Here is a 576,716-nt window from a genome sequence, read left to right as displayed (position 1 = left end):
CACGTACGGCACATTTCTGAGCAAAAGGACTTCCTTTCTTAAAGATGAATTAGCTCAGAACATTAATCGATATGACACTATTGAATTACTCAAAATATCTCAAACTATACACACATCAAAAAAAGTTTTGCATCACCTCGGTTCGGAGAATTCTGGAACCTGTACAGAAAATTGGATTAGAGACCAACATAAACAACATTTTCGCCCTCTTTATTGCTCATGAAAACCACACTTTGCATTTTGTACCACAAGAGGTGGTGCCCAGATTGCTGTACCCACCGGTACCTCTGATACGCAGTAGCACGTCCTCTTGCATTGTTGATATACTATCCACAAGTTCATCGAGGCACTGTTGGTCCAGATTGTCCCACTCCTCTACGGCGATTCGGCGTGGATCCCTCAGAGTGGTTGGTGGGTCACGTCGTCCATAAACAGCCCTTTTCAATCTTTCGCAGGCATGTTCCTTAGGTTTGCTGTATGGAGAACATGTTGGCCACTCCAGTCGAGTGAGGTCGTTATCCTGAAGGAAGTCATTCACAAGAAGTGCACCATGGGGGCTCGAATTGTCGTTCAAGAAGACGAATGCCTCGCCAATATGCTGCCGATATGGCTACGCTATCGGTCGAAGGATGGCACTCGCGGATCGTGCAGCCATTACGGCGTCTCCAATGAACACCAGCGGCGTAGATTACGTCGGCCCCACATAACGCTACCCCAAAACAGCAGGGAGCCTCCACCTTGCTGCACTAACTGGACAGTGTGTCTAAGGCGTTCATCCTGACCAGGTTGCCTCCAAACACGTCTCCGTGGATTGTCTGGTTCGAGGCATATGCGACACTCATCGGTGAAGAGAACGTGATGCCAATCCTGAGCGGTCCATTCGGCATCTTGTGGGGACCATGTGTACCGCGCTCTATGTTGTGATTACAAAGATGGACCTCGCTACGGACGTCGGGAGTGAAGTTGCGCATCACTCAGCCTACTGCGCACGGTTTGACTCCTAACATGACGTTCTGTGGCTGCACGTAAAGCATTATTCAACATGGTTGCGTTGCTGTCAGGATTCATCCTAACCATAATCCGTAGGTAGCGGTCATCCACTGCAGTAGTACCCCATGGGCGGCCTGAGGGAGGCATGTCATCGACGGTTCCTGTCTCTCTGTATCTCCTCCATATCCGAACAACATCGCTTAATTCACTCCGAGACGCCTGGACACTTCCCTTGTTGAATGCCCTTCCTTGCATAAAGTAACGATCCGGACGCGATAGAACCGCAGTAATGACCGTCTTGGCATGGTTGAGCCGTGTACGTCCTGCCTGGTCGAATGACTAGAACGGATGGGCTGTCGGACCTCCAGCGTGTAATTTGCGCTGCTCGTGCATGGTTGTTTACATCTTTGGGCGGGCTTAGTGACATCTCTGGGCCGGCCGGAGTGGCCGAGTGGTTCTAGGTGCTTCAGTCTAGAACCGCTCGACCGCTATGGTCGCAGCAGGTTCGAATCCTGCCTCGGGCATGGATGTGTGTGATGTCCTTAGGTTAGTTAGGTTAAAGTAGTTCTAAGTTCTAGGGATCTGATAACCTCAGCTGTTAAGTCCCATAGTGCTCAGAGCCATTTTTTTTTTGTCATCTCTGAAGAGTCAAAGGGACTGTGTCTGTGATACAATATCCACAGTCAACGTCTGTCTACAGCACTTTTGGGAACCGGGGTAATGGAATATATATATACAGTGTGGTCCATTGATAGTGACCGGTCCAAATGTCTCACAAAATAAGCATGAAACCAAAAACTACAGAGGACGAAACTTGTCTAGCTTGAAGGGGGAAACCAGATGGCGCTATGGTTGGCCCGCCACATGGCACTGCCATTGGTCGAACGGATATCAACTGCGTTTTTGAATAAGAACCCCCATTTTTATTATACATTTGTGTAGTACGTAAAGAAATATGAATGTTTTAGTTGGACCACCTTTCTTGCTTTGTGATAGATGGTGCTGTAATAGTCACAAACGTATAAGTACCTGGTATCACGAAATATACCGCCACTGCGGACGGTATTTGCTTCGTGATACATTACCCGTGTTAAAATGGACCGTTTACCAATTGTGGAAAAGGTCGATATCGTGTTGATGTATGACTGTTGTGATCAAAATGCCCAACAGACGTGTGATATGTATCCCGGACGACACCATCCAAGTGTCCGGACCGTTCGCCGGATATTTACGTTATTTAAGAAAACAGGAAGTGTTCAGCCACATGTGAAACGTCAACCACGACCTGCAACAAATAATGATGCCCAAGTAGGTGTCATAGCTGCTGTCGCGACTAATCCGCACATCAGTAGCAGACAAATTGCGCGAGAATCGGGAATCTCAAAAACGTCGGTGTTGAGAATGCTATACCAACATCGATTGCACACGTACCATATTTCGATGCACCAGGAATTGCTTGGCAACGCCTTTGAACGTCGTGTACAGTTTTGCCACTGGGCGCAAGAGAAATTACGAGACGAAGACAGATTTTTTGCACACGTTCTATTTAGCGACGTGGCGTCATTCACCAACAACGGTAACGTAAACCGGCATAATATGCACTATTGGGCAACGGGAAATCCACGATGGCTGCGACAAGTGGAACACCAGGGACCTTGGCGTGTTGATGTGTGGTGCGGCATTATGGGAGGAAGGATAATTGGCCCCCATTTCATGGATGGCAATCTAAATGGTGTAATGTATACTGATTTCCTACGTAATGTTCTACCGATGTTACTACAAGAGGATTCACTGCATGAATGAATGGCGATGTACTTCCAACATGATGGATGTCCGGCACATAGCTCTCGTGCGGTGGAAACGGTATTAAATAGAATAATCCATGACAGGTGGTTTGGCCCGCATGTTCTCCGTATCTGACGTCCCCGGATTTCTTTCTGTAGGGACAGTTGAAGGATATTTGCAATCGTGATCCACCGACAACGCCTGACAACATGCGCCAGCACATTGTCAATGGATTTGCGAACATTACGGAAGGCGAACTACTCGCTGTTGAGAGAGATGTCGTTACACGGTATTGCCAAATGGATTGAGCATTTATTGAATTAAGGCGGTATTCACAGGTAATCACGCTTTAACAGCCTGCGTTCTCAGAAATGATAAGTTCACAAAGGTACATGTATCACATTGGAACAACCGAAATAAAATGTTGAAACATACCTACGTTCTGTATTTTAATTTTAAAAACCTACCTGTTATCAGCTGTTTGTCTAAAATTGTGAGCCATATGTTTGTGACTATTACAGCGCCATCTATCACAAAGCGAAAAAAGTGGTCCAACTATACATTCATATTTCTTTACGTACTACACCGATATGTAATTAAAATTGGGGTTCCTTTTAAAAGAACGCAGTTGATATTCGTTTGACCTGTGGCAGCGCCACCTAGTGGGCCAACCATAGCGCCAACTGGTTTCCGCCGTCAAGCTAGACAAGTTTCGTTCTTTGTAGTTTTTTCGTTTGACGCTTATTTCGTGAGATGTTCGGCCCGGTCACGATCAATAAACCACCCTATATATATACACTACTGGCCATTAAAATTGCTACACCACGAAGATGACTTGCAACAGACGCGAAATTTAGCCGACTGGAAGAAGATGCTGTGATATGCAAATGATTAGCTTTTCAGAGCATTCACACATGTTTGGCGTCGGTGGCGACACCTACAACCTGCTGATATGAGGAAAGTTTCCAACCGATTTCTCATACACAAACAGCAGTTGACCGGCGTTGCCTGGTGGAACGTTGTTGTGATGCCTCGTGTAAGAGGAGGAATGTGTACCATCACGTTTCCGACTCTGATGAAGGTCGGATTGTAGCCTATCGCGATTGCAGTTTATCGTATCCCGACATTGCTGCTCGCGTAGGTCGAGATCCAATGACTGTTAACAGAATATGGAATCAGTGGGTTCGGAAGGGTAATACGGAACGCCGAGCAGGATCCCAACGGCCTCGTATCACTAGCAGTCGAGATGACAGGCATCTTATCCGCATGGCTGTAACGGATCGTGCAGCCACGTCTCGATCCCTGAGTCAACAGATGGGGACGTTTGCAAGACAACATCAATCTGCACGAACAGTTCGACGACGTTCGCAGCAGCATGGACTATCGGCTCGGAGACCATGGCTGCGGTTACCCTTGACGCTGCATCACAGACAGGAGCGCCTGCGATGGTGTACTCAACGACGAACTTGGGTGCACGAATGGCAAAACATAATTTTTTCAGATGAATCCAGGGTCTGTTTACAGCAACATGATGGTCGCATCCGTGTTTGGCGACGTCGCGGTGAACGCACATTGGAAGCGTGTATTCGTCATCACCATACGGGCGTATCACCTAGCATGATAATATGGGGTGCCACTGGTTACACGTCTCGGTCACCTCTTGATCGCTTTGACGGCACTTTGAATAGTGGAAGTTATATTTCAGATGTGTTACGACCCGTGGCTTTACCCTTCATTCGATCCCTGCGAAACCCTGCATTTCAGCAGGATAATGCACGACCGCATGTTGCAGGTCCTGCATGGGCTTTTCTGGATACAGGAAATGTTCGACTGCTGCCCTGTCCAGCATAGTCTCTAGATCTCTCACGAACTGGAAACGTCTGGTCAATGGTGACCGAGCAACTGGCTTGTTACAATACGCCAGTCACAACTGGTGATGAAGTGTGGTATCGTGTTGAAGCTGCATGGGCAGCTGTACCTGTACACGTCATCCAAGCTCTGTTTGACTCAATCCCCAGGCGTATCAAGGCCTTATTACGGCCAGATGTGGTTGTTCTGGGTACTGATTTCTCAGGATCTATGCACCCAAATTGCCTGAAAATGTAATCGCATGTCATTTGTAGTAAAATATATTTGTCCAATGAATACTCGTTTATCATCTGCATTTCTTCTTGGTGTACCAATTTTAATGGCCAGTAGTGCATATAGTAATTACGAAGCATTTCTGGTTTCGTTAGTATCAGTATAAAAGTCGATTTAGCTGTAAATTAAGCTTTCATTCTGGCGAAACGGACCAGTGTGTGTTGAAAGCATTCTATAGCTCCTGTGAATGTAATAATTTGATTTTTAAGCATTAATAACCATGAACAATATATCATTGTTCAGATAAAGAAAAGAATATAGCAAATCTGTTGAGACTTCCAGAGATATTAAACTTATGTCCAAGGCAGGATCTCGATCCCAGATCACTGTTTCCTTTCTGATGGAGTGTGCCAAATGGCATATCCTGGAACACTGCAGATTCTGATGACGTTGGTCTTGATGGCGGAGAATGCGGTGGTGACAGTGACATGTGCTCATCAGAAATTGAATTAAGATTGTAGCGCCGTCGTTAGAAAGAGAGAGATCATATGTCCGGGGTGAACGGGGTAGTTTGGCGTATTGTGACCACGCAATGCCTCGTTTTTCGAGGTCGTCTGACTGGTGTGCGATATGGGTAAGACGACCCTTTTTTTGATTTCTTTGTACTGACATTTGACTTGGTGCCTACGTATTTTAGTTCGTTGTGTTACGTCTAGTGTAGTATCCATTTAGACAGGCTTAATTTTATTTATAGAAATATCATTAGAAAATCATATCCCAATAATTAACGCTGCGAGTCGCGACGACAAGGACATTATTTCGCTGCTGCCAATCCATTCCCGGCGCTTGTTTTAAATTCATTTGTCACTCGTCTGGATGATGAAGAATGAGCGGTACGAATTCTTGCTCCTACTCTTGAAATTTTCGTTTTGTTACATTGAAGAATATCAGATATCAAGTGTTCATAATAAGTGACTTAAATCCAGTTTTATAAATTTTAGAGTACATTAATGTTTCTAATACAATATTTTCCTGATCTTATAGTTATATAATATTCACACATAATTTGCAAAATTACGCACCTTAACTGATATTCTGCACATGTGTAAGAAGATTATTACGTATTTATTGTAACTTTTGTTGCTGCTTGTTACGAAATAATGGGCTTTATCACATGAACTAGCAATCAAATAAAAAAACAGTGGAAGGTGGCCTAATTTGACAGCCTCAAGCAGCAGGAAGGCTGTCGTAAGATTCCTGCGCTTCTGGTAACCAGACGAGAACAGCGAGTTTGACCTGCAGTGCGACAGTTGAGCACTTTAACAACCGCTTCAGTAGCATGTTCAAGCTTAACTTTACATTTGACATTTTTCCTTACAATTTTCTGTTAGAAAATGCAACCCATTTCTTAAATTCATGAGCAATACTGCTTTTGTATAAAACGGAGTTATTTGCAATTAACTTTTTCCAACAATATAACGATATCTGATCTGATAGTCTTCTATTCTTTACGTAGCTCTATAATAATTTAAGAGCATGGGACTTGTTAAGTTCTCCCACTGGGGCTTACTTAGAAGTCATGTTTCTGATAAGGCCCGCTTGATGACTGCCTCTCAGTTACTTACATCAGTAAAAAATACGAAATTCTCAGTTTCCCTTTTTTCCATGATGGAGAAATAAACTGACTTTCTAATACTGTGGGCAACATTTCCCTGAATGCCTGAATTAAAAACACGGAAGCTGTCGAACCTTCTTTATTAATACACCAACTTCAGTAATGAATACAGCGAATTTAAGGAATGTCAGTCTTATTCATACTGAGTTCAGCGATCTCCTTATTACGTTCTCGCTGAATGTGAGTAATGACATGTACAAAAATGTTGCACAAGTACCGAAAGAATCAAGGAGGGTTAGGAGTTGAGAGGTCGAAAGGAGAATGAAAAACCGTAGAACAAGATGATATGATTAGGTGGAAGGAAGAAAATACAAACAGGTACAGACGATAAGACATTGAATAATATTATCATTGTCACTGAGATACTACGAGGGCAGTTCAATAAGTAATGCAACACATTTTTTTTCTCGACCAATTTTGGTTGAAAAAACCGGAAATTTCTTGTGGAATATTTTCAAACATTCCCGCTTCGTCTCGTGTAGTTTCATTGACTTCCGACAGGTGGCAGCCCTGTACGGAGCTGTTAAAATGGCGTCTGTAACGGATGTGCGTTGCAAACAACGGGCAGTGATCGAGTTTCTTTTGGCGGAAAACCAGGGCATCTCAGATATTCATAGGCGCTTGCAGAATGTCTACGGTAATCTGGCAGTGGACAAAAGCACGGTGAGTCGTTGGGCAAAGCGTGTGTCATCATCGCCGCAAGGTCAAGCAAGACTGTCTGATCTCCCGCGTGCGGGCCGGCCGTGCACAGCTGTGACTCCTGCAATGGCGGAGCGTGCGAACACACTCGTTCGAGATGATCGACGGATCACCATCAAACAACTAAGTGCTCAACTTGACATCTCTGTTGGTAGTGCTGTCACAATTGTTCACCAGTTGGAATATTCAAAGGTTTGTTCCCGCTGGGTCCCTCGTTGTCTAACCGAACACCATAAAGAGCAAAACAGAACCATCTGTGCGGAATTGCTTGCTCGTCATGTGGCTGAGGGTGACAATTTCTTGTCAAAGATTGTTACAGGCGATGAAACATGGGTTCATCACTTCGAACCTGAAACAAAACGGCAATCAATGGAATGGCGCCACACCCACTCCCCTACCAAGAAAAAGTTTAAAGCCATACCCTCAACCGGTAAAGTCATGGTTACAGTCTTCTGGGACGCTGAAGGTGTTATTCTGTTCGATGTCCTTCCCCATGGTGAAACGATCAACTCTGAAGTGTATTGTGCTACTCTTCAGAAATTGAAGAAACGACTTCAGCGTGTTCGTAGGCACACAAATCAGAACGAACTTCTCCTTCTTCATGACAACGCAAGACCTCACACAAGTCTTCGCACCCGAGAGGAGCTCACAAAACTTCAGTGGACTGTTCTTCCTCATGCACCCTACAGGCCCCATCTCGCACCGTCGGATTTCCATATGTTTGGCCCAATGAAGGACGCAATCCGTGGGACGCACTACGCGGATGATGAAGAAGTTATTGATGCAGTACGACGTTGGCTCCGACATCGACCAGTGGAATGGTACCGTGTAGGCATACAGGCCCTCATTTCAAGGTGGCGTAAGGCCGTAGCATTGAATGGAGATTACGTTGAAAAATAGTGTTGTGTAGCTAAAAGATTGGGGAATAACCTGGTGTATTTCAATGCTGAATAAAACAACCCCTGTTTCAGAAAAAAATGTGTTGCATTACTTATTGAACTGCTCTCGTAGTTCATGTTTGGGTGGTATGATATACAGTTTGGACACAGTCAGGTAGAAGCTACGCCAAATGTAGTAAATAAGACTCCTCTTGAATGCAGAGTGGTCTGGGGGATGATACTCATCACTGGGTGCTTTGTTCCATAGTTGTAAGACTGAAGTAGAAAGAGGAGGGGAGAGATTAAGCGTTATGCATAAGTACAGCTAAGCTAATAGGTGTAGCTGCCGATGGAATATCAGTTCTGGCATTCTATGCAGCTCTTGTAAAGGATGGTTTCATTATGGGGGGAGGGGGATGTAGTTTCATGTGAATTGGCTAAGTTAGTGAGAGTCAGCCATGGTATTGCAAAGTGCATTCAGGGGACAGGAAACAATGAACAGGAAGGAAAGCCCCAGGTGAACAGCTTTTTAGGGAGGATCAATATGGAGTTGGATTGACTACTTTCGGTGGCTACTGTGTCAGTCATGTGATTGGTTCCTGTTTGTACTATTGGTATAAGGGATTTCAATAGGCATAGCCGACGTCTCAGTAGGAAAGGGAAGGGTAAAATGGCTGGGTTGGTAGCAAAATCCTTAAGGGAGGGGGTATTGAAACTCTTGGGAGTACCTCTTTTTAAGGCTAAGATCGATGTCCAGTGATACAGTACTGAAAGGAACCAAGCAAAATGAGGAGCTCAGACATGCACGTTGCTTGGAAGATTTAGAAACAGAGAATGTATAAAATGTAGTATATATGTCTGAAGATCATATTGACACAAATGTGGATAGGGTAACTATAACGGGTATAGGCTCTCAGCACATGTAAGTAGCGACAATTTGGAAAAAGGTCGTGCTGCCATACATGTTAAAAGGTATGGTGCAGTGAAAAATATAGGAACTAAAAACTTTTGTGTAGATTAGCGCACAGGAACATGTGCCTAACAGTTTCAACTAAATAAAGGTAGTTTTATAACTGTAAATGTATGTAGGTCACCATTGGAAAATTTTCAGCTATTTATGGAAAACCAATTGTGCTATTTGTCAGACAGAGGGAAGGAAATTACTGTTTATGGGGATTTGAGTGTAGATTTTCTGAGAGACTCCGATAGGAAGAATGATTATATACTATTACTAAGCCCTTTCAATTTGACATGAGTTATCGATTTTTATATTCCTGTATACAGGAAAGCAGCACACTCATAGATAATATTTTCGTAGACCAAGACAAATTTAATCAAACAAATACTTATCCTGTTGAGAAAGGTCTTCTTGATCATGATGCACAGCAGGTTACACTGTAGAGGATAGCTCCATACAGTAAAACAAAACAGTCCCCCAAATTTGTGTGTTCAAATAACGATTTAACGATCTGCAAATTTTAGATAACGCATGTAGCATTAAGAGTAGGATGATGTGTGCTAGAAACATGATGCTTACTTAAAATATAACTTGTATCATGATATGTTTGTGAGCTTTTTGAAAACAGTGCCCCTAAAAAAGGCTGAAATATGATTGTAAGAAATCACAGAACAACTGAGGCTTACTAAAGGAATAAAAATATCTTGTACCCAGAAAAGAGAAATGTACCTAGTAGTAAGAAAGTGTAATGACCCAGAAACAGTCAAATATTATAAAAATTACTATATTATACTAAGGAAATTCATTAAAAAGTTCAGAGGTATGTATATTATGTCAGAGATTTGCAACTCTGATGAAAATGAAGGAAAGGTTTAGTAACAATAAATCAGAGGTAGGAAATATCTATTATAATTTTTAAGTGTTGTGGAAAAAACAGGATCTAGATGTTCATTAGAAAATCCAAAGCTATTTATGGAATTCTTATATGCATACAATTTGAGAAAATAGAAATTCTACCCAACTCTCCTTCTGAAGTTAGGAAACAGGGCATTTTTCCTGATAAATTCATATACACTTTTGCTTAACCACTGCATAAAAAAGGGGTGGATCTGATGTCAACGTTTGAGTTCAGCCCATTATACAATGGGTTATTGCAAACTATAAATCGACTTACTATGTCTGTTTTCATTCAGTGATTTCGTATGGCATCATATTTTGAGGTAATTCATCAGTAAGGAAAAAAGTATTCATTGCACAAAACCGTGTAATCAGAATAATAGCTGGAGACTAGCCAAGATCATCTTCTAAACACTTATTTAAGGACTAGGGATATTCATAGTAGCGTCGCAATACATATATATATATATATATATATATATATATATATATATATATATGAATGGGCTATTAATAACAATATATGTATAATTATCAAATTTGATATTAATAATCCATCCCAATACAAAAGCAACAGCAGCCTACATAGCTAAAATCCTAGGAGAAAGGCTGATACTCACTTCTTTGGGTTAAATCTGAATGTCACACAGAAAGGGGTGAATTATACAGCCACAAAAATCTTTTGTCACGTACCAAATTGTGTCAAAAGTCTGACACATAGTCAGACAGTATTTAAAAACAAATTAAAAGAATTGTGGTATTCCAATTCCTTCTAACCAATAGATGAATCTTTAGACAGAATGTAGTAATCTTGTAACCAAAACAAAACAAAAATTTTGAATTATGGCTTGTAAAAAAAATCTTTTCTTAAACTGACACGTTCCACATCATAAGGACGTGTCATATTCATGATCTGTGGAACAAGAATTAATGTAATCTAATCTGTCGTGTCTTGCACTGCAGTTACAGAATGATTGTAGGTATGTGGTACGTGATTTGCTGACACCTGTCACCAGTTAATCTATGAAGTAAACAGAGTTCGTGAAAATCATGTTAAAATACCCATCTCATCTACTCTGACTGTGCAGAGGAATGACTGATGTGACCAAACATCTGAACGTTACACACGTCGTTTAACCATAAATTCATGTTAGAATATTACAGTATAACTAGGCACGGATTACAGTGTAAGTTAAATGTAAGTCAAAAGTTAAAGTCTGCAGCACTGAACCATGAACAGTCCTCTGGTCTAAATGCCGATACCTTGCTGCCTGTCATCATGACACTAGTAGGGGGAGGGTGGCGAACCTACCGCCCTGACCACATCTTACTGCCGGGAAATATACCCAGTACCCATCTGACAGCAAGGTGAGTGGACTTGGGGCAGTCTCAAAGGGTATGAAATGAGGTTTGAATAGAGACGTCCGTAACAGGAGTCTAGCGGTTTACTTGCTTCACCACCACGGCTACACCAACCCCTATGCAAATTTAATTAAATATTTACTACCTGAGATACATAGGTACGGCACTGTAATATTTCTGTAACACTTGCTATGTGTGTAATGTTATTTTATGAAATTAATATGTTACTAGAACCACTCGAGGGGAGTAAAACAGTATCCACTCATATCTTCATTAAGCATCGTTTCAGCCTGTACCCAACAACAGAAAGCGTGCCTCTAACATTTGGAGCCGGTGCGTGCTGTTGTACAATCACAGAGACCGGTGAGGCGATCAGATGGAGACGTGTAGTCTGGCAATGAAAGTAAAACAACAGTCCGGCAATGAAAATAAAACAACAAAGGAGTTATAGAAGGAATTGATGCTATCTCTTACATCGGGCTGTCGACGGAAACTACTGAATGGGCACCAAAAGGAATAAAAATAAAAATCAAAAGGGGCTTTTTGTAAACTAAAACGCGTATGACCAATTGTGGCCTATCACAGGGAGTGAATTAAGTGAGAAAACTATTCACATGGTCCGACGAAGATGTACACTGAAGCGCGAAAGAAACTGGTATAGGCATGCGTATTTTAATACAGATAGTAAATAGGCAGAACACGGCTCTGCGGTCGGGAAGGCCTATATAAGACAAATGTCCGGCGCAGTTGTTAGGACTGTGACTGCCGCTACAGTAGCAGGTTATCAGGAATTAAGTTAGTTTGGTGTTATGGTCGGCGAACGAGCGATTGGATGGTTCAAATGGCTCTGAGCACTATGGGACTCAACTGCTGAGGTCATTAGTCCCCTAGAACTTAGAACTACTTAAACCTAACTAACGTAAGGACATCACAAACATCCATGCCCGAGGCAGGATTCGAACCTGCGACCGTAGCGGTCTTGCGGTTCCAGACTGCAGCGCCTTTAACCGCACGGCCACTTCGGCCGGCGAGCGATTGGACACAGCATCTCCAAGACAGCGACGCAGTGGGGGTTTTCACATACGGCCATTTCACGAGTGTACCGTGAATATCAGGAATCCTGTAAAGCATCAAATTTCCGACATCGCTGCGGCCGGAAATAAATCCTGCAAGAACGGGACCAACAACGACTGAAGAGAATCGTTCAACGTGGCTGAAGTTTAACCCTTCCGCAAATTGCTGCAGGTTTCAGTGCTGGACCATCAAGTGTCAGTGTGCGAACCATTCAACGAAACATCATCTATATGGGCTTTCGGTGCCGAAGGCCCACTTGTGTACTCTTGACGACTACACAAACAAAGCTTTATGCCTCGGCTGGGCCCGTCAACAGCGAGATAAGACTGTTGATGACTGTAAACATGTTGCCTGGTTGGACGAGTTCGTTTCAAGTTCTAACGAGCGTAACAACGTGTACGGGTAAGGAGACGACCTCACGAATCCATGGACCCCGCATGTCGACAGGTGAGTGTTCAAGCTGGTGGAGGCTCTGTAATGGCGTGGGATGTGTCCAGTTGGAGTGATATGGGACCCCTGATACGTCTAGATGCGACTGTGACAGGTCACACGTATGTAAGAATACTGTCTCATCAGCTGTATCCATTCATATCTATTAAGCAGTCCGACGATCGTTTTCTCCAAGGTATTTCATGTTGTCCTAACACAACATATGTTCGAAATCACGCTAAAAATCGATATTAATTATATGGACCTTTGATGCAGCGGATTACGTCGTTTTCTTTTTCTGATTATTGGCGTAACCTATGCAACATTCCAGGCTTTCCCGTCTTTTCTTATGTATGTTTCGACGAGCAAATGTTTGTATGTGACTGCTAAGTATGGAACTACTTCATTAGCAATTCCGAAAGGAATATCTTTGGTACACAGTCAGTACTGAAAAGATACCTGTCATTCAGTGTCTTAACTTACTTCCTTACACCGTGGTTATGTATTTGTAAATTACTGATGCCAACAGCTGTTCTAGATTTTAATCCAGGCACATCCAGTACGTAATCTTTAGTGAAGGGATTTGGGTAAACAATGTACAGTTACTCCGCGTTAGTGGCGCTGTAATCGATAACATTACCTTTCCATAATGAGATTTTCACTCTGCAGCGGAGTGTGCGCTGATATGAAACTTCCTGGCAGATTAAAACTGTGTGGTTCAAGTGGCTCTGAGCACTATGGGACTTAACATCTCAGGTCATCAGTCCCCTAGAACTTAGAACTACTTAAACCTAAGTAACCTAAGGACATCACACACATCCATGCCCGAGGCAGGATTCGAACCTGAGACCGTAGCGGTCGCGCGGTTCCAAACTGAAGCGCCTAAGTGCCGGACCAGACTCGAACTCGAGACCTTTGCTTTTCGCGGGCAAGTGCTCTACCAACTGAACTACCCACGCACGACTCATTTCCCGTCCTCACAGCTTTACTTCTGCCAGTATCTCGTCTCCTACCTTCCAAACTTCACAGAAGCTCTCCTGAGAACCTTGAAAAGTCTTCGCAATATCCTTTCTTCCAGGAGTGCTAGTTCTGCATGGTTAGCAGGAGAGCTTCTGTAAAGTTTTGAAGGGAGGAGACGAGATACTGTCAGAAAAAGAGCTTTGAGGACGGCGAGTGAGTCGTGCTTGGGTAGATCAGTTGGTAGAACACTTGCCCGCGAATGGTAAAGGTCCCGAGTCCGAATCTCGGTCCGGCATACAGTTTTAATCTCCCAGGAAGTTTTCAACATTACTTTTACTGTCACACAGTGAAAGTATTGATTGTGTCTTGCTTCTGCCGTACATTTCATGTAATATAATCTCTCTGGAATTTCTAAGAGATTTCGAGACAGGGTTCCGTTCTGGAAGTTACTACATCTAGGACTGAAGTTCACGCTAAGTGTCAATCTTCTGTAAAGGATCATCAATCTTGGAGACTTCGCGTTCTTTTAAATTTGGAATGATTTTTGCTTTCTTTCAGCAATAGTGTCCTCACCTGTTTTCTGTACTACGTGTGATCAAAAATGGTTCAAATGGCTCTGAGCACTATGAGACTTAACTTCTGAGGTCATCAGTCGCCTAGAACTTAGAACTAATTAAACCTAACTAACCTAAGGACTTCACACACATCCATGCCCGAGGCAGGATTCGAACCTGCGACCGTAGCGGTCGCGCGGTTCCAAACTGAAGCGCCTAAAACTGTGTGCCGGACCAGACTCGAACTCGAGACATTTGCTTTTCGCGGGCAAGTGCTCTACCAACTGAATTACCCACGCACGACTCATTTCCCGTCCTCACAGCTTTACTTCTGCCAGTATCTCGTCTCCTACCTTCCAAACTTCACAGAAGCTCTCCTGAGAACCTTGAAAAGTCTTCGCAATATCCTTTCTTCCAGGAGTGCTAGTTCTGCATGGTTAGCAGGAGAGCTTCTGTAAAGTTTTGAAGGGAGGAGACGAGATACTGTCAGAAGTAGAGCTGTGAGGACGGCGAGTGAGTCGTGCTTGGGTAGATCAGTTTGTAGAACACTTGCCCGCGAAAGGTAAAGGTCCCGAGTTCGAATCTCGGTCCGGCATACAGTTTTAATCTCCCAGGAAGTTTTCAACATTACTTTTACTGTAACACAGTGAAAGTATTGATTGTGTCTTGCTTCTGCCGTACATTTCATGTGATATAATCTCTCTGGAATTTCTAAGAGATTTCGAGACAGGGTTCCGTTCTGGAAGTTACTACATCTAGGACTGAAGTTCACGCTAAGTGTCAATCTTCTGTAAAGGATCATCAATCTTGGAGACTTCGCGTTCTTTTAAATTTGGAATGATTTTTGCTTTCTTTCAGCAATAGTGTCCTCACCTGTTTTCTGTACTACGTGTGATCAAAAATGGTTCAAATGGCTCTGAGCACTATGCGACTTAACTTCTGAGGTCATCAGTCGCCTAGAACTTAGAACTAATTAAACCTAACTAACCTAAGGACAGCAAACACATCCATGCCCGAGGCAGGATTCGAACCTGCGACCGGAGCGGCCACTCGGCTCCAGACTGTAGCGCCTAGAACCGCATGGCCACTCTGGCCGGCTACGTGTGATCAGATCCATCTCTTAATTTAGTTGGTGACGACACTCTTATTGCTGTCAACACTACTTCTGTGAATCCAAATCACACCTACTTCATGTTCCATTGTTAGTCAGCAAGGCATGTAGCCTGTAGCAGTGTGGAGAGTGGTTGGCTCCTTCACCATCTGATACAATGGGATTTCTGGAATGTCTAGATGTGGACCGACGTACTCCGCTGAAGGAAGACGAGGTGCGCTGCCGAAGGACGTCCAGTCTAAGTACCAACAACTTCTCTGGAGCAGAATGAGATTTTCACTCTGCAGCGCAGTGTGCGCTGATATGAAACTTCCTGGCAGATTAAAACTGTGTGCCGGGCCGAGACTGGAACTCGGGACCTTTGCCTTTCGCGGGCCAGTGCTCTACCAACTGAGCTACCCAAGCACGACGTACGCCCCCTCCTCACAGCTTTACATCTGCCAACGTGGGTCCCAAGTTCGAGTCTCGGTCCGGCACACAGTTTTAATCTGCCAGGAAGTTTCTTCTCTGGAGCAGTTTGTTTACAAAATTGACTTGGAACTGGCCGGCCGGAGTGGCCGTGCGGTTCTGGGCGCTACAGTCTGGAGCCGAGCGACTACTACGGTCGCAGGTTCGAATCCTGCCTCGGGCATGGATGTGCGTGATGTCCTTAGGTTAGTTAGGTTTAATTAGTTCTAAGTTCTAGGCGACTGATGACCTCGGAAGTCAAGTCGCATAGTGCTCAGAGCCATTTGAACCATATTTTTGACTTGGAACTGCAAGTAACAATGGCGTGGAGGTGAACAGCACAGCGTTTCCCAGCGTGTGGACCACCTGCTCCTGACCCCACGCCTTGCTGCTGCTGCTGCAGTTTTGTTGCCGGATCCTCGGATTCCCCGGTACTGAGAGTTGTGACCGACTGTGGTTGCTTTGGGAACGACTGGATGCTGCACGCCACAGTGCCCGGAGTGCAGAGTTCTTCTACTGATCGTCCAGTGGGGTTAGGAATGGCTGGACCCTAACATCGTACTGCTGGGACGGTGGAAAAAGTGATGAATGCTCGGGTGTTTGATCTGTCCATAGCTGAGATGGCCAGTAAAGAAAATGAGACATTTAGAAAATGGTAACACATTAACAAATTGATATAAAATATGGGATCTTAATATCTGAGATGATCATAATTTTGAAAAGCTGTAGGTATTTTTGTGGTGAGGTGAGAACAACGTTCTTGGTATTAACAAATAGTACTGAATGCTGATATGATCCTCAAGATTTATACTACGTATAATTGTCATATTTCCAACAAAAGGATTAATTTCTTCATGTTCCAGACGTGTTGCAGCCCGGTCCGTGTACGACACCGGAGGTCAGGCCATTATTCGGAAAAGACAGGGGTCCTTGTATACGGCTGTTCCTGTACTTCTTCCAATTGCGTTTTTTTCGTGTTATTATGACTAGTTTGAATCCCTTGGTTGAAGATTTACAGGAATAAAAAATACCATCGACACCTCTGATGTGCTTCCTAGTACTCGACTGCCGGGTATGAGTTTACCGCACCCATCTAGAGAAAAACGCAGGTGTCATCTATAGGAAAAATTAAGAAACCTTTGCAGAATAGATAAGTAGTCGTATCAATACCAAGGGCTCATATATGAAGCCAGTACTAAGCAACGAAGGAAAAGCTGAAAGTTGGGAGGGATATGTAGAAGACCTATACAAGGGGAACAAACTCGAGCATAATATTGTAGGAGAAGATATGTATATGATAATATACAGATAGGTATATGATACTATGACAGGAATTTCACAAAACAGTGACAACGAAATCGAGAAAAGGATCCTAGAGTAGAAGACATTCGCTCAGAATTATAAGAGATTATTAGAAGCGCTATCAATGACAGTTATTCAACCTGGTGTGCAAAATATATACGACAAGCGGAACGTCCTCGAAATTCAGAAAGAAGATTACAATTTCAACAGCAAAGAAGACAGTTGCAACCAGGTTTGCATACTAACGAGCCATCTGTTCAATAAGTCATGGTTACAAAATACGAATTGTCTACAGAAGTGTAGAAAAACTGGTAGGCGAAGATTTCGGAGAAGATTGTCTTGGATTTCAGAGAAATGTGGGAACACACACAACGACCTAACGATTTATCCTAGAGGATGCAGTTAGAGAAGGTGAACCCACGTTATTACAAAAGTAGATTGAGAGAAGTTTTTGACAACTTTGGCTATATTACAATCTTTGTAATTTTGAAGGTATGAAATACAGGGATTGAAGGTTTAATTAATATTTTTGTATGTGCATCCTTTTGACTGCAGCTCTTAGAGACCACGGCTGTTCACTATTGTAAGAAAAATGAAACGCCTACAGCCGTCGTTATGGTCTTATTTATTGTGTGACTACTAGTTTCGGCGCTTCGATGTGCCAGCTTCAGGCCTTACTTGATCCTGAAGCGGTAATCACGATCCTTATACATGCTCCATCTGTGTTCAACATAACTGGTTCACGCAGACTATCTGTAACTGTAAACTCAGAATTCCCACCATCAGCTGCTGGTAGGTGATGTTGAGCTGCATCGTGATAACCCCTTCAGCATCAACTAAGGCCTGAAGACGACGCACTGAAACGCCGAAACTTGTAGCTACACACTAAATAATATCATAAGGACGGCCGTAGGTGTTTCATTTTCTTACAGTTAATTAAAATTGTACAAGGAGTCGCAGTTCATGAAAGGGAAGCCATAGTTGAGAAATGAGTGAGACACGATTGCAGCCTATCACAGGTGTTATTCAGTCAGTAACTGAACTAATTGTGAGTTAAAAGAAGCAGTAATTTGGAACAGGAACAAAAGTTGAGGAAGAATAAATAGAAACATTTAGATTTGTCGATCACTGTGTATCACCGTCAGAGACGGAAGAGTAGCTGTACTGAATGAATAGCAATTTAAAAAGATTTCGTAAGAAGAATATTAACAAAAGCAAAACAAGGTTATCGGAACGTAGTCCAATTAAATCACGCGATGCTAAGGGAGTTAGATTAAGAAATGATACGCTACAGAATGGGGGGATGACGTTTGCTATTCGGTCAGCAAAATAAGTCACGACGGAGTGGACAGAGTATAAGATATAGATAGGCTATTTCTGAAAAAGTGGAATTTGTTCATATCTAATACCAGTTTAAATGTTAGAACGTTTTCTCGTTAGGTAAAAAATGAGATGATCTTATGGCATTGTTGGCCGGGAGGCTCCATGCGGGGGGAGTTCGGCTGCCGTGTTGCAAGTCCCTTTTAGTTGACGCCACTTCGGCGACTTCTCCTTAGGTATTTGCCTGGAATATAGCCTTGTTTGGAAGTGAAAAGGGCTCGATAAGCTGTTCGGATAAGAAGAGAACAGAATCTTTCGAAATATGGTGCTTTAGAAGAATGCTGAGGATTCAACCTGGTGTGCAAAACTGAAACTAAATGGTGGAAAGAGGTTGAAAAGGGTGTAGTTTGCAAGAGGTTCGCAGAGACGAAGAGGCTTGCAATAGAATAGCATGGAGAGCAGCTTCAAACCAGTCTTCAGATTGAAGACCACAACAATGAGAAACGAAGATAAACAAGGTTATCGGAATTTAGTCGAAGTAAATCATGCTATGCTAAGGGAGTTAGATGAGGAAATGATACGCTAAAAAAAGGGGATGACGTTTGCTATTCGGACAGCAAAATAAGTCACGACGGAGTGGATAGAAAATAAGATATAGACTGGCAACTTCTAAAAAAGAGGAATTTGTTCATATTTAATACCAATTTAAATGTTAGAACGCTTTCTCTTTAGGTATTTGTCTGGAATGTAGCCTTGTTTGGAAGTGAAACGTGGTCGATAAGCTGTCCGGATAAGAAGAGAACACAAACTTTTGAAATTTGGTGCTTTAGAAGAATGCTGAGGATTAAATTGGTATATTGAATAACAAGTGAGGAGGTGTGATATAAAGTTTTCCCGGCATCCAGAAATCTTGAAAATTTTTCAGGTATTCAGACAGCAAAAACGCCTGAAGAAGGCAAGAAGTCGGCTTGCCGAAATATCGAACCTTTTGGACGATGGTACCAGGCTGAATACCCGAGAAACTTTCAGGTGAGGAGGTACTGAAACGAATTGCTGGAAAGACAAATGTATCGTACAACTTGACTGAAAGGAGAAATCTGTTGATGGGACACGACCTGAGGCATGAAAGAATTTTCTTTCCTGTAATGGAAGATGTGAAGGATAAAAGCCGGCTGGAGTGGCCGAGCGGTTCTAGGCGCTTCAGTCCGGAGCCGAGCGACCGCTACGGTCGCAGGTTCGAATCCTGCCGCGGGCATGGATGTGTGTGATGTCCTTAGGTTAGTTAGGTTTAAGTAGTTCTAAGTTCTAGGGGACTGATGATCTCCGCTGTTGAGTCCCATAGTGCTCAGTGCCATTTGAACCATTTTTTTGAAGGATAAAAGTTGTAGAAGGAAACCAAGGCTGGCATACAATATATAGTAATTAGGTTGGAAAGGGTGTAGTTTGCAAGAGGTAAGCAGAGATTAAGAGGCTTGCGCAGAACAGACTAGCATGGAGAGCTGCACCAAACCAGTCTTCAGATTGAAGACCACAACAACAAGAAACGAAGATAAAATTCCGTGGACAGATCCAGTGTGATAGTAACTGTGTTTCTCACATCATTAAAGTCACTCATGTTTGATTCCATGAAGAAGCAGTTTAGCCCGGCGACTGCATTTATTTCAAGCAATAGAAGATATGAAGTGACATGTGGTCTTTCGAAAAACTCTGTTTAGATCGTGTCACCAATTATAAAAGCAATTGTAAAGTGTTCTACAGTAACCGATGTTACTGATTAATTCACACAGCTATCACCATGTATAACTGCAAAACATTACCCACTGTTTTTAGTCACAATCATCTTACTTGTTTTGTGCACACGATTTTTTAAAAAGCAGAAAGTAATAAATAAATGACAAACCTTACGAACTGTACACTGAAGTTCATACACGTTGTCAACGCAACACAAATGAAAAGAAGTCTCTCTAGATCGGTGTGACGTACACTGAAGCCAGCTGTGCTATAAATGTAAACAGCGGCATCAGTATGAACTCAGCCTTCGGCATGAATAGTATATCCACATATACAATTAAATAGTTTTAATGTTCTAACTTATAGTTACTAGTAGATATTTTATGATTGACTCACATTTAAAGCTTATACAACTGTACATTAATTAAGTCACGCATGTTCCCTTATTGTAGCTAGTTATTTATATCCCCTTTAGCACTGAAGATGCCCACACAGTGACCGAAATCTGGATACTCAATAAACAATATTTCCGGCTGATTGCTGTACCATTTACTACTTGGATTAAGGTCAGTGACCAACGCATTCACCTAGATGCAATATTTCGTGACCACTGAAAAACATCTGAAACATCATAACATTAACGCTTCTCAAAGTAAGCACGACCAAATTGGGAATCTAACGAAATTTGCCACTGGAATGCGGATTACTTGTAAGGGAGGGTGCACGTCATTATCTTGGATAGAGAATATCGACAGTTACATTGGCAGCTTCAGTTGGCCCCCTGGATGTATATTGTACCTTTGCTGTTGATGTTGTATGGTCATGGCCTGTAAGATGATATTAAAAATGCTGATTATGCTGTTGTTGTGTAATGAGGCTATTTCTAAGAAACTGCACAAATAATCAACAATGTCTAGTTAAAATTTCGAAGCGGTGTCATGAGTGAAGCTTTCGTTGATTGTTCAGAAATTAAATTGCTGCACTTTACTTTTCTCGAAATCGTAGTATGTGCTGACTGCCGTATCAACCGATCGAAAGGAAATCAGCAACTCATACTGGATACCTGTGTGTAATAGCTCGCAGGGATGTGAAGTGACATGTGGTCTTTCGAAAAACTCTGTTTAGATCGTGTCACCCTCTTACAAAAGCCGAAGTATTATGGAATTGATAGCTTTATACATAGCTGGTTTGAAGTGGGAGAAGCATATTACTGAGCTTCTCCATCAATTAAGTTCAGGTACTTCTGCTCTTGGTATAATTGCTAATCTGGAAACAAACGTATCTACCACCTAACACATTTTTCACATTTCCTCTCAGTGATGTCTTATGGATTAGTTTTCTGGGGCGACTCATCACTTAGAAAAAGTATTGATTGCACAAAACTGGGAAATTAGAATAGTATGTTCACCCATGGACGTCATGTAAGTGGCTCTCAAGGAGGTAGGCATTTTAAATACTCAATCACCACAGATTTATTCGCTAACGAAATTAATCATAAATAATCCATCGCAATTTGAAAAGAATAGTGGTGTCCACAACTACAACACTAGAAGAAGAAAGACATTTCTTAGGTATTGTTAACCCTGTCAGTGGCTGAGAAAGAAGTTCAGTGTGCAACAACTAAGATATTTGATCATTTGCCCTATAACATAAAAAAGCCTGCCACGTAGTAAAGCAAGATTTAAAGATAATTTAAAGTAATATTTTCCGGACAATTTATTCTGTTTCATTGACGAACTTCTACTTAAAAACTGGTAGCCAGTAGAAAAGAGATTTCAAGTATAGATGCATGGGAGGATTAAAAGTAATAATGTGTGCATTAATTTTAAGGTTAATCATGTACACATGTCCTGTGAACTAGACTCGTTCAACATCATTTCGGTAAAAGAATCGATCAAATGATCTATGGAACGTGTAACTAACCAACTAACTCATTGTCTGTCACCGCTAATGCAGGTGGTAGATTTAGTTTTATTGGTAAGATAGTGCGAATATTTCATGTGTCTCAAAGAAGAAAGCATACAAAACACTCGTGCGACCAGACTATAGACCGAGTGAGCGAGACTCATACAAAATAGGACTGTGAATGGTTATCAATTATATACGAAGGAGAGCAGTAGGAATGGTCAGAGACTTCTTTGACGTAAGAGGGAGCTTCACTGACATTCTGAAAAATGTAACAGGTGACTGAAAGTCTAGATAGAAAGTTTCAAGGAGGACAGTTAAACGAGATACCTAGGAATATACTATTATTTCACACGTATCGCTGCCGCAGGGACCTTGAACAGGATATTTGACTGTTTACAACACCCAATAAGATACTTCAACATTCTTCCAGTGCTTCACAAGTGAATGGGACGGTTGGCAATGGTAAGTACCCGGTGTGATGCACTTTTCAGTATTTTGTGGAGTACAGATGTAGATGTAGAATTTTTATAGCGACAAAATTCTTTAACTGTATTCCGGTATTAGTATGAGCTTTTGGAGCAATGTTATGGCGAGAGTTTCGATAGATGCAGTATTAAATTCAGAGTTAACTATGTATATTCTTAATCATAATCTTCACCATCCCTAGCCATTGCGTATCCACTCCTGTATAAAGACCACCTTCAGCCTTTTCCTCACATTGTGCCCTTCAGTGTTGCTCCGGCATCTCCTCTCGTCTCCGTCTTTCCTTACCTATGGGGCTAAACCCAAAATCGATACATCTTCCATTCTTCCGGCCACACGTCACGCCTACCAACATTTTAGTTTCATTACAGTCATAAAAAACTCTTTCTCGGCAGCAAGTTCCCTGACCCGCGTGTTTGTTTTCCTGTCACTATAATCAATTCATTTTCTACATCCTCCACTGTATTGCTCGATGAGAAACACACATGTTTCGGATGGTTTTCGAATTAAGAATCAGCCTCTCGGTGATCTAAGTCAGTAATGTTAACACACGCTGACAGTGTCCTGTCGGTTTCAAGCTCACTGGAAGCTTTAATTTTAAAGCTATATTTACAGCAGCAAGAACACTTCCCGCTATTTTTATACTAGTGTTTATTTTATTTGGCGATCTAGTGTTATTGTTCAACGGTGCTGTATCAAAAAGATTGATAAATTGGTTCTCTGGTCTCAGTTTTAATTTGTAGGGGATAGTGTTGTACCTAGAGGGTAGTGTACCTAGGAACAAACAATGTTATTGGTTGCAACAGTCGAGAACGCAGTAGCATTTGCATATTATTACCGGTTTCGGCTTGGGTTAAAGCCATCCTCAGATTTTGTATGCCCCTATGGCTGGTGATGCCGTCTCCCCGGTTTTCACGACTGTACCCTGTGAAGAAGTGAGGAGTCGCCAGCACCAGCCATAGGGGCCTAAAATGTCTGAGGATGGCTTTAACATAAGCCGAAACCGATAATAATATACAAATATTTTGCTATCTCGACTGTTGATTTAATCAAAGTTAGTGCCAGATCGCAGCACTCCACTGATAATGTTCTCCAAATTTAGGGTTCAAAATGGTTCTGAGCACTATCGGACTTAACTTCTAAGGTCATCAGTTCCCTAGAACCTAACTAACCTAAGGACATCACACACATCCATGCCTGAGGCAGGATTCGAACCTGCGACCGTAGCGGTCGCTCGGCTCCAGACTGCAGCGCCTAGAACCGCTAAGCCACCATGGCCGGCCCAAATTTAGAGGCAATGATTTTTGGTCTCTACATGATTCTAGTGACAGAGTTTAGAATCACATGAAGTAATGCGCATTAGAGGCCGCCTAAAGCAGTTCTGCAGTTTCCTGTAGCTTTAGTTGCTATTAGATATGAGTCTGTTACTTAGCAGTTGTAAATATTTCGCATTATTATGTTCTGTATGATATATTAAAGCTATCTCGAACATTTTGTTAATTCTTCAGGCGCAGAATTACATGGTGAGTAAAATGAAATATATACACTCCTGGAAATGGAAAAAAGAACACATTGACACCGGTGTGTCAGACCCACCATACTTGCTCCGGACACTGCGAGAGGGCTGTACAAGCAATGATCACACACACGGCACAGCGGACACACCAGGAACCGCGGTGTTGGCCGTCGAATGGCGCTAGCTGCGCAGCATTTGTGCACCGCCGCCGTCAGTGTCAGCCAGTTTGCCGTGGCATACGGAGCTCCATCGCAGTCTTTAACACTGGTAGCATGCCGCGACAGCGTGGACGTGAACCGTATGTGCAGCTGACGGACTTTGAGCGAGGGCGTATAGTGGGCATGCGGGAGGCCGGGTGGACGTACCGCCGAATTGCTCAACACGTGGGGCGTGAGGTCTCCACAGTACATCGATGTTGTCGCCAGTGGTCGGCGGAAGGTGCACGTGCCCGTCGACCTGGGACCGGACCGCAGCGACGCACGGATGCACGCCAAGACCGTAGGATCCTACGCAGTGCCGTAGGGGACCGCACCGCCACTTCCCAGCAAATTAGGGACACTGTTGCTCCTGGGGTATCGGCGAGGACCATTCGCAACCGTCTCCATGAGGCTGGGCTGCGGTCCCGCACACCGTTAGGCCGTCTTCCGCTCACGCCCCAACATCGTGCAGCCCGCCTCCAGTGGTGTCGCGACAGGCGTGAATGGAGGGACGAATGGAGACGTGTCGTCTTCAGCGATGAGAGTCGCTTCTGCCTTGGTGCCAATGATGGTCGTATGCATGTTTGGCGCCGTGCAGGTGAGCGCCACAATCAGGACTGCATACGACCGAGGCACACAGGGCCAACAAGCGGCATCATGGTGTGGGGAGCGATCTCCTACACTGGCCGTACACCACTGGTGATCGTCGAGGGGACACTGAATAGTGCACGGTACATCCAAACCGTCATCGAACCCATCGTTCTACCATTCCTAGACCGGCAAGGGGACTTGCTGTTCCAACAGGACAATGCACGTCCGCATGTATCCCGTGCCACCCAACGTGCTCTAGAAGGTGTAAGTCAACTACCCTGGCCAGCAAGATCTCCGGATCTGTCCCCCATTGAGCATGTTTGAGACTGGATGAAGCGTCGTCTCACGCGGTCTGCACGTCCAGCACGAACGCTGGTCCAACTGAGGCGCCAGGTGGAAATGGCATGGCAAGCCGTTCCACAGGACTACATCCAGCATCTCTGAGATCGTCTCCATGGGAGAATAGCAGCCTGCATTGCTGCGAAAGGTGGATATACACTGCACTAGTGCCGACATTGTGCATGCTCTGTTGCCTGTGTCTATGTGCCTGTGGTTCTGTCAGTGTGATCATGTGATGTATCTGACCCCAGGAATGTGTCAATAAAGTTTCCCCTTCCTGGGACAATGAATTCACGGTGTTCTTATTTCAATTTCCAGGAGTGTATTTTATAACAATTTATATAACATGTCGACTGTCAAGCCTTAGTTCGTTGCTCGTGCACCAACTTGTACCTTCAAACAGAGAGTCGTTTACCATGGAAAATGTGATACAAATAAACTGAGCTTCTTTAATGTTTTAACAATTTAATTTGTCTTGAGAATGTAAATTTGTTGCAGCTGCGAGCACCTTCTAGTTAAAAGAGTGTTTTACATGTAATTGTATTTTGGTAATACTCCTGCTTAATTTGATTTAACTTAGCCATATTAGTGAGTAGTCGAGTAAGAGTGAAACAGATTATTAAGTACAGTACCGACAAGATCAGTCAGCTGACTTTTAAATTTCGATTGAATATTTGTTCCTGGGTATATGTCCAGGTTGCACCTTGGAACACATTCTCAGATATGGAAAAACTTTTTTTGTAATTCCACGAACACGCTGCAGCACACAAATAGTGAATGCCACCATTTAACTATGGAGTTAGATAATATCAAATTTCTATTCCAGAGCTGTCTACGATCGTAGGTCTGAAAAGTGTACAGAGACACAAAGTTCTCCCCTGTTATTTTCTTTTAGCTATGTTATTGTAATTGATTTTCAGGTTTACTTTCAAAATTTCTCTCTTAATTTCCCACACTGTGTTGAAATTTACGATGTAGAACCAAATCAAACGGTAGAACATCGTCAGAAAAGAAAAGGTGATTCAGATACGATGAATTATCATTTATTACTTCAAACGTTTCCTCGATTTACACATCTAAAATCTTCCCATAGGACGGCTGAGAACAGTAATGCATTAGAATCCGGATGTAATATGTATCGTTACAAGCATCAGTTGTATTTCAATCTTTTTTTTTTTTGTTTTTGTTTTTTTTTTTTTTTTCCTTCGTATCACCCAAAGACCGCAGTGCCACAGCGAAGTGGGCAAAGCGAATCGATACCACAGACATTGGCGAGGGTTCTCTGCAATGGCAACGGCGTATGGGAGACGCTTCAGGAAAACTACGCATCCTTCTCAGCGCCAGCAGCGCCCTCGCACTGAGGTGAACATAGTGTTGAGCCTGCAACAACTCAGCCCCCGTTCGATACCTCAACATCCTCGTCTGCGACCAATGAGTAGTTAAAGTTTCACTAGAACATGTAGTGTTGTTGATATTGAACTTTGTACCACAAGAGATCATTTCGTTAATCATACATAACGTGATACTTTAAAAGTCCATCACAATTGTAAATTATCCACCAATGCTGTGGCAAAGCCGAGTTTCAAAGTTAAGTATATCTTTTATTCATTTATGTTATATGGTCAACTATTATGTCATGCGGGCCGCGGTGGCCGAGCGGTTCTAGACGCTTCAGTCCGCAACCGCGCGATTCGAATCCTGCCTCGGGCATGGATGTGTGTGATGTCCTTAGGTTAGTTAGGTTTAGGTAGTTCTAAGTTCTAGGGGACTGATGACCTCAGATGTTAAGTCCCATAGTGCTCAGAGCCATTTTTTATTATTGCATGTGTTCTGGTTTGATAAGCCTTTCCTCAGAGCAATCAGACGACTCCACAGATGTGGCCAGATGAACGTAGTTTCGCCTAATGACCGCACCTGCAACCAGGTCTCACTCACGATGTAATTCAAACGCGAAAGCTGTCAGCAGTCGGAAACAGAATTTTTGGAGCGTGCAATTATCTGAATAGCTGTTCAAAGCAGAACAAGCTATCGCTTTACAATGTGCCCTCACATGACCTACAATTTCAAAATGGCATAAACTGTGCACTTAGATGCAGACACTCTTGCACTAGCTAAAGCTAATACACAATTTATGTACACATTAAAAACGTTTTGCATCACCTCAGTTCCAAGAGTTCCAGAAACTGTACAGAAAATTGGAATAGAGATCAAATTAAACATCATTTCCGCCCTTTTTATTTCAAATGAAAACCACAAATTGCATATGGTACCACCATACAGCGAGACATTCAGAGGTGGTGGTCCAGATCAATACCCTTAATACCCAGCAGCACTTCCTCTTGCATTGATGCTTGCCTGTATTCGTCGTGGTATACTATCCGCAAGTTCATCAAGACACTGTTGTTCCAGATTGTCCCACTCCTCAAAGGCGATTCGGCGTAGATCCCGCAGAGTGGTTGGTGGGTGACGTCGTCCATAAACAGCCTTTTTCAATCTATCCCAGGCATGTTCGATAGGGTCATGTCTGGAGATCAAGCTGGCCACTCTAGTCCAGCGATGTCGTTATCCTGAAGGAAGTCATTCACAAGATGTGCACAATGGGGGCGCGAATTGTAGTCCATGAAGACGAATGCCTCACCAGTATGCTGCCGATATGGTTGCACTATCGGTCGGAGGATGGCATTCACTTATCGTACAGCCGCTATGGCGCCTTCCATGGTCACCAGCGGCGTACGTCGGCCTCACATAATGCCATCCGAAAACACCAGGAAACCTCTACCTTGCTGCACTCGTTGGACAGCATTTGTAAGGCATTCAGCCTGACCACCTTGCCCCCAAACACGTCTTCGACTATTGTCCGGTTGAAGGCATATGAGGCACTCATCGGTGAGCGGTCCATTCGGCATGTAGTTGGGCCCATCTGTACCGTATGCATGATGTTGTGGTTGGAAGATGGACCTCGCCATGGACGTCGGGAGTGAAGTTGCGCATCATGCAGCGTACTGCGCTGCACGAAAAGAATTATTCAATGTAGTCATTTTGCGGTCGGAGTTCCTCCGAGTCGTAATCCTTAGGTAACGGTCATCCACTGCAGTAGTAGCCCTTGGAGGGCCTAAGCGAGGCATGTGTTGGACAGTTCGTGTCTCTCTGTATCTCCTCCATGTCAGAACAACATCGTTTTGGTTTACTCAGAGACGCCGGGACACATCCCTTGTCGAGAGCCCTTCCTGACACGAAGTAACAGTGCGGAAGCCATCGAACCTGTGGTATTGGCCGTCTAGGCATGGTTGAACTACAGACGATATGAGCCGTGTACTTCCTTCCTGGTGGAATGACAGAAACTGAACGGCTGTGGGACCCCCTCCGTCTAATAGGCGCTGCTCATGCATGGTTGTTTACATCTTTTGGCGGGTTTAGTGACATATCTGAACACTCAATGGGCCTGTATTTGTGATACAATATATACAGTCAACGCCTATCTTCAGGAGTTCTCGGAACTTGGATGATGCAAAACTTTTTTGACGTGTGTATTTGCCTCGTCTTCAGAACGCGAGCGGTGCCAAACCTTGCGCCGATTAAATGAAACATCTGCCTCCAGCTAATTAGCGCAAACTTTCAGCCCTAAGGGCCCACTCCGGCGGAACAGAGCCGCCTAGCAGTCTGGCGGGGATCCAGCGACGGCGAGTGAAGAGCCAGGGCCGGCACAGCCGAAGCAATCTGGCCACAGCTGCGGCCGAGTCCCGCTAGTGCTGCCACCTGGGCCCCTTGTCCATTGTGGGGCTCTCTGAGGGCACTCCCATTACTGCTACAGGCTGCTCGATGCTGGCAGACGCTCACCGTATTGCTACTGATGCTCACTGTTGGGCGCTGCCTAACAGTGAAAACAATGAACTGCAAAAGACCACCGCACAGTGGGAACTGGACCTCCGAGTGACAGCGGCAGAAAAAGTCGTCAGTGCAATCTAAAGGACACAATAAACAGCGAACTATGGTCACTACAATTAATGGTGTCACGATGTGCGCAGGGAATGCAGGTAGCTTTGAAAGCAGTGTGGAGAGTCAGGCGCCGTTCAAATTGTGGTAAGTACTTAATACCAGGCTTTAATGTGGAGGTTGATCAGTATTACTATTATAACAGTGAGTGAAGACTGAGGGACAATGAGACGTAGCTTGCACAACAGAAAGCTAATTAAACGACCATGAGCAATACATCATAACCGTTCGATACCTACATCTACATCTCCATCCATACTCCGCAAGCCACCTGATGGTGTGTGGCGGAGTGTACCCTGATTACCTCTATCGGTCCTACCTTCTATTCCAGTCTCGTATTGTTCGTGAAAAGAAAGATTGTCGGTATGCCTCTGTTCGTGAAAAGAAAGTTTGTCGGTATGCCTCTGTGTGGGCTCCAATTTCTCTGATTTTATCCTTATCGTCATTTCGCTAGATCTACATAGGCGGGAGAAATATACTACATGACTCCTCGGTGAAGGTATTTTCTCGAAACTTCAATAAAAGCCCGTACCGAGCTACTGAGCGTCTCTCTTGCAGAGTCTTCCACTGGAGTTTATCTATCATCTCCGTAACGCTTTTGCGATTACTAAATGATCCTGTAACGAAGCGCGCTGCTCTCCGTTGGATCTTCTCCATCTCTTCTATCAACCCTATCTGGTACGGATCCCACACCGGTGAGCAGAATTCAAACAGTGGGCGAACAAGTGTACTGTAACCTTCTTCCTTCGTTTTCGGATTGCATTTCCTTAGGATTCTTCCAATGAATCTCAGTCTGGCATCTAATTTACCGACGATGAACTTTATATGGTCATTCTATTTTAAATCACTCCTAATGCCTACTCCCAGATAATTTATGGAATTAATTGCTTCCAGTTGATGACCTGCTATATTGTAGCTAAATGATAAAGGCTCATTCTTTCTATGTATTCGCAGCACAATTACACTTGCCTACATTGATATTCAATTGCCATTCCCTGCACCATGCGTCAATTCGTTGCAGATCCTCCTGCATTTCAGTACAATTTTCCATTGTTACACCCTCTCGATATACTACAGCAACATCCGCATAAAGCCTCAGTGAACTTCCGATGTTATCCACAAGGTCATTTATGAAGTACGTTATCGGAACATTGCTACTTCTTTACTAAAAAAGCAATGTTCAAACTACCGAATTCTAGAAATTTAGTTTGATTTATTAGCTGTAAAAAATATTCTTTGAAACTTACATAGCAAAAATGCTATGCAGGAGGGATGTTCAACAAGTAATGCATCACTTTTTTTTCTGGAAGTAGGTTGATTTTACTTAGCTTTCCAGTACAGTTTATGATTTCCCACTCTTTTGCCTACGGAACGCTAGTTTTCAACATAATCTCCGCTCAGTGCGACAGCCTTACGCTACCTTACTAGGGGGGCCCTGTACGATCTCGTGGTATCACTGCAATGGTAGACGCCAGAGCCAACTTCTTGCTGCATCAGTGAACTCTCCATTACCCATGTGTTGCGTCCAGCGGATTGCACCATTCATTGGGCGAAACAGATGCAAGTCGGACGTTGTGAGCTCCGGGCTGTAGGGGGTATGAGGAACAACAGCCAAATGAAGCTTAGTAAGCTCCTCTCGGGTGCGCAGACTTTTCTGAGCCCTTGAGTTGTCATGGAGAAGGATAAGTTAGTTCGCACTTTTGTGGCGACGAACGCGCTGAAGTCGTTTTTCTATTTCCTGAGGGTTGCGCAACATTGCAGGAGACACAGCTATGCTCAGCCGGTCGCCACACGTGAAATCGGACGGGTTTGCATGTCCTTATTGCAATGATGACTGACGACTCGCCCAACGACTCGCCGTGCTTTTGGTCTTTGCCAGGTCTCCTTAGACATTCTGCAAGGGCCTATAAATACCTGCGATGCTCTGGTTTACCGCTAAAGGGAAAAGCTCCCTGCTTGAAACGGAACTCTGTTATAGACGCCGTTTTGAAGTCTACGCATAGGACCTTCATGAAACCATCGAGGCTGAAGTCCGAATATTCCACTATGTCTCATAACAAATGCTGGGTGTTTTGAAACCGAACTGATGAAGAAAAATACCGTCGCATTACATGCTAACGGCCGTCGTTTAACCCCAGTTGTCAGATGCAACGTGGAGTAATACAAATTGGTATGTTTCATTACCATTTATTTTCAGCGTTAGGTCTTAAGTTCAGTACCAAGCTTTTGTAGCAGCTGTATGTGCCACTACATGAGTAGTGCACTGACAGACGAAAGTCCAAGGGCAGTACAGAGACCACACTGAAACACAGCTTGGCCAAGTGTTCCTTGAGTAGCTTGAGGCGTTACCACTTACGAACATTCATTTAATCGTATTTAACTGACACTGACAAACTGCGGCAGAAATATAATCTAATATGTGATATCATTCAGTGCAAAAGAGGTAGAATACATCCATTTAGTATTTCTTGCCGGCCGGGATGACCGAGCGGTTCTAGGCGCTACAGTCTGAAACCGCTTGACCGCTACGGTCGCAGGTTTGAATCCTGCCTCGGGCATGGATGTGTATGATGTCCTTAGGTTAGTTAGGTTTAACTAGTTCTAAGTACTATGGGACTTATGACCTCAGAAGTTAAGTCCCATAGCGCTCAGAGCCATATGTATATATTTATTATTTCTTACCTCAAAGGCTTCCTCTTCCTCTGTTTTCATATCAGACGAGTAAATAAACTGGTAAACGTGCTTGTTAGATAGCTGCTTACCGACCAACGTAACGCAATTCTCACGAAAAGTATCACGTAAGTTATTGAATACTGATCGGATAGAAGTACACCTGGGATGCTTTAGTCTTATTTAAAGAAATAAGTTACGAAAGAGCGCGATTAGCGTTCGGTCGTTCGCCGTACACCAATTCGTCACCAGTGTCTCTTATCTGAAATCTGAAATAAGATTCTAAAAACTCAAAGAATATTATTCGAATGAAAGAAATGGGATGGGTGATGGAAATTAAATGGAAGACGCGGCAATATATCAGATATTACGATAGTTACTCAAGTAATTTTACATTCATGGCGAAAGTTACGTGTTTCCTACAAAACGTCAGACAAAAATGTGAGTGAAATTAGAATTACATATTACTACGTTTAGGTGCTGACGGGCGTTGATATATATCAACGGCGACAGGTGGAAATGTGTGCCCTGACCGGGACTCGAACCCGGGATCTCCGGCCTACAAGGCAGACCCTCTATCCATCGGAGCCACCGAGAGACCAGAGGATAGCGCGACTGCAGGGACTACATCGGGCACGCCTCCCCCGAGACCCACATTCTCACCTTATATGTCCACGCACTACATTCGTAGTGTCATTCGTAGTGTCCCTACCCAACACACTCATTAGTCGAGGAAGACACTCTTACCAAATCCAGTAAGAGTTCGGGTAAGATGTGTGCATCCGCACAGAAGAAGAAGGTCACGGCCGGTATTGCCAGAACTATATACTTATATGGATATGGTGTCTGTTCTTTCGGACATATCCATATAAGAATATAGGTCTGGCAATTCCGGCCGTGACCTTCTTCTTCTGTGTGGATGCACACATATTACCCGAACTCTTTCCGGACTTGGTAAGAATGTCTTCCGCAAGCAGTGAGTGTGTTGGGTAGGGACACTACGACTGTAGTGCGTGGACATACACTCCTGGAAATGGAAAATAGAACACATTGACACCGGTGTGTCAGACCCACCATACTTGCTCCGGACACTGCGAGAGGGCTGTACAAGCAATGATCACACGCACGGCACAGCGGACACAGCAGGAACCGCGGTGTTGGCCGTCGAATGGCGCTAGCTGCGCAGCATTTGTGCACCACCGCCGTCAGTGTCAGCCAGTTTGCCGTGGCATACGGAGCTCCATTCGCAACCGTCTCCATGAAGCTGGGCTACGGTCCCGCACACCGTTAGGCCGTCTTCCGCTCACGCCCCAACATCGTGCAGCCCGCCTCCAGTGGTGTCGCGACAGGCGTGAATGGAGGGACGAATGGAGACGTGTCGTCTTCAGCGATGAGAGTCGCTTCTGCCTTGGTGCCAATGATGGTCGTATGCGTGTTTGGCGCCGTGCAGGTGAGCGCCACAATCAGGACTGCATACGACCGAGGCACACAGGGCCAACACCCGGTATCATGGTGTGGGGAGCGATCTCCTACACTGGCCGTACACCACTGGTGATCGTCGAGGGGACACTGAATAGTGCACGGTACATCCAAACCGTCATCGAACCCATCGTTCTACCATTCCTAGACCGGCAAGGGAACTTGCTGTTCCAACAGGACAGTGCACGTCCGCATGTATCCCGTGCCACCCAACGTGCTCTAGAAGGTGTAAGTCAACTACCCTGGCCAGCCAGATCTCCGGATCTGTCCCCCATTGAGCATGTTTGGGACTGGATGAAGCGTCGTCTCACGCGGTCTGCACGTCCAGCACGAACGCTGGTCCAACTGAGGCGCCAGGTGGAAATGGCATGGCAAGCCGTTCCACAGGACTACATCCAGCATCTCTACGATCGTCTCCATGGGAGAATAGCAGCCTGCATTGCTGCGAAAGGTGGATATACACTGTACTAGTGCCGACATTGTGCATGCTCTGTTGCCTGTGTCTATGTGCCTGTGGTTCTGTCAGTGTGATCATGTGATGTATCTCACCCCAGGAATGTGTCAATAAAGTTTCCCCTTCCTGGGATAATGAATTCACGGTGTTCTTATTTCAATTTCCAGTAGTGTATAGGGTGAGAATGTGGGTCTCGCGGGAGGCGTGCCCGATGTAGTCCCTGCAGTCACAATATCCTCTGTGCTTTGTGTGGCTGAGATGGATAGAGATTCTGCCCTGTAAGAAGGAGATCCCTGGTTCGAGTCCCGGTCGGAGCACACATTTTCACCTGTCCCCATTGATATATATCAACGCCCGTCAGCAGCTGAAGGTATCAATATATAATTCTAATTTCGTTCCAGACGGCTGCAGGTCACCATATCCATATAAGTATGTAGAAAGTGAGTGATCCCTCAGGCTTCAGACATTGAAAGTGCGGCTCATCTTCCTTTTCCCCCGTGATATTATACATTCTTCTTTACAAACATCACGGAAATTAAACACTAACGTAACGCCATAAAGATGTTTAAACATATATGATTGCTTCATTAAGGTGGAAATTTCTTTGTTGTGTACCATTAAAATTAAAACTTCTCCTAAAACAATAGCAATCACAGTTACTTTAAAGGTAATACTTCAGGCTAATCAGTTGTCATAGAGGGGCCATGTAACTGCCTCCCGCAGCGGCCTGCAGAGAGATGTTTCTGTATTACGTTCTGTGGTATTCAGCCTGGCTCTCTCGTGTTTTACCTCTACTCGATGGCTGATGATTCAGGTAGTCAGTCCCTGTGTCTCTTACACACCAGCTTTTCATCTGCCACTGTTTCTCATGTAACTTCCGTCTGCTTTTGTTTTAATTGTTTAGCTTTTGCCCCTGAATCATGACCTTTTCGAATATCATCTAACTTCTGGCCAGCACCCCTATTGAGCAAGGACTGTCTTAAAGTATCTGTAGAATCATAAAACCTAACGCATATATTTACTTTGACTTTTTGACTTTCAGTCGTCCCTGACGACCGCCTTTTCGATCCTGTCCAAATCCCACACTCACTCCTGAACAAACTGTTGTCTGTAAGTGGGATGTCATGCCCCTATTTTCATTTTCTTCGGTCTTCAATGTGGCTGCCATGTATACTTTCGTGTACATAGCGTGTATATGCACCGATGTTGTGACTCGTTCATTTCCTTGCCATTTTCGAGGGACCGATGAATTACTCGAAGCTACTATCCATGGAGCATACGCACCTAGTTAGTCCACACCGCACAGCCCTTGACACAAGATTGCGCTGCAGTCAGCTGCAAGCCGACGTCCCATGCTGGCGCTATCACATCGCAGTGCTATGCATTCCACTGCCCCTGTGGACCTCAGCCAGGCCATGCAGCAGCAGCCTCGAGGCACTACGCTGTTTGCCGCACCCATGTCGACTACGGGAGAATTCATGTCGCAGACCCTCTATAATGCAGTTTCGCCGCTGTCCGCCTCTAAGCATGTTGTACGCCTCAGATTAAGAAACTGCGTTTCAGTTCTTGTACCTAGCTAGCTGGGAGCTGCACATGAGAAATCGCCGCACGGAAGGAAGATGTAGCTGCCACTTTCTGCTGACGGAAAAGAGCAGCTTCTCAAGAAAAGCCTTCATGTCATACTTTATTCGTGACTTGCTCTTTACTCGTGGCTTCGCCCACATACTCTTGTGTCACGTACAGTGTACAAATGTATTCCTCAGGGCCTGAAATACATCGACATAGTTACTCGCGTTAAATTTATCTGTGGTGATCAGCCCTGTAGCATGCTTTTTAGTCCCGAAAGAAGTTGACAAATTTACTGCCTCGCTGTAGTGCTCACTCTTGACACCTGGTTGACACAATGATCTGCACAAATAAGAGATAAATTGCACTTCATACTTTTAAACAAGTCAACTAAATCCAGGAAAGAAATATAAACAGTTTGTCTTAGAACAATTTTACATAACACTCCCGTCTTATGCACATCCGGATCCTTAGGAATAGTAGGTACTACCAAACTACACAGATACAAGATGTGTATCATGTATATACCAAATTTTTTTGAAATGAATTCATCAAAATAATTACGAAAAAAGTGGTCTCTCCTTTAATCTATCTTTACCCTTCCATTCCTCTCTCCCCTCTTCCACCTGCTTCATTATACCCAGTCTCTTTCCCAACTGTCTCCTCAAACTCTGTCCACCTGACTCCTCACATCGTTCCCATCTTTCTTCACTCTCCCCTTCTCACTTCCGCTGTCAACTCACACCCTTCCCTCTTCCTGCCAAGACACTTCCTTTTTCATCACCCCCTCCCCTCCTTCACTAACCACGTTCTACTAACCACCTCTACCTCCCCCCAGTATCACTGTCCTATTCCTCTCTGTCCATCTGGCCCCTCTCTCTGTCCATCTCCTACTCCTCCTCCTCCTTGTTTTTCCTCATGTCACTATTTTGGGCCGGCTGGTGTGGCTGACCGGTTCTAGGCGCTTCATCCATGCCTCGGGCATGGATGAGTGTGCGGTCCTCAGTTAGATTTAAGTTGTTCTAAGTTCTAGGGGACTGATGAACTCAGATGTTAAGTTCCATAGTCCTCAGAGCCATTTCAACCATTTTAACTCTATTTTGGATTGTATCCTCACTCCCAAGGGAGGTAGTAGGTTGTTACCCCTACAGTGCTTCTGTTTACATAATGATTGGTATGTGTGCGAAGTGCAATTGGACTGACCCATGGTTTTATAGCATGTAAGGATTACTAAGCGTAGTCATTCGCAGAGCCTTCGATGAAAGTGTTGTGAACTACATTATTTTGTAGATGTACTTTAATGTATGTTTTTTCCTATGTTATGAAGTGCTACTGCTACTTTGCTGATTCTTTGATAGGGGTTTAATATTATCCTCAGAGTTAGTATGCGATTGGTAACCACGAGATTCTCAGTTAGCTGTAGCATGTCACCATTTCAGTGTTGCAGTTCTATCCTTTGACTGTCCTACACTCGTACAAAACTATGTTAATTACTAAAACACATGGAATAGTGCATCTCTAAGATCTTAAATGGACTTGGTTGTACTGAATTTTTTTTCTGCGTAGTCTGATTTTTCGTAAGATTTGGGAAGATAAATATTTTTGTAGCCTCAGATGACACATGTATTTTACTTTTTGGTATTTACGCATTTAACGTCGATACAGAGCTTCTGTGCTGTCAGGAGTTTCATAGAAAATTGCATTAAATGAAGGCGAAACTGAGCTATAATAAATGGTAGACAGAAATTTTGAATTCTAATTTCGGTGAATTTTTCGTAGTTTGTTCTCGTGCGAGCAATTATTTTGATACCAGGATTTTCTTATTTGGTGACCTCAAAATGGGAGTGTATGAATATTAGAGTATACTGTCTAATGCAATATGCCTAATGTAGTACTGCACAGAGATCATGTTGCCACACCAAAGTTAACGTCGCAAATCGACACCACAGACATTATGGAGGGCTCGCTGCAGTCCACAAAGACGTATGGTAAGCGGCCCTCAAGACCACACACCTCCCCTCTCAGCAGAGCTGCGCCCTCACACTGTGGTCAATATACTGTCGAGCTAGCAAGCCTTCTGCCCCAGTGGGAGTCCACAGATAGAGCACTCAACATCATCGTCTAAGACCGACGATTTGTGAGGTTTCAAATGAACGTGTAGTGCTGTTCATATTGAACATTATATGACAGCTGTTGCTTTGTTGGTGCATGACGTGTTTCAACATTTTCCTGCAAACTGATGGTCAGGTCCTGCAGAAAGTGTCTTCACTTCTGTCTCTGTGCTGTTTATTTTTGGAACAGAACCTACGACTAGCTTAGAGAGAGAAGTGATGACACTTTCTGCAGGACCTGACCATCATTTTGCAGGACAATGCTCAAGCACGTTACTGATTTGTTTGACTGATGTGGCTACTAAGTGCTATACCACCTACTGCACTCCTCTGACTTCAACTCGATTTCTGAACTGAAGGAAACACTTCACGGCATTCGTTTCAGAACTGCTAAAAATTCGTTGGGGAATAGACCGTGCCGCTGGTATTGCCAACACAACCGGCACTGCTAGAAGTATCCTACGACTTCCACATCGCTGGCAACGGCTTATACACAACGCTGGTGACAACTTTGATGGTCAGTAAAACATTGAAACACGTGTCCATTTTGTACGAGCTGTAAATAAATAGTTGCCACTATTAAAGTTCCAACCTTTGTACATCTACGAGATTACTCTGCTATTCGTAATGAAGTGCCTGGCCCATGTTTCAATTAACCACCTTCAAGCTGTCTCTCTACCGTTCCACTCTCGGAAGGCGCTCGGGAAAAACGAGCACTTAAACTTTTATGTGCGAGCCCTGATTTCTCTTCTTTTATCGTGGTGATCATTTATCCCTATGTAAGTGGGTGCCAACAAAATGGTGATTGAAATTTCATGAGATGATCCCGTCGGAATGAAAAACACCTTTGTTTTAATGATTGCCACTCCAATTCATGTATCATGGCTGTGACACTATCTCCCCTATTTCGCGATAATACAAAACGAGCCGCCATTCTTTGAACTTTTTCGATGTCATCCGTCAGTCCCACCTGATGCGGATCCCACATCGCACAGCAGTACTCCAGAATAGGGCGGACAAGTGTGGTGTAAGCAGTCTCTTTAGTAGATTTGTTGCACCTTCTAAGTGTTCTGCCAATTAATCGCAGTCTTTGTTTTGCTCCACCCACAACATTATCTATGTGATCGTTCCAATTTAGGTTATTTGTAATTGTAATCCCTAACTATTTAGTTGAATTTACAGCCTTCAGATTTGTGTGACTTATCGCGTAATCGAAATTTAGCGGATTTCTTTATTACTCATGTGAATAACTTCACACTTTTCTTTATTCAGAGTAAATTGCCAGTTCTCGCACCATACAGATATCTTATCTAAATCATTTTGAAATTCGTTTTGGTCGTCTGATGACTTTACAAGGCGGTAAATGACAGCATCATCTGCAAATAATCTAAGACTGCTACTGAGATTGTCTCCTACGTCGTTAACATAGATCAGGAACAAAACATGCCTATAACACTTCCTCGGGGAACACCGGATATCACTAGTTTTACGAGATGACTTTCGGTCTATTACTACGAACTGTGACCTTTCTGACAGGAAATCACGAATCCAGTCGCACAATTGAGGTGATATTATGTACGCAGTTTGTGTTAGAAGACGCTTGTGAGGAACGGCGTCGAAAGCCTTCTGGATATCTAAAATGATGGAATCAATTTGACATTCCCTGTCGATAGCACTCATTACTTCATGAGCATAAAGATCTAGTTGTGTTTCGCAGGAACGATATTTTCTGAATCCCTGCTGACTATGTGTCAACAAATAGTTTTCTTCGAGGTACTTCACAACGTTCCAATACAGTATATGTTCCAAAACCATACTGCAAATCGACGTTAGTGATATGGTCATGTAATTCAGCGGATTACTCCTACTTCGCGTTTTGGGTATTGGTGTGACTTGAGCAATTTTCCAGTCTTTAGGTACGGGTCTTTCTGTGAGAATAACTCAGGCATTACGAAAGCTCACTCATTTGTAAGACAAAGGTGTCACATTGGCTTGACAATGTCCAAACACCAATTACGTACCCATTAGTGGAGAGGAGTTCGTCCGTGGAGCCGTTATAGCTACGGCACATCAGAGAAGTCTTTGCCGTTGGGCCATAGCTATAACGTCTCCAAGGACGAACTAGTCTCCGCTAGTGGATGTGCGGTTGGTGTTACGGATCTTTTATTTACGCTGCTTTATGTATTGCCAATGTAGCGATTCATGCGAAGTAATATTATTTCCAGGAAATCCGAAAATGACAGCTAGACTAAACTGTCGAAACCGGTCATTGAGAAAATAAAACTATTTTAACACGCGATCATGGCTTCAAAAATCCTTGTTTGTCAAGGCTACAGGTGGTGCTATTATCTACTTCCACTAATTTTCCTTCCGTGTTATACACGCGAAGTGAGTGAAAGGAATGATTTTCGGGAAACTTGCATATGACGTGTAAATTCTATAATTTCCCGTTACTATCATTTGACCCGAAAGATATGTGTAAGGGAATAATGTTGCCCTATTCTTACAGGAATGCATGCTCTCGGACATCGAACGGTAAAACTCGTTTGCTGGAGCCAGCCGCATCTCAAGCCATGTGACGTTCCGCTACCTTCGCACCACTGGGACACCAGTAACTTGCTTCTGCACTTTTATTAATTTCCACGCAGTATTAATGGGTTATGTTACTTCATCTAGTTGGTCCTCAAGCCGGCCGCGGTGGTCTAGCGGTTCTAGGCGCTCAGTCCGGAACCGCGCGACTGCTATGGTCGTAGGTTCGAATCCTGCCTCGGGCATGGATGTGTGTGATGTCCTTAGGTTAGTTAGGTTTAATTAGTTCAAAGTCCTAGGCGACTGATGACCTCAGAAGTTGAGTCGTATAGTGCTCAGAGCCATTTGAGCCATTTGGTCCTCAAGTTCTGAACAGCAGTGTAGAATGAAAGTAACTGGGTTGATGTGCTTCAGATTGAAAAAGTCAGTAAAGAGCGTGCTCCTCTGTTTCTAATTGTGTACAAGCATGCCCCATGTATGCCAATTATCAAAGCTTGGTATCGTTGTTGTGTTCGAGTTGCTAGTGCGTGTTATCTCTGTACCGTAAAGCGTGGCTATTCTCGGTTGCTTCAGCAACCATCAGGAGCCATTTAGAGCACTGGCCGCAAAGCTTCATTTCAGTCAGCTTGTTCTGAAACAAGAAGTCTCAGAATTCTGCTTGGGATACGTGGATTAGATCGATGCCTTCAGTAGGTTTTATCAGTGAGTCTAATTCACTTTTCATACGAGTTTCAGAATAACTTGTGTGTTGGTTTGATTTGCAGTGGGTATTCAATATTCTTTCAGACTCATTCTAATTTACGAGCACTTGTGAGTTATAGTATCCATTTCTTTCTGTTAATCCGTTTCTGAACGTCAATGGATCACTGGCATGGAACATATCTGTCTCTCTCTCTCTCTCTCTCTCTGTCTCCCCGTTGCTGGCTGCCTACATTACAGGAAATATGACATAAAAACGAATGTATAGATGTTAACCTATCATTTTTCATATATATTTAGTGGAATTAATAAGTAGGGGGAAATATTTTATAGCATTCATTTTGAGTGTTGACAAATGGTAATGTGCTTTGCGAACATGAATAACACATACACTGAAAAATTGTGGCCGACCGCAGTGACCGAGCGGCTCCAGGCGCTTCAGTCTGGAACCGCGCGACCGCTACGGTCGAAGGTTCGAATCCTGCCTCTGACATGGATGTGTGTGACGTCCTTAGGTTAGTTTGAGTAGTTCTAGGGGACTGATGACCTCAGATGTTAAGTCCCATAGGGCTCAGAGCCATTTGAACCGTTTGAAAAATTGTGTTTGGCCATGTGAAACTATCTATTCTGTACGTCTGATTTATTATTGTAATCTTGCGTACGCACATTCATTGCAGTAAAGGGTTTTCTTTGTACGCGAACATTTTACGTTAGGCTTTACCACGTCTGCTATTGATATCGAATAAAACAACTATCTTTGTTGACAAAGTACGAGAGTTTACATGTGGTTTGTTACGGCAGAGAAAGGAGCCTCTGACCACGGGAGATAGTACAGACGTTATCCCAAAATCGTAACAAAAAAAGCACATATATCATACTAACACATGTAAATCCATCTGATGTTATGTTAAATTTTGGAATCGCGTTGTGGATGTAAATAAAAAGGGAATTTCATTTGAACACACTTATAACCACGTCGCCCTGTCCATTCACAATGATGCTGTGTGGTCTCATCGGATCTGGTCGCATTTTCTCGTAGTCTTCGTTTTGTAAGTGACATCCCTACTAAATTTTGCAACGAATGAGCCAACTATCTTTCTTAGTACTTTCCAGCCATCAGTTAAGGAGAATTGTTTATTACACTCCTGGAAATGGAAAAAAGAACACATTGACACCGGTGTGTCAGACCCACCATACTTGCTCCGGACACTGCGATAGGGCTGTACAAGCAATGATCACACGCACGGCACAGCGGACACACTAGGAACCGCGGTGTTGGCCGTCGAATGGCGCTAGCTGCGCAGCATTTGTGCACCGCCGCCGTCAGTGTCAGCCAGTTTGCCGTGGCATACGGAGCTCCATCGCAGCCTTTAACACTGGTAGCATGCCGCGACAGCGTGGACGTGAACCGTATGTGCAGTTGACGGACTTTGAGCGAGGGCGTATAGTGGGCATGCGGGAGGCCGGGTGGACGTACCGCCGAATTGCTCAACACGTGGGGCGTGAGGTCTCCACAGTACATCGATGTTGTCGCCAGTGGTCGGCGGAAGGTGCACGTGCCCGTCGACCTGGGACCGGACCGCAGCGACGCACGGATGCACGCCAAGACCGTAGGATCCTACGCAGTGCCGTAGGGGACCGCACCGCCACTTCCCAGCAAATTAGGGACACTGTTGCTCCTGGGGTATCGGCGAGGACCATTCGCAACCGTCTCCATGAAGCTGGGCTACGGTCCCACACACCGTTAGGCCGTTTTCCGCTCACGCCCCAACATCGTGCAGCCCGCCTCCAGTGGTGTCGCGACAGGCGTGAATGGAGGGACGAATGGAGACGTGTCGTCTTCAGCGATGAGAGTCGCTTCTGCCTTGGTGCCAATGATGGTCGTATGCGTGTTTGGCGCCGTGCAGGTGAGCGCCACAATCAGGACTGCATACGACCGAGGCACACAGGGCCAACACCCGGTATCATGGTGTGGGGAGCGATCTCCTACACTGGCCGTACACCACTGGTGATCGTCGAGGGGACACTGAATAGTTTACGGTACATCCAAACCGTCATCGAACCCATCGTTCTACCATTCCTAGACCGGCAAGGGAACTTGCTGTTCCAACAGGACAATGCACGTCCGCATGTATCCCGTGCCACCCAACGTGCTCTAGAAGGTGTAAGTCAACTACCCTGGCCAGCAAGATCTCCGGATCTGTCCCCCATTGAGCATGTTTGGGACTGGATGAAGCGTCGTCTCACGCGGTCTGCACGTCCAGCACGAACGCTGGTCCAACTGAGGCGCCAGGTGGAAATGGCATGGCAAGCCGTTCCACAGGACTACATCCAGCATCTCTACGATCGTCTCCATGGGAGAATAGCAGCCTGCATTGCTGCGAAAGGTGGATATACACTGTACAAGTGCCGACATTGTGCAAGCTCTGTTGCCTGTGTCTATGTGCCTGTGGTTCTGTCAGTGTGATCATGTGATGTATCTGACCCCAGGAATGTGTCAATAAAGTTTCCCCTTCCTGGGACAATGAATTCACGGTGTACTTATTTCAATTTCCAGGAGTGTATTTTCAAGTAGTAAGTAGAACAGATGATAGGCATATTTGCCCCGCACGAGCTTAGCCTGTAAGGTGAAGATCAATATACACTTCATTATTGACTGGGAAGTATATGTGCCTAACAAGCCAATCTGTGTCTTTCAAAAATGTTTCACAGTGGTCCTTGTTGCACTTCCGAAGATTTTATGGTTGTCGGTCAAGATTTTCCGAACTCTAGCGATACGAGGGAACAATATTTCAAAATTTTAACTGTAAAGTAGGGTGATATTTCGTCCTATTTTCTTCTGGAAATTCAGTTTAAAATTTCAACGACGTGGGAGGCTTCCAACATGAATGTGCTGGAATGCTTTCTCTGCTCGGTACGTTCACTGTGTAGCTGTCAATGCACTTATTGAGCCACGATATATGAGAATTTTGCAGCTCGAGCAAATCTCACCTACTCTATGAGCCTCAAGATCACTTCCACCGCTGCGTTGTCCACAATGTGGACGTCTGACGAGGTATGGTTAAACTACACGGGAAACAACATTTTCATCTCTGGTTTACGTCCATCACTTCAGACTGACAAATATGTGCACTGCAGTTTTAAACATTGTATTATGTATTTTTTCCTCTCTCTCTTATAGTCCGCTAATTGTAAAATAATTTTCGGCCTCATCAGCGACCAGAGTGGCTGATGATTCAAAACTTTTGGAAAAATTCATTTTGAACGGATTCCACGAACCCTCCTTTCGCATGTATTGCAAATGGCTTTGCCACTGGGATACAGGGTGGTCCATTGATCGTGAGCGGGCCAAGTATCCCACGAAATAAGCGTCAAACGAAAAAACTACAAAGAACGAAACTCGTCTAGCTTGAAGGGGGAAACCAGATGGCGCTACGGTTGACCCGCTAGATAGCGCTGCCATAGGTCAAACGGATATCAACTGCGTTTTTTTAAAATGGGAACCCCCAATTTTTTATTACATATTCGTGTAGTAAATAAAGAAATATGAATCTTTTAGTTGGACCACTTATTTCGCTTTGTGATAGATGGCGCTGTAATAGCCACAAACGTATATGTAAGTGGTATCACGTAACATTCCGCCAGTGCGGACGGTATTTGCTTCGTGATGCATTACCCGTGTTAAAATGGACCGTTTACCAATTGCGGAAAAGGTAGATATCGTGTTGATGTATGGCTATTGTGATCAAAATGCCCAACGGGCGTGTGCTATGTATGTTTCTCGGAGTCCTGGACGACATCATCCAAGCGTCCGGACCGTTCGCCGGATAGTTACGTTGTTTAAGGAAACAGGAAGTGTTCAGCCACATGTGAAATGTCAGCCACGACCTGCAACAAATGATGATACCGAACAAGGTGTTTTAGCCGCTGTAACGGCTAATCCGCACATCAGTAGCAGACAAATTGCGAGAGAATCGGGAATCTCAAAAACGTTAGTGTTGAGTAAGCTACAGCAACATCGACTGCACCAGTACCATATTTCTGTGCACCAGGAAATTCATGGCGACGACTTTGAACGTCGTGTACAGTTCTGCCACTGGGCACAAGAGAAATTACGGGACGATGACAGATTTTTTGCACGCGTTCTATTTAGTGACGAAGCGTCATTCACCAATAGCGGTAACGTAAACCGGCATAATATGGACTAGTGGGCAACGGAAAATCCACGATGGCTGTGACAAGTTGAACAATCAGGGACCTAGGCGGGTTAATGTATGCTGCGGCATTATGGGAGGAAGGATAATTGACCCCCATTTTATCGATGGCAATCTAAATGGTATACTTGAAAAAAGAGACAGCATTGGTCGTATATTTTTTACTATTGCAAAATCGATTTTCTGTCACTGAGTGACCATCTTCAGTGCTATATTGTATAACTTAAATTGGGATGCACTGTTGTCACTATGCTTACGGCGATCACATAGATCGCCGTAAGCATAGTGACAACAGTGCATCCCAATTTAAGTTATACAATATAGCACTGAAGATGGTCACTCAGTGACAGAAAATCGATTTTGCAATAGTAAAAAATATACGACCAATGCTGTCTCTTTTTTCAAGTATACCTGTTATCTGGTCGTTGTGCACAAGACAACATGGAGTCGCCAATCAATAATCTAAATTGTGCAATGCATGCTGATTTCCTACGTAATATTCTACCGATGTTACTACAAGATGTTTCACTGCATGACAGAATGGTGATGTACTTCCAACATGATGGATGTACGGCACATAGCTCGCGTGCGGTTGAAGCGGTATTGAATTGCATATTTCATGACAGATGGATTGGTCGTCGAAGCACCATACCATGCCCCGCACGTTCACCGGATCTGACGTCCCCGGATTTCTTTCTGTAGGGAAAGTTGAAGGATATTTGCTATCGTGACCCACCGACAACGCCTGACAACATGCGTCAGTGCATTATCAATGCATGTCCGAACATTACGGAAGGCGAACTACTCGCTGTTGAGAGGAATATCGTTACACGTATTGCTACACGTATTGCCAAATGCATTGAGGTTGGCGGACATCATTTTGAGCATTTATGGCATAATGCGGTATTTACAGGTAATCACTCTGTAACAGCCTGCGTTCTCAGATATGATAAGTTCTCAAAGGTACATGTATCACATTGGAACAACCGAAATAAAATGTTCAAACGTACCTACGTTCTGTATTTTAATTTAAAAAAACCTACCTGTTACCAACTGTTCGTCTAAAATTGTGAGCCATATGTTTGTGACTATTACAGAGCCATCTATCACAAAGCGGAACAAGTGGTCCAACTAAAACGTTCATATTTCTTTACGTACTTCACGAATATGCAATAAAAATGGGTTACTTTTGAATACATTATGGGCACAGCAGTGATCAATGTCTTATAAATAATTACTATTAAAAACAGTCTTGATCACGATTTATTTAACAAGGTAAATAAATCGTGATCAAGACTGTTTTTAATAGTAATAAAAATGGGGGTTGCTATTTAAAAAAACGCAGTTGATATCCGTTTGATATATGGCAGCGCCATCTAGCGGGCGGACCGTAGCGTCATCTAGTTTCCCCCTTCAAGCTAGACAAGTTTCGTTCTTTGTAGATTTTTCGTTTGACCCTTATTTCGTGAGATATTTCGCTCGGTCACGATCAATGGACCACGGTGTATAGCTTGCGAAAGCCTGTTTCATGGGCGGTCGCGTAACTGTACAGAATACTCCAGGCCACCGGGGCGTGTAGGAACTTCAGTTAACGAATTGGTGGATGTAGCAGCCAAAGTGCCCTGCACAAATCGACAGCATCTTTTTGTGTGGTGACCACACCTTTCAGGGAACAGTTACTGAATTGTTGGGAGAAAGAGTGTCTGGAAGTGTCAGAGAATATACTGCGATTGATGAATCCCATAACAGGGCGGTTGCGCAGTTCCTTCCATCAAAGAAGCCTCGTGACCACACCTCCATATCAGACACACTATCCCGACCCATGTGTTTTTTCTCCAGGGGGAGAGCGACCGATGAACAATCTCTGTGACGTACCATCGACAGCACCACATAGGTAATGTTTTATTTACGAGTAAGAAGACAGCTCGTCAACTGCCCAGACACTCGAGCTCTATTTTAGGTGGCTATTAGACGAACCCAAGGTCTAGAGGAAAAAAGGATCGCGGTTTTGATTCATACTCAAATCATCTTTGGTCCCAGGTTCGAAACCCGCCGCTGCTTAATGTTTGATTAATAATCAGCACTGGAGGCCTAAGACTTCCGGCATAAGAAGTCACACCCATTCTGCCAACGGCCTTGTCAAAGAGGGCGGAGGAGCGGACAGAAGTTCAGGGCACTCTCTTGTCATAGGGGTGGGAAACTGCTCCTAAAGGCGGAAAGATCAACAATGATCAACGGCATGAGGATGCAGAAGGCAATGTAAACGACTGCATTAAACACAAATATCTTGTATTCACAGGACATGTGGCCTGTAACTGAGGAAGTGTCATGATGATCTCTCCATTGACAAAAGATTCCGGAATAGTCCCCCATTCGGATCTAAGGAAGAGGACTGCCAAGGGGAAGGTTACCATGGGAAAAATATTGAATAATGAACGAAAGGGTAACGTTCTACGAGTCGGGGCGTGGAATGTCAGAAGCTACTAGAAAATCTGCAAATGGAAATTCAAAGGCTCAATCTATATATAGTAGGGGTCAGTGAAGTGAAGTGGACAGAAGACCAGGATTTCCGGTCGGATGAGTACAGGGTAATATAAAAAGCAGCAGAAAATGGTACAACGGGAGTAGGATTCGCTATGAAAAGTAAGGTACGGCAGGGAGGGTATTACTGTGAACAGTTCAGTGACAGGGTTGTTCTTATCAGAATCGAAAGCAAAACAAAACCGACAACGATAGTTCAGGTACACATGCCGAGGTAGCAAGCTGACGAATAACAGATAGAGAAAGTGTATGAGGATATTGAAAGGGTAATAGAGTATGTAAAGGGGGACGGAAATCTAATAGTCATGGGGGATTGGAACGCAGTTGTAGGGGAAGGAGCAGAAGAAAAGGTTACGAATATGGGCTTGGTACAAGGAATGAGAAAGGAGAAAGACAAGGTGCGTACTATAACAAGTTTCAGATCGTAATAGCCAATACACTGTTCAATAATGACAAGAGGAGGAGGTATAATTGGAAAAGGCCAGGTGATACGGTAAGATTTCAGTTGGATTACATCATGCTCAGACAGAGATTTCGAAATCAGATACAGTATTGCGAGGTGTACCCAGGAGCAGATATAGACTCAGATCACAATATACGAGTAGTAGTGATGAAGATAAGGCTGAAGTTTAAGACACTAGTCAGGAAGAATCAATACGCAAAGAAGTTGGATACGGAAGTACTAAGGAATGATGAGATACGGTTGATTTCTCTGAGGCTATAGATACAGCAATAAGGAAGAGTTTAGTAGGCAGTACAATTGAAGAGGAATGGACATCACTAAAAATGGCCATCATAGAAGTTGGAAAGGAAAACATAGGTACAAAGAAGGTAATTGAGAAGAAACCATGGCTAACAGAAGAATTACTTCAATTGATCGATGAAAGGGGGAAGTACTAAAATGATCCGTGAAACTCAGGAATACAGAAGTACAAGTCGCTGAGGAATGAAATAAATGGGAAGCTAAGACAAAATGGCTGCAGCAAAAATGTGAAGTCATCGAAAAAGAAATGATTATCGGAAAGTCAAAACAACCTTCCATGACATTAAAAGCAAGGGTGATATCATTATGAGCGCAACGGGAATTCCATCGTTAAATGCAGAGCGGATAGGTGGAAAGAATACACTGAAAGCCTCTATGAGGGAGAAGATATATCTGATGTTAATAGAAGGAAAAACATCGATTTAGAAGAGATAGGGAATGTATTAGAATCAGAATTAAACAGAGCTTTGGAGGACTTGCAATCAAATAAGGGAGAAGGGATAGATAACATTCCATCATAATTTCTAAAATGATTGGGTGAATTGGCGACAAAACGACTATTCACGTTGGTGTAGAATGTATGAGTCTGCCGACATACCATCTGACTGTCGGACAAGCATCATCCACACAATTCAGAAGACGGCAAGAGCTGACAAGTGCGAGAATTATCGCACAATCAGCTTAACAGCTCATGCATCCATGTTGCTTACAAGAATAATGTACAGATGAATGAAAAAAAAATAAGGATGCGCTAGATGACGATCAGTTTGGCTTTAGGAAAGGTAAAGTCACGAGAGCAGCAATTCTGACGTTGCAGTTAATAATGGAAGCAAGACTACAGAAAATTCAAGACACATTCATTGAATTTGTCGACCTGGAAAAAGCGTTCGACATTGTAAAACGGTGCAAGATGTCCGAAATTCTGAAAAAAGTAGGGGTAAGGTATGGGGAGAGACGGGTCATATACAATATGTACAACAGCCAAGAGGGACTAATAAGGGTGGACGACCAAGAACGAAGCGCTCGTATTAAAAAGCGAGAAAACATGGCAGTCACACAAGGCATTTGTACTCAAAACTCATCATCGCATCAATCCAAGAAGGTGAAATCTATTGACAATGTAATCACAACCTGAAACATAAAGGAAACAGTTGATCATAAGAAAAGATGTAACGGTGATTAACTTTTTAACGGCCCGACAAAATGAAGTCAAGATAAATGAAAAATAGAAAGTTTGCTTACTCCACAGAAGTCAGGACACACAGAGGAAGTCCTTGCTACATCTACATCTACATCTACTATGCAACTTCCGCGTTGATGGTCTAATGTTCTTGTCTGGAGTGGCAAAATCATAGGGAAACGTACACCATTATATATCCTAGTATACTGGGACGAATGTAATTAAACCTAAATCGTAGGAATCCAGAGCCCTTCCAATAAAAGGTGTTATGTACCTTCGGACACTGTCGCGATACCCTTGGGCGTAAAATGGAACTATTTAATTGACGTTCTCTCTTCTTTCTCCACAAAGAAGCATACTGTGTAGCATGTGACATACAAGTTCCCTTCAAAGGAATCAGCGCTCGATACTCGTGAAGTACCAGGACGGAACATACGATTTATTTCTTATGTGTCAAATTTAAGAAACATGGGATGCCAAAAGTCAAGGGATACCGATATGCACACATGCAGATGGCGGAAGTGTCGCGTGCACAAGGTTAAAAAAGGTAGTATATTGGTGAAGCTGTCACCGGTGCTCAGGTGAGTCATTTGGAAAGATTTACTACGTGATTATGACCGCAAATGGGAATTAAGGGGAGCCAGAGGTGGTCAAATCCAAAAAATTACGATTTTTTTTTTTTTTTTTTTTTTTTTTTTGCTACCGAAAATTAATTGGAACATTCCTCTTTAACGTGAACTTATTACCATTTTCCCCAACGCCTGCAGAGGAAATGGGCGGCCGCTGAATACATCTAACACCCTCTCCTGACTTCCTGGCGGACTGCTTGGGATTTTCTCGGCCTGTTACGCATACAGCGAGTGTGCAAGGGTTGGCTACATTGTTTTCTGTGACAAATATTACACGTATTTCCTTACAGTTTACTCCTCTTTTCCTCAGACTTTTGAACATCTTGCTCCATTTAATATTGCCGTACACTTTTGTTCTGGTTACGATGCCACGTTTTAGTAACCGTGTATATAAGAAGAGGAAGAACGTAGGGAACAGAAAATTAACACTAATACCAAGTTGCGATACTACAATGAATAAGAGCGCGGAACATCGTCTCTTTGCTGTTTACTGTTTCGAATTAGTTCAGTGTTGCGCCTGTTGTTAGTAGTATTATACTTCTTGAGTAAAGCGGGTAATATGCAGTATGTACAAGAATCAGGAGGGAACAATAAAACTAATTTTTCATGACTTAGCGCAGCCAGAATTGTTACGCAAATGTCTACACGGAAAGACGCAGAATCCTAATCAGAGCGTAAACAATTTGATTTGGAAAGTGATTCCTAAACGGGTGTTTGTAAGCATAAAAACACTGCACTTTGGCATTTATGATGCAATAGCAACCTACAACCAAGGGAACAGTGTGAAGTGTGAAGTTCTGAAAGCATTAGGATTTACAGCTAGGGTGAACACTGTACGAGCACTAAGAAATATTGACAGAGAAAAGATAAGAGGAGCAGAAAGTAGAGAAAGGCATATGAAGTATGATGGAACAACAGGCCAGAAAAGAAGACAGGAGAGAAAGCTTTTGGAGCATGAAGAAGAAGACCCTGATAATCCATCCTATAGTGCAGGAATGTATTGAGAAACTTTGATAGCCATATCCCGTAAATTAGAATTTTTCGAATATAAGGAACATTTTCTCAAAATCCACTCAAGCTAGAGAGATGAAATTTTTATACAGCACTCCTAGTGGTCAAACGTACATTGTAATACAGCCATTTGGCAATATGTTCTTTAGTTTCATTTCAGTTTAAACATAAAGCAATTATTTGTAAAAAAATTTGGGTCATTAATAAAAAAAAATAATTGGAAGGAAACTAGAAAAGATACTCCAAAATCCCTCTGTCATAACTGCAATACTGGTGGTGGTGGTTAGTGTTTAACGTCCCGTCGACAACGAGGTCATTATAGACGGAGCGCAAGCTCGGGTTAGGGAAGGATTGGGAAGGAAATCGGCCGTGCCCTTTCAAAGGAACCATCCCGGCATTTGCCTGAAACGATTTAGGGAAATCACGGAAAACCTAAATCAGGATGGCCGGAGACGGGATTGAACCGTCGTCCTCCCGAATGCGAGTCCAGTGTGCTAACCACTGCGCCACCTCGCTCGGTCTAACTGCAATACTAAACCACTCTATATGTAAAAGAAAAATCAAATTTTTCTATTTGGTAGTTTATTCTTAAATGTTCCTCAAACTTAGTGATTTTAACATGGGCAGCGTAGGCACCTCTGGCTCCCCTTAACAGACTTTGAACGGGGAATGATAGTTGGAGCCAGGCGCATAAGATATTACATTTCGTACATCACTAGGGAATTCAGTACTCTGAGACCCATAGTGCCAAGAGTGTGCCGAAAATACCAAATTGCAGGCATTACCTCGCACCACGGACAACGCAGGGGCCGCGGCTTTCAGTTAACGACCGAGAGAAGCGGCGTTCGCGTAAATTTGTCAGTTCGCACACAAAAGCAACACTGCTTTTAGTAATGCCAGAAACCAGTGTATTAAGTACAGCTAACGTATGCGTCAGCACATTGTTGCAAAATTTGGTGTTAATGGGCTATGTCAGCAGACAACCGACGCAAAAGCCTTTGCTTACAGCAAGACATAGCCGGCAATACCTCTAATGGGCTCTTGACCACATCCTTCGAACCCTAGACTAGAGGAACTTGAGTTGCTCAGACGAGTCCCCATGTCAGTTGTTAGGAGCTGATGATAGGTTTCGGGTTCGAGTGTGACGCATACCTGACGAAGCCATAGATCCAAATTGTCAACAACGCACTGTGCAACCTCGTAGTGTTTCCATAATGGTCTGGGCTGCGTTTACATGGAATGGACTGTGTCCCTTGGTTCAGCTGAGCCGATTAGTGACTAGAAATGGTTGTCTTCGGCTACTTGGAGACCATCTGCAGCCATTCACGAACTTAAAGGTCCCAAACAATGATTTAATTTTTAAGGATGACTGCGCAATGTCACTACATTCTGTACAGTTCGAGAGAATTATTTGGCCACCCAATCCGCCCGAGGCGACTCCCATCGATCATTTATGGGGCGTAATCGAATGGGCAGTTCATGTACAGAATCCTCCACCGGCAACACTTTTGCAATAATGAACGGCTATAGAGGCAGCAGGGCTTAAAAGTTAAACAAGGTACTTCCAAGGACTTGTTCAGTCCATGCCACGTTGAACTCCTGTACTACCCCGGGCGAAAGGAGGTCCGACATAATATTCGGAAGTACCCCTCGACTATTGTCACCTCCATGTATACCAGAATCACGGTGGAGCAACGATGGGTATTTCCCTCTTATGACACGAAAACACGAATGTTGCATAAGACACGATCGATTCTGTGATTATCTATTTCCTATTTTCCGAGTATTGTAATTTGTCATAAACTACTTATTGGAGTTTGGAATATGAAAGGCAGATGGATTTGCCTATTAGACATCTGTGGTAATAGCAACACAAGTTATTAGGTATTTATTTGAAAAAAATAAATTTGATTCCAATGTACCTGAAACCAATGTACTGGGGCGTTACAATTAAAACTTCCGCTGCTTTAGAGAGCCCCTTTAGAAAACGAGTGATCGTAAGGCAATGAAACTTTGTGAAAAGATTTGTAAGAACATTCGGAAGAGAAATAACGATTAAACCATTGACAGAACCAAATTTGAATGGTCACGTAGGAGACAAACATTTGTTAATTGCGCATCAGGTTTACTTTGCAGGTTAAAAAAGTTGTGACGATCATCTGTACCGACACCAGCCTGTATCCCCACCATATGCTATGCCTCAGTTAGTGCGATTCCTGAGGCTTTACACGTTCCAGATCAATGAAACAAAGTTTTATTACAACTCAACAGGATTTTAGCTAAACAAACTCTTCGTCTTACGAGCTTAATACAAAACTCTCAAAGAAATCGGTAGGCCTTCGGCTATGAAACAACAAGTAACTAAGACGATGGAACGTAAAAACTACTCCAGTGAAGTTAACCACTGGAAGGAAGAACTATGAGCTCGGCAGGAGCTGGTGGAAGATACTTCCCGGAGGCGACGTTGGACAGGTTCGAAGTCCCACTGCAGTGGCTCCAACCGGGCTGTGATTGAAGAGTTAATATTAGCCGACACATAAGTTGGTCCAGAGCGTCGGCGAAGAACTGCCATTGAATTGAGCTGCGCCTATATAAGTAGGAGATGCGTGAAGGTATACTTCTTACACGCGCACGTGACTCGGTGGAGCGAAGTAGTTCGCCAGCGAGGAGGACCCCTTGTCCAGCCGTCTATCGCTTGGGATGTGACACACTGGCGGGCGGAAACCTGAGGGGGCGACGCCTAGGCGGTCCGGATCTGAGCAATGCTTCTCCGTCTGCAAGGTTGCCTGTCCGTCAGGCGTACTACTGCTACACTCCTGGAAATTGAAATAAGAACACCGTGAATTCATTGTCCCAGGAAGGGGAAACTTTATTGACACATTCCTGGGGTCAGATACATCACATGATCACACTGACAGAACCACAGGCACATAGACACAGGCAACAGAGCATGCACAATGTCGGCACTAGTACAGTGTATATCCACCTTTCGCAGCGGTGCAGGCTGCTATTCTCCCATGGAGACGATCGTAGAGATGCTGGATGTAGTCCTGTGGAACGGCTTGCCAAGCCATTTCCACCTGGCGCCTCAGTTGGACTAGCGTCCGTGCTGGACGGGCAGACCGCGTGAGACGACGCTTCATCCAGTCCCAAACAAGCTCAATGGGGGACAGATCCGGAGATCTTGCTGGCCAGGGTAGTTGACTTACACCTTCTAGAGCACGTTGGGTGGCACGGAATACATGTGGACGTGCATTGTCCTGTTGGAACAGCAAGTTCCCTTGCCGGTCTAGGAATGGTAGAACGATGGGTTCGATGACAGTTTGGATGTACCGTGCACTATTGAGAGTCCCCTCGACGATCACCAGTGGTGTACGGCCAGTGTAGGAGATCGCTCCCCTCACAATGATGCCGGGTGTTGGCCCTGTGTGCCTCGGTCGTATGCAGTCCTGATTGTGGCGCTCACCTTCACGGCGCTAAACACGCATACGACCATCATTGGCACCAAGGCAGAAGCGACTCTCATCGCTGAAGACGACACGTCTCCATTCGTCCCTCCATTCACGCCTGTCGCGACACCACTGGAGGCGGGCTGCACGATGTTGGGGCGTGAGCGGACGACGGCCTAACGGTGTGCGGGACCGTAGCCCAGATTCATGGAGACGTTTGCGAATGGTCCTCGCCGATACCCCAGGAGCAACAGTGTCCCTAATTTGCTGGGAAGTGGCGGTGCGGTCCCCTACGGCACTGCGTAGGATCCTACGGTCTTGGCGTGCATCCGTGCGTCGCTGCGGTCCGGTCCCAGGTCGACGGGCGCGTGCACCTTCCGCCGACCACTGGCGACAACATCGATGTACTGTGGAGACCTCACGCCCCACGTGTTGAGCAATTCGGCGGTACGTCCACCCGGCCTCCCGCATGCCCACTATACGCCCTCGCTCAAAGTCCGTCAACTGCACATACGGTTCACGTCCACGCTGTCGCGGCATGCTACCAGTGTTAAAGACTGCGATGGAGCTCCGTATGCCACGGCAAACTGGCAGACACTGACGGCGGCGGTGCACAAATGCTGCGCAGCTAGCGCCATTCGACGGCCAACACCACGGTTCCTGGTGTGTCCGCTGTGCCGTGCGTGTGATCATTGCTTGTACAGCCCTCTCGCAGTGTCCGGAGAAAGTATGGTGGGTCTGACACATCGGTGTCAATGTGTTCTTTTTTCCATTTCCAGGAGTGTATATTACACTACAGGCCGCATTTGACAATTATTTGCAGTATTTTCCAAACGGTGAACCATGGAAAGTTCAGCTGCTGTGAAACAGTTAGTGTACTGCTTAAATATCGCACATTGCGTCTGTCATTTTCAGCCATGGCAGCAGTAACTTCTTCAGCAGTTTCTGGCACAATTGGCTGTCAGCTTCTACTTGAAGTGGTACCAATATCGCCAATTAATTCGAACCTCCGAATGAAGTAACTCAACCCCGTTATGGAAAGAAGACACCTCCGTGTTTTTTTAAGTCGTCGATGCTCGCGGTGAGGGGCAGCAATACTTCTGTTGTTTTGATAAAACAGTTACGCGAGTAAAAGGCTGGTGACATTGTCTAGACCAATGTTGACAGTCTGCAACTGTAATGAGCACTGGCGCTTGCGTTTCAACCCTACATCGCTGTATCGGTATCGGCGCCTAACGGCAAGTAGGACACTAACGCTACTAACAAGGCAAACCCTGTAGCGCACAATCTGAAAATCATTTCTGTATAGTTGGGTACCCATATGCTAAATAGTTTTCCATCTATACTGGCTGAAGTACTGAAGGTTTAACTATAGCCACCCTGTAGGAGTGACTGACTACGCATCGTGCAGTGAGAACTTTATCACGGTTCATATGTATGTAAACCGACGAACTGCATCATACTTGCAAAAATACATGTACGAGGGCTATTCCGAAAGTAAGGTCCGATAGGTCGCGAAATGGAAACCACGGTAAAAATCAAAAATGTTTTATTTGCAACAGTTAGATACACCTTGCAGCTACTTATCTCCATAGTCGCCGACCCGACTTAGACGTGTATCGTAGCGTTGTACCAACTTTCCAATACCCTCGCTATAGAAGGCAGCCGCCAGTGCTCTCCGCCAATTCTCTACGCTGGCCTACGGCTCGTTGTCTTGTGCCGAAATGTTGTCTTCAAAGACAGCGGTTCATGCGACCAGAGCTGAAACTCAGAGGGAGACAATTACGGGCTGTATTGTGGGTAATCTCACATTTCCATTTGAAAACGATGCAGGAGCATCTGCATTGCCCCTGCAGAATGCGGCTGAGAATTGTCTTGAAGACGAAACAGCACGACAGTTATGTAATGTTAGCTGCATAGCTTCAGGGGAAATTTCTCACCAGGCCCTCGTACTTGGCGGCAGACACTATTTTTTAGACATCTTTACGCACTCACTGCGAGCTCAGAAATGAGAAGAGCGACGTGATGCTAACTGGGGTTATACTAGAGACACTACCCAACACATCTGTGCAAAGCTTTATCGGATTTTCGTAGTCGTTTCCATTTCGTGACCGATCGGACCTTACTTTCGGAATAGCCCTCGTACATAGATTGTCTAAGTTCTACTTTGTTAAGTTTCTGTCTCATGTATTAAACTCATCTTATAATTACTTTCTAGGATGTTAAGATCGATATATGATGGTATTTGTGTCACCTGAAGTTAAAAAATTGCACCAAAAGTATATTGCTTTCACAAATGTTTTACATAATTAGCTTAGCTACACGTGTATCACCCTGCATACTTACTTTCTCTGTAATTAAACTAAATGTTAGTCTTAAAGTGTGTGGTATTTCTGAAAATGTACGTATATTGGCATATTGAAATATAATTTTATATAATAACCTGTGACGTACTTGCCTGAATCAGTGACATAAAGCATCGTAAAAATGAACCATGTACCATATAACCAACTAAGATACATCCGAATATATATAACCACCAGCAGTTAAAAGTTCTCAGAACACAAACACGAATGTAAGTACCAGTCCATGTACAACAACGATGAAAATGTTGAGTGTTATATACAACTGGCTAAGTTTTTTGTGTTGACAGTACCAACTATTTCATGTCTGAAAACAGTCTTAAGGGGCTCCGGAAAGGCTCAAAATCATGAAAAGTTCAATTTTTACTTTTTTGCGTTTTCTGAATCTGCAGACTATTACCTTTTAATAGATATATAATTTATCCAATTCCGAAGACTACAACTATTTTTAAATTTTTTTTGAAATGTGTTCTACATGGGCGTGACCCACTGTGGCGCTGTTAAACTGCTGTCAAATGGTCTTATTATTAACGTCCGTGTTCATCAGGTACATTTTGGTGATGTGAGATAAAGTATGTGTTGTGGCTTATCTGTGATGGTTCAATATATATCGCTGGTGTGATTGTCGATTGTTTCATGTTTATTTACTCTGTCGTTATCTCGAAAATATTCGTAATTAATTCTGTTTCTTGAGTCTCTGTTTTGTTGAAGTATAATAATGAGTAAAAGTAAAGTTATTAGACATCCTCTGAAGGCTTTTAAGAAAAGGAGAAATGTTGGAAAGCCAAAGGTATGTGTTATTACTGTAAACAATAAAGACGATAACAAAGTGAGTGAACCCAACCTCTCAAGTGCACCTGCCCATAGCAGTCAAAGTGGGAAAGAAAATACTTCACAGAAGAAGCTTGGTTCAATGAGTGAAAACTATGAATGTTTTATGGGCGAATCGGATGTCAATGAAATATTTGATATGTCGGTTATCAAAGGCTTTTTTTTAAACTGTGTAAGATGTATTCATTGTAGTGAAGTTGGTCTGGAACTCTCCATAATAAAGCACGTAGGACTTGCTAGTGAAATACAACTGAAATGTGATAAATGTTCATACATGACCACCTTTTGGAACAGTGTTGCAGTAACTGCAACTGAAGAAAATGGTAGCAAAATCTACGAACACAACAACGAGCGATGCTTGCTTTAGACAAGGAACGCCTTCGGGCTGCAGACAGGGCTGTAAAGAGTCTAGAAATACAAGCAAGGGTAAACAGGAGGAGGAACAAGAGGAAGCTGGAGGAGGAGTTTGCAGAGGATGAAGATAATCCATCCTATGGACCTGGAATGCACTAAAAAGTTAATCCAATCTTTGTCGCTCGATTCCCAAAACTTTTATTTTCTCATACTAATTACATGTTTTCTAAGGATCTTCCAAACATATTTGTTTCAAACTTTCAGTAAATGTTACACAGTATCTTCTGCATAATGTAACACTGCCTTTTTCCAAAAAACTGTATATTTTTGAATATATAAATTAAAAATTGCAAAAAAATGTTGTGAATTATCATTAAAATTGAAAAAAAAAATCATCTTTAATAATTGAACCAAAATTTTGTAAAATCCCTGTGTTAAGTTGTAGCCCATATTCCAATAAATAATCTGTAAAAAGTTCAACTTCCTACCTCAAATACTTTGTGAGGAAAGATGTAATTTATAAGCGTTATTTTAATATTGCAAGTATAGGGCGTTCCGGAGCCCCTTCAAGTTTTTAACGTAACAATTTCGAAACAATGAAGCTGTACTAGATTACTAATGAATGCTGACAGGTTACTAGACATTTTATGCGTTAGTGTTATGAAACTTGTTGCAAACATTTCTTAATTGTTTAATATTTTTGTGCAGGTGTGAAATAATAAATAATTAATGATTCAATTTTCCTTACAGGCGATAACTTGTAATATTATGGAATGTATGTTTTCAAGTTTCTTTAGCTTGTTTAAATCCAATGTAGGGTGTGGTATAAGATAACAAATGCCCTTTGTGAAACAAAACCCTCAAAATAACCTCAGGTATGAAGGTCGTTTGAAATACGCTGACCGAGCGAGGTGGCGCAGTGGTTAGCACACTGGACTCGGATTCGGCAGGACGACGGTTCAAACCCGCGTCCGGCGATCCTGATTTAGGTTTTCAATGATTTCCCTAAATCGCTCCAGGCAAATTCTGGGTTGGTTCCTTTGAAAGGGCACGGCAGACTTCCTTCCCCGTCCTTCCCTAATCCGATGAGACCGATGACCTTGCTGTTTGGTCTCTTCCTCGAAACAACCGACTCGAAATACGCTGTTATCAATAAAAAACTTAATTTTATCTCAGCAGTGTGTTAATTCCCACGTATTGTGGTCAGTAGGCGTATCAAGCCCTTACCACATTCCCAAAAACGATCACGAGTGCATCAGAACCTCGAGGTATTTATAGAGGGTGTCTGGGAAGTAGGGACGAATATTAAAGTGTTATAGAACGTACAAAATTTGTTGAAATGTAATGTTCTTTAAGAAACACATTACATAACTTCTCCCATTAATGTATGAAAAATTGTATCCTTCCTATGACCGCGCGGGAAGGAGCAATGCGTTCATTAAAGTTCTCGATGATGCGTTCTCAAACATCTGGTTGGATGCCGTTGATAACTCTTTTAATTTCATCCTTCAATTGGTGTATTATTTGTGGTTTGTTCACGTACACTTCTGATTTCACAAATCCACACAAAAAAGTCACCATGATTAAGATCATATTATCTGCTTGGCCACTCCTGGTTGGCACGTAAATAGATAATTTTTTGAGCAAAATTTTCATTCGGCAGAGCAATCGTTTCACGGGATTTGTAATATGACGCACCTTCTTGTTGAAACCCAAAAAGTCATTTTCATCAATAGCAGGGAAAAACCAGTCAGAAAGCATGTTTCGGTAACGGTTGCCGTTCAAAGTTACGGCAGCTCCCTCATCATTTTCTAAAACTTACGAGCCCATCGCTCCTCGTGCCTAGAAACCAAACCACGCATCTTTCATAGTCACTCGCGGATTTTCGTTACACCAAATTCTGCAGTTTTGCTCATTGAGTACCCACTGAGATGGAAGTGCGCCTCATCTCCGAAAATTATTCTTTGTGTGCAGTTCTCGTTCTCCGCTTGTCAATGCAGGACAAATTTAGCAAATCGATGTCCCTTTCCACCATCTGTAGGCTTCAACTTTTGTGTAACTTGAATCTTGTGTGCATGCATTTTCAGATCTTTTGAATGGATTTCATTCAGTGAACTTGGTGATATATTCACTTGTGGTTTTCTGGGGCTTATGGTCACATTTTTAAACACGACAGCAATGTTTTCTTCTGTTCGTACATAACGCGGTAGTCCAGTTTTATTAGTGTTTGAAAGAGCATCCGTAGTCTCCAACTTCCGGGTCAACTTCCGAACTGATGACTCGGTTGGAGCAGTATTACTTCCAAGTGTCATACGCAATTCAGGAATGGTTGCCGTGAGACTTTCACTGTTTTTGTAATAACTTTTTATCACGTTGATACTTTGCTTAGTTGTCAATCGCTCCATGACGAAGATCAACATCAAACGACAATGCACGCCACACAAAACCTATCAGGCTACTAATGGAAGGGTCGCAAATAAAAAACATGAAAAAACCACAGCTACCAACAATCATATGACAAAATGAGGCAAAATTCCAATTAGTCCTTACTTCCCAGACACCCTGTTGTAAGAAACAAATACTCAGCACTGTACAGGCACGAAAATAAAGTGAACTGGAATGTTTGATCATCTCTCGCCTGCACTCTACAAAAAGAGATATAAGATACTGAACCTGCACATTTTTAAGAAAATAATTTTTCACCCACTTCATTTAGATTATTTCAAGGGGATGTTTCAGTGGGAGCAAGAACAATTGTTTCCAACATCTCACACAGGGAAGAACGATAGCATTGGTAAGACTGAAAATAGGAGAAGTCATTAAGTAACTTTTTTTAAAAAAAAGGTTCAACGATATGCTCACGCGAAGTTTCATGTGATGCACGAATGACTCGCTAGTTAATACAAACAGCGACAGCAGGTAATAGACGGCAATGTGAATTATTCTGAACCCCTTCACATAATGTGTCAAAGCAATTGTCAGTTTATTGCAGTCAGGTAAGGTATCAAATGACTTCAAATTCACTTTAAATAGGCAATATATACATTTATCATTTTTTTCAGTCTAGTGCATTTGGTGATCTTACCGTTAAAACGATAGTACAATTGTGACCGTCATTTAGGTCAAAGCAAAAATTTAAGCCGGCGCTGAATCTCTTTCTCAATAAGAGAAACAACTTTCTTCGCCTACTCTTTTATATGTGGTTGCTTTCACACTTGAATAAAACATACTGGTACATAACTATTAGAGCTATTATTCTCATGTTTTGGTGCTTATTCCTATTATATCACTTCATCTCCACTAGTAATTAACAATCATTGCCTCTTTCCTTTTGCAGCCTCACTATCAACCACTGGACGGAATCCAAAACTAGAGAAAAATTATAGAACGTTAACCGTTTATACTGCTCACCAAATTTTGTTGATGTTGTGGTCTTCAGTCCTGAGACTGGTTTGATGCAGCTCTCCATGCTACTCTATCCTGTGCAAGCTTCTTCTTCTCCCAGTACCTACTGCAGCCTACATCCTTCTGAATCTGCTATCTGTCCTGATAACGACGTCCTCCTGAGTAGTCCCCGCCCGGAGATCCGAATGGGGGACTATTTTACCTCCGGAATATTTTACCCAAGAGTACGCCATCATCATTTAATTATACAGTAAAGCTGCATGCCCTCGGGAAAAATTACGGCTGTAGTTTTCCCTTGCTTTCAGCCGTTCGCAGTATCACGAATGTACATTTTTCAAAGCTATATCCTTTCGGTAACGTGTATCCACAGGACATGTGGCCTGTAATTGAAGAAGTGTCATGATGATCTCTCCATTGGCAAAAGATTCCGGAATAGTCCCCCATTCGGATCTCCGGGAGGGGATTGACAAGGGGGAGGTCACCATGAGAAAAAGATTGAATAATCTACGAAAGGATAACTTTCTACGAGTCGGGGCGTGGAATGTCAGAAGCTTGAACGTGGTAGGGAAACTAGAAAATCTGAAAAGGGAAATGCAAAAGCTCAATCTGGATATAGTAGGGGTCAGTGAAGTGAAGTGGAAGGAAGACAAGGATTTCTGGTCAGATGAGTATCGGGTAATATCAACAGCAGCAGAAAATGGTATAACAGGTGTAGGATTCGTTATGAATAGGAAGGTGGGGCAGAGGATGTGTTACTGTGAACAGTTCAGTGACCGAATTGTTCTAATCAGAATCGACAGCAGACCAACACCGACAACGATAGTTCAGGTATACATGCCGACGTCGCAAGCTGAAGATGAACAGATAGAGGAAGTGTATGAGGATATTGAAAGGGTAACGCAGTACGTAAGGGGGGACTAAAATCTAATAGTCATGGGCGACTGGAATGCAGTTGTAGGGGAAGGAGTAGAAGAAAAGGTTACATGAGAATATGGGCTTGGGACAAGGAATGAAAGAGGGGAAAGACTAATTGAGTTCTGTAACAAGTTTCAGCTAGTAATAGCGAATACTCTGTTCAAGAATCACAAGAGGAGGAGGTATACTTGGAAAAGGCCGGGAGATACGAGAAGATTTCAGTTAGATTACATCATGGTCAGACAGAGATTCCGTAATCAGATACTGGATTGTAAGGCGTACCCAGGAGCAGATATAGACTCAGATCACAATACAGTGGTGATGAAGAGTAGGTTGAAGTTCAAGACATTAGTCAGGAAGAATCAATACGCAAAGAAGTGGGATACGGAAGTACTAAGGAATGACGAGATACGTTTGAAGTTCTCTAACGCTATAGATACAGCAATAAGGAATAGCGCAGTAGGCAGTACAGTTGAAGAGGAATGGACATCTCTAAAAAGGGCCATCACTGAAGTTGGGAAGGAAAACATAGGTACAAAAAAGGTAGCTGCGAAGAAACCATGGGTAACAGAAGAAATATTTCAGTTTATTGATGAAAGGAGGAAGTACAAACATGTTCCGGGAAAATCAGGAATACAGAAGTACAAGTCGCTGAGGAATGAAATAAATAGGAAGTGCAGGGAAGCTAAGAAGAAATGGCTGTAGGAAAAATGTGAAGACATCGAAAAAGATATGACTGTCGGAAGGACAGACTCAGCATACAGGAAAGTTAAAACAACCTTTGGTGACATTAAAAGCAGCGGTGGTAACATTAATAGTGCAACGGGAAATCCACTGTTAAATGCAGCGGAGAGAGCAGATAGGTGGAAAGAATACATTGAAAGCCTCTATGAGGGTGAAAAAATGGTTCAAATGGCTCTGAGCACTATGGGACTCAACATCTTAGGTCATAAGTCCCCTAGAACTTAGAACTAATTAAACCTAACTAACCTAAGGACATCACACACACCCATGCCCGAGGCAGGATTCGAACCTGCGACCGTAGCAGTCCCGCGGTTTATGAGGGTGAAGATTTGTCTGATGTGATAGAAGAAGAAACAGGAGTCGATTTAGAAGAGATAGGGGATCCAGTATTAGAATCGGAATTTAAAAGAGCTTTGGATTACTTACGGTCAAATAAGGCAGAAGGGATAGATAACATTCCATCAGAATTTCTAAAATCATTGGGGGAAGTGGCAACAAAACGACTATTCACGTTGGTGTGTAGAATATATGAGTCAGGCGACATACCATCTGACTTTCGGAAAAGCATCATACACACAATTCCGAAGACGGCAAGAGCTGACAAGTGCGAGAATTATCGCACAATCGGCTTAACAACTCACGCATCGAAGCTGCTTACAAGAATAATATACAGAAGAATGGAAAAGAAAATTGAGAATGCGCTAGATGCCGATCAGTTTGGCTTTAGGAAAAGTAAAGGGACGAGAGAGGCAATTCTGACGTTACGGCTAGTAATGGAAGCAAGGCTAAAGAAAAATCAAGACACTTTCATAGGATTTGTCGACCTGGAAAAAGCGTTCGACGATATAAAATGGTGCAAGCTGTTCGAGATTCTGAAAAAAGTAGGGGTAAGCTATAGGGAGAGACGGGTCATATACAATATGTACAACAACCAAGAGGGAATAATAAGAGTGGATGATCAAGAACGAAGTGCTCGTATTAAGAAGGGTGTAAGACAAGGCTGTAGCCTCTCGCCCCTACTCTTCAATCTGTACATCGAGGAAGCAATGATGGAAATAAAAGAAAGGTTCAGTAGTGGAATTAAAATACAAGGTGAAAGGATATAAATGATACGATTCGCTGATGACATTGCTATCCTGAGTGAAAGTGAAGAAGAATTAAATGATCTGCTGAACGGAATGAACAGTCTAATGAGTACACAGTATGGTTTGAGAGTAAATCGGAGAAAGACGAATGTAATGAGAAGTAGTAGAAATGAGAACAGCGAGAAACTTAACATCAGGATTGATGGTCACGAAGTCAATGAAGTTAAGGAATTCTGCTACCTAAGCAGTAAAATAACCAATGACGGACGGAGCAAGGAGGACATCAAAAGCAGACTCGCTATGGCAAAAAAGGCATTTCTGGCCAAGAGAAGTCTACTAATATCAAATACCGGCCTTAATTTGAGGAAGTAATTTCTGTGGATGTACGTCTGGAGTACAGCATTGTATGGTAGTGAAACATGGACTGTGGGAAAACCGGAAGAGAAGAGAATCGAAGCATTTGAGATGTGGTGCTATAGACGAATGTTGAATATTAGGTGGACTGATAAGGTAAGGAATGAGGAGGTTCTACGCAGAATCGGAGAGGAAAGGAATGTGTGGAAAACACTGATAACGAGAAGGACAGGATGATAGGACACCTGCTAAGACATGAGGGAATGACTTCCATGGTACTAGAGGGAGCTGTAGAGGGCAAAAACTGTAGAGGAAGACAGAGATTGGAATACGTCTAGCAAATAATTGAGGACGTAGGTTGCAAGTGCTACTCTGAGATGAAGAGGTTAGCACAGAAAAGGAATTCGTGGCGGGCCGCATCAAACCAGTCAGTAGACTGATGACCAAAAAAAAAATCCTTCCGGTAAAAGGAAATATAGGGACGCTGTGTCTCAAAGGAGACAGAATCGTCACGCAGCGTGAGGCGCAATACCTACTCGCAATCAGAAAGTGTCTCACACAACTACCTTCTACGTTTTCCCTGAAGTCGAACAAGAAAGAGAGCTTAAGCGCTCTGCGGAATTAAAGAGCTTTAGTACTACAAGATCCAATTTCAGTTGCTGATCCCCTGTGTCTTTCCTAATGCTCCATTTCTTATCTAAGTTTTTCCTTCCTTACTTCAGGGAATCGCTGCGACTACTCACAAGAAATCTTATCATTCTTAGGACGTAAATACCAACACCTGTAACGAAACCAAAAGCAGTTTCGGAATTTTAATTTTTATCTGACAAGTAACGAAACATCGAGCCTTCTAAAATTTCAGCGTTGTATGGCGTCTGCACACATTTACAGTGTATTTCGCTATGGTAACGACCATTCTGGTACAAACTTAATCAGCTTTATAGACGTGGATATGGAACTAATTACACCCTTAAACAACGTTGTAATGAATGAAGACTATTTACGTTTATATTTACATGAATACTCTGCAATTCACAATTAAGTGCGTGGGAGAGAGAGTTCATCGAACATCCTTGAGACAATTTCTGTACCGTTTCAGTATTGAACGGATCGCTGGAAAAATGAACACTTAACTCTTTCTGTGCGAGCCTTCATTTCCCTTATTTTATTACGATGATCATTTCTTCCTATTAGGTTGCCGACAAAGAAATATTTGTGCATTCAGGGGGGAAAGTTGGTAATTGAAATTTCATGACAATTTCCTGCAGCAGCAAAAAACGCCTTTGTTTAAATGACTGCCACTCTTCTTCGTGGATAACACACTAGCACTATTTTCCCTATTTTACGATGATTCAAAACGAAATGCCCTTGTTGAACGTTTTCAGTGTCCTCCGCTAGTCCACTCCGATGTGGATCCCACACCTCTCAGCAGTACTACAAAAGAAAGCCCACTAGCGTGATGTAAGTAATCCCTTCACTAGATCTGCCGCTTTTTCTATGTATTCTGCCAATAAATCAGAATATTTGGTTTGCTTCCACCAATTTAAGTTATTCGTTGTTCTAATCGCTAAGTACTTAGTTAAATTTACAGCCTTCGAATTTGTGTGAGTTATCCTGTAACCGAAATGTAGCGGACGTCTTTTAGAATTCATGTGTATGAATTCACACATTTCATTATAAGTTCACTGACATTTTTCGCACCATACATCTATCATATCTAAATCGTTCTGAAATTGGTGATAATCACCTAGTGACTTTACAAGACAGTAAACGACAGTATCATCTACAAACAGTCTTAGAGAGCTTGTCAGAATGAGTCCTAAATCGTTTACGTAGATGAGGAGCAGCAGGGGGTCTATGACACTTCCTTGAAGAACGTCGCATATTATTACTGTTTTACTCGATGGCTTTCCTTCAGTTACTACAAGCTGCTATCATTCTGACAGGAACTCATGAATCCAGTCACACCACCAGGCAATACTCCATTTGCACGCAATTTTATTAGAAGTCACATGTATGGAATGGTGTCAAAAGCCGTCTGTAAATCTAAAAATCTGCTATCAATTAGACATCCCTTGTCGATAGCAATCATTACTACGTGTGATGAAAGAGCCAGCAGTGTTTTACAAGAACGATATTTTCTGATTTCGTGCAATTTGTCGACAAATCGGTTTCTTCGAGGTATTTCATAATATTCCAATACAGTATATATCCCAAGATCCTACCGCTAATGGACGTTAGTGGTATGGGTCTGTAATTCAGCGGATTACTCGTATTTTGTTTCTTGGGTATTGGAGTGACCTGTGCAACTTTCCACTCTTTGGGTACAGATCTTTCGACGAGCGAGCGGTTTTGTATGGTTGCCAAATATAGAGGTATTATGACAGCAGACTGTGAAAGGAACCTAACTGATGTAGAATCTGGATCGGAGGTCTTGCCTTTGTATAGTGATTTAAGCTGCTTCACTACACCGAGAATACCTGCGACTAAGTTGTTCTAGATTCGATTTCTGGATATTTACTTCGTTTTCTTTGGAAAAGGAGTTCGGAAAACTGTGTTTATTAGCTCCGGTTCAGTGACACTGTCATCGGTGACATGACCACTGTTATCGTGCTATGAAGGTATTGATGGCATCTTGCTGCTGGCGTACTTTACACATGACCAGAATCCCTTTGTGTTTTCTGCCAGATTTCGAGTCAGAGTTTTGTTTTGGAAACTATTAGAAGAAGAAAGAAGAAAAATCCGATATTACTCGCAAGAATGTGGTACGATCTTCCGCAGTGTTAGTAGTGTCTAACTCTTATTCAATAGCGATTTATGTCCTACCATTGCAAAAAAATGAAAATGAAGTCCCATGCTTCTTTACAGAGCGTAGGGGAACGATGCCTTACTAGGCATGGTCCTAATGGAGGTGGTTAGCCGTTGCCTTCCTCCGACCGTAATGGGGATGAATGATGATGATGAAAACAACACAACACCCAGTCATCTCGAGGCAGGAAAAATTCGTGACCCCGCAGGGAATCGAACCCGGGACCCCGTGCTCGGGAAGCGAGAACGCTACCGCGAGACCACGAGGGGCGGACATCATTGCAAAAAGCGAAAAATATGTTTCACACCGTCGCCAAGGTAGCCCCTGCGGGCCGGCAAAACATCTAACATCACACTGGAACGAGGTTTTCTATGTCCAAGGTGTAAGTAATGGTAAACAGCGACTGTTTTTGAAACAGACATTCTGCGTACTACTTCCTGCAGAGGGAGTTCGAGATGGCCTGCAGGAAATATGACTACACTAAAATCTCATTGGCTGGCCAATACTATTTAAAGGCTAGAGCCAGCACCAGACGTTTCTATCTCACCATCTACGGCCGTCCTATCAACCACACCCCCACGCTCAAGTTCCTTCGCGTCACCTTTGACCGTCGCCTCTACTGGACACCCATCTACTGGCGATCCAAGCCAAGGCACGCGCCCGACTCCGTCTCCTCATGCTCCTTCCTGGTCGCTCATGGGGTCTGGACCCCTCCACCGTCCTCCGCACCCATAAATCCCTCATCCGCCCTATCCTCTGTTATGAACATCCCTCCTGGATCTCCACCCCTCCTACCTTTTACAAGTCCCTTCAAATCCTGGAAAGCCATATGCTCCGCCTCGCCTGTTGCATCTGCCTACCCTCCCACACGCGGATCCTGTGTGACCTGATTCCGTTCCCACACTTCCTCCTTTTCCTCGAACGGATACGGATCCTCTACACCTCCTGCAAACTTGATCCCCCTCACCTGCTTGTCTCTCCCATCCTTTCCCACCCCCATCTGCTACCGCGCCTGTACTCCCACATCCTACCTGCTGTCCATCTCTCCACTCTCCATACCCTCGCCCAAGGTGGCTTCCGCCAAGTCCCCCTCCCTCATCATGCACTCATCCCCTCCATCTACCCCTTTTACCAATTTTGATCCTCCCTTTCCTCCACCTGTGTTTTTCCTCCAGGGTACCCTCTTTCCCTCCTCTCCTCCTCCCTCCCTCCTCCGCCCAGGCTTCCACTACCCCCCTACCTTCTCCCCTCCCCCTCCCTTCTCCTCTGCCACTGGCATCAACACCCTCCCCCTCTCCCTCCTATCCTACAACTCTTCCCTTTGGCAGGTCCCTGGCTTTGTGCGTGAACAGTGAACCTTCGTGCGCCGGAGATCGTTGCCAGTGTTTGTGTGTGTCTTCGTGTTAGTGCTTAAGTGTCTCAGAATTTGTGCTCCATCGTTCACATGTATAATTTCTGTCTTCTCCATTTGCGAGCAAGTGATGAACGTTTTTCATTCGGGCAACGCGCCTGTGAACGGCTACATGTATTTTAATATTCTGTCTACCGTTATTATCCACCGTGTTTGTTCTGTTTTCATGTCTCTCTGTATACTGTCTGTGTTAGCTGTGGCCGAAGAACGGCACAGATAGGCCGCTGCCGGCCTACCTTTCCTGAAAGGTGTCAGAATAACAATAAAGAAGAAAAAAACACTAGACTTCAGTTCACGCCGAATACCGACCTCAAGGACGTCTCCACGGAAGAATACGTCTTGGCCCACGTACTCTTGTGGGAAACTTAGAAGTTTCTTTTGTTGCCTCTAGTAGGAAATTCTTACTGGCTTTATGATTTTGAATTTTCGTTCTTAATCAGTCATTTTCCTGAATGAGATTTTCACTCTGCAGCGGAGTGTGCGCTGATATGAAACTTCCTGGCAGATTAAAACTGTGTGCCGGACCGAGACTCGAACTCGGGACCTTTGCCTTTCGCGGGCAAGTGCTCTACCAACATGTAGAGCACTTGCCCGCGAAAGGCAAAGGTCCCGAGTTCGAGTCTCGGTCCGGCACACAGTTTTAATCTGCCAGGAAGTTTCAGTCATTTTCCTGTACACTCACGTAAATAAAAGTTGTGTTGTAAAAACTTTCAAATTGTCAGTTACAACACAAGTGGCGACTGTGCCTGCGTGTGTCTTCATAATGGCGGAAATAGTGCTTCAGCAGCCGATCCAAAGTGTGCACGACTTACTACAAGGTTTTCAACAGTTTTGCCTGAGATCTCAGGATAGACAGGAACGTTTCTTTACGGAACTCTTGAAAAACAAACCGGTTCCGCCGCCCCCGCCGTTTTAAGCTTTCAACGAAGATACTGAAGACTGGGAAATATACGAGAAGCGGCTCCTGGAGCATTTTACATCCACCAGATTGTCCAAGAGGCTGCTCGTCGTTCCTACTTTTTGTCCTGGAACCAGTCCAAAGTGTATGTTCTCTTGACGAAACTGCAACCTAGACCTCCGGATTCATTGACTTTCGCCCAGATTTGTGAGGTTCTCGTGGATTACTACCGACGACGGTTCCACATGTTGGCTGCCCAGGTCGAATTCCGCCAGTGTCGCAAGAAGGCAGGCCAATCCTATCGCCAGTGGGCAATGGAACTGCATGGTCTCAGCAGGAAGTGTCACTTCACCACACGGGTCTCCAAACAATCCTACGCAGACGAGATGGTCCACGACCACCTCATCCAGACCGCCCCTGACGCGACTTTCCCACAGGATGCCCTCAGACTCGACGATCCTACTCTGGACCAGATCATTTATCTTGCATTCAAGTACGAAGTCTCTATGGCAGCCCAGGATGCTTTCAAGACCATGCATGGGAAGACTGCCCTGACAGGTGTGCGCACCTATAACGGACATGTCAATTCAGTCTGCTGCTCTCGGCAGCCTCCTCCTACTAATCCGGCCAATGACCGTCAGGGGCCGCTACCCATGGACGTCAACCAGGTGCAGTCTTCGGGAACCTCCAAGCTGGTGATCAACGTTCAGGTCAACAGTCGCCTGCTACAGATGCAGGTGGATACTGGAGCAGCAGTCTCACTGATCAACTATTCCTCTTATGTTAAGACTGGGGCGCCCCCACTGGCACCCACACCTCGGCGCCTTCTTACTTATAATAAGCAATCGATCGCTCTCTTGGGTAAGATCATAGCTTCCGTCCTGTATAGATCGGTTGGCCAGTAAGTTACGTTGCTTGTGGTCAACAATGCATGCCTTGGCTTCACCATCGACAACAATGTTCATCTGGTGATTTCCCAGGTTCCGTTTCCGGCAGTAGATACCTTGTGCACGGATTACCATGACCTCTTCTTGACGGGTGTCGGCTGTGCACAAGATTTTCAGGCGTCGCTCCAGCTGAAATCTTCCAGGCTCGGCAGGTCCCCCTCGCCCTCCAGCATACTCTAGAACAGGAACTGGACCGCCTCACCATGGAGGGAGTCATCACTCTGGTCCGTTACAGTTCGTGGGCGACACCCTTGGTCGTCATCAAGAGACCAGATGGGGGTCTTTGGGTTTGTGGCGACTGTTCTCCAAGCTCGCTGGGGGACAAGTTTTTTCGAAGATCGATCTTGCCGAGGCCTACCTCCAAATACCTTTTGATGAGCCTTCTACTAACTTGCCCATCGTCAACACACCGTTTGGGCTGTTCCAGTTGAACCGCCTCATGCATGGCATCGTTAGTGCACCAGCCATCTTTCAGCATTACTTGGAACAGCTCTTGCAGGATGTGCCCAGAAGCATCAACTACCTCGACGACATCGCCGTCACTGGCCGTACCGCGGATGAACATCTCAGTCATCTGCGACAGTTGTTCCTGCACCTGCAGACTGCAGGCCCAAAATGCAACCTTGCGAAATGCACCTTTTTTCAACCTGCTATCTCCTACCTAGGTCACATCAGTTCCTGAAATGGCATATCTCCTATCTTCTCCCACGTCTTCGCTTTAGAGGCCCTTCGTCATCCGAGCGACATCTACCAATTGCGGTCCTTCCAGGGTAAAATTGCGTACCATCGAAAGTTCATTCCCTCCGACGCTCACATTGCGGCGCCACTCCATCATATATGCCGAAAGATCGTGCCATTTCATTGGTCCCCAGCTTCTGAATCGGCAGAGGTTGCGCTCAGCGGAGTGTCTCATGCCATACATCCCCTCTTTTCCTCTTGTCTGGGCTATGGACACCTCACACTATGGTATTGGGGCTGTAATTTCGCACTGTCTACTGGATGTATCGGAATGCCTGGTGGCGTACATATCTGACTCCTTTACAGAGGCCCAATGCAAATATTCCCAAATTGAGAAGGAGGCCCTCGCCATCGTGTTTGCATGTACCAAATTCCTTCTGTACCTTTGTGGTACGTCTTTTCATTTAATCACTGACCATAAGCCCCTCGTGGGTTTATTTTCACCGGTAGTCCATGAAAACTTCCCACCGCCTGCAGTGATGGGCCCAATTCCTTTCATGTTTTAGGTACACCTTCCATTTCCGGCCCACCGCCCTGCATGCCAACGCTGATGCCTTGTCTCGGCTCCCCTCCGGCCAGGATTCGGCATTCGATTCGTCAGACATCCTACTTTCTCAGGTCGATGAAGACATACAGGCAGCGTTGGCGGTATTACCCATCGCAGCTGCGCGGGTGGCCGCCGCGACAGCCACAGATCCGCTCCTGCAACTGGTGCACCGCTATTTTCTCTGCGGCTGGCCGATGCTTCCTCTGCCTCACGCCCAGGCTGACCTCCAATTCTTTCTCTCCATCCGCCATCAACTGGTGGCCGTCGACACGGAGCTCCTCTGTGCAGAACATGATGCCAATCCATGAGTCAACATACCAACATCCCTGCAGTCCCGGATTCTCAATGTCTTACATCAAGGTCACTGGGGTATTGCCTGGATGAAAGCCCACGCACGTCGCCATGTCTTCTGGGTCAGCATGACGGCGGACTTGAAATGCATGGTCTGGGGTTGTCAGCAGGCCCTTCCCACTCTGCACTGGGCCTTCCAATCCAGGCCGACCACTTCCCTCCCATGGGACCGCATCCATGTGGATTTTACAGGACCCTTCCTCGGCGCTTACTGGTTGCTCATCATGGATGCCTACTCCCACTTCCCTTTCATTGTCTGATCCTCCTCTATCACCACAGAGACCACTATCATGGCCCTGTCCAGAATATTTTCAATTGAAAACCTTCCCGTCACCTTGGTCACTGATAACAGTCCGCAATTTCGCAGTCAAGAGTTCGCCAAATTCCGCCATGGTAATGGTATCCACCATGTCTTTACCCTGCCTTTTCATCCACAGTCCAATGGTGGGGCGGATCGCCTTGTTAGCACATTTAAAACTCAGATGCAGAAGTACATGGAGGACTGTTCTCTAGAAGATGGTCGTACGTTATTTTTCAGTTCCTACAGGACCACGCAGGCGGGTGACTAGAGTCCAGCCGAACTGCTCCATGGTCGCCAGCCTCGAACCCTACTCCATCTCCTCCTGCCACAGGTGGCACCTTGCGCCTGGCCCAGAGCTTCCAGATATTCATCCGGCTCCACGGTGTGGGTGCGCAGTTTCGGGTCCCGGCGCCACTGGCTCCTTGGGGTCGTTCTCTGGCCCCGTGGTCGACAACTGTTCAACGTCCGCCTGGACGACAGGGTGATTTGGCGTCACCGCAACAGACTCAAAAATGTTCAAATGTGTGTGAAATCTTATTGGACTTAACTGCTAAGGTCATCAGTCCCTAAGCTTACACACTACTTAACCTAAATTATCCTACGGACAAACACCCACACCCATGCCCGAGGAAGGACTCGAACCTCCGCCGGGACCGGCCGCACACTGCAACAGACTCTTTCCTCTTGTCCTCGACCAGCCACATTTAGTTGTTATTTACTCATTTCCCTGTAGACTCACGTAAATAAAAGTTGTGTTGTAAAAACTTTCAAATTGTCAGTTACAACAATATGGCACTGTCTCGACAAAGCGTGGTAATGTACCATTGCAGTAAAAGATACATAATATCTTTAGAGGTGGAGATAAGACTGGAAATATCTCATATAATCAGGTTTTGAGTTCAATAAATATTGAAAAAGAGTTGGATATATACTACTTTCCATTTTTATACTGATTTACAATAGTAAAAACACTACTTTTACTGCAATGGCTTATGTACCGAATTGGTTGTGTTAGTGTCATGTATTTTTGGATAATGCTTTATATGTTACTTGCGTTTCCACTCCCGCAGCGATCCCTATGACTCTGTTCCCATTTCATTGTCATCAGGTAGTGAAGTAACTCCCAGCTCTAAGAATTTTCGTTATCGGTACTCTCGCAGATAAAATGACAACAGTATTCAACAATCATCCTACCAGTACTGAAATCTGTGTTATAGGCTAATATTAGCGGTTTTTGTATTCTTGCTTGTCATGTAATTACCCAACCTGATTCTTCCTGCCCCAGCTATCCAACAGGTGCTATGGCTGTAACGCCGCTATATTTTTTTATACATATGAATTTGTACGCCACGTTGAGAGAACATTTGGTCTAGGGATAGTGTCTATACTTGGTCATTAAAACTCCATGTGTCTAGGTTTTGAACCTAGCTACTGCTTAAATTTTGTGGAGCGGGTAGGGGTTTAGCGAGACCACATATTGAGCCTTAGTGACATAGGGGAGCAAAGGAATTACTTTGAGAGGCGATTGCGGGAGTGAAAGCGACATTTTGTGGGCGGTCGAATAGGCATTTTCTTCGGCTCAGTGGGTGAGGTGTGAACGAAACATTGGAGGTTCCACTATCAGCCATTTGCTGAGACGGAAAACCCTTTAAGGATACAGAGTACTTTTGTGGCTCAATATTATGTAAAAACCACCGCCTTTTTCTTTCAGGCACTGTTTATAATTTATATGTTTTACAGATTTTTTGTTGATATCAGTTAATTCAGAACACTTTCTAAACAAAATAGAAGTATTATGAATATTTTCGAACATCCTTAGGGTTACAAAAAGAAATTACAGTGAAATTGATGTAATTTTTTTCCAAAATACTTCCTCAAATTGAGGTACCGTTTAATCCAACGTTATACATTCGAAGGAGACCACGTTTTTACCAGATATGCATGACATGATGGCTGAGGTACTACACCTACTTAATTCCACCTATTGTGTATATTACAAACATAAAAAAATCAGAATGAGATTATCACTCTGCAGCGGAGTGTGCGCTGATATGAAACTTCCTGGTAGATTAAAACTGTGTGCCCGACCGAGACTCTAACTCGGGACCGTTGTCTTTCGCGGGCAAGTGGTCTACCATCTGAGCTACCGAAGCACGACTCACGCCCAAATCTTTGAGGACCGGGCGTGAGTCGTGCTTCGGTAGCTCAGTTGGTAGAGCACTTGCCCGCGAAAGGCAAAGGTCCCGAGTTCGAGTCTCGGTCGGGCACACAGTTTTAATCTGCCAGGAAGTTTCATATCAGCGCACACTCCGCTGCAGAGTGAAAATCTCATTCTGGAAACATCCCCCAGGCTGTGGCTAAGCCATGTCTCCGCAGTATCCTTTCTTTCACGAGTGCTAGTTCTGCAAGGTTCGCAGGAGAGCTTCTGTAAAGTTTGGAAGATAGGAGACGAGATACTGGCAGAAGTAAATCTGTGAGGACCGGGTGTGAGTCGTACTTCGGTAGCTCAGTTGGTAGAGCACTTGCCCGCGAAAGGCAAAGGTCCCGAGTTCGAGTCTCGGTCGGGCACACAGTTTTAATCTGCCAGGAAGTTTCATTTCAGCGCACACTCCGCTGCAGAGTGAAAATCTCATTCTGGGAACATCCCCCAGGCTGTGGCTAAGCCATGTCTCCGCAGTATCCTTTCTTTCACGAGTGCTAGTTCTGCAAGGTTCGCAGGAGAGCTTCTGTAATGTTTGGAAGGTAGGAGACGAGATACTGGCAGAAGTAAATCTGTGAGGACCGGGCGTGAGTCGTGCTTCGGTAGCTCAGTTGGTAGAGCACTTGCCCGCGAAAGGCAAAGGTCCCGAGTTCGAGTCTCGGTCGGGCACACAGTTTTAATCTTCCAGGAAGTTTCATAAAAAAATCACATCTTATATTTTAACTTTTATAATTTTTTCCTAATAAAAATTTTATTTTTTCTTTGATTTTGTTGATTCTGCAATAAAGCTTAAGTCTACTACATAAGTATGGACTATTGGAATTTACAGAGAAAATTAGGGTAATTCTTTGTAGACTATAGGAAATATTTGTACCTGAATTCTGAAAAATACAACTTGTGGGAAATTGCGAATGAAGATATGAGTCCAATTAAACTGTGCCTCAGAACATTCCTGAAGCATAACCTTCATCCTGCAGCATTTCTTCATCTTCAGGCTTCCTCTTGGCGTTCCTTTTAGCACTTCTTGCTTCTTTGGTAACTTGAAAAACGAATCTTTCAGCTTCATGCACCCGTTGTCTGTCATACGCAAGCAATTGATCTTCCATATTAGAGCCATATTATTCCTAAATTTCTCAGGACTTCAGGACTTCAAACCATCCTATCACTCAATCATTGAACCATATCACTGCATCTAGTACACCTACTTTTAATGTATTCAGTCCTACAAAAACATTCTCGGGTAATCTTTCCCATATGCAATGGTTGAAACTTTCATTTGTATTCTCAGTGCTCCGCTGAAGACTTTTACTAAACAAAACAGGATCACTCAGCTCTCTAAAAATTGGTTTTATTTCATTCATAACAGGCTCAGAATGATAATGCTTATGATGGCATATCTGACCCTTTTCTTTTGCTTTTTGGGAACCACACCTAGAATCTGCTCCTTTAGGGCAAAGTCCGTGAACATGGTTGTCATCAGTGGACAACTTGTGAAATTAGGTGACCCATACAGCTTTTCTTGAGGTGTGGCATATTCTGTATTTATTACACACTGAAGTATATGTACTTCCACAAATATATGTAGCACTTGGGCAACAAACATGCAGTAACACTTGAAGAAACTGCTTCAGCGAAACAAAAGTAAATACTATGAATAATTAACGAATTACTGTGCTGATAAACCTCTTACATTATTTGATTTTCAAACAGCTGAGCAGAACTGAACGTACTCAGACTTTTCGCTCTTTACCTACTCTGATCAACACTAAACGGACACACAATATTTTTAGCGCAACGCAATCTGACTTTCAAAAATCCCTAAGAAACAATGGCCCTGACTAACAAAAATCTATACCTTTCATCAATCACTTACCTCACAAAAATCTTCGTTACTCGAACAACTGTAATACAGCGAGCGTCACTACTGCCAGCTAAATAAAAGATTCTAAGTACTGAAGTCACTAACTACTGATTGAGATAGTTAGCAAATGAAAGATTTTGATAAAGAACAAACAATGTATTTACCTTAATAGTGTTCAAAAGTCATAATATATATAGCAGTTCGTGACATCTAGTCTTACAAATTTACTGTCTCTGATGGACACACGTCCAGATCATCCGCTCTCAAAACTCCGCCATCTCTCTCCCCACATCCAGCACTGCTGGCGGCTCACCTCCAACTGCGCAACGCTACGCGCTGTTAACAGCCAACTGCCCAACACTACAATAGCGACTAATCCACCAATGCCACCCAGCCACAGACTGCACACAGCACGGCCAGTGATTTTCATACAGAGCGCTACGTGGCGGTGGCGTTACCAATATAAGAACCTGAACAGCCTACTTACAATACTAGCAAAGATAACCATTTACAGACACTAGGAAACTGCACTGTTACCAACATATACAATGTTGTTGTTGTTGTGGTCTTCAGTCCTGAGACTGGTTTGATGCAGCTCTCCATGCTACTCTATCCTGTGCAAGCTTCTTCATCTCCCATATACAATGTATCATACGTATAATAGATGGAAAGAGGAAGTTAACAGTTCCTTTAGAAATAATACTGGTTTCTGTAACGAAATCGAGGGGGTGTGGTATATGTAGGTCATTTCTCATTTGAAATCCTATAATTAGTTGTCTGCGCGGAACCGCATCCGCAGCAATTAATCCGCATCCGCAAGTTCCTTATCCGCATCCGCATATATTTAAGTTTTGAATGAGTAATTAATAGTAATAGACAGTAGTACTTAGAATTATGGTATGTAATGACATAGTTATTGTTCGGGTGCCATTTCTGCGACAACTTAACTACTTTTGACTTCTTAAATCACAGGAAATGCTGATAACCTACTCTAAAGCAGACCATTCCAAACAGGAAAGCATTGGCGCTCCGGAGCACACACAGTAGCGGTTCGGATCTGGTGAGATTGGAAACGCTATTTTAAAAAAATAAAATTCAATGTAATAGTATTAAATGATGAAAATACGTGTATAGAAACAATTATATTTCGCTGCTCTTGTGCCAAGGCAGCTGAAAATGACGATGGTTTTAAACTGTTACTAGCACATTGTATCATATACCGATAGCTTTTTTGTACTCATTGCTTGGATGTGTCAATTTTTGAAGCCATTCATGTCAGCTGATGATTATATTACAGCTTACGCGTTCAGTCCTCGTCATTTCCAGTTGAAAATATTTACAGTATTAGGCCTACACTGCAAAACGCTGGCGCACCTGTGAAAAAGAAGAAATAACTCGTCTTCCGAAGAGTGACAACAAAATCAGTGGTTATAGAAATTAGGAGTGGTTGGATGAGGTAGCAGTTCCTTAACACTCACTGCACCGTACTTGGCCCCCACATCAATAAGAAACTGTGCCGTCTCGAGAAACCCAGATCCACACGCAACCTAATTTGTTTTCCTTCACTAATGTAAAATCACATAATGTAAAATCACCTTTTTTCACCTTACACGAAATTGTATCCATCGATATGGTGTTCATTTGAAGAAAGAACTCTCACTGATATTTGCTACGACGCACGTTGTCACTCGGTCACTACAATGCGCTAACTGAAGGCAGCGGAAAATTGCAACGGGCACCTGTCTGGTAGACAGTGGGCAGGTTTGCCACTCAGAGAGCACTTCACACGAAAGACACGGTCGCGGAAACGGATTAGGCGCAGGTCTCTTGGGTACAGCTACGTCGGTCGTAGCCAGGGGCTGAGGACAACACACATCCGCTCTACCCGGGCCCGGCAAGATTCCAAGAATGTCAACAGACTTGAAGTTTTGAACAAACATTGCAACATACGTACTGGACAGATGCCTTGCTCATTATCCGCAATGACCCGCGGATATCCGCGCCGGTCGCGATTTTATCCGCCAAGTAACAAATACTGCGGATATCCGCGGATATATCCGCGGATATCCGCATCCGCGCAGACCTCTACCTATAATGTATACATAAATGTAATCAGTAAGGACTATAGAATTTAATAAAGACATAAAAAATGTTGATTTTTCCAACATTTATAAGTACTCTGTATCCTTAAACACACAGAGTAATACAGTGTGTTTTAACTCGCTCAATTGGTCGCGACAGCAAACCGGCGGAGGCGTAGCGTGCAGCTTCCAGTGACTGCTGATGCGGCGACGGCTCGTGTTGCAGCGGAGCGCCCGGCGGCGAGTCTTCTTCTTGTGAATTAGCTCGTTGCGTTATTGACAAGCGGCTGCAGTGTCTCGCGGAGTGCTAAGTCCCAGTATCCGACCAGCGACCCTCAGTTTCGGCGTTCTCTGGAGGAGTTCATCAGCCTCTAGGTCCACAGGTGACGCCTTTGGTGAGGCCTCTATCCCTTCGTCCTCACCAGCCACCTGGGTAAGTAACACAAGCATTTCTTTCTGGTAGCATCTGGGAAGGCACCTTCTGCGTTGACCTATTGGCGGGGCACCGACGAATTCCTCTGTCAAGCAGCGTAGTGGTCAAGTCGTTGTTTCGAAGTGTGACGTCCGCTGACAAACCAACAGTCCGTCCGCCCACGTGACGTTTCTTCACATTTTCTTTCTCTCCTCGAATGGTCCTCTCAAGCCCGTTGGTCGGAGGTATTCATTCGGTGCTTTCGCCAATGCCGCGAAGTTTCTAGGCCGGTGAAAGACTCTTCGGTCGTTGATCAATGCTTCTCACATTGGGCAGAAACGTGATCAATGCCGACACACGTGCCGGATTTCCATGATCGACTGCTGCCGCTTCCGAATATTGTGCCTTAAAGTGTCAAGGTCTCTAAAATGTTCTCTTAACCTATAATAGGTTGCTACATATTTTTCTGCCGGGTCTCTGCTTTGAACAACCATAAATAACACATAATTACTATGCCGATACATAAATAACAAATAATCGTTAAACATTATTATTATACACCTTGCGTTCCTCCACAATCCGGAAAAATTTGCCCTCGAATTTTTTCCTGTGTCCATCTACAAATGACTAACAAACAAGAAACAAAACCTAGTGGCAACCTTAGTGTGTCAGGAAAATTATATAATACTGTGGCAGAAGATGTTGAGTTGCACCCTGGTCTAGTGGTTGTAGTATTGAACTGTTGCCTGCAAGATCGTGAGTTCAAAACTCGACTAGATTGTACAATTTCAGTTTCTATATTCGGTTCGAGTACACTCTAGAAGTATCCACAAATGTCAAGAATCATTGTACTGGAATGTTCTGTAGTCGTATATATACTGTACGTGTTCTTCCCGCAGGAAGTTCGCTCCTCGCTCTTTTATGTGCAAGTGCTGAATAAACCTTCGTTAAGTGAAGTTAGGGTTCGTCATTCATCTAATTACGCCTTCTTCTACGTGACATTATTCAGGTGGAGACGCTGCGTATTGAAACTTGTGATAGCGCACATTATTGACCACACAGTGGCTCCCATCAGGCCACGACAGAGCCGCCGTTTATGTGGCGAGAAACCCGAGTTCGAGCCATATTCAACAGATCGCAATCTACCGGAGACAGAGGAAGAAGGGGACGTTACGATGACAGCAACTGTGTGCCACTACATCAGACATACTTCCGGGTTCTCTGGTGACGATGGTCAAGATCCAAACAAGTGGCTGAAGGTATATGAGCGTACAACCAAATTTAAGAAATGGTATGACACCGTGTGTTTGGCTAACGTATTTTTCTATTTGGAGGGCACTGCCAAGCAATGGTATGAGAACAACGAGGAGAAGTTTGTAACGCCGGAAATGCATATCCTCCTATTTCCATCTATTGTACTATAATTTGTTTCCCTTATTTTTGTTACCTGAATATATGACATTTCTGTGTCTTTACATATTGTAATTGTTTTACTATTTGTATATATATATTTATGCATTATTGTCGATGTATAATTGGTTTGTTTCGTAAATATTATTTGTATTTCTACGCTGGGTCTTGCCTAGGGAAAACTGCTATCGAACGATTACATCGATAGGTCGTGTGAAGAATCAAAGTTTTTAGGATCTTTGGGAGTGTTAACTCTGCCGCGTGGAGCGCGGGCAGAGCAGAGGGGAGTCCGGCCGGAGTAGCGAGTGGAGCAGGTGTGTGGTGCGAAGCTCCCGCGAGTTGCCGCGCCTTCGGGGTTTGGCAGCATGTAATTGCGCTCGACTTGCGATGATAGTTTCTGACATGATGTCGCGGACGGGAAGCATTAGCTGGCGCACATCAAGAGCCCGTTTCGTCTGGTGACCGTGTCGAGAAGAAGGCGCGCCAACATCCAGCTTCTGCAACAGCGACGGCCGACAATGAGTGACTGTCGCCACATCCTCGATCGACGGCTTCAAACCTTCAATCAACCAACAAGGAAGACTGGAAGCACGTAAAGTTTTAGAACTGTATGGCAGACCTCAGCTTTTCAAACTTTTAAAATTGTTGCACCACAAAATTACAGCTTCTTAGCATGAACCTTTGTTGGTCATTGTCCCAATTGCATTACCAAGCAGGGTCCCTTCCTTTTCCGAAATGAACCCGAGTGTCGTTGAAATTCAAACGCCAGCATAATTCCATTTCACTGCTTTAATTTCAAAGTTCAGTTAAAGTATTCATAGCTGGCTACAATACTTAGATTACACAAGCACAAATTAATTGTGCTGGTTTTGTTACCATATTTTAGCTTACCTGTGACTGCAGCTCAGCTTGGTACGTACTAAATTTTACTATTGTTAATTGTTCAGAATCATTTAATTCAAGTTCAAAGTTAAATCTCTTATTTCTAAATTGCGTAGATTCAAGTAGCTTTTGAAATGATTGTTGAGGTAGTCCAAGACTAACCGTATTTTACTGAATTTCTATGTGCTTCAGAAAGAAAGCTCACTATTAACTTCAGTCACTAAATTAACTTTTGATTTTCCGGTTTTATTAATTCTTTTGCTAAATTAAGTGTAGCGAAATTTATTACTTCTGACAAACTTTCAGTTTTCACACTACACTTGTCAACCTTCAGTTGCCACGCTTCTAGTGCTAATTATATGTGTAATAATCTTTCTTTTTCAGTTACTATAGTAATTGTCCTTAGGACTGGCGACCGTAATTTCCCCCAAATCTCAAATATCTAACTACCGCTAGTTGATTGTTAACGTAACGGCCGCACATTTACTTTCTTTATTAACTTTACCCCTATTTCAAAATTAATTTCCACCAGTGTAATTTGCATTTTTCCTTTCATTTAGATGTAACCCTTTCCTCCCTCTTTACCGACAAATTAACCTCGGTGACGATTACTTTTCCCAAATTTCCATTAGGTACACGCGGTTTAATTTTCCACTGTCATTAAGGTCGATAAGTGAGGGGGAGGTTACAAGTTCACGAGCTGGGAAGTAATACAAGTGGAACTGCGCAAGTATTTCGCCGACACACGACGACAGAAGTGCAAGACTGAAGATAAATTAAAGTGAAGGGCACAGCGTCAAGGAGAAGCTACAACATCCTACATTCAAGACGTCTTGGAGCTGTGTAAAATAGTGGATCCTAGAATGAAGTAGGAAGTTAAGGTAGCACATCTTATGAAGGGTGAGGCTGAGGACTTGTGTCAAGCCCCACTCCTGAAGGAGTGCCAGTATATCGAGACAATGCATCAAAAAATAATTACATGCAAGAAGTTTGAACGGCTTCCAAACGTCGTATCGATGTCAATGATGGAGGAAGCAACTGATTTCACAAGTGTTCTTCGTCAGATAGTGATGGAGGAAGTTCAGGAGGCACCTGGATTGCACGGTGAGCAAAAACCGAGACGCTTCATTGGTCATCAGGGAGGAGGAATTGGAACAGACATTGAACCCAATCTCTCGTCCTTCATTTCCCTTTAAAACGGTGAAAAAGTCGAGACCCAGGCGCAGTTACGTTCCTACAGTGCCGCTTGTGGAACCTGTATGGGCACCGGGGAAGACTGACGTCTGGAGGACCCAGGATAACCAACCAGTACGTTTCCACTGCGGACGGCCGGGACATGTCGTGCGCTATTGTCGAGAAAGGCGGCGGATATTTGATGACGCCCGCGCCAGAAGACAGCAGAGCGATCTTAGCCGACGCCAACTCCGGGACGACAAAGCTGAACAGGAAGATGTGGCTGCAGGACGACGTAGGTCACCATCGCCACAAGTTAGCCGCTGGAGAGGACGCTCCCCAACACGCCAATCAAGGTCTCCATCGCCGTTTAGAAGCTCCAGCCCATCACCTAGCCACCGCAATCTGGAAAATAAAGGGTGCGACCTTACTTGGAGATGGCAGACCAGCCGAAGCTCTTGTGGATTCTGGAGCATCATATTCAGTCATTTCGGAGAAGTACCGTCACCAGTTGCAGAAAACCGTATTCGTCGACAGCAAAACGTCTCTGCTGAAGGTGGCTAATGGGAAATATGCAAAACCTACAGGAAGATGTGTCATTCGTGTGGGTATAAGTGGCCATACACAGCCCTTAGAATTCATTGTCTTACAAGAGTGTAGTCATGACGTCATTCTCGGATGGGACTTTTTGAAAGCTTCTTAGGCAATTACAGATTGTGGTCGCTCAAAGATTAGGCTAGACGAGATGAGATACTGTGGACAGTAAGATGCGCATCCGAGTGTGTGGAGACTGTGTGTGCTGGATGAAGTGATCATTCCTGCAGTCAGCGCTAGAAAGGTGTCTGTCACGTGTCATGCCATGCATCAACCCTTGGATCTTGACGTGGAATGTAAAAGAAGCATACCACTGAGGAGTAACTTGGTCATCCCAGCCTCTGTCGTCTCGTTTAAGAACGGATTCGGTGAATTGTGGACAGTTAACAGTCACCGAAACCGCAGATCCTTCCAAGGCGCATGCGCGTAGCAAAGGCTGAGCCGTTAATTGAAGAACAGCTGAGCGTAATAGAAACCTCCAATGACGAGCCTGTGTGCGAAATTAGCGCTACTACTACAAGATCTTCTAGATAGACTATCACCAGATCTCACTAAGGAACAACAGAAGAAGGTACTTTCCATTCTTCAAGAGTTCTCTGAATGCTTCAATCCACAGGTGAAGAGCAAATTAGACAAATCGACGGTGAAGCACCGGATTAGCACTGGAGACCATCAACCAATAAGACAAAGAACATACCGTGTGTCAGCGACGGAACGTCGAATAATTAGACTCGAGGTAGAGATATTTATGAACAATGACATTATTCAGTATTCACAGAGCCCATGGTCGTCACCCGTGGTTCTCGTCAGGAAGAAGGATGGCAGTTGGAGCTCTTGTGTTGATTACAGGAAGCTTAATAACATAACTAAAAAGGACCCTCTTCCACGAATTGACGATACACTAGATTGTCTGAAGGGGGCTAAGTTTTTCTCAACCAAGGACGTCTACTCGGGACAGTGGCAAATCGAAGTAGATGAGGCTGATCGTGAGAAAGCTGCATTCATCACTCCTGAGGGCCTGTATGAGTATGAGGTAATGCCGTTTGTTTTGTGTAATGAACAAGCAACTTTTAAACGCATGATGGATAATCTTCTAAGGCAACTGAAGTGGACGATGTGTCTTTGTTATTTAGATGACATTCAAGAAAGCGTCTCTTTGGAGCAAAAGAGATCAAAATACATGGACACCTTGTGTCAAACGAAGGTGTGCGGCCAGACCCAGAAAAGGTGAGATCTATAAGGGAATTTTCTATTCCTAAAGGTATTAGAGATGTGAGAAGCTTCCTCGGATTATGTTCTTATTGCCGTCGATTTATCAACGACTTTTGTATCAAAGCCAGGCCACTCTAAGAGTTGTTAAAAGCTGATGCTAAATTTATCTTGGATGGTGCTCAACAAGATTCTTTCGATGTGCTGTGAAGAGCTCTGGCGACTAACAGTGTACTTGGTCTGTATGATGAGAGAGCACCTACAGAACTACACACACATGCCAGTGGGAATGGGATCGGGGCTGTTCTAGTGTCAATTTCGGATGGAAAAGAGAAGGTTATAGCCTATGCTTCTAGGACACTTACAAAAGCCGAGAGAGACTACTCAACTACAGAAAAAGAATGTCTTGCTGTGATCTGGGCCGTGTTCAAATTTCGACAGTATCTCTATGGAAGGCCATACACAGTTGTTACAGACCATCATTCACTTTGTTAGCTGACAGGTCCTAAGGACCCAACAGGACTACTCACCAGGTGGGCACTACGTCTTCAAATGGTTCAAATGGCTCTGAGCACTATGGGACATAACATCTGAGGTCATCGGTCCCCTAGAACTTTAAACTACTTAATCCTAACTAAGCTAAGGACATGACACACATCCATGCCCAAGGCAGGATTCGAACATGCGACCGTAGCGGTCGCGCGATTCCAGACTGAAGCGCCTAGAACCGCTCGTCCACTGCGACAGGCTACTACGTCTTCAAGAGTATGACATTACCATAGTGTACAGAAGTGGAGAAAAACACCAAGATGCCGACTGTCCCTCAAGAAACCCTGTGCACAACCATCAAGACTTTGATGAAGACATTGACTGTCTCGCTGCACTCCAGGATCTCTCTGCTGAGCAGAAGAAGGACGCCAAGATATCTCAAATTATGCTTGCCTGAAATCTGTCAGAGGATGTGAAAGGACAATTTTAGATAGTTAATGGATTACTTTGCAAGAAAAACTTTGATCCTTTTGGGATTAGGTGATTTCTAAACACAGGCGCTTAGATGTTCTACAGAAATTCCATGACGCAACTGAGGCGGGACATTTAGGATTTATTAAGACCTACGACAGAATTAGCAAGAGATTTTTCAGGCCAGATTTATTTAGGAGTGTTAGTCACTATGTGTTGCACTGTAGAGAGTGCCATAGGAGAGAGGCAGTTCCTCAGAAATCACCTGGCCGACTTATACCATTTCCACCAGCCGAAACGAATTTCCAGCGTGTTGGGATTGACTTCATCGGACGATTTCAAATGTCTTATAGGGGCAACGGATTATTGTTTGCACTGATTATTTGACACGCTATGCCATTACAAAAGCCGTGAAAATAGCCGAAGCATCCGAGGTAACCAAATTCATTCTGAAAGACATTGTATTAGAACACACCCAAAGTCACTAATTACGAATCGAGGGAAAGTTTTTCAGGCGAATCTTGTGACAAAGATAAACCGTCGGTGCAATATTACTCATCACATGACGACTGCCTACCATCCGAAAACTAACGGGCTTACTTAACGCCTTAATAAGGCCTTGGCCGACATGCTATCAATGTTCGTCACTGTTGAGTAGAGCAACTGGGATGAGGTGCTACCTTTCGTGACTTATTCCTACAACACCGCCAGACAAGACACCACAGCATTTACGCCGTTTTTCGGCTGCATGGGCGTGTGGCAACTACGACGGTGGATATCTACATCTACATCTACATTTATACTCCGCAAGCCACCCAACGATGTGTGGCGGAGGGCACTTAACGTGCCACTGTCATTACCTCCATTTTCTGTTCCAGTAGCGTATGGTTCGCGGGAAGAACGACTGTCTGAAAGCCTCCGTGCGCGCTCGAATCTCTCTAATTTTACATTCGTGTTCTCCTCGGGAGGTATAAGTAGGGGAAAGCAATATATTCGATACCTCATCCAGAAACGCACCCTCTCGAAACCTGGCGAGCAAGCTACACCGCGATGCAGAGCGCCTCTCTTGCAGAGTCTGCCACTTGAGTTTGCTAAACATCTCCGTAACGCTATCACGCTTACCAAATAACCCTGTGATGAAACGCGCCGCTCTTCTTTGGATCTTCTCTATCTCCTCCGTCAACCCGATCTGGTACGGATCCCACACTGTTGAGCAATACTCAAGTATAGGTCGAACGAGTGTTTTGTAAGCCACCTCCTTTGTTGATGGACTACATTTTCTAAGGACTCTCCCAATGAATCTCAACCTGGTACCCGCCTTAACAACAATTAATTTTATATGATCATCCCACTTCAAATCGTTCCGCACGCATACTCCCAGATATTTTACAGAAGTAAGTGCTACCAGTGTTTGTTCCGCTATCATATAATCATACAATAAAGGATCCTTCTTTCTATGTATTCGCAATACATTACATTTGTCTATGTTGCCACTCCCTGCACCAAGTGCCTATCCCATGCAGATCTTCCTACATTTCGCTACAATTTTCTAATGCTGCAACATCTCTGTATACTACAGCATCATCAGCGAAAAGCCGCATGGAATTTCCGACATTATCTACTAGGTGATTTATATATATTGCGAAAAGCAATGGTCCCATAACACTCCCCTGTGGCACGCCAGAGGTTACTTTAACGTCTGTAGACGTCTCTCCATTGAGAACCACATGCTGTGTTCTGTTTGCTAAAAGCTCTTCAATCCAGCCACACAGCTGGTCTGATATTCCGTAGGCTCTTACTTTATCAGGCGACAGTGCGGAACTGTATCGAACGCCTTCCGGAAGTCAAGAAAAATAGCATCTACCTGGGAGCCTGTATCTAATATTTTCTGGGTCTCATGAACAAATAAAGCGAGTTGGGCCTCACACGATCGCTCTTTCCGGAATCCATGTTGATTCCTACAGAGTAGATTCTGGGTTTCCAAAAACGACATGATACTCGAGCAAAAAACATGTTCTAAATTTCTACAACAGATCGACGTCAGAGATATAGGTCTATAGTTTTGCGCATCTGCTCGACGACCCTTCTTGAAGACTGGGACTACCTGTGCTCTTTTTCAATCTTTTGGAACCTTCCATTCCTCTAGAGACTTGCGGTACACGGCTCTCAGAATGGGGGCAAGTTCTTTCGCGTACTCTGTGTAGAAACGAATTGGTATCCCTTCAGGTCCAGTGGACTTTCCTCTGTTGAGTGTTTCTGTTACATCCTGATGACGTGGACTACGACTGCATCGGCTGGGTGTTAACCACAGCTGAGGAAGCTCGGCAGTTGGCTCGACTCCGTACGCTGCAGGCTCAAGAACACGGTCGCCGAAGGTATGACGCGAGCCACCGGCCTGTTGTCTACCAGCCTGTTGACCTCGTCTAGATCTTCACTCCTATTCGGAAGGTTGGTCTCTCTGAGAAGCTCCTCTTGCGCTACTTTGGACCTTATAAGGTTGCTTAACAGTTGTCTGATGTTACTCATGAAGTTGAAGATTTCGACCCCGACGCAATACGACGAAAGATGAGATATACGGTTCACGTTATTCGAACTAAGCCCTACAAGGATGCTGCCACCCAGGGTAAATTCGAAGCTCCGGCGACAGGCCACAAGCGGAAAGGTGACGAAGAGCGTAGCGGCAAAAGAAGTTGTAAGAAGATCACCTCCAGGGCGAGCATCAGTTATTGGGAGTCAGAGCATGCAGGATCCATGACTCGTTCCCGGACTAGGACGATGTAACACCGAGACCCTGTTCTCTTAAGGAGGGAGCAATGTCGCAGCAGCCGAATAGCACCGTTGTGTAGTAGTTACGATACTAAACTCTGGTATGGAGGGTCGTGAGTTCAAAACTCACATAGACTGTACAATTTAAGTTTCTATATTCGGTTCGAGTACATTCTGGAAGTGTCGACAAATGTCAAGAATCATTTTACTGGAATGTCCTGTAGCTGTATATATACTGTATGTGTTCTGGCCATAGGCAGTTCGCTCTCCGCTCTTGTATGTGCAAGTTCTGAATAAACCTCCGTTAAGTGACATTAGTGTTCGTCAGTCATCTAATTGCACCTTCTTCTACGTGACAATAACAGTACATTCTTCCATAATAACTTGAAATACTGAACATTAAGAAAACTCCTGAAAGTAATCTTAGAAATATGGTAGAATGACGATCAGTAACAACACAATGAAGTAGCAAGGAACAATTATCTCATCATACATTTTAGCAGTACGTGTGTATCCTCAGGAGTTTTGCAGCCATTCAACTGGAATTTGATGTAGTGGTATTGTTTGTCGTGGGTTTTCGTGTGATACACAGGAAAGCGGTACGAAATATGATTATGAACCAGAAGCTTGCAGAAATACCTATGGCCAATATCATAATTCGCGTTTTTTGTTCCTCTTTCTTCTGTTCAATATGCTGCATCAGAGCATTGGGATCAGTCTTGCTTTGTTGTGCAGTGATAAGAATGTCTAACGACTGCAGGATGAAGAATTAAGGGAGTCGTTTGGTAAGCCAAATTTTGAGGAGCCAATAGTCGCATAGGTGTTTCTGGCTAGTAAATTAGTGGATACGATGAGGTGACCGTGATTGAACAGGTTATGGTTGCGGGTAAGTGAAATTTCACTCCTGAAGGAGAACATAATGTGCCATTGATTGTCAGTCCACTATAGCTGTAATATGGAAAGTAGTATTGCTAAGTACATTTTACATAATTATGATTTTGTGGCAAAAGAAAAATTATTCTACACTTTCTATGCCCGAGAAACGTTTATCAATAAAGTCTAATCAAGGACCTATACTTGTTTAAACACACAGTATCTAATCGTATGTCGGTAGTTCCTATTATTTAAAACCCAGAATTCCCCTTAGTGTATTTTGATAATTCCCTTTTCTGTACCTGACTCCCTGTTAGTACATTATCACTAGAATATGTAGTATACAAATCATAATTACGTGTGCATTAGAATGGCAGATTTTCTGTTGTGGATGCGTAATTGACTGCACACGCCCCAATGTTATATGGGACCGAGTGGGTGTTCTGTATTCGTGGATCAGCGGTGGTCTGTTTCTGTGGTGCAGCATGCACTGGAACAGTATTTGTTATTGTTGGTGGCATTACATCTGTTACTCCATTACAAGGTTTCAACCGGCTTGCATGAACAATAGTTCTTTTTGTGAGTATCTGCAACGTGACATTAACTGGTATTGTGATTTTTTTCGTTTTTTCTTTAGAAAGATAAGGAACGTACGAGAAAAATCCATTGTTCAGGTCTGAAATCCTGATACATAGCGTGTATGTTGCCAAATATCTCTTGCTGTTCTAATGCTCTGGTATTTGCTTTCTGTACTTTTCCCACACATCCTTGATGTTTCGAGCAAATTCCCTAACTGCTTCTCCATTATTTCCTTATTTAGCTTAATAAAATCGAATGGCAACGATATATTTCTTACACAAATAACTTCATAAGGCGACAAACTAGTTCCTTCGTTTATTTTGGCATTGTATGCTCTTAAACGGTACGGAATGACGATATACCAGTTTTTGTATTGCTCATTGATAAAATAACTAAGCATTTTCCCAATACTGTGGTGGGTCCTTTCTGTTCATCCGCTTGCTTGTGGGTGTAGTGGCATGATGCGTAATATGTTATGAATGTTTCTGGTGTCTGCCCCCGGTAGCTGAGTGGTCAGCGCGACAGAATGTCAATCCAAAGGGGCCCGGGTTCGATTCCCGGTTGGGTCGGAGGTTTCCTCCGCTCAGGGTCTGGGTGCTGTGTTGTCCTAATCATCATCATTTCATTCCCATCGACGCGCAAGTCGCCGAAGTGGCGTCAAATCGAAAAACTTCCACCAGGCGAACGGTCTACCCGATGGGACGCCTTCGTCACTCGACATTATTATAATAATGTTTCTGGTACGCCAAATTTTAAAATCCAATTAGTACCACAGCGTGTGCATTGGTGTTTACTTGCTGATCAGGGAAACCTTCCATGGTTAGATACCTTGAGAAATGATCTATAATCGTTGGGATGTACCTATTCGCAGCTTGCATTTTATTGAAGTGACCATATACGTCCATTACTATTAGTTGGAATGGTTGTGATGCTTCTGGGAGTCTTTGTAACAGTATATGTTGACGGCATTAATCTGTGTGCTGGGCGCACGGTATGCAATTGTGCACGTGTTGTGCTACATCGTACTTTCTTGTTTCCTACCCGAAACGCTCAGCAACGCGTCTTTCAGTAATTCTTTGAGCACTGTGACCTGCAAGAAGGTGATCATGGGCATCTTGCATTACTTCCTGTCAGAGATGTTTGGGAACCATAATATGTGGCCTGATTGTAGTTGTTTGACACAGGATCCCATCCTGTAGGCAAAACTGCTGTTGTGTCGCGTATTTTTTGCAATCTGCATCTGAAGCCAGTGGTTTTTGCCATTCTTCTGCATCGTGACCTACCACTTCCAAATACTGCTAGCTTTTAACTAAGACAATCTGTGTTGGAATGTTTCTTCCCCGGTTTATTATAACTCCAAAGTCCATTTTGGGAAGATATAGGGACCAACACATCAACTTACTTTAGCCCAAGTTACTACTTAAAAGTAACCTGGTCCATGATTATCCTGAATTTATCCCCATACACATAGCACCTTAAATACATGGTGATTCAAAAACAATACCACAACTTTAAAAATGTGTATTTAATGAAAGAAAAATAATATAACCTTCTGTTATACATCATTACAAAGAGTATTTAAAAAGGTTTTTTTTTTCACTCAAAAACAAGTTCAGAGATGTTCAATATGGCCCCCTCCAGACACTCGAGCAATATCAACCCGATACTCCAACTCGTTCCACACTCTCTGTAGCATATCAGGCGTAACAGTTTGGATAGCTGCTGTTATTTCTCGTTTCAAATCATCAATGGTGGCTGGTAGAGGTGGCCGAAACACCAGTGATGAAGTGCTCTGTCACGGGCTGCCTGGCGGCCGATCCATCGCCTCGGGTAGTTGACGTTCAGGTAGTTACGGACAGATAAGTGCCAATGTGGTGGCGCTCCATCCTGCTGAAATATGAATTGTTGTGCTTCTTGTTCGAGCTGAGGGAACATCCGATTCTCTAACATCTCCAGATACTGTAGTCCAGTTACTGCTTCCTGGATGCGTGCTACATTTTCATCACTCGTTCTCGGCCGTCCAGAACTTTTCCCTTTGCACAAACACCCATTCTCTGTAAACTGTTTATACCAACGTTTAATACACCACCTATCAGGAGGTTTAACACCATACTTCGTTCGAAATGCACGCTGAACAACTGTCGTCGATTCACTTCTGCCGTACTCAATAACACAAAAAGCTTTCTGTTGAGCGGTCGCCATCTTAGCATCAACTGACGCTGACGGCTAGTCAACAGCGCCTCAAGCGAACAAATGTACAACTAAATGAAACTTTATAGCTCCCTTAATTCGCCGACAGATAGTGCTTAGCTCTGCCTTTTGTCGTTGCAGAGTTTTAAATTCCTAAAGTTGTGGTATTCTTTTTGAATCACCCTGTACTTTAGACCATTGATGACACCCAGTAGCTCCTTTTTATGAGTAACTCTTTTCTGCTCTATTTAATTGTCTGGATGTGTAGGCTACTGGATGTTCTGCACCATTAATGTCTTGAACCAAACCTGCTCCGATAGGACAGCCTGATGCATCGCAGCACAGGATGAATTCTTTTCTGGAATTTGTATTTGTATCTCAATGTTTCAGAAGCTGTGTCGCATTCTGTCGTCCAGTGAAATTTAGTACCTTTTTTCAATAATTATGTGATAGGTCACGCTATTTCTACATAGTCTTTGTCAAATTTTCGATAATAATCTGAGAGACCTAGAGATTGCTGTACTTCCTTGATAGATTGCGGTGTGGAAAATCGTTAACTATAGTTATTAGCTGTCGATCGGTTTTGATTCTGTGTTCGCTGATAATGTGGTCTAAATATGTTAACTCCTTTAATACAAAGTGATACTTCTCCAAATTTAATGTTAATTTAGCGCTCCCGAGACTCTGAAATACTTCTGGTACGCGAATCACATGCTCTTTGATGTCTTTTGAAACACAATTACGTCATTGAGGTATGTGATGCATTGTCGAGGTTTTAATCCACGTAACATACCATATAGCAATTTTTGGGATGTTGTGGGGGTATTCGTTAATCCGAAAGGCATCTTTAAGAATTTCCAGTTACCTGAAGGGGTGGAGAAAGCAGTTTTATGTCTGTCCTCTGGTGCAACTTGTATTTGATGGTACCCGTTCTTTAAGTCAATTGTGGAGAAATGTTTACAGTTGCCGAGATGGTCAATGGTATCTACGATATTCGGTGATAGATACACGTTTGAAACTGTTTTGCTATGTAAACTCCTGTGATCACAGCATAATGTGTAATGTTTGGCCCTTTCAGCAGATTTCTTTGGCACAATTACGACATTTGCGCTGTGTGGCGAATCGTAATACTCTATTATACCATCCTTTAATTGCTGGTCTATGAATGCATAAAGTAATGGTTGTATTGGTGAGGAACTATGTGTGGTTTCGCATAAGCTGGGGTGTTATCCCTTGTTGGAATCCTTGGTTGCGTGATGTTCGCGTCTGTTAGCGGTCCTTGTGAAGCAAACAGATCCTGAAACTTGTCCAACACTGCTTCCATCATATCCCATTCGTTTCCTTTTAAGTGAGATATCTACTGGCGCAACGCAGTTCAGTAGGCGACTGGTTTGTCGCTATTATCTACGTCGGACCAATCAAAATCATCTTCCTCTAAGGCACTTATGTTAGCTATTAAGCCCGCATCTCGTGGTCGTGCGGTATCGTTCTCGCTTCCCACGCCCGGGTTCCCGGCTTCGATTCCCGGCGGGGTCAGGGATTTCCTCTGCCTCGTGATGGCTGGGTGTTGTGTGCTGTCCTTAGGTTGGTTAGGTTTAAGTAGTTCTAAGTTCTAGTGAACTGATGACCATAGATGTTAAGTCCCATAGTGCTCAGAGCCATTAGCTATTAATATTCCCTTTTGTAATTCGCTGTCTTCTGTCCCAAAAATCTATATACACCGGTACTTCGGTACTCCAACAATTTTTGCGTCTTGAACAATGTGCTGCGTATAATTCATCATTTTCCTCTAACGGTTCCACTATGCACAGTGTGCTTGCGGATAGAGCAGCATTAATGTCCACCCAAAGTAGTTTTCCTGTGGCTCACAGTTTAGGTGGTTCCTCTTTCCGGGGACAGAGATTATGCGGCAGAGCGTCCTTGGCAGCTGTCTCACCTAATGAAGGCAATGTGCCACTAAGCTCCACTCTTTGCTGCCCGAAGTGGATCATGGCGTGATGTTTATTCAGGAAACCTGTTCATAGGGTAACCCTTGATACGACTTCCACAGCCTCCTGGATTCCTACACCCTCAATGTGAAAGGTCTGTGACGCACAGCCTACTGAACAGATGTCACCTCCGGCTACACCACTTAACTTATATCTTGGAGGGTCATATCTCCTAACCTCAGTAAAAGGTTATTGTAGTTATGTTGTTTTAAATTTTTTTGCCTTCAGCCGCTTTTAAAAAAACTTTATCTGACTAGTCAAGCCTTACATCGCTTGGCCTTAAATACTATTTAAGGTTAAAGCCTAGAACCTTCTGTCTGAAAAAAAATATTTATAGCAGTTGTATTTAATTCATAGAGGCAACGGTCTTGCCGCAGTGGAAACACCGGTTCCCGTGGGACCAGCGAAGTTAAGCGCTGTTGGGCGTGGCCGGGACTTGGGTGGGTGACCACCCAAGCTGTTGCCGCTTTTCGGGGTGCACTCAGCCTCGTGATGCCAATTGAGGATCTACTCGACCGAATAGTAGCGGCTTCGGTCAAGAATACCATCATAACGACCGGTAGAGCGGTGTGCTGACCCCACGACCCTCCTATCCGGATTCTCGTCTGAGGATGACACGGCGGTCGGATGGTCCCGACACGCCACTCGTAGCCTGAAGACGGAGTGATTTTTATTGATTTAATTCATGGGCCTTCAGCCGTCTTAGAATTAAAGACGTTTTCTGTTGATAGTCAAGCTCAGAAGTTGCGCTGTAATGTTTGGACAACTAAGTAAAGTGCTATGTTTGGAGTTTAACAGACAGCCGCTCATTCTGGCCCCCTTCCACAATTCCTACTAGTTGTCCTGTCCTGCGGGTTTAGTGGGGCGTCTCACTCTGTACAATCTGTACTTATGACACGTGTGAACCCAGTGTCGACGAATACTAAGTGTTTTACCCTTAATAGTGCCTGGTAATAATCACCGCTCCACCTTTGCACACGTCCTAATAGCATGGCATATTAATGGGAGTGCGTGGCGGTGGTTCTGGGGTCCCCGTTTCTGTTTAACGGATGTGTGGAAATTTTCCTGTACTACTATGCTCACGATATGCATGACCCACCTTCTGACAGTTTGTTCACTGTGACCGGAGACAGTTTTTCGCTGTGTGTCCATGCCGATCGCATCTGAAACAACGAACCCCTGTGGAAAACAGATTTTTTTCTTTCCTTGTACCGTGTTGCGGCATGTATTTTCTCTACTGCTGTAGATATGTTGACTGCAACAGTTAAATTCTTCAGAAATTCGGCCCTAACGCACCGCTTTGTTTCTGGTGGCAACCCTTGCAAAGTGTACCTAAGGCCCTATTCTCTGCTTCTTGTAGAATATACTTATTGTCTCCATCACTGGCTGACAATTAGTAAGCGTTACTATTAACTTTTCATATTCTATCAATAAAACTTTCTATTGTTTTATTGTGTGTTTGGGAAATGGTGTTCGACTGCTCTCTGTATAAATGGCAATTGTGTGGCTTTCTAAAGTTTTTGAGCAAACCTTGTCAGAATGCTTCAAAAGTTAATGTATTTCGTAACTACTCGTGATGTAGTACATGCGCTTCGGATCCCCTGATTAGCCGTAATTTTGTCATTTGCATCTTCTGGTCATCTGACCAGGAACCATCTTTAGCGGCTGCTAACAAATCAGCAAAAAATGCGCCTATAAGCAGAGAAGAGGGTAACTAGGGTGGCCGCTCATGAATCTACGAGGGCTATTCCGAAAGTAAGGTCCGATCGGTCACGAAATGGAAACGACTATGAAAATCCGATAAAGCTTTGCACAGATGTGTTGGGTAGTGTCTCTAGTATAACCCCAGTTAGCATCACGTCGCTCTTCTCATTTCTGAGCTCGCAGTGAGTGCGTAAAGATGTCTAGAAAATAGTGTCTGCCGCCAAGTACGGGGGCCTGGTGAGAAATTTCCCCTGAAGCTATGCAGCTAACATTACATAACTGTCGTGCTGTTTCGTCTTCAAGACAATTCTCAGCCGCATTCTGCAGGGGCAATGAAGATGCTCCTGCATCGTTTTCAAATGGAAATGTGAGATTACCCACGATACAGCCCGTAATTGTCTCCCTCTGAGTTTCAGCTCAGGTCACATGAACCGCTGGTTATGATGACAACATTTCGGCACAAGACAACGAGCCGTAGGCCAGCGTAGAGATTGGGCGGTGAGCACTGGCGGCTGCCTTCTATAGCGAGGGTATGGGAAAGTTGGTACAACGCTACGATACACGTCTAAGTCGGGTCGGCGACTATGGAGATAAGTAGCTGCAAGGTGTATCTAACTGTTGCAAATAAAACATTTTTGATTTTTACCGTGGTTTCCATTTCGCGACCTATCGGACCTTACTTTCGGAATAGCCCTCGTAGTATGGGAGGGGTTGATCTAGACGTCGACCTATACTCGGATAATAGATGCTAAATTCATGATTGTCAGACCTCAATGGGGCCACCTGATTGTGTAGGCTCTGAATAACATCGTGGGTGGAAACTCCTTGTGCCTTATTGTGTTATTATCATGCCATTAGATCCTATGGGATTTCTTTCCTTATTCATGGGGAGAATTTCCATGGATGAGAACCTTTCCATAGACTAATTGATTCTATGCCACCAAGGATCCAAGCTGTTCTTGATGCCAGTGGCATGTGGACAAAATACTGAAGCCACACGTAGCCTAGTCTTCAATTTCTTTTATTTCATTTTTCTGTAAAAGGCCTACATAGTTATTAGACAAACAATATTAGTTTCAAAACACAAATCTACTTGCTGGTATATTATTTGTGTATTTGTGAGAGGTCAAATGAATACCACCCTCCGAGGAAAATTAATTACATTTTTCTGGAAGGTCAAATGAATATCTCCCTCCAAGGATGATTATTTTTATTGTTGTGGGTGTTCAGATAAATAATACCTCTCAAGGAAGATTATTTTTTGACATCAAAGTCAGAAACCATAATTAGATATTTACTGAAGAGAATATTGGAAAAACTAAAAACAGAAAATATAATTTAGTAGCAAAAAGTAAATAAAGAACGAAACATTTGCGACACGATACGATGTGACACGAACTACAGCTATGAGTATAGAAAGCTGACACGCTACGAAGAAGCTAAGGATATCTTGTTTTCAGTGTAACGGTCTAATAGGCCTACCGTAGTTGATGAATGAATATTAAACTGGAAACAACAGATACTGAAAGCGTAAGAACTCAGAAAAATATATCCCTCAGCTGATATGTTTCTCTTAGCTGAAAACTGTGGAGACACCAGGTGTTGTTCGAAGTAGTTACAAATAAATACATCCTTTTTCACTACTTTTAATATGGAAATTTGTCTGTTTAAAGATTAAACTATTATAAAATTGAAGCTTTTGAAAGAATGTGAATGGTAGAGAAGCCTGCAACTGCACAATTTGTAGCGATTTAAGGTTTAAAATATCACCAGCACAGGTCAAAGTAAAAGAAAGTGGCAATTGACTCCAATTAGATTCGTACGCTCGTTCGTTGCGTTCGTAAACAGTCAGTTTATAGAGAATTATGGTTTAAAATACCGCCTGCACAAGTCAAACAAAATGGCAGTTGACTCCCACTAGATACGTATGCTCGTTCTTTCCGTACGTAAACCGTTAGCCTATCTAGTCAGATATTGAATCACATATGAAACACTCATGCCTCACAATTGTCTTAGCGTGTTACTTATTTTCTAATTCCCCTAGTACAAAGAAACAATTTCTATTCCTGTAGTCATACTGCTCCGATAAAATTCATTTATGATTGCACTTAAACGTGCATTCCTCACGTCACGCTTGCATCCAGAACGGCTCGCATCCAGTCGGAAAGCAAACACTGTGCCCACACACTTTAGACAGCAGAAACACTATCATAGATCGCCGCAAGGCATCGACTGTACAGTACGATTGCAACTGGTCATACAAGAGGAATCGTAACGTTTGTAGTTGACACCAAGTTAACGTATCTTGTAGTATGAGCCACTTCCACGAATGTACTGTGTGGCAGTAGTCTCCAGTGACATGATCAGTTTAATTCAGCTCTGAAGATTAACTTACCCTGTGCCAGCCATAACCACGGTAACCTTCATCCAACTGAACCTGCCCACTGTACTCCAGCCATCCATTAATAAATTAACCATATCTTGATGTTTTGATGTTTCAAATATTCCCGTGTCAACCGATCCATCATGTTAGTCGAAAGCTGCTATAAAATCACTTTTCTCTTATACTAGCTCTTTATCCCATTTCTCTGTTTAAATATTATCTTTCTTCTGTAAGACTACATTCCTAAACATTTATTCTTTTCTGACCTTTACAGTGTATTAAGGATTCCTCACTTTCACATACGGCTTCATTCCAAGCAGATATTACGACCTTTCGGTCGTTTTGTTAAAGTGTTTCACAAAGTGGATATCTCATAGGAAGCGACATGGAACTGTATATAAATTCTTTCTTTCACTTGTGTTTAGCTACCTCCTGATTTATAACTACTAAAATGTCTCAATTGATGTACACTACTAGCCATTAAAATTGCTACACCACGACGATGCTACAGACGCGAAATTTAACCGACGGGAAGAAGATGCTTTGATATGCAAATGATTAGCTTTTCAGAGCATTCACAAAAGGCTGGCGCCGATGGCAACACCTACAACGTGCTGACATGAGGAAAGTTTCCAACCGATTTCTCATACACAAACAACAGTTGACCAGCGTTGCGTGGTGAAACGTTATTGTGATGCCTCGTGTAAGGCGGAGAAATACGTACCATCACGTTTCCGACTTTGATAAAAGTCAGATTGTAGCCTACCGCGATTGCAGTTTATCGTATGGTGACATTGCTGCTCGCGTTGGTCGAGATCCAATGACTGTTAGCAGAATATGGAATCGGTTTGTTCAGAAAGGTAATACGGAACGCCGTGCTGGGTCCCAACGGCCTCGTATCACTAGCAGTCGAGATGACAGGCATCGTATCCGCACGGCTGTAACGGATCGTGCAGCCACGTCTCGATTCCTGAATCAACAGATGGGGACGTTTGCAAGACAACAACCATCTGCACGAACAGTTCGACGACTTTACAGCAGCATGGACTATCAGCTCGGAGACCATGGCTGCGGTTACCCCTGACGCTGCATCACAGACAGGGGCGCCTGCGATGGTGTATTCAACGACGAAACTGGGTGCACGAATGGCAAAATATCAGTTTTTTCGGATGAATTCAGGTTCAGTTTACAGCAATATGATGGTCGTCGCATCCGTGTTTGGCGACATCGCGTTGAACGCACATTGGAATCGTGTATTCGTCATCGCCATACTGGCGTATCACCCGGCGTGAAGGTATGGGGTGCCATTGGTTACACGTCTCGGTCACCTCTTGTTCGCACTGACAGCTCTTTGAACAGTGGACGTTACATTTCAGATGTGTTACGACCCGTGGCTCTACCCTTCATTCGATCCCTGCGAAACCCTACATTTCAGCAGGATAATGCACGAGCGCGTGTTGCAGGTCCTGTACGGGCCTTTCTGGATACAGAAAATGTTCGACTGCTGCCCTGGCCAGCACATTCTCCAGATCTCTCACCAATTGAAAACGTCCTGTCAATGGTTGCCGAGGAACTGGCTCGTCACAATTCGCCAGTCACTACTCTTGATGAACTGTGGTATCGTGTTGAACCTGCATGGGCAGCTCTACCTGTAAATTCCACCCAAGCTCTGTTTTACTCAATGCCCAGGCGTATCAAGGCCGTTATTAGGGCCAGGGGTGGTTGTTCTGCGTACTGATTTCTCGGATCTATGCTCCCAAATTGAGTGAAAATGTAATCACATGTCAGTTCTAGTATAATATGTTTGTCCATTGTATACCTGTTTATCATGTGCATTTATTCTTGGTGTAGAAATTTTAAGGGCCAGTAGTGTATGTATATTCTCTATGTATGTTTCCTAGGTCCAGTGCAAAGAATGGTATATGTTTAAGGAATTCATGAACGTAAAGGAAATATCTGCTGAGCGAATTGGTTCAGGGAGGAACTATGTTGTGTAAGACGAAAAGTTGCGAGAGTGTTGCCGTTTTGTGAAAAGAAGAATTAATGAAGAAGTGTGAAAAAAAGGGACAGATAAGACGCGAAGTTCCTAGTATGTTGCAAATTTTGTTAAAAGATGAATTAATTCAGCGGTGTGGAAATGAGGAAGAGTTTGGAGACTACTACGCTGAGGTGGAAAAATTCATGCGATAGCAATGTTCACAAATGCAGATGGTGGTATTACTGCGTACACGAGGTATAAAAGGGCTGTGTATTGGCGGAGCTCAACTTGTACTCAGATAACTGAGGTGCATAGATGACCGACCTGATTGTGGCCCCACGACTAGAAGTAACAGTCTTTAAATGCGGAATGGTAGTTGGAGCTAGACGCATGGGACATCCTGTTTTGAAAATGTTTAGGGAATTAAGTATTCCGAGATCCACAGCGTCAAAAGTGTGTCGATGATACTGACATGGCCCCGCAGGCGTTAGCTGGGATAGATACCGGGAAAACATCACACAACGCCCGAAGACCAATGCTTTGATTACGTGGAAGTTGTGGGAGTACGGGCATGCACCATTTCTTTAGTAAAAGCCTATTTTTACTTTAAAATTTTACAACATTGTTAACTTGATTTTAAAATAGTAAGTGAACATTTGTCATCATGAACAAGAAGATCCTCAATATACTTTTTTAATGAAAGTTCCTGAAATATTATTTTAACAGATCAAAGAACAGCTCTCAGACTCAATTTATAACGCTTAAAACTCAAAATCCCTTTTCAAGCAAAGGGAAAAAGAAGACAAATCGCATAATACATGGTTAAATAAGAGATTCTAATGCCATATGGCAGTACCAAAATTTTCGTACATATCACCTGTGATCACTAAAGGCAATAAAATATTCATCACAAAATTTTTTACTAAAACAACTTAAATGCAATAAAATCTGATTACTATTAACGTACAATCAAACCCCGTAGCCACTACGATGTGCACCGCATGACTAAATATTTTCCTTCCTCTTAAACAGTTTACACCATAAACCTCCCTACATGTGATGCACACCTCACCCAAAGAATTATGACAATTCAGCATAGATCGTTTCCTTTCAAAATAAATAAAAAACACACAAATAAACTCTTAATCTCAGTGGTCACATCAGTTAAAAATATACAATACACATCTTTTGATTTCGTCGTGGTCATGTGCTGTTGTGCACCGTGCTCTCCTTCAGGATCACATGCGGCACGGGAAATATTTTCTGTGATGTAAAAAACGTCAACAGGGCGAAACCTACTTACACAAATTGCATACTGGGATTATACGTCGATGTGGATGCGGCTCGCTAATCTTAAAACGGGCGAGGGAGTAGATGCGGTACTACTGAACACTTCGACTATACCGCACCGCACCTATCAGCAGTACGGTGGTATACACAAGAGACAAATCAACAACTGCTGCAAGGCAACCTCAGCAAGGCAGTAAAAAATATTTGGGACTTTAAACTCTTGGGAAGGCCACACCAAACCACAGAATGACGTCCCAAGCTCAATTATGAAAATAGTATAGGTGATTTCGCCACGACAAGTAGAACCGTAAAATACCATTAGAATTGAACTGCAATTAACACGATTGAAAAGCTGCAAAGTCAATGTTACTCTTACTACAAACACTTAACAGTACCACCAACGTTCACATGTGGATACTACCAGAGAGTCAGTCACTTGTTATAACTGTAGATAACAGAGTTTAACAGCCCGGGGCCGACTAAGGTCTCTTAATAAGACAAGCAATGATTCGGCCCTTCACTTGGATCCACTTTCAATCCAAAACAGTAATTTACTTTAAAGCAGCTAAATAGATGACAATTCCGATATCAACGCTCTCCTCCCAAGCAGCATTCTAACTGGAGACTGCAGTACCGAAGCAAAACTTACACCACTCACGAGTCTGATATACGCGCCACCAACGTGCATCTTCCACAAGATTTCGGGATTGCAGCCGGATCTCATCGACTTCTTTCCACCGTATTTCGGCTGACAACCTTACAGCCATCTTCAGGCGAGTGTTTGACACTGGAGATTGCTGGTGCAAGTCGCTCTATTTATACTTAAAAGTGCCGCAGGCGCGCATGCGCAAGTTACCGTAGCATGCGCGCCACCTGTCGATTCCAAGGCCCTCTACAATATTACTGCATCTATGGAGCGCAAACGAATGCGTGAAAAAAGTAAAACGTGCACGCAGATGTGTCCAAAACAATAAAATGCAAAATTTTTAATATTAAAATTAAAATTACTTGTCGCTCGACATGTCAGAAGCCATAAAAAGTTTTCTTTCGGTTGAAGTTGTCCTCTACTTACTTTCTATTTAATAATGAATATTTTGAGCAACTTGACGGTGTGGCCATGGGTAATCCTCTGTCCCCTCTGGTACTAAACTTTTATATGGAAGACTTTGAGGAGAGGGCTCTCGATTCGGCGATGTTGAAACCAACAGTCTTCTGGCGGTACGTGGACGATACCTTTGTAGTGTGGCCTCACGGTGAAGAAGAGCTTTCACGGTTTTTACAACATCTGAATTCCATCCACACAAACATTCAGTTTACTATGGAAGTTGAATAGGATGGTTGCCTACCATTTCTGGACGTCATGGTTAAACGCAGGGTGGATGGGTCATTGGGGCATTCTGTCTATCGAAAACCCACGCATACGGATCTGTACCTACAGGCGTCAAGCTGTCATCACCCGTCACAAACTATGGGTGTCCTTCGAACGTTGGTGCATAGGGCACATGTCGTGTCTGATAAAGACAGCCTTGCAGACGAATTAGAGCACTTGAAATCTGTATTTCAACATAATGGATATTCTGCACATCAGGTCAGTACTGCTTTAAGGAGGAAAAAGCGTGACCACCCCCAAGATCAAGAGGAAAAGGAGGTGTTTAAGTCCAGAGCATTTCTCCCATATGTCGGGAACATTTCATCGAAAGTAGGCAGAATTTTAAAGAAACATCATGTGAAAGCAATCTTCCGTCCACCTACAAAGACTCGTGCTCTTCTGGGCTCAGCCGAGGATGATCTGGGATTACGGAAGGCTGGAATTTATAAAATACCTTGCGAGTGTGGGAAAGCCTACATTGGTCAAACCACACGCACAGTACACGACCGCTGCGTTGAACATGAGCGCCACACTCGCCTTTTACAGCCCAGTAAGTCGGCCATAGCCGAACATTGTATTTCCACAGGACATACTATGGATTATTCGGCCACGAAAATCTTGGCCCCACCGATATCTTTCTGGGATTCAGTTGTGAAGGAATCCGTGGAAATACGTTTAGCGGAAAATCTCATTAACAGTGATGGCGGCTTTTTATTGAATAAGGCCTGGGACCCGTTGATTTCTTTACTTTCAACCAAAAGAAAACTTTTAATGGCTTCTGACATGTCGAGCGACAAGTAATTTTAATTTTAATATTAAAAATTTTGCATTTTATTGTTTTGGACACATCTGCGTGCACGTTTTACTTTTTTCACGCATTCGTTTGCGCTCCGTAGATGCAGTAATATTGTAGAGGGCCTTGGAATCGACAGGTGGCGCGCATGCTACGGTAACTTGCGCATGCGCGCCGGCGGCACTTTTACGTATAAATAGAGCGACTTACAATAGCAATCTCCAGTGTCAAACACTCGCCTGAAGATGGCTGTAAGGTTGTCAGCCGAAATATCGTGGAAAGAAGTCGATGAGATCCGGCTGCAATCCCGAAATCTTGTGGAATATTCGATACGCCGGGAAAATTTCAACGTGCATCTTCTTGGAGTTCTTATGTTCAACTAATACACTAAACTTGCCGTAATTCTTCGTCGGCATCCAAAGAAATCAGTTTCCATACCTTGAATGACGACGCGATGATCGCTATCGGGACTACACGGGCCCTCCACACTAGGACCGAAGAGCCCACGGCGTTCCGTCCCCAACCGACTGCTCTGCGGGGCCCACCGACTAAGCGGCCTTGCCCTCCGACAACGACGTCGCTCCTCACGCACAGTGCAGAGCTACAGGGTGTTTCAAAAATGACCGGTATATTTGAAACGGCAATAAAAACTAAACGAGCAGCGATAGAAATACACCGTTTGTTGCAATATGCTTGGGACAACAGTACATTTTCAGGCGGACAAACTTTCGAAATTAAAGTAGTTACAATTTTCAACAACAGATGGCGCTGCGGTCTGGGAAACCCTATAGTACGATATTTTCCACATATCCACCATCCGTAGCAATAATATGGCGTAGTCTCTGAATGAAATTACCCGAAACCTTTGACAACGTGTCTGGCGGAATGGCTTCACATGCAGATGAGATGTACTGCTTCAGCTGTTCAATTGTTTCTGGATTCTGGCGGTACACCTGGTCGTTCAAGTGTCTCCACAGAAAGAAGTCACAGCGGTTCATGTCTGGCGAATAGGGAGGCCAATCCACGCCGCCTCCTGTATGTTTCGGATAGCCCAAAGCAATCACACGATCATCGAAATATTCATTCAGGAAATTAAAGACGTCGGCCGTGCGATGTGGCCGGGCACCATCTTGCATAAACCACGAGGTGTTCGCAGTGTCGTCTAAGGCAGTTTGTACCGCCACAAATTCACGAAGAATGTCCAGATAGCGTGATGCAGTAATCGTTTCGGATCTGAAAAATGGGCCAATGATTCCTTTGGAAGAAATGGCTGCCCAGACCAGTACTTTTTGAGGATGCAGGGACGATGGGACTGCAACATGGGGCTTTTCGGTTCCCCCTATGCGCCAGTTCTGTTTACTGACGAAGCCGTCCAGGTAAAAATAAGCTTCGTCAGTAAACCAAATGCTGTTCACATGCATATCGCCGTCATCAATCCTGTGCACTATATCGTTAGCGAATGTCTTTCGTGCAGCAATGGTAGCGGCGCTGAGGGGTTGCCGCGTTTGAATTTTGTATGGATAGAGGTGTAAACTCTGGCGCATGAGACGATACGTGGACGTTGGCGTCATTTGGACCGCAGCTGCAACACGGCGAACGGAAACCCGAGGCCGCTGTTGGATCACCTGCTGCACTAGCTGCGCGTTGCCCTCTGTGGTTGCCGTACGCGGTCGCCCTACCTTTCCAGCACGTTCATCCGTCACGTTCCCAGTCCGTTGAAATTTTTCAAACAGATCCTTTATTGTATCGCTTTTCGGTCCTTTGGTTACATCAAACCTCCGTTGAAAACTTCGTCTTGTTGCAACAACACTGTGTTTTAGGCGGTGGAATTCCAACACCAGAAAAATCCTCTGTTCTAAAGAATAAACCATGTTGTCTACAGCACACTTGCACGTTGTGAACAGCACACGCTTACAGCAGAAAGACGACGTACAGAATGGCGCACCTACAGACTTCGTTGTCTTCTATATCTTTCACATCACTTGCAGCGCCATCTGTTGTTGAAAATTGTAACTACTGTAATTTCGAAAGTTTGTCTGCCTGAAAATGTACTGTTGTCCCAAGCATATTGCAACAAACGGTGTATTTCTATCGCTGCTCGTTTAGTTTTTATTGCCGTTTCAAATTTACCGGTCATTTTTGAAACACCCTGTAACTACCTGCAGCCCCCTTCTTCCTTGTCCTGCCCTCCTTGCGGCGCGCGGGAAGCCCTCTCGCCAAAGATATGCGGCGACCAGAGACTCCAGGCCGTTCTCGACACTGAGATCGCAGCGAGTACTGAGAAAGTGGCTGGTTTCAAAAATAAATAAATAAATAAATAATTCAATAGCGAGCCGTACCGGTTCAGATACCACGGTTCAGGCACGACCTTTCACCACGGACAACGCAGTGCCCGACAGCCTTCACTTAACGACAGAGAGCAGCGGCGTTTGCGTAGAGTTGCAAGCAACACTGCATGAAATAACCGCAAACATCAATGTGAGACGTGTCCGTCTGGACAGTGGAGCGTTAATGGGCTATGGCAGCAGACGGCCGACGCGAGTGGGTTTGCTAACAGCACGACATCGCCTGCAGAACTTCTCCAGGGCTCGTTACCGTATCGGTTGGACCCTAGACGAATGGAAAACCATGGCCTTGTCAGATGAGTATCGAATTCAGTTGCTAGGAGCTGATAGTAGGGTTCGAGTGGGCGCACACCCCCTGAAGCCATTGAGCCAAGTTGTCAACAATGCACTATACGAGCTGGTAGTGTCTACGGAATGCTTATGTTCGGCTATTTGGAGACCACTTGTTGCCATTCATGGACATAAGCCGGCCGCTGTGGCCTAGCGGTTCTAGGCGCTTCAGTCTGGAGCCGCGCGACCGCTACGGTCGCAGGTTCGAATCCTGCCTCGGGCATGGATGTGTGTGATGTCCTTAGCTTAGTTAGGTTTAAGTAGTTCTAACTTCTAGGGGACTGATGACCTCAGATGTTGAGTCCCATAGTGCTCAGAGCCACGGACGTAGAGTTCACTAAGAACTATGTTATTTTTATGAATGATAGTGCGCCATGTCATCGGTCCAGAACTGTTTGCGATTAGTTTGAGCTTTCTGGACAACTGGAGCGAATTACTTGGCCATACAGATCGCCCAACATGAATCCCATCGAGCAATTATGGGACGTAATGGAGAGGTCCGTTTGCACACAAAATCCAGCACTGGCAGGCTATAGAGTCAGAATGACTCAATATTGCTGCAGGGAACTTCCAACAACTTGTTCGAGTCCACCCCACGTCGACCTGTGGCACTACGCCTGGAGAACGAAGACCCGACACGGTATTGGGAGGTCTCCCATGACTTCTCTCACATCAGTACATTTTATCAGGATTGACACTTAGCAACCAATTGCGTTTCGTTTTCGTGATATATATGGCGAGCTAGACTATGATCTCTGTTGCTTCCCGTTACTAACGACTGTAAATTTCACGTCGCTTGTTCCGACACCGAACTGTCATTTCTTCCTATCGAAACTGTGTTTAGAAGCGTGAGGGCCAAGCCTCCACCCTTTGGTTTTGAGTGGAATAACAATCCGACGGAAAGACAACTTGGTAAGTAATTAGCCTGCCGTTTTTCCATAACTGCAATATCTGGGTTTTCTAACCCGATAAGATCCAGTTCCAAATCCTGTCTGAAAAACTGTAAAGTTGGTTTCTATTATGAGTTCTGACGCTAACCGCCGCAACAAGGCAGCAGCAATTTTTTTTCAAGTTTTTTCGTTATTTTAATAATTATCAAGATTGTCACCACCATCTTGCAGAAGGTCAACGGTCTTCAAGAACAGCAGAGCGTCTTATCCAGAGTACATGGTTCACTACAGCGGCGACATAAGCGAGACAAGCGAATACCTCACCTTTTCTACGAGGTGCATTCATGTTCTAAGGCCTCCGATTTTTTTCTCCTGACTGGAAAGAGATAGAAACATGCGCATTGTTTTAAAATGAGGCCGCGTTCATTGTCAATACCTCCCAGAGATGGCAGCACCGTACGGCACATGGAATTTCACCGCCAGCGGCGAGAATGAGAACTGTTTTAAATACCTAAAATGGCGACGTTTTCCTTACTTGAACAGTGTGCTATCATTCGTTTTCTGAATTTGCGTGGTGTGAAACCAATTGAAATTCATCGACAGTTGAAGGAGACATGTGGTGATGGAGTTATGGATGTGTCGAAAGTGCGTTCGTGGCTGCGACAGTTTAATGAAGGCAGAACATCGTGTGACAACAAAGCGAAACAACCTCGGGCTCGCACAAGCCGGTCTGACAACATGATCGAAAAAGTGGAGAGAATAGTTTTGGGGGATCGCCGAATTACTGTTGAACAGATCGCCTCCAGAGTTGGCATTTCTGTGGGTTTTATATGCACACAATCCTGCATGACGACCTGAAAATGCGAAAAGTGTCATCCAGGTGGGTGCCACGAATGCTGACGGACGACCACATGGCTGCCCATGTGGCATGTTGTCAGCCAATGTTGACGCGCAACGACAGCATGAATAGGACTTTCTTTTCGTCGGTTGTGACAATGGATGAGACGTGGATGCCATTTTTCAATCCAGAAACAAAGCGCCAGTCAGCTCAATGGAAGCACACAGATTCACCGCCACCAAAATAATTTCGGGGAACCACCAGTGCTGGAAAAATGATGGTGTCCATTTACTGGGACAGCGAGGGCGTAATCCTTACCCATTGCGTTCCAAAGGGCACTACGGTAACAGGTGCATCCGACGAAAATGTTTTGAAGAACGAATTCCTTCCTGCACTGCAACAAAAACGTCCGGGAAGGGCTGCGCGTGTGCTGTTTCACCAAGACAACGCACCCGCACATCGAGCTAACGTTACGCAACAGTTTCTTCGTGATAACAACTTTGAAATGATTCCTCATGCTCCCTACTCGCCTGACCTGGCTCCTAGTGACTTTTGGCTTTTTCCAACAACGAAAGACACTCTCCGTGGCCGCACATTCACCAGCCGTGCTGCTATTGCCTCAGCGATTTTCCAGTGGTCAAATAGACTCCTAAAGAAGCCTTCGCCGTTGCCATGGAATCATGGCGTCAGCGTTGTGAAAAATGTGTACGTCTGCAGGGCGATTACGTCGAGAAGTAACGCAAGTTTCATCGATTTCGGGTGAGTAGTTATTTAGAAAAAAAATCGGAGGCCTTAGAACTTGAATGCACCTCGTATATTAAGTTAAAACAAAATGGTTATCTTAATAACAGATAAACTGAGACTAACTGCATGGACAATGATAGTAATTCGTTTACCATATGAGTAACTGTCTTAATACAAATGTCATTTACATTTTCGCATATAATTTTCCTCGCAGCGGGAACTTCACCAACAGAGAACACAATCGAAGTTGTGTTCACTTCGGAATTTATACAGTGTGTAATTTCTTGTTGCTTCGTTTTATGTGACACATTGACAGTACGAGAATTATTTATTTAAATACATTTTCAGGGAACTAAATACAAGATTAAAGAACATCGTAATTTACTCAGATGAGTATAATTAATGCTAGATATTGTTGGAAAACGTAACGGAAAATTGCGATTGGTTCACAGCTACTTTGAGACTACATATAGAGGTGCCACTGACCTTCGCTGTATTCAGGTACTAATCAACTTTTCGAATAATCTAACTCCACATAGAATCCAGATCGACGGATGCCACTAGAACACAAAATTACTGACGTTTCGTTAATACGAATGATCTGAACTTTTGTTACATAACCTGCCAACACACGGCTGCAGACTTACTCAACACGTTTGTTCCCGGTATAAGCATTTCAGGAAACAAGTTCCAGAAGCTCCTACACACATCAAGTTTCCAATTTTATCGTTAATTGATAGCATTTATAGACATTGCAACTTGAATATGTATACCCAGTAAGGTGTTGTGGAATATATATTTTGATTAAATTAGATTAATTATTGGACTAATCTCACTATAAATTTTCTGACTGAACTAAGCTAATGCATAACCCAATCCGCATTTTATGAGTCGTTCCAAAAACCATATTATCATAAAGCAAGTTGTATCACAATTTCATTAGATTTAATCAGGCCCTAAGTTCCACCTACCTGAGCACAACATTCTTCATAAAAAGGCAGTCATACATTCTCATATTCATAGGCAAATACCGGTAAGACATTAGTTAAGGATTATAGAGAAGTTCTAATCATTCTTTTAACTTGAAACTCTTAATCTCACTTATTGTTCAACGAACATTTTCTTTACTCTGTTTCGTTAAAAATATTCTTACTCATTCTAGGATCGTCTCAATAATCATAAACGCATTCAAGCAAGTTGACAATGCGAAAGGTAGAGGAAATTATGTGGTACTTAGGGAAAAACTGAATTGTGAATACATTGGGCGCCAAATGGGATATGACAGCTGCCACGAAATTTATCAATATGGACAACCTTTTATAAAATGCGGAATGTTAATATCTGGTAAAATGCATGGTACGTAACTATCATGGTCTTGGCTCATTAAAAAAGCCAGTATTAGATACATTTTTCATAGCACATGTGGTATCACATGCCTCGAGATCCACAATACGACTCCGCGACGTACCACAACAACTGAATTGCAAGGTATGTCCAAACTAAGGCAGTAGTTCACAGAGAGATGGAGCAATGTTACCTAATAGAGTAGCAGTCACTAGAAACGAGGTCTCGTCAGCTCGACAGCAGCAGCTTGTGTGCCTCACCTCGCGACTCTTCGAAAAACCAACAGTTTCTGCCACACTTCCTAACAGTATCTTGTACTGACCACGAGGGCGAAATACCAACACAAGAAAATTTCGGTCAGGAGGGTGGCAACTAAAGAAATGGTTACGACGCTGTCCTCTGTTCAGCAGAGATGGAAATTCATTAAAACGCTTATGTCCGTTAATCAGCGCAAACTGGCGTAGGTAAGCATAATACTGAACTGACAGTTGCAAAAAAATCGCAAAAAATTGGACATTCCGTCGCGGCAGACTGTAACAGCAAATGGTTTAATAGTATTGGAGAACAAAAAAAATCTCGGTTGCGAAATATTTTAATGCCAATAATGCGTTTCACCCTCTTGGGCATCATCAGATTGTCTACAAAACCAAGAAACCAATCTATCACATGCAAACAAAAGGATAGGGACATGGTCCTATCATCCACGGCTGCACAGACAAAGTGAACTAAAAGTAATAAAAACATATGTAAGAGGCAATATTTTTCGGTTTACTTATTCTAAGATTGAAGACAACTGTGTAAGCTGAAATGACATGTTTAATGTCGCAATATTAGCACAAAATACACGCTTTTTGCACAGATTTCAATGTGACAACAACATACAGTTATCAGGATAACGCATCTCGTCAACATCAAAAAGTGAAATAGTCCTAAACACAACAATATTAAATATTAACTCGCAGAAGGTTAAATTATACTAAACACGAAAATATTACTAAATGTTTCTTTACAAAATTATTCCTACAATTACGTTATAATGTTGGTCAGTACTACGAAAATCGTCCAATTCTAGTTCAAAGTACGGTACTATTTTTAGGATGACAATCAAGTCTAAGGTAGAGGTTAATTATGTGACCAATTGAGCGCAATATTACCCACGGTCGCTCGAGTTTACAGTGGACGCAAGCTGGTGAACCAACAAGTTTACACCTCTGCACACGGTATTTGCCGTAAGCTGCGATGAGCTATCGTCTGCTAGGCCGCTCTCTTCCACTGAAATTCCTATAAAAATAATCACACCTTTGCTGAATTTTCCAGCAGAAACTTTCCCTATGTTTCTCGTTAGGCGGGAGAACATGTACTCATCCCTATTCTTAGAATGTGTTTATATACACGCGCATGGTTGGAGCAGCGTGCACATTATAATGCCCTCTCAGTTCTCGCAAGAACAATTAACTAATTGGCTGGTTCGTTTCCCCACAGCTGGAGCTAATCGATGCGACAGATAATTTCTAGCTGGATATCAGCCACTGTGAACGTAGTGTTCACACAAATGACTCCTCTGCGCCGTACAGAGCGTTATGCCCTCCGTTATTCACTTGACGCCGGTTCAGAGAAGAGTCCCCAAAAATTTTAGTCTTGTCTTACTCATAGCCGAACTGTCTTCCCACCTGGGTTCTTTCGTTCCTCACGTCACGGCTTTTTTCGCCCAATAGGAGCGATCCTCTTATTTTGTGGAAACTCTCTCTACGAATTGCAAGGTTCCTACTATTAAATTCCGTCGAAACTTTGGCTCTTCTCTCCTCCCTAGCGCGTTACCGCCAATCAGATATTTTGGCCCGTTCCAGACGCCTAAATGTGTACATTGACTCTCTCACGTGTGTACCACTTGATGGACACATGATTGAAGATGCGTCACTGGTCTTGTTTTGTATCCATTTGGAATTCTGAAATGCATTTTTATAAAAGTTTCCTTTCCTGTCCTCCCTCAGATGGGTCATTATACTCGGTCTCTGCATCTGGGTCAACTGGTCGGTCGTTGACTTTCCGCCTGGGACACCCCTTTAAGTGGTTTCTGTGGTACCCCCTGTAGCGTGGCATTGCCTCTGCATCGCCCTTTCCAAACTAAATCGCCTCTCACTGCTTATTTCACCTTCCACTCAAACATGCATTATAGGAACAGTGTGTTAATTGCCATCGATTGAATGTCATCCCTTTCTGCATTACATACTGCTAGGCAAATTTGCTCATTACTGCCAAATTAATTTAGGTACCACATTCACCTTCCCATTGTGATGTGTAAATCTCTCATGTAAGGTGCGAATCCGACCTTCATTCATTCTACCACCTTACATATCCTCCTCCTTCTGCATTCAATTTTGTGCTGGTTCAATCAATGGTTGAGAAATTGATTGAAGTCAGTGCAAATTTGGTTGCAACCTCTGGCTATAGCGATTGACAAATTTACTGGTAAACAGTGGTTCGATTCAGTCTCATTATTTTTCTAGTTCACAATGTACTCGATTTCTTGTTTACAGATTAGAGCTCTTACGTGATTTTCGTTTTCCCTTTTAAACTTCAACGTTTTTGCTTTTTATACAATTCTATTTCTATTTAACTAATATAATTTATATTTTTTTTCAAAATTGTTGTTCACATTTTAATTATAATTTGAAATTCAATCAATCTGAACTGATATATAAAATTGTATCATACCTATAGTTTTTGTACTTTGAGACTGATCTGTTTTTTGTTTGTTTGAGTTATGTTAAATTATGATGGATATGTATTGAAGTTGAGGAAACCTACATTTAACATCATCCTCCCTTTCATAATTTTTTCATATCAATTATAATTTAAGCAGTTTAATTTCTTACAATAAAGCTTTATGATCTATAGCTCAACCATTCCCATGACTAAACAGGAATAATACTATACATGAAAATATTTATGTTCCCCAAAATCTTAACTCTATGCATTATAACTTTACAAAAATTTTTTAAATTTGACTTTCACAAACATATTAAATTTCTGATCCTACTAATTAGTTTACAAAATTTTATATTGATTTCATGGAATAGCTAAACCCCTTCATATTCATCTATCCTATAATTTTAATGAACACATTACATTAGAATCTTAATCCTCCAAAAATTTTAATATTGGCTTTTCTTAACTTAAACGTGTTGAAAAAATATGCAGTTTAAGGAAATATTATTGATGTGTCAAGATAAAATAAAAAAAACATCATTAATAAATATCTACTGCTAAGACCTAAAAAACTTCACATTCACATATTTTTAAACACAATTAATAATTTCCTTTATTTCGTATAGTAGTCTGTCACAGGCAGTTCTTTCGCCTGCATCATTAACATGGTCTATTAAAAATTGACATTTTTTTCGAGTGTTTCGACGTGTCTCCGTCGAACTTGGAATGAAGTTCGGTCGTGTGGCTCGCTGTGTCTCTGTTGAGCATGGAACGACGCTCGGTATGGGTCTCGCCGCCTTTCCGATCAGTATGGAAAGACGGTCGGCACAGAGAGAGGTTGCTGAAGGTCTGAGCGTGTCGTGAGTGCGTGGTTGCCTTCGTTTCGCGTTGCATATGCCTGTGGCGACGTTGTATTAGAGATCCCATTTTGGCAGCATAAACTTTTCATCTTTCGTGGAGTCTTTATTCCAGTTCATCATTGGTCACTTCATCTCTAGGTTTCCATACGATTTGTTATCTGCTATTTTTCGGTATGAACTCTAAAGGCGTTGCAATTTTCCATAAAGAATATTGGATGTATATATCTCTAGAACAACAAAATTGAATTCTCGTTGGTAGTTAAATGCAATAATGGTCTTGAATGGGAAGGTATTTGAAAAGATTTCCTGCTCTCTTCTGGTCCAGGCTCTTCCTTCTTCCAAATCTTCTGCGTTTCATCTTCTGTTCTTGGTGCATATTGCTGTCTTCTAACTTGTATCTTCCTCTTCTCAGGACCTGGAATTAGGATTGAAGACCTGTTTCACCTCGTTCCCGTTAAATCCGTTCTTATGGCGTCTTCTTTGAAATTGTTGTGCATTCTTCATTCTAATCTTTTGTTCATCTAGATAAGTTGAACAGCCTTCCGTCGTTTTCTTGTTCCGTCCTATGAGTGTTCAGGGATTGCTTCGTAGTTGTCGAATTTCGTAAGGTCTGATAACAGTTTCCGCTATTCTGCACATTTCGTTACAGAAGTGCGTTTCTTCTTCTTCTTCCTGTGGTGGATCTAAGTCTCCACTCGTCCTCGCCATAATATGTCCGCTTCCGTTCCGGTTCAGTGGACATCCACTATCTCTTCATATGCTGCTTTGAATAGTTCGCGATAAAAGTGCCACATATCGAACACTTTCGCAAAACCATTGTTATAACGCTTGTGTGTGGCTTTCATGTGAATAAATCTCATGTAAAGGTACATGTTGATTGTACCCAGGATGCGTTGTAGCTTTCCAAACTTTTCCACAGAGGAGTTATCCTCTAGGAACGTTGCTTCCACCAAGGCCTCTTCTTACGTCATCTCGTAGCTGACGTACCGGGCACTCACACTCAGTGTCCCTTCCTCTCACGTCTAACTGCACTCCTCAGTCTTGTCGCCGATCTGACCGGAATGATGCTGAACCTTGTCTGATGACTTCAAATCTAATACAATGTTTATCTCTTAAATTGCGCTAAAACTTTACAAACATTGCACTTCCTTTTATGACTTTACAAAAAGTATTATTACTCTATCCAAAACAGTTTATTTCTGATAATTGTTTTAAATTTTTTCCCCATTTACTTATCTTAATATAAAGGTCGTGGTTTCCTCATCTTCATCACGATGTTTAGTAAGAGTGAAATTGATGGTGATGAGAGTTAGTAAGTTAGTGACTTTCAAATTTTACTGCTTCTTTAGTTTTCTAACTACAAGTATGTTATGATATTTTGAAATTTTCGCACCTACACTCCGACTCCAGCGTCCTTTTCTCTGCAATCTCTTCTTTTTCTCCTTAGCTGTAACAGAATGTCAAAATAAACTTTATCTCTGCTATTGTTCTTCTGCCTCTCAGAAATCTTTTCTATTGATTTATTGCATTGTTTTTTTAAGCTTAAAATTTCTTTTTCCCAGTTCTACTTATTCCTTTCTCCTTTCTTCTCGATAGCACACTTTATATTCCTTTCTTCCCTCATGATACTCTTCCTTTTTTAAATCTTTTCTGAGTTAGTTTTTCTTCCCACTGTTTACCTCCTTCCACGAAATAACATGTTTCTTGCTTAACTGCATACTTCAGTTCTCTTTCCTAATTATTACCTCCTAAAGACTTCTAATATTTACGAGTATTACCCTCACATCTCTGTGGTACTTTCCACAAATGATATTAGCTTCTCATATTCCCCCAAAATATCTCCTCAATTATTTGTTCACCGTCCTTGACGGAACAAATTAAAAATGCCTCTCTCCTTCTCACCTAATTATCTATTTCCTTCCTACTTCTTCACTTCCTTTCATCTACAAAAATCAACTTCCTCCTCCTTCACACTGCGTCTTTAAGAGAGAATCTACTACGATTTCGTCAAACTATCCACATGCTGATCTCTATTTTTCTCCTTACTTTTCACTCCTTCCCCAGAACATATTTCGTTTGTAGAAGGGTTACTTTAGTCCTTATTTTCCTATCTTTTCATCATTATTATTCTTTTACGTCCCCAAGAAATTTGTTTCATTTAGTTAACTTAAATAAGTTAGAGTTAAAAGTTGTACCTGGGTGCGTTTTGCTATCTTTCATACTCTTTCATTTCTGGACATTTAATACAGCTACATTCTTGTGAGGAGTTACGCTTTTTTCATTTGTTTAATATTTACATACTCTTAAATGACTCACATGGTGCAAACCTAATGATTTTCATGTTTTTTGTTTCATGAGTTCGAGTCCATTATTATGGACTACTTTACTTACTTCCATGGGGAATTTGTAAATTGAAAAGAATTTGTTTTCAACGCTGTAACCTTCCTATTGCTTGATGCTGATTTTACAAAATGTCGATGTTTTAGTTACTGGAGGGACTTCACTTCTACCTTGGGTACTACTATTGGTCTTGGTACCGTTCATATCGCCAATTCTGTCTTTTACCTGGGTTTGGTGGCCTCAACTCGACCTCCTGTACCGTTTCATTTCACGTGTTTTGTCCCGCTGAAGCTGGATTTTACCAACCTTCTGCGTTCTGGCCATTCCATTACCACCTGGATAGCTTGCATTTTTTTGTTGAAAACCTCTTCCTGCGTCGTTTGCACGGTGATTATATCTCGGATCATAGTTACCACCGTAGTTTCTAGAACCAAATCCACTATCGTAATTCCGCAGCCCACCAAAACCACAATTGTTATTTGCCGTCTTTGCGTTTCCAAAACCATCGTTATTGTTGTTATGCCACAGGCAATTACTACTCCTCCCAAAACCATCACCTTTTCCTACATTATTATTGCCATTGTAGTTACTATTAACGCCTGTTCGGTTGCTGTTATTCCCGCTATTATTATTTTCTCTCACTATACGTTGTTTCTTCGCGTCATCTTCACTGAAAATGAATTCGAGTTCCCTTAGCACTCCTTTAAATGCTTGTATGTGGTCTCCTGTCCTACCAACCAATGACTGCCGATAAAGTAACGGTAGCCTCATTGTGCACATCCTTATCAGTTCCCAATCACTGTATGAATTATCTAAATAATGATAATTTCTTTATCATTTCCTCGAAAAATCTAACCGGTTTCTTTTCTCCTGAATTTTCCAACAACTCTTTCTGGAATAACTCATACTTTATTCTATTTTGTGTTTCTGTGGACCAGTATCGTTCCAAGAATGCGGATTTAAATTGCTCATACGACTGACAGTTTAAAGTTACTCTTTGCATGGTTTCCGCCATTGCGCCGTCCAGGTGCCCACAAATGAAGTCAAGTTTATGGCTAAATGGCGAATGCTCTAGTAAACCGACCTGAAATTGATTTATAAACGTGCGTGGATGTAAGCCGCTCCATCTTTCTTTGTAACGTTGGAATTTGTTGACTGTCAAAAGTGATCATTGTCAAATTTTTCTCTTCCACCATGCAGCGTTTGTGTTTTCACAGCATTACCCGTTCCCTTTACCTGTGTTATGTTTTCTTGTACTCGTCCTACCACATTTGGGTCTTGATATGATGTATTTATGTCCAATGTAGCCTCCTTTCTACGCAGTGGTGTGCAGTTATCTACACCGTACCGTCCCTCGTGTATCGGACTGAAAGATTCGCTTACATTTCCCGTTAATGGGTCAGTATTTTGCGTTTCTGTTATATTCATATTGTCTTGGGGTCTATAACCTGTTGCACTGTAAACTGGAAATTGCGCAATTGGTACATGTGTCGCCGTAACCTGCTCTGTTTACTCGTCACTCCCGTACGTTCGGAGGGTCGGCTGCCGCTCTGTTGGTATGCACGCGTTTACCGCTTCTCGCTCCCTTGTCTGCTGTGACCGCACATCAGCTGCTTCGCTTAGCTGTGTTAACTGTTCTTTTCCTATTTGTTTTTGTTTCGCTTCCGTAATTGTGGACCCAACCTATTGTGGATATATGACTGGAATTTAATGAGAATTTGTGTTTCCGCTACTGCTGCGGAAGATTGCACAACTGACTTGCTTATTTCTGGATTTCTGGCCATCACTATGACGGATGATACTACCGATTTCGCCACCTCGCCACTCCTTTCTGTTCGATTCTCGACGCACTGTTTCAATTCTGTACGGAGGTCTTCATACTGTTTCTGATTTTTCGAGACTATGTTTTCAAAGCGTGTGTCGAATCGTCTTAATGCGCCTCGCAGGACACGTTTTCTGACATTGAACTGTTCCACGATTTGTTGCGTCCTACCAGACGTCTTACGTGCTAACTTACCCACTCTTTGATAAACGTTAGACACTGCATTCGGCACGTGGTGAACGTCAGAACGCATCTTTTTCTCGTCAGCCATAAACTACTGTATAAGCTCGCGTGAGTCTCTCGCCCCTCTCCGGATTTCGGTAAACATTTCACTGACTTCTGTTCGTCGTTTTTGCTGATCTTCGCGGACTTTTTCGAACCCAGCGTAAGTTTCAAATTGGAGACTACTTAAAACAGCATATGTCTCTGTTTTTAAACTTGCTCCATTTGTTTCTGCTTTTACGTCTGCTAATCCCGCATATGTTGCTATCTTTAAATTAGCTGTTTCTGTTTGTAATTCCGATAATCCTGTATTTTTCTGTTTTACGACCATAGTGAGTTGCTTCAGTATTGCAAATAGACTCTCTGACTCTTCGCCATCGTCACCTGTCACTATTTGATGTAATCTTTCCCGTTCGTGTCTTTGACGTGGTGTTTCACCGACTTCCGTGCACAGTGCGGACGCACTTACACACGTGCTTTCTGTTGGAAACTGTCCCGTTTTGTTCTAAATTACTATATTTGGTTCAATATACCGTAGTTGCTCGTCCTCTGACTATTTCTGACCCAGTAGATCCTTAATTTGTGTGTGTTTGTGCATTCTCAGACTGTGATAACAATTCTGAAACTGCTACTATTCCCTCTGCAGTGTCCCTACGTGCGGTTCCATGACTCGCACTCGCTTCTTTCTGTTCTACGTCTATCTGTATCTTCTCGAGATCTTTAGTTTGACCTACCTTAGACACTCTCCGTTCTTCCGCCATCTCTGATCGTCTCGCTAACCTCTGTCTTTCTCGAATTGCGTGAGCTTGCGCTCTCATTAGCATCAAGTTATACGAGGTGTGGCTAGAAAAAAACCGGACTAGTACTGGTGAAACAATAAAACGAATGCAATAAGGCTGAAAGTCGCGTGGCCTGTCACGTGACTCTCGCTCCGCCTACTGCTCGAGTTTCATCTGCCTCCTGCACTCAGTCTGCCCGTGGCGTCTGTTTTAAGTAGTTGACGTTTTGTCTGTGCGTCGGAAAATGTTGAGTGTATAGAAAGAACAGCGTGTTAACATCAAATTTTGTTTCAAACTAGGAAAATCTGCAAGTGAAACGTTTGTAATGTTACAACAAGTGTACGGAGATGATTGTTTATCGCGAACACAAGTGTTTGAGTGGTATAAACGATTTAAAGATGGCCGCGAAGACACCAGTGATGACACTCGCACTGGCAGACCATTGTCAGCAAAAACTGATGCAAACATTGAAAAAATCGGTAAACTTGTTCGACAAGATCGCCGTTTAACAATCAGAGCAGTGTCTGAGTTAACAGGAGTTGACAAGGAAAGTGTCGAACAAGTTTACCGATTTTTTCAATGTTTGCATCAGTTTTTGCGGACAATGGTCTGCCAGTGCGAGTGTCATCACTGGTGTCTTCGCGGCCATCTTTAAATCGTTTATACCACTCAAACACTTGTGTTCGCGATAAACAATCATCGCCGTACACTTGTTGTAACATTACAAACGTTTCACTTGCAGATTTTCCTAGTTTGAAACAAAATTTGATGTTAACACGCTGTTCTTTCTGTACACTCAACATTTTCCGACGCACAGACAAAACGTCAACTACTTAAAACAGACGCCACGAGCAGACTGAGTGCAGGAGGCAGATGAGCAGTAGGCGTAGCGAGAGTCACGTGACAGGCCACGCGACTTTCAGCCTCATTGCATTCGTTTTATTGTTTCACCAGTACTAGCCCGGTTTTCTTCTAGCCACACCTCGTATAATCATACACGTTTTCAAAATTTCATAGAAAGTATCTTAGATTATTTACACATCTTTACCTACACTGTTCACACTTTATGGACTTTCAAACCCAACCCATCAACGCTGTGAATAACTTCGCGTGGGCCAGCAAGGTCATGCACAAGCTACTTATACACAATAACGAATGTTCTTCTACTTGCTAATACAACTTTTCTACACTTCGGATCACACATGTACTGTATTCTGTCCACTATACATTAACATACATTGGGTAGCCTCGTCAAAAAAAAACACGAAAAAAATTTAAAAATTCCAATTTTTTCTACTAATTTGAATAATTGCCATCCAGGCAGACCAACTGCCATCCTGGTAGGGTCGACATTTGTAAGATGCAATATTTTTTGGATTACTTATTCTAGCATTGAAGAAAATTATGTAAGTTGTAATGACATGTTTAATGTCGCAATATTAGCATAAAATACACGCTTTTGCACAGATTTCAATGTGACAACAAAAGACAGTTGTCCGGATAACGCATCTAAACAACATCAAAAAGTGAAATAGTCCTACACACAACAATATTAAATATTAACTCTCAGAAGGTTAAATTATCCTAAACACGACAATATTAAAGTTTAACTAATAGTTTCTTTACAAAATTGTTCCTACACTTACGTTATAATATTGGTCAGTACTAGAAAACCGTCCGATTCTAGTTCAAAGTTCGGTACTATTTTTAGGATAAGAATTGACTCTACGGTGGACGTTAGTTATGTGACAAATTGAGCGCAATATTACGCAAGGTCGCTCGAGTTTACAGTGGACGCAAGCTGGTGAACCAACAAGTTTACACCACTGCACACGGTATTTGCCGCAAGCTGCGATGAGCTGTCGTCTGCTAGGGCGCTCTCTTCCACTGAAATTATTATAAAACTAATCACACCTTTGCTGAATTTTCCAGCAGAAACTTTCCCTAAGTTTCTCGTTATATGAGAGAACATGTACTCATCACTAGTCTTAGAACATGGCGATACACAGGGTGTTTCAAAAATGGCCGGTATATTTGAAACGGCAATAAAAACTAAACGAGCAGCGATAGAAATGCAGCGTTTCTTGCAATATGCTTGGGACAACAGTACATTTTCAGGCGGACAAACGTTCGAAATTACAGTAGTTACAATTTTCAACAACAGATGGCGCTGCAAGTGATGTGAAAGATATAGACGACAACGCAGTCTGTGGGTGCGCCATTCTGTACGTCGTCTTTCTGCTGTAAGCGTGTGCTGTTCACAACGTGCAAGTGTGCTGTAGACAACATGGTTTATTCCTTAGAACAGAGGATTTTTCTGGTGTTGGAATTCCACCGCCTAGAACACAGTGTTGTTGCAACAAGACGAAGTTTTCAACGGAGGTTTAATGTAACCAAAGGACCGAAAAGCGATACAATAAAGGATCTGTTCGAAAAATGTCAACGGACTGGGAACGTGACGGATGAACGTGCTGGAAAGGTAGGGCGACCGCGTACGGCAACCACAGAGGGCAACGCGCAGCTAGTGCAGCAGGTGATCCAACAGCGGCCTCGGGTTTCCGTTCGCCGTGTTGCAGCTGCGGTCCAAATGACGCCAACGTCCACGTATCGTCTCATGCGCCAGAGTTTACACCTCTATCCCTACAAAATTCAAATGCGGCAACCCCTCAGCGCCGCTACCATTGCTGCACGAGAGACATTCGCTAACGATATAGTGCACAGGATTGATGACGGCGATATGCATGTGGGCAGCATTTGGTTTACTGACGAAGCTTATTTTTACCTGGACGGCTTCGTCAATAAACAGAACTGGCGCATATGGGGAACCGAAAAGCCCCATGTTGCAGTCCCATCGTCCCTGCATCCTCAAAAAGTACTGGTCTGGGCCGTCATTTCTTCCAAAGGAATCATTGGCCCATTTTTCAGATCCGAAACGATTACTGCATCACGCTATCTGGACATTCTTCGTGAATTTGTGGCGGTACAAACTGCCTTAGACGACACTGCGAACACCTCGTGGTTTATGCAAGATGGTGCCCGGCCACATCGCACGGCCGACGTCTTTCAAAAGTGGTTCAAATGGCTCTGAGTACTATGGGACTTAACATCTATGGTCATCAGTCCCCTAGAACTTAGAACTACTTAAACCTAACTAACCTAAGGACATCACAAAACACCCAGCCATCACGAGGCAGAGAAAATCCCTGACCCCGCCGGGAATCGAACCCGGGAACCCGGGCGTGGGAAGCGAGAGCGCTACCGCACGACCACGAGATGCGCCGACGTCTTTAATTTCCTGAATGAATATTTCGATGATCGTGTGATTGCTTTGGGCTATCCGAAACATACAGGAGGCGGCGTGGATTGGCCTCCCTATTCGCCAGACATGAACCCCTGTGACTTCTTTCTGTGGGGACACTTGAAAGACCAGGTGTACCGCCAGAATCCAGAAACAATTGAACAGCTGAAGCAGTACATCTCATCTGCATGTGAAGCCATTCCGCCAGACACGTTGTCAAAGGTTTCGGGTAATTTCATTCAGAGACTACGCCATATTATTGCTACGCATGGTGGATATGTGGAAAATATCGTACTATAGAGTTTCCCAGACCGCAGCGCCATCTGTTGTTGACAATTGTAACTACTTTAATTTCGAAAGTTTGTCTGCCTGAAAATGTACTGTTGACCCAAGCATATTGCAACAAACGGTGTATTTCTATCGCTGCTCGTTTAGTTTGTATTGCCGTTTCAAATATACCGGTCATTTTTGAAACACCCTGTACATACACATCGTTCGAGCAGCGTGCATATTATAATTCCCTCTAAGTTCTCGCAAGAACAATTAACTAATTGGCTGGTTCGTTTCTCCACAGATGAAGCTAATTTTTTGCTGGATATCAGCCACTGTGAACGCAGTTTTCACACAAATGACTCCTCTGCGCCGTACAGAGCGTTATCCATTCTGCACTTGACGCCAGTTCAGAGAGGAGTCCCCAAAAATTTTAGTCTTGTCTTACTCATAGCGGAACTGTCTTCCCACCTGGGTTATTTAGTTCTTCACGTTATGGCTTTATTCGACCAATAAGAGCGTTCCTCTTATATTGTGGAAAATCTCTCTCCCAATCGCAAGGTCCCTACCACTATACTGCGTCGAAACTTTGGCACTTGTCTCCTTCCTAGCACGTTTCCGCCAGTCGGAAGTTTTGTGCACATTCAAGACGCCTAAACGCGTCATTGACTCTCTAACGTGTGGACCACTCGATGGACACGTAATCGAAGATGCATCACTGGTCTTGTTCTGTATCCAATTGGAATTCTGAAACGCAGTTTTCTAAAAGCTTTCTTTCCAGTCCTCCCTCAGATGGGTCGTTATACTCACTCTCCCCATCTGAGTCACTTGATCAGTCGTTCACTGGAACACCCCTGTAAGTTTTTTCCGTTGTACCCCCTGTACTGCGGCCTTGCCTGTGTATAGCTCTTCTGAATTCCAAACTAAAACGCCTCTCGCTGCTTGTTTCACCTTCCACTCAAACATGCATTATACGAACGGTATGTTAATTACCATCGGTTGAATGTCGTCCCCTTTTGCATTACATACTGCCAGGCAAATTTGCTCATTACTTCCGAATTAAATTAGGTGACATATTCACCTTCCCGTTGCGATGTACACTCCTGGAAATGGAAAAAAGAACACATTGACACCGGTGTGTCAGTCCCACCATACTTGCTCCTGACACTGCGAGAGGGCTGTACAAGCAATGATCACACGCACGGCACAGCGGACACACCAGGAACCGCGGTGTTGGCCGTCGAATGGCGCTAGCTGCGCAGCATTTGTGCACCGCCGCCGTCAGTGTCAGCCAGTTTGCCGTGGCATACGGAGCTCCATCGCAGTCTTTAACACTGGTAGCATGCCGCGACAGCGTGGACGTGAACCGTATGTGCAGTTGACGCACTTTGAGCGAGGGCGTATAGTGGGCATGCGGGAGGCCGGGTGGACGTACCGCCGAATTGCTCAACACGTGGGGCGTGAGGTCTCCACAGTACATCGATGTTGTCGCCAGTGGTCGGCGGAAGGTGTACGTGCCCGTCGACCTGGGACCCGACCGCAGCGACGCACGGATGCACGCCAAGACCGTAGGATCCTACGCAGTGCCGTAGGGGACCGCAGCGCCACTTCCCAGCAAATTAGGGACACTGTTGCTCCTGGGGTATCGGCGAGGACCATTCGCAACCGTCTCTATGAAGCTGGGCTACGGTCCCGCACACCGTTAGGCCGTCTTCCGCTCACGCCCCAACATCGTGCAGCCCGCCTCCAGTGGTGTCGCGACAGGCGTGAATGGAGGGACGAATGGAGGCGTATCGTCTTCAGCGATGAGAGTCGCTTCTGCCTTGGTGCCAATGATGGTCGTATGCGTGTTTGGCGCCGTGCAGGTGAGCGCCACAATCAGGACTGCATACGACCGAGGCACACAGGGCCAACACCCGGCATCATGGTGTGGGGAGCGATCTCCTACACTGGCCGTACACCACTGGTGATCGTCGAGGGGACACTGAATAGTGCACGGTACATCCAAACCGTCATCGAACCCATCGTTCTACCATTCCTAGACCGGCAAGGGAACTTGCTGTTCCAACAGGACAATGCACGTCCGCATGTATCCCGTGCCACCCAACGTGCTCTAGAAGGTGTAAGTCAACTACCCTGGCCAGCAAGATCTCCGGATCTGTCCCTCATTGAGCATGTTTGGGACTGGATGAAGCGTCGTCTCACGCGGTCTGCACGTCCAGCACGAACGCTGGTCCAACTGAGGCGCCAGGTGGAAATGGCATGGCAAGCCGTTCCACAGGACTACATCCAGCATCTCTACGATCGTCTCCATGGGAGAATAGCAGCCTGCATTGCTGCGAAAGGTGGATATACACTGTACTAGTGCCGACTTTGTGCATGCTCTGTTGCCTGTGTCTATGTGCCTGTGGTTCTGTCAGTGTGATCATGTGATTTATCTGACCCCAGGAATGTGTCAATAAAGTTTCCCCTTCCTGGGACAATGAATTCACGGTGTTCTTATTTCAATTTCCAGGAGTGTATAAAGCTCTCATGTAAGGAGCGAATCAGACCTTCATTTACTTTGCCACCTTACTCTTACTTAGCAGTAGCTGGATACTTGACCCATCAGTCATAAAACCACATACTGTATAATGTAAAGTAGACAACAAGGCAACCGTATATACAATCCATCTGTGATGATACATCTAAACCCTGAAGTGGACTTAGTGAACGGAGAGAAACAGCCAGAATAACACTGATAAAGCACAAATATGTGGTTGAAAATTATCACGATGAATGGATTATACGAGGGCCGTTCAGAAAGTAACCTCCGGTTGATTTAAAAAAATACACCAAGTTAAATAAAAATATTTTAATATATACAATTTACAACTACATCTTTGCACTATTTTTCTACATAGTCTCCATAGCGATTGAGGCACTTATCGTATCTCTTCACAAGCTTTGAAATTCCTTCTGCATAAAAATCACCCGCTTGTGCCTGGAGCCAGCCTGTGACCGCATCTTTGAGTTCTTCGTCGTCATCAAACCGCTGTGACCCGAGCCATTTCTTCAAATGCATGAAAGGTGATAATCACTTGGCGCCAGGTCTGGGCTGTAAGGTGGATGGTTGATAACGTCCCACTTGAAGGACTCAAGAAGGGCCGTTGTTCTGCGAGCAGAGTGAGGACGGGCGTTATCGTGCAAAAAAACGATACCGGAAGTCAGCATACCACGGCGTTTGTTCTGTATAGCCCGTCGTATCTTTTTTATTGTTTCACAGTACACGTCTTGATTAATGGTCGTACCACGTTCCATGAATTCAACCAACAACACCCCTTTGGCATCCCAAAACACCGTTGCCATCAGTTTTCTGGCAGAAAAATCTTGCGAGGCTTTTCTTGGTTTGGTAGGCGAATTTGAATGTGCCCACATCTTTGATTGTTCTTTTGTCTCAGGGTTCACGTACTTAATCCAGGTTTCGTCACCGGTCACGATTCTGTTTAACAATGGTTCTCCTTCGTCCTCATAACGTGACAGAAAGTCTAATGCAGAGGCCATACTTTGAGTTTTGTGGTGGTCGGTAAGAATTTTGGGCACCCATCGTGCACAGAACTTACGGTAACCCAATCTTGCTGTCACTATCTCGTACAAGAGAGTCTTAGAAATCTGTGGAAAACCAGTAGACAACTCCGACATTGAGAAACGTCGATTTTCACGAACTTTTGCATCAACTGTCTGAACGAGTTCGTCAGTCACCAATGATGGTCTACCACTCCTCTCTTCATCATGAACGTTTTCTCGTCCACTTTTAAATAAACGTACCCATTCACGGACAACTCCTTCACTCATAACTCTTGGTCCGTACACGGCACAAAGCTCACGATGAATAGCTGCTGCAGAATATCCTTTGGCTGTAAAAAACCTTATGACAGCACGCACTTCACATTTGGCGGGGTTTTCTATTGCAGCACACATTTCAAACTGCCACAAAAACTAAACTAGCGCAGGTACGACGTTCACTCGACCACGGATTGATGCCGACTGACCTGTTGAGTGCGTGAACGCACAGATGGCGTCGCTATTCCCCCCACAACCCGCACTGTGACCAATCGGAGGTTACTTTCTGAACCGCCCTCGTATATCTGTGTTGTGTACATAGTTCCGCGTAGTCAGCGCGTACACAACTTTCACACTAGAGCGCGCCCCGCTAAGCACAACAGCGCAGGCGCAGCGCTCGTCCGTCTCCGCACTACGAGATGGCGCTGCCTTAGAGATGGACCAAATTCTGCTTCCGACGATCCGCGTATTAATATGTAACGCAGCCAGTGAGATTGCTGCTAACGTAGAACCTTGTCTCCTCACGGGTGACACTCGCGAAGTGATACCTGAACGCGCAAGGTATTATAAGAAGTGTACAGACGTCCGATTAGTCAGTCTGTATTTGTCTGCATTAGTCTGTAGTCAAGTTTCAGTCTGCATCTAACAAGATTACCATATTCCTGTACATAGCAATGAAGAAAATGAAAATGAATAGACGCTTTGTCAAGTATCACAGATATGTGAGAATATGATTAACGTACCAAGACCAAAGTGTAGGGAAGCGGCATACTCACGCCTTATAGAATTCACAACAGTCTTTCCATTGTGTGCCAGCCTAGTCCGCTGTAACTCGGTCTGATATCATAGATATTGCGCAATACTTTAAAATGAAGTAAATAACCTGGAACGTTTCTAGCATGTCAGGGGTAATACAAAATAAATATGTGTTGGATATCAGTTCAATAACTTTAACCATTTTCGAAATTTGGATGTTTTTCTGTAAAAATCATTGGCGCAACAGAAAAGAGCTAGAAAGTTAAAAATTTATATTTAGATTCCTTTTGCATAATAATTTAGTAGAAACAGTATTCTGGATCTCACAAATTAAAATTTTTGTAGAAATTCATGATTTTCTTGTTTTTGTCTTAGAAATTAAGGAAGCAAGATAGATGAAGTAGGTGAATAAATAAAGCTAGGATGTTTAAATTTAAGTAGAAGGGAGATCCGTTATAGTCATAAAAGTGTGAGAAGTTTCAACAGAATAACTATAAAACTATAGCCATAGCGTATCTCCAAAGAGTGAGTTCAGAGATCGTCTACTGCGTGTAGTGTAATTAAATTAATTCTCTCGCCCAAAATATTTGACTTAGCCACGTCAGACTTTTATTATGATTACTTACTTGTGTGCTGATTGCACAATTAAATTGAAAGCTTCATCAGCCATCAGCAAAGGAAGTAATGATTTATTCGATAACTTAAAGTCGTGCATTACTAGCCCAGCTGCTAGTCGGGAGAGCAGATTTGATCAGGCGTTCCCTTAGCAGTCCGCACCGCGGCTTTATATGTAAGAACGCTGCGCGAGAAGAGGAAGGCCCCAGTTCTCTCCAGACGCTGATTAGCGCACCACCTGAGCCGGGAGTCGCGTCGCGTCGGTATCGTTGATATAAACAGCCTCGGATGCAGTAATAAGTTACTCGGGATACGCGTAACCATGAAATAGTTTTCGAGTGAAGTGTTAATTTTGGGATGACGTTAATGATCTATCTTTAGTTTGCGTATGTCGTATTTTCACGTACCGCCGCAGGACAAACATTCTACCATTATTAGCATGGTGTTTGACGAACATTATCATCAAATTATGGCGAGCATTCACTTAAACATTTAATTTGAACAGTTATAGTGGCATCAGCGCATTAGACTCTGAACTGCTCTGGTAGTTGGATTGTGTGGATTCTTTTTGGTCTGTGACTTTCAGAATATAGTGAACATTTTAGAGAGAATGGTTTTTTATTATGAATCCCAGACAATCTCCTAATTCCTCAGAGCTATAAGCTGTAGCTATAAATGTATTTCTCAGATGAAGTGGACACTAGGAATTCTAATTACAGGCTTCATGTTTTGCTAATCACTTTCTGGTCGCCAATATTGTAGTTAGAGAGCCAGTGTTGAGAATGGCAAACAACAGCATTAAATAAATAGTAGGAACATTAACAATTATTCAACCCGCCACCCCACATATGGTGCCATTCCGCTGGGACAGAAACTGAGTAAAAGTGAAAGTGATTTTTAAATATTCGGATTCAGGAGAGAAATGCGACACGCAACTGAGTAATAGAACAGTGATAGTGTTACGCGTGCATGTGGACGACGCAATTGGATTAACAACGCGTCTGGATTGATGGAGTTGGCACTGAGTCTAGCGGCACTGCTGGCATTGCAAGAAGCCAGTTTCGCCTCACTGCAGTCATCCGCCGGAGCAACCGGAGCCGTGCCTGCAGTTGCGGGTCACGCAAACACACAGCAGCCATCGAAGTGCTGTCTGCAGTTCAATGTGCCACTTCGCAACAGTAATACTGGTACGCCGCGCCGGCAATGCCATACGTCATGCAGAAGGTACTAAGTTAAGTGAAAAGCTGTTAAAATATGTACTAACCTGCACTAAAAGACTGTCGGCGATGGAACCGCCAGAAGAAACTGGGGTTAAACTTAAATCAGAACCAATGTCTGTTGAGGGAACTGTAAATCCAGACAACAGTTCAAGTGTAATTATGCATGAAAATAGTCATGTTGAAGTTAAATATGAAGTATTGTCTCCTGACAGTAGTGTGAAAAGGGGCAATGATTCAATAATAGAGACCCCTGTAGTAACGCAGAAATCAGAAATTGTTAATTTATTGGATGATAGTTTATCTGATGAGTTAAAAACGAATCAGTCATCAGAGGTGGTAGAGTTTAAAAAGGATAAGTTAGATATGACTGATCAATCAGATGTTTCATTTCGTTTTGATGATTCTGCTATTGGAGCTAGTTTTTCGTCACCTGAGTGTGATAAAAAACTAGATAGTGAGCAACCCAAAGATACTGGGGCTATTGATTTAAATGTTATATTGCAAGCAATAGCTACCAGTAATGCTAAAATGACAGCTGAATTAAAGTCAGAAATAACTGAGGTCAAAAGCAGTAATGCTGAATTAAAGTATGAGATTGTGGCCAGCCAAACTAATTTTAATAAACGAATGGAGGTAATGGACAATACCTTCAAGACTGGTCGCAATATGTTGAAAGAGGATCTGGACAGTTTGAATTATAAAATTGATTACAATCATGAGTATATTAAGAAAAAGGTTGCTCAACAATTTTCTGAAATGTATAAAACAGGAAAAACCGAGGTTGCTGAGGTTCGCAAAGACTTCCAAATGGACGATGCGAAGCTGGAGCACAAGTTAACAGAAAAGATCGAGGCGGAATCTGAACTGTGCTGAGATAGGTTTAAAGATGTTAATATAAAAGTAAACATATGTCAAGCAGAAAAAGATGCAATCAAAACTGATACTACTCTTATTGTGCAAAGAGTAGATAATGTTGAAATGAGAGTAGAAAATCTTTTTATTATTTTGAGCTTTTCCTCATTACAGAGGCTTATCTCCAACATAATAATTTACTTGGAAATTACAATACAAACAATAAACGTTCTTAAACTATATTCTCAAAATATTTCTCCAGGTGTTTCGATCTTGAGTGTCTTCTTACTCTGCGCCCATTCTCCTCATTGTGTGCTGTACATTTAGGAGCCAGGTGGTCATAGGTCGTCCTCTTCTTCTTCACCCCTCCGGTTCCCACTCCAGCATCAATTTTGGTATTCTGGTTTTCTCCATTCGCCGTACATGCCCATATCACTGTAATTTCTTCCTATCCATTACGTCTTATATTTTTTATTTTATTTCCATTCTTCTTATTATTTCAGTGTTCCTTATCTTTTCTTTCCTGGAGATTCTTGCTGATCTTCTCCAAAAGTACATCTCTAGAGCTTGTAATTTTACAATGGGCTTCATGTTAATTGTCCAGGTCTCCGTTCCATACAGAACCACACTCTCTAATATGGATTTGTATATTAAGTTTTTAGTTCTGCTCATTACATTCTTGCTCCATAACACTGAGTTAAGCATCCCAATGACCCTCCGTCTCCTAATTCTTTTATTGATTTCTGACTCCGATTTTCCCAAGATTTCTAAAATGTATCCCAAATAACAGAAAGTGTTTATCTTTCTGATTTTCTTTCCTTCAATGTATAGCTCATCTGAATCATTAGTCAAGTATTCTGTTTTTTGGTAATTAATCTTCAAACCCCAAGTTTTGTATGCTACTGCTAGTTGATTGCACATATAGTTAGCATCCTCCCCATCTTATGCTACGACTACTTGATCATCAGCAAATAATATATGATGTAGGTACACTCCATCTCTTATTTCTAATCCCATACTATTACATTTATGAGACCATGTTCTAAGGCTAATATCTATATAGATTTTAAATAATGATGGTGACATGGGACAGCCCTGTTAAAGGCCTTTGCTTGTTCTAAATTTCTGTGAAAGTTTATTACCAACTTTCACTTGGCAAATGTTATCTTTATACATCTGTTGTATTATTTTAATCAAGGAAGGGTTTATGTTTGCCATATGTAGTGCTCTCCAAAGTAATTTTATTGGAACATTATCATACGCTTGTTCTAGATCTATGAAAATTAATCCTATATTTTTTGATTTTTCCCTATGTTTCTCCAAAATCTGTCGTAATGAGAAAATATGGTCTATACATGATCTCCCAGCTGTGATTCCACGTTGTTCTTCTTGGGTTCTAAAATTTTTTTTCCAGTTTTTAATTACTTTCGCAAAGATTCTCATTAATGTGTTTGTAACACAAATTCCTCAATAGTTTGAACAAATTTTGCGATCCCCTTTCTTAAATATTGTATTAATGTAACCTAGCTTCATCTTGTTGGGCATTGAATCTCCATGTGTCATTTTGTTGAAGAGCTGTGTTATCAGTTTCACAATTTTGTCACCACCATTTTTCAGACACTCCAGATTGATATTGCCTCGTCCCGGTGATTTACCATTCTTTCCTGTTCTCAACGCCTGAAGTACTTCAGTTTCTAAAATCTGGATCTCATCGTCTTCATGTCCTTTATCTTACCCTGTTCCTTCTTCTACATATTCTTCTCCATCCTCATTTAATAATATTTGGAAATACTCTTCCCATTCCTTTTGTGTTATCAGTTAGAGATTAGTTTTGCTTTCTGTATCCTGTTGAAGCCCTTTCAATACTGACCATGCTTCTTTTGCTCTCCCAAATCCTAATTTGCTATTAACCTTGGCACATGTTCTTTCCCATGCTTCATTTTTCGCCATCCTTATTTTTTTCATCACTTCATTTTTCCTCTCCTTGTATATTGATCTTGTTTCTTCTGATTTATCATTCAGCCACTGAAGGAACGCATCCCGTTTTTCTCTAACGAGGACCTCTAGTTCCTCTGACCACCACTCTGCTGCACAGTTGTGGTTGCTATCTTTCTTACTCAACACCTCTGTTGCTATGATTTTCACATAAGCTTTAATATAGTCATATATTTCCTCTGTACTTCCTTCAAATGATTCAACCAGTTTCCTTTCCATCCTGGCCGCAAAGAGTGTTCTGATACTTTCGTCTTGTAGGCTGTCAATATTAAAAGGTAAATTTTCATCTTTCTCAGTCTGGTTCGTTTTATTTATGTTACTTGTATCACTCCTTGCATTCTTCCATGGCCAGAAAGGCTTCATTTTAACTAGATAGTGGTCTGATCCACACTGGGCTTCTCTATAAGATCTGACATCTACTGCTTTGAAACTACTTGTTTGCCTAGTGATAATATAATCTATTATAGAACGAAGTTCTTTGGTGTTCTGGTGCCAAGTATATTTATGAATGTCCTTATGTTTGAAAAATGTGTTGGTAATTTTTAGATCAAATTGTTCACAAATTGCAATCAATCGTTCCCCATTGTCATTATATTCGTCCTCTCCATGTTCTCCTACTATTCTACAAGATTCTCTAATTCCTACCCTTCCATTCAGATCTCCCAATATAATCAGTTCCTTTCTTCTTGGGATTTTTTCAATAGTCTCCCTGAGGGTGTCCCAAAATGTATCTATCTGCTTATCTTTTGTGTCGTTCGTGGGTGTATATACGCCAATAATCACAACTTCCCTAGCAAGTAATGTCATTTCAACAGTTATAATACGTTGATTGATGAAAGTACAATTTGTGATTCTTTCTTTCCATGATTTCTTTATCATAATGGAGACTCCTGCTTTGGCTCTTACTGCTTTTGATACCCCACTCCAGATATGTACATAATTATCCAGGTCCTCTTCTCCTTTGCCTTTCTTCTTTGTTTCAAATAGTAAGACAACATCCATGTTGAACATGTCAAGTTCTGCAGGTAGTAAATTTATTTTAGTGGAAATACCTTGCACATTCCAGCATCCAAACAATTTTTAGTTTCTCATCGCCAGTTCGTCGTCCAAAGTTCCAATTTTTCCAAGGCATATTATTAGGTTCTTTAGTATTTTTATGTTTTTATGTGAGTGAGGAGCTGGCCCACTGCACAACCCCTAACCCGGAGGACCAGGTAATTTTTACTCAAGGTTTTCTTCCTTTAGCCATTGATAAGCCAATATCATACTACAAGGCAGCAGATGCTAGTTTTGGTCCACCCCGGGTATTTTATTTCCCCGGTACCCATCACATCTGATGAGCAATCCCCTATCCGCCACCTGGGGAGGCGCCCGATGGGAGACAAGCAAACTCCACACGGGAGAGTAGAAAATATTAGTACTAACATTGCTAACAGTGAGAGTCAAGTAGCTTCAGTAACATCTGGTAATGGTAGTATACAACAAGTTGTAGGTGCAAACGTGGCATTTATCGGATGTCGGCAGTTCTTGCGGTTCGATACAGATAAAAATATCCACCCGCTAGATTTCTGGAACGATTTTGAAGATGTGGTTCCACCAACTTGGTCTGAACGAGAGAAAATCTCACCCAGCTGGGTGAAATCTTCTTTCCCATTTCAGGTCTCAGTCCATCTTCATCTTTCCTATCCACCAAAGTTTCGACTCCTTCTTTGCAATACAAAAATTTTCCGTCATGGCTATCAAGGCATGAGTTCATGAGTTCTGTAACCATTCTATCCACCGATTAGTGAAGAAAATACGAATGTGACAAACCTAACAGTGACATAAACAACAGAGAAGTATGATGTAATTAAGATACAAAGGTATTTGAGTAACAAGTATGTATAGAACCCTGGTAATATTATAAGTACAAAGTTGTTGTTTAATTGGAAATGGTCCACCAACAGTAATTTTAAAAGATACACAAATTCGTGTACAAGCAGGATCTGAAGTGGCAGTGAAACCTATTGTATGCTGTAGAGCTGACTAATTAATAGTAGAAGAGATAGCTTAGTGTTATGAAAAATATGCAGATAAGTTGTAAAAATGAACTCACCTTGTGTAGAAAGGAATGGCAGTGTAATAGAATTGAACAGTGTTTGTGGTTGAGACGTGAAGGACACGTCCCTGAAGTATTTATAAGGTTGGAGCTGGCCGTTATTTGGTGAAGTGTGTGACAGGACACACCTACACGTATTGAGGTTATGAGTTGGAGGCGTGAATGCGACCATAGGTACCCTTATGTTAGATGAGACTGAGCAGCTCATGGTGTCCTATAGGTTTAAGGAACTTAGCATTACGCTCGTCCATAATTACTTAATGCACTTTAGTGGTAGGTCGAGAGAGACTACCTGTGGTTTCGGCATCCAATCAAGTGGAAATGGATTGCAACGTGAGCAAACTGATCAGCTGCAATACACTATAGATATGAAATAAATGTGCTATCCTATGCATTAAATGTTAATAGAGTGAGTGTTAAATAAGTACATACACTAGTAACATAATTGAGTAACATAATGGCAGACGTGAAACATTATTTATAGCTCAGCATAAATACTCTTCGATGAAGTAAATACATAATTGCAGATGCGGAACTGACACAGCAGCAGAGGACCAATAAAGTGGATTTAGTAGTCAACTAAACGTAGTGTGTTTTGAACACTCAGAACTGTACTATTACCACAAGTTACTCACATGTACAAAGAGGCCGAGAAGACAACTTCTAATCAAATATGCTCATACTATGTCTAAGAATAAGGTAATCAGAGATGAGTCAGTTAAGTAAATAAAATACAGATTTGTCAGGAATGTACCGAGCATTGGTTCAGTGTTCCGGCCCAGAAATAATAAACTGAAATTAAATAGGATTCATGATTGTATGCCTTGAGCATAAATTTTCTCTAGTACGTGACTAACGGCGTTTTGAGCCATTTGTTTACCGATTTTATGACAGTTAAGTAACCGCGAGAGTAAAATTGAAAAAGTTCTGTTAACTTTGTTCCAGTAACATATTGAAAGATAAAACGTATATATCCCCATTTCATTGCGACCCACCCCTAGTTATTAAGTGAACAGAGTCTGAGGCACTCTTTTTGTTTGTTCTACAAGACAAACCAGATAATGGCAGCCTGGTAGCTGCGTGAAAGCGTTGAGTGACTTGGACACAACTCACAGTGACCCCTCCCCTTTCCCCATGTAATTTAGAGTGAACGTGAAGGACGCACACCATAGCAACTTCCCCTCCTCTACCCTTGTGAATGGAAGTGTAGAACGCCAGCCAAAGCGGATACGACCACGTGTGTATAAATGAAATTGTCATGATTTTAGAAAAGACTGCTAAGATATAATTATCTGTATATGTATCATAAATAATTGTGTTATTTTCTTTGAATATTTACAGACAATTTATTGGATTTAAGATTTTCATAATTTTACATATTTTTATGTGTTTATCTGTCTAAGGCAATATGTATGTCAAAGTGTTTCATTGATTTTGCTTAAATTTTGTGTGATAATGTTGCTCAAGAGGCAGTGAACATGCCAGCAATTTAAATAATTGAAGTAATATTTCTATATGTTTGCATTTCAATTTTAATTTTCATAGGGAATTAAGCTGTACTCTTGCTTCCCTTTTTGTAATTAATTTTTTTTCATTTACATTAAAAAAAAATTAAGTAGAGGGTGACTTAGGGAAGCAGCATACTCACGCCTTATAAAATTCACATCAGTCTTTCCATTGTGTGCCAGCCTAGTCCGCTGTAACTAACTCTGATGTCATAAATATTGCGCAATACTTTGAAATGAAGTAAATAACCTGAAACGTTTCTAGCATGTCAGGAGTAATACAAAATCAATATGTGTTGGATATCAGTTCAATAACTTTAACCCCCCCATGAACTATGGGGTCGTTAAAGTTCATTAATTTAACCCCCCCATGAACCATGGACCTTGCCGTTGGTGGGGAGGCTTGCGTGCCTCAGCGATATAGATGGCCGTACCGTAGGTGCAACCACAACGGAGGGGTATCTGTTGAGAGGCCAGACAAACATGTGGTTCCTGAAGAGGGGCAGCAGCCTTTTCAGTAGTTGCAGGGGCAACAGTCTGGGTGATTGACTGATCTGGCCTTGTAACATTAACCAAAACAGCCTTGCTGTGCTGGTAGTGCGAACGGCTGAATGCAAGGGGAAACTACAGCAGTAATTTTTCCTGAGGACATGCAGCTCAACTGTATGATTAAATGATGATAGCATCCTCTTGGGTAAAATATTCCGGAGGTAAAATAGTCCCCCATTCGGATCTCCGGGCGGGGACTACTCAGGAGGACGTCGTTATCAGGAGAGAGAAAACTGGCGTTCAACGGATCGGAGCGTGGAATGTCAGATCCCTTAATCGGGCAGGTAGGTTAGAAAATTTAAAAAGGGAAATGGATAGGTTAAAGTTAGATATAGTGGGAATTAGTGAAGTTCGGTGGCAGGAGGAACAAGACTTTTGGTCAGGTGATTACAGGGTTATAAATACAAAATCAAATAGGGGTAATGCAGGAGTAGGTTTAATAATGAATAAACAAATAGGAGTGCGGGTTAGCTACTACAAACAGCATAGTGAACGCATTATTGTGGCCAGGATAGACACAAAGCCCATGACTACTACAGTAGTACAAGTTTATATGCCAACTAGCTCTGCAGATGATGAAGAAATTGATGAAATGTATGACGAGATAAAAGAAATTATTCAGGTAGTGAAGGGAGACGAAAATTTAATAGTATGGGTGACTGGAATTCGTCAGTAGGAAAAGGGAGATAAGGAAACATAGTAGGTGAATATGGATTGGGGGGATGGAATGAAAGAGGAAGCCGCCTTGTAGAATTTTGCACAGACCATAACTTAATCATAGCTAACACTTGGTTCAAGAATCATAAAAGAAGGTTGTATACCTGGAAGAATCCTGGAGATACTAAAAGGTATCAGATACATTATATAATGGTAAGACAGAGATTTAGGAACCAGGTTTTAAATTGTAAGACATTTCCTGGGCAGATGTGGATTCTGACCACAATCTATTGGTTATGAACTGCAGATTGAAACTGAAGAAACTGCAAGAAAAGTGGGAATTTAGGGAGATGGGACCTGGATAAACTGAAAGAACCAGAGGTTGTAGAGAGTTTCAGGGAGAGCATAAGGGAACAACTGACAGGAATGGGGGAAAGAAATACAGTAGAAGAAGAATGGGTAGCTCTGAGGGATGAAGTAGTGAAGGCAGCAGACGATCAAGTAGGTAAAAAGACGAGGGCTAATAGTAATCCTTGGGTAACAGAAGAAATATTGAATTTAATTGATGAAAGGAGAAAGTATAAAAATGCAGTAAATGAAGCAGGCAAAAAGGAATACAAGCGTCTCAAAAATGAGATCGACAGGAAGTGCAAAATGGCTAAGCAGGGATGGCTAGAGGACAAATGTAAGGATGTAGAGGCTTGTCTCACTGGGGGTAAGATAGATACTGCCTACAGGAAAATTAAAGAGACCTTTGGAGGGAAGAGAACCAATTGTATGAATATCAATAGCTCAGATGGCAACCTAGTTCTAAGCAAAGAAGGGAAGGCAGAAAGGTGGAAGAAGTATATAGAGGTTTTATACAAGGGCGATGTACTTGAGGACAATATTATGGAAATGAAAGAGGATGTAGATGAAGACGAAATGGGAGATAAGATACTGCGTGAAGAGTTTGACAGAGCACTGAAAGACCTGAGTCGAAACAAGGCCCCGGGAGTAGAGAACATTCCATTAGAACTACTGATGGCCTTGGGAGAGCCAGTCCTGACCAAACTCTACCATCTGGTGAGCAAGATGTATGAGACAGGCGAAATACCCCCAGACTTCAAGAAGAATATAATAATTTCAATCCCAAAGAAAGCAGGTGTTGACAGATGTGAAAATTACCGGACTATCAGTTTAATAAGTCACAGCTGCAAAATACTAACGCGAGTTCTTTACAGACGAATGGAAAAACTGGTAGAAGCGGACCTCGGGGAAGATCAGTTTGGATTCCGTAGAAATGTTGGAACACGTGAGGCAATACTGACCTTACGACTTATGTTAGAAAAAAGATTAAGAAAAGGCAAACCTACGTTTCTAGCATTTGTTGACTTAGACAAAGCTTTTTACAATGTTAACTGGAATACTCTCTTTCAAATTCTGTAGGTGGCAGGGGTAAAATACAGGGAGCGAAAGGCTATTTACAATTTGTACAGAAACCAGATGGCAGTTATAAGAGTCGAGGGGCATAAAAGGAAAGAAGTGGTTGGGAAAGGTGTGAGACAGGGTTGTAGCCTCTCCCCGATGTTATTCAATCTGTATATTGAGCAAGCAGTAAAGGAAACAACAGAAAAATTCGGAGTAGGTATTAAAATTCATGGAGAAGAAGTAAAAACTTTGAGGTTCACCGATGACATTGTAATTCTGTCAGAGACAGCAAAGGAGTTGGAAGAGCAGTTGAACGGAATGGACAGTGTCTTGAAAGGAGGATATAAGATGAACATCAACAAAAGCAAAACGAGGATAATGGAATGTAGTCAAATTAAGTCGGGTGATGCTGAGGGAATTAGGTTAGGAAATGAGACACTTAAAGTAGTAAAGGAGTTTTGCTATTTAGGGAGTAAAATAACCGATGATGGTCGAAGTAGAGAGGATATAAAATGTAGACTGGCAATGGCAAGGAAAGCGTTTCTCAAGAAGAGAAATTTGTTAACATCGAGTATAGATTTAAGTGTCAGGAAGTCGTTTCTGAAAGTATTTGTATGGAGTGTAGCCATGTATGGAAATGAAACATGGACGATAACTGGTTTGGACAAGACGAGAATAGAAGCTTTAGAAATGTGGTGCTACAGAAGAATGCTGAAGATAAGGTGGGTAGATCACGTAACTAATGAGGAGGTACTGAATAGGATTGGGGAGAAGAGAAGTTTGTGGCACAACTTGACTAGAAGAAGGGATCGGTTGGTAGGACATGTTTTGAGGCATCAAGGGATCACAAATTTAGCATTGGAGGGCAGCGTGGAGGGTAAAAATCGTAGAGGGAGACCAAGAGATGAATACACTAAACAGATTCAGAAGGATGTAGGTTGCAGTAGGTACTGGGAGATGAAGAAGCTTGCACAGGATAGAGTAGCATGGAGAGTTGCATCAAACCAGTCTCAGGACTGAAGACCGCAACAACAACAACAACTTAAACCATTTTCCAAATTTGGATGTTTTCTGTAAAAATCATTGGCGCAACAGAATAGAGCTAGAAACTTAAAAATTAATGTTTAGATTCCTTTTGCATAATAATTTAGTAGAAACAGTATTCTGGGTCTCACAAATTAAGATTTTAGTTGAAATTCATGATTTTCTGGTTTTTGTCTTAGAAATTAAGGAAGCAAGATAGATTAAGTAGGCGAATAAATAAATCTAGGATGTTTAAATTAAAGTAGAAGGTAGGTCCACTATAATCATAAAAATGTGAGAAGTTTCAACAGAATTACTATAAAAGTATAGCTATAGCGTATCTCCAAAGAGCAAGTTCAGAGCATGTGTACTGCGTGTAGTGTAATTAAATTATTTCTCTCGCCCAAAACATTTGACTTAGCCAATTCAGACTATTATTATGATTACTTACTTGTGTGCTGATTGCACAATTAAATTGAAAGCTTCATCGGCCATCAGCAAAGGAAGCAATGATTTATTCGATAACTTAAAGTGGTGCATTACTAGCCCAGCGACTATTCGGGAGAGCAGATTTGATCAGGCGTTCCCTTAGCCGTCCGCACCGCGGCTTTATATTTAAGAATGCTGCGCGAGAAGAGGAAGGCCCCATTTCTCTCCAGACGCTGATTAGCGCACCACCTGATCCGGGAGTCGCGTCGCGTCGGTATCGTTGATATAAATAGCCTCGGATGCAGTAATAAGTTACTCAGGATACGCGTAACCATGAAAGCGTTTTCGAGTGAAGTGTTAATTTTGGGATGACGTTAATGATGTATCTTTAGTTTGCATATGTCGTATTTTCACGTACCACCGCAGGACATTCTACCATTATTAGCGTGGCGTTTGATGAACATTATCATCAAATTATGGCGAGCATTCACTTAAACATTTAATCTGAACAGTTATATTTGCATCAGCGCATTAGTCTCAGAACTGCTCTGGTAGTTGGATTGTGTGGATATTTTTTGGTCTGTGACTTTCAGAATATAGTGAACATTTGAGAGAGAATGGTTTTTGATTATGAATCCCAGACAATCTCCTAATTCCTCAGAGCTATAAGCTGTAGCTATAAATGTATTTCTCAGATGAAGTGGGCACTAGGAATTCTAGTTACAGGCTTCACGTTTTGCTAATCACTTTCTGGTCGCCAATATTGTAGTTAGAGAGCCAGTGTTGAGAACAGCAAACAACAGCATTGAATAAATAATAGGAACATTAACAATTATTCCACCCGCCGCCCCACAAAAGGAACTTCAGAATGTCAATTGTAAATTGCATCCAGAACCAAGTTAAGTTATTTTTATGCTTGTTGTTATTTTAATAAATGTGTTTGAAAATTAATCAAGTTCTGTTTAAAGTTGGTCACCGTCAATCTGCTACTCTAAGTGTGCAAGTGGCATTTCTATCGTCTGACCTAACGGCAGAAGATAAACACGCCACGATAAGACCACGAGACATGTTGCTGACTGTCGCCTACTTCATTAGAGCGACAAGTCAAATAATCTGATGGTGTGTGTACCGAAGGTCTTATAGTACGTACACCACAATCTGCTTACCGTGGTGTCTATCTTACATTATATGTGTTTTTATGAGTGGTGGATCTCGTATCTACTTATTTTTATGTACGTTTTTATTACTTCTAGTTAACGTTGTCTGAGTAGCCAGACAAGGTGAGACCATGGCCGTTTTCCTTTGTTTGTATCAAATTGCTTCGTTTCTTGCTTTTGTAGACAATCCTATGATGCCCCAAAATGGTGAAATCTGTCATTGACATTAAATAATTTCACAAACGAGACTGTTTCTGTTCTGAAAAAAAAACTCACTAACTTCCGGTAAAATATGACAGATTCTCTATGGACGATTGATTAAAATGACACTGTCATTAATAACTAACATTAACTTCAAAATGGTCGGTCGAGAGGCTCTTATCAGGATCTTACTGATGGAAAATTACTTTTTTGAAAGCAGACGAATAAACTAAGACTTTATTCATCCTTGGTCTTTGTAGTCTGTTGCTCCAAGTATGTTATCACTGATAATTTCGTAATTTCTAGTGTAATCTACCCAACATCGTGGAAAGGCATTTGATAAATCATCATTAGTGAAACACATGTGACATGTGGAGTTAGAAATTTAATGTTTACGCGATACGGAGAAACGCATCCTCTACCCGTGCCTAGCCCACTTGAGAGGCCTGTGTTGCCCGTTGAGCGGCCATTGCTCTGACGTCATTAGCTGCAGCGGTGCTGCTGCGGGTGAGCAGGACGTGCTGCTGGGACTGTGTCCAGTGTTCCACCCTAAGGGCAGAGCGTCGCCCACACACGGCTAGCGGAAGCCTGCTGGGCCGGCGGGTATAGCGTCGCACTGCGCTGTCTCCAGTCCCAAGCCTGTACACGGGTTCGCCGTCTGCATAGCGACCACATAGCACTGCACACTGTACGCACACGCACTTACCTCCGTTACGAAGCTTTAACTACACCACTCGAAGGCAGGCTTTCATTTCCGTGGAAAAACTTGAGTACACACCTCCAAGGTATGCTTTCAGTTGTTCTTACGGAAGAACTTAAACTTAGCGTTCTCAAGACTGCGACCAGGATATCAGACAATCCTTCAGAATCATGCATTCCACTTTTCGTGTCCAATTACCGTCTCCCATGTCTATCCTGTACCAGCAGGTATGATTCCCTGAAGCCCGCAACACATCGCCACTGTTGCACGTCCAACAAACCTGAATTCTAGCGCTCTACTGTGTCTCTCATGTTTGAGAACCCTCCTCTGCTGGACATGCTGCTACCACTCACAACTTCCTTATATGTCCACACGCTCCGTATGATTTCTTAGCATAGCTTCACTCAATTAAAAATTAGAGAGACTTGCACTAAGTGTTCAGTTGCATGAACAGTCTATTGAGTATGGAAAGTCGAAGAAAGACAAATGAGGGGCAGCTTCACCGCAGGCGCCCGGCATTCGATCGAGGTCTGTGTGTCTTCATGTACATTTAAAGTGCTCATCAAAGGTGTGCTGGTATGATATAGTTAAGAGGGCAGGGTGATGACTTTCCCATCACGTGATACGTCCTCGCGCAGAATTACAGTGGTATTTCCTGATAATATGAGCTCATTATCCCGCCTTACACTCGACATGCACTTCTGAGTTCTGGCCTTTTCTTTTGCATGTGTCAACAGCCTGTTTTTTAAAGTGTCACTCAACCCAAGGTTGACTTCGCAGGCGCCCCCCTTTTGCTCTCATACAGAGGAATATATTGCAGGCAGCAGCAAAATTCCAACATGAACAAATCGACTGGACATTAATAAGAGGCGTGTGTACCTCTTTCGCTTGGAACCAAGTTGGGAACGATTATCCATCACTTTTAAGTCCGAGCTAACGGTTTGTGTATAATAATGACCTCTGTTTGAAATTACTTAAAAGTATATAGCTGCATAAAGGAAAGAAAAGCAAACTCACCTCAGTATCTCGATTGATACAAGGATTAAGTAGTTTGAACATGCAACAGAATAGTGTGCTAAATGTCATTGAACCGTGTGTAGTTCCGTCTTTCCACGGCTCATTTCCTGAGCATCGTGTGGAGCCAATATTTTTGGTAATCGACAGTGTTTGGGCGCGATCGGGCTCTAGCATCTCGTTGCTGTCTTTTATTGCTTCGCTTCTATTTCGTTTTACTGCGGTTGTTCAGGGTTGGTCTTTTATGAAGCTCTTTCGTTTTAACTCCCATCCGTAGTGTACCCGCTATCGATTGCGAGTTCTGTCTTTGGTGTAGTTAGAAACCGTAGGTTGGTAACTCGACCGATTCACGTGTTTACTGCAGCAGACACTTTGGCCTGTACTATTTATAGGCGAGCGCGGTCACACTGGAGGACCGCCGCCGTCAGCCCCCGTCCACCTTCTCCAGTTTGCTGATGACACCGCCTTCCTTGCCCTTGCCCCCACCCTACAGCGCTCCCAACACCTTCTCCAATCCCATCTTGACCGGTTCACCGCTTGGTGCAACCAGTGGTTGCTCAAGGTCAATCCCTCCAAAACCCAGGCGATCATTGTAGGCAAAACCACCCCTTCCTTCCGCCTCCTTGATTTCTATCTCACCATCTATGGCCGTCCTATCGCCCTCACTCCCAAAGTACCTTGGCGTCACCCTCGACCGTCGCCTCTCCTGGACTCCCCACCTCCGGACAATCCAAGCCAAGGCACGTTCCCGACATCGTCTCCTCAAGCTCCTCTCTGGCCGTACGTGGGGTCTGGACCCCTCCACCATCCTCCACACCTATAAGTCCCTCATCCAGCCTATCCTTTGTTATGCCCATCCAGCTTGGATCTCCGCCCCCCCCCTACCTTTTATAAATCCCTCCAAATCCTTGAACGTCATGCTCTCCGCCTCGCGTATCGCATCCGTCTCCCCTCCCCCACGCGGATCCTGTACAATCTCATCCCCTTCCCCCACCTCCTCCTTTTCCTTGAAAGGATACGGATCCTGTACACCTCCCGCAAACTCGATCCACCTCACCCACTCGTCTCCCCGATCCTCTCCCACCCCCGCCCGCTGCCGCACCTGTATTCGCATGTTCCACCTGGTCTCCATCTCTCCACCCTCCTTACCCTCTCCCAAGGTGGCTTCCGCCAGCTCCCCCTCCCTGATGATGCCCTCCTCCCCTCCATCTACCCCTCCTACCAACTTTGATCCTCCCGCCTTCCTCCTGTGCTTGCTCCTCTGGGCACCCTCCCTCCCTTCTCTCCCTTTTTCCCTCCCTCCTCCTTTTCTCCCCCCTCCTCCCCCGGGCCTCCCCTCCCCTGTCCCTCTCCTCCTGCCCCCGTCTCCTCCGCCATTGGCATCCTTTTTCTCCCCTCTCCCCCACCTCACCCCTGTTCCCCTCTTGGCAGATCCCCGGACTCGCACACGCTAAGTGGACATTCGCGCGCCGGAGATCACTGCCATCAGTGTTTCGTGTGTGCCGTCATGTTTAGTGTTCAGTGTTCACCGTCACACTCCATCGTTCACCAGTGCCATCGTCTTCTTCAGTGTTTGTGCGTCGTATCAACAGTTTGCAGTGTGGATTATCGTCGAGTGTGAACGGCTCCGTGTTTGTCTTTATGTGTCTACTGTTTTATTGCCCACCGTTCTGTCACTTATGTGTCTTCTCAGTGTTCTTCTCTTTGTGTATCCTCTGGCTGAAGAGCGGCGTAGAATGCTGCTGACAGCCTGCCTGTAGTGCAGGTTTAAAATAATAATAAAGAAAAAAAAACACACACTGGAGGAGGTTGTCGCGCAGTGGCCTTCGTGTCTGCTCTGGCCACGTCGACATCCTGACTTCTGAGTACTGGTGGTGTTATCGAACCCGCACTTCTAGCCGTGGAGGAACGCCGGCCTGGTTGAGCCCCTCCGTCCGCACTTCACTGGTTGTCCCCGGGAGGCGGATGGCAGTCTAATCATCGCCTGCGTCGACGAAGGCAAACAAACAGTAACCATCATGGGGCGGTGGAGCCGCCGTTCGGCGAGGGTTTGAGTCCGGGAGCAGTTCAGCTGGGTCGGTGTCTGCCGGGACGACTGGGGACGGCTCAGAATTGTGCACAGCAGTGCCGGACAAACGACGAAGTGCGCCGAGGGAAAGGAGAAAAGAAGTTAAGTGTGGATGTTTCTAGTTGATCGTCCTTAGGGATTTAGTTCATCAAGTCGTCTTTCCCGCCTTGTGGCCACCGCTGTGGCAATCCTCTGTTCTGTTCACTGGTGCAATTCTGGCAGTGCAGATTCCTCCACGCATCGTTGCTAACCGGTGTAGTGGTGTATTTTGGTAGTTATTTGTGTACGTTTGCACTTCTACGTTTTGTTAGTTCATCCTCCCGCCCTGTGGTTGCAGAATTTCGGGTGGGGAGTTAGTTCCTTGTCTCCCAAGATCTAGTGCTGTATTATTAAGGTTAATTCTAGTTCAGACTAGTGTTCTGTTAATCCCTGGCTATATGTGTCGGCCATACTATTTGCGCTGTATTTATTCTAAGTGAGTTGCACTGACAGTAGTTGGGGGTTCGAGTCCTGTCACGGAGCTGATAAGAGGTCACATTCGTTTCGGCTTGTCAGTTGGAGGGTGTTACCTTAGAGGTTTGTTAACATGGGCATGTCAGCGTTGTCTAGGGCTACCGGGACCTAAAGAAGAACATTGTGCTGATTAGGGAATGTTGTTACACGTTCTTGTTTTCATTTCGATACCTATATTTGTGAAGGCAACCACATGAAGTAAGATCTGTTCTGAAGCTATGCTGGATCTTGCGCTCTTGGGATTTTTGGTTTTGTTTTGATCCCGACTATTTGGGTGTCAGGAATAGGGAACTGTGTTGTTAATGTTTGACTTGATCAGCGGATACACGGCTAGTTTAGTACGTGTGTAGTGGCATGGCGTCCTCGTGAAGGCGTGCCTGCTAGATTGCTATTGCGTCTCCTCAAAGTGTAATTTCCACCTTACTAAACCCTCTTGTTAAAAGGGAGGAAAAAAACTTTAGAAATACCTTTTATTTGCATTAACTATCCTACCTGTCGCTTAAGTAACTTTCTGTTCAGTGATTAAGCTAATGGGAGCACCTATCCTAAAAGCAACTAGCGCACTTCTGTTACGGTGGCCCTCGTGCCTATTCTGGTCCGAAAGATTGTATAACAGGCTTACATGCTCTGTATACAACTTTTGATGTTGTTTTTTGAGTGATTGTGGATTATTAAAATTGATTATAGTGCAAACGTTTGTATTTTACCAACCGTGCTTATAAGTTATTAATGTGATTGGCTGGAATGTAATACGAAAGTTTTAGGAACATAGGTTGTCCAGGTAGAAATTTTGAAGCCGTGCTGTGTTGTGAATTCATGTATTTATGTTTTATATCGCAATGAGAATTTAAATCGGTGGTCTCGCGGTTCTAGGCGCGCAGTCCGGAACCGTGCGACTGCTACGGTCGCAGGTTCGAATCCTGCCTCGGGCATGGATGTGTGTGATGTCCTTAGGTTTGTTCGGTTTAAGTAGTTCTAAGTTCTAGGGGACTGATGACCACAGCAGTTGAGTCCCATAGTGCTCGAAGCCAACCATTTGAGAATTGAAATGTGTTAAACCCAGGCTTAGTGATTAATAATTAAAGATATAAGAGTGCGTTCACTCAGCGCTTTCTTATTTGTTGTGTTATTATTAATTTTTAAAAATTATAATAGGCGTTTTAGTTTCTTAAATTAAAGCCTTTCCAATTCGAAAGTGGTGGCCCTCCCATTTTGGGCAATTGTAAGCATCGAAGCACGATTATGTATTGTGTGTTGTGAATAAATTGTTTATGTGTTAAATCACACCTGATATGTCAATTCCTTGGCCCCGTCCACACCTTGGTCGTAGTCTTTTAAAATTAAATGATCAGACCACCGTTCCAGTCATTTTCCGTGTTTCAATGTCTTGAATTTAACGAGACGAAACGGGTGCCCTTCAAATACAACATAACTTAGAGAGAAGAAATACATCAAGCATCAATACATACTCGCTGTAAACATGTACTAAATGTTGAAAGGAATGACACTCCTATAAAACTTCTGCACTCGTAACAACTTCCTCTTTGGCAAAAGGTTGTCGAAAACTTCCTTGATAAACACTGTCTCCCTCCTAGTGAGCAGCTCTAAGGGCTTCTGGTATTTGGTGAGCCTTATCATAATCTCTAGCACAGGTTTCGTTCTGGAACGCTTCTTAACTTTCAGCTAATTTCAGCCTGGTATATACGCTCAAGTGAGTGGAAGCAAACACAAGCGAACAACCATTTGCAGATAATTCACCAGTGTTCAGTACCATCTGCTTGTAGCTCTGTACAAGCGTTCGTATTAGAGGGAATAGAACACAAGTTAACAAACATGTCTTATAAACACTGCACTATTGCTTTTGGCGTAAATAACTGGCACACACGATACAACGTTATATATACTGAAGCCGGCCGGGGTGGCCGTGCGGTTCTAGGCGCTTCGGTCTGGAACCGCATGACCGCTACGGTCGCAGGTTCGAATCCTGCCTCGGGCATGGATGTGTGTCATGTCACTAGGTTAGTTAGGTTTAAATAGTTCTAAGTTCTAGGGGACTGATGACCACAGATGTTAAGTCCCATAGTGCTCAGAGCCCTTTGAACCATTTTTATATACTGAACGAAAGTATTACCAGCTAATTTCTCTGAAACCCTGTCAATTTCCCTTATTGCGACACGGAATTGAGAAATTTGCTTCAACGATGACTACGAACCTCCTGTGTAATGGGGCAGAAGCTTTGCACCATGTGACGTCCCTGTGGGTTCGGCGGCGCTTCAGAAAGCATGGTGTCGACATACGTTAAAAACAGGCCAGAACTTTAGAAGTTCATGTGAGGTGTGAAGTGGAGTAACAGCAATTTTTGTGATGCCATACAGGGTGGATCCAAAAGGTGCTAACAGAGCAAGTTCGTTGAGCACTTTAAAAACGTACGTGCACTGAGACAACTTTTTATTGTTCAATAAGTGCCTGCAGGTAGGCAACCCATTCGACACTACTCAGGATACCACACGTGCACAAGCAGATGCTAGAGAAGCAGTATAGTGCCAATTAGCTGTAGGATGTCGGAGGGGTTGCCTATCCGCAGGCATCTGGGAATCGGTCAAGGTTTGTCTCTGTTCAAGTACATTATCAAAGTTCTCATCGCAGGTGCCTGGGTGTGACATAATTATGACGACACTCCCATCATGTGATACATACGCAATGACTTTCAGTAGAATTGTGATGAAATTTGGTGCCAAAGTCACCTCATTAACCCACTTTACACTTCAAAAGAACTTCTGAGCACGGACTTTTCTTTTGCATGTGTCAACACCTTGCTGTTTAGAGTATCATTCAATCTAGGATTGACTGCGTACGAACCTCGCTTTTGTGCGTTACAGAGGCACCTTTGAGCCAAATTTGGCGTTTGAGATGCGACGCTGTCTGTGGGCGACAATCTACAGCCCAGGGGGAGGCCTTTGGCGTATTGTCTGCTGGATAGCGACAGCTCCGGGTGCCAAAAGGTGGCGGCCGCGGAGCCGCTTGGCTGTCTGGGGTGATTGATCTCTAACCAGTGGGGATATATGGTGCTTGAAATGAGCGGACATGTTGTCAGATGCTTTTCTGGCACACACAGTAGTTTCACGTTTGCGCTTGTACAGGATAAAACGCAATCGGTACAATGAAGGGCCATACGTCGTATTAAAGAGGGAAACACCACGATTCTGTCGGTGTGAAGACATTAATTGTTATCAGAATACGTAAAGAAAAAATCAAATGAAATGCTCGTGTGACACTGGTGGTCGGGAGGCCCCATTCGGGGAAGTTCGGCGGCCACAATGGATGACCTACATGTCGGTGATGAGGAAATGATAATGAGGATACAACAAAACCCAGTGCACGATCGGAAAAAACTTTCAACCCGGCCGGGAATCGAACCTGGGGCAGCTGCGTGGAAGGCAAACACCTTAGCACTCAGCTAAGCAGGGGAACAATGTTTAAAGAAAGAACCGCACCTGCAAGAATTTTGTAACTAGCACTCAGCAAATATGTCATAAATTTTTTTATTATTTACTTTACAATGGAGATTGAGCACTCAAACTGTTGATCTCAGCGACACGTTTCGATTACTACAATCACATGATATGCAGAATGAATCCGTGAGGTGCAATGTAATTGGATTTGAGTCGTCATTTAAAAAAAAATTATGACACAAGAAAAATGCATATCCAGCAAGGCAGCATGCATTGCCGGATGGCGTTACATACAATATTCAGCCTTCAGGTCTTTTTATTGTGTGTTCTCATTATTTGTTTCTAGATTTGCGTAGCTTCACCAGTTAATTGTGAACTATCAGAGATATGTTAATTAGGAATAGTGCATTGGAAAGATGAGTAAAAATCAGTTCAGAAAGTGATGCCGCATTTATAATTGTTCTAATATTTATCGGCCCGAAGTGTACGATCTGTTTTCAAGCACTGCAACGATGTTTTCGAACTGCTTAAACTTAAATATTTGGCTAATTGTTGCACTCTGAGCTAAATTGAATATGTGCCAGAAGATGTAAGCTAGGCTAGTGAAACTGCGAAACTCATTAAATGAGGGACATGAGGTATTTCCGGTGTAAGGACAGACCAAATCTACTTAAGAACGGCGGCCATCTTATTTTTGGACGGTGTTCAGTGCGACCTGTTTGAGGCTGGACCTGTGCTGGACTGGAGAGTGTTCGAAACAAGTTGGTGTGAGTCTGAGTGGTGTTCCAGCCGGGTGTATTTAGGAAAATAGAAGTATTTCGGGTATTCTTCAGGAGGCATGGTATAATTCGGCACCGGTCTGGTCAATGAAAATGTTTTTCCTAGCAGATCGGTAGAACTTGTGATTTTCGTGTGAAGTCGGTTTGGGACTCTGATTCTGTACACTGAGATAGCGCTCTGATATAGTTTGCCTGAGTTGGATTCAGGATATTTCGCCTAGATTCAGTATAGGTATGAGCTGGTACGCGATTCATTTATCGCTTAACTGAGGACACAAACTGTTTTTTCCAGCTGTTTTAATTTGTTTAATTTTTATATATCGAGTTAGCAAACCACTATATTAGGGGTCAAGTCGCTTTATAAACCACTTAACAGAGTAAGTGGTTTCACCAGTCCTCGCACTGCACAATATTTTGAAGACGATAAACTATATTTTGTCAAAATGTAAATAATTTGTTGTTGGTCGTTATTTTTCTTATTTTGCCCCTAGATACAACGTAGTTGCGTTTGTCTTGCTAGTTAATAGCATAAGGGGCACATTTATTTTGGCATTTTAAAACTGACGTCGTGTTAGACTGCAGTTTGACAACGTGTCGACCCCTAAAATAAACCACGAGAGCCGATGTAAGTTTGTCCGTATTTACAGTCAATACTCTTTTTATCTCACAACACACAACTCATATCAGCAATTGAAGAAGAAAAGATAACAAACAAAAGTCTTCTGTATTGTTGGCGCGGCACTTAATATCACTGAAATCACTCTGTAATTAAACTTTCTCACTTTCCCGTATAATCCTAACACAAAGGGGTTAAACCACGGCGCTGGCCACTCCCTTTGCCGGTAATTTGCATTAATTCAACTGCTGGCTTCTGCACAGCTCTGCCCGCCTCGCGGGAACCTACCACACCCTTACTTCAGCACATCTCAACTCTAACTTGCTCTCCGCCCAGTTCTTCCCGCCTCGCGGGAATCTACCCAAGCAGCACTCGGCACTCCGGTGAACCCCCTCTAGCTCTCGCGACCTGCACACACTACTCGATAGTTGCCCTGTCGACCTGTGTGAGCGCAAATTTAGTAGTAAGGGCCTGCGGACCCCTTACACAGTTCAGATCGATGTTCGGTCTTTTCGACTTTATAGGCGTTTTGTTAGTGATCAGGCTTTTAATGCGCCCTGTCTTCACCTCCTGCTGAAAAAGAATACCCCTTGGGTTTGGACAGCAGAATGTCAACAGGCGTTCGAGGTGCTTAAACAATATTTAATTAATAGTCCTATTTTACATCATCCTCATTTTGAAAAACCATTCTGCATGTCTGTTGATGCTAGTGCCTATGGTATAGGTGTGGAGGTATTCCAAGTAGAAATAGAGAACGAACAAGAAGTGCACAAGACTATAGCTTTCGCAAGTCGATTTTTACAGGCAGCAGAGAGAAATTATAGCATCTCAGAACTGGAGGCATTGGCAATTGTATTTGAAGTACAGAAGTTTGAGCAGTATCTATCAGGTCACAAGATAATTGTTTACAGTGACCATAAGGCGTTGACCTTTTTAAAGACCTGTAAGTTGAGGAATGCTCGTTTGGTAAGATGGTCATTGTATCTCCAGCAGTTTGACCTTGAGGTTAGATATATTCAAGGGAAAGATAATTTGGTAGCTGATGGGTTATCTAGAAGTGCGGAGCTCTGTGATGACGCGGGAATTACAGCAACAGACCTAAGTGAAGTACGAATGTTTGCGTTGTACGAAGTAAAGGAAGAAAGTGCATTAAAGAGAGTGATTAAGAACTTGAGACGTGAGCAGAATGCAGATGTCCAGCTGAAATTAGTGAAGAACTATTTATGAAATGCGAACTATCCTAAGATTTCGCAATACTATTGTCTGCATAAAAGTATTCTGTGTAGGAGGAAAAAGGTAGGTGTTTCTGAGTGAAAGCTGTGCTTTCCCTCACAACATGTAGACTTACTAATCGACTATGTACACCTGAGGTATGAGCACTATGGTGCAAAGAAGTGCATTGCAAAATTAAAAGAGAAGGTTGTGTTTGACAACATGTACCGCCGTGTTGCCAAGCGTCTAGCCAGAAAGTGTGCCAGAAAGTCCGTGCTGCTAACACAAGAATACAAGGAGATATGCATTCAGTAGAGCCACCTGAAACCCTATAATTACTGGCTTGTGATTTGTTTGGCCCTCTTCCTGCTTCGAGAGGTGGGTGCACCCATGATTTTGTTGTTGTGGATGGATTCAGTAAATATGTTAAGCTATACCCAATTAAAAGAGCAAATGCAAAAACGTTGGTAGAAAAGTTGGAAAAAGATTTCTTCGTGAACGTTGGCGTTCCGAAGAATTTGCTGTCAGACAATGGGCCTCAATTTACTTCTGATAGATTTAAGGAATGTCTAGATAAGGCTGGAGTGAAACATCTAAAAATATCTGCGTATATGAGTGAACGTATTATGAGAGAATTGAATAGGCTTTGCAGGACTTATTGTGCTCGGAAACACTCAAGTTGGGCAGAGCACATGAAGTATTTTGAGAATGTAATTAACAACTTAAGGCATGATGCAACTGGTTTTGCGCCTTGCGAATTGATGTTTGGCCAAGAACCGCACAATGTGATTGCAGATACGGTAGAATTCCCTATTTAACGCAAATATCCACAGACGAGAAGTTAAAGGCTAGGTCAAATATAAGAAAAAGAGCATTGGAAAGGAAGAAGCGTCATGACGCAAAAGCTGTACCCACCAGTTTTGAAATAGGTCACTTAGTCCTTGTCAAAACCAAGGAAAAATCAAAGAAGATAAATGCAGAAACAAAGAAATTCTAGTTCGTATACCAAGGACCTTTCAGGATCACAGGAAAACCACATGCCAATGCATGTAGGCTAGAGTACCCTAAGAGTAAAAAGATATCAGGTCTCAGAACAGTGTGGCAGCTGTGCAGTCCCAGCTGTGTGACATCTTCTTTCCATTTCAGGTCTTACTCACTATTCATCTTTCCTATCCACAAAAATGTCGACCTCTTCTCTCCAATATGAAAATTTTAATAAACTAATGAATGCTGTAGGGAGGAGGTTGTTCTGTAACCTCTACACAGTGTGGCAGCTGTACAGTCCCAGCTGTGTGACATCTTCTTTCCATCTCAGGTCTCACTCACTCTTCATCTTTCCTATCCACAAAAATGTCGACCCCTTCTTTCCAATATGAAAATTTTAATAAACTAATGAATGCTGTAGGGAGGAGGTTGTTCTGTAACCTCTACACAGTGTGGCAGCTGTGCAGTCCCAGCTGTGTGAGATTTTCTTTCCTTTTCATGTCTCACTCATTCTTCATCTTTCCTATCTACAAAAATTTCGACCCCTTCTTTCCAATACGAAAATTTTCTGAAACCAATGAATTCTGCAGGGAGGAGGCTGTTCTGTAACCTCTACACAGTGTGGCAGCAGTGCAGTCCCAGCCGTGTGAGATCTTCTTTCCCATTTCAGATTTCACTCATTCTTCATCTTTCCTATCCACCAAAGTTTCGACTCCTTCTTTGCAATACAAAAATTTTCCATCATGGCTATCAAGCCATGAGTTCTGCAATCATTCTATCCACCGATTAGTGAAGAAAATACCTAATGCGACAAACCTAACAGTGACATAAACAGAAGAGAAGTATGATGTAATTAAGATACAAAGGTATTTGAGTAACAAGTATGTGTAGAACCCTGGTAATATTGTAAGTACAAAGTGTTGTTCTATTGGAAATGGTCCACCAACAGTAATTTAAAAAGATATACCAATTCGTGTACAAGCAGGATCTGAAGTGGCAGTGAAACCTATTGTATGCTGTAGAGCTAACTAATTAATAGTAAAAGAGATTGCTTAGTGTTATGAAAAATATGCAGATAAGTTGTAAAAATGAACTCTCCTTGTGTAGCAAGGAATGGCAGTGTAATAGAATTGAGTAGTGTTTGTGGTTGAGACGTGAAGGACACGTCCCTGAAGTATTTATAAGGTTGGAGCTGGCCGTTATTTGGTGAAGTGTGTGACAGGACACACCTACACGTATTGAGGTTATGAGTTGGAGGCGTGAATGCGACCATAGGTACCCTTATGTTAGATGAGACAGAGCAGCTCATGGTGTCCTATAGGTTTAAGGAATTTAGCATTACGCTCGTCCATAATTACTTAATGCACTTTAGTGGTAGGTCGAGAGAGACTACCTGTGGTTTTAGCTTCCAATCGAGTGGAAATGGATTGCCACGTGAGCAAACTGGTCAGCTGCAATTCACTATAGATATGAAATGAAGTGCTATCCTATGCTTTAAATGTTAATACAGTGAGTGTTAAATAACTACATACACTAGCAACATAATTGAGTAACATAATGGCAGACGTGAAACATTATTTATAGCTCAGCATAAATACACTTCGATGAAGTAAGTACATAATTGCAGATGTGGAACTGACACAGTAGCAGAGGACCAGTAAGTGAATTTAGTAGTCAACTAAACGTAGTGTGTTTTGAACACTCAGAACAGTACTAATACCACAAGTTAATCACATGTACAAAGAAGCTGAGAAGACAACTACTAATCAAATATACTCATACTATCTCTAAGAATAAGGTAATCGAAGATGAGTCAGCTAAGTGAATAAAATACAAATGTATCAAGAATGTACCGAGCATTGGTTCAGTGTTCTGGCCCAGAAATAATAAATTGAGATTAAATAGGATTCATGATTGTATGGCTTGAGCATAAATTTTCTCTAGTACGTGACTAACGGCGTTTTAAGCCATTTGGTTATCGATTTTATGACAGTTAAGTAACCGCGAGAGTAAAATTGAAAAACTTCTGTTAACCTTGTTCCAGTAACATATTGAAAGATAAAATGTATATATTCCCATTTCATTGTGACCCACCCTTAGATATTAAGTGAACAGAGTCTGAGGCACTCTTTTTGTTTGTGCTACAGGACAAACCAGATAATGGCAGCCTGGTAGCTGCGTGAAAGCGTGGAGTGACTTGGACACACCTCACAGTGACCCCTCCCCTTTCCCCATGTAAATTAGAGTGAACGTGAAGTACGCACTCCATAGCAACTTCCCCTCCTCTACCCTTGTGAATGGAAGTGTAGAACGCCAGCCAAAGTGGCTACTACCACGTGCGTAAAAATGAAATTGTCATGAGTTGTGAAATTCTCTTTCAGGTTTAGAAAAGACTGCTAAGATATAACCATCTGTTTATGTATCATGAATAACTGTGTTATTTTCTTTGAATTTGTGTATGTAAAAATGTATTTAATGGATTTAAGATTTTCATAATTTTACATATTTTTGTGTTGTTTGTCTAAGGCAATATGTATGCCAAAGTGTTTCATTGATTTTGCTTAAATTTTGAGTGATAATGTTCCTTATGAGGCAGTGAACATGCCAGCAATTTAAATAATTGAAGTAGGTAATCAGTGTTCTTTTAATATTTCTATATGTTTACATTTCAATTTTAATTTTCATAGAGAGTTAAGCTGTACTCTTGCTTCCCTTTTTGTAATTAATTTTTTTTCATTTACATTCAAAAAAAATTAAGTAGAGGGTGATGTAGGGAAGCAGCCTACTCACGCCGTATAAAATTCACATCAGTCTTTCCATTGTGTGCCAGCCTAGTCCGCTGCAACTAGCTCTGACGTCATAAATGTTTCGCAATACTTTAAAAGTCAAGTAAATAACCTGAAACGGTTCTAGCATGTCAGGAGTAATACTAAATCAATGTGTTGAATGTCAGTTCAATAACATCGGCCGGGAAATGCAATGTTTCTACATTACATAAAAATGGTTCATGTGGTTCTGAGCACTATTGGACTCAACTGCTGAGGTCATAAGTCCCCTAGAACTTAGAACTACTTAAACCTAACTAACCTAAGGACAACACAAACATCCATGCCCGAGGCAGGATTCGAACCTGCGACCGTAGCGGTCGCGCGGTTCCAGACTGTAACGCCAGGACCGCTCGGCCACCAGCGGCCGGCTTCTACATTACATTTTACATTTATTATTAACAAGTAATAATTCCACCAGCCGCCCAACACCGCTGAGAGGAAGAAATCCGAGTTGTAAAGACACATGGCCATTGATCTCATAACAGTATAAATGCAGTTCACGCTACCAGAAACCACTTATTATGTTTCGGACGTGTTGCAGGCCCCGAAATACAAATCACTAACAAGGGCTACAGTGGTGCACGAGAGATGGATCTAGTGAAAGTACGATTGCACACCTTATTATTCAGTCAAAACGAAATTTTTACTACCAGTTTTCAGACTTTTATGATTCTAGGCACACTAAGTGCATTTACTGTTGTGTATAGCTGTGAGTAAATCAAGTAATCACGGCGAGTTCTCCATTCTGTGAATGTGTCAAATAGTACCAACATTAGCAGGAGGCCAGAAATAGTTCCTTATAACATAATACACTATGCCTGGTGCTGCTACATTAAACTGACTATCACTCCCGATATCTGTTGATGTGCATAGGTAGCATTGAATTATTTTGAATGAACGACATCCGCAAAAAAGAGTGCTATTGCTTACAAAGCAATGTGTTAAACTATCTCAGTACAGACAATAGAATGCAAGTTGAAGGCTTCACTTTAAAACAGAATTACTTAATTTAATCATATTACAACCTCAACTAATTCACGACCTTGCATCACGGAAAAAAATTTGGCACTAGAAGCAACATCGGTATGCAGATCGAAGTGATTCTCACTGCTTCGGCGAAAGATTTTAAAAATTTTAAATTTTGGAAAAGAATTATTTCCATTCTTTAATGTAACCCTTCCCACATTTTTGTTGGAATACCCTTCAGTTAGTAAAAAACGATGACTGCATACAAAAAGCATTGGAAATCTTTAAAATTTCATCTCTTTATTTATGTTTGAGTCTGGTTCTCAGCCAGTAATACGTTTCTTAAAATGTCTTTTGCCTCGTAGATAATGACAAAGATAATACTGTTTCCAAATGGTATCGCCTCAGACAGAAAAATGAAATTGGTCCTGAGTGTGAATTCTCTTACAAATCAGACATTTTATGATACTGCCTTCTTTCAGAGGAGTTTTCTTGGTAATTTTCGTGTGACATTATACTAGCTGTACGTTAACTTGTAATGTCTGTTTACTTCCGAAATGAAAACGTAACAAATAACCATTTTTATATTCATTTCTTATAATCTAAGGAACCAGTAATTTTCAGGTAGTGTGCAGAGATTCAGTTCTGGCCATCGCAGTCGACCATGAAGATAAGTACATTCTGCTAAAGTGCAGATGGTCACCGCTGTACTTGTGACGTTTACCAGACATTTTGACGTGCCAAAAGTGCGTTGTATCTTGTTAGACCGCCATGGTGTAGGAGTAAGGTAAAATTCTTCTCAATTCGACGTGAGTGCTGGTTTCAATGACAAAGTGATTTGCTGGTCATCGCCCTCTGGGCAGATGTAAGGACATGCGGGCCCTGCAGCAAGGTGCAGGTCCCTGTTCAGGAAAATGTTCTTTTGAACACGCTGTTCTCCTTCCATAAACATGTTACGGAAACGCTAGTAATATTTTGCTTCAATTAACGTAAGGACAAGAACATCCCATGTACTTTTAGTTCGCAACCATTTTCTGACAAGAATAGCACGAATTACTCAACACGCTAAAATTATCGTTCAGCTTTATTTTCAGTAGCTCAGTTCACAAAGCAAGGAAAAACTTCATTTTTAGAATAATAAGAGTTTCCAGTGTCAAAACGAAGCTTATTTTTCACCTACAATCAAGTGGCGAGAATGTTCTCTCATTCTTACTTTTGAGGAGTAAGGTAGCAAGTGTTCCAGGCTTTTACTATTGTTGATATTGCTGATAAGGAGAACCCACAGACGATCTCCATTGATACGCTGCCTCGAAACTGATTATAAATTTTTATAGATTACGTTATGAAGCAAACGGTATTGTATTATGAACTTATAATTTCTGACTTCTGTATAGAACAAAGATTCATGACTTACGCCAGAGGGAAACTGCTCTTAGTAAAACATCGCGTTAACGGAAGACTGGACTACAATAAGCTTGGCGGTGGAAGCTAATAATGTATTACTGCGACATTCGTAGTGAGACAGTGGGTACACCCGCGTTTCTGAAGGGGGGAAACATGAGAGTGAAATGAGGTTAAAAATGGAATAAAAGCATGTTGTAAAGACACATGGCCATTGATCTCATAACAGTATAAATGCAGTTCACGCTACCAGAAACCACTTATGATGTTTCGGACGTGTTGCAGGCCCCGAGATACAAATCACTAACAAACGACAATGCGAACCGGGGTAATGTGCCACGAGCGAGCCGGCCGCGGTTCTAGGCGATTCAGTCTGGAAACGCGCTGCTGCTACGGTCCCAGGTTCGAATCCTGCCTCGGGCATGGATGTGTGTGATGTCCTTAGGTTAGTTACGTTTAAGTAGTTCTAAGTTCTAGGGGACTGATGACCTCAGATGTTAAGTCCCATAGTGCACAGTGCCATTTGAACCATTTTGCACCACGAGCGATAAACAACGTCGCAACACCAACAACACAATCTGTTTGTAGTCGAGGCAGCGAGTAAGAATAACAACACAGCTTGTAGCATTCGAAGAATATATCAGGGGCAGTCGTCGAAATATCGTGCAGAGAGAATGAAATCAACTGGGATTAACACACGACGGCAGAATTGATTAGATTAGATTAGATTTTCGTTCCATAGATCCGTGCTGAGGAGATTCTCGTGGATTTGGAACATGTCATTTTTTTTAAGCTGAAATAACAATACTAATAGTTTGAGTATATACAATATATCACTTGTTTCTATTAAAAAATTCGTCAGTGGAAGGAGTTGGCCACTAGTAAGTCTTTCAGGCTCCTTCTAAACTGATCTTTATTAGTAACTAAATTTTTTATGTTTGCTGGCAAATTATTGAAGATGAATGTTACCGAGTAGTGGAACCCTTTTTGAACTAAAGTAAGTGCTTTTAAGTCCTTGTGCAGATCATTTTTGTTCCTGGTATTGTATGTATGAACTGAGCTATTTGTTGGAAAAAGAGATATATTATTTAGGACAAATTTCATTAAGAAGTAAATATACTGAGAGGCAGTAATTAGTATAACTAGTTCTTTGAAGAGGTTTCTACAGGACGTCTGTGAATTTACTCAACAAATAATACGTATTACGCGCTTTTGGACTCTGACAACTTTTGTTTGACTTGAAGAGTTACCCCAAATATTATACCATATGACATTATGGAATGAAAGTAGGCAAAGTATGCAAGCTTTTTCATTTTTATGTCGCCTATGTCTGCTAACACGCGAATTGCAATTACAGATTTGTTAAGACGTTTCTGCAGTTCTGAGGTGTGCTCCTCCCAACTGAATTTATTATCAAGTTGTAATCCCAGAAATTTAAGACTGTCAGCCTCTTCTATCTGCTCTTCATCATAATTTATGTATATGTTGGGTGGAAACCTCTTACAGGTTCTAAATTGCATATAGTGAGTCTTTTCGAAGTTTAATGTCAGTGAGTTGGCTTTAAACCATTTATTAATATTCATGAAAATATCATTAGCAGATCTTTCTAGAACTACGCTCGACATACTGTTTATTGCGATACTTGTGTCATCTGCGAACAAAACGATCTCTGCTTCTGGCAGTGTAAGTTATGAGAGATCATTAATGTACACAAGAAAAAACAATGGCCCTAAGATGGATCCTTGTGGGACACTCTGATGAGCCATAACGTTATGACCACCTGCTTAATAGTTTGTTTGTCCATCTTTGGAACGAAATACGTCACAGATTTTTTGTATAAGGGATACGACAGTTCGCTGGTAGGTTTGTGGAGGGCATATGCATTAGATGTCTATGCACAGGTCATGTAATTCGCGTAAATAACGGGCTGCAGATTTGCGTACCTGTTGATGACGGCACCCGATAGCGGGCCAGATGGGTTTCATAGGATTTACATCAGACGAATTTGGTCACCGATACATCAATCGGAGTTCACTATCATACTCCTAGAAACATTGTAGCACAGTTATGGTTCCGAGACACGGACAGTTATACTGATGAAAGATGACATCAGCATCGGAGAACGCATCAAGCATGAAGGGATGCAGGTGGTTCTCAGCTGTCAACGTGTCGTCGATTACAACCACAGGACCCAAGCAAGCACACGAGAGTGTCCCTCATAGCATAATACTGCTCGCATCAGCCTGCGGTCGTGGCGCTCTCCATGTTACCAGCCACAGTTCAGTTCAATGACGGCATTTTGTAGACGACCTAGTGTACCAAAAAATGTGATTGACCCGAAGAACCGACACGTTTCCATTGATTTGCGTTCGAATTTCGACGGTCTCGTGGCCACTGCAATCGTAATTGACGACGTCGGTGGGTCAACATGCGAACACCTAAGGGTGGTCTGCTGCGGAGCTCCATGTTCAACAATGTACGATGAACGGCGTGCTTCGAAACATATATGCGTGCTCGTGCAGTGTGCTCTTTCGGCAAAAATGCCGCGGATCACCGTTTATCCTACTTTACAGGGCAGGCCAGCCTCCGAAGCCTTCTGTGAAAAGTCGTAGACGTCCAACCATTTAGCGCCTGGTGACAGTTCCACTGTCCTCCTACATCTTTCTGTAGATGCTCGCATGAGCAGCACGTGATCATTCGTCCAGCTTCGCCGTTTACGAGATACACGTTGACAGGCTCTGACTAATAATAGTGTGTCCTTTGTCAAAGTTGCTCATCTCAACGGATTTTCACATTTGCAGCCCATATCTTCGCTAGGGTGATCCCTCGTCAGTGTCTGCTCCGCTTACATACGATTGTGACCACGTCACGTGTCACCAGGCAGCATCCAACGTCTAGTAGGGCAATGGTCACAATGCTTTGGCTTATCAGTGTATCTACAGGGTGTTTCAAAAATGACCGGTATATTTGAAACGGCAATAAAAACTAAACGAGCAGCGATGGAAATACACCGTTCGTTGCAATGTGCTTGGGACAACAGTACATTTTCAGGCGGACAAACTTTCGAAATTACAGTAGTTACAATTTTCAACAACACATGGCGCTGCAAGTGATGTGAAAGATATAGAAGACAACGCAGTCTGTGGGTGCGCCATTCTGTACGTCGTCTTGCTGCTGTAAGCGTGTGCTGTTCACAACGTGCAAGTGTGCTGTAGACAACATGGTTTATTCCTTAGAACAGAGGATTTTTCTGGTGTTGGAATTCCACCGCCTAGAACACAGTGTTGTTGCAACAAGACGAAGTTTTCAACGGAGGTTTTATTGTAACCAAAGGACCGAAAAGCGATACAATAAAGGATCTGCTTGAAAAATTTCAACGGACTGGGAACGTGACTCATGAACGTGCTGGAAAGGTAGGGCGACCACGTACGGCAACCACAGAGGGTAACGCGCAGCTAGTGCAGCAGGTGATCCAACAGCGGCCTCGGGTTTCCGTTCGCCGTGTTGCAGCTGCGGTCCAAATGAAGCCAACGTCCACGTATCGTCTCATGCGCCAGAGTTTACACCTCTATCCATACAAAATTCAAACGCGGCAAACCCTCAGCGCCGCTACCATTGCTGCACGAGAGACATTCGCTAACGATATAGTGCACAGGATTGATGACGGCGATATGCATGTGGGCAGCATTTGGTTTACTGACGAAGCTTATTTTTACCTGGACGGCTTCGTCAATAAACAGAACTGGCGCATATGGGGAACCGAAAAGCCCCATGTTGCAGTCCCATCGTCCCTGCATCTTCAAAAAGTACTGGTCTGGGCCGCCATTTCTTCCAAAGGAATCATTGGCCCATTTTTCAGATCCGAAACTATTACTGCATCACGCTATCTGGACATTCTTCGTGAATTTGTGGCGGTACAAACTGCCTTAGACGACACTGCGAACACCTCGTGGTTTATGCAAGATGGTGCCCGGCCACATCGCACGGCCGACGTCTTTAATTTCCTGAATGAATATTTCGATGATCATGTGATTGCTTTGGGCTATCCGAAACATACAGGAGGCAGCGTGGATTGGCCTCCCTATTCGCCAGACATGAACCCCTGTGACTTCTTTCTGTGGGGACACTTGAAAGACCAGGTGTACCGCCAGAATCCAGAAACAATTGAACAGCTGAAGCAGTACATCTCATCTGCGTGTGAAGCCATTCCGCCAGACACGTTGTCAAAGGTTTCGGGTAATTTCATTCAGAGACTACGCCATATTATTGCTACGCATGGTGGATATGTGGGAAATATCGTACTATAGAGGTTCCCAGACCGCAGCGCCATCTGTTGTTGAAAATTGTAACTACTATAATTTCGAAAGTTTGTCTTCCTGAAAATGTACTGTTGTCCCAAGCATATTGCAACAAACGGTGTATTTCTATCGCTGCTCGTTTAGTTTTTATTGCCGTTTCAAATATACCGGTCATTTTTGAAACACCCTGTATAAGTTGCGCACATGTTCGCGTCGCCAGTTCGATGACGTTTTCTGTTTGCTGGGCTGGTGGCGAGCATGCCGTTGCGTTGGCATCCGTTGTCCGGCAGCGAGCATTATCTCAGTTTCAAGTAAAAACGGGAATATTTTTCTTGGCTTCCTCAAAGCTTTCGATGTAGTTTCATACAGTCGCACAGTATACAAAGTGTGTGGTTACGTAACATTCGAACTGATATGCGGTTAAATTGAAAACCTTGTAGCAAAAACAAATTATTATGTCGTTATTAGTGATGAGACCTCGTTAGATGCGAAGGCAGAGTCCTTTATACGTAAGGTAGGCTGCCTGCTCGTAGGTGACTTGAGGATAACGCCTGTAGTTGATAGCAGTCTAAATTTGGTACGGGGAGGCGATATCGGCAGAGACTTTACAGTTGATTAGTCCTGGAGCAAAACATTGCCAGGTGACTCCGCTCATAAATGAAGGTATTGCTAGACGCGTAATTAAACGTAAAGGTGGCCTACAGCAGTCAGCGATTGTGCACTGCAGCCAGTCTGAAAGATTTAGTATGAGACCCTCACAAAAATTTATACTTCGAGAAGGCAGATGGGATAGAGTTAATTATTGGAACAAGTCTCCGAAAGCATAATTTATGTACGAAAGAGATACGATGACCTATGGAGTATCCTTCATCAGTCTTTGTAGTCTGGCCAAATTCTGTTAATAGATGATAATTAATTGAAACCCTCTACTGCCGACAGGAGTTGTTGATATACCTCGATGGGGACAGCCGAAAATGTGCGCCCCGACCGGAACTCGAACCCGGGTTCTCCTGCTTACATGGCAGACGCTCTATCCATCTGAGCCACCAAGGACGCAGATGAACAGCACGACTGCAGGGACTTATCCCTTGCACTCTTCCTGTGAGACCCACATTCCCAACTGTCCACAATCTACATACGTAATGTACCTAATAGGTATTTGCCCATCCACTCATTACTCGAGGAGACTAACGTGACGATTCCCGTAAGAGTTAGGGCAACCTGTGCGTATTCGCACACACGAAGGTCAATGGCTGGGTAGCCTTTATATATATATATATATATATATATATATATATATATATATATATATATATATATATATATATATATATATATAGTAACTGTTCTCGAAAGAACATATGCCGTTGTTGACCCTGCACCTTCTCTAGAATAAATGGTAATTAATTGAAACCGTCAGCTGAGGGCAGGTGTTGATTATGTACCTCGATACATTACGTTTGTGGATTGTGGACAGTTGGGAATGTGGGTCCCACGGGAAGCGTACAAGGGATAAGTCCCTGCAGTCGCGTTATTTATTTGTGTCTTCGGTGGCTCTGATGGATTAATTTCATTCTCTGCCAGCACGGTAGCTCAGCGTGTTCGGTCAGAGGGTTAGCTGCCATCTGTAATAAAAAACCTGAGTTAACCGATGAACGACGAACTTAAACAGGTGTCTTACGAAGTCCGCCCCGAGCAGATGCAACGAACGAAAGCGAACAAAAATGTGATTATAAAAAAAAAGATGGATAGAGCGTCTGCCCTGCAAGCAGGAGGTCCCAGGTTCGAGTCCCCGTCGGGGCACACATTTTCAGCTGTCACCATCGAGGTATATCAACAACACCTGTCGGCAGCTGAGGGTTTCAATTAATTATCATTTGTTCTAGAGAAGCTTCATGGTCATCAATGGTATCTGTTCTTTCGAGAACAGTTGCTATCCTCATATCAATTCTATTAATGACAGAAATATGGATGATTCAAGGAATAACTGCACAAGTAATTGCAGATTTCTTCAGTCAGCGTGAAAGAGACGCAGCTGTGGTCAACACCTACAGGAGAAGCTACAAGACAGGAAGTGTGCATTGCTGAGAATATTACTGGTAAGGTCCAAGAAGTCACGCTGCAAACCCGTGGATAAACGTACTGCTAAAAAAACTACGTCCTGCAAGATACATGCTGCGTTGTAACTACGATGTTAGAGTCGAAAAAATTCGGGACAATGGAGTGTATTACCGTCAGACTTTCTTCGCTCGTAACATTCACTAATGTATTGCGAACCTGGCACTGTGAGATACGTTGGATTGCTTTGCTCAGTAACTCAGATCCTCCTTCACACTCATCCCATTTTCATTTAAATAGTGGTCAAGAAAAAGTGCTACCCCTTGTCAGAATATAAAATGTTTCTAAAATTATAATATGTCGCACCGACGCTGATACACCACAAACTGTGCACTCTCGTGGGTCCTCGTGCCAAGGAAGTGCTGATCTGTCAGATAACTACCTCCTTTCTCAGTCGTACTGAAACCACATTTTTCCATCTGTGAGCGGAATGATTTTCACCACGGAAAAACTTCTTTTCCGGCGAATAAATTGCTTTCCCTATACGTGTGCCTGCTAACTTCCCCACTTCCCATAATCTGCCTTTACGAAATGGAATTTTTTTTAAGTGTTTCATGTGTGTGTTTTGGGTATACCAACAGCACCACAACAAGATTACTATCAATATGCAGGGTGAGTCACCTAACGTTACTGCTGGATATATTTCGTAAACCACATCAAATACTGAGGAACCGATTCCACAGACCGAACGTGAGGAGAGGGGCTAGTGTAATTGTTTAATACAGACAATACAAAAATGAACGGAAGTATGTTTTTTAACACAAACCTACGTTTTTTTTAAATGGAACCACGTTAGTTTTGTTAGCACATCTGAACATATAAAGGTAATCAGTGCCGTTTGTTGCATTGTAAAATGTTAATTACATCCGGAGATATTGTAACCTAAAGTTGACGCTTGTAACCTCCGACGTTCAGTTGCGTGTTGTAACAAACACTTCATTGCAGGGGCCCAAACAGCTGCGACATACATCGCGTTTCTACAGAATGATCTGTCAACGTTGCTCGAAAATGTCCCACTGGAAACGCGTCGACGTATGTGGTATCAGCATGATGATGCACCTGCACATTCCGCAATTAACACTAGGCTGACCCTTGACAGGATGTTCGACGGCCGTTTCATAGGACGTGGAGGACGCATAAATTGGCCAGCCCGTTCCCCTGATCTTACACCTCTGGACTTCTTTCTGTGGGGTACGTTAAAAGAGATTGTGTACCGTGATGTGCCTACAACCCCAGAGGATATGAAACAACCTATTGTGGCAGCCTGCGGCGACATTACACCAGATGTACTGCGGCGTGTACGACATTCATTACGCCATAAATTGCAATTGTATGCAGCAAATGATGGCCACCACATTGAACATCTATTGGCCTGACATGTCGGGACACACTCTATTCCACTCCGTATTTGAAAACGGAAACCACGTGTGTACGTGTACCTCACCCCTCATGGTAATGTAGATGTGCGTCAGTGAAAAAGACCAATAAAAAGGTGTTAGCAGGTGGACGTAATGTGCTGTTCCTGTCTCTTCCGTACCTAAGGTCCATCGCCGTTCCCTATGGATCCCTACGTAATTCGGTGCTCTCCGATACACACGATGGAACAGCGGAGGAGTGGTACTCAAGCGTCAACTTTACGTTACAATATCTCCGGATGTAATTAACATTTTACAATGCAACAAATGGCACTGATTACGTATTTGTTTATATGTTCAGATGTTCTAACAAAACTAACGGGGTTCCATTTAAAAAAAAACGTAGGTTTGTGTTAAAAAACATACTTCCGTGCAATTTTTTATGGTTTGTATTAACCAATTACACTAGCCCTCTCCTCACGTTCGGTCTGTGGAATCGATTCGTCAGTATTTGATGTGGTTTACGAAATATATGCAGCGGTAATGTTAGGTGACTCACCCTGTATAATATCCTAAATCTTCAGATGTATTCAATGTCATCCAATCCACTTATAAATGGAATTCCTTCGTTGCACTGTTAAGTGTTGTAGGCAACCGTAATGCGACCGCAGCGGCAGTATCTAACTCCGTGATCGGCCGCACGCCAAGGGACGATCGCGTGTGGCCCTCTGAGTCATTATTTTAGTCACGATACATGGAACAAAATTACCTGAGATCACATGTGTTTTTTCAAAATAACTCCTCCACACTTGCTGAAGCGGCACGCTTCTTGCCCCATTTCTCGGTACACCTCGTTCGACAGAGCTTGTCCTTACTTCGACGACCACCTCCCTCATAATCAATGCCGCACCTAGTTAAATGTTGTCGTCCGTAATGAAAAGTAGACATAAAAGTGAAAATTCCTTGTGATTTACTTCTGGAAGATGGAGTTTGCAGATCACGTAATCACATAGACTCGAGCTGTTACTTCAGTGCCTTTTCTAAACGTTTGTAATCGTTCATGATAATGTTCAATGCCTTACAGAGTTCATGGCGGATAGTTTAGCGACATTGCTCGACTATTCTCGTGATTTCGTCCTCTTTTTCAGTCGTTTGTTTTCCATATGATGTTTTTGCCTTTGCCTCTGACGATAGTGTAAGAGACCGAAACCGGTGAAGAATAAAGTATGTATATACTACGTACGATGTGAAATTTGACAGCTAATTGTTACCGTCCACAAATGAGGATACCCACTGAAATCCTCTGTTTCTACAATTGTAAGTTTCGAACCACCTAAGGGAAAGATGAACTGCTTTTCCATATGATGTTTTGCCTTTTCTTCCTGTGTTGATGTGAAACCGGCAAAGAATAAAGATTTATTTCTAGAGCTAACTGAAGTAAAGCCTTTCTTTGAACTTCCGCAAAGGATGGATTGCTATAGCGCAGAACCTAGAATTGAGGATGTTGGAAACGGAGAAACTGTTCTATTCTTCTAATGCTGCTGTCGTGAGTATCGATGTGAAGTGGCTGAAGCACGGGTTATATGCGAATAGGCTGCAAGGTGTTGGACGTTCACGCCTCTTCACAGAACGTGTTGGTCTGAGGTTTTCCAGCTATGTAAAACAGAACAAGTTGCGACATGTGGCAAATCAGTCTACAGATTACAATGCTGGTACAGGAAAAACTGTTTCGGATCACACAGTTCGGCATCCATTGTTTGTCATGGGCGCTGAACCAGACGAACCCTACGTGTCTCTTGCTGACCTAACGACATCGTCAGTTACAATTTCAATGGACAATGGATCATTGTAATTAGACCATGGATGAATAGAAAAATATCACGTGGTAGAGTGAATCGCGTTTCTTGTTATACGAGGTCGATTGCCGGAGTCCGGATACGCCCTCCATCCTGAAGATATGCACCGAATCGCAGACGCAGGCTGAAAGGGTCAGTATTATGTAGTGGAGGACTTTCATTGGTGCTTCCAGTTGTAGTAGTAGTCGAGGTCCCATGATTTTGTGGTTATTGCGGAATGGCACCATCCTTTCAAACTAGAGATTTTCCACGACGGCGATAACACCTTCCAGCAAGTTAAATGTCCTTATCACAAGACCAGTATGAGACAATCCCAAGAATCTATCCTCCGAGAAGACAGATTGGAGAGAGTTAATTACTGGAACAAGTTTCAGAAGAAAGAGATACGATGATTTATGCATCAGGCTTGGTAGTTTGGCCAAATTCTATTAATGACAGAAATAGGAATGATTCAAAAGAAAAGCTAAAAGAGTAATTACAGATTCCCTTAGTCAGCCTGAAAGTGTCGTAGCTGTGGTCAACTATTACGGTAGGTGGTATAAAAGAGGTGAAGGGCTTTGCAGAGAACATTACTCGCAACGTTCCGAGAAGTCACGTTCCATAACACTGAATGCACATACTACTGATACTACATGCTGCAAGATACACTCTGCGTTGTAACTGAAAAGGTGGGACTGAAAGAAATTAGGGCTATTGCAATGGAATACCGTCAGTCTTTTTTCGCACGTACCATTCACGAATGGATTCGGAAGCAGCCATTATGAGATACATCAAAATGCGTTGCCCAGTGATTTGGAATGGCTTACGGAGAAGAAGTCAGATCTTCCTCCAAACTCACCCTACTTTCATTTAAAGCAGTCAATAAATAGTTGTCAAGAAAAAGTGCTACCATTTGTCGGAATATAAAATGTTAATTATAATATGTCGCACCGATGCTGGTACACCACAAGCTGTGCACTGTAGTGGGTCTCTCAGGTAACTGTATCTCTTTCTCAGTCGTACCGAAACGACTTTTTTCCATTTGTGTGGGTAGAATCATTTTCACCATGGAAAAACTGTAGGCTACACCAGCCTTCTTTTGTTGCGAGTAGATTGCTTTCCCTACACATGTTCTTTGTTGTTGTGTCAACTTACTCACTTCCCATAGTCTACCTATACGGAACGGTAATTCTTTGAATAATTTCCAATTTCGAACATACACTCCTGGAAATTGAAATAAGAACACCGTGAATTCATTGTCCCAGGGAGGGGAAACTTTATTGACACATTCCTGGGGTCAGATACATCACATGATCACACTGACAGAACCACAGGCACATAGACACAGGCAACAGAGCATGCACAATGTCGGCACTAGTACAGTGTATATCCACCTTTCGCAGCAATGCAGGCTGCTATTCTCCCATGGAGACGATCGTAGAGATGCTGGATGTAGTCCCGTGGAACGGCTTGCCATGCCATTTCCACCTGGCGCCTCAGTTGGACCAGCGTTCGTGCCGGACGTGCAGACCGCGTGAGACGACGCTTCATCCAGTCCCAAACATGCTCAATGGGGGACAGATCCGGAGATCTTGCTGGCCAGGGTAGTTGACTTACACCTTCTAGAGCACGTTGGGTGGCACGGGATACATGCGGACGTGCATTGTCCTGTTGGAACAGCAAGTTCCCTTGCCGGTCTAGGAATGGTAGAACGATGGGTTCGATGACGGTTTGGATGTACCGTGCACTATTCAGTGTCCCCTCGACGATCACCAGTGGTTTACGGCCACTGTAGGAGATCGCTCCCCACACCATGATGCCGGGTGTTGGCCCTGTGTGCCTCGGTCGTATGCAGTCCTGATTGTGGCGCTCACCTGCACGGCGCCAAACACGCATACGACCATCATTGGCACCAAGGCAGAAGCGACTCTCATCGCTGAAGACGACACGTCTCCATTCGTCCCTCCATTCACGCCTGTCGCGACACCACTGGAGGCGGGCTGCACGATGTTGGGGCGTGAGCGGAAGACGGCCTAACGGTGTGCGGGACCGTAGCCCAGCTTCATGGAGACGGTTGCGAATGGTCCTCGCCGATACCCCAGGAGCAACAGTGTCCCTAATTTGCTGGGAAGTGGCGGTGCGGTCCCCTACGGCACTGCGTAGGATCCTACGGTCTTGGCGTGCATCCGTGCGTCGCTGCGGTCCGGTCCCAGGTCGACGGGCACGTGCACCTTCCGCCGACCACTGGCGACAACATCGATGTACTGTGGAGACCTCACGCCCCACGTGTTGAGTAATTCGGCGGTACGTCCACCCGGCCTCCCGCATGCCCACTATACGCCCTCGCTCAAAGTCCGTCAACTGCACATACGGTTCACGTCCACGCTGTCGCGGCATGCTACCAGTGTTAAAGACTGCGATGGAGCTCCGTATGCCACGGCAAACTGGCTGACACTGACGGCGGCGGTGCACAAATGCTGCGCAGCTAGCGCCATTCGACGGCCAACACCGCGGTTCCTGGTGTGTCCGCTGTGCCGTGCGTGTGATCATTGCTTGTACAACCCTCTCGCAGTGTCCGGAGCAAGTATGGTGGGTCTGACACACCGGTGTCAATGTGTTCTTTTTTCCATTTCCAGGAGTGTATATGGGACAACTGGTACCTGCTCTGTATGTCAATCCATAGATCCCTAATTTACGGTGATTGCCTTTCGTGTGCAGAAACTGTCAAATCGATACCGTGCAAAATTCGCTGAGGAGCAACACGCTATTAAGCAGATGGTTATAACGTTATTATTGTATTCTGAAATGAAATCGAAGGGAAAGAATTGACCACTACCGGTCGTTCAGGTGAATGGAGACATAATCCATGAAATGCCAGAAAGCGAATACCTCCTGTTACTTTAGGTTTAAGAGAAGCGAGTAAGAGAAATGCGAGCTGTGTCCGTTGATATGGAGGGCGAGAAATTTAGCCTGCAAGTGGCAGGAGCGTCTCAGCTTGCACTTAAATGTTGTTGGCTGTCGATTCGTCCTACGACCGCGGAAATTACTAATACTCTTCTCGAACGGGAAACGCCACCCATCTACTGCGACGCTGCGTGATCTTTCACCACAGGCCTTTCATTAACAAGCTGCCTAACACAATGACGTTTGCCGGCCGAAGTGGCCGTGCGGTTAAAGGCGCTGCAGCCTGGAACCGCAAGACCGCTACGGTCGCAGGTTCGAATCCTGCCTCGGGCATGGATGTTTGTGATGTCCTTAGGTTAGTTAGGTTTAACTAGTTCTAAGTTCTAGTGCTCAGAGCCATTTGAACCATTTGAACCACAATGACGTTTGTTGCCAACACTGACTACATAGTGATGGCATTACGTACATCCTGCTCCAAACCCGTGACAAGAGTGAGCCTGAGTTAACCTGCTGAGCCCTATTTTAAGACCTCTTCCATAGCAAAAAATAGTACAATTTTCTATCGCAAAGCTACAGTGAAAGGTCAGTTTTACAAGTTGACTCTTAGGACACTCTACAGATTTGTCCATGTATGACTTGTACTGACTGGCAGGTATCTCACCGAAAAGGTTACTGTTGTTGATGATGACGATAACGTCAGTGATGTTGCTGTTGATTATGATGTTGATGATGTTGCTAACGATCGTGATGTCAGTGATGTTTATGATGTTATTGATGTGGTTGATGGCGGTCATGGCATTTATTATGAGGACGAACTGAACAAACACTTTTTCTACTAAAAGTTTTCTTGTGATCATGCAGCATAAACGCAACTGGTGTTTATTTATTTACTTATTTTGAATGTATGACGATGTCAACGTTTGGGACCGCACATAGCACTGCCCATTCAGGACACATCTGCATACAACGCGTCTCCTCAGCAGCCCCCATCACGCCAAACACTGCCTGACACAGACAGCAGACAAGTTGTTCTGAGAAAGGGAAATAGCTTAACATATAAAATAAACAAATATTTTGGGAGATCTTCTAGTAAAGTATATGTCTGGACTGCAGCTTTATACGGAATTGAAACATTGGTGATAACTATCACATACAAGGAAATCATAATCTTATCGAATGTGGGGTTAGGAAGAATAGTTATTTTTAAATAAATAGACTGGACAACGAGTGAAGAGATACTGTACACAAGTCCAGGGATTTAATACGTTCATTACGTGGTCAAGTTTCAGCGCTGAGAATACAGTTTTTATACATTTTGTATTCATTGTTATAACAAACAAAAACAGTTTATTTTATCACAGCAGTGGTTTAACGCAAAATATTCCTAATATTGTAGTTTTATGGAGCTGATGTACATTAATTGTAAAGCATTTATAATGAATAGTTGTTTTCGTATTTGTGTAATCTCCACAAGTGCTTATTGCTGTCCTCTTAACTCTTAATTTTAAGACTGTGAAATTATATTTATGTAAATCATGTTTCAAGACTTAACTTACTTTTAAAGGCTCTGTCGTTTGTTTTTATTCGTGTTCGGTTGCCTCTCCTGTCAGTTGTTTGTCAGTCTAATGCAGTCTTTGAATTACCTGCGCTGCCTATTGGGTCGCGTAAACTTAATTCTGTGTGCCATTGTATTTTGACTAACTACCTTGCTGTACGAGGCAAAGACTGGCAACCAGTCCAGTATTTCTAAGAATGTAGAGTAATAAATAAAAAGTACTTAAGTTAAGATTTTAATCACTTGATGCTGCTGGAAACCCGCGACATTTTATTCAGTTTAACATTTACTTAACAAACAAGCGCTGGAAACTGCTTAAAACTGACACTCAGAGAGGCCGATAAATCGGACCCGCTCCGTGGTTTCAAGCGATGTAGCGATGTCTGTTTCACCTACCTCAACCTAGCGCCCCTGTCCGCCTTGGCAGCTGCACGTTCATGGATGGGGTGAAATTCAGATTGCTAAACAAAGACGCCCCGGATCGATTCCCAGCCAGGTTGGAGATTATTTCCACTCGGCGACTGACTTACTTATCCTCATAACTGACATTACACTGTTGAGGCGGCTGAATTAGTACTGCCTAAAAGCTAAAAATTGGAAAATACCTAGCAAGGTACACATTGAACGATTAGGTCATATTTTCTACAACAACCGCAAATAAATAAAAATTATTTAGAAAGACTCAAATGCGTAAATGTTTAAACTTCGTACAATAACTGTAAAGTAAATGGTGGCGGCCACTGTGACCGAGCGGTTCTAGGGGCTTCAATCGGGAGCCATGAGGCGGCTACGGTCTCAGGTTCGAATCCTGCTTCGGGCATGGATGTGTGTGATGTCCTTAGGTTAGTTAGGTTAAGGCAGTTCTAATTCTAGGGGACTGATGACCACAGATGTTAAGTCCCATAGTGCTTAGAGCTATTTGAACCATTTGAATTATGTAAATGGTGCTCATGTTCAAGTTCTCAACGTGCCCTCTTGACTTCTCGATGTATCAACTAGTAATTCGTCAAAATCTGTTAGAAAAACGCCAACAGCTTTTCCTTCCTTAGTTGCCGTTGACCAGGTATTTAAAACCAAACTTTATAGTCCAACATCTCGGATGACGTAGTACCTGGTAGCCTATATAATATTTCACAAGGTCCAAACGGTGTAACGTATGAGCTAGCACAGCGCCACTGGCGAGGTATGCCAACAGTTTACTAACATAGTCTTTATTCATAAGAATTATATTTCTCATCGTTCACCCCTATGGTCCGCACACAAACACGCAGGAAAATCGGGATGACATTGCTACCGTCATCTACATCCACTACTCTGCATTTTCCCAAATTCAAAACTTGTATTTACCTTTTGATCTTTTTAGTGGGTCAGCTCTTTCGCTTTAATCTAAGGTTCTAGGGATTCACTTCATTTGTCTATAGCACTGTGAAATAACATTCAGTTCTGGAACTTTATATTTTTCAGAGCCTTACACAATTCTGTTGTACTGTCTCCACAAGCATACTAACTTGTGCTAACAACAACACACAGACCCATGCCCGAGGGAGCACTCGAATGTCAAGCAGTATGGAAGGGGCCACGCAATCCGTGACATGACGCATCAAACCTTGCGGCTACTCTACACTGGATTGTTGATGATGACGATAACGTCGATGATGTTGGTGTTGATTATGATGTTGATGATGTTACTGTCGATTATGATGTTGTTTATATTTATGATCTTATTGATAAGGTTGATGATGCTGATGCTGATGACAGTGATGATGCGGATGAACTGAACCAAAACTTTTTCTAGTAAAAATCTTCTTGTGTTCATGTGGCATAAAGGTATGTTACGGGTGTTTATTTATTTACTTATTTTGCATGTATGACCATGTCAACTTTTGGGACCTGGTGTGTGAAATCTTATGGAACTTAACTGCTAAGGTCATCAGTCCCTAAGCTTACACACTACTTAACCTAAATTATGCTAAGGACAAACACACACACCCATGCCCGAGGGAGGACTCGAACCTCCGCCGGGATCAGCGGCACAGTCTATGACTGCAGCGCCTCAGACCGATCGGCTAACCCCCGCGCGGCATGGTGGGCTAGGAAGATTAGTTATTTTTAAATGAATAGGATGGAAGTCCCGTGATTTAGTATGTCCACTGGTTGGTTAAGTTTCAGCGCTAAGGATACAGTTTTTATACATTTTGAATTCATAGTTAGAACAGATAGAAACATTTTTTTTATCACAGCAGTGTTTTAAGGTAAAATATTTGTAAAATCATAGTTTTATGGAGCTGATGTACATACAATTGTAAAGCGTTTGTAATGAATAGTTGTTTTCAGAGTTATGTAATCTCCATATGTGCTTATTGCTCTGCCACATCAACTACTAATTTCGTGATTGTAAAACTATATTTATGTAAATCATCTGTCATAATTTAAATTAGTTTTAAAGGCTCTGTCGTTCTTTATGCACGTGACCTGAAAAACTAAGGCAATGTATTCCCCACTATCGTCATTTCATCTATATCTGTAAACTCTTGAGCCAAGTTGGCAGTTGATTGTCCACTTACTTGTAAGTTGACTGCTATTGAAACTTACATCGTTGTACAAGTTCAAAATTTTTGTGGCTGAAAAGTTCATTTCTCACGGCTTTATTTATAGCAACAATTTACTTTCATGTTAACTGAAGATCTTATAAGGGCAATGATCTTAGCAGAAGATAAACCGATTCATATTAGGAAGAAATAAGTGTTGGAGAGCAACTTAAGAAAATGAATGGCTACGTTGATAAGACACATAAATTATCAAGGAACTGTCGATTTGTTAATGGACAGAGGATTGGGTGTTAAAATTAGAGATACAGACCACAGCTCTTGTACAGTGAGGAGGTGACACGGGTGTAAGTTGCGGTACTTCTGCAAAGATGAAGAGACTTCACTAGCATGGAGAGCTGCATCAGACCAGTCTGAAAACACGAAACGCGCTCTGGATGACCCAACACGAATTTCTCGTAATCTTTAGACATACTGCCGACATAATATTGTGCACAGTGTCTACTTCTCTCTTTCTTACAATTTGTTCCACCGTAGCAGAGTCCACTGTTTTCATAACTTGGGAGATTTGTTTGCATTTAACATCGTGTTCGGTGTATTTCCTGTCAATTGCCCGTCACCCTAACAAAGGTGGCTTTGGGACATCCGCGCTACAGATTTGAGTCGTGTAAACTTCCCCCATGAACCATGGACCTTGCCGTTGGTGGGGAGGCTTGCGTGCCTCAGCGATACAGATGGCCGTACCGTAGGTGCAACCACAACGGAGGGGTATCTGCTGAGAGGCCAGACAAACATGTCGTTCCTGAAGAGGGGCAGCAGCCTTTTCAGTAGTTGCAGGGGCAACAGTCTGGATGATTGACTGATCTGGCCTTGTAACATTAACCAAAACGGCCTTGCTGTGCTGGTACTGCGAACGGCTGAAAGCAAGGGGAAACTACAGCCGTAATTTTTCCCGAGGACATGCAGCTTTACTGTATGATTAAATGATGATGGCGTACTCTTGGGTAAAATATTCCGGTGGTAAAACAGTCCCCCATTAGGATCTCCGGGCGGGGACTACTCAAGAGGACGTCGTTATCAGGAGAAAGAAAACTGGCATTCTACGGATCGGAGGGTGGAATGTCAGATCCCTTAATCGGGCAGGTAGGTTAGAAAATTTAAAAAGGGAAATGGATAGGTTAAAGTTAGATATAGTGGGAATTAGTGAAGTTCGGTGGCAGGAGGAACAATACTTTTGGTCAGGTGATTACAGGGTTATAAATACAAAATCAAATAGGGGTAATGCAGGAGTAGGTTTAATAATGAATAAAAAAATAGGACTGCGGGTTAGCTACTACAAACAGCATAGTAAACGCATTATTGTGGCCAAGATAGACACAAAGCCCATGCCTACTACAGTAGTACAAGTTTATATGCCAACTAGCTCTGCAGATGATGAAGAAAATGATGAAATGTATGACGAGATAAAAGAAATTATTCAGGTAGTGAAGGGAGACGAAAATTTAATAGTCATGGGTGACTGGAATTCGTCAGTAGGAAAAGGGAGAGAAGGAAACATAGTAGGTGAATATGGATTGGGGGGAAGAAATGAAAGAGGAAGCCGCCTAGTAGAATTTTGCACAGAGCATAACTTAATCATAGCTAACACTTGGTTCAAGAATCATAAAAGAAGGTTGTATACCTGGAATAATCCTGGAGATACTAATAGGTATCAGATAGATTATATAATGGTAAGACAGAGATTTAGGAACCAGGTTTTAAATTGTAAGACATTTACAGGGGCAGATGTGGATTCTGACCACAATCTATTGGTTATGAACTGCAGATTGAAACTGAAGAAACTGCAAAAAGGTGGGAATTTAAGGAGATGGGACCTGGATAAACTGAAAGAACCAGAGGTTGTAGAGAGTTTCAGGTAGAGCATAAGGGAACAATTGACAGGAATGGGGGAAAGAAATACAGTAGAAGAAGAATGGGTAGCTCTGAGGGATGAAGTAGTGAAGGCAGCAGACGATCAAGTAGGTAAAAAGACGAGGGCTAATAGAAATCCTTGGGTAACAGAAGAAATATTGAATTTAATTGATGAAAGGAGAAAATATAAAAATGCAGTCAATGAAGCAGGCAAAAGGGAATACAAACGTCTCAAAAATGAGATCGACAGAAAGTGCAAAATGGCTAAGCAGGGATGGCTAGAGGACAAATGTAAGGATGTAGAGGCTTGTCTCACTAGGGGTAAGATAGATACTGCCTACAGGAAAATTAAAGAGACCTTTGGAGAGAAGAGAAACACTTGTATGAATATCAAGATTTCAGATGGCAACCCAGTTCTAAGCAAAGAAGGGAAGGCAGAAAGGTGGAAAGAGTATATAGAGGGTTTATACAAGGGCGATGTACTTGAGGACAATATTATGATAATGGAAGAGGATGTAGATGAAGATGAAATGGGAGATAAGATACTGCGTGAAGAGTTTGACAGAGCACTGAAAGACCTGAGTTGAAACAAGGCCCCGGGAGTAGACAACATTCCATTAGAACTACTGATGGCCTTGGCAGAGCCAGTCATGACAAAACTCTACCATCTGGTGAGCAAGATGTATGAGACAGGCGAAATACCCGCAGACTTCAAGAAGAATATAATAATTCCAATCCCAAAGAAAGCAGGTGTTGACAGATGTGAAAATTACCGATCTATCAGTTTAATAAGTCGCGGCTGCAAAATACTAACGCGAATTCTTTACAGACGAATGGAAAAACTGGTAGAAGCGGACCTCGGGGAAGATCAGTTTGGATTCCGTATAAATGTTGGAACACGTGAGGCAATACTAACCTTACGACTTATCTTAGAAGAAAGATTAAGAAAAGGCAAACCCACGTTTCTAGCATTTGTAGACTTAGAGAAAGCTTTTGACAACGTTAACTGGAATACTCTCTTTCAAATTCTAAAGGTGGCAGGGGTAAAATACAGGGAGGGAAAGGCTATTTACAATTTGTACAGAAACCAGATGGCAGTTATAAGAGTCGAGGGGCATGAAAGGGAAGCAGTGGTTGGGAAAGGAGTGAGACAGGGATGTAACCTCTCCCCGATGTTATTCAATCTGTATATTGAGCAAGCAGTAAAGGAAACAAAAGAAAACTTCGGAGTAGGTATTAAAATTCATGGAGAAGAAGTAAAAACTTTGAGGTTCGCCGATGACATTGTAATTCTGTCAGAGACAGCAAAGGACTAGGAAGAGCAGTTGAACGGAATGGACAGTGTCTTGAAAGGAGGATATAAGATGAACATCAACAAAAGCAAAACGAGGATAATGGAATATAGTCATATTAAATCGGGTGATGCTGAGGGAATTAGATTAGGAAATGAGACACTTAAAGTAGTAAAGGAGTTTTGCTATTTAGGGAGTAAAATAACTGATGATGGTCGAAGTAGAGAGGATATAAAATGTAGACTGGCAATGGCAAGGAAATCGTTTCTGAAGAAGAGAAATTTGTTAACATCAAGTATAGATTTATATGTCAGGAAGTCGTTTCTGAAAGTATTTGTATGGAGTGTAGCCATGTATAGAAGTGAAACATGGACGATAACCAGTTTGGACAAGAAGAGAATAGAAGCTTTCGAAATGTGGTGCTACAGAAGAATGCTGAAGATAAGGTGGGTAGATCACGTAACTAATGAGGAGGTATTGAATAGGATTGGGGAGAAGAGAAGTTTATGGCCCAACTTGACTAGAAGAAGGGATCGGTTGGTAGGACATGTTTTGAGGCATCAAGGGATCACAAATTTAGCATTGGAGGGCAGCGTGGAGGGTAAAAATCGTAGAGGGAGACCCAGAGATCAATACACTAAGCAGATTCTGAAGGATGTAGTTTGCAGTAGGTACTTGGAGCTGAAGAAGCTTGCACAGGATAGAGTAGCATGGAGAGCTGCATCAAACCAGTCTCAGGACTGGAGACAACAACAACAACAACAAACTTAATTCTGCGATATCGTATTCTGACTGTTTGTGTACTTTTTATATGAGGCAAAGACTGCCAACCAGTCCTAAATTTCTAAGAATGGAGGGTCTCGCTGCAGTATTAGTGAATAAAAAGTTCGCAAGTAAAGATTTTAATCACTTGGCGCTGCCGGAAACCCGAGACTTTCTTCATTCAGTTAAATATTTTCTTAAACAAAGAAGTGTTGAAAATTGGTTAAAACTGACACTCAGATTGGGCGGTGAATGGGATCCGTGGTCATTAACCCGCTGCATGGTTACGATAGACGTGTCGATGGCTCGTTCACCTCCCTCAAACGAACACGTCTCTCTTTGGTGGCTACACGGTCAGGCGGGTGGGGGGGGGGTGTGAGGAGGGAGGTGAGGGGGGAGAGACGCAGATTGCTCAGATTGCGAAGGGAAGAGGCCCGGGGAGATTATTTCCGCTCGTATTCTCACAATTCACTTTACACTTTTCAGATGACTGAATAACTACAGCGTGAAAGCCAATAGATTGGAAGAAAACCTAGCTCAGTACGTAGACATTCTACTATTAGGTCATAGTTTCTACAACAAACGCCGTATAAACGGAGTAACGTATGAGCTAGCACAGCGTCACTGGCGAGCAATGCGAATAGTTTAATAAAATATTGGTTATTCATGAGAAATATCTTTCACCACCTTCACCCCTAAGATCCACACAACACAGAGAAATGTCGGAATGATGACATTCCTACCGTCATCTGCATTTTCCTAATTTCAAAACCTGTGTTTATCTTTTAACTTTTAATTTGTGGTGCGTGAGCTCTTTCATTTTAATCTCTTTCGGAACGACAGAATCACTAGAATGAGATTTTCACTCTGCAGCGGAGTGTGCGCTGATATGAAACTTCCTGGCAGATTAAAACTGTGTGCCCGACCGAGACTCGAACTCGGGACCTTTGCCTTTCGCGGGCAAGTGCTCTACCAACTGAGCTACCGAAGCACGACTCACGCCCGGTACCCACAGCTTTGGTAGAGCACTTGCCCGCGAAAGGCAAAGGTCCCGAGTTCGAGTCTCGGTCGGGCATACAGTTTTAATCCGCCAGGAAGTTTCATATCAGCGCACACTCCGCTGCAGAGTGAAAATCTCATTCTGGAAACATCCCCCAGGCTGTGGCTAAGCCATGTCTCCGCTATATCCTTTCTTTCAGGAGTGCTAGTTCTGCAAGGTTCGCAGGAGAGCTTCTGTAAAGTTTGGAAGGTAGGAGACGAGATACTGGCAGAAGTAAAGCTGTGGGTACCGGGCGTGAGTCGTGCTTCGGTAGCTCAGTTGGTAGAACACTTGCCCGCGAAAGGCAAAGGTCCCGAGTTCGAGTCTCGGTCGGGCATACAGTTTTAATCTGCCAGGAAGTTTCATAACAGAATCACTAATTCTATTCATTCATTTCTCCTTTCACGGAGATGAGTGCATCATCTGTGAACCAGACGCATCTAACATCAAATTCTTCATCAACAATCATTGCGACAATCTGGTTCATAAAGTAAGCACAGTTCATGCTATTACGGCTTGGTGGCTCTGGAATTTGAATGGAAACGACTGTAGTGTCTCTCTCAGTATTTTCTGCATGTTGGAATGGTTAAAACCTGGCAGTGCTGCTACTCATTGGACGGATTTCTGTCGATTTTGTTAACCAGAAACTGGGGCGACATTTCCAGGCAGACGTAACTTGTCTGGGGCCACCATTTCCCGTTGGATCATCACTCGTGCTGTCTGTTGGAATTTGTTGAAGAGCCTGCTGATGACGTCCGCGTTGCGTCATTTTGGAAAATCTAATTGTTTTCAAAACTGAGCCTGGAACATCAAATCCTACTTGAACACCGCACCTTGCTGTTGTAGGACTTTGTTCTAACCTGGGATATTGCAGTAGCATAAAAACGAGGCGTTCAATGAAATACATGATTTCTTCTTTTAGTACGCTAATATCCTTTTACAGTTCAACGGTGGAACTGATCGCTCTGAGCTGCGGCTCCTTACAGCCTTCACAATGAACATATCGTTTGATGCACTCGACTACCGATTTTAGTTTTCGAGATATTTAATTTTCAAATCATGGAATCCTTTCCTGGACACTGTGGTACTTATAAAAGCGTACTTTGCTCGTCATAGCACACTACACATCTGCAACGAGATACTGTCACATTGACAGTGAATTCCTCAAACAAAATATCCGTCACCCTCTTAAAAGATAATACTGGTAGCATTGGAACGCTGCAGTAGAACTGATGCTGTGACCGTCGACTGTATGGGATCAGCACATTAGGACGGATCGATATTGAGATGTGACAGGATATCTGACCGCATCTGTCGTGTTCCAACGTTCCCACGTCCACAATGTGAATGAAGTAGCCCAAGTGGTTGGTGTACCACCACGGTCTACCCAACAGGTCTGCAAGGTCTAGTGCAACCCTCGCAGCATTTAACACGGAGTAAGACCAACTGTCATAAAAACACGAAAGGAATTGCTGCTGTTAGTGATCGCAGATGCACATCAACGGGTTTCCCAGCCAGCATTGTGAATAGAACTGAATTTAGTGGAATTAGGGAATCTGGTACCTCAAAAACAAAATATCATTTCTCACAGTGGCAGATGAATCTGCCTGTCTTCAGTGTGACAAACAACGTAGAAACTGGACAGTCGGTAACTGGAATGGTGTAGTCTGGTTCGGCGTGTCACTATTTGGACCTATTTCAGCTAATGTAAACCATCAATATCCGACGTTTTTAAGCCGCAGTATGTCATGGCAGTTGATCAGGGCTGAGATGGACCTGCGATGTTTGTCTTCCATAACTGCGGTCCACTCATTGAGGTAACTGTGAAAGAGAATCCACACATTTATTTCAACGTTTTCGGTGAACGAATATGATCTTTCCTTCGACATATTCATGATGAATGTACTGCGGATCTGTCTTCCAAGGTAACAACACAGCCGCACGCATACGTTCATGATTTGACATTCAGGCATCCTATCAACTATCTGCAACACTGGACGATAGTTAGAAATAAACCTATCTGCAATTTTGTTGCTAAACTGCATCCAATCATCAGTGATTGAATTCTCAAGGATGTGACATACCTGAAGGACCTTGTTCATTCTCTTCCTCGCCAAAATGGAGATATCATCAAGGCTGAGGGCTGTATATACAGTATTATCGTGATGTCTACCGGGTGTCAATAATCTTTCAGCCGGAGTCCTTGTTTAATTTCCTCGTATACCGAAAGACGATTAGAAGTGTAGAAATGAATATTACCGGGGGCACTGTACCATTGACACCTATCTAACACCCTCCAGGGCAACAACAATTGGATTTTCGGTATTTTGGAAAGTTTGTGATATAATGTAAAAATTTAAACTGCTGCAGTAATCTAGTAATTAAGAGCGACCAGCTTATGTTAAAAGTTTAACAACGTGAAACAAGTTTTATAATCAGAAATTTTTTGTTTTAGTCTGCATAACTGATGGCTCCATAATAACCAGAATTTATTCATCCAGTATTTGAGGATGATAGCATTTAGGGGCCTCCAATATACTTTCCACACAATTTCAAACCTTTACAAAATTGTTGATCGCTGACAGTCCCAACGAAAGGATGAAAGGTAAAAACTTTATAGCTTAGTACACTATCGATGTTCATGCAATCAAACAATAGCAATAGACGTTACGTTTTGATTAATTACTTCTGTACTACTGACTCTGCCCTCGCCACAGTTTGCAGACATTATTCGCGTATGTTGTTGAATGTAGCTGCAAAATTACATCATTGTACGGAACAGAGTTCAGGAGATATGAAGATATAAACATTGACGTGCGTGAAGAACTAGCTTTCGCCTAAAATGGAGCGCAAATCACCAGCACCACATACATCCAGTGTTTCATCATATGTAAGTAGGCTGTTTAGGTTTTTATGTTGGTAACGCCACCTAGCGCTCTGTATGAAAATCAGTGGCTGTGCTGTGTGCAGTCTGTGGCTCGTTGGCATTGTTGTAATATTCGCTGTTGTAGTGTTGGGCAGTTGGATGTGAACAGCGCATAGCGTTGCGCAGTTGGAGGTCAGCCGCCAGCAGTGGTGGATGTGGGGAAAGAGATGGCGGAGTTTTGAGAGCGGATGATCTGGACGTGTGTCCATCAGAGAGAGTAAATTTGTAAGACTGGATGTCATGAACTGATATATACAGGGTGTTACAAAAAGGTACGGCCAAACTTTCAGGAAACATTCCTCACACACAAATAAAGAAAAGATGTTATGTGGACATACGTCCGGAAACGCTTAATTTCCATGTTAGAGCTCATTTTAGTTTCGTCAGTATGTACTGTACTTCCTCGATTCACCGCCAGTTGGCCCAATTGAAGGAAGGTAATGTTGACTTCGGTGCTTGTGTTGACATGCGACTCATTGCTCTACAGTACTAGCATCAAGTACATCAGTACGTAGCATCAACAGGTTAGTGTTCATCACGAACGTGATTTTCAAGTCAGTGCAATATTTACAAATGCGGAGTTGGCAGATGCCCATTTGATGTATGGATTAGCTCGGGGCAATAGCCGTGGCGCGGTACGTTTGTATCGAGGCAGATTTCCAGAACGAAGGTGTCCCGACAGGAAGACGTTAGAAGCAATTGATCGGCATCTTAGGGAGCACGGAACATTCCAGCCTATGACTCGCGACTGGGGAAGACCTAGAACGACGAGAACACCTGCAATGGACGAGGAAATTCTTTGTGCAGTTGACGATAACCCTAATGTCAGCGTCAGAGAAGTTGCTGCTGTACAAGGTAACGTTGACCACGTCACTGTATGGAGAGTGCTACGGGAGAACCAGTTGTTTCCGTACCATGTAGAGCGTGTGCAGGCACTATCGGCAGCTGATTGTCCTCCACGGGTACACTTCTGCGAATGGTTCATCCAACAATGTGTCAATCCTTATTTCAGTGTAAATGTTCTCTTTACGGATGAGGCTTCATTCCAATGTGATCAAATTGTAAATGTTCGCAATCAACATGTGTGGGCTGACGGGAATCCGCACGCAATTGTGCAATCATGTTATCGACACAGAAATTCTGTGAACGTTTGGGCAGGCATTGTTGATGATGTCTTGATTGGACCCCATGTTCTTCCATTTACGCTCAATGGAGCACGTTATCATGATTTCATACGGGATACTCTACCTGTGCTGCTAGAACATGTGCCTTTACAAGTGCGACAGAACATGTGGTTCATGCACGATGGAGCTCCTGCACATCTCAGTCGCAGTATTCGTACGCTTCTCAACAACAGATTCGGTGACCGATGGATTGGTAAAGGCGGACCAGTTCCATGGCCTCCACGCTCTCCTAACCTCAACCCTCTTGACTTTCATTTATGGGGGCATTTGAAAGCTCTTGTCTACGCAACCCCGGTACCAAATGTAGAGACTCTTCGTGCTCGTATTGTGGACGGCTGTGATACAATACGCCATTCTCCAGGGCTGCATCAGCACATCAGGGATGCGACGGAGGGTGGATGCATGTATCCTCGCTAACGGAGGACATTTTGAACATTTCCTGTAACAAAGTGTTTGAAGTCACGCTGGTACGTTCTGTTGCTGTGTGTTTCCATTCCATGATTAATGTGATTTGAAGAGAAGTAATAAAATGAGCTCTAAAATGGAGAGGAAGCGTTTCTGGACACATGTCCACATAACATATTTTCTTTCTTTGTGTGTGAGGAATGTTTCCTGAAAGTTTGGCCATAACTTTTTGTAACACCCTGTATATATATAATGACTTTTGAACCCTATTAAGGTAAAAACATTGTTTGTTCTCTATCAAAATCTTTCATTTGCTAACTATACCTATCAGTAGTTAGTGACTTCAATAGTTAGGATCTTTTATTTAGCTGGCAGTATTGGCGCTCGCTGTATTGCAGTAGTTCGAGTAACGAAGATTTTTGTGAAGTAAGTGATTCATGAAAAGTATAGGTTATTGTTAGTCAGGGCCATTCTTTTGTAGGGATTATTGAAAGTAAGATTGCGTTGTGCTAAAAATATTGTGTGTAAGTTTAGTGTTGATCAGAATAAGTGAAGAGAGAAATGTCTGAGTAAGTTCAGTTTTGCTCAGCTGTTTGAAAATCAAATAACGTAAGAGGTTTATCAGCACAGTCATTCATAAATTGTTCTAAGGGGACGTTTCACATACAGTGAGAGCACTTATTGACTTTCAACAAGCTTGTAGCATTAGTTCAAACCTTTCCTAAATATTTTCTAGCTTTCTTGCATAAAATTAGACACGTAACGCATTAAATCATTTCCAGTGTTCAGACATTTGAAGCTGTTTTGTAAATGAGAGTACGATTTGTTTAATAATCGATGGTTTACTGGTGTGAACTGATGGTTTTACCTCCTTAATATTTTTTATTACACTAAAAGATATCTATAGAGAATGATAGTACCAAAACCGAACTCCATTACGTTTGTACAACTACATTTATTTACATCTATACTTGGAAATGAATTAACTTTTATCTTGCTTCCTGTAACTAGACCGAACGGTCCTGGGTTATAACATGAGGTAACTTCGCGTCCGATACTTCGTGGACGTGACTTAAATAACACCTCACACACATTAGTATTCAGCTGCATACCCTCATTTTCCCATAAATCTGTCGAAATAGCAATAAATGTCATCGAATCACTTGCGCATTCTCTGCTGCTGCGGGGACGAATATTTTCTCTGGAAGAGTAGCGGTATTTTAGTTTGTGAAATAATACAAAATTACATTTACGTTGGCGTGTGGGGAGAAAATTATGTCTGACAGGGAAGTTCCGATTCGAGAATGCTAAAGCTACGCCGCCCGGTTGTGCTGTTCCCATCAGCTGTCGATAGGCAGTGTGTAATTTTATCAACATAGCACCTTGATTAATCATTCATTCAGCGTACGCAGCTGAAGCTTGGCTCGCGGCGTTGCGACTGGCATGCAAATTTTTTATGCTTCTGATTCACGGGATCTCTTAACACAGAAGCGATTGTAACTGTACATATATTTTCTCAGTCAGAAATACGCAGTTCCCCCTTCAATTAGTAATTGTAAATACCCATTTATGTTTATTTAACCGTAATTCATGTAGTTGAACGTTGTGACTGTTACTTTTTAGGTGCTGAATAATACTCGCTTCCAATCATAATACAGTTTGATTTTACCTAACACTGATGTTAGAGTTCACCGTTTAAATAAAAAGCAAATAAAGTGGTGATGACTAGACGCAGCTGAAACAACAGGAGGTGAATAAGCGACGTGTGTTGAAAATATGAATGTACTTACTTATAGATAGAGTATCCTTATATTTACCATATTTTTTACAAGATTAAAGACGAAATATATTTGTTAAACCACTGAGCATTTTTTTTACAAAAGTAAAATTGCAGTATGTTTGTAGAAAATATGGTAAATACAATATGGAATTTTGATATGGGTACTCCAGCTATTTATAAGTTCAATAATACAGCATTTTCAACACGTCTCTTAGCCACTTCCAGCTGCTTGATTTATGTCTATTTAGTCGTTGTCGCATTATTTTCTTTTCATTTAAACAGTGAACTCCCGCATGCCATGGAATTGAATGTCTAACCACCTGAAAATGGACCCAAGTACGAAACCGAACGTGTGTTGTACTGTGTTGGCAGTTTGATCTATGTGGAGCAGCGTGGCCAGAACGGAATCTAATCCATATATTGATAAGAGTCCTGTCTTCAAGACTAGACACATCTCGTTCCAGTATAGATATAAATCGTGAAGTCTTAGTCCAAGATGTTTAACTGTGTGAATGTAATAGGCACTGTACAAAAACTACGTATCCCAGAGGTACGTAGGTTACATGGCCCTATTACACCGTAAACACTTTATCAATACTACACTCGTCAATACTATTTCCTTGCGTTGAAGTGGTTAATGGTCAACACATTTTAGTATTGGTACAACTCATTATATTAATTGGGATTAAATTAAATTTTGTTTACACTGCACATTAGCTGAAATATAAATTCGGTCGTTCAGTGAGCCGTAACAAGAGTTGCTATTTACAACAACAATTCAACAACTCCCGGTAAAATTGCGTACGTTATAACCCGTACCTTGTGCCATCTATGGCGTTAATATTCACAGTTTATATGATTGAAACCCTTTAATGACTGCAAACAATTTTATAACCCGAAATAACTGTTAACTATCGCTGGTTAATTATGTTATTCACGCTAACGATAGGTAGTTTATACGCGAAAATCTTTGACTGACCACTATGAAATAAAATCACCTAAAAACTCATAATAAATATTTACCGTGACCAAAGTTGCATTTACTTATGGTAAACCTCAATTTCGTACATCTTTGGTCATCTCAACTGAAAAGACCGTTTGTTATTACGTTAGTTCGAACGTAGCAACAAAAGTTATGATTTCACTGCAAACCATAGTGTAGCGACAGCTACGTCTGCGATACTACTAACTCTCTTACGATCAGTAAACGTCATTTCTTATTGTCCCTTTTCCTTATTTCTTTTTCTTCGCATCCTTTAAAGAACCATTAAGTGAATAAAGAAGTTAATACCTCCTACATTTTCTTCAATAACATCTAATTATATCCTTTTTCTCTGCTTATTGATTTTAAGTCGTGATAAAATCTCAGTGAGACATTGATTCTTTGAGTCTAGGTCTTTGAAACCTGGAATAGCTGACTTGTCTATGTTAGACTTACTTTCAGTTGCTTTGCATCAATGCAGCTCTTTATTATTTACGGCACTTGCATATCTTTCAGTGAGGATGCAATTATTTCCATTGTAAAATTAGACTCCAAACTCAGCATTAAATTCGACTTTTCCTTATTGCAAACAAATTAGTAACTGACAACTTTCATAGGAACGATTAACATTCATAAAATGAAAACCGCACACAAATCGGGATAGGACAAACAAAAACGCAAAAAAGAAAACAAAAATCCTACATGCCACAACCACTTTTGTAAAAACGTTAATGTAGCAATCAATGCTCATACACTTCAAGGGTTGGCAATAGCGTTCCCTCTAACAGTCCCTAAGTTAAATTTACCACTCGTCACCGTACCAAGCAATGGAATTCAATATCGTCGAATAACATTAATTGGATCAGCTAGGATACGAAGTCTGTCTTCAAAGGTTATTGTCACAAAATTTACGGGCCACAGTAACTGTGTCCTCTTTAAATAAGTCGTGCAGCTCCTGGTTCCTGGCTTTATAAAACACCATTTGAGACAAACTCAGTGGTACACAATTGAGGTGTGTGATGGACTATGGACGTAATTTGCTTTATGCCGTTTTTCAGTCAAAGTGCTGAATAGATACCTCCACATTTAAATTATCTGCCCTGAAAATTTCAGCTCGATATCTTTCGTATAGGCTAATCAGTCATCTTAAGAAGTCAGTGGATGACAGGTAGGTGTCACCCTGTTTACCGCTAGTGAGTTGTGTGTCGACTGTGAGTTGTGTTTTGTCCTAAGTTATGTGATATAATGAGTGAAGTTAGTGCTAATGAGTGGAAAAATGACTTTACATACAAGAAGAAGAGAATAAACTGTGGGGGAAGTTATAGAAACAAGAAAGGAATGGAACTTCATGGCAGATTAAAATTGCGTGCCGGACCGAGACTCGAACTCGGGACCTTTGCCTTCGCGGGCAAGTGCTCTACTCCGCTGCAGAGTGAAAATCTCATTCTGGAAACATCCCCCAGGCTGTGGCTGAGCCATGTCTCCGCAATATCCTTTCTTTCAGGAGTGCTAGCTCTGCAAGGTTCGCAGAAGAGCTTCTGTTAAGTTTGGAAAGTAGCAGACGAGGTACTGGCAGAAGTAAAGCTGTGAGGCCGGGGCATGAGTCGTGCTTGGGTAGCTCAGTTGGTAGAGCACTGGCCCGCGAATGGCAAAGGTCCCGAGTTCGAGTCTCGGTCCGGCACACAGTTTTAATCTGCCAGGAAGTTTCATATCACTCCACTGCAGAGTGAAAATCTCATTCTGGAAGAAAGGAATGGTCTTGGGCACCAAAAAATTTAGGGCTGTATATTGATGTCCAAAAGAGTGTAGTGCAATAGTGACAGGCAAGAGCCAAGGAACAATATCCGATCTCTTTTATTGTTGTGGTGATAAATTTTTCTCAGGATGTGTGGAGGGAAAGGATGTTAAAGAAATAAAGAAGATGCCCGAAATTAAGAATAGAAAAACATGTAAAGGTGTATTCATTTTCTGTCTCCAGAAATTTGCTCCTTCGTCTGCTGAAAATTTCTGAAAAGGGTTTAAGAACTGTAGAGACGAAGGCTCTCCAAGATGATAGCCTTGAAGAAAGAAGAGGGAAGCATGAAAATAGCCCTCATGAAATAGGCAAGGCGATTTGTGAGTGCGTTAAGGAGAATTTTGTAACCTTTCCTCACCAAAATACACTTTTTGCAGCATCAAAATCAAGCAAGTTGTATTCTGAGAACCCAAATTTAAATATCAGGATATTATTCATCTTCTTCAAAGAGTACTACTGGGAAAAATATGCTAGTTAAGTTAATATGAAGTATCATGCATACTATAAGTTATTGAAATCTTTGGAAGTTGCATTGCGACAACCTATGTCAGACATTTGTGACTTTTGGTCTGAAAGTACCACAAAACTTAAATGTGAAGAAAACAAGGAGCTCGACCGTAGGTTAGAGTTGCAGAAAAAAGTCTTACGCAGGAAATAAGCACCGTACTGCACATTGTAAATCAGATGGCAGTATACTGTGCTTAGAATTCGACTGTGCACAGAACCTTCCATTACCAAAACTGGTGGTGAATGCACAGTTTTATAAACGGCTCCTCTGGATGTAAGGTCTTAATGTACAGTGCCATAATGATGGTTCAAGTGCTTTTTACTGTTTTATGGAGTCCGAAGGTAAGAAGGATGCACACTCTGTTTGCTCATTCCTCCGTGACTTTATATACAAGAAGCCTGAAGACCTCAAGACTATTAGGAAAATATCTATTTTTTTCTGATACTGCAGGAGGGAAGACAAAAATTTTAATATAGAAACTAACTGTAGCAGCGACAAAGTTGAGGGACATTCAAGACCTGTTGCCCTTTCTTCCTGATACAGTAAAAACTGGTATGAAGAACTTCTAGAGAGAGTAAACAGTGAAGAAGCTACTGATCCTGAACAGCAACATAAGCCATAATGGTCAAGAGCATATATTTTCTGTTAACGTACAGTTTAACTGGATAATGAAATAGTAAAAGCAATATTACAACGCAATTTTCATGATTTTTGTGGAAGTATCATGGTTTCATGGAAAAAGTGCGCAAACTGATCATAGTATTTTGGATAATATATCACAAAAAGAAGAAATATCTTCAGTATTAAGGAATGATTCTGTATGTTAAAAGTATGGTCTAGGACAGAATTGTTACACTGAAATATCATTGTTCATCAATAAGATATAAATACGCAGATCTTCAGATAACGTTTACCAGAAGTGCATATTTCGGAGTTACGGCCATAGTCCATCAAACCCCTCAATTATTATGCCACTGACCCTGCAGTGCATAATCAAAATATACACCAACATTAATCTCTCAGCACTCATCTACCTTGGACTGTGCCTCCAAAATCACAGCCGCGCCGTGTAGCCGCGCAGTCTGGGGTGCCTTGCCGCGGTTCGCGCTGTTCTCCCCGTCGGATTTTCGAGTCCTCCCTCGGGCATTGGTCTGTGTGTTGTCCTTAGCGTAAGTTAGTTTGGTCCTATAGGAACTCACCATAAATTTCCAAACTTCCAAAATCACACCAACACCGCAACCGCTCCGTTACCTTAGAGCGTGCGTGAATACAACGTCCACGAACTTAAACAACGACTTCTAGAGTCTTGTGAGCACCTGGAATACAACGAAACGCACTCTAAGTCCAGCCCGATGACTGACTATCGCTTTCAAACATAAACTAATTCAAATATTGGAACACAGTTTCACCGTAATCAGAGCGTAACTTCGCACCAGCACGCGAATCCGTTACTTCCTACACAGCATGTTCACTAATAAACTTTATTCACACTATTGTAGCGTCAATTAACCTATTCCTCCACATATACGATCGTAGCAAAAGTCTCTCCAGCGCTCAAATCAATTACTCTAACGTATCCAACTTTCTCTCGCGGAACAATATACTGTAAATTGAAACAGATACACTGTTAAACACGTCTAACACATCGGTCACACCACGTTCTGATCAATTGCGCCGACCGAGTACTAGCTCAATAATTCAATGAAACTTCTTGACGATATTCTCACCAGATTCATTAGTCTCGATCCCACCTATATCCGCAATTTACTGTCTTTCACATTGACTTTTAGACTCGATAATTAATTAGAGTTTGAACCCACCAGCTCTTGCGTAGGCTTACCTAGCAAGTCTCTGAATTGAACATCTAAATCGCAAAAACGATAGCGGAACCAATTTAAACCATCACCTTACAATTCCAATGCTTTTAAGATTTAAATGTAAGGTCTTCAAAGGACTTCGTCTCGTTGAAAAGCGGCCAGATCGATGTGAATGATACCTCTGCCTCTGACGGCTGATGTCTGTCTACTGCCGGCCTGAGGGGACTCTTTGCCGCAACTTACTCGTTCTGTCAGGGGCGGTCAGAAGCTCCCTTTTCTACGACGGTTGCCCACAAGGAGACTTTAGTTACAGAACGTACATACATTTACACTCCTGGAAATTGAAATAAGAACACCGTGAATTCATTGTCCCAGGAAGGGGAAACTTTGTTGACACATTCCTGGGGTCAGATACATCACATGATCACACTGACAGATCCACAGGCACATAGACACAGGCAACAGAGCATGCACAATGTCGGCACTAGTACAGTGTATATCCACCTTTCGCAGCAATGCAGGCTGCTATTCTCCCATGGAGACGATCGTAGAGATGCTGGATGTAGTCCTGTGGAACGGCTTGCCATGCCATTTCCACCTGGCGCCTCAGTTGGACCAGCGTTCGTGCTGGACGTGCAGACCGCGTGAGACGACGCTTCATCCAGTCCCAAACATGCTCAATGGGGGACAGATCGGGAGATCTTGCTGGCCAGGGTAGTTGACTTACACCTTCTAGAGCACGTTGGGTGGCACGGGATACATGCGGACGTGCATTGTCCTGTTGGAACAGCAAGTTCCCTTGCCGGTCTAGGAATGGTAGAACGATGGGTTCGATGACGGTTTGGATATACCGTGCACTATTCAGTGTCCCCTCGACGATCACCAGTGGTGTACGGCCACTGTAGGAGATCGCTCCCCACACCATGATGCCGGGTGTTGGCCCTGTGTGCCTCGGTCGTATGCAGTCCTGATTGTGGCGCTCACCTGCACGGCGCCAAACACGCATACGACCATCAATGGCACCAAGGCAGAAGCGACTCTCATCGCTGAAGACGACACGTCTCCATTCGTCCCTCCATTCACGCCTGTCGCGACACCACTGGAGGCGGGCTGCACGATGTTGGGGCGTGAGCGGAAGACGGCCTAACGGTGTGCGGGACCGTAGCCCAGCTTCATGGAGACGGTTGCGAATGGTCCTCGCCGATACCCCAGGAGCAACAGTGTCCCTAATTTGCTGGGAAGTGGCGGTGCGGTCCCCTACGGCACTGCGTAGGATCCTACGGTCTTGGCGTGCATACGTGCGTCGCTGCGGTCCGGTCCCAGGTCGACGGGCACGTGCACCTTCCGCCGACCACTGGCGACAACATCGATGTACTGTGGAGACCTCACGCCCCACGTGTTGAGCAATTCGGCGGTACGTCCACCCGGCCTCCCGCATGCCCACTATACGCCCTCGCTCAAAGTCCGTCAACTGCACATACGGTTCACGTCCACGCTGTCGCGGCATGCTACCAGTGTTAAAGACTGCGATGGAGGTCCGTATGCCACGGCAAACTGGCTGACACTGACGGCGGCGGTGCACAAATGCTGCGCAGCTAGCGCCATTCGACGGCCAACACCGCGGTTCCTGGTGTGTCCACTGTTCCGTGCGTGTGATCATTGCTTGTACAGCCCTCTCGCAGTGTCCGGAGGAAGTATGGTGGGTCTGACACACCGGTGTCAATGTGTTCTTTTTTCCATTTCCAGGAGTGTATGTTGTAGCGGATCAAAGTCTGTGAAGGCACCCAAAAGCTTTTTTTCCGTCACAGTGTGAAACACAATCACCTTCTTTGGTAACTGATGGCCAGTTGCCACTTTACGATATTCGTGTCGATGTCATTTATTTTGTTGCTCAGTGGACACGACTGTCTACAACGCTTAGTATCACTTTTCCAATACAATTCCCTGAGTATCTATTACACTCCATTGCCGACGTTCCATTTGTATTTATATTCATTTTAGCAACGTATTTCAAAACTTCAACCTTTAAACTAATCTTCAAAGTCATTTTCCTTCTTTTTTGGCAGGTTGGTTGGTTGGCTGCTCGATTTGGTGGAGGGGACCAAACAGCGAGGTCATCGGCCCCATCGGGTTAGTGAATGATGCGAAAGGAAGTCGGTCGTGGCTTTTCAAAGGAACCATTCCGACATTTGCCTGAAGCGATTTAGGGAAATCACGGCAAACCTAAATCAGGATGGCCAGGTGCGAGTGTGAACTTCTTCCTTACGAATGCCATCTCGCTCTGTCGTCCTAGCCAGAATTATGACGTCGTCATCAAACCTTAAAGTTTTTATTTCTGTTTCCTTAAATTCATTTCTCTTTCCGCTTTCGGTCATATGGGAGATGGCTACGACGTATCTCATCCTCTTTTCAGTTAGTGCCTCTCTTGTATGTTCTTCTTCTGTCAGAACTGTAGTCTAGTTTTGTACAAGTTTTAGAAAACATTTCTCTCCCTGTATTTTATCCCGTATTACTTCAGAGTTCCAAATCGTGTATTCTAGTCAGCTTAGACAATAACTTTATCTGTAGCTAAAAGTCCTATAAAGTCCAAGTTCAACCTGTCTACTAAGATGTATGGCCAATAGTAGCTCGTGTGTTCTACATTTCTCTCCAACCCAAGAGCACCTTCTTCCAGATTGGTTTCTAGCATTCCTTCCACAATCCGGTGGATAATTCGTTCAAGTGATCTACAAGAACGACACACTAAACCCAAAATTCAGTAGTATTCAGATCTTTTAGGGCCTGCCTTCTTTGCTATTAAGAATCTACGTCCTTCTTCAAGCTCGAGGGTATCAAACCTATCTCAGTGCGTTTGTACACCAAATCGATTACTTTCTTCATTGATGATTCTCTAGGAGATCTTAATAATTCTGCGGAAATGTTGGATTATTGCATTAGCCACCTCATATTCATTTACTTGCTACTCTCTTTCCACAATATTGTCGTCAAATAACTTTTTTATAGCCCGTGTACATGTTCAGTGTTTTTTCGCCTTATATTTTTGCCTAGGTCCTAGGTTGCCATCTATGATCTTTACTCTTCGTACATCCATATTTAAATTCGAAGATGGTGGGACAACAGATAGTATAATTTTTTATTGAAAATAAAACTCCTCCAGCTGTACTTAAGGTTTCATATTTATTTGGCTACTAGTTTCCACGTTGCGTTAACGTCATCTTCAGGCCCGTACACTTTGATAATATCAGTTGCGTGTGGCTGAGTACTAGATGTCCGCGGTGAGACCAATACGTGATCCATGTGGAGCACTTATTGGTCTCTCCGCGGACTTCTGGTAGTCAGCCACACACAGTTTATATCATGAGTGTACTGGTCTGAAGATGACGTTGAAGCAATGTCGAATCTAGTAGGCAAATAAATATGAAATCATAAGTACAGCTGGAGGAGTTTCATTTTCAATAAAATACTATGATCTTTATGTTTATACAGATGTTTATCGTTCCTCCTAGGTATTAAATTAATTTTCCTACAAGGAAATTTTAGGCATCTATATTTCATATCGTTTGTTTCACTCATTAAATAATTATGTTCCCCTGTTATCAATAAATATCAACCAAATACAATGCGCTCTTAGACAAAAAAGACGTACCAAGAAGGAATTATCAGAATGAGATGGAAACCGGTAGATGTGATGTACAAGAACAGGCAAACAAATTACTACAATTTAAGAAAAATTTGATGATTTCTTCAAGAGAAAGAGCTTCACAAATTGAGCGTTGGTCCACGCCTGGCTCATATCCAAGCAGTTATTCAGCTTGGCATTCATCGATAGAGTAGCTCGGTGCCCTCCTGGTCCTAAGATGTTTCGAGGACTGAGACTGCAGTTCACGTGGGACGTTGCTGCTGTGTTTGGGGGTAGTACATAGTTGGGGTAATCATGCAGAGTACGGTGGCCTTGAAGCTTTCCCTGACGCAAATATTGTAGCGTGGAAGACAAGGAATATAACAGAGACTTCAGGTATACTTGTTAAGTTGCCGTATGGTACTTTGGTTCCAGATAAACCCTTGGTACTGCCAACAAGCAGGAAGAAGAAGTTGGCCGCTGACGAGTACATGTTCATTTGGGCCAAAGTAGGCCATGAAAATCGTAAAAGAAAAGTAGTTGGTGACTTGATGTTGTGTTATAGACATTTATGGCCAACTGGGCAGTAGGTAGTCATATTGTCGAGATGGTCGGATGGTCCTGCTTATAATGCTCCAGACTTTGGGAGACATCAGGCCACCTTGCTGGCTAAGGTAAGATTTGGCAAGGGAGAAGAGAAGTAGGAACTCTCGCCGTGTGGGAGCTGGAGGAATGTACCTGAAACGTAACCCCAGGATGGCATGCCATGAAGAGCAACAAATTGGAGAATAGTGTAATCTCGGCGTATCGCTGTGCTGTAAGGGTGCCTCGGATGAGAACCCAAGGGGTTCTGGCACCCCAGACCTTCATTCCTGGTTCTCTGGCCGTATGGCGGCCGACAGTCAGGCTGGTATCCGAAGGCTGCTGGGGACGTCTTCAGACATATATTCGCCAGTCATCAGTGCTCAGTTCGACGCGGGACTTATCACTGAAGACAATTCTACTTCAGTCAGTGATACTCCATGCCGAAGCCTAGCTATTTCTAAGAAGTGAAGACACCGGTCTCCGGGCTAACGCAATCACGCACACATAACCTCCTTCGATTGGAGGTCACATAGTCCGTCCCTAGCGTAAACCTCTAAAGAAGGTGACCGATTTCGCCTGATACAAAATGGCTCTGAGCACTATGGGACTCAACTGCTGAGGTCATTAGTTCCCTAGAACTTAGAACTAGTTAAACCTAACTAACCTAAGGACATCACAAACATCCATGCCCGAGGCAGGATTCGAACCTGCGACCGTAGCGGTCTTGCGGTTCCAGACTGCAGCGCCTTTAACCGCACGGCCACTTCGGCCGGCTCGCCTGATACATAAAACTCACTACAGTCCACAACCACCTACGGGTCTCTAGGTACAGAAGCGCCCTTGGCTTCTTCTACTAAATACGAAATACGTACGAACACTCTCCTACTTTCAACGACCCCAGGAAAGCGAATCAACCCGACATACTTTGACGCCACGTATGCAGGAGAGCTTCTGTAAAGTTTGGAAAATAGGAGACGAGGTACTGGCAGAAGTAAAGTCGTGTTTGGGTAGCTCAGTTGGTAGAGTACTTGCCCGCGAAAGGCAAAGGTCCCGAGTTCGAGTCTCGGTCCGGAACACAGTTTTAATCTGCCAGGAAGTTTCATATCGGCGCACACTCTGCTGCTGAGTGAAAATCTCATTCTGGCACAATATTGGCTGCTAATGGCAACAGGTGGCGGGACTGGAGGTATCAAATGGTGAGCACAGTATGAGGCTACGGAGCGTAATTGAACTGCTTAGTCGACGAGTAAGTCACAACAGTGCTACCGCGCTGGTGGTGTTGATACAAAGCAGATCAGTGGCAAGTAAAGAAAAAGAAAAAATTGCATTGTATCTACAACAACAGTTACCGAAGTCGACATTTCGTCAGAGAGAAGCCGAAGGAATTTAACAGACTGAGAAATAAGACGCAAATGAAATATTAACGTTTCTGCAAGATGAGTTCGTGGAATGTGTGGTGTCCTGTACGCTTGAATGTGCGGACAATATACATGAGCATGAGGAGGACAATCATAGCGATACGTGCTTAACAAATGAAAGTGATATTGAAACAAATGTAGAACCGTGTAGTTCATCATCCTTGTCGGACAGGGAGTTAGAAATCCCGTCTCCAGTGAAACGGGTGCAAAACATAATTAAGTAGTGGGAAGATCACACACAACCTAGAGGAAAAAAGTTATGAACAGATTTCGATTAAGTCCGCGGCAATATCACCGTGCAGTGCACAAGCAGAACTAGGGATATTCAAGTGGGGACAACACTCACTTGGTACAAAAACTGATCTGCGCTTTTCAAGGATGCTCGATACTACTTACAGGATGTGCGTGACAATGATATACTACGTTATGCACAACAAATTGCCCGACATAGATTGCAGTGATTTCAGGGGAAACAGTGGAATGTTGCATAACTTCAAACAGTGCTGCAGAATTGGAAGACGTAAGGTAACAAAGTTTCAAGCAAAGATTGAACTTGAGGATGCACAGCGAACTGCAGAACTGGCCCGAAGATTTGTAGATGAGATAAGGAATCTTATCCAATCCTTCAGCTCGAATGTTTTCAACTCCGACCAACCGGGATTTGAAGAGGAAAGAAGAGGTACCAAGAGAGCCGCATCAACATCAACTAACATCGATACCTTAACGCATTATTATACAGTTATGCCGACTGTCAATCTGGATGATAAATTGGCTGGAAACTTCTTTATTGCGCTGCAGGAGTTGGAGGCTCTCTGTTCCCTACGATTCTCTCTCGTGTGTGTGATCTTACAGGGGCAGCAGGTAAAATGATAAGAGAAGTGCTTTTGGCCAATAGCTGGTCAAAATAACTTGGTTTTACTTGATTCCCGGTATACTTATACTCCTGTACAGCAAAGGACCCCTCCTGAGAAGTGTGTGACATTGCAGGTCATGCTGTCCGGAACCACTGAACAAATTCGACCTAGGGATGTTTGTTTTTTCAGTGAGTGTAAGACATATTATAGCAATATTTAAAGCTGGGCTTAAAAGATAGCCGGTTTCACGATTACCTCCACGACAGACTGTTTCGCATTCAGTTCTATGCCATCGTATTCCATCAGTTCTCATCACCCCCCTTACATCCACACAATTATGTACCCATTTTTTTTAAAGAGAGGATACGTAGGTGAACCTTCTGCATAGTTTGTAGCTCCCAAGGAGTTCCTCTTCGATCTTGGTGTTGCCAACCTTTGTGATCACTGTGGGGAGCAATTTTTCATTCGATATTCATGGTGCAACCTAATGCTTTGTTTCGAACATTTCTTGAATGTCGACGATCTCCATTTTGTAAAATGTAATACCCACATACCATAGAAGTTTGATCTCTTCACCACCAGGACACTCATTTTCAGTCGTCCTCCTGATGCACATGGTGAGTGATTAGCAGCTAATACTTTTGCTGTCGTAATTGTTAACAAGATACTTTGAAATGAACCACACTAAAGTTTAAACTCGCTAGCAAGGTGTACTTTGTGAGACCAAGCATTGAGGAGAGTGGTTGTAAAAGATCGCATGAAATTAGCGGATGACATTGGGTAGTTCCAGACGAGAAACCCAGCAACTACAATGACTTACTGTAGAGACTTATAGAGGATGCAGTACAACGTTGGAGAATCTCCTCAAAAGACACACATTTCTATAGTCAATGTTAAGAGAGGCTCGAGGTGGCATGCCACAGAACAACGGATGACTGGGAACGAATAATTTGGAGTGGTGAGTTACGCTATACCCTGTGGCAAGCCAATTAAAGTGCCTGGATTTGACGAATGCCTGGAGAACTTCAACTGTCATTATGTGCAGTGCCAACAGTGAGGTATGGAAGACGGTAAGGGGGGTGTTTTTCTTGGCTTTAGGGGAGATTTCCTTATGGGGCTTCAAAAAAGAGTAATGGCGAAAGGATATTAACACTTACGACAGCACTGTACACTGCGTGCAGCAGAGGAACAGTTCAGAGGTGATGATTGTTTCCATCAGCATGACAATGCTCCCTTTCGTAAAGCAGCACCTGTGAGGCACAGTTTTGTTGACTTTAAAATCCGTGAAATTGACTGATGTGCCCACAATCCGGACTTCAACCCAATGGAACAACTGTGAGTGAGTTTGTAACTCAAATTCGCTCCAGATCCCACCGTCCAACATCCATCCCTCCTCTGGTTTCGACTCCTGAGGAAAAATGCGCTGCCGTTTCTCTACAGATTATCAGTCACCTAACTGAAGGTGTCCCCAGCAGAGATCAAGCCGTGGGACATGCAAAGGGTCGATATGCACCATATTAATGTCCACTAATAGATTTCAGGTAGCTTTGATTAGATAAAGTATGTAGCCAAAGAACAACTCACAAAGTAGTACCGAACTGCAGGAAAAACTACAGACACCATACAAAGTCTATCAGTGGCAACACTGATGAATATAGTGTACTGCTCATAAACATTGCCACAGATCTACCTCGTTCGATTACACGATTGTTACATTACATTAATACCTGTTCCATAGATCATGAATAAGACATTTCGTAAATACGTGAAACATTTCAGTTTAACAAAAGTTTTCATTACACAACATATACATAGTTACTACTTAACACCTAAGAATTTGTCTATTGAGTGGAAGCAGTTGTCATTCAGAAATTCTTGTAACTTGTTTTTAAATGTAGGTTAACTGTCTATCAGACTTTTAACGTTATTTGGCAAATGAACGTAGATTTTTGTGGCAGCATAAATCACCCCTTTCAGTGCCAAAGTCAGATTTACTCCAGAATAGCGAAGATCATCTTTCCTTCTAGTGCTGCAGGTATGCACTTCATCATTATTTTTTAATTGGGATGGTTTATCAATAACAAATTTCATAAGTGAATACATCTTGCGAAGGTACTGTGAGTGTCCCAAGTTTCTTAAATAAATGTCTGCAAGGCGATCTTGGGTGGGCTCCATCTATTATTATGATTGCACACTTTTGTGCAATGAATACATTTTCTCTTAATGATGAATTACCTCAAAATATGATGCCATGTGAAAGCAGCGAATGAAAATAGGAATAGCTGGCTAATTTACTGATATGTTTATCACCAAAATTCGCAGTAAACCTCATAGCATAAGGAGCTGAACCTAACTGTTTCAGCAGATCGTCAATTCAATTTCTCATCAATGCTTACGCCCAGAAACTTTCAATATTCTGCCTTAGCCACAGACTTGTGTTTAAATATATTTATCAATAGTGTTATGCCATTTACTGTACAGAACTGTACGTACTGTGTTTTCTCAAAATTAAGTCAGGCTCCATTTCCAAAGAACCACATAATAATTTTCTGAAAGACATTATTTCGAATATCCTCAGCTAATTCTTGCCTGTTAGGTGTGGTTACTACACTTGTACCATCAGGAAAAAGAAGTAGTTCTGCATCTTCATGAATACAGAGTGGCAAGTCTTCAATAAGGGACCCAAGATTAAACCCTGTGGGACACCATTCTTTAGACCTCCCCTGTTAGAGGAATCTGCTGATGTGTGCAGACTATCTGTACTGTTAATTTCTACCTTCTGTATTCTTCCAGTTAAATATGACTGTCAATCAATCAACTGAAACCAAAACGAATTACTCAATATCTCGGAGTATGTGCCTGTAGCGACCTATACTGGAACGACTCCATGAAAGTATGTTCAGGATACGGGGATATCCGACTGATATTCATTAGTAGGATGCAAAGGACATTTAATGCTTCCGAAAAACAAGTAACTTTCGCTAGACTGGCGATTACTTTACATCAGTGTCGGTTTCTTAGCAGATAGGACCATTGGAAGACAGAGAGATATCCAAAGACTTAACGGCGTGATTCGTCTTGGTAATAATCATCAATAAAGTGATAATACTTTGGAGATACTCATCAAACGAAGTGGCAGACCGTATAAACGTGATTCCGTGCCATATAGAGAGCTTTAATAATCAGCACGCTGTTCAGAACTAACTAAGGTGTGTGTTACTTCACAGTATTTATATCGTGCCAAAAGGTCATGAAAGGAAACTTTAAAGAAATTCGATCTCGTATGGATTACCGGACGTTGTTCCTTCAGCGTGTTATTCACGAACTGAACTATAAAATGTAGGCGGAGACAGAGGGTGGGGTAGCTTTGTAATGATATTCGCTTCAAAGATATCTTCCGCACTACAGTATTTTATGTGTAGATGCACCCAAACCCTTTTAATTCTGGCGAAATGGACGCAGATTTCCCAAGCATTGTTTACAAATTCAATGTGAAAGAACACAGATTGATAGAATGAGGAAAGATTCTATTTGGATTTACTTTTTTTTGTTGTTGTTGTTGTAGTCTTCAGTCCAGAGACTAGTTTGATGCAGCTCTCCAAGCTACTCTATCCTGTGCAAGCTTATTCATCTACTGCAACCTAGACATTTCTGAATCTGATAAATGTATTCATCTCTTGGTCTCCCTCTACGATTTTTATCCACGCTGCCCCCCAATACTAAATTGATGATGCCTCAGAAAATGCCCTACCAACCGATCCCTTCTCATAGTCAAGTTGTGCCATAAATTCCTTTTCTGCCCAATTTGATTCAGTACCTCCTCATTATTTACGTTATTTAGCCATCTAATCTTCGACATTCTGCTGTAGCACCACATTTTGAAGGCTTCTACTCTCTTCTGGTCTAATGTTTCACTTCCATACATGGCTACACCCCATACAAATACTTTCAGAAAAGACTTCCTGTCGTTTTAATCTCTACTCGATGTCTACAAACTTCTCTTCTTCAGAAACGCTTTCTTTGCCATCACCAGTCTACATTTTATATCCTCTCGACATCGACCATCATCTGCTATTTTGCTCCCCAGATAGCAAAACTCATCTACTACTTTAAGTGTCGCATTTCCTAATATAATTCCCTCAACTTGACTTACCATGCACGAAAACAGTACAGCAACAGGTACGGATAGAGATGTATTGCATTGAACTGTTTCAGACCGTGCCTTTAACGCATCCGTTACTGGCAATTGTCGCAGCCTATATGTAGGACTGTGATTGTTCACAGTAGGACTGTATCGTATAGAATAACAGGCTTTTTCCCTAGATTTTACTTCCAAAAGCACTGTAAAACACTGTGCACTAGCTTGGGAGCTGTTAACATTATGTTCGCATACACAAAGCAGCTACGCACACAACGTTTGTGGACATTATTGAGTGCTTGTAATAACTTCAGCGGTGCCGTAAAATGGTGAACCATCTCTGGCGCCACAGACAGTTGAATGGTAGAGCCTACAACATACTGCCGGCATTTGATTTCCAGGTGGGCGGCTGAGATGAAATACTGCGGCCTACAGGTTTACGGTGTATCCATCATATTCTGACAAAGTCAAATGATGAGTCTGACAACTGTCGAAGTGTATTTGTCTTTCAACGCCGGAAACACGAGAGATTTTTCCACCTCTGAAGTGAAATGAACTGCATGTCTCAACATAGGAAGCCAATATTGCAAAACTATTAACAGCACATTTTTCGTTGGGTTCTTGTTTCATATCACGTTACCTATTGTAACCATGCAGCTTAAGTTCATGTGAATATTTATAAAATAGTGGCTCATTCTCTCAGAGATGAATAAAAAACTGATACAAATCCTTAACCAAGCAGTATTCAATTGCTACTGGTTGGTAGAATGCTCAGTTTAGATAATTCTACAGATTTATAGATGTGTGATTATATTTTACCAATAACGGTTTTTTGTTCTAGGTGGGTCACACAGTTAAAACTAATATTGAACGTGACATTCGCTGCAGATACAATGCACGTAAATTCAGTTACTTTTAGCGATAGCAATTTCCAAGACGTAAAAACAAAAAATGAACTTTTCATTGTCATAACCACAGAGTTAACATCATACAGCAGTTACAGATGTTAACTTACACGGAATAATAGCTGTGTCAGGGAGCTACTTTGAAGAAAGTTATAAAAATTTCGGTAAAAACGACACAAAAAATGCAATACTTGTCCCAGTGTCCACAAAAATAAAGGTCAAAGCGTTAATGTAACGCAGGGAGTAGTGTAAAACACGTAGTTGGCCAGCCTTGTTGCTTTTCACTGTCAATCAAATCCATTTCAGGTGTCAGCGATACCTGAAGGGGTCATGTTTTACTGTGGGATGTAGTTCATATAATGTTTTCTGTTATAACGTATTCAGCTGATTCTGGGGCGATTCATAAAGAAACGGTGGCTTCTAAGGGCTTTATCCACACCACATATGTAGCAGTTTTGAATTCACAGGTATAACACTATTCAGGATTACAGTTGCATGCTGTTTAATGCACTGTAAAATAACACATCTATGACATAAAATTAGGTTTGAAGACGACGTTCGACAAAACTGTGTTTTATTAATTCACAGTTTTCGTATGCTAAATGATACAGATGTTTTACTTACATATTCTCTTCCGTTAAAGACTGCTGTGCATTGTTACTAACTTCCGCCACAATAGTATTGACAAAAGTTATTTGCTTTACGCTGTTAGTAAACCTCGCTGTGAAACCGTTTGTTTATGGATCCTCGTATCAAAATTCGTACACCTCTGTGAAAAAGCGTTTTCATGTTGAGTAAAGTTTTCATGTATTCTCGTACATTAGCCATTTCAGAAACGGTAGCGTACTCAGTCCTACTTATCAGATATTACGGTACCGGGTTCCTGCTTCCAATACAAAGCTCAACGAAGGACATTTTCTTGTACTATAGGTCTTAACCTGGTAAGTTTATAATAAAATGCGTTTTACTTTTCAACGCGAGCTACAATAATTGGTTATCAAATTCGAAGCTGTTTGCGTAAGTCAGAACTTGCGACGATGGGAAGCTGACAGTTCTATTTTCCAGTATTTCTCTCACGGGTAAGCACCTGGAACACTGATTAACCTACTCTTCCATTGTTAGTGAAGGGAGGAGTATGAACATTTTGGTCACGGTCTCAGTTTCGGTATATACATGGCTCAAGTAGGTAGTGATCCGAAAATATTGTTTGTACACAGTGATTTTTTTCTTCTCTGTGTCAATAACATAAACTCAGTAGCGGCAGATGATTTTAGTGTCTTCAGTAATGCTCCTTGTAATCAACAAGGGAGCTCAGCTTTTTGTGTGTGGAGATTTTGGAAAGGAGGGAGGGAGGGAGGGAGGGAGGGAAGGCGGGAGGAGCAGCGTGGTACGTCCTCACTTGTGTATGCCAGTTAAGATACACTGCGTAAAAGAATTAAATGATCACTTCTTCGGAACCCTGTAATTTCAAGCCATTGCGAGACTGAAGTTTGATATTTGGGTAATAGGTGCCTACAACCTCCTCCTGTAAAGATGAGAAAGCGTAGCAGACCGGCCGGGGTGACCGAGCGGTTCTAGGCGCTACAGTCTGGAACCGCGCGACGAAGGAAAGCTGACAGTTCTATTTTCCAGTATTTCTCTCACGGGTAAGCACCTGGAACACTGATTAATTTACTCTTCCCTTGTTAGTGAAAGGAGGAGTATGAACATTTTGGTCACGGGATCAGTTTCGTTATATACGTGGCTCAAGTAGGTAGTGATCCGAAAATATTTTTTGTACACAGTGATTTTTCTTTTCATTGTGAATAATATAAACTCAGTGGTGGCAGATCATATTAGTGTCTTGAGTAACGCTCCTTGTAATGGAGGTTTTGGAAAGGAGGGAGGGAGGGACGGAGGGAGAAGCAAGGTGATAAGTCCTCACTTGATATGCCAGTTAAGAGACGCTGCGTAAAAGAATTAGAAAGTTCACTTTTCTGGAACCCCGTAATGTCCAGCCATTGCGACACTTAAGTTTGATATTTGGGTAACATGTGCATACAACGTCCTCCTGTAATGATGAGAAAGCGTAGCACCTTATGACGTCACCCTCGGGTTGGACGACACTTCTAGCGGCGAGGTTACGACACTCGCGAAAAATGGTCCCAGCTGAGAAGTTGACGTCACTTGTGGGGTGGGTATAAAGACGTCACGTCGACACTAAACGTCATCACAGTTCTGCCCAATGTCTTCACATCCTTTAACACTGCTGATGCCCTCTGGTGCTACGACCCTTCTCTAAGGATATTGTGCGACTACATCGCCACCAAACGTGATTTCATTCGTTTGGAGAGCAGTTAAACCTTAATTTTTCCTCTCCTGTACTGCTTGGAACCACTAGGGACCGTTCAAAACCATCCTGAACGTGACCCGAAGCACCTACTGTTGTTTATTCTATTACAGCGCTTCTGTTTTGTGTTATTCTGTGGCGTGACCAAGGAGAGATCCGACATTGACACATTTGCGAATAAAACGGCAAATTGTCCCTCTGAGACCCCACAGTTCGGCAGAACTCTCGGTGACTCCTGCTCGTCTTTACTGAGAATTTAAAAAATGCATCTCTGCAGACAGAAACTGTGACGAGAGTTACAGGAATCTACAAAGACAGACTTTGCTGCTGCTCTTTCACCACTACAAAGCTGCTCTTGCGCCTGACAGTAGGCTGTCCAAAATCGGGGGGTGTCAAAGTGGTTGCCGGCCTCTGACTGTACAGGTGCACCTTCTTTTTTTTAATTCGCTGCTTTCGAGGATTTCACTGAGCTGAGCGGTTTTAGAGTGACCCTTCGTCGATATATTTATGCATGTATCCATGTCGCATCCGCTTGTGGTCACGCACAGGGGACACAAAGTAGAAGCTTTGAAAAAGCATTAGCGGCCTTAACTCGTTTGGATCACATTCCAGTTTCGTTTGATGGTTTTCAAAGATCGCTTGTGGTTTCAACCAGTACACGTGCAGTCACGATGCTCTCGAAACGGATGTGGTCACGTTCGAAAGAGATGCAGCCCCACAGTGTCCTTAGAGAAGGGTTTCAGCAGCGTTGAAGGTTGTCAAGAATGTCTTTGTGTTGCTCATCGCACTGCGGGGTGTCGTTTCAGACTGCAAAATATGGGGAATGAACGCTCCAGGGATTCGGGAGGTTTTATTTACGCCCCATATGGTACATTGCGAGGCCTTTCCGTACCGCTTCTGAGCGGGTGAGTGTCTGAAATCTATTCCGCGGCGAATCATAAGACAATTGCGTGATTTCAGTGCTGGGCGTCGTGGCTCTGAGCTCTATCACAAAGACGTCAAACGAGTGGGGTGCATTGTGGGTAAGAGGGGTTGTGCTGACCTTCCGATTGTGTGATACATTCGCGGTGACACTGTACAGAATTGTGGTGAAATTCGGTGCCAATATGGCATATTTAACCCACATTACAAGTCATATGAACTTTTGAGGAGTGACCTTTTCTTCGTATTGTGGCTTCGCAACTAGTGCGCGATCACCCATTTGTCTATTAAAAGCTTTACTTCAGAAGGTATGTGGGCTGCAATGTAAGCCGGTAGAGTATTATACGGTCAGTAACGGACGAGTTGTGTCCTGCAGACTGACGTCACGACCATCTGTTGCAGCTGCGCCTGTGAAACCAGTGGAGTAGCGCTGGCAGGCCACTTACATTATACGAAACTAAAAATATTAATAACTAATAAAGGAATAACCCGAGGAACGTCATATTTGGTGTACAACCTTCTGTTGTGAAAACAAACAATATGTCAAAGTTTGAGATCAAAAATTGTTGTATTTTGGAAGTTAGTAAAATACAAAAAAAATCGTAATTTTCCGACAGTCAAGAATTCAAATAAATACAGCGATGTAATAGTTCACCTTCAGTGACTATGTACGATGATCTGATAACACTTTCAGTGTTCATATATAAATTTGGAAAGTTTTTAGTTTCAGAAAACCTCTGTGACTTTTCTATTATAATAATTTCAAGAATTCTAAGTAAATATGTGTATTGTGTGTTAGGGTGCGTGTGAATGAGGATGCATGCGTGAGAGTATGTTGGACGTTCGGCATTATTAAAAATCATTCATGTAATTCTCTACAGGAACTGGCAAGTGTTCCAACTCTGTAACGTGGGAACGAATCCACTAGTGGTTCCCTACTAGTGAATGTCGGATGTCCAAGTATGTATGCTTTATGTATAAGACAGCCAGAACATTCGCGACTACATAATCAATTTCCAGATACAGAGTAAAGCTTATAGTTCATTTTGTTTTGTTTATTTAATTAGAGAGTTTTGTGTTACTTAATTTGATGAGGTCAATGAGCCTAGAGAAGTGGTTGGTGCTTGCTAGATTTTGGCGCGAGCCGCACCCTAGAAGTGAGTTCTCATTGGTCGTAAGTGCTGACAGCCAATGGCCGCCTAGCGAGATGTAGTTTTGAGTGTGGGAGAGTGTTAGGAGAGTCGCGAGATAGCTTGGATTGGAGGCGGTTATGCTGGATGTGACTTTTCGCATAATGTGTAAGATGAAGTCTTGGGATGACTTCCGCGTTATGGTCCAGTGTTAATGGTATCTGGTAGTGACCAGAAACTATTTATGAAAACTTTAGAGTGTTGTGATAATTCGTTCCGAAAGTCGCGAGTGAACTTTGAATTCTTACTGAGTATTTTATAGCGAGCATAAACTTTTACTAAAGACAACCACTGAATATCGTGTGCAGAAGTAGTTGGCCGATGATTGACTGTGTTACAAGGAATTTGGGAAGGTAAAAGTTCTGGCTGTTTTAGGTACGGTGATAACTGTGAGCAGAAAATTTAGTAATTTTCGTAAATGTGAGCTGATGATATTGCCTAACGGCAATAAAGATCTATTGGTTTAAATTTGAACTTCATGTTTAAAATACAAGTGACAGCCCCTTTCCGAATCCATAGAAAATTTTCAGCAAATTTTACTTATAGCTATGAGGTTACAGTTTCCTCAACACTGCTTTTCTGTGATTTCGTAAGTAGCTGCAGTCAGGAGTTTACGTGTGAATATCTACCGCTGTAAAGAGGTAGGTGAACAAAAATTATAAAAGAAATTGCATTGCAGCAGCAACGTATAATTCGTCGCAATTAGTGCATCGCATCGCACGCACGTAAAAAATCCGTCGCAGTATGTGTCGGCACCTTGCAGGTTAAAGCACCGCCATGCTTGTGCACCATGATGAAGGAAGATTGTACGCACCTTCGAGCGAAATTTGAAAATAAAGCATCACAATCGGTTGGAATTACGAAGTTTCAAAGAACTGATCCTTTAGTTGTATTTCGCAATGTATATTGACCTGCTTTCCCCATCCCCCCACCTCCCCCTCTCCTTCTCCACTCTCCAAATATGTACAGTAAATGAAAAGCTTGTAAGAGTGCTTGAGGTTGCTGTGAGGTGTAAAGTGTGTGCCTCTGCTGTGATGAATGGCTGCACTGTGCAGTGTCCGGTCTGTGTTGTTAGGTGTGAACGGATGGGAGAGGCAGGCCCTGTGCCGGCACATAACCTACACGTGACGAAACGGAGCCAGCGTCCCTATCCATCAGGCTGACCACCATGAACACTGTCATAGGCCCTTTCTTCAAGAGACACTGTTAAGTGGTTTCCCATTTAATCCAGGACATAGGCGCAGGGTCTTTACTCCGTCATATCTTCACCTCTTTGCCAAAAAGGTAAAGTGAAAACTGCCAATAGGATATGACGTAATAGGGCGGTCACCTCTCAAAATGCCGGCCAAACACTACGTCGGTGATCTGATGACACCCATAAAAATGCACAGTGGAATAACATATGCTGCTGCAGTTTGTGACGGTACGTCACATAAATATTGACATTTTTAGCGGTTGTAAATCGTAGTTTACGTATTTTATGAATATAATTAGTGTAAAAGATATAGTTAATGTTCTTGAAACAACTGATATGCAGAATCTTTACTTAATGTGTATGAAAATAAAAAAGGATCGAGAGAGGCGCGATTGTACGGCCGAGGAGAAAGGACGTATTTTGTGGTACTCACACTGTTTTGTTTCGCTATACGGAAGGCAGCCATTGAGCGGCTACACATATTTTATGTAAGTTATTTGTATTTATTGCTAAAATAAACTTGTTATTATTATTACAAAATTTCTTTGTAATAGTTGTCACCTCGAATGCTCGCAGTGGCTAATTATTTTTAATAAGCATTTTTTCAGTAATTTGCGCTGCGAGAAGCTCATCTTCCTATGCAGCCTCTGGTCGGACATTACGCGCCGAAGTATTAATTTATTTTTCAGTGTTAACGGTAATTGTAAATGCGAGAGATTTCGTTATAAGAACGTTTCTAAATTGCAACAGATAATTAATTTACGTTAAAGTTCATGTTTTTAAATTATACAGATTCCATGAGTTCAGTTTTATCTTGGCCGCTCCACGGCAACAATCGAAATTCTCTCAAGCCTTGCTTTGCAACCAATAAATAGAAATTAACAAAATTACATTCAATTCAGTTAACGGCAACTATATTTTAGTCATCACGTTCAAAATCTAAAGTTGGTAAATGAATAAGTGAAGCCTTTCAAGAACCCGTTTCATATTTACTTATGCACGTAAGTAAAAGTGATAAGAGATGACAATATCCCTGAGAGAAAGAATTATGCTGATAAATTAAAAAATAAAAATATATGAAATATATATATGTAATAATTTTTTTGTATACGACGTCACGAATCGCCACCCGACGTCGCAAGTTCACAAAGAAAGAGAGTTAGTAATTCGTGCGATCGCAAAAAATCACGAAGTACGTGAGGTGAGTGGATAAGTACAATTACGCAAACAAGAAAATATTGTGTATAACAGCAGTGCAGTGTGTTAAGATCCTTGCGCCTCTGTGTAGAGGATGGTACGGAAATAATGAAGAGGCCAAGAAACGTGAGTAATAAAAAATGGCTATAACTTCTTAATGATCTTGTTTAACCGATTTCTATACAAAGCAAAAATGGTTGTAGTGATCACTGAAGATGCTTTAAATAAAATGAAATTCGGGTGTTCCAAATAAGGCTTTAGACAGTTGCAAAATACAGAATGACTCCGACTTTACCTGTAAAACTGCAACTGTGAAATGTGGAGCTCACATAGAAAAGAAAAACTTCTAGCAATATACTTTTTAAGAGAGAAATTAGTCCAACATAGTACTCTTTTCTTCGACTGCCGGTCAAGATTGACACATTGTTGTTTAAAACCTTCATGTTCCTTCTTTCGATATATTTGTTTTTCCAGGTACTAGCAGATATAAGTACGTGAACAGGAATTAACACTAATACAAAGTAAATAACAGACTATAGTGAACTTGTGGAGAAACTTCAGAACGTACTATGTTTTCAAGGCACTTTAAACTTGACGTTGTTGACATGGTTACGCACATACGCTTTCTTGCTCACTGAAGTTATAGGTTTTTGATTATAAACAGTTGAATTTTTTTCAACAATGTGAGTAAAACTGTTCTTTTTGGAAAAAATATGTAAAAAAGGAAGCACCGTATTTTTGTACAAAGTCGAATACTGATCTCTTGCTAGATTTTTATAGGTCTCCAAATTTCTTTGAAAAAATCTTAGGCCTTTTTCTCTAACACAAAAGCCTTACTATTGGACTAAATGAAAATTCCTTAAACAGAATATTTCGTTACAGTATTGATTAATTACCTGCGAAATTTAATTGATATAAAGTCAGCGGTTTGTGAGGGGAAATTACATAACTTTACGGAAATGTAAGGTATGGGAAACCTGAACCAAAGATATGACAGTGCTTATATTAGACCTTCCTTATCTGGGTGAACTTTTGCAAACCATAAGCATTCTCCTCTTCATTCTTAAGCTGTCTTTTCGTTGCTTGTCCTCTTACGTTAACGTGATTTTCAAATTGAGTAACAGTAATGCCAGCTGCACCAATTCTCTCATGGATTTACTTCCATATCGACAGTTCGAAAGTTCCTGGATCAAATCCTAGCCTCTGAAGAGTCCATAGTTTCCGAAGATTAGCACTGTTAATAACTAACAAGCATCATACGCTGGTACTTCGGCTTTAGTTGTGGAAAATAGTGTTGTCTTGGAGCACAATTTTCCGATCGGAGAGTTTAACTTTTATTAGAATTTTGAATTTTTACGCGGGCACACTTCAGTAGAATTTCTGGATCTGCTAAACAGCGAAATATCCTCCGCATTGTGACTGCATAAAACTGGAAGAAAACGCCATGAGAATGAATAATATGAGGAAACGCAGAACAATAAAGGGATGTGACCTTGTGCAAACTTTTGTTACTTATTGTTTTATAACACTTATGAGTGGATTGAAACGATATGTTCAGAAGTTGAAATTTCACAAGCATGTAGTAAATTGAGATCCAATAAAAGAAATTACAATTTTGATCGCTTTGACGTACGTTCCCCTCAAAACTAGCATAAATAATTGATTAAAATCATATACCATTGTCTTTTGACGTCTGGTTCTCCCATTATATCATCCCGTCATTTGCGCGTTGTGGTTCGGTGGACTCCCGTTCCTCTATTAGAGTGTTTAAGGCGTGCTGTCGGTCCCAGGAGAGCAGGAGGTGAGAAGTGGCCCAGCTGACGAAGACAAATGACTGCACCCCTCCCGCTGACCGCGAGTCTGCCCTGAGGCCCCGAGGACAATTACTGGCTATTCCAGAAAGTGCCGCGCAGTCAACACAGGCCATTCTTCATCTGTAGACAGAGTTATATCCATCAATAATACAAACGGTTCACAGCTAATATCTGAGTCTATTTCGAGGAGTAGTTTCAATCTGACAAAGTCATCTGGGAACACGTTGTGATCGCATCATTTAAAAAAAAAATCACTGCAAAGGTGAACCGAATGAGTAATAGTCCAGTGTATTAATGCTGTTTACTGTAAATTGTTTCTGTATTATTTGTATGGTTTTACTTTGTAACAAATGGTTTCCGACAATGAATTAGATGCCACGATAGTGTGGCGTTTCTTGTCACTTGATGTGTATAAGCAATAAAACTCTGGTCCCCTATAAAATAAATCACAGCAGAAATCTATAAGACGGATTACCTCTATAACAATCACAAAATGAAATGGCCGCAGTCAGTTCCAGGAGAATGATCTCTGAGTTCACTCGTGGTAAGGGTGCTATATTCCACGTATCAACAAAAAAGTCGAATCATTCAATGTAGGTGGTTTAATAGTAAACACAGTCCACAGAAATCATTATTATCATATCCACAGTAACAACCTTCCGCCATGTTTTTTTTTTTTTTTTCACTGTTGCAATCATGACATTAGTTGGCAATCACAAAAATACACGTAATGCTGACCACACAACCTGCCCCAACGTCAGTCTCTGTTACAACTGCCAGTGGCATCCTTTAAAATCTATAAATAAACATGCCTCTAGCCAACACTTTAGGGGTTATGAGGTCACAGAAACAAAGTAAAAGTATGCACTTCATAACAGATCTGCCTGGTGGAAAACACTTTTTTAATTTGCAAATGAGATTGTCACTTGCTTATTAAATCAGTCAGAGTGTACGTAAATGTGATAGCAACAACCATTTAATCACTTATCCTTTCCATGTGTCCCTCTGCTACCTACATCTACATCTACATCTATACTCCGCGAGCCACCTTACGGTGTGTGGCGGAGGGTACTTATTGTACCACTATCTGATCCCCCCTTCCCTGTTCCATTCACGAATTGTGCGTGGGAAGAACGACTGCTTGTAAGTCTCCGTATTTGCTCTAATTTCTCGGATCTTTTCGTTGTGATCATTACGCGAGATATATGTGGGCGGTAGTAATATGTTGCCCATCTCTTCCCGGAATGTGCTCTCTCGTAATTTCGATAATAAACCTCTCCGTATTGCGTAACGCCTTTCTTGAAGTGTCCGCCACTGGAGCTTGTTCAGCATCTCCGTAACGCTCTCGCGCTGACTAAATGTCCCCATGAAGAATCGCGCTGCTTTTCGCTGGATCATGTCTATCTCTTCTATTAATCCAACCTGGTAAGGGTCCCATACGGATGAGCAATACTCAAGAATCGGACGAACAAGCGTTTTGTAAGCTACTTCTTTCGTCGATGAGTCACATTTTCTTAGAATTCTTCCTATGAATCTCAACCTGGCGCCTGCTTTTCCCACTATTTGTTTTATGTGATCATTCCACTTAAGATCGCTCCGGATAGTAACTCCTAAGTATTTTACGGTCGTTACCGCTTCCAATGATTTACCACCTATGGCATAATCGTACTGGAATGGATTTCTGCCCCTATGTATGCGCATTATATTACATTTATCTACGTTTAGGGAAAGCTGCCAGCTGTCGCACCATTCATTAATCCTCTGCAGGTCTTCCTGGAGTACATACGAGTCTTCTGGTGTTGCTACTTTCTTGTAGACAACCGTGTCATCTGCAAATAGCCTCACGGAGCTACCGATGTTGTCAACTAAGTCATTTATGTATATTGTAAACAATAAAGGTCCTATCACGCTTCCTTGCGGTACTCCCGAAATTACCTCTACATCTGCAGATTTTGAACCGTTAAGAATGACATGTTGTGTTCTTTCTTCTAGGAAATCCTGAATCCAATCACAACCTTGGGAAAATAAAATAATTGTAATTATTTTACAAATTTTAGAAAGACAGGAAATGAAATTTAAACTGCCTCATCTTAAAGCATTTGTTGGGCTTATTCTAAAACTGGTCTTCGATTTGGTGTATTCACTAAATTATAGAGAAATTAATATTATGTTTAATATTTTATTAATATTAATTCATCTGTTGTGTTTGGGGCCCAATTATATGCGTGAAATATTATGTATTGTTATTTAACATTAGTTGGATGAAGATTCCTATTGAAAACATAGTAGTTTAATTGAATTATGGTGTTGTAGAGAAGATTCCTTTGTCAGTACATGCTAACCCCCCCCCCCCCCCCCCCATGAGGCTTTAATGCTATCATCATCTTTAGTTATCTAAGACCCTACTTCAAGGTGACTATATGTAGGAGAGCTTCTGTAAAATTTGGAAGTCAGGAGACGAGATACTGGCAGAAGTAAAGCTGTGAGTACCGGGCGTGAGTCGTGCTTCAGTAGCTCAGATGGTAGAGCACTTGCCCGCGAAAGGCAAAGGTTCCGAGTTCGAGTCTTGGTCGGGCACACAGTTTTAATCTGCCAGGAAGTTTTATATGTAGGGTGATTGATTTATCTACTTCCAACAATAGAAATATTGATTTCTTAAAGGGATTAGAAAATACAATTTCAGAAGCTTTGTTTGGTATTTACGGAATCAGCAAACAACTGAAATCTTATGCTGGTGGTAAAGGAACGTGGGTTACAGTATTAAAATGTACATAATATTATGTTAGGTTAGTTATGGTCAAAAATTCTGTAATTCTGTTGAAAAGTGTTGGAATCGACTTTGCAATATCTGATAATCGATTGCTTGAATTTTATCTCACAGTGGATCACTTTTCTGTTAAGAGCCGTTCGAAAAGCGTTGGACGCCGTTGAATATTAATGTAGTAGCTAAGAGCAGCGTAAAATCAGTCACAGCGCAGTATAGAACACCTCTAGCAACTGGGTGAAGAAAAGAATCCACAGGCTTGCTCAGGAACGTCACATATAGTTGAAGCATCTCACTGATACATAGATCCTGTACAGGAACCGAATTGTGTGGAAGTTGCTTGCTACATCTACATCTACATCTAAATTTACATTTATACTCCACAAGCCACCCAACGGTGTGTGGCGGAGGGCACTTTACTTGCCACTGTCATTACCTCCCTTTCCTGTTCCAGTCGCGTATGGTTCGCGGGAAGAACGACTGCCGGAATGCTTTCGTGCGCGCTCGAATCTCTCTGATTTTATATTCGTGATCTCCTCGGGAGGTATAAGTATGGGGAAGCAATGTATTCGATACCTCATCCAGAAACACACCCTCTAGAAACCTAGACAGCAAGCCACACCGCGATACAGAGCGCCTCTCTTGCAGAGTCTGCCACTTGAGTTTGCTAAACATCTCCGTAACGCTATCACGCTTACCAAATAACCCTGTGACGAAACGTGCCACTTTTCTTTGGATCTTTTCTATCTCCTCTGTCAACCCGATCTGGTACGGATCCCACACTGATGAGCAATACTCAAATATAGGTCGAACGAGTGTTTTGTAAGCCACCTCCTTTGTTGATTGACTACATTTTCTAAGCACTCTCCCAATGAATCTCAACCTGGTACCCGCCTTGCCAACAATTAATTTTATATGATCATGCCACTTCAAATCGTTCGGTACGCTTACTCCCAGATATTTTATTGAAGTAACTGCTCCTAGTGTTTGTTCCGCTACCATATAATCATACAATAAAGGATCCTTCTTTCTATGTATTCGCAATACATTACATTTGTCTATGTTAAGGGTCAGTTGCCACTCCCTGCACCAATTTGTGATGTCAAGATCTGGTGATTTATCGGATCAGCCGACGTATATAGGGTGGTCTAAGCGTCCGTTAAATTTGGAACGTAAGTGTCAAGCCTGTGAGTAGGTCGAAAGTCTCTTGTCCAACATCTAGAAGAAAGGACAATGATGGTCACCGAGGATGCTGAACTAAGCATCGCGGCCTATGTCCAGGCCGAATAAATCGACGACCATCGATATATCCAAGCGCTGTTGGTCTTTTCTGCAATTCTGGCCCGTCTCCTCCCATCTTGCTGCACTGATTGCATAAACCGTCATTCATACTCACCTCTTCAGTGGCAGACTTAGGTCAGTTGTAGAGAATCCCATTACAACATGGTACCACCTCTACACAATTTACACATCTCCAAAGCGCTCAGTCTGATAATTTAAGAATGAGACTAATACGCTCTCGGATGAAACTACATTACATGTCACATGAGCAGTGTATGTCAAACAGCAAACTGCAGTCCACATGTTGGCAAGGTTTTTCTGGGTACGCTGCAAAAGATTCGCTGGAAAGCGCTTACACATCCGCTACACAGCCCAGATCAGTCCCGACGAAACTTCCTCATTTTTAGAATCCTAAAGAAACACGTTCGTGGGTGTCGGTTTGCTTCGGACGAAGAGGTGCACGTCTGAGTACAATAGCTGCTACGTAGGAAAACACATTTTCCCATGAAGGCACTTACCGTCTTATCTCACAGTAGTGTAAATGTAATAAAGTGACAATGATAGAGAAATTTGAACTAATACCGAGGCTTACCGGTAATCATTCTTTGCATGCGCCATCCGCGACTGGAACAGAGAAAGGGTACAAATTAGTGGCACCACCCCCCCTCCTCCCCCAGCCAAACACCGTTAGCTGGCTTGCGGCGTATGATACAAATGTACATTACTTGTGGAGTAATAAATAGTTTACATTTTTGCCGTCTCGTTTTCATTTGACTGACTTTTATAACAATAATCTTCGACGTTGAATACAAATTGGATCGATCTTACCAGATTGCATATACATAGCAATGTCTGTTCAACAGCATGGATTTCTGCCAGACAAAGGTGACTTCCTTTTCAACACTGTGTAGCTTCAAATAGACTCCTTGAAGTAACTCTTTTCAAACAAAGAATCCCAAAGATTTCCCAACCACGAACGATTTGCCGTTAGACGAGAGCAAACCTGCTCGCCAAAGATTAAATACTGACACATTGACTAAGGAAAGTGGTTGCGAAAAGAGCTTGTAACGATAGAGAGAGTGTCCCGGAAATGTGGAGACAAACTTCGAGGGGTTGTAGAGGATGTCGTGATGAAGAAATCGAGGATAAGAAGCTACAGCCGGACACGTCATCCAACGACGCTGAAAGACTGGCGTAGTTGTACGCGCTAGCGCCTGCCATTAGGCCACCCGTTCGTCGGCATACGCGGCTTTTTACGCTGACCGACCATAGTCGGAACGTCCCTCAATGTCATTTGTTATTCAGCGATCGCTAGTGTGAAGATGGAGCCAACTGCTGCGTAGACAGGTCTTGTCTGCTATGAATACGATGCTCTGTTGCATTGGTGGATAACGCTTCCAGACACTGGCTTACATCTGCAGTTTATTTTTCTTCCCTATACCGAAGAACATTGGAGATTGTAGAGGGTTCCGCAAGCGTCATATACTGGGGAAACTGAGCATCGCGTTCGTCCAAAACAATACCTCTCTACGCAGCAGCTGGCTCCATCTTCTCCACTGGCGATCAGTCGAGATCACTGAATGACAAAGAACACTGCGAGGCGTTCAGCCGACAGTCAGCGTGCAAAGTCACGTTTGTTGCCGAAGGTGTTGACTGTTAGCAGGCCCCAGCACATCTAACTTCCACGCTGTGTTGCGTCTGGACAAGGATTCCTACCCTCGATTTGTTCCTTAACACAGCCTCTACAACCCCTCGAAGCTAGTCGCAACATTTCTGGACAACCTGGATTGAAACTGGTTACTGTCAGCTCTCAGAGATTAAGTCAAAGTAAGTATCACTATTAGCAAAAAAGGTAGAATTACACCTTTAAGCCTCGTTCCCCTGCGATTCTATTATGTTTTCGTTGGTTATTTACCTATCTAATTTTTATAACCCTTTTAATCTTTATCACACTTTTTCGCTTTCGTACGAAGGTAAACATCAGAAAAATATTTCCGGGAAAGACTTCCTAAAACGGAAATTTCATTTCAGTTTTGATGTTCGCTGCGAGACAAAATATCAGGCACGCAAATGGAGAGCAGTAAAAGAAATGAAATTACACGTGTTGAGATGGTATGTAATGTTCTTTTCCTGTTGCAGAATCAGTTCATTTTAAAAAGAATTGGGCAGTATGAACCAATTTATGAGTATGTTGTACATTATATCCGGCCTGGATGAATGCATTGGGTTTATTTGGGAGGTGTTTGTAAGGCTTCTGTATCCTCTCCTGAAGGTAAGAAGGCTCATAATTGTTGAAACTCGTCCTGGATAGTAGCACTGGGAGGGAGTTGACATCTAAACTGGTGCTACAGATGTTCTGTCTGAGATTCTTGCTAGCTAAGGGTATACTTTAACGTCAAGCAGTTACCTCATACAGACAACTGTCATGTGTGGAATACCATTGTCCTGACGAAAAATGGCACCACAGAACTCTCACAAGAGAAATAACACATGATGTCACAGGATGTCGGTGGTGTACGGTTAAAGCATCAGACTTCCCTCCATCACCACCAGCTGTGACCTGAAATGATATCCGACGGCTTCCCACACAAAGACTCTGTGAGTAATACTGTTGTGTCTGTCCAAAACATTGGAAGAACCAGACTTCTTTCCAGATCATCGTCATAATCACTGACGGTGGACAAAATGGTTCAAATGGCTCTGAGCACTATGGGACTCAACATCTTAGGTCATAAGTCCCCTAGAACTTAGAACTACTTAAACCTAACTAACCTAAGGACAGCACACATACCCATGCCCGAGGCAGGATTCTAACCTGCGACCGTAACAGTCCAGCGGTTCCGGACTGCAGCGCCAGAACCGCTAGACCACCGCGGCCGGCGACGGTGGACAGCCATCATGGTGCTAGAACCACGCTTCATGGTGAACACACTGTGACACCATTCACTGTCCGACCATGCTTCCCCTGTCACGAGACGCAGCCGTCAATGTTGTGGTGTTAACGGCAACCTACGCCAGGGGCGGTAATCCCCTGGTGCGGTTTCTGATAGTATCCGACCAGTGGTCAGACGAGGTAGACAGAAACCTTAACGACGATATTTCAGCCGTGTAGACATCCGGTCTTAACGTGTAGACCGTCATTAGGCTACTGTCACATTCGAATGTATCACAAATCCGGATACTGCACGATCCTGCCAGCCAGCCAAATTGTGACCACCGGTAAGGCCCCCTTAAGACTCTGTCAGGTGCTCGCAACACTGTTTCACATGAGAATGCGGTATCTGTGTCTCTGTTTGATTACCTAACATCCGACGCAGTCTACGACCGCTTATACGCTTCTTGGCCTGGTAGGAGGACTGTGATGTGCAGTCTGAGTGGGGTACAGTGAACTGGGGGGTACCCCAGGGATCAGTATTGGGGCCACTCCTGTTCCTTATTTCTATAAGTGATATGTCCTCTAGTATTATAGGTAGCTCTAAAATATTTCTGTTTGCCGACGACACTAGCTCGTTAGTAAAGGATGTTGTGTCCAACATTGGCCCAGTTTCAAATAGTGCAGTTCATGAGCTAAGTTCTTGGCTTGTTGAAAATAAACCAACGTTACATCACAGTAAGTCTCCGGTTTTACAGTTTCTAACACACAACAAAACCTGTCGCTTTAATTTCACAGAATGGGCATATGATTAGTGACACTGAACAGTTCAAATTTCTAGGTGTTCACATAGATAGTAAACTGTCATCGAAAGCCCACGTTAAGGATCTCGTTCAAAGATACAATGCTGCCATTTTTACTATTCGAACGGTATCTGAACTGAGTGTTCGTTTGACACGAAAATCAGTCTACGTTGCTTATTTTGATTCACTTATGTCGTATGGCATTATATTTTGGGGTATCTCTCCCCATTCTAAAAGGATACTTTTGGCTCAGAAACGGGCAGTTCGGACAATAAGTGGTGGGAGTTCACGAACCTCTTGTCGACCCCTGTTCACGAGTCTGGGTATTTTGACATTGGCTTCCCAATATATATATTATTTACTGTCATTTCTTGTTAACAATATTAGCTTATTCCCAGAATAAGCAGCTTTCACTCAGTTAGTAATCGGTAGAAATCAAACTTGCATTTGGATCGGACTTCCTTGTCTCTTGTGCAGAAAGGTGTGCAGTATACTGCTGCATCCGTTTTCAATAAGCTACCACTCAAATTCAAAAATCTTGGAAGTATTCCACGCCCTTTCAGATCTTAACTGAAGAATTTCCTCATGGCTCACTCCATCTATTCTGTCGAGGATTTCCTTGAAAACTTACGCTGATTCTTCTTGTATTGTTGACTGCATTTATTTATCGATTGACTTTTTTCGGATTCATAAACATTTTATATTTATCTGTTAATATTTTTATGTTGTAATTTCATGTACTGACATGTTCCATGATCTTGGAGATTTGGTTTTCAATTTGGCCCTAAGGAACTTGACGTCTAAATAAAATAAACATTATGGAATTGTGGTGGCTGTTCTCCTGGTTACAGAGAATTGCGGTTCTAGTAATTTACATGGCCGAATGGTGTGTACGAGTAGGAAGTTACATTGACATCTGAACGTGACTTCTGAGAGCTTCACTGTATCAGGAAATCAGTCCTTGGTATTGCCTGTTTGCACTTTCTCACATTTAATTCAGACGTCATTACTTACTTTGTTTCCAAAATAGTAAAATTAGCATACTATATTCAGCGACTGATTTCCTAATCTGCATCCACGGCATCACTGCACTTTGTTCTACTGCAGTCTCTTATTGATCTTTTGTAATTAGTTATGAAGACGCTAGCGATGCTGTTGCATCAATATTTTATTTTCTCTCTCTTCTTTATTTTAATAGGAAATAAAACCCATAGCCTGTTTTGCTGCGTTGGGTCACAGATTTAGCTTTGTCTTGGTTAAGATAATCCGTTCGTTAGCCTGTTCATAATTATTCACAGTCCCTTATTGCGTTTTCTTATGACACCTAGATTAATCGATTTGATTTCGTTTTTAAATTCCTGCATTCCACCGATCAGAAATATTTATCTTCTTACAATTCTCTAATTTTCATTACATCGAAATTCAAATCATTCAGTTTCTCTATTGAAGTTCACTAACTACCTACTTTTTTGGAATTCTCGTAGTGACTGTTATACATCCTTTAGTCTTCAAGATACTTGTGAACAAGTAACTGAAGGATTTAGTGGATAACGTGGGAAGTTCCGTGAAACTGTTCGTGGACGATGCTGTGGCTAATGTGGAGGCTGAAACTCCAGGAAGCTGCTACAGTACGCACGGTCACCTGCAGGAGATTGAAGTTCGGTACATGGTCTGGATATCGACGCAGAAAGTAAATAATTGTAACGTATTGAGCAGAAGTGCGACAATCTTCACGGGGAAGATATAACGTAGATCTTCAGTCTCTACGAGAGAGTCAGCAGTGAAGAAGTGTTCTGCGAACGTATATCTGACAGTCTTTTCATACTTAATTAAAGAGGGGACTCTTGTTTCAGCTCTGGTAATAGCAAAATTGTTGTAGTTAAAGTTATAAATCATAATCTGAATAAGTACTTTCCTAGTAGCCAATAAGCGACGAGTAAGTTCTACAATGGTTCATTTTTTTTGTTTTAACAGAGGTGGCGCCCCCCACGCCCGCACCGTCATGATGGCCAACACAAAAGGTCTACTGCCAACTCTGCATAAGGGTTAGTATTCACTAAAGTGAGGTGTCGCAGGATGTGGGTGCTGCGATGTTTGCGTACGTCTGGTTAGGATTAACCATTAATACGCGCTCATCTGGAGATAGATTGGTCGAAATTTGACGAAGGGTAGCGGTTTGAAGGGCGGAGGAAAAAAAGTGCCAAGGCAAGAGCTAAGGGGAAAAAAACCTCTGCGAAAGTTAGGTCGGGCGGCAAGAGCAGTAGCGGTTATCTTGCTGCCTGCGATAGGTTGTGCAAGGACAGGCTTTGTTAGTAGTGGGTATCACGCATGTCGATACCTTGACGTTGTGCGTTTGTGCTGCTCGGCGGCTGGCGCTGGGTGCTGGTGCAGGGTCCTCGTTCAGCGTCAGCAACCTGCAACAGTTAGGTTTGTTATCGGTCTTGTGTCCGATAGGTCATATACCGGAGGCACAGTGTGAGGGAGTGTTGACAGATTGTTCGTGCGTCTGTGGGCGAGCTCGTCGGTGTCCCTGCTGTGGCCTGTTGGTCGGCTCTAATAGCAGGTGGTAGTTGCCAGTCAGTGTTGCTCATATGCAGGGGCTTACCGACGTTTGTCGCTGTTTGCGTATGTTAGTTTACCATAGGTGGTTATGCCCTAGCTAGCAGTGTCTTTGGCCGCTTGTGTTTCCACCTGTGGTTGTGATCGTAGTTTCCCAGAGTGAGGATGAAAGGGTTGTTCGAGTGTCTCGAGTTCCTGTATAGTCGTGTGGCGTGTTTTTTGAATACTTCCTTGAGGGTATCAAGGCGGTATTCATGGTGAAGATCCACGGTGCGTGTGTAGCGTGGAGCATTGCTAATGATTCGTAGCACCTTGTTCTGTGGGAGCTGCAGTCGTGTGGGAGCTGCATATCCCCAGACGGGAGCTGCGTACGTCATCAGAGGTCTAATCAGTGTCGTGTATAAGGACCTCGACACCCTCCTATTCAGTGTGCTTTCCCTGTTGAGCATTGGGAAGAGGTGCTTGAGCCTCGCGTGCGCTCGGTTGGAAACGTATTCGATGTGGTCCCCCCATGTAAGTTTCCGGTCCAGCCAGACACCAAGGTATCTGACTTTCTCTCGGAAACGTATTGGGCGTGTATGTAGTGTTATCGGTCTACAGTGTTGGTGTTTGCGCAGTAGTTTCGGTCTGCGTGTGAACAGAACTGCTTCGCCCTTGTCGACGTTTACTTTAATACGCCATCGCTCCAGCCAAGGCTCAGCTGTTCTGAGTGCTGTCTGTATTCGTGAGTTGATGTTCGACGGTTTCCAGTCTTGCGCGAGGATGGCTGTGTCATCCGCGTAGACGGCTAACGTCGTGTTTCGTGTCGCTGGGAAGTCATTAATGTACAGGTTAAACAAGATGGGCCCTAGGATGCTTCCTTGGGGTACTCCAGCTTGGATACCGTGTTGTGTTGATTGTTTATCCTGCACGTTAGTGTTGAAACATCTGTTCGCGAGATATGAGTGTATGAGACGTACGAGTCCGTCCGGGAAACCAGCTTCGCTTAGTTTGCGTATGAGTCCGTTGTGCCAGAGACGATCGAAAGCCTTTTCGATGTCTAGGAACACGGCCCCTGTGGCTTTGTTCATGTTGTAGCCGTGTGTTATATGTTCGACTACGCGGAGGAGTTGTTGTGTTGACGAGTGGTGATTCCTAAAGCCGAATTGCTCCGGTCTTAGGGTGTCGTTGGCGATGCAATGGTTCAGGGGTAATACTGGTATATGTAGAACGTTGCTAGAACAGGGACCACAACATTCTAGCTAAGAAAGAGATGGCAAGGAGACTGTTGATAAAATTTTGCGTACCTGTAACAAGGGCCAGGTGTGAAGCCTACAATAATTTCGACAGTCGTATCGTGGAGAAGTTCAAATGGGTTCAAATGGCTCTGAGCACTATGGGACTTAGCTTCAGAGGTCATCAGTCCCCTAGAACTTAGAACTACTTAAACCTGGGGACATCACACACATCCATGCCCGAGACAGGATTCGAACATGCGACCGTAGCGGTCGCGCGGTTCCAGACTGTAGCGACTAGAAACGCTCGGCCACTCCGGCCGGCGGATAAGTATCTATTAGAAAATCGTAGGAGGTTCTCGTCATATGTAAATTGAATGAAATCAACATTGAAAAGTTTCTTCATGGTCACTCCTATTCTGTAGAGTTCCTTTAAAAGTTAAACTGATTCCTGTGTTTTATTGTTGACTGCGTTGCATAAATTTATGGATTGTGTTTTCTTGGGTTCATAAACATTTTATCTGTTATTGCTTTTGTGTTGTAATTTCATATACTGACACTTTCCAGGGCCATGGAGATTTCCTCCTCAATTTGGTCCTAGGGAACAAGATGTGTACAATTAAAAATAAATAAAAAACCGTATCCATGACATCCATTCAGTCCGTTTTGGATCCATCTTGGATCAAAACTAAATAAAGCAGACAGAAAGCAGACATTTTAAGTTCCACATTTAAAAATTTATTCAAACAAGAGAATACTAACGTGCTAATGTCTGACGGCAACACAAATGGGAGATTCTGAATTAGCACATCCGGTGTCGAAAGACAGTTAAGGCTACTGAAAGAGAACGAGACGTCCCACTGAGGAAATTACAGTTCCATTTTACATTGGAAGCTCTTTTCATTTAGTTCCTTTCCTATGTCGTATTAATCGATAGTTACATATTTGCACAGTGAATAGCCCTGTGTGACTGGAAAAGAGCGCAGATCACTCCCGTTCACAAGAGGGTAAAAGATCGGATGGACAGAATTACACAGGGTGAGACAGCTAAGACCGGCGACCCCAAACATATCCAGAACGAATGAATATAAAGAGCTGCAGTTTTCGCCAAGTTATAGCGGACAATATGGCGAATTTCTTGACCTTCTGAAGTGATGTTTTCCGTTCATAGTCACCGAAATATAGCACTAACTTCGTTTCCTTCTGATGGAACTACATACTTTTTCTGTGGTATTTGATAGAAGCATCGAAGAGAACTTCAGAGACATAATAGCTATGGGACTGAATTAAATATTTACAGAAAACTGCGCCGCAAACCATTGTCATGCCGTCAGGAGAACAGGTTTCACAAACGTCTGCGCTATTATACCAAATGTGAGTTTCGTGTGTTTATAATTACAGCTGGCATACATGTTTACATTCATTACTGCTTCGCGCAATAAAGTGATTCTGAAGAAATAACACTGCACTCTGAATGTCATATGGAGTTAACGGCAGCACAGGCACGTGCTACGAGGCATTTCATGCCTTCAGAACATGTAAGTGTTTCCTAATAGACTTCTTGTTTTAAATTTCGCCACAGATGAAAGTGTAGAAGTGTTAAGTTTGGTGAATGTACAGACCTCTTGAGTTTTCCCAGTGACCGTTCCAGTTCTCTCCAGAAGTTCTCTTAAGAGGGTCTGACATTCAATGTGCGGAATGGGAGGCACATCCGTCTCTTTTGTACCGCACTGGCTTCCTATGTCCAGTTGAATGTCTTCCTATAACTGGAGCAGCAGAATATCATAGGAACTCGAGATACTTCAGTACACGATAAAATGTTGATAGACCAAGGGCGATCTTTTTATCCACTTGTTTGAGCGAGCGTGGATTTTGAGTGTTAATGAGTATTGCGAATAATGACTTTCCCATGGTTTATAAACAACGCTTCTTCCTTAAAGAAAATTTGGCATAGATAGGTCGCATGACTTTGCACTTTTTGTAGATAACATTCGGAGTAAACTAACGAATTTCGAAAGTCATTACCATGAAGCTGTTGATGCGGCGAAATGTGAAGTGGATTAAATGCGATGGGATTAAGTGTTCGCAGAACACTTGTTTCGTTGACCCATACACGTCTCTTAGAGATTTTTGCATTGTGTGTTGATGCTACAAAAATGTTAATTTCGTTTGTTTCATCAGTTGATCTTCTTTCTCTTTGGCATATTTTACTCTCCACACTTGCAGTTTCAACAAGTTTGGTGTACAATGTTGGCAAAGACAGATCGTGAGTACCAAGCACCACCTGGATACTCTTCGCACGTCTGATCTAATAGTTTGGTGACATTCAGCATAAACAATTTTTACTTTTTCGACTGTCATAACACTGCGAATGTCTCAACAGCTTTACGAGCAAGTTATCTCATTGCCGTAACAGCAGAACACAGGCTGATGTGCTTCAAGCTCACAGCTAAATGCCGTGTGGTTGTAATTCATGTGCAACTACTCGCGGAAGTCCAATTTGGGCTGTAATTATCTAATAGTAGTCAAACTTGGTAGATATGTTAATGCGGAACCGCTTTACACACACACAAAAAAAGTTGGCCGCCAGGTGCGAATCTGGCGTTGTGCGTTGTCTGCACCACGGTTGGACACCGTCACAGTCATTTGACAAGTCTCCAACGTGAGTGAACAGTATCGTTATTGAGAAGAGAGACTGTGTTTCGTTACTGAAACTGTTTTATGTGAACTGCAGCCATTACTGTGATGTACTGAGGCAGCATCGCCTACTTAGGAGATGTCCGATGCCATTAAGTGGTTTAAAGAAGATGTTAACGAAATTGAGAAACTCGGGTGAGCTTTGAGTGGCACGTGGAAGAGGAAGGCGTCCTATCCCTGTGGAACTTATTTGCGAAGTTGCTGTTCCTGCAGCTGACCATGCAGCACTTGCTCCAGTTAGAGCTTGTGTTGCCGGCCGGAGTGGCCGTGCGGTTCTAGGCGCTGCAGTCTGGAACCGAGCAACCGCTACGGTCGCAGGTTCGAATCCTGCCTCGGGCATGGATGTGTGTCATGTCCTTAGGTTAGTTAGGTTTAAGTAGTTCTAAGTTCTAGGCGACTGATGACCTCAGAAGCTAAGTCGCATAGTGCTCAGAGCCATTTGAAGTGCTTGTGTTGGTGTTCTTACAGTGCCACGAGAGTTGTCAGTAGCAATGCCAACAATACTGAAAGTTTTGTGGTATGTATTACATTGGTACACGTACAAGATCCAGATCCTGCACCAACTGAAAGTTCACGAATGACAGTAATGTTCTGAATTTATTCTTGAGTCCTTGGCACGGGACGAAGTTGATGACGTATTGCCGGGCAATATTCAGTGGATTGAGCGGTACATTTTATTTTACAGCGTGCAGTGAATAGCTAGTGGTCGTGCGGTAGCGTTCTCGCTTCTCGCACCCGGGTTCCCGGTTTCGATTCCCGGCGGGGTCAGGGATTTTCTCTGCCTCGTGATGACTGGGTGTTGCGTGATGTCCTTAGGTTAGTTAGGTTTAAGTAGTTCTAAGTTCTAGGGGACTGATGACCTCAGGAGTTAAGTCCCATAGTGCTCAGAGCCAATTGAACCCCTTTGAGCCAGTACATTGCACTGGATGACGATGTTCCGTGAGAAACGAAAGTAACAACGAAATAGCTCCATTGACGCGTAATAATTCCTCTAATATTTCCATCGCACGTAAGTCATTTATTAGAGTGGATTAGCAGCACTATACCACTCATAGCTGACAGTGGAATTGTGTACAGCAGTATATCGTCCTTGGGAGATCGTAAGGATTTTAAGGAAGTCTGAGACAAAATCCCAACTGGTGTAATGAACGGTAGTTCTCTATACGTTACGATAGTGCCTGTAGCATAAACAGAGAACCCTATGGTATCTGATCACAAGTGCAATGATAAACGTCCTGAGCGTGTCACATTGTGTAATTATTTAGAAGAAATGCTAAGATGTGGTATGAAACAGATCTTCTCTTGGAGCAAAACAGGCAACGCCTTGATTGCGAGACAGAAAGTTGAGCCAGAGTAGTATAGAATGTACGTGGCTGATTGAAGACCATGGGCCGGTACGCCAGCCAGCCTGAGAGCGGCTGCCCACACGCGTTTAGGCAAATGCTGGGCTGGTCCACCACCTCCACTACAGAAAATACGATCCTCACATAGTTATAAAACGTTAATACGGAAGACTTCCTACTCAAGCCCCAGAACAAGTGCTGTTACATCCTTGTATTTTCTCTACAGACCTGTTACGACCATAGCAGCGCGTCTCTGAATTCATTCGATGTTTGCTGCCTTACCTGCTCGAAATGGACTCCGAACACTGCAACAACATTCTAAAATTTGTCAAACTCACATCTTGTATGCCATCTTCTTTAGAAATGCACGCCACATTCCCTTGTGTATAGGGTCAGCACAAAGTCTTGCCCTGATTATAAGAATTTATTACAGAATAACCGTTTGACATAATAATTTACAGTTGATGCCGTTACATATGTTAGTGTTCTAGTTTTTTTAAGACCACTTACGTTAGTAAACCTCAACGTGTGCTCCCTTGGTAGCTCGGTGAATGTCGAGGCGGTATTCCAGTTCCCACCAGGTGTTTCGTGACATGTGTCCTGTCACAGTACCCACAGCAGCGTGTAGCCTAGCCTTCAGTTCGTCGACATCAGCAACTGGTGTGACGAAGACTATGTCCTTGATAGAGCCCAGAAAAAATAGTCAAGGGGCTTAATGTCTGGAGAGCGGGGTGGCAAGGGTGTTGGACCATTACTTCCAGTCCACCGATCCGGTAATGTTTCAACCAGGAAATCACGCACTATCAAAGCCCAGTGGGGGTGTGCTCCATCTTGCTGGAAACGTAAATGTTAGCGGTAATGGATTTTTTCGAGAAGAAAAAGGTCCAAAACCCTTGTTATGCATGAGGCCGCACCAAACATTCACTATTTCGCTGTTTCGCCGTAACTGTACACTGGAAAGTGAAGACTCTGAACCCCATATACGGGCATTTTGGATATTTACCATTCCACTGACATGAAAGGTGGATTCATCGGTAAAGCATATGTCATTTAAGTAATCGTTAGCGCCATCAATCCTGTTGAGAATCTCAGTTGCTAATTCATCACGTGGCACCAAATCATTTGGTTGCAAGGCCTGCACAATTTGCACTTTGTAAGCATGCAACCTAAGCCTTCCACTAAGAATTTTCACCACGCTAGCAGTATTTGAAGTTCATGTATTGCTAGACGAGTTGATTTAGACGGACTCCATTGAAATGATTGCCGAACACGATCAACGGTTTCATCACTCACACGAGGCCTGCCACTTCGAGGACGATCTTCTATGCCGCCTGTTTCGTTAAAGTTGGCATATCATCACTTTATTGATTTAACGTCAGGAGGGCTGCGTCCATAAGAAGCCCGAAATTTACCCTGAACACTGGTGGCTGATTTCGTTTCGTGTAACCAAAGCACACATTGCGCTTTGTCCTGCTTCGACGCCATTTCGCCAGCAACTAACGTGACCTCATAGACCGCATCGGTGTTGTGGAGCACTGGCGCCATCTATTGGTCACAACAACTACTAACACTAATCAAAATATCCACGGGTGTGCTGCCGGTCTATAGTGTCCAACGGGCACAATATTTCGGCGATCATACATGTCGCCATCATCAGGTGAACTGACGGACTGAGCTCCTGTGAACGTGCCGGCACGGAGATCCGTACGCTATGGCTGCTCAGAGGGAACTGGGTTCGGTCGCGGCGGCGGCCGATTTAAATACCCTCCGCCCGCGGCGCACTCCCTCCGCTGTCTGCGCCCCGCGCCACGGTCGCGCGGTGGAACAGATTGCGACGGCGTCTGAGATGACGTCAGTGTGATGGCTCTGTCCGCCGTGGTCGTCACAACTATACGTTTGCTCGATTTATTCTTGATTAACCCAATCGATAGTTCCCAAGCCTTGCTAAGATTATAGCCACAGTCACGGTTTATGAGGTCGTCATTGGTACGAATTTCGATGGCCTCTCTAACAACACTGTCCCAGTATCTCGACGTCTGTACCAGAGTCCTCGTGCGGTCATACTCCATAGCGTGATTTTTCGACAAACAATGTTCAGCGACCGCCGACTTGATCGGATACATCAGTCGAGTGTGCATCTGGTGTTCACGGCATCGATCCTCGACGGTACGCATCGTCTGACCAATATAGGACTTGCCACATTGACACGGAATCTGGTACACGCCGGCCTTCCTCAAACCGAGGTCATCATTGGCGCTCCCCGCCAGTGCACGAGTTTTATTCGGAGGATAAAACACAGTTCTGACCCGGTGTTTCTTCAAAATGCGGGCGATTTTCCCCGAGAGTGCGCCAGTATATGGAATAAACGCAGTGCCTACCTCCTCCCTGGTGATTTCATTAATCTCCACAGGTTGTGCTGTAGTGGTTGGGCGGAGAGCACGTTGAATCTGCCACTCTGAGTACCCATTTTTTCGAAGTACAGTTCTCAAATATTCCAATTCCTGGGGTAGACTCTCTGCGTCAGAGATAGTGCGCGCCCTATGTACCAGAGGTTTAAGTACCCCATTCCTCTGTGAAGGGTGGTGGCAGCTGTCTGCGTGCAAATACAGATCAGTGTGCGTTGTCTTCCGATACACCCCATGACCTAGGGTGCCGTCAGCCCTTCTATTGACCAAGACGTCAAGGATGGTAATTTACCCTCCGCTTCAGTCTCGATAGTGAATTTGATGTTGGGGTGTATGGAGTTTAGATGTATAAGGAAGTCAAGGAGTTTATCCTTACCATGTGGCCAGATGACGAACGTGTCGTCCACGTAACGGAAAAAAGAAGTAGGTTTCCATTCGGATGACGACAGGGCTTCCACCTTCAAGTTCTTCATGTACAAATTCGCTACCACCGGTGAGAGTGGGCTACCCATGGCGACTCCCTCCATTTGTTCGTAGTATTCTCCATTAAAAAGAAAATACGTGGAAGTCAAGACATGCCTAAAACGTTCAGTGGTCTTCTCGCCAAACTTCTGACTAATCAATTCTAGTGACTCTCGCAGGGGTACCCTCGTAAACAAGGAAACGACGTCAAAACTCACCATGATATCTGACTCATCCAACCTGAAGCTATCAAAGCGTTTAACAAAATCCACGGAATTACGGATGTGATGAGGGCATTTACCTACATAAGGACTTAACATTCCCGTCAGGTATTTGGCCAACAAAAGAGTAAATCGAGCAAACGTATAGTTGTGACGGCCACGGCGGACAGAGCTATCACACCGACGTCATCTCAGACGCCATCGCAATCTGTTCCACCGCGCGACCGTGGCGCGGGGCGCCGACAGCGGAGGGAGCGCGCCGCGGGCGGAGGGTATTTAAATCGGCCGCCGCCGCGACCGAACCCAGTTGCCTCTGAGCAGCCATAGCGTACGGATCTCCGTGCAGGCACGTTCACAGGAGCTCAGTCCGTCCGTTCACCTGATGATGGCGACATGTATGATCGCCGAAAGATTATGCCCGTTGGAAACTGTAGACCGGCAGTACACCCGTGCATATTTTGATTATCAATTACGCCTGGAGAAACTCAAGAATCACAACTAGTAACACTAACCTATGTAACGGCATCTAATGCAACTTATTATGTCAAACGGTTATTCTGTTATAAATCTTTATAATCGGGGCAAGACTTTGTGCTGACCCTGCATATATAACACAGAGTATGTATGTGTGTACATCTGAGATCTCCTCCCAAAACTCTGGGTCTGTTGGGTTTGGACATGGGAACAGCAGGCATCATGAGTATTAGCGCTGTCAGGTTTTAGGAGCGGAGATATAGGTAGAAGGGGGTTTTTTCTCAGCCCCTGGCATATAGATTGCCCTAGACAATAGGTGTGTTGTGTGGGCACTGTACCAGCCAAATCAACGTAGTTTGCAGGGCAGCCTACATGTCAGGGGCAAGAAGCAGTTTCCCAGACCGCAACATGTAGACATCCGTAAATACAAATGTATTATGTAGCAGTAGCATCAGCCTGCTTTATCGACCTGCTGTGGATGGGAGCCTATACATCAGCGCCAAATAAATGACTTTCAACTCCCTAATGTGTAGCTGGCCCTGCATGGCGGACATACTCTAAATGTGCTTCAGCCTGCTTTATTGAACTATACTGCATGGACTACATGTGCCAGTGAGCATCTCCGAGAAAGTTTGAGATGGAAAGATGAGATGGACAGAGAGAGGGGGAGGAATAAATGGACAGAGATAGAGGAGGGGGTGAAGAAGGGGGTGGTCGAAGATATATAGGGGTAATTAGCAGTTGAGAAATTACTAACGGAAAGAGAGAGTGGAAGGATATGGTCAGTGGGTCTGGCAGACGTTATGATAAGAAAGATGGTCAGAGGAAATGGCGAATTAGAGAGGAAAGAAGGTATGAAGAGACAGAGACTATGGAGAGAAGAAATAAGACAGGTCGAAGTGGAGGGAAAAGATGGACAGGTGGAGGAAGATAAGAAAATAGAGAGTGGGAAGAGGATGTGTGTTCATTATATGCTTTAACCACATACGCAGGAGAAGCTACAGAAAAAGGCATGTAATACAGTAAAATCTGAGAAATACTGATAGAGCGAACCATGTACTTAGAGGAAGACACACTAGGCAAAAGAAAGAAATAAAGAGAGATAGATTAGAAGTGATATGAAATGGGACGTCTATATAATAGAATTAGTGAAGCCGAATTAAAGACCTGGATTTGTTGCACGGTTTCAGGGAATGTGCCTAGCATCTCTAAAGATGACTCCATACAAGATGTGAGTTCGACAAATTGTAGAATGTCCCGTTGTTTGGGGTCCATTTCGAGCAGGTACGACAACAAACATCGAAGGAATTCAGACACGCGCTGCTATGATCGAAACAGGTCTGTAGAGATCATAGAAGGGTGTAACAGAACTTGCTCTGCCTGCCGTTGTGGCCGAGCAGCTTCAGTATGGAACCGCGCGACCGCTACGGTAGCTGGTTCGAATCCTGCCTCGGGCATGGATGTGTGTGTGATGTCCTTAGGTTAGTTAGGTTTAAGTAGTTCTAATTTATAGGGGACTGATGACCTCAGAAGTTAAGTCCCATAGTGCTCGAAGCCATTTGAACCATACACATACACATCTTATCTCCATAAGGAACATCACACAAATAATCGTTTGGCCCTTTCTTGCAGGAAATAAAGATACACACAACTAGTAAGTTGGCCAACTAGAAAATGTGGTCATATTGGTGAAACTATTGGTTTCCGGTCCCATGTTTATCAGAATTATTTGCTCCTTTTGTTTTCCTCTACCCCATTTTTTATTTTAGCTTTAGTACCTAGCTATTAGAAAAATTATGAGAAAATTCCATTTGTAGAGGAAAAATACTATTTCCATCACAAAAAATTGAAGAAATATTCTATAACGCTGAAAGTGTGAAGCTGACAAAAACCAAGCAGTACAATACACATACTGAAGCTGTCTACTCAGGGAGATATGTTCTTTCAGGAAATAATTTTTTTTTGTTAATGGGTTTTCTATCGAATTCTTCTGTAGATGTGATGAAAACTATATCAAGTAGGTTTCCTAAACAATAGAAGCAGTATCCAGCACAACAAAATTTAAGGGTCTCCCATCTCCAAACCCAGTCACCTAGTCCACTGCGATGCAAAACTCCTGTACTTTGATCGAAGGTGCCTACAACGTTCTTCTGTAACGATTGTAACAATGCAAAAGCGTGATGCCCTCTGACGTCACCTATCAATACGTAGGAGAAAAGGAGAAATCCCGAGCTCAGAGCTGATGTTCGATATAACTTGGGTTAATGACGGCACCGTATTTCTCCATAATTATGCGCAGCACCATCGTGGACGTTTCAGACCGTGGGAAGAACATCACATTTCCCTCTGTCCATATATCACCGCTTCTCTTCACCCTCCAGGTGTAGGTCAGCCTTAGAGAATATCGCGTAATTTGGAAGCTTATCATTTTCATTATAAACTCATGGAACTGGGTACCGGCCTGTCAGAGTCCTTTCATTCAGACGTTGATAAACATCACAAACCTTCCAAAGACCTTTTGGCTTCATAAAAAGCTCAAGGCGACTAGTCAAGTGTGATTATAACTGGCGTATAATACCTTTATACGAGACTTGGAACTTAAATAGTGGCAACTATTCACAACTGATTCAAAAGAGTTAAATGTTTGCATCTGTTACTATCCTTCAAAGTCACCAGGGTTGTGTAGAACCCGTTGCCAGCGATGTGGATGGCGTAGTATGCCGTTAGTAAAGCCTGTTCTGTTAATGGTGCGAATGGAGCGGTCTACTGCCTGTCGAATTTCTGGAACAAATCTGAAGTGAATGCCACGAAGTGGTTCCTTCATCTTCGGAATCAAATCAAGGACGTAAGTCCGGGTAGTATGGTGGATGGTACAGTACTTCCTAGTCCCATCGACCGAACAGAGCAGCCACAGCTTGCGTTGTATGCCCCCGCGCATTATCGTGCAAAATTTTGGGTGGGTTGCGCAGAAAGTGTCGCCACTTCTTTCGCAAAGATGGTTTCAGGTCATGCTCCATAAACGAACAGTTATACTGTGCATTGACGGTGACGGTGACTTTCGCTTCAGAGCTGTTTCAGAGATTCGACAGGCAGTAGTCCGCTCCATTCGTACCATCAACAGAACAGGCTCTGCTGGCATCGCTGCCAACTGGTTCTACACAACGCTGGTGACTACTTTGAAGGACAGTAACAGGTGAAAACATGTAACTGTTTTGAATCGGTTGTGAATGAATAGTTGCCACTATTTAAGTTCCAACCCTCTTATAACAGAAACTGACATTCTTCTTTAGGGTACTTAACTAATCATTGTGATGTTCACCTTTACATTTTGTTGTAACATTCAGCAGTAATAAATTCCGCAATACTCTTATTTTCATACAGATTATGTTTCTCTCCTAAAGTGAGAAGTCGCTGCACAGCATATGGGTTTAAAACATTTAGAATATACAGGGTGATTCAAAAAGAATACCACAACTTTGAAAATGTGTATTTAATGAAAGAAACATAATATAACCTTCTATTATACATCATTACAAAGAGTACATAAAAAGGTTTTTTTTCACTCAAAAACAAGTTCAGAGATGTTCAATGTGGCCCCCTCCAGACACACGAGCAATATCAACCCGATACTCCAACTCGTTCCACACTCTCTGTAGCATATCAGGCGTAACAGTTTGGATAGCTGCTGTTATTTCTCGTTTCAAATCATCAATGGTGGCTGGGAGAGGTGGCCGAAACACCATATCTTTAACATACCCCCATAAGAAAAAATCGCAGGGGGTAAGATCAGGGCTTCTTGGAGGCCATGTGATGAAGTGCTCTGTCACGGGCTGCCTGGCGGCCGATCCATCTCCTCGGGTAGTTGACGTTCAGGTAGTTACGGACAGATAAGTGCCAATGTGGTGGCGCTCCATCCTGCTGAAACATGAATTGTTGTGCTTCTTGTTCGAGCTGAGGGAACAGCCAATTCTCTAACATCTCCAGATACTTTAGTCCAGTTACAGTAGCACCTTCGAAGAAAATGGGACCAAAAACTTTATTGGCTGAAATGGCACAGAAAACGTTCGCCTTAGGCGAGTCACGTTCATACTGAGTTGTTTCCCGCGGATTCTCAGTGCCCCACACAGACATTGTGACGGTTGACTTTCCCGTTAGTGTGGAAAGTTGCTTCATCACTAAACACAATCTTTGAATCGAAAGATTCATCTGTTTCCATTTGAGCAAAGATAAAATCACAGAAATCGATTCTTTTAATCTTATCAGTTGCAGACAGTGCTTGAACCAATTTCAGACGATAAGGTTTCATAACTAACCTTTTTCGTAGGACTCTCCGTACAGTTGATTGTGGAATTTGCAGCTCTCTGCTAGCTCTGCGAGTCGATTTTCCTGGGCTGCGAACAAATGCTTGCTGGATGCGTGCTACATTTTCATCACTCGTTCTCGGCGGTCCAGAACTTTTCCCTTTGCACAAACACCCATTCCCTGTAAACTGTTTATACCAACGTTTAATACACCACCTATCAGGAGGTTTAACACCATACTTCGTTCGAAATGCACGCTGAACAACTGTCGTCGATTCACTTCTGCCGTACTCAATAACACAAAAAGCTTTCTGTTGAGCGGTCGCCATCTTAGCATCAACTGACGCTGACGCCTAGTCAACAGCGCCTCAAGCGAACAAATGTACAACTAAATGAAACTTTATAGCTCCCTTAATTCGCCGACAGATAGTGCTTAGCTCTGCCTTTTGTGGTTGCAGAGTTTTAAATTCGTAAAGTTGTGGTATTCTTTTTGAATCACCCTGTATTTTACGTTTCGCCTATCAAAATTTCATGCGCAGAGACATCTCATACCCAAGCCATAGGTGTACTTAATGACAGGTTTTCTTTCCATGGCTTGGAGCTTCATCAAGGCAGAAAATGAAGGGACTTGCAGTACCAAACCTCTATCTGTGTTTCCAAAATTAGGATATCACAGCACCTGCTGTGAATTTTTCTTGTTGGCTCAGTTGTTCCTATTGCCTTTCAACAGGTGTAAAGCGTCAACGATAAAAAATAATGGTGAACAGAAATCTCTAGGACTGCAGTGGCACCATTAAATGTTGTCCATAGACTATCAGCTCCCTTATAATCCGTATGATTTCCTCTATTTTTAAATAACTAAACATCTGTTTACCTAAATAAGAAAGTTATGAGGGCTTTCACCTAACTTCAAACACTCCTTCTGAAGTGTACGTGGATGAGGCAAAACCCTGCAGTGAGACATTGTAATAAATCTATAATCATATGGAGAAACAGAAAATAATATGGAATAGAATACTTACTATAAATTCAGCAGAACACCTCAACTGTTCTTGAGCTACAGTCGGTAGCAAATCATATTTTCTTATAAATTTTACATTCCCTTCGCTTGCTTCTGAAGCTTTCACTGTGTTCTGCAAGACACCATAAATTACGTTTATTTTGCATATTGATACGTTTGGGTAGGAACAGTTTTAAAATGTTACTCAGTTGACCAACATCCTGAACCTTTTAGATGGAAACGTGATTACTGGCAGGTTTTAGAGATGTTTGTTCTTTAAAACATTTATCCCTAAAAACAAATAATACAGTTTCTTTCCTCATTATGGTCATGTTGTTGTTTTTGTGGTCTTCAGCCCGATAACTAGTCTGATGCAACTCTCAATGCTACTCTCTCCTGTGGAAATCTCCTCATCTACTACTATGCAACTGTAACTTATTTGCCGGCCGCGGTGGCCGTGCGGTTCTGGCGCTGCAGTCCGGAACCGCGGGGCTGCTACGGTCGCAGGTTCGAATCCTGCCTCGTGCATGGGTGTGTGTGATGTCCTTAGGTTAGTTAGGTTTAAGTAGTTCTAAGTTCTAGGGGACTTATGATCTAAGATGTTGAGTACCATAGTGCTCAGAGCCATTTTTTTGTAACTTATTTGCTTCTGAAACTGTTTAATGTGTTCATACCTTGGTCACTCTCTTCAATTGCTGCACTTCCTCCAATACTAAACTGATAATCTCTTGATGTCTCACAATGTGTCCTATGGCGGATGCTTTCTTCGGATCGGGTTGTCCACAAACTTACTTTCTTCCCAGTTCTGTTCAGTACCTCTTCATTAGTTAAGTGATCTACCCATCTGATCTTCGGAATTCTTCTGTAACACCATATTTCAAAAGCTTCTATTCCATTCTTGTCTAAACTTTTATCGTCCATGTTTCACTTCCATATTTCGTTACACCCCGCACAAAATTTTTCAGAAAAGACTTTCTAACACCGAAGTCTACATTCGATGTTAAAAATTTTTCTTCAGAAACGCTTTTCTTGCGGCCTCCAGTCTACATTTTGTACTCTCTCTACTTTGGTAATCATCAGTTATTTTGCTGCCCAAATAGCATAACTCATCTATTAGTCTCATCTATTAGTCTTTGACTAATTCATAAGTAGCATAGGAAACTCGGTCGCATCTATTCATCGGTGAAATACAACAAGCGGAGCTTTCCGGTCAAAATTCCTTTACAAAGTAAGGCTACTGAATTTTTTTTGTCATGGTCACCTCCTCCTTCTCAGCTGCCTACCGGAGATCCGAAAGAGGGACTAGCCCGGAATCTTTTGGCAATGAAGAGAACATCAGACGCTTTTTCATTTACAGACCACATGTAATGTGGACACACATTATGTGTCTTTCCTGAAATGGTTTCGTTTGCCTTTTGCAATCACATGCTGATTCTTCCACCTGTTAGGGGCAGTTTCCCACCTCAAGGGCAAGAGAGTGCCCTAAACTTCTGTCCGCTCCTCCGCCCTGCTTGTCAAGGCCATTGGCTGAATGAGGGTGACTTCTTATGTCGGAAGTCCTCGGCACCGATTCTGATTTATTCAAATTTTAATCTGTGGCGGGGTTCGAACCCCGTAACGGGGAGTGTTTGACTACTTACCAAAGACGCTACACCGAGACCACGGGTGCACGGTGCTGGATTAAAAAGAACGTGAAGAAATTGAGAAAGGAATAATCGTCGGAAGAACTGACTCAGCTTATAGAAACGTCAAAACAACCTCCGGAGAAATTAAAACCTAGGGTGACCACATTAAGCGAGCAAAGCGAAATTCACTCTTAAACAGTGACAGAGCAGATAGGTGTAAAGAGGACACTGACTGCCTCTGTGAGGGAGAAGAGTTACCTGATGATGTGATGGAGGAAGAAACAGGAGCCGTTATAGAAGGGACAGGGACCCGGTATTAGAGTCATAATTTGAAAGAGCTTTGGAAGATCTAAGAAGACAGAATCAATTTACACACTGAAGAAGCAACGACGGATATCAAAATTCGGGGTGAAAATATATCAATGATAAGATTTGCTGATGACATTGCCATCCTTAGGGGAAGTCAGAAAGAATTACAGAACGTGTTGAATGAAAATAACAGTCTAATGAGTACAGAATATGGACTGAGAGTACGAGAATTATATTATTATTGTTATTATTATTTATTGTTATTATTTTCGTGTCCAGGACGGTACAGTACAGTTACTTACAAATTTGAAATAATACGATGCAATGTATACATTACACTTTGTAGACGTCGAATTACTTTTGAGGACCAAAAGTAGGCAGTCTAGGTTTCTGGGACATTTGCTGAAATTAGGTCTTCCACCGTGCAGGCTTCAGCCAAATTCGGGCTCTCCACCTTCGCAGCCTATTCAAAGTCTTCCACGTGTGGTAGGATGGTAGGAAACCAGCAGATGTTTCTTACTTTAGGTTCTGGTTGTTACTTACAGTTGCCTCGTTTCACCAGATATTCAGCGAGCGGAAGGCGCTGATAGTTTTAGTTGTTCCAAAAAAACTCTTTCTCTACTTAAGCCTAGGTCATAATGCTTCCCTTCGAAGTATGGAATGCACGGTATCAATTTCCTGTTTCTTCTACTCAATATCTGTCGCCAACTGCAGTTGGTCGTAGCCAACCAGTTGTAATGCGGCCTTCCTGGTTAAGAGTGGTGTCAACGTGCCCGGTGTGTGCGAAGTTCTGCCAGACTGATGCAGCATATTCTGCGTCATAAAAGCATAGAGCAAACGTACGTAGAACATTTGGTTGAGCCCCCACCCCAAGTGTTGTTCGTGTTGTTAGTGAGAATGCCTGTGATATCATTTCTGCTGTAGACTTTGAAAGTCATGTTCTCGTAATGGTGTTTGAGAGTAAGTGTGTAGTCGAGCGCCGGCCGCGGTGGTCTCGCGGTTCTAGGCGCGCAGTCCGGAACCGTGCGACTGCTACGGTCGCAGGTTCGAATCCTGCCTCGGGCATGGATGTGTGTGATGTCCTTAGGTTAGTTAGGTTTAAGTAGTTCTAAGTTCTAGGGGACTAATGACCACAGCAGTTGAGTCCCATAGTGCTCAGAGCCATTTGAACCATTTGTAGTCGAGCTGTATTCTAGTGTACGTAGTGATGTCCTAGTGTAGTAGTTGCTTTCCCTTCCAAGCTACTGACAGTTTTCTAGTAGCTTTTCTACTCCTCAGGTGAAACGCAAAGACATTTGTTCTGAATGGATTAGGCTTTATGTGGGTTTTGTCATCGTCTTCTGATATATCTTAGAAATCTGCAGTTACTTTCATTTCTACCTCCTCAAATGTTGTTCCTTGGGCTGCAACCGTTGTGTTGTCTGCATAAATGAAAGATCTTGTGTATGTTCTAGCAGGTTGGTAATTGCTGTAGATATTAAACAGCAGCAATGCCAGTCCACTGCCTTCTGGATTCTGCATCGGCTTGTAACGCCGTACATGCATATCTTCCTGTTTCCATCTATTGTACTACAAATTTTTTCCTTATTTTGTTACCTAAAGATATGACATTTCTGTGTCTTTATATATTGTAATTGTTTTACTATTTGCATATATATATTTATGCATTTATGTCGTTGTATAATTGGTTTGTTTTGTTAATATTATTTGTATTTTTACGCTGGGTCTTGCCTAGGGAAAACTGCTATCGAACGATTACATCGATAGGTCGTGTGAAGAATCAAAGTGTGTAGGATCTTTGGTAGTGTTAACTCTGCCGCGTGGAGCGCGGGCAGAGAGAGTCTGGCTGGAGTAGCGAGTGGAGCAGGTGTGTTGAGTGACGCTCCCGCGAGTTGCCGCGCTTTCGGGTTTGGCAGCATGTAATTGCGCTCGACTTGCTATGATAGTTTGTGACATGGTGTCGCGGACGGGAAGCGTTAGCTGGCACACATCAAGAGCCCGTTTCGGCTGGAGACCCTGTCGAGAAGAAGGTGCGCCAACATCCAGCTTCTGCAACAGCGACGGCCGACAATGAGTGACTGTCGCCACCTCCTCGATCGACGACTTCAAACCTTCAATCAACCAACAAGGAAGACTGGTAGCATGTAATGTTTTAGAACTGTATGGCAGACCTCAGCTTTTCAAACTGTTAAATTTTTGTCACTAAATTACAGCAACGTAGCATGAACCTTTGTTGCTCATTGTCCCAATTGCATTACCAAGCAGGGTCCCTTCCTTTTACGAAATGAACCCGAGTGTCGTTGAAATTCAGACGCCAGCGTTGACGTAATATCATTCGATTTCACTGCTTTATTTTCAAAGTTCAGTTAATATATTCATAGCTCGCTACAGTATTTAGATTACGCAAGCACAAATTGAGAGTGCGAGTTTTGTTACCATATTTTAGCTTACCTGTGACTGCAGTTCGGCTTGGTAGGTACTAAATGTTACTATTGTTAATTGTTCAGAAACATTTAATTCAAGTTCAAAGTTAAATCTCTTATTTCTAAATTGCGTAGATTCAAGTAGCTTTTGAAATGATTGTTGAGGTAGCCCAAGACTAACCTTATTTTACTGAATTTCGTAGTGCTTCAGAAACAAATCTCACTATTAATTTCAATTACTAAATTAACTTTCAATTTTCCGGTTTTATTAATTCTTTTGCTAAATTAAGTCAGAGTGTAGCGAAATTTATTACTTCTGACAAACATTCAGTTTTCACGCAACATGTGTCAACCTTCAGTTGCCACGCTTTTAGTGCTAATTATATGTGCGTTAATCTTTCTTTTTCAGTTATTATAGTAGTGGTCCATAGGACTGGCGACCGTAATTTTCCCCAAATCTCAAATATCTAATTAACGCCAGTTAACGTAACTACCGCACATTTACTTTCTTTATTAACTTTACCCTTTTTCAAAATTAATTTCCACCCATTTCATTTGCATTTTTCCTCTCATTTAGATGTAGCCCTTTCTCCCTCTTTACCGACAGACTAACTTTCGTGACGCTTGCTTTTCCCAAATTTACATTAAGTACACACGGATTAATTTTTCACCGTCCTTAAGGTCGATAAGTGACAGGGGAAGGTTACCGGCTTTTCTTGTTGTTCAGTGTGACAAAGAACCATCTGTTGGTGTAGTTGGGTTTGGATGAACTGCGTTAATCGGGAGTCCTTGGCGGTTTTATAAATCTTCCTTGCGAGTATGCGTCACACGCCGCTGTCAGGTCACCAATGCCATGTCTGTAATCTGCTCTCTCTCTCTTATCCGTTCTCTGTTACTGAATTAGTTTGAGGATCTGGCCACAACTCGATTTTCCTGGGAGGAATCTTGCCTGTTGTAAAAAGAGTCTGATCTACGTATCCAGATATGCGGTTCAGATTCATTCTTTCCAGCAAGTTCTGTAGATGACAGAAGTGAGACTGGTCGAGAATCCTTGGAATCCGTCGGAAAGTCCCAGGTTTCAATATGGCTACCACTTTACGACAGATTTTGGGTACCTATAACTTCGATATGCAGTTGTTAATGAAATTTAAAGTTCACTTTTTATTATCTGTTCCTTATTTCTTCAACTCGTAGGTCATCTGGGCTTGGAGCTTTCTTATGCTTCATACAACGTATGGCGTCCTCTAGTTATTCTAAAGCAAAAGGCAAGAACCGCAGTCATCATCTTCAGCATATCTTTGCAACTTTGTCCTCTTAGATCGTCTTTTGTTTTGCAATTGTTATAGCAGATGAGTTGTTTGAACAGACGTTACATTTTTCCTTCTAGAGGCAGATATTCTAGACGTCAGTTGTTCACCTGCTTGAATTGTTTCTTCAGAGAAAGAGTCCTCACTGAAAAGTCTTTCGTATTTCTCCCGCAGTGTTTTTGAGACTTTGTCAAATCATCAAGAAGTATGTTCCTGTGTAACAGTTTTCACTAGGTTGATGAAATGTCACACTTTCCTGTAACATGTTCCACGTTTCCCACTTTCCTCTCTAGGTCCGCATTCGGAAGGGACGACGGTTCAATCCCGCGTCCGGCCATCCTGATTTAGGTTCTCCGTGATTTCCCTAAATCGCTCCAGGCCAATGCCGGGATGGTTCCTTCGAAAGGGCATGTCCGACTTCCTTCCCCATTCTTCTCTAATCCGATGAGAACGATGACCTCGCTGTTTGATCTCTTCCCCCAAACAACCCAACCCAACCCAACCCAATCCTCCTCTCCAGGACTTCGGCGGAATTAGTCCACTGTGCTCTCTTAAAATTAAATCGTCTTTTCAATGGGACTTTCTTTGTCACCGGAGCTGCTTCAACAACACAGATAATCGGTCGGTGCTGAGAGTGTCGGAGTGGTTACAAAACATAATTTTCCGACTGGTATGCTATAGTTTACTTACAAAGATGCTATCAGGATCTTATCCAGAGCGCCACCTACCACTGTTCAAAGAAGGTACTTGCTTCAGGTCGTGTATGAGCTTCGGTTTTATGCTTTTGGCCCAGTCTGTAAGGTCTTTCCTGTAGCCCCATGAGGAGCTGCTGAAACTGAACTCACTCACTAGTTTCGTTGGATTGAAGCAGAAGTTATTTGGTTCCTTGAAACTGAAGTCGGTCTTCTGTCGTTTATACACAGATGTTACTTTGCATGAGTTAACTTCAACAGCCATGATGTCTTCTTCTGCCGTTAGTTCCGTGGATAGGATAAGAACGTCAGGTTTGGCAATTTTTGCTCTTTCATACTGAGCGTCTGGTCTTTTAGTGATCGATTTCTTGACGTTTACCTTTGGCCTCCGAGCATAGGGACCTCTGTGTATCTTTTGTGTCATAAAAAAGTCATAGTGTGTTTACATACATCTGACAGAAGAGCTTCTTTCTGATATGATATCTCCTGACTATTATTGTAGTTTGGCGTTAGAGCTGGATTCGATTAAGCCTTTTGGTCTCATTGTTGTTGTTGTCCTGGTGGTGGAAGTCTCTGCTGGTAGGAAAACTCCTGGCGTTACGCAGAGTATACCTCATCGTCTGTGGTGATATACACTCCTGGAAATTGAAATAAGAACACCGTGAATTCATTGTCCCAGGAAGGGGAAACTTTATTGACACATTCCTGGGGTCAGATACATCACATGATCACACTGACAGAACCACAGGCACATAGACACAGGCAACAGAGCATGCACAATGTCGGCACTAGTACAGTGTATATCCACCTTTCGCAGCAATACAGGCTGCTATTCTCCCATGGAGACGATCGTAGAGATGCTGGATGTAGTCCTGTGGAACGGCTTGCCATGCCATTTCCACCTGGCGCCTCAGTTGGACCAGCGTTCGTGCTGGACGTGCAGACCGCGTGAGACGACGCTTCATCCAGTCCCAAACATGCTCAATGGGGGACAGATCCGGAGATCTTGCTGGCCAGGGTAGTTGACTTACACCTTCTAGAGCACGTTGGGTGGCACGAGATACATGCATTGTCCTGTTGGAACAGCAAGTTCCCTTGCCGGTCTAGGAATGTTAGAACGATGGGTTCGATGACGGTTTGGATGTACCGTGCACTATTCAGTGTCCCCTCGACGATCACCAGTGGTGTACGGCCAGTGTAGGAGATCGCTCCCCACACCATGATGCCGGGTGTTGGCCCTGTGAGCCTCGGTCGTATGCAGTCCTGATTGTGGCGCTCACCTGCACGGCGCCAAACACGCATACGACCATCATTGGCACCATGGCAGAAGCGACTCTCGTCGCTGAAGACGACACGTCTCCATTCGTCCCTCCATTCACGCCTGTCGCGACACCACTGGAGGCGGGCTGCACGATGTTGGGGCGTGAGCGGAAGACGGCCTAACGGTGTGCGGGACCGTAGCCCAGCTTCAGGGAGACGGTTGCGAATGGTCCTCGCCGATACCCCAGGAGCAACAGTGTCCCTAATTTGCTGGGAAGTGGCGGTGCGGTCCCCTACGGCACTGCGTAGGATCCTACGGTCTTGGCGTGCATCCGTGCGTCGCTGCGGTCCGGTCCCAGGTCGACGGGCACGTGCACCTTCCGCCGACCACTGGCGATAACATCGATTTACTGTGGAGACCGCACGCCCCACGTGTTGAGCAATTCGGCGGTACGTCCACCCGGCCTCCCGCATGCCCACTATACGCCCTCGCTCAAAGTCCGTCAACTGCACATACGGTTCACGTCCACGCTGTCGCGGCATGCTACCAGTGTTAAAGACTGCGATGGAGCTCCGTATGCCACGGCAAACTGGCTGACACTGACGGCGGCGGTGCACAAATGCTGCGCAGCTAGCGCCATTCGACGGCCAACACCGCGGTTCCTGGTGTGTCCGCTGAGCCGTGCGTGTGATCATTGCTTGTACAGCCCTCTCGCAGTGTCCGGAGCAAGTATGGTGGGTCTGACACACCGGTGTCAATGTGTTCTTTTTTCCATTTCCAGGAGTGTATTATTAAAGGAGTGATCTTCGTGGAGGCCCTTCCTTGTGCTCCACTGAGAAATAGCAGTATGAAATCAGTGAAAAACTGTGCGTACGGATTCTTGATCACGAATTAGATGAAGTTTAGGAATTCTGCTACCGAAGCAGTAAAATAATCCATGACTGACGGAGCAAGGAGGGCATCAAAATCGGACTAGCACTGACGAAAAAGGCATTCCAGGCCTAGAGAAGTCTACTAGTATCAAAAAGGCTTTAATTTGAGGAAGAAATTTTTGCGAATGTACGTTCGTATCAGAGCATTTTATGATTGTGTAATATGAACCGTGGGAAAACCAGAAAAGAAGAAAATCGATGCTTTTTAGGTGTGTGCTACAGAAGAAGTTTGAGAATTAGGTGGACTGGTAACATAAGGAATGAGGAGGTTCTCCGCAGAATTGGTGATAAATGGAAGATGTGGAAAACATTGACAAGAACAAGGGGCAGAATAATAGGACATCTGTTAAGACATCAGGGGACAACTTTTATGGTAGTAGAGGGTGGTGTTAAGGGTAAAAACTATAAAGGAAGTCAGAGAATGGAATACATGCAGCACATAATTGAAAACATAGCTTACAATTCCTGTACCGGAGGAGAATTCGTGGCGGGCAACATCAAAACCGTCAGAAGATAACTCAATGAAAAGTGTGACTAACGAAAGAAAATCAGGACTGGTGCCTGGTTACAATGTCTTACAGAACTGCGAGAGAAATAAATAAACCACGAATACCTATGAGAAGCTGTTAAAAGAAGCAGGAGTAACGCGTTTACTTGCATTGGAATACTTGTTTGGTGAAAACGCAAACTCATAAATGACGGCAACCCAATTAGGACGAAGGTTTTCGTCTTTAGGAAATCAAAACACAGGGTCCGTAGATACATTTGTATAATTTCCCTTGCAGTGAGGAACACAACACCCTTAACCACTGTGAAATCTCTTTCTAACAATGGCGTAGTCGCAAAACCACAATAAGTAACACATAACTACCAGCACTGTTTGTTCAGCACTCACGACCTAGCGGCAGGTCCTTTTGTAAAATCTGTGTTGCCCGGATTGAAATGTCAGGTTCTTAAATGTACAGTTGTCGTTAAGTATAAATGCTTTTCGATTTTTCAGTACAATGTATATTTCATTTCTCGCACGGTTAAAAATATTCCCACTTTTCAGTACTCTTTGCGTTATTTACGAGGTTCAGGTGCGACCTTTATTTAATGTGTATCATTTTAACGATGCTACAATAGTCAAATGTCTTGGTATTATAATTAGTTATGGACGTAATAACGACATGATATGTCATTCGAAATACAATCCCTAAAATTTTTCTTTATATCTTTTTCGATTTATTATGGATTCCTTAATTGTAATCTCAGATTTTGTTTGTAGTGATAATAAAGATATATCCGTGGCAATATGTGTTATCAAGCAATGAATCATTGTGTCAAAAAAAAAAAGATAACCGTTTCAGTTGGATGCCGCTTCGGCAACATGCGTGTCTCTGTCCCGCTTATCGAATCAGGGGTTGGGACCAACAGTTTATGGTGGAATCCGAAACCCTGATCGTTCCTAGCGATTCCCCATATTGTTGAGAGGTGAATTCTAGATTAAAGGCAGGTAGAAAATTTCCGTGTGTCGGCCGGGATTGGATACCATTCTTTGGCCTTAGTACTAGACTACCAGAGCCGACAGTCCTCAGGTAAAATTGTAAGATTAAATATGAATACCTCTGCCAAATATGTCTGCTTTGTAACAACTGTGTTTTAACGACAGGTAACGGATATTGTATTAAAGTTTGTGACTTTTGGGAGAACAAAAATCTCCGCTATAAAAATCAACATCGATTCCGCAAACAAAGATCTTTTGAAGCTCAGCTCACACCCTTCCTCCACGAGATCTATAGCGCAGTAGGAAGTTATCAGTAATCATAAGGCTGTGATGTCCGCCCGATAGCTGACTGGTCAGTGTGACGGATTGCCGCCCTACGGGGCCGGGTTCGATCCCCGGCTGGGTCGGGGATTTTCTCCGCTCAGCGACTGAGTGTTGTTCTGTCTCCATCATCGTTTCATCTCCATCCGGCCTGCAGGCCGCCCAATGTGGCGTCGAATGCAATAAGACCCGCACCAAGGCGGCCGGACCTGCCCCGCAAGGGGTCTCCCGGCCAATGACGCCAAACGCTCATTTCCATTTCCATAAGGCTGTGATAGCAACTATACCACAGGTTTTATAAGGAATGTTAAGAAAGGTAGGAAAATATTTTTCCGTAGCTAGAGTTGCAGGATACAAATTGCAGAGTATGTGAGTGGCCAACATGGGAGCATATATGGAAAAAATTCAAAATCATCGTTCAGTATGACTCAGAAAAGTATGTACCAAGCAAGGTCCTACGGAAAGGGAAAGACCCACTGTGCTTTAAGGGGCTCCGGAAAGGCTCAAAACCATGACAAGTTCAATTTTTACTTTTTTGCGTTTTCTGAATCTGCAGACTATTACCTTTTAATAGATATATAATTTATTCAATTCCGAAGACTACAACTATTTTTAAATTTTTTTTGAAATGTGTTCTACATGGGCGTGACCCACTGTGGCGCTGTTAAACTGCTGTCAAATGGTGTTATTATTAACGTCCGTGTTCATCAGGTACATTTTAGTGATGTGAGATAAAGTATGTGTGGTGGCTAACCTGTGATGGTTCAATATATATCGCTGGTGTGATTGTCGATTGTTTCATGTTTATTTACTCTGTCGTTATCTCGAAAATATTCGTAATTAATTCTGTTTCTTGAGTCTCTGTTTTGTTGAAGTATAATAATGAGTAAAAGTAAAGTTATTAGAAATCCTCTGAAGGCTTTTAAGAAAAGGAGAAATGTTGGAAAGCCAAAGGTATGTGTTATTACTGTAAACAATAAAGACGATGAAAATCCCCAACATAGCTTGTGTCCCAATGAAGAATACAGTTGGTGTAAATATAACAAAGGATTGCTAACTGGTGAAGTGTACACTCATAAGCATAGTCTGCCTCATGCAGTAATGGAGGTGATAAAACCTATTTTCAGAGACTTAGCAGCATCTGAACTGTTAAAAAAGTGTATTCACGGAAAAACTCAAAACCCCAATGAAAGTGTAAATAGTGTTATATGGTCGAGAATCCCCAAGATTGTATTTGTTGGAATAGAAACACTTCACTTTGGTGTGTATGATGCTGTTGCGACTTTCAATGATGGCAACATTGTAAGATGCAAGGTATTTAGAAATATGGGAATGAAGATAGGTTCTAACATGGTACGAGCGATGCTTGCTCTAGACAAGGAACGCCTTCGGGCTGCAGACAGGGCTGTAAAGAGTCTAGAAATACAAGCAAGAGTAAACAGGAGGAGGAACAAGAGGAAGCTGGAGGAGGAGTTTGCAGAGGATGAAGATAATCCATCATATGGACCTGGAATGCACTAAAAAGTTAATCCAATCTTTGTCGCTCGATTCCCAAAACTTATATTTTCTCGTACTAATTACATGTTTTCTAAGGATCTTCCAAACATATTTGTTTCAAACTTTAAGTAAATGTTACACAGTACCTTCTGCATAATTTAACACAGCCTTTTTCCAAAAAACTGTATATTTTTGAATATACAAATAAAAAGTTGCAAAAAAATGTTGTGAATTTTCATTACAATTGAAAAAAAAATCATCTTTAATAACTGAACTCAAAATTTGTAAAATCCCTGTGTTAAGTTGTAGCCCATATTCCAATAAATAATCTGTAAAAAGTTCAACTTCCTACCTCAAATACTTTGTGAGGAAAGATGTAATTTATAAGCGTTATTTTAACATTGCAAGTATAGGGCGTTCCGGAGCCACTTAACAACCATTAGAAAACAGCTACGTAAACAAACAGAGCTTCACCACAGTTTCAAGTAAGTGAAAATCTAGCTGAAAAACGAAAACTGAACTAAGCGAAAATGAGCGTAAGGAGAGCAATGAGACATGCGTTCTGTGACTTTTTAAGTAAAATTTTTTTAACCTCTCTGAGTAAAAACCCTATGGGTTTTTGGTCTTAAGTAAAATGAGCAAGTTGTCCGAAATCCACTATTAATTCAGTCAGGGACCATACTGGCACCGATAATGAATACTGAATTCGATCTTCCGAAACTGTAGCATAGTCAATGATGGTAAACAGTTGCTCCTTTCAATCATAGTACGAATTTCGATATGACAGACGTTGAGATAACATATCGCTGACTAGGAAAGTAACTGCAATTCCTTGGTAGCGGAAAGGCATCAGTACCAGATGAGATAGCTATAACGCTCTACAAATATTATGCGATAGAATTAGCTCCCCTTCTAGCAGCAGTTCATGGTAGGCCGCTGGAGGAATAAAGGGTACCTAGAGGACGGAAAGAAAGGGAGCTCATTCACTTTCCAAGAAGGGTCGTAAGAGAGTTGTACAGAATTACCGGCCAATATCGTTGACGTCAGTCTGTTGTACAAATACGGTACATCTTTTATGCTCAAGGTTTGTGACTTTTGGGAGAACAAAAATCTCTGCTATAAAAATCAACATCGATTCCGCAAACAAAGATCTTTTGAAGCTCAGCTCACACCCTTCCTCCACGAGATCCATAGCGCAGTAGACATCATCGTCCAGATTAATACAGTGTTCCTCGACTTTAGGAATGCATCTAATACCATCCCTCAGTGCAGTTCGGAGACAAAAAAGTATTAACCTACCTAGTATGGGACGAGATTTGCGACTGAACCGAACAATTTCTTGCAGATAGAACGCAACACGTCGCTCTTAATGCGGGAAAGTCAACAAATTTAAAGGTAATTCCGGAGTGTCCCAAGAAAGCTCGAAAGTAGCGTTGCAGTTTACAGCATGTTTGAATAACCTACTAGAAAGCGTTGGAAGTCGTTTAGGACTATTCGCATATGATGCGGTTGTCTATAAGTAGCAACGCCTGCAGAATTGCAGAATGACTTGATGAACGGTGCAGGCCCTGAACGTAAATAAATGCAATCTACTGCGCATACATAGGAAAGGAAATCAACTACTCAACAATTACGCTATTGGTGACAAATTACTGGAAACAGTATCTGATGTAAAATATCTACGAGTAACTATCCAGATTGACGGAAAGTGGAATGGCCACGTAAGAAAAACAGTAGGAATAGCAGATGTGAGACTGATATTCATAGGAAGAATCTCACCCACGAAGTAAGTGGCTTACAAGGCGTTTTGTCGACCGATTCTTGAGTAATGATCATCAGTCTGGGATTCTTACCAATTAGGATTGATAGAGGAGATAGAGAAGATCCAATGAAGATTTGCGTGTTTCATCACGGGATCGTTTAGTCGACGCGAGAGCTTTACAGAGACTCCAGTGGCAGATGATGAAAGAAAAGTGCTGTGCATCAAATGGTTCAAATGGCTCTGAGCACTATGGAACTTAACATCTGTGGTCATCGGTCCCCTAAAACTTAGAACTACTTAAACCTAACTAACCTAAGGACATCACACACATCCATGCCCGAGGCAGGATTCGAACCTGCGACCGCAGCAGTCACGCGGTTCCGGACTGAGCGCCTAGAACCGCTAGACAACCGCGGCCGGCTGGTGTGCATCACAGTAAGGTTTACTGCTGAAATTTCCAATGAGCCCTTTCTTGGAAGAGCCGGGCAACATATTTTTTTTGAAATTTGAGGTAAGTTCCTATGAGACCAAACTGCTGAGGTCATCGGTCCCTGGGGTTACACACTGCTTATCACTAGAACGGCGGAAGGGATCAAATTGACCCGTGTCATCCTTTTTTCGTTCATTGTCATATCCACTTTATTTACTTCGATAATGAAAATATATGACTTTTTCTAATTTTTTCTCGTCTTTCTAAGGATGTTTTAGTATTTACAAAATATTTTAATTTTCTTCGCCATTTCATTTAGTATATCTAGAACGGCGGAAGGAGTTAATTCGACCCCACTGTAATTTCTCTTCTGAATATAAGTAGATTATACAAAAATGCAGTGGCAACAGTGAGCAGTAACGCAGAGCAGTTGCTCCTCACTGGTGCAACTTGGGACGTGTACATTCCAGTCTGCCACAGCTTATGTTGTGTCACTAAGGCAGACTTTGTCCGTGACACACGTTTTCGAACTTGTATCGTCAGCGCGGACTTTCTGATAAAGAAGTGTTACATCTCTTAGAGAATTCCGAAGCTGAATCGGAATTGACTTCACTGATAGAGATGATGATTATGTACCTGACACAAGTGAAGATGCAGACATGGGGGATTAGTGGAAGAGGATTCCGATGCTGATGTACGTCAATCATCACCTCTTTCACCACAGCAGGTACAGTTGGAAGCGTCTACAAAGATGACTGCTAGGGATGGAACAGTGTGGAAGATCTGAAATTATTCATCTTCTGGAAGGCGGTCAGCTGTGAATGTTCTGAAGGAGAGAGGAGTTCTCACTGCTTATGCTTGCCAAAGAGTAGCAGTTCTATCGTTAGTACCTACCGTCTTATATTTGATGAAGCCAATCCTACGTCTCATGAAGAAATACGCAGAATCAAATGCTCGAAAAATACTGAAAAAACAATGAGTGGACTGTGTCACTTGAGGAACTGGAGAAACTGAGAGACATCATGTATGTTCAGGGTGTATTGTGCACAAAAGCTATGTCTGTGGATGATGTTTGGTCGCACTCTTTGGGGCCTGCTTTTATCAAGGACATTATGCTTAGGGACAGATTTCAAGAGCTTCTCAGATTTCTCCGTTTTGATGAAAAATCGACCCTGGCTAAACGCCTGGCAGCCAACAAATTCGCTCTTGTATCTGAAATTTGGGGAACGTCCATTGAATGCAGTATTCGCGATTACCGCCCTGGAGAAAATATAACCATTGACGAGCAACTCTTACCAAGAAATGCAAGATGCTGGTTTACTCAGTTCATGTCCAACAAACCAGACAAATATGGTCTCAAATTCTGGTAGGCTGTTAATGTAACAATGAAGTACACTGCTGGCCACCGTAAATGCAACACCAAGAAAGACAAGAGGTAGCACAACAAAATTTATTTTGTAGATAACATGTTGACCAAGTATCAAATGATTACGTTTACAGACGTCTGTGACATGTGGTTCCTGCCAGAATCAGTAGCCAGAGTAGCCGCCATTGTTGGAGATCACCGCTGCCACACGTCTCGGCATTGAGTCAAAGAGACGTTGGATGTGTTCCGGGGGTACAGCAGCCCAAGCAGCTTCCACACGTTGCCAAAGATCATCTGGTGTGGCAGCTGGGGATGTAATCTGGGTCACTCGTTGAGCAACCATAGACCACATGTTTTCTATCGGCGAAAGATCCGGAGAGCGAGCTGGCCAGGGAAGCAATTCAATCTGGTTATTGACGAAGAACCTTTGGACAATGCGTGCCACGTGTGGTCGCGCATTATCCTGTTGAAATATGGCTGTCGCCGAGCCCTGAAGGTAAGGAAGGACAACTGGCTCCATCACCTCGGATATGTAGCGCCGGCTATTTACAGTACCGGCAATGCGTACTAGAGGCGTGCGAGAGTAATATCCAATACCGCCCCATACCATAATACCCGCTGCAAGACCAGTGTGGCGGTGCATAATGCAGCTGTCCAGCATCCTCTCTCCACGGTGTCTCCACACTCGAATCCGACCATCGTGGTGCTGCAGACAGAAGCGTGCCTCGTCAGTAAAGACAACGTCATTCCATTCTGCCGTCCACATCCGTCTGTCATCACACCACTGGCGACGGAGACGTCTGTGGTTTTGCGTCAACGGTAGACGAAGCAATGGACGTCTTGCGGACAGACCACTCTGCTGTAAACGGCGTCGAATGGTACGCGCAGACACTGGATGATGCGTTACAGACGCAATGTGCTGTGCTATGGTTCGGGATGTCACTGAACGATCCGTCACTGCCATGCGCACAATTTTCCTATCAGCACGTGCAGTGGTGCACCGAGGTGAATGCGATCGACCACGTCGGTCCGTCGTACCCTCCTGCATCCAACGGTCACATATCCGCATTACAGTTGTTTGGTTTCGTCCAACACGACTAGCGATTTCTCTGTATGATAATCCACAATCTCGGTAAGCCACTATCCTTCGTCTGTCGAACTCGGATAGTTGATCAAACGATGTTCGCTGTTGTCTACGAGGCATAACTGATCGTCTTGTGAAACAACCATAAGGTAAACACACGTGCCGAACGTACACTCGTCGAAATCGCCAAGCCTTAAATGGCGCTATGAGGTGGCGCCACAGGCGCTCGTGATGTGCGTCTGCGCTGAAATTCTAATCAGTTGCATATCTCATCGCTGCAAACCCATGGTGTAAATTTCACTTGATTCGGATGCTTCCTTCAGGGTGTTGCATTTACGGTGGCCAGCAGTGTATATATGTAGTGCTTTCGTATACCTCGGCGAAGAGGACACGCATAGGGAGAAACAACCACTTGGAGAGTACGTCGTTCTGCGTCTCATGGAGCCATTTGTAAATCAAGGAAATGTGACCACAGACCACTTCTTTACGTCTCTTCACCTTGCTAAAATACTCAAAGAGAAGAAAACTCCATTAGTTGGTAGAGTGAACAAGATCCGTAGTGAAATCCGCGATGAAGTAAGGAAGCCGAATGCTTACATACAGTCCACCACAATACTGCACAATAGTGGCAGCACAGACTGCAACTTGACTGCATACCAAGGCAAGAAGAATATAAATGTCATTGTTCTGAGTACGCTGCATGCTGAAGTAGCAATAAGCAAGGAGGCAAAGAAAAAAACTGAAACTGTAACGTTCTACAATGCAACAAGGTACGTGATACACGTGATTGATCAAAATACCCGTAAATACACTACGAAGATTGCATGCAGGAGATGCCAATTAATGTCTTCTACAACATACTGCACATGGTGGAAATAAATGCATGGGTCATCTATAACATAGTAACGAACAAGGAAATGGAAAGGAAAAAGTTCATAATTCAACTGGCAAATAAACTCATGGGACCAAGAACATGAGGCAAAGATGTGGGACTAAAATCGCCTAGAAAGCCGAGGAAGTGCCAAATCAGTCTCTGCGAAAGCAACAAGACCAGCGAAAACTGTGTAAAGTGCCACAAAGCCGTGTGCGGAAAATGTGCGCGTAAAACAAATATCACCTCTGCTATGAGCGTGAAGCAGCTTCAAACGACTTGAGTGAAAAGTAATACAGAGCTGTTTGTAAAACACATGTGAGAGTAGAATGGACAAAATATAACTAAATGAGTCTAGAAGGTCGTATGAGTAGTTAATAAATTAAAATCTATAGTTGAGAAACAACATCGAGTATAGATTTAAGTGTCAGGAAGTCGTTTATGAAAGTATTTGTATGGAGTGTAGCCATGTATGCAAGTGAAACATGGACGACAAATAGTTTGGACAAGAAGAGAATAGAAACTTTCGAAATGTGGTGCTACAGAAGAATGCTGATGATTAGGTTGGTTGATCACAAAACTAATGAGGAGATATTGAATATAATTGGGGAGAAGAGGAATTTGTGGCACAAATTCACCAGAAGAAGGGATCGGTTGGTAGGACATATTCTGAGGCATCAAGGGATCTCCAATTTAGTATTGGAGGGCAGCTTGGAGGGTAAAAATCGTAGAGGGAGACCAAGAGATGAATACACTAAGCAGATTCAGAGGGATGTAGGTTGCAGTAGGTACTGGGAGATGAAGAAGCTTGCACAGGATAGAGTAGCATGGAGAGCTGTAACAAACCAGTCTCAGGACTGAAGACCACAACAACAACAGTTGAGAAACTAGGTAGCAGTAGCAAAAATAAATTTCTATGATACATTATTGTTCAAATAAATTAGTAATTATTATTTATAACTGTAAATTGTTGTGATTTACTAAAAAAGCTACTTTTTATAGTCAAATATGAAAATATTGTAAGTGGAGCCAAAATGACCCCATTCCGCGGGTTTAGGAATGTCAGGAACTCCGTCGTTCTAGTGTTAATCTAAGTTAAACTAACTTGTGCTATGGACAACACACACTCCCACGCCCGCGGGAGGACTCGACGCTCCGAAGGGGGGAGCCGCGCGAACCGCGGCAAGGCGACCAAGACAGCACGGATACCCCGCGCGGCTGGCAACGTATTACTTCATCTATTTATTTATTTATGCATTTATTTTACCTGGCAAGATTAGGGCCTTCAGGCCCTCTCTTACACCTAACCAGGCATACTCAGATTGAACAAATTTCAGTTTCTACAGAACATCAAGGACATATAACATGTTATACAGTATTAATGTTAAAGAAAAAAATAGAGATTATAACAGTAGTACAATGATAATTATAACAATCAAAAAATAATTATAACAATCAAGAATAATAATAATAATAATAATAATAGTAATGACTATGTATATGAAAGTAAACATATTTTTCTTTTATGAATGTCAGTCCTATTGCTAGTTGGGAATTTTCTCGTTATATTCTTGCAGCTTGTGAGTTATTCTCATCGAGCAGAGATATAAGATGATAGAATGGGGTGAAAAAGATATAGAAGAGGTAGATAGGTTAGAGAAAGAGAAATAGAATGGTAAAATTCGAAGCTATGATGGAGAGGAGATAGAAAGGGATGAGAGGAGCACAACAATGGTGGCTATACCGTCCCTAATATGTAAGTTTTGAGTTCCCTCTTGAATGTTGAGTGTTTCTGGATAAGACGCAGATCACAGGGAAGCGCGTTCCATAGTCGTATGGCTGTGATGGAGAATGACACGGAGAAAGAGGTACAGCCAAGATGCTAGACGTATCCGATTTGGTATTGTGGTTGTGGAATGATGTTAGGTGTTTAATGTGAGAAGATAAGTACTGGGGGCACCAGTGGCTAAGAAATCGATGAAGTAAGCACATCGTGTGGAGATCGCGTGCCTTATGTGGGCGTATCCAACCTAGCTGGGAGTATGAAAGACTGAAATGATCATACAACCGTATATTGCACACGCAGGCATTCATCACTAGCTCGAGGCATCTCGAATTTTCGCTATTTGTGCCGTGTTGAACTACATCACAGTAGTAAAAATTAGGCAAGACTAGTGTTTGGACTAATTTTTGTTTAACATGGGTTGGGAATATTTTTCTAAATTTTTGAATTGCATGTAGGGAGGAGAGCGATTTCCGGCAAGCTGTGACTGTTTGTTCTTCCCAGTTTAGGTGCTCATCCAAGGTTATTCCACGGTCTTTTACTGTTTTTTAGTATGTTAGTTGGGTACCATTGAGGAGTATTTGAGGGACTGTTTCGCGAAAGTACCGGCTGATTAACTTTGCATGAGGTATAAGTATGACCTGGGATTTCTTTGGGTTTAGTTTCAGACGTAGGTTCTGTGCCCATCGAGAAACAGAGCTAAGATCTGCGTTCATATTCGCTACTGCGTCAGCAATGTTCTTGGGGCTTGCACTTATGTACAGTTGGATGTCATCGGCATATAGATGGTAGTTGCAGGAGTGAATCACTGAAGAAATATCATTAATGTACAGTGAGGAGAGTAATGGACCAAGGACGGAGCCTTGGGGAACTCCAGAGCGCACGTTTTTCCTTGATGACTTTTCCGACCCACAAATGACTTGTTGATTTCTGTTTTTGAGGTAGCTGTCGAACCAGTGCATTGCGCTGTTTGAGAAATTCAGCTGTTTCATTTTAATTAGTAATATATCAAAGTCAAATGTATCAAAAGCCTTGCTAAAGTCAAGCAGTGTTAGGATGGTAGCTTCACGTCTGTCCATAGCATGTTTAATGTCATCAGTTACTTTGATTAATGCAGTTGTACTATGGTGCTTTCGAAAGCCTAACTGATGTTTGTCATGGATTTTATGAGTTTTGAGGTAATCCGTCAGCTGTTCATGGACGATGTATTCTAGGGCTTAAGATATTGCAGGTAGTATGCTGATCGGCCTGTAGTCACCTGGCGACTTAGGGTTATCAGTCTTGGGTATAGGTTGAATTAAACTTTGCTTCCACTCAGTAGGATATGTACCACTGACAAGAGACAGGTTGCAGATGTCTGTGATAACTGGAGTAATAGTGTCTACGACGTTCTTAATCATGCCAATGCTCACTCCATCATTTCCTACTGCCTCGGAAAAGATTCTCATAATTGCCTTGTGTACTGTGCCGGTAGTGGCTACATCTCAAATACGTCTCGAAAAATGAGCAGAACGACAGGCATACCGACAATCACTCTTCCAACGTCCCAAACGCGAGTGTAATATGGAAGGGGAGATACGTTAGTGTACCAAAAGTATCCTCCGCCACACACTGTTATATGGCTTGCAGAGTATGGCGTACATCATGGGAATTTTATTTGCATTTTAGTGTAGCTTTTTAAGTCTAGCATTACAAACTCATTTTTCTTCTTTACCTTTAAACTATTCCGATACAATAATTTTACGACGGCGCATTTCTGATGTGGTTCAAGTGCCTCGTAACAGCAATGTGAGGATTCAAAACATTTTCATGCAACTGCTCTCGGTAATACAGCGTTACTAATCTACGCAAAACGAAGAATTATATCCGTGTAGTGCGCAATTTTCCACTTATGCGCTCATCTGTTGACCCGCCGCGGTAAGCAAGATTAATGGCGGTAGGGGAAGCAAACGCGCGGTCCTCGGAGCTTTCCGCAGTTACTCAGGCGCAGTCAGGTGCGGAGAATGCTGCTTTGTACAAATTCGCCGGACAAAATGTTTTAATTTTTTAGTGCATGGGGCGTAGAGCCCGCTTAATTACAGGCAGTGTATTTTCCAGGATCATTTATCTCAACATTCTCTCCCACCCTCCCTCCCTCTCTCTCTCTCTCTCTCTCTCTCTCTCTCTCTCTCTCTCTCTCGCTGTCTCTTTTCTATTACTGGGAAAAAAATTTCTTGGCAGCTATGGAGCTAGCAGCTGTACAGGAAATAGTAAACAACGTAGCTGTGCGTTTAATTTAAAAACATTTGGTGAGCTAACGTTGCAGTTAAACAGTGGAGAAGTTCTTAGTGGGAAGCAACTTAATACGTCTAGCTGTCTTGAACGGTTCATTCACAATAGTCACCTGCCTCATCTGTCCCACCATCATTATGCTTTGTCCTCAGAACCTGGAAGCTAGGTGCCGGTTTAACCTTCGTCCAGCCTCCTTTAAGAAGAACGACAACTTAAGTTAGGAATTTGCCCTGCTCAACAGGACATCAGATCCTACATGTTACACGTACCATGTTAACATCTCCGCTGACTAGTGATGCCCAGTGTCAGAGAATTCTTTCGGTGAATCCTCGAAGGCATCAAACTCTAGTCTGTTTGCAGGCATTAACCCATTGGCTTATACAACTAGCTCAGAGCCAGCCGTACGTTTCAAGTTCATTGTTACACTGCCGGCTTTGAGGCGCTGCCGAGCAGCTATAGTTCCTTCTTAGGTCTTTCTTTTTCTCTTTTAGCTAATGTTAAACACCACTGGAAAACTGAGAAATGGATCTAACTAGTGGTGTACAACACACTCGATTTATTTCGATATTTTGCTTGTTACAAGGAATCAATTTCAGTTTTTGTTAGGTTTATCCCCCCTCAATCCAATCAAGAAAACACCCACCATAAATTGTGTAATGGGGAAAGCAAGGAGGAAGAAAAGTGATGGACAATATACGTGTGAAGAATGTCACGTGCCGCGCGGGGTAGCCGTGCGTTCAGGGGCGCCTTGTCACGGTGCGTGTGGCTCCAAATGGTTCAAATGCATTAATGTGGTATTTACAAGTAATCACGCTGTAACAGCATGTGTTCTCAGAAATGATAAGTTCACAAAGGTACATGTATCACATTGGAACAGCAGAAATAAAATGTTCAAACGTACCAAAAATGGCTCTGAGCGCTATAGGACTTAACTTCTGAGGTCATCAGTCACCTAAAACTTAGAACTACTTAAATCTAACTAACCTAAGAACATCACACACATCCATGCCCGAGGCACGAATCGAACCTGCGACCGTAGCGGTCGTGCGGTTCCAGATTGTAGCGCCTAGAACCCCTCGGCCACCCCGGCCGGCCGCGTGGCTCGCCCCGTCGGAGGTTCGAGTGCTCCCTCGGGCATGGGTGTGTGTGTGTTGTCCATAGCGTTAGCTAGTTTAAGTTAGATTAAGTAGTGTGTAGGCTTAGGGACCGATGACCTCAGCAGTTTCGTCCCATAAGATCTTACCACAAATTTCCAATTTCCAATGTGTCGTGGCATTGTACGTGTCTGTATTTTGTCGGGTATACCACACCAGCAAAAACATCTAAAACCCTATTATCGTCACTCGTTATCACTTCAGTGAATAGTGAGGACAGATTTATAAAGATTTCCTAGCAAAAAATAAAAAAAAGAAATTATCTAATTTTGATAAATGTGTCTAAGACAAACTACACTGACTCTCGTAAATTTAAATACTAAATACTGGGTCGGCTATGGGGAAAAGTATTAGTAAGTCAATGGGGATGAACAGTCAATCATTTTGACCGATCAATGTTAACCACAGGGTACTGGAGAACAGAAATGGCCATACCACAATCATTACATCGAAAGAGGAACATGGATAACTGCAATATATTTCACAAGAAAATGTTCCCATTCACTTGAAAAGGTGAAGTCTGTGGCGGGCTATTGGTCTGACTCAAAATAGACCACAGCCTATTTTCGGAGCAGCACTAGGAGGGAGACCCTCCGCCCCTACCAGGTTTTACTCTCGGGAAAAGGTATGGATATTCATTTGATAGCATATTTAGTGGATCTGGGGCCATTTTGGAGTGACTGCAACGAGGAAACAGCCACACTTCTACCCAGGAACCTCCAGAGCCAAAGTCTGCCGCTCCAACCCCTTTTTTTATATTTTACTGAAATGAGTGCGCTCTGTTTCAATTACCCCACAAGAAAAAATCGTTGGTATAACCGGGAATCGAACCCGGGTCCCCCACATGGCAGTCACCCGCTCTGACTACTTTTTCCTTACGTTAAATTGAAAATGTGTCAAAAAACTGCTAAAGGACAAAATACGTCTCTAAATGTGTTTTATCCCCTCTCTGCAGCAGAGAGCACAATTGCCGAAACAACTTACTACGTACGGAAAACGAAATATGATATGGGTTATATACCCCAATAGAACGCCTCGACATCTCTTTCAGCTAAGGGCAACACCCGCTGACTGCATTGACCAATACTCTCTCTGGTAAACGTGAGATGCAGCATGTTAGTAAAATCGTCCCGATAACGGAGCTATTGCGAGGCGTGCCTTCGCCACACCAGCAACAACAACATGTACAAAATGAGCAATTAACAACGGATTTAGTCATCAACTTCGGAAACAATGTGGTATCTGGCCACAAGACAACGTCGCTAGTGTAAGCAGTGTCAGAATACTCCTAGGTAAGCAAATTGATTCCGCAGCCAGAGCCAGTTCGTCAGTGACCACTGTAGATGAATCTGTGCAGAAACAAGTTCAATTCGTTTTAGACGTTTATTCGTTGGTAATATGTTATTAAGGACTCTGTACCAAGAGAAAGCCACTTCCACCGTGTGAATCGGGAGAGTGACAGTGGTCCATACAATCGTCCGACAAATGAGGGGTGAGAACATTGCAGTGAGATTGGGACAGACCACCCCGTCACCGCGAGCAAGCAGGAATTGTGTCGTTACCGTTTGCCGAGTCAAGACGTCGTCGTCCCAATAGCTCACCCCTATATAAAATTCTACAAAGTGACTCTATTTGAAATGAATACGATATACATCCTCAGGAGAAGCAAGTCTCACTCACTGGCTTCAAGAGAACGAAGAACCGTGCGATAGCGTTCTCGCTTCCCACGCCCGGGTTCCCGGGTCCGATTCCCGGCGGGGTCAGGGATTTTCTCTGCCTCGTGATGACTGGGTGTTGTGTGCTGTCCTTAGGTTAGTTAGGTTTAAGTAGTTCTACGTTCTAGGGGACTGATGACCATAGATGTTAAGTCCCATAGTGCTCAGAGCCATTCAAACGAAGAACCGTGACGTGCTAGAATGCAGTGCACGGGTAACAAACAGCGGCATGCGACTCGCATATAATACAGTCGACCTTGCGCTTGATATCTGAGAGAGACAAGCATCCTCGTGTAGGCGGCTTCGTTAGAATCTCGTAACGTAGTTTAAATACACTGACGGAAAAAAAGGCAACACCAAGAAGGAGTTGTGCGACATAAACGAAAGTTGGTAGGTGTGTACATGATTGATGACAGTGGTGGTCCTGGGAACTTACGGTCGCAAGGCGACCGGGATCTTTGCAGCCGAGTGGCACTGTCGAGAGGGAACTTCATCGTATTCGGCGAATGGCTCTGGCGCACCGTACTACATCTGCATCATAAATATGAACGGCAACTGGCATCACGGAGGCACAACGGACAGCTAAAAGTCGTAACTTCAAAGACAGCTCCGATCTAGACACACTGTAGTGTACATTCCACGATCCCAAACCACTGCCCTTTGCGATTTCATTGATGTCAAGCGGGAAGTACACTGCTGGCCACCGTAAATGCGACACCCTGAAGGAAGCATCCGAATCAAGTGAAAATTACACCATGAGTTTGCAGCGATGAGATATGCAATTATTAGAATTTCAGCACAGACGCACATCACGCGCGCCTGTGGCGCCACCTCATAGCGCCATTTAAGGCTTGGCGATTTCGACGAGTGTACGTTCGGCACGTGTGTTTACCTTGTGGTTGTTTCACAAGACGATCAGTTATGCCTCGTAGACAACAGCGAACATCTTTTGATCAACTATCCGAGTTCGACAGAGGAAGGATAGTGGCTTGCCGAGATTGTGGATTATCATACAGAGAAATCGCTAGTCGTGTTGGACGAAACCAAACAACTGTAATGCGGATATGTGACCGTTGGATGCAGGAGGGTACGACGGACCGACGTGGTCGATCGCATTCACCTCGGTGCACCACTGCACGTGCTGATAGGAAAATTGTGTGCATGGCAGTGACGGATCGCTCGGTGACATCCCGAACCATAGCACAGCACATTGCGTCTGGAACGCATCATCCAGTGTCTGCGCGTACCGTTCGACGCCGTTTACAGCAGAGTGGTCTGTCCGCAAGACGTCCATTGCTTCGTCTACCGTTGACGCAGAACCACAGACGTCTCCGTCGCCAATGGTGTGATGACAGACGGATGTGGACGGCAGAATGGAATGACGTTGTCTTTACTGACGAGGCACGCTTCTGTCTGCAGCACCACGATGGTCGGATTCGAGTGTGGAGACACCGTGGAGAGAGGATACTGGACAGCTGCATTATGCACCGCCACAATGGTCTTGCACCGGGTGTTATGGTATGGGGCGGTATTGGATATTACTCTCGCACGCCTCTAGTACGCATTGCCGGTACTTTAAATAGCCGGCGCTACATATCCGAGGTGCTGGAGCCAGTTGTCCTTCCTTACCTTCAGGGCTCGGCCACAGCCATATTTCAACATGATAATGTGCGACCACACGTGGCACGCATTGTCCAAAGGTTCTTCGTCAATAACCAGATTGAATTGCTTCCCTGGCCAGCTCGCTCTCCGGATCTTTCGCTGATAGAAAACATGTGGTCCATGGTTGCTCAACGAGTGACCCAGATTACATCCCCAGCTGCCACACCAGATGATCTTTGGCAACGTGTGGAAGCTGCTTGGGCTGCTGTACCCCAGGAACACATCCAACGTCTCTTTGACTCAATGCCGAGACGTGTGGCAGCGGTGATCTCCAACAATGGCGGCTACTCTGGCTACTGATTCTGGCAGGAACCACATGTCACAGACTTCTGTAAACGTAATCATTTGATACTTTGTCAACATGGTATCTACAAAATAAATTTTGTTGAGCTACCTCTTGTCTTTCTTGGTGTTGCATTTACGGTGGCCAGCAGTGTAACTGGAAGTCAGTGTAGTGGTGTCGAGTGTTTTATGAAAAATCTGGCTCTGCCTCGGTTCCAGTGATGGTCATGTATTGATTAGACGGAAGTCAGCTATAGTCCTGCAACAAATACAGTTCTAGACACACTGGACCTACACCTGCAGCTATGTGCTGGCATACGATTTCGTATCACAGTAGGAGCACTCCCGTGGTTATCTCACCTTCCCTGGCTGTAAATTTGATCGTCAGTCTGATAATTCGACCTGTCATGCTGTCATTCATTAGCAGCAGTCTGGGGGTGTTTTCCAACAGGATAACGCTCGCCAACTTACCGCTCTTGTAACACGACAAGCTATACGGAGTGTCGTTACATTGCCTGCTCGATCACCAGATATTTCCCCAATGGAGCACGTATGGAACGTCATCAGACGACAACTGCAGCATCATCCACAGACAGCATTAACAGTCCCTAAATTGCCCGACCGAGTGCAACAGACACGGAACCCCATTCCACAACCTGATTCCGGGACCTGTACAACACAACGCATGCAGGTTCGCACACTTGCATGCAACGTTGTCTTGGTCACACCTGTTATTAATATACTAGCATTTCAAAGTTGCGTTGGTTTATCTAGCGCTAACATTAACCTGTGCCGCGCGGGATTAGCCGAGCGGTCTAGGGTGCTGCAGTCATGCACTGTGCGGCTTGTCCCGGCGGAGGTTCGCGTCCTCCCTCGGGCATGGGTGTGTGTGTTTGTACTTAGGATAACTTAGGTTAAATAGTGTGTAAGCTTAGGGACTGAAGACATTATCATTTAAGGCCCATAAGATTTCACACACATTTGAACATTTTTTTGAACTTTAACCAGTGATCTTACAATATTAATCACTTAAATATGGCCGCGTTGAGTGGCCACGCGGTTATAGGCACCATTTCCCGGATTGCGATGCCCCTCTCACCGGAGAATCGAGTCCTCCCTCGGGCACAGGTGAGTGTGTTGTCCTTGCATAAGTTAGTTTAAGTAGAGCGTAAGTGTAAGAACCGATGACCTCAGCATTTCAGTCCCTTAGGAATTCACACATTTGAATATTTTGAACTTAAATATGTTATCTACAGTTTTTGATGACGGCCTTTCCAAATAAATCGGTTAGACTCTTGCGCAATGTTTTCGTTACCATTTTGTGAATAGGAAAGACCTGCGAGATATAATATGCCTTACACAAAATAAAGGTCTGCAGTACTCGTTCTTTCTGCGAAGTGGTAAGCAAGCGTCGTTCATGTTCCAATACGGCAGCCCGAATTTTATCGGTAACGGATTTCCAATTCACAGCCACCATATTCAGTGGGAAACGAGAACCTCCAAAGATGTATGTCGAACCACGAAAGGTGGCCAAGGTTCAAATGGCTCCAAGCGCTATGGGACTTTACATCTGAGGTCATCAGTCCCCTAGACTTAGAACTACTTAAACCTAACTAACGTAAGGACATCTCACACATCCATGCCCGATGTAGGACTCGAACTAGCGACTGCAGACTGCAGCAGCGGACTGAAGTGCCTAGAACAGCCGGCCACTGTGGCCGGCTCGTGACCTAGGAAGAACATGTTCCTCGAAATCGCGTAGGTTGAGGAATCTGCATTTGCCTTCATTAGTGCGCACCCGAAGAACGATAGAAACATTGACTATCTTAACAAGGGGACCTCCTCATCGGCATAAGCCCTAAATCCTAACTGTGATGTCCCCCCCCCCCCCCCCCGTCGCCTAAAGATTTAGCCCATCATCAGCAAGTGGCTGCAACAAACGGCTCAAGAGGCAGTACAGACAGTGACGTAGAGAGCGGACTGCCCTGAGGCACTCCCCAACAGAGAAAAACCGGAAGCGCCAGCCGTCCGTTGACTAATACTGACGCTTAAAGGTTGTTGTACAAGTTAGAAAGGACGAGAAATGCAGGGATGGTAAAGCCAATAGTCTTCAATAGGCGATCGGTATCGTGATCCACGTGACTAACGCTATCAAAAGCATTCGAAAAATCTAAGAATGCAAAATCACAATGAACGGATGTAACAGCAGCCACAGAAAACACATATCTGTATTCTGCCACCAGAGTCAATATTGTAAGACCAGGGGGGGGGGGGGCAACATTCATGTTTACCAATTACACAAGCAAGCAATAAGGACAATCTGCGATTCACATCCTGAGCAACAGTGATGTAGTCAAAACTCTTCTTCTGTATCTGTGTCAGAGGCACACTAAAATGAACACATATACAATACACACAAAGAAAACTATAGAGTATTCACCCAGAATTGGGAAACTTTGGTAACATCGGGTGCTGCAGACGTTAAGGCCTTCATGCTACAGCTGGTTGGGCATGAGTTACATTTGAAGAGATGCCGCGTTGTCTGCAATTCATCGCATTCGCGCAGTGTTGTGTTGGCAGTTGGTAGTTCCATTTAAGGAGATTGTCCCTCGATCTTGGGACTTCGGTCCCTAGTCTGTTCAAAGACTTCCAGATGACCCACTTCTCCATGTTTCCAGGCGGCAGGGATTCTTGTGTTGTCATCCAGTTGGACAGGTGTTGGCATCATTGATTCCACGTGGTGAGTCGGGTATCCGCAGCTGATCCTTCTAGAGGCTTTGAAGTTGTTAGGAAACTCTTCCTGGACTGATGTCCAAAAAGTGGATGTGAGGTCACTGTATTTGATTTGTGCCTCTCGATGTTAGCGGCGACCTCTCTTCTGATGTCACATGGAGCAATCCCAGCGAGACATTGAACTTTGTCCATGGGGGTTTTCCTTAGGCAGCCTGTAACAATCCTACATCTGTCATTTATGGCTACATCGACCTGATTTGCATCTACTGACTTGTACCACACTGCGATAGCGTACTCTCCTGCAGAATAGCATAAGGCAAGAGCTGTTTTTCTTAATGTTTGTGGATGTGTGCCCCAGTTCGATCCCGCCAGTTTCCGAAGAAGGCAGTTTCTGGAGGATACTTCCTGCTTCAGCTTCAGACAATGTTCCTCGTAGGTCAGTGTACGGTCGAGAGTGACACCCAAATATCTGAGGTGGGAAAAATATTCTAGTGCAACTCCAATCCAGAATATTTCAAACTTCCTGTCAGCTCATATATCTTTCAGATGGAGTGAACACACTTGCGTTTTCTTAGGAATGGGTGCGATTTGATTCTTTTCATAGTAAGTACCAAGCTGTTGTAGACCGTGTGTAACCATTATCTCTACATCTTCAAACCGATTGCCCTGGGCGGCAACAACAAGGTCATCAGCATATATGAAGCTTTTGCATCCTTGAGGCTGTGGTTGGCCGTTAGTGTACACAATAAATAAAATAGGTGACAGTACACTTCCTTGAGGAGGACCGCTCTTTTGAGTTCTCCAACGGCTGTGTTTTCCTTGGAAGCCCCCGAAAAAACGTAGTGTAGTCTAAACTGAGTAGCATGAGGAGACGAAAATCAGCCGCTGTTAAACGGCCACGATTGAGAACCGATTTCCCCACGTTAAAGCCCGCCGGCACTCCCCCCTACAAAATCTCTTCCAAAACGGACATAAAAGTAGAACCAAAGAGTTACCAAAAGTGTAAATAAAATTCCTTTGGAAGGCCGTCCAAGCAGAATATTTTATCTGAGGGGTAAATAGCGATAAAATGAAACAGTTCATCCTCGTCCACTGAGCATTCAACATTTCGTTCATCGCTTTGAGGGTCGCAAATATAGCGTCGGAAGGGAGGATCTCAGCGTCATCCGCTGCATACAGACGTGCATTGTGCCGATGTAAGGCTTGCGTCACCTTACCTTGAATGGTCAATTAACGGTCATCATGTGCGGTGAGGAAGGTAATACGAGAGGACGATGACGTGATGGCGGAGAAGATGGTACAATGATGCTAGTTCGATGTTAACGAGAGAAAGTAGCTCAGACTTCATCCTCCACCCTTCCATCTGTTTCTTCTTAATTAGCAGCAACTTAGCCTTGTTCCACCGAACGTCAACGAGCCTCAGAGGGGCATCACTTGCTCGTGCGTGTAATTCACGAAGAACACTATAATAGAATTCATACGTGTTGCGGAAGTCTCTCACCCTTGTAGTACAATAACATACACTCCTGGAAATTGAAATAAGAACACCGTGAATTCATTGTCCCAGGAAGGGGAAACTTTATTGACACATTCCTGGGGTCAGATACATCACATGATCACACTGACAGAACCACAGGCACATAGACACAGGCATAAGAGCATGCACAATGTCGGCACTAGTACAGTGTATATCCACCTTTCGCAGCAATGCAGGCTGCTATTCTCCCATGGAGACGATCGTAGAGATGCTGGATGTAGTCCTGTGGAACGGCTTGCCATGCCATTTCCACCTGGCGCCTCAGTTGGACCAGCGTTCGTGCTGGACGTGCAGACCGCGTGAGACGACGCTTCATCCAGTCCCAAACATGCTCAATGGGGGACAGATCCGGAGATCTTGCTGGCCAGTGTAGTTGACTTACACCTTCTAGAGCACGTTGGGTGGCACGGGATACATGCGGACGTGCATTGTCCTGTTGGAACAGCAAGTTCCCTTGCCGGTCTAGGAATGGTAGAACGATGGGTTCGATGACGGTTTGGATGTACCGTGCACTATTCAGTGTCCCCTCGACGATCACCAGTGGTGTACGGCCAGTGTAGGAGATCGCTCCCCACACCATGATGCCGGGTGTTGGCCCTGTGTGCCTCGGTCGTATGCAGTCCTGATTGTGGCGCTCACCTGCACGGCGCCAAACACGCATACGACCATCATTGGCACCAAGGCAGAAGCGACTCTCATCGCTGAAGACGACACGTCTCCATTCGTCCCTCCATTCACGCCTGTCGCGACACCACTGGAGGCGGGCTGCACGATGTTGGGGCGTGAGCGGAAGACGGCCTAACGGTGTGCGGGACCATAGCCCAGCTTCATGGAGACGGTTGCGAATGGTCCTCGCCGATACCCCAGGAGCAACAGTGTCCCTAATTTGCTGGCAAGTGGCGGTGCGGTCCCCTACGGCACTGCGTAGGATCCTACGGTCTTGGCGTGCATCCGTGCGTCGCTGCGGTCCGGTCCCAGGTCGACGGGCACGTGCACCTTCCGCCGACCACTGGCGACAACATCGATGTACTGTGGAGACCTCACGCCCCACGTGTTGAGCAATTCGGCGGTACGTCCACCCGGCCTCCCGCATGCCCACTATACGCCCTCGCTCAAAGTCCGTCAACTGCACATACGGTTCACGTCCACGCTGTCGTGGCATGCTACCAGTGTTAAAGACTGCGATGGAGCTCCGTATGCCACGGCAAACTGGCTGACACTGACGGCGGCGGTGCACAAATGCTGCGCAGCTAGCGCCATTCGACGGCCAACACCGCGGTTCCTGGTGTGTCCGCTGTGCCGTGCTTGTACAGCCCTCTCGCAGTGTCCGGAGCAAGTATGGTGGGTCTGACACACCGGTGTCAATGTGTTCTTTTTTCCATTTCCAGGAGTGTATAAGCGATTTACGGATTTGCAACTGTGCCTACTCGGACCACCATCATAATACAGATGGATTACGCTCTACCGAGTGGAGGCAAAATTCCAGCTGAGCTTCAATCAAGGCATCAACGTGTAACAACAACAACTGTACATATAATAATTTTTTCTTCTGATTTTCGATAAATTAGTGTAAGCAATGTTTTGATTTCATTTCTTTTTCTTTTCGTGTCATTATGTTAAAGAAACTGTAAGCAACTTTCGATGTGAATATTAATATTTATGTCAAATTTCAAGCAATACTATAACAGAATTGAAGTGTAACCCATGTTGAATCTATTGTAACATGTTTAAAATTGTAACTGTGCGCCTGGTCCATACGTAGGCAATGTATTAGGATATGTGGAATGCAAAAACTTTGGTGAATACCCTGTCTGTAGGGGAGCGGTAAAAGGTGGATGGCAGGCGAGCGCGGGAAAATGCACACGGGCGCGGCACGGCATAACGGGCTCAGCAATATAGTCGGAGTTGGGCATCGGTCTGAGAAACACGCTCTGGATCGAGGAGGCTCTCCTGGGAAACGTGATCTCATTGAGCCTCGGATGTGCCGTTTCCGACGACTATACAGCATGGCTATATTCTATGGGCACTAAATTGAAAAGGATTGCGACGCTAAGAAGAAGCAAAGTGCCGATACACCAAGAGCCATGGCTGTGATTGTATGTGTGCTGTGCGCCTCGCCATCTCGCCGCCCGCCAACCGCCGCATCGACACGAACAGGTTGAATCTTCAGAATTGTATTCGTGTGGACCAGTGTTAATTTTGTTCCTGACTGTTCAATAATAACTTTTACCAGATTTGTCCTATCAATTAATGATCCTCATCACTAACCTAGACAGGGTCCTTCCCACATGTTGTGCAATCCGAGTGTCCCGAAATGAAGATTTAAAGTTTATGTTAATAAGAATTACCTGCAGACCTATCTATGCTAGAAAGATGTTTAAGGAACTTTATTGTTAATGAAAATATAAGCAAAGAACAAAGGTCTGACAAAGTTGGAAGATAATTTTTGGAATTGGTTTAGTAATGAAGCTTAATTAATTTGAGACAAAAATAATGGTAGTTGAATGAGGAAGTAATAAGACAAAAAGAGTAGTAACTCATATATTGTAAATCTTGAGTGCTTAATGCTTCCAATAGTTAATAGTTTCAACACAGTGATCATAACAGTTTCAGGGTCCCCCCTCCACTCTTTTCTTTTCTATTCATTTAAATTCTGAAGTGTACTGAACTGATTTGACCAGCAAAGTTGAAGTCAATATAAAACCTAAATTTATCAGTGTTTTACACTTATTAAAATTGACATTGTATGTGTGTTTCAAAAGTTCTATTTCTAGGGTAACCTATGCCCGATTCCAGTCGGATCAATAGACAAAACGCAGTTTGTACTAATCATTATAGTGCAATGTTGTGTATTTATAGCTTGTCCAAATTAGTACAGAAAGGGAAAATATTAGTTCAGTAGATTTTTCTGGTTCTAAAGTTTTCCATATAATAATGGTAGAAAAAAATAATGGTACTTAAATGAGGAAGTAATAAGCCAAAAAAGAGTAGTAACTCATACATTGTAAATCTTGAGTGCTTAATGCTTCCAATAGTTAATAGTTTCAACACAGTGATCATAACAGTTTCAGGGTCCCCCCTCCACTCTTTTCTTTTCTATTCATTTAAATTCTGAAGTGTACTGAACTGATTTGACCAGGAAAGTTAAAGTCAATATAAAACCTAAATTTATCAGTGTTTTACCCTTATTAAAATTGACATTGTATGTGTGTTTCAAAAGTGCTATTTCTAGGGTAACCTATGCCCGATTCCAGTCGGATCAATAGACAAAACGCAGTTTGTAGTAATCATTATAGTGCAATGTTGTGTATTTATAGCTTGTCCAAATTAGTACAGAAAGGGAAAATATTAGTTCAGTAGATTTTTCTGGTTCTAAAGTTTTCCATATAATGCAGTATTACTACGTGTTGTTACGCTTGTACGTACACCCACTTGTACAAGGAAAAAACTTACTTAATGCCTAATTAGGCTGGCGACCGTATTATTAACAATTGGTAGCATCTGCTGTGTATGTTTCTTGCCCGTCCTAACGTGTAGTTGCACTTTAGACTTGCTTGACGTATCATTGTGGTTACTGAGGGGGTGAAAGTCTGATTTTGCCTCCATTCAGGTACACGCGGTCAACATATTTACTAAAATCCTTTCTTATAAGGTGAAGCCCGTTAACTTACCACAGTACAGGCTTTAAAGAGTTAACGTAGGCCCGAGCGTAGACGTTACAAACGGACCCGTCAGCTAGATGAGAAACTTTAAACATCCACTGAGTACGACAGTATTTCACTGGTTGCCGGGCGAAGCTGATAGTCGCTCCAACAGCACAGTGGTCAGTGAGAGGCGCAGGAGTTGCGTCGACTGCAAGAATCTGAAGACGTAAAAGTCTGACAAGTAAAACCTGTCAAGTTTGATGCTAGACGTCGAAGGAAAAACGAGAATTTCACCAACATGGGAAGTTTATGTTCCCCTATATCCTTCAAACGCATCGTACAAATCAATTGAAGAAGATAACGACTAAAATTAAAATGAGGGGACTGGCCAACGTGAGGCAATACGAAGTTTAAGTCACATCACAGCAGAAGTTTCCGAGGATTCTTATGCAAAAGATAAGGGAGCTGCTCTGTGTAAAATTTCGAGTGCACCACGGTTTGACCAATGGCAGACGGTGCATAAAGTACAACCAGCATAAGCACGAAAAGACAAGCAATCTTGCGACCGGAATCGAGAACTTCAACGTCAGTGAGGAGAAAAACTTAACATCACCCGTTGTATATTCACATTAAAACAAAACCCGGTAATAGAAAAAGTTGGGAACAATACTTCCTGCAAGAATAAAATATCTGCACTAGAATCATAAAGGAACTCACGGAGAGCAGCGAGAGGAAAAGTGGATTCAGTGCGGTTGACGTTCAAACAAACGATGGTGTATACCTGAGTCGTCTACCAAAATGGGACTAAAAGTAAAGTTCATTTATGCCACTTTCAGACCATCAACCCACTGCCGTGTTCACAGACGAGCCCGACGGCGGAGGACTTTTCCCAATCCCTGCAGAACACTTACGCTGTACTTTCTTGCGCGAGACAGCGCGATCCTGTTGAAAACAGGTACTCCGGCTTTGCGGCCAAATCGCCTCAGGAGCCGGAAGAATGAGGGAATCGAGCACGAGATCTGAATCTGCCGGTGCTGGACCAGGAAAAGTAATCTGCTTCGCAATAAGGTAATTCAGCATTACAGATAAGGATGGAACAACAGGGTTAGCAGATGACAAGACAAACAACTAGGGGCGAGTCCTACACAATAAGATTCAGCGGCGGAAGTTCCGAGGGTTGCGTGACCGAGGCGCCGTCGATTGTGGTCGATACGGTCACATGGAGGCGTCGCTGTTCGCCAGACTGCAATATCCGGAGGAGGAACGGATCACACAAACCCGATTACTGAGCGATTCCTTAAAATCCACTCCAGAGGGCGAACGAACCCCGAAACCGCGGCCCCACAGACCCGACTGGAGGACGGCAGACTACTGCACAGTTAGTCTCATTTAGAGACAACCCCCTCTGCATGCTGGATACGATGCCTGTTATGCTGCAGTATCAGAGCATCGGCACGAGGACGAAACGGGGCCAAGTCCGGCTTCGGTTTTAATGGCGGAAAATTTGACTCGGATAAACTAAAGTCTAGCTGTGGACTGCCACTACAATTAGGGCAAAGCGGAACGAGAGCAGTTACCGTCAATTTGTGTCGCAGTCCAAGAAAATTTTTGAGAACACAAATCCGGTTCGGACAGCTGAGACATTGCTAACCACTCTCATTACTTAAGAAGCATGTCCCCACAATAAGTAACTTGGATCCAATAACCACCTATCTGAAGATGTGACCACGTGTCCTGTTTAATACACATCGCGGCGGAACGTAGACTACTAGAGCATTAAAGAAGATGTTGATTCGATCAGTTTTCCCACTAAATGCCCTTAATGTCATAACATATGATATTTTTATTCTCTAACTATATGTTTGCGACCCGGTTTTCCAAATGAATCTCATTTTTCTACTGTATCCCCAAATTGTGACTCAATGTTCCACTCTAGAAGGCGTTTCCACTGCTCCTCACCTTATCAGATAGCATAAACTATTCGGTTAATACTTTTTAAGAAATTAATACTGTATATCGTGTACTTCTCGCATAAAATCTCGACGTTTCGTTAGTTGTTTTATTCTGAAGCTCCTTTATGTGGAACTTACTTCAAATGTTGTATTAACAAAGTTGCAATGTTCTTTGGGTTTATGGGAACATCCATTCATTAACTGCATGCGACACGCACAATAATTTATTTGTGTCTGCTCGTAGCAGATCTCGCGAAAGATTTCACGCAGATGCTGCAGCTCGGTTGTCAAACAATTATTATCGCACATTGCTCGAGCTCTGTATACCAGGGTGGTGTGGACTGATTTGGACTGCTCTCGATGGCGGTATCTGCTGGCGTTTAGCTACAAGTCCCTGTGTGTCTTTTTCCTGAAGACGAAATTTTCCAGTGTAATACCAGGGTTCTTCTTTATAGGAATATCTAGGAACTATAGGCATCCGTTTTATTCTACCTCCATGGTCAACCCGACATTATCATGTGTCCTCATAAGGCGGTTCAGGAATTCATTTAGATTTTCTCCACCATATCTCCTAACCACCTATGTGTAGTCTACATTTCTGTAAAACGCCTTTGGTGTCAGGCACGCGGCTTCGAGAGCTGTTTTCTCGAACTGTTCCATAAATAGATTATCGGTGCCTGACGCTAGAGGTGATCCTATGGCGACCCCTTCTGTTCGTTATTTTCTACGACGCTGGGAGCAGGTGATGGTGAGTGAATGACTAAACAGTTGCATCATGTCGCTGTCGAAATGACTGTTTATTAGTAGTACTGAATCTTTAACTGAGACTCGAGCGAAGAGATACATGACATCGAACATTACTAGGAGATCGCCCTTGTACAGAGATATACGGGTATCTCTCGACTGAGTGACCCACGAGTGGTTTTACCAGCTGCACCAGGTGTTTCTTTATGGCACACGCTATTGGCTGTAGTGGAATTCACGGTGTGTGTTTTACCGGGAGATCATATAGATGTGGCGGTGATGCTGGAGAGCTCCTGAACATATCTTTGTTCGAGTATAATAAATTTCTTCAGACGGAAACGCTTCTGTCAACAAATCAGCATGGATTTAGTAAGCATTGCTCGTGTGAAACTTTGCTTGCCCTTTTCTCGCATGACATCCTTCAAACCACGGACAGAGGACAACAGGTAGATTTCATATTCCTAGATATCTGGAAAGAACTTGCCACTGTACCCCACTGCAGATTGGTAACGAAGGACCGAACGCAAGGAATAAGTTTCCAGATTCGTGAGTGGCTCCAAATCTTTTAAAGTAACTGAACCCAGCACGTTTTCCTGGACGGCGAGAGCCCTCAAAGACAGAGTCACCGTCAGGAGTACCCCAGGATAGGACCGCTGTTGTTCTTTATATACATAAATGTTTTGGCGGACAGGTTGAGCAGTAATCTGAGGCTGCTTGTTCAGGATGCTGTGATAAACGGGAAGGTGTCGTTGCTAAGTGACTGTATGATGATACAAGTTGACGTACATATAATTTTCCTTTTTTTGGTGTGACGAATGGTAACTTACTCTAAATGTAGAAAAATTTAAGTTAATGCAGATGAATAGGATAAAGCATACTCTAAAATTCGAATACAGCATTAGCGGTTTGCTGCTTGACAGAGTTATGTCTATTAAATATCGAGATCTAAGGTTGCAAAGCGATACGAACGATCAGGTAAGGACGCCGGTAGCGAACACGAATGGTCGGCTTCCGACTATTGGGAGAATTTTGGGAAAGTGTAACTCATCCATATAGAAGACAGCTTATTTAACAATAATGCGACCCATTCTTGAGTACTGCTCGAGCGTTTGGGATCCTCGACAGCTCAGATTGAAGGATGACGTCTATGCAGTTCAGAGGCATGCTTCTGTGTTTCTTACGGCAGGTTCCATCAATAAGGAAGTATTACGGAGATATTTCGTAAGCTCAAATCTAAATCTCAGGAGGGAGGACGAATTTCTTTTCGAAAGGCGCTATTGCGGAAATTTAGAGATCTGGCATTTGATGCCATCTACACAACGATTCTACTGCCTTCAGTGCACAATTCAAGAGAGGACCACAAAGATGGCTGGTAAAGAGGCATGTAGACAGTCGTTTCCCCTCACTCCATTTGCAAGTGCAAGAGGGAAGGAAATAACTGGTGGTGGTGCACCATGCTGTGGCTTGCTGAGTTTTTAGTAGCTGCAGATGTCGATGTAGATGTAGATATTTATGTCGGTGACTGTATCCTATCAATTTATTACTTATCAACAAGATTACGCGAGGCTGTACAGTGCCTGTGCTGAGCTGATTTGCCTCGATACAGAAGCTGTTTGACTTTTACCAACGACAGCACCTTCTAGAAAATTCTCAGCCATGGGAAACGTATGGTCATGGATTGCGGAGAGACTGGAAAGCCTTCTACCGTCAGCTAGTACGACTGATGAACTTCGGCGTAGCTTTAATCAGCATTTGTCATCGAAGCTAAATTAGACTCAATGCCCAGACGGTTTAGAGCCATAGTTGCTGCTAGAGAAGGCAGCTCTTCTTACTGAAGTTTGAATTCTGTATATGATCGAATTAATTTAAAATTTAAACATGTACTTCGCTAATTTTTGTACGCATAATATAAGGGGCAGCCAAATGAAAACGTGCCATACGAAATACAGTACGTAAAGTCAGGTTACCCTCCATTCACAGGCTGTTGCACGCAGCGACCATTATTTTGATTTGTAAATAATAGATTTCAGCTATCAGTCGTCATTTGGAATTTTTTATTGGCAGATCTAGATTTCAGCTACAAACTAGCCATTCTCAATGCACTATCCTCTTTGGTCAATGCATATAATGCCTGTTGCATTGATAATGGCTAGTTTGTAGCTGAAATCTAGATCTGCCAATAAAAAATTCCAAAGGGCCATGAGACAAGACGATCAATGCTTCCATCTTTTTGGTTGCCTAATAAATTTTTCCGCAATGTTTCACTAACATTCAGTAACAACAATCGTAATGAAAAAGCATCCTACATACTAGCGAATCATCGCATTTTTGCAAGATAAAAATAGTCCAATGAAAAGTAGTTATATACGATACCGATCTCCAATTATATTTTTGTTAGATGCCGTCATTAGTCCAGAGGCTGTAAATCATTTATCAAAACATTTTAGATATTGGTCCGGGCTTTGATCTGTAAACGACTCAACATTACTTATTTTACTGTTTCAGACATATTTTACCGTCTTTCGTGTCTAGAAACATAATACTTACTACAATTTTCTCTACAGGGTTCTTCAAATTAGATTCACATCTTTGATACAAAACAAACTTCACAAAAGAGAGGCGAAACGTAACTGAATGGAGGGATAATCGTAATGGAACACTGACGCTACATATGGTATCAACCTACCGCCTACGATTGTGATACACCAGATACAGTTTTCAAAGAAGTGATACTGATCTATACTGTGACATTAATTTTGTACAACTGAAAAATAGAGATTCATGCGTTTTTGTGAAATATTGTTTCTATTAACATCAATAATTTCTTTTGTCCAAATTTTGTTAAAGATAAATGCGGAAAATACGTGAATGGTTTTTTACCTTATTGAATTTTTAATAAAAGGCATACCGAAAATTTTCTTAGCTTTCCACAGATTATAAAAATACAAATAATGGATAACTGCGACAGAAAATAGCTCCACAGAAAAACTCAACGATTACGGAAATATCGACAAAAAGTGGTATCGAGATTTACTAACTGTGAGATCGCCATGGATAGAGTCAATTCGACGAAAGAAAATTACCCGTGGGTTGTGACACTATGCAACCATGATTTTACCCAGGCGTGTGCCTCTTCGTCCTAAGCAAATTGACGGCCACTCTTTCCTTAGAACTGCAGAAATACGGAAATCGCATGGGTATATGTGAACAGTATAGATGGTGTGTAACAGCTTCCCAATGAAACTTCTGCAGCGTAATCATAACATCGTTTCCAGCATTTAGGCGGACGTATTGTTTGCTGCTTATTTCGACTATTCTCTAGCAGTTTCGTTATGAACCCCTTACGAATCCTGCGTACTATCTCGACCTCTCCCAAAGCGATTTACCCATTAGTGGAGACCTGAAGAAAGACTTTATGGTCGATTTGTTTCGGGCGAAGAGATGCATGTCTGGGTTCAAGCATTGTTCCGTAGCCAACTGCAAAAATTTTTCCATGAAGAGATTTCTCGTCTTTTCTAATGTGGGATAAATGTCTCAACAGTGATGGCAGTTACTTTTGAAATAACAAACGGGTTACTTTATTTTTTCCCGTTTGCCCGATAAACATATAAAATTTCGTTATTTGCTACCGTCCGTGGAGTTGCAGTTTTGATGCCGAGCAGTGTAAATTCACTCCCTACGTGAATAACGTGGTGTCAAAGCTTCTCATTGGTGAAATTAAATTTGGTGCCAATATACTGACTCTACTGTCGACTGTAATATTTTAAAGGAGAACCTACTGTAATACTTCTCCATGAAAGGAAAGAAGAGGCTATAAGAGGCGTATGGCCGTGGGCGCCCACGAAGAGAATCGATTACAGAGCACAGGAACCAGACGGCGCTCTCTGCGACTCCCGGCTTTCGCTCTTCCCTTTCGCCCTTCAGAGTTCGCTACCGTTCGTCTCTGGTATTGGACCGCTGAGTGCACCCGCTCTGTGAATCGGCGAGCACATATTCCATCAACAGTGACAGACCTTTTGAGATACTCTCTCCCTCAGACCGTGTCCTCTGGTAATTTCACAGGCGGAGCTGCATCGACCTCGTAGATCCAGTTTCCTAGCTCTGGCTAGCAAAAGCGAAAATGTGCTCTCACGTGTTACTACGGTAAGCTTACGACACTGTGGCTTCAATTACAGTATACAAACACACATGAGCTCTGTATAATACTCACTGCTGTTGCTTACTGCACGCTAAACAAACACATGTTACTGCTTTTTAATGGATTAATTGACCGTGGTCGTGAGTCAAAGGGTTGAAGCAGTCGGGTTATTAACTTCATTTCTGATGCAGCCTTATATTAAAAGGATAAGATAAACCAGTTACGGGATTCGAACGTAAGTTCCTCAAGAAATACTGAAAGTACGAAGTAAAATGAACGGAAATGACCGCCAGCCCAAACCAAACAAAAATGTGAGAATAAGAATAACAAATTTCAAACTTTAAAGTGCAATCCTACCTTTTAGCTTTCGTTTGAGAATGCAAAAATAAGAATGGAAAAGCCGGCCGGAATGGCCGAGCGGTTCTAGGCGCTTCAATCAGGAACAGCGCGACCGCTACTGTCGCAGGTTCGAATCCTGCCTCGAGCGTGGACGTGTGTGATGTCCTTAGGTTAGTTAGGTTTAAGTAGTTGTAAGTTCTAGGGGACTGATGACCTCAGATGTTAAGTAACATAGTGCTCAGAGCCATTTGAACCATTAAAGAATGGAAACAGGCAAGAACATAGGTGCAACTTCAATCACGTACTACCGCCGTGAAGTTGCCTGTCACTGAACATGTATAAGGCAACGAACCGTCGCAAACTAACGTGTGCTAGCAGAGCACTTTGATAACCACCATGCCCTTTAATACGAATCGACTGGTGACAACCACAGTATCAAGTATGTGTGTATCCTAAAACTGTTATGGAGACCCGTGATATCTTAAGGAAAACTTTTTCTGTACCCACACATACAGGATATGAACACAGTACTCTTGAACGAACGTTGATTAATTTCTGGCCTACACAGAATCCAGAAAATGGGGTGGGGGTTCCTTAAGCTTTCACGGCATACAACACACTTTTTAAAGCACTAATCATACACAAACTTGGAGTAGTGGAAGACCGCATTTTCTCTCAGACCTGAAAACTAATTTCACAATCTTAATTTCACTAGAGACGGCAAACACTTAAGCAATTAATTTAACTAGCTATTTAAACAGATGTTAACACTTTTGTGAACACTCGGAAATGTTCATGGATTAGGAAACAGTACCCTAACACAGTTGACGTGACGTAAGTCGGTGATATACATGTACGAGGTGCATTCAAGTTCTAAGGTCTCCGATTTTTTTTCTAATTAACTACTCACCCGAAATCGATGAAACTTGCGTTATTTCTCGACGTAATCGCCCTGCAGACGGACACATTTTTCATAACGCTGACGCTATGATTCCATGGCAGCGGCGAAGGCTTCTTTAGGAGTCTGTTTTGACCACTGGAAAATCGCTGAGGCAATAGCAGCACGGCTGGTGAATGTGCGGCCATGGAGAGTGTCTTTCATTGTTGGAAAAAGCCAAAAGTCACTAGGAGTCAGGTCAGGTGAGTAGGGAGCATGAGGAATCACTTCAAAGTTGTTATCACGAAGAAACTGTTGCGTAACGTTAGCTCGATGTGCGGATGCGTTGTATTGGTGAAACAGCACACGCGCAGCCCTTCCCGGACGTTTTTGTTGCAGTGCAGGAAAGAATTTGTTCTTCAAAACATTTTCGTAGGATGCACCTGTTACCGTAGTGCCCTTTGGAACGCAATGGGTAAGGATTACGCCCTCGCTGTCCCAGAACACGGACACCATCATTTTTTCAGCACTGACGGTTACCCGCAATTTTTTTGGTGGCGGTGAATCTGTGTGCTTCCATTGAGCTGACTGGCGCTTTTTTTCTGGATTGAAAAATGGCAACCACCTCTCATCCATTGTCACAACTGACGAAAAGAAAGTCCCATTCATGCTGTCGTTGCGCGTCAACATTGCTTGGCAACATGCCACACGGGCAGCCATTTGGTCGTCCGTCAGCATTCGTGGCACCCCCCTGGATGACACTTTTCCCATTTTCAGGTCGTCCAGCAGGATTGTGTTCACAGAACCCACAGAAATGCCAACTCTGGAGGCGATCTGTTCAACAGTCATTCGGCGATCCCCCAAAACAATTCTCTCCACTTTCTCGATCATGTCGTCAGACCGGCTTGTGCGAGCCCGAGGTTGTTTCGGTTTGTTGTCACTCGATGTTCTGCCTTCATTAAACTGTCGCACCCATGAACGCACTTTCGACACATCCATAACTACATCACCACATGTCTCCTTCAACTGTCGATGAATTTCAATAGGTTTCCCACCACACAAATTCAGAAAACGAATGATTGCACGCTGTTCAAGTAAGGAAAACGTCGCCATTTTATGTATTTAAAACAGTTCTCATTCTCGCCGCTGGCGGTAAAATTCCATCTGCCGTACGGTGCTGACATCTCTGGGACGTATTGACAATGAACGCGGCCTCATTTTAAAACAATGTGCTTGTTTCTATCTCTTTCCAGTCCGGAGAAAAAAAATCGGAGGCCTTAGAACTTGAATGCACCTCGTAATACACATAACTTAACTTCACACTTTTGTGAAACAAGTGCAGTGAATCCTCTGATCCATCCAGTAGTATACTTATAACAAGTAATCTTTTTATTGCGAGAAGAACACCACGCACATGTGGATGATAATGTTTAATGGGACATGACATGTTTCGTGTCATATATCCACATTCTCAGATCTACATAAAAGTGTAAGTCACTAAACACACCGATGTAGGAAAGAAGGGAGATCCAACCTCGACTGGTAAAACGGCATTACCCGCCAAATGACGGTAGTTCAGTTAAAAAAGGAGACGAATGGTGCGTACATCATCCTCCCTAAAATGAAGGAACAGATTATCCAGGACATCCTAGTGGCAGCTGTACCGGTCGTGTACCATTAAAGATTATCGTAGAGCAATGTTCTTTCTGCGCTGTGTATTAACACAGCTGTGGATGCCGGGCGCACAAGGTTGTTTCTAAATTTTGTATTGTCTGTAGGTGTTGAAGAGCTGAGCTGCTGTGGTGGTGTCGCAGGACTTTAATGGACAGCTTTATGTCTTCATGCATTTTTCTCTGTAAAATCTCCTCTTGGCAAGGTCAAAACAATTTAGACCATTGCACGGCAAGTAATTTCCGCTTGTGTCTCATTTAGTAAATAACTTACCCCTAGCGCCCGCTCCAGGATGTGAATATTTCAAAGGCTGGCCAAGGACTTGTTACCGTCGTACTGTTGGCTTACTTAGCTAGCCAGTCCACCTTTCTTTCGTGGGTTTTTAACGACGCCGACAGTAGGGACTTGTCGCCACCTTTCCCTCGATTACAATTCTAATATTCTCTATGGATGAACCTTTGTGGTCAAGTCAAACGTAAATCTCGTCGTAAGTTTCAGTAAAATAGTAACGCAAATACTATGAAAGCATAAAAAATACACAGGCATTCCAACTATTAACGATATGAAAGACACTTAAATTAGATACAAACTAGTAATGCACATAATTTATTCAAAATGTGAACGTCACTACAGATATTCAGATTTAGATTACAACAAGTTCGATATGCCATTGGCGATGATGTGGTGCAGACGAATAGCGAAATTCTGCACAAAGCGCTGATAGATGTTGTCGAAGCTTCTGAATGACTGTTTCCAGCTCCGGTTATTGCTGTACCCCTTGTCTTTCATATAGCCCACAAAACTGAGTCGCCTCTGTTCAGATCCGGAGAAAATGACGGCAATCGAGATCCATGCCATTGGCCTCTGTGTACTCCAGAACCAGAAAGCGATCGCCAAAGTACTCCTCCAGGACATCAAACACTCTCGTGCTTCGACGGGGTCTTGCATAGGCCACATCTTGTCAAGATCAGGGTCGCTTTGGATAATGGGGATGAAATCATCTTCCCAAATGCACCAATTTTGTTTATTGACGAAACTGTCCCAATGAAAGTGGGCTTCGTCGCTAAACTAAACCACATCCACATCAAAGTCCTTTTCGTCAGTTCTGTGGACAATAGGGCTGGCGAAGCACAGCCGCTGTTCCATGGCCCCGGGACTTAATGGCTGACGGGTTTGAACTTTTTATGGGAAGAGATGCAGGTCTTCAACAACAATTTGTCGCATTGTCTCCCGGTCTGTTATACAGTTCATCTGATCGATATCTTGAGGATGATTTGACTCACAGTGTGTGTCTTCTCGATGTTTTCTGGCGTTTTCACCCATTTTGGACGACCGACATTGCCAAAACTGTCATCACAAACACTACCTGTTCTCTCAAACTTGCGAATCAAATTTTTGATTGTTAGCACACTTGGACCGGTTGTCTTCAGCATGAAATCGGTCGCAAACTTCCTCTGAGCCGCAGTTGGGCTGCTCACATAGTAGGCCTTCACAAGCGCTATATGCTCGGGCACGCTGTACCGTGACACTTTCACGTGAAAATGGCTGACAACACCAGGGCCAGTGCGCATGTGCGCACGAATTACCATCACATCAAATGAATTCGCAATTGCGAATAAGGACTACCATTGTGCCGGACCGGGACTCGAGACCCAAACTTCCATTTGTCGTCTACCTTTTTTTATTGCTCATCCAATTTTTTATAAATTTTTGCTGTAAAGTTTTCGCACATTGATACTATATCCAATACCATGTAAACTGTTTATTACTGTAAGGGGGTTGTTTGTGTAGTTGCCCCGGGTGATAATTAGACGAAATATTTGTCAGGATTTGTAAGCGGTGGGTCCTTGACGTATGGCAATACACGAACACGAGAACTAAGTTTAAACAGTTTTATTAACAAAGGCTGATTATAAAATATGCACGATAAGCGCACCCATCATCACAGTGTCTGACGTCCTAAGTACAGTCGTATCGAAAGGTGAGCTAAGAAAAAGAGACATATTCGCGACCGAGACCGCGCTAGTTACAACGGCACGCTGCGGAATGCGGCTAGCCGCTTACGCTGTGCGTCGCACTGCGGGCGGACGCACGTGTACTGACCAAGCAAATTGTCAGCATTCCAGCCAGGTCGGCTAGCAAGCGCGTGTTGTGTACTGTACGGCTACGTGCAAACCCGTACCCTTACATCACTCTCCCCAGAGAAAAAGAGCAACCATATGTTGCTCAAAACGACCTCCTCGGCGTTATTAATCTATTTCGCCTTTTTTGTGGCATCGGAAGGCATTGCAACATATATTTCATTTGCAGACACAGTAACATTCGGTACAGCGAAGCGTGTCTTCAGGATCACAATTTTATACATGACAAATGCTGTTGACAAAAGACAAATTAATAAAGCAATAAAAACACAATACTGACAATCAAGTATGCATTAACTTTACTGGATGAATGGAAGGACTTAATTCTATATGCTGCTTCAATGAAGTTTAACTCATTATTGGAAGAAATTAAATTTTCAGGGATGTCCTTGATTAAATTATTGTCTTCAGAAAAAGTTGCTAAGGAATGCTTACCATATGTTTATATGTATGAATCGTTGTAATAAATGATAACATTCTCGTTAATGGCAAAGGTCCAGTTGCATATAATGCAGTTGACAATACACTAGCCATATCAAATAGTTCACCTGATAAATCACAATGTGTGACATCCAACATTAATCCACTATTATTCAATTTGAGTCTAAAGGGTAGCTCAGGTGTATCATAATTTTTACATGTAATTGTGACATCAAGGGTGGAGTTAAATGAGCAAATTATACCTTCAGAACATCGTTTAAGATATGGATGACAAAGACGTGTTTAAATTCTAGGGCAATCATCTCTTGGGGGATGATTCATAAACAATTCTTTCTCACACCTGTACACTCTACTATCTAAGAATACTACTGATTCAGGGCAAATTAACTTATGACTACGTCAGTAGGTAATCATTCGGTACGTACTTTTCATAAACACCTGCTTCTTCCATTTTACAGGGTAAGTATAAAACTTACACATTTCAAAATTATGCTTTGATCTAGCAATAGGTATAGAAACAATAACAATTAATTCATCTTCAATCATTATGGACTGTGTGGTGGTTAACTTGTAGTAAGCATATAGAATGTAAGACTTAACAGGGTAAACCGTAGTGTAGGTTGCATCTAGCTTTTTCTCAATTGATCGTAGAATCTGTAAAATTTCTTCTGGGTGTAGTAATACACAGCTCAAACAATCATTCGAACTACTTTCTAAGGCTGTTCTTAAGTTAAGGGCATCAATTCTAGCATTTGATAAACTACCAGTAATCCTTAACGAAAGAGTGTTTAAATCTAAGTGTGCACTCACAGCATTTAGTCCTTGCAATAGTTCTTGGATATGCGTTCGTTTCATTATGAATTACGTGCAAGTGTGAGATAAATTGCTTTACAATCTGTTCAATGAAAACTGTGTGGTTCGGAATGGTTCTTTGCATATTCTTTAATAAGATAATTTCATTAGGGAGGTTAGTTGAATCTGTCCTGGACTGTTGTTCAAGAGCTAATGCCTTTAACTTCCAGTAGATCTCAACTAGTTAAAGTACCAAATACAGTACGAAGGATACACCCTCCAAAATCAAACCAGGCTCGTTTATGCCTAATTAACGTTTTGTGTGCAAAAGCTTTAAAAAACAGTAAATCTCTTGTTCATAATTAGTAAACGTAGACTCTACCTGTATTTTGGCTGTGATCCAGTTATTATACCAAGATGTACCAATTTCCAAAATTGTATCATTGCCCTTAACGGAACGAATTAGATCAATTTGCTTCTTTAGAGAACTGAACTGTTGCTGGATTTCACTCAAATTGTACTTGAGGACAAGTTTTGCATTACTTGTAGAAACTTCCATATCTGACCGTGGTTCAAACAAAACACCTGTACTCTGTAGTACTATTACCGCAGCATTAGTAGAATACGCTATCATAGCAAACATTAGAATAAAAATGAACATTGTTAATTAGTTCTAAATACTAAAGTTAACAATGAACATAAGATAAATGAGTTTCTTTTGGTAACCTGTGGAATGAAAGGTTTAGTTTCACTTGTGCACTCGTGCAATAGCTTCAATACTAAATTTTCACAACACATTCACATAAGCACATGGCTGAAATAAATACACGCAGTGGACTCCCACACACTACACACGTTTATGCAGATTGTAGGGGTGTCTGGAACAGAATCGCTCGGAACGTGGCGATGCCTCGGCGTCGAAGTTTAGACTGCGACCTCGCGATTCTCGCTCCCTGCCTCTCGGTCGGTCCTCGTCGTCTTGTGATATTACAGGAACTCTACCCAGAAATGGCTTTACACGATCAACATCAACGACAATCGGACGAAAGGGCAGTTGGAACTTAAGAGTGGCTCGTGACAACACCTACAAGTTGGATATGCTCCTTTCCTAAACTTCTTAAACTTTTTGATTTGACTCTTCTTTAACACCACGTTGCTCAGATACTCAAGATCTCCCACTCGATACTGTGGCACTGCTGCTTGTCGGTCGTGTTGCCTTGCTTGCTGAAGAAAGGATTGATGGCTTCGCTGTTTCACTCCCTTCCATGCTTCCTTTAGCTTGCGTGCTAGATCCCTTACGTGTTCATTACTGATTCCGGTAGTCGATCGTGCAAAGTCCAAGGGTGAACGCATTCTTCTTCAGTAGGCGATCTCATACCGACTTTGAGCTGTGCATTTTGGCGTTGTAACAACTTACCAAGTACGGTAAGCAGACATCCCAATTGTCATGTTTGCTGCTCACATAATGGCTAACCATATTAATATTTCTTCTGGGGACTCACTCGACTCTTCCATTTCCTTCAGGATATGCTGGTGTAGTCCTTAACTGAGTTATTTGCATAAGCGTACAGTCTATTTAAGTAATTCACTCATAAAATTCGTTCCTTGATCACTAATCATACTTAATGGTGATCCAAACTTAAGAATCCAATCTTTTACAAAAACTTTAGCTATAGTCTCAGCACTCTGATCAGGTATTGGTATCATGAAAAGGTATCTAGAGATATGATCTAACATTGTCAGTATGTATTGGTTTCCATCTTTAATCTTAGACAACGGTCCTACGACATCTAGTACTACTCGTTCAAATGGTTCACTTGTCTCTGGCAGTTCTTGCAATGGTGCTCCACTTTTTCCTACATTATTCCGTGTGTTACAGGAATCACATTGTGAAACAAACTCGAAAACGTCAGCTTTGTGGCTCAGCCACCAAAACATTTGAGCTATTTTAATGTTTGTTGCTTTTTTACCGCAATGTCCTGATAATAAAGAATAGTGTTGTTCTCTTATGATTTGATATTTCATGGTTTCTGGAATAACTAGGCGGTTTCCTTTATTAGTGGTTTTGTACAATAATTCATCTATTTCGACAAAACGTTGAGCATTTTTCCATAATTTGCGTTGTGGATCTTCTTCTTGAGCTGTCTTTAACTCTTCTTCTCGACTTTTTGTAACACAAACATTGACTTTTCGACTCTACATCAGCTTTCACATGTTGTTTACCATGTCAGTGAATAACCTTAAATTGGCACTCAGTCTTAATGCCCGTCTTGTTAATCTGGAACTTCGATCATTTAAGCTCAATAACCATTTAAGTGCGGCATGATCTGTAATACCTGTAAATTCTCTTCCTGTTCAAAAACATCTGTCATGTGTTATACCATGAACCAAAGCACAAAGCTCCTTCTCAGTAGTAGTACAATTACATTCTCCTTTGTTTAATTGTCTGGAAGCAAATGGGATTGTATGTTCATGACCATCAACTTCCTGAGACAAGATTGCACCTATGGCAAAATTGGATGCATCTGTTGAGAGAATAAAAGGTTTACTGAAATGCAGACAGGCTAACACTGGGGCTGTGGTTAGAGCAGTTTTAACTTGTTCCATAGCCTTTTGCACTCTGTTGACCAATTAAATGTGGCTCCTTTCTTCAGTAGCTGTGTCACTGGACGTGCTATATTCCCATAACCGGCTATAAATCGTATGTAGAAATTTGACAATCCCAAGAGTGATTGTAGTTCTTTCAAATTTTGTGGTTCAGGAAAATTCTTCACATCTTCAATTAATTTTGGATCAGGCCGAACACCTTCACTGGCTATAACATGACCAAGATAGTTAACTTTACAGGTTTGCGCTTCTTATACGTTCAAAAAGAGCTTGTAGTCTCTCAGTATGCTGCTTCACGTTTTCAGCAAAAATTATTACATCGTCAAGGTAAACAAGTGCTTGTGTTGGGGTGAGACATAAAACTGAATCCATCAGGCGTTGAAATGTAGCTGGAGCATTATGAAGTCCAAATGGCATACGAAAATACTTGTATACTCCTGTTGCTGTTACAAATGAAGTATTTGCTTGATTTATGTGGGTGCACTGTTAACTGGTGATAACCACTTGTTAAATCACGTACTGAAAAAATTCGACATCTGCCCAAGTAATCCGAGGTTTCCAATAAATTTGGTAAGGGGTAAATGTCGGGTGTGATCACAGTATTCAATGATCGGTAATCAACAAAAAAACGGAACTGTGGTTCTCCTGAAATTGATTTCTTCTTTACAGTTACAACAGGCGAACACCACGGTGGGTCTGAAGAATCTCTTGGTTTTATAATTCCGGCTTCTAATGGTTCTTCAACAATGTCCTCTACCAACTCTCTTCGACTAAATGATATTTGGTAAGGTTTCTGTGTGATTGGGGCCGCATTCCCTGTATGAATACGATGCTGAACTAAATGAGTGACAGGTAAATTTCCACATTCTCGGAATAAATCTGCATTTTCCACAAAACAGGCGCTTAAATCTTCTGTTCATCAACTGTCAAATGTTCTATCTTCTTCCAAATCTTGCGCTTCTGTTGATTATTAACTTCGTCTACTCTTTATACTTTTGTGGTACTGCTACAAAAATCTATGTTTATAACTACAGCATTTGTTACCTCATCTGGAATCTGTATTGCGTCGCTTTTATTTATGCTCGACACTTCAGCAACTTTCGTTCGTCGTGGCAAAACAACATCCTCATTGCTCATATTCGTTATTGTCACCGCGATTTTTGCGACATTCTGTCTCACCATTGTAGTGACACCTATACTTCTAGCAACACAACAATGCATAGTATCCAGAAACTCACTTTTCTCGGATTGCTCAATTAATAACAAAGTTCCATCCTTGCATCGGGGTGACTTAACTTCAAGGTAGATTGTCTTTCCTCCTCCCGTGGGAATTTTATGAGGGTGATCAATTTGAACATCGACTCGGACGGTTTGAACTGATGCATCGTTTGGGCGGTCCATTCTCGCGATGTCAGTATTGCTGCTCCTTTGAGTACGATCTGTAGAACGATATTCTAGGTCGTAGTTACTACGGCCTAGTCTGATATTTCTGCCTCGTTAGCGGAAAAGAAATCAAATCCAAGTACACCGTCATAACGCGTTTCGTTATTTGAATCTACTTGCACCCTTGCTGTGTATTGATCTTTATCTTTACTTTCACCTTCATCTTGGATTTGGCTAAGAATTAATTCTGCGTCAGCTTCTCCATAGTTACGTAGCTTTCCTCCGTTTAACACTCACACTTTTAATAGCGACCGTTTCTATTTATCCCGTTTATCTACGCCACACCACATTAATGAGGTCTCTGATCCTGTGTCAATAAGTGTGTCAATATGCAGCACCAATCACGAATTCATTTTCAGTCTGATTTTCACTGGAATTAACAGGAGTCACTGTCTCTGGCAAGGGGCGGATGGAGTGGTGGCCGGTACGGCCCCGTACTCGTTAAAGATCTGGCAAATTGTCTGTTGTTCGTATTACCTTTCTTCTTGTTGCGACAATCTCTCGAAACAGGACCCTGCAACCGACAATGATAGCAGATACGATTCTCTTTACAATTTTTACGCTTGTGACCCAGCTTATTGCATCTGTAGCATTGTACTGTTGTGTTGAAACCTCTGCGTTCTTGTTTCTGCATCTCATTCGGTCGTCTTAGTGCTTCAACGAAACCAACAGCTGCTTCCTGAAACGTTTTATATCGTCTGTATGGAACAGATTTGCTTACTTCCTCTTCGTGCAACCAACGAATGAAAGTGTCCAAGGCTATCTGGTCAGCTTAGAACAACTGAATGCGACTTTCATTTTTATCTTCTACTACCTTCCTTTTGAGCGTTGATGTTCCGAATTCTGTCGGCAAACTGGTCGATAGATTCGTCTCGCCGCATTCTCAAACTGTAAAGCTGCTCTCTGTAATATGTGATTGCGTCATTATGTTTAAATCTCTGAACAACGACCGTTCTAAAGTCATTCCAATCTTCTGTCTTCACGTAAGTAGGCTCCGCTCTAATGAAAGCTTGTGCTGCTCCCTGAATTCTTCATTTGACAACCACTAGTTTATTGGAATCTTTCCAGCATCGTAACAGAGCGGCAACTTCAAGTTTATGAAGAAAACGCTTTCACATCATCTTCGGGTTTACCTCTAAACACTGGTACTAATGGCGATAATGCAAAATTATTTATTTTAATTGTACCTTTACTGCATGGACTATCATTTGACTGATGTTTTGGATAGTTACGCTCGCTTCTTTCTACTTTTAACTACTGAATCTCATCTTGCAGTTCATTAATAACAGTTTGTAGATCGACAACGTTAGTCTGATTGGATTGCGACATTTCGTCTAATTTAACGGCAGTCAGTCACTAAAATTTAAAACAAAAATCCATCATTGCCTTTCGTATTCTAGTCAAACCGGAGTAGACCGCCGGCCGCGGTGGTCTAGCGGTTCTAGGCGCTCAGTCCGGAACCGCGCGACTGCTACGGTCGCAGGTTCGAATCCTGCCTCGAGCATGGATGTGTGTGATGTCCTTAGGTTAGTTAGGTTTAACTAGTTCTAAGTTCTAGGGGACTAATGACCTAAGAAGTTGAGTTCCATAGTGCTCAGAGCCATTTGAACCGTTTTTGAACCGGAGTAGACCAACCTGAATTCCAGCGTTGGATGTCGCCGCGTAGTCGGAAGATGTTTGTGCTGCTGCTCCTGCTCGAAGTTCACGTTGTGCTGCACCTCTTCAGGACTGTAGATTTTCCATAATAATCGCAGTGCTGACACCACTTCTATGAGGGGGTTATTGTGTTGTTCCCCGGATGATAATTAGACGAAATATTGGTCAGGATTTGTAAGCGGTGGGTCCTTGAGGTAGCGCAATACGCTACCACGAGAAGTATGTTTTAAACGGTTTTATTAAGAAAGGCTGATTATAAATCACGCACGCTACGCGCACCCATCATCACTGTCTCTTAAATCCTAATTACGGTCGTATCAAAAGGATCCATGACGATTTAAGAAAAGAGACATATTCGCGCCCGAGCCCACACTTCGAGATGCATTCAAATTCTAAGGCCTCCGATTTTTTTTCTCCGGACTGGAAAGAGATAGAAACATGCACATTGTTTTAAAATGAGGCAGTGTTCATTTTCAATGCGTCCCTGAGATGGCAGCACCGTACGGCAGATGGAATTTCACCGCCAGCGGCGAGAGTGAGAACTGTTTTAAATACATAAAATGGCGACGTTTCCCTTACTTGAACAGCGTGCAATCATACGTTTTCTGAATTTGTGTCGTGGGAAACCAACTGAAATTCATCGACAGTTGAAGGAGACATGTGGTGATGGAGTTATGGATGTGTCGAAAGTGCGTTAGTGGGTGCGACAGTTTAATGAAGGCAGACCATCGTGTGACAACAAACCGAAACAACCTCGGGCTTACACAAGCCGGTCTGACGAAATGATCGAGAAAGTGGAGAGAATTGTTTTGGGGGATCGCCGAATGACTGTTGAACAGGTCGCCTCCAGAGTTGGCATTTCTGTGGGTTCTGTGCACACAATCCTGAATGACGACCTGCAAATGCGAAAAGTGTCATCCAGGTGGGTGCCACAAATGCTGACGGATGACCACATGGTTGCCCGTGTGGCACGTTGCCAAGCAATGTTGACGCGCAACGACAGCATGAATGGGACTTTCTTTTCGTCGGTTGTGACAATGGAGGAGACGTGGATGCCATTTTTCAATCCAGAAACAAGGCGCCAATCAGCTCAATGGAAGCACACAGATTCACCGCCACCAAAAAAATTTCGGGTAACCGCCAGTGATGAAAAAATGATGGTGTCCATGTTCTGGGACAGCGAGGGCGTAATCCTTACCCATTGCGTTCCAAAGGGCACTACGGTAACAGGTGCATCCTACGAAAATGTTTTGAAGAACAAATTCCTTCCTGCACTGCAACAAAAACGTCCGGGAAGGGCTGCGCGTGTGCTATTTCACCAAGACAACGCACCCGCACATCGAGCAAACGTTACGCAACAGTTTCTTCGTGATAACAACTTTGAAGTGATTCCTCATGCTCCCTACTCACCTGACCTGGCTCCTAGTGACTTTTGGCTTTTTCCAACAATGAAAGACACTCTCCGTGGCCGCACATTCAACAGCCGTGCTGCTATTGCCTCAGCGACTTTCCAGTGGTCAAAACAGACTCCTAAAGAAGCCTTCGCCGCTGCCATGGAATCATGGCGTCAGCGTTGTGAAAAATGTGTACGTCTGCAGGGCGATGACGTCGAGTAGTAGGCCAGTTTCATCGATTTCGGGTGAGTAGTTAATTAGAAAAAAAATCGGCGGCCTTAGAACTTGAATGCACCTCGTAGGTACAACGGCGCACTGCGTACGGCGGCCAGTCGCTTACTCCCTGCATCACACTGTGGCAGGATGTACGAGTACTGACCAAGCAAACTGTCAGTATTCCAGACAGGCCGGCTGGCGAGCGCATGTCGCGTACCGTGTGGCAGCTTGCAACACGTAGACCCTTACATTATGTTGAATAAATTTCTGATGACATTTTGTATTTAAAAATATTGATGTGTATAAACTGTTCATGTTGATGTAAATTTGACAATTGTAAGAAATGGTCACGCTCAGGAACAATTTAAGAAATAGGTGTTATGTAAAAGCCAATGTCTTTTTTTTTTTTTTTTTTTTTTGATACGAAAGTGGCTCTGAGGAGTGGTAAATGTGGCAAGGTTGACTTGGCACGCTACCTAGGTGCAAAAAGTAAGTCACACAGTCTGTAGGCAGCGGTGATTGTGGAAACAACTTTGTGGAGCAAGAGGAGCTCTGCCTGAAAATTTGTACAATAATGCCTCAGATGGAGACTGCAAATTGCTTATGGTATAGCTGCGAGTTGTTGGGCTACTGTATCTAAAATTAAACTGTATGTAAAATTAAACGACGCCAAGAAGATAAATTGAGCCTATACAGCAAGATACTTGCAGGCCGTACTGTGGGTAGTGTAGCCTTCATAATTTTTCGTCACACCCAAGCCTACTGCCAGCAGATAAGGTTTTTCTGTATTTTACGTTTGTACACCACGAACCATCGTTCTAAACTGCGTTTTAATAATCATTCTTGAACATTAAAGAAACTGATTCAGCCTGTTATTTCTTCCTAATCACATACCTATATAGGGTTCCTCCCTGGTGTTTGATTAAACCGAGTATCCCGTTTTACAGACTTATGCTGTCCCAAGTTAATGTAAAGAGGCTTCATTCAGTTTTTTTTTGTTTGTAAACAATGAGAAAGTTTTCTTAACTATTGCAAAGTGTTATAGTAAAAATTTGCTTACGAAAAATTCAAGCAGAGTAAAGCCAAGTTACTAGAACCTGCTAAATGACAATACAGAGTTAGTTCAAAGAATAATAGCTTTTTAAAATAAATTCCACTAAGAAAGAGGTTTCCAAAAAGTGAAATGTTCAGTATAAAATGTGTATGCTTTAGCATCTAAGTATTTCAGTATTTAAGTTAGTTAATTAAGGAAAGTGCTTTTCTAAAGGTCCCCCCTGGCCAAATTTTAATTCCTTCCTTGAAATTATCTACTAGCCCTTTTCCTTTCTATAATCGTAATGTACAAGGGTGTAGTACAACATTGTTTACGTTGAGTAATAATTATTTGAAGAAGCAACTTTAACAGTTGCAAGAAAATATGCAAAATTCATACTTCTGCTTTTCCAATACTTCACTGTTGCATTGCCTGAATAGGCTGGCAACCGTAGTACATATTTTAAACCACTGCATGAACTTGGGGCTGAGTTGTCCTAGCTTCAATATAATACTACTCATACTGCGTTTCTTTCTAACCGCTGTGTAAGATCTTTCGAAAAGAATTTAATAGTCTGATTTACTTTCCCATTATACACAACATACGTTCAATTCTTGTAAAAAGGGGGCCAGCCGCAGTGGCCGAGCGGTTCTAGGCGCTACAGTCAGAAATCGCGTGACCGCTACGGTCGCAGGTTCGAATCATGCCTCTGGCATGGATGTGTGTGATGTCCTTTTGTTAGTTAGGTTTAAGTAGTTCTACGTTCTAGGGGACTGATGACCTTAGAAGTTAAGTCCCATAGTGCTCAGAGCCATTTGAACCATTTTTGTAAAAAGGGTAACTCTATTGATTAGCTTTTCCTATTAACAGGACTATCCTCCCATAGTGTACTTTATTCGGAAAGTAAATCGAATTTAGTAAGAAGTTTATACGTGGCAACATAGAGACAGGGTTATCTGTTATTTAGATAAAAGCATACTAAAGTACAATAGCAGTGGTAGGGTTATAAGCCGTTTCGTCTACGAGTTGAACTCGTACATACATTATGTACGTTCCCAGACAGATCAGACGCTTGCCCGGTATCGGCAGATACATACGATATGTTATTATTCTGATTTTGACACAAAGTTTCTTTGCCCGGGCAGTTGGAAAGTCCTAACGCAAACAGTTCAAAAGTTATGACTACTTTATTTCACCTTGTTGAGTAATTGTTCCCCTGAAAGTAATCTGGTCACTTAGTACGGAAATTGTTACAATGGCAAATACAGACTTCATATTGTAAGCAGGAGTTGACCGCACTGTTGGTGCCTATTAAGTTAATTGCTTCAGCAAAATCTACATTATACATGTACTGATGAGCCAAAACGCTATGACCACCTATTTAAAAGTGAGTTGATCCACGTCCGGAAAGCAATTCAGCTGTGATTCTACGTGCCAGGGATTCGACAAGTAGTTGATAGGTTTCCAGAGGTTGTGGCACCAGACCCCCGCGCACAGGTCACACACTCCCCGTAATTTACGGGCGGTTGGTTTGTTGGTGTGGAGCTGGCGCCCGATAGCGTCCCAGATGGGTTTCATAGGAGTCAGATAAGCCGAAATTGATGACCAAAATAACAAGGTCAGTTCACTATGGTGCTCCTCAAACCACTGCAGCACGATTCTGCCCTTGTGACCGGTACAGTTATCCTGCTGAAAGATGCCAAATCTGAAACTTCCTGGCAGATTAAAACCGTGTGCCGGACCGAGACTCGAACTCGGGACCTTTGCCTTTCGCGGGCAAGTGCTCTACCAACTGAGCTACCAAAGCACGACTCACGACCCGTCCTCACAGCTTTACTTCTGCCAGTACCTGTAAAGCTGTGAGGACGGGTCGTGAGTAGTGCTTGGGTAGCTCAGTTGGTAGAGCACTTGCCCGCGAAAGGCAAAGGTGCCGAGTTCGAGTCTCGGTCCGGCACACTGTTTTAATCTGCCAGGAAGATTCATATCAGCGCACACTCAACTGCAGAGTGGATATCTCATTCTGATGCCAACGCTGTTGGGAAAGACATCAAGCGAAAGGGGTTACAGGTGTCCGTAATTATGTTCACATAGTCCACAACTGCCTAGGTGCCTTCCATTACCACCGCAGATGCCATGGAAGCCCAGGTGAATGTGCCCCAAAACATAATACTGCTCCCACCGGCCTATGTGCATGGCGCGCTGCGTGTTTCGTGCATCCGTTCACCTGGATGATTACGTACCTGGACTCGACACCCGATCTTGTTGAACAATGACAGCGATTCATTTGACCAGGTGACAGGATTCCATTGATCCGCGGTGTAGTCTTGACGATCCCATGCCCATTGTAACCACAACTGACGAGGTTGCTGGGTCAACATGGCTAACGTAGGGGGTCCTCTGCTGCGGGACACCATGTTCAACATTCTGCGCTGCACAGTGTGGTCCAAGACACTTGTGCCGACGGCACCATTGTACTCTGTCCTCGCATCTGCCACACATCGCGGCCTGTCCTACTTTAGAGAGCGGGAAAGCCTCCGATATGTAGCCGGCCGAGGTGGCCGTGCGGTTCTAGGCGCTGCAGTCTGGAACCGCGAGACCGCTACGGTCGCAGGTTCGAATCCTGCTCTCGGGCATGGATGTGTGTGATGTCCTTAGGTTAGTTAGGTTTAACTAGTTCTAAGTTGTAGGGAACTAATGGCCTCATAAGTTGAGTCCCATAGTGCTCAGAGCCATTTGAACCATTTGAACCTCCTATCTGTATGTTCTGTGATGAGGTATGGACGTCGAACTTCTCGTCTCATTCTCGTGGTTTCAGCAATCTTCAACCACTTTCCACAGATGCTCATGAAAGTAGCACGCGAACAAGGGACCAGCTTGTACATTGAAACACACCACGTGATAATTGTTGATGAAGTCAATGTCTTTGATATATTAGCAGTATTAGCAGTTTAACGTGTCCAGATAATGGAAATTCGTTATATTTTCCAACAGCTTATAACGGGGCATCCTCCTCTAGCATTACATTTTCTCAACAGTAGTTGTCGATACAGTTTCGAATTTTGGACAGATCAGTATTATTTCAGAACCTTTTCTAAAAACTTTCATATAAATTTATACACAATGTGTCACATTTCAATCTAAAATTTATGAAATGGAATTTCTTTATATTGGATTTTATAATCGATAAGTACTAGTTCAGAACGTAAAGTCAAATTTTTTTTACAAACATTTGAAATTACGAATAATTTGGCACACTTAATTATCTATTTTTAATTACGCAATATATTATTTTTTTATGTTTATTTCGGGATTGATTTATGAAATAATAATCGAAACTAATAGCAATTCATTTTTCAAGAAAAAATGTAAATCCTTTGCAATATCGTTATTTCCTCTGAGTGAGTCAGTAGTAAGCTTGCCTCTGATGTGATCGGCCGTAATTTTGTATTTTCTCGAAGGTGTTATTTCGACTTTGTTAACGTGAAAAATCAAAAACGTATATGATATCCGAAAATGGGACAAAATATATGAAAGTAACAACAAAAACTCTGCAACAACCATCTTGAAATTTATTTAGATCAGTTCAACCATGAGGACGTAAAATGTGAAAATTTCAGCTTTAAGTATCAGATCCCTAGGCAAGAAGAACTCTAGGTAAAAAGATAAGTCTTCATCTACATCTATATCTATATCTGCAAATCACATTTATGTGCCTGGCAGAGGGGACATCTAACCACCTTCACCATTCTCTTTTATTCTAATATCGTATAGCGCGCGGAAAGAACGAACACCTATATCTTTCCGTACGACCTCTGATTTCCTTTATTTTATGGTGGTGATCGTTTCTCCCTACGTAGGACAGCCTCAATAAAATATTTTCGCATTCTGAGGAGAATGTTTGTGATTGGAATTTCGTGAGATGATTCCGTCGCAACGAAAAACGCCTTTCTTTTAGTGATGTCCAGTCGAAATCCTGTATCATTTCTCTGACACTCTCTCCCATATTTCGCGACAATACAAAACGTGCTGCCCTTCTTTGAATGTTTTCGATGTATATTAGAAAGTTTACTGAAATCTTCGCCCCTCTCAAACCTTCATAAAAGACTAATGTACACAATAGCTACAAGTAGGAAGGAGGGGGTAGATTACAAGTTTCTGTTTCAAAATATTTTTATCTTCAAATCTGTTTTTGGTAATACTTCTACTTAATTTGATTTTGTTTACAGATTGCTGGTGTGTGGAAGAGTTGTATTGTAACTGTTAGGCAACTAACTATGATACATACAAGATTTTCTCAACTGCAATAACTTTAAATTTCAATGGAATACTTTTTCCTAGCTACATGACCATACGATAACTTGAAATATTTTTCCACGTTTGGAAAACCTTAGTGTCAGGGGTAGTTTTTGTTACTTCAGAAAAAGTTTGCAGCACACAAAAATTTAATGCTAGAGTTAAAAAAACTGAATGAGAAAAAATGTTTAACTTCTGTTGCTGGGCTGGATGGAGGTGAAAATAAGGAAATATAGTGTTGTCTCGGAAGTTCGTTCGTTTTGGTCGCGCGTTTCATTTAGCGCCTGAAAACCCTGCACCCGCGTGTCCCCCAGGGTAGCATAGTTGCCTAACCGCCACTGCGTCGTAGTGACCGAAAACGCGGCGCACCATTAGATATGTCAGTGTGTGTTTGATCCTGGCGTTGGATGCAAGATATGGAATACAAAAAGGAACATTTCTGACATTTTATGCTGTTTCACTATCGTAACGACAAAACCGCGTCGCAGTGCCGGCAGAAGACTTGTGCTGGACGCGGGGACGACGCAACAAAGGGTCGAGCATGTCAAAGTTGTTTAGTCGATGACAAGATGGAAATTTCATGAAATCTAGATTTCGTCGGCCAATGGTTACGACGTGGAACAGGTTAATGACGTGATAGTCAACAATCCACGAATGGCAATGCGGGTGTTGGCTTTGGAGCTCAATGTCGCTCGTGCTACTGTAGTCAGGAACTTGAAGAAACTGCCTAACTGCCTTACGGAAACATTCTCGATGTATTGCTTCCTCATGAACTGAGTGAAGCGAATTTGATTCAGTGCTTGTCCATCAGTGACTCATTACTGAGACGCAATCAGAAAGCTCCTTTTCTGGAACGACTGGTAACTGGACGTGAGAAGTGGATCGTGTACACCAACGTCCGGAAGAGTGAATCGTAGCGCAGGACAAGCCAGCCACCACTCTCAGGTCCTGAATTAGAGCTGCATCCGACAAAGTTCCTACTATGCGTCTGGTGGGATTGTAAAGGTGTCCTGTATTAGGAATTCTACCGAATCATATTATCACTTCCGAGAGATATTGTTCGCAGTTGGATGGTCTCAAGACAGCCACTGAAGAGAAACGACCGGATTTGGGACACGATATCGTCTTTCACCAAGACAACGCCAGACCACATGCCTCTATGGTGACCACCAAAAGCTGAAGTATTTTGAGTGGGACGTGTTACCAAATCAAATGTGTGTGAAATCTTATGGGACTTAACTGCTAAGGTCATCATTCCCCGAGCTTACACACTACTTAACCTAAATTATCCTAAGGACAAACACACACACTCATGCCCGAGGGCGGACTCGAACCTCCGCCGGGACCAGCCGCAGAGTCCATGACCGCAGCGCCTAAGACCGCTCGGCTCATCCCGCGCGGTGACGTGTTACCGCAACCGCCGTATTCGCTAGACATTTTCCCTTCCGACTTTCATCGATTCCGATCCCTGTAGAATTTCCTGAACAGCAAACACCTCACGTCCTTGGAGGACTGCAGACTGGACATCGAAGAGTTCATCAACCTGAACACCACCACATTTTGGAAGAATGACATGTATAACCTTTCAGACGAACGGCAATATATTGTCTACAATAATCGTGTATACTACAGGAAATAAATGGTTTGTTTACAAAACCGATACACCTTATTTACTTATATCGCGCACGGCATTGTGCGCGAAGTGTGTAAGCAGACAGGCTGGCAACCATTCTGTCGCAGCTGTGCTGCGATGCGGTTTGTTCTCAGTCGCTCTTTGTGGGTGAACGGTATCGCAAAGTGAATGAATTTATGACACAACACAACACATTAAACTTCTATTACAGGGCTGGATGGAGACCGAAGTAGGAAACGTTTTCCAAGGTACAATACTCTCCAATATCTTGCACTTCAACATCATAAGTTACTAAGGAATCAGTAACTCACAATTATACATATTGTAGCAAATATCAGTACTGACAAGGGGAAGGCCTCAGACACGACCAACCGATCCGGCTCAAATTTGGCGGGTCGCTTGTGTACAACCTAAAACGTTTTGTATTATCACGTAGTAGGGGAGAGAGTGTGGCAGATATGATACGCGAATTGGGATGGAAGTCATTAATGCAAAGACGTTTTTCGTCGCGGCCAGATCTACTTACGAAATTTCAGTCACCAACTTTCTCTTCCGAATGCGAAAATATTTTGTTGAGCCCAACCTACATAGGTAGGAATTATCATCAAAATAAAATAAGAGAAATCAGAGCTCGAACAGAAAGGTTTATGTTTTCGTTTTTCCCGCGCGCTGTTCGGGAGTGGAATGGTAGAGAGATAGTATGATTGTGGTTCGACGAACCCTCTGCCAAGCACTTAAATGTGAATTGCAGAGTAGTCACGTAAGATATTTTGGGTCCACACCCCGCCGTCTTTAAGAAAATCACCGCTAAAGGTTATGACGAGCAATCAACTCAAAATTGGAGGGATCGATAGATAATTGTAAATAGAGCACTTTTCTTCATCAGATATGTGTTCCGCTTATTGTGCAAAAATAACAAAAAAAAAATAAAAAGAATGTCGGTTCCGCAAACGCTAACTTTTCCAGATATCGAGGTAAGAAACTTTTACAACTGGCGCTTCTGTACCCACATGGTAAACGCTTATCGCCGACAGCGACGATAGCGCAACGGCCAAGGTAACCGGCTGGGAATCGGAAATATCGGGTACGAATCTTGAAGAAACCTAGCCGATGTTATTTTTTTCGTTTGTATTTTTCCATGTCTCATTTGATAGGGATAGGAGGGTTAATAAGATAAGTAAATCAATAACGAATGATAATAATAAGGTAGGCAAACTAATTCCAAATCGGAGCATAAAATTCGTCAACGAGACGTCACTAAATACTTGTCTCAAAAGGATGTACAAAATATAGAAGATATACAAAAAGTGGCTGCTCTTTTCGGCACGTAAACGGCGTCACTTTTGACCGGTTTTAATCGTGATTACGTGATAAACACCGATCAAACAGGATGCGAGTATCGGGTGAACATTCGACGCACGTTATCCTATAAGGGAGAAAAACGAACCCTTGTCGTAGCTGGTAGTAAAAACAAAGTAACACATTCGTAAACGGCGCAATATGCCATCACAGCCTCTGGAAAAGTGTTACAGAACATTTCTTGAGAATGTTGTAAAACCATACGTTTCTGATAACAAGTTTTGTCTAATATTCGATTCATGGAGTGGACAAATTAATACTACAACCTATGACACAATGTTTATAGACGGCGAGGGTCAAACTACGTGCACAGTAAAAGTAATACCCCGAAACTGCACACCAGTGTGCCAGCCGTGTGATGTTTATTTCTATGGTCAGGTTAAAAATTTCATTTCCAGGCTTCAGAATTGCAATGTGTTTCTGGAATCCTAGCGAGAATTCCACGTTCCCACGGATGCAATAACTATTCTCAGCATAATTCATAACCAACTTTCAGCACCGAGTTTTCAGGCAATGATGTTGTATGCGTGGTACGCATCAAAATTAATTCCCGAAAAAGACATATTTTTAAATGTAAACCAAGTTTGTTTTCCGCCTACTCTTCGGAAGGAGCAGTGTGGCTGTCGAAAGATCTCATTCATTAGATGTTCTTGGTACCGTGAGTACATTTGTTTCGAATGTTTATATGGCAAGTACCATCCATCTATTTGTTCGAAGAAAAGTGAGGGCACGAAGCAGTGACTGGAAGAGCCATTGTAAGGTGATCTGGAGTAACATTTTAGTTGTTTACTATCCCAAGAGGTTTGAGAAATTTATTTGCCCACCTTATTACTATCATTCCTTGTTGATTTACTTACCTTATTATCACTCCTATCCCTATCAATTGAGATACGGAAAAATACAAAAGAAAAGAAGAACATCCGCTAGGTTTCTTCGAGATTCGAACACAGGTTCCCCGATTCCCAGCCAGTTACCTTAGCCGTTGCGGTATCGGTGCTGTCGGCGAAAAGCGTTTACCATGTGGATACAGAAGCGGCAGTTGTAAAAGTTACTTACCTCGATTTCTGGAAAAGTATGTGTTTTCGGACCCCATACCTGATGATGAAAAATGCTCTATTTACAATTATCTATCGATCCCGCCAATTTTGACTCGATTGCTCGTCATAATCTTTAGGGGTGATTTTCTCAAAAACGGGGGGTTGTTGACCCAAAATATCTTAGATTCCTTCGTTTTAGGTGGTACACAAGTGACCTGCAAATTTGAGCCGAATCGGTTGGTCGTGTCTGTGGCCTTCCCCTTGGGAGTAATGATTAGGCATAAGCACAGAGGAATAAGCTCATATCGTAATCAATTGAATCAAATATCGGATGGTCACTGCATGCTCAAGATGAGAAGAGAATTATCTTTGCATCGAGCCTGTGCATACACTATAATGAGTGAAAGTGAACGGACAACGGAAGATCAAATTACCTCACAATCAATGGTACGTGCTAGTCAGTCTCGTGTACACACTTTGGTGCAGTGCTCAGAGAATCACGAATCCACTTTCTAAGGTTGATAGACACAAATAAGCAGGCCGAGCGGCCACTGAGCCGTGTTCGTTAGGGGGTCTCACGCCACTTTCTTTTGATGAAAAACTGCCAGAAGCTCCCTCAGCTTAAAGGTCGTTTTGGCAACCCCCTCGCATTCCCAAGAGAGACGAAGCTTTTTATACGAACTGTCCTCTTCGCAGTTTATCTCTGAAAACTTGAAACTGAGATGACAACTGTACATAAGCCAGTAAGAAAGTTCTACGCTTTCTAAGGAGCGTACTAATATGGTTTGTCGGCGTTTAAACCCTTGCAACAGTGGCGAAATTACCCTAATAATTCATACGAATTGATTATTTCACATTTAATCAAAGTATTAAAACAAGTGATCTCTATCGCATTCTTTCCTCAATCACTCCTTACATTTGTTAGTTTATGCCTCGCTCTCCAATTTCTCCGAGAAATGACGCTTCACAACTTTCACTGAAAATGTGAGGAAAAACCAAACTTATGTTTGTCCAAGGGTTAGTTTTGCCTTTCTAAATGGCGTTTATTACGTCTTTGTTGCGCACGTTTGGCGTATTCCACCGCTTTTTACAGTTCGTTAACTCTGAATCTACATTAGCATGTATCATTTTACTCATTCTTGCAATAGAAATATCGCAGACAATGTAATTTATCTACTGACTCTTTATTTTCTGCAACCCAATTTTCGCGAACTTCTGGTTCCACTATTGTTTACATCCTTTCCCTATTACAGTCACGGATCTTGCTCTTGAAGAATGACTGCCGGGAAGATTATGTTTGAGCTCTGATCTCTCTGACCTTCCTGCTATAGACGTTTCGTGAGATAAAAATAAAAGGAAATATTGTTGCCTGACGTTTGTTCCAACCTACACTCACTGAATGTTAACAACTTTCCCAAAATGAATAAAGTCTCTCTTCTAACGACTGCCATACAACTCTCTTACTAAACAAACTGTTGACGGAACAGGCGGCTCTTATTTTGGTCTTCTCTGTTTCTTCTATTAATCGCACCTGCTTACTGAAATTTTTCATTAAATACATACATCATTTTCAAACCAAAAGTTCATTTCAGCTGGAATCAACACGAAATGAAGCTAACCTTCGCGAAGATTTAAACACACTTACTTCGATCCAAGAGAAAAGTGCCCATTTCTCGGGAATACACATTTTAAATAGCTTACCAGCATCCATGAAAAATTTGACTACTATTGAAGTACAGTCTAACAGGACCATAACGGACTTATTGGTGGCCACCTTCTAGTCCACTGACGAATTTCTTAGTAGATTCAACTGATACGTGTGTATTACTTGTAATATCAAATAATGCAAATATTGGTACTCCGTGATTTCTGTATAAATTCAGTGCAGTAATGCTGTCATTGTTAATATGTGTTGTAAAATGAATTTTCTGTTTGATGACGCATGGCTACAATACGCTAAGAATTATCATATTAAGCACAGTATGTTGAACATTTACGTCTTCTGTGACAAGTTGTTCATTACCTTTTAAATAAAAGTGTGTTTAAAATGTGTTTTGACTTATTGCACATTCATGAGGACCATTTCACCTGGGAAATGTGGAAAGAAGACGTTTATTGTGCATTCTTTTTCTATGTGTTCTACATCCTGGAGGATCTCCTCACTATTGATCTATTGGAACGTAACAAACATCTTCTAATCCAAGGGTGGAAAACCGTTGTTACTATCTGTCCGGTAGCACGTAATCTCAGTATGACTACACAAGTGTAGTGTCTGAACCAGTTACACAAACAAATAACCCAAAACCCATAAGTATTTATTAGAACTTTCAAACGAAATATAGGACTCTGATATAGAACTATGATACAAGTGAACACAAATGACTACCTACGAGAGGTAACTTCCAATACATGAGTCCACAACTCAGCAGTGAAATAAAAGTCTGACTTTCCTCTTAGAAGTCTGTATCTGCCAGTTTTATTGCGAGAGGGCTTCCTCGAGGTCCTCTGTACTGGCGGCGGTACCGTTCACTGAAGACCGCCGCAGGACCTAGCAGGCTGGTTTCCTGGTGTGGACTCCAACCACGGCTTCCGGGAACTAGCTTTACTCGCTGTGGGCTGAGCATGCCCTATCACGTGGATAAATACACTCGATCCACATGACTGAGAGTCACCGGCCATGATGACAGGCTGCTTGCTCATTGTCTCTACGAAACGTAATGTTCTCTCGCATCTGACTGCTATCTTTGGAAGACGTGATAGAGTAATTTCGTCACCTGGGTGTCGTCTTGAGGCAGCGGTCGCTATCAGCCGCTCCGAACGACTGCACCTGCTTGCCATGCAACCGGTGACACAGTGCCGTACCACGGGATGTCAACCGGCAAGCGCCGGAGGTCGTAAAAAAATGAGGACAGCTCTCAATAATCGACCGAACTTCTTGTTTGCAATGTCTCACTTTTGTGCATTGGTTAATTTCTTTATGCTTGTTATTGTATCTCAGCCTGCTGTTTTCTTTCCCTACAACTACTTTTGTGTTGTCGTCCACTTTACACTTCAGTTATACGATTCCTCAACGCCTCTCTGTATTCTACATGCAATGGAGGCCCCACTACAAGACACAGTCTATTAGGTACTACTGTAACTCACTGAGGTTTCAACACGTGATGAGCTCTTCTAGACTTCCATCATAACTTACACAAATAACCACACGAAGGACCTTTTTTTTTTTTAATTCATACCGACTCCCAAAAGTTTCATTATACTCAGTATATGTAACTAATATTTCTGTTCAGACCAACATTATAGTCAGTGGCCATTTACTCGATGACAATTTCATTATTCCTTATTTTTGTCTTATCTCGTTTGTTTATTCAAATTGGTAATGATTCCACGAGGACGTGCTAAAAATTAATGCCACTGAATATTTTATGTGAAAACTCCCAAAGCTTTTTAAGTAATGCGAAACTTATTACTATTCTACATCTTTATTCTTCACTGCACATGTTAATTTTTCAAAAAAGTAATTTACTGTCTAGTAAAAACATCAGGTGATCAATTCCAATTACAAAATGATCTAGAGAGAATTTCTGTATGGTGCGAAAAGTGGTAATTGGCACTAAACAAAGGAAAGTGCGAGGTCATCCACATGAGTACTAAAAGAAATCCAATAAATTTAGGGTATACGATAAGTCGCACAAATCTAAGGACTGTCATTCGACTAAATACCTAGGAATTACAACTACGAGCAACTTAAATTGGAAAGACCACATTGATAACATTGTGGGGAAGCGAAACAAAGACTGCGCTTTGTTGACAGAACACTTAGAAGATGCGATAAAGTAACTAATGGGACATCCTACATTACACTTGTCCGTCCTCTGCTGGAATACTGCTGCGCGGTGTGGGGATCCTTACCAGGTAGGACTGCAAAGAAGGGCAGCTCTTTTCGTGTTATCGTGCGATAGGGTTGACAGTGTCACTGAGATGATACGCAAGTTGGGGTGGCAGTCACTGAAAGGAAGGCAATTTTCTTTGCGGTTAGATCTATTTACGAAATTTCTATCATCAACTTTCTCTTCCGAATGCGAAAATATTTTGGTGACACCCACCTACGTAGGGTGAAATGATCGTCACAATAAAATAAGAGAAATCAGAGCTCGAACGGAAAGATTTAGGTGTTCCTTTTTCCCATGCCCCATTCGAGAGTGGAATAGTAGAGAAGTAGTATGAAAATGGTTCGATGAACCCCCTGCCAGGCACTTGAGTGTGCATTGCAGAGTAACCATGAAGATGTAGATGACAGTCACGAATACATTTCTCCCAACGAGAGACCAGTTTGTTGATATTGTCACTGTAGAAAGTTTTACCTAGTTGACGGAGCCACAACCTCACCCCTGAATTCACCACCTCATCACTATCAAAATGAAGTCCTCGAACGTACTCTTTAAGTTCTGGAAACAGCTGAATATTGGGGTGAAGATGGGAGTGTATGATCGATGATAGTGGACCCAATATTGGAGACGTTTCAGCGCTCGTGTGGGGTCTGTCATTGCTAGGATGAAGGAGAGGGTGCTCTATGTGTGGCCGAACCCTTCAAATTCGAAACTCAATTACAGCATGCATGCACCGACGTATTTACGTTACATATCTATGTGTTACACATTCAAAGTCTTCTAAAAGCAGAGTGATGGAACTAGCGTCAGCGAAGCGGGAAAGCTGGCAGAGTACGCGAAATACCTCAGCGGTTATTGAAAATAGAACAAAAAATAGGGAGGCATTACTTTTCAGCACGCCCTCGTAGAATGACAATACCTAAAAAACTCTTCGAGTGAGGGGTTTGTTAGCGACCTTGTGTTAATTACCCTTCTTATTTAAGACTTTTCATATTTATTGACAGGAGGAAGTAAATATTTATACCATTATAAAATTGAATATGCTTCTCCATGTTTGACCGTAGCATTGACTCTTGGAGTAATTCCAATTCCATCTAGTATACTTACTCTGCTGAGCGAAAACATCATGACTAACTGTTCAGTAACTTGTTGGTCCACCTTTGCAACGCCTTACAGCTGCAGTTCTGAGTGACATCGATTCGTCAAGCCTTTGTCAGATTTCTGGAGTTGTCTTGCACCAAATGTCTACGAGCAGGTAACGTAATTCCTGTAAATTATAGCTCAGTGATTTGGGGCGCGTAGGTGAATGCGTCCCATAAGACATTTTAGTAGGGGTAGACATCAAGCATAAAGGGATGCAGATGGCCCACAATAATGTAAACGTGGTCCACAGCTGTCACGATGCCTTTGATTACTAACACAGGTCCCATACAACCCAAGTGAATGTCCCCCATAGCATAATACCGTCCCCACCGATCAGTGTCCGTTGGGCGCGGTACGTTTCTAGTAGAAGTTTGCCCGTGTGACGGCACGTCCCGACAAGATCACCTCGTGTAGCAATGAACGCTACTCATCAGACCAGCTAAGACTTTTGTATTTGGTCCCTGGTCGTATCTCGGTGCCTCCGGTGTCCACTGCAATATTATTTCAAGGTGCCCCTTGGTCAACATGGCAACATGTAGTGGTCGTCTCTGTGAAGCCCCATTTTCAACAATGCACTGTGAAGAGTGTACTCTGAAACATATGTGTTTGCGACAACGCTGTAGGCTGTCATCAAATGTGCCACAGACCACCCACCCTGCTCTACCCAGCGTACTACACCTTGTCGCCCGCTAGTTGTTTAACCGCCCTTCAATCACTTTCCACAGATGCTCACAACAGTAGCAGTTCTACAGCCGACCAGCTTCGTCGTTTCCGAGATTCTTGTTCCCAGCAGCCTGACAATAACATTCGCTCTTTATCAACGTCAACGGGTCTCCCTATTTGCGGCCCGTATCGTCCCCAGAACGATTCCGCAGATCCATAAGTCGGGATCGAAACTCGTGATGGGCAGTGTTCAAAGTGTTTCGTCTCAGCAGTGTGTGTGTGTGTGTGTGTGTGTGTGTGTGTGTGTGTGTGTCTTAGTACCATGTGACTCCATATGACTACTACCATTGGGCTAAGATGCTCTTAGATCCTCTGTTTGTAGGGAAAGTTGTTATATATAACCACAACTCTCAAAGACTTTGACAGTTTCAACTTAATTTGGCACATACAATCTAAGACACAAAAAAATAAAATAAAATGAAAAGATCGACGCACCACGAAGGAATTATCCGATAGGGACGGAAATCAGTTGATGAAATCTATATATACCCACAAACAAATGTTCACCATTTTCAGAAAAAACAAATTGAGAAAGTCAATAACGCATTAGTCCACATCTGTGTCTTATGCAAGTAGCTACTGGTATCCATCGCTGTCTGGGTCATCTCCAGACTCGTCTTCGCCGGTCGTCTGGGCTCATTCCGAAGCGGGACTCATCACTGAAGGCAATTCTACTCCGTCAATGAAATATCATGCTGGAGACGCCCCAGACGGCAGTGGAAATACCAGCCTGACGTCACCCGCCATACGGTCCGATAAACACAACTGGTGGTCTAATGTGTCATTTCTTTTCACAGCAGGACCCCTTGGTTGTCATCCACGACACCCTTACAGCATAGCGATAAGTCGGTGGTATTCTACGTATTGTTGCCCTTGATTGTAAACCCTGCTGCGCTTACATTTCAGCAAGACAATGCTCGTCGTCACACAACGAGTGTGTCTACTGTTTTTCATCGTGTTTGCCAAACGCAACCTAGCTCACAAAGATCGCTTCATTTCGCCGCAGTTGGGAACATTTGCAGCATTACAAGCACGGCCCCCAAACCAGTTCTGGATTTTTAAGATCTGACATGGCAATTGGAAAGAATTTGCACGGTATCCCTCAGGAGGACCTACAACAACTCTATCAACCAATGGCAAGCCGAATAATTGCTGTTATCTACTTGCTCACTTTTTAAAGCTCTTTCGTTTCAATAAATCATTCAATTTTTCTGAAATTTTATCGTTTGTTTGCCTGTACATGTACATCACATCCATCTATTTCCATCCCACTCCGATAATTCCTTCGTTGTACTTCGTTATTTTGTCTTACAGTGTATATGGCATACTATCTAGTAAAGCATACGGTTGCTGCAAGACACATGAAGCACCCATAGGAGTGTGGCGGAACTGAGAATTGCGCGACATCAATACCTAAAGTTGTTAATGTCAGATCCATAGTTTTCTGGATTGATAGTCTGATTGGTTACACTCCTACCTTTAGTAACACGAGCGACGACTCCGAAGTGTGGCACGTAATTTATGGCTCAGTTCAACCCAAAACTGATGCACAAGGGTTACTGTCTGATAACGAAAATAACGAATATCCGAGAGGCCACGTCACGTCCTATCACTGTTAGGGATGGGAGTATGGACAAGGGAATTAAGGGATTGTCACATAAGTGCAATGATGGAAATCATGAAGAATTTAATCAGACTTAGACAGAAATGGTCTACATTGTGGGAAAAGATACTGTGGGTGTAAAGCGGTAGCGGGAGTGGTGCCGGGGGGGGGGGGGGGGGACGAATGAGGTGAGAAGCATTATCTACAGCGACCTATATTATTGAATAGTTCTTATTCTCTGTTACTTAAGACTGGGAGAATTAAGTGCAATCAACATTCCGTCATCATTTTAAATAAGTTCTCAAAGTTGTAGCATTTGATTTGTTCAACTGTTTGTTTGAAAATTTGCTTAATTTAATTAAATTCCCTGTCGTGTACGGGTAAGTTGACACTGCGGCGGATTTCCAAGAAACAAGTTTTACACGAAGATACACTGCACGTAAAGGAAAGATGGAGAATAACTGTTTGCATTTCATGTACTTGTACACCCAGACAGTTATTGAGCAAACCGTATGAAGGTAATAAAATAATCGTTTTTGACAGTGAAAGTGTGCAGTAGCTGACTCACAAACAACGTGTATTTCCGCTTCTTAAGAAGCGACAAACTTCCTTAAATTAGCATAGCTTTATTCTCTGAGTTACAGCTGTCTCATAGAACAACTTTCCTGTCAGTTGTTATTATAGAGTAAATAACTTCTCCAAATCATTCCGTTAGCGTCGCTTGGTTCTAGAAATAGCGTATGTTGTCCCTACTAGGTATTTACGAAAGAATCACTCTATCACTCTACCGTCATATAATGCTATATGACAGCATTAACCCGTACCACATATGTGCACAATTCACAGAGAGGTTGACGTTTAATCCATTACACCGGTGTGTGGAGGGAAACGGTACATTTTCTTTTAGTCCTTCACGTTACGTACTGGTTCATTTCGCTGCGCGCTGTGCGTCTCATCTGCTGGCGACGTCACCTCAGTCTGTTTTGTAGGACTGGTCGCAGGTGCGCTGGCGCCAGTGCCGCTCCATTAGGACTGCACATCCGCCAGGGAAATGAGGACTTTACCCGTTCGAACAAGTAAGAGCGGCACGAAACGAAAACACGCGTTCCTCTTCCGGCGGACTCTGGCACCTGCGACCAGATACGGTATTGCTTGCTCCAGTGCCACACGCTTTTGGATAGCATTGCTTCCCTTCGCTTCCCAGCATAACATAGACAGTGCAGTGCTGTAATTATTGTTCTCGTCAGCCGGCCGGTGTGGCCGAGCGGTTCTAGGCGCTTCAGTCAGGAACCGCGAGACCGCAACGGTCGCAGGTTCGAATCCTGCCTCGGGCATGGATGTGTGTGTTGTCCTTAGGTTAGTTAGGTTTAAGTAGTTCTAAGTTCTAGGGGAATGATGAACTCAGATGTTAAGTCCCATAGTGCTCAGAGCCATTTGAACCATTTTTTTTGTTCTCGTCAGGCTTTCGATTGGTTTTGATGCCATCATAAACTATTTCATATTCTTACTACATATCTTTCCAGTTGTATGTGAATGCTACACCGAACGATCTTTGCGATCCTTATTACATTTATGTCACCCTACCGCAATACCCTTTGCAAAGCCCCCACTCTTTCTTTTTGTATTAACCTGAGTACTTCAGTGACATATTCTGAATATGTGCCTCTTTTAGGCAAAGTTTTAGCCCAAGAAATGATTTATAACGCATTCTGACACCATAAACAAATTCAGAGGTAGGGAGCAAAAGGGGGCATTAATGAATATTTGAGTGAATTTGACATCACTGTTGCTTCTACGAATTTCATTAACTGATTCAGTGAGCAAATAATTGACCTTTCTCGCAGGTAAACCAAGTCCTGTGAGGATGCGTGCCTCAGTCCAGTAAGCTAACACCTATTCACACAAAACCTGAAGTATATATCGGGCGATCAAAAAGTCAGAATAAATTTGAAAACTTAATAAATCACGGAATAATGTAGAGAGAGAGAGGTACAAATTGACACACATGCTTGGAATTACATGGGGTTTTATGAGAACCAAAAAAAAAAAATACAATAGTTCAGAAAATGTCCGACAGATGGCGCTTCATCTGATGAGAATAGCAATAATTATCATAACAAAGTAAGACAAAGCACAGATGATGTTCTTCGCAGGAAATGCTCAATATGTCCACCATCATTCCTCAACAATAGCTGTAGTCGAAGAATAATGTTGTGAACAGCACTGTAAAGCATGTCCGGAGTTATGGTGAGGCATTGGTGTTGGATGTTGTGTTTCAGCATCCCTAGAGATGTGTGCTCCCTGCCGCAGTTGGATAAGCAGCTGCAGCAGCAAGTCGCATACCCCTAGCTTACTTATTTGTTACATAGTTTAATTCTTAATTTCTTTGCGTGTTTTTGGGTACTTGCATTGTTTAATTCATAAATTTCCGGCGTATTATAGTATTTGAGAGTTGTAGCATCGCGCTTTAGTGTTTACTTCGTAGATTCTTACTTAAATTGCGTGTGAGTTTCGTATAGGAGGTGTAATTTCGAGTTTTAGTTACTGTAATCATAAATTCAGGCAGATTGTAGCGCAGTCGTTAGGCATTTGTACAGGTTAGTTAATACATTCTTTGCGTGTTTCCCTTGCGTTATCTAGGCACTGACTCGTGTTTCATAGGGACTGTGATTGCCGTGTTCGGATGAGGGCTGAGTTGGCATCCCTTCGCTCACAGCTGCAAGCGGCGCTGACTTCGGTCGCGCAGCTTGAGGCTGTTGCCAATGGGCACCACTGTGGGGAGCCGGACTTGGGTATCACGGGGATGTCAACCTCGTCCCGTCTGTCCCCAGATCGGTCTGCCGCTGTGGTTGCCCCAGTTGCTGCCCGCAATGGGGCTGAGCCCTCGCCTGTGGTTGATTGGGAGGTCGTTCCAAGGCGTGGCAGGCAGCGAAAGACGTCCCCAGAGGCTGATCAGAAAGCCTCCCCGTGCGTCTGACAAACAGGTTTCAGGCACTGTCTCTGGCTGAGCCAGATGCAGCTGCCTGCCCTGTTTCAGAGGATGATTCTCAGCCTTCAAGGTCCTGGCAACCACAGAGGGTGGGCTTATTGGTAGTTGGGAGCTCCAATGTTAGGCGCGTAATGGGGCCCTTTAGGGATATGGCGGCTAAGGAGGGGAAGAAATCCAGTGTGCACTCCGTGTGCATTCCGGGTGGAGTCATTCCTGATGTGGAAAGGGTCCTTCCGGATGCCATGAAGAGCACAGGGTGCAGCCAGCTGCAGGTGGTGGCACATGTCGGCACTAATGACGTGTGTCGCTTTGGATCTGAGGAAATTCTCTCTGGATTCCAGCGGCTATCTGTTTTGGTGAAGGCTGCCGGTCTTGCTTACGAGATGAAGGCAGAGCTCACCATCTGCAGCATCGTTGACAGAACCGACTGCGGACCTTTGGTGCAGAGCCGGGTGGGGGGGTCTGAATCAGAGGCTCAGACGGTTTTGCGACCGTGTTGGCTGCAGATTCCTTGACTTACGCCATTGGGTGGAGGGGTTTCGGGTTCCGCTGAATAGGTCAGGAGTTCACTACACTCAGCTGGCGGCTACACGGGTAGCGGAGGCTGTGTGGCGTGGACTGGGCGGTTTTTTAGGTTAGAAGGCCTCGGGAAAGTACGGGGTGGGCTGCAATCTCAAAGGGTACATGGCAAATACAGGACGTGCTTGGATCAAGGAACAGTCGGAATTGTAGTTGTAAATTGTTGTAGTTGTGCTGAGAAAGTCCCTGAGCTTCAAGCGCTAATAGAAAGCACAGAAGCTGATATCGTAATAGGTACATAAAGCTGGCTAAAGCCTGAAATAAGTAATGCAGAAATTCTTACGAAGTATCAGACGGTGTTCAGGAAAGATAGATTAGGCAGAATTGGTTCAAATGGCTCTGAGCACTATAGGACTCAACTGCTGTGGTCATTAGTTCCCTAGAACTTAGAACTACTTAAACCTAACTAACCTAAGGTCATCACACACACCCATGCCCGAGGCAGGATTCGAACCTGCGACCGTAGCAGCAGCGCGGCTCCGGACTGGAGCGCCTAGAACCGCACGGCCACCGCGGCCGGCGGCAGAATTGGTGGTGGAGTGTTTGTATCTGTCAGTAGTGGTTTATCTTGTAGTGAAGTCGAAGTAGATACTCCGTGCGAATTGGTATGGGTTGAGGTTATACTTAACAGCCGAACTAAGTTAATAATTGGCTCCATCTACCGACCCCCAGACTCCGATGATATAGTTGGTGAACAGTTCAGAGAAAATTTGAGTCTCGTAACAAATAAATACCCCACTCATACGGTTATAGTTGGTGGGGACTTCAACCTTCCCTCGATATGTTGGCAAAAATACTTGTTCAAAACCGGTGGTAGGCAGAAAACATCTTCCGAGATTGTCCTAAATGCTTTCTCCGAAAATTATTTCAAGCAGTTAGTCCACGAACCCACGCGAATCGTAAATGGTTGCGAAAACACACTTGACCTCTTAGCCACAAACAATCCAGAGCTGATAGAGAGCATCATGACTGATACAGGGATTAGTGATCACAAGGTCGTTGTAGCTAGGCTCAATACCGATTCTTCGAAATCCACCAGAAACAAACGCAAAATAATTTTATTTAAAAAAGCGGATAAAGTGTCACTAGAAGCCTTCCTAAGAGACAATCTCCATTCCTTCCGATCTGACTATGCAAATGTAGACGAGATGTGGCTCAAATTCAAAGATATAGTAGCAACAGCAATTGAGAGATTCATACCTCATAAATTGGTAAGAGATGGAACTGATCCCCCGTGGTACACAAAACAGGTCCGAACTCTGTTGCAGAGGCAACGGAAAAAGCATGCGAAGTTCAGAAGAACGCGAAATCCCGAAGATTGGCTAAAATTTACAGACAGGCGAAATTTGGCACGGACTTCAATGCGAGATGCCTTTAATAGGTTCTACAACGAAACATTGTCTCGAAATTTGGTAGAAATTCCAAAGAAATTCTGGTCGTATATAAAGTACACAAGCTGCAAGACGCAGTCAATACCTTCGCTGCGCAGTGCCGATGGTACTGTTACCGACGACTGTGCTGCTAAAGCGGAGTTATTGAACGCAGTTTTCCGAAATTCCTTCACCAGTGAAGACGAATGGAATATTCCAGAATTTGAAACACGAACAGCTGCTAGCATGAGTTTCTTAGAAGTAGATACCTTAGGGGTTGCGAAGCAACTCAAATCGCTTGATACGGGCAAGTCTTCAGGTCCAGATTGTATACCGATTAGGTTCGTTTCAGATTACGCTGATACAATAGCTCCCTACTTAGCAATCATATACAACCGCTCGCTCACCGATAGATCTTTACCTACAGATTGGAAAATTGCGCAGGTCGCACCAGTGTTTATGAAGTGTATTAGGAGTAATCCATCGAACTACAGACCTATATCATTGACGTCGGATTGCAGTAGGGTTTTGGAGCATATACTGTATTCAAACATTATGAATCACCTCGAAGGGAACGATCTATTGATACGTAATCAGCATGGTTTCAGAAAACATCGTTCTTGTGCAACGCACCTAGCTCTTTATTCACACGAATTCGTCGCAGCTGCCGTCGCAGCGGAAGGAGCTGTCAGCCGGTGATGGCCCGCATCTGGTGGTCGTGCGGTAGCGTTCTCGCTTCCCACGCCCGGGTTCCCGGGTTCGATTCCCGGCGGGGTCAGGGATTTTCTCTGCCTCGTGATGGCTGGGTGTTGTGTGCTGTCCTTAGGTTAGTTAGGTTTAAGTAGTTCTAAGTTCTAGGGGACTGATGACCATAGATGTTAAGTCCCATAGTGCTCAGAGCCATTTGAACCATTCAGCCGGTGATGGCCGGTGCAACGGTAGCTACTGGGGTTTAGGCCTCGCTGACCGCTCTGCTCTACAGAGAGTTCCCTTTCGAAGCGCCAGTAGCGCTCGGTGGATCGGCGGAAGGTTGAGCTTGCTCCCTTTCGTTGAAAAGCCGCGTAGCTCGCGGAGATGCTCAATTGTCGTAAGAGTCACTGACTCACAGTAACCCGTAACTTTGGTTACTAACTTACTGAGACTGTCTCGTTCTGTGTTACGGTTGACCAGTGCCAGGGGCCCGTTCACGTTTGACCACCCCGCGTACTGTAGGCCACTTCTCTTCCTCTGCACCTCCTTTAGGTGCCGCGCCACTGCACCAACGGCGCACGCTAGGCCGTAGGGCATTCCCCCTCTTCTGTAGGACCTACTTGTTAGCCTTTTCTTTTCAGAAAAAGCATAATTGTCGTGCCCACCCACACCAAATAAAGCTCCTGTAAACACTAAGATGGCAGATTTCGCCGTGTTTCCCCCGCCCTAACCCGCAGCAAGGCTGTAGCTAAAGAGGCGCGAGAGTCGGCTGTTCCCGTCGACGTCAGCGTCCCGCTTGCCGCCGTTGAGGAGGTGTTGGCCGACAAGGACCGGCAGATCGCTGCGCAAGCGCAGGAACTGCTGAGCCAGCGCTGATTGGTAACCGACCTCTGCGGCCCAAGAGAGTCCCCCACGCGGACAAGTACCCTCCATATCACGCTAGATTCACCTGCAACTGGTGACTCGTGCACTACCGTCCCACTGCGGCAGCTGACTCCAACGGCGGAACCAGCAGCCGCAGATGCGGACACAGAACAACACTACACTGGGCCCTGGCAGGTGGAGGGCGCACGACGCAAACAGAGAAACACCACGCAAACAAGCGAGCAACCACACTCGCAAGGTAGCCGAAAGGCCCTGCTACCTACACCAAAACCCGCACTTCCGGTTAGGAACACCAACACAACAACAAACACGACCCGACCTGCTGTCAGCAACACCACACAAGCACCAACCGCAGCTACGCCCGGACAACAGAAGAAGCGATACAAACCAAGATGCGTGTTTACCACCAAGACGCGCTGGGATTCTTCGTCCACCGGTATTTGCAAGTACGCATCTGCTAGGTCCAACTTTGAAAAATATGTTCCCGGGCACAGTTTGTCAAAAAGATCTTCCAGGCGGGGCAAAGGAAAAGTTGCAGTCACAAGTTGCGGATTCACAGTTGCCTTGAAGTCCACACAAAGTCTCAATTTTCCGGAAGGTTTTGGCAAAATTACTAAGGGTGAGGCCCAGAGAGAAGCCTCCACACGTTCAATTACACCTTGAGATTCTAAATCTTGTAATGTTCTTGCGACCTCATCACGCAATGCGTGGGGAACATTGCGCGCTCTGAAAAACTTCGGTTGCACGTTTGCTTTCAGTTCCAAATGTGCTTCATAGTTCTTAGCGCAACCAAGGCCCGGTGCAAAAATGTCCGCAAATTCTTCACATAGACTAGAAACACTGGCGGAAGGCACAGTCTGAATCACTGAGAGGACCTGATTTACTATAGACAAGTTAAACAACAGAAATAAATCTAAACCAAACAAGTTCACTGCAGTAGAAGAACGAAGAACGTAAAATGACACAAGTTTTGTTTGTCCCTTGTATGTTGCAAGAAGGCTGCACTGTCCTAACACTGGTATTTTCTGGCCTGAGTAACTATTGAGCTGAACATTTGCGGCACGCAACGGAGGTTTGCCCAGTTGGTTGTACGTGTCGTGATTGAGCAATGAAACTGCAGCTCCGGTATCGAGCTGGAATGGTATCACTTTGCCTGCAAAGTCTAAGTCGACAAAAAGTTTATTGTCCTGCTGACGACAAAAGCGACTGTGTTGTGCAACTGGAACAGACACTGGGACAGAATCACGTGCGACGTGACGGGACTTCCGTCGACGTCGACGCACACTTTTTGTGGAATGAACACTGTCACCGGACGGTGTGGAATGAACTACATGAATATCCATGGGCGAAGGTTCACGAGCCTGAGTTTCCTTGGTTCGATTCCGGCGCGAAGCAAAGGGCCTGGAATTGGTGTGAGTGTCTGATCTGAGCTTTTTCTAGCAAACACTTTGGACATGTCCTTTCTTATGACAGTAAAAGCAAATAGCTTGGCGTGACGGGCAATTTTCACGCGAATGTCGAGTTGCACACCGCGGGCATGATTTCACTGCATTAGCTTGCTTACGCGGCGCACGTGTTTGCGAGCTAGGCGGCCGCTGCGCTGACGGGCGCGAGGGCCGCTGAGCGTCCCGTGCAGCGGGCCCGGCGGGCCGGTTAATGTGACACACTGCCGGTGAAGTTGCAAATGAGTCCTGAGCAAAGCAAGTGTGTCTTGCCTATCCAATATGTCTATCACTTGTTGAAGGGAGGGATTAACTAGTTTCAAAATCTGTTCCCGTATGCGAACATCAGAAACGTTCTGTGCTATTGCATCACGCACCATAGTATCTGAATAAGGAAGTCCACATTCGCATTCAAACGCACACTCCCTAGTAAGTCCTTGCAATGTCGCAACCCACTCCCTATTAGTCTGACCGGCCGTACGTTTTGTACGAAAGAACGTATACCTTTTTGCAACGACATTTACTGTTTCCTTGAAATAGGCATCTAAAGCTGACAAAAGTTCTTCGTAGGACAGAGTTGCTACATCGCGCCGGGGAAACAACTTCACTATCACACGGTAGGTGGACACACCGACACAAGAAAGCAAAAACGGCTGCAGCTCATTACCTTGTATTCTGTAGGCGGCGAGGTGGAAGGCGAATTGACGGGACCACTCTTGCCAGGACTCGTGGGTTGCATCAAAGGGTCTGAATTGAGGTGCAACAGCATGTTGTGGCTGCGGTAGCGATGAAGCGGCGGCGGCCGCATCGGTGTGCAGCGCACGTTGACCCTGGACGAGCTGTCCAAGAGCATCCAATAACGCCTGCGTCTGCTGATTCTGCAAGCGATAAAATTCGGACAGTACATCTGGAGATTGTGGCGAAGCCATGACACAAAGAAATTAGGGCAAAGTAAAACACAAGATCCTTTGTAGACTCGTCGCCATGTGATGTGTCGGCAGCTGGGCCAACACCTTGTAGATAGAGGTGGCTTAAAAGGCACGCTAGACTAACGCAGACGGGCGTGAAGTACTGGAACAGGATACGTAATTAATGCTATAAAGAAAAGTACGTAGCTGGTATAATACTTATCTTTAATCAATCATTGTGGTACATCGCACAAAGGAGCCTTTAATTACAATCACTGTAAGGCCAATGGCGCCTCGCTAGTTCGTAGCCATTAACTTAGCTGAAGGCTATTCTGTCTCTCAGCTAATGAGAGAGAAAGGCTTCGTACGTCTAGTCGCTAGCTCTGTCGTCCGTACAACTGGGCTGAGTTCGAGTCAGTCTCTCGAGACCTGCCTTGTGGTGGCGCTAGGTTTGCGATCACACAGTGGCGACACGCGGGTCCGACATGTACTACAGGACCGTGGCCGATTTAAGCTACCACCTAGCACGTGTGGTGTCTGGCTGTGACACCACATTCATAGTGTTTCGTCTCAGCAGTGTGTGTGTGTGTGTGTGCGTGTGTGTGTGTCTGTGTGTGTGTCTTAGTGCCATGTGACTCCATATGACTACTACCATTGGGCTAAGATGCTCTTAGATCCTCTGTTTGTAGGGAAAGTTGTTATATATAACCACAACTCTCAAAGACTTTGACAGTTTCAACTTAGTTTGGCACATACAATCTAAGACACAAAAAAATAAAATAAAATACAAAGATCGACGCACCACGAAGGAATTATCGGATTGGGACGGAAATCAGTTTATGAAATCTATATGTACCCACAAACAAATGTTCACCATTTTCAGAAAAAACAAATTGAGAAAGTCAATAACGCATTAGTCCACATCTGTGTCTTATGCAAGTAGCTACTGGTATCCATCGCTGTCTGGGTCATCTCCAGACTCGTCTTCGCCGGTCGTCTGGGCTCATTCCGAAGCGGGACTCATCACTGAAGGCAATTCTACTCCGTCAATGAAATATCATGCTGGAGACGCCCCAGACGGCAGTGGAAATACCAGCCTGACGTCACCCGCCATACGGTCCGATAAACACAACTGGTGGTCTAATGTGTCATTTCTTTTCACAGCAGGACCCCTTGGTTGTCATCCACGACACCCTTACAGCATAGCGATAAGTCGGTGGTATTCTACGTATTGTTGCCCTTGATTGTAAACCCTGCTGCGCTTACATTTCAGCAAGACAATGCTCGTCGTCACACAACGAGTGTGTCTACTGTTTTTCATCGTGTTTGCCAAACGCAACCTAGCTCACAAAGATCGCTTCATTTCGCCGCAGTTGGGAACATTTGCAGCATTACAAGCACGGCCCCCAAACCAGTTCTGGATTTTTAAGATCTGACATGGCAATTGGAAAGAATTTGCACGGTATCCCTCAGGAGGACCTACAACAACTCTATCAACCAATGGCAAGCCGAATAATTGCTGTTATCTACTTGCTCACTTTGTAAAGCTCTTTAGTTTGAATAAATAATTCAATGTTTCTGAACTTTTATCGTTTGTTTGCCTGTACATGTACATCACATCCATCTATTTCCATCCCACTCCGATAATTCTTTCGTTGTACTTCGTTATTTTGTCTTACAGTGTATATGGCATACTATCTAGTAAAGCATACGGTTGCTGCATGACACATGAAGCACCCGTAGGAGTGTGGCGGAACTGAGAATTGCGCATCAATACCTAAAGTTGTTAATGTCAGATTACCTCAGCGTCCTCAACACAACATTCGCGGAAAGGCACTCACCTTGCACGCTACACATGAAGTACTCTGGGGATAGGGCCTCACTGTACGTATCAACTAACAGTGAATATAAAGATCTCCCTATCTTCCTCAAAGAAAAGGGGATCGAACACTATACGTACAGGGCCGCCAAAGAACGGACACAGCAGTACGTGGTAAAGGGAGTGGACCCCAGTACCCCCAAGAGCACAGTACAAGCGACGCTCAACTTCCTTGGATTCGACTGCAAAAGTGCTTCCAGGATGACAGGCTTCCGCTCCCACCACCGTCTACCACACTACCTGGTCGAGATGCCGGCACGGCCGCCTCCCGCGGCCTTCTGCAGATAAAAAGCCTTCTGCGGATGGACGTAAGGGTAGAGATATACGAACCGCCACAGGTCCCCCAACAATGTAACAACTGCCAGCGGTTCGGTCATTCGGCCCGCCGCTGCGGCCTGGCACCCCGTTGCCGCGGATGCGCTGGCAAACACGCATCCAACGCATGTACACTAATACACGAAAAGATACGCCGTTGCGCCAACTGTGGCCAAGGCCATGGGGCCAACTACAGGGGCGGCAACGTATACAGAGAGGCGCAGAGGCGCAAAAATCAACAGTCGAAGCCACCCAACGTCATAACACGTCCAAGGCCCGCACCAAACCCTGTCAGGAACGGAGTGTCGTTCGCCATGGCTAAACGCCCTGGAGGAGCGGAGCAGGCCGCGGAACCTCTGCGCCCAGCACACGCACCTAACACAACCGCTGCGACAACAACACAGTCGTCTCAGCCAACACACGACACTGCAACCACACCGGTACCAACACCAGCCCCCAAAAACAGCACGACCCCGCCCCCTGAAGCCACTGCCTGCGAACCTACACACGACACACAGGAAAACATACACAAGGAACCACAGAACCAAAAACCCAGAGAAGGCGTAGGCGAACACTCGGAAACAGGACCGGGAACACACGTGCGCCACAACAAAGTACCCAGCGACAACAAAACACTGACACACAGGCACACAGTCAGCAAGCCAGCGACACCAGCACACACACTTCTCCACCCCGCACCACGTCTGACACACAGGCACCTCAAAATGTTCCACATAACAACAACACAAGCGCCAGCCCACACATAACGCCAACACCCGCACCAGCGGCCGCCAACACCTACACAACATTTGAGGGTTTATTGGAAATAATGTTCCCCCATCACACGACCGCTCAGATCTTTAACAAGATCATGGCGGCACTAGGACGAAACTACATCTCACTAGCGCCGACCGAACCGACGCACATTCCCTACCGGAGTGGACACAGGCCAGACGTGTTAGATATGGCCCTCATCAAGGGCATAACAACGACACTCAACGTTGCCGTTGAAAACGATCTGCCCTCAAATCACCAACCCGTTATACTGTACATTGAAGAAACACTGCAGCACATAGAACAACGCAGGATGTTAGACTACAGGCGCGCAAATTGGACCCAGTTCAAGGAAACGCTTGACAGTCGCATCCCACCCACCCACTCTATTAACGAGACAGCCCAAATTGACGAGGCAGTTGAAACCCTCACCGGCGCCGTCCAGGACGCAATAGCCGACACCGTACCAATCCGCACGCCACAATGACACAGTGCTGCCCTGCCCCAGGAAATCCTGGGCCTAATCTCAATGAGGAACCGCCTCAGGAGACACTGGCAGCGTACCAGACGCCAGCACTTCAAACAGCACATGAACAGGATCCAGGGTATAATCCGGGAAAAAATACAAACATTCAAGACACAACAGTGGGACCAGAAACTCGAAGGGCTTGACACCACGCGACCTGGCGTGTGGCAGCTAGCCCGACACTTCACCAAGGAGAAACTGTACAACCCCACGTTACAAGGGCCCGACGGACCAGCATATTCTGCGGAAGAAAAAGCGGAACTGATGGCCCTCACACACGCAGCGTCATTCACACCGAACCTGGATCTCTCAGACCCAGCGTTCACACTTGCTACGGACCAGGAGGTCACACGCATCTTGGCCCAGCCAGCGCGCAACAACATCCGACAAGCTAGTACAGCAGAAGCCAAATGGGCCATCATGCATACCACAACTAGGAAGGCCCCTGGTCACGATGGCATTCAAAACCGTGTCCTCCAGGAGTTCACGGACAAAGCTGTAGACTACCTAACACACATCACGAATGCCATACTCAAGCACCAACACTTCCCCGCCTTTTGGAAGACGGCCAAGGTCCTGATGAAGATCGTTGAGAAGGTAATATTAAAACGACTCACCAGGCACTGCATCACAACCGACACGCTGAGACCGGAGCAATTCGGTTTCAGGAATCACCACTCAACAACACAACACCTCCTCCGCGTCGTTGAATACATAACACACGGATACAACACAAACAAGGCAACTGGGGCGGTGTTCCTGGACATCGAAAAGGCTTTCGATCGTCTATGGCACAACGGCCTAATACGCAAACTTAGCGACGTAGGGTTCCCCGACGGGCTCGTACGTCTCATACACTCATATCTCAAGGACAGGAGTTTCAACACCGACGCGCGGGGCAAACAATCGACACGACATGGTATACAGGCAGGAGTACCCCAAGGAAGTATCCTAGGCCCCTACTGTTTAACCTCTACATAAACGATCTCCCAACCACACACAACACAATGATGGCAATCTACGCGGATGACACAGCCATCCTTGCGCAAGATTGGAAACCATCAAACATTACGTCACGCCTAGCGACTGCACTCAGAGTGGCCGAGCCTTGGTTGGAGAAATGGCGTGTTAGAGTAAACGTCGACAAGTGCGAGGCCGTTCTGTTCACTAGAAGACCGAAGCAACTGCGCAAACATCAGCACTGCAACCCAATAACACTACACACACGCCCCAATACGTTTCCGCGAGAAGGTCAAATACCTCGGTGTCTGGCTGGACAGGAAACTACTCTGGGGGGACCACATTCAACACGTGACCAACAAAGCTAACGTGAGGCTGAAACAACTCTACCCTATGCTTAACAGGCGTAGCACACTGAACAGGAGGGTGTCTAGGTCCATGTACATGACACTTATTAGACCCCTGATGACGTACGCAGCCCCTGTCTGGGGATACGCTGCGCCAACTCGCCTGCGCCGTCTGCAGCTCATACAGAACAAAGTACTCAAAATCATAAGCAACGCTCGGCGCTACACACGCATCGCGGACCTTCGCCGGGAATACCGGCTAGATACTATCTTGCAGGTATTCCAAAAACTCTCCACACGACTGTACAATAACACGAGACACTCGCGCAACCCGTTTATCCTTTCTCTGGGTAACTACGACCACAACCATAGATGGAAGCATAACAGACCAAAGACATTACTGGCTAGGAACTAAACATCTATGGTCCATAGAACGCTAACACGATAGTACTGGCGAGCCCCTGCAACACAGTTATTACTGGAAACCCAGATGTGCGACTAGCCGAAAAACAGGCAACCGCAGGGAAACCGTACTGTACACAGCACGCAAACCAGCCACACACACGCCCTACACCGTCTGTGAGCCGATCTATGACCGATCGCCCACTAATCTACAACGACCTTGAACTGTTGCAGGGACGCAGCAATTGCAGCAAGCGCCGCAACAAGCTCCAACAACGACAAAGGTAACGATGCACGATACCTCGAACTAACACAACCACACGTTGCATGCACTGTCGCAGATAGCAAGCCGCTACTGCCCTTACTACCCGTCCTACTGTCGCAGTGGTTTTTTTCCCTTGGCTCTTGCCTTGGCACTTTTTTTCCTCTGCCCTTACAACCGCTACCCTTCGATCGTTTTCGACCACTTCTATCTCCTGATGGACCGTGTTAATGAGTAATCTTACCCAGACGCATGGACAACATCACAGCCCGCATCCTGTGACGCCTGATTCAAAAACTAACATGTTTACGGAGGTGACAGTAGAACTTTTGGTTTGGTCACCACGTTGGTGTGGGTGTGGAGGGGCCCCATCCTTTGTGAAAAAAAAACGAAGTAATGGCCGCTATCGACAGGGGATCTCAAGTTGATTCCGTATTTCTAGATTTCCGGAAAGCTTTTAACACCGTTCCTCACAAGCGACTTCTAATCAAGCTGCGGGCCTATGGGGTATCGTCTCAGTTGTGCGACTGGATTCGTGATTTCCTGCCAGGAAGGTCGCAGTTCGTAGTAATAGACGACAAATCATCGAGTAAAACTGAAGTGATATCAGGTGTTCCCCAGGGAAGCGTCCTGGGACCTCTGCTGTTCCTGATCTATATAAATGACCTGGGTGACAATCTCAGCAGTTCTCTTACTATGGGGTATGGGGTATCGTCTCAGTTGTGCGACTGGATTCGTGATTTCCTGTCAGGAAGGTCACAGTTCGTAGTAATAGACGGCAAATCATCGAGTAAAACTGAAGTGATATCAGGTGTTCCCCAGGGAAGCGTCCTGGGACCTCTGCTGTTCCTGATCTATATAAATGACCTGGGTGACAATCTCAGCAGTTCTCTTACGTTGTTCGCAGATGATGCTGTAATTTAGCGTCTAGTAAGGTCATCCGAAGACCAATATCAGTTGCAAAGCGATTTAGAAAAGATTGCTGTATGGTGTGGCAGGTGACAGTTGACGCTAAATAACGAAAAGTGTGAGGTGATCCACATGAGTTCCAAAAGAAATCCGTTAGAATTAGATTACTCGATAAATAGTACAATTCTCAAGGCTGTCAATTCAACTAAGTACCTGGGTGTTAAAATTACGAACAACTTCAGTTGGAAAGACTACATAGATAATATTGTGGGGAAGGCGAGCCAAAGGTTGCGTTTCATCGGCAGGACACTTAGAAGCTGTAACAAGTCCAGTAAAGAGACAGCTTACACTACACTCGTTCGTCCTCTGTTAGAATATTGCTGTGCGGTGTGGGATCCTTACCAGGTGTGGCTGACGGAAGACATCGAAAGAGTGCAAAAAAGGGCAGCTCGTTTTGTATTATCACGTAATAGGGGAGAGAGTGTGGCAGATATGATACGCGAATTGGGATGGAAGTCATTAAAGCAAAGACGTTTTTCGTCGCGGTGAGATCTATTTAAGAAATTTCAGTCGCCAACTTTCTCTTCCGAATGCGAAAATATCTTGTTTAGCCCAACCTACATAGGTAGGAATGATCATCAAAATAAAATAAGAGAAATCAGAGCTGGAACAGAGAGGTTTAGGTGTTCGTTTATCCCGCGCGCTGTTCGGGAGTGGAATGGTAGAGAGATAGTATGGTTCAAATGGCTCTGAGCACTATGGGACTCAACTGCTGTGGTCATAAGTCCCCTAGAACTTAGAACTACTTAAACCTAACCAACCTAAGGACAGCACACAACACCCAGCCATCACGAGGCAGAGAAAATTCCTGACCTCGCCGGGAATCGAACCCGGGAACCCGGGCGTGGAAAGCGAGAACGCTGCCGCACGACCACGAGATGCGGGCAGAGATAGTATGATTGTGGGTCGATGAACCCTCTGCCAAGCACTTAAATGTGAATTGCAGAGTTGTCATGTAGATGTAGATGTAGATGTCGGCCGATAAACTTGCGACTTCATGTAACCCCAAAGCCAATAATCGCACGGATTGAGGTCTGGGGACCTGGGAAGCAAAACATGACGAAAGTTGCGGCTGAACACATGATCATCACCAAACGACGCGCGCAAGAAATCTTTCACGCGTCTAGCAATATGGGGTGGAGCGCCATCCTGCATAAACATCGTACGTTCCAGTAGGTGTTTATCAGCCAGGCTGGGGATGATGCCATTCTGTAACATATCGGCGTACCTCTCACCCGTCACGGTAGCAGTTTTGCTATCCAGCGACATGTGTCGAACGTTTGGTGTTTTTTTTGTTCTAATAAAACCCCATGTCATTCCAAGCATATGTGTCAATTGTTACCACTCTATCCACAGTATTCCGTGGTTTATTATATATATATATATATATATATATATATATATATATATATATATATATATATAAATAAATCTTGAATGCATGTCAGTTGATGAAATCAGTGCACTGACTTAACAGATGAACGAGTGAAAACTGATACTGCGCCATTATCTACCTCTCTGAACGACAGAAGTGAAATCTGAACATAAGTGGAGAAGCATTTAGAAAATCTGAACATGCAGCAGATAAAATTACGCCGAGGTTGTTTAATACATGCTGCAACCTCGCCATACATCTTGTAACTCATTCGATAAAAATGATCATCATGAAGCAATTAAGATCAAGCTACCAAGCCAGTCGTTGGAAGCAAAATGAAAGGAAATGCGAGGCCTGTCAACAAAGTCCGACACAAAACCAGCAAGGAGAATGCCGAACGGAAGAGCACAGAATACTTTTGTCTTCCTGTTCAAAGGGGCTCACAGATTCGCTACTCGGCCCCTGAAGGCCTGTGATGTGTTAGCACGCGATGCATCCAAAGCATTTCCTGACAGATATGTTACTCAACTAGACAAATACTCTAATACACTAAGTAATACCTGTAGACCACCTGGTACAGAATGTCTTTGCAATCTACACTCAACTGACGATAGTCATGGAATAGCGACATGCACATATACAGATGACTGCAATACAGCCCACAACAGGTATAAAAGGGCAGTGGATATGCGGATCTGTCGTCTGTACTAACGTGATTCATGTGAAATGGTTTCCTATGTGATTATGGCCGCGCGACGGGAATTAGCAGACTTTGAACCTAGAATTGTCGGTGGACGTGGATGCATGGGACATTCCATTTCGGAAATCGTTAGAGAATTCAGTATTCCAAGATCCACGGTGCCACGTGTGCGCCGATAATACCGAATATCAGGCATTAATTCTCATCGTGGACAACGCAGTGGCCGACGGCTTTCACTTAACGACCGAGAGCAGCGGCGTTTGCGTAGGGTTGTCAGTGCTAACAGACAAGCATTACTGCCTGAAATAGCCGTTAGGACAGTGCGGCGAAATTTGGAGCTAACATCACGAATCGCCTGCAGCACTTCTCCTGCGCCCGTAATCATATCATTTGGATACCAGACTTCTACATCTACAGCTACATACATACTCCGCAATCCACCATACGGTGCGTAGGGGAGGGTACCTCGTACACACAACTAGCATCTTCTCTCCCTGTTCAATTCCCAAACAGAACGAGGGAAAAATGACTGCCTATATGCCTCCGTACGAGCCTTAATCTCATCTTATCTTTGTGGACTTTCCGCGAAATATAAGTTGGTGGCAGTAAAATTGTACTGCAGAAAGCCTCAAATGCTGGTTCTCTAAATTTCCTCAGTAGCGATTCACAAAAAGAACGCCTCCTATCCTCCAGAGACTCCCACCCGATTTCCTGAAGCATTTCCGTAACACTCACGTGATGATCAAACCTACCAGTAACAAATCTAGCAGCCCGCCTCTGAATTACTTCTATGTCCTCCCTCAATCCGACCTGATAGGGATCCCAAACGCCCGAACAGTACTCAAGAATAGGTCGTATTAGTGTTTTATAAGCGGTCTCCTTTACAGATGAACCACATCTTCCCAAAATTCTACCAATGAACCGAAGACTACTATCCGCCTTCCCCACAACTGCCCACTTCATATCGCTCTGCAGTGTTACGCCAAAATATTTAATCGACGTGACTGTGTCAAGCGCTACACTGCTAATGGAGTATTCAAACATTACAGGATTATTTTTCAAAATGGTTCAAATGGCTCTGAGCACTATGGGACTCAACTGCTGTGGTCATAAGTCCCCTAGAACGTAGAACTACTTAAACCTAACTAACCTAAGGACAGCACATAACACCCAGCCATCACGAGGCAGAGAAAATCCCTGACCCCGCCGGGAATCGAACCCGGGCGTGGGAAGCGAGAACGCTACCGCACGACCACGAGCTGCGGGCGATTCTTTTTCCTATTCATCTGCATTAATTTACATTTATCTATATTTAGAGTTAGCTGCCATTCTTTACACCAATCACAAATCCTGTCCAAGACATATGGTATCCTCCTACAGTCACTCAACGACGACACCTTCCCGTACACCACAGCATCATCAGCAAACAGCCGCACATTGCTATCCACCCTATCCAAAAGATCAATTGTGTAAATATAAAACAACAGTGGACCTACCACACTTCCCTGGGGCACTCCAGATGATACCCTCACCTCCGATGAACTCTCACCATCGAGGACAACGTACTGGGTTCTATTACTTAAGAGGTCTTCGAGCCACTCACATATTTGGGAACCATTCCCATATGCTCGTACCTTAGTTAGGAGTCTGCAGTGGGGCACAGCAGTCAAACGCTTTCTGCAAGTTAAGGAATGTGGCATCCGTCTGATACCCTTCATCCATGGTTCGCAAGATATCATGTGAAAAAAGGGCGAGTTGCGTTTCGCAGGAAACTTCTGTAAACCCGTGGTAAGGGGTGATGATGGGGTTAGAGAGTGGCGCAGACCTCACGAAGTCTTGGATTCAAATTATCAACAAGGCACTGTGCAAACTGGTGGTGGCTCGATAATGGTGTGTGCTGTGTTCACAGGCAATGGGCTGTTTCCTCCGGTCCAGCTGAACCGATTATTGATTAGAAACCATTTTCAACCACTCATGGACTTCATTTAGCCAAAAGACGCTGGAATTTTTATGGATGACAGTGCGGCATGTCACTGGACCCAATTTTTCGAGATTGGTTCGAAGAACATTCTCGACAGTTCGAGCTAACGATTGGGCCATCTGTCAAACATTTCTGAGACATAAGAGTGAGGTCAGTTGGTTCACAAAATCTTCCACTGCCAACACATTCGCAATTGCGTACGGCTATAGGGGCAGCATGGCTCCGTATTTCCGCAGGGGATTCCAACAACTTGTTGAGTCAATGCCACGTCCAGATGCTACTCTACGCCGGGAAAAAGGGAGTCCGACACGACTTTTGTCACCTCGGTGTACCTGCGACTCAGAACTCATTTAAGAGGTGAATAATCTGAAAGTTGACATTTTCATGAACGACATTCACCCTCTATTCTTTCTTCCAGAGCAACATTAGCTATTCTAAAAACATTAAAAAACATTAGCTATTCTCTTTTTTTGTGTCAAGGATATCCCAAAGACTTCCTTGTACTTCTGATTTGTTAATGACGTTCTCATTTCGAGCATTATCTGCCTCTGTTAGGTAGCATCACATTTCAAATGCTGCCAGATTTCTCTTCTCTAGTTTTCCGATGGTTCACGACTCGCTTCGATACAAAGCTTTGCTCCTGATGTACTCTACTACTATTTCCTCGTGCCCGTCTTAATACGTGATACCAGTAGAAAAAGGTTCAAATGGCTCTGAGCACTATGCGACTTAACTTCTGAGGTCATCAGTCGCCTAGAACTTAGAACTAATTAAACCTAACTAACTTAAGGACATCACACACATCCATGCCCGAGGCAGGATTCGAACCTGCGACCGTAGCGGTCACGCGGTTCCAGACTGAAGCGCCTTTAACCGCACGGCCACACCGGCCGGCAATACCAGTAGAACTGAAAGGGTAGAAGCTACCATGACTGTGGCAAAGACAGACGTCTAGTATAAAGAAACTAGAGACGCATTTGGAGAAGAGAGTAAGTCCTCGATGATCATCAGGCGAGACGTATAGTACTGCGAAAAGTATTCTAAATCAGAACGACGCTTCTGAAGTTAGCGACTTTCCCTCATCTCTACAAAGATCCTTGGAGAGGAATCCATGAGAATACTATTTCACCATGAGTGAAAGATGTATGAAACATGCGTACTCAGAATTCAAGAAGGATGTATTAATCCTAGTCCAGAAGAAGAGGTGAATATTATCGAATCACCACTTTGACCCTGTAACTACCATGAGGCCTCAGTGGCCCGTCTGTGGTATTTCTTTTTCTTCACTATCAGTAACTATACATTTAATTTAAATGAAAATTTAAGACGTTTACTAATTTACCTTGTTAGTCATAATTTTGGAAAACAAATATAAAAATTAACCTACTGCTTTGAGTTGAACTGTTGGTCCATGATTCCTCGTGTATGGTCCTTGCAACCCTGAGCGATTAGAAGCAATTTTTAAACAATGAGAGGTCTGTCTACGCACTGTCGGTCATGTAATTTGCTACTGTTTACTCGTGTTGCTATTCTTTCAGTATTCCAAGGTTTTCCCTGTCATAAGCACATGTTTATATTGGTCCATTATTTCACAATTGTCGTATGTTCTAAGAACAGCGAACGCTAACGGAGGAGATGCCAATGAGATGAGGTGACAAGTTATTTGTTTGAACAGTCTTTTGATTCTGAAAACACAACTTGTGAATGTGTGTTTTCCAGCGGCGATGATAATCGGGTGGGTATCTCTGAAAACTCATAACCACACGAAGAGGGGGGGAAAGGAAGAAGACCTCTTAAGCGTATTCTCTTTTCCAAGTACTTAGGCAACAGAACTGCATCTGTAACACATTTTGATGTGATATCGAGGTATCAAGGCATCCTAACCGACCGTTTACTGTGTTTCTGCTTCCGTACCCAAAAGCCGGCAAAGTCCATGTTAGGCCAATATTTTGGAGTGGCCGATCGTTTCTAGGCGCTTCAGTCTGGAACCGCGCGACCGTTACGGTCGCAGGTTCTAATCCTGCCTCGGGCATGGATGTGTGTGATGTCCTTAGGTTAGTTAGGTCTAAGTAGTTCTAAGTTCTGGGGAACTAATCACCTCAGATGTTAAGTCCCATAGTGCTCAGATCCATTTTATTTCATACCCAAAACACTTTATTCACCTCGTCTCCTTTTATATCATCAATTACCCACCTAGTGGTCAGTACGGCATTGCATAGTGATGGCCGAATGAATTTGATCGGATATGCAGCAGTTGTATATGATCCGCACTAGAGGCGTTAGTTGGCAAACAGTCTTCCAACCATTCCCCTGCTCCGAAAGACTGTGACAAGAAAGCCGTATGGCACCAAAATTATTGAACATCTGTTTAGCTGGAGGAAAACGATCTGCAGAATCAGAGTACCCCCAAGAGATAAAATCTTTTGTACCCTTCTCTGAAGATCAGAATATAGTAGCTCGAGATAAGGACAACTAAAAGACAAAAAACTGAATATTTAGCAGTAGGGATGTGCTTTATGGGTGCTGAACGGTGATGTTACAAGTGAGAAGCAGGAGAAGTAAATGAAGAACCTCTAGACATTAAACTACATTAATCAAAGGATTTGGCTCTTACTGTTATTTTTGGAATACCGCTGTCATCAAGCACAGCTGATGAAGCATCACAATAGGCCAAGAGAAAACAGCAAAAACACAAGTCTTTCGGTTCTCTGCAGTAGCATTGTAAGAAAGAGGCGGAAACAAATTATATCGAAATACATCACTGACATTATTGCTACATATGGTCCAGTGACATTGAAGCCCAATAAAAGGCTGCTAGTGCTTTAAAGGGCATTTTATTGAAGGAGTTGTAGTATTTCGATGATGGACCATGTAGGCTGTAATACAATAAGAGAGATTGTGAGAAAGTTGATCATCGATGCAGTATGGACAAACAGTTATATTGAGTACAGCAGAAAGTCGTGCATGAGGCTTGTGACATGTTGAAATTAGCGACCTACCAGCATTGGTTACAGTTTTCATCTATAAAGGACGGTTGACGACCGGCGGGAAAAAAGAAACAGGAAATAGGCGCCACACTGGAGAACGACTATCAAGAGTATAAAAAGTGTCTATGAGGTAATGAGGGCCGGAGGCCTCAGGGACTAGTTGAACAGAAAGATGCGGAAATGGGAGGCGAGAAACGGTTACAGCCGTAACTAACAATCGCGATATAATGACAGTAATTCCAAGAAATATAATTATGGCAACAATTGCTAACATCTGCTGTCACTGACTCAACCAAGTGGAACGAAATGCCAGTCGGTAAATGTAATAAGGCGCACGTGCAGTGAACGGAAAGAACTATCAGACTCCGATGTACGGAGTTCAGCTTAGAGCAAATGAACTACTGTCCCTTTTTCCATATGTGTGTAAATTTGAATTTCGTGCTAATTTTATATAGGACAATAATTTCCTTTCAGGTAGGCCGGTTTCTTTAAAAAGTGCAATTTGCTTATTCGATTTTGCTACTCCCAGTAAATTCAGAATTTCTTGCTAAATGGTTTGTGAAAGGATGGGGACAGAATGAGCTACTTAATCCCGTCAATTACTGGTTGCATATTCCCCGTGTCTAAGTGTCTATATCGATATTCACAGTGCCATTGGAACAAAGAAACTTATAAGATACATGATAGCTGTCGATGATGTAGCATGCAACAATTATACTGAAACGACGGCAATAGCTGGCAATGATACGAATTGAGAACTGCAGCAAGCCAACTATTAGGCCGATGGTCAAACACACAAACAGTCTCAGACTATGCCATGTAAGACCCGTCCCTCAGCACTCCAAACGGGGAAAAGTGACACTTTTTTTCACATCATATAAGGTTTCTCTTTTCTGAAATTGACTGTTTATTCGAACGTTTCGGAGTAACTCAGGTTTTTATACAGTACCGGCAGCAAAACGAATAATCAGAAGCGTATCTGCAACGAGAAAATACATCGAAGTGCTGTTATCGCTATGTTAAAGCAGACAATGTGTCACATTTATTGGTGTTCGCAATTTATCTCGGATGTTTATGGGCTGTGGAATTATGACAAATTTTTCGTTTCCGTTTATAGAACTGCGTAGTTTTTGTGTTGGCTTTGAAAAAAGCCTTCGACCCGTCACCAGGATAACTTGTCAAAGAAGCGTCTTTCCTATTGCCTCAAAAGTACGTTAATCTGTAACTCTGGTAGTGTACGTATGTTCGTTATTATGACTGTTATGTGAAATGCTCACAATGTTTACCTTGATCACGGTACACTCTATAAAGGAATTCCGAACACACATTACTGTATGCTGAATTTCCTCCGAATTTTTCGCAACACCGGCCCGTATTAAGTGGTGTTTCACGTCCTCGGGAGCCGTCGGTGTTTCCTTGGAGACCATTTATTGTAAATCTGCCCACAGGTGAAAGTCGTCAGGATTTAAATCAGGTGGGCACCAGGGTATTCTGAGTTTCCAAGGTATCGGTCTAACGATCAAGAGATATTTTGTTAACAACGTCTATAATCATCTGGGTGGAGTTGGGCTTCACATCCGTTTTGTTGGTACCACATGAATTACATTAGGTCTTGTGTGCTGCCTTCTCTGAAAGCCGTTGCTGCTATTACCAACTACCCTATTAGTTACATTACTTGTATTACACTCCAGGTCTCTTACAATAACACTTGCATCATCTGCAAGGAGAACAATTTTTGTGTTCATTCGTAATATTATGAGGTAAATCATTAATATATACCAAGAAAAGTCATGGACCCAAAATAGGCCGCTGTGGCACCCCTCCCCTCCACTTCTTCTCCTTACAAGACTTCAGTCAAATTGAAACCTTTTGATTTTTTCTTTTGATTGTATGTTGACAGTGGCAAAACCCATATGCTTCCTACTTTTGAGATACGAAGTGAACGACTGTTGGGCTTTTTCCCTACTCCCATAACGTTCAAACAAATGAATGGGTATTGTATGTCCCACAGAACCAAATACTTTTGTTAGCCAAAGAAAATATCTACTGTTCTCATCACATCGTCTTTTATGTGGATAATCTCCGTCTGAAGTAAACTGAGAGTGTCAAATCCAATCATGTGTTCTAATATATGCCATTGCTGTCTTATACGTTGACTACGGTTTGCAAACGAGGGTTAATCCGGAAACAAAATCATTCATAGGAACGCGGCATCACTTTCTGTAAACAACATTTGGAGAACTGCAACAGATTTTTAAAGTCATTACCATAAAGCTGTTGATGGAGTGAAGTGCAGAAGGAATGTAATACATTCGAATGTATTAGTCGTAATACATCCTTTTGGCACTCGTAAACTCAAGCTGTGCCACAACGAGATGGGGCCTGTGTGTTACCGCTGATAACATGTTAGTTGCACTTCACTCAACAGTTGCTGTTCTTTTCAGCTGCCGTATTTTGAACGCTACAGTTTCTCGAAACATTTTTGTAATGCTTAAAATACCGTTCGCAAGTGGATAGAACCATATAACTTAAAGTGTACGATGACGAACTGTCAGCTAGGTTAAGTTGCTGAAATCATGGTTCTGAACGTATTGGTTCGGCTGAGGGGTCAAGACGAGGCTGCAGTAACCCGATACTGCCTAGGCGGCCGCAACCGCAGTGAGCGGTCTAGGGGACTGAAAGCTGTGTTCTACAAGGGTCCGATGGAGTGAGGTAAAGGCGGTTAGCTTGAGAACCAAAAAACAGAGGAATGTGAAGGCAATAAGAATGGTGGCCTGAGCAATGTGTCAGGCAACAAGTACTATGACATACTTTGAATTTAAGTAGTGTTTCACAGATTCCTCACAACGCAAAACAAATATCAGCGTAATCGCAGCACTGAGAAGCATATACCTGCATTTTAATATGAAATGTATTATGCAACACATAGAAATTACGTCATCACAGTAAAAGATAATCTTACGAAAACTGCCCAAAAAGTAATAACTGTTGAACGCTTCATGAGAACTTAAGATACGAGGTATTTTATGATAGCAGAGGACACTAGCTAGATATCATAGCTGAAAATCACACACACACATATATATATATATATATATATATATATATATATATATATATATATATATATATATATATATACTCCTGGAAATGGAAAAAAGAACACATTGACACCGGTGTGTCAGACCCACCATACTTGCTCCGGACACTGCGAGAGGGCTGTACAAGCAATGATCACACGCACGGCACAGCGGACACACCAGGAACCGCGGTGTTGGCCGTCGAATGGCGCTAGCTACGCAGCATTTGTGCACCGCCGCCGTCAGTGTCAGCCAGTTTGCCGTGGCATACGGAGCTCCATCGCAGTCTTTAACACTGGTAGCATGCCGCAACAGCGTGGACGTGAACCGTATGTGCAGTTGACGGACTTTGAGCGAGGGCGTATAGTGGGCATGCGGGAGGCCGAGTGGACGTACCGCCGAATTGCTCAACACGTGGGGCGTGAGGTCTCCACAGTACATCGATGTTGTCGCCAGTGGTCGGCGGAAGGTGCACGTGCCCGTCGACCTGGGACCGGACCGCAGCGACGCACGGATGCACGCCAAGACCGTAGGATCCTACGCAGTGCCGTAGGGGACCGCACCGCCACTTCCCAGCAAATTAGGGACACTGTTGCTCCTGGGGTATCGGCGAGGACCATTCGCAACCGTCTCCATGAAGCTGGGCTACGGTCCCGCACACCGTTAGGCCGTCTTCAGCTCACGCCCCAACATCGTGCAGCCCGCCTCCAGTGGTGTCGCGACAGGCGTGAATGGAGGGACGAATGGAGACGTGTCGTCTTCAGCGATGAGAGTCGCTTCTGCCTTGGTGCCAATGATGGTCGTATGCGTGTTTGGCGCCGTGCAGGTGAGCACCACAATCAGGACTGCATACGACCGAGGCACACAGGGCCAACACCCGGCATCGTGGTGTGGGGAGCGATCTCCTACACTGGCCGTACTCCACTGGTGATCGTCGAGGGGACACTGAATAGTGCACGGTACATCCAAACCGTCATCGAACCCATCGTTCTACCATTCCTAGACCGGCAAGGGAACTTGCTGTTCCAACAGGACAATGCACGTCCGCATGTATCCCGTGCCACCCAACGTGCTCTAGAAGGTGTAAGTCAACTACCCTGGCCAGCAAGATCTCCGGATCTGTCCCCCATTGAGCATGTTTGGGACTGGATGAAGCGTCGTCTCACGCGGTCTGCACGTCCAGCACGAACGCTGGTCCAACTGAGGCGCCAGGTGGAAATGGCATGGCAAGCCGTTCCACAGGACTACATCCAGCATCTCTACGATCGTCTCCATGGGAGAATAGCAGCCTGCATTGCTGCGAAAGGTGGATATACACTGTACTAGTGCCGACATTGTGCATGCTCTGTTGCCTGTGTCTATGTGCCTGTGGTTCTGTCGGTGTGATCATGTGATGTATCTGACCCCAGGAATGTGTCAATAAAGTTTCCCCTTCCTGGGACAATGAATTCACGGTGTTCTTATTTCAATTTCCAGGAGTGTATATATATTATTTATTGGACTGTTACGTGTTTTATATCTTTTTAATCGTGTAAATGTGTCAGAGCATCGTATTGTGCACACTTATACAGAAAACACAGCGTGCAACGACATTCTGTGTACCTTATTCTGTCTAAAGACTTCTATCAATTATTGATTTCTTGTTTATTTAATTAAATGTCAGTTTGGCCTATGTTAAAGACACTTGTCAATGGAAAGTGGCACCTTTAGTGTAATAGTTGACACCAACACTGAATAGGCCGCAGCGTGCAGCTTTCCACTTTGATTTATTTCGGCAGCATTGTTGAATTATTAATAATTATCCTTTGGGAAACTACGGATGACTTTGCAGGCTTTGATATGTTCATCTCGATATCGAACCTCATTTATTTGCAAGCTGGCGAATAACTTATGAATAGAATGATATTTTCACTCTGCAGCGGAGTGTGCGCTGATATGAAACTTCCTAGCAGATTAAAACTGTGTGCCGGACTGAGACCTGAACTCGGGACCTTTGCCTTTCGCGGGCAAGTGGTCTACCATCTAAACTACCCAAGCACGACTCACGACACCGTCCTCACAGGTTTAATTCCCCCAGTACCTCGTCTCCTACCTTCCAAACTTCACAGAAGCTCTCCTGCGGATCTTGCTTAGGTAGCTTAGCTAGTAGAGCACTTCGCCCGCGAAGGCAAATGTCCCGAGTTCGAGTTTCGTCCGGCACACACTTTTAATTTGCCTGGAAGTTTCAACTTGCGAATAGTTCAACATAATGGGATTCTGTATTACTTGAATAACTGGTTTTTAATTACTAATTGGGGAATCTGCTACCACGTTGAAAACGCAACCAATTTTTATTGCAGTTTATTATTATTATTTTATTTCATGCTTAAATACAGGTTCGCAGGACGACCACTTTAATTCTCAGTGTGTTTTAAGTGATTCAACAAATTACCAGTTCATGCAATACAAATCCACTGAAGCTGGCTACAACAATTACTTAAAATATTGCACCCCTATTTATCACATTTATTTAAACTTTATGTTTTTTCAATTCGTATTACATTTAAATAAGTGTAATTTGCTGAGGCTTACATGAATTAGGCTAGAGAATCACAAGTCAAAATTATTTTCTGTGGCTAGTTTAGCTGCTGGGCATGCAAGCAGACTATGCACGGCTGGACACTGCTCGAGTCCACATCGAAACCGAGCCACTATTTCAAACAGAGGGGAGCATTACCCATGTTTTTGTGAGTGACATGTATCATCACTCTTATACGTTTCAATTAGGTTTCTACTGATGATAATCATTGGAGAGGCAAGGAAACAGCATACACCATTAAGATCACAAATGCTAATTTCGTCAGGGATTTACAAGGCGATTAGAGCTAGCTAAGTCGCAGTCGTCAAAATATCATTCAGCATACGCCCACATCATTGCTCTATTACTTTGGCGAGAATCACAAAAAAAAATCGTTATCACTTGTATATTCATTGTGAAATTTTAAATAGATTTACGAGAACTTTATCTGTTCACTGCAAAAGCAGAGTACAGATTAAAATCGTATCTGAAGTTTGTGTTCACTTACGTTTCGCATAGTAGGACAGAAGTTTGTAGGACATATTATGTCACTGAAGTCCTCTTTGAAAGGTCTTTGTGTTGCACAGAAAGAAGGCACATGCCTCCACAAAAAGACCGAGTACGACTCCCTCTTTGAAGGTTGCATACAAACTTAATTATATATAAAGATAATGATAATAATAATAACAGTAGGAACAAAAACAATTTCGTGTGGTTCGATTGCCTAATTCAAGCCTTTGCATTGGACGCCACTTCGGCGACTTGCGTAACCCTAAACTACTCTAGACATCCAACCGAGAAAAGAGCACCAACAGTTTAACGTGGAACCCGAACTACGTGCTGTTTCTGGCGACTGCTCATCATTCGGAGGTGAAGGCAAGGTTAAAATGATCATTGAAAAATCCGAGGTCGGACGGACATTTCATCCCGCGACCTTTCCATTCCCAGGCATGCGCTTTAACGCTAGGCCCGACATGTATATAGATAGTCCATCTACAGGTTTTACATGAGTGTGTTATTGACCTATATGGCCGCATCTTTTGACTTACAGGCTTACATTTCTCACGCTGCCAAGGGACACTAGACCTTAGTAAGAGGAAAGATCGGAAAGTGACGCACAATAATTTTATTACCAAAAAGTTTAATAGGTAACAAGACGAAAGAAATCGTAAATACAATTTTATCATTTATCCAATTTTCTACATAGTCACCAACGTTTTCAACACATTTCTCCCACCGTGGTATCAGTTTCAGTAAGCCCTGTTCGCAGAAGTCCGTTTGGTTGGAGTAATGATCCATGCTTCGAACTGCTGATTTCACCTCCTCATCTGTCGGAAAGCATTGGCGGGTCAGGAATTTCTTCATGGGACCAGCCAGATGAGAGTCCGACGGTGCTAGGTCCGGAATGTACGGTGGATGCTGGAGCGCCTCCCACCGAAATTAGACAATTGCCGCACGAACAGGAGCAGTAACATCGGGGCGAGCATTGTCATGAAGAAATTTGACACTGTCAGCATTAAAGTTGTGGCGTTTGTCACGAACGGCACGATGCAACTTAACCAAAGTTGCAATGTAGGCTGCAGCATTCACAGTATTTAGCAAAGCCCACCAGTAACACACGAAACATATCCCAGAACAACGCACAAGCACTTTCCTAGTAGACTGAGTCACTTTGAATGCTTTTCGTACTGAGGATCCAGCGTGTTTCCACTCCAGGTGAGGCCTGTTTGGTTTCTGGCTTGTGGCGGTGCGCTACGACGATTCCTTTCAGAAAGCCGTGAACTTCTGCGGCGTAGGGCGTTAAGTGATCCACGCTTCTCATCATTCCCTCGTCCTAGTGGTTGTCTGCCAGGTGCTTAGGCACCCAGCGAGCTCTAATATTAGGAAATTTCAACGTGCCATCAACAATATCGGACACTGCACCATAGGAAATGTTGAACTACTGCGATAACGATCACAGTTGTTCACGCCGACCGTTCAAAACTGCTGCCTCAGTGACTCCGAAGTTCTGTGGCGCTGCAGATGTTTTACAGGCCACCCGGAGCGTTGCGAGCGACTAACGTTCACAATGCACTCTTGTGAGAATGCACACCACCTCGAGAGATTACTACGATCCATGCAGTCGTCCTCATGCACGAGAGTTACAGAAACCCTAACAAAGAACCCTTTGTTGTAAAAGAAGTAGGAAATTTAGTCATCCTGACACTGACGGCAGCTGCTGACGACAAAAGTTACACTTGTGATAATTTGATCAAAAGGAATGTCATGTGAACAATTATATTTATCATGAAATAGAGACTGAATGAAAGAATATGATAGGATACGCAAAAAACATCAAAATATATTATACGAGAACTGACATGTGATTACATTTTCACGATATTTGAGTGCGTAGATCCTGAGAAAGTAGTACCTGGAACAACGACCTCTGGCCGTAATAACGGCATTGATACGCCTGGGCACTGAGTTGAACAGAGCTTGGATGGCGTGTACAGGTACAGCAGCCCATGCAGCTTCAACACGATACCACAGTTCATCGAGAGTAGTGACTGGCGTATTGTGACGAGCCAGTTGTTTGGCCACCATTGACCAGGCGTTAGCAGTTGGTGAGAGATCTGGAGAATGTTCTGGCCAGGGTAGCAGTCGTAAGTTTTCTGTATCCAGAAAGGCCCGTACAGGACCTGGAACATGTGGTCGTGCATTATCCTGCTGAAATGGGATCGACTGAGGGTAGAGCCACGGGTCGTAACACACCTGAAATGTTACGTCCACTGTTCAAAGTGCCGTCAGTGCGAACAAGAGGTGACCGAGACGTGTAACCAATGGCACCCCACACCATCACGCCGGGTGATACGCCAGTATGGCGATGACGAATACACGCTTCCAATGTGCGTTCACCGCGATGTCGCCAAACACGGATGCGACCAGCGTGATGCTGTAAACAGAACCTTGATTAATCCGAAAAAAATGACTTTTTGCCATTCGTGCACCCAGGTTCGTTGTTGAGTACACCATCGCAGGGGCTCCTGTCTGTGACGCAGCGTCAAGGGTAACCACAGCCATGGTCTCCGAGCTGATAGTCCATGCTGCTGCAAACGTCATCCAACTGTTCGTGCAGATGGTTGTTGTCTTGCAAACGTCCCCATCTGTTGACTCCGGGATCGAGACGTGGCTGCACGATCCGTTACATCCATGTGGATAAGATTCCTGTCATCTCGACTGCTAGTGATACGAGACCGTTGGGATCCAGCACGGCGTTCCGTGTTGCCCTCCTGAACCCACCTATTCCATATCCTGCTAACAGTCATTGGATCTCGACCAACGCGAGCAACAATGTCGTGATACGATTAAACGCAACCGCGATAGGCTACAATCCGACTTTTATCAAAGTCGAAAACGTGATGGTACGCGTTTCTCCGAGGCATCACAACAACGTTTCACCAGGCAACGCCGGTCAACTGCTGTTTGTGTATGAGAAATCGGTTGGAAACTTTCCTCATGCCAGCACATTGTAGGTGTCGCCACCGGCGACAACCTTGTTTGAATGCTCTGAAAAGCTGATCATTTGCATATCACAGCATCTCCTTCCATCCGGTTAAATTTCGCGTCAGTAGCGCGTCATCTTCGTGGTGTAGCAATTTTAATGGTCAGTAGTGTAGTTACAGGATAGTGTTGTGGTGAGGGACGGACACCGTTTCACGTCATGCCGACTGGGACAACCATCACAACGGAATCGCGTCAACTCTAAGGAGACCCAACGTCACAAGTCCCCTTGAATTTCACTCGGCTTATGTCTTTCGGCCAACAAATATCGAACTACACTTCGCTGCTGCTCACAAGTCGACAACAGTAACACACGCGCCGTATTTGCTTCTCTCGATAGAGCAGCACATGGAAACAAAATACACTCTGTAGTGCAAACTTCAAGCTACATCGTCGTGAGATTACAGCATTCCACCTGCAATAGCGGGGAAGAAAAGATGAATTACTGTGTGTTACTTTCCCACGTAACTGACATAAATTTCAACTTGGTACGCATACCCGTTCTTGAGAAAAAGAGGTCTTAAAAGTGGGACAGGCAGGGGCTTAAAAGTTGACGGACGGACAACAAAGGGATTCTACAACGGTTCCGTTTCTAATGACTAAGGTACGGAACACTAATAAAAGAAGTCGGTGTGTTAATTAGTTAGCCGTAAACGTGTGTAATAAACTTGGGTATATACACCTTATTGGCTACGACGCAGCGAAAAGCGGACGTGGATCTATTTGTTGGTTTTTTATTCTTATGAAGTGGTCTGTCTTAACGTCCTCACGTAATATAAATCATATACACCGACTGATATCGCAGAACTGAGACCTTATTTAAATTCTAAACACGTCGAACGGTTGATTACACTGTCAGACGCAACACTGCAATGTAGGAGCTATACATTCTAACAGGCGTTCCACAGGATTTCCGGAATGTATTGTCCCAATAAATACGCAGGATGTCAAAACGATCAGTTGTCACCCTTCGATTACTGCATGTCACTCGAAAGTCGACAGAGAGATAACTAGGAGCGCTGCGATATTGGCGCTTAGGGTGATGACATCGACACCGGATCAGCGGAGCGGCAGATAGCTGTCAGTACAGACCGGGGACAGGAATTACTGTTTACGCTGCGTAGAATGGCCGACTGAATGCCGTCGTGGTGACAGGCGTTGCGGAGAATCACCCACGTCTGTCAGGAACCTTTCGGGGGATACTCCACGCACGCCGATATTTACTTACCGAGATACCATTTGGCACACGCAGTTCAAACCACTGAAGTACTGTTGGTAGAGCACTTGCCCGCGAAAGACAAAGGTCCCGAGTTCGAGTCTCGGTCCGGCACACAGTTTTAATCTGCCTGGAAGTTTCACTGAAGTACAGTCAGATGGTTAAGAAAAAGTAAAGGTCACAGAAAGATACAATTGTTACACAATACGTTACGTAGTGGAGCAAAATAATCTGAAATTTGTTCACAGAACAAGTGATCGACTTTGAAAGATGTGGAGATCGGTAGTAGGGAAGACGAATGGTCGACTTCAGTTTATTGGGAAAATTGTAGAAAAGTGTAGCTCATCTATACAGAAGATCGCATGCAGTGTGACCTACTCTTGAGTACTGCTCGAGTATTGGCCATCCACATCACGTCGCACGAAAGGAAGACGTCGGAGTCTGGAACCGCACGACCGCTACGGTCGCAGGTTCGAATCCTGCCTCGGGCATGGATGTGTGTGATGTCCTTAGGTTAGTTAGGTTTAAGTAGTTCTAAGTTCTAGGGGACTTATGACCACAGTAGTTGAGTCCCATAGTGCTCAGCGCCATTTGAACCATTTTTGAAGACGTCGAACCAATTCACAGGCGTCCTGCTAGATCTGTTACCGGTGGGTTCGATCAACACGCTCGTATTAGGAAATGACTCGTATCGGAAGTGGGAATCCCTGGAGTGAAGAATCTCTTCACGAAACAGTATTGACAAAATTTAAAGAACTTGCATTTGCAGCTTACTGTAGAACAATTGTACTGCCGCCCACGTAGATTTCACGAGACGACCGCGAAAATAAGAAGGGAGAAAGCGAGGCTACTGGGATGGCGTATAGGTCCTCGTTTTCACGTCGCTCCACTTGCGAGCTCAAAGGTAAAGGGAGTGACTAGTAGCGGTACAAGGTACCCTCCTCTATGCATCGTACTTTGGTTTCCTGAACTTGTAGAATTGGAAGATACGTTGATTTCTAACACGAGGAACAGTATTCGTGATACATACTGGGTGCTCCATTGATCGTCACCGGGCCAAATATCTCATGAAATAAGCGTCAAATGAAAAAACTACAAAGAACGAAACGTGTCTAACTTGAAGGGGGAAACGAGATGGCGCTATGGTTGGCCCGCTAGATGCCGCTGCCATAGGTCAAACTGATATCAACTGCGTTTTTTTAAATAGGAACCCCCATTTTTTAATAGATATTCGTGTAGTACGTAAAGAAATATGAATGTTTCAGTTGGACCACTTTTTTCGCTTTGTGATAGATGGCGCTGTAATAGTCACAAACGTATAAGTACGTGATATCACGTAACATGCCGCCAGTGCGAACGGTATTTGCTTCGTGATACATTACCCATGTTAAAATGGACCGTTTACCAATTGCGGGAAAGGTCGATATCGTGTTGATGTATGGCTATTGTGATCAAAATGCCCAACGGGCGTGTGCTATGTATGTTTCTCGGTGTCCTGGACGACATCATCCAAGTGTCCGGACCGTTCGCCGGATAGTTACGTTGTTTAAGGAAACAGGAAGTGTTCAGCCACATGTGAAATTTCAGCCACGACCTGCAACAAATGATGATACCGAACTAGGTGTTTTAGTCGCTGTAACGGCTAATCCGCACATCAGTAGCAGACAAATTGCGCGAGAATCGGGAATCTCAAAAACGTCGGTGTTGAGAATGCTACATCAAGATCGATTACACCCGTACTATATTTATATGCATTGCATGGCGACGACTTTGAACGTCGTGTACAGTTTTTCACAAGAGAAATTACGGGACGATGACAGATTTTTTGCACGCGTTCTATTTAGCTACGAAGAGTCATTCAACAACAGCGGTAACGTAAACCAGCATAATATGCACTATTGGACAACGGAAAATCCACGATGGCTGCGACAAGTGGAACATCAGCGAACTTGGCGGGTTCATGTATGGTGCGGTATTATGGGGGGGAAAGATATTTGGCCCCCATTTTATCTATGGCAATCTAAATGGTGCAATGTATGCTGATTTTCTACGTAATGTTCTAGCGATGTTACTACAATATCTTTCACTGCATGACAGAAAGGCAATGTACTTCCAACGTGATGGATGTCCGGCACATAGCTTGTCTGCGGTTGAAACGGTATTGAGTAGCATATTTCATGACAGGTGGATTGGTCATCGAAGCACCATACTGTGGTGTCACTGCCAGACACCACACTTGCTAGGTGGTAGCTTAAATCGGCCGCGGTCCATTAGTACATGTCGGACCCGCGTGTCGCCACTGTGTGGTCGCAGACCGAGCGCCACCACACGGCAGGTCTCGAGAGACGTACGAGAACTCGCCCCAGTTGTACGAACGACGTTGCTAGCGACTATACTGACGAAGCCTTTGCTCTCATTTGCCGAGAGACAGTTAGAATAGCCTTCAGCTAAGTTAATGGCTACGACTTAGCAAGGCGCCAATTGTCACAGTGCATGTATCTTACGAGTCTCATTTGTATAGTCAAGAGAGATGTATCACAAGGATTGATTAAAAGTTAAGTATATTCCAAAGATACGTATTTTCTTTATAGTATTCAATACGTATCCTGCTCCAGACTTGACGCCAGTCGGCGTGTGTGTACGCGTGCCTTTCGGCTTCCTCCTCAGTGTGGCGTGACTAGCTTGTTACGCCACAACACATACCATGTCCCGCACGTTCACCGGATCTGACGTCCCAGGATTTCTTTCTGTGGGGAAACATGAAGGATATTTGCTACCGTGATCCACAGACAACGCCTGACAACATGCGTCAGTGCATTGTCATTGCATGTGCGAACATTACGGAAGGTGAACTACTCGCTGTTGAGACTAATGTCATTACACGTACTGCCAAATGCATTCAGGTTGACGGACATCATTTTGAGCATTTATTGCGTTAATGTGGTACTTACAGGTAATCACGCTGTAACAGCATGCGTTCTCAGAAATGATAAGTTCACAAAGGTACATGTATCACATTGGAACTACCGAAATAAAATGTTCAAAATGTCCCTACGTTCTGTATTTTAATTTAAAAAACGTACCTGTTACTAACTGTTCCTCTAAAATTGTGAGCCATTTGTTTGTGACTATTACAGTGCCATCTATCACAAAGCGAAAAAGGTGGTCCAACTAAAAAAAAAATGGTTAAAATGGCTCTGAGGACTATGGGACTCAACTGCTGTGGTCATCAGTCCCCTAGAACTGAGAACTACTTAAACCTAACTAACCTAAGGACATCACACACATCCATGCCCGAGGCAGGATTCGAACCTGCGACAGTAGCAGTCGCACGTTTCTGGACTGCGCGCCTAGAACCGCGAGACCACCGCGGCCGGCCAACTAAAACATTCATATTTCTTTCCGTACTACACGAATATGTAATAAAAAAATGTGAGTTCCTATTTTTTAAAAAGGCAGTTGATATCCATTTGACCTATGGCAGCGGCATCGAGCGGGCCAACCATAGCGCCATCTGGTTTCCCCCTTCAAGCTATACAAGTTTCGTTCTTTGTAGTTTTTTCGTTTGACGTTTATTTCGTGAGATATTTGGCCCAGTTACGATCAATGGACCACCCTGTAGGCCCTCGTTTTCACCTCTCTCCATTTGCGAGCTCAAACGTAAAGTGAGTTACTAGTAGCGGTACAAGGTACCCTCCACTATGCATGGTACAATGGTTTGCTGAACTTGTACACGCAGAAGATACGTTGATTTCTAACACGAGGAACAGTATACGTGATTCATATAATCCGTTGAAAAAATTAGCGTTCCCATTTCGTGCCCTATTCTGGTTTACTTATTTGTTCAAACGCTAATTTTCAAGGGTAAACCTTATGAAGAATTCACTGACAAGTCGTATTATTGGTAAGTACCGGTATTGTGTCTAAAATTAAAAGCAACAACATACAAGTTTGATACACAAAAACTTTCTAAGATACAAGGCCGTTGTTCATATTGGTGGGCGGTCGGAGTGGCCGAGCGGCTCTAGGCGCTACAGTCTGGAACCGTGCGACCGCTGCGGTCACAGGTTCGAATCCTGCCTCGGGCATGGATGTGTGTGATGTCCCTAGGTTAGTTAGGTTTAAGTAGTTCTAAGTCCTAGGTTACTGATGACCTCAGGAGTTAAGTCCCATAGAGCTCAGACCCATTTTTCACATTGGTGTTCATCGGTAAGCCGGCCGCGGTGGCCGTGCGGTTCTAGGCGCTGCAGTCCGGAACCGCTGGACTGCTCCGGTCGCAGGTGCGAATCCTGCCTCGGACATGGATGTGTGTGATGTCCTTAGGTTAGTTAGGTTTAAGTAGTTCTAAGTTCTAGGGGACTGATGACCTAAGATGTTAAGTCCCATAGTGCTCAGAGCCATTTGAACCATTTTTTTGTTCATCGGTATTACAATTAGTAAAATGTTCCGGGCTAGTATGCCGTGGTTGAATGGGGTGTACATTTAAAACCAAAGTATCCTCCGCATCTGAGGAGGACATTTTCAAGTTTCTCTGAGTGTCCGATTCACACTCTGACTCGCTACTGGCTACAGCAAAATATCGTTGCCACCTGACAGCAAGCAGTGGCATGACGTTACATGTTTTGAATACTCGAGCACAGTTGGCCGTTTTCGACTGCCGCCGTCCGCTGTTGCTCTCACCTGTGGTGGAAGACTGGTACACATCTTAGTCGTCACCAGCATCCGGACATCATTCAATTTCACGGCCTGACCTTTCACACTGAAATTCCAGGGGTGTTTCGCAAAGGCAGAGAGGAACTATGTCGTTTTCACAAACATCTCAACGGGATTTATCTGAAGATTTAGTTTTCCCTGCAGGAGTAAGAAGGCGGAGGATTAGACCACGCGAATAGTAACTTGACGTCTTAGCAACAGATAATCCTGAGTTTATAACGAGCATCCAAACCGATATAGGGATTAGTGAACACAGGGTTATCGTAGCGAGACTGAATATTGTAATCCACAAATCCTCGAAAAATAAGCCAAAAATATACCTATTCAAAAAAGCAGACAAACATTCGCTTGACGCCTTCCTGAGAGACAATCTCCACTCATTCCAAATTAATAATATAAGTGTAGACTAGATATGGCTTAAATTCAAAGAAATAGTATCGGCAGCAATTGAGAGGTTTATACCAAATAAACGAACAAACGACGGAGCTGATCCTCCTTGGTACACAAAGCGGGTTAGAACACTGTTGCAGAAACAACGAAACAAACATGCTAGATTTAAACAGACGAAAAATCCCCAAGATTGGCGATCCCTTACAGAAGCTCGAATCTTAGCGCGGACTTCAATGCGAGATGCTTATAACAGTTTTCATAACGAAACTTTGACTCGAAACCTGGCAGAGAATCCAAAGAGATTCTGGTCGTATGTGAAGTATGTTAGCGGCAAGAAACAATAAATGCCTTCTCTGCGCGATAACAATGGAGATACTATCAAAGACAGTGTTGCCAAAGTAGATTTACTGAACACAGCCTTCCGAAATGACTTCACAAAAGAATATGAAGTAAACATTCAAGAATTCGAATCGAGAACAGCTGCCAACATGAGTAACGTAGAAGTAAATATCCTCGGAGTAGTGAAGCAACTCAAATCACTTAATAAAAGCAAGTCTTCTGGTCCAAACTGTATACCAATTAGGTTCCTTTCGGAGTATGCTGATGAATTAGCTCCATACTAAACAATCATATACAACCGTTCGCTCGAAGAAAGATCCGTACCCAAAGACTGGAAGTTGCACAGGTCACAACAGTATTCAAGAAAGGTAGTAAGAGTAATCCACTAAATTACAGACCCATATCGTTAACGTCGATATGCAGCAGGGTTTTAGAATATATGTTGTGTTCGAACATTATGAATTACCTCGAAGGAAACGGTCTATTGACACACAGCCAACATGGGTTTAGAAAACATCGTTCCTGTGAAACACAACTAGCTTTTTATTCACATCAAGTTGAAAGGTGGCTACACTGAGCCACAGCGCCAGAGATCGCTAGAGAGCATTGTTCCGCCGCCTCCACTGGCAGTGATTATTGAGATGTCGTGTGGGCAGTGCTTGTCGAGGACTCGTAGTAGTCAGTTCGTGTTCAGATGTGCTAGTAGGGAGTGCTTGCTGAGATGTGATACTGAAAAGTTCTTGTTGAGATGTGGTAATAGCGAGTCGGTGTGGAGATATATTGTAATGATTAGAGTGATTTTGGTCAATATATGAAGGTAACGAAACTTGATTTATTTTTCATTATTTCCATGTTTTAAATAATGCGTCATTACAGGTTCAGTCAACAAAGCATCTGGCTTGTGTTCTTGGATTAGAGTGAAATTCTGGTTCTCTTGAGTAATTATGGTATTTTTATTTTCTTTAATTAATTCACTACAAATGATATTTAAAATTTCTTGTGTTGTTGAAGAAGAACCGTGCAAGATGCGTACGTTGAGTCATACTTCCACACACAGAACAGTTACACTTGTGCTTTGGTTTCGTAGGTTTTATAGTTGCTGGGGGCTTATTTAAAATAGAATGCAAATAATTTTAATTTTTTGTTTCAGTAACTGTCTGTTCGGTTACGAAGTCTCGTAACGGTTGGCCCTGACTAGTATTATTACGCAATCTGACTGCTAGAACAACAACAAAGAATGAAATGGAAATTTTCATTAACACAATTAATTAATTAAGTCCCCAGCAACTATAAAACCTACGAAACCAAAGCACAAGTGTAACTGTTCTGTGTGTGGAAGTATGACTCAACGTACGCATCTGGCACGGTTCTTCTTCAACAACACAAGAAATTTTAAATATCATTGAATTAAATATAGTGAATTAATTAAAGAAAATAAAAACACCATAATTACTCAAGAGAACCAGAATTTCACTCTAATCCAAGAACACAAGCCAGATGCTTTGTTGACTGAACCTGTAATGACGCATTATTTAAAACATGGAAATAATGAAAAATAAATCAAGTTTCGTTACCTTCATGTATTGACCAAAATCACTCTAATCATTACAATATATCTCCACACCGACTCGCTATTACCACATCTCAACAAGAACTTTTCAGTATCACATCTCAGCAAGCACTCCCTACTAGCACATCTGAACACGAACTGACTACTACGAGTCCTCGACAAGCACTGCCCACACGACATCTCAATAATCACTGCCAGTGGAGGCGGCGGAACAATGCTCTCTAGCGATCTCTGGCGCTGTGGCTCAGTGTAGCCACCTTTCATACGATCTATCAGGGCTGCCTTCCGATGGTCAAAGTTTTCCCGTTTCTGTTTAGCGACTGTTTACCACAATGATGCTTCCTGTTATACCTCTGCTGTCATTCAGATACTCGGTAGCCCACTTACCCACATGAGTAACGCTCTAGTTGCTTACACTATTTCGCCGGCCATTGTGGCCGAGCGGTTATAGCGGTTCAAGTCCGGAACCGCGCTGCTGCTACGGTCGCAGGTTTGAATCCTCCCTCGGACTTGGATGTGTGTGATATCCTTAGGTTATTTAGGTTTAAGTAGTTCTAAGTCTAGGGGACTGATGACCTCAGTAGTTAAGTCCCATAGTGGTTAGAGCAATTTGAACCATTTTTCCACTATTTCTGTGTATGGCACTTGCACCCACACCTGTAACACCTCACGTCAGAAGGGAAAAAACAGTGAGCTACCCATTGATTCATGACAAAATATATTTCCTCAAACTGCGCCACAGTCCTAAGAGCTGCAGCCTCCTGCGATAACACTTTGTTGGCCTCTGCTTTGTGGAACGCATATATGTTGAGCATTAACTTCGCAAATCCTCAATGAAAATATTTCCAATGACTTATCACAGTTCAAATTGTAAGTATTTAGCTCCTCGCGAAAATTTGCTAAGGTACTTTGTTTTTGGTAACAATGGCGTAGTCCAGCAGCCAACTGCTGAAACGACTGTGCTTTACTTTGGATCTCATGGTATACCACATACGAATTGGCCTCTCATGTTAAACGCAGATTCAGTCACAATAAGTATTTCTTCGTCTGATTGACCCCTCAGTGCTTCAGTAGCTGTAACATCATTAACCCTTGCAACACCGAGAATGAGAGGGCCGGGGTAAGGGGGGGGGGGCAGAGAGGAGCGGTACTATATGCCCACCTTTTGAAAATATTGAAATCTGCTCAGTTACTTCATATTTTAAAATTTTATAAGAAAATATTTATTGTCTTTAATGCAGGCTTCTTCCTGATTCTCTGATTGTTTTATGTTTTCTCGTTAAAGCTTAATCGGAAAATTTAAGTTTAAGGGAGGTGGTCACAATGTCTCCCCGACGTGGTAGCAGATGCTACTTCCCATAACGGTCGTCTTACTCCACAAATAATAGCATTACGTGACCTTAGAACACATGGACATTATTTTTTTCCGGGTGGACAGCAACAACTATCTCAACAATGATTCATATCCCTTTGGTTCTTTATTGTTTCCCGTTCAGTGGAACTTAGTCCAGTGTTAGATAAAGCTATGATTGAAATTGTATTCACAGTCACATACTGAAGAAGAAATACCACAGATTTTGGAAGAATCTACAGATTCACAAATTGAATTTGCCGCTCGGTCTGGGGCACTCTGGGGCACTTTGTCACGGACCGTACGGCATGTCCGAAAGAACAGATACCATCTTAGTATATATATAGTTAAGTCTCACTAGCCACTTGAGCATCTTCTTCTTCTGCGCGGATGCACAAATAGTACCCGAACTCTTACGGGAACCGGCAACGCTCCACGAGTAATGAGTATAACGGGTGGGGGCACTACGAATGTAGTGCGGGACAATACGTTGAGAATGTGGGTTTCTCGGGAGGCGTGCCAGAGATAAATCCCTGCATTCGCCCTATCCTCTGCGTCCTCGGTGGCCCAGATAGACAGTCTACCTTCGGCAGTGACACAGTGCGGACCGTGTTGCCTGCCGGCCGCGCTGTGGTGCGCGTGGCTGTTTGTTTACGCCGGAGCAGCTTCGCGTTTGCGGTGTTGTGAGTCTAGAACGAGATGGCACACTCGTACAGAAAAACGACTTTGAACTTCAGTTTTGCGAACGACTATACACGACCAAAGGCACACGAGACTGAACGTTTTTTAAGAGAAGAGGTAAAAATCGATTCAGAGGAAATCGTGGGAATCCATTTATCGATCGTTTCAAGCGTCCTCTATGTAAAGCTTATTGACGAGGCTGCTTGCGAAAGACTTCTACAACGATCACCGAACGGGTATCGTTTCTGTCATGCCGACGGGAATGTTGGTGCTGTTACGGTCGATCACGCGGGAATGGGGATTCGTAAAATACGGGTCTTCGAACTTCCGTTTGAGGTCCCGTCTGAACTTGTGACCGACGCCTTTCAACCATACGGTACAGTTCTATCCCATGTGGCCGAAAAATGGACGAGTTTTACCACATACCCCGTCCTAAATGGGGTGAGACAAATACGAATAGAACTGCGAAAGCACGTCCCCTCTTATTTGCACATAGGAGGTTATCGTGCGATTATAATCTATGATGGACAACCTTGCACTTGCTCGGGGTGCGGGAAAGAAGGTCACGTCCGCTCGGAATGCCTCCAGCGACGTATAGTGCAAACCCCATGGGATGACGTTCAGGTGCCACAACAGATGACTGTCTTACTGATGACCTTTGTGGAAGCCCTGAGAGGAGACATGAGGGAGATTTCCGATGGGCATCAGCAGCTGGACACCATCGGACTGGAACTCCGACCATTGGTTCCACCACAGCAGATACAGGACAACATACAAGAGACGCAGCTGACGGTCGCTCCAGGCTCATCCGTGGTGGCTTCCAGTTCTTCCACCGAGAGCGTGATAGGCCAGGCCCAAGACGGAGGATACGCGACCCAAACAGCCGATGCGGAATCAAGGCAACAGAAACAGCGTCCGCCGAAGAGAAGAAAGAAACGTCGACTGACCTCTGCTGACGACAGCCATAGTCGCGAGGGGACAGTGGACGACAACGGCAGTATCGACCTGAGACCAGTGGATTCAACAGATACCGAGATGACGGTGCAGGAATTGCACAGCGACGATAACTTGACTTCTCCGTCTGGTGACCGGAAGGCAGAAGTGGAGATGACGTCCAACATCAGAGCGGCGACAACGTTGCCTACCATCCTTCGGCCAGTTCCGGAAATATGCTGGGGGACTGGCTGCAAGAAATGGACCAACAGGAACAGATTGAAGATACGAACGCGAGGATTGAAGATAGTCCTGGCCAGAGGTCGGGTGGGGCTGGGGAATGTTTGTAACGCCGGAAATGCATATCCTCCTATTTCCATCTAATGTACTATGAATTTTTTCCTTATTTTGTTACCTGAAGATATGACATTTCTGTGTCTTTATATATTGCAATTGTTTTACTATATATATATATATATATATATATATATATATATATATATATATATATATATATGCATTTATGTCGATGTATAATTGGTTTGTTTTGTAAATATTATTTGTATATTTACGCTGGGTCTTGCCTAGGGAAAACTATGCTATCGAACCATTACATCGATAGGTCTCTTTGAGAATGTTAACTCTGCCGCGCGGAGCGCAAGCAGTGGGGAGTCTGGTTGGAGGGGGGCAGTGGAGCAGGTGTGTTGTGTGACACTCCCGCGAGTTGCCGCGCGTTCGGGGTTTGGCAGCATGTAATTGCGCTCGACTTGCTATGTTAGTTTCTGACACGGTGTCGCGGACGGGAAGCATTAGCTGGCGCACATCAAGAGCCCGTTTCGCCTCGAGACCGTGTCGAGAAGAAGGCGCGCCAACATCCAGCTTCTGCAACAGCGACGGCCGACAATGAGTGACTGTCACCACCTCCTCGATCGACGACTTCAAACCTTCAATCAACCAACAAGGAAGACTGGTAGCACGTAAAGTCTTAGAACTGTATGGCAGACCTCAGCTTTTCAAACTGTTAAATTTTTCTCACTAAATTACAGCAACGTAGCATGAACCTTTGTTGCTCGTTGTCCCAATTGCATTACCAAGCAGGGTCCCTTCCTTTTCCGGAATGAACCCGAGTGTCGTTGAAATTCAAACGCCAGCATTAAAGTAATATCATTCGATTTCACTGCTTTAATTTCAAAGTTCAGTTAAGGTATTCATAGCTGGCTACAATATTTAGATTACAAAAGCACAAATTAAGAGTGCGAGTTTTGTTACCGTATTTTAGTTTACCTGTGACTGCAGCTCAGCTTGGTACGTACTAAAGTTTACTATTGTTAATTGTTCAGAATCATTTAATTCAAGTTCAAAGTTAAATCTCTTATTTATAAATTGCGTGGATTCAAGTAGCTTTTGAAATGATTGTTGAGGTAGCCGAAGACTAACCGTATTTTACTGAATTTCGATGTGCTTCAGAAGCAAAGCTCACTATTAATTTCAGTCACTAAATTAACTTTCAATTTTCCGGTTTTATTAATTATTTTGCTAAATTAAGTCAGAGTGTAGCGAAATTTATTACTTCTGACAAACTTTCAGTGTTCACACTACACGTGTCAACCTTCAGTTGCCACGCTTCTAGTGCTAATTATATGTGTAATAACCTTTCTTTTTCAGTTACTGTAGTAATTGTCCATAGGACTGGGGACCGTAATTTCCCCCAAATCTCAAATATCTAATTACCGCTAGTTAATTGTTAACGTAACGGCCGCACATTTACTTTCTTTATTAACTTTACCCCTTTTCAAAATTAATTTCCACCAGTTTCATTTGCATTTTTCCTTTAATTTAGATGTAACCCTTTCCTCCCTCTTTACCGACAGATTAACTTCGGTGACGATTGCTTTTCCAAAATTTCCATTAGGTACACGCGGTTTAATTTTTCGCTGTCATTAAGGTCGATAAGTGAGGAGGAGGTTACATGTTGAACAATTTAGTGTGGTGAGGAACGCTGAGGGTGCCGATAGATGACAGCGGTCCGGTTTTCAACACATTCGCTTGATGACACCCCCCTCCAACTGATGAATACACACCAGGCGTACCGCATTGCAACGATAAACATTAATGGCATTCGCACACCACTTAAAATTCAAATGCTGCAAGATATGTTACACGCTACGAACGTAGATATTGTACTCCTACAAGAAGTGCGTTTCACATCGCCGCCGGAGTTCTACGTCTACGAAACACATTATTCAGTGCACGATGAGAGTGGATGCGGTGTGGCGATCCTCACCAGGGAAGGAATAGGATTGGAGGAAGTCATGTCTCTCCCTTTGGCACTTGGTATAGCGATCACTGTCGACGGCGTTCGTTTCATCAATTTATACGCGCCATCTGGCTCCACACAACGAAGAGAAAGGGCGACCTTTTACACCGAGGAGATAGCACCGTTGTTCCCTGAACGCTATGATAACTATGTAGTGGGCGGCGACTTAAACTGAGTCGTAGACCAAAAGGCCCAAGTACCTCATTATGTGCCATGCATAGAACTGCGTGCTTTTATTACCGAAATGGCGCTTCTGGATACCTGGGAACTGCAGCATGGCGACAGACCGGGTTATACGTATGTAACGGGACACTCGGTGAGTAGACATGATAGAGTGTATGTGACACGAGCTCTACGGACGGCGATACTGGATTCCGAAATCTGGCCAGCGGCTTTTACGGATCATATGGCGTACGTCTGTACGATTTCACTAACGCGTCAGAAGATATGACGGAGTAAGGGTCACTGGAAAATGAATTGTCCACTTTTACGTGACACTGCATGTCGCCGGTCGATAGAGGCGGTCTGGGAGATCTGCGTTCGCCGCCAACGAGCATACACCTCGATTCTCCAGTGGTGGATCAAATGCGCAAAACCAACGTTACGGAGAACGGTAATACGATACAGGCAGGACAAATCGCAGTGGAACCGCACGCGGATTTTTATTGTACAGCCCTGAGGGAGCTGATGACCCAACAACCATCGCCGGAAAGGCACACGGCCATGCGCAGGATAAAAGCCGAGTTATTGCAGCTGACGAGACTAAGAATGGAAGGGATAATGGTCTGAGCGAGATTGGCGGACACAGTTGCTGCCGGAACCCCCTCCATGCACCACGTAGTACATGAACGTCAACGACCACGAAGGACATTGAACAGGGAACTAATCTCTGAACTGGCCAGCAAGTTGTGAACCAGCGTGATATTGCGCATGTGTTTACTGACTATTTCCGTCAGTTACATGGACCTGTACAAGTGAACCACGAAACACTACATGATGTCATCTCAGAAATGCCAGCTAGAGGACTACCACTGGATTCAGAGACTTTCCTCACAGCGATATCGGAGGACGAGCTCGCAGACGCAATTTCCAGGGGAGCTCCGAACAAGTCCCCAGGACAGGACGGCTTCCCAATTGAATTCTATCGCGCCTTCGCACACCTCATGGAACGGACCTGGATTCAGATGTACAACGAACTCCTCTTACCGCAGACTGAGATACCTGCCGAATTCACGGAGGGTATCATCATCCCAATACCCAAACCACGCGGTGGCAGAAGGCCAGGAGATTATAGACCACTCACTCTCTCGAACTGCGACTATAAGATTTTCGCGCGCATCCTTGGGCCCGCCTACGGTCTTCAATTTCTGATAGACTCCTCATAGATCAAACTTCCCTCGGCGGTAAGAGTAACGTACATACGGAGCTCGGTGACTACCGAGATATCATCGCATTAGCAGCGGCATGCTGAGTGCATGGGGCACTAGTCGCTATTGACTTCGGTCATGCGTTCGACAGAGTGGATCATACCTATTTGCATGCGGTGATGGGCAGATTGTGAATCCCACAGGCCTTCATTCTAGTGATCATGCGACTGTTACACGGCGTGCGATCAAAGGTCTCGGTGAATGGACGGGGCACTGACTACATTGTTATTTCAAGGTCAGTTCGTCAAGGTTGCCCCCTTTCGATATTTTTGTATGCAATGGCTTTGGAACCCTGTCTATATAGTCTCCGAAGACGGCTGGAGGGAGTTCCGTTGCCACAACTGACCTTTCATTATCACGCTTATGCTGACGATGTGATGCTGGTGGCAAGGACAGGCGACGAAGTACGTACGGTGTTGGCATGGATACAGCGATACGGGATGGCGGCAGGAAGCGTGCTTAGTCTACAGAAGTCACGCTGCATGAATGTCGGTCGAGGACTACACTCGGGGGAGAAAGGCCCGCTCATGTTAGTTAAGACCATAAAATGTCTAGGTGTTACGTTCCACGCGGATGTGCGCCGGACAGCAGCGGGTAACTACCGACGCGTATTGAAGCTGATACGGACAATGGTGCTGTTACAGAAATTAAGAGAGTTGGATATGATTCAGAGGGTGACCTATGTTTACGTATACCTAGCACCGAGACTGACTCACGCAGCGCATGTCCTGCCTTTAACGCGCACATTGGCATCACGGATACAAGCAGCTTCCGGAAACTACGTGAGTGTGGGACACCTGTTTCAGATCCAATACACAACGCTTACGCTACCACCTGGAGAGGGTGGACTTGGTCTAGTCAACGTATATGAAAAGGCAAGGGCGTTATTTCGCAATATCTCAGGTGCGTTGGCCGATCTACTAGCGCCCACTTCAGTGCTGCCTCCAGTCAATGTGGGTCATATTTCACCGAAGGTGTCACATCACTTTTTTTTTTTTGAGCTTAGCTGTGTCAGAGAATCCTTTCCAACAACACGACTACCCACGACGCGAGATGTATAGCAACTCTTACTGCGCCGGTGCCCAGGAATACCCTGGAAAAGAAGTACCCAGACAAGAAATGGCGACAGATATGACACGTTACTTTGGTTTCGTAGGTTTTATAGTTGCTGGGGGCTTATTTAAAATAGAATGCAAATAATTTTAATTTTTTGTTTCAGTAACTGTCTGTTCGGTTACGAAGTCTCGTAACGGTTGGCCCTGACTAGTATTATTACGCAATCTGACTGCTAGAACAACAACAAAGAATGAAATGGAAATTTTCATTAACACAGTTAATTAATTAAGTCCCCAGCAACTATAAAACCTACGAAACCAAAGCACAAGTGTAACTGTTCTGTGTGTGGAAGTATGACTCAACGTACGCATCTGGCACGGTTCTTCTTCAACAACACAAGAAATTTTAAATATCATTTATAGTGAATTAATTAAAGAAAATAAGAATACCATAATTACTCAAGAGAACCAGAATTTCACTCTAATCCAAGAACACAAGCCAGATGCTTTGTTGACTGAACCTGTAATGACGCATTATTTAAAACATGGAAATAATGAAAAATAAATCAAGTTTCGTTACCTTCATATATTGACCAAAATCACTCTAATCATTACAATATATCTCCACACCGACTCGCTATTACCACATCTCAACAAGAACTTTTCAGTATCACATCTCAGCAAGCACTCCCTACTAGCACATCTGAACACGAACTGACTACTACGAGTCCTGGACAAGCACTGCCCACACGACATCTCAATAATCACTGCCAGTGGAGGCGGCGGAACAATGCTCTCTAGCGATCTCTGGCGCTGTGGCTCAGTGTAGCCACCTTTCAAAGTCCAGAAAATGCGCCCCTGTTAACCTATGTTCTAGGGAACTGATGACCTCAGATGTTAAGTCCCATAGTGCTCAGAGCCATTTGAACCATTTTGAACCATCCGGTCTGAGATTGTAGTGTTGTAGTAAGAGAGCGTTGGCGCTCAGCACAGTAGTATGCATCAGTCTGTGACTGGAAAAGGATGCAGTAGGCAGCTTTTGTGGTGTGCTCTGTAAAGCCACCAAGTGTAGATTATAATGTAGGAATTTTCCCATATCAGTATTTAATGTTAAACCGCACGTAAAATAAGTAGTTAAAATGGTGAGCGATTTTATGATGAAATGTAAATTTAATTGTAACAAGAAGGATTAATGGACTGATATTACAAAGATGCTTTACGAGTACATGTGTTGTTGGAAATATAAATGTGGAAGCAGAAGTCTTCTTGAAGTTAAGGTAAGGAACTTAATTTTTTGTTACTTTCCATTTTCCAGCACGTTAGTGCGAATGAGTTGGCTGATAATTGGTAAGAGTGAGTTCTGTGCTGAGTAACACCAGAAAGTACGTAAACAGATTTGATGTATAGGCTAGTTAGATACTGTGAATTTTAAAATCCGAAGTTTCGAGAAGCTACTTGGTAAAACAGCGAAGCTTTTAAGTTCTTTAACCTTTTTATGGAGATGTCGGGACCATGGCATTATACCAAAATATGCTAGAGTGACTCATGTCATTAGGACCGTTGCTGCACTGAAGATTACTGAGAAGGCTAGTCATGCTATTGTCAAAGAGAGGATTTGCTATAGAAGACGAAGGTTAGATGCTATTTCAGCAGAATTTTACTAGTTACATCTGAAGGTTGCAAGGTTTCTTTCTCCTGTATCATGGGACTGTGTTGATGGAGTGACTTCAGCCAAGTTCGAGTGGATCCACAAGGATGCTAATCGCCGGCAGATATCAAAATTTGATCGTCTGTTGCACAGAAGCCGTCGCCAGAAGGGATAATGGTACAACTTTCCGTTGTCAATCTCACGGAGAAGAAATTGGAAGACGCGACGCTGTCTGTATTAAGCAAGGGACTCAATTTGGCACCCACACCTACAGCACTGCCATTAATAAGTACTTTGAGTGGTGTTGAAAAAGCTGTACGACGTCTTCCTTTGGATGCTGCAGACGAAATAAGAAGGGAAGCTTGCCGTGCACTGTTGATGGCTCCTAATCAACGCAGTGATTTAACCTCTGCAGAAAGGGCTGCATTACGAAATCTGAGAGAGGACCCTGACGTAGTGCTATTGAAGGCTGACAAAGGTAATGCAACTGTTTTGTTACCTCGTGGTGTGTATAAAGATAAGATGTATGGTCTGCTAAGTGACTCTACCTATAGGAGGATCGATTACGATCCTACAGGACGTGTGCAACGGAAAACTTCAGCACTATTAAATTCCTCCTCCTTACCGCAAGAGACCATCAAGAGGTTAAGACCACATGGTTGTGTACCTCCAAGACTGTATGGCCTTCCAAAGATTCATAAAGAGGGTCTTCCTCTGCGTCCAATAGTGAGCAACATTGGAGCTCCTACATATGATTTAGCTAAACATCTCGCTTCCTTACTGAGACCTTTCGTAGGAAAGTGCTCACATCACATACGTAACTCAGCTGGTTTTATCAATAGACTGGGGGCTCTTCGTCTTAGCAGTGTAGACCTTCTAGTAAGTTTTGATGTGGTCTCACTTTTTACAAAAGTTGCTCTTGCAGATTCTTTGACGCTGATTGGTAACATGTTTCCTGATGATATCACTGCTTTGTTCAGGCACGCTGTTTCCTCAACTTATTTTATGTTTACTCAAGAATATTTTGAACAGACTGACGGTGTCGCCATGGGTAGCCCCCTGTCTCTATTGGTGGCCAACCTTTTTATGGAGGATTTTAAAAAGAGAGCGCTTGAATCAGCTGCTCTGAAACCAACAGTTTTTTGGCGGTATGTGGATGACACTTTCATAGTGTGGCCTCATGGAGAAGATAAATTAATGGAGTTTCTACATCACCTCAACTCCATTCATAGCAACATCCGGTTCACCATGGAAATATAGAAAGATGGTTTTTTGACTGTCTTGGATGTCTTGGTTCGAAGGAAGAATGATGGTTCTCTAGGGCATTCAGTTTACCGGAAACCCACTCATACTGATTTGTACCTGCAAGCATCAAGTTGCCATCACCCATCGCAAACCATGAGTTTGCTTAAAACACTTGTTCATAGAGCTCATACTGTCTCAGATTAGATAGCTTACCTCAAGAACTCGCCCATCTAAGTACAGCATTCAGCGAAAATGGGTATTCCATCCGGCAGATTAACAGGGCACTAACAGTTAAAACTAAGAAGCAGGAAGTGAATAAAGACGAGAACATGCCGGAACAATCTTTAGCTTTTCTTCCTTTCGTTGGCAACACTTCGTTTAAAACAGCAAGAATCCTCCGAAAATTTCAGATAAAAGTGGTTTTCCGTCGACCATCGAAGATTGCGGACCTTGTGGGATCAGTTAAGGACAATCTGTTACTACGAAAGGCCTCAATTTACAAGATACCGTGCCAATGTGGTATGGCTTACATAGGTCAAACCACACACATCGTGAAAGAACGCTGCACTGAACATCAACGTTACACCCGCCTTTTGCAGCCAAGCAAGTCCGCTATTACTGAACATTGTATTTCTACTGGACATTCAATGGAGTATGAAAAAACAATGATTTTGTCCACAGCAACGTCTTTCTGGGACTCCATTATTAAGGAATCCGTAGAAATACGACTGGCGGAAAATCTGTTAAACCGTGACAGCGGCTACCAGCTGGACAGTGCATGGAATCCCATCATCTCCACGATTTGCTCAAATCTAAGACGACAGAGTGCGTCGACGGCCGTGGCAAACAACAACGCAGAGGGCGACTGAGTTCCGCTATTCCACCAGCGAGGAGGCTGCCGGCGGGCAGTGTGGTTCATCTATCAAGTTTTCGACGCTTGCACAGAATAGTTACAGTACGCTATATGTTTTGGAACGGAGGACGTTTTTGCCAGTCTGCGACGGATCACCTGAAGATGACTGGCAGGTGCCCAGTTTAAATATCGTGCGAAGTATTGAACGACGACCGGCTGCAAGCCCGAAATTTGTTTGAACTGTTAGATATTTCTCTTTTGTAATGTTTCTAAGGTTTGTTAACACAAGTATATGTAATTTGATGATTTGTCTTTATGCTTTTTAGTGATTCTGGATAGTACTTGCTGTACAAATCTCATTGTTAGTGACTAAGTCAGCAAAGAAAAGTTTTCATTTTGTAAAAAGGATGTCATTTTTCCGAATAATTTAATTTCGATTGTCAGATGATTTGAAAAGCCAAACTTAACTTCGAATACAATTTAATTAATGAAAACGTCAGTGTTAGTAATTCACCCAAATCACTACCGCTTCCCTCTCCCAGTCATATGTTTTTAAAGACATTAAATTATTCGTAAGTGTTTTCATTTATCAGCCAAAAGAAATTCATGTGTATTTCACAGTACTGCGGCCAGCATTGCACACCACTGAGCCTGTAGCTAGTAAATTTTATCCTTCGTCATTAGAGAGCAGAATCCACCGTTGCTGCTTTAGAGGTAAGACAGTTATATTTATTTGTTATACGCACAGGGACCACAGTTATCAGTTTCCAACAGGGCCCGAGGATACAGTAACAAAGGGGCTGAATGTATTTTGTAGTGACTGTATTTCTGTATTGGTACTGGGAGTTGCATTGCCCAATCAGTGAATATAAAGTTTTAATAACACTAAGACAGAGTAACCACACCACTTGCAGTTACAACACGCTGTACGATAACTCCAATTTTGTATGCATTCGCAGCTCAGGCAAACATTTAAGCATTTCTGTAATTTTTAAACAACGTTACACTACAATAAATTTTGAAAGAAGATTACAGTATCGATACGCTCTGTCCTCAATTGCTTGGGAATTTACAACTGCACATACATGCTGGTTACGGAAATTCACAACATCATATCTTGTGATTCCTGCCACATCGGTAAATAAAGTCTTATGTGAAGGGTGGATCTGCGGCGCACTTCTGCAATAGCGATTGACAGAACCGTCGTCTGCCATTATGATCATGTGGCTTTAGGGCGTGAAAGCGCTGTTGATGATTTGGGTACAGCAACTGTGCAGCAAGTACCCCCGCAGGTAGGAGAGTGAGATATGCCTCTGCTGCTGCTAATTGTCGTACCCCTGGAGGGATTTCTTCCAACGAACGTAACACATGCTCATCCATGTCAGGAGTGCGGACTGTGGGGAGCCTTCCACTCTGAGTCTTCCTAGGTGCAAGGGTACATGTGTCCCTCAGACACTGGAAAAGTCTGCCAAGTAGCTTATCAGAGTGCACTCTGTGCTGTGAATATTTTTCAGCGTGAGGCACGGACTCGCAGGCTACGTCCGTTTGACAAACCATAGCAGAATATCATATCCGCCATTTCACTTATCGAGTAGTAGGCATGCTAGAAGATAGAAATTTATACATACAAACAGCAGAATAACAATAAACACTGGAGGGAATCCTCGTCTGGAAGATGGTACAATACCATGATATGTATCCAGGGGTGACAGTACTGTACAATAAAGCACACAAGTACGACAAAAAATAACATAGCCTACAGCGCGACTCGAATCACACAACTAACTGCAGACATCCAATGGCAGGTAGAGTACTGAGAGCCAGATATCATAACACCCTGCCGACACATTTGACAGAGCGCCAGTGCGAGCGTCGCGAATTGTTTCCTATAAACACTTGTTTATCTCGGAAAGTATGCGTTTCCGGACCCATTTTTACTCGATTTATTTTTCTTGTTTCCATGAGTACTACCACCTCACAAAGGACCCGAAGCTCTTTTTCTTTGAACGTCCTGTATATAAAGAGAAGATGGGCTTGGAGGCAAAAATGAGAGTGATTACTCACTGTCTTTATTCGAAACGTATACAAGAATCACAAGACGTGTAAGAGAGAGTAAATGAATTAATAATCTTTAACAAGTAATTGATAGGTGTGTGACACATGAAAGTTTGGGTCAGCCTGGGGAGTGTCATCGGATGACTAAATAGTAAGGCGACCGCTCGCAATAAACGGAAAATTCGAATCCTAGTCTCGGCCCCGTCTAACCCAAATTATCACATGTTTCTTTAGCTAGTACATCTACAGGATGATTTAGGAGGAATCTCACATAATTTCTGAGCTGATTCGACTAGTGAAAATAAACTGAAAAAGTCCAATGAACATGTGACCGATTTTCGATAGTTATGGAAGACAGCACACACCCATGACTGGATACAAAGATAAATGTGAATATAACTAACCGAAATACTGTGAAAGCGCTGTGGTGGACAGAATAATGATGGGACAGATGACTGATCCATCCAAAAAGAAGTGTGGGGGTTCTCCAACAGATAGCAGCACTGTGACGTCGCATCTAGGGAATAACTGCAAGCGTACCCAGCGTACAATCGTGGGTTAGGTCAGTGATCAGTCGTGAGTCCGTGTGTGGGGACAGATGACTGATCCATCCAAAAAGAAGTGTGGGGGTTCTCCAACAGATAGCAGCACTGTGACGTCGCATCTAGGGAATAACTGCAAGCGTACCCAGCGTCCAATCGTGGGTTAGGTCAGTGATCAGTCGTGAGTCCGTGTGTGGGGACAGATGACTGATCCATCCAAAAAGAAGTGTGGGGGTTCTCCAACAGATAGCAGCACTGTGACGTCGCATCTAGGGAATAACTGCAAGCGTACCCAGCGTCCAATCGTGGGTTAGGTCAGTGATCAGTCGTGAGTCCGTGTGTGGGGACAGATGACTGATCCATCCAAAAAGAAGTGTGGGGGTTCTCCAACAGATAGCAGCACTGTGACGTCGCATCTAGGGAATAACTGCAAGCGTACCGAGCGTCCAATCGTGGGTTAGGTCAGTGATCAGTCGTGAGTCCGTGTGTGTCTGTGTGTGTGTGTGTGTCGTGCTTGAGTATTGTTTAATCAAGCAAGTCATTGTGTCCGTGAATACCAACACGCCGAATGCGTTCACCCATGCCGAATATGCAGACGTGTTGTTTGTGTACGGGTGCTGTACTGGCTGTGCCTGTGCAGCTGTGACAGAATACCAGGAATGTTACCCTGATCAATGAAGCCCCTTTGCTAGAGTATTTCCGAAGGTTTTTCAAACATTACGTGAATCCAGAACATTACCAAGTGTGCAAACGGAATGTGAGGCTGTCCAGTCTGCTGAAGAGCGGAACGACATTACTTCAATGACACAACGGAATCCCACCACCTTCACAGGGCACATTAGTAGTCAGTTCGATATTCCACATACGCGAACGACATTACTGCAGCGGCGAAAACGGAATCCCACCGATAGCACGCGGCATATTAGTCGTCAGTTCGATATTCCACAAACGCGAGTGCAGCGTACGTTACATTCCGAGGGCTTGTACCCATTCCATGTGCAGCCCATGCACATCTGCATACAGGTGACCCAGTGAACAGACAAAAATTTTATGAATGGTTAGCTGTACACAGAGACATCGTGCAATATATTTTATTTACATATGGGAATACATATACATTTAATGCTACCTTGAAGACCCGCAGTTCTCATACATGGCCGATGGATAATGCACTTGACACTAAGGAAACAAGATTCAAGTTAGGTTCTCAGTGACGTTTGGTGTGATATGATTGGTGACCTTGCGATAGAGCCTGTGTTCCTGCTAAATTGCGTGACAGTCGCCGCATACGCACATTTCCTGAGAGAAGACTTATCCGCACTTCTGGATGACGTGATATTAGAGCAACAACGATAAATGTACCTGCAACATGATGCATCATCGATTCACTGTACCAGACAAGTATCTCAGTGTCTGAATGAAAAAATTCCTCAACGGTACATTGCCCATGTCGGACCCGTTAACTGGTCTTCTAGATTACCCGACGTAACGCTATTAGACTTCTGTTTATTGGACTGATTACAGGGGATGAATATGCTACGAAGGTGGATGCATGTGAAGATCTTGTCGCTAGCCTTATCGATGCTGTTACCTGCACTGAATCTCGCTGAGATGATGTTCGATGTGCAGCACAACACACCCTCTAAAGTGTTGATGAGTGCATTGAGATGGGTGGGGGACTTTTGGAACATCTCTTGTACGATGGATCAGTCATTTGTCCCATCATTATTCTGTCTATCACAGTGCCTACATAGCATTTTGGTAAGTAATATTCACACTTGTCTTCATAATCTTGCATGGCTGTGTGTAGTGTTCAAGCGTCTCCAGTTCCGCAACGGTCGAAATTCGGACACAGATTGATAGCACTTTTTCGGTTTATTTTCACATGTAGAATCACATCTCAAATCACCATGTTAAGATGAACTTCGGGAATAAATTTCAATTCTTGGCTCATGTATAAGATGTTGAAATGAATTGACAGAGCACAGAATCACATAAGTTGAAACAAAGTATTTGGAGTAGACTAAATCCTCGTGAGAAAATACCATGGCTAAACTATTCGATCGGTATCCCACAGTGGTTAGCACACTGGGCTTGCATTTGGAAGGTCGACGGCTCAAACCGGCATCTGGCCATCCTGATTTACGTTTTCCGTGATTTCCCTTCAGGCAAATGCCGGGATGGTTCCTATGAAAGGGCACGGCCGACATCCCTCCACATCCTTCTATACTCTGAGCGTGTGCTCCGTCTCTAATGACCTCGTTGTCGACGGACGTTAAATACTAATCTCCTCCTCGCATTCCTGTATGCTACGTGTATGATGTAGGAGAAATTTGGATGGTTGATTTAGGGGAAGGGAACAAACAGCGAGGTCATCGGTCCCCTCGGATTAGGGAAGAATAGGAAAGGAAATCGGCAATGCCCTTTCAAAGGAACCATCCCGGCATTCGTCCGAAGAGATTTAGGGAAATCACGGAAAACCTGAATCTGGATGGCCGGAAGCGAGTTTAAACCGTCGTCCTCTCGAATACAAGTCATGTAGGAGAAAGAAGAACGTGATAATTTCAGCACCAAAGAAAGAAGTTGCTGACAGATGAGAATATTCCCCAAGTATCGTTCTAATTAGTTATATCTGCTAAATAATGACATGAATTATTTACGCAAGTGTCGAAAAACTAGTAACAGCCGGGATCAGGGAAGATAATTTGGATTCAGTAGAAATTTAAGAACACATGAGCGTCTACTGGCACTATCTTAGAAAATATGTTGAAGAGTGGAAAACTTACGTTTCTAGCAGTTTTCAATTTTAAGAAAACATTTGACAATGTTGACGAGAAGACACACTGAAATGCTAAGATAGCAGGTTTAAAGTACAGGGAGGGAAAGGTTATTAACAGCTTGCATAAGAAGCAGACTGTAGTCGAACGACTTGAAGGGTTGCAGTTGTTGAGAAGCCAGTGAGAAAGTGTTGTAGCCTGTTATGCGATCAGTGCATTGAACAACATATATCAAGAAGAAATTCTGAAAGGAAATTGAAGTTCAGAGAGAAAAAAATAAAAGCTTTGAGCTCTGCCGATGATATTGCAACTCTGTTAGTAGCATCAAAAGACTTGGAAGAGCAGTTGAACGAAATGAATAGATTCATGACAAGGGGTGATACGATACACATCAACTTAAGAGCAAATATAATGAGATGTAATCGATAAGGGAATTACACTAGTAAATGGGAGAGTAAAAGTAATCGATGAGTTTTGTTATTTAAGTGGTAAAATAAGTGAAGAAAGCTGAAGTAGACAGGACAGAAAAAGCAGGGTGCAATTGTTTGAAAAGCATTTACGAAAAACAGAAACTACACCTCGTAACAGAGTTAATGAATCACTTTTTCGAAAACCCGTAAGTGTCTTCCATTGCTTCGTGTATCTTTGATATTTGGCTCAAAGGTGCCTACGAACTTCGTCTGTAAAAGGGCACAAAGTGACTCCCTGCCATGTCACCCTCAGGCTTGGCGACGCTTCAAACTGCAAGGCACTGACATATGCGAAAAAAAGGCCACAGCTCTAGTGTACAGGCTAGAATCACTAAGAACAGCTCAAAACAATTCGAAAAAATCTGAATGTGATCCGAAGCAGCAAAGGCTACTTATTCCTTTTGAACCATCCTGTGTTCTACCCTCCTGTGACACGATCACGCAGGAGTGTAACATTAACAAGTTCGTGTATGAAACGGCAAAGTGTCCCTCTGAATCCCTGCCCCCCCCCCCCCCCCCCTCCACCACCCCCTCGGCCGTTCGGTAACAACCAACGTGTCTTTATTGAGCACGTTACAGATGTATCTCACAAATTGCGACACCAAATCAGCCTGGGACTGCTACAGCGCCCGAAGATTAGGCAACCCCTTCGACACCAGCTGGGTGCGGGTTGCCTAATTTCAGATGCTAGAGCAAACGACGGGCTGAAGAAGTGTCAAAGTTTCTGATAGGTACATTTTTAACGTGTTCAACAAAGATGTGTGGGTGGCACCTACGGTGTTGGGAAAGTGAAGGGTGTAGACGGACCCTTTGCCGTTTTATTTACTCTCATGTTAATGTGCTCCCGCGTGATGATGCCACAGGAGGACAGAAAACAAGAGGGTTCAGAAAGCATAAGTACCCTTTGCTGCTACGGATCATGTACACATTTTTCAGTGTCAATATAGTTCACCAACAGCCGTATACTGTAAGATATTTTATTTTATTTTGGAAACAACGAGTTTCGGCAATTCATTTTGCCATCTTCATGCCCCATATGCTTTTATCGAAATAAACGAACTTATCGTATAGCGCCATAAAACACTGGATATCGTGAATTGCAATCGTTATTCACCATATCCGGTGCTTTATGGCGCTACACGATAAGTTCGTTTATTTGGATAAAAGCGTATGGGGCCTGAAGATGCCAAAATGTATTGCTAAAACTGGTTGCTTTCAGAATAAAATAAACTATATTACAGCATACGGCTGTTGGTGAAGCTTATTGACATTGAAAAAAACTTACCAGGCGATATCCTCTGGCCGTGATGGACCAACAGAGATGTTTATATTCCGTCGAATGATTTTGAACTGCCCATAGTGGTTCCTACATGTACACGAGAGCAAAAATTGTGCTCGCGCTGCACTCCAAAGGGGTGCGATCACGTTCAACGGGGATACAGTCCCACAATGTCCTTAGAGAAGGGCTGCAAAATCCGTGTGTATTAGCAGTGTCGAAGGTTTTCAAGAACATCTTCAAGTCGCTCATCACAGTGCGAACTGTCGTTTTCGACAGCGAAATGTGTGGGACTCGTCGTCCCAGGGAACGGGCCGGTTTCATTGATGCTCTTTCTGTCACCCCCCGAGACCTTTTCGTGTCACTTTTGAGCGACGGTGTGCCTGAAATGCTTTCCCGATTTATTTCAACGCTGGGTGTCGCGGTTCTGACCTCTGTCGCAGAGAAGGCAAATGAAGGGGAGAAATGTGAGTAAGAGGAGCTGTGACGACCTTCTCACGGCATGAAAAGTTTACGTTGGCGTTGGGCAGAATTGTGGTTTAACTTGGTGGCAGTGTGACATCATTCACCCACCTTATAGCTCAGGTGAACTTCTGATTTGTGGCCGTTCTTTCGCTTGTGTAGACATTTTGCAGTTTGAAGCGTCGCCGAGTCCGAGAGTGAGATGGTAGGCCGTCTGGCTTTTCCACCATTCCAGAGGAAGTTTTTAGGAATCTTCGAACCGAATGTCAAACTTACGCGTGGCAATGGGAGACACTTACGGGTTTTCGAAAAAGTGATTGTTGCGCAGTGTAGATTACATCCAACATTTAAGACGTGGAATGTCGTTTCGGAAGGTATTGTCAGGAATGTAACCTTGAACGCAACTGAAACGTGGGCTACAAACTGATGAGACCAGAAGAAACAGAAGCTTTAGAAATGCGTTTCTCACAGGAAAAGCTCCCCAACAGCGAGTCACCGAAACGAACGACACAACATGAACGGGTCGGTGAGCTACGAAGCTCGTAGCGATCGGACAGATCCCCACACGCTCCAACACTGCACAGGGACTGCCAGCAGACCCAGTCGACTGCACCGCACGGAGATCCTCCCTGGTCCGCACCAACTGACCGACTCCCCCAGACTCTCTAGCCGGAAACTATATGCATAAGACCAAAGATGGTACACAGTGCAAATATAGATACACATCGCTGCTGCCACACGTAGAAGGAGGAAGAACCATGACATAACCACAACAACGACAAGAAACCAAACACAGATAGACATCCAAATTCAAGAAAACACATAGTTCGGAGGGAGCACGGCTCCCCCCCCCCCCCCCCTCAAACTTAACCCAGGAAGGGGTTAATTCAAACCCCGAGCTACTTGAACTTAACTTGACTAAGGTGAACCTGATATTGCTTGCCTGAGCTCCTTAACTAAGAGATTTACCGGGGCTAATATACGCATAATAGTGCAAGGCCCCAGAAAACGAGGAGTAAATTTACTAAGGTTACCGCCGCGCACCTGGCTCCATTGGAAATTGCAGACATAAACTTGGTCCCCCGGCCTACCCCTAAAGGTTTCCCAATTACGATTATAACGCTCGGCTTGCTTATTATGAGCTCTGAGTATACTACGCCTGGCCCGGTTCCAGTTTTCCTTATTGACCCGCGGATTAACGTCAGGTAGAATAAGATCTTGAATTTCCCACAAGTTGGAAAGAGGGGAATGAGCTGGGTAGGAAAAGATCAAGGATGCAGGCGTAACTCGCGAGGCTTCATGGATGGCGGTATTAAAGGCAAAACTGAGCCAGGGAAGACTGGAGTCCCATTTTCTGGGTGTTTTCTGATGATAAATAATCAAAGCAGACTTCAGATTCCGATTAACCCTTTCCGCAAAGGACCCCTGGAGATAATACGGGGTGGTGCTGACATGCGTAACACCATTCTGAAAGCAGATGGCCTTAAAGGGACCCAAAAGAAAGGCAGGAGCGTTATCACTAACCAGCTGCTTAGGTGGCCCGAAAACACTAAAACCACTAGTCAGGTGATTAATCGTGCTGGTAGCGGTAACGTTATGGCACGGAAGGAGCCAAGTAAACCTAGAAAATGCATCAATCACAACGAGTACATATCGATGGCCCCTTTTAGTCCGAGGTAAAGGCCCCAAATAATAAGTATAGAGCTTGTGCACGGGAGAGGACTCTCGTTCAGAACTGAACCAGCCTTGTTGAAGGGCATTGTTGGGTTTGGCTACGTTACACAAGCGACATTGAGCTGTCATTTGCCTAACATCCTGGTCCATAGAGGGCCAAGTTAAATGCTCCTTGATCTTTTAGAGCATCTTATAAGTCCCTAAATGGTCATCCACCAACGAATCATGAAAATAGCGGAAGACCGAACGCACCAAGGTAGCAGGCAAACAGATCTTAGACTAAAATGAAATTTTCACTCTACAGCGGAGTGTGCGCTAATATGAAACTTCCTGGCAGATTAAAACTGTTTCCCGGACCGAGACTCGAACTCGGGACCTTTGCCTTTCGCGGGCAAGTGCTCTGCCAACTGAGCTACCCAAACACGACTCACGCCCTGTCCTCACAGCTTTAATTCCGCCAGTACCTCGTCTCCTACCTTCCAAACTTCGCAGAAGTTCTCCTGCGAATCTGCCAGGAAGTTTCATATCAGCACACACTCCGCTGTAGAGTGAAAATTTCATTCTAGAAACATCCCCCAGGCTATGGCTAGGCCAGGTCTCGGCAATATCCTTTCTTCCAGGAGTGCTGGTTCTGCAAGGTTTGCAGGAGAGTTTCTATGAAGTTTGGAAGGTAGGAGACGAGGTACTGCCGGAATTAAAGCTGTGAAGACGCGGCGTGAGTCGTGCTTGGGTAGCTCAGTTGGTAGAGCACTTGCCCGCGAAAGGCAAACGTCCCGTGTTCGAGTCTCGGTCCGGCACACAGTTTTAATCTGCCAGGAAGTTTCAGATCTTAGGCAGCTTAGTATTGCCCACCTTCCTGCAAAGAAGTCCCCCACTTAATCTCATATTCTTCCGAGAGCTCTCCCGCCAACACACGTTGCTTAATCCCAGCCCACACAGGGTCCTGATCCTGATGGTGCGCAATGTCTTCAAACAAAAGGCGATTTTTATCTAACACCATACAATTAAGATTGTCGCCGTCTACCTGCTCTCTTCCCAGACTAGACACGTCTTCGGTAAACACCCGGCTGAGAACTGCCGCCGAGACATTTTCAGAAGATTTCACATGTTTAACTTCGAACTGAAATGCCGAAATACGTACTGCCCACCGGGCAATACGGCCTCGCCAGTACCCAGCTCAATGCTTGATTGTCGGGTTCCAATTGCAAAACCTGATGCTCAAGTTAGAACCGATACTTCCCTAATGAAACGTAACGGCCAAGGCCGTCTCATCTGTTAACCGCCGAGATGCTTAAGCTAATGGTTGTCTCTGCCCCTCAAATTCCTCGAGGAGAACACCTCAAATACTCGCATTAGAAGCATCAGTCTGCACGATAAACCTTTTTCTAAAATCGGGTATCTTAAGAACCGGCGAGTTGGCTATCGCTGTCTTAATATGCTCAAAGGCGGCCTCCTGGGCAGGTCCCCAATCTAAACGCGCGCCTTTACGGCGTAACTGATGTAAGGGTGCCTCCAAGTGAGCAAAATTGGGCACAAAACGCCTAAAGTAATTTGACATGCCTATAAATGTGGCGATTCCGCGCTTATCAACAGGAGGAGGTAATGCCCGCAGGGCTTTCGTCCGCTCTTGGTCAATGTGAAATTCTGACCCGAGACTATATGGCCTAAGCAAGATACCTCCCGCCTAGCTAGCGTAATGTTACTAGGCTTAACAGTTAGACCAGCTCGCTGTAACCTCAAAAGAACTTGCCGGATATGATCCAAATGATTCTCAAACGAACGACTGTAGATAACCAAGTCGTCCAAGTAATTATAGACACAGACTAACTTCAAGTCCCCAAGAATGTTATCCAATAAAAGAACAAGCACTGTCGCTCCGGTAGCTGAACCAAAGGGGACTCTGTTAAACTCGAACAAGTTCCAATCAGGTGTGACATGTTTACATTCTTCAGCCAACAGAATTTGATAACAGGCCTGATTCAAATCAAGAACAGTAAACCAATTAGCACCGGCAAACCAACAAAAGAATTATGCAAGTCCGGCAAGAGTACTGATTGGAGTACAACCTTGGCGTTCAAACGACGGTAGTCAATGACAGGTCTGAAATCCCGCCCCTGATCCTTAGGTACAAGAAAAATTGGAGAAGCATAATCAGAAGTAGAGGGTCTGATGACGCCTTGTTCCAGCATCTGAGATATCTTAGTCCTGAGTATCTTAACCTTCTGTGGTGAGAGGCGGTGTGGAGGTTGCCTAACGGGGTTGTCATCGGACAAACGGATATGATATTCAAGAACGTTGGTGACACCGAGGTTATCGCTAAGCAGTTGAGAAAAACTGTGCAACATATCGCATAGCTGAGACGACTGACTGGGCAAGAGATGATCCAGATCAAATTCATTAGCTGCAACCTCTACGCCGAAGGTCCCGGCAGTTCGTCATACACCAGGTTTAGCGCACTCGCAAAGCCCAAACTTCTCATCAGGAGAGAAGTTAAAGGAAAAGGTGCGCCTGGAACAATCCAAGATGAGCCCGGTTTTATAAATGAAATCACACCCCAATATTAGAATAACAGGCAGTCCCTTAACCAAGGCTAAAGATAAAGGCCAGGAAAAATCGGCAACCGATACGCTCCCCCGGACCCAATCCTGCCATTCTGTCTGTGTCTTGAACCGGAGAGTGGCGGACTCCTGAGATTCACAGAAACCACGGTCTGCCCTTGGCGACGGAAATCGTTTGGAAAACCTGCCACTGATTAACTCATCATGTTCTGGTACGAGGCGGCTATCCCTGTGGCATGGAGACCGCGTGACTTAGGGGAAGTTTCACTGATGCAGGGAGCTGGGGTCCGACCAGCATCCACCTTCTTAGCGATAACGGCCGTTGGACTGCAATCCTGGTCTACTCCTGTGTGTGCGTGTGTGTGTGTGGGGGGGGGGGGGGGGTAACTACAACATCGCTGCTTGGAATCGAGACATCTGAAGTCGGCTAACATTCCGAAGCGCACAACAGGAGATGAGTACGCACGGAAGTGCTTACCCGATTACGCTCCGGAGTGCATGGGTGGCACTTTCTTGCCTTAACCGATGATGGCGCACGGGGGCCGCGGCGGTAGCAACCGCGACCGAAGACAACTGACGTCACCGGGCGTGAATGGGGCGTCAACACAATCCGCGTTAGGCTGCGATCGCACACACAGAGTGCGGCCCTGAGGCCAGCGGGAGTGCTGTATAAGACTGGTTGAATAAACATCTGTCAATGCAATCACTTTACCGGCCGCTGTGATCGAGCGGTTCTAGGCGCTTCAGTCTGGAACCGCGCGACCGCTACGGTCACAGTTTCGAATCCTGCCTCGGCCATGGATGTGTGTGATGTCCTTAAGTTAGTTAGGTTTAAGTAGTTCTAAGTTCTAGGGGAGTTCTCAGATGTCAAGTCCCATAGTGCTCAGAGCCATTTGAACCATTTTGCATTCAATTTTTCACTGCACTTCCCAGCATGTATCTGCCCACTCCCTCACCATTTCTCTCACCCATCTTGACGGATAGAGGCCTGGAATAGACCAATTCGTTAGAGTTGATGTCACCTCCCAGCACTCGCACGCTTCGAGGAAGTTACATATGACGGAACTTAAGTACTAAAAACTGAAAAGGAAATGTTAGGGTCATATACAATATTAAATACACTGAAGTGCCAAAGAAATTGGTATAGGCATGCGTATTCAAATACAGAGATATGTAAACAGTGTTAAGTGGTACATAAGATAGGTAAATAAATTAATGAAACCAATGTGAAGTGAAGTAGAAATTAGAAAATAAATGGAAAACTTAGTTCAGTTTAGAAGAATAACACACTGGCAAACAGCAGACAGAGCAGCAGTGACAGAAGAGGCAATGACCATGAAGTCGTTCACCTCCAGTGAACTGAAGTGAATAAATACGCGAGACGGAGTAGGTCCGACAAGAGGAGTAGTTGCAGCTCAGTTTTGGAGCTGAAGACCGTCATGCAGGAAGAGACTACATCGTACACAGAAGCACCAAGTCCGCCGCTGTAATGGAATAGCAAGCCGCAGCCTCGCCGCCAGAAAACAGAAGTAAAAGATATTTGAAGACTGATTTTTACGTACCCGGGTGACTCGTGAGGACGGGAAGGAGACGGCCTCACATCAGCAGTCACCTGTGAGCTGGGATGAAGTTCTGACAGCCGAAGACTGGCAAGCGGGAGTCCGTTGTTCGAGTCCGGGACACTAGCCTTCCCTCGCCGCGCCCCTCTGCTGGCCGACGCATAACACACGCGGCCGCTTAGAGAAGAGAAACACTGGGACGTCACATCCAAGGTATCACCATCCGATTCACGACTTCGTTCACAATAATTAAACGGGCCACATCACGAGGCGCGTCTCCAGTCAACTGGGCGAGACAGCGACACGAGATACACACCGCCACGCGTAATCAGACGCCGCCGCTGCCGTAGCAGAGGCTTCGCAAACGGCACAGCTGCCGGTCTCCCAGCCAGAACAATCGAGTAAGGAAACAGTTGTACAAAATTTTCAATAAAAGTTATCTTTTGTAAAAATGCTGTTTCATTCTACCTCATACCCGAGCCAAGGAAAAACCCACCCTGCCCACATGTTGTTAAGAGAGAGAAAGTAATTTATTTCGCGTTTTTCATCCTGACATAGTGCTTTAGAATCAAATGCCCTTTGCAATAATGCTCATCCTGACAAATGACTAGCATCAAAAGAGAAGACCCAGTTACAACAGGCAGAATACGGCGCTGTGGTCGGCAACACATTTGTGAGACAACAAGTGTCTGAAGCAGTTGTTAGATCTGTTACTGCTGCTACAATGGCAGGTTATCAATATTTAAGTGAGTCTGAAGGTGGTTTTATAGTTGGCACCCGCGACAATGATGAAGTCGGGTTTTCTCGTGCGACCATTTCACGAGCGTACCGTGAATATCAGGAATCCGGTAAAAAATCTTCCACATCGCTCAGCCGGAGAATGAGCCTGCAAGAATGGATGAACGGGACCAACGACGACTGAAGAGAATCTTTCAACGTGACAGAAGTGCAAACCTTCCTGAAATTGTCGCAGATTTCAATGCTGTGCCATCAACATGTGTCAGCATGCGAACCGTTCAACGAAAAATCATCGATATGGGCTTTCGGAGCCGAAGGTCCACACGTGTACCTTTGATGACTGCACGACATATAGCTTTAGGCCTCGCGTGGGCCCGTCAACATCGACATTGGACGGTTGATGACTGAAAACATCTTGCCTGGTCGGACGGGTCTCGTTTCAAATGGAGGGTATGAAGACAGCCTCATGAATCCATGGACCCTGCATGTCAACAGAGGACTGTTCAAACTGATGGAGGCTCTGTAATGATGAGCTGGAGTGGTATGGCTCGCTTTATATGTCTAGGTATGACTCTGACTGGTGACAAGTACGTAAGAATGGTGTCTGGTCACCTGCGTTTTTTTGTGCCCAATGTGGATTCCGACGGACTTGGGCAATTACAGCAGAACAGTGGGACACCCCACACGTCCAGAATTGCTACAGGGTGGTTCCAGGAACAGTCTTCTTGGTTTAAACGCTTCCGCTTGCCACCAAACTGCCCAGAGATGAACATTATTGAGTATATCTGGGATGCTGGGCAACGTGTTGTTCAGAAGAGATCTCGATACCCTCGTACTGAGTCCATGCCACGTCGTGTCCTGCAGTTATGCGAGCTCGCGGGGGCTCTACACGAAATTAGGCAGGTGTACCGTCTTCTTTGGCTCTTCACTGAAGTTTAGGTGTTTCTTTAATATTTGAAGATTTAAAGATGTGACTGATCATGTGTCATTGAAATGGCTGGTTGGTATAAAAGACCCTTTTAGTCGTCTAACTCGTTGGGTCCTCAAGTATAATGAACTTGATTACGAGTTCGTTCATAGGGCCGGTAGAAAACACACAGACGTGGACACAGTATCCCGCAAAGTGGCCATTTTCAGTAGAATGGGCAAGAGTTTGTTAGAATGGCAGCAGGCGCCAGGATTTTAAATCACAGCCACTCTTTATCACGCATGAATATTTGTTGAACATTGTCACGAAATGCGGACCACTTAATGTGATCCTGAAAATTTTCCAAAACGAAATGTTATAACAGGCTAATGACCCTGTGTTGTCAGGGCATTGTGGCCGACGAGCTACAGATAGGCGTGTTGCGAAACGGTTTTGCTGAAGGAGTAGGAAGCGCGATATGGAGCAGTATGTCAGAGACTGTGTACTACGCGCACAGAGAGCGGATACATCGCAACGGAAAATACCTTTGTAGAGGTTACCAGCGGCGTTGAAGACATTTTAAATGCTTGGGTTTGACATTTGCGGACCATATAACGGAACGTTGCAGGTAAAAGATATATGCTTACTTCCATAGATCGTTTTTTTACCATTTCTAGTAATAATACTCGTAGTAATTCCATTCCAATAGGCCAGTGCCGCAACGAAAATTAACAGTTGGTTATTGAAGTCTGGTGTACCTGACACCGTAGTCACGGATCAGAGAACAAACCTTGATTCAGAACTTATAAAAAAGTTATGACATGTTTTACAAATTCGGAAGTTACGAACAAGCCCGTTCCACCCTCAAAGCAAAAGGTAGGACTGAGCGCATTCGTAGGACTATTTCGCAATTATGTGAGTGTTAGACACGATGACTGGGATATCTATCTTCCACATATGGTTTCTGCATATTACTCAAAGCTTCATAGATGAATAGGCACGTCACCATTTGAGGTAGTGTATGGGGCACAGACGCAGTCCCACTTCGGCGTTTTAAATCCTACACTAGGACCGCATTGCGAATCAGTGAAAAAGTTTGCGAGAAGAATAGGGAAGGTGTGGAGAAACGTACAAGAAGCCAACGCAAAGACACTGGAGTGCCGGAAACAGCCGAATAGACACATGAGCAAACTACCACAGTAACATATACGCAGTGGGTATTGATCACTAATCCATGTACATTGAAGGGAAAGAGGAAAAACTTCTCCAGCAAATATCAAGGATCGTATCTGGCTGTGAAAATGGCCTCACCTGTTAACGTAAAGGTACACTTTCCTACTAAAACGTCTGTTGTTCACGTAAGTCGGGTAAAACCGTTTAGGGGTAGGTTGGATGTGATACCACAATTAGCTGCGATTGGCAGGAAGAAGGAACCTCTAACATTTAGACAGCGCAACGCTCAAGACTTGACTTACGCTCTGAAGTCACGTAATTAACTGTGTTGATAGTGTATTTTTAATGTTTTGTTTGTATTAGGTTTCTTCTTGATATTTGTACTATGGGTCTGTTCTGTATTGTGTTGTATTTGGGTGGATTTAGTGTTTTCATGTCATTGCCACGTGTATTTTTCTTTTATTATTGTAATGTTACTGTCATGTTTTTGTTGGTGTTGTTTCTGTTTCTATTTGTCGCTATTTACTTGTTTCAGAAGGAGGGAGGGAATGATGGACTGTTTCTTTTTTCAGGTGGCGACCTTGTGAGGACATCCTTGATGATGGGACTGGTTCTGGGTTGGCCGTACTGCATCGGGAGTGCAGCAAAACGCTTAACTGTGGTTCAACTTTTGGAATCAGATGTGCTGTTGCCTAAGAAATCGGATGTCTTGCTTTCGTGTCATCAGTGGACTTTAAAAGCAACTGTAGGGATCTGGAGAATGGTCGGGAACTAAATTATACACTTTATCAAGTCCAGTTAATGGTACGTTCAATGCAGGGCGTCGCAGAATGGCATGCAACTCGATTGTCTTGTTTAGAATAGGGAGAATCAAACAATACGAGTTTAGTATGTGAGTTAACTATGGAGATAACTCGCTATATCAGTGACTTTAAGAGAGTGTTGAATAACGATCTGGGGAAGATACAGAGACAATTAAGTCTGTTGCCATTGCAAGTTTGCCAGTGCACTAGCAGATCAGCTGGGTGACGCACGGAGCGAGGTAACTATTCCAGGAAGCTATGTATCATGCGGTGTTTGGAGGGTTCAATCCGGTGTTGATTCCAGCCCGGGAGTTTATATTGGGATTACGCCTAGCAAAGAAGCAGTTCCCAATTGAATTAACACGTAAAGCAGAAGTAACGGAAAGTAATTTGGCACTATTTTTTTCATATGGCTAGGTTAAGGGTGTGGGGTCCTGCCCACTCGTCTCGTACAGGGTGCCTAAGGGATGCTGCGTTCTTGGAATGCTATACAACAATTCAAGCACATAATATTAATAGTTTTATTTCAATAAATCAGATTCACAAACTCAACTTTGAAATAAAAATGGTGTCGCAAGCGATGGACGTCCTGCAACATAAATCCGAATCCTGTGCTATATATATTGTTCATGCAAGTTGGCCAGACAGTTTTTGGATCACTAATAACTGCTATCCTCGTACATTCTGCTAGGCCGTGCGAATACTCCGTGAATACTGGCAGGAGAGGCGCTTATATTCACTTCGGCTAGACGCCGCTCCTATCGTGGTGACGTCATGGTCAGCGCGCTATTGGCAGATGTCGTTTCACCGCCTTCTCTTCTCTTGATTTCTTCATCTTCGTTCTGGCGCTTGTGCGTACGCCAGAATATCCCCCCCCCCCCCAAAGCGATAGACCGTCGACGTGTAGGTGGTACGACCACGGCGGGGAAGGCAGGAGTGTGAGCACAACGTCGGGTCGGAAGCTGTGGCTGCAGGGCACGTACCGCACCATCCGGCGTGCGCTCTTGCGGGGACGTCCTCCGGAAAACGACCTGAAGGGTACGCTTCCACCTTCTGCTACCATGACCCAGATGAAGGTGGCGACTGCTGCAGTGTGGGCGTGTCCAGCTCCATCGGTAGGACGAGAAGAGACAAAGGCTCCGTCCCCATGGAGTCGTCCCGCGGTGTCGTGATGACACCCTCTGGCGGCTGCTGTGGCCGCGCTGTCAGTTGGGTCCGTGAGTCTGGGGGAAGAGAAAGATCATCGTGTACATGACAGAGGCGAAGTTGATTTTGATGGCGGTGCTGCAATCCATCGGGACCTGAAAGAAGATACATGCAAACGCCAAGTCGACGGACAATCTCACCTCGCGCCCATCGTCTGCTGCCGCTAAAAACCCTGTAAAAGACAATACCACGAGGCGCGAAGTGATGCTTCCGGCCTTCGTTTGGCGCCGGTTGCTGTGGAGGGTGGAACAGGTACAGCAGTGTCCGATGGCGGCGGCAATGAAGCAATTCCGCCAGCAATGGTGCATCTCGGGGTGCGAACGATATGAGGCCAGAAACAGTTGCAATGTTTGATCCCTGGTGTATGCGGAGCGACGTTTGGCCATCTGCTACTCGAATGTTGTGACAAGTCGTTCCGCCTCGCCGTTTGACTGTGGATGGAACGGTGCCCTCGTTACACGGCGTATGCCATTGCGCTCACAGAGTGTTTGAAATTCATTTGACGTGAACTGAGGGCCGTTGTCCAACACAATTAATTCGGGTAAACTTTCTGGGCAAAAAGTCGATGACAACACCTGAATTGTGCTAGGTGACGTTCTCGAGTTCATTGGCACAGCAAAAGGAAACTTGCTATACGAGTCAACCACAATAGACCGACGCGTGTTCGAAAAAGGTCCCGCAAAGTCTATGTGCACACGTTGCCATGGTGATTGCTACTGAGGCCAAGCAGGGATTGTTTGTGGGGGAGCGGACTGATCTTCCTCGCATGCGTGATACTGTGACGTCATCTGTTCTATTTGGGTGTCCATACCCTGCCAAGTACAGTGTCGACGCGCTAACTGTTTCGTACTAACAGTCCCGCAGTGTCCTTGGCGAAGTAACTGTAAAACTTCTTTTTGCAAAGCTTTAGGGATCAACGCACGTCACTGTCCACTGTCATTTTGAAGAAGAATCACGCCTTTCTGTACAACGAGGCTATGCCGACGTGCAAAGTATCGGTGCAACACAGAGTTCTTTATGCAGTGCAAGGAACGAAGCCAAGATGTGCGAATGTAGTTGAGCAAAATGTTCAAAACTGGATCAGCTTCCGTTGGCCTGTGCAGTTTTCTTATAGTTCAGAGGAAAAGACTGAAGCAATTCGAAATCCTGAGCATCGAAGTGACAACAAGATGCAGATGTAGCGTCAAAGTCAGTATCAGGACCAATCGGGAGACGTGAAAGCGCGCCCGCATTACCACGTTGAGCTGTCGGACGATACACAATCTCGTACTGGTACTGAGACAACAACAAAGCCGATCTTTGCAATTTTTGCGCAGTTCGTACAGGAACCGGTTTCGTCGGATGAAACAAGGACTGCAAAGACTTGTGGTGCGTTAGGAAGTAGAATTTTCTGCCATGAAATTTGGTGACACCACACACAATAGCCAAAGCCTCTTTCTCAATTTGTGAACAGGTACACTGAGCTTTGGAAACACTTTTGATACGAAAGCCATAGGCCTGTCTTTATCACCATTTCTGTGCGATAGCACTGCACCGATTCCGTAAGAGGAAGCTCAGCTTGCAATACGACTGGTTTGTCCGGATCGAAGTGAAGTAAGCATCTATCAGCGAGCAATGCATCTTTAAGTTTTTGAAACGTTATGTGGCACTCATCTGCCCAAACAAAGGAGACATTCTTGAGAAGCAAGCGATGCAATGGAGCTGCGATTTGTGCAGCATTTGGTATGAACCGAATATAATAGTTCGTTTCAGTTATGACTGGCTGCAATTTTGTGATATTGAGAGGAACTGGCAAATCGCATATGGCTAAGATATGTGACTGAAGGGGATGTACACCTTGACTGTTTATGACATGACCAAGATACTGTAACTCAGGTTTAAACAAATCACGCTTGTCCAGTCTACATTTAAGTCCTGCCTCAGATAACACACGAAAAAAAGCACGTAAATTTGCAATACGTTGTTCAGGTGTACGACCTGCTACTAAAATATCGTCCAAATAGTTGAAACGGTTTGGTACTTGCGCAGTCAGCTGTTCCAAATACCGCCGGAAAATGACGGGTGCGGAAGCACTGCCAAAAGGCAAACGCAAATATTTAAACAAACCCATATGAGTATTCACTACTCACATTGTTTGAGATTCTTCATCAAGCGGTATTTGAAGATACGCGTCGCGCAAATCAATTTTTGACAAGTAGCGTCTAGCGCCTAATTTGTCCATGAGATCCTCTGGGCGTGGCAGTGGATAAGTATTAAAGACAGTTTGTGGGTTGACTGTGGGCAAAGGCAACACACAGGCGAATGCGACCTGAAGGTTTGGGGAGCAAAACTAGTGGACTTGCCCATTGACTAGCTGATATGAGTGCAATAACTCCGTCATCTTGCAGTTGCTTAAATTCAGCAGCGACTTTGTCCCGTAATGCAATGGGAACAGTTCTGGCCCGGCAAAATTTTGGCTGAGTAATATGTGCAAAGAAAATTGTTAGCTTTGCCTAATCCTTCATTTCCGGGAATTCGTTTAGCAATCTACACTGTTTTTTGTGTTGAACGCAGACATAGACAACACATCGTTCTGAATGTTAAAGCCAAACAAATCGAAAGAATCAAGGCCAAATATTTTCTCACAATCGAGTGCTGGTAGCACTGTAAAAGTTACTGTTCGCGTATGCGAGCGATATATAGCAGGTAAAGTACATGTTCCAAGAACGGGAATGTCTTGTCTATAATAAGCCGTCAGTTGCGTGCTAGCTTAAGACTGATGTGGGGAGCGTAACAGTCCATATGTGTGACGATTTAGTAATGTGACAGAGGCAGCAATGTCCAACTGAAATTTCATACGTTTTCCACAAATAAGGAAATGAACAGAGAGTTTATATGACTGACGTATCACTGACGAAACAACACGCTTGCTAGTTGCAGGCTTGGAATATACTGCATTAATGACATACGCCTTGTGACTAGATTCATGTGAGTAAGCCGAATTGTTATATTTATTCCGTTGCAAACATACTGATTGGACGCGTGGTCTTGGGGGTCTTGTCACAGTTCGTGCGGTTCTCTCCGTCGGAGGTTCGAATCCTCCCTCAGGCATGAGTGTCTGTGTTGTCCCTTAAGTTAGTTTAAAACACATTTATTAGTGTGTAAGCCAGGGACCGATGACCTCAGCAGTTTAATCCCATAGAACCTTACCACAAATTTCCATACGGATTGTACATGTCCTTTCCTACCACAATTGTAAACTGAGCTTGTTAGGAGGGGCAGTCTTGGCGTTTGTGTCATGAATAACACCTAGGGCAAGACTTAAGTCTGTGCGCCTGTGTATCCGCCTGTGTCGCGAGCTGCTTACGCGGAAAAGGGGTTTTTTACTCGGCTTGGCCAGCGCAAGTCGCCGATGCGGAATGGGGCGATAGCAAGCAAGGGACTCAACCTGGCAAATAGCTGGCTGCTGAAATTTATTAACCAACAAGGGACAGGAATCGTATTGATCTAGTATTTGCACAACCTGCTGAAATGATGGATCGGACTGTTTCAAAATCTGTTGGCTTTAAGCACTATGGGACTTAACAGCTGAGGTCATTAGTCCCCTAGAACTTAGAACTACTTAAACCTAAGGACATCACACATATCCATGCCCGAGGCAGGATTCGAACCTGCGACCGTAGCGGTCGCGCGGTTCCAGACTGAAGCGCCTAGAACCGCTCGGCTATACCGGCCGGCCTCAAAATCTGTTCTCTGAGTTTGTGACATCAGGCAAGTTGTACACAATCGCTTCAAGCAACATAACATCTGAATAATGCACAACAAGCACATTTGAATTTGCATTTCCTTGTCACACCCTGTAAGTCTGTTACCCACTCGGGATAAGTTTGATTGTTTTTTGGAATGAAAGAATTGATACCTATCTGCTACCACATTCAATTGTTGGTCGGAATAGTTAGTCAGCGAAGAGATAGTATTGCCATACGCAAGTTCACTCAGAGTGGCGTTAGGAAGGAGTTTTTGAACTAATCTGAACACTGCACTTACTACCGTGGATAATAGATGTGGAAGTTTCACAGTACCTGGTACATTGTGAGTTAGTAAATGTGCCTCAGACTGTGACAACACTAGTGTTTCTTGGTCACGAAACTGCCATAAAGGTGGTACAGCAGCTGTAGTAGTTGGTGCTGCGTGCCCGACGGATCAGGCACACAGCGTTGGCGAGTAGCTGCTGCACCGTGTTGAGTAGTGCAGAAATCTGCTGCGTCTAGAACTGAAACATCTGCATTTGTTGTGTGGCATCTAACGTTTGCAGCTGCGGCGCTTGAGCAGGGGGCGGGACAGATGGCGTCGGCATGTTGGAAGTGACAAATGCAAAAAACAGACAAGGCAAGCAATCTGAGTAACTACAAAATCAAAGAAATTTTCTGCAATGCCCACCTGAAAACACTAATTAGCAAAAACGACCAGACACTGTTAAAGCAATAAGCCCCTGCAAGGTAAAGACAAGAGAAAATTAAGGCACCAGCAGAAAACGCAACAACGCTCGTGGTCGTGAGGCACTGGGTTCGGCTTATACTCGTCTCCAAATGTGGGGTCTTGCCCACTCGTCTCGTACAAGGTCAAACTAGCGTCCCGGCTAACCGACCGCTTTCCACGAAGTGGAGTCAAGGCTGTTCCTCAGTTAAGTAACGTAATTTGACATGGTAAAACGGTACTTTAGCTTTTATATTTGACCGTGCCTTATTCTGGCATGTATTAGTTTATGTTATCCCTCTGAAGCAGGCTAGATTACTCTAGCTGAAACCTGGGTAAAGACCAGTAACATTACGCAACTGAGGCGGATTTTTGACATATTAGTAATTTTATTTTAATAAATCAGATTGACAATACTTGACTTTGAAATAACAATGGCGTTGCAAGCGATGGGCGACATGCAACACAAATCCGAGTTCTTTGCTATATACAGGGTGTTACAAAAAGGTACGGCCAAACTTTCAGGAAACATTCCTCACACACAAATAAAGAAAAGATGTTATGTGGACATGTATCCGGAAACGCTTAATTTCCATGTTAGAGCTCATTTTAGTTTCGTCAGTATGTACTGTAATTCCTCGATTCACCGCCAGTTGGCCCAATTGAAGGAAGGTAATGTTGACTTCGGTGCTTGTGTTGACATGCGACTCATTGCTCTACAGTACTAGCATCAAGCACATCAGTACGTAGTATCAACAGGTTAGTGCTCATCACGAACGTGGTTTTGCAGTCAGTGCAATGTTTACAAATGCGGAGTTGGCAGATGCCCATTTGATGTATGGATTAGCACGGGGCAATAGCCGTGGCGCGGTACGTTTGTATCGAGACAGATTTCCAGAACGAAGGTGTCGCGACAGGAAGACGTTGGAAGCAATTGATCGGCGTCTTAGGGAGCACGGAACATTCCAGCCCATGACTCGCGACTGGGGAAGAACTAGAACGACGAGGACACTTGCAATGGACGAGGCAGTTCTTCGTGCAGTTGACGATAACCCTAATGTCAGCGTCAGAGAAGTTACTGCTGTACAAGGTAACGTTGACCACGTCACTGTATGGAGAGTGCTACGGGAGAACCAGTTGTTTCCGTACCATATACAGCGCGTGCAGGCACTATCAGCAGCTGATTGGCCTCCACGGGTACACTTCTGCGAATGGTTCATCCAACAATGTGTCAATCCTCATTTCAGTGCAAATGTTCTCTTTACGGATGAGGCTTCATTCCAGCATGATCAAATTGTAAATTTTCACAATCAACATGTGTGGGCTGACGAGAATCCGCATACAATTGTGCAATCACGTCATCAACACAGATTTTCTGTGAACGTTTGGGCAGGCATTGTAGGTGATGTCTTGATTGGGCCCCATGTTCTTCCACCTACTCTCAATGGAGCACGTTATCATGATTTCATACGGGATACTCTACCTGTGCTGCTAGAACATGTGCCTTTACAAGTACGACACAACATGTGGTTCATGCACGATGGAGCTCGTGCACATTTCAGTCGAAGTGTTCGTACGCTTCTCAACAACAGGTTCGGTGACCGATGGATTGGTAGAGGCGGACCAATTCCATGGCGTCCACGCTCTCCTGACCTCAACCCTCTTGACTTTCATTTATGGGGGCATTTGAATGCTCTTATCTACGCAACCCCGGTACCAAATGTAGAGAGTCTTCGTGCTCGTATTGAGGACGGCTGTGATACAATACGCCATTCCCCAGGGATGCAACAGCGCATCAGGGATTCCATGCGACGGAGGGTGGATGCATGTATCCTCGCTAACGGAGGACATTTTGAACATTTCTCGTAACAAAGTGTTTGAAGTCACGCCGGTACGTTCTGTTGCTGTGTGATTTCATTCCATGATTAATGTGATTTGAAGAGAAGTAATAAACATGGAAAGTAAGCGTTTCCGGACACATGTTCACATAAAATATTTTCTTTCTTTGTGTGTGAAGAATGTTTCCTGAAAGTTTGGCCGTACCTTTTTGTAACACCCTTTATATGCAAGTTTGACACACAGTTTGTGGATCACTAATAACTGCTCTCCTAGTACACTCTGCCAGGCCGTGCTAATACTCCGCAAATACTGTCCACTAATGTCCATCCTAGTGTATCTGGAGCGGCGCTTGTATTCACGTCGGCCTACCGTGGTGATGTCCTGGTCATCGCAGTATTGGCCGACGTCGTTTCACCGCCTTCTCTTCTCTTCCTTTCTTCATCTTCGTTCCGGCGCTTGTAGAACAAAGGGTAAGAACGAATGAAGCGGGGGTAAGTACAGCAGCTCACTTATTTATAGCACGGACTGGTTAGAAATTACAGTTTTACATCATTCACCGTATCCAGTGAAATGGGGGGGGGGATAGGGAAATGGATATGAATAAGGATGCAGGAGGTGCTGTTGATTTCAGATAGTTCATAAGTGTACGCAGTTAGTGGAGTTGGGGAAGTGCACTCAAGGGAGTATTGTTGTCTGCCGAGACAGGCCGCTACAGACTGATATGCAGACATGAAGCAAGTGTTTTTAGGAGAAAAAAGGAAATCTTTCCCATACTGTCTTACTTTCAGCAGGTAGGGAAGCATAAGCTGTAGTCACCAGAAACTGTGTTAGCAAATTGCTAGGCGGAAGGGAAACCAGAGGGGTTGAGAAAATTAGAGTTGCACGGAAGCGGTATTATCATTAACGATACGACTTGTGATGTAGTTGGCAAAGAGATCTGCCTTCTTCACTCACTAGTACGACTGTCATGACATTGACACAGATTACATTGTTTTGCACGGAAGGGTCTCTCAGGGTATTACCCACCCAGAATTTAACTTACATTAATGACGCTCTAAACCCTGAACTTATGCAGTCATTAGACAGATTTTTCGAACCACAGCAGGAGAAAATTTCAATGGAGCATATGTCATAACATGTGTTCAAAATTAGCAAGAAAATTGACAGCACAAGATTATAGTGATAAGCATTTCAGATACCAGTTCTGGTTTGTTTCTAGAAGGGATTTGCGTATTTTATTTCCGTAATAAACGCAGACGCGCACAGTTACAGATCCACTGACACATGAGTTGCCATTAGCGTGGTTATCCGGCATAGGCCGAGGGAACAGTCGATGAAAGTAAAACATTTGTGTTATGTAATATGAGCATTAGATTAAAGATTATATTGTAATCATTTCCTGGAGACTGCACTTTAAAATGAACTCCTGTTAGTAGTGGATAAGGTAGAAACCCATGTGGGACAGCTCATTGTTGAACCTGGGTGTTGCCATCACCACGCTCTGAAGACTTTTTGGGTTCAGTCTAATTCCAATTAAATACTCGTCTTGGAACGTTTGGGACGGATATTTGGAAAAAATGGGAGGTGTTCTGTGCCCCGGAAAAATTAGATGAGAGAACTGTGAATTCTTAACGTTTTATTTCTAATGCGGGCAGGCAGTAGAGACCAGCACGAGCAGTGTGCTAATTAAGTCAGTGGACGGTATTGTTGATCTCACAAAAAAACACTCCAGACAGAAGGGAATTTGCGACACTGGTCAGAGGTCGAGCGCATCGGATAGCTAACACAGTGTGACCAAAAGCGAAGTAATGCTTTGCAATTCGGGCATTTGCATGTTACTGAGAAACTAACACTTCGGAAATTTAACCAGGCCTAGCAAGCTGTGCTCGGCACAGAGTGAGCTACGAAAAGTTGACAGGACGAGTAACATAAAAGAAATTTAATCCATTAAATTTCAGGCACGCAGCCGTGCAAACACTATTACTTCAACTTATATTCCGATCGCATATCGTCCGGACATCCTCAGAGCGAGTCGTAACACTGACGACAGTGTATTTTATTTATTTGTTAGTATTTCATCCTCCCCTATTCTTTGTCGGCGGGTGTCGGAGTGGACTGGCTGTGGTACAAATAAGATGATTTCCAACAACCAGAACTTCAATGCTAGCTTATATACTAAGAAGAGAGAAAAGGAGACATATGTTTACAACTTTAATTTTTTTTTTGAAAATTTGACGTGAATAAGAAATATAAATAATATAATGGTGTATAATACTGTCTGCATGAATTGATTAATGCACTTGAAATAATGAACACGACAGAAGGTACACTGACCATTAAAGAGGGTGGACTCAGAGAGGGTAGGAGGATATACGTAAGGGGGAGTCCATGGTCTGGGCAAGGGAGACCGTTGAAATTTCTTTGGGAGAGGATGTGGAGAATGTGTAGTTGAAGGGTTTGTGAAATGTGTCGATAGAGGCACAGCAGTACACTAGGATTGAAAAGGAGATGGGACATATTAGAATTATTGGAGTCGAATTTACGGATGATGTAGGTTATTTGGAGGTGTTCGATGTGAGTGAGGAGAGGTGGGAATTTGAAGAGTTGGTAAAGAATCATTGTGGGGGAAGGTAAGCAGGTGTAGAAAGCAAGGCAGAGAGCATGGCCTACAAGGATTTGAAGAGGTCTATAGAACTTAGGAGGGGCACAGATTCATGCAACATTTGCATAGCAAAGGACAGGGCAGAATGGGGATTTGTATCTATGAAGGACAGAGGAGGGTCATATTCTCGATGCTCGTCTGGTTAGTAGTTTCAGTCTATTGTGGGCTTTCTGTGTGATTATTAGTAGGTTAGGTTTCCATGTTAGTTGCTTGTCGAAGACTGGTCCAAAGTTTTTGTGTATTACTGAGCTGGATGGGACAGCCTTAAATGGTGACATAGAAGTCATGGAGATGGAAGGTGCAAGTGGTGTGTCCTGTAATTATTGCTTGGATTTTGGAGGGGCTTAATCTTAAGGAGCTCTTGTTAGCACCAGGAGGTAAACTGATTGAGGTGAAGTTGGAGGGCTCATTGGGATATTCAGAGTGTAGGATATGAGGCGAGGAAAGTGGTGTCATGAGCTCACTGAAGGAGGTGAATGAGGGGAAAGTGGTTTGAGCATATTGGCAGCGTATAAGAGGTAAAGGAGAGGGAAGGGTACAGAACGTGAGGGCACAACTGCAGTAGGGTGGAAGGTATGGGAATTTGTTGTTGTTAACAATGAAATACGATGGGCGATTACAAAGAAGGATGCAATAAGGCGAATATAGTTATTTTGAATAGCAAAAGTCTGGGGTTTTAAAAGGAGACTGGATGGTCATATGCAGTAATATATTTTCTCTTCATAATCTGAGACGAAGATTGCGGATTTATCGTTCTTGAACTGTTGGGAGAGGAGCTGGGTGATGTTCAGTTGATCATCATCACAGAAGAAGGAAAATAATCCACATTGGGTAACAGGCAGCAGATGATGTTTGGTGCATATGCTGGTGGATGTATCGGTAGAGGACAGATCCAAAGACCTTGCTTAACACTGAGGTGAGGTAGATTGGGAAGTAGGACAAGGTATCAGTGGGGGGGGGGGGTTTGTGTCGGTTGATGAAAAGTAGGAATCTGGAGGTTTTCTACGTGTAAAGATAGTAGCCTGTGGAGAGGATAGAGGTATACAGGATTGCGAGGGTAATGAGAAAGGAGACAGGGTATTATTCGAGATAGCGATTGGTAATATGGCCATGACCAATGGATGTGTTGCGTTTTTTGTGAAGTATTTGTTTTATGTGCTGTGCTGTGACGGTGGCGTTTATCTTGTCTTTTGTATGTTACGAGACGCTGGGAGCCCGGTGTGGGACAATGGTATAAGTGAATTCATGGACAGTAGGGAATTGGGAGTAGTTAAGATGACAGTCATCAGGGATAAGGAAGATGTGGGAGAGATGTGATGCAAAGTGATTGGCTACACTCAGGTCGTTGGGAAAGGGTTGCTGTGAAGGACTGTGTAGTAAGTGATGGGATGGGTGACAGTAAGTCAGAGGAATGCTCTCCGGTACTTGTAAAAGTTAACTGGGAGTGTAGCATTGAATCTGGTGCATGTATGGCACCAGCTCCTGCCTTTATTGACAGCGAAAAAATTTCTGATGTATTTCTATATTTTCCAGTGGCATGTGATTGTATTACAGTCACAAGTCCAAAAGAAGAAGCGATATAAACGAAGGGATTCATGGAGGATTACAGCTTATGGTGGAGGAGTGGAGCAATGAGACTTATAGTTTTAGTAGGGATTTGGTTGGAGATATCTTTTGACAAGGTCTGTTGCAGGGAGGCTGTGGCATGGGGTATATCATCAGATTTCCAGAAGGTTATGGGGTGGCTTCCAATCTAGGTATCTATAGATTTCTGGTAGGCATTCCAGTTACCAAAGGAGTAGTCATGGACAACATTTGGATGGAGATTGGGATGGGGACTTGGGGATGGGGTAGTGTGTAGGATATGTTGAGGAGGAGAGGTAAGTGTTCACTTCCAATTGGATCAAGGACTCCTGCAGTGAGGTGTCCAAGGAGGTTGGGAGGTATTTGGATGACATCGCAGGTGGTGTTGCTTTCAGTTCATGAGGCCTGCAGGATGGGGACAATGTCACCTTGGAGGGATTCGGTAAACTGACACTGTCAGCAGAGTTCTGCAGCGGATCTACTATGGCTGCTGAGGTAAGTAGCAATAATATAGATGGGAAAGGTATGGTTGATATTGTTAAGGAAATCATAGGGCATGGGATTGTTAGGTCACATGCAGATTTCAGCACAGATATCAGTGAGGGTTTTGGAGAAGGGGCTAAGGATACGGTGTTTGGTGGCATTGTTGAGTAAGGATTGTAACTGAGTGTGGACTGGTATGTCAGGAGCTGTGAAGGAATGGTAAGGTGCGAGGCTAACATTGAATAAAACTTCCAGTGTTTCTCAAGGCTAGTAACACTCAAACTGAATTATAGTATCAGTTAACATTCGTTTACCATATGGGGAAAAACGAAATCGCTACACTTAGCAACCAGTAAGTAGCGTACTCTATACTGGGCTTATCTGAACATCTAGATGGGAAAATAGTTACACACACTCCGTAGTTTACTCTATTAGTGTTGAAATACACAGAAATACAAAATAAAGGTGTTTCACATAAGTAACAGCACTGCAGTAAGTGGTGAAATTTATTTATCGTATGTAGCTGAATTACTAAAAACACAAGAAATACAAGCAAATTATTTACAAAGAAGAACATTTATATCATGTGACATAAGTTTTAAATACTGTGTAACAGTCATAAACTTGTAGGTACAGTTGGTGTGAGAGTTCGTGAGACCCAATAACGCTACCGGCTACTATTAAAATAGTGATATACTGACAGTGTTACTCCTCTGAAAGGATTTTTATTTTGTGAGCGTGACGGTGTGTAGTGTCGAGATATCGCACTAATTTTGTTTCCCTAAACGTTTCTATTTGAAAGAAAGCAGTACGAGGGTAAATGAGAACCGAACCAAGGTTCTATTAGTTATCTTACAAACTGTAATTCCGTGAAAGAAACAGTCGCCAGCCTAATTAGGCAAAGTTCCACCGAGTAATCTCATGGTTCATAAAGAAAGTTAACTACTAGGGTTGACTTTACTTCCTGCTTTGCTGATAAGATACTAGACAGTAGCACAATTCATCAATTAATACACCAGTGATTTGACTTTAATCACGCAGGAGGAGTATTAATACGTTTAGGCACACAACTGGCTCTCAATAACATTTACTATCTTTACATAATAATATGAAGATAATGATAATTATAGGTAAATGATTACTAATGGTGGAGCACTACCGACTTGACAAGAGGTTCTTTTGTCAGTTTAATTATAGCAAATTCCTACTATTAAATTAATTGTGAAATTATTGCCTCTTTTGAACTGATTATTATTTGTTTTCTCAAGCAACATTCACTTCTTTATATTATTTAGCTCAAGTGGAGCATGTGTTACCTGAATCTAGTATAGTTCGCGTATTTGCAGCGAGTTGCTTATTCTTGATTGTTGTTATTGTACTGTATTATGACATTGAAATCTGGCTCAACTATTAGCATGGGAACCCAGAAACTAATCTATCTATAAGATCAGATCGAGGCTGAACACTTCAGTCACAGTACAATAAAGGAAACATTGTTAAGTACGAAACACTTGAAATGGTAAACACTGTCGTTTCAATATGAAAAATCTTTGAACTGAATACTTTAACTGTCCAGTCATCAAAACTACGTGGAGTATTTTTAAACTTATACTCACCAGTTGAATATGCGCTTTACAGCTCCACAAAGTTTATTAAGTTTTGTTAAGGAAGATAATTGCTTTTCAGTTCAGTAAAATAGGATATTCAGATTCACCTTAGCACCTGGGATGGGACGGTGTCTAAGTAAACGATTAAGGGAAATACGGTGGCTCAGCACAAACTTATTATTAAAAAGAAAGCTCATAAGTGACTCATGAAATTATACAGTATTCAACTGATAATTTAAGATGAAGGTGGTGGCAGCTTCGATCTTTTGCGCTCTTAAAAACAGGCGGTAAGGTGTACATGGCTCGTCCTGTGTAATAGGCTCTGAAAATTCTCACCTTAGCGTCGTATTTTCATAGTACAGGTATGCCATGAATAATAATCCACATTACTTATGCATTTGGGACTATATTATGTAATCTTGCAGTTCTTTGCGCCTCTTTCAGATCTCAAGCTGAGCACCCATTACCTGCTAGCCACCGACTGACTCATGCCACAAAGGAATTTTGCAGTTCTACCGCCTAGCTAGTTCCATTTTAAATGATTGCAACTTATTTTCCCTAAGCTTGAACCAATAAAATATAGCATTTTAGTTCTCTTACAGCACATTAGTTTTGAAATTACATCCATAGGTTAATTACAATTACATAAATTATCACAAAAATGAATAAAACCTTTACATGGATGTTACAACAAAGAGCATGTTTATACATAAGTCAAATGAAGTAAACACAAAGAAGATAAGACCATTATAGGTAATATCGATAATGATGCTACAACCCCTTGTCTTATTGTTATGCTCACCTACACAGCTTCACTGTTTCCCCACAGTGTTGATTTGATTTGATTTGATTAATACAGGGAGACAAAAACAACAGTGGTCTTAGCCGACTGTTGTTCACACGGAAACTGAGTTTACAGTGCTATTTCTCCACCTGCTATTCTATTGAAGCTAACCGGTATCCTTAAGAAGTAGTGGGAGACCTTTAACTAGTTCCTTACTACACCCGATTTCTTCAGGATCTACCGACCCGAATATCCTGTGTCTTTTGCCTGCCAGAGCTTTGCATTCATAGATTAGATGTGGTGCTTTTGAAACCTCTTCATTAGACAGTCTACACTTTGGGGCTTCTCGCTCTATAGCCATCGTGTGTTGATTTATCTTAAAGTTCCCCTGGCCAGTCATGAGTCCTACCATAAGTTTAATCTATTTCCTGTTCAAGTTCAGTATTAAAGGACTTATCTCGAAACGTGGATTCGGCAACGTTTGTTTGTCTTGTCTTTACTTTTGGAACTTAGTCGAATATTCTACGTCCTACCTCCTGATCCAGCTACGTAGATTTGATTTCGGCATCGCCTTAGTGATAGTTAGGACAGACTGCGATCCAATAAACTGAGTTATCGCCCCTGTCCTGGCCAGTCTAGCAGCTTGATCATTGACACTAATTCTTAAGTGACCAGGGACCCACGAAAGGTTCACCCTGTTGCTTTTCCATAGTCTTTCATGGGCTACATGGCATTGTGCAGCGATATTTCACCTTGTTGGAAATGCAACGATCCTTGCAACACCGTCGTAAATGCCTCTCCATGCACACTCTGACACCGGATTTTTCCGCTGAATACCATAGCCAGCTTCCCTACATAGGCAGCTCTCTCTCTCTGTTCTAGACTGTACTCCGTATACTCTGGCCGCAGCGACTTCATCTGTTTTGGATCAGTCAGTAAACCACAGTGTTTGCCTGGACGGTGTCATGGTTCGTTCCTCCAATGTAAAACCTCCAGTTGTTACACTGAAAGATTTGTGATGCAAAAAGACAGCTAGTGCTGCGAATAAGACAGACGTTTATTTAATAGGTGACCTGTTTTGGTCTAGGACCCATTTTCGTATCAACCTCTATATAAAAGAGCAAAATTACGACGTATCAGAACGTATGTTTACATTAAGTACGAGTGCCAAGCATAAATCAGTGATATCATGTCGCAAGTGGTACTTTCCAACAGTTGTAGAGTTAAACGTGTGTCCAAAATAACATTAAATGATGCCAATGCATTGTGGTCCGGTCCCAAGTTAACATCACTGATGTTAGTTAACGCATGATACAGGTCAAGTTAAAACCTTAAAAGAGGAGATTCTTTCATAGGTCCGTGATTCTTTTATTTCTGGAAGGTTGTTTCCAAAGTAAGTCAGAATTTTAAAAACAAGCAAAGCACAAAAAAATGTATACGCACCATAAGTGGCACATACACACATTTTGTATGTGCGTTAATCTACGTAACTGAAATGTAATAAAACACTAAGACCAAAAATATAAATCCATAGAGGGTACTACCTGAAACATATTAGTACTTTGTCAAAGAAGGGAAATACACAACATTGCTACACTATAGCATAGACAGTGTAGCATAACTGTGACAAACAGACACCCAAAAAGACAATAAACAAATTTTTTTTAAAATAGTATAAAAATAAAAGACGTCCACAAATCTAAACATTTTTACAATTTAATTGAAATTAAAATAGAGCAATATGCATCCTCATAAAATCATATATAACATTAAGATTGCATACAGCAGCATATAAACCAATAAAATAAACCATAATTATGTTAACAATAGCATTTCGACAAGTAGTGCAGTTACAAGGAAAAGGCCATGGAAAGGGTGTGAAGATGGAGGGGGGAAGGGGAGGACACATAGGGGGGGGGGAGGTAAGGGAAAGGATGAGGGGAAGATGAAAGCGGTGAGGAAAGGAAGTTGGATAACGTAGATGGGATGAGAGGGCTCAAAGGAAGGGGAAGAATCTGATCAGAGGGAGAGTGGGATAGATTAGGTACATGGGAGATAGTGGGAGTCTGAACAGAAGATTATATAAAGTAACATGCAATAGTTATTTACAAACATACAAAACACTAATAAGCAAACAATAGAAAATCTGTTTTACAATAGATAGGCTCAGTAATTATACACAAAATTTTTGCAGTAATCTGTCTACCATAAAATAAAATGACAACGCACATTGAATGGGATTCAACTCTGGGATTCAACACTATCAAGTGCAAGCTGTTCTCAAGGCCCTTAGGACAAATTTTTCAAACCATTTTGTAAACACCCACACATACAGTTTGCATAAAAATGAGGTAAACTAATGTTTTTAGAGAGGATGCATTCATGTCGAAAGTAGCCTGAGTAAGCAGCACCCACAGATATCTAACTGTTAATTGAAGTAAATAATAAACCACAAATAAGAAAGCATTTGGCGATGATGCGGTGGTGGGCAGTAAACTGCAAGTGAAGTCTAGGATGATCATAGCCAATTAAGGTACAATAAATGTTTAATATGTGTGTGATATAAATGAGCATACATTACAACATTTGTTTTACAAAAAACACATCAAATAATCACAAATTAACTAATATTTTTAAATAATCTTTGTGTAAGGTGTCAAACAAATAACACACCTTACATTGAATTTCTGAAACTATTCCGGTTAACTCGAATTTCACACGACATAGAAACGTGAAAATGTATGAATTTTATTGATGGACAAAGCAAATAAACAAACTGACATTTTGTGAATATAAACCAACACTACTCACACTAGTACTTGTACATAAGTAACTTCCCCAAGCCAAGCTACAAGATGCAGTTCTGAGGGAAGGAGCATTTTTAGGACAGAATGCCTGTCCTGCATTCAGCTGAAACTTTGACAGCGGCACACCTAATGGACACAATGAGATGCTGGAGCCACTGCGTAGGCCGCCGGCAAAAGCAACCCTTGTCCCTGCTTTTAACGATGGCCCTTCGGAAAATCTTTCTTCAAGAACATGCAATGAGATGCCAAGTAAACGTTCAGAGAAACCCAACTCGAAACATTGGTGACTCACTGTAGCCACCTATGTTAAAACTCACATGAAAGAAAACGCTGTTTATCTCAGTATTATGTAGCAGAAGCTAAATTCTGCCCTACGAAAGAAACGACGCCTGTGATAGGCTACGAAAGCTCTTGTGGGAGGAGTTATAACATGTACGAACGCTCTGATTGGACAGAAAGAAAACATGTGGCCACCAGCTTTAACACAGGCGAATTGCAGACAGAGTAATTCGCTGCTTCCCTTGCAGGAAATCGTCGAGTGTTTGAGCAAGGCAACTCACCCCACACTGAGATGATTGCGAGATTCATTATGTTCACGGGCTTGTCTTAACTCGCAAGGAGTTAAACTGAAAAGTCTCCTAGTGCAGAGAATCACACCGAGCACTGATAGCTAATGCTTGTGTGCGATTTGAGGGCAACGGCGTACGCAATATTCCAGCCAAATAGCGTGTACCATGCCAATTAACTTAGCTAGGGAATAACTAGGTGCCTCAGTCTCACCGAAGACGATATAAATGTATCTGACTTGTGTTTAACAGTCGAGAGAGAATTAGAATAGATTCTCAGGTTCACAGTTCCCACCGATAGCAGCCACTGCCGCCGTCAACGGAAGGTAAACACGCGCGCTTTCGCTGTGCTAGCATTGGTATTCAATTGACATTCAGGACTGTGGTCGTCTCCGTCTCTCCTAATTTTTGTACATTCAAACATGACCTTTAGTTATACATATTCATGATTGTCAGGCTTAACTGAAACAGAAACCTGAGATATCCGATTAAACGAAAAGAACTGATCAGTTATGGAGTTGTTTTAACTGTGTACTTCTTTTCTTTCCGATTGCGCTTTACCGACCCCCATTCAATTTTGGGTATTTTCCGTGTTCATTTTAGCGTGATTGATATCTCTGGTCCCAATTGTATTTAATTTGTATTTCTATCAATCCACATACATGATCATCAACCATTTTACCATTAAAGAACCTTATAATAGTTAGGAATTTCGCTTCACATTTATGAACACCCAATATCAATATTTTCCCATCCTGCACGTAAATGTGCTTACATTGCTATGACATGAAGTCATACTTAGGGTAAAAATAAACCTTAATAATGAAAATCTAAGATTTTTGTTTTTGCTAACATATAGTTACGCCTGAACCTGTACACTATTCTCTATTAGCGATAACGTTTCATTTACAGAGAGTGTAGTGGAACTGACACTGAGGTCAATGTCTCATTACATCACTGTCCATACTGTTGCGCTCTTATGGACTCTGCATGCGTGAGATGGTGTCTTCCTACCTTGCAGGCCATAGGTCCAACACCAAATTCCTAAAAGACTCACAGAGCGTCCTTACGTGATAGGAAGATAGATCAGAACAGTCTCACACATTATACATATGTATCACAAAAAATATATATAAAACAGTTCACATATTAACTGTTATACAACCATAACAAGCCTGAACAGTCTCAAGGACAAATAAATATCAAGACACTTGGGAAAAGCTTTCAGACCATTTCATAAATATAGTTAAATGCATTTTATTTTTAGAGAAGACGACATATCGTCAAAAATATATTCAACAAGCAGCACACAAGATAATTATCAGTTAATAAAACTAATTATTGTATAAAAATTAAAGAAAAGGCATGGAAGAAGGAGAGAGGTATGAGAAATTAAAAAGGGGGAGGAAGGCTGATGGGAGGGGGAGGACGTGTGTGGTGGGGCTATAAGGATCAGGAAGTAAAAGAGAAGAGAGGGAAAAGGGAAAATGCAAGGAATAGGGAAACGTGGGGTTGCAGTTGGGGAGGGGTTGGGTGGTTGGAAAGAAAATTTTTGTTGGGGGGAAAAGGGAAAAAGGGAAGGCAGGGATAAAAGGGGGATGGAAACATTCCAAACAAATTCCAGAAAATATGTATTACGTCACGCTCCTGAAGAAAGCAAAGAATCTGTTAAACCAGAAATCTAGCTGCTCATTCAGAATGCTACCAGATTCTTTTATTTTGTTTTTGAAAATCTCCATTTCTTTGAAGATGTCAAACTGCAACTCCCTTGTTGCATAATGCAGAACTTCTAAAGTACAATTACCATCTATATTACCGACAGAATGGCATGCCTTTTGAAGATGCTGACAGAATTCTGGCTTATTGTTCGGATTAATATATCCTTTACAATGGGTGATAAAATTTCTAACTGTCTGGCCTATGTAGAAGGACTCAAAAGAGCCACAGTGTATAGCCTAAGTACCCACGAAGAATCAAATTAATCCCCATCAGACCCCCTTACCTAAGCAACCAACCTACATCGTAACTTGAATTGAAATTGGTAGCTTGTACGAAACGATGCCTTAAGTAATTTTGGAAAAGCACTAGCCAATGAATCTGACGTAGGTTCCTTATACTGTGTATAAAGATATTTCGTGGCTTCACTATCCCGTGACGGTGTTCCCTGCCTATTTTTATTATAAAGTCTAGTGACCAGGGATTAAATCCTAAGTACTGTATTAATATTCTCATTCAATGGCAACCTCAACAGAGCACTTTCACTGAGTGAAAGTGAGCAATTGTATGCCCAACTGGAAGACTCGAATCTTTACATATCATAGCGTCTGACATCGTTGGGTTTCGGAAAATAGAAGAACCAAGGCTCTTGTATCTGCTAACAATAACCAGATACAGGAAATGGTATTACAATCCTTTTCTAGTCCTAGCGTAAATATTGTTTTTGGAAGCTGCTCTTTGGAAATACAGATATTATCTGTGAAGCGGTCTCGGTTACCTTTTATGACAGTAAAACGTTGTAGACGTCCCACTGGAGAAGACTGTGTTACTAAGAGGTTCCGAATACAAACCTAAAACTCTTTTCTCCAAATGGTTTATGAAAATATTTGCGAGCAATCCTGAGAGAGAGTTAGCCACAGTCAGACCGTCTGGCTGCTGATAAACAAAGCCATCATAGCTAAAGTAATTGCAAGATAAGCTAAAGCAGAGGGTCTCTAGAAATTCCTTAAGCTCATCATTGTTCATGGTGCCACTATGTAAAACGTAACTCTTAATAACGCTAAGGGTCTCATGAGTCGGGATGTTGGAGTACGAATTTGCAACCACAAAAGGAGTCAAAGCCATATCTTTAGTTACCACTAATTTTTGACACCCATTGTCAAAAACGACACTTTTCGGAATACCGCAATCGCTTGGAAGTTTATAGCTTTCTTATGCTTAAGATGAAAGAACGTATATAGGGGCTATAACGGCGAAGATCTACAGTTGATAATCACACACATGCTTTTCTCTATTTCAGTGTAACATTTGCAAATTTTGTGGGGTCTCTTTCAACCAGACTTATACCACTTCGCATCAAAAAAATCCGTGATACTTTCTGCATAAATCACCTCAAAGGGGACAACAAGTCTGCTGCCCTTCTCCGATTTTATAACAAGTGCCTACTCAATTTTTAACCTTCTATTAATACCTGCTAACACTTTATACTTATTGTCTCCTGAACAAAATTTATTTTTTGGTAACAGTTCCTACATTTTGAGCGCCACTTTCGCTTCCTCAAGACGTGATAATCCACCCTATGTACACAACGTTTTCGCAACTGCAATTATGCTGGTTATGCAATTTTCTTTTATTCATGATTGAATGCAAAAGTTCAGCTCCTTATAAAGAATTGACATCTTTTTCATATTGAAAGCAAATATCTGTAAGATATACTACCACACTTGTAACTTTATGAAAGTTCGAAACGAAGCAACTTTTCCTCCTGTATGGACGATGACACTGCAATTTGCTAGATTGTACAGAATTTATAGATTACTATTCACTACCCATACATGCATCAACTTTACCTCTGAAAATTTCTGGCTGTCAGTACCCAGTTAAGGCTACTAATTTCAAGTGTAACAAGTATAATTCCTTAGTGGGACAGTATTCAGTCCTATGTACAGTTCTGATTTCCCTTTTAACCCTAATACTTTGTGCTCGTTTCTTAGCCCGAGCGACACTTTTGAGCTGTTACCAGTCCTAATTCCTGCATATTTTGGAGTAACATCACTTCGCTAACAATTTTGGTTGAACTGCCCCTTCCCACAGTCTCTAACTAGTTCTAACCTTTTGTTGATGAATGCATGTGCGTCCCTCTTGGGCTGGCGCAGCATGTATTTGGAAGCAATGCAAACTGAAAGTTTTATTCAATCATTTGGAAGTTATTGTATGGTCATACGGCATTTTCCTGACAATACCTATATCTATCATTCTCATTATAATGGTGTGAGGTTCTTGATATGCTAAAGGAATCCAGTTATTTTTAGTTTTTAACCTGAATGGTTCTGCTGCTGCCTCCATTGCAACCAGAAGATCTAATGAGGCCATGTACAGCATGGTCTTCATTCCAGCAGTATGTGTGGTGCTAATTCCTCCTGTTACAGTTAGGCACATCATCTTTGTATCTTACAAACCGTCTTCTACTTAATTCCATCACACCGTAGATACATCAATTCTCATACGCCTTATTACATAGGTGAATATCCAGTATATACTCCTAGGGGTTAGACCCCAGTTTTTACCACAGGCTCTTCTAGTGGTCATAGGAGTGCTTTTTGCCTTGTAAAACAAATATTCTTAATGTGAGCGGTACATGGCAGTTTTGCGTCCAGGGTTTCCTCTAGGTACTTCACTACCCACTTTACTGGCAGAGTTTCATCGAGAAGCTTGAGACTGCAATGTATGTGCTGGATTTGCTTTCTCATAAATGGTACTACAACTGTTTTCTTGGGACTGATCGTTAGATCCTGTTTTCTGCACCACGTATTCCACAATGTGTAGTATACTTTGAGCCATTGTTTTAAGATTGCTAGTAGATTTGCCAAGTATTACTACGACTAAATCGTCTTCGTATCCTTGGTAAATGTAGTCACTAGTATTTAAATCTTCAGTAACTGCATTGACCACTAGGTTCCACGGTAGTGGCGCCAAACGCCCTACTCGTGAGCATCCCCTGTTTCTGTTAATCGCCATTTTCTCATTCACCATGGTGGTTTCTATCTTTCTTCTGTTTAGCATGGTCTTAATACACCTATACATGATGGTCTCAATGCCGTGCGCTTCTGCAACTCTAACAATTGATAAGAGAGTCGTGTCGCTAAAAGCCCGCTTGAAATCCGTGAAGATGAAGAGATCTATTTCGTGAAAATGTTGAGCTTTTTCCCCTTCCCACCAAGTTGGTGAAATGCTATTTTACATTATTTACCTGGTGTTGGGTTGCTTGTAGAAGAACCTCAGTCAACCTATTTTCCCTAATGGTTGCAGTAACCAAATTTAGTAACGTTTTTAGAAGAAAGGACAGACTAATCGATCTCTTTTTCTTAGCCTTGGTATGATAATTCTTCCTGGATTTAGAATGAGAACAATACTTATTTTCCTCCAAGCGTTAGGAATGACCCCCACTGATAGGCTTATCCTAAACAGTCTAGACAGCCTTCTATTCAAATCATCTTCTGTTTGTTGCAGGATAGCTGGGAAGATACAGTCTGAGCCTGTTGACTTGGATGGTTGAAACGTTCCCATTACTCACTGGATTTTTTTTTTAAATTAATACATTTCTCTTTGATTACCTGTAAAACAATACCTCTCAGGGACTGACACCTGGTCTGATTTATCTGCACTGAGGGAAGTAAGTCTTGAGAAGGGCATCCAGCGTCTCACTGCTATCCTTCAACACCCACCACCCTTTTTCCTTAAAGTTCCTCCTCGATTAGTTGATATCCTAGTGAGGATATTATGCAGTCAGGCGCATGAAGCAGTACCTATCACTTCGTCACAGAATTCCCTTCCAGCAAGACAGCTTTGTTTGCTTGATCATAAGGTAGTAGTTGACAAGTACCTCACGATGTTCTTTCCATTGTCCTTTCTCTTCTGCAAGATTGAACAGTCTTCCTACCAGGTTCCTTTGCAATTCGAGATTGTTCTTCTACCAAAATACATTTCTGCCTGTGCGCTTCTTGATGGTTAGACAGATGGTAGATATCACTGCATCTGCCATTTCTTCAACGTCTACTGGGATCCTTAACTAAGTTTTGACTTCAGAAAAGCTTGAGTTTTGGTCTTTTCTCCATCAGTCTCAGTCTGTTTCCCTGTTAATCCTACTTGTTATGGTCTGTTTAGTATCTATTTCAACCTCAAACCTAATATACATGTGACCAGATAAAGATAGCTCCATCGCTGCATGTCATTATTTGACATTACTACCCACACAAATGGACCTAATAGTTATGTCAGTTACATCTCTCCCTCCTCTACTACTGCTGGTAGATTTCCTATCCCTATTCAAGATTTATAGATTATTCTCTAGTAGAAATTCGGGTAGGTGCTCACGGGTCTTGAAGAGCTCAGCCTTGTCTTGACCTGTAGTTTCGCCTACTCCCAGAGAGATAACTTGGGCACCATCTCCTTGAGCCACTCCACTGTTCCCATCTCTCTGCAGACAAAAATAAGACCATATTTGTCCAGATAGACCCTACTGAATATGGGTAATCGACTTGTGCCCCTCCCCACAGCTGTGTGAACAAGCTCCATTTGCTGCAAAGTGGTGTTGAATAGTGGTTGTGCCTTTTGGAAATCACCGTTCAATTTTCTGTCTAAGCTTTTCCAGGCCAATTTATCCTGAGAAATGTGGGTATTAGTCTCCTTCCTTGTTCTCTTGTTCCCTTAGAAATAGTAAATCTCTGAATATCCACTTTACTGTGAGACAGCCCTGGTTTGGAGGTGTTAGGTTAAAGATCTTTTAGTTCCCTCCATTTATGTTTAAGAAGCCATTCTTTCACTTTCTTTTTTTTCTTTGAGAAGATTTCTGCTCTGAGCTGCAGGATTCGACCTTCACCTGGCCCAACTTTTGAGTAAACTGAGTTAAGTTTCTTCTTTTTCGGCCTGGCATTGATTGCTAGAAAAGTTAGATGTCCTCATGAGGAATGTCGTGCCAAATTCAGACCAAATGGAGCGTTAGATCGTCAAAATGCCGAACTGGTTAGAGGACCTGCGCATAATGCTCCAAACGTTCTCAGTTTGGGAAAGATCCAGAGACCTTGCTGGCCAATGTATGGTATGGAAAGCACTAAGACAAGCAGTAGAAACTGTTGCCTGGTGCGAGTGGGCATTATCTTACTGAAATGTAAGTCATGGACGGCGTGCTGCGAAGGGCAGAAAATGAGATGTGGAATATCGTGGACATGCCGCTGTGCTGTAAAGTTGCCGTACATGACAATCAAAGGAGTCCTAGTATGAAAAGAAGAGGCATCCCACATCATTACTCCTGTTTGTCGAGCCTCTTGAAATCTTATTGTCTTCAGTGATGAGTCCCACTTTGTACTGAGCCTCGTTGAGCAGCAAAGGCATGGCTGGAGATGTCGCGGTATGCGATGAGATCCAACAAAAATGTTACCCGCCATACAGGCCAGCAACCAAAAGTGGCGGTCTAGTATGCCATTTCATTTCAGAGCAGGACTCAATTGGTTACCATACGCGGCACCCTTACAGCAAAGTGGTACGTCGATGATATCCTGCGCCCCGTATTGTTGCTCTCATGGCAAGCCATCTTGGGCTTATATTTCGACAACATAACCCCTGATCAGACTCAGTGAGAGTTTCTACTGTTTTTCTTCGTGCTTGCCAAACCATAACTTGGCCAGCAATGTCACTAAATCTCTCCCCCTTTCAGTTATCGAACAGACACAAGGATGGCTGACATAGTGTTTAGTTGTAGAACGAAGGCTTTCACGACCGGGTGACATGGCTGTTGATATACTTTCCGGGATGTGAGGTCGTGGTCCAAGAACTTTTCTGCTCCTTACGTTTCGTCCATCACTGCGCTGGACTTCCTCAGAGGCGCTGCTCCGCTGAGTCTTGCCGACTCGGAGCAGCGCCTCTGAGGAAGTCCAGCGCAGTCCTGGACGAAACGTAAGGAGCAGAAAAGTTCTTGGACCACGACCTCACATCCATAGTGTTTAGTGTTCAAAATGGTTCAAATGGCTCTGAGCACTATGCGACTTAACTTCTGAGGTCATCAGTCGCCTAGAACTTACAACTAATTAAACCTAACTAACCTAAGGACATCACACACATCCATGCCCGAGGCAGGATTCGAACCTGCGACCGTAGCGGTCGCTAGGTTCCAGACTGTAGCGCCTAGAACCGCACGGTCACTCCGGCCGGCGTGTTTAGTGTATCTGGGACTGTAAAACAGTTAAGATCCTTAGACGCCAGGAAGGCATCTCTCCCAGACGGTATCCCTGTAGGATTATTTGTTGACTATGCTACAAATATAGCACCATTGTTATACATCATCTATGATAATTGGAACAGCGGAAAGTTCCACGGGACTGGAAGAAGGTCCAGGTCATAGCAATCTATAAAAAGAATAGAAAATCCGATGCACGTAATTACCGGCCAATTTCACCGACATCGATTTGTTGTAGAATCATGAAACATATTTTGTATTCACACATAATGACCTTTCTAGACTCTGAGAAGCTCATCTGCAGAAACCAGCACGGTTTTAGGAAACAGCGGTCATACGAGACACAGCTGGCCATCTTTGTGCATGATATACATCAGGCTCTAGATACCGGCTATCAGGTTGATGCCATATTTCTCGACTTTCGAAAGGCGTTGGACTCAGTTCCGCACTGTCGCTTGCTTACGGTCTATCCTATGACATATGCTGTTGAATAGAAAGTTTTATAACAGACAGGGAGCGGTATGTTGTCCTCAACGGGGTGACTTCAACAGAAACAAGCGTGAATTCAGGTGTGCCCCAAGGCAGCGTAGTAGGTCCGCTGCTTTTTACGATTTACATAAACGATCTGGTTGATGGTATTGACAGCGGCATTAGACCGTTTGCCGATGATGCTGTAGTCTACAGGAAAGTAGAATCACACGAAAGTTGCGAACAAAGGCAAACTCTAGATTGCGGCTTATTGCTATAATCCTGAAGCGATGCAGTCCTTCAACAGAGGAAATAGCTTACAGTACGTTAGTTCGTCCAGGTTTAGAGTACTGTTCGTCTGTATGGGACCCTTACCAGTTGGGTGTGATTCAAGAGATTGAGAAGGTCCAAAGGAGAAGGGCAAGATTCGTGACTGGTACATTTAGCCATCGCGAGAGCGATACAAATCTCATAGAAAGTTTGAAGTGGGACACACTTTCAGATAGACGGCGCTCTAAACGGAAGGGGCTGCACAATAAATTCCGAAATCCGATCTTCACCGAGGATGTAGAGCATATACGTATTATTACCACCAAATTTCAAATCGCGCAATGATCACTATTCAAAGATAAGGGAAATTAGAGCTCGTACTGAGGCGTTCAGACAGTCGCTTTTCCCTCGCGCGATCCGCCAGTGGAACAGAGGGGAGGAAATATGACTTTGGCGCGAATTGTGCCCTCCGCCACACACCACTTGGTGGCTAGCGGAGTATATATGTAGATGTAGAATTGAGAAAGTTTCGAGCATTATTCCAGGGCCCTGGAACGAGTTCCGGATTTTGATGACCTAACACGCCAATTCGACAGAATCTGGCACGATATCGTTCAGGAAAGTATCAACAACTTTATCAATCAAATCAAAGTCGAATAAGTGTTTCATGAGTGTCAGAGGTGGGCCAACATGTTATTGACCGGCTCAATTTGTGAAACTCTTTCTCTTGAGCAAGTTATCCAATTTTTCTCAAATTGTGATCATTTGTTTGTCTGTACATGTACGTCATATCTACTGATTTGCGTCGTATTCGGGTAAGTTCTTCGTGATGTGTCGTATATTTGTCTTGGAGTGTAATATACATTTAACAGACTTAGTGCCAAACCCACGGCCTTTGCTTTTAAGTATGGCTAGCCATACCACAGACGTGGTCAGCAAGTTACTCCGGCATTGCAGGGCCACGCCCTTGGGAGATCTCGATGGCTACAGTACTGCGAGCACGGCTTGTTCATCAGAATAAGCTAGAATGTGTCCAAAACTCACCGGGGTATTTTGAAGCGGAGTCCCAGCCGGTATCTCAGAAACATGCAGCGCTAGTTCAGAATGTTCAAATTTGTGTGAAATCTTATGGGACTTAACTCCTAAGGTCATCTGTCCCTAAGCTTACACACTACTAACCACCGGCCGAAGTGACCGAGCGGTTGTAGGCGCTAGAGTCTGGAACCGCGTGACCGCTGCGGTCGCAGATTCGAATCCTGCCTCGGGCGTGGATGTGTTGTGTTGTCCTTAGGTTAGTTAGGTTTAAGTAGTACTTTGTTCTAGGGGACTGATGACCTCAGAAGTTGAGTCCCAGAGTACTCAGAGCCATTTGAACCATTTGAACTACTTAACCTAAATTATCCTAAGGACAAACACACACACCTATGCCCGAGGGAGGACTCGAACCTCCGCCGGGACTAGCCACACAGTCCAGCGCTAGTCAATAACATTTTTCTGGATCTGTGGCTGCACTGTCAATATGTGAAACTACAGACGTTCCCCAGAGACTGTCGCCGGCCGTGGTGGCCAAGCGGTTAAAGGCGCTACAGTCTGGAACCGCGCGACCGCTACGGTCGCAGGTTCGAATCCTGCCTCGGGCATGGATGTGTGTGATGTCCTTAGGTTAGTTAGGTTTAAGTAGTTCTAAGTTCTAGGGGACTGATGACCTTAGAAGTTAAGTCCCATAGTGCTCAGAGCCATTTTTTTTGAACCAGAGACTGTTGCGAGTGATCTTCAGGGTGGTTTTTGTTTACTACTGAAGCAAAAAACTTTGTTTCTTATATACCTGCCGATTTCCACCAATCACAAGCAGTGATGTAAACAGTAATCAAAACGTCGGGTTTCCACCAATGAAAAGAAATAATAAAAACACCAATAAAGAAATTCTAACATCCCTCTCCTTCATCTGTAACAGTCTATCAGAATTATATAACAGCCGCGTCTGAAGAAGTTCACCTGCAACACTGACCGAAACGTCGGTAGTTTTACATATTGACAATGCCAGAAAATTTTTATTGACTGTGACAATGGCCACGGAAGCCTGCGTTTATATGAAGCGCTAGTTTCACCATGAGGGGTACGAGGCCAGAGAACAGGTAACACTTATCCCACGCGATAGTGTGACAGTCATTAACACATATTTGCTCCGCTAGTCACGTGCTGTCCATGCATCACGCAGACATCATTTCAGCAAGTGTGTGTTTAGGGTGTCACCCGGCCGCTCTCAGCCAAGTCAGTTTGCCGTGCCACTGCAAGCATTTCCGGTGCAGAGCGAGTTCCAGGATCAACACCATGTGATTCCAGCAGCAGCTCAAGAATGAGGACACTGCACTTCAATTACAACTAGCAGCCAGGCGTCCGACAATGAACTTCGTCTGTTCCGACCTGGCGCCCCATGGGACCGGTGCTCGGAGATTTATATTCCTGCATGGAACTTAGACTGCTAACTGTGATCTGTGATCACTGTCATTATACGACCAACAGACTTTGCTTATCATCATCAAGCACCAGTGGTAATGGGACTTAGGAATTATTATCCTGATCACAACTAAATCGATGACTGTGGTCTACATGATCCCTTTTGTTGAACTTATCAGCTTTCATGTGTTTGTACTTAGAGACTAAATAATATACTGGGTAATCAATCATTAGTTCGTGGTAAACTTCATGTGCACTGAACTTACACCACAGTTTAGGAACAGCAATTTAGTTGTTTTGCATATTTGTGGTGAAGTCACAAATAAATTTTAACTCTACTGAAATGGACAAAATTATGTCCTGAGGAATTTTTATGAAAACACACACGTTGAACAACTTGATCCCAAGTTGATAAACAGCATTCACCGTATAATTTCAAGCAAAAATACATATTTATCATAACTATTCAGAGAAAAGCAATATAATTAATCAATTAAATGAAGGCTATTTTAAAACATGAATTAATTCTGAATTTGCTTTGCCAATCTCACAACTATGTAATGCGACTCAAACAACATGAAAGCAGAAATTCACATCTTGGTTAATGTTTAGAATAAAACTGTAGACTAATTATTTTTTTTACAAGGACCAAGTCAAATCCATTTACCACTCGGAACCAGCCACTTATGCACAACTAGCTGAATAAAAAGTAGCACTCCTTAAGAAATTTTTACTGGATCAAAGTTACAAGAATAACTAACATTTCATCAACAATATTGCCCTACAAAAATAAGAGTAAGAACAACATATGATTAAGGGAGACTAGGTCCATATAAAACTGTTGATCAACACAATAAAAAAAAATGTTCAGATGTGTGTGAAATCTTATGGGACTTAACTGCTAAGGTCATCAGTCCCTAAGATTACACACTACTTAACCTAAATCATCCTAAGGACAAACACACACACCAATGCCCGAGGGAGGACTCGAACCTCCGCCGTGGCAAGCCACACAGTCCATGACTGCCGTGCCCTAGACCGATCGGCTAATCCCGCACGGCTCAACACAATAACTGACCAAATGCAAGAACATCAAACAGTATAGTAAGCAACTTCTTGGAACATGAAAAACAAAGTTTCAGTTATTAAATAAAATATCTAAGGTCAGTTGCTATCCACAATGAGCAACAACTTAACTTTGCTACTTAGTTGCTTGGACTAGTTACAACAGGCATGCAATACAGACGGAGCCATTCTGGAACGCTCATACGCAACAAGGATGTCTAGGAATGACTTCCAGATCACAGATATGCGGACTGGAGAGCGCGACCCTCTCAGCGACCCAAGTGTGGACGAATAACGCAAGCACGTACACTCTTTGACATAAAACTTGACCGGCGGCCGGCCGCCTCAGAGGCTAAGTCCGCGCCGATCGCGACATGGGACAAAAAAACTGGCCAACTCGCTAATTCTCTAAGTCCGGTTATCTGCACAATCTGGCAACACTGTAGACTGCGGCACTTCCTGGAGGAAAACTTGTCCCATGATAGAGAAACTCTAGGCCGATTACGCCTGTGGTCTAGCGGTAGCGTGCGTTGTTTCTGTTCATAATGTCAGTGGATCGAGAGCAGCTGGCATAAAATATTTTTATAGCCTCTTCTGTCTGAATGCTGAAGACGTGAATGTAATGGTAGCGCAGATTCAATCTATTCCGCTTTGTGACACACCGATATCAAAATTTTATCCAGTAACGATTTTGCGGCAGATTTCCTGCAGACTGTCCTCCTCTGGACGCCGTATGCGGCAAAGCTCCGGGATACATTTGCTGGCTACTGGCAGCGGCCGTGGCGACAGCAGCGGCGCTGCACTCCCCCGTTCTTTATCGCAAGCGCCTGCTACCGCTCATCGCTTTTGATGATTTAAAACGCTTTATTATTAAATGTTGCTCCACAGAAAATTTCTACAATTTCCATTCACGCTCAAAAGCAACGGAGACAGACGCCCTGATTAGTAGGCGGGTATTATATTACATTAATCGGCAAGAGCTGAGTATGGCCCGAAATTAATTTTATAGACTGGGACGAAATTAAACCACCTCACTGCATTCGATGAATTTATAAATGCTTCATACCTCGTTTCTTTTTCTTTCAAACTCAATTATTTGTGCAACTTTTGGTCAATGTTCGGATGTTTTCGTCAAGCCAGAGTGAGCGTCTGTGGTGTAAAGTGTATTACAGTTCTTGTTTCATTCCTTATGGTAAGTCTATGCGATAAACTGTGTGAATACCTTGCAATGCATGCTCTGTAGCAGTGCAGGAACACTGCACATTTGGAGTTCCATGTATGGGTTCATGAAGTATTTATTGTTGATCGGAAGTGATAGTTACGGTCATCAGATTTAAACCAGAAAAATTTGTCGTTTTGAAGGTTTCAGAGAACGGAAAGGAATTGCTAACGCCGGTGTTAGAAAACGTCTACAGTTAAATGCTATTGCAAAAATTTAGAAGAAGGGAACTATATTAATGAACATGTGCACTTCATAAACAACCTTCTGACATGTTAGACCTATATGACGAACAAAGCTCAAATTTATATCGTTGACAGTCGGTTTGAATCTTTTCAGGGTCTATTTTACAGTGAAGCACCTTGGAATTTGCAAAGCAGAAATCCATGATATTAACTTAATTTACTAAGTCGAAATCGGACGAAGATTGATGTTTAAAGGCATTCTTCAGATTTCGCATAAGAAATTTTTACTAGCAGTTTGCAACTCCATTAATTAAAATGGAAAATAAAAGGTTGTAGTCAGCGGCTTCTACCGTAATTCGAAGTGCTATGTCTTATAGTACAAGCACTGCAACGCACAAGGGAACCTCTGAGCTAACGACACACTGGCGGCCAGAGGCGGAATATAGTCACTGCGATGTTGCCTGAGCCTCAAAACGCAACCTTAAACACACGAACAGAGGAGGTGGAGATTACTGTTTTAACGTCCCGTCGACTACGATGTCATTAGAGACGGAGCACAAGCTCGGATTAGGGAAGGATGGGGAAGGAAATCGGCCGTGCCCTTCCTAAGGAACCATCCCGGCATTTGCCTGAAGCGATTTAGGGAAATCATTGAAAACCTAAATCAGGATGGCCGGGCGCGGGATTGCACCGTCGTCCTCCCGAATGCACACACAAACAGGTGTTACTTATGTGAAGAACGCCGTTCTTGGAGTCCAGAAATTAAATATACTTTCTAATTGTGTCATCTTGCAGTGGATTATATCGTACGAGTCTTCGATGTGGAAAACGAATGTCAAGTGAATTTAGCGAGGTAACGCCGACCTACACCCGGAAGTAAATGCACTATCAGAGTGTTGACAAATACTTGCTACGACGCTGCCATTTCTAGGCTCTCTGACGAGGCAGCTCTTCAGCGAAATGCTTGCCGTGATTCTCCGATACGGTTCTTCAGAGTGGAGACGCGCGCGCACGTTTGGTTTTTATGCGGCGTTCTCCCCTGATGGTTTCTGACGTCGCCTTGTGGGCTATGTATACATATGAGACATTCAATTATCATTAATCCAGAATCATACAAGTTTCAGCTTCCGGCGTGGAAGAAGGCTGTTGACGCCGACATTATATCATTTCAACGTAGGGAAAGCAAAACGGATCATTCAATGTTTCTCATTCAACATAAAGCATGTGAGATAATTTTCCGTAACGTTCATAATCATCTAAAAATACAAACGAAGTAAAAATACACCGGAAGCTTATTCGAATTGAATATAGCGCTTTGCACCTCGATGTAGAATTTGTCCACTTGCAATCTTTTGCAGCATACACATAGAATGTCATGATTACCACGAGAATGAAGAAATATGTTGGTAAGGATGGAAGCAAGAAGAGACGCAGTCATCAAATATTCTATTCCTCATGGCATTCATTTCATTTGACACGTAAGAAGAGGAAAAGCGGGAATTTACTTTCGTTAACACGAAAGATATGCCGCACATATTGATAACGAGGAAGTCTGCGTCTTCATACGTTTCCTCCTTGAAATCTGTATGCTCTATTATATACTAAGTAGCCCGATCATTGTTTCAGTAATGTTACCCTCTTGTTTGACCCCGTAACGATGAACAGATTCCAAATGCATGTCTCCCTTCCTGGGTTGTTTTTTGTGTTTTATTGCTTGGAATTCCTGAAGCAGACCACTGTGCCTTCCCCCCTCGTGGGTTAGGTCTCAAAACTAAACCGCTTTGTATCCAATGGCATAATTTATTCAGACAGCATCAGCATAAGACTATCAAACAAAGCCTTCCATTTACAGTTGCAGCACTCTAACCAGCACTGACCAAAGTGTAATCCACGGTCATGGTCCTAAATTACCAGCTGTCTGCTACTGTGGCAAAGTCCGTACTACACTTTCGATTCCGCAGCACCATTTTATCTGGTAACACTGTGTAGTTGCACAGTTGTGCTACCAGGTCTGTCCTCACACTGTCAACTTTATGTATCTCACTTCTCATGTAGCGTAGATCACGAGGAGCCGAAGTAAATGAGTGTATTCTGCATGACGTAACATTCAGTATTCCCTTCTTTCATAGCCACTCTTCATGTGCATCGATACCAAATAGGAATGCGAAAACTCTTGCGAGTGAGAGAATGACAATAACAATCGTAACAAGAACAAGCAAATAATGAATGATGTTTATTCCAACGCCGAACGAGAATGGCTTTAAATATAAAAATCTGTATCTATATCTATATCCATATCTATTGATCTTTGAGTTGGCACAATGCAAATATATTCTTAGCATTTAGTTACTGAATTTAGTTCTGGATGTGTGCAGAGAAAAGGAAAAGTCGGTACTTCTCGCTAGTGTAATATAATGTGAACCAGCAACTACCCTTTCCTTAGAACACGACTCAAGCAGGTCCTCAAGTAGGTAGCAAGGCACTGCTGCATTCTGTTCCCTGACATTGCTCTGATGACGGTTAATGCAGATAGTTCCGATTATGAAATACAAAACGTATTGCAGGTTAGTTCCTAGGATAGTAACATTAAATTTGCGTTGTAGACGGCACATGAACGTGACGACTATCCATATTACTCATCAATATAAAAAGACAATATTTTGGGAAATTAGCAGGATTACTCAAAATGAATTCTGAAATTGGGTGACTGACTGCACAGGTGCTAAACGTCGTCAAGAGTATACGATGTCCTAATCGCATTAGGAATATGAAGATCGTCTTCGACAGCTCGCAACTTTCACATTGCTATCTCCACCCTACTCCAGACAGCCCTCGGTGGAGTTGCACTACGTTGCCGATGTTATGGAAGGCCTTCAAACCGACAACAGACCACATATTGAAAAATACAAGCGAATTCCCTTGCAGCGTAAGCTTATTGTAACTAATCTAAAAATTATTGGAGAGGAACATTGTCCTATTCAAAAAAAGTAAAATGTTACACACTGTTGACGTCAAACGGACATTATCTATGTCCTGTCTTGTGTCCTACTCATCTATAATATCAAGTGTACTATGAAAATGATTATATATAATGGATGATAGGGTAATGCATTGATACCAGATGGTGGGGGCCGGCCGGTGTGGCCGTGCGGTTCTAGGCGCTTCAGTCTGGAACCGCGTGACCGCTACGGTCGCAGGTTCGAATCCTGCCTCGGGCATGGATGTGAGTGATGTCCTTAGGTTAGTTAGGTTTAAGTAGTTCTAAGTTCTAGGGGACTGATGACCTTAGAAGTTAAGTCCCATAGTGCTCAGAGCCATTTGAACCATTTGAACTATTTAACACAAAATGACATTAAAAATTAAAGTTATTCACGAGCAGCTAGTTGAGAATATGTATGAACATTAAATGACACGACGAACTGAAATAATATGACGAAGAGTTCAGCGCTCACTGGGAATAGAGCCCCACACATATCGTTGTTGACTACACACAAAGAGACGTCAGCTACCGAATTTTTATCCACCAGCTGCTCAGAATTGCATCTTGAACTTACAGTCATCTCGCAAATAGTTCTGTGTCTCACTGGGAGTTAAAAACGTCAGATATCGATAGTGTTGACAACGAATGAAAATATATTAAAAATCAAAATTATTATCCACCAGCAGATAGGTGTTCTCATGATAGAGCTTGATAATACATAATTAAATCTTTAGTGCCGGGCCAGGATTCGATCCCATTCACGCGTAATATGTGAAGGTGTTGAGGAATCTGCAGTTTTGAACAAACAACAAATTGTAGCCGAGCTGTATTGCCACGAAGGGATCAAATTCCGCGTTAAGGGCGGTCTGAGTTGCATTCCCAGTTTAGAACCAATTTTATCGACATACAGAAGCTCAAATAAAAGATGGAATAAGTGTCCTGTGACCATACATAGCGTTTGTGTCGTCACTTGAAATAAATAACTAGTATAAGAAAGGTTACTGGTGATAGAGTTTCTACATGTCGCCACTCCAGACTTTATTGTGGTTCAACCTACCGTCTACTTGGTAAAGAAGGAATATCATCTTGAATGTGAATTTTCAGACCACGCAGCCATTATATCTCCTTCACTTGGTGTAGCCAGGAGAGAATGGAATCTGTTTCTCCCCATCTAAAGTCATTGACGGAAGTGGGAATCGAACCCAGACCATAGGTATAACAACCTACCATTCGTACAACAGACCACGAAATCCTCTTCTCTGCGAGTCATTTTTCTATCGTAACGCAGTTGCGCCACACGGGATGAGAATTCTGACACACAGGCTCCCTGTAGTAATTTGCAGCATGTTCAGTAAATTCATTTACTTGGTTGACCGAATCACCATGAACTAGCTGCCTCGGCTACCCAGTGCATACATTCGACTATTTTGTAATCACAGAAATAAAATCACGTAACTGCCACCTACACACAACTGCCAACAGTGTAGGATGCAGAAGTTTAAATAGGAAGTGTTCCTTTCCACTTGAGCTATTCTATTGCGCTATCTGTTACTAGAAAACGTCGTTCAGTCCAAAAGAAAAGCTGTAACTGTTTGTCTCTCAGAAGTCAAGACCTGGCCATATGCATAATCTCACAGTGCTGTGGAATCCAAAAGTTCTGGAGGAATAGTTGCCGAGCTCTGGAGCTGCTGTAGCTACGTGTCAGCTTGTAGCATAGATAAGATGTCGCGAGTTCGAATACATTCAGTGCTACATTTTTTAAAACGCAATTCTGCTCTCTGCTGAAGGTATCAATCTAATGGAACTTTGAACATAATTCCCTTCACTTCTCAACCCAAAGTAGTCGCATGTGGAAAAAGGGCTAACTACTGTGACATTTTGTTCTATTCAGGTTTAATAGACAGCAGGCAGCAGATGCATCTCGAAGATGTGCAGGGAGAGCGCATCGTGCCATAATATGTCAGAAAAGTATTTTCTACATTAGCCGTCGTGTGGTAGTGATATTTTATTCTTCTTCAAACTTTGTTTGACAGCTTTAACTCAGAACAAGTTTTCTACATGCATGTAATCAATAAACCGCATGTGCATTGTCAGACTGTCATAGGTAACATCAGAGAATTCGCATATATCGTTGATGATTAATTTCTCTCTCATGTTTACTATTGTTTTAACAACACTAAAGGAAACCTTACGAAAATTGTGCACTGTATTATAAGAAATGAAATAAAACTTACCATGATAACCTTACGACGAAAGTATCTGTACACAAGCATGCCTCTATCGACACGAATTAGTAAAATACTACTCACTTAGATTTTGATTGGGTCTGTGTTTAATTGGTATGCTGTGTCATACTCAAGAGGTATGCAAATGTGGCATTTCATAAATATAGTTACGTATTCCTAGAAACCCAAAATTCGCTTGGCAGCAGCGGAAAGAGGCCTTACCTGTTGTGCAGCATTGTAAGTTTTTCAACATTGCACTATGAGCTGAAAGCATTTTCTTGCGATTTCCTTATTGATGTTTGATCTGACTGCTTGTAGCTCTTTCACAGAAGGGATAAAAACGTTACAGCCAGTGAGACTGGAACTGCGAACCGTAACAGACGCTTTTTCACAGGTCAGCACGTTACCACAGAGCTGGCGAGGAGGTATGGGTCTTAGCTTCCTATTACGAGGGCAATAGTAACTAGAACTCGTAAACCGCTATTTGAAGGTCGAGATTAGTTGCGGTTTCCACCTGCAACGACTTTCCTGGGCTGAAAACCGTAAATTTTCAATCTTTTGTTACCCTTCAAGCGATAATAACTCAGATTATTCAATGGAAATGACAGGTAAAATCAAGTGAACTTTGAGGCTTAATTCCGTGCACACCAGGAAGTAACTCGTCGATCACAGAGTTGCCAAACATACGTTGCCTTGTTGCCAAATCTCAGTTACAGTACCAGCAGGAAGAAGACGAACCGATGTGATCCTACAGCGGTCTGGGAAGTGACCATAGCTGGTGTCTCCAAGTCGCGGCTGCTACGGCCTGGAATACGTAATGCGTCTGATTCGCTTTCTGTAACTAGGTTTAGGGACTGGAGCGTAGTTACTAATAATACTCAGAACTGACTGCAAACTGAGCATCATAAATCAGTAACTCTCATTGTTGTTTTTATATTTCTTTCGTAAGTGTACTCAAAACTAAGAAAGTCATTCACAGGCGTTTTCGTGCCTCGCCGATAGTCGAGCACAACATACAAATAAAAATAAAAAAGAATGTGTGTGTGTTTGTGTTTGTGAGAGAGAGAGAGAGAGATAAATAAAAAGAAATGAGAGAGAGTGTAAAAAATTGTTGTAAAGAAATTGAATCATGGTATTTAAAGAAATCCTTCATTAAAAGGACACGTTCCACATCATTACGAAATGTCGTATTCATGATCTATGGAACAAGAGTTAATCTAATGTAATCTAATCTAATCTAATCACATCATATTGATGATTAGCCATGAAGGGTCATGAATTACCGAAATTTTGGCCAATACCAGTAACCAAATCTAAACTTGAAAATAAAAGACGACAATTTTTGTAATAAACCGTGACTCCTATCAAGACCCTTTCGTCCCTGTTATCTAACCGCGAAAGATGTCTGATATACCTCCATTCTGAAGTAACAAAGTGTGCATGCATTTAAAGATGAAGTGCATGATGTGAAGTTCTGTGACGGAGATACGAACCCAACACGTAATCCGATTGTTAACTAAGAAAAATCAAATGTTACGTATCGGTTTTTCTTACGAGCCGCTAGGTGTCTGAATCTAAAATAAGGATACACACTTTTGTGCCTAAGCGACAATCGAACTGCACACCTACCGTGCATCCACGAATATAGCTTAAGTATCAGTTGCTTACTCATGAACAGTAAGATGTGTGCGTGTTTGACCAGAAATAACGACACCTGTTGCGATTGTTGGAAACACATGAACAGACATTGAAATTGCGCGTTAATTTTCACTAGCAGGTGGGTGTGCACTTGATAAAGCTAGAAATGAAATCATGAATATTTTTGTACTGGATCAGGTTTCAGACCCACATACTTACCTTTGGAGGAGACCTAGAGAAGATTGCAGTCTTGGGAAAAGGAACGAAATGACTGAACTATACTGTTCCGAGAGATTCAGATCCTCGAAAGAGGAGATACGAATTCGAATCACAGTCCAGCACCAAATTTTTAAACATCTGTAGTTTAATCAAGTACAAGTAAAATAAGAGCCCTGTCCCTTTAAATGGCTGTCGGTTCATCAAATAAAATAAAATTTCCTAATGTAAGTAAGCTTACTGGCGACTGTATTTCTGTTTACCATGACTTCCGCTGTGTCATTTCCCAACGTAAACCGGCTCTGCCCAGTTGGTAATGAAGGAACGTGATGTTTAATGCGGATTCTGGATTATAACGTCTTTCTCTTGAGGTTACCAGAGGTAAAATAAATCTGTTTGTGCCTCTTAAAAGTAAATGCCTGAACCCACGCATTGCACCTGTGATAGCTCGTTCCACCATACCATTGTGGCCACATTACCCAGCCCCAAGAGTGTGCTGTAACGGATGATGTGCTTAGCTTACAAAATTAGTCACGGTGGAAAAAATGCGAGTCTATTAAATGGTCAAGCAGAAGCAAGCTTCTGACGCAGAGATTATGCTATTCTCATGTCAGCAGGATGTAAAGACTCTTCTAGGCATCATAGGCTGGATGTGAAGCCATTTTGATTTTTCACAAATTCAGCAAATTTCTTTGTTCGAGAAAATCCACTGTGAAGTGTGAAGTTGCCGGATAATTCGATTATTACTGTTATTATTACTATCATTTTATTCATACCGCTGCTGGAACACGACCGTAGTCTTCAGGTAAAACGCGAGACCAGCTAATATGACGTCTGGCGACCGAAAGCACATATCGACAAAATTTGTATCGCCCCTTTGCTCTCGTTGCTGAAGCTATGAGTGTAATTCATGCGAATCTACAATATCATATTAGCTGGTCTCGCGTTTTACCTCAAGACTACGGTCGCAGTCAAGAGTAATGTACTAAGACTGGAGTCAAGACTTCCTCTGGGAAGTGCCGCAGTCTACATGTTGCTAGATCGAGCATATTGCCAGACATAGAATTCTGAGAGGAGCACGACTGTATTGTCCACCTTACGTGAACGACTCGGCGGTCAATTTTTTGGTCTGAGACTGTATCTACAACACATATTGCACGCTGAAGACCCAGAAGAATTTAAAAAAAAAAGTAGTTCATGAGAGCAACGTTAACCATAGCGTTCGAAGTATTCATAGTATTGTATACGTGTGTGTAAACGCCTTCCAATGACCACTCAAGAAAGACAAGGATACACAGTCTAGCTCCAATATTATAAATACGCCTCAGTTTGTTGATGAACTCAGACTTAGGTTGATAATAATTGTGAAAATTTAGCAGCACTGTACCCATTGGTGTTAAACTCTTTTTCAACCAATGATTACTACAGCTACAGGGATACTACCTGTGATACCTCTTAGACAAAATACTTAAGCAGTGCTATCAGACGAAAAGATCAACCTGACACAAACTGTGGGAAGTTTGTTTTACAACCTTCGTACCTGGATATTCAGCTTTTTCCTATTTGAGATATCTGTCAACGTTGCTGCTTAAGACGATTTAAGCAGAAACTAAATTCCCTCAGCTTCGACAATGTTTAAAGAAATCGTCTTATTGGCACTAAATCGTGGTTTGTGAATTGTTTACCGGCCGTACTCTGCCGTATTTTGCCGGTTGGAAGGCAAAAGCTTACTGACAAATTTCACACAGAAATTACTGTTATAGTGTACTTATGGAGCCAAATGAGTGAATTGCGTATTTTCCGGTGAGAAAGAGCACTGGCAAACAGTCTTCGCTACATTAGGTTATTTAAACTGGTGTCACTCTGAGCTAGAATGTATGGTCAGCGACTAAGTGTAAGGTCAACGTTTCGGATGCGAGTTTTGCGACTGTGAAATACTTTCCTACATTATAGAAGCGAATATTAAATTTGAACTAATATTGCGAAAATTTTGTACTTGGACAGCTTAGAATGAAAATACTTCTGTTTATTTCAAAGGGAAACAATAGATTTTCTAAAACACTGTCTGTCATACACAACTTGAAACAGGTCATGTCGACCAAATCATGTGGAAGAATTAACAGCAACGTATATCGGAAGGCAGTAAGATCTCTTGCCTTTTGGTTTGTCAGTACTCGATAGCCATTTCTAGGCGAAAGTAAATGAAGAAAGGCAGTGCGTTTTTGTTTCCAAGTAACGTCTTCGTCAATTACTTTAGTTTTAAAGTAATGTACGAGTAATTGCTGGTGTTTGATATTAACATGAAAAGGATTCCGTAGACAGGGAAAGAACCTGTTCTTGGGAAACTACATCTATAGTGACCAAAAGGCATTAAATGATGTTCAAGCACTTGTGTTACAGCAGCGGTATGAATAGAATGATATTAATAATAACAGTAATAACCGAATTATCCGGCAACTTCACACTTCACAGTGGATTTTCTCGAACAAAGAAATTTGCTGAATTTGTGAAAAATCAAAATGGCTTCACATCCAGCCTATGATGCCTAGAAGAGTCTTTACATCCTGCTGACATGAGAATAGCATATTCTCTGCGTCAGAAGCTTGCTTCTGCTTGACCATTTAATAGACTCGCATTTTTTCCACCGTGACTAATTTTGTAAGCTAAGCACATCATCCGTTACAGCACACTCTTGGGGCTGGGTAATGTGGCCACAATGGTATGGTGGAACGAGCTATCACAGGTGCAATGCGTGGGTTCAGGCATTTACTTTTAAGAGGCACAAACAGATTTATTTTACCTCTGGTAACCTCAAGAGAAAGACGTTATAATCCAGAATCCGCATTAAACATCACGTTCCTTCATTACCAACTGGGCAGAGCCGGTTTACGTTGGGAAATGACACAGCGGAAGTCATGGTAAACAGAAATACAGTCGCCAGTAAGCTTACTTACATTAGGAAATTTTATTTTATTTGATGAACCGACAGCCATTTAAAGGGACAGGGCTCTTATTTTACTTGTACTTGATTGAACTACAGATGTTTAAAAATTTGGTGCTGGACTGTGATTCGAATTCGTATCTCCTCTTTCGAGGATCTGAATCTCTCGGAACAGTATAGTTCAGTCATTTCGTTCCTTTTCCCAAGACTGCAATCTTCTCTAGGTCTCCTCCAAAGGTAAGTATGTGGGTCTGAAACCTGATCCAGTACAAAAATATTCATGATTTCATTTCTAGCTTTATCAAGTGCACACCCACCTGCTAGTGAAAATTAACGCGCAATTTCAATGTCTGTTCATGTGTTTCCAACAATCGCAACAGGTGTCGTTATTTCTGGTCAAACACGCACACATCTTACTGTTCATGAGTAAGCAACTGATACTTAAGCTATATTCGTGGATGCACGGTAGGTGTGCAGTTCGATTGTCGCTTAGGCACAAAAGTGTGTATCCTTATTTTAGATTCAGACACCTAGCGGCTCGTAAGAAAAACCGATACGTAACATTTGATTTTTCTTAGTTAACAATCGGTTCAAATGGTTCAAATGGCTCTGAGCACTATGGGACTCAACTGCTGAGGTTATTAGTCCCCTAGAACTTAGAACTAGTTAAACCTAACTAACCTAAGGACATCACAAACATCCATGCCCGAGGCAGGATTCGAACCTGCGACCGTAGCGGTCTTGCGGTTCCAGACTGCAGCGCCTTTAACCGCACGGCCACTTCGGCCGGCAGTTAACAATCGGATTACGTGTTGGGTTCGTATCTCCGTCACAGAACTTCACATCATGCACTTCATCTTTAAATGCATGCACACTTTGTTACTTCAGAATGGAGGTATATCAGACATCTTTCGCGGTTAGATAACAGGGACGAAAGGGTCTTGATAGGAGTCACGGTTTATTACAAAAATTGTCGTCTTTTATTTTCAAGTTTAGATTTGGTTACTGGTATTGGCCAAAATTTCGGTAATTCATGACCCTTCATGGCTAATCATCAATATGATGTGATTAGATTAGATTAGATTACATTAGATTAACTCTTGTTCCATAGATCATGAATACGACATTTCGTAATGATGTGGAACGTGTCCTTTTAATGAAGGATTTCTTTAAATACCATGATTCAATTTCTTTACAACAATTTTTTACACTCTCTCTCATTTCTTTTTATTTATCTCTCTCTCTCTCTCTCACAAACACAAACACACACACATTCTTTTTTATTTTTATTTGTATGTTGTGCTCGACTATCGGCGAGGCACGAAAACGCCTGTGAATGACTTTCTTAGTTTTGAGTACACTTACGAAAGAAATATAAAAACAACAATGAGAGTTACTGATTTATGATGCTCAGTTTGCAGTCAGTTCTGAGTATTATTAGTAACTACGCTCCAGTCCCTAAACCTAGTTACAGAAAGCGAATCAGACGCATTACGTATTCCAGGCCGTAGCAGCCGCGACTTGGAGACACCAGCTATGGTCACTTCCCAGACCGCTGTAGGATCACATCGGTTCGTCTTCTTCCTGCTGGTACTGTAACTGAGATTTGGCAACAAGGCAACGTATGTTTGGCAACTCTGTGATCGACGAGTTACTTCCTGGTGTGCACGGAATTAAGCCTCAAAGTTCACTTGATTTTACCTGTCATTTCCATTGAATAATCTGAGTTATTATCGCTTGAAGGGTAACAAAAGATTGAAAATTTACGGTTTTCAGCCCAGGAAAGTCGTTGCAGGTGGAAACCGCAACTAATCTCGACCTTCAAATAGCGGTTTACGAGTTCTAGTTACTATTGCCCTCGTAATAGGAAGCTAAGACCCATACCTCCTCGCCAGCTCTGTGGTAACGTGCTGACCTGTGAAAAAGCGTCTGTTACGGTTCGCAGTTCCAGTCTCACTGGCTGTAACGTTTTTATCCCTTCTGTGAAAGAGCTACAAGCAGTCAGATCAAACATCAATAAGGAAATCGCAAGAAAATGCTTTCAGCTCATAGTGCAATGTTGAAAAACTTACAATGCTGCACAACAGGTAAGGCCTCTTTCCGCTGCTGCCAAGCGAATTTTGGGTTTCTAGGAATACGTAACTATATTTATGAAATGCCACATTTGCATACCTCTTGAGTATGACACAGCATACCAATTAAACACAGACCCAATCAAAATCTAAGTGAGTAGTATTTTACTAATTCGTGTCGATAGAGGCATGCTTGTGTACAGATACTTTCGTCGTAAGGTTATCATGGTTAGTTTTATTTCATTTCTTATAATACAGTGCACAATTTTCGTAAGGTTTCCTTTAGTGTTGTTAAAACAATAGTAAACATGAGAGAGAAATTAATCATCAACGATATATGCGAATTCTCTGATGTTACCTATGACAGTCTGACAATGCACATGCGGTTTATTGATTACATGCATGTAGAAAACTTGTTCTGAGTTAAAGCTGTCAAACAAAGTTTGAAGAAGAATAAAATATCACTACCACACGACGGCTAATGTAGAAAATACTTTTCTGACATATTATGGCACGATGCGCTCTCCCTGCACATCTTCGAGATGCATCTGCTGCCTGCTGTCTATTAAACCTGAATAGAACAAAATGTCACAGTAGTTAGCCCTTTTTCCACATGCGACTACTTTGGGTTGAGAAGTGAAGGGAATTATGTTCAAAGTTCCATTAGATTGATACCTTCAGCAGAGAGCAGAATTGCGTTTTAAAAAATGTAGCACTGAATGTATTCGAACTCGCGACATCTTATCTATGCTACAAGCTGACACGTAGCTACAGCAGCTCCAGAGCTCGGCAACTATTCCTCCAGAACTTTTGGATTCCACAGCACTGTGAGATTATGCATATGGCCAGGTCTTGACTTCTGAGAGACAAACAGTTACAGCTTTTCTTTTGGACTGAACGACGTTTTCTAGTAACAGATAGCGCAATAGAATAGCTCAAGTGGAAAGGAACACTTCCTATTTAAACTTCTGCATCCTACACTGTTGGCAGTTGTGTGTAGGTGGCAGTTACGTGATTTTATTTCTGTGATTACAAAATAGTCGAATGTATGCACTGGGTAGCCGAGGCAGCTAGTTCATGGTGATTCGGTCAACCAAGTAAATGAATTTACTGAACATGCTGCAAATTACTACAGGGAGCCTGTGTGTCAGAATTCTCATCCCGTGTGGCGCAACTGCGTTACGATAGAAAAATGACTCGCAGAGAAGAGGATTTCGTGGTCTGTTGTACGAATGGTAGGTTGTTATACCTATGGTCTGGGTTCGATTCCCACTTCCGTCAATGACTTTAGATGGGGAGAAACAGATTCCATTCTCTCCTGGCTACACCAAGTGAAGGAGATATAATGGCTGCGTGGTCTGAAAATTCACATTCAAGATGATATTCCTTCTTTACCAAGTAGACGGTAGGTTGAACCACAATAAAGTCTGGAGTGGCGACATGTAGAAACTCTATCACCAGTAACCTTTCTTATACTAGTTATTTATTTCAAGTGACGACACAAACGCTATGTATGGTCACAGGACACTTATTCCATCTTTTATTTGAGCTTCTGTATGTCGATAAAATTGGTTCTAAACTGGGAATGCAACTCAGACCGCCCTTAACGCGGAATTTGATCCCTTCGTGGCAATACAGCTCGGCTACAATTTGTTGTTTGTTCAAAACTGCAGATTCCTCAACACCTTCACATATTACGCGTGAATGGGATCGAATCCTGGCCCGGCACTAAAGATTTAATTATGTATTATCAAGCTCTATCATGAGAACACCTATCTGCTGGTGGATAATAATTTTGATTTTTAATATATTTTCATTCGTTGTCAACACTATCGATATCTGACGTTTTTAACTCCCAGTGAGACACAGAACTATTTGCGAGATGACTGTAAGTTCAAGATGCAATTCTGAGCAGCTGGTGGATAAAAATTCGGTAGCTGACGTCTCTTTGTGTGTAGTCAACAACGATATGTGTGGGGCTCTATTCCCAGTGAGCGCTGAACTCTTCGTCATATTATTTCAGTTCGTCGTGTCATTTAATGTTCATACATATTCTCAACTAGCTGCTCGTGAATAACTTTAATTTTTAATGTCATTTTGTGTTAAATAGTTCAAATGGTTCAAATGGCTCTGAGCACTATGGGACTTAACTTCTAAGGTCATCAGTCCCCTAGAACTTAGAACTACTTAAACCTAACTAACCTAAGGACATCACTCACATCCATGCCCGAGGCAGGATTCGAACCTGCGACCGTAGCGGTCACGCGGTTCCAGACTGAAGCGCCTAGAACCGCACGGCCACACCGGCCGGCCCCCACCATCTGGTATCAATGCATTACCCTATCATCCATTATATATAATCATTTTCATAGTACACTTGATATTATAGATGAGTAGGACACAAGACAGGACATAGATAATGTCCGTTTGACGTCAACAGTGTGTAACATTTTACTTTTTTTGAATAGGACAATGTTCCTCTCCAATAATTTTTAGATTAGTTACAATAAGCTTACGCTGCAAGGGAATTCGCTTGTATTTTTCAATATGTGGTCTGTTGTCGGTTTGAAGGCCTTCCATAACATCGGCAACGTAGTGCAACTCCACCGAGGGCTGTCTGGAGTAGGGTGGAGATAGCAATGTGAAAGTTGCGAGCTGTCGAAGACGATCTTCATATTCCTAATGCGATTAGGACATCGTATACTCTTGACGACGTTTAGCACCTGTGCAGTCAGTCACCCAATTTCAGAATTCATTTTGAGTAATCCTGCTAATTTCCCAAAATATTGTCTTTTTATATTGATGAGTAATATGGATAGTCGTCACGTTCATGTGCCGTCTACAACGCAAATTTAATGTTACTATCCTAGGAACTAACCTGCAATACGTTTTGTATTTCATAATCGGAACTATCTGCATTAACCGTCATCAGAGCAATGTCAGGGAACAGAATGCAGCAGTGCCTTGCTACCTACTTGAGGACCTGCTTGAGTCGTGTTCTAAGGAAAGGGTAGTTGCTGGTTCACATTATATTACACTAGCGAGAAGTACCGACTTTTCCTTTTCTCTGCACACATCCAGAACTAAATTCAGTAACTAAATGCTAAGAATATATTTGCATTGTGCCAACTCAAAGATCAATAGATATGGATATAGATATAGATACAGATTTTTATATTTAAAGCCATTCTCGTTCGGCGTTGGAATAAACATCATTCATTATTTGCTTGTTCTTGTTACGATTGTTATTGTCATTCTCTCACTCGCAAGAGTTTTCGCATTCCTATTTGGTATCGATGCACATGAAGAGTGGCTATGAAAGGAGGGAATACTGAATGTTACGTCATGCAGAATACACTCATTTACTTCGGCTCCTCGTGATCTACGCTACATGAGAAGTGAGATACATAAAGTTGACAGTGTGAGGACAGACCTGGTAGCACAACTGTGCAACTACACAGTGTTACCAGATAAAATGGTGCTGCGGAATCGAAAGTGTAGTACGGACTTTGCCACAGTAGCAGACAGCTGGTAATTTAGGACCATGACCGTGGATTACACTTTGGTCAGTGCTGGTTAGAGTGCTGCAACTGTAAATGGAAGGCTTTGTTTGATAGTCTTATGCTGATGCTGTCTGAATAAATTATGCCATTGGATACAAAGCGGTTTAGTTTTGAGACATAACCCACGAGGGGGGAAGGCACAGTGGTCTGCTTCAGGAATTCCAAGCAATAAAACACAAAAAACAACCCAGGAAGGGAGACATGCATTTGGAATCTGTTCATCGTTACGGGGTCAAACAAGAGGGTAACATTACTGAAACAATGATCGGGCTACTTAGTATATAATAGAGCATACAGATTTCAAGGAGGAAACGTATGAAGACGCAGACTTCCTCGTTATCAATATGTGCGGCATATCTTTCGTGTTAACGAAAGTAAATTCCCGCTTTTCCTCTTCTTACGTGTCAAATGAAATGAATGCCATGAGGAATAGAATATTTGATGACTGCGTCTCTTCTTGCTTCCATCCTTACCAACATATTTCTTCATTCTCGTGGTAATCATGACATTCTATGTGTATGCTGCAAAAGATTGCAAGTGGACAAATTCTACATCGAGGTGCAAAGCGCTATATTCAATTCGAATAAGCTTCCGGTGTATTTTTACTTCGTTTGTATTTTTAGATGATTATGAACGTTACGGAAAATTATCTCACATGCTTTATGTTGAATGAGAAACATTGAATGATCCGTTTTGCTTTCCCTACGTTGAAATGATATAATGTCGGCGTCAACAGCCTTCTTCCACGCCGGAAGCTGAAACTTGTATGATTCTGGATTAATGATAATTGAATGTCTCATATGTATACATAGCCCACAAGGCGACGTCAGAAACCATCAGGGGAGAACGCCGCATAAAAACCAAACGTGCGCGCGCGTCTCCACTCTGAAGAACCGTATCGGAGAATCACGGCAAGCATTTCGCTGAAGAGCTGCCTCGTCAGAGAGCCTAGAAATGGCAGCGTCGTAGCAAGTATTTGTCAACACTCTGATAGTGCATTTACTTCCGGGTGTAGGTCGGCGTTACCTCGCTAAATTCACTTGACATTCGTTTTCCACATCGAAGACTCGTACGATATAATCCACTGCAAGATGACACAATTAGAAAGTATATTTAATTTCTGGACTCCAAGAACGGCGTTCTTCACATAAGTAACACCTGTTTGTGTGTGCATTCGGGAGGACGACGGTGCAATCCCGCGCCCGGCCATCCTGATTTAGGTTTTCAATGATTTCCCTAAATCGCTTCAGGCAAATGCCGGGATGGTTCCTTAGGAAGGGCACGGCCGATTTCCTTCCCCATCCTTCCCTAATCCGAGCTTGTGCTCCGTCTCTAATGACATCGTAGTCGACGGGACGTTAAAACAGTAATCTCCACCTCCTCTGTTCGTGTGTTTAAGGTTGCGTTTTGAGGCTCAGGCAACATCGCAGTGACTATATTCCGCCTCTGGCCGCCAGTGTGTCGTTAGCTCAGAGGTTCCCTTGTGCGTTGCAGTGCTTGTACTATAAGACATAGCACTTCGAATTACGGTAGAAGCCGCTGACTACAACCTTTTATTTTCCATTTTAATTAATGGAGTTGCAAACTGCTAGTAAAAATTTCTTATGCGAAATCTGAAGAATGCCTTTAAACATCAATCTTCGTCCGATTTCGACTTAGTAAATTAAGTTAATATCATGGATTTCTGCTTTGCAAATTCCAAGGTGCTTCACTGTAAAATAGACCCTGAAAAGATTCAAACCGACTGTCAACGATATAAATTTGAGCTTTGTTCGTCATATAGGTCTAACATGTCAGAAGGTTGTTTATGAAGTGCACATGTTCATTAATATAGTTCCCTTCTTCTAAATTTTTGCAATAGCATTTAACTGTAGACGTTTTCTAACACCGGCGTTAGCAATTCCTTTCCGTTCTCTGAAACCTTCAAAACGACAAATTTTTCTGGTTTAAATCTGATGACCGTAACTATCACTTCCGATCAACAATAAATACTTCATGAACCCATACATGGAACTCCAAATGTGCAGTGTTCCTGCACTGCTACAGAGCATGCATTGCAAGGTATTCACACAGTTTATCGCATAGACCTACCATAAGGAATGAAACAAGAACTGTAATACACTTTACACCACAGACGCTCACTCTGGCTCGACGAAAACATCCAAACATTGACCAGAAGTTGCACAAATAATTGAGTTTGAAAGGAAAAGAAACGAGGTATGAAGCATTTATAAATTCATCGAATGTAGTGAGGTGGTTTAATTTCGTCCCAGTCTATAAAATTAATTTCGGGCCATACTCAGCTCTTGTCGATTAATGTAATATAATACCCGCCTACTAATCAGGGCGTCTGTCTCCGTTGCTTTTGAGCGTGAATGGAAATTGTAGAAATTTTCTGTGGAGCAACATTTAATAATAAAGCGTTTTAAATCATCAAAAGCGATGAGCGGTAGCAGGCGCTTTCGATAAAGAACGGGGGAGAGCAGCGCCGCTGCTGTCGCCACGGCCGCTGCCAGTAGCCAGCAAATGTATCCCGGAGCTTTGCCGCATACGGCGTCCAGAGGAGGACAGTCTGCAGGAAATCTGCCGCAAAATCGTTACTGGATAAAATTTTGATATCGGTGTGTCACAAAGCGGAATAGATTGAATCTGCGCTACCATTACATTCACGTCTTCAGCATTCAGACAGAAGAGGCTATAAAAATATTTTATGCCAGCTGCTCTCGATCCACTGACATTATGAACAGAAACAACGCACGCTACCGCTAGACCACAGGCGTAATCAGCCTAGAGTTTCTCTATCATGGGACAAGTTTTCCTCCAGGAAGTGCCGCAGTCTACAGTGTTGCCAGATTGTGCAGATAACCGGACTTAGAGAATTAGCGAGTTGGCCAGTTTTTTTGTCCCATGTCGCGATCGGCGCGGACTTAGCCTCTGAAGCGGCCGGCCGCCGGTCAAGTTTTATGTCAAAGAGTGTACATTAACAACCAGACTGGAAGGCAGAGCTAGGATACATAACTTCTTAGTCAAGATACAAGAGGGAAAATTCGTGTTAACTATGCAGAAGGATATGTCAAATATGAACTACTTACGACTATTACATTTTCTTTAGCAAACCCATGCACCAAGTCACCAAGCTGTGTACTGACACAAATTTAAATAGTCGCCCGAAATACGAGGTTTTACTACTTTGAAATCTCAATAAAGTGATAAAGCATACTAAAACTATGAAATGCAATTAATCTGTTGACTAGCCAGGACAAGAAATTTACAGAAATCTTAAATATATAATTTGCAGTAAAATATTACCTAGGTCACGAATTTACATCATCAAAACTTGCAACGCTACGCAACATGCTACACGTAAAATTCCAGAACTTAAAACAAGGGAAATTAAGCTTCAATAGCTTACTCTTCACCACAGTTCCAGCAGTGAGCCCATGAGTAAATAACACATCATGTACACTCAGCGGAACAACCTACCAATGATATAACAGTAAATTATACTTAGAAATCCAGGTGGTCAGTCCTAGAACACACCAACCAAAATACGGCACGACCACTAGGATGTCGACCACTGAAAAATGCTGCCAGCATCCACAGCCCGCAGAGCTACCTCCGGCGTGTAGCACGCACAATAGCGCACAGCTCCTCGACAAACGGTCTTGCCAAGCTCGGTGCACTCGCCCCACTGCCGCTACGCCATCTCTCCCTCGCTTAGCTTACCTCCCGGCTCCGGAGCAACACCTAGCCACACGACGCAGCATCGAACCAAAGATACGCAAGTAGGGATGGATCGACTCGAAACGAGCCGTCACGGTTCACATACTTCCTGGAACAATTTGCTATCGACAGGCTTTACAATGTAGGACACATCATTCGGCGAAGAGGTATTTGTGTGCTGAACTCAGTTTTTCAGGTATATGCTGCTCCCACAGTAGATATTTTGTTTCATACCACTTCCAAGTTTTGAATGACCTGACTATTAATTTCCATTCCGGTTTGTCTGATACTGGCGCAACGGGCACAAACGTGTTCCAAGCAGCAGATTTTTCTTTCATATGTTGTCTGCTCAACACGTTTTGCATCGTTGCTCGAGAAGCGTAGTATAGCTGTTGACCGTGTCTAATGTTTCGTCCCATTAGTTGGCAATGTATATTATATTTAGTATCCACGTTCGTCCCTTTCGTCTACGGTGATTTCATTTGACGTATTATTTGCATTCGCTGTGTCGACACTGCATCCATAGACACTTTGAAATCCACACTGGCATTTCGCCCCACAAGTTTAAGTGTACTAAGCTAATTTTCTCCTTTCAGCATTGCAACGCAGAAACAAGACTTGTTGACGCAGTTGCTGCGCGCCTTACAGTGACGTCAGCAAGAACAGAAGACCCTTCTACAAAGTGTGGCCCATCCCGACGCTGCCCAAGTCCTTCCAGCGACTTCAGCACCAAAAGGAGCTTTTGCTACGGTCGTGGCCACACATGAGGACGATCGTGGACCACCATTTCAAAATTTCGATTGGAAGATGGAGCCATGGCCCGCCTTCATGACGAAATTGGAGAGACTTTTCATGGCCTCCGCAGTTCAAGGTGACACTTGCCAATGAGTGACACATGCCAATGACTTTTTCTTTCAGCCAGCTCTGCTGTTCACATCCATGGAGCTCTTCAACGTTTCAACTCTGGTGTACATCTTTTTTTTTCGTTTATTGAGATTCGATTCTCCCTGAATGGGGCGGGCTGGCAGCAGCTTAGTACGCCGCTCTTCAGCCTGCAGAATTTTTTTTTAAAATGAAGATAATAAATAATAAAAGCAGGCGATAAAATCGGTGACTTAAATGGTAAAATGGCGGAAAATTGTGGAACTTAAAATATAAAAGATAGGGTTGGCGATGCTAATAATATACACAGGAAGCAGACAGGTAAAATAATAGACAGACAATTAAAAAATACGGCGACAGTCTAGTTTCCGTTCGCAACACTTTGGAAAAGACCCACAAACCTGAACACTTACTTAAAACACTGCACTAAAATGTTGGCACAAATATGACACACCACAGCCGAGGGCGGAAGGGGGGGAACCTGGACAGATGATGGGAAACAAAAGGGGGAAGGAGAGGGAAAACGAAGTGGGTGGGAGGGGGGGAAGGAGCCGGCAGAAGACGAGGACTGTTAAGAGGGGGGGGGCTGGGCAGACGCGAGAAGGAGTGGGGAAAGCAGAGGAGGGGAATGCAAAAGGACTCCAGGGGGTGGAGGAGGGAAGGGTGGCAGAGAGAGGGTAGGTGGGGAAAAACAGGATGGAAAGGGGTGGAAGAGGGAGCCCAGGGAAAGGACAGAGGAAAGAAGGGGGGAGGTGAGGATCAAAGTTGATAGGAGGAATAAATGGAGAGCGAGAGGGCATCATCCGGCAGAGGGAGCTGTTGTACATCCTCATACGTTACCATATAACCATCTCAAATCCCAACTTACTGCTGTAATATTCTGGCTCCTGAGGCTTGTTGCATAATACGTTTTATTTAATGTCTGTCGATCAGCAGATAGATTCAGTGAACTCTCTATCGTTTTAACGATAAATTCTGAAATATGGCTAAGTACCGCGGAAGTCTAATAAACAACGTCGCGACACTCTCTGTTGCGAAAGTTGTTACCATTTGACAGCTGAAGCGACACTAGCGCTCCAAGCGGTAAGAAAGTAAACAGGGACCTGGGTCTTAAGGACAAAGTTTTTTTAAAATTATTTTTATACTTAACTTACGAAACAGTTTTTCAGTTTCACGTTCCATGCAATAATAAATTATCAAGACACATAAATTACCGCGAAAGAAATGCAAAAACAGCCATATCTCACCAGTTTAATGACAAACTACAATTTACCCTAGTAGAAATACTTTCGAATAACCGTATAATTGCAGCCTATATAACTAAATGCAACCGCCTTCTCCAGTACGCTGATGACACCGCCTTCCTTGACCTTGCCCCCACCCTGCAGCGCTCCCAACACCTTTTCCAATCCCATCTTCACCGGTTCACCGCTTGGTGCAACCAGTGGTTGATTAAGGTCAATCCTTCCAAAACCCAGGCTATCATTATGGGCAAAACCATCCCTTCCTTCCGTCTCCTCGATTTCTAAATCACCATCTATGGCCATCCTATCGCCCTCACCCCAACGTTTAAGTACCTTGGTGTCACCCTCGACCGTCGCCTCTCCTGGACCCCCCACCTCCGGACGATCCAAGCCAAGGCACGCTCCCGCCTCTGTCTCCTCAAGCTCCTTTCCGGCCGTACTTGGGGTCTGGACCCCTCCACCATCCTCCATACCTATAAATCCCTCATTCGCCCTATCCTTTGCTACGCCCACCCTGCCTGGATCTCCGCTCCCCCTACCTTTTACAAATCCCTTCAGATCCTAGAACGCCATGCTCTTCGCCTCACCTATCGCATCCATCTCCCCTCCCCCACGCGGATCCTGTACGACCTAATTCCCTTCCCCCACCTCCTCCTTTTCCTCAAACAGGTACGGATCCTCTACACCTCCCGTAAACTCGATCCTCCTCACCCGCTGGTCTCTCCCATCCTCTCCCGCCTCCGTCCGCTGCCGTGCCTGTACTTCCACGTCCCACCTGCTCTCCATCTCTCCACTCTCCACACCCTCTCCCAAGGTGGCTTCCGCCAGCTCCCCCTCCCTGATGATGCCCTCCTCCCCTCCATCTACCTCTCCTACCAACTTTGAGCCTCCCTCCCTCTTCCTGTGTTTGTTCCTTTGGGCACCCTCTCTCCCTTCTCTCCCCCTTCCCTCCCTCCTCCCTTTCTCCCCACTCCTCCCCCAGGCTTCCCCTACCTCCTCCCTCTACTCCTCCTCCCATTTCCTCTGCCATTGGCATCTTTGCTCTCCCCTCCCCTCTCCCTCCCCCTTACCCTTCTTCCCCCCCTTGGCAGGTCCCAGGACTCGCACACGTTATGTGGACATTCGCGCGCCAGAGATCATTGCCATCCATTTCTCGTGTGTGCCGTCGTGTTTTGTGTTCAGTGTTCACCGTCACGCTCCATCGTTCACATGTGCCATCGCAGTCCTCAGTGTTTGTGCGTAGTGTCGACAGTTTTTAGTGTGGATTATCGTCGAGTGTGAACGGCTGCATGTTTTGTATTATATGTCTACTGTTTCTTTACCCACCATTATGTCCCTTATGAGTATTCTTTCTGTTTTTATCATTGTCTCCTCTAAGGCTGAAGAGCGGCGTAGAATGCTGTTGCCAGCCTACCTGTTGTATGTGCAGTTCTAAAATTACAATAAAGGAAAAAAAGCTAAAAGCAAGAGCATGTAAACACATATTTCATGCTTGAGAAGCTCATATTTCCTTGACAAGAAAAACTATTTCTGGAGTCCAATGATTCGCCACTTTTTACACTTAACCCGACTTTCTAATTCATGAAAATTTTTGAAAATGTAATTAATTTTGCTTCAATAGCTAATATGTTGAAATTTTTGCCGGTTGTGGTTGAGATGTAGCAGCTACTGTGGGACTGGTTTCTTTGGCGTTGGGAAACAGTCTCATTTCCTCTGACGTTTTACTATCACGTCTGTGTGGGTTTTGATTCAGGTATGGGCATGGTGGATTACTTTTTATGTTAAATAATGAAGGTATTACATTCTGTACAGGTTTCCTGGTTTCCGTATACATTAATCTTCATGAAAATTTAAAGAACAAACTGCGCGATGTTGAGTGGATATACGATGTCTTTGTGGTAAAGGTCAGGTCTTCTGGTGTTTACTAGCAGTTTTTTTCATATTAAAGGAGTGCGAAAATTCATTGTTTTACTAGGTCGTTTCCTGGCTCTCTTTTTTTTCTCTCTCTCTCTCTCTCTCATACACGTACACACATTTCGTTGCAGAATGAAAACTTTACTCTCGGTCTTACACTTTTTCCCACTGTCGGTAATACATCAAGGCGTCTATTCAGCTAATAAGGGTCTTGTCGCCAAACTGGGTTCGAATACGTCAGCAGTGCACAGCCTTAAAACTTTGTGCTTCATTTTACATTTACATAGTCCTTGAAAGTCTAGCATATCATAGAAGTTCCGATAATGTGGACGATCCTTTAAAGGATCTATCTGTGTGTCTAGATTATTGGCCCTCTTTTGTGTGCAAGTACAGTTACGATGTACCAATCTCTTTCGTTGCGCTGTGAAGTTGCTAACTGAGTAGTTAATGATGCGAAGCGAAGACGACCAAACATGGGTCCGACGTCGGTAGCCTTCTAGCTACGAGCAACGGAAACGAAAACGAAAAAAATTGCAACCTTTACAATGCAACGTAAAAAGAGCAGGAGTGGATGGAAAGAAATCCTACTGCTAACAAATCACTCCTAAGTAAAATAACGTTCAGTGTTTGTTCGCGCACATCACGTTTTGTTCCTGAGGAATCCGGGCATAAAAACGTGTTCCTGTTATAGAAGTTTTTGGCCATTTTCAAACAATCAGGATTTTCCTATCTGTCATGTTTGCAGGAAACTGCGGAAAATATTATATGGATAATTTGTTTCAGAATGTTTTTTAGGACGTGCTTCCTGAGGTCATCAGTCCCTTAGAACTTAGAATTACTTAAACCTAACTAACCTAAGGACATCACACACATCCATGTTCGAGGCAGGATTCGAACCTGCGACCGTAGCGGTCGCGCGGTTCCAGACTGAAGCGCCAAGAACCGGTCGGCCAGGTGTGTTTTCGTTAAAGTTTGCAGATATGTAACGGAATTAACTTATGTGTCTACTATTCATCTGTTGCGTTGCAGTGGAAAATAGTTATAATTTACTGCTTCTTACCTCTAAACACGTGTTATTGGATTCTGAATGTCGATAATTACAATATTTGGGTACTATTGTATAGCTAATATCTTGTGATACCGCGTACATAGGTTTTTTAGGTTTTCTGACATTATATTCAAAAGTGTGCTCCATTTAGACATCATGTCTTACATTTGCTTGCAGGAATAGTACTCGAAATTTCCATTAATTTGGATCGAATATCTTCCTGGTGTTGTTAATAGATTTACCCACTCTGTCTCCGTTTTCAGAATATTTCAGAATGTAACTGACCGAGGAACTGTGTGGAAAGTCTCACGTCTGTAACACTTCCGTATCATCACACAATATTTCGTGTTCTAAGTGTTCGAACATGTGTCTGCGTGTTTTGTAACAAGGCTCTTAATTTTCTTAGGGGACGAAGTACTTACTGCCGCGTACGTATTTAGATTCTATTTCAAAATAAAGCTTCACCGTCTCCATGAATTCCTTCTAAGTTAATTCACCATCGTATTTAATGTGACGTCTTTGCGAACTACGTGACTCCTTGAAACCATCGCATCTGTTTCGTAGATTCTTTCGACTCTTGCTCAATTCGCACTCCATCTTAATTTTATTGAAAATCTAAAATGAGATATCAGCTCAATCCAACGACTCCCAGACCCACTCAGTGCGTCAGTTCATAAACCACAAAATTCTTGGGGAATATCATATGCAAAGATATTTCGTACAACTAAAAGTTCAGCGTTATTTAAACCTCGCAAGACTTGTCAGTTTCGAATCTGTTCATATTAATAAGTAGTCACCATCTTCACTTCATAGCATATTACAAAATGATCTAAGGTATCGCTCTATCAAAGAGAAATGTCGTAGTCTCTTTCCGTAGGCATCTGTGTGTAGCTATCCAGAAATACAGCGACTCCTCTCAGCACATTAGGACCACTTTGGGACATTTTCAAATGTACATTATTCCTTTTTCTTGGTGAATAGGCAAATAATGAATGTAATGCGGAAATTTTTAATTCGATACTAACTTGTCCATTGATGAAAGTTACAAATTTCCTTGTTTGTGGTACTTTTACATTTGTATTGCAGTTATTCTGGGAAATTATGATTGTGACAGATCAGTCACGTATTACATACAGTTGGTAAAAGCGCTGTGGTGCAGTCGGCAGCTATCGTTGTTCTTTAGTTTGGGTCCCAGGCGATTTTGTCAACAATGAAATATCGTACAACATGAGAAGGCAGTTGAGCAGCACCTTTGCGATTGCGAATCGTGTTGCGTAAACATATTGTCTGTGCTTGCGTGATTTTCGTAGTGCTATTCTTTGTGCTCTAGTGCCCCTTCTTGGTGAGACCAGCTCATTAACTGAATACATGAACTGCTTTTTGAGAACCGGCTTCAGACAGAAGAACGTAGAAAGCCAACGTTGGGTGGGAAGCTATGCGGAACAGTAAGAGACCAGCCAACATCTTGCTTCCGTCACCTCTTATCCACACTAACATCATTTGCTGTTGAGATGGAATATAAACTACTGCTGGTGATCGCTGTGGCCTCACATTTGATATCGTTCGTATCCAGCTTTATTTAGATGTTTAGTATGTCAGCTACGTTTACCGAAGGAAGCTATCCTTTCCAGTGATACGAGTTGATGTTCATCCTACAAGAGTAGTTTTAGAAAATCGTGGGGAATAATTTCGGTAATTGATGTGCCCCGCTGAATTTTTTGCGTTTTATAAATTCCGATAGTTTTTTGTTTCCATTATCAAGTGGGTTTAGTGGCTACCCGGTGACGTTGTTCTACGTCATGTTAGCATACGGTATCGTGTAGATCATGAAGGTGCTTTATTTTGTTCTGCGTGATTGACCAGCGGTAGATACATGTACATAATTTATTTTTGCTGGTCTGGTACATGGACGAATCCAGCGAGTACGAAATTGGTGTCCTGTACTGTATCGCCAGCCAGACACAAGTAAAAATCCAGGACCAGTTTGAAGAAAGGCAGAACAGTTATTGGGCGCTGTGTAGTGATATGTGTCGTGAAGTCTCTGTGTCATTCCACACTTCACAGGAGAGCTAATATGAGTTGCTTAAATCCCTTGCACCGTCGCCTTAATTTTACCACACATTCTAGATACACATCTGTTGGGTAGCGTAAATAAACGTTATTTAATCGTTGTGTACGTGTTATGTAACAACAACAAATGAAGAAACCAAAATGTTGCTCATACACTGGTGACTTTCGCGACCAGTCTGCTTAGCTGCTAGAAATCTTGCGGCTTATATGTTCGAGGCCCATGAAACGTGTTTGTCCTGCCTCTTCGTCCAGACGCAGCATTGGAAATTAGAGGTGCTCCTGATTCTGCTGAGCCGTGCAGACACAAGAGGTCAGTTGGGAAACGTGGCGGAATCACGAACCACTTAATAGTTGTTCATCGCAGATTTGGAAGAAACGGCAGGATCAAAAGAGTTTCGTGTGCCGCGACCCACAAGAGGGAAGGTTCACCAATAGCTATTTAATAATTTATTCAACAGTGACATTTTATCCATGCGCTTTTTTGCTTTAGAAGAGAACGACCCTGCAATGTCAGTATACTTTAGAAAAATACACGTTACAGAAGAGGAAAGAACTTAAGCTAGCGATGCAATAATGTTTGTAGATTAGGAAAACGTTTTTGAGAAAGGCAGTAGAGGTGTACTGTGTCAGATTATGCAAGCTTTCCCGATGTATCTAATTAGCTCTGTTGAAGGTCTTACAAAGAGCCAAAAATTATAATCGAAAACTGAAGAACTTTCGTAAATAAGTAGGAATAAAACATATAGTTAGACAAGTAAATAGCCTGTGTCCAGCACCTTTCAACTTCTACGTTGGTGACTTAGCCAGTGCTTGGAAACACAGTATCACCTACGGCATAAAGATCAACACAGAGAAATTTTTTAATACTCTGCTGTATGCAGATGATCAGATGACGAGATTTCTACAACGAAATTAATAACAGCATGCTAAAATAAAACGTAGTCTGAGGAACAATTCTGAAGAACAATTAGAAATACGCTACAAAAACAAATGACGAAAGAGACACAGATGAAGTCGACAGAGTCATCGCAGTATTTACTACGCTCCATGTGTCTTAAGCCTGGTTTCCCATTCAAAAGGATACGAGCGTGATAAAAGCTACAGCTATAAGATTTGTCAGTAGTGTTATAGCGTGCGCCAGAAAATATCGCTTCACTAAAGCAGACATTAAGAATGAATTGCAATTTGATTCAGATCGCAAGAAAGCGGACCCTAACAGGGAAAGATGGCGGGAGTATGTTTCAGTGCCGTTTATTTCAGTCTGCTGTAGTATGTTGACTGCAATCCAATTCCGAGTGAAGTAGAAGTCGTGTGTCAAGCGCTGACTGGTAGGCTCAGCTTTGACTTTCGGGGGCAACCCTGCAATCATTTGAACCACCGACCACGTCTCTCAGCACAGTTCAAGGCTTCTTCAGTCTGTATCTTTCTCTCCCTCCCTCCCTCCCTCCTTCCAACCTTCTCTCTCTCTCTCCCTCTCTCTCTATCTCATACACTTACAAACATTTCGTTGCAGGAAGAAAACTTCACTCTCGGTGGCACATTTACTTAGCAGGGACTGCAACACAACAAGATTTTTATCTAGCTAATAAGAGCCACTTCGCCCACAGGCATACATCTGGACTCCAATATGTCACCAGTGCATAGTTGTCATACCTTTGGCAGTTTCAGACTCCTATATTTGACTTTAGGGGTGTTTATCAACTTAGCCGGCCGAGGTGGCTGGGCGGTTCTAGGCGCTACAGTCTGGAACCGCACGACCGCTACGGTCGCAGGTTCGAATCCTACCTCGGGCATGGATGTGTATGATGTCCTTACGTTAGTTAGGTTTAAGTAGTTGTAAGTTCTAGGGGACTGATGACCTTAGAAGTTAAGTCCCTTAGTGCTCAGAGCCATTTGAACCATTTATCAACTTACCTGAATGTTTACGTATGCTTGATTCACGGTTTATAAGGATTTTTGAATTTTCTCTAGCATCACATCGCCAGAAAAGCCCCACTTTCCAGCAACTTCCTGTTAGGTCGCTTCCTTGTCTGTCTGTTTCTTCGGTACAGATTTCGTGATGATCCAAAAGTAACTTAACGATGGGCTAGAGTCTTGAATCTTCCAGCATAGCTCAGATATGTCCGACAATGCAGTATTAACTCACTATCTTGTCTGGTGTGTGGCGGAGTGTTCTTTAGGTACCACTTTCATATCCCCCTATTCCTGATCTGGTCGCGAATGGTCCGTGGGAGGAACGGCTGCTGGAAAGCCTCCGTGTGAGGTCAGATCTCTAATTTTTTCCTTCACGGTCATACCATGAGATACACGTTGGAGAAAGCAACAAATCGTTCGAGCCAAGTGAAGAGAAACTAAAATAATTCTGATATATACCACATGAGTCAGTTGTAATCTCATCAAAATGTTTGAAATCGATTGACAAAATTTCACGATGGAAGAGCAAGAAACAGAAAATAACTATTGTTGTTTGTTGTTGTTGTGGTCTTCAGTCCTGAGACTGGTTTGATGCAGCTCTCCATGCTACTCTATCCTGTGCAAGCTTCTTCATCTCCCAGTACCTACTGCAACCTACATCCTTCTGAATCTGCTTAGTGTATTCATCTCTTGGTCTCCCTCTACGATTTTTACCCTCCACGCTGCCCTCCAATGCTAAATTTGTGATCCCTTGATGCCTCAAAACATGTCCTACCAACCGATCCCTTCTTCTAGTCAAGTTGTGCCACAAACTTCTCTTCTCCCCAATCCTATTCAATACCTCCTCATTAGTTACGTGATCTACCCACCTTATCTTCAGCATTCTTCTGTAGCACCACATTTTGAAAGGATCTATTCTCTTCTTGTCCAAACTGGTTATCGTCCATGTTTCACTTCCATACATGGCTACACTCCATACAAATACTTTCAGAAAAGACTTCCTGACACTTAAATCTATACTCGATGTTAACAAATTTCTCTTCTTCAGAAACGATTTCCTTGCTATTGCCAGTCTACATTTTATATCCTCTCTACTTCGACATCATCAGTTATTTTACTCCCTAAATAGCAAAACTCCTTTACTACTTTAAGTGTCTCATTTCCTAATCTAATCCCCTCAGCATCACCCGATTTAATTTGACTACATTCCATTATCCTCGTTTTGCTTTTGTTGATGTTCATCTTATATCCTCCTTTCAAGACACTGCCCATTCCGTTCAACTGCTCTTCCAAGTCCTTTGCTGTCTCTGACAGAATTACAATGTCATCGGCGAACCTCAAAGTTTTTACTTCTTCTCCATGAATTTTAATACCTACTCCGAATTTTTCTTTTGTTTCCTTTACTGCTTGCTCAATATACAGATTGAATAACATCGGGGAGAGGCTACAACCCTCTCACTCCTTTCCCAACCACTGCTTCCCTTTCATGCCCCTCGACTCTTATAACTGCCATCTGGTTTCTGTACAAATTGTAAATACCCTTTCGCTCCTTGTATTTTACCCCTGCCACCTTCAGAATTTGAAAGAGAGTATTCCAGTTAACGTTGTCAAAAGCTTTCTCTAAGTCTACAAATGCTAGAAACGTAGGTTTGCCGTTTCTTAATCTTTCTTCTAAGATAAGTCGTAAGGTTAGTATTGCCTCACGTGTTCCAACATTTCTACGGAATCCAAACTGATCTTCCCCGAGGTCCCATTCTACCAGTTTTTCTATTCGTCTGTAAAGAATTCGCGTTAGTATTTTGCAGCTGTGACTTATTAAACTGATAGTTCGGTAATTTTCACATCTGTCAACACTTGCTTTCTTTGGGATTGGAATTATTATATTATTCTTGAAGTCTGAGGGTATTTCGCCTGTCTCATACATCTTGCTCACCAGATGGTAGAGTTTTGTCATGACTGGCTCTCCCAAGGCCATCAGTAGTTCTAATGGAATGTTGTCTACTCCCGGGGCCTTGTTTCGACTCAGGTCTTTCAGTGCTCTGTCAAACTCTTCACGCAGTATCTTATCTCCCATTTCGTCTTCATCTACATCCTCTTCCATTTCCATAATATTGTCCTCAAGTACATCGCCCTTGTATAAACCCTCTATATACTCCTTCCACCTTTCTGCCTTCCCTTCTTTGCTTAGAACTGGGTTTCCATCTGAGCTCTTGATATTCATACAAGTGGTTCTCTTCTCTCCAAAGGTCTCTTTAATTTTCCTGTAGGCAGTATCTATCTTACCCCTAGTGAGACAAGCCTCTACATCCTTACATTTGTCCTCTAGCCATCCCTGCTTAGCCATTTTGCACTACCTGTCGATCTCATTTTTGAGACGTTTGTATTCCTTTTTGCCTGCTTCATTTACTGCATTTTTATATTTTCTCCTTTCATCAATTAAATTCAATATTTCATCTGTTACCCAAGGATTTCTATTAGCCCTCGTCTTTTTACCTACTTGATCCTCTGCTGCCTTCACTACTTCATCCCTCAGAGCTACCCATTCTTCTTCTACTGTATTTCTTTCCCCCATTCCTGTCAATTGTTCCCTTATGCTCTCCCTGAAACTCTACAACGTCTGGTTCTTTCAGTTTATCCAGGTCCCATCTCCTTAAATTCCCACCTTTTGGCAGTTTCTTCAGTTTCAATCTGCAGTTCATAACCAATAGATTGTGGTCAGAATCCACATCTGCCCCTGGAAATGTCTTACAATTTAAAACCTGGTTCCTAAATCTCTGTCTCACCATTATATAATCTATCTGATACCTATTAGTATCTCCAGGATTCTTCCAGGTATACAACCTTCTTTTATGATTCTTGAACCAAGTGTTAGCTATGATTAAGTTGTGCTCTGTGCAAAATTCTACAAGGCGGCTTCCTCTTTCATTTCTTCCCCCCAATCCATATTCACCTACTATGTTTCCTTCTCTCCCTTTTCCTACTGACGAATTCCAGTCACCCATGACTATTAAATTTTCGTCTCCCTTCACTACCTGAATAATTTCTTTTATCTCGTCATACATTTCATCAATTTCTTCATCATCTGCAGAGCTAGTTGGCATATAAACTTGTACTACTGTAGTAGGCATGGGCTTTGTGTCTATCTTGGCCACAATAATGCGTTCACTATGCTGTTTGTAGTAGCTAACCCGCACTCCTATTTTTTTTATTCATTATGAAACCTACTCCTGCATTACCCTTATTTGATTTTGTATTTATAACCCTGTAATCACCTGACCAAAAGTCTTGTTCCTCCTGCCACCGAACTTCACTAATTCCCACTATATCTAACTTTAACCTATCCATTTCCCTTTTTAAATTTTCTAACCTACCTGACCGATTAAGGGATCTGACATTCCACGCTCCGATCCGTAGAATGCCAGTTTTCTTTCTCCTGATAACGACGTCCTCTTGAGTAGTCCCCGCCCGGAGATCCGAATGGGGGACTATTTTACCTCCGGAATATTTTACCCAAGAGGACGCCATCATCATTTAATCATACAGTAAAGCATAACTATTAAAAGAGAAAAAAAACAGTTTTCAGCATATCTCGTTTTTAAATCTGACTAAAAGGGATAAAATGATTTCTTATAGCTTCATACAAATTACGAACAGCATGTACAGAGTCTTGGAAATTTGTGATTGTGTATTTTTAATGTCTATGAAAATACTTGAAAGATGTAAAACGAAAAACTTTGGGCACACTGAATACAGAATTGATGCATGAATTATTCACCTGCTGACTAACGTAAAGTTGTACTGCACGCGCTCCACGTTTCCCGTTTTCAGTCTTACAAGCACTATCATGGACACTAAAAATTCACCATCACAAATTTTCAACAGTATCTGTATGAGGTACGACTATGTATGAGACTGTGAGAAATTATTCTACACTTTTTAGTCCGATTTAATAATGTGGTATATTAAAAATTGAGTTTTATTTAAATAATTATTGTTTGCTTCTATCTCTTGTGAGTGTGTCAAATTTTTCAATCGATCATAACAGAGACTGTCGTATATTTCAGGTTCATTTCCGGCGTCAACCAATTTATTCAATTCCCCTTGATATTTCTTGCGAAAACTATGTGCTTACACTGAGAACTTTAGACGTCCTATTGCACTTCCTTGGGATATATTGGATGATAATGCTTTTTATGTGGAATATTCAATGTGCAGTATAACGTGCTGTGTTCTATAATTCAGTACAAGCGTTAGGTAAAGGTCAGTGCAAGATATGGAATTTTGCTCTGGGAGTGTCCTTTCCCAATAGAGGTAGCTAAGCCGGCCTGACTGGCCGAGCGGTTCTAGGCGCTACAGTTCGGAAACGCGTGGCCGCTACGGTCGCAGGATCGAATCCTGCCTCGGGCATGGATGTGTGTGATGTTCTTAGGTTAGTTAGGTTTAAGTAGTTCTAAGTTCTAGGGGACTGATGACCTCCGAAGTTAAGTCCCATAGTGCTGAGAGCCATTTTGAGGTAGCTAATTTTCAGTTTGTAGGAAATAAAGGTGGACCATTTCCTCTATGACTCTTTCCATTTTCTTCTTTTCTTGTCGTGCTCGACTTTTAAGCACTATTGCGAGTTAGGTGTACATCAGCACCGCATATTTCGTTGCACTTGCGCCTGCGTTCCAATGAGCATGAGTGTTACTTGCGTCTGAGAGCTTATTCGTGGCCTTAGCTGTGAATCACGTACCATTCAATGGAAGCTCCGTAGTAGACAAACAGTTACAAACGAGATACGCTTAGAAGCAGTTCAAGAAAAGCATGATGAGTTCCACCTCGCTGCCAATGTGAGCAACGCATGCTCTTTGCAGCATTTCACGTGAAACTAACTTAACCAGGCCTCAGTGAAGATGGAGTAATCGAAAGACGCTTGCTACTAAACCTAAATTTCTCATTCCGTCTCAAGTGATCCAATGACTGTATGAGACCTTAACATTATTGGTCTGTCTCCTACTACATCTCCAAATGACAAGAACAGTGGTTTTGCTAGCTTCAGAAGGGAACGAAAGTTAAACAACTCAGCTAGTAATACGCATACAACAGTTACAGTTCAGACACTTACCATCTGGTTAACAGAATTTTTAGAGTTTGTTGGAACTCAATCTACATGTTTAAGTATTGGATAACAGAAAGGGAAACAGGGTATACAATCTCGTCAGCGGCCGAACTGGACAACGAAATGGCAGCAAGTCAACATTTCTTTTTCAGGTGAGCTGTTCGATCTTTCTCCTGAGGAAGTGGCTATAGAGCAATTTAAAAAAAACCAATGGACTTGGCTGAACGATCATTAGAACTCATCTACAGCCAAGATTAGCGCAAATAACCACCGCTACCTCACTCAACTATTCCTTCTCGTCCATAACACAAGATATCTGCTAAGGTGCCCACCGTAATTCATTAAGTAGAAGGGAACTGGTTGCTGGACATTTAGCCATTTGCCACAAGTATCTCGTATTATTTTGGCGCCATTTATGGAGAAATTGCTGGTAGCTCACTTATAAGTCGAAGTGGCTTTAAAATGGCACGACAAAGAATTTGTGGGAATTTGTATACAGGGCACAAATCCGTGAGGCAACACACACTAGTGTGAACCGTAGTTTGCTCTTGTGGGATCAGTTGACGTGAAGAACAGAAAAAGAAATGGGAAAGAAAAAGAAAAACTTACCATTCGGGTAACCTATAACTCTGTATTCTGTCCCATGACATAATGTCTACTGTTCGTACATCCTTCCGAAATGCACAATGAAACCCCTCAGTCTTTACATTACGTATCATAACACTTGCTCGAAAACTGTTTGCCACTTTTAATCGGCGTTGTAAGTCCCCCAACCAGACTGAGGTTGATCATCGATTTGATTCTTAGAATACGCTGAACCTACATATATCATTGTACTACCGAAAACCGTTACTTTGGTCAGAATTTGCAAATTATTCATGAACTGATATTTTAATTTCTTAAAACTCCCACAGTATCAGAGATTTCGACGTTTATGGTGGTATCGTCTACATATGTGCGTACTCATTAGTAAGAAATCTTCTTAGGACACTTGCCCTGTTTCCATTCCAATCTTTCTGACTGTCCAGCAGTCCATAATGGACACGCTGTAATTCTGTCTGGTTAGTACTTAACGTGATATTAGTTTTTTTCTGCGCAGATGTTCCGAAGGCTTTTGGGCGTGTTCTGCCTCCGATCTGGGAGGGAGGCAGAGGAAGACTTTTACGAAGACCTCATAGACACCGATTTAATTGGAAAGCCAGAGGTGAGGAACACCGAACAACAACAAGCCGGAGGTGCACTCATTTTTACTAAGGTAATTGACCTTAATTATCACAGGTTACTGTGAGGCCTTCTCGATTTAGTGGTTCTTAGTTACTCGTAGTTGCCGGTCGCGGTGGTCTAGCGGTTCTAGGCGCCCAGTCCGGAACCGCGCGACTGCTAGGGTCGCAGGTTCGAATCCTGCCTCGGGCATGGATGTGTGTGATGTCCTTAGGTTAGTTAGGTTTAAGTAGTTCTAAGTTCTAGGGGACTGATGACCACAGCTGTTAAGTCCCATAGTACTCAGAGCCATTTGAACCATTTTTTTACTCGTAGTTATAAATAAGCCATTATAGAATAACAACTTTTCTTTTGTGTCTTCGTATCAACGTGCTTGTAGCAGAATTAAAAGGAAAGGTTGATCGGCTGGCTCTACGAATACATCCTTTTAATAGGACCTCTGTAGCCACTGGCCCGATCAAAATTGTGCTTTGTACAGGAAGAATGTACCACAAATAAAAAGGAAGGTTACGCAGAACATTAACAGTCAGAAGTAACTTAACTTTCTGACTTTTAGTGTTGTAATGAATTTTCGAAAATCACGACAGCTACACAAGAATTTACAGAATGTGGAGAAATGTTCCTAAAACTGGTTGATATTGGTTCCAAAATTGGCAACAACATAGTTTACAATACACGTAACACCTGCTAATACAGCGTTTAATCACCACTGAAGATTCCCTCAAAATTCTGATGAAATTAATGCATGAATTGAGCCAGGTCTCACTTATGCACGATGATGATTTGTTAGCTGATATTTGGACAAACTGACTAGGCGATGATTTTAGGACCGGCTTCGCCACTTGCTGGTTTTCACTGTTGCAACTGAATGGGCGTACACGTGCTCGGTATTTAGAGGTCCCAAAGCAGTGAGTGGATCCATAAGCATATTCTGTTTTGCTTACGGGGAACATTATGGTTCAATGGCTCTGAGCACTATGGGAGTTAACATCTATGGTCATCAGTCCCCTAGAACTTAGAACTACTTAAACCTAACTAACCTAAGGACATCACACAACAGCCAGCCATCACGAGGCAGAGAAAATTCCTGACCACGCCGGGAATCGAACCTGGGAACCCGGGGAACATTATGGGTGTGAGGTGTTAGATACCAGTTGGAGGTAGTTTAATGACTATTTTCACTGCTCCTTCTTGATTCTTGTGGTCAGATGTGAGAAGTTCTGAAGCTAGTTGGATTTGCTAGAGACCATTCATGAGGGACTTTCTAACTGTGTCTCGCCGTCACAGTAGGGTTTCAGTAGGGACCACGTTCAACGACATAAACGTGGCGACCCGCGATTTAGTTATGTTACCAAGAGTTGGGACCACGTCATTTCAACTTGTTGACTAATTTATACCAAGATTGCTTGAATCTCCATTCTGCCGGCCGGTGTGGCCGTGCGGTTCTGGGCGCTTCAGTCTCAAACCGCGTGACTGCTACGGTCGCAGGTTCGAATCCTGCCTCGGGCATGGATGTGTGTGATGTCCTTAGGTTAGTTACGTTTAAGTAGTTCTAAGTTATAGGGGACTGATGACCACAGATGTTAAGTCCCATAGTGCTCAGAACCATTTTTGAATCTCTATTCTAAAAACAAAATACTTTCGATCCAGATATACGGTAAAATACTGTCGATGTTGTTATATTATCACCGCCTGGAAAACAATCCAACTATTTGCTGCCAAAACTCAGACATTCTGGCGCGTTTACTGAAAGTTTCAATGCTTCTGATTTTGATAGACCAATATAAGAATAATTTTTTCTATGCTGTGAATAAACACCTACAAAATATTAGATGTTACATAAAAGTTAGAAAAATAAAACTGAAAATCAACAAATGAATGAATTGTGACGGTGGAATCAAATCTCCCACAGAGGATGAGCGCCGCTCGTTGCGGCTGCGCTCAGACGTGGACGAGTTGGTGCTGCTGGCAGCGCAGGCGGAGAAGTCCCGGCCACTGCCTGCTGCCATTGTTGTAGCCTGCGGCAAAGTCATCGAGAAGGTAAGGCGGCACTAAAGACACAACTTCATTGATAACTCGCTACTAAGGGATGAGTTCGATTACATGCAACATACCCTTTTCACAGACCATTATAAAGTGGCACAAGTTTAGTTAATACTGGAAGATAATAATGATGATCCTTGTCACCGTTAACGATTTCGTTTTAAAACTCTTCCCTTTCTTTCGATCACACACAAAAACAGAAAGTTGTTCTCTTTTAATGTACGCTCTGTCCATACGAGTCACCGTATAAAATTATTGCTACTGATGCTGCATTAAGAAAGTCTTATGCATTTTAAAGTGAAGAATTGCTTTTCTGTGCAGGTGAACGATGGCTGGATGATCGTGACGACTGCCGAGATCCACGAGCCGCCTGTGGTGGAGTGTGACGAGGACATCCCGTCGATCCCTCGCCGCCGGAGAGGGTGTCGGAGGTGCTGGGCGGAGAGAGTCGGGGAGAAGACCGTTGTGCGCCCACACGGTGGTCGGGCACACCGCCTCACTACCCACTAAACGTATTCATGACGAGGACATCCCACCAGTTCCTCGTCGTCAGAGAGGGTGTTGAAGGTGCTGGATGAAAAAAGTCAGTGCAAAGACTGTTTTGCGTGTACTAAGTGCACAGGGACAATGACTCACTAACCAATAGACATGTTCGTGGTGAACTGAGTACAGTGGATATTAAGGACATCCAACCAATTCCTCAACGGTGGGGAGCGTGTTAGAGATACTGGCCAGAGAATGTCATGGCTACTACTCTTATGTTGCTGCAAAGTAGGTGGGCCCACCGGCTTAGTAACCAATAAATATATTCGCGTGGAACCAAGAACAGTGGACGAGGAGGATATCCCTGCAATGTCTCGTTGCTGGAGAGGGTGCTGCAGGTGCTGGACTGAGAAAGTCGGGGCTAAATCTGTTATATGTGTCTGTGTGTGCAAAGTGGACAGGGACACGAGCTCACTACCGAATAAACTTATTCATGAAGAAGTGAACAAAGTGGATGGGGAAAACATACCACCAATGCCACATCGTTGGAGAGGGTGCTGGAGGTGCTTGATAGAGTAAGTCAGGGCTGAGACTGTTGTCTATCTGCAAAATGGATGGGCTTTTTACTAGCCAATGAGCATGTTCTTGAGGAACTTGGGACAGTGGACGAGGAGGACATACCACCGATGTCTCATTATTGGAGAGAGTGTTCGAAGTGCTGGGTGGAGAAAGTCAGGACTGTGACTCTTTGTCTGCCTGCAAAGTGGATGGTGATACTGGCTCACTGGCCAATGAACATATTCGTGTGGAACCACGTACAGTGACTCAGAAGGACATGTCACTGATAAGTCGTCTTCAGAGACAGTGCTGGAGGTGCTGGCAGAGAAAAAAATCAGGACTAAATCTGTTGTTTTTCTGAGAAGTGAAGGGAACACAGACTCACAAATATTTAAACTGAATAAATTATTAAATGATTAAGTAAAATATTTTCGTACTTCTGACGTTAAATGTACCTTTGTAAAATAATCTTAATGACGCTTTAATATCATTCAAATCCATTTAAACAAATAATGAAATAAAATTTACTACTTTCATGAAAGATGTACGAGTATCTTTTTCTCCTTCTCTGTTTTTACATGTGTGATTGCATAGAGGCAAATATATAAGAATGTTATCTTTTTAAATGTCCATCTCCGACAGAAATATTATACACAGACCGTCACAACTATCAGTACACAGGATATCCTTATTCATCATGACAAATGACCAGTAATCGTGAGTTCATTTAATTCACGAGCAACGACCAAACAAATTAAACACATAGTCGATTTTATCTGTCTCCACTGATGCTGTGTGCAGTTGCACTTTTACATAAATGCTTGTATTATGACCTAATATAAATTAAATAGCCATGTAACATTAAGACACATTTATGGACGAAGTATACATTGGAACTAAAGCCCGGCAACGATTCGCTCAAAAGTCCATTGCTCTCCTCTGAACTTCACTGATTTCATTCTGCACGTAAATAAAATTAATATTCCATACAAGTAACTAGTGCTGTTGCAGTGTGCCTAAGGGTTACAAGAGACACATTTTTTAATTAATAATTAGTAAATGTAGTTTCATGGAACTTCAGGAATTACTCAAGATTTCCTGAACACTACAAGTGTTAACGTACATGGAAATGGTCCGACAGACACATAAGTAACAGCACTGCACTAAGTAGTGAAATTTACTTATTGTGACTAGCAGAATACTATATATACAAAAAGTATAAGCAAAGTATGTACAAACATAAATATTTATATATAATGAGTATCCAGAGACCACCGGCCTTATCATTATGCTCAACTGCACAGCTTTACTCTTTGCACAGCATCGATATTGCGATGTCTTGCACACGCTTTAACTAGCCTAAAACGCTGTTGAATGTATACGACTGGGCCAGAAAACAAGGAAGAGCATTCACCGTTGACAACACCCACGCTGCTTTATGCAACAGAACATTAACAAAAATTATTTCACCCCTATTTTTTCAAAAATTTTACCAAACTCTTAACAAGAAAATTTTTTCCATATTACCTGAACCTGTCGTTTGGTTATAAAATTTCGGCAATGACTGAAAATTCCCTTTTTTTGTAGACTTCAAAATATATTAAATTGACTTCGGATGTAAAATTTAAAAAATGTCATTAAAATTCACCACAAACTGGTTTTAAACACACAACGAATGCCTTACGCCCTTTGTTGACGTAAGTTTAGAATAAAGTGAAGTTATATGAATAGAATTCAGATCCCGCTCAGGCGGTGATAATCCAAGAGACAGGATCGGTGGTGCAGAATTGCAATCCACGGGCAAAGGAAGGACACATTCTGGTACATAACAACTGGCAACACCGGCATAAATTGGTGAAAACATCTCCCAATGACTACACTATACATGATAATAAGCAAACTATCTGTAGACGCAACTCAGAATGGCAATGGGCTATACAATCCTCAATAACTGTAAAGTAAAACGCGACAGGACCAGTTTTCAATACTCCAAAATAATTTTTCTAAATGATAGTCCGTAACAACTGCTCTGAAAATAATAGCTCTTATAAAAGTAAATTTCCCTATTTTTGCTGGCAGACCAGAGAAACTTTAAATGCCCAGAAATGTTGTAGTAATGCTTGCCCAAAACTGTTGCAGGGAAGAGGGTGGCTCCTATTAAAACAATCTTCACTGCTTTTAAATAACAGATATGACAAAATTTCATTCTCCAGAATTGTTTCACCCGTAGTTGTCCATTATAATTGAAATGAAAAGTGCTGCTCGTATTACAAAAAAGCTTCACCAATGAAACAAGCTTCAGTTATTTTGGAATGAACAGCTACAGGTAAAAAATACAGCAATACAGTTGAGGGGAAACTGGCTGGAGTACCACGATGCTAAGGCGACAAGCACACAGTTCACAGTAACAAGGTCACCGAAATCATCAAACTAGGCTTAGGCAAATTTATGGAGTTTACTATGACCCCAAAATTGGCCAAAACGACGTCCTCGTACAGAACAGGTCCCCAGACGCAGAGATAGAGTTTAATACACTACTGGCCATAAAAATTGCTACACGAAGAAGAAATGCAAATGATAAACGGGTATTCATTGGACAAATATATTATACTAGAACTGACATGTGATTTTATTTTCACGCAGTTTGGGTGCATAGATCCTGAGAAATCAGTTCCTAGAACAACCACCTCTGGCCGTAATAACGGCCTTGACACGCCTGGGTATTGAGTCAAACAGAGCTTGGATGGAGTATACAGGTACAGCTGCCCATGAAGCTTCAACACGATACCACAGTTCATCAAGAGTAGTGACTGGCGTATTGTGACGAGCCATTTGCTCGGCCACCATTGACCAGACGTTTTCAATTGCTGAGAGATATGGAGAATGTGCTGGCCAGGGCAGCAGTCGAACATTTTCTGTATCCAGAAAGGCCCGTACAGGACCTGCAACATGCGGTCGTGCATTATCCTCCTGAAATGTAGGGTTTCGCAGGGATCGAATGAAGGGTAGAGCCACGGGTCGTAACGCATCTGAAATGTAACGTCCACTGTTCAAAGTGTCGTCAATGCGAACAAGAGGTGACCGAGACGTGTAACCAATGGCAGCCCATACCATCACGCCGGGTGATACGCCAGTATGGCGATGACGAATATACGCTTCCATGTGCGTTCACCGTGATGTCGCCAAACACGGATGCCACCATCATGATGCTGTAAACAGAACCTAGATACATCCGAAAAAATGACGTTTTGCCATTCATGCACCCAGGTTCATCGTTGTGTACACCATCGCAGGCGCTCCTGTCTGTGATGCAGCGTCAAGGGTAACAGCAGCCATGGTCTCCGAGCTGATAGTCCATGCTGATGCAAACGTCGTCGAACTGTTTGTACAGATGATTGTTGTCTTGCAAACGTCCCCATCTGTTGACTCAGGGATCGAGACGTGGCTGCACGATCCGTTACAGCCATGCGGATAAGATGCCTGTCATCTCAACTGCTAGTGGTACGTGGCATTTGGGATCCAGCTCGGCGTTCCGTATTACCCTCCTGAGCCCACCGATTCCATATTCTGCTAACAGTCATTGGATCTCGACCAACGCGAGCAGCAATGTCGCGATACGATAAACCGCAATCGCGATAAGCTACAATCCGACCTTTATCAAAGTCGGAAACGTGATGGTACGCATTTCTCCTCCTCACACGTGGCATCACAACAACGTTTCACCAGGCAACGCCGGTCAACTGCTGTTTGTGTGTGAGAAATCGGTTGGAAACTTTCCTCATGTCAGCACGTTGTAGGTGTCGCCACCGGCGCCAACCTTGTGTGAATGCTGTGAAATGCTAATCATTTGCATATCACATATTATCTTCTTCCTGTCGGTTAAATTTCGCTTCTGTAGCACGTCATCTAAGTGGTGTAGCACTTTTAATGGCCAGTAGTGTATGTCGGGGCTGAAAGGCGGTAGCTGGATTACCACAAACGGTAGAAGTTTTGTGGTTATTGAAACGTTCTGACGAACTTGCGAATGCATTAACGTTCCACATCAGGTGATCCTTCAGTTAACGTATCTGGTGATGAGGGGTTTGGAGACTAGAGACAACCCGTAGGCTTTGACCATTGACGTCAGAATTTGCCAGAGAGCATTGCATGGGGGCTTAATTAAAATAAAATGCAATTAATTTTAAATTTTTGATTTAGTAGCTGTCTGTCCGATTACGAAGTCTCGTAAACGGTTGGCCCTGACTAGTATTATTACGCAATCTGACTGCATGAAACAACAAGGAATGAAATGAAAATCTCCGTTAACACAATTAATTAATTAAGTCCCCAGCAACTATAAAACCTACGAAACCAAAGCACAAGTATAACTGTTCTGTGTGTGGAAGTATGACCCAACGTACGCATCTGGCACGGTTCTTCTTCAATAACACAAGAATTTTTAAATATCATTTATACTGAATTAATTAAAGAAAATAGAAATACCATAATTACTCAAGAAAACTAGAATTACACTCTAATCCAAGAACACAAGCCAGATGCTTTGTTGACTGAACCTGTAATGACGCATTATTTAAGACACTGAAGTAATGAAAAAAAAACACGGAATATTTTACCTTCATATATATTGACGAAAAGCACTCTGATCACTACAATATTTCCATTCGAATAACATCTGCTGTCTAGCCCATCAAACAATTGCATAAAACATGGAACAAGCACTCCTTACTACAACATCTCGACAAGCACTGCCCACTAGCATATCTCAACACGAACTGACTACTACGAGTCCTCGACAGGCACTGCCCACTACGACATCTCAATAATCACTGCCAGTGGAGGCGGCGGAACAATACTCTCTAGCGCGATCTCTGGCGCTGTGGCTCAGTGTAGCCACCTTTCATATGCCCTTCCTCCACGGGCTAGAATTTGATGGTATTTTTGCCAGCATTGGTGGTGAAAATACCACCAAATTCGTCCAAAAAAAAATACAGACAAAAATAAAAGATAATATTAATGCGTAAATATCATATAACTAGATAAAATTTTGGCTTTGCACTGACCTTTCAATAACCTAATATATAAAATACAGTAAGCAATACAAATTCTTTCATACATGTGACTTTACATAACAGTTTACACAAGTATTATGTGGTTAAACAGTTCCATCAATAGCGTCAGCAATGACGAATATGTGCAGGTAAGAGTCTCATAACTTTTCACAACAGTAATACACAAAAAATCAGTTTATACAAATATTCACATAAACGCTTACCATAGCCCAAGAAACTAGTAGTTGACAGTTCCAGCAGTAGCACCCAGCAATGGTCAACAGGTGCAAATACCAACAAGTGACATCTTCACTAGAAGCAGTCCCATCAGTTGCACCCAGCTATGTTGAGCAGGTGCAGACAGCAACAAGTGACATCATCTCAGTAGAAGCAGTTCATCAGTGGCACCCAGCAATGTTGAGCAAGTGCAGACAGCAACAAGTGACATCATCTCAGTAGAAGCAGTCCATCAGTGGCACCCAGTAAAGTTGAACAGGTGCAGACACCAACAAGTGACATCATTTCAGTAGATGCAGTCCATCAGTGGCACCCAGCAATGTTGAGCAGGTGCAGACACCAACAAGTGACATCATTTCAGTAGAAGCAGTTCCAACAGTGGCACCCAGCAATGTTGAACAGATACACACAGGAACAAGTCACATTATTTCAGTAAAAGCAGTCCATCAGTGGCACCCAGCAATGTTGAGCAGGTGCACACAGCAACAGGTGACATCTTTTCAGTAGAAGCAGTCCATCAGTGGCACCCAGCAATGTTGAGCAGGTGCAGACATCAACAGATGTCATCTTTTCAGTAAAAGCAATCCATCAATGGCACCCAGCAATGTTGAGCAGGTGCAGACATCTACAGGTGACACCTTTTCAGTAGAAGCAGTCCATCAGTGGCACCCAGCAATGTTGAGCAGGTGCAGACATCAACAGGTGACATCTTTTCAGTAGAAGCAGTCCATCAGTGGCACCCAGCAATGTTGAGCAGGTGCAGACATCAACAAGTAACACCATTTCAGTATAAGCAGTTCCATCAGTGGCACCAGCAATGTTGAACAGGTGCAGATATCAACAGGTGACATCTTTTGAGTAGAAGCAGTCCATCAGTGGCACCCAGCAATGTTAAACAGGTGCTGACCGCAGTCCATAATATTCACTATCACTAATCACACTGTTCATCAGCAGAAATTAAACATGTCCTAGTGGCACCAATCATGTAGAAAAAGTGCAAGTAACAGTCCATAATATTCACTATCACTAAATAGACAGTTCATCAGCAGTAATTACACATTTCTAAGTGGCACCCATTATGTTGAACAAGTGCAGGTAACAGTTCATAATATTCACCATCACTAATCAAACAGTTCATCAGCAGTAATTAAACATTTCTAAGTGGCACCCATTATTTTGAACAAGTGCAGGTAACAGTCCATAATATTCACTATCACTAATGAGACAGTTCAGTCATGAACAATAGTTTGAGTGCACACACAAGTAACAAAATTATTATCAATGCTCTTACACTAAACATACAAATCATAATAAACGTACAAATGATATCAGGTAGTTGTCATATTAACTATTACAATACACAAATAGCAGTAAACCTATAATATTTATGGGTGACAGTGCAAGCCACAACAACAAGTAAAATAATATTTAGGAAATAGGTTGGTACCAATTTGGGATAGGGAAAGGAAAACACACTAAACACGCTCACTCATCTTTCATCCACATTAGTGCTACTGTGTAATTGAATAGTGTTAACTGTGTAAATGCAATTCTGTCAAAATTTTGTGTTCATCATGTGTATCAAGTAGTAGTGGCAGCAATGTATAACAGTCAATAATAGTTAGTCAACGTCATAGTCATCATGTCAAGACCAATGTTTGCCAAGCCAGATCAAATGTACGGTTGCTGAACAACTGTCAGTGTGCCAAGATATGCAAATACTTCCTCTCTCCAAAAAAAAGTATATACTGCTTATTGATTTAACAAAAATGTGTGTGTAGACAATCTTCCTTCTACTTGAGCGTTCTAGTCTGCCATCTTCATCCTCCTTGTTCCATATAGACCAACAAAAAAAAATATGCTCCTCACTTACTTTACCTCTTATCCACCAAAACTCCAATAATCATCAGCATCACATAATCTCAATACTTCAATAATACCTCTTACGTCTACATATAAACCTTATCATCAATATCATCAATAATACCTCTTGTCCACTAAAACTCCAATAATCATCACTTAATCTTAATACTTCAATAATACCTCTTCAATACGTCGATACATATAAACCTCAGCACCAATATCATTTCACTTCCATAACAACTCTTTCCTCTAGTCAGTCTCCTCGAACAAGTACAGACAAAATCCTAGTGCAACTTCAATTCAGCATCCCATACAATCCGAAGACACAGTGTCCACACACAACCTCTGTGTAATCCATCTGACCCAAATCTTCTACTTATTATAAATTATAAGATACATTTTGGTTCCTTGTCCATCATTAAATAAAAGAAATGCATACATGACCTCTAACAGCCTTTAGTTTGAATAACTTTCAGTAAGTAAGTACGATTACGAAGTGTTAATGAACGTAATATTTCAGTGTGTACACCACTTCAAAAATTATGGCAAACAGAAGCAAACATGTGGAGTATTTCTTGTGTCAAGTGTCACTTCCTATTTCAATTACTCACGAAAAATGCAGTGTAATAACTGTCAATGATCTAACCTAGTGTTGGTATGTCATGTCGTTAGCTTCCTTCCTATTAGCATAAATTTATACAGCTTCCATAAAACCTCCAGCTCATGTGACTTCTATGCAGTTTCTTGTACCAATGTCGTTCGTAGAATTATAGCAGTTCATTTTCTTATCTTAAAAATATAAGGCACTGAGCGTAAGCAAAACATGCAATAGCGAGTAAATATACCAGTAGAGAACAGAATGCCAACAAGTGGATGCAGCACATTCCCTATAACGAGGCTCTGCCAAACGAACAATCTATAATTAACACCATACTGTGGCCTTAACTCCATGTACGTACACCTCATATCAGCATTTCTATATATAGAAAATTAAAGAATAGTTATGACAACAAACAGAAATGTGTAAATATGCAATCCATACGCAAAGCAGCAAATATGTATCTTACATAATAAACAGGTCATTATCATCATATCAGCATAAGCAAATAAATGTTCATATGTGACCTTAATAAGTAAACATGAAGGCGCAAGCAGATAAATCACAAAGTATAACTTACATACATAACCACAGTCAGCACAATTAATCAGTTGACAATTACAATTTAAATAAATAAGCACAGCAGGCAAATAATTAAAAAATATGACATCAGTGAAAAGGCAGTGCAGCCAAGCGATGCATAATATACGCAAGTAATAACACTGTTCATTAATCAATAATTGTCAAAAATCAGCAAATGTACACAAGCACGTCGCTTCACGAGTAAATTCATAGAACCTGAAATTAGCACAAAGTATGAATCACGTAATCGCGAGCAGCAAATTACATCTAAAATACGTACCTAAGTGGAATTATGTTACCTGAAAAATAAACTCAATTAATCGTTACCTTTTTGGTTTTTTTACTTCTTTTCTTTTTTTTCGAGATTACATTCTTCCTGAAATTTTCTCCATAGCAAGTCCTCTTAACGTCGGACACACACAGAATTTACCTGAAGACCTTAAATACTTTATACAACCGTATCCTGAAAAATACTGAACGTTAATAACATAATTTATATAGTCACCATAGCTTTATACTGAATTTAATCCGAGAAATTAGACTGTGTATTTGTTTACGTCTGTCAGTGCATTCGCACTGAGCGCTCGATCAGCTGTAGACGCGTGACGTAGAAAGTGATTGTTTGCGGTCAACGACTGCCTTGTGCGGCGCGCAGACTTCACTGTTGCTTTGAGTATCTGCCGCCGCCGGTACACGGCGCGGTATCCTTGCATTCTCCGCATGTTTACGTATAACTGTTGGTTTCTCAAAAGTATGTCATTCCACAAAAATTTTTACGTTCGATATATGATGTATTCCCTTAGAGCGTCGAGATTTAAGAGTTTCTACGTCAACAGTGTTATCATGAATAATTTTGCGAATTCTATATGGACCGTTATAAAGCAGAAAAAATTTGCGACATAAGCGTTTTCCTTTATGAGACAAACGATGAGACTTAATTCAGACCTTTTGACCAACTGACAAAATTTTTAAACGACCAGGACGTTTAGCTGATTTCTCTCTTCTTGCAGCCGCAGACGCAATATTTCGTAGAGCCAGGTTGACAACTTCAGAATGCCGCAGTTTCCGTGAAGGCGGAAAAGGAACGATTTCAGAAATGCGATTTGTTGGTACTTTATTTTTTAATATCAATAGAGGTGGTAAAGAAGTTGAGTCATTAGGAAGTTCATTCAGAATGTTTTGAAAAATATGAAGATACTGATCCCAAGTTCTGTTATTCTGATGACAATAAAGACGGCACAATTTATTGATTTCCTTCATCCATCTCTCTGAAGCATTAGATTGAGGGTGAAAAAGTGAAATAAAAATTGGTTTAATATTACGACGCCGTAGAGTATGAAGCCAAATTTTAGAGCGAAACTGTGATCCATTATCTGATATAACCTTATCAACATGACCAACTTCTTTAAGAAAATGTTTGATGAAAGCATTAGATACTGAACGAGCTGTTGCTTTGCGTAAAGGTGTAAAACACACATATTATGATGTCAATTCCACTGCTACCAAAATGTACGCAAAACCATTAGTAGAACGAACCACTAGACCGAACAAATCGACTGCAGCCATGTCCTTTAATTTCGCTGGAATGATAGGAAACAACGGTGCTCTGTGAGAAACAGTTGGCGGCTTAGCCTTTTGACATAATTTGCATTTGGCAAGAACAGATCGAATACGTTTTTCCATATTATTGAAGTAACAATTTTCTCGTAATTTATGAAAGCATTTTCTGGGACCAAAGTGTGCATAACTGAAATGTGTAAACGAGGTGTGGCCAAATCATCCAATCTAACAAACGTCTAAGAAGATTACAGATACCAAGGAAACTACGAACATCACGTTTTGTGGAAGGAACAGCATAATTACGAATAGCGTCTAGTTTCTCTGGATCAGGAAGAATACCTTCTGTAGAAATAATGTGACCGAGAAATTTCACCTGAGAACGACCGAATTCAGATTTTTCCAAGTTCACCGTAATGCCAACTCTTGCAAAAATACGTAATAATGAATCCAAAATTTTGTTATGCTCACTCCAGGAACGTTTAGCAATAAGAATGTCGTCAACATATGAAGTAATATTGTCACGAAGATAAACAGGTAAAATTTCATTTAAGCTACGAATGAATGCTGCTGAAGATATAGTAAGTCCAAACTGTAATTTCCGAAATCTCTGGGTAAAATCGTCATATCCGGTTAATCTTTACCTACTGTCTAGATAGATTGATAGTAGAAGAGTTGTTTTTATAGATACAAAGAATAGTGAAAGAGTAGGCAGCGGTGCAGAAAACTAAAAGGGAAATAACACCACTACAGCTCGGGGCCCTGTGAGCGCTACGGCACATATTAACTTAGTGTAGTGAATCCCCTGAGGACCTTAATAGCTGCACATAAATTTCAGTTTGTGACTTAGTGCCCAATTCGGTGGAAGTGCGTACATAAATTGATCAAGCCATGAACATGGATGTATGTCATTCTTAGAATTGCGGAAGATCTTAAATTTCCGAACAGTCAAAAAGTGTTTATAGTCAAAGTTTTCGCCTCGTGGCGACAAAGACCTACCGCGACTGTTCCAGTCCGAATGTCGATTATTGTCAAGTTCGCGCGCCTGTCGCTCTCTTGTTGCATCCCGTAAATGAAACAAATGATTTTCTTCAAACCCCTCTGGTATCTGTGAGTCTAAATTTCTTTTGCTGTCTTTTCCTACGATTTCGCCTTCAATTTGTTTGACTTGTTTTCGTAATGCCTCAACTTCCCTTTTAACACGTTCATTAAATTTTCCCTGATTTTCAACATGCTTATTTATGTTCTGGTACTCTTCGGTTTCTGCAAATGGTAATGGAGCTGTATCATCCGACTCTCTGTCCCCATGTAAACTAAGATTTGTCAATTTATCTGAAATCTCCTCAACTCTTTCCGATAAGTCACCTATTTTTTCTTTCTGTTTATTTACGTCTTCCGTAAGTGTCGCGACTCGGGTTTCAGTATTAACACATTTGGTAGTTAACTGTTCATATTGTTGTGTTAGGTTATTTATTCTGTCATTTGGTACGGATTCCTCGATTCTCTCAAATATTTCTTCTTTATCGTGTGCACGTTGTAAATTTAACTCTGAAAATTTTTGTACTATCACTCGATCTCTTTCTTCCTGTTCTCTATCTTGTTCCCTTTGTCTAATCTCTACTGCAATTAATCTATTATTGTGAGAATTCAAAATCGGTTGTACTTCTTCTCTAATTTATTTCTTTAATTCATCTTTCATGTTTTTGAAACATGTCCCTATTCGTGAATCTAACTGTGTTTCCATTGTTTCCATCTCTGTTTTAATTGTTCCTATTTGTGATCCCAACTGTGATCCCAGTGAATCTAACCGTGTTTCCATTGTTCCCCTATCTGTTTCTAACCGTGTTGCCAAAGTTCCCATCTCTGTTTTAATTGTTCCCATCTCTGTTTTAATTGTTCCCATCTCAGTTTTTGATTCACATCCCAAATTTAATATTACACCCATCAACTGCTCCATATGAACTAGTTCCAAATTCCTTTCACCCCTAACATTTCCCACAAAACCAGCTTCCTTCGTCATAGCTGTAAGGCTATCTGTATTCAATACTATTCCAGAATCTTCTGTCGTTAATCTCGAATTCTAAAAATTATCTGATTGAGAAAAATTTTGAAATGGTTCCGGACTATTTTCCCGACTTATTAAATTGTTTTCCACTTCATTATTCATCATACTGTTCTCCTGTGTTGGCGAGTTCGCCATGTCATCAATTTCGTTATTCTGACTATTCATCATTTTTGCCTTTTTCATTGATCGCGTAATCATTTACAAAACATACAAAACTCGTCACTGTACGAAAATTACCCACAATGCCTCCTTATTTCCAACAATACCATTCACACGAAATGTTTCCCTCAAACACGATTAATCGAACAATTGAAATAATTGCACTAAATTGTCAAACCCATAGACAAGACAACAAAATTAAATTTTGGAAAAAAAAATACCATTAGAAGAATGACAATTACCAAATCTACACATGCAATATAGACTACAATTACTAAACTACAAATTACTACAACAATCCTACTGTCTACTATTTCTACAATCAGATGAATTCCAAGGGACGATCCGAAGCAGCGGTCGCCACGTGCATGGGGGCTTAATTAAAATAAAATGGAAATAATTTTAAATTTTTGATTTAGTAGCTGTCTGTCCGATTACGAAGTCTCGTAAACGGTTGGCCCTGACTAGTATTATTACGCAATCTGACTGCATGAAACAACAAGGAATGAAATGAAAATCTCCGTTAACACAATTAATTAATTAAGTCCCCAGCAACTATAAAACCTACGAAACCAAAGCACAAGTATAACTGTTCTGTGTGTGGAAGTATGACTCAACGTACGCATCTGGCACGGTTCTTCTTCAATAACACAAAAATTTTTAAATATCATTTATACTGAATTAATTAAAGAAAATAGAAATACCATAATTACTCAAGAAAACTAGAATTACACTCTAATCCAAGAACACAAGCCAGATGCTTTGTTGACTGAACCTGTAATGACGCATTATTTAAGACACTGAAGTAATGAAAAAAAAAAAAAACACGGAATATTTTACCTTCATATATATTGACGAAAAGCACTCTGATCACTACAATATTTCCATTCGAATAACATCTGCTGTCTAGCCCATCAAACAATTGCATAAAACATGGAACAAGCACTCCTTACTACAACATCTCGACAAGCACTGCCCACTAGCATATCTCAACACGAACTGACTACTACGAGTCCTCGACAGGCACTGCCCACTACAACATATCAATAATCACTGCTCGCGCGACTGCTACGGTCGCAGGTTCGAATCCTGCCTCGGGCATGGATGTGTGTGATGTCCTTAGGTTAGTTAGGTTTAAGTAGTTCTAAGTTCTAGGGGACTTATGACCACAGATGTTGAGTCTCATAGTGCTCAGAGCCATTTGAACCAATAATCACTGCCAGTGGAGGCGGCGGAACAATACTCTCTAGCGCGATCTCTGGCGCTGTGGCTGTGTAGCCACCTTTCAGCATTTATTACACACATGAAAGAGCTAGCGAGACTGTTCAGAAATAAAGGAATACGAGAGACGAAAAATATAGTTGACATTTATCAAGGCAAGTAGTATTTTCACCTTAAGGTTCAAAAATGGTTCAAATGGTTCTGAGCACTATGGGATTTAACTTCTGAGGTCATCAGTCCCCTAGAACTTAGAACTACTTAAACCTAACTAACCTAAGGACATCACACACATCCATGCACGAGGCAGGATTCGAACCTGCGACCTTAGCGGTCGCTCTGCTCCAGACTGTAGCGCCTAGAACCGCACGGCCACTCCGGCTGGGTCACCTTAAGGATATCGCGTGTTTGTATCGTATTATTTCTGTGGAAAATGAAGGAGAAAAAAAGGATGGAAATATTGGTTGCAGAATATACCTCTCGTCACATATATATGTGTTGTATCTCGAACCTCATTCGAACTGTATCGGTTAACTGCAGTACGGGATACAAATTTAGCGTACGTCGATTTCTTCGTTTTCGTTAGCATTAATATTCTGTTGTTCAGTTGAACTATATAGGTCAACTGAAGCGCGGGATACAAATTTTACATGTGTTGTTTCTTCCGCCTCCGCTACCGAAAATGTTCAAATGTGTGTGAATTCCTAAGGGACCAAACTGCTGTTATCATCGGTACCTAGACGCACACACTACTTAAACTAGCTGCAATTAACTTATTCTAAAAACAACACCCATGCCCGAAGGATGACTCGAATCTCTGGCGGGAGCGGCCGTGCAATTCGTGACATGGCACCTATAACCACGCGGCCACTCCGCGCGGCCCTCCGCTACCACTAATAGTCTGTTATTACGTAGACAGTAGTACTACCGATGGCAGAAGGAGATACGTACATAATATTTGTATCCCATATTTCCGTTGCCGGCCGGTGTGGCCGAGTGGTTCTAGGCGCTTCAGTCTGGACCGCTACGGTTCGAAACCTGTCTCGGGCATGGATGTGTGTGATGTCCTTAGGTTAATTAAGTTTAATTAGTTCTAAGTTATAGGCGACTGATGACCTCAGAAGTTAAGTCGCATAGTGCTCAGTGCCATTTGAACCATTTGTGAACCTTAAGGTGAATTTGAAATCTGCGCTGAGGATGTTTCATGCTGAATCACAGCACTAGTGAGATTTGTCTATTCCGTGGTAGAACTTAGCCTTTAATTCGGGCTATCACGAGATTCTTAAGGCAACACCCGTCTCATTGATGTGGAGTTACGCTCTCAATTCCACACTGGCTAATTTAAGGTCTGTGAACGATCCATCGCAGGACAAAGTCACCCCCGATGACATAAAACAAAAATGGAATATAGCCCGAAAGAACATCAGGCTTCCACGCTGGGGGCTGGCACAACTCTATAATGAGGACCGCCATGGGTGCAGACAGAGGGAGTCGGTGTTCACGTTTCTATTCAATATATTTGTGGCTTACGTTTCTAGCATTTGTAGACTTAGAGAAAGCTTTTGACAACGTTAACTGGAATACTCTCTTTCAAATTCTGAAGGTGGCAGGGGTAAAATACAAGGAGCGAAAGGCTATTTACAAATTGTACAGAAACCAGATGGCAGTTATAAGAGTCGAGGGGCATGAAAGGGAAGCAGTGGTTGGGAAAGGAGTGAGAGGGTTGTAGCCTCTCCCCGATGTTATTCAATCTGTATATTGAGCAAGCAGTAAAGGAAACAAAAGAAAAATTCGGAGTAGGTATTAAAATTCATGGAGAAGAAGTAAAAACTTTGAGGTTCGCCGATGACATTGTAATTCTGTCAGAGACAGCAAAGGACTTGGAAGAGCAGTTGAACGGAATGGACAGTGTCTTGAAAGGAGGATATAAGATGAACATCAACAAAAGCAAAACGAGGATAATGGAATGTAGTCAAATTAAATCGGGTGATGCTGAGGGGATTAGATTACGAAATGAGACACTTAAAGTAGTAAAGGAGTTTTGCTATTTAGGGAGTAAAATAACTGATGATGGTCGAAGTAGAGAGGATATAAAATGTAGACTGGCAATGGCAAGGAAATCGTCTCTGAAGAAGAGAAATTTGTTAACATCTAGTATAGACTTAAGTGTCAGGAAGTCGTTTCTGAAAGTATTTGTATGGAGTGTAGCCATGTATGGAAGTGAAACATGGACGATAACCAGTTTGGACAAGAAGAGAATAAAAGCTTTCGAAATGTGGTGCTACAGAAGAATGCTGAAGATAAGGTGGGTAGATCACGTAACTAATGAGGAGGTATTGAATAGGATTGGGGAGAAGAGAAGTTTGTGGCACAACTTGACTAGAAGAAGGGATCGGTTGGTAGGACATGTTTTGAGGCATCAAGGGATCACAAATTTAGCATTGGAGGGCAGTGTGGAAGGTAGAAATCGTAGAGGGAGACCAAGAGATGAATACACTAAGCAGATTCAGAAGGATGTATGTTGCAGTAGGTACTGGGAGATGAAGAAGCTTGCACAGGATAGAGTAGCATGGAGAGCTGCATCAAACCAGTCTCAGGACTGAAGACCACAACAACAACAACAACATATTTGTGGCTGTGGTCGGTGTGACGTAACCACATTTTCTAAGTTGGTCCCTCATTTAGCGGGAACGTGCAAGCTGACCCAGACGCTCAACCCGATCGTCCCCTTGGTACGCAATCTCATCGAGTGAAAATATTCCAGAGTGCGAGTTACACAAATTAAAAAGCAAGTGGGGGTGTTCAGTCAAACTTCAAGTTCAGCCGTGAGATATTAAACTCTATCCCGGAGGATGTAGACCTGGTCTGTAGAAGAAAGTTGTTTTGACCAAAATACCTACCTCGTACTGATCAGGTCTCCACTCTCCGAGACAAAGTTTAATATGTCAGGGCTGAAGGACGGTAGGCCGTCCTCGCGCCCTCGGCTGCTGTTTCCGCCTTCCCTGTCAATCTGTAACTACCACGTCACGTGATTGTTTAAGGATATGGCACGGCAAACCGTCAAAGATTCTGCAAGGCTATCGCGATCAGACGTGATTTTTAAGGGTATCTTTACTTGGTGAAACTGGTTGGGGATCGATGCTCGTGCTGAAAGTGTTCATAAAAATGAGGTAACTATTAACATGGAAGGTGGGATGACGGTATCTGAATATACGTTAAAGAAAAACATTTGACGTTTTAATAAATTGTGTTCCTGGATCTGCACATTTATGATAGTTGAAGAAATATTAAATAAATAACTTAGCCATATTTATCTGTCGTACAAGGGATAGCAGTAGGACGTAAAAATGGAAATTTGAGAGAGAATACGTAAGCATGTGCTCTGGTAAAGATATCACGTTTACTGAAGACAGAACTGACTAAACTAATAAACTAAACAACTAGTAAATGGCTGACTGTTGCTATTATTCATAACGCTCTCGGCTGAGTTACAAAATTACATTTACAGCTGCGTCTTGGAGACCACAGCACGATTTATCATTTAATATTAATTATGAAGGATTAGAGGAATCTTTAAATAGCGACATTCACGTACATATAAACATATAATAGAGATTCAGCACAAATATAAAAATAAAGAAAAACTTCACCAGTGTGTAAGTGATTGGCAAAACGGTTGTCCCTTGGCTTGAGTGCATGAAGCAAGTTAACAAGAATTCATCAGTAAGAATGAACTGTTAATACAGGGTGTTTTAAAAATGACCGGTATATTTGAAACGGCAATAAAAACTAAACGAGCAGCGATAGAAATACACCGTTTGTTGCAATATGCTTGGGACAACAGTACATTTTCAGGCAGACAAACTTTCGAAATTACAGTAGTTACAATTTTCAACAACAGATGGCGCTGCGGTCTGGGAAACTCTATAGTACGATATTTTCCACATATCCACCATGCGTAGCAATAATATGGCGTAGTCTCTGAATGAAATTACCCGAAACCTTTGACAACGTGTCTGGCGGAATGGCTTCACATGCAGATGGGATGTACTGCTACAGCTGTTCAATTGTTTCTGGATTCTGGCGGTACACCTGGTCTTTCAAGTGTCCCCACAGAAAGAAGTCACAGGGGTTCATGTCTGGCGAATAGGGAGGCCAATCCACGCCGCCTCCTGTATGTTTCGGATAGACCAAAGCAATCACACGATCATCGAAATATTCATTCAGGAAATTAAAGACGTCGGCCGTGCGATGTGGCCGAGCACCATCTTGCATAAACCACGAGGTGTTCGCAGTGTCGTCTAAGGCAGTTTGTACCGCCACAAATTCACGAAGAATGTCCAGATAGCGTGATGCAGTAATCGTTTCGGATCTGAAAAATGGGCCAATGATTCCTTTGGAAGAAATGGCGGCCCAGACCAGTACTTTTTGAGGATGCAGGGACGATGGGACTGCAACATGGGGCTTTTCGGTTCCCCATATGCGCCAGTTTTGTTTATTGACGAAGCCGTCCAGGTAAAAATAAGCTTCGTCAGTAAACCAAATGCTGTCCACATGCATATCGCCGTCATCAATCCTGTGCACTATATCGTTAGCGAATGTCTCTCGTGCAGCAATGGTAGCGGCGCTGAGGGTTTGCCGCGTTTGAATTTTGTATGGATAGAGGTGTAAACTCTGGCGCATGAGACGATACGTGGACGTTGGCGTCATTTGGACCGCAGCTGCAACACGGCGAACGGAAACCCGAGGCCGCTGTTGGATCACCTGCTGCACTAGCTGCGCGTTGCCCTCTGTGGTTGCCGTACGCGGTCGCCCTACCTTTCCAGCACGTTCATCCGTCACGTTCCCAGTCCGTTGAAATTTTTCAAACAGATCCTTTATTGTATCGCTTTTCGGTCCTTTGGTTACATTAAACCTCCGTTGAAAACTTCGTCTTGTTGCAACAACACTGTGTTCTAGGCGGTGGAATTCCAACACCAGAAAAATCCTCTGTTCTAAGGAATAAACTATGTTGTCTACAGCACACGTGCACGTTGTGAACAGCACACGCTTACAGCAGAAAGACGACGTACAGAATGGCGCACCCACAGACTGCGTTGTCTTCTATATCTTTCACATCACTTGCAGCGCCATCTGTTGTTGAAAATTGTAACTACTGTAATTTCGAAAGTTTGTCCGCCTGAAAATGTACTGTTGTCCCAAGCATATTGCAACAAACGGTGAATTTCTATCGCTGCTCGTTTCGGTTTTATTGCCGTTTCAAATATACCGGTCATTTTTGAAACACCCTGTAGTTGCACTACAGAAGAAGTTCTGAGGGTAATTTGGAACTTTAACCCCAAGAATCACTAACCATTCACGAACACGTTGTCGTCACGAAAAATAATTCTGCATAAAATAAGTGGTAAACCTCAGAATAGCTAAGGAAAGTGTACAGGATACATTACTGTGAGACACGATCTGCGAACGTATGGCTCTCAAATCCGTACTTAACACCTGTTGAGGCAACAAAGGCACTTGGGAACTAGATAACCAGCTGAAATCGAAATTAGCTCAGTTACCGAAATGTGTTCAATTATGCTCTATTAGTGAGATCAACAACGAACTAAATCCGACTGAGCTGAGGAGATACATCACACGTCCACATGTCTGGACAAGGGTGGAGCAGAACAATAGCTTGCATGCGTGGCTACGTACAATTGTTCATAATGTTTCAAAATTAGCAGCAAAAGTTCCATATACCACTCAAAGAGCAATGAGCGATGAGAGCAGGACGTTTATTTTGACTGCTGCTGAAGTCTACGAAACTAAGATAAGAATTAACTATGAATACTCAGACTCACACTTAGTGGCCTGTGTCACATCTCCCGGAACACTATTGAGCGAAATCTTTTGGAACGCACGTGTCTTGTGCCCTTGAAGTTCCCAGAGAGGTGCCTTTAGTGTGGTGCAAAACTGTACAAGACCTCTGTTCGAACAAAAGCCCCTTTGCTACCTGGTGCGTGATTTATAGATTTGACTATTCTGCCACAGTAGCAGACTACTTTTACTCCCACATATGTAGGTACTGAATTTTATCTTGTACACTCTCATTAATGCTTTTGATTGATCAGGTGAGAGCAGGAAGGACGTATATACTGACGTATTGCACATAGACGTATCGGATATGCGTGTGGGCCTCCGATAACTATAAAAAACTTAGTTAAAGGTGAAGTGAAATAAATATTATATGGCTTGTGGTCACTGTAGACACACCCTGCTGCTCAGTTTTTTTTTCATGTAGTTTACAGTTTGTACCTAGAATTGATGTGCGTGAGGAGAGTACATTAAGTAAAATTTTAAGCAAAACGATGCAGAGGCTCATGTAGAGACCCTTTATCACACACACACACCCCGGAGAAAATATTGTGCACTGGGTGGATTTGCAAGGACACACCTAAGTGAGACTTAACCATACCACCAACGCTGAATTTGAAAAATGTTTGCTGAAAAAGAACATCGACAGTGGTAAATATGATCGAAATTGAAAAAAAAGAATAATAAAGAATGGGGCAAACAACCGAGTAGGCAAACGGGCAAACAAGCAACCAACATTTGTAACTGAAGTCTAACAGTTTAGAAGTTAAGCATTTGTTTCTGTGACACAGGTCTCAATGTTTAAATGAATCTTGTTTTAAAACAGAAAACTGAATCTGACTGACAAGACAATAAGACATTACAAGAGGAACCACGTGTAAATGTGTCACAGAAAAAAAAAAAATAACACAGGAAAATTGCTTGATTATAATGGAAGAATATACATGACACGAGTAAACAACAAAATTGAACTTTATATCGGAGGTTTCATAGCAAAAACGAAAAACACACATTACTGAATTGTGAATGTGCACTGGAGGGCAATTCACAGCAAAATTGACATTTGTCTTATTGATGTCAGTTAATTGAAGTCAAAATGAAACACACATTATTGAAGTATAATGTTTGGTGGCTCAACGACGTGGTGTTCCACTAAAAGAAAGCCTTGAATACTGGTTTCACGGCACACGAGATTGACATTTGTTGCAGCACGTACACAGCAGACGTTGGGGCAGCACTTTGTTGTGAATCCTACGTCGGGAGGAAGAAAGCGGCAGGAGGTGTTCATCATCGCAGCTGTTAGTACACCAGACCGTCTATGTACAAGACGCGACCCATCTCTGATCGAGTTCCGTAGTCCTCTCGAAGACGGCATGTGTGGACCCTGTTTTGTTGTTGCTAGGCATACCAAGTGATGTCCTTAATATAGTAATAATAAGTGTTCCGCGGGAGGTTCCCGTGCAAGGGTCGCACTTCATAAGCTCTTCTGCGTGCTATCCTTGGCAGTAGCGAACCTTGCCCAGCCTCCGCGACGCCCCGTGCTCCCCATACACAATAATTGCTGATTGCCGCATTTCAGCGCCGTCTACGCAGGACTACCGTCTGCAGCCTGGCCTTGTGATATCAGAGCTCGACTCATAAATGAGACACGAGATAGATTTGTACAGATATTTTCAATGGCAAACGACACATAGATCAAAATAAGCAAAAACTAAAAATAACCTATTGATTAATGAGAAAAGAATTGCAGTGCATTGTCCTAGAAATTCTACAACCTGTGCAGTAAAATAGTTGTAGTTTAATTACTGAGAAGCGGTGTAAGACAGTGACACAAATGCAGATACATTAAGTCGCCAAATAGCCATGCTGACCACACTGGACAAGAGTCTATTGGAATAGCAGCAAGCGCAGGCAAATAGTAAAGAGTGTCAGCTTTTAAGTCACAGCCGCACTTTATCATGAATGAGGATTTGCTCCACACAGCTAAAAAAGAAAGTGTTACAAAAGGCTCACGAGCATGTTTTTTCAGACCATGGTGACCTACGATCAACTGATAAGCGTATTGCGGAATGGTTTTGGTGGGGAAGAGGAAGAGTGGTGTAGTGACATATATCAAAGACTGTGTACCAAGGTCTCAGAGAGTGAATGCTTTGCACCAGAAATCCCTTCGCAGAGGTTACCAGAGGAGTCGAAGCCATTTTAAATGCTTGTTCTAGACATTTGCTAACGATAGAACTAACACCTGTAAAGAATACGTACGTGCTTACGATCATCAATGTTTCTCACGGTATCCAGTAACGATAGCAATTCCAGATCAAAAGGGCAGAACTGTATCACAAGTATAGGGTACGAACTTAGTTTCGGTACCTACAACCAGCTGTGCCGTGTGTTGCATACTTGGCAGTTACGAACGAGCCTGTACTACCCACAAACTAAAAGCAGGATGGAACGTGAGCATAAGACCATTTATAAACTGCTAAGCTTTTACGTGAATACCAGACACGACCACTGGGATACCTATCTTCCATATGTAGTTTGCGTGAACAAATCAAATGTTCATATGGGAACATTCATGTCACTCTTTGAGGTAGTGGACCGGATGAAAACGCCCCCTCATTTTGAATTTTGAGGTCCTAAATTACTAGCGAATTAGAACCAATGAATAATTTTGTGAGAAGAATATGGAAGGTGTGGAGAAACGTGCAAAACCCGTACACAGAGGCCCTCAAACGCCAGAACCTACGAAACAGGGCCACTGACAGGCCGCCGCAGTATCGTAGAGAGCACTGTATGTTAGGTACTGGCCCTATATACCAAAGAGAAAGACAAATAAATTCTTGACCAAATACCACGAGCCGTACCAGGTCGTGGATATGACCTCAACTGTTAACGGAAAGGTACCGTTTCCTACCAAAACGTCTATCCTGCACGACAGTCTGGTGAAACAGTTTAAGAGTACCTTGGATGCTTTGACCAACCCGGTACGATTACGTGTAGCTGGTGGAAAGAAGGATCCTCAGCGTTTAGACAACTTAAAGCACAAGTCATGCCTATGGTCTGAGGTCACTGTTGTTATATTATTTGAAATATTATGTTGGAGTTAGATTTATTTTTTATATTTGTGTTATAAGTAATTTTTGCATTGTGTTGTGATTAGGTGGATTCGTTGTTTTGATGTAACTGCCACATGTGTTTTTTATTATTGTAGGGTCATTGTCAGGTTTTTGTTACTGTTGCTCTTGTTGCTATTTGTCGTTAGTTACGCGTTTTGGAAGGAGGACGGGGGTGATAGATGGTACCTTTCCTCAGGCGGCGTCTTTGTTATGACATCCTGGATCATGGGAATGGTCCTGAGCTAGCCGTACTTCATCGGGAGTGGAGCAGAATGATTAGCTGTCGTTCAAACGTTTGTTTGAGATATGTTTTTCTCTAGGGAGTCGGATGTCTTCCTTATGAGACATCAGTGGACATTGAAATCAACAGCTCAGCGAAATGAAAATCGAAGACTGGAAGATTTTTTTTTCGGATTAATATAGAGAGGCATAGGGAAGTGACTATTTTAGGGAGGTGCTAAAGGAGTATCATAGTCGCAGTTTAACTACGGTGAATTAAGAACACACTTACCACAACTAGTATAGATTTTCCACAACCTGTTGTTTGTAGCATGAGAATTTGGTTAAATGCGGGAGATAAATTAATAAAAACGTTGTCGGGGAGAACAGATTATGAGAAGTACCGAAATTAAATGATGGACTTGGTCATTTTCAGAAATTGTTGATTTCTATGAAGAGTGCGGTTGGCATTCATTTTGGGAAGGGTTTCTGTCTTAGATGCACACTCACTTGTATGACAGTCATTCCACTAACGCGGAATTCACTGCATTGGCCAGAAGGGCCATTAAGTGTATTACAGTTTCAGAATTTAGAGTACCTTAATGCCACCCTCAACCCTGAACTTACACATTCATTAGACAGATTTATCCAATCACAGCAGGGGAAAATTTCAGTGGAGCCTATGTTACATCATGTCCAAACCATTCAAGAAAATCGTCAACACATGATTACATAGACGATTTTCATCTACCAATATGTCGTCTCTTTACCAGGTATTTGCATTTTTTATTTATGCAATAATCGCAGAAGGGTGCAGCCTACAGAACAACCGAGACACCAGTTGCCAAACGAGAGTTTAGTAAGCAATGGCCGTGGGAACGATTGATGGAAGTAGAACTTCTGTATTAGGTGGTATAAACATTTCATTCAGGATTGTATTGTAGTAAGGTCCCGGAGACCTCACATTAAGAGTAAGCTCATGCTGGAAGTGGATAAGGAAGGACCCATGTGGGACACCTCAGGGCTGGAAGGCTCGGTCCTGGAAGATTCTGGACGAATCTTTCGAGCGGAGGTGTGTTGCACCCCAAAAAAGTTAGGTGCGCGAGTTGCGAATATCTTAAACGTGTTACTCTCACACGCGGCTAGGCAGGAGATGCAAGCCTTCCCAAAGTGCTAATAGAGTAAGCCGTTGGACTGTACTTTTTACATTACGACATAAGATTCCGGCCGGACAGGGATGCTACAATAGGGTCGTGCGAGCCACGTAGAACTTCAATGCCGCATCACAGTATGACGAAGAGTGAGGTGATGTTTTATAACAGACACTTGCGCACTACCGAGATACTCACGCGTTGCAAATTTAACTGGGTGTAGGAACCCGTGCTCGGGGCACAGCGAGCTAGTAAAAGCTAAAAGTCAAGTAACATGAAATAAACATACTCGTTCCCCTATAATAATACTAAGTCTGACGCGTAGTTGTATGGTTATAAGTAATCGAGCGTAGGAACTCAAAGCATGAAGTAATGCCTGCATTCTATCTGCTTATTAAACTGGAGAGAATGATGTCATTTGTGTTTCAGAGAAACCACGACCCAGCCTTGGTGACGGAAATCTGCTGGCAAGCCCGCATCTCGTGGTCGTGCGGTAGCGTTCTCGCTTCCCACGCCCGGGTTCCCGGGTTCGATTCCCGGCGGGGTCAGGGATTTTCTCTGCCTCGTGATGGCTGGGTGTTGTGTGCTGTCGTTAGGTTTAAGTAGTTCTAAGTTCTAGGGGACTGATGACCATAGATGTTAAGTCCCATAGTGCTCAGAGCCATTTGAACCATTTTTTTCTGCTGGCAACCTGGCAAAGCGGCGGAACAAGTCTGTGGCGTGATGGCTGCGGGATTTGCGGGAAGTTTCGATGATGTGGGAAGCTTTGTCCCGGCCAGTCTCCACCCGCTGAGAAACTTCGGCCGACGGACTACCAGATATCTACAGTCAGGCTGAGAGAGATGCATGCGCACTCGCAGTATCCTAGAAAACTAGACGTCTTTCGCCACCGTCCTGGTCTACCTCTGGGAGGTGACAAGGGCATCGCTGGTCGTCATTAGGACATCTGCCCTCAGCTACCACACCCAAGCGCACGAGTGGGGACGACGAGTACGCTCGAGGCTGCTTAGCCGGAACACATCGGTTGGCCTGTGCAGCCAGCGCTCATCTTTGTCGCTGGCGGCCCACGGGCTTCGCGGCTGCAGCCACGACGGCCCAGGATAACAGGTGTCACTGGGCGTGATAGGCGCTACAGCACATTCCGACGTCGGCTGAGTTTTCACGCCGAAAGTGCGGCCCTGAAGCTAGACGGAGTGCTGTGAAAGGCTGCTTCCACAGACCTCTGTCAGTGCTATACCTGTTTCACTCCGAGATCGGGTGTGAATCTGGCTGCTCCCTCACCATTCCTCTCACCCATCCTGATACATAGCGACGCTGAATAGGCCGGGTCATTACAATACAGAGATCATTGTTTTCGTTGAATTTCTTGTGCTCATGAGGTGATTTTTCTTTTAACTTTTTGACATATGTTGCAGTATACAGGATAATGATTTTTCTTTTTGACATTTTTATTCTTGTGGCACATAACAATTCTTATTACTAATTCGTGTACACAATTGTCTGAGATCTACGTGTCATGATGTTTTTGCTTATTTATTAGAACAGGATCTGCTATATTGATTTGAGTTGTGGTTTTCCTACCTGCTTCATAGGAGCCAATAGTGCAGATCCAATTAGAGGGAATCATATCTGGAGTACATATGGTACTCTACAAGAAACGATTCATTATAGCTGGAAAAGTGACGTGAGTTTGCTTAGTAAGTTAGTGTTTGAAAAGTAAAGTTTTCTTCAAACTACCACCTCTACACTCACCTGTGTTTGAACAGAGGATATAGAGCAATTCATACTACTATTAGCATGTACCTGGACTTTGAAAAATTATATGTCTGGAGTTGGCATGAGATGGACTGTGCACATAGGCTGTAAGCTAGGACTGCTTGCGCTTCTGTGATCATCAACGTAGGTTTTCCAATGAATAATTCATGTTTGCGGAGCAATAACTTAGCTGTTAGTACATCATTCCTACCAAGGTTGAATGTTTACACTGTCGAGTTTAATTTGTTGCAATTTATGAATCTAGTAATATTTGTGATATTGTGGAAAATGATTCTATAGCTCCTGTTAGTGAGCAATAGAGAAGTAATTCAGTTTCAAAACACAATTAAAAAATGAATAATATGCAAATGTTCCAAACATTATGGGAGAAGTTGGCGTCTATTGTGAAGGGGCTTAATGAAAAGTTAGCCCCAATACCATTTGAGTGAAATTACAGTCTAGTACCAATTAGTTTACTAAAAGCTTGCTGGCTGTTCCCAGTGAACAACGAGGTAGTGCTATTCCATTACAAAGGCGAATTCACTATTTAGGGCAGAAGTTTGAATTCACTCGAAAAGACATTTCGAGGATATTCAGTGCACTTACCACTCGGTTAAGGTAAGAGTTGCTTTCTGAATTTGGTGAGAGGCTCTCTGCTGTGAAAAAAAAGGATGACAGAGTTGTTTTTGTAGAAGAGAGTCCAGTAATCTTGCAGTGATGTGCAAGTGAACAGAACAAGCTGTTACACGAAAATTTACAGATTTCAAAGAATCGGTGCGAAAAAAAGACTGGATTGACAGAATGTTTGATTGCTCTATCCAGTTAAGAATAATTAGATCAAAAAATTTATTTCCATTCATACTACATTATTATAAGCTTTAGAAACAAATTTTATGGAATGAAACGTTATTTCAGAATCAATGTACGAGAATTAGAAAGAGGTACAGAAGACAAATAAAAAGGTGGCTCCTTACACTATTGTTGAACAATTAGCACTTAATGCTGATCAGAGTTCAAGTGATACTGTACCTTCTTGTGTAAATGATTCCAAAAAAGTTAGTTCTTTATTCAGATTCAGAGTTTTTAATAGTCATTGACCACATTTAGTGAAATGCGTTTTACATTAATGGCATGATCCAGTAGTAATCACTACAAAATTACTGTTCATATTGCACATACAAATGATTTATTCTATATTAGCCAGTTGTGTAGAATTGTAATCGTAATCCTAAAAAACAATTTCTACGCTACTACTCTCGAAAAATTCTCTTGATCTGTAGAATGTATTGTTTATTAACCAGTTATACAACTTACTTCTAAAATTGTTGAAAGATGTATTGATTGGAGAGTGTGGCAGTTTATTAAAAAAGATTCATCATCGTCATTATTTTGGTCATAGTGAACAAAGGAGTGCGTTGTTCCCTTGGACTAATTTTACAATTATTCGTAGCACCTATTTGTGAATCAGCACAACGTCACTAATATGACGTGAGCGACCACATAACAACTGCCCATACGTGTGTGAAGCTGAAAAAGTCCAAATTAAGCTGTGCTAAGATTTTTATTTCTCACTAGATCAGATAATTTCCGTATGCGGTAAGACAACCTCGATATCTTTCTAAGACATGATTAATGTGAGGTTCCCACTTTAGTTTGGAATCAATATAGATTTTCCAAGCAATTGTACAGACGTTTGGAGTTTCAGAGAAGATCAAATGGAGAGTAATAGGAGAAGCAAGAATTAGCCCTATACTTGAATGAGAGAGTTTCTAAAGTAGAAAAAAGTTCGGCGTTATTCTCATAGCAGAGGTCATGGGCCAGATAATAGTGATTTAGACTCTGTTCATGAAGATGAATGAGATCCTGTAGCTCGTTATGGAGGGAGGAGAATTCATCATAACCATGGTCATTATTATCACGATGCTGGAAACTGTGAAATGAGGCATGGTTTTCAGTAAAACCATTTCTTGACTGTACGGAAATTTGAAGTTTTTAGAATTTCATGAAATCCTCATACTTGGCTAGAGCAGTTTGATTTTTTATTTCCACATGGTCAGAGGTTCACAGAACTGAGTTTGTATGTGGCTGTTTGGTGGGTGACCTTAGAACGTGAACACTGACATTGCTAGAAACTTTGAGCCATATGATGAGTTTTATCAGATATTCCTATTAGCAGCCGACCGGAGTGGCCGAGCGGTTCTAGGCGCTACAGTCTGGAAACGCGCGACCGCTACGGTCGCAAGTTCGAATCCTGTCTCGGTATGGGTATGTGATGTCCTTAGGTTAGTTAGGTTTAAGTAAGTCTAAGTTCTAGGGGGCTGATGACCTCAGAATTTAAGTCCCATAGTGCTCAGAGCCATTTGAACCATTTCCTATTAGCAGATTGGTCTGAGGCAGCGCAAGACAGAATCTTTGGCATTCGTATTGATGAAAAATTATAATAATTCTCATTTTATATATCCTGCTTCATTCTTTGAATGCATGGTGTTGAAATCATAAGTTTTTATACAATACTTACAGTCCTACTGAATTGCATTATAATTGACTTGTAAAATGTACTCCCAAGTTGAGCGAGATTATTTTTCCTGGTCAGTTGAAAGAGTAGTTAGTGGGTTTTGAGATTTTGGTCCAAGAATTAGAGTATGACAAAGCTGAGGAGAATGGTTGTGGTAGAAGCAATAGTAAGTTATGTTATCCTAACCTGAGGCAACAGAGGAACTGGAATAATGGTCACCGCCAATGTGATACATATTGTGATAGATAGAAGAACGAAAAGTGGAGGCATCAGAGAAATCACGTGATTTTAGTGAAAGAAACAATTTTAGGAGTGGTAGAAGTGATTGGGTTAGAATACTGTTTCGTCATATCAAGGTGGTAAAGGGAATGGTAGTCCCTGACATTGACAAGATAGAAACTAAAATTCCTATTTTGTAGAGGTACGCTCAACTTATCCACAGACAAATGTGCAAGTGGATAGCCCAGAGCCGCATAGCCACATAATTGGCAATTGATGTGTGCACCTGATTTGAGTGCTGAAAGCAGGATGAACAATAGCTATGAGAAACTGAGTATATTTACGTTTGTAGGCTTGTGGTACCTACAGTTAAGAGATAATCAAGAAAATCTCAATTCTCTGAAGAGCTCAGAGTGTCAAATATGTGTGAATGAAATTATTTTACTTGTGTTCTGGGTGTGGGAAGCCACTCGTCTGAGTTGAGTGAGTCAGCGTTTCACAGATCTGAAGGTGTAGCTTTCTGAACTATTCTTTCTTTACAGTGGACTCAAGTGAAAGGGATGATTACCAGAAAAGGTGTAGAGTTGAAGAGACAAGTGAGTATTGATTTTCTTTGTCGAAGTTATAGCTTCTTCAGAATTTTGTAACTGAGTAGAATTTTTCTAGTGATACAATTTTCGGGTCTGATTTTTTGGTTGACATACCAAGCAGTGATGGCCTTGGCTCGTGGTGCAGTGAAATTTAAGTACAATGATGCTATGTTAAAGCTGGGTTTTGATGATTTTGCATTTATGGTGGACAGCGGAAGTGTTTAAACTCAGAAAAGTGCTTCTGGAGCCACTCTGTAGCAACCATGGAGTGTGGGGTATCACATTGTCCTGCTGGAGTTGCCCAAGTCCGTTGGAATGCACAATGGGCATGAACGGATTCAGGTTATCAGACAGGAAGCTTAGGCACATGTCATCTGTCACAGGCGTATCTAGCTGTATCAAGGTTTCCATATTAATCAAACTGCACACATCCCAAACCGTTACAGAGCTTCCACCAGCTTCAACAGTCCTCTGCTGACATGCAGCGCCATGGATTCATGAAGTTGTCTCCATACCTGTACACGTCTATGCGCTCTATACAATTTGAAACGAGACTCGTCCGACCAGGCAACATGTTTCCAGTGATCAGCAGTCCAATGGGTTGTTGACGGGCCTAGCCAAGGCATAAAGCTTTGTGTCCTGCAGTCATCAATAGTACAGGAGTGAGCCTTCGCCTCCGAAAGCCCATATCGATGATGTTTTGGTGAAAGGTTCACACGCTGACACATTTAAAAACATATCTTAGTTTTTAAGGAAATATTATACCAGATTCCATATAAGTGTGGTGCGAGAAAAGTAATGACGGAGACAGCACTGCGTGCGATCTGGCTGTGCTGTATACTGGTGTGATGATCCCTTTCAGACATTCTGAGTTTGCAGCTCTTTACATCAACCATGTGGTTTTGGAGGCCCCCATCAGTGAAGATGGGTTTTCGTTGTGTGTTTACAGTAATGGAACAGCGGAATTTAGAACGACGTTATTCAGTCACGTTTTTTGTAAACATCGGTAATCAGTGAGCGTGACGTTTGAAAAGTGGAAACGGGACTATGGGAGCACAAATTTTTCGCTTTCACAAATCATTTTTGAAAGGCTGAGAACATGGTGTAGATGAATCTCGCTCAAGGAGGCCTTCAAACTCAAAAACCGGTGAAAATGTCGAAGATGTGCATGGTCTTGTGAGATCAGACTGACGTTTAACAATAAGGATAATGGGTGACCTGTCAATCTTGAACACTTTCACCTTAAATCAAATTTTGACTGAAGATTTGCACATGTGGAACTTTCGTGCTCAGATCGTGCTGAGAAACCTCATAATTGAGCAGAACAACATTCGAAGAAACATATATGTTGGTCTTCTTGAGAAGACTGCCTTTAACTGCGAATGTTTCAGAAGTGTGACCACAGGTGATGCATCCAGGATTTTTGAATATGATCCTAAGACAAAGGGGCACAGTGAAGAGTGGCATACTGAGAAAACTCCTCCACCAAAAGAGGCTCGAATGAGCAAGTCAAAGATCAAAACAATTCTTATTTACTTTTTTGACTGTAGGAATACCATGCATAATGAATTTGTTCCTTCAGGAAAAACTGTCAACCTTGTGTTTTACAAGGATGTCCTTCAAACGCCCAGGAATAGAGTAAATCGAGTGAGACCGACTGGACACGCAGACAAGTGGATGCTGAATAATGAAAGCGTCCCATTTCACACAGCCACTTCCATCACCGATCTTTCCACCACAAAAGGCATTCCTGTTGTCTCACAAGCGCCATATTCACCTGATCTGAGTCCTTGTCAGGCTTTTTCTGTTCGCGAAACAAAATATTTCTTAAAAGTACGTCGTTTTTGGGCTCTGGAAACATTCGAAAGAATGCAACTGACATATTGAAGGCCCTACCACTCAAAGCCTTTCTGCGCTGCTGCCAAACCTGAGAACAACGATTCTACCGACGTAAAGTTGCGCAAAGAAACTGCTGTGTGGAGACCAATACTGTTGTTCGAAAAAAACTTTGGTAGATAAAAAGTCAGTAACATTACTTTTCTCATACACATAGTATATTTTAAACTTTTCATTTAATCTTAACCGAAAAAATTAAGTCTCAGTATTAGATGTCACTTCCTACAATGATCTTCTTTTTCAGTAATTCCAATTTGAGGGCCATAGTTAAACATCGCTATCTCTTTAAAAAGTATATTGAGAGAAAAAGTCAAAAACATTGACAGAAGTTGGCTTTTCTATACTTTTTGAGTCCAAAATCCTTCAGTATTGAAAGTGTGTCGTACTTGCTAAGACTGTGCTAAAAGGAACTTTCAATTTCTGTACCCTGATCGCATATCAGTTGCCCTTTAAAAAGCATGTTGTTAATATCGTACAATAACAATTAACGAATTTTTTTTACAAAAATTTTCAGGGTGTGCGCAATGTCGCCCCCCCCCCCTCCCTACCTTCCTCGTGGTAATGCATTTGATGTTAAATGTCTTGGCTTTAAGGGGGTTAAGCGGTCTTTTAACGTAAACTTTAATGTCTACATTCTGATATTGTAGCTTGAACAGTTCTGCATGTAACAGTTAAATAAAACCTTTTTCAATATTTATCTTCGAATAATTGTTTGTTTTGCAATATTGTAAAAGTCACTTTATTGTTATTGATGAACTAAAAAATTGGTACTCATCAATTTGGTTTATGTAATGTCAAGCATGGAGTGTTCACCATGTGTTACCATTAATCAAACTTAGCTTCAGCATTATCATGTTTGTTGTTGTTATGGTCTTCAGTCCTGAGACTGGGTTTATGCACCGCTCCATGCTACTGTATCCTGTGTAAGCTTCTTCATCTCGCAGTACCTACTGCAGCCTTCATCCTTCTGAATCTGCTTATTGTACTCATCTCTTGGTCTCCCTCTACGAGTTTTACCCTCCACGCAGCCCTCCAGTACTAAATTGGTGATCCCTTGATGCCTCAGAACATGTCCTACAAACCGATCCCTTCTTTTAGTCAAGTTGTGCCACAAAATCCGCTTCTCCCCAATTCTAGTCAATACCTCCTCATTAGTTATGTGATCTACCCATCTAATCTTCAGCATTCTTCTGTAGCACCACATTTCGAAAGCTTCTATTATCTTCTTGTCTAAACTACTTATCGTCCAAGGTTCACTTCCATACATGGGTACAGTCCATACAAATACTTTCAGAAACGACTTCCTAACACTTAAATCAATACTCGATGTTAACAAATCTCTCTTCTTCAGAAACGCTTCTTTGCCATTGCCAGTCTACATTTTATATCCTCTCTACTTCGACCATCATGAGTTATTTTGCTCCCCAAATAGCAAAACTCCTTTACTACTTTAAGTGTCTCATTTCCTAACCTAATTCCCTCAGCATCACCAGACTTAATTCGACTACATTCCAGTATCCTTGTTTTGCTTTTGTTGATGTTCATCTTATACCCTTCTTTCAAGACACTGCCATTCCGTTCAACTGCTCTTCCAAGTCCTTTGCTGTTTCTGGCAGAATTACAATGTCATCGGCGAACCTAAAAGTTTTTATTTCTTCTCCATGGATTTTAATACCTACTCCGAACTTTTCTTTTGTTTCCTTTACTGCTTGCTCAATATACAGATTGAATATCATCGAGGGGAGGCTACAACCCTGTCTCACTCCCTTCCCAACCACTGCTTCCCTTTCATGTCTTTCGACTCTTATAACTGCCATCTGATTTCTGTACAAATTGTAAATAGCCTTTCGCTCCCTGTATTTTACCCGTGCCACCTTCAGAATTCGAATGAGAGTATTCCAGTCAACATTGTCAAAAGCTTTCTCTAAGTCTACAAATGCTAGAAACGTTGGTTTCCCTTTCCTTAATCTTTCTTCTAAGATAAGTCTTAAGGTCAGTATTGCCTCACGTGTTCCAACATTTCTACGGAATCCAAACTGATCTTCCCCGAGGTCAGCTTCTACCAGTTTTTCCAGTCGTCTGTTAAGAATTCGCGTTAGTATTTTGCAACTGTGACTTATTAAACTGATAGTTCGGTAATTTTCACATCTGTCAACACCTGCTTTCTTTGGGATTGGAATTATTATATTCTTCTTGAAGTCTGAGGGTATTTCGCTTGTCTCATACATCTTGCTCATCAGATGGTAGAGAGTTTTGTCAGGACTGGCTCTCCCAATTCCGTCAGTAGTTCTAATGGAATGTTGTCTACTCCGGGGGCCTTGTTTCGACTCAGGTCTTTCAGTGCCCTGTCAAACTCTTCACGCAGTATCGTATCTCCCATTTCATCTTCATCTGCATCGTTTTCCGTTTCCATGATATTGTCCTCAAGAACATCGCCCCTGTATAGACCCTCTATATACTCCTTCCACCTTTCTACTTTCCCTTCTTTGCTTAGAACTGGCTTTCCATCTGAGCTCTTGATATTCATGCGAGTGGTTCTCTTTTCTCCAAAGGTCAGTATTATCATACAAACTTAAAATCCATTGCTAGGTCGCTTCCTTTCCTTATGTGAATGTATAGGATATTTTTTTTTGGTTTGCATCAGTTTATAACATCCTGAAGTGAATCTTTTCAGATCACATTACAGAATTGCCCCAGTTTATTAGGAGATGTCGATGAAAGTTGTACGTTAAACAGTACATTTATTTCGTCAGTTTTTTCTTCTTTAGACAGAGAAATAAATATAGCATGCATTTCAGAAAGATATTTTATAGTTGGTATCGATAGGTCACGAAGCTTTTGAGCAATGTATTTGCGAAACACTGGTGTAGATTAGTGACTCACCTACAGCTACAGAGAGTCACGTGTTATGTAGGTCACTCGTGTCATTTAGCCAATTCAGTTTAAATTCGTACTTGTGTCCTGAACGTGGTGGTCATGAGGTCTGAAACTGATCAGAAGATGATGTTGCAATTGGGGATTTGGTGAGACGGCTACAGTTGTTTTCAGTGCATAGTAATACACAATGCATTAGATATTTACATATTTATATGTTTATATATTTAAATTGCTATCGTTTTGTGTCTTGCAGTGATGATTAATTGCTGGCACGGTCTAGCATTCAGTGAAATGATAATGCAGAGCCTCAGAGATCGCTTATTTTTCACGTGTTGCAACATGACTATAGGGAAGTATTTTAATCGTTCTGTCTAATGTCTTATGCACTCCATTTCATCATTCTCTCATGCATTTCATGTTAGTTAATGCACTGCTGGAATATGTGTACAAGGACCTTATCCTTTTATGATTCCCAGAAATTCGGTACAGGTTCATGCGTAGTGTAGATCCAATGCGATTTATATCTATTGTTTGATTATTGTAAACCTTAGAGGATGCACTTACCACTGAAGTATTTATTTACATTGCGTAAGGGAATATGTGTTACAATTCTGTACGCTCCTGGTATCTAGAGGCAGTCTGCTGCACCAGCTGCAGTTTTAGTTTGTTGTGAAATATAGTCTTCAGGACTGCGAGAAGTATGTATCCCAACAAAAAGCGGTGTATTAATGGTTATTGGCAAGTATGGTTACCACTTGTTGCTTCTTTAAGGAGCTAGGGAAGTATACTTCTCGCAACATTAATCTGTCATTTGTGGTCCTTGGGAAGCATACATACCATAAAGTTAGGGGTATCCTAAAACTTTTGTGAATACGTTTTACCACCTCTGTCTATGCCTGACATTTTGTGGTAGTACATTGCACAAGGTGTACGGAAACTGCTACAAAAATAATTTTTTGTTTGTCGTGGGATTACTACGGTTTTCATAACATATTGCTTCCCTCCTGCAAGAAACGTTATTGCGACCTATATCAGCTAGTACCTTTATTCACTGATAATGTTTGAAGGATTGTTTTCTCATTGTGGTAAGAGAACATTAATACGGTTGACAAATATTTTCAAAATAAAGTAAAAGAAAATGTAATATAAAAACAGAAAACTCTGTTCATTTTTTTGTTTATGTGTGTTTGCAACAAATAATAGCAGTCAAAAGGGAAGTGGAAAATCCATTTACCACCAATTTCAATAACTCACAAAGACGGCGTGGTGATATGTGTACCACCCTATTTTTTGATCATATATCACAGAAATAAAATTATTAAAAAGTAAATACAATCAGCTGATGACATTTCTAATATCATAGCAAAAAATTTTCTTCGCTGAGTTGCTACAAAAAATGCACTCGCGAAAGAATTAACACAGAGTATCAGTTAAATTTTATGGCCTCTCATTTAAGCTCCCTTCATTTACTTAATTTTCTTTGAGCATATGTTATCTGACGCTATCTGCGGTACACATATTGCCAATATCCCCCTTAGTGAATTTAGTGATCATCCGTGATGCACATAATAAATTAATTCAGTTAAATACTTGGTCTTTGTTACCGTAATTTTTATCATAACGTGTTCATTACAGAAGATTGTACCGTGGGCAATGCAATATGCTGAAGATTTGATGCTTGCGGTCGATACAAGGAAGGCTCTTGAAACACTTAAGCAAGATGGACACATTCGTATATCTAGGTTCTCGACTATAGGTAAGAGGATGAGCGAGCAGGAACCATAGTAATCTGGATCGATTCAGACACATCACTGGTATTCTTTGTGAGAGCAAGAAGGCCATCCGCATAAAATCTAAGGAATACCGCACAACGTTGAAGACAGTTTCATTACGTGGTACTGAGCGTTGGTGCATACCCAAGAGTTCTGAACTTTCAGTATATATTATGGAAATTCGGATGTTGAGAAGACTATTAGCCATTTTTCTGCTGGACCACAGTAACAAGACAATGATCTGACAGCTAACTGGAGTTGCTCCAATCAACGAAAAGGTCCAAAAATGGAAAATTCAGTGTTATGGACACATCACATACCACCTACTTTAATCCTCAGCTTAGTCTATCGTCTCACTGTTGAAGGCCACAGAAAACGCAGAAGACCTTAACTGCATTGGATAGGTACTATAAACGCATATCTAATATCAAGAAACCTAAACCCACAGGTAGTGTTAGAATGTAAGAAAAGGTGTACATTGACCATAAAAGCAGACCACGCTCCAATGGGACTACACTAAGAAGGAGAAGAAGAAGAAGAAGAACAAGAAGAAGAAGACGATAATGATGAAAAGAGAGCTCAACAAGAGGGTTCCGGTATTAATGAGAACATCAGGGGCCTGAACTAACGAAATTAGGATTTTAGGGAAGTCCTTGAAAGACTAAGTAATTGCTACACAGAAAACAGTTAAACGAAATCACCACACAAAACAGTTTTTATGTAAGCCCTCTAAATTTCGTACATGCAGCCGCGCAAATGAAATTTCTTCCGCCGATATTTCAGGTGCGTATCGTCCGGCCGTCCTCAGAGCGTGCGGTAAGACTGACGACAAGGTGCCTAGTGCGACCTTATATGATCCACCGCGGCCGTGTTGCGTATGCGAATCAAAGATTACACAAGCGCCGCCTGTGGCGAAGCACTACAGATATTCGACTCGCTTATCGATGTATGTTCGGCGGCCGTGAAAGCATGACGACTTCTCTGCAGTTTAATTACCCCAAGATCAGGGTACCACACTTTGTCCAAATTGAAACCAATATCTTTGTTTATGAAATTGTTAGCTAATCTAGGGCGAGTAAAGCTGCAATCTTCGTGAGAGGCCGGAAGATAACGTTAACACTGTGTTTCTCCAGAATATGGCCTGTCTTGGAGGAGAGAGCACCCACATAGGTCAAAACAGTACTTGATCTAAAGGAATTACTATCTTCTTTCCCATCACACACCTGCATTCCAGGTTTTGCATTGAATGCTCTACGAATTTGTTGCGGAGAAAATCCATTCTCTTTACAAAGGTTCTTGAGGTATGTGAGCTCTTCTTGCAAATTATCTTTGGGAGCTCTTCTTGGAAATTATCTTTATCGAATATAAAGTGTGCCCTGTGCACTGGCGTGTAGGTATTGATTTGTATGTTTTGGTTTACGATATACGGCATGTCCTAATGTGCCATCATCTTTACGGTGAACGACAATATCCTAATAGTGGAGGCCGCGCCCTTTTTCTATTTCCATAGTAAATTTAATACTAGCATGGATAGAATTGAAATGCTCAAGAAAATCGATGTAATTAATTCGTTCCGTGAGGTCACACTAGAAATGTGTCACCCTCGTACCTTCAGAAGACCGGTGGTTTAAAACTTGCTGAGTCCAGTGCCTTGTCCTCGAAATCTTCCACGAATAAATCAGCCACCAGACGGGAAAGGAAGTTTCCCATAGCAACCCCATCAATCTGCTAATAACATTCATCGTTAAACTCAAAATGAGATGACTATAGCACATGATCAAACAAGGCCTTGATGTTCTTATCAAAATGTTGGCCAATAAGAGATAAAGAGTCCTTTAAGGGTATCTTGATATATAATGATACCACGTCAAAACAAACGAGCTCATCCGTACTATTTAGCATGACACTGCTAAGTCTTTGAATTTAACCCATAGCATGAAATCCATAGAATTAAATCCGTAGAATTACAAATGTGGTGTCTACCTTTTCCTACCAATGGTTTTAATAAGGATGCTAAATATTTGGCAGAAAAATACGTTGGTGAACCAATACTGCTCGTTATATGCCTCTTATTGTCATCTTGTTGGTAGGATCTTCGTTAATCTTCCGGTATGCACCAGAACTAAGTAGACCACAAATATTTTACTTGTGGACTTCCTGAACCAAAAGGACGGTGGCATTACCTTTATCAGCATGCGGCACGACTGTGTCAGTACCCTCACGCAGCCTGTATACCGTAAATATCTCTTCCCTGGAAACATTACTTCTTTGTGGACTGTTTCGTAATTGTCCGGCAGCTTTCACGTCTGATTTCTTCAGCTGAATCCTCTGATAGCGAAGGACAGCTTCTTCAACGGCACTGACGAAAGACTATATCAACAGGAAGAAGGGGCATCTTTGGACTAGGAAGACAGTTAAAATCGAGGGACCCCACAATCACAATAAATGACCAACCCGTGTAAAGAAAAGTACCTAGGTTTAAACATGGAAGAAACGCTTAATATTCATGCAGAGTTCCAGAACCTGTACAGAAAATTGGAATAGAAATCAACATAAACATCGTTTTCGCCATTTTTATTCCTCATGAAATAAAAAAAAAAGCAATGCATATTGTACCACTACACAGCGAGACGTTCCGAGGTGGTAGTCTGGACTTCTGTAAACACCGGTACCTCTATTACCCGGTCGCACTTCGTCTTGCATTCATGCATGCCTGTATTCGTCGTGTCACAATATCCACAAGTTCATCAAGGCACTGTTGGTTCAGATTGTCCCACTCCTCAACGGCGATTTGGCGTAGATCCGTCTGAGTGGTTGTGTGTCACGGCATCCATAAACAGCACTTTTCAGTCTACCTCAGGCATGTTCGGTACTGCCCATATCTGGAGAACATGCTGGCCACACTAGTCAAGCGATGTCGTTATCCCGAAAGATGTCATTCACAAGATGTGCACGATGGAGGCGCGAATTATTGTCCATGAAGACAAATGCCTCGCCTAAATGCTGCCGATAAGGTTGCACTGTCAGTCGGATGATGGGATTCACGAATCGTACAGCCGTTACGGCGCCTTCCATGAGCACCAGCGGCGTGCGTCAGCCCACATAATGCCACCCCAGAACAGCAGGTAACCTTCACGGTGCTGCACTCGCTGGACAGTGTGACTAAGACGTTCAGCCTGACCAGGTTAGTCTCCAAATATGTCTCCGACGATTGTCAGGTTGAAGGCATTTGCGACACTCATCGGTGAAGATAACGTGATGCAAATCCTAAGCGGTCCATTCGGCATGTTGTTGGGCCCATCTGTACCGCGCTGCATGGTGTCGTGGTTGCAAAGACGAACGTCGCGATTGACATCGGGAGTGTAATTGCGCTTCATGCAGCCTACTGCGCACAGTTTGAGTCGTAACACGACGTCCTGTGGCTGCATGAAATGCGTCATTTAACATGGTGGCGTTGTTGTCAGGGTTTCTCCGAGACATAATCCGTAGATAGCGGTCATCTACTGCAGTAGTAGCCATTGGGTGGTCTGAGTGAGGCATATCATCGACAGCTCCTGTCTCTCTATATCTCCTCCATGTCCGAACAACATCGTTTTGTTTCAGGCCGAGACGCCTGGACACTTCCCTTTTTGAGAGCCTTTCCAGGTTCAAAGTAACAATGAGGACGCGATCAAACCACGGTATTGACCGTCTAGGCATGGTTGAACTACAGACAACACGAGCCGTGTACCTCTTTTCTGATGGAATGACTGAAATTGATCAGCTGTTGGACCCCCTCCGTCTAATAGGCGCTGCTCATGCGCGGTTGTTACATCTTTGGGCGGGTTTAATGACATCTCGGAACAGTCAAAGGGACTGTGTCTGTGGTACAGAGTCTACAGTCAACGTCTGTCTTCAGGAGTTCTGAGAACCGGGGTGATGCAAAACTTGTTTGATGTGGGTATAGCATATGACATTCTCAATCCTAAGGGCCCGGATTCGATTCCCGGCTGGATCGGAGATTTTCTCCGCTCAGGGACTGGGGGTTCTGTTGTCCGAATCATCATCATTTCATCCCCATCGACGCGCAAGTCGCCGAAGTGGCGTCAAATAGAAAGACTTGCACCCGGCGAACGGTATACCCGATGGGAAGCCCTAGTTACACGACATTTATTTATATGACATGCAAGCCTACATGGCCTAGAGACAGCAAAGAAAAGGCCACACATAATGACGACGAGTTGCACAATGGCAGAACATCCACCTACAGCAACCTTTCACAAGTAGAGAGGAGACGAGCCTCGAGGACGAACAGGTAGGATTACGTGAGACCCTGACTGACGCCTCCCAATCCATACAACTTGGGTGGCAGTAGCAGGGTCCCTGTGAAACCAGACGTGTGCCTCAGTCCGCCAAAGTCAACTATCTTGACAAATGAGAAAATCGAATTTGGTTCTGTCACCGGATAGAATAGTCAAATGTAATGTGGTGTTAATGTGGTGTACTGCTGCGAAGTGTAGTGTTGTACAGTAATGTAGTCAAGAATCACAAATTACACAATTTTTGATGTCTCAAAGCAGCATAGTACAATAGGCCAGTAGCATTTGCCTCTTGATTCCAGACGAATATACGTTGTATATCCATGTGGCAAATTGCCAAATGGTAGCCGGCAACTGTGGCCGAGCGGTTCTAGTCGCTTCAGTCCGGAACCACGCTACTGCTATGGCCGCAAGTTCGAATCCTGCCTCGGGCATGGATATGTGTGATGTCCTTAGGTTAGTTAGGTGTAAGTATAGGGGACTGATGATCTCAGATGTTAAGTCCTATAGTGATTAGAGCCATTAGAACCATGTTTGAAGCCAAAGGTTACAACACAGACTTGGTTTCCATACTTATTGTTTACTGACTTACATATTTCATACAGACTTTCAATTAAAATTTTATGCAGATATTTAATGTAGATTTTTCCCACTTATAAACTACAGTGATAAGTTACACTAACACATCTGAAATTATGTTAAAATATTACGTGCTATGTTCATGTCAATTCATGTGCAACACATGGTGTACTGTTGTATTTAGATAAAAGACTAAAAGAAAATAGCAAATAAATAAATAAAATCAAATAAATAAAAGTCATGTTTGTACTGTATGAAGGTGAGAGGGTGGTATTCAGCGTTGGCACAGAGCCTACTCCTTCCGCATACCACCAACATGGCAGCAGTGGTTAACGTACACAACCCCCAGAGGGTGGTGACCACAGCGCCATACGCTCTCACTTCATACTACTACATAATGTTTCACTTTCTAAACCTTCAATCGTGTGTGTGTACATGGTCTTTACTATAGAGGGTAATCCGCATTCGGGACCCAGTATTTACTACCGCATACGCATTTTGAAACTGTTTTCAAACGCAACTTCACACCCTACTTGGATTCTAAGGAATCTTCTCCATCGTCCTGGAACTGTTGTCGCTGGGAACTACAGTGGCACTTTATACCATTACATCCTTTTCTTAGTCTCTTGACGCCCAAACAATTCGGACGTTATACCAAAAATGTTTTTCAAGATCTAAAAGAAGCATCGCCACACCGCAACGAACCACAGATGCACCAAGTGCGTCGGCCAACAAATCTAAAAAAAAATGTCATGGTAAATGTGTGCTGCAAACATATTTCGTCGAACTAGAAATTAAGTGTTACTGAAACTTCAAAAGAAATCAATGTTTCAAATTTGTGCATATTCATAAGTAGCCCTCACCATCACTACACAGCTCATTATAAAAAGCGAGGTAAGCCAAAACGACGTGTTGTAGTCAGCGAAAAATAGAATTATAGCGATAGTGGACTACGTGCCATTAAATAAAACTTATTACCCCAATTCTTCTCACATATGGTTGCAGCTGTTCTCGTTTATAATAGTTTATATCACCTCATCAGCATCATTTCGAGGCTTTTCAAAGAGAGATGATTAATAAATTTTACTTAAGAGGAAAATAATAATTCTGAGAATGAACATTCCAGTAACTTATTATGTATAGATAGTAAGGTACTACTGAACAGTCAGAAGCGTTCGTCGCCCTTTTGCTTGGGTACCAGCGGAATTTGTCAACAATGAAATATCCTACATCATCAGGCGGGCAGTTGCGTAGCAACATTGCGATTGCGAATCGTGTTGCGTAAACACATTGTCTGTGCTTGCGTGATTATCGTTGTGCTATTCTTTGTGCTCTAGAGAGTCTTCTTGGTGAGAAAAGCTCATTAACTGAATATCTGAACTGCTTTTCGAGAAGAGTCTTCCGACAGAAGAACTTCCGAAGCCAGCGTAGGGTGTGACGCAGTACGGAACCGTAAGTGAACATCGACATCTTCTCTCCGTCATCTCTTATGCACACTAACATCAGTTGCTGTTAATGTCACTGTAAACTACTGCTAATGAGCGCTTTAGCACACACATGAAATCACTTGTATTTGATTTTATTCGGATGTTTGATGGCACCATCTACATTTTAACGAAAAGGGGAAAAGAAAACCTTTCCAGTGATCCGACTTGAGCTTCAGCCTATGAGAGCGGTTTTTCTAAATTCTGGGCAAGAGTTAGGTAACTGATGTACCCATCTGAAGTCTTTATATCCTTCAAATTCTGGAAGGTGTATATATACACCATCAAGAGGGTTTGGGGGCTACTTGTAGGCTATATCCTGCGTCATATTACCATAATGTATCGCTTTTACGTCTTACATGTTCTGGAGATTGCCAAGGTACTTTATGTGGTGAGGACGAGGGGGGATTGTGTTGAAGATGAATTTTTTATTTATCTTAAATAAATCGAATTCGGTTGCTTCAAGCAAAAATGTATTCCAGTAATCAGTAAGCTACATTAAATTTGTCAGGAAAATTGTCCTATTCAGTTCTCTGTAGCAGGGTGGTGGTGGGTGTGTGGATGGCAAACACGTTAGGGAATTCAATTAGCTGGTATTTGATCAAACTCTTCCCTCTTTGTTAGTCTGCAAACAGAAGCGCTACGAGGCGATTCCCTCTCTCTCTACTCTACTATGTCACCAGAAGCTACACTAAAAACCGCCACTTTTGACCACGGTTTTATTTGGTCGCTTTCTGGCTCTCTCTCTCTCTCTCTCTATCAAACACTTAGAGACATTTCGTCTCAGAATGAGCGCGAGACATTTATTTAGCTAAAAGGGGCCTTGCCGCCAAAAGGCATACATCTAGTTTCGGATATGTCAGCAATGAACAGAATTAAAAATTTGACTTCATTTTTCATTTACACAGTGAATGCTGATCTAGCGTGTCACACAGGTTCCGATAAAGTGGATGAGGATGTTTTCTCTTTTAAAGGGTCTACGGCGTATCTTCACTACCTACCCTGTTTGGTACAAAAATACATTCACAGCGTAGGTACCTCTTACAATGCGTTGTGAAGTTGGTAACCGAGTACTGATTGACGCTAAGTGAAGGCGACCAAACATGGGTTAGACGTCGGCAGTTGACCACCTACGAAAACGAAAAGAAAAGCGAAACAAATTGCAAACTTCACAATGCAACATGGGGTCTGGACAAGGTAAAATGAATTCCACCTGCTACTAAGAAAAATAACTTTCTGTGTCTGTTCGCTCACATCACGTTTTGTTCGAGTATAGTCCATGAACAAAAAGCGTGTTTCTGTTATAGATATTTTGATAATTTTCAAGGAATCTGGGTTTCCGTGAAATCTTTTATGTTTGCAGGAAACTCTGGAAAATATTGTATGGATAATTTGTTTCAGAATGTGTTTCAGGACTGGGTTCGGTGAGCTCGATGTGTCTTCCTTTAAGTTTTATTACAAGGAAATGGTGCAGATACGTAAGGGAATTTATTTATCTGTTGTGTGGTAGCGGAAATGAGTTACGGTTCATTGCTTCTTACCTCATAATAGGTATTTTTGGGTTCTGAATGCTGTTAATTATATTATTTGTTTACTACTGTATAGCTAATATATTTAATTACGTGTTCACATATTTTTAGGTTTTCTGACGTTCTGTTCAGAAATATTCTCTATTTACTCATTATGTCTGGCTTCTGGATGCAGGAATAGTATTCGAAATTTTCATTAATATGGATAAAATATTTGCCTGGCGTTATTAATAAATTTATCCCACTCTGTCCCTGGTTTCCGAATATTTGGTATACGTAACTGACCTACGAAATGTGTGTAAAGTCTCACGTCGTTAACAATTTCGTATCATCACACAATATTTCACGTTCTAAACATTCAAACATGTGTGAACATGTTCTTAGGCGAGGATCTAAATGCTCTTAGGCAACGTAATATTTACTGCTGCACACGCATTTCGATTTTGTTTCGAAACGCAGCTGCCCTTTCTGTACGTCTGTCACTGTATTAGATGTGTCGTCTTTGAGAATTATAGTTGCCTCTTGAAATCATCGCATCTTATTTCTTAGTTTCTTTCTACGCTCACCCTATTCGGACTCCATCTTAACTTTATTCAGGCTTTAAGAAAGGGTCATCGGCACATCGCAACGAACCACAGACGCACTCCTTTCGTCGGCTTATAAATGTCAAAATTTCGAGTTAAGTGTCTGATGCAAACATAATTCGCCCAACTGCCTTCCCAATATTATTCAAACTTGAAAATAAGTGAATTTTCGGATATGTTCGCATTCATAAGTAGTTGCCACTATAATTTCATAGTACATGAAGAAATGATTTCAGGTACATCTGCAGCCAAAGAGACACGCTGTAATAATCGCCGAAATATGTATATAACATGTGTTGGTCAACTGCGTGTTTTTAAAGCAATATTATTACACAGTTCTCCAGGCACCAAGGCGTAGCTGATCTGAGAAGTAGCGGCTTCTACCAGCGTATTAGCTCCATTTTGGTATATTATCAGTAGATGCTATTATTTTATCTCGCTTAATACGCAAAAAAGAATTTGAGGGTAGAAGTTTGAAGCCGATACTAACGTGGTCAGCAAGGAAAGTGACAAATTTCATAGTTTTTAGCACATGCATTTCTGAATTGTAGTTGATCTGGGAATTTGTTGGCCTGGCAGATCAGTCACGTATTATATGTATGGTTAGTAAACTGTCTGGATACAGTCGGAAGTAATCGTCGCTATTTGACTTGGGTTCCAGAGGAATTTGTCAACAATGAAATGTCGCACAACATTAGGTGGACAGTTGCGTAGCAACATCGCGATTGCGAATCGTGTTGCGTAAACATATTGACTGTGCTTACGTTATTTTCGTAGTGCTGCTCTTTGTGCTCTAGAGCTTCTTCTTACTGAGACAAGTTCACTAATTGAATATCTGAAGAGCTTGTCGAGAAGAGTCAACCGGTAGAAGAACTTACAAAGCCAGCGTTGGGTTGACGCAGTACGGAACCGTAAGTGATCAGTCAACATCTTCTCTCGATCATCTGTCATCCACGCTAACATCCTTTGCTGTTGATGTCACTGTAATCTACTGCTGCTGAACGCTGTAGCTCACGCATCACATCGCTTGTATTTGGTTTCATTTTGGATGTTTAATCACACCAGCTGTGTTTTAAGGAGAAAGACAAAAGAAATCCTTTCCAATGCAACTTGAGAGATTCAATCTACGAGAGTACCTTCACTAAATCGTGGGCATGATATCGGTAACCGATGTAGTCTGCTGAGTTCTTTACATTCTATAAACTACGGAAGTTTTTATTTTCATTTTAGAAATGATTTACCGGCTATACGCCGACTTTATTCGGCGTCGTATTAACATAGTGTATCATGTTATGTCTTACATCTTGTCTTTATTATCAAGGTTCTGTATATTGTTCATAGCCCAGCCAACGAAGAACAGATAGGTTGAATCAATAGTTATAGTTGATAATAGTTATAGTTGATGATTTTTGCTTAGTAGTATCAGGGACTGACATGAATATTATACTATAGTGCCCAGACAGGTGGAGTGCTTTGAGAAAATATGCAATCCAGTGTTCAGTTCCTAAGAAAACTGTCCTGTTCAGTTCTCTGGAGAACTAATTATTCTTAGCGTTGCAGTGGTTGGAAAAATCGTAGATTATTGAATATAATATTTGGCGTTGTGCAATTAATGTTTGTTGTTAAACGAAGTGGATAAAGTTACTTATTAAATGGATGTCCCACGTCTAAGTGCAATATAACGGTGTTAAGGGGTAAATTATGTTCTGGTACTGTAACAGGGTGGAGGAGTGTGGGCGGATGGTACACACGTGAGGGAACGGAGGCCGCTGGCATGTGGACAAACTCTTCCCTCTTCGTTAGTCTGCAAACTGAAGCGCGGCCAGCCGATTTCCCCTTTCTCTCTCTACCCTACTATGTCACGAGTCGTTACAGTAAAAGCCGCCACTTTTGACGATGGTTTTATTAGGTCGCTTTCTGGCTGTCTATCTGTATCTCTCTCTCTCTCTCTCAAACACATTTGGTAGCAGGATGAAAACTTGATCCTATTCTTACACTTTTTCCCATTGACGCTAATGCAGCTAAGCATTTATTCCACTAATGGGGGCCTTGTCGCCAAAAGGCATATATCTGGGTATGAATATGTCAGCAGTACACAGCTTTAAGACTTTTTTCTTCATTTTACATTTACATACTCCTTGCAAGTGTAGCATGTCGCTCAAGTTCCGATAAAGAGTCGAGGATGTGATCTCCTTGAAAGGGTCTGTCTGTGTATCTAGATTATTTGCCCTCTTTTGCCTCCTTTGTGTACAAATACAGCTACAGTGTAGCGAGCTCTTAGGGTGTGTCGTGAAGTTGGTAACTGAGTGGTGAATGAAGCAAAACGAAGACGACCAAACATCGGTCGGATGTCGGTAGCCAAGTGGTTACGAGCAACGGAAACAAAAACGAAAAACACTGCACCCTTCACAATGCAACGCAAGAGCAAGAGAGGATAAAAAATTTCCAGCAGCTACCAAATCACTTGCAAGTAAAATAATGTTCATTGCCTTTTCGCGCACATCACGTTTTGTTTCAGTAGAAATCGTGCATAAAAACCGCGTTTCTGTTATAGAAGTGTTGCCCATTTTCAAGAAACCAGGATTTACCTGATATCTTTCATGTTTGCTGTAAAATGTGGAACATGTTAATGGCTAATTTGTTTCAGAGTGTTTTTAGGACGTGCTTCGTTGACCTCAGTGTGTGTTCCTTAGGGTTTTGCTGCAAGAAAATGGTGCGGATTTGTAAGGGAATTACTTAAGGTGTCCACGACTTATATCTTGTGTTGCAGCGGAAAGGAGTTATGGTTTACTGATTCTTACCACTAAATACGTTTTTTTTTATTCTGGATGCTGATAATTACATTTTATATGGGTACTGTTGTATGGATAATATCTTGTCATTTGGCGTCCACAAATTTTTAGTTTTTCTGACATGATGTTCAAAAGTATGCACCATTTATTGGTTAAGTCTTACTCTTGGGGGCATGAATAGTATTCGATATTTCCGTTAATTTGTATCGAATATCTCCCTCGTGTTATTAATAACTCTGCACCCATTTTCAGCATATTTCATGTACGTAAATGACCTACGAACTGAGTGCACTTTTTTATGTCTGTAACAGTTTCGGACCATCACATAATGTTTCGACTTCTAAGTGTTCAAACATGTGTGTACATGTTTTTTAGTAAGCGTCTTAATTCTCTTAGGGGCCCAGTATTTACTACAGTATTCGCATTTTGATTCTGTTTCGAAATACAGCTTCACCTTCTGCAAATTTTCAAATATACATTATTCTTTTGTCTTGCTTAGTAGGCAAATAATGATTCCGATTGTGAAATGTGTAATTCCATACCAACATTATCATTGATGAAAGTTACAAAGGCAAATCAGCCACGTATTACCTATGGCTAGTAAAGCGCTGCGGTACAATCTTTGTTCTTTAGTTTGGGTCCCAGACGATCTTGTCAACAATGAGATATCGCACAACGTGACGCGGCAGTTGAGAAGAAACATTGCGATTGCGAATCGTGTTGCGTAAACATATTGTCTGTGCTTGTGTGATTTTCGTAGTGCTATTCTTCGTGCTGTAATGCTTCTTCTTAGTGAGAAAAGACCATTAACTGAATATTTGAAGTGCTTGTTGAGGACCGTCATCAGATAGAAAAACGTAAAAAGCGTTAGTTGCAGAGATTTTCTCTGCCTCGTGATGACTGGGTGTTGTGTGCTGTCCTTAGGTTAGCTAGGTTTAAGTAGTTCTAAGTTATAGGGGACTGCTGACCATAGATGTTAAGTCCCATAGTGCTCAGAGCCATTTGAACCATTTGAAAGCGTTGGTTGGGACGCTATACAAAACCGTAAGTGAGGCGCCAACAACTTGTCTCCGTCATCTCTTACTCACACTAACATCATTTGCTGTTGACGTCGAGTGTAAACTACTGCTGCTGATCGCTGTGGCCTTACATTTGAAACCGTTCGTATCCAGTTTCATTTAGATGTTTAGTCGACCAGATACGTTTTACCGAAGGAAACGATCCTTTCCAGCGATCAGATTTGATGTTGATTCATCGAGAAGATTTTTACAGCATTGTCCGATATGGTTTCGGTAACTGATGTACCCTGCTGAATTTTTTGCATTCTGTAAATTCAGATAGTTTTTTGTTTCCATTATCAAGCGAATTTACTGGCTACCCGCCGACGTTGACCTAGGACATATTAGAATACTATATCATGTTACGTACTGCATATAGTGTAGATCATAAAGGTGCTTTATTTTGTTCTGCGTGATTCACCAGCAGCAGATATAAGAACACAATTTTTGCTGGCCTGGAACATGGGCGTACCCTGCGAGATGAAGATGGGACAGCTTTCTACCTCAGAAAGAAATTGGTTTCCTGTATCGCTAGTGAGACAGCAATAAAAATTCAGAATGAGTTTGAAATAATGCATAACAGTTATTGGGTGCTCTGTAGTGGCATGTGTCGTGAAGTCTCTTCGTCATTCGACACTTCACAAGAGAGCTAATGTGAGCTGCCTGCGTCCCCTCCCCATCGAACTAGTTTTAGCAGGCATTCTAGATACACATCTGCTCTGTAGTATAACTAAATGCTATTTGATTGCTGTGTATGTGTTATGGAGCAGCAGTATATGAAGAAACAAAAATTTTGTTCATGTAATGGTTACTTTCGCGTCGAGTCGGTTTAGCTGCTCCTGAATCTTGTATGATCGCGGTACATGATACATATTTGTCCTGGCTCTTCGTCCACAGGCAGCGATGAACATCAGAGATGCTCCCAATTCCGCTGGGGCTTGCAGACACAAGAGGTCAGTCGCGAAACGTGGCGGAACCACGAACTGCTCAATAGTTGTCTAATACAGATTGGGAAGAATGGTCAGGAACAAAAGAGTTTCACGTGCCTCGACCTACAACACGGAAGGTTCACCAATAGCTATTTACTATTTTATTTAACAGCGAGTATTGAAGCATGCGCGTTTTTTGCTTTAAAAGAGAACTATCCCGTAATGACAGTATATTTTAGGGTAAGGCACCGGTTAAAGAAGAAGAATGAATTTATGTTACAGATGCTATAATATTTGTCGATTATGAAAATGCTTTTCAGAAGGGCAATAGACGTCTGAAGTGTCAGATAATGCAAAAAAATGGCTTCCCGATGCGTCGAATCAACTTGTTTGAAGCTGTTACAAAGCGACAAAAATTATGATCGAGACTAAAGCACTTCTGCAAGTAAGTAACAGAGAATTGACAAGTATGTAACCTGTCTCCAGCTCTTTTCAACATCTACGTGGGTGACCTAGTCAGTGCTTGGAAAAGCAGTATCAGCTACGGCATAAAGATCAACAGGGAGAAATGTTTTAATACTCTGCTATACCAGATGATCAGATAACGAGATTTCGGGAATGAAGTTAACAACAGCATCCTAAAACATAACGCAATCTGTGGAACAATTAGAAATACGCTACAAAAACAATCGACGAAACAGAGAAATATGAAATTGACAGTCATGTGCAGTACTTACTATGCTCCATGGATCTTATACTTGATTTCCCACACCAAATGATTTGAGCAGGTTAAATGAGATATGTCCGTCATCAGAAAATATCGCCTCAGAAATGTAGACATTAAGAGTGAATTACAAGCTCATTCAGCGCGTAAGAAAACAGACCTTAACAGCAAAAGATAGCGGGAGTATGTTTCAGTACTGTTTATCTCATCCTGAATTAGTATGTTGACAGCAATCCAGTTTCCAGTGATGCTGAAGTCGTCTGTTAAGCACTGACTAGTAATCTTAGGTTTGACTTTCGGGGGCAAACCTGCAATCATTTGAACCAACGACCACGTGTCTCAGCACAGTTCAAGGCTTCTCCTCCTTCCTCCTTATCTCCCTCTCTCACCCTCCCTACCTCTCTCTCTCTCTCTCTCTCTTTTTCTGTCACGGACACACACTTTCTGTTTGTCTCTCTATCCCATACACTAACAAACTTTTCGTTGCAGAAAGGAAACTTCATCCTTGGTGATACATTTTCTTCCCAGAGACCTCAATACAGCAAGACATTTATTTAGTTAATAAGAGCCACATTGTCGGCAGGCACACATCTGGACACCAACATGTCACCCATACATAGTTGTCATATCTTAGGCAGTTTCTGGCTCCTATACTTGCCAACAGCCTTGACACAGTGGTTAAACCGGTTCCCGTCAGATCCCCGAAGTGCTGTCGGGCTGGTCTAGCACTTGGATGGGTGACCATCCGGTCTGCCGAGCGCTGTTGGCAAGCGGGGTGCACTCAGGTTTTTTGTGAGGTAAACTGAGGAGATACTTGATTGAGAATAAGTGGCTCCGGTCTCTTAAACTGACATACGTCCGGGAGAGCGGTGTGCTGACCACATGCCCCTCCATATCCGCTTCAAGCGACGCCTGTCGGCTGAGGATGACATGGCGGCCGTTGGTAACTTGGGACTTCCTGGCCTGTTCGGATGGAGTTTAGTTTTAGACTCTTATACTTGAGTTGAGACGTGTTTATCAACTTACTGATTATCTGAATGATGAATTGTGCTCGATTCATTGTTTCTTGAGATTTATCTTTAACATCACTTCACCAGAAAAGCGCTACTTTCAAGCACGTTCCTGTTAGTTCGCTTCCTTGTCTGTCAGTCTCTTCAGACAGATTTCGCAATTTATTCTAAATTGACTTAAAAGTGACCTAGAGTCTTGAAACTTCCAGCACAGCTCAGACATGTCTGGCAATGCAATATTAACTCACTATCTTGTCTGGTGCGTGGCGGGGTGTACTTAATATACCACTGCCATCCCTCCATTTTTCTGATCCAGTCGCGAATGGCCGGCGGAATGAACTGTAGGTAGTAAGCCCCGGTGTGAGGTCAGATGTATCGACTTTTTTCCCACGCGGTCATATCCTAAGATAAACGTAGGGCGAAACGATAAAATACCTGACGGCTTACCAGAGAGAACATCAGCATCGTTGATAAAGAACGTCCGTCCTCAGAGACCAAAAACAGGAAAAGTTAACGTAATATTGGTAAACTGCAGGAGTATCCAGGGCAAGGTTCCTGAATTAGTATCGCTTATTGAAGGAAATAGTGCGCATATAGTATTAGGAACGGAAAGTTGGTTAAAACCGGAAGTGAACAGTAACGAAATCCTAGACACAGAATGGAATATATACCGCAAGGATAGGATAAACGCCAATGGTGGAGGAGTATTTATAGCAGTAAAGAATTCAATAATATCCAGTGAAGTTATTAGCGAATGCGAATGTGAAATAATCTGGGTTAAGTTAAGTATCAAAGGTGGGTCAGATATGATAGTCGGATGCTTCTATAGACCACCTGCATCAGCAACCGTAGTAGTTGAGCGCCTCAGAGAGAACCTGCAGAACGTCGTGAAGAAGTTTCGTGATCATACTATTGTAATAGGGGGAGACTTCAATCTACCAGGTATAGAATGGGATAGTCACACAATCAGAACTGGAGCCAGGGACAGAGACTCTTGTGACATTATCCTGACTGCCTTGTCCGAGAATTACTTCGAGCAGATAGTTAGAGAACCAACTCGTGAACCTAACGTTTTAGACCTCATAGCAACAAATAGACCGGAACTTTTCGACTCCGTGAATGTAGAAGAGGGTATCAGTGATCATAAGTCAGTGGTTGCATCAATGACTACAAGTGTAATAAGAAATGCCAAGAAAGGAAGGAAAATATATTTGCTTAACAAGAGTGATAGGGCACAAATCGCAGAATATCTGAGTGACCACCATCAAACGTTCATTTCTGAGGAAGAGGATGTGGAACAAAAATGGAAAAAATTCAGAAACATCGTCCAGTACGCCTTAGATAAGTTCGTACCGACTAAGGTCCAAAGCGAGGGGAAAGATCCACCGTGGTATAACAATCATGTACGAAAGGTACTACGGAAACAAAGAAAGCTTCATCATAGGTTTAAGAGTAGTCGAATCATAGCTGATAAGGAAAAGCTGAACGAAGCAAAAAAGAGCGTAAAGAGAGCAATGAGAGAAGCATTCAACGAATTCGAACATAAAACATTGGCAAACAATCTAAACAAGAACCCTAAAAAGTTTTGGTCATATGTAAAATCGGTAAGCGGATCTAAATCCCCTATTCAGTCACTCGTTGACCACGATGGTACCGAAACAGAGGACGACCGAAGAAAGGCAGAAATACTGAATTCAGTGTTCCGAAACTGTTTCACTGCGGAAAATCGTAACACGGTCCCTGACTTCAGCCGTCGCACGGACGCCAAAATGGAAAATATTGAAATAAACGATATCGGAATTGAAAAACAACTGCTATCACTTAGTAGCGGAAAAGCATCCGGACCAGACGAGATACCCGTAAGATTCTACAGTGATTATGCTAAAGAACTTGCCCCCTTTCTATCAGCAATTTATCGTAGATCTCTGGAAGAACGTAAAGTACCTAGCGACTGGAAGAAAGCGCAGGTCGTTCCCATTTTCAAGAAGGGTCCTAAATCAGATGCGAATAATTATAGGCCTATTTCGCTTACGTCAATCTGTTGTAGAATAATGGAACATGTTTTATGTTCTCGTATTATGACGTTCTTAGATAATACAAATCTCCTTCATCATAACCAACATGGATTCCGCAAACAGAGATCATGTGAAACTCAGCTCGCCCTATTTGTCCAAGAAATTCACAGTGCCGTAGACACTGGCGAGCAGATTGATGCCGTATTCCTGGACTTCAGGAAGGCATTTGATACGGTTCCGCACTTACGTTTAGTGAAAAAAATACGAGCTTACGGAATATCGGACCAGGTTTGTGATTGGATTCAGGATTTCCTAGAAGAAAGAACACAACATGTCATTCTTAACGGTTCAAAATCTGCAGATGTAGAGGTAATTTCGGGAGTACCGCAAGGAAGCGTGATAGGACCTTTATTGTTTACAATATACATAAATGACTTAGTTGACAACATCGGTAGCTCCGTGAGGCTATTTGCAGATGACACGGTTGTCTACAAGAAAGTAGCAACATCAGAAGACTCGTACGTACTCCAGGAAGACCTGCAGAGGATTAATGAATGGTGCGACAGCTGGCAGCTTTCCCTAAACGTAGATAAATGTAATATAATGCGCATACATAGGGGCAGAAATCCATTCCAGTACGATTATGCCATAGGTGGTAAATCATTGGAAGCGGTAACGACCGTAAAATACTTAGGAGTTACTATCCGGAGCGATCTGAAGTGGAATGATCACATAAAACAAATAGTGGGAAAAGCAGGCGCCAGGTTGAGATTCATAGGAAGAATTCTAAGAAAATGTGACTCATCGACGAAAGAAGTAGCTTACAAAACGCTTGTTCGTCCGATTCTTGAGTATTGCTCATCAGTATGGGACCCTTACCAGGTTGGATTAATAGAAGAGATAGACATGATCCAGCGAAAAGCAGCGCGATTCGTCATGGGGACATTTAGTCAGCGCGAGAGCGTTACGGAGATGCTGAACAAGCTCCAGTGGCGGACACTTCAAGAAAGGCGTTACGCAATACGGAGAGGTTTATTATCGAAATTACGAGAGAGCACATTCCGGGAAGAGATGGGCAACATATTACTACCGCCCACATATATCTCGCGTAATGATCACAACGAAAAGATCCGAGAAATTAGAGCAAATACGGAGACTTACAAGCAGTCGTTCTTCCCACGCACAATTCGTGAGTGGAACAGGGAAGGGGGGATCAGATAGTGGTACAATAAGTACCCTCCGCCACACACCGTAAGGTGGCTCGCGGAGTATAGATGTAGATGTAGAATCAACAGATTTTTCAAGTCAGGTGAACATAAACTAAAATAATCCTGAAATATATCACAGACTCTGTTGTAACCTCAATAAAAGGTGTGAAATCGATTGCTAAAATTTCACCCACCGAAGAGTAAGAAACAGAGATTAACTATTGAAAGGAAAAATCATTTATTAGTTTACCACGTTTTTAATATGACTAAATGGTATAAAATGATATCTCATACCACCATACGGATTACGAACACCATATAGAGAGTGTTGGAAAGTTGTGATTGTGAATTTTTAGTGTCTATGAAAATACTTGAAACATTTAAAATGAAAAACGTGGGGCACACGCAATTCATAACTGATGCATGAAAAATTGACCTACTAACTAACGTGAAGCTATATTGCATGTGGTCCATGTTTTTCGTTTTCCAATTTATAAGAACTCTCATGGATACCAAAAGTTCACAATCACAAATTTTCAGCAGTATCTTTATAAGAATAAGAATATGTATGGGACTGTGAGAAATTATTTTACACTTTTTAGTCCGATTTAATGATGTGGTGTATTTCACGTCTCTCTGAAAAAAAAAACTATTGCTGTTGCTGACTGCCCTTTCGTTAATTGTTGCTTTTATAAAAATTGTTTTTGCTCCTTCTGGTTTATTTAATTATTTTTAATTATTATTAACGTAACAACGCATATATGGAAAGAGTGACGTGAAATTCTTTTAACAATGCTGTGCTTTTAATTGCTTTATCATCGTTACCTTTTTTAGCAAAATAAAATGATGGAAGTATTATTGTTCTGAATCTGGCCTACAATTTAAAGAACGATTTTTTAGTAACTGCAACTCATGCTAAGTATCAATATATCTTTCCTACTTCGTAATTATTCAAAGTTGAAATTAATGTCCTATGATCACTGATGTTACAGTTCGTACGATCGTTCACAAATACAAGTCTGCAGTGGATTTTATTTCTTACTAAAATGCTATTTCATACCACGGCTAGCCCAAGAACATGAGACTCTCATTAAAGAAAATTACGTATTCACTATAAAATTTAGCCAGATCAGAACGGAGCACAGCAAGTTTCCTATCAGATTCTTTAGGTACATAAAATTATTTGCACTGAAAATTATATCCTATCAGCAGCCCGCGTCAACCTGCAACACATCATAAAATCTGCTGATCTTCACTGCCAACCTGGGAGCTAAAAGAAATAATATTATTTTTTACTATTATTTTACCGCTTCCTTGCGGTATACTCGACTATATTGTAAGTCGTTTAAATACGCCGCGGCAGCGGCTCTTCTTTCTCCACACAGCTCAGCTCCACAGATAATATTTTTATATGGCTGAAAAATATCTTAACAGGATGGGATAATAGGCAGGCACACTTTAACATTTAAGTAATACAAGTTTTCATTTAAACAACTCTATTTAAACATTTAGATATCTTAATAATTACAGACCTGTGTACATTCACGCGCAATGGCGTCCAATTCACAATCTCGACAAAAGAATGCTACCTTCGCGCTCTCTACGACAACAACAGGAGATCTTTATCTCGCAGCTTTCAGATTAAGAAGACAAAGACATTGCTTTACATCATGCCTTATATACAAATTCATTTGGTGATCTTTGTACAACATTTATCTTCTGTGTCGGTCTTATTACTCGCCGACACAGACGTTCTCAAAAATAAAAAATAAAGAAAATAATACATAATTTTACATAATGACACAATATGACACATCTAATATTTTAATTATTACATAATATATTGTCTTTGTTTATTACAAGACGTTACACTGCCCCCTGGCAGCATTTGACTAACGATGAAAATGTTCGGCAATATGCTGCCACTAACGTCTGTCTTGTTTATGGTTTATTACTTTGGTTGGAACATTCACTTTACACTACTCAGTTCTTTTACACTGTAGGTTTAATTACACTTCGTATACTGTTCTTACACTTGGCGAGGTGACCGTCAACCTAGTCCCAGGGTCATTACATTTATTTGGCTCCCCCATTCGGGCTACGTGCGATCAGAAAACCTGGGAAAACTGCGCCGGAGCCATGGTCATCTCACGAAAAGTTTAGACTCTATTCAATGTCCACATATAACAAAGGCTATTTGTGATAGCATGCTACACTTTTAGTCTCTTTGTTATCAATATACTACTTGTATTCTAGATTGTTATGAAAGTCACTTATTACACATTTTTACAATAGTATAATGAACCGTCTTTGCACTTACTCGCGACAGTTGGTTTAAAATGTCTAGCATTCGTGCGAGTATCTTTCATTAACATGACGCAAACATATTAGATCGATACATCACTAAATCCATGAATATTGTGAGTTCGTGTTGGATAACAACAAAAAAAAATGTTTATCACGTCATTGCGTGTCCATTAAACACCATTCATGTTAGCACATTATACATATAGTTAATAGTTCATTTGAATGACAACAATGTGGTATGGAGCTGGCGGCGCGAAGCAATTGTTGAGTAGCGTCGTCTGGAACGCCGCGTACCGACGGCCGCTGGGTTCGACGACCGGCTCTCAATAACAGTGAGGTCGTGCTAGCGTGGCGCCCAAGCAGTCGCGAACCGCGCTGAACCATTCGCTGTTGTCGGCGAGTGGCAGTGGTTTACCGCAACCGGCTGGATGGCGGCACGGCACTCGTCTCTGCTTCTCCGCATGGCTCCCCGTCGTGGCGCATGAAACAAACATTCCACAACGGTGTACTGTCTTTAAGGACACAGATTACTAGCTGTGGAAGAAGAGGCAACTTGTTAAAAGCGTTTATTGTTCAGTAAGCCGTCGCTTCACTGGTATGCACAGGATGTTTTGGCGTGATAACAGGTTTTTTGTGGCATCGTGACACTGGTATTCAGAGTTCGTCACACGCACATTGTACTACACGTTTTCATTCACTTCCACGGTTGATGCACTGCCAGAGCGTCTTTCAACACGCGAAAATGGTTCGTTACACTCATACTACATGTCTCCGTTGAGCGATGTTTGTGTAAATCGTCTCCGAACGGATCAATAACTACTGTTTTTATACACTGTCTATTGTTCGTTGAGCGCTGCACTAGGACAGTCTATCACTCAACACTAGATTTATCGACGTATATATTGGTGCAGATACAACAGTCATTTTCTGTCCCCACTACACACAATATTCCGTCCTGTCCTTAAGTGTTTATGCACACAGTTTATTTTTTAACACCTTTTAACTGTTCTTTGCATAGTCACTCTGATTTACATAGCATTTATTTGTTTTCACTTTATCACACCATACTCTTCATATTGTTGCTAGGCGTATTTGGCCCTTTGTAAATTTTTTTTTTTTTTTTTTTTTTTTTAATACATATTTTTTTTTTTCTTAGTGTAGCTTGCCTGATTATCACCCATCTATCAAACAGATTTTACCATGCGCATGACAGCTTGACTTGGGCATATTGTTCAATAAATACTTCGTTCAGCAATAACATTATTTTTAATGACTTTTCCTATATGACTACAGTGTAGGTTCTGCATTGTCTGACTTAACTCGCGTATCGCGTAATGAATATTCAAGGTCGTGTACCAAGTACACAGGCTTCAATTGAAGCATTGCTACATACAGAACGGAGTTTCCACGGAACGGGCTCGTTTTTAATTAGGTTCTGCTCCAGTGTCGTTCTCAAATCACTACTGGCAGCCAACATCACATTACATCATTGTTGCATATTGCAAAGTCAATGTCTGGCTAGTAAAGACTCTCTCTCTCAGGGTTTCTTATCCTAATACAATTACAGCAATTCCCTTACTCTATAAGATTGCCTCATTAATTGCACTTACACACTACACATAGAAAATGGTTCAAGAAATTAATCCTTTATACAACAAGAAAATTGTTCATTTTTTAATAAGCACATAATATCTTAATGACTAATTGTCTGTAAACAAAATCTGTCCTGTGTAAGCTATTGCTCACTTTCTGATTCCACTTCCTCCCAACTTCATTACACACAAATTTCTTTCTAAATACTAACACACTTATATTCTAAAACACAATTAAAATCTTTTTACACCTATTACTCTTTATATATTATGTGTCACTGAATAAATAACTTCACGTCTTTACGTGGATATAATCCTTTGATCTTCCCCGTATGGGGATGTGCTAACAAATAACTACATTCATGTGGCACGCCTATTACTTTAAAGGGTCCTGAATATAGCAATTGCCACTTACTATTCTGTTTTAAGGTGGCTGAGGATTTAGGGTGGTTACGAATGAGTACTAGGTCTCCTACATTATATTTCTGTTCGTTTGTTACTCCTCGGTCGTACTTGCTTTTCCTCTTTGCTGCACAGTTGGTTAGTCTGTTCCATATCTTTTTCATCTTTTCTTCCCTTGTTTCTGCCTTAGCTGGCAATCTCGGCAACGGCGTGAGCCATTCATTCGGTGTCTCCTTAAATCCATTCAATATCTCTACCGGTGGATAGCCTGTACTTGAATGGGGTGTTAAATTGTGTATTTCTACAAATTTCGGTACTAGCTCTGGCCATTTAGTATGTCGGTTTCCTATGTAGATTCTAAGGAACTTATTCAATTCTTTGAATATTCTTTCAACTAGGCTTGCTTCTGGATGGAATCGGGATACCAGAATGTGCTGTATATTTTGTTCCCGTAAGTAATTTTTCCAAGTTCGACCCGTGAAATAAGATGCATTATCAGTTGTTATGACTTCGGGTTTTCCCACTTTAGGCAAATATTCTTGACTGATCCGCCTGACCATGGTTTTGGCAGTAGCTGATTTTATGCAATAAATTGCCAAGTGTTTGGAAAAAATATCGTACATGGCCAGTATATATTTCATACCTCCTCTGGCCATGGGATAGGGACCTGCCACATCTACCGATACTATTTGAAGTGGCCTGAGAGGAACTATAGGGTGTAGTTCAAACTTAGTGGATCTATTGTAATGTTTCGCTTTTTGACATATCACGCAAGTTCTAACTGTTGTCTGAATATGGTGTTTCATACGGGGCAAGTAGCAGTATCTCGCCATGATCTCTGCACACTTTCCAATCCCTGCATGGCCCCATGCCAAGTGCGTGTGCCATATCATAACTTTTACTGACTGGCTGGGTATACATACTGCCCAGCAGTCTTCTTTCGTGCTAATTTTACGATACAAAATATGGTTCACTATTTTAAAATCTTGCTCACCTCTATTGTTAACCCCCTCTTCAATATCATTAATAATTTTTCTCCACATCGGATCTGATCTTTGTAACTCGAACATGTTTTTACATATATATAAAAAATCTTTCATGTAAGTGTTGTCACGCACTAACAACACTTTATATTCCGCGGATTGCTCTAACATTTCTGCTAACTCCGGTAATCCTGCCGGCAGTCGTGACAGAGCATCCGCTATTACGTTATCTTGGCCTTTAATGTACATGATCTTTATCCTATATTCTTGTAAGACAAGCATCCATCTCCTCAGTCTGGTATGGAACAGCTTGCATGACATTAAAAAACTTAACGCTTGGTGGTCACTATAGACTCTAATCTCCTTCCCTTGTAGATAATAATTGAACTTTTTGACAGCCCAGACTACTGCAAGTGCTTCGAGTTCAGTTGCCGAGTAGGCTCTCTCGCAGCTAGTTAACGTCCTACTGGCGAAGCCGATAACTTTTATTGTTGTTGGGTCGTTTCCTTCTTCCCACTGAAACAAGCACGCGCCCAAGCCATAAGAACATGAATCCGTCGCGAGACAAAAATCTTTGGACAGATCGGGGTGCTGCAAAATATTCGCATTCAGTAGGGCGGTTTTAATCGCTTCGAAAGCTTGTTGACATTTGTCATTCCAAACCCATTGCACATTTTTTCGTAATAGATTTAGTAGTGACGCGTCATTTAACAGCTGATTGGGCACGAACCTCCTGAAAAAAGACGTCAGCCCAAGGAACGCTTTCAATTGTCTCTTAGTGCAGGGGCTTGGAAATTGTCGGATCGCCTCTAATTTTTTGTTGTCCGGACTGATACCGAGTGGTGTAATAAGATGGCCTAAAAATTTAATTTTGTTTCTGCCAAATTTTGACTTTTCGAGGTTTGCTGTCACCCCTGCTTGCCTAAATCTCTCTAGTACTCTGTGCAACAATTCCATGTGTTCGTCCCAAGTAGCAGTCGCGATTACCAAATCATCTACATATACCGTAATTTTTTCCAATAGGTCTGGACCCAGTACGGTGTCTAGTGCAGTAATAAACACTCCAGCACTCACATTCAATCCGAAGGGAAGCACCTTGAATTGGTAACTTCGCCCCCCGAATATGAAAGCTGTGTACTTCCTGGATTCCGGTGTAAGGGGAATTTGCCAATATGAACTTTTCAGATCGATCGAGGTCAGGTACTGCACTCCATGAAATTTTTGTATTTGCTCGTCTAAATTCTCTGGACGAGTCCGGACAGGTATGATAATTTTGTTAATGTCCCTAGCATCTAACACTAGCCTGATTTTTCCATTGGCTTTCGCCACTGCTACAAGAGGACTACTGTATGGAGAGAAGGAGGGCTCTATGATATCCCACTCTAACATCTTTCGAATTTCTTTAGCTACTAATTCCCTCCTCGACCAAGGGATGGAGTAGGTTGCTCGACAGTATGTATTATGGGGTATCACCTCTATGTGATATTGGTACCCTTTGACTATTCCTGGACGGTCGGTAAATACCATAGTATATTCCGATAGCAGCTGCGTCAACTGTTGCTTTTGCGTATCATTTAAACCTTCCGATTCGTGCACTTTAGTCTGAAATGCCTCAACATTTGTTTCGAAATTTTGATCCTCTAAATTCGGGTAATAGAGGTCTGTTGCATGTGAAAAATCATCGATGTGTAGTACCCAAGGGTTCCTACCTTTGATATCGATTCGATTACAGCACGGCACAAGTACCTCCTTCGATTTCATCATAGATAATTCAATCCTTCTACCCCTATTAATTATGCTTAGTTTCCCCACGGAGAGGTCGATCAATGCGTCCCTCTCACGGAGAAAATCTACTCCCAGAATGCAGGCCACCTTCAATCCTTTAACCACGAGGAACGAGCTCACTATGGCTTCGCCCTCCTTATAAATCTCCACCTGCACCTGGTACTTAACTGATTGGCTCTGTGCACTAATGGCTCCAGACACCTTACAATTATTAACCGGGAAGGTCGGAATACTATGTCCCTTTCCCAGTGCTTTAAATAGCTCCATACTCATCACACTTACTGAGGCACCTGTGTCGATAATTATGTTTACTGCAACCTCATTGATTCTAGCTTCAATAATAGCTTGCACATTTTCGTTATTATCCTTCTTACATTCGTGCGGTTCGTTCAGCAGATCTTTATCCATACTGACACCTTCGTTGTATCGCAGCATGCGTATCCCAGGTCTATTACTGTTATTACTCGAGTTGCTCTCACTCCATCCCTCGGCCGTCGATGGAGAGCATATCGAGGCCGATTCTAGTTTGTTGGATTAGTTACTTGGGAGGTACTTGGACGGCTATTGTCCGCGACCTCCACTATATGTACGTTCTGATTTGTAGGCCGCCACGGCTGCGCAATAGGCGCGTTTTGCGGTGGTGGTCTATTGTTGTCATACCGGTCACTAGCCTGTCGCTCTGGGCTTCTACACTGATTCTGTTGCCAATTTCGATTACTATCATTATAATTACTCTGCCACTGACCTCGCGCATTTTTCCAGCGGTTGGTCCCTGACATTCCGGATTCGTATCTGTCGTCAAATCGACGCTTTTTGTTATAATTTGGTTGTCCATACCCGTTTTGGCCTCTACCGTTACTACCATTTTGCGATTGTTCTTGTCGCTTGCTACCACCCCCACCATTTCTATGGTTGTGGTTCTGTGCACTACTGTTTCTGTCGTGATTACATCCCGACCCATTATTCCGCAAATGGTCGCACGCCGATTTTACATCTTCCTGTATCAAATCTATGGAATCTAGGACCGACAGGAAGTTTTCCATGTCGCTTTCTGGTACATGTATTAACTTCTCCTTGATCTGAATTGGTAAATGGGATTTGAGTAGTCTTATTATGTCTCTCGGTGATATAGGCTCGTCCCAGTAGCGTGTTTTGTTTATATATTTTTCAAAGTACCGCCTCAAATTCCCAAGACGGGGTGAGTACGGTTCGGGATTATATACCTCTTTTCTTAGTCGCTCTTGTATACACGGCGACCAATATTTCGATAAAAATGCCCTTTCAAACTGTTCGTATGTCTTGCAGCTGTCTGCTACTTCTGTAGCCCACAGTGCTGCGTCACCCTGAATGTACGACATTACGTATTGTATTTTCTGTGTTTCGTTCCATACACTGGGTAAGATATTTTTAAAGCTTTTTATAAATACCACTGGGTGTACTGATTTCCTTTCAGTAGTAAATGTTTGAAATTGTCTATTTTTAATTAAACTTTCTTCCACTAATATTTTTGAACTACATGGGTTTGCTGCTGGGACATATGCTGTGTGCTCCGAACCGGAGCTACAGCTCTTCGCATTATCGACTACAGATTCCCCATTGTTGTATCGCATATAAGTTTGTGCGTTGCCAAAACCATGGGCTGTTGGCGACAGAGGTTCCTGTTCCACATGTTTCCTGCTTTGTACTAAACCTTTCTCCAGTTCGGATATCCGTTTGTAAACATTCACTTGCCACTGCGGAATATCTTCACTGAGTATTTGTTTAATGGTTTGCACATCGTTCTGTACCTGACTATTTACGGCGGTACTGAACGATTCTGAATCTCTATTCGCTATTGCTGCTTCTACTTTAGAATTAATATTCGTGTCAATCTCAGTCTCCTTCACTTCTATCCATGATTTAAATTCTGTTTCAATTTTATTTGCCTGTTCATTCCACTTCTGCTCTACAAGCTGTGTGGAATCTATTTCTAGCTTTTCTACTCTGTTGGCTAAGACACCTATTTCATCTACCATGTTAGTGTTTGCTACTTGCAGGTGGGTGACCTGTTCAGTCAGCTCCTGCACGGCCTTAGGTATTGACTCATAATTCTTTTTCATACCTGCTATCTCTTTTTTCATACTTTCTAGTGATTGCACAAGTTGCTGGTCTCGCTCAGCTAGCTGTTCAAGTAAATTTTCTCTTAATTGTCGATCTCGCTCAGCTTGCTGGCGATCTCGTTCAGCTTGCTGGGCAAGTAAATTTTCTTCTAGCCTGCGATCTCGCTCGGCTTGCTGTTGCGCAAATTTTGCCTGGTAATTTAGCACACGCTCTAATATAGCCTGAATTGAATACCCACCAGGCAGATTACCACTCTCTGGTTCCTGCTTTTCTGGTGGTGGTACAATTTCTTTATCTACATCGACTTGATGACTAGTGGGCGGTGGCACTACTTCCTGTGGCCCTGCCCCCACATTTTCGCCTGTTATATCTTCAAAGAGCGTACTAGTACTACTTGAGGCACCCGGTTCCACATTTCCTTCACTAGCTAATTGTTGTTCTTCAGTATCCATATTGCTTGGACGTTGACTACGCAACTTAACCATATTCCTAAATTGCTTACTAAAACACAAAATCTAACAGTTTTTCCCCTTGCACACAAAATACATCACTTTATATACACTACACTGCACACTAAAAATTACTATCTACATCAACTTTGTCCTGTCACAAATACTAACATCAAACTACGTACAATATGCACACCACTAGCGATATGAGATTACTTCACTGGAGCTCAACTTCTACAAACAGGACAACTACACTGTAGTCTTACCTTTAGTTTCTACTATCTCGGGGTCCGGCTGCCCCCGGATTACGTAGTCGTTAGAGCTTCTCAGTACAATCAGGATCGTCTTCTCAAACTCGCTTGCAGTAGTACGTTTTGTCATGAAAGAGTGTTTGAACCTTCATTAATACATAGCATAGATCATGATATACATACATTTAACACTAAATACATATACATATACACCTACATAACAATAGACACTGAAAGAAAATACATAAAATTTTATAATTGTGGCCACTGCAAATTCGGGCCCCGCGTTTTTGGGCGACAGTTTCACGTCTCTCTGAAAAAAAAAACTATTGCTGTTGCTGACTGCCCTTTCGTTAATTGTTGCTTTTATAAAAATTGTTTTTGCTCCTTCTGGTTTATTTAATTATTTTTAATTATTATTAACGTAACAACGCATATATGGAAAGAGTGACGTGAAATTCTTTTAACAATGCTGTGCTTTTAATTGCTTTATCATCGTTACCTTTTTTAGCAAAATAAAATGATGGAAGTATTATTGTTCTGAATCTGGCCTACAATTTAAAGAACGATTTTTTAGTAACTGCAACTCATGCTAAGTATCAATATATCTTTCCTACTTCGTAATTATTCAAAGTTGAAATTAATGTCCTATGATCACTGATGTTACAGTTCGTACGATCGTTCACAAATACAAGTCTGCAGTGGATTTTATTTCTTACTAAAATGCTATTTCATACCACGGCTAGCCCAAGAACATGAGACTCTCATTAAAGAAAATTACGTATTCACTATAAAATTTAGCCAGATCAGAACGGAGCACAGCAAGTTTCCTATCAGATTCTTTAGGTACATAAAATTATTTGCACTGAAAATTATATCCTATCAGCAGCCCGCGTCAACCTGCAACACATCATAAAATCTGCTGATCTTCACTGCCAACCTGGGAGCTAAAAGAAATAATATTATTTTTTACTATTATTTTACCGCTTCCTTGCGGTATACTCGACTATATTGTAAGTCGTTTAAATACGCCGCGGCAGCGGCTCTTCTTTCTCCACACAGCTCAGCTCCACAGATAATATTTTTATATGGCTGAAAAATATCTTAACAGGATGGGATAATAGGCAGGCACACTTTAACATTTAAGTAATACAAGTTTTCATTTAAACAACTCTATTTAAACATTTAGATATCTTAATAATTACAGACCTGTGTACATTCACGCGCAATGGCGTCCAATTCACAATCTCGACAAAAGAATGCTACCTTCGCGCTCTCTACGACAACAACAGGAGATCTTTATCTCGCAGCTTTCAGATTAAGAAGACAAAGACATTGCTTTACATCATGCCTTATATACAAATTCATTTGGTGATCTTTGTACAACATTTATCTTCTGTGTCGGTCTTATTACTCGCCGACACAGACGTTCTCAAAAATAAAAAATAAAGAAAATAATACATAATTTTACATAATGACACAATATGACACATCTAATATTTTAATTATTACATAATATATTGTCTTTGTTTATTACAAGACGTTACATGTATTAAATATTCAGTTTTATTGAAATAATTTTTTTTTGCTTCTTTCTCTTGTTAATGTGTTAAATTTTTCAATCGATTTAAAGAATTGGTAAGATCACGACATGTGATATATTTCAGGTTAATTTTCGGCGTCAACCAGTTTATTGCACTACCCTAGATATCTCGTGATAAATCACGCGTATACACAAAGATTATTAACGTCCCACTAAACTTTCTTCGGATATTGGGTGCTAATTTATTTTCTGTGGAATATTCTAAAGACAGTATATAGTGCTGCATTTTATTAGTCAGAACAAAGGGTCTAGTGTACGACTTGCAATTCTACTCTGGCAGTGTCCTTCCATAATAGAGGTAGCTACTTCTAAGTTTGTAGGAAATAAGGGTGGTTCATTTACTCTCTCTCTCTTCCCATTTTCTTCTTTTCTTGTGTTGCTCGACATTTAAGCACCACTGCAAGTTGTTTGCATCTGCGAGTGCGATCCTATGAGCCTGAGTGTTACGTTTGAGAGCTTCTTCGTAGCTGTGAATCACGTATCATTCAATGGAAGCTGAGAAGGACACAAACCGTTAAAAACGAGATATGCTTTGAAGTAATTTCAAGGAGAGCATGATGAGTCACCTCACTGCCAATGTGAGCAACGCATGCTGTCTAAGGCACTCCATGTGAAACTAATTTAACCCGGCCTCTCAGTGGAGATGGAGTGATCGACTGACTGCATGAGATGTTAATATTATTGCACTCTCTGCTACTCTACCTCAAAATGGAAGTGGTTTTGCTAGCTTCAGAAAGGAACAAATTTAAGCGACTCAGTTACTAGTGAGCATATGACGCATACAGTCTTAAAAAATTACCATCTGGTTAAGAATTTTTAGAGTTTGTTGGAACTCAAGTCTATATGTTTAAGTATTGACAACACAAAGGGAAACTGAGTATACAATCTCGTCAGCGGCCGAACTGGACAAAGACGTAGCAGCAAGTCGACGTTTTCTTTTCAGATGGTTTATTTCATCTTTCTCCTCAGCAAGTGGCTTTACAGCAACTTACAAAAATCACTGCATTTAGCTGAACGGTAATTTTAACTCTTTTACAGCCCTATCAAGCGCAAATAAATCATTGCTAAATCACTCAACTATTCATTCTTGTCCATAGTACAAGGTATCCGCTACATGCTGGACATTCGGACATTTGCCGCAAGTACCTCGTACTCTTTTGGCGCCATTTATGGGCAAATTGGTGGTAGCCATTATAATTGCCGAAGTGGCTTTAAAATGGTATGGCAGAGAATGTGTGGAGATATGTATAGAGAGCACAAATTATTTGGGCAACAGTAACTAGTGTGAACCGTTGTTTGTCCTTGTGGTATTAGGTGACGTGAAGAACAGGGAAAGATACGGAAAAGAAAAAGAAAAACGTACCACGCGGGTAACCTATAATGCTGTATTCTGTCCCATGATATCATGTGTACCTGTTATTACATTGTTCCGAAATGCACAGTGAAGCCCCTTGCACTTTACATCACGTATCATAACACTTTTTCGAAAACTGTGTGCGAGTTTTAATGTGCATTGTTAAGTCCCCACAACCAGTTTGAGCTTGAATCATTGATGTGGTTCTTAGAATATGTTGGGTACATCCATTATTGTAGTAACTGAAACCGTTACTTTGGTCAGAATTTGTAAATCATTCCTGAGCTAATATTTAAATTTCCTAAAAACCCTCCATTATCAGATATTTCGACGTTTCTGTAGCTTTCATCTACTTGAATACTGATTAGTAAAAAGTCTTCGTAGGAACCTCTCCCTGTTCTCATTACAAGCTTGCTGGTTGTCCAGCAGTTCACAATGGACATGCAGTAATTCTGTCTACTCAACACTTGACGTGATATCTATTTTTTTCTTCGCAGATGTTCCGAAGGCTTTTGGGCGTGTTCTGCCTCCGATCTCGGCGGGAGGCAGAGGAAGACTTCTACGAAGACCTGATAGACGTCGATTTAATTGGAAAGCCAGAGGTGAGGAACATCGAGATTTATTGTAAAAGCAATAATGATTCTTAGGTGCACACACTTTTACCAAGATAACTACTTTACATCACAGATTACTATAAAGCCTCCGGATTTAGTAATTCTATCTTAGCTACACGTTGTTATAAATAGGCCATCATAGAATAACAACATTTCTTTCGTGCCTTCGTGTAAACGTGCTTGTAGCGCTAATAAAACGAAATATCGTTCGGCTTTCTATACGAGTACATCCGTTTCGTAGGAGCTCTGTAGCCACTGGCCCGCTCAAAATTGTACTTTGTACAGGAAGAATGTACTTTAAATGAAAAAGGAGGTTGTGTAGGACATTAATAGTCAGAAATCACTTACGTTTCTAACATTTAATATTAGATGGAACTTTTCGAAATCACAAGAGCTGCACAAGAATTAACAGAATGTGGAGAAATGTCTTCGTAAACTGGTTGCTGTTGGTTCCAAAATCGGTAACAACGTAGTTTACATTACGTGCAACTCCTACTAGTACAGCATTTATCACTACTGAAGATTCTAAATTCAGATAAAATTAATGCAAGAACTGTATCAGATCTCACTTGTGCATGGTGTTGATTCGTTAGTTGATACTTGGACAAACTGACTAGGCGGTGATTTTAGGACCGTCTTAGCAACTTGCGTGTTTTCAATTCGACCGTTGTAACTAAATGGGCGTACACAAGCTCGGTATTTAGAGGTCCCAAAGCAGTGAGTGGATCCATTAGCTTATTCTGTTTTGCTTATGGAGGATGTTATGAGTGTGAGATGTTAGGTACCAGTTGGAGGTAGTTTATGTGACTATTTGTACTGCTCGTACTTGGCTGGTTCTTTTGGTCGGACGATAGAAGTTCTGTAACTAATTGGATTTTCTACAGACCATTTATGAGAGACTTTTACACTATGTGTCGCCGTAACAGGAGGGTTTCAGTAGGGGCCGCGTTCAACGACTTAAACGTCGTGACCCACGTTTTAGTTACTTTGTGGAGAGGAGGGAAAACATCGTTTTAGCTTGTTAAACTAATTTATTTGCATACAATGTAAGCTTTCACGGCCTGTATTGTCTTCACTTAAACCCACTGGTCTGGTAGGCCATGGTCGATTTATAAAACTCTCCCCTGACGTTTCGTCTCCGACTGCTAGAGACATCCTCGGAGGATATCTGTCGCAGTCAAAGACGAAACGTCAGTAGAGAGTTTTATACATCGACCACGGACTATCAGCCAGGAAGATTTAAGTGAAGATAATTTAAATGCAGATTGCTTGAATCCCTATTCTAAGTGCAACACATTAACGATCCAGACCCAAGGTAAAATACTGTCCTATTGTTAACTTATGACCGTCTGGAAATCAATCCAAGTATGCTCTGCCAAAACTAAGACCATTTTGTCTAATTGCTAAATGTTGCAAGGCTGCTGAATTTAATACACTACTATGAGATTAATTTAATTTATGCTGCGAGTAAACGTCCACAAAATATTAGATGTTACATAAAAGTTAGAAAATAAAACTGAAAATCAACAAATGAATGAATTGTGACGGTGGAAACAAATCTCCCACAGAGGATGAGCGCCGCGCGTTGGCGGCTGCGCTCAGACGTGGACGAGTTGGTTCTGCTGGCAGCGCAGGCGGAGAAGTCCCGGCCACCGCCTGCTGCTGTTGATGTAGCCTGCGGCAAAGTCATCGGGAAGGTAAGGCGGCACTAAAGATACAACTTCATTGATAACTCGCTACTAAGGGATGAGTTCGATTACTTGCAACATACCCTTTTCACAGACCATTATAAAGTGGCACAAGTTTAGTTAATACTGGAAGATAATAATGATGATCCTTGTCACCGTTAATGATTTCGTTTGAAAACTCTTCCCTTTCTTTCGATCACACACAAAAACAGAAAGTTGTTCTCTTTTAATGTACGCTCTGTCCATACGAGTCACCGTATAAAATTATTGTTACTGATGCTGCATTAAGAAAGTCTTATGCATTTTAAAGTGAAGAATTGCTTTTCTGTGCAGGTGAACGATGGCTGGATGATTGTGACGACTGCCGAGATCCACGAGCCGCCTGTGGTGGAGTGTGACGAGGACATCCCGCCGATCCCTCGCCGCCGGAGAGGGTGTCGGAGGTGCTGGGCGGAGAGAGTCGGGGAGAAGACCGTCGTGAGCCCACCTGGTGGCCGGGCACACCGCCTCGCTACCCACTAAACGTGTTCATGAGGAGGACTTCCCACCAGTTCCTCGTCGTCAGAGAGGGTGTTGGAGGTGCTGGGTGAAAAACATCAGTGCAAATCTGTTGTGCGTGTATGAAGTGGACAGGGATAATGACTCACTAACCAATAGACATGTTCGTGAGGAACTGATTACAGTGGATAGGAAGGGCATCCCACCAATGCCTCAACTTTGGGGAGCTTGTTAGAGATACTGTCCAGATAATGATACGGCTAAGACTCTTGGGTGATTGCAAATTGGATGGTGAATAGGAATTTTTTCCTAGCCAATGAACATATCCGTGAGGAATTAAGAACAGTGTATGAGGAGGACTTATCACCAGTGCGTCGTTATTGGAGAGGGTATTCGTGGTGCTGGATGGAGATTGTCAGGGCTGGGACTCTTGTCTGTCTGCATAGTGTATTGGGATACCGGCTCACTAGCCAGTGAACATATTCACGTGGAACCAAGTACAGTGGCTCAGAAGGACATCCCACTGATGCTTCGTCATCAGAGACAGTGCTGGTGGTTCGGGCAGAGATAATCGGGACTAAATCTCTTGTTTGTCTGAAAAGTGAATGGGGACACCGACTCACAGATATTTAAAGTGAATGAAGTATTAAATGAATTAATAAAATATCTTCGGCCTCTGACTTTAATAGTACCCTTGTAAAAGAATGTTAATTAAGCTTTAATATCACTGAACTCCATTTAAACAAATAATAAAATAAAATGAATAATCTCTATCAAAGATGTACGATTATTTCTCTCTCTTTACATGTGTGACTGCATTTAGACAAATGTTTTAGAATGTTATCTTTTTAGATATCCATGCCCCATAGCAATGTTATACACAGATTGCCACAACTATCAGTACATAGGATTTCCTTCTTCATGATGCACATGACAAATAATAGTGAGTTCATTTGGTTCACGACCAACTGTCAAACAAATTACACACCTAGCCCATTTTACCTGTCTGCATTTATGATCAGTGCAGTTGTATTACCTAACGGAAACTAAATAGCCAAATAACATTATAACACAGCAGTGAGTGAAAGCGTGTCATTCGCTTAAACGCCTACGACAGAAGAGAAGTGAAAACAGACGACGATCAAACTGAACATCGATTGAAGCGTGAGAGGAGCTAAACCCCGGCAACGATTCACTTAAAACTCCATTGCTCTCCTCTGAACTTCAGTGATTTGATTCTACACGTCAATAAAATTAATATTCCATACAAGTAACTAATGATAGTTTCTGATATTGCAGGATGCAAAAGGGTTACAAGAGTTACATTTTTTATTCAATCATTAGTAAATGTAGTTTCTGGTATAGAAGTGTCGAGCTTAGCTTCTAGTATTATTCGAGACTAGTGACACTGACACAAAGGCAAAAATGAATCCGTTATACGTAGTAACTAGGAATGCCGCAAGTGCCTACTGAACATTTAGGAAGGGTAATATTCACACATACCATATACTGAACACTGGAAGAGTTGACGTACACTGAAATGGTCCTACAGCCACATGAGTAACATCAATGCACTAAGTGGCGAAATTTAATCAGTATAAAGAGCTGAATTAATAAATACACAGAAAGTATAAGCAAATTATGTACAGACAAAAATATTAATATATTATGAGTATCCCGGGGCCACCTGCCTTATCATTATTCTCAACTGCACAACTTTACCGTTTGCATAGCATGGATATTACGATGTCTTGCAGACCCTTTAACCAGCCTAATACGCTGTTGAATGTTACGACTGGGCCAGGCAACTACGAAAAGCATTCGTCGTTGACAACACCAACGCCATTTTATTCAATAGAGCGTTAACACAAATTTATTTGCCCCTATTTTTTTCTAAAAAACAAAACTTTTACCAAGTTTTTAACAAGAAAAATTTCCCATATTACCTAAAACCGTCTTTTGATTATAAAACTTTGGCAATGACCGAAAATTCCTTTGTTTTAAGGGCTTCAAAATTCGTTAGACTGACTGTGGATATAAAATTTAAATAGTGCTATTAAAATTCAGCGCAAACTAGTAGTAAACACACAACAATTTTGTTACGAACGTTGGCGACTTAAGTTTAGCTCAAGACGAAGCCATATGAATACAGTTCAGACCTCGCTTAGGTGGTGACAATGCAACCCAGTATAAATTGGTAAAATCATCTGCCCAATGATTACACATGATGGTAAGCAAACTATCTGTAGGCGCAACTCAGAATTGCAATGGGCTGTACAGTCCTCTGTAACAGTAGAATTACAGTAACACCAGAATTACAGTAACAGGCGAGAAGAAAAGGCTTCAATATTCCAAAATTATTTTTCTGTATGATTGCCCTTAATGACCACCCTCGAAGTAATGGCTTTTATTTAAGTGAATCTCCACATTTTTTTGGCAGACCAGACAAACTTTAAATGCCCAGAAAGATGTACTAAAACTTGCCCGGAATAATTGCAATGAAAAGGGTAGCTCCCCTTAAGGTAAACTGCACTGCTTTTAAGTAGCAGACACGACAAAATATCAATCTTCAGAATTGTTTCATGAGTGGTTGGTCATAATTTAAATGAAATGTGAATCAGTTATTTTGAACAAGTACAGAGATACAGTTGAGGGGAACCTGGCTGGAGTACCGCGATGCTAAGGCGAGAAGCACGTAGTTTACTTCAACAAGCTCACCGAAATACTTCATGAATTAATAGCGATGGGCAACCAAGGTAACATAAAACTTGGATTAGGCAAATTTATGGAGTTTACTGTCACCGTAAAATTGGCCAAAACGACGTCCTCGTACTGACCAGGTGCCCAGCCGCCGATATAGAGTTTAATATGTCAGAGCTGAAAGGCGGTAGATGAATTACCACAAGTGGGAGAAGTTTTGTGACTGTTGGAACGTTTTGAGGAACTTGCGAATGGCTTAACGATCCACATCAGGTGATTCTTAAGTTGAATGTTAGATGACTTAGGGAGACAGATTTTGTGAGAAAGTTAGTGGTCGCGAGTTATGGGCGAACTGCTGTATAAATACATTCTACGCGTCGACACCCCTGGCGGAACTATCCTAGATTATTCTGTGGAGATCAGAATTGCGTTCGCTGCATTGATATTGCCTGTGACTGAGTGGGGATACGGTCGAGAAGGCAAGTCACGAATGAAATTTGTGTTTTGCAGAGGTTTACCACTTACATGAAACGTTGCAGAAACGTTAAAGAAACGTCGAACTGCCAACAGGCAAGTGTTGAATCTAGAAGGTTGGTTACAGGGAAGAGTTGCTTTATGGGATTTTCAGTGGCCAGTGCAAATAATATTAACAGAAGGATTGTCAGTTAATTTGTGATTGGGGTGTACTTTCATGCAGCGAAGGGGATTAATTCTTAATTATGCAGAAAAGAAGATTTCATTCTGTTTCAGTCTTGTTAGGGATTTTAAGCTGTATGCTTGCCAGTCTGTCCAAGAGGTAAATAACCTCGCGGTACATAACAGTTTCAGGTCAGTCATTTGCGGGAGTGTAAGGTTAAAGCTCCGTTGGGAGTACCTGGGCGGTTTTCTGACGTGATGACTAATAAACTCGGAGTCACCATCATGATTCAGTATAAGATCGGTTTGATAGATGATATTCTGCTTTGCCAACCTCCATAACGTTTACGCCACCCAAAATATTGTGACAGCTGATTGATGAGAGGCTTCGCGTCTGCGTGATACGGGTTTCCACCTCTCTGTATGCGTCACCCATGTTTCAGGTACCGATGGGACAAGCCGATATTTATCGAGCGGTTGTTAATTGCAGCATTCTTAACCAAAAAGTCGTCTTAAAATGTGTGCAACTACTGAACTTCCGTACCTGTTCCACATCCTTTCCAGGGCACAGTCCTGAATTTGAACAAGGTCGACCAGCAGATTCCTCTCACGGAGGACTGTAAACACGCCGCAGGATTTGACACCGTTTGGAAGCTGTACCAGTTCAGTTGCATTTCTTTCAACTTATCTAACGTCGCGGCTGTAGTATCACGTCTCTTACGCTCTGCTTTGTGTGACATGAAATTCAAATCAGTGTACAGCGAAGTCCTCATTGGCATACAGGAAGTGGGTTTGACCGTTAAACCGTCTATGGTAAATCTGGATCCAAGGGAGCTTCCTTTTTTAGGACCTTGGTCTCAACCAGTGTTGTTAAAATAGATCAGGAAAGGAGACGACACCTTCAGAGAAGAAGGAAGTAGCTCGCTTTATCAGTATATCACATTTTCATAAAAAGTTTGTTTCGAATTTTGTCCAATTAGCAGCCACAGTTAATGAATTGAGGAAGAAAGGGTTGAGTTTCCAGATGGTGAAACGCAGCAGGCGATCTTAGAAGCAATTAAAGTATCTCTGAGTACTGTGCCGGTTTTGGAGGTTCCGGATTTTGAACGAACCTTTGTTGTCCAAACGTGTACTTCTAATTCTGTGGTCGTTGCTGTCCTTTCACGAAAAAACGATGGCGAGCGTCATCGTTCAGCTTACGCTTCCAGAGCCATGTCTCACGCGGAATTGAAGTACTCCGTGTGAGTGGGAGGCCTTCTTGATTTTTGCCTTTCAAAATTTTTTAAGTTCTACTTGGAGCTTTGCCATTTTCTCCTCAAAACAGACAATCAGGCTTTGAGTCTAGAGCTCGCGAAATCCAGGAAGGCTGGACGAATCGCGAGGTGGGCTGCGTATGTTTGTACCTTTCGCTTATCTGTCAGAATCACATCCAGGGAGAAATCAGATAACTGATAGCCTTAGCCGTATGTTCCAGGAGCACGCAACGGAATAACAGCTGCGACAGGATTCAACAGGACTGTAAATAGGCTTCTATCTTGTTTTCTGAGGTACATGAGCTCTTTGGAAACTTGCTGGGCAAACAGAGACATGAACCATAGATTGGGGTGATGAGACAGAAGCTTGATATTGAGGAAAAGGAGCCAGGTTATAAACTGAGAAAAGGGAGTATATGTTGTAAGACTAAGAGCGACAAATCCTTTAAGATCTGTTTACCTGAGGAACTAGTACTGGCCATTTTTAAGTAGTTTGACAACCCCCTTACTGGCGGGCATTTGGAAGTGAATAAAACCATTACGAAAGTTAAAAAGTACCTGTTTCGCCCACAATGCGTAAAGATGTGCGTAAGTTTGTGGGCAAGTGTGAAGAATGCATTGTCGTCAAGGCCGAACCCAGTTTTACAGAAGGCTTACTTCAGTCCACGCGAGAAAGTGATACCATGGACAAAATGTTCATTGATTACATTGGAGCAGTCCGACGGCAAAGGGATGGGAACCTTTACGGTTTTGTGGTAGTGGACTACATTTTTATTTTTTGGGTCATGAGGTTTTTGACTTTTTTGATGCGGCCCGCAACGAATTCCTCCCCTTCGCCAACCTCTTCATCTGAGAGTAGCATTTGCAACCTTCGTCTTCAGTTATTTGCTGGATGTATTCGAATGTCTGTCTTCCTCTTAAGTTTTTGTCCTCTACAGCTCCATCTATTACCATGGAAGCAGTTCTTTGATATCATAACAGATGTCCTATCATCTTGTACCTTCCGCTTGTCAATGTTTTCCACATATTTCTTTCCTCACTGATTCTGCGCAGAACCTCCTCATTCCTTACCTTACCAGTCCATCTAATTTTCAACATTCGTTTGTAGTACCATATCTCAAATGCTTCGATTCTCTTGTGTTCCAGTTTTCCGCAGTCCATGTTTCACTACCATACAGTGCTGTGCTCCATACATATACACTCCTGGAAATGGAAAAAAGAACACATTGACACCGGTGTGTCAGACCCACCATACTTGCTCCGGACACTGCGAGAGGGCTGTACAAGCAATGATCACACGCACGGCACAGCGGACACACCAGGAACCGCGGTGTTGGTCGTCGAATGGCGCTAGCTGCGCAGCATTTGTGCACCGCCGCCGTCAGTGTCAGCCAGTTTGCCGTGGCATACGGAGCTCCATCGCAGTCTTTAACACTGGTAGCATGCCGCGACAGCGTGGACGTGAACCGTATGTGCAGTTGACGGACTTTGAGCGAGGGCGTATAGTGGGCATGCGGGAGGCCGGGTGGACGTACCGCCGAATTGCTCAACACGTGGGGCGTGAGGTCTCCACAGTACATCGATGTTGTCGCCAGTGGTCGGCGGAAGGTGCACGTGCCCGTCGACCTGGGACCGGACCGCACCGACGCACGGATGCACGCCAAGACCGTAGGATCCTACGCAGTGCCGTAGGGGACCGCACCGCCACTTCCCAGCAAATTAGGGACACTGTTGCTCCTGGGGTATCGGCGAGGACCATTCGCAACCGTCTCCATGAAGCTGGGCTACGGTCCCGCACACCGTTAGGCCGTCTTCCGCTCACGCCCCAACATCGTGCAGCCCGCCTCCAGTGGTGTCGCGACAGGCGTGAATGGAGGGACGAATGGAGACGTGTCGTCTTCAGCGATGAGAGTCGCTTCTGCCTTGGTGCCAATGATGGTCGTATGCGTGTTTGGCGCCGTGCAGGTGAGCGCCACAATCAGGACTGCATACGACCGAGGCACACAGGGCCAACACCCGGCATCATGGTGTGGGGAGCGATCTCCTACACTGGCCGTACACCACTGGTGATCGTCGAGGGGACACTGAATAGTGCACGGTACATCCAAACCGTCATCGAACCCATCGTTCTACCATTCCTAGACCGGCAAGGGAACTTGCTGTTCCAACAGGACAATGCACGTCCGCATGTATCCCGTGCCACCCAACGTGCTCTAGAAGGTGTAAGTCAACTACCCTGGCCAGCAAGATCTCCGGATCTGTCCCCCATTGAGCATGTTTGGGACTGGATGAAGCGTCGTCTCACGCGGTCTGCACGTCCAGCACGAACGCTGGTCCACCTGAGGCGCCAGGTGGAAATGGCATGGCAAGCCGTTCCACAGGACTACATCCAGCATCTCTACGATCGTCTCCATGGGAGAATAGCAGCCTGCATTGCTGCGAAAGGTGGATATACACTGTACTAGTGCCGACATTGTGCATGCTCTGTTGCCTGTGTGTATGTGCCTGTGGTTCTGTCAGTGTGATCATGTGATGTATCTGACCCCAGGAATGTGTCAATAAAGTTTCCCCTTCCTGGGACAATGAATTCACGGTGTTCTTATTTCAATTTCCAGGAGTGTATTATCAGAAATTTCTTCCTCAAATTAAGGCCTATGTTTGATACTAGTAGACATCTCTTGGCAAGGAATTCCCATTTTGTAGTGCCAGTCTGCTTTTGATGTCCTTGCTCCGTTCGTCGTAGGTTATTTTTCTGCCCAGATAGCAGAATTCCTTAACTTCATCTGCTTCCTGAGCATCATCGTTGATGTTAAGTTTCTCGCTGTTCTCATTTCTGAAAACGTCTCATCACTTTCGTCTTTCTTCGATTTACTCTCCATTCATATCCTGTACTCATTAGATAGTTGATACCGTACAGCATATCATATAATTCTTCTTCACATTCACTCAGGATAGGAAAGTCATCAGCGAATCTTATCACTGATATCCTTTCACCTTGAATTTTAATTCCACTACTGAACCTTTACTTTATTGCCGCCATTGCGTCTTCAATGTACTGATTGAACAGTATGGCGGAAGGACTACATCTCTGTCTTACTCCCCTTTTAATGCGAGTGCTTTGTTCTTAGTCACCCACTGTTATTATTCACTCTTGGCTTTTGTACATATGTTACCCTTGTCTCTCTATATCTTACTCTTATTGTCCTCTGGCTTTCGAACAACCAGCATTATTTTACATTGTCGAAGGCTTCTTCCAGCTCGAGAAATCCTATGAGTATGTCTTGGTTTTTCTTTAGTCTTGCTTCCATTATCAACAGCAGCCTCAGAACGCCTCTCTTCTTTTTTTAACTTTTCTAAAGGCAAACTGATCGTCATCTGGTACATCCCCAATTTTTTTCCGTTCTTCTGTATACTATTCTTGTATCAACATGGATGCATGAGCTGTTAAGCTGATTGTGCGATAATTCTCGCTCTTGTCAGCTCTTGCAGTCTTCGGAATTGTGTGGATGATATTTTTCCGAAAGTCAGATGGTATCTCGGCAGACTCTACAACACACAACGTGAACAGTTGTTTTGGTTCATATGGCTCTGAGTACTATGGGACTCAACTTCTGAGGTCATCAGTCCCCTAGAACTTAGAACTACTTAAACCTAACTAACCTAAGGACATCACACACATCCATGCCCGACGCAGGATTCGAACCTGCGACCGTAGCAGTCGCGCAGCTCCAGACTGCAGCGCCTAGAACCGCTTGGCCACTTAGGCCGGCAGTTGTTTTGGTGCCGCGTCCCCCAATGATATTGGAAATTCTAATGGAATGTGGTCTATCCCTTCTGCCTTATTTGATCTTCAGTCTTCCAAAGCTCTTTTAAATTCTGATTCTAGTACTGGATATCCTATCTCTTCTAAATCGACTCCCGTTTCTTCTTTTATCACATCAGAAAAATCTTCCCCTCATTGAGGCATTCAGTGTAGTCTTTCCACATAACTGCTCTCTTCTCTGCATTTAAAAATGGAATTTCCGGAGCACTCGTAATGTTACCACTCTTGCTTTTATTGTCAGCGATGGTTGTTTTGACTATCCCATGTGCTGAATCAGTCCTCCTGACAATCATTACTTTTTCGATTTCTTCACGTTTTTAATGCACCCGTTCTGTCTTAGCTTATCTGCACTTCCTATATAGTTCATTCCTCAGCCAATTGTATATTTGTATACCTGCCTTTCCATGAACACTTTTATAGTTTCTTCTTTCATCTATTTCCTGAAGTATATCTTTGTTATCCATCCTTTATTCGCAGTTACCGTTTCTGTACCTATGTTTTTCTTTAGAGTTTCTGTGATTGCCCTTTTTAGATATGTCAATTCCTCCTTAACTGTACTGCCTACTGAGCTATTATTTATTACTGCGTCTATAGTTTAGAGAACTTAATGTGTATCTCGTCATTCCTTAGTACCTCTTTATCCCATTTCTTTGAGTGTTGCTTCTTCCTGACAAATCTCTTGAACTTCAGCCTACTCTTCATCTCTACTACATTGTGATCAGAGTCTATATATGCTCCTGGGTACGCCTTAAAATGCAATATGTGATTTCGGAATCTTTGCAAACCATGATGTAATCTAACTGAAATCTTTCCGTATCATCCTAGCGTTTGCAATTGTACCTCCTTCTCTTGTGATTCTTGAACAGAGTATTCTCTATCACTAGCTGAAATTTGTTACAGAACTCTATTAGGATTTCTACATTCACATTCTTGTCCGAAACCCATATGATCCTGTAGCCTTTTCTTATACTCCTTTCCTAACAACCGCATTCCAGTCCCCATGAGTATTTCATTTTCATCTCCATTTATGTATTGTATTACTCTTTCAATATCCTCATACTCTTTCTCTATCTCCTCGTCTTCAGTTTGCGACGTTGGCATGTATATCCGAACCATCGTTCTCCATGTTGGTTTGCAGTCGATTCTGATAAGAGCTACTATATCACAGTAACAAACTCTCTGCTTTGCCTTCCTATTTATAACGAATCCTACACCCGCTATACCAGTTTCTGGTGTTATTGGTATTACCCTATACTCATTTGACCAGAAATCCATGTCTTCTTTCCATGTAACTCCACTAGCCCTTACTGTATCTAGATTGAGCTATTGCAATTCTTTTTTTAGACTTTCTTCCTTCCCTACTACGAACAATATTCTGACATTCCACGCACCGACTCGTAGTACGTTATCCTTTAGTTGAGTATGCAATCTTTCTCTCATGGTCACCTATCGTTGACAGTCCCCTCCTGGAGATCCGAGAGGGGGACTCTTCCGGAATCTTTTGCCAATGAAGATATCATCATGACACTTTTTCAGATATAGGTCACATGTCCCCTGGATACGCATTATGTGTTTTGATGAAGCGGTGTCCACTGCCTTTCGCTCCCTCATACCCTTGACCATTGCTGATTCTTCCCCCTTTAGGGGCAGTTTCCCACCCACAAGGACAAGTGGGGGCCTGAACCTCTGTCCACTCTCCTCCGCCCTCTTTAACAAGGCCATTGGCAGACGGGGGGGAATTCTTACCCCGGTAGACTTCGGCCGCCAATATTTATTATTAATCAAAATTTAAGCCGTTGCGGGTTTCACACCCGGAACCGAGAACGTTCCGATTATTACACAAGGGCGCTACACCTAGACTACGGGGACGCCATTACCTGGTGTATAAAGTTCCGTGCAGTCGAATGACCACGGCCTTCACCATTCGCCAGTTGTCTAGACTATTTTCCACTTTTGGCCCTCCTTCAGACAGTGGTTGATGACAGTACTGAGCCTTTTTGTCCAGCCAATTTAAGCGTTTCTGTTCATCCCTCTACCGTACTGCCCTCGGCTTTCGATTGCCGAAACAATGAACAGTAATTTAAAAACTGTACTGATCATGTTTGACGCAGAATCTCAGCACTAGTGGAATTTTTCCATTCCGAGGTTCAACTCAGCCTTTAATTCAGTTCTTCACGAGATTCGTAACGCAACACCCATCTCTTTGACGTGGAGCTACCCTCTGAATTCACCACTGTCTACTTTACGGCCTGTGAACGATCTTTCACCGGACAAAGTCACACCTGAGGACATACAGCAGCAATGGAAGACATCCAGAAAGAATACTGGGCTCGCACACTGGAGGTAGGCACAGCGCTATAATAAGGGTCGCCATGGTGAGGTTTGGTGTTCATGTTTTTCTTTCCAATTTTTGCGGCCTTGGTTAGGGTGACGTAGCCATATTTTCTAAGTTGGTCTCCCGCTTTGTGGGTCCATGCTAAAACATCGAGGTGCTCAACCCTCTCAGCCCCTTGGTACACAATATCGTCACGGGCAAAGAGACCAAGTTGCAAGTTTCTCAAATTAAAAAGAAAAATGAGGCTGTTCAGTTAAAACATACTAAACTCTATCTCGGCGGATGTAGACCGGATCTATAAAAGATCTTTGTTTTGACCAAAATACCACTCTCGGACTGATAAAGTTAAATACATCAATATTGAAAGGCGGTAGGCCACGCGCGCCCCCTCAGCTGCTGTTTCAGTTTTCTCTATGAATCTGCAACTGCCTCACCACGTGCTTGTCAAAACGCCTGGCACGGAAAACCGTCAAAGATTCCGCATGGCTATCGCGATAGAGAGATGGATCCGAGCCTGCGTAACTCAGACATGATTTTAAGGGTATCTGTAGGTGATGGATCTGGGGATCGGTGCTCCAGTTGACTGTGTCCATTAAAATGAGGTATCTGTTAACATGAAGGGTGGGGTGTCGGTATCTGGATGTACATGAAAGAAAAGCCTTTAATGTTTACATGATATGGTTGCTGGATCTTTACATTTATGATAGTTGAATTAATATTAAATAAATAACTTCGTCATATTTATCTGTTGCACAACGGATAGCAGTAGGACGTAAAAATTGAAGTTTTGCGAGAGAATACCTAAGCACGTGCTCTGGTAAAAATATCACACTTATTGAAGACACAACGGAACAAACTAATAAACCAAACGATTAACAGATGGATGATTGTTGCTGTTGTTCGTAACGCTCTCGGATGAGTTACAAAATTACATTTACAACGGCGTTTTGTAGACCCCTACCACGAATTATCGTTAATTATTAATTATGGAAAGGTCAGACGAATCTTTAAATGACGACACTCAGGCACATATACGCATATAATATAGATTCGGCAGAATTATAAGAATAAAGAAAAACTTCACCTGTATGCACGTGGTTGGGAAACGGTTGTCCACCTGGCTTCAGTGCACGAAGCAAGTGAAGAAGAATTCATCGATAAGAATAAACTGTTAATAGTTGCACCACAGAAGGAGTTCTGAAACAAATTTAGAACTTGTACCCCGAGAATCAGTAACTTTGACAAGTAACGTTTCTCAGAACGTGTGAACTCGCGGTCGTCACTAACAAAAATTCTGCATAAAATGAGTGGTAAAATTCAGAATAGCTAAGGAAATTGGACCTTATACATTACTGTGAGAGGCGATCTACCTACTTAAAGTTCTCAGATCCGTACCTAACACGTGCTGAGACTACAAAGATAAGTAGGAACTAGACTCGAAACTGAAACTGAAATTAGTGAAGTTTAAAAAATTTGTTCAATTATGCTGTACTCGAGAGACCAAACAACGAAGCAATATCAAACTAAACTGAGGAGATATATTACAAGTCCGTATGACTGAACAACGGTGGAGCATAACAACATCTTGCACTCGTGGCTAAGTTTAATTGTTCATAATTTTCCAGAATTAGGATGAAAAATTCGGTATACAATTCATAGGGCAATGAGCGTTGAGAACAAGACGTTAATTTTGACTGGAGCTGAAATTCTACAAAAATAAGATAAGAATGAACTATGAATACGCAGACTCACACTTATTCGGCCATGTCGCGTCTGCCGGAACACTGCTGAGCGAACTATTTTGGAAGCCACGCGTCCCGTTCGCCCAGAAGTGCCCAGAGAGCTCCCTGCTTTGTGGTGACAGACTGTACAAGAGCTTCGTCCAAGGCGAAGAGAAGCCTGTTTTATATCTGGTACGTACTTGTAGTTTTGGCTATTCTGCCACTGTGCCGACTAATTTACTCTTACAGATCTAGATACTGAAATTTTTCTTGTATACTCTAATTCATGCTTTTCATTCATCGGGCGAGATGGGGAAAGGAAGTATATACTGACATACAGAATATAGATCTATTGAATATGCGTGTGTGGCTCCGATTATCAACAGCTTAGTAAAATGTGAAGTGAAATAAAAATGGCATACCTTGTCGACACTATGGACACACTCAGCTGCTCAGTCTTTTTACAGGGTGTTTCAAAAATGACCGGTATATTTGAAACGGCAATAAAAACTAAACGAGCAGCGATAGAAATACACCGTTTGTTGCAATATGCTTGGGACAACAGTATCTTTTCAGGCAGACAAACTTTCTAAATTACAGTAGTTACAATTTTCAACAACAGAGGGCGCTGCGGTCTAGGAAACTCTATAGTACGATATTTTCCACATATCCACCATGCGTAGCAATAATATGGCGTAGTCTCTGAATGAAATTACCCGAAACCTTTGACAACGTGTCGGGCGGAATGGCTTCACATGCAGATGAGATGTACTGCTTCAGCTGTTCAATTGTTTCTGGATTCTGGCGGTACACCTGGTCTTTCAAGTGTCCCCACAGAAAGAAGTCACAGGGGTTTATGTCTGGCGAATAGGGAGGTCAATCCACGCCGCCTCCTGTATGTTTCGGATAGCCCAAAGCAATCACACGATCATCGAAATATTCATTCAGGAAATTAAAGACGTCGGCCGTGCGATGTGGCCGGGCACCATCTTGCATAAACCACGAGGTGTTTGCAGTGTCGTCTAAGGCAGTTTGTACCGCCACAAATTCACGAAGAATGTCCAGATAGCGTGATGCAGTAATCGTTTCGGATCTGAAAAATGGGCCAATGATTCCTTTGGAAGAAATGGCGGCCCAGACCAGTACTTTTTGAGGATGCAGGGACGATGGGACTGCAACATGGGGCTTTTCGGTTCCCCATGTGCGCCAGTTCCGTTTATTGACGAATCCGTCCAGGTAAAAATAAGCTTCGTCAGTAAACCAAATGCTGCCCACATGCGTATCGCCGTCATCAATCCTGTGCACTATATCGTTAGCGAATGTCTCTCGTGCAGCAATGGTAGCGGCGCTGAGGGGTTGCCGCGTTTGAATTTTGTATGGATAGAGGTGTAAACTCTGGCCCATGAGACGATACGTGGACGTTGGCGTCATTTGGACCGCAGCTGCAACACGGCCTGTTGGATCACCTGCTGCACTAGCTGCGCGTTGCCCTCTGTGGTTGCCGTACGCGGTCGCCCTACCTTTCCAGCACGTTCATCCGTCACGTTCCCAGTCCGTTGAAATTTTTCAAACAGATCCTTTATTGTATCGCTTTTCGGTCCTTTGGTTACATTAAACCTCGGTTGAAAACTTCGTCTTGTTGCAACAACACTGTGTTCTAGGCGGTGGAATTCCAACACCAGAAAAATCCTCTGTTCTAAGGAATAAACCATGTTGTCTACAGCACACTTGCACGTTGTGAACAGCACACGCTTTCAGCAGAAAGACGACGTACAGAATGGCGCACCCACAGACTGCGTTGTCTTCTATATCTTTCACATCACTTGCTGCGCCATCTGCTGTTGAAAATTGTAACTACTGTAATTTCGAAAGTCTGTCCGCCTGAAAATGTACTGTTGTCCCAAGCATATTGCAACAAACGGTGTATTTCTATCGCTGCTCGTTTAGTTTTTATTGCCGTTTCAAATATACCGGTCATTTTTGAAACACCCTGTATGTAGCTTACAGATTGCGCCCAGAATTGAGGTGATAGACACCCTTCAATTTGCTATGTTTAATGCAGGGAGATAAAAACAACAATGGTACTAGACCCCTGTTGCCTCCATGGAAATTGGATTCATTGTTCTGTTTCGCTCCCTGTGATTCTGGTAAAGGCAACCGGTACCATTAAGAAGTGGTAGAAGACTGTTTACTGGGCCCTTATTAAACGCAATTTCCGTAGGCTCTACCGACTCGGAAATTCATTGTCTTTCGCCCGCCAGAGCTTCGCATTGAAAGATTAGATGTGGTTCACTTTCGTCTTCCTTACCACGTAGTCCACATTTAGCGGATTTCTCTTCTGTGTCATCGCTCGCTGATGTTTTACGAAGTTCTATGGCCGGTCATGAGTTCTACTACGAGTCTGATTTGTTTCCTGTTCAAGTTTATTAATATAGAACTTCTTTTGAAATATGGATTTCCCAACATTCGCTTGCATGTTTCTGATTTTGGATAGTAGTCCTATATTCTACGCGCTGCCTCCTGATTCAGCTACATAGTGTTGATTGTATCATCATCTCCGGTTGCCAGCCGGAGTGTCTTAGCGGTTCTAGGCGCTACACTCTGGAACCACGCGACCGCTACGGTCGCAGGTTCGAATCCTGCCTCGGGCATGGATGTGTATGCTGTCCTTACGTTAGTTAGGTTTAAGTAGTTCTGAGTTCCAAGGGAACTGATGACCTCAGAAGTTAAGTCCCATAGTGTTCAGAGCCATTTCAACCATCTTAGGTTATGCAAGTACCGGTCCAAGAGATCGATTCATCGCCCCTGTCCTGGCCATTCTTTTAGCTTGTTCATTGCCAATAATTCCTGAATGACAAGGTACCCACAGCTGGTTTATCCTATGGCTTTCCCCTAGTCTCCGAAGGTCTTCATTCCATCCGGTAATGACATTTGATCTCGATGCAGGGACTGATAGATATTTCACATCTGCTTACCAATCTGAATAAATGAGTAACATTCCCACCATATTTTTGTTTCTGTATGAAATTTAGCCTTACGTAACCTCCCACTCTATAAAAAATTATTTACGTGTTACTAAAACAATTGCCTTACAATCTGTTATCCACCTTTAACTCGCTCGCTAACCTATCACAAAACATAACCTAATTTGAACTGATCCATAACTGGTTTAAGTAGAACCTCTCTTTACACTAAATGTGCAACTGTAGTAAAACATGCTCCTAATCAAAATCTCCACTTACCTCGCGTCTTGTGACAAAAGCACAACAGCAAACGTCAAGCAGGCGGCAGCTAATCTAGATTTCTGTTTCAAAATGGAATTTCCAAAGAATATTCAAACTGTTGCGTATCTAATGGTGCAATGCGAATAATGATTTACAAAGTGTTCTATGATGACAGAGAATTTCTATAAAAAGATAACAGCTCTAAGCTCTGTAAGGGTGTAGGGCGTATGCAGTTGGAGTGATATGGGACGCCTGATAAGTCTAGATACAAGTCTGACAGGTGACACGTACGTAAGCATCCAGTCTGATCGCCTACACATCCCTCCATGTCCATTGTGAATCCCGACGAACTTGGGCACTTCCAGCACGACAATGTGACACCCCAAACGTCAAGAATTGCTACAGAGTAGCTACAGGAATACTCTTCTGAGTTTAAACACTACCGCTGGCACCAAACTCCCCAGACATGAACATTTTTGAGCATATCTGGGATGCTTTACAACGTAATGTTCAGAAGAGATCTCCATCCCCTCTTATAGTTACTAATTTAAGGGAAGCCTTGCATGATTCATGGTGTCAAATCCCTCCAGCGCTACTTCAGACATTAGTCGAGTCCATGTCACGTCATGTAGCGGCAGTTCTGCGTGCTCCCGGGGGCTCCACGGGATATTAAGCAGGTGTACCAGTTTCTTTGACTCTTCAGTGTACACGAAAGAAAAACCTATAATATTTAAAAGACCTGGGTTGCTGGATCTGCACATTTAAGACAGTTGAATATACATTAAATAAATAACTTCGCCATATTTACCTGTTGCACAACGAATAGCAGTAGGACATACAAATGGAAGTTTGCGATAGAATATGTAAGCGCTTTATTTGGTATAAATATCACTTTTATTAAAGACGGTACTGAACAAGCTAGTAAACTAAACAGCTAATGAGTGGTTGGTGGCTGCTTTTTTTTTTATATTGCTCTCGGCTGGGTTACAAAATTAAAACTGCATTTATCATTAAGTATTAATGAGGTCATGGTCAGAGGAACCTTTCAATGGCGACATTCACGCACATATACGCATACAACAGAGATTCGGGACAAATATAAGAATAAAGAAAAACTCCATCAGTATGCACGTGGTTCGCAAACGGTCGTCCCCTTGGTTGAGTGATCGAAGCAAGTTAACAAGAATTCATCAGTAAGAATGAACTGTTAATAGTTGCACGATAGAAGAAGTTCTGAGACTAATTTGAAACTTTAACCCCGAAAATCAATATCTCTGACATGTAACGTTTCTCAATCCACGAACACGTGGTCGTCACAAACAAACATCCTGCATAATATGAGTGGTAAATTTCAGAATAGCTAAACAAATTCGACATGATATACTACCGTGAGACACGATCTGCGAAGGTAAGGCTTTGAGATCCTTACTTAACACATGCGGAGACAACGAAGACACGTGGGAACTAGATGATGAACTGAAATCGAAATTAGAGAATATTCAGAAACCTGTTCAACTATGCTATACTTGTGAGATCAACAACTTACTAAATCAGACTGAACTGATAAGATATATCACGCGCCATGTGTTCGAACAGGGGGGAGCAGAACACTAGCGTTCATGGGTGGATAAGTGGAACTGTTCATAATGTTCCGAAATTAGCAAGACAAATTCCATATACCGCTGAACGAGCAATGAACGATGAAAGCAAGACGTTAATTTCGACTGGAGCTGAAATCTACAAAAATAAGATAAAGAGTTAACTGCGAATAGGCACAGTCACACTTAGTCGTTACCCCGACTCGCGTTTGTGGACGCTCAACTGCGTGGTCATCAGCGCCCGTACAGTGTCCCAATCTTTATACAGTCCAATTTCAGACACGTTCAAAAATGATGATGAAATTATAGGGACAACACAAACACCCAGTCCCCGGGCAGAGGAAATGCTAAACCAGGCCGGGAATTGAACTTATTTTTTTAAACATTTACTTAAGAATCAATGTTACACATTCCAAATACATTCTAATTACATGCACTAAGCATGCTAACACTTACATAGGAAATGATTTAAACAAAAACAGTTTGATCATTGCAGTTATGCTGATGTTAAAGAAATACAACAGATGTTTGTGTTACTGACTAAATTACCATAAAGAATTAATTTGAATACCAAGAAAAGTTTTTTAAAGACATTCAGACTCCTTCCAACGTGAATAAATAAAAAACTGCACTTTGAATTACATTTACTCAAATCTTTACAGAAGCATAAATAGCACTTTATGAACGATATCAGCATGTTCTTCGGATAATTTTAATATATTAATGTACAAAAGGAAATCCTCTCCGTGAGCGACAGGCCAAGGGAAGAAACTGATCTTTAACCTTCTCAGCTCAGTCAGACTAGCTATAAGCATTTCACACGATTATATGGAAGTCACTAAAAATTACACAGAATATGGAACATTTATGCCCATCGCACATAAAAACCATTTAATAATCGTATTATACAGTCTCATAAATACCTGAGGATGGCGGAGAAGAGATGTTATAAAGTTGACTAGCCTTCCAACTACACTTTCTGGACATGAATGGAATGGTAATTATCTGAAATGATCAGACCTATATAATAGATCTTTCACTGGAAAACTGACTTACACATCACAGTGCAAAAATGAACAGAGCAATTTGCCAGCCATTGAATATTGCAATATATTAGATACAATATTACGGTTTTAACCAATCGATCAAGACACTGCCATAGAAACTGTCAATTTTCACATTAATACTCTAAACCAATAATGCAGCTATATTGTTCTGTACATTGCCACTACTAGATACACAATCTGACTGTCACATAAGTTATGGACATTATCTTATAAAATTTCAAAAACTATTTTCTGAAGTAGAAAAAATACAAACCAAAAATTTATACTAAAAATTTAAATAATATCCTTAAGGTAACTACAATACATCACTGTAAACACAGTCTTCTTTTTTATATTAACCATTGCCCATTCTATCAAATATAATATTAAACATATTACCGAACGTTTTCTTGTGATTAGAATACCTTCTAATTTTGTGGTATTCAAACAGCATGTGTGCCGTGAACTTTATGGCGCTGTCGAATCTTAGTTTTTTTTTAAGACGTAATTCTCAGCAACCAGTACACAGTGTTATTTTTTGCCTCTGAGAAAAAGCGTGCTTCACGCCTGTGTATCAATGAGAGCAATACACTCTCAGGGGATGTCCTTGTAACCAGTGCTATTTGCTCTTGGATCCACTTCCAACTATTCATGCGACCGTGACCGCTGCAAGTGTATCTACGAATTTAAAAATAATTCAAAAGGCAAGATCGCTTAAATACTGTTAACTGGATAACCGGTTTGAACAGACTGAAGGTGTTATCATCGGAACTGTGAAGATATAACATGACAGGTTAGAGGGAGGGCTTACACGAGTTACACTATATACATTACTATTAGTACAGTACCATACACCTGAATGTAGCTCAACGTTTATAAACCATTTGGTTATAACGATACCTGAGGCAGACCAGCTGATATAAAATCATTGTCACAATAAAATAAAAAAAACTACTCTCATTGTCATTCTCTTCCATCAGTTATGTAAAACCGAAGTCAGAAGATAAAACTATTTGGTACATGACCGCTCCTCGACTAACAACATTCGGCATCACACTGTCTTATTCCGCGCCGGTTGACTTGCTGCGATTCTAGTGACTGACAAACGGCCTCTAGATAGCGCTGTCCAAGCAGTGCACACACATTCCTATGGAATATCCGCTCATTATTACTACAATAAAACTTTACTATTACTGCTAATCGAATACCCATGCAAAGAACAATTTCGCATACACTAACTGTATATACTATACATCCTATGCATACTATATATATTACACATATTGTAAAGTACGTCAATTAGAGAGAAAAACATCTGAAGCAAAGGTATTATCCATATTCGCGCCATACGGAGTTTTTTAAGGCGCCAATATGGATAATGCCTTTGCTTCAGGTGGTTTATAAATGTTTAGCTACATTCAGGTATGTGGTACTGTACTAATAGTAATGTATATAGTGTAACTCATGTAAACCCTCCCTCACACCTGTTATGTTATATCTTCACAGATCCGATGATGGCACCTTGAGTGCGTTGAAACCGGTTATCCAATAAACAATATTTAAGCGATCTTGGCTTCTGAATAATTTTTACAACAGAGTGATCGCCCCACTTCGCACTATGTGTTAACTGCAAAATATCTACGAATTATTGAGTCAACTAGATGGAATTGTTGACCTAAATTTGTTTCATAGAGTGCGAATGCGTATAGTCTTTCATTTGTGTTAATTACATTGTTAACTGTCTTCCACCATGACGTTTTTATATTAGACGTGAGCACATTAGAACTAATACTTTTCCAAATCTCAGCCCAATCAATATTTGGAAACTGTCGTTCTAATTTGTTCCTTCCTTCGCTTTCTTTGGTTACCGCATTATGGCTCTTGATGTTAAGTGTCATGCCTCTCTGATTTCGGCACTTACATCAATGAACTCAACATAGAAAACCCTCACATGCTGCAAACGACCGTTGACATTCTGCTCGTCAGTCGGGCGAGGCAGACTTCGAGGTTTACTGATCTCGAAAAGTGGGCTGATTACGCTTTCTCGTGAGTCTCTTATTACATTAACTTGCCATTTCATAAAAAGTGTCGAGGCTTCATCCGTTATATCAGTTAATCCTAGTCCACCATTTTTAGGCCTAAAGTGCCTACCTTAGCTCCGAACACTTGACCTTTCCACAAAGTGTTTGTGATTTTGGATATTATTCTCCTCGCCATCATTCTCGGCATTGGATATAGCTGGACAATATAATAAGCTTTATCAAGGATGCATGGGCTGATACGGACTGTTCTTTGAACTTGGATCATACATGGTGTTAAATTCTCTATAATGACTCCTTGCAATTTATCTGAAGCAACCTTTTCAATTCAATGGCGTCATTTTCATTGGGCATGCTGTCAGGGTGATCCAAAGTGTTTTATGTTGTCCGACTAATTTTGCCCACTCGACGTTGATATTATCAAAACCTCTGAGATTAAACATCTTACTTTTTTCGTTTCCATTGGCTCCAGATACTCTACAGTATGTATCGGTCACTGTTGCTAGCGTCGTTAGCTCTTCGATATCCCTTATAATGACCCCTATGTTGACAGCATAGGCTATTATAGCTGTTTTATTTCCTGACAATGGAAAGCGTTTTAATCTAGCATGGACACGTCGGAGGAATCGTTCCAGTGAAATGGTGAAAAGCGACGTGGACAGAGGACTTCCTTGAAGAACACCTCGTTTAATTTGGATCGGCCTGGATTGTTGGCAATTCACAGCTATTTCTACATTTGTTCCAGTTGCTATGTTCTTTATCGACTGTATGACCCTATCGTTGAATCCTATTCTCTTCAACGTGTGTAGAGGATATTCATGATTTACTACATCGAAGGCTTTATAAAAACCTAAAAGAAATAAAACACACTTGCTGTTTGTTACAGAAGTTATTGCAATGATATCCCTGTATTCTGCTAGATTTTGAAAAATGGTTCTGTCTTGCGCTCAGTTCTGACATTTACTAATAATTTTATTTGTGAGGCATGAAATTCTCTTGTTTACTATTCTAGCTATTAATTTATAATCAGAATTCAGCAGTGAAATTGGACGAAAATTATTTAAATCTTTGTTTCCATTATTTTTTGTCACAAGAATGATTTTGCTCTCCTTAAACTCAGCCGGAATCGTTATCCCTGAATAACCTCATTTACAATGTACGTGATTTTCGCACCCACTATTAGCCAGTAACGGATGTAAAACTCTGCTGTCAGACCATCCGATCCTGGGTATGTTTTTGGTGGTGAGGCGCAAAGAGTCTCATACACGTTATCTTCACTGTCTACGCCGAGAAAATTTTCGTTGTCATTTTCTGTAAGCTGTGGGTCTACGATGGCAAGGAATTCTTCCAAGGATGCATCACTACTTTGATTTACAGAGTATAGCTCGCAATAACAGAGATAAATTTCGTCCACGATATCCTGCTGGGTTCTGAGAATCGAATAGTTTTTTGAAACTTCGTGGCAGTTTTTTGGCAGTTTCTTGTTCGAATTTCATAAATAAAAATCCTTCTTCCGTTTTTTGTATGCTTCACTAAATAACATAGCGAAGTAGTTTCGTTTTCTGATACCGAATTTGCCTTTGATTTTATTTTCAACCCCTGCCATTTCATTTCTCTTAATATTAATTAACTTGGCTTTGACTTTTTTGATGTCTGCTATCCGAAGTGGGAAACCTGTTGAAACCTGATCATATAGATCTCTCAAAATGGAATAGTAATATTCTATAGTGCATATCATATCTCTTGCGCTCTGGGCACTGTATTGAATAAGAACCTTCCTCAACTTTGGCTTCGCCATTTTAACCCACCAGTCGATAGCAGTGGCATATCTACTACGAGCACGCAGGCATATTGCCCATGTTTCTTTAATCTGATCTTCTAAATCATGATTTACTAACAAGGAAATGTTAAAATTCCACTGATTCTTGAATCGGCGAACTGGCTGTCTTGTTATATTTATGGAAGCTAAGACACTTGAATGGTCTGAAGGAATGGTTTCTAATTTTGTCACAGAAGTTTCAAGATTTTTAGAAATATATAATCTATCAATCCTGCTACGAGATGTTGCCGTGATATACGTGTACTCACAATGGAGGGATATTTGATTTCCCTTATATCCTTTAATTCTATATCAGAAACTAGTTGTTTTAGTTCACTTGAGAAATTAAAATTAGGTAACCGCTTTTATCGATTTAAAACGCAATTAAAATCACCTCCAAGTAATTACTGTCTTGGAATTTTCCTTAACAAGTACAACAGTTCATCTTTGAAGTAACGTGCCCTGTCAACTCGGTGAAAACTTCCTGAAGGGGCATACGAATTGATGATAGTCACATCATAGATACCTAACAGATAGCTGCTGATCTTTGCAATCGGCTACTGCACCTGTTGTCTCTTGCAAATTAGTACTGACTACACCTTCTTCATTTTCTGGAATCGTCTACGTATTATCTTTCTGTTCATCAGTTTCCATTCCCATTTTGCCTTCGGGTTCCTCTGACTCCACATCGCACTGTTTTTGCTTGCGGGGTGAGGGCGTTGGACAGGACAGTTCGTCCTCTGAATTACTATCAGTTGTCTCCAGAGGCCGTTTTTTCGATTGAATTTCAGTCTCACGAGTAGTGGGAAAAGAGGCTTCCCTTTGTTGTTAACGGGGGAGATTGACTGTTATCGTGAAGGTGGACAATCTCAACCAGTTGATCCGAGCTATTCTTTGGTAACAGATCATTAAAGGTAAGTTTCTGACACTGTATCAAATTACAAGTACTTAGAACAACAACAGTTCGCCACGGACATTCATGTCTGAAGTGGCCGGTTTCGTTACATATATGACATGTAGCTTCCTGTACAAACAATTTGCGCCTTATCCCCACAAACCATTATGTGAGACGGAATATTTGTCTTGATGTCCATCTCTACACAGCGGACCACGTTGAAACATTAACGTCCCCATAGTTTCAAAGAGCTTCCTTAATCTTATCTTTTTCAATTTGAATGGGAAGATTCAAGACACGAACTGTTTCGTAATCAGTGTCAGCTGTATAGATGGAAACCTTACTCTTATAACCATTTCTACTTCAGAGCCCCACTTCCGCCACACCTTATCAATAATCAGAGCCCTGAATAACTTCACATAAACACAGTATTTTTCTGATGCAGTTGCCAGGTATGGGCGGTTTCAGAGTTGAGACCAATTACCTGTGTTCAAAAATGGTTCAAGTCGCTCTGAGCACTATGGGACTTAACATCTGAGGTCATCAGTCCCCTAGAACGTAGAACTACTTAAACCTAACTAACCTAAGGACATCACACACATCCGGCCCGAAGCAGGATTCGTACCTGCAACCGTAGCGGTTGGGCGGTTCCAGACTGAAGCGCCTAGAACTGCTAGGCCACACCGGCCAGCAATTACCTGCGTAATCCAGTCATCTACTTCCAGGGATATCGGCTGAACAGGACGAGACACTTTCTCAAAAGCAAATACCAGTATAGTTTTCCTGAGGTTTGTAGCTATGGTTAATCCAGCGACGAAATTTCGGTTAAACCCCCAAAATTCCAATTAGCATCAGCTCGATCAGAAAGAGCAATCAGATCACAAGGAATATGAACGAACACGGAGATTAACGGACGGATAACACTCAGCGAAGCTCAAGTACAGCGATGTAAACACGGAATTTCAGTGCAGCAGTACACAACGTGCACTCACTAGCGCGACTGAAACTGAACTAACACACATTTTCAGCTGTCCACATCGAGGTATAACAACAACACCTGTCGGCAGCTGAGGTTGTCAGTTAGTTATGATTTATTCCAGAAAAAAGCTGCTCGGTCATCAACAGTAACTGTTCTTTCGAGAACAAGTTACTGTCTTCGTATATATATAGTTAATGGCTACCCAGCCATTGACCTTCGTCTGTGCGAATGTGCACAGGTTGCCCATACTCTTACGGGAATCGCCAAAGCGTGCGCGAGTAATGAGTGGATGGGCAAATGTCTATAAGGTACAATACATTTGTAGAATTGTGGACAGTTGGGAATGTGAGTCTCACGGGAAGCGTGCAAGGGATAAGTCCCTGCAGTCGCCCTATTCATCTGTGTCCTCGGTGGCTCAGATGGATAGAGCGTCTGCCATGTAAGCAGGAGGTCCCGGGTTCGAGTCCCGGTCGGGGCACACATTTTCAGCTGTCCACATCGAGATATAAAAACACCACCTGTCGGCAGCCGAGGTTGTCAGTTAGTCATCATGAACTACCACTAGACCACGAGCTGCGGACAACCTCTTTCCTACCTGATATGTGCTTTATGGGACTGGCTCTTGAGACACACTAGTAGCTTACTTTTACTCTCACAGAGCTAGATATTGAAATTTGTCTTGTACACTCTCATTCACGCTTTTCATTCATCAGGTCAGATGAGGAAATGATTCATATACCAACTTATATATTGAATATGAGTTGTCGTGCTTGGACTGTTACCAAAAGTTAGTAAAACGTGAAGTGAAATAAAGATAATATACCTTGTAACCACTATAAACGCACTCAGCTGCTCAGTCTTCCTTATTTAGTTTACAGTTTGCGCCCAGATTTCAGGTCCCAGAGGTACGTACATTAAGATAAATGTTAAGCAAAATGAGAAGAGGCTCATGTAGACCCTTCAATTTGATATGTTTAATGCAGGTAGATAAAAACAATAACGTTCTTAGCCCACTGCTGAACCCACGGAAACTGAATTCATTGTGCTGTTTCCCCCCCTGTGGTTCTGGTATAGCAACCAGGTACCATTAAGGAGTGGTAGAGGACTCTTCAGTAGGTCCTTACTACGCGCGATTTCCTCAGGCTCTGTCGAGTCAAATATTCTGTGACTTTTGCCCGCTATAGCTTCGCATTCGATGATTATACTCGTATGTGGTGCAGTTTCATCCTCCTCACCACTTAGTCCACACTTAGTGGGCCTTACCTTCCGTATCCATCGTGTGTTGATGTTTTATGAATTTCCCCGGCCAGTCATGAGTTCTACCACGAGTTTGATCTGTTTCCTGTTCAACTTCCTCTTTATAGAACTTCTCTTGAAATATGGATTCGCAACATTGGTATGCCATATTTCTGATTTTGGGTCTTAGATCAATATTATAAGTGCTGCCTTCTGATTCAACTATGTAGTTTTGATTGTACCATCGCCTTAGGTTATGACAGGTTCCGGTCCAATAAATCGACACATCGCGCCTGTCCTGGTCATTCTATTATCTTGTTCATTGCCATTAGTTCCTGAGTGACCAGGGACCCCCATTAATTTTACCCTGTTGCTTTCCCCTAGTCTCCGAATGGCTTCATTGCTTCATTGCATTCTGCGATGATCTTGGATATCGTTCCAGGGCTAATAGGTATTTCACAGCTGGTTATCAATCTGAATACATGAGTAACATTCACACTGTGTTTCTCTTTCTGCGTGAAATTTAGCCCTACTTCACCTTCCGCTCTTCATAAAAAATTACTTATTACAAACTGTTATGCACCTTGAGGTCGTATGATCACTTTTAACAAAGTATAACGGAATTTGAACTGAAATGTAACTGGTTTGAATACAACCTTTCCTTGTATTAAATGTGCAACTGAAGTAAATCAGTAACATGCCCCTGATCAAAATTTCCACTTACCTCACGTCTTGTGACAACACTTCTGCAGATTTTTCGAAAGTACAACAGCAAACGACATGCAAAAGCAGCTAAGAGAGATGTCTGTTTCAAAATGAAATTATCAAATTATATTCAAACTGTTGCGCACCGCATGGTGCAACGTGAACAACGACACAAAGGGGTACAAAATTTGCAGAGAATTTCTATGAAAATGAAACAGCTTAATCAGTTGTAATGTTAAGCCATGATCAGGGATGTGGGGTCGTCTTTCTCTCAGCTCTGGGCAAGTGAACTTAGTTAACTATCTGGCAATAATCATTTCTACAAATTATTCAAAATTTATATTCCTTTCAAGTTTCAATATATAGATGATATTCATCCTTGTTGTCCTTTACAACACATCTTTCTTCATCTAAAAGATACAATCACAAGTCAACACAGCAATACGAAATACGTCCCTCGCCCGCCCCACATCAAATAACGTATCAGAGTGTGCAGAGGCAAATACTTTGCCACGACAAGATTAAAGATTGTTTAACGTCAACTGCTCTCTCTGTAACGTGCACATTCCCGGGTGGGTTGGAGATTTTCTCCGCTCAGGGACTGGGTGTTGTGTTGTCCTAATCAGCATCATTTCATCCCCATCGACGGGCAGGTCGCCGAAGTGGCGTCTATTCGAAAGACCTGCACCAGGCGAACGGTCTACCCGACGGGAGGCCCTAGACACACGACATTTCATTTCGTACAAAAATCAAAACGACATGACCACCTTACAAAAATAGGTGCTACGATCTTCGTAACACCTATGCAAATGCTCCTCCGTGCACACCCCGATAGCGGATAATTTCGCCTATGGCCAAATTCCCTCTAGAGACTGCTCTCTCTATTGTACGCTGTGCCCCGTATATTCGGCCCCAGCAGGTTTATCATACCAGACTATGTCTCCTGAAAGGTGTTGTGGCCCATTATTCCACTGCTCCCTTCTTGCAGTTGTTACGTCGAAAAGTTTATGAAGTAGCAAAAAATTATTGTATGGTCAGTCTGCATTTCACAGACTGTTTCTATATTTACCACATTCACTATACTGGTGAGAAATTCTCGCTATGCTAAAGGAATCAAGTTATTTCTAATTTTTTAACTGTATGTCCCTGCGGTGGTCTCCATTGTAACCAAAAGATGCAATGGTGGCATGTCCAGCATGGTCTCCATACCCGTTATAGCTAACCAGTCCAATGTCTGTTACTTCCGTGCGTCATTAAAATCGCAGCAGGAGTTCAGAACGTAGCTCGATCTGCATATTCCATCAGCACTGCAGGATATAAACAAACACCTTCCCGCGGGTGGGCAAACGGAGAAGACTGGTGGGACGACCCCAAAGCGAAACGGCTGGTGACCTCATCAAGAAAACAAGTAGAATTTAAGAAGAGTAAATCAAACAACATATCACCAATCACCTAACTTCTAATAAACTGAGATTTCTCGAAAAGACCTGGCGCAGCACCCCCAAACCGCTCTCCCGAATCGTCCGCTGCCAGCCGCTTCAACTGACGCAGGAAGACGCGCCGATCTTCCGTCTACCCCTAGCTATTCGCCGCGACCCACGGGACTCACGTTACGACCTCACATGCGCCGACGCTCAAGACGGACAAGTCATCTTGTGTCTCAGTGCGGGACCGACCAACCGATCGATCCAACCGCCAATGACCATTGCCTGAGCAAACTCGAGCAGACTGGAGTCCTAACGCGCAGACTCAGATGCAGGAACTAAGCCCCGACCAGGCGTCCACCCGTTGAGTTTTCTTACTGGCGGAGTGGAAAGAGTCTCATTTTGCCGGCCTTAAAGGTTTATCCGAACGACAGACATATAAGCACTCCGAACGGTAGACAGACACTAACTGCCTAACAAATGCGGACGAGAGACAGACTAGCAAGCTGGGGACGAGAGACTGACCCAGGCTGACCCACTGGCGAGCTCATAGCGCCCCTTGAATGCACGTGAACAGGCAACCTTTTCCCTTTCCCACCAGAGGCAGACACCAAAGCTGCGATTGCCACAGCGGCGCCACCGCCAGAAACGGAGGGCGACTGCTTCACACTACACGCTGCGGCGCGTTATTCAAAACAGCAATTTTTACCACAGCTCATACTGTAGTGTTGAATTACGCGCAAGTTTTTGTTTCAAGTCCAGGCAGTGATTGAGATATCTATGGCATATGGAGCGAGAGTGAATATCATTCCGCAGTTTCTGTTGGCACTTACGGGCAAGTGTCCTGCTCATTTCACAGTCTCGTCGGTAACCAGTGTCGGTGCAGGGCTTTACGTATTGTTGTGAGTACTTGACAGTTTTAAATATATAATACTGGCGTTTTCAGGAGAGTACAGAAGTTTAGTGTGTTTTGTGACTACAGTGTCTTAGTGAAAATACGGTATATTTAACAGCGAATTTTTAATTTTATTAAAGTCCCCTTGAAGATAAATCCAGTGTAATTCTTTACTCGGAAACCTTGCTCTTCATACTATCAATTGGCATCAATTTGATTTGCATCAAGTATCATTTGTACAGATTCGTGTAAATATGTAAAAGATACGGAAGATAGACGATAAGTGCTAAAACTTCCAAGAGCAGTGAGGACATCTTTATTTCGTAATTAAGTGAACTGATAAGTCAGTGTGTATAATTTGCAATAAAGCACTATCAGTCCTCAAGGAATACATTATGAGACTAAAAATTCTCAAAACTATTCCAAATTTACAAGATACCAACAGTTAGAAATTATGCGTGTTTGAAATGTGGTTTGAAATGTCAGAAAATGTTGTTTCAAGAAAGCAAAAACTGAACAACAAGCAGCAACTCTCCTAGTTTCCCCATGGCTCACTCAGTAACAAAACATGGAAAATCATTTACTGACGGCAAATAAATAAAGGATTGCATGACTGCAGAAGCTGAAGAAATGTCTCCAGAAAAAGTTAATTTATTTAAAAACATTAGTTTTGTTGCAAACGCTGCAGCTCGAATCTAAATACATTAACTCAGTTTTCTGAGAAACCTCAACACTTAGAGTGGTTGTCTTTGGTTCTAACTAAGTCAACGTCTGTTACGGACAGTGCACAAGTGTTAATTCTTGTTGAATGGATGACTATAAAATTATGAAGTTTATGAACAGTTTCTTGACGTTCATAGCATTCACGGCATTGCCACGAGATAAGAACTTTTTAAAGACGTAGAAAATGCTGTTGAGAAAAACAGTCTTCAACGGAAAAACTTAAGGTGTGTCAAAACTGATGGTGGCAAAAACATTTGTGGAGAAAACACAAGTGTCATTGCTGTCGTATCAAAGGCGATAGAAAATGTAGGTGGATCGTAACCATTAATCACACATTCCATCATTCATCAACAGTTCCTGTGTGGAAAATGCTAGGATATATCAGAAGTCTTAAAGACACTCATGTCAGCTGTATAAAAGACCACATACTCTGAGTCTTCACCAACTCCACGAGTTTACTGAAGAGATTGAAGAAAATGTTTTACCATATTATGCACCAGTGCGCTGGCTTAGCTGTGGAAAAGCTCTGACTCGGTTTTTTGGCTCCTAGCAAGAATTGAAATTTTCTGAATGAAAGGAATCGATCTCTGCTGCCAAAAAACGCTGAGTACCTATGGAAGTTACCATTTTGTGCAGATTTCACTAAACATATGAACAATTGTAATTTGAAGTTACATGGTGAAAACTAACAACTGCCTGATTTGCACACTCATATTAAATCCTTTCAACAATAAATATATTGTTTCAGTCTCAATTCAACAAAAAGTGTTTCATGTATTTTAATACATGCCAAAATTAAGTAAGCAGTGAGAGACTCCATTGCCGGTTGCTTTTGCAACTGAAACTTCGAATGCTTGAAAAATAAATTTGGAGTCTCGTGTTTCAGATTTTGGTACAAACTATATTAAAAATATTCAAAACCCTTTGAATGCCTATATTGAAACTCTTGCGTCAGAATTGCAAATGTAAATGGTTGATTTGCAATGTAGCGATTTTTGTAGAGATAAATGATTGTATTCGTCATTGCTGGCATTTTATGTCTCCATTCACACAGTTTCACCAGTTGCATGTGTTTACTTGTGACTTTTTTCCACATTTGGCTCTATTTATCTTTATGAAAAAAATGAACTATACAATATATTAAAGATCTGAACAAGCCGATGAGCATCTGAAGGCGTTGCTGATAGTTTCCCCTAGTGAGACCCCCAACTGCAAACAGTTGCAAGAGGGAAGCTGCAGCTACGTAAATCTCATTAATTATAATTACAATACTTAATCTCATTATGTGAATTGCTTACGTATGTCACTTAGTAATGGTAAATTTTCAAGAAATATCATATAAGTAATTACAGTTTACGCAATCAGTTCCTTTATATACGTCAGTAAATGTTTGTCTTAATTGGTAATAAATTAAAGGAACTGATTATCGTACGTAATTTGTGTGATTTTTCGCACTGTAAATTTTGCACTTTACAGTGTTACTTCGCTTAATGAGCAGGATTAGTTCCTAAATTTTACTCGTAATTAACCCTCGTAAGAGAAACACTTGTTTTCAGTAGGAATCCACGTAGGATAAGTCAATGCTTTCCATTCCGAATAAAATAAATACTGAAACTATTTTATAATACAGTATAATATTTTTTTATTTGTGCTACAGTACATCCTGTTTTAGAAGAAAGTTGTCTGAAGATATTTGTTCCATACACGTGCGTCCCGTTACCGCGGGCCAGATTGATGGTGTTCGCGGCAACGGGTGGCCCGCGTGCCGTAGTGTGGAGACACCTGAGCAACGAAAGGTCTGTCGGTTTTCATTAATAGTGTTCCAGCTACTGCTAATGAGGGGTTGGTCACAGGAAATGTGACAATACTTTTCTTTAACAGGAGAGTCCGAGACATATGAGGTATATCATGAGACTATAATATTACTAATAATTGAAACATCCCCTTTTTAAAAATTTATATATACGACTGTCCTTAAACTGACACACAATATTTTCAGCGCAACGCAATCTGACTTTCAAAAATCCCTACAAAAGAATGGCCCTGACTAACATTAACCTATACCTTTCACAAATCACTTACCTCACAAAAATCTTCGTTACTCGAACTACTGCAGTACAGCGAGCGCCACTACTGCCAGCTAAATAAAAGATTCAAACTACGGAAGGCACTAACTACTGATATGGATAGTTAGCAAATGAAATATTTAGATAGAGAACAAACAATGTATTTACCTTACTAGTGTTCAAAGGTCATAATATATATATAGCAGTTCATGACAAATTTCAAAACTCCGCCATCTCTCTCCCCACATCCACCACTGCTGGCGGCTCACCTCCAACTGCGCAACGCTACGCGCTGTTCACATCCAGCTGCCGCTGCCTAACACTACAATGGCAGACAACAATGCAAACTGGCCACAGACTGCACACAGCACAGCCAGTGATTTTCGTACAGAGCGCTACGTAACGTTGCCAATAAGAAAACATAAACAGCCTACTTACATAATTAAATATTATGTTACGATTTTTTGGAGGTGAGGGGGTTAATTTGAACAAATGAGCTTACTATCAACTGAGTAAGTTATTTTCTGATATTTTCTTTAAGAATTCTTGCCTGAAATTTATTTAATTAATAATGTTTTAGCATTAATTAAACGTTTGTGGTATATTTTATTAATTATTCAAAGAGCACAATTTCAATACCCTAAGTAAAGCACAGTCGATTCAGCAGTTGGCTGCTGGGCTACTTCAGCGTTACCAAAAGCAAAATACCATACAAATCTTTTTGCGAGAACGCTGCACTCTGACTCTGAACTGCAGTGAGTCAGTGGATCCACTTTCTAAAAGGACTGGCAAAGTCGATGCTCAGACCTAAGTGCCTATCGACAATGCGGAGCGAACAAAGTGTTACTGCAGGAGGCGGCAGCTCTTAGATTTATGGCGCAATTGGAGGAAATATATTTTGTTCAAGCAAGAGGGAAATCACCATTTATTCGCTTCTGAGGTCAGGTGCTGTGGGCGTGGACGCAAGGGACATATGCAGAAACAGTGCAAGTAACCACAATGTTACTTTACATCTACATCTACATCCACACTCCTCTAGCCACCTGACGGTGTGTGGCGGAGGGTACCTTGAGTACCTCTATCGATTCTCCCTTCTATTCGAGTCTCGTATTGTTCGTGGGAAGAAGGATTGTCGGAATGCCTCTGTGTGGGCTCTAATCTCTCTGATTTTATCCTCATGGTCTCTCCGCGAGATATAAGTAGGAGGGGGCAATATAGTGCTTGACTCCTCGGTGAAGGTATGTTCTCTAAACTTCAACAAAAGCCCGTACCGAGCTACTGAGCGTCTCTCCTGCAGAGTTTTCCACTGTTTATCTGTCATCTCCGTAACGCTTTCGCGATTAGTAAATGATCCAGTAACGAAGCGCGCAGTTCTCCGCTGGATCTTCTATATCTCTTCTATCAATCCTATCTGGTATGGATCCCACACTGCTGAGCTGTATACAAGCAGTGAGCGAACAAGCGTACTGTAACCTACTTCCTTTGTTTTCGGATTGCATTTCCTTAAGATTCTTCCAATGAATCTCAGTCTGGCGTCTGCTTTACCGACGACCAACTTTATATGATCATTCCAATTTAAATCACTCCTAATGCGTACTCCCAGATAATTTATGGAATTAACTGCTTCCAGTTGCTGACCTGCTGTATTGTAGCTAAATGATAAGGGATCTTTCTTTCTATGTATTCGCAGCACACTGCACTTGTCTACATTGAGATTCAATTGCCATTCCCTGCACCATGCGTCATTTCGCTGCAGATCCTCCTGAATTTCAGTACAATTTTCCATTGTTACAACCTCTCGATATACCATAGCATCATCCTCAAAAAGCCTCAGTGAACTTCCGATGTCATCCACATGGTCATTTATGTATATTGTGAATAGCAACGGTCCCACGACACTCCCCTGCAACACACCTGAAATCACTCTTACTTCGGAAGATTTCTCTCCATTGAGAATGACATGCTGCGTTCTGTTATCTAGGAACTCTTCAATCCAATCACACAATTAGTCTGATAGTCCATATGTTCTTACTGTGTTCATTAAACGACTGTGGGGAACTGTATCGAACGCCTTGCGGAAGTAAAGAAACACGGCATCTACCTGGGAACCCGTGTCTATGCCCTCTGAGTCTCGTGGACGAATAGCGCGAGCTGGGTTTCACACGATCGTCTTTTTCGAAAGCCATGCTGATTCCTACAGAGTAGATTTCTAGTATCCAGAAAAGTCATTAAACTCCAACATAATACGTGTTCCAAAATTCTACAACTGATAGACGCTAGAGATATAGGTCTATAGTCCTGCACATCTGTTCTACGTCCCTTCTTGAAAATGGGGATGACCTGTGCCCTTTTCCAATCCTTTGAAACGCTACGCTCTTCTAGATACCTACGGTACACCGCTGCAAGAAGGGGGGCAAGTTCCTTTGCGTACTCTGTGTAAAATCAAGCTCGTATCTCATCAGGTCCAACGGCCTTTCCTCTTTTGAGCGATTTTAATTGTTTCTCTATCCCTCTGTCGTTTATTTCGATATCTACCATTTTGTCGTCTGTGCGATGAGAAGGAACTACAGTGCAGTCTTCTTCTGTGAAACAGATTTGGAAAAAGACATTTAGTATTTTGGCCTTTAGTCTGTTATCCGCTGTTTCAGTACCATTTTGGTCGCATAGTGTCTTGACATTTGGTTTTGATCCACCTACCGCTCTGACATAAGACCAAAATTTCTTAGCATTTTCTGCCGAGTGGGGAAGTGGGCCACCAAGCATCTGAACATCACAAGAGAAGAACAGGAGGCACCTCTGGGAGCAGCAGCTGTTAAACTGAAACGCAATGGTTCGACTGTCAGAAAGTAGTCCAGATAGGTCGTAACACTGGAGAAGTTAGTGCGCAGACGGAAAGCTTCTCAGTGGGCTTAGTGGGCGATGTGTAACAGAGGTTCCTAGTAGACACGTGGGCACATGTGTCCGTTATCATTCTGGACAAGGTAAACAGGAGGTAACAGGGCCACCACGATATACGGTACATGAGCAGTGTGCGGCTCACGTTGATGCCGTTCATAGCTTTACATCTTGTAATAGCGATACTGGCGTCTCGTTTTCTTAGTGTGTTCACTGGCGAGACAACGTTTGCTCGCTTTGTCTGTTCGTGAGTGGCAGCAGCAACGCTTTTCGATAGCGCGTACTGTGGTACCATCTTTGGAGCAGCCTCTAGTATTTCCGGGTGGTCGTGTGTCGAGTTAGTGAGTTGTGACGGAGCAGTAGTGAGGTCTGGACAGCCAGTACTCGCCCAACCGCTGGCGACACACATGCACTGTCACACGGAAGGATGTGGTCGCGAGAGTGCACGACCACATCAAGGACCGGATTCAGCGAGTTATAGTTGAATGGACCGTGATATTTGAGCAGTGACACTTTCACTTGTGTGTGTGTGTGTGTGTGTGTGTGTGTGTGTGCGTCCGCCCACCGAAGTGGTGTCATGGCAATAAGTTGTCAGTCCACAATTTATACTGGTATCTTTCAAATGCCTGATTTGAGTGGAGCGACCGTTGGTTGGTCGTTCTGTCGGTCGTCGCAGCGGACGACGTGCATTTGGTCTTCCGACCGCTTCTGAATTCTCTGTGTTTGTACTGACGTATAATTCGTCCGTGTTGTTTCACAGTGACTGATTACAGTATTGTGAGATGCTGGTGGAATTGTTCTCCAGGAGCCGAGTGTATCTTCTGGTTTTGAATGAGCAGTTATTTTAATGCTGTCTGCTTACTGGATTTGGTAAGGGTGGCGAACGGACATCAGTTCGGCTTCGGACGGAGCAGCGAGGAGGTCCGCAGCGCAAGGGCAGGCCGAGACCGCTGGTGGCGTGCAGGCACTGTCAGACTGAGGGGCTGTAGCCGACGACCGAACCCAGGACGTTTGAAGTTGAGTAACCTGTGTCCTACACTGTTTGAGATTTCGCTGTTGTTTGCGTGTTGCTGCTCCAACCGCAACAAATGGAGTCTGTCAGGTTGGCGGAAGCTACTAGCCGCCTTCTACTCCCTGATGTTAGTTTGGACTTAGTATTATTCTTATTGGTGATGTGCAACCAGCGGTATTGTCTGCCTTGTGGCCGCTAACGCCCCAGTTACCTGCCCTGGAGCTTAGCGTTCTTTCCTGGCAGTGTACCCTTCCTTGTCGTGTTGATGCTGTCCGACAATGCGTGTAGTTCGACAACCTCTTGAATTGTACTGTGAATATATTTTTGGGCGGTATACCTTGGTTCCAGTGTTTCCTTCGGCCTTGGGTGTGTTTCTGAAGACGTGGTACTGTCCATCTCTTCGCCATTGTTTAAAAATATTCCATCGTCGTACCAGTGATCGGACGTTAGGCGGATTGGTTAGTCGGTCGGTGGGTGCTTAAGCTACCCCTAGTGTGAGTTGCCGTCCTGCTATACGTGAGTACAACTCTTGGCTGTCTGTCTCACTGCTTACACAGCTGTAGACACCTTCCTCGGGTCGATCCAGGGTGCAGTCTCTGTGGATCACTCCGTCTTATTTGGACAAGTTGTCATAATTGTTTAAAATTTACGGTAATGTTTTAACAAAAAATGGTTCAAATGGCTCTGAGCATTATGGGACTTAAGTTCTGAGGTCATCAGTCCCCTAGAACGTAGTACTACTTAAACCTAACTAACCTAAGGACGTCACACACATCCATGCCCGAGGCAGGATTAGTATCTGCCGACTGCAGCGATCGAGCTGTTCCGGACTGTTGCACCTAGAACCGCTCGGGCACCCCGGCCAGCGTAATGTTTTAACATGTTATTGCCTCCCCCACTTGTAATTCCGGCCTTCAGCCTTTGATTTTTTGTAACATTTCTTGTGGCCTTCAGCCGACAAATAATTTTCAATCCTGTTTTAGTGATGCCCTCAGCCGTCATTATAGGTTGTTACAAGTTTTTAGGATTATTAGAAACGGTTTTAGTATTTTTATTGATTAATTGTCCACATTATTTGTAATTCACGCCTTCAGCCCTAGTGTATTCTGAAATTGCTTGTGGCTTCCAGCCCATGAATAATTTTCAACCTTCTTAATCTGGCCTTCAGCCTTTGATTGTGTGTAAAATAGCTTGTGGCGTTCAGCCGACAGTAACTTGCAATTCTTCTAATAAGGTTATCAGCAGCCGTCAGTGTAGTAAAATTCTTAAAATGATTGTTGAGAGTCTTGTGTTTTCTGTGCAACCAACGATAACTGATTAGGATCTGTCCACACATTTTCCTGGTTTCCCTAATTCCGACGTCTCAGTACATGGGGTTGACATAGAAGAGTTGAGTCGTTGGATTTGTGAGTTTACTACTGCGGAAACTAAGTTCACAGAGCGTATGGAAGCTTTGCCGTATGTGGGTGAAGGATGTATCAGTGATTCAAGGACTAGATTTTCTAGTCAAATATTGTGCGAGGATTGACCTTTGGCAGTGTTCGCTTGAGCCCAGTGAAACTTTGTTTCACTTTGGTAATACAACTGCAAACGAAGCGACGTCGCAAGCCTCACGTATCGTGAAGGCGATGCTAGTCGATTTCGTTAAAGATTGATCATCAGGATAAAATACCGGCAGGTTTCGGAAAAACAGTGTGGGTTTCAGTGGTTACTGAGTTGTCTTGTGGGATCTTGTATGTGGTTGGGTCCCTCTCGAGTAATGAGGAGTTGGATGATTCAGACGGTTTTGTTTGCAGAAGCGTGGCGCTTTGAGTAATGTTAATGGATAGTGAAAGGGTTTCAGTTAGCATAGATAATTTTGTGAGAGGGGGAGTTAATCTGTCATAAGGTATAATGACAATACTAGCAGAAGAATACATCGATTGGTCATAAGCAACCATTACGCAAGGTACTGTGTCACTTGTAGGACAGTGATCGTACAAGCGTGGAAAAATTATTAGTGAAATTTATCGACTTGTTTTTTAGAGATGGGGTGTTGTCAGCGACTCTAGAATTGTACACATTTGGAGTAGTACACCAATTTACAGCAAATAGTTCGTACAACAGGACATTTACAGACATTAATAGCAACTATGAGGTGGGATCAAGAATGAAGTAACAGTCCCTGAAGAACACTTGTCCTACTCATCCCTAAGAAATCATTGGATGGAACCAGGAATACATGTTTTCTGAGATAGTATATGCTTATCCAATCGCAAATTTTACGGAAATTTTGGATAAGTGTTGAGTGCAGTTACTTTACTGCAGTGCAACTCCAAATTTATCATCAGTTGGAAGTAGCAATTGAGCATAGGCCAAAGACAGCGTTTACCGCATCATGCGGATATTATCAATTTAAGCGGATGTCATTCAGTTGGGAAAACGCACCTGCTACGTTTCACCGGTTATTGGACGGAATTTTAATAGGGTTAAAGCCTAAGGTCCATACATGATGTATTTGAATGACTGAATAGTGTATTCAGCGGTTATACCAGAACGTGTGAGACGATTGGAGGATGCTTTTAGTAGGTTAAGGCAGCTCATTTGACAGGCAGATGCAGTTGTTCGTCGCTTTGAGCAACCACTATAGTAAATTCATAAGGGATTTGGTGAATACAACTGAACCTTTGAACACTTTAGTCAGTAAGCTAGATTCATGTTTCGTGGAGCATTTTCTACAACAAATAGTAATGATGTGTAATGAGTCATTTCAAGTAAACATCGCAAATTAATTTGTAAAGATGACCACATGGTAATCATTTATAACTTCAAAATTTACAGATATGTGCTAGTATTTCCTGTACACCAACTTTTACCCATGAAAATAGAATTTTTTGTATGGAATAGAAGTGTCAACAACAAATTACTTCAGACTGTTTTCGAATTTTACTTTACTGTCTGTCGGAATGTTCAGAATACTCAACTCCTTAAGCAGATGACTGCAAGATGATCATGGGTGAGCACCACATATTATTCGTACAGCACGGTTTTGAGCGATGAAGAGTTTCTTTTTTAAAGATGAATTGCCCAGAACATTATCCCATAAGACGCTACTGAAGTATGGGGTATACAGAAAGTTACTGATTGCCTCTCCCTGAGATTTGCAATGATTCTAATTGCAAAAGTGTCTGAACCAAAGTTGTTTTAGGAGTTCCAAAATGTACTTTTTCCACTTTAAATGCTCATCAGTACTGACACATAAGAGTTTTGAAGTTTCACCCTATTCATTATTTTATTACTACTTGTTACCTTGACCTCTGATGTAGTGCCCATAGATATGCAGAATTGAATATACTGTGCCTTTTTAAAATTGAGTGTGAGACCGTTCGTGGGAAACTAATTATACTTTTATAAACACCGTTTACCATTTCATCTGTTTCTTGTGTAAGCTTGGACTGGTTATAATACTACTGTTATGTGCAAAAAGAACCATTTCTTCTTGTTGGGTATCAGACCAAAGATCGTTTACATATATAGTAGACCAAAGACTGTGACTTGGGGAACCATGTCCCTGGACTATACTGGTTGAATCATTAGGTACAACTTTTTGCATTCATTTGGCTACATATGACATTATCGATTGATTTTCTGTGTCACCAGTTCCATAAACCTGCGATTTCTTTAGGGCAGTACTGTGATTCACACAGTCAATCGCCTTAGATAGGTCGCAGAAAATACCAACCGGTGCATTTTATCATTTAATGTTTTTAAAATTTGGTGAGTTAACATGTCAATGGCGTTCTCAGTAGCGAAACTCCTCTGAAAGCCGAACTGTGATTTGCTGAGGATATTATTGTTGCTAAGGTGAGATACTATTCCGTAACAAATCACCTGATGTCAGCAGCCCGCCTCTGAATTGCTTCTATGTCCTCCCTCAATCCGACCTGATAGGGATTCCAAACGCTCGAGCAGTACTCAAGAATAGGTCGTATTAGTGTTTTATAAGCGGTCTCCTTTACAGATGAACCACATCGTCCCAAAATTCTACCAATGAACCGAAGACGACTATCCGCCTTCCCCACAACTGCCATTACATGCTTATCCCACTTGATATCGCTCTGCAATGTTACGCCCAAATATTTAATCGACGTAACTGTGTCAAGCGCTACACTACTAACGGAGTATTCAAACATTACAGGATTCTTTTTCCTATTCATCTGCATTAATTTACATTGACCTATATTTAGAGTTAGCTGCCATTCTTTACACCAACCACAAATTCTGTCCAAGTCATCTTGTACCCTCCTACAGTCACTCAACGACTACACCTTCCCGTCCACCACAGCATTATCAGCAAACAGCCACACATTGCTATCCACCCTATCCAAAAGATCATTTATGTAGATAGAAAGAAACAGCGGACCTACCACACTTCCCTGGGGCACTCCAGATGGTACCCTCACCTCCGATTAACACTCACCATCGAGGACAACGTACTGGGCTCTATTACTTAATAAGTCTTTGAGCCACTCACATATTTGGGAACCAATCCCATTTGCACGTACCTTAGTTCAGAGTCTGCAGTGGGCCACCGAGTCAAACGCTTTCCGGAAGTCAAGGAATATGTCATCCTTTTGATACCCTTCATCCATGGTTCGCAAGATATCATGTGAAAAAAGAGCGAGTGGCGTTTCGCAGGAGCGATGCTTTCTAAAGCCGTGCTGATGCATGGACATCAGCTTCTCTGTCTCAAGGAAATTCATTATATTCGAACTGAGAATATGTTCGAGAATCCTGCAACATCCGATGTTAAGGATATTGGTCTGTAATTTTGAGGATCCGTCCTTCTACCCTTCTTATATACACACGTCACCTGCGCTTTTTTCCAGTCGCTCGGGACTTTACGTTGGGCAAGAGATTCGCGATAAATGCAAGCTAAGTAAGGAGCCAATGCAGTAGAGTACTCTCTGTAAAACCGAATTGGAATCCCTCAGGATCTGGCGGTTTATTTGTTTTCAACCCATTCAGCTGCTTCACAACCCCAGGGTTGTCTATCATTATGTCTTCCATACGGGAATCTGTACGGGACTCGAACGGCGGTATGTTTGTACGATCCTCCTGCGTGAAAGATTTCTCAATTGCTAAACTTAAAATTTCAGCTTTCGTTTTGCTGTCTTCCATTGCCAGGCCAGACTGATCAGTGAGTGACTGGATGGATGCCTTCGACCCGCTAACCGTTTTTACATAAGACCAGAATTTCCTTGGGTTTTCAGCAAGATATTTTGCTAAGGTATGACGGTGGTAGTGGCGTATGCTTCGCGCATCGCTCTTTTTAGAGTAGCACGAATCTCTACTAACTTTTTCCTGTCCACATTCTCCCGATCTTTCTTGTACCGCGAGTGCAACTGCCTTTGCTTCCTGAGCTTTCTCCGAATTGCGAGGTTAAACCATGGTGGGTCTTTTCCGTCCGTAGCCCACTTTTTCGGCACATACTTGTCCAATGCGTGATTTACAATGTGTTTAAAATTTGCCCAAAATTTTCAACGTCAATCGTATCGGAAGTAAATGAAGGGAATGCTAACATCTGCTTATCTGCTCTTTCTAGTAAGAATACTCTCCTAGCCTTCTTGACCGACTTTTTAGCTTTCGTAACCATAGTCGTAATGATAACATCATGATCACTAATCCCTGTCTCAACAATGACACCGTCGATGAGGTCTGGTCTGTTCGTGGCTACCAGATCCACAATGTTTCCATTACACGTTGGCTGTCGATTTAGCTACTCAAGACAGTTGTCGGATAATGTGTTCATAAGTAATTCACATGACGACTTGTCTGTACCACCTGTAATGAATCCACAGACATTTCAACCTATACTAGGTAGGTTGAAGTCGCCTCCGACTAATATAGCATGATCCGGGTACTTCTGCGATGCAGAGTGTAGACTCCCTTTGAATGATTCTAGAACTGTCACGGTGGAACCTGGTGGACGGTAATAACACCCAACAATTAACTTTATTTCTCCTAGCCCTGTTAAACGTGTCCAGATAACTTCACAATCACACTCTATTTCGACCTCAGTAGACGCAATATTTTTGTCAACTCCAATGAAGAGACCACCTCCTACGGTGTCTAATCTGTCTTTCCGATATACGTTCCAACCCTCACTTAATATTTCAGAACTTCCTATCTCAGGGTTCAGCCGGGTCTCAGTCCCGAGAATAATTTGCGCGCCACACGCTTCCTGGTTGGCAGTAAATTCAGAAACTTTATTACGAACACTCTGATAATTTACTGCTAATATCTTGATAGATGAAGTGTCTTTACACTGAGCGCGTCCTGATTTCCCTGCCTGCACGTCGACTGGTGAGTGTTCACCGGGACAGTTCGCTCTACTGCCTAGCCTAAGAAACCCACATGCGCAGGTCACAAGTACTCTGCTACCCGAGTAGCCGCTTCCTTTGTGTAATGCACCCATGACCTATTTAGGGGTGTCCTACAATACCCCACCCAACAGCGCAAGTCTAGAAATCTGCAGCCAAGACCGTCACAGAGTCAACGAAGCCTCTGGTGGAGACCCTCCACTCGGCTCCAAACCAAAGGACCCCGATAGCGATGCTGCAAATAGAGAGCTCTGCTTGCACCCCACGTGCGAGGCGAGCGATCTTCACCAAATCCGCCAGCCGCCTGTACGAGCCGAGGATCGCCTCAGAACCGAAGCGACGGCATCATTGGTGCGGACGTGAGCAACTACTTGCCGACGACTGCACCCCGTACGCTCGATAGCCGTAGGCAAGGCCGCCTCCAAATCTTGGATGAGGCCCCCTGGCTGACAAACCGAGTGCTCGTTGGACTTCTTTCCAGCCCTGTACGCTATTTCCCTAAGGGGCTCTATCACCCGCCTAACGTTGGAGCTCCCAAATAACCAGCAAGCCTTTGCCTCCGTGTGCCTGCTCGGGCCCTGCAGAAGGAGCGGCCACCTGCCCATTGACAGAATGAAAGGGCGAGGCCAGCCGGCCAGCCTCCACATTGGCCCTCCGCCTCGAGCGACGCGAACGCGTTGCAGTCCGCCACTCACCCTGAGGTGAGGGCGGCCCCAACACGCCGGGTACACTAGAAGGTGCCTCAGCGGCTGAGTTAGCGGACGAAGAGAGTGACACCTGGGGTGTCTCAAGCGACGCGCCAGACCCTCCGCCGTCGCTGCACCTCGAGGGAGCAACCTGAACGCGGCTGACCGTGGCCAACAGCACGCTCAGCTGCTCGCGAACCGCGGCCAGTTCCTCCTGCGCCCGCACACAGCACGCACACACCCTATCCATCCTACTGCTAATATCTGGACGTATAGAGCTGCGACAAATAAAACAGCAATATGCGACTTCACAGTTGCGTCACCAGCGCCAGATTGAGCTGCGATATATGAACAATTACTTACGAACCAAGCAATCAAATGACCACGACTACGCCCCTATACAAATATTAAAATGCCATCCTACCCCTGTCTTAGTACAAATGACAACCGCCTACGCGATGTTACACTCTACCGTTATTAAAATTTGATACAACCCCTTTCTAATTCGAAAATACTCAAAGATCGGAAAAATTTCACCACGCAAGCACACAAACACACAAAGTAATTTGAATTAAACCTGCGGAACTAATACGAAAAACTGCTACTGCTGCTCGCACACGTCACTCTAGAAGCACAGATGAAACTGCACTGGCCTCTGTCTGCTGCTAACTGACTCTACGAGATAAACAGAAAGCACTGGCTGTCCAAAACAAACAACTGACTAACGACTCCGCGAATTTATACTCTACAGCTATCAATAAGCAATATTGCTTCTCTCAAATACGAGAATACGCAAGGATTTTATGTAATAAAAATTCAAGTGCACAAACACTCGGAAAGAAATTAAGAATCAAACTACAAAACAAACATGAAAGCTAAATAAGCGACTCTCTACTGCACTGCTGCTGCACTGATACTTCACCAGCGGCTGCTCAAGGCTCACTTTGACACCACTCTTATCACATTTCTTAAAGTGAAGCTTAACAACGCGATATTTCAGTGCCTTGAAATAGTCAAGTATTGCATATTTCAGACAAGACCAGACTTATTATATGGAAACATATCTTTAGTACTCTATCGGGAACACCATCAAGACCAGATGAGATTTATGTTTTAGAGAGTGTATCATTTTCTTAACTAGCTAACTCGCAAACAGAGTAAAGTTTCAGTGGATGTTGGAGTATCAGGTAGCATTGGTAGCATTGGAGAAACTGGAGGAGACAATGATTTCCAATACCGTATTAGTTATTCCAGATTTTGACAAAGAGTTCATCCTCCCTTTCGATGCATCAAATAAGGCAATCGGCTGTATTTTGAGTCAGATGCTTGATGGACAGGGGCATCCAGTAGTTTATGTATCGTGGCGGTTTAATAAGGCGTAATGTAACGGCTCAACAAACGAAAAGGAAATGTTAACGGTCATATGGGATATTACACATTACTGATGTTTTTAAATGGTAGAAGATTTAAAGTTGTGACTGATCATGCGTCACTGAACTGATTGCTTAGTCTAAAAGATCCTTCCACTCGTTTACCACGTTGAGCTCTCAAGCTTAGTGAGTATAATTACAAGTTTGTCGGGAATAAGACATACAAATGCGGATACATTAAGTCGCAAAATACCCATGTTTAGTGTATTGGACAAGAACTTATTGGAACAGCAGGGAGCACAGGCAGACTATAAATTCTGTCAGACCTTTAAGTCGCAGACGCACGTTATCATACTTAAAGATTTGTTGTACAGAGTCCCGAAATGGGGACCACGTATAGTGGTCCAGAAAGTTCTTCAAAAGGAAGTGCTACAACAGGCTCATGACCAGCTGTTGTCTGTTGATAATGGCCGACGAGCAACAGACAGGCTTATTGCGGCATGGTTTTGATGGAGGATCAGCCAGCGTGACTTGGAGGAATATGTCAAAGAATGTCTACCATGCGCTGAGGGAGAGGATACTCTGCACTAGAGAATCCATTCGCTGAGGTTAACAGAGGCGTTGAAGCTATTTGAAATGCTACGGCTCGACATTTGCTGTCCACAGAACACCTGTACGTTTGTGCTTACGGTCATCGACATTTTTCGCGGTATCTAGTAAAGATACCAATTCCAGATCAACAGGCCAGTACTGTGGCACTGGTATTAGTTAACAATTGCATACTGGAGATTGGAGTCCCCGATAACTTAATTGCGGACCAGGGTAAGAGATTAGTTTTGGAACCTACGGAGCATATGTGCCTTGTGTTGCGTATTCGGAAGTTACGAAAGAGCCCGTTACACCCGCAAACCAAAAGTAGAATGGAGCGCCACCGTAAGACCATTTGCAAAATTCTAAGCTTTAATGACGACTGGGATATCTATTTTCTATACATAGTTTGCACGTGCAACTCGAAGGTCCATACGGGAACAGTCATGTCACTACTTGAGGTAGTATACCGGCCGAAAATGCCATCCCACTTTGACGTTTTAAGTCCTAAATTAGGCGCCAACTGCGAACCAGCGAAAAAATTTGTGAGAAGAAATCGGGAGGTGTGGAGAAACGTACTAAAGGCGAACACGAAGGCTGTGGTATGCCAGGAATTGCCGAATAGGCTAATGGGCAGACTACTATAGTACCGTGTACGGCAGTGGGTATTGGTCACTAATCCCAGTACACCAGATAGAAAGACGGATAAGATCTTGATCAAATAGCACGGACCATATCTGGTCGTGGAGATGAACTCGCCGGTTAGCTGAAAGAAACAGTTTCCTTCCAAAATGTCTGTTGTGCACATCAGTCTGGTGAAGCCACTTAATAGTAGTTTGGATGCTGTGCCACAGTTACCTGTGTACCCGGTACGATAGGCAGCAGTAGGCAGAATGAGGGAACCTCATCCGTTAGACAGTTCGAGGCACAAGCATGCCTTATACTTTGAGGTCACGTAATTAATTATGTTGTTAGATTATATCCTGTGTTATGTAAGTGTTAAATTTATACTTGATATTTGTGTTATCAGTATTTTTTGCATTGTGTTGTCATCGGATGGATTTAGTGTTTTCGTATCATTCCAACATATATTTTTCTTTTATTACTATAGTGTTTTTTCCAGGTTCTTGTTACTATTGTTTTTTCTTCCTGCTTACCGTTAGTTACTCTCTTTGGAAGAAGGGCGATGATGGACTGCTCCTTTCCTCAGGTGACGATTTTGTGATGAAATAATAGATGATGGAATTTTCCTAGGTTTGTCATACATTATCGGGAGTGGAGCAAAACGCTTGGTTGTCGGTCAACAACTGGTATGATTTGTGTTGTTCTCTAGGCAATCAGATGTCTTCCTTACGAGGCATCAGCGGATATTGAAATGAGAAATGAAATTCGGAGATTGCATGATTTTCTTTCAGAATTGTTTAAATAGTGAAACGTCCCCTTTGAACAATTGTACATGACTGTGCTTAAACTGACACACAATATTTTTAGCGCAACGCAATCTGACTTTCAAAAATCCTTACAAAAGAATGGCCCTGACTAACGTTAACCTATACCTTTCATAAATCACTTACCTCACAAAAATCTTCGTTACTCGAACTACTGCAATACAGCAAGAGCCACTACTGCCAGCTAAATAAAAGATTCAAACTACGAAAGGCACTAACTACTTATAGGCATAGTTAGCAAATTAAAGATTTTAATAGAGAACAAACAATGTATTTACCATAATAGTGTTGAAAAATCATAATATACATAGCAGTTCATGACATCCAGTCTTACAAATTTCCAAACTCCGCCATTTCTTTCCCCACATCCACCACTGCTGGCGGCTCACCTCCAACTGCGCAACGCTACGCGTTGTTCACATCCAGCTGCCCAACACTACAATGGCAGACAACAATGCAAACTAGCCACAGACTGCACACAGCACAGCCAGTGATTTTCATACAGAGCGCTACGTAACGTTGCCAATAAGAAAACATAAACAGCCTACTTACAATAGGTACAGAGAAGTGACGGTTATTTTGGGACTTATAAGGGAGCTGTCTTAGTCACAGTTTATCTACGGTAAATTATGAGCACAGTTATCACAGCTGGTAGATGTTGTATCACAGACTATAGTTAAGAGGAAAAGAGGTTGGTTAATTGGGGGATATTATTAATAAAAATGTTTTTCGGCACACCAGATGAGGAGGATATTCCGAAATTGAATTATTCACTTAGTCATATTCAGAATGCGGCGATTTCTATGACGAGTGCGAGGAATGGCACTCAACTCGGGACTGATTTCCCTCTTCCGTTTACACTCACTTGTATGACTGTCATGACACTGACGCGGAATAACTGTACTGGCCGGAAGGGGCATTAAGGGCGTTACCCTTCGAGAATTTAGCTCACCTTAATGCCACCCTCAACCCTGAACTTACGCGGTCGTTAGAAAAATTTTTTGAATCGCAGAAGAGGAAAATTTTAATGGAGCAGATGTACAAAATCGTCAGCACAAGGTTATATCGATAATTATTTGATCCACCAGTTGTGCCTGCTTCTACTAGATATTTGGATATTTTATTTCTGAAATAAAAGCAGAAGGGGACAGAGTTTACAGAACAATCGGCACACCAGTTTCCAAAAAATGGTTCAAATGGCTCTGAGCACTATGGGACTCAACATCTTAGGTCATAAGTCCCCTAGAACTTAGAACTACTTAAACCTAACTAACCTAAGGACATCACACACACCCATGCCCGAGGCAGGATTCGAACCTGCGACAGTAGCAGTCCCGCGGTTCCAGACTGCAGCGCCAGAACCGCACGGCCACCGCGGCCGGCACCAGTTTCCAGCCGACTGGTTAACCAGCATAGGCTGTGGAACAACTGACAGAAGTAGAACCTCTGTACTAGTTAACATAAACATTAGATTTAGGAGTGTATTGTGGTTAGATCCTGCAAACCGCACTTTGAGAGTAAGTGTATAAAGGAGAAACTCATATGGGACATCTCAGGGCTGCAGCTGGGTGGGTGTTGCCATCAGCACAGAACAGAATTCTTATGGTTAAGAGTAATTTTAACGAAAGATTCGTCTTGGAAGATTCGGGTGATCTTTCGAAAGAAGGGAGGTGTGCAGCAGCCACAAAAAAAAGTTCGATGCCCCAATTGTGATTATTTTAAAGGTTTTATTTTAACAAGCTGCCAGTCTGTAGAGGCTAGCCCGGCCGATGTGCTAACCGAATAAGCTTTTGGATTACACTTTTGACATTAGGTTAAAACTTTCTGTCCAAAAAGGCTTGACACACTAGACCCAGGGGAGGCACATAGAACCGTGACATCCGCAACACGTTGTGACCAACAGTAAAATGATATATCTACATCTACATATATATTCTGCAAATCACATTTAAGTGCCTGGCAGAAGGTTCATCGAACAACTTTCACAATTCCAATCTCGCGTAGCGCGCGGAAAGAATGAACACCTATATTATTTCCGTAAGATCTCTGATTTTCCTTATTTTATCGTTGTGATCGTTCTTCCCTATGTAGGTCGGTGTCAACAAAATATTTTCGCATTCGGAGGTGAAAGTAGGTGTTTGGAATTTTGTGAGAAGATTCCGTCGCAACAAAAACGCCTTTCTTTTAACGATTTCCAGCCCAAATCCTGTATCATTTCTGTGACACTCTCTCCCATATTTCGCGATTATACAAAACGTGCTACCTTTCTTTGATCTTTCTCGATGTACTCCATCAGACCTATCTGGTAAGGATCCCACACCGCGTAGCAGTATTATAAAAGAGGACGGACAAGAGTAGTGTAGGCAGTCTCCTTAGTAGCTCTGTTACAATTTGTAAGTGTCCTGCCAATAAAATGCAGACTTTGGTTAGTCTTCCCCACAAAATTTTCTATGTGTTTTTTCCAATTTAAGTTGTTCGTAATTGTAATACCTAGGTATTTAGTTTAATTTACGGCTTTTAGATTAGTCTGATTTATCGTGTAACCGAACTTTAACGAGTCACTTTTAGCACTCTTGAGGATAATTCCACACTTTTCGTTATTCAGAGTCAACTTCCACTTTTCGCACCATTCAGATGTCTTTTATAAAACGTTTTGTAGTTTGTTTTGATCTTCTGATGACTTTATTAGTCGATAAACGACGGCGAAATATGCTAACAACCGAAGACGTTTGCTCAGACTGTCTCCCAAGTTGTTTATATAGATAAGGAACAGCATAGGGCCTATAACACTATCTTTGGGAACGCCAGAAATCACTTCTGCTTTACTCGATGACTTTTCGTCAGTTACTACGAACTGTAACCTCTCTGACACGAAATCACAAATACAGTCACATAACTGAGACGATATTGCATAAGCACGCAATTTCAATATGAGCCGCTTGCGTGGTACAGTCTTCAAAAGCCTTCCGGAAATCCAGAAATACGGAATCGATCTCAAATCCCTTGTGAATATTACTCTTCACTTCATGTGAATAAAGAGCTAGTTGCGTTTCACTGTAACGATGTTTTCTAAACCCGTGTTGACTGTGTGTCAATAGACAGTTTTCTTCGAGGTAATTCATAATGATCGCACACAATATATGTTCTAAAATCCTGCTACGTATCGATGTTAACGATATGGGCCTGTAATTTAGTGGATTACTCCTACTACCTTTCTTGATTATTGGTATGACCTGTGAAACTTTCCAGTTTTTGGGTACGGATCTTTCGTGGAGCGAACGGTTGTATATGATTGTTAAGTATGGAGCTAATGCATCAGCATACTCTGAAAGGAACCTAACTGGTATACAGTCAGGACCAGAAGACTTGCTTTTATTAAGTGATTTAAGTTGCTTTACTACTCTGATGATATTTACTTCTACGTTACTACCGTTGGCAGCTGTTCTAGATTCGAATTCTGCAACATTTACTTCGTCTACTTTTGTGAAGCGTTTCGGAAGACTGTGTTTAGTAACTCTGCTTTGGCAGCACTGTCTTCGATAATATCTCCATTGCCAGCACGCAGAGAAGGCATTGATTGTTTCTTGCCGCTAACATACTTCACATACGACCAGAATCTCTTTAGATTTTCTGCCACTTTTCGAGACAACGTTTCGTTGTGGAAACTGTTATAGGCACGTCGCATTAAAGTCTGCGCTAAATTTCGAGCTTCTGTAAAAGATCGCCAATCTTGGGGATTTTGCGTCTGTCTAAATTTGGCGTGGTTGTTTCCTTGTTTCTGCAACAGTGTTATATTCCGTTTTGTGTACCAAGAAGGATCGGTTCCGTCGTTTGTTAATTTATTTGGTCTAAATCTCTCAATTGCTGCCGATACTATTTCTTTGAATTTCAGCCACATCTGGTCGATACTTATATTATTAATTTGGAATGAGTGGAGATTGTCTCTCAGGAACGCGTCAAATGAATTTTTATCTGGTTTTATGAATAGGTATATTACCTCCCAAAGAAAGCAGGTGTTGACAGATGTGAAAATTACCGAACTATCAGTTTAATAAGTCACAGCTGCAAAATACTAACGCGAATTCTTTACAGACGAATGGAAAAACTGGTAGAAGCCGACCTCGGGGAAGATCAGTTTGGATTCCGTAGAAATGTTGGAACACGTGAGGCAATACTAACCTTACGACTTATCTTAGAAGAAAGATTAAGAAAAGGCAAACCTACGTTTCTAGCATTTGTAGACTTAGAGAAAGCTTTTGACAATGTTGACTGGAATACTCTCTTTCAAATTCTAAAGGTGGCAGGGGTAAAATACAGGGAGCGAAAGGCTATTTACAATTTGTACAGAAACCAGATGGCAGTTATAAGAGTCGAGGGGCATGAAAGGGAAGCAGTGGTTGGGAAAGGAGTGAGACAGGGTTGTAGCCTCTCCCCGATGTTATTCAATCTGTATATTGAGCAAGCAGTAAAGGAAACAAAAGAAAAATTCGGAGTAGGTATTAAAATTCATGGAGAAGAAGTAAAAACTTTGAGGTTCGCCGATGACATTGTAATTCTGTCAGAGACAGCAAAGGACTTGGAAGAGCAGTTGAGCGGAATGGACAGTGTCTTGAAAGGAGGATATATGATGAACATCAACAAAAGCAAAACGAGGATAATGGAATGTAGTCAAATTAAATCGGGTGATGGTGAGGGGATTAGATTAGGAAATGAGACACTTAAAGTAGTAAAGGAGTTTTGCTATTTAGGGAGTAAAATAACTGATGATGGTCGAAGTAGAGAGGATATAAAATGTAGACTGGCAATGGCAAGGAAATCGTTTCTGAAGAAGAGAAATTTGTTAACATCGAGTATAGATTTAAGTGTCAGGAAGTCGTTTCTGAAAGTATTTGTATGGAGTGTAGCCATGTATGGAAGTGAAACATGGACGATAACCAGTTTGGACAAGAAGAGAATCGAAGCTTTCGAAATGTGGTGCTACAGAAGAATGCTGAAGATAAGGTGGGTAGATCACGTAACTAATGAGGAGGTATTGAATAGGATTGGGGAGAAGAGAAGTTTGTGGCACAACTTGACTAGAAGAAGGGATCGGTTGGTAGGACATGTTCTGAGGCATCAAGGGATCACAAATTTAGCATTGGAGGGCAGTGTGGAGGGTAAAAATCGTAGAGGGAGACCAAGAGATCAATACACTAAGCAGATTCAGAAGGATGTAGGTTGCAGTAGGTACTGGGAGATGAAGAAGCTTGCACAGGATAGAGTAGCATGGAGAGCTGCATCAAATCAGTCTCAGGACTGAAGACCACAACAACATATTTTTCGGTTATTTTCCGAGGATTTGGGGACTACAATATTCAGTCTCGCTACGACAACCCTGTGTTCACTAATCCCTGAATCGGTTTTGACGCTCGTTATTAACTGAGGATTATTTGTTGCTAAGAAATAAAGTGTGTTTCCACAACCGTTTACTATTCGCATGGGCTCATGAACTAACTGCTCGAAATAATTTTCAGGGAATGCGTTTAGCACAATTTCGGATGATATTTAATGCGTACCTCCGGAATTAAAACTTGTATTTCCGCCAACATACCGAGGGTAAATTAAAGTCACCACCAAGTACTTTCGTATGAGTCGGGTACGTGTTTTAAATCAAACTCAAGTTTTCTTTTAACCTTTCAGCAAATGTATCATCTGACTTGGGAGATCGATAAAACGATCCAATTATTATTTTATTCTGGTTGCCAACAATGACCTCTGCCCATATTACTCACAGGAAGCAACTACTTCAATTTCACGACAAGTTAAACTACTTCTGACAGCAACAAACACGCCACCGCCAACCGATTTTAGCCTACCCTTTCGGAACACCGTAAGGTTCTTCGCAAAAATTTCGGCTGAGCTTATGTCCGGCTTTAGACAGCTTTCAGTGTCTATCGAGTTTTGAGCATCAGTGCTTTCTATTAGCGCTTGGAGCTCTGGTACTTTCCCAACACAGCTACGACAATTTACAACTGTTATACCAATGGTTCCTTTATCTACGTTCTTCCTGAGTTCAGCCTGCACCCTTTGTGGCTGAAGCCCTTCTTGTGTTTTCCCGAGACACTTTAACGTAAAAAACGGCCAAGTCCACGCCGCACAGCCTCTGTTACGCGTGTAGTCGCCTCCTGCGTAGACACCTGACCTATTCAGCGGAACCCGAAACCCAACCACCCTTTGGCGGAAGTCGAGGAATCTGCAGCCTACACGGTCGCAGAACCGTCTGAGCCTCTGATTCAGACCCTCCACTCGGCTCTGTACCAGGGGTCCGCAATCGGTCCTGTCGACTATGCTACAAATTGTCAGCTCTGCTTTCATCTTGCAAGAAAGACTGGCATCCTTTACCACTTCTTTTAGCCGATCGAAACCAGAGAGAAACTCTTCTGATCCAAAGTGACACACATCATTGGTACCGACGTGAGCAACCACCTGCAGTTGGCTGCACCCTGTGCTCTTCATGGCGTCCGGGAGGACCCTTTCCACATCAGGAATAATTGCACCCGGTATGCACACGGAGTGCACATAGTTTTTCTTACCATTCTTGTCAGTCAAGTCACTAAGGGGCCCCATAACGCGCCTAGCGTTGGAGCTCCCAATTACCAATAATCCCATCCTCTGTGATTGCCCAGATCTTACATGCTGAGTGGTTTTCTCTGAAACAGGACAGGCGACAGCATCTACCTCAGCGAGAGTGTCAGCCACAGACAGAACCTCGAACCTGTTTGTCAGACAAACCGGGGAGGCCTCACGTGCGGCCGCCTGGGAAGTCTTTCGCCACCTGCTCAGCCCTGGGGGACCTCCCACTCGACCACAGGTGAGGGGTCAACCTCAGTGCGAGCAGTAATTGGGCTGGCCCCCAGTAAGGACCGATCGGAGGACTCTGACGCGCTAGATGTCCGTTGGATCCCCCTGCCGGCCCACAACAGTGGCGCCCATCCACTGCAGCTTCAAGATGAGTAATCGAAGCCATCACAGCCTGAAGCTGAGAGAGAAGTGTCACCAACTCGGCTTGTGTTTTAGTACCGAGATCTGGGGTAGCATGATCGATGTGGGTGGAAGTTTGTTGAGTATGTTCTGAAACGATTAAAGGTGCATGTTCCAGGTTTTGTGATTGCTGTGACAGTATGTCTTAAAGGTTCCCTTATCAAGCGTCCGCTGGGTTACAGCTCGGTTGGCACACTGAAAAGAATAACGGCTTTACTTTCCGACGCCTCAGAACTTGTGACCACTCTTTCGAGCGAAACTGCGACCCATGGTCTGTAAGTACCTCCTTCCCCGGTCCTACATTTCCTTAAAAATTGCTAACGAAAGGCCTCGCCACAAGTTTCCCATTTGCCATCCTCTTTTGTGTAAAGGAAAACAAGCTTGCACGTCAGTTCCACAGCCTCCAGTACATAAGGAAAGCCTGACCTAGTACGGATTACCGGCCCGAACAAGTCGACAGCGGCGATGCCACACATATTTGTGGGAAGTACTGGGTGGAGAGGTGCAGCGTACATCACTGCGGCTGGTTTGGCTCGATGGCATGGCGTGTTCAAATGACACGGCGTGTTCGTCTGAGCATTTCGTTAAAGTAAAATGTCTCATGGAGTTTCTTGCAGCTCTGTCTTTGCGCCGAAAATCCCTTAACTCAAATGTATGCACCGTACTAATTTGTCCATGAGTACATCTGGACTTGTGAGTTGTCATCGTCTGTCGTCTTTACCATGAATTTTAAAGTGAATGCCGCTTTTTACTAAGTAGAAATGATGAAACGACGCATTTTCACGATCGTTCCAATTTTCTTTAACGCCTATCAATACCTTATCTCTTTCCTGGTTGTATGCATTTTTCCTGAGGCAGGTTGTAACAGCATTTTGTCCGGCTTAAGCTTCTAGATATAAGAAGCTGAAGTTTTTGTCTCCATCACCACCATCTTCTGCACGTACTAATCCAGCAGGTACACGTGAGAGGGTGTCTGCAATGATGTTTTTATCTATGGGAATGTACGCCACATTAAATCGGAATTCTTAGAGTTACAGTGCCCACCGCGCCGGTCTCTTGTGGGATGGCTCAGCGGTCTTTAAAAATTGCAGAGTTCGGTGGTCGATAAATACCCCTACCGTTCGACCAATAAGGTAATATTAGAATCTGATAAGTTTGTAGTAAGTTTCTAAGGGACCAAACTGCTGAGATCATCGGTTCCTAGGCCTACAAAATACTTAATCTAACTTAAACTAACTTACGCTAAGCACGTCACACACCCATGCCAGAGAGAGGACTCGAACCTCCAATGGGGGTGCCACGCGAAACATGGCAATGTGACTAAGACCGCACGGCTACCAAGTTTCGAGTCACAAAGCACTGGTAGAAATTAAATAGTCTGAGAAAACCGTGTAATTGTTTTTTATTGGTTCGAGTTGCGCATTTTGCAATCTCACAATTATTGTCCGGGTCAGGTTGTATTTCATCTCCAGATACGATGAGTTCCAGGAATCTTATTTCTCTTCTTCCGAATTGTAACTTGTCTAAGTTCACAGTCACTCTCACCTGTTCAAAGGCTTCCAAATCAGATGCATCACTTCATTGTAGACAGCCCATGACTTCACTGCCATGAGAATGTTACCCACATAGAGTGCTATGTTTGATCGTAAGTCTGCAGGAATTACACTGTTCAGGCATCTAATACAAGCAGCTGACGATATATTTAGCCAAACGGAAGGCTTCTGAACTGGTAACTGTTCATTTAAATTTATCTTGCACACTCTCATTCATGCTCTTGATTGATTCAAGTGAGAGCAGGGAAGGATGTATGTACTGACATAATACACATAAATGTATTGAATATGGGCGTGGGGCTCCGATAATTACAGTAAACATTGTAAAATGTGAAGTGAAATAAAGATAATAAACCTTGTATCCACTAAAGACCCCCTCAGCTGCTCAGTCTTTTTTAAGCAGTTTGCAGTTTGCTTCCATAATTGAGGTGCCAGAGGTGGGTGCATTAAGTTAAATGTTAAGTAAAATGATGAAGAGGCTCATGTGGAGACCCTTCAATTTGATATTTCTAATGCAGACAGATAAGAACAACAAGGTCTTAGCCCACTGCTGCACCCACGGAAACTGAGTTTATTCTGGTATTTCGATCCCAGTATTTCTAGTAAAGCAAACCGGTACATTAAGAAGGAGTATAAGACTCTCTACTACGTCCTTATTGGACCCGTTTCCTTCTGGCTCTACCGACTCGACTATTCTGTGTCTTTTCTCCGCCAGAGTTTTGCACTGGAAAATTAGATGTGGTGCAGTTTCATCTTCCTCACCACATAGTCCACACGTAGCGGCTTTTTGCTCTGTATCCATCCGGTGCAAATTTTTTATGAATTTTCACGTCCAGCCTTAAGTTCTACGACGAATTTGATCTGTTTTCTGTTCAAGTCAATTACTGTAGAACTCCTATTGAAAGGTTCGGCAACATTGACTTGCCATGTTTTTATTTTGGCTCGTAGTTCAATAAACTTTCTAGCTCCTGTTTCAGCTACGTAGTTTTGGTGGTACTGTGACCTTACGTGATGAAAGGTTCCGGTCCAATAAACCGAGTCATTGTGCCTGTCCTGGTCATTCTACTAGCTTGTTCCTTGCCAGTAATTCCTGAGTGTCCAGGGACCCACAGCAGTATTGCCTGATGCTTTCCCCTACTATGCTAACGGCTTCATGTCGTTGCAGTCACTGATAGACATCTTACAGCTGGTCAGCAATCAGAATAAATGAATAACAGCCCCACTACATTTTTTAAACAAATTTAGCCATACTTCACCTCCCACTTTATAGAAGAAATCTACGTTTCACGAAAACTATGTCCTTATGGACTGGTACCCACCTTAAACTCATATTCTATCCTTTGACAAAAAAAAATCAAATTTGAACTGAACTGTAAGTGGTCTGAGTACAACTTCTCTTTAAATCAAATGCCTATCCGAAATAAAAAAAAACTTATATGCCCACAATCAAAATTTCCACTTACTTCGCCTCTTGACAACACTGCTGCTGATTTCTCGAATGCACAGCTGGAAACAGCAAGCAAGTACAGTTACGTTAGATTCCAAAGTAAAATTTCCAAACTATATTCAAACTGTTACATACCACATAGTGCAATGCGACCAATGATTTTAAAAGGGTAGAAAGTTAAAAAGAACTTCTAAGAATCTCTAACAGCTTAATCACTTGAAATGTTATATATATATATATATATATATATATATATATATATATATATATATATATATAAGAACCATTGACCCAGCGGTTGGTGGGGTGGCTTGCGTGCCTCAGGATGCAGATGGCCGTACCGTAGGTGCAACCACAACGGAGGGGTATCTGTTGAGAGGCCAGACAAACGTGTGGTTCCTGAAGAGGGGCAGCAGACTTTTTCAGTAGTTGCAGGGGCAACAGTCTGGAGGATTGACTGATCTGGCCTTGTAACACTAACCAAAACGGCCTTGCTGTGCTGGTACTGCGAACGGCTGAAAGCGAGGGGAAACTACAGCCGTAATTTTTCCCAAGGGCATGCAGCTTTACTGTATGGTTAAATGATGATGGAGTCCTCTTGGGTAAAATATTCCGAAGGTAAAATAGTGCCCCATACGAATCTCCGGGAGGGGACCTCTCAAGAGAATGTCGTTATCCGGAGAAAGAAAACTGGCGTTCTACAGATCGGAGCGTGGAATGTCAGATCCCTTAATCGAGCAGGTAGGTTAGAAAATTTGAAAAGGGAAATGGATAGGTTAAAGTTAGATATAGTGGGAATTAGTGAAGTTCGGTGGCAGGAGGAACAAGACTTCTGGTCAGTGGACTACAGGGCTATAAACACAAAATCAAATAGGGGTAATGCAGGAGTAGGTTTAATAATGAATACGAAAATAGGAATGCGGGTAAGCCACTACAAACAGCATAGTGAACGCATTATTGTGGCCAAGATAGATACGAAGCCCACGCCTACCACAGTAGTGCAAGTTTATATGCCTACTAGCTCTGCAGATGACGAAGAAATTGAAGAAATGTATGATGAAATAAAAGAAATTATTCAGATAGTGAAGGGAGACGAAAATTTAATAGTCATGGGTGACTGGAATTCAGTAGTAGGAAAAGGGAGAGAAGAAAACGTAGTAGGTGAATATGGATTGGGGGAGAGAAATCTAAGAGCAAGCCGTCTGGTAGAATTTTTCACAGAGCATAACTTAATCATAGCTAACACTTGGTTCAAGAATCATAAAAGAAGGTTGTATACATGGAAGAATCCTGGAGATACTAGAAGGTATCAGATAGATAATATAATGGTAAGACAGAAATTTAGGAACCAGATTTTAAATTGTAAGACATTTCCAGGGGCAGATGTGGACTCTGCCCACAATCTATTTGTTATGAGCTGTAGATTAAAACTGAAGAAACTGCAAAAAGGTGGGAATTTAAGGAGATGGGACCTGGATAAACTGACTAAACCAGACGTTGTACAGAGTTTCAGGGAGAGCATAAGGGAACAATTGACAGGAATGGCGGAAAGAAATACAGTAGAAGAAGAACGGGTAGCTTTGAGGGATGCAATAGTAAAGGCAGCAGAGGGTCAAATAGGTAAAAAGACGAGGGCAAGTAGAAACCCTTGGGTAACAGAAAAAATATTGAATTTAATTGATGGAAGGAGAAAATATAAATATGCAGTAAATGAAGCAGGCAAAAAGTAATACAAACGTCTCAAAAATGAGATCGACGGGTAGTGCAAAATGGCTAATCAGGCATGGCTAGAGGACAAATGTAAGGATGGAGAGGCTTAACTCACTAGGGGTAAGATAGATACTGCCTACAGGAAAATTAAAGAGACCTTTGGAGAAAAGAGAACCACTTGTATGAATATCAAGAGCTCAGATGGAAACCCAGTTCTAAGCAAAAAAGGGAAAGGAGTAAGGTGGAAGGAGTATATGGAGGGTCTATTCTAGGGCGATATACTTGAGGACAATATTATGGAAATGGAAGAGGATGTAGATGAAGATGAAATGGAAGATATGATACTGCGTGAAGAGTTTGACAGAGAACTGAAAGACTTGAATCGAAACAAGGCCCTGGGAGTAGACAACATTCGATTAGTACTACTGACAGCCTTGGGAGAGCCAGTCCTGACAAAACTTTACCATCTGGTGTGCAAGATGTATGAGACAGGCGAAATACCCTCAGACTTCAAGAAGAATATAATAATTCCAATCCCAAGGAAAGCAGGTGTTGACAGATGTGAAAATTACCGAACTATCAGTTTAATAAGTCACGGCTGCAAAATACTAACGCGAAATCACATCAGACAGGTCTTCCCCCTCATTGAGGTCTTCAGTGTACTCTTTCCACCTAACTGCTCTCTCCTCTGCATTTAACAGTGGAATTCCCGGTGCACTCGTAATGTTACCACCCTTGCTTTTAATGTCACCGAAGGTTGTTTTGACTATACCGTATGCTGAGTCAGTCCTAATGACAATAATTTCTTTTTCGATTTCTTCACGTTTTTAATGCAGGCATTTTGTCTTAGCTTATCTGCACTTCCTATTTAGTTCATTCCTCAGCCAATTGTATCTTTGTATACCTGCCTTCCCCTGAACACAACGACCCACAGCACGTTTACCCTATTGCTTTCCCCTAGTCCCCGAAGGTCTTCATTCCATACTGTAATGACCTTTGTTCTCGATGCGGGGGCTGATAGGTATTTCACAGCTACTTAGGAATCTGAATAAATGAGTAACATTTCCACTATATTTTTGTTTCTGTATGATATTTAGCCTTACTTTGCCTCCCACTCTATAAAAAATAATGTACCTATTACTAAAAAAATGTACTTAAAATCTGTTAACCATCTTAAACTCACTTGCTAACCTATCACAAAACATAACTTAATTTGAACTGTACCGTAACTGTTTTAAATACAACCTCTCTTAATATAAATGTGCAACTGTAGTAAAACAACAAGGTCCTAATCAAAATTTCCACTTACCTCGCGTCTTGAGAGAACACTGGTGCAGATTTCTCGAAGGCCAACAGCAAACGGCAAGCAGGCAGCAGCTAATCTAGATTTCTGTTTCAAAATGGAATTTCCAAACAATATTCAAACTATTGCGTATCTCATGGTGCAATGTGAATAATGATTTAGAAAGTGTACAATGATGACGGAGAAGTTCTATAAAAAATAGAACAACTCTAAGCTCTGTAATGGTGTGGGGCGTATGCAGTTGGAGTGATATTGGACCATTGGTAAGTCTAGATACAAGTCTGACAAGTGACACGTACGTAAGCATCCTTTCTGATCGCCTGCATCCCTACATATCCATTGTGAATCCCGACAAATTTGGGCACTTGCAGCAGGGCAATGTGACGCCCCACACGTCCAGAATTGCTAAATACTAGCTACAGGAATACTCTTCTGAGTTTTAACACTTCCGCTGGCACGAAACTCAACAGACATGAACATTATTGATCATATATGGGATGCCTTGCAACGTACTGTTCAGAAGAGATCTCCATCCCCTCTTACTGTTGCTGGTTTATGGGAAGCCTTGCAGGATTCAGTGTGTCAGTTCCCTCCAGCGCTACTTCACACATTAGTCGAGTCCATGTCACGTCATGTAGCGGCAGTTCTGCATGCTCACGGGGGCCCTACAGGATATTAAGTATGTGTACCAGTTTCTTTGGCCCTTTAGTGTACAGGAAAGAAAAACCTTTGGTATTTAATGGAACTGGGTTGCTGGATCTGCACATTTAAGACAGTTGAATAAATATTAAATACATAACTTTGCCATATTTATCTGTTGCACAACGAAAAGCCGTAGGACATAAAAATGGAAGTTTGAGAGAGAACATGTAAGCACTTGCTTTGGTAAAAATATCATTTTTATAAAAGACACAACTGCACAAACTAGTAAACTAAACAAATAATGAGTGGGTGATGGCTGCTTTTTTTAAGATTGCTCTCGGCTGGGCTACAAAATAAAAACTGCATGCTGGTGATCCTGTCATGATTTGTCATTAATTATTAATGAGGTCGGGTCAGAGGAATCTTTCAATGGTGACATTCACGCACATATACGCATACAACTGAGATTCGGGACAAATATAACAATAAAGAAAAACTTCACCTGTATGCACGTGGTCGGCAAACGGTCGTCCCCTTGGCTTCAGTGCACGAAGCAAGTTAACAAGAATTCATCAGTAAGAATGAACTATTAATAGTTGCATAATAGAAGAAGTTCTGAGAATAATTTGGAAATTTAACCCCAAGAATCAGTAACTGTGACATGTAAAGTTTCTCACAATCCACGAACACGTGGTCGTCACAAACAAAAAACTTGCATAATATGAGTGGTATAATTCAGAATAGCTAAACAAATTGGACAAGATATATTACCGTGAGACACGATCTGCGAAGGTAAGGCTTTGAGATCCGTACTTAACACATTCTGAGACAACGAAGACACGAGGGAACAAGAAATGAACTGAAAGCGAGATTAGATTTCAGAAACCTGTTCAATTATGCTATACTTGTGAGATTAACAACTTACTAAATCAGACTGAACTGATAAGATATGTCACGCGCCATGTGTTCGAACAGGGGGGAGCAGAACAGTAGCGTTCATGGGTGGATAAGTGGAACTGTTCATAATGTTCCGAAATTAGCAAGACAAATTCCATATACCGCTGAACGAGCAATGAACGATGAAAGCAAGACGTTAATTTCGACTGGAGCTGAAATCTACAAAAATAAGATAAAGAGTTAACTGCGAATAGGCACAGTCACACTTAGTCGTTACCCCGACTCGCGTTTGTGGACGCTCAACTGCGTGGTCATCAGCGCCCGTACAGTGTCCCAATCTTTATACAGTCCAATTTCAGACACGTTCAAAAATGGTGATGAAATTATAGGGACAACACAAACACCCAGTCCCCGGGCAGAGGAAATGCTGAACCAGGCCGGGAATCGAACCCGGGACCCCGTGATCCAGAGGTAGCACCGCTAGCTACTTATTTTTTTAAACATTTACTTAAGGAACAATGTTACACATTCCAAATACATTCTAATTACATGCACTAACCATGCTAACATTTGTATAGGAAATGATTTAAACAAAAACAGTTTGATCATTGCAGTTATGCTGATGTTAAAGTAATACAACAGATGTTTGTGTTACTGACTAAATTACCAGAAAGAATTAATTTGAATACCAAGAAAAGTTTTTTAAAGACATTCAGACTCCTTCCCACGTGAATAAATAAAAAACTGCACTTTGAATTACATTTACTCAAATCTTTACAGAAGCATAAATAGCACTTTATGAACGATACCAGCATGTTCTTCGGATAATTTTAATATATTAATGTACAAAAGGAAATCGTCTCCGTGAGCGACAGGCCTAGGGAAGAAACTGATCTTTAACCTTCTCAGCTCAGTCAGACTAGCTATGAGCATTTCACACGATTATATGGAAGTCACTAAAAATTACACAGAATATGGAACATTTATGCCCATCGCACATAAAAACCATTTAATAATCGTATTATACAGTCTCTTAAATACCTGAGGATGGCGGAGAAGAGATGTTATAAAGTTGACTAGCCTTCCAACTACACTTTCTGGACATGAATGGAATGGTAATTATCTGAAGTGATCAGACCTATATAATAGATCTTTCACTGGAAAACTGACTTACACATCACAGTGCAAAAATGAACAGAGCAATTTGCCAGACATTGAATATTGCAATATATTAGATACAATATTACGGTTTTAACCAATCGATAAAGACATTTCCATAAAAAATGTTAGTTTTCACATTAATACTATAAACAATTAATGCAGCTATACTGATCTGTGTTTTGACACTATTAGACACACTATCTAACTGTCTTCTTTTATATTTTATCCAATTCCCAATCTATCAAATATAATATTTTACATATTACCGTACTTTTTCTTGTGATTCGAATACCTTCTAATTATTTTGGTATTCACGCAGCATGTGTACCTTGAACTTTATGGTGATGTCGGATGTTAGTTTTTTAATGAAGTAATTAACAAAATTTCCCAGCAACAGTATACAGTGTTATTTTTTGCCTCTGGGAAAAAGCGTGCTTTAGGCCTCTGTATCAATGAGAGCGATATACTCTCAGGCGATGTCCCTGTAATCAGAGCTATTTGCTCTTGGATCCATTTCCAACTATTAATGTGACCGGTGGAAGTGTATCTACGAATTTAAAAATAATTCACAAGCCAAGATCGCTTAAATACTGTTTACTGGGTAACCGGTTTCAACACACTGAAGGTGCCATCATATGATATGTGAAGATATATCATGACAGGTTTGAGGGAGGGCTTACATGAGTTACATTATATACATTACTATTGGTACAGTACCACACACCTGAATGTAGCTTAACGTTCATATACCATTAGTTATAACGATACCTGAGGCAGACCAACTGATATAATATCATTGTCACAAGAAATTAATCAGTGATGTAAATCTGGTACATGACCGCTTCTCGACTAACAACGGTCGGCATCACACTGCCTTATTCCGCGTCGGTTTACCTGCTGCGATTCACAACCGGCCTCTGGATAGCGCCGTCCAAGCAGTGCACACACAGTCCTATGGTAAAACCACTCATTACTACTACAATACAACTTTACTATTACTGCTAATCAAATACCCATGCAAAGAACACTTTCGCATACACTAACTGTACGTGCTATACATGCTATGCATACTATACATACTACACATACTATAAAGTACGTCAATTACAGATTAAAATCATCTGAAGCAAAGGTATTGTCCATATTAGCACCATTTGGAGTTCTGTGAGGCGCTAATATGGATAATGCCTTTGCTTCAGATGGTTTATAAATGTTAAGCTACTTTCATGTATGTGGTACTGTACTAATAGTCTTGTAAATAGTATAACTCATGTAAGCCCTCCCTCAAACCTGTCATGTTATATCTTCACAGATCGTATGATGGCACCTTCAGTGTGTTGAAACCGGTAACCCAGTAAACAGTATTTAAGCGATCTTGGCTTGTGAATTATTTTTACAACAGAGCGATCGCACCACTACGCACTATGTGTCCACTGCAAAATATCTACGAATTATTGTGTCAACTAGATGGAATTGTTGACCTAATTTGCTTCACAGAGTACGAATGCGTATAGTCTTTCATTGGTGCTAATTACATTGTTAACTGTCTGGCACCACGACGTTTTTAAATTATACGTGGGCACATTGGAACTAATATTTTTCCAAATCTCAGTCCAATCAATGTTTGGAAACTGTCATTCTATTTTGTTCCTTCCTTCGCTTTTTTTCGTTACCGCATTATGGCTCTTGATATTAAGTGTCATGACCGTCTGATTTCGGCACTTACATCAACGAACTTTACATAGAAAACCCTCACAAGCTGTAAACGACCGTTGACATTCTGCACGTCAATCGGGGGAGGCAGGCTTCGAGGTTTAAGATCTCGAAAAGTTGGCTGGTTATGCTTTCGCGCTAATCTCTTATTACATTAACTTGCGTTTTCATAAAAGGTGTAGAGGCTTTATCCGTGATATCAGTTAAACCTAGTCCACCATTTTTAGGAATTAAAGTGGGTACTTTAGCCGATACTCTGAACACTTCACCTTTCCACAAAAAGTTTGTGACTTTGGACATAATTCTTCTCGCTATCATTCTCGGTATTGGAAATAGCTGGGCAATATAATAAGCTTTATCAAGGATGCATGAGCTGATATGCATTGTTCTTTGAACTTGGATCAAACACGGAGTTAAATTCTTTATAATGGCTCCTTGCAGTTTATCTGCTGCAGATTTTCAATTTAAAGCCGTCATTTTCATGGGGCATGCTGTCAGGGTGATCCCAAGTGTTTTATTTTGTCTGGCTAATTTTGCCCACTCGACGTTGATATTATCAAAACCTCTGAGATTTAACATCTTACTTTTTCGTTCGTTTCCATTGGCTCCAGATACTCTACAGTATGTATCAGTCACTGTTGCTAGCGTCGTGACCTCTTCGTCATCCCTTATAATGACCCCTATATCGTCAGCATAGGATCGCAAAGCTGTTTTATTTCCTGATTTTTAATCTACCATGGACATATTGGAGGATATGTTTCAGTGAAATGGCGAAAAGCGACATGGACAGAGGACTTCCTTGAAGAACACCTCGTTTTATTTGTATCGGCCTGGATTGTTGGCAATTCACAGTTATTTTTACATTTATTACAGTTGCTCTGTTCTTTATCAACTGTATGAACCTACCGTTAAATCCTATTTTCTTCAACGTCGGTAGGAGATATTCATGATTTACTACATCGAAGGCTATATAAAAGCCCAAAAGAAATAAATAATACTTTATGTGTGTTACAGAAGTTATTACAATGACATCCCTGGATTCTCCTAGATTTTAAAAAATGGTTCTGTTTGCCGTTCAGTTCTGACGTTTGCTAACAATTTTATCTCTAAGGCATGAAATTCTCTTGTTTACTATGCTATGCTATTAATTTATAATCAGAATTTATCAGTGAAATTGGACGAAAATTGTTTAAA

At 42.7% G+C, this 576,716-nt stretch overlaps 1 non-coding gene across 1 annotated transcript; it reads left to right on the top strand.

The window, feature by feature from the left end:
- The first annotated feature begins 537,070 nt into the window (after nucleotides 1-537,070).
- Trnat-ugu (transfer RNA threonine (anticodon UGU)) lies at nucleotides 537,071-537,144 on the top strand. The gene has a single exon. It is a non-coding gene; the product is annotated as a tRNA-Thr (tRNA).
- Nucleotides 537,145-576,716: the final 39,572 nt, after the last annotated feature.

This window comes from Schistocerca nitens, chromosome 7, assembly GCF_023898315.1.
Source record: "Schistocerca nitens isolate TAMUIC-IGC-003100 chromosome 7, iqSchNite1.1, whole genome shotgun sequence".
NCBI lineage: Eukaryota > Metazoa > Arthropoda > Insecta > Orthoptera > Acrididae > Schistocerca > Schistocerca nitens.
Note: the sequence above shows the minus strand (reverse complement) of the source record. Positions and strands in the feature narration are given on the sequence as shown.